Here is a 576,716-nt window from a genome sequence, read left to right as displayed (position 1 = left end):
TGCTTAGAGAACAGAGCACCAATTTCAGTCACAGCTTTCTTGTTCCTCAATGACTGAGATGCCTTTGTGTACTCCCCCTCTAGTTGACACATTTTCACTGAACATCTCATATCACAGTCAGACAGACGACGCAGACTCTCGTCCTCAGCTGTGGTGAGTGGGGGGGGTGGGGGTTGCATGGCTTGATTGTGATTGCTCCCGAATCGGTTGTCCTAAATAGATTTTTTTTAAAGAAACAACTTATCTTCCACGACACAGATGGAAGCGCTACACACCCTGAAGTGTATCCATGTCCTCCTTTATCTTGTTCATGGTCGTAAACAGTTGTGTCATAGTACAAATGCACATTGTAGCTATAAATCACATGAAAAACATAGTTAATGAAGCAATACGGGGGACAATTGTTGATATCTTGAAAATGACTTATAGAAGCTAGGATTAGAAAGATAAGAAGAGTGTTTATCAACAATCTGTGTATAGTCCTGGATAGCCCTTGATCATGACTCTCAGTTCCATTACATTACACATCAGTCATTGGACGAAGGCGTCTTCTGTACAGGAGAGTTTTGCTAAGATCCCCGACGCTCAATCTGAACATTAACACGCGTCACAAGTGGTACGGTATTGGAAGCATAAGGACCTTATGTCTTTCATATTATCGAGAAATAATTTTCAAAAAATGAAAAGTTAAATTGATACACACCTTGATAGGGTTAGTGTTCCCACATGGCCATATCTCCATGTTGCAGCGTGGTAAACAAGAGGTGACCGACCACCTGTGTAATTAGCTATCTAGCATGCTCCGAACACCTGTGTGGTAAGCATAACAGCCACTTTTCAAGATTGCGGCAAGCATGTATTTTTTTGATGATCTATGTTTGTAGCTGAAAAGCCTTTAGTGGATTTTTGTCTCCATTTACCTTTGTTTCATTTGGCTGTAAACACATTGCACAATAGTGCAATACTGCATACAGAGTTTATAAGGAGACATACAAAACTCTTGAGGCCTACTTGGATATACCTGGGCACCCTACTCTGCACTGGGGGATTATCTGAGCAGACACCTGCCTACTGTTACTGTCATTCCACCTGACATTGTGCCTTGGATGTTTTTGGACTACTGCCAAACTTGAACTCCACTTGGATTTACTCTTTTTGGACTCTCCTGGGGTAGAGCTTGCTACCCTCCAGGATTTCCACCGGCCTGTACTGGAAACTACATCCCCTCCAAAGTGCTTCTCTCCTGCCTATCATCATATTGGTAACAGGGCATCCGTTAGTTTGCTGTTTTGATGGGCCCCAGCATTTAATCGCATTGAATAAGTCACCACTCTCTCCTTGCTGTTTTTATGCTGGCGAGATTTGTGCCTTGGTTGTGTTTATTGTGGGTCCTAGTGCTGGCTGGTCGTTAGTCTGTGGTTGAGTTCTGGCTTGCTGCCTATAACTGTGGTGATCCTACAAACTGTGTGATTCAATCTAACTATCCCACTGTGTGGATTGATTAACTTTTAGCTGATTTCTCGACAACCTATTTTATTTGCGTGGATTTTAACATAATTTTTCCAAAATTACATTTACCACTTTCCTCCATATGGGAAAACTGACTTTTTCCAGATTGACAGCAACCACCTTCAGAGACTACGGTGAATGTTTCATCCCATGTAGGAGCTGGGATAATATTGGCTGGCCAAATTTCCAATGTGGAAACTGTCAGTTTATTGAGGAATATATGTCTGGTGTCATTGTATCATCACAATGAGGAACTTTAAAACTTCAGTGAACAGGATTTTAAAAATTAAAAAATTGTATTTTAGTGACCTTGATTGTATTTCAGCTATCCCTGAATCTGATTTAGCTTTGAGCCTCTTTGCAGATGTCTTCAATACCATTGTGGATAATCATGCTCCCTTCAAAATATTAAGGGTTAAAGGTAGATCGAATTCCTGGTACACCCCGGAATTATCAGAAGTCATTCAAAAAAGAGATGATGCTTGGGTCAAGTCCAGGAATACGGCCAGGAATACAGGCATAGGCCCGGACTGGCAAGTTTTTAAGCAACTGAGGAATCATTGTGTAAAACAAATCAGAAATGCTGAACCTTATTATTATGTAACCTCTCTTTCAGATTGTAATGGGAACATGGCTAAATTCTGGAAAACTGTAAAATATCTGAAGGGTTCTACTGCCTCCTCTCTGCCACAACAAATTAATCCAGACACTGGCCTCATTACAGAAAAAGATGCCATCATTGATGCATTTTAACACCATTTTATTCTCATTGAAATAATTTCTAAGTCTATTCACAATGATATTGGGCTGGATGCTGATAAGGGAAACTTGCTGAATGATCAGTGAAATGATAGTCAAAGCTATTCTTTTAGGCTATTTACAGAAAAACAAGTCCTGGATGCTTTGCTAGAAATACACAAGAATTCCACAGGGATCAACTAGTTGGATCTTGGTATGCTTAATTGTGCATTGCCATCATTTTTGGATCAATAACCCACATTTTTAATTAACATTGTTATCAGGAAAACTATTCAAAAAGTATGGAAATCAGCTCTTGTGCTGCCACTCCATAAGGGCAGAGACAGTAGTGATCTTAATAATTATCGCCCCATTTCAAGGCTTCCTTGTCTAGCTAAGATTCTCGTATAATTGGTAAAAGGATTTTTTTATCTGAGCAATCTATTTTGAATGTAAATCAATCAGGTTTAGGCTTGTGCATATCACTATTACATCAACCACTTTAGTTGTTAATGATTTTGTAATTGCTTTAGAGACTAAAATGAAATGTGCAGCTTTGTTTGTGGACCTGTCAAAAGCTTTTGATACTGTTGATCATGCTATTTCATGGAATAAGTTGTCCTCGATAGGCCTGAGCACTGGCTGTGTCCAGCCCTTAGCCGTGGTATATTGGCCATATACCACACCCCCTCAGGCCGTATTGCTTTATTATACATTGGGTGGGTCTAATCCTGAATACCGATTGGTTAAAACCGCATTCCAGCCGGCGTCTATTCCACAAGTTCTCACCGGCTAAATCTATGACGTTAAAATGCCTATTTACTCTGTTCAATCTGAATGTGCAATACACTGTGTCATCAGCCCAGCTAAGCAATTTATAAACTTGATCTCCACTATAAAAAGTATCTAGACATTATCTCACATTTCTTTTAGCCTAACATTTTGTTTTCAACAGCGGAGATTTGTATAAGCCTTGCTGTCTGTCTCTCCGACATTTGCAACATAGTTTCAATATTCAAATTCGGTCTCCAGCTGTCCCATAGTAATGAACGTGTCTTGAGTCGGGAAGAGACAGAGAGACAGGCAGGCAGCGTTTCTCAGCCAATCGAAATCATGAATCAGCTGGCATAATTTTTATGGATACAGCGAGGGGAAAAAGTATTTGATCCCCTGCTGATTTTGTACGTTTGCCCACTGACAAAGAAATGATCAGTCTATAATTTTAATGGTAGGTTTATTAGAACAGTGAGAGACAGAATAACAACAAAAAAATCCTGAAAAACGCATGTCAAAAATGTTATAAATTGATTTGCATTATAATGAGGGAAATGCTAGCTAGCAAGAAAGGATAAGAACGTTGCCAGACAGTATGGCAATGGAACACTTAGAACGAACGGCTGGGTCGTGTCTATAGATACAGAACAAAAAGAGTGAATGACTGGGTCGCGTCTCTAGCAACCGAACCGATAGAACGAATGACCAGCCTGCTAGATTTGTGTCAGGACTATATTTTGTGGAAAGATGAAATAGTATGAATAAATTCATCAAAATAATGTTTTGAATGAAAATAGGTCAGTCATTATTTCAATATGTTGGTAACCCGTGTATAAAAGTGATAATGCTGTCACGTCCTGACCAGTAATAGGGGTTATTTGTTATTGTAGTTTGGTCAGGACATGGCAGAGGGTATTTGTTTTATGTGGTTCGGGGTGGTGGTTTGTTTAGAAGGGTGTTTGATTTATTTTTTCCGGGTTTTGGGTTGTTTTTTGTATTTCTATGTTCTCTCTAGTTTAGTATTTCTATGTTCGGTAATTTGGTGTTGGACTTTCAATTGGAGGCAGGTGTTGGTAGTTGCCTTTGATTGAGAGTCCTATATATAGGTATGTGTTTTGTTTGTGTTTTGTGGGAGAGTGGTCTGTGTATAGCCTTGTGCCTTAACAGACTGTTATTTGGCGTTGTGTCTTTTGTGTATGTGTTTATTTTGGTTTTTCCTTCTTTTCTTTAATAAAGATGAGTGCACATGATCCCGTTGCGTATTGGTCCGACAATGATTTTTCCTTATCGTCGGACAAAGAAGAGTGTGACAAATGCCCTCGAAGGACACTAGAGAGGCCTTTCTACTGACTCTGAATAACACCAAAAGAAAGATGCCCAGGGTCCCTGCTCATCTGCGTTAATGTGACTTAGGCATGCTGCAAGGAGACATGAGGACTGCAGATGTGGCCAGGGCAATAAATTGCAATGTCCGTACTGTGATAAGCCTAAGACAACGCTACAGGGAGACAGGACGGACAGCTGATCGTCCTCGCAGTGGCAGACCACGTGTAACAACACATGCACAGGATCGGTACATCCGAACATCACACCTGCGTGACAGGTACAGGATGGCAACAACAACTGCCCGAGTTACACCAGGAACGCACAATCCCGCCATCAGTGCTCAGACTGTCCGCAATAGACTGAGAGAGGCTGGACTCAGGGCTTGTAGGCCTGTTGTAAGGCAGGTCCTCACCAGACATCACCGACATCACGTCACCTATGGACACAAACCCACCATCGCTGGAGCAGACAGGACTGGCAAAAAGTGTTCTTCACTGACGAGTCGCAGATTTGTCTCACCAGGGGTGATGTTCGGATTTGCGTTTATCGTCAAAGGAATGAGCGTTACACCAAGGCCTGTACTCTGGAGCGGGATCAATTTGAAGGTGGAGGGTCCATCATGGTCTGGGCGGTGTGTCACAGGATCAGCGGACTGAGCTTGTTGTCATTGCGGGCAATCTCAACACTGTGCATTACAGGGAAGACATCCTCCTCCCTCATGTGGTACTCTTCCTGCAGGCTCATCCTGACATGACCCTCCAGCATGACAATGCCACCAGTCATACTGCTCATTCTGTGTGTGATTTTATTCAAGACAGGAATGTCAGTGTTCTGCCATGGCCAGCGACGAGTCCGGATCTCAATCTCATTGAGCACGTCTGGGACCTATTAGATCGATGGTGAGGGCTAGGGCCATTCCCCCAAATACATGTCAGAGAACTTGCAGGTGCCTTGGTGGAAGAGTGGGGTAACATCTCACAGCAAGAACTGGCAAATCTGGTATAGTCCATGAGAAGGAGATGCACTGCAGGACTTCATGCAGCTGATGGCCACACCAGATACTGACTGTTACTTTTACCCCCCCCTGTTCAGGGACACATTATTCCATTTCTGTTAGTCACATGTCTGTGGAACTTGTTCAGTTTATGTCTCAGTTGTTGAATCTTGTTATGGTCATACAAATATTTACACATGTTGAGTTGGCTGAAAATAAACTCAGTTGACAGTGAGAGGACATTTCTTTTTTTGCTGAGTTTCTTGACAACACATTCACAATGTTATGTTTACCCTGTCTTACTTTCTTAATAAGGTACAAATGTCCTTGTGTTGAGACCAAGAGTGACTTTGGAAGAAGCCTCCAAGACTGCTGAAGAACACACACGCTGTACACAGTGTTGTTGTTGTCCCCATCCTAGGCTTTTCTTTAAAACACACTGACATTGTTTTGAATTCGATATCACAAAACAGACGCAGAATTGATGTTATAAGCAATTTATGGGAGTATATGTTGTTTTCCTCCCTGCCCCTTCACCCAACATTCCCATCAAAACTACACCTACGCAATATCGAAACTATTTTCACACACATAATAATATATTAAATTGAGAATACTCTGATGGGTGACAATATTATTGATTGTGAAATCGGGACTGAAAAGCTGATGAACAGCGTGTAATTTCAGTCTACATGGAGCCAGGAAACAGAGCGGATGTTCTGTTTTAGTTTTCTTAAAAAAGCAAACACGTATTGATTCAGGACAATGAACAGTGGCACAAATGCACGCCAAATAAACAGCACCATCAGTTGCCAAATACAATTTCTAGTTCCAAAAGTGCAGTAATACCTTGCAATACACACAAATCCAAACAATAAAAATAAAGAAATTAAGAAAGGAGCACCAGGGGCAACGCATCCGCTAAACTCAGAGCTCATGAGAAGATTCTAAACCTATGGCTCTTTGGAGTTGGCATTGGCATTGCTAGTGTGTTGGTATGTGGAAGGCCTCATGGCCGAGAGACTGCTATGATGTTCCCATTCCCCTGAACTTTAGAATTGTAAAATAGTAAATACACTTAAAGATTGTTGCAACTACTGCTCCAGATCTTTTGGTTTCTGCTACAGGCCGTAGAGAATAACAGATTTACATGTTTTATTTTTATTTAACCTTTATTTAACTAGGTCTATATGACTGAAACTCGGGGGGTGGGGTCTATTCATTGAACTTGAAGTTGGACGCTTGTCTGCCCCAAACAGTATGTGATTAAATTGCAAATAGATACTGAAATAAAACAGATTATTAAGAATTACATTCTGTCCTGGTTTTGGATAAATTACAAAATATGCTTGGAATTGCAGTATTAGTCAGGTACATGGACAAGGAAAAATGAAGAGTTTAGCACAGTAGTGTGTCACATACCTGTACCAAGCACAGAAAGCAGAACAGCATTATGTTATTGTCCAAGAAGCCCCTGTCAAAATCACCTTCATCTTTCAGTCTATGGAGGTGTTCGAGCCAAAAATCAACCCCCACCAGCTTTCGATTCTCTGATTGCTGTCGAATCAACAGTATAAGAAGCTTCTCTGACCCCCATAGGCATCATCATCATTGCGTTGTAGATACTGTTGCATGTCCCGGACACTTACAATGCAGGCACAGCCCCCTACTTCCCCAACCGTATCAAGGAAATAGTCACCAATAACTTTGGGGTTTCTGCTGGCGTTGGAGTGTTTTTCTTGAGAACCTGTCAATGGCACCGTTAATGCAGATCCCAAATGGCGTCAATTTATCATAGGAATCAACGTGCCACGCAAAGTTGGGCCCATTGGCAAAGTATGTTCGCCTTGTAAGTCTTCTGCTCCTTCGAATCTCTGTGCCAGTTGGGTCAAGTGTGGATAGGATTAAGCGTATGTCTTCTTTCCGTTAAACCCCCTTTCTTTGCACTTATTGTACATTATTGTACACGGTACCCGTGCAAAGCTCTCAAGCCCTGTAGGTCGCCTCTAATAAACTGTACAGTTACTGCCAAGTTGTCAGTGTCTTTATGACTTTAAAGGCCTTGCTGGCGCAGGGAATCGTTTCAGAGTTGCTAGGCTGAGAACGATCTTGTGTTTAACACTCAAAACGTGAAGAATGTCTTTGTATTTCAAACCCAGATTGATAAGCAGTAAGCACATGCGGTGGAATCTGCAGGGGAGATCCAACGGAACGAAATCGAATTAATAAATTGAGGGAATGAAACACAAACTGTAAATAAGCTATTGAACGGTCAGTGATCATCACCATTTGAAACATGCAATTAACTAAATAGAATTACATTTAGACTGCAATATGTTATCGCCAAGTGGGACCATCATGGTAGCCTATATAAGATGAAGAGGAAACTAATTAAAAATGAGAGAATGGATAAAAAATTTGAGGGAATGGATAAAACATCTGAGGGAATGGATTTAAAAAACAGAGGGAATGGATAAAAACCTGAGGGAATGGATTAGCCTGGCTGTATTTTTTTCTCCAGCATGATGCCTAAGGGGCTCAGTAGGTTGGCTTAATATATGGAATGTGAAATTATTTATATTTTACTTTTACTTGATACTTAAGTATATTTTAGCAGTTACATTTACTTTTGATACTTAAGTATATTTAAAACCAAATACTTTTAGACTTTTACTCAAGTAGTATTTTACTGGGTGAATTTCACTAAAGTATCTTTACTTTTACTCAAGTATGACAATTGGGTACTTTTTCCAATACTGCATATCATACAACAAATGTTCTCACTTGTATGGAGTTTTAAACTTTACACAGTTTCCTAGTTACAAAACATTTCTGACCACAACATGCAGTCAGTATAATTGCTTCCTACTTCCTAACACACCCACTTCCTACTTCACTCAAACCTGGGCTGCGTTCAGTACTTTTTTACGTTCTGGCACGTTCAACTGAATGAAAACGGTGCTGTACTGAACGACCAGTTGAAAAATGTGGAGGGTTTGGGTTGTGGGTTGGGGGACGAGGTCTGCATGGCTGCTGCACTTTAAATATGCCATTCATTGTTTCAAGCCACACCTCACCACACCCACCAAACAGCAGCAAACGTACCTCAAAGTGTGTTCAAGAACGTACAATAACTTTTTGGGGAAACATTTAGTTCAGTACAAACCTTTCCGCAACGTAGCAAACGTTCAAGCGAACTGAACACAGCTCTGGGTTGCATTCAGCACATATAAACGTAACGGAACGTTCAATTAACTGAGCTAAATGACTACCGCCCCGTAGCACTCACTTCCGACATCATGAATTGCTTTGAGAGACTAGTCAAGGACCATATCACCTCCACCCTACCTGACACCCTAGACCCACTCCAATTTGCTTACCGCCCCAATAGGTCCACAGACGACGCAATCGCAATCACACTGCACACTGCCCTAACCCATCTGGACAATAGGAATACCTATGCAAGAATGCTGTTCATTGACTACAGCTCAGCATTCAACACCATAGTACCCTCCAAGCTCATCAATCTGGAGGCCCTCTGTCTCAACCCTGTGCAATTGGGTCAACCTGTGCAATTGGGTCCTGGACTTTCTGATGGGCCCCAGATGTTGAAGGTAGGAAACAACATCTCCACTTCACTGACCCTCAACACTGGGGCCCCACAAGGGTGCGTGCTCAGCTCTCTCCTGTACTCCCTGTTCACCCACGACTGCGTGGCCATGCACGCCTCCAACTCAATCATCAAGTTTGCAGACGACACTACACTGGTAGGCTTGATTACCAACAATGACGAGGGAGGAGGTGAGGGCCCTCGGAGTGTGGTGTCAAGAAAACAACCTCTCACTCAACATCAACAAAACAAAGGAGATGATCGTGGACTTCAGGAAACAGCAGAGGGAGCACCCCCCTATCCACATCGATGGGACAGCAGTGGAGAGGGTAGAACGTTTTAAGTTCCTCGGCGTACACATCACAGACAAACTGAAATGGTCCAACCACACAGACAGCGTGGTGAAGAAGGCGCAGCAGTGCCTCTTCAACCTCAAAAGGCTGAAGAAATTCGGCTTGTCACCAAAAACACTCACAAACTTTTACAGATGCACAATCGAGACCATCCTGTCGGGATGTATCACCGCCTGGTACGGCAACTGCTCCGCCCATAACCGTAAGGCTCTCCAGAGGGTAGTGAGGTCTGCACAACGCATCACCGGGGGCAAACTACCTGCCCTCCAGGACACGTACACCACCCGATGTCACAGGAAGGCCAAAAAGATCAACAAGGACAACAACCACCCGAGCCACTGCCTGTTCACCCAGCTATCATCCAGAAGGCGAGGTCAGTACAGGTGCATCAAAGCAGGGACCGAGAGACTGAAAAACAGCTTCTATCTCAAGGCCATCAGACTGTTAAACAGCCATCACTAACATTGAGTGGCTGCTGCCAACATACTGACTCAACTCCAGCCACTTTAATAATGGAAAAATGTATGTAATAAATGTACCACTAGCCACTTTAAACAATGCCACTTCAGATAATGTTTACATACCCTACATTACTCATCTCATATGTATATACTGTACTCTATACCATCCACTGCATCTTGCCTATGCCGTTCTATACCATCACTCATTCATATATTATTTTTATGTACATATTCTTATTCATTCCTTTACACTTGTGTGTATAAGGTAATTGTTGTGAAATTGTTAGGCTAGATTACTCGTTGGATATTACTGCACTGTCGGAACTAGAAGCACAAGCATTTCGCTACACTCGCATTAACATCTGCTAACCATGTGTATGTGACAAATAACATTTCATTTGATTTGCTGGAATTTGAATTGAACGGAAACGGTGCTGTACTGAATGACCTGTTGAAAAACGGGGAGTGGTTGGGTTGTGGGTTCAAAATGCACCGCTGCCCTTTAAATACGTCATTCATTGCTTCAAACCACACCCCGGCACACACACGGAACAGAGCAAATGTATCTCAAAGTCTGATCAAGAATGTACAACTACATTTTGGGAAAAGGTTTAGTTTAGTGCAAACGTTCAAGGGAACTGAACGCACCCTCAACGTTTGCTAAGTTGCTTGACAGTTTGTATTGAATGACACGTTTCCCCAAAACGGTATGCACCGTTCTTCAACAGCCCTTGAGACACGCGTGCTCCCGTTTTGTGGGCTGATAAATATGGGTGTGACCATTTGAAATCGCAAAACTTGTGCAGCACACCTTGTGGTAAATGCCCTCTGGGCCACCATAATCACAACGTTTTCAACTGTTTGTTCAGTACAGTACCGTTTCTGTTGAATTCAACTTTGCACACTGTTCTGTTGTACTGAACGCAACCCAGATCCATGCTCAGTTGACAAATGTTGTCGAACATATCTGAACGTTCCAAAACGTTGTGTCCTGCAGAACGTGCCCCAGGAAGTGACAATGGCTGTGACTATGGGTGTGGCTAGGGCGTGACTGGTGCGGAGCCCACAGTCTATACACATCTTAAGGACCCATAGAATGTTACATTTCTATCTTGCCAGAGGAGACTGGTGGGAGGAAATATATTCCCAATCGGTATTAGATAGGTCCCGGCCCTTCCCGCCTGTGGGGAATATAACCTGTGGTTACCTAGGTTACTCCATTGGCTTACAGCAAAAATGTGACCCTTTTCAAATACTATTTTCTTGTTGTTTGCTTGTTTTAATCAATTACAAAACTATATTTAAGAAAAGTAGAACTTGTCTAAATATTACTTTTCAACATTGCCTGCTCCCGAGCATTCTTACTACTTAGAAAAATGTAATATTGTGGGTCTTCCCTCATTCCCCATTTCATGACGATGCTAGAAGCCACTTGAGTGAGTGCTACCGACCGGCTACCGACCAGAATATTAACTTCATATGGATAGGGGGCAGTTTTCGGAAGTTTGGATGAATGAGGTGCCCAATGTAAACTGCCTGTTACTCAGGCCCAGAAGATAGGATATGCATATGATACTATAATGGTAGTATTGGATAGAAAACACTCTAAAGTTTCCAAAACTTTTAAAATAATGTCTGTGAGTATAACAGAACTGATATAGCAGGCGAAAACCCGAGGAGAATCCATCTGGAAAATATTTTTTTTGAGCCCACCACTCATTATAATGGTTGTCTATGGGAATATGAATGGAATACCTCACAGATTGCAGTTCCTAGGGCTTCCAGTGGATGTCAACAGTCTTTAGAAAGAGTATAAGGCTTGTATTTTGAAAAATTAGCTAGAATTTGTCGTTTTTGTAAGTGGCTCCCATTTTGGCTGTAGTGTTGTAGTGATGGCCATGATGACCATCATTATGTTTGGAGGAAAAAGGGGGATGCTTGCAAGCTGAAGAACACCATCCCAACTGTGAAGTACGGGGGTGGCAGCATCATGTTGTGGGGGTGCTTTACTGCAGGAGGGACTGGTGCACTTCACAAACTAGATGGCATCATGAGGAAGTAAAATGATGTGGATATATTGAAGCAACATCTCATGACATCAGTCAGGAGGTTAAAGCTTGGTCGCAAATGGGTCTTCCAAATGGACAATGACCTCAAGCATACTTCCAAAGTTGTGGCAAACTGGCTTAAGGACAACAAAGTCAAGGTATTGGAGTGGCCATCGCAAAGCCCTGACCTCAACCCTATAGAACATTTGTGGGCCGAACTGAAAAGCGTGTGCGAGCAAGGAGGCCTACAAACTTGGCTCGGTTACACCAGCTCTGTCAGGAGGAATGGGCCAAAATTCACCCAACTTATTGTGGGAAGCTTGTGGAAGGCTATCCGAAACGTTTGACCCAAGTTAAACAATTTAAAGGCAATGCTACCAAATTCTAATTGAGTGTATGTAAACTTCTGACTCACTAGAAATGTATTGAAAGAAATAAAAGCTGAAAGAAATCATTCTCTCTACTATTATACTGACATTTCACATTCTTAAAATAAAGTGGTGATCCTAACTGACCTAAAACAGGGAATTTTTACTAGGATTAAATGTCAGGAATTGTGAAAAACTGAGTTTAAATGTATTTGGCTAAGGTCTATGTAATCTTCGACTTCAACTGCAACGCCTTGACTATATTTCCTATTCACTCATTTCATGTATGTTTTCATGGAAAACAAGGACATTTCTAAGTGACCCCAAACTTTTGAACTGTTGTGTAACAAAATGTGTAATTTAAGTAATTCAGGGCTCATCTGTAAAATAGACCTTGGTCTCAGAATGACTCCCTGGTCAAATAAAGGTTAAATAAATATGTTGCACATTAGCATTTTTACAAATCTTATATTTGCATAACCTGTTAGGGCTAGGGGGCAGTATTGACACGGCCGGATAAAAAACGTACCCGATTTAATCTGGTTACTACTCCTGCCCAGTAACTAGAATATGCATATAATTATTGGCTTTGGATAGAAGACACCCTTAAGTTTCTAAAACTGTTTGAATGGTGTCTGTGAGTATAACAGAACTCAAATGGCAGGCCAAAACCTGAGAAGATTCCATGCAGGAAGTGGCCTGTCTGACAAGTTGTGTTTCATCTTGGCTCGTTTTATTTAAGACTGAGGATCTTTGCTCTAACGTGACACTTCCTACGGCTCCCATAGGCTCTCAGAGCCCGGGAAAAAGCTGAACGATATCGAGGCAGCCTCTGGCTGAAACACATTATCGCATTTGGCAAGTGGCCGAACAGAGTACTATGGGCTTAGGCGCGTGCCCGAGTGATGCCGGGCTATCTACTGAGAATATTGCAAAATGTGCTTTCACCGAAAAGCTATTTTAAAATCGGACATATCGAGTGCATAGAGGGGGTCTGTATCTATAATTCTTAAAATAATTGTTATGCTTTTTGTGAACGTTTATCGTGAGTAATTTAGTAAATTCACCGGCAGTGTTCGGTGGGAATGCTAGTCACATGCTAGTCACATGCTAATGTAAAAAGCTGGTTTTTGATATAAATATGAACTTGATTGAACAAAACATGCATGTATTGTATAACATAATGTCCTAGGGTTGTCATCTGATGAAGATCATCAAAGGTTAGTGCTGCATTTAGCTGTGGTTTGGGTTTATGTGACATTATATGCTAGCTTGAAAAATGGGTGTCTGATTATTTCTGGCTGGGTACTCTGCTGACATAATCTAATGTTTTGCTTTCGTTGTAAAGCCTTTTTGAAATCGGACAGTGTGGTTAGATTAACGAGAGTCTTGTCTTTAAAATGGTGTAAAATAGTCATATGTTTGAAAAATTGAAGTTTTTTAATTTTGGAGGTTTTTGAATAACGCGCCACGGGATTACACTGGCTGTTACGTAGGTGGGACGATTTGGTGCCACATACCCTAGAGACTATACATCTATCCAGTATTATCAGTGATGATCGTAATAGGCACATTATACATCAATGTCAAATTGGTGTATGAAAACGAATATGTTCGCACTTCCTGTCTCATATTCCTCAGAAATCTTATTTCCAATCTTACCATTACAATATATTGAATGTGCCTTAGTATTATAGTGGATTGATCTGGAACACTGTCTGGGACTATTAAAATGGTAGAAAGGGTTACAAATAAGGAGCCAGTACATTTGCAATAATGAATCCAGATGTATTACAATTTCTCCTCAGCCCATTAAGAGCTCTTTAAGGGGTCTCTGTTGGAAGCAGATCAAGGCGATGGAGCGTGGGTGTCCTTGTGTGTATGTGTGTTTGTATGTATGTGTGTGTGTGTGTGTCATCGTGTGGAAAGAGAGAAACCCAGGACCAAATTTGGTTTTAAAAGGAGGAGAAGGGGTGGCATGACAAATTAAGGGCATATATTAACCAACTGAAGAGAAAATCCAGCGTGCACACACACAGAGGAATACACACACACATACCAACATGCACTCACGCGCGCACACACACACACACACACACACACACACACACACACACACACACACACACACACACACACACACACACACACACACACACACACACACACACACACACACACACACACACACACACACACACACACACACACACACACACAAATATGAACACACACAAATAGGAACACACATACAGGTTTGAGATATGCAAATTTGAAAGAAGTGAGGACTTCGTGGGGTGTTTTAAAGTTATAATTTGGCTAATTTACTGGCAAGAACAGCACAGGGATTTGTAGGTTCATTCAAACTCAAGTTAAAAATTGTGTGTGTGTGTTTACTCTTGCAGTATGTACTGTATGTGTTTTTCTTGCAGCCAAGGAAGGATGGAACTTCCCTTCCTTGCAGGAATAGCAAAGATTTGTATAACTAACCCAAGATAGACCAGAGCCAATGGGAGAAAATGAATCACAGTCGGCAGAACAAGCAAGGAATTGGGCAGAGCCAAACATGAGCTAATGAGATCCTGTTGGCGGGTTCTAGCATTTATTTGCATATTTCCGTTAGAGAACACCTACTGTGTGAAGTGCGCACGTGCAATAGTGGCGTAGCCACGGGTAGGCCTGGGTAGACCGTACCCAGTTTGATCTCAGTCCTACCCCAAAAAGTTATAAATGTTATTCAATATACATTTTTATTTGTATTTATTTTATTATGTGTTGAAAAGAAATGCCTGTGAGATTTATTTTCTATGGGTAAATTTAATATAATGTAACAAAGAAATAGTCCGTGACAATCAAGTTAATTTTTTTTTAAATCATACGGTGGTTTACCTGAACAACGTCACGTGGATAAACTTTGTAGGGCATAAGATAGCAAGCTCTACCACGCAAGCTTACTCGAATTGACTCACCAGCTAAGGTAATTTAGTAGTTCAGGCAATGGTAAACCAAATGTCGATCGCTAGGTTTTTCAAAAATCGACGTCTGGAGGAAAAAGAGTGTGTGCCAGAAAATAATTTGGATCAAACTACCGATAGCTTCCAGAACTAAACATTAACAGGTGGTTCCAGGATACAAATAACCACAATCGCCATCACAACCGCCAATTCCACGTTTAGTCAGGCATGCTTGCCTACCCTACCGTCTCCTCTCGTTCTTGATGCTGCGGGCGGGGGTGAACCTGCAGTAGGTCCACCGACAGATTTGTCTGCCGTTGATGAACCAGCCTGTCAACCAAAGCTAGCAAAGTTCCCTTCAAGTATGATAAATGGCAAATCATGCTGCTTTTCTTCAAGGTGGTATGACCAGTTCGTGTGGATTGAGTATAGTAAAGCAAAAGATGCAATTTATTGTAGGTTTTGTAGGCACTTTCCTGGGGCAAATGTCGAATTCAGATTTGTACGAGATGGATTTAAAAACTGGAAACTCACAAGAAATGCTTGCTGCAAACATGAGAATAGCAAATTACATGCAAGTGCCCTTGCAAAATTTGAATCCTACAAGGCGACCCATGGTCCTAGAAGTCGTGTGACTGTGTTGAACCAAATACATGGTGATGCAAACATGGATTTTATAGAAAGAAACCATGCACATGTTAAAGTGGTCATAGATATTGCTCTAATGTGTGAAAGCAGGATAATCCACTCAGAGGGCATGGAGAAACCGAAGAGGCAATCAACAAAGGTAACTTCAAATCTTCAATTTCATCTCAAAGTATGACTCAGAAATACAAAACAGGCTTAATGAGCTACCTCACAATGTCACACTTATGAGCCCCGAAATTCAGAACAAGTTGCTGGAGTGTTACTGTTACTGTGCAGGATAAAATATTAAGTTCATTCTGCGCCTTCCACGTATTTTGCCATACTAGCAGATGAATATAAAGATCAATCCAAATGAGAAATTATTGCTGTGTGCATCCAATACATTCATGCTGGAATGATTAAAGAAAGGGCTGTTGGGTTTATGGAAACCGCTGATTTGTCTGCACAAGGAATTTCTTGGAAAATACTTGAAGTGTTGCAACCCCCGGAGTTGGATCCCACTCTGTGTGTGGGTTTTTGTTTCGATGGCGCTTCAGTCATGTCAGGGAACAGAGGAGGGGTACATGTCCTACTAAAGCAAACATTTAAGCAAGCGGTATATGTGCATTGCAACTCCCACCGTTTGAATTTGGTTCTGTGCACTGCGGCAAAAGTGTTGGGACATGTCAGTACTTTTTTTGACACAGTAAACCAGCTACACACATGTATGAGTGGATCCCACAGACATGCTCGATTCATAGAAGTACAGAAAGAGTTGCATCCCAATAGACCATGTATCGAGATAGAAAGATCCACGGATGTACATTGGAGTTCAAAATCAGGGTCTATCAGTGCTGTTACTGCTAGATGTAATTTAAAACGTTTTTTCAGATTTTTCAGAGGCTTCTGGACAAACCAAATTAGAAGCCGATGCCCTCTTACAACAAATCCAGAACAAGAAGTTTTTATTCCTGTTAGTCGCGTTTAGTAAATTGTTTGACAATAGTGATTTTGCTACAAAGGGATTACAAAGCTCTACATTATCTGTGACGGACTGTATTGGTTTAATTGAAATCCTCAAAAGCAGCTTTTCTACGTTCAGAGATAACTCAGGGGGAGACTTTGATAAAGTTCTCAAGCTAACTGAAGAGATGACGATTAAGCATGATATTAGTAATTGGGATGTGAGCGCATCACGGCTGCGAAAAGTGCCTGTAAAATTGGCAGACAGTGTAGTCACAACTTCATTATGGAAAACATCCAGCATTAAGATTGACAGTGACCTGAGGCAACTTTGGAACAATATTCTAGACAGACAGATTACTGAGTTAAACTCAAGATTTCAAGAAGACACATATGGGATCATGCAAGCGGCAGCCTCCTTTTCCAAAGAATCCCAAACCTGCGGCCTTAAAGAGCAGCTGAAGACCACATGCGATCAATATGCAGTATCAATTGAGGATGCTGAATTCACTGTTTTCAGCAGTTGAGTCGCAAAATGAACATGGGAAAGAGTGACTTTTCCTCCATAATGGGTGTGCTTGACAGCTGCCTTGATGATATTTTCCCTAATATAAACTCTCTGTTAAGGATCATTGTCACATTTCCAATGACATCATGCAGTGTGGAGAGACTTTTCTCAACAACAACTAGGATAAAAAAAAATAGTCTTCGCACATCAATGACAAGCGCCCGGCTGAACCACTTCAGTTTGCTGTCTTTAGAGCGTGAACTGACAGATACATTGGATTATGATGAAATCATCACCATATTCAACTGAAAGCCTCGCCGTCTGCAGCTTATGATGTAGGTCATGCCTTATGATACGTCTACTAAAGGTAAGGTACCTTTTTATAGTACTACTGCCTGCCATGGTATAAATGGTAATATAAAATATAGGCTTGTTTGCACATCGAGATTAAAGTGCACCTGAAGATGAGTTTTATGTTGTTGGCAAGTTGGCAACTGGTCTAAAGTTACTGTCTTATTTTAATATGCTGGGATAGGTAGTTATTTGTATATGTAACGAGGTTGCTCCAAGTACTATGCACTAGTATAAAACGATTGTATTATGAAATAATATACGGTGCACATCGCAAAATAAATGTAATAAACAAGTAGAAAAAATGCCTATCCAAATTTTTCTAGGCCTATCCCCCCCAAAAAATCTGGCTACGCCCCTGGTGTGCAATAACTCAATTCGCCCTTGCACTCCTAAACAATGCCATTTTTTACAACTCTGGCAAAGGGTAAAGTCTATAAAATGCAGTCCACTATGTTTGTTACAGATTATAGTTTTAGAAACAGAAAACTGTATGGAGATCAAATGTTTAATCGATGAGAAAATTTGCATAATTTCGGCCAAAATCCGTCTTGCTGCATCTTCTCCCGCTGCCGGCCACTGGGCTTACTCTCATCACCATAATTGGTAGTGAGTGGAAACGCCAACCCAATGTTCCACATTTATACATCCAGTGAAATATCTGCCTCATTGTTCTATCTGTGGCAATAGTGTACAACACAGTCCTTGACGACAGCAGGACATTATTTAACCTTAGAAAGTGACCGTCTCAATAGTAGACATTGAGGCCTCTACTTTTCCTTGGTTCCATGAGTATTGTTGGAAAGGACTATGACGTGACACTACACAACAAATCACATGGCCTTGACCCAGCTGTGAGTGAAATTGAACTAAGGTTCATTTTCAAGTTTTCATAAATTCATGGAATGTTTGGGAATGAGGCATTTGTGAAAATTCTATAGCAATATAAAGTGGAAAGCGGCCATACGTTTGGACAATTAATAGGTACTGCAGTAAATAAAACAGAATAAAAACATCTGTCCTGACCAGGACCAAATTCTACGTAGACCGGTGTTCCATAGCCAATCAGAGCTACAGTATGCCTATATGCGAATAAGCCATTTGCCACACGGGCCTTCCATCATTCACTTTGAACTCAGTGAATGAGATCCTAAGAACGTATTTGCCAAAAGCCACAAAATACACCTGAATGGATTTCTGCAAATATGTAAATACCACGGAAGACTTACATTTGAGAACTTCACAATCCTATTTATCAAACGACCATAAAAAGGTATGCTATCTCTCCCTCAGTTGCCTATGCACATCAACAAGAAGATCAACAATTAATGTGAGATGAGATAAATCTAATGAGGGAACAGATAAACCCTCTCTAACCTTTTCAGCTAGTTGGTCGTCAAAATTCCATGATAAATGATGGGGATTAGTAGCCTGCCCGTCCTTCTGCAGCTTGCCTGCCAATGCATGCTTGTCCCAAAACAGCTAAGATATATGCTAGCTGTGGATAACAGTCGTTCAAGTACAGCATAGCTAGCTAGCTAGCCAGCAGCATCTCTAGCTGTTGCCAACGAAAACCAATATAAGGGGAAAAAGTTGGTCACTCATCCACTCCTCCAATAACATGACATCCTCCCAGCAGCTAGCTAGCTAACGTTAGGCTCTTTTTTTGCTAAATAAATAGCTAGCTACATAAATAGATACACTAACCCAGGGGTGTCAAACTCAATCAGTGCACAGACCATATAGAAAAAAACACAAAGAAATCGCGGGCCAGATATAGCCTATTTGTTTCTACAAAGAAAAGATACAACTACGACCCAAACTGGTAATTTGTTTTATTAGAAAAAATATGACCCTTTATAATGTCCATTTGATGCTGTAAATAGCATTTGAACATATTAAAACAAAATAGATAAATAATATTTGTCCATCATTTGCTGCTATGCTTGCAGATGTGCATAATATGCTGCGACCCTAATCAAAAAGTATTTCATGACTCCAATTAACAAAAATGTAGCTATAGGTTTTTGTAACATTTAAACGTAAAACATGTTTTTCATTTTTTTGCACTACATGGATCACCAGTGCAGTTAAATGCAGCATTGTTGTATGGTTCACTCAAAATGTAGCTATTGTGGTTGAGTAGCCAACCTAGGCTACTGCTCAAATGTTGCTGTAATAAGCCTACATATTTCTCTTTTGTATGGTGTTTTGTTTTTTGGTTATTAATTCCCACCTTTTAATCAAAACCGAAGCGAGACTAAAACATTTTAGTAGCCTAGCTAGGACGGTGGCATTTGTCTGTACACTTTCCCTCCGCTGTGCATTGTAAAAGAGACACACTAAAGCAACGCATTTGAAGTTGATTTCCCTGATGCAAACGCATCAGGCTGTAATTTCATAAACTAGATGACTCAACTGTTGACTCATTTATTCTCACTTGTGTGTCCTATTCGGCCCGCGGGGCTTGTGTTCGACACATGTGCGCTAGCATATTAGCCACTGTATGACAGACTTGAGATCATTGACCTTGCTCGTTTGAGTGTATTGAAATTCCCAGCAATAGCTACAGTCATCCGTTTTTGTTAAAAATATTGAGTCATTGAAACTGAAACAGCGCATCCCGAATGAATTGTGGCAGCAAACAATGTACAAGGCCAGCTGTGATTTACAACATGATAGCAAGATTTTTTTGACTACCAAGAAATGTAATGGTGAATTAAAATGATCGTGCATTGAACTGCATCCATAACTTTCTGCAAACAAGAAATACAGAAAACCCTGCTCAAATCATACATTTTTATGGTCGAACAATGTCTCATAGTCCCTCAGGTCCCAGACAGTATTATTCTGAGCCATAACTGTTCTGAACACAGAAATGAAAAAGACTGTGCTTCGTTCAAGGCAAACTGAAGTGGTTATGACACTTGATTGCCATGTCACAGGATTGCTTTTTAACTGAAAAACACATTGAATGTCAAGAGAAATAAAGGTCGGGGGGGGTTTCAAATTTGCTATTGCTGCTGAGGGACATGAAATGTGAGCCGAGGACAAAAAATGCAATACAATTCAGAAAATAAAACTGGACTATACCGAAAACAACAATAGAACATGGCACCTCTCCTTTAGGACCACCAAATCCCTTTGTAGTTCTTTGTGAACACACAAAATAGTGAGTATTAGTCATTTGAATCAGTAGTTCTTAGAAAAGCATGTGATTGTTTGCTCTGTATGCCATGTAAAGGTGAAAGTAATACTTTACCATGTTGGAAGATAGCTTCATTATTAGCTAAGGAGATTATGACTTTGTGTGAGGATGTACGTACAGTTGAAATCAGAAGTTTACATACACTTAAGTTGGAGTCATTAAAATCCGTTTTTTCAACTGCTCCATGAATTTCTTGTTTACAAACTATAGTTTTGGCAAGTCGGTTAGGACATCTACTTTGTGCATGACACAAGTCATTTTTCCAACACTTGTATACAGAGAGATTATTTCACTTATAATTCACTGTATCACCATTCCAGTGGGTCAGAAGTTTACATACACTAAGTTGACAGTGCCTTTAAACAGCTTGGGCAATTCCAGAAAATGATTTCATGGATTTAGAAGCTTCTGATAGGGTAATTGACATAATTTGAGTCAATTGGTGGTGTACCTGTGGATGTATTGCAAGGCCTACCTTCAAACTCAGTACCTCTTTGCTTGACATCATGTGAAAATCAAAAGAAATCAGCCTCAGAAAAAAATTGTAGACCTCCACAAGTCTGGTTCATCCTTGCCAGCAAATTCCACATGCCTGGAGGAACCACGTTTATCTGTACAAACAATAGTACGCAAGTACAAACACCATGGGACCACGCAGCCGTCATACCGCTCAGGAAGGAGACGCGTCCTGTCTCCGAGAGATGAACATACTTTGGCGAGAAAAGTGCAATTCAATCCCAGAACAACAGCAAAGGACCTTGTGATGATGCTGGAGGAAACCGGTAAAAAAGTATCTATATCCACAGTAAAACGAGTCCTATATCGACATAACCTGAAAGGCTGCTCAGCAAGGAAGAAGCCACTGCTCCAAAACCGCCATCAAAAAGCCAGACTACAGTTTGCAACTTCCCTCCAATTGTGACAAAGATCGTACTTTTTGGAGAAATGTCCTCTGGTCTGATGAAACAAAAATGGAACTGGTTGGCCATAATAATCATCGTTATGTTTGGAGGAAAAAGGGGGAGGCTTGCAAGCTGAAGTACACCATAGCAACTGTGAAGCACGGGGGTGGCAGCATCATGTTGTGGGGGTGCTTTGCTCCAGGAGGGACTGGTGCACTTCACAAACTAGATGGCATCATGAGGAAGTAAAATGATGTGGATATATTGCAGCAACTTCTCAAGACCTCAGTCAGGAGGTTAAAGCTTGGTCGCAAATGGGTTTTCCAAATGGACAATGACCCCAAGCATACTTCTAAAGGTGTGGTAAAATGGCTTAAGGACAACAAAGTCAAGGTATTGGAGCGGCCATCACAAAGCCCTGACCTCAATCCTATACAAGATTTGTGGGTAGAACTGAAAAGCGCGTGCGAGCAAGGAGGCCTACAAACCTGACTCAGTTACACCAGCTCTGTCAGTAGGAATGGGCCAAAATTCATCCAACTTACTGTGGGAAGCTTGTGGAAGGCTACCCGAAACGTTTGACCCAAGTTAAACAATTTAACCTCTTTGCGATAGGGGGCGGTATTTTCACATCCGGATGAAAAGTGTGCCCAAAGTAAACTGCCTGATACTCATGCCCAGAAGGTAGGATATGCATATAATTTATAGATTTGGATAGAAAACACTCTAAAGTTTCTAAAACTGTTAAACTAATGTCTGTGAGTATAACAGAACTTATTTGGAAGCCGAAACCCCGAGGTCAAACCATCCAGGATTTTTTTTGTTGTTGAGTTGACTGTGTTCTATTGTTTTTCTATGGGATTCTAGATTTATGACGCACCTGGTTGCAGTTCCTATGACTTCCACTAGATGTCAACAGTCTTTAAAAATTGGTTGATGTTTTTCCTTTGAGAAATGAAGAAGTACGGTGTCGTGTCTTTGGGGGTACCATTAAACTTTAGATATGTTTATCAATTAGCTCCCTGTAATTATTATCACGCGATTAAATTGATTAATCGTTTAATTGTAATTAACTAGGAGATCGGGGCACCAAGGAGAATATTCAGATTACAAAGCTATAATTTTCCTAATATAACTTTCCTGTACTATAGTATTATATTCTATTATAGTATAGGCCGATTATCTTCTGGTTTAAATGGTGTATTTTACCTCTAGTCCAGTCTCATTCCAAACATCGTAAATTGTTGTATCTGCACGAACCCAGTCTTTACTAAAATCATCCATACATCAATTGTCTTAAAATCATTTATTTACTACACTAAGTAATTAACAGAAAACATAAACAGTAATTATCGTCACAAAGGATTGGTAGAGGAATGTGCCCTTGTGGGCTAAACAGGCAGGTCGGCCTGTTGAACAATGGGTCATAAACGGTCAGCTGAGAAGTTACACAGAGTTCATTAATATTAACAATTGACAATTGAAGGCTCACTCATTCGGGAACAATCGCAATCAATATATATTTACGCTCATGTGTCGTCGTGATCCTTGTTTGAGAGTTCTGTTCTGTTGGGGAGTTTTGTCCGCGTTCTCTCTCTCTCTCTCTCGGTTAGAATGGATCTTTCAGAGCGACATTCATTAATGTCGTCATAGAATGGTTGTTTCGTTGGTCTTCGCGTTCGATGATATAATTTACTTAGCTGCAGACTAATAATTAATATCAAAGACTTGTTCTTATTCTGTCGGTATCAATAGTCTAAAAGTTAACCACGTGGTATGGTTCACTTTCAGTAGAGTACTTGGATGGTCAAACTTCTGGCCATAGAGTCTAGGCCTGGTCTGAAGAAATGTAAATCAGGGGGTGCTTTATAGTGCCCATAGAACAGGCTTGTCAAATGACGCCTGGTCCTGTATGGGTCCCCGGGGGCGTGCCCATGACCGAGCTAGATTTGGTTACAGAAATACAATTCTATCACAGTACATCAGTACAATAGCATCTCATGTGTATTATAAAAGCTTTATCCTTATTAATACATTCTATACAACCACTAAGCTGCAAGTATATAAACAGTTTTATGGTAACATGGCTACACTGTCTCTTCTGAGCATCACAAAATTGTACCAAGCGGATCAGTTCGTAGCTGGATTCTTCACCAATCCTCCATACCCTCTCCAGAACACATAATGTCGCTTGGCTCCCCAATTCTATGAGTTGGAAGAATTTCCTGTGTCCCTCTATGGGCCATGTGGCCAGAGACTCTCCTGGAATTTTAGAGTTTTTACGACCCTTTACACACAGGGTGGATTGGGGGGAAGGTAGGGGGTGGTGGTGCAAAAGGGAGGGGTCAACTGTCCTCCCTGTACCAAAAGAGGCCAACGTCATGACAACGGCTATTCAGAATGAGTGTCAAGCCAAGTGGACTCTTATGTTTGGGGCACGCAACCTGTAGCTCGCTCCATTTTTATTTTATCCGCTATTGAACACAGTATATTCCGTCTTACATTTTATTGATTATTTACGTTTTAGGATACCTAAGGATGGATTAGGAAAGTTGTTTGAAATGTTTGGAGAAAGTTTACAGGTAACTTGAAAAAGCAAGGGGCCTAAACAGCTACCCTGGGGAATTCCTGACTCTAATGGATTATATTTGAGAGGCTTCCATTAAAGAACACCCTCTGTTCTGTTAGACAAGTAACTCTTGGAAGCATGCTGAAATTCTGTTGTGAATTTGTTTACTGTGAATTAGCATTGTATCTGGTCAAACAATTTTTTTTCCAGACGTTTGCTAAGGGTTGGTAACAGGCTGGTTGGTCGGCTATTTGAACCAGTAAAGGGGGCTTTACTATTCTTGGGTAGCAGAATAACTTTAGCTTCCCTCCAGACCTGAGGGCACATGCTCTCTAGTAGGCTTAAATTGAAGATGTGGCAAATAAGAGTGGCAATATCATCTGCTATTATCCTCAGTAATGTTCCATCCAGATTGTCAGACCCTGGTGGCTTGTCATTGTAGATAGATACCAATAATTGTTGCACCTCTTCCACACTGACTTTACAGAATTCAAAAGTACAATTCTTGACTTTCATAATTTGGTATGATATACTTGAATGTGTAGTGTAAGCATTTGTTGCTGGCATGTCATCCCTAAGTTTGCTTATCTTGCCAATGAAAAAGTCAATTAAGTAGTTTGCAATTTCAGTGGGCTTTGTGATGAATGAGCCATCTGATTAAATTAATCTAAGAACCAAATTCGCTTTTTTTCCCAAAATGTCATTTAAGGTGCCCCAAAGCTTTTTACTATCATTCTTTAGATCATTTATCTTAGTTTCATGTTGTAGTTTCTTTTTCTTTAGTTTAGTCACATGATTTCTTAATTTGCAGTACGTTTGCCAATCAGTTGGGCTGCCAGACTTAATTGCCATACCTTTTGCCTCATCCCTCTTAACTATACAATTTTTCAATTCCTCATCAATCCAATGGGATGTAACAGTTTTTACAGTCGTTTTCTTAATGGGTGCGTGATTATTAGTAACTGGAATAAGTAGTTTCATAAATGTGTCAAGTGCAGCGTCTGGTTGCTCCTCATTACACACCACAGACCAGCAAATATTCTTTACATCATCAATATATGAATCACTACAAAACTTATTGTATGACCTCTTATATACTATATTAGGCCCAGTTTTTGCAACTTTTGTTTTCCTAGATATGGCTAATATATTGTGATCATTACATCCCATGGATTTGCAAATATCTGCAGCATTAGTAAAGATGTGATCAATACATGTTGATGATTTAATTCCTGTGCTGTTTGTAACTACACTGGTAGGTTGACTGACAACCTGATCCAGGTTGCAGGCACTGGTTATAGTTTGAAGTTTTTTCCTGAGTGGGCAGCTTGATGAGAGCCAGTCAATATTTAAATCACCCAGAAAATATACTACTCTGTTGATATCACATACATTATCAAGCATTTCACACATATTATCCAGATACTGACTGTTAGCACTTGGTGGTATAGCAGCTATAACAGCTTCCCACTAGCATGGGCTTTAGGTGAGGCAGATGAACCTGTAGCCATATTACTTCAACAGTATTTAACATTAGATTGTCTCTAAGCTTTACAGGAATGTGGTTCTGAATACAGACCGCAACACCACCTCTGTTGGCATTTCTGTCTTTTCGGTAGATGTTATGACCATGTATTGCTACCACTTTATCATCAAAGGTATTATAAGTTATCTAAGTGAGTTTCAGATTGTCAGAATATGAATGTCATCTGTTACAAGCAAGTTATTGACTTCATGGACCTTGTTTCTTAGGCTACATATGTTAATATGGGCTATTTTTAGCACTTTTCTGGGTTGCTTGATTGTTTTTAATGCTTTACTGGGAAGCTTATCAGAGGTAGACGTATTCATGTTATTTATATTGGAGCTGATAGTGCAGGGTGAGCTGCATAAGGTAGTCTTTCTACTATTGCACACCGCCTCAGTGCGAACACTGTAACTCTGGTTAATAGGCTCATGATTACTGCTTACAATAGCTGTAGGATAAACAGATGTATTCGGTGTAAATAGGGGTACATCAATTAAATTACTTACATTGTGTTTGCCAATGCCCCTAAAATCATGTTCATTTGATGCAGCATTATGACGACTCATTGTCACAATAGTAGGGATTAACTGAGCTGGTCTTGGATCATTTACCAGTCATTGATAACTTGGATTAGCTAACACAACGTGCCATTGGAACATAGGAGTGATGGTTGCTGATAATGGGCCTCTGTACGCCTATGTAGATATTCCATTTAAAAAAATCTGCCGTTTCCAGCTACAATAGTCATTTACAACATTAACAATGTCTACACTGTATTTCTGATCAATTTGATGTCATTTCAATGGACAAAAAATGTGCTTTTCTTTCAAAGACAAGGGCATTTCTAAGTGACCCCAAACTTTTGAATGGTAGTGTATATAGCTGAAACGGTTTTCAATGTATCATGTCTGCAGTCTAAGACATTTCTGTTGTTGTTAAATAATAATTTTATGTCAATTAGGTTTACTAAATTACTGGCAAAACATCCTGACATGCACCAGCATCACCATGACAATTCAAATCCACTTGGCATTTAAGGAATCGTAATCTTCGACATCTCAAACAGAACCAAAACAAATGTAATTTATTATAATTACAAACATTTGATTAAACTAATATTCATTCATTTCTCAAACATGGAAAAATAATTACTGATTTTATGATTTTCGTCAACACATTTTTTGTGTGTAATTTATTGAAATAGAATATGCCAATTTACAGAGGGCTGGGCTTGTGAATTAGAGGCAAAATGATGAATTGCCAATCAGCCAAATGCATCCGAATGTCAAACAAGCTTGTCTTTGATCTTCTGTAGACCATCAGCGAAAGCTAATAAAATGGTTATTAAGTATGTCCCGGGTAGCGTCACATCTATCGGTGTTTCAATGCTTGTCTGCAATAACAAATCCTTATACAAAGCAGGCCTGTGATGTCTCAAGGGACCACTGCTATCTGGAAACCATTTTGTTGCCTTTCTCTTGTATTGAGGATGATATCTAAATGGGAGGCTCTGTCCTGAGGGATGGTTCAAACAGAATGCAAGAGTTGGTCGTCTTTGTGCTACATTTGAAGACTATAAATGAAGACTATAAATGTTTTGTAGTCAACTTTATTCATCTACTTATTGTCTATTGATTAGCTTTACTACTTTATATTATTCTGCACTGTTGGGGAAGAGCAGCAAGTAAGCATTTCACTGTACCGTTTAGACCCTCTGTATACTATGCATGTGAGGAATAAGCTTTGTTTTGATTTGACTTGAATTGTCATTAAGAATACATTATTATAAATTGTACTTAAAAAAAAAATCTTACATTACTTCATGGTCAAGGAGCAGAAGCCGTTTTTATGAAACCAATGCAGGCATGGAACCCACCATTGTGGTGATGCTAAATCCATGGTCCAACCAGCTGAGCCATCTAGATCACTAGTCACAATGGTGGGAAGCCTTGTGTCCTTGGACTTCCTTTCCTCCTAATTTTGGTACAGGCTTCAATATCAACAGCTGGCCATGAAGAGAGTGGAACCCAAAGAGGTTGCATGGAAGTTAACCCATGGCAGCCACAAGATATTTTGTTGTTTTCCTATTCTTTCCTAAGTCATGTCCTACATTTATATTCAGAGCTCATTACTTCATGAGCCATATACAGTACAACTCATTTCCATGGATGTTCTAAGTTTGAGATTCATCCCCAAACATTCACTCTCCTGTCTACTTCTTTAGCAGTGATGTCCGCATGAACTCTACTATATCTAATCCAGAACAAATTCCAGATTTTCATGAGTTTAATTAGCAAACCAGAGATATCGAAGCCAAAAATGATCCATTCACTTCAAGCTCATTAGGTTTAACTGAATAGGCATGCAGGGTTAGGTAGAATGGTAGCACCATTTGGTATTGCTGTACACTGTTGTACAGCAGTGTGTGTTGGGGAGATGTTTTGTTGGGGAGGTGTTTTGTGATGCCATTTTATACAACATGCCAGCTTACAATTGTAGAAGACAGGCGAAAAAGAGAAACACCTAAAATTAGAAGACATGGTTGACATAGCAACACAGCATGGTATTTCATGCTGGGAAATTCACGTCCCACCTGAAATAACATTACGCAAATGTATAAAAGGCTCATAAGGAACATCCATTAGACACGTATTTTAAAAATGTAGGCCTACACTTCCACTTTTAGTACTCCCATGTAATTGGATCATGTTTTAGCATTTGTATTTCATCAATATTGGTGGGCGCACTCTCGAGTGCTCTCATGGTCGGCCAGTAAGAAGCATGCATATCAAAATGAACATAAATCTGCTTCCTCAAGACTGAGAATCCATCACCAGATCTCAATCCCTTAGGTAGTAGGATAAATCAAGTATAGTTTCATGCCAACGCATAGATTTTGGCTAACACCTCGGTTTTTGCGAAACATCAACATTTAAAATTCGAGAGGAATATTGAAAATCAAAAGTAGGTTATATCACAGAGTATCATTTTGAACTCTATGCAAATGCATGCTAAATCTGCATCACATAATCCATTACACAGACACCATCCATGCTCTTTATCCCGGATGGAATCCCCAGCTCACAGTCTGTGAAGCATTTAAAGGGGAAGTTTACCTAAAATTTCAAATTTCCCAAGGGGTTCCATTTAACAAAAAATATAAATGCAACATGTAAAGTGTTGGTCCCATCAGCTGAAATAAAAGATACCAGAAATGTTCCATATGCATATTTTCTCAAATGTTGTGCAAAAATGTGTTTACATCCCTGTTAGTGAGAATTTCTTCTTTGCCAAGATAAATGCAACGTGTAAAGTGTTGACAGGTGTGGCATATCAAGATGCTCATTAAACAGCATGATCATTACACAGGTGCACCTTGTGCTGGGTAAAATAAAAGGTAATTCTAAAATGTGCATTTTTGTCACACAACACAATGCCACAGATATCTCAAGTTTTGAGGGATTGTGCAATTGGCATACTGACCGTAGAAATGTCCCCCAGAGCTGTTGCCTGAGAATTTAATGTTTATTTCTCTACCATAAGCCGCCTCCAATTTCATTTTAGAGAACTTGGCAGTACGTCCAGACCACGTGTAACCACGCCAGCCCAGAACCTCCACATCCAGCTTCTTCACTTGCGGGATTGTCTGAGACCAGCCACCCAGACAGCTGATGAAACTGAGGAGTATTTCTGTCTGTAATAAAGCCATTCTGTGGAGAAAAACTCATTCTTATTGACTGGGCCAATAAGTTTATATTTTTGTTCAGTTGTTTGCCTTCTCCTCCTCTCTCTCCCTGCAGTCTAAAACTGTAAAGATGCAAAAACAGGTCATGTGACTAGTGACGTGTCTTAGTGCACTACTAGCTCTGCTCCGTCGTCAGTCAAAGAGCGTTTGAGACGAAACGTGGCCAAATTCTTTGTTTTATTGAATGCATACGGCCGAATTAGCTATTTTTTTTATTCAAAAGTACTATCGGTTTTGACTCACGAAATGTGTACTTTTCACATAAAACAATGGAGATTATTTTTATGTCATTATTTTATGTGGCCAACTGCAACAACAGCGGAGATGGGTAACAACTGTGCATGTGCATTCTTGTGGGGCAAACTCTGTGACATAAACAGTGTCTTCGGAAAATATTCTGACCCCTTGACTTTTTCCAAATTTTGTTACGTTACAGCCTTATTCTAAAATGTATTAATGTTTTTTTTCTCACATCAATCTACACACAATACCCCATAATGACAATTCAAAACAGTTTTTTAGAAATGTTTGCTAATTTATTACAAACAAAAACTGAAATATAACATTTACATAAATATTCAGACCCTTCCCTCAATACTTTGTTGAAGCACCTTTGGCAGCGATTACAAGCTCAAGTCTTCTTGGGTATGATCGGCACACCTGTATTTAGGGAGTTTATCTCATTCTTCTCTGCAGATCCTCTCAACCTCTGTCAGGTTGGATGGGTGCGTTGCTGCACAGCTATTTTCAGGTCTCTCTAGAGATGTTAGACCGGGTTCAATTCTGGGCTCTGGCTGGGCCACTCAAGGACATTCAGAGACTTGTCCCGAAGCCACTCCTGCATTGTCTTGGCTGTGTGCTTAGGGTCGTTGTCCTGTTGGAAGGTGAACCTTCACCCCCAGTCTGAGGTCCTCAGCGCTCTAGAGCAGGTTTTCATCAAGGATCTCTCTGTACTTTGCTCTGTTCATCTTTCCCTTGATCCTGACTAGTCTCCCAGTCCCTGTCGCTGAAAAACATCCCCACAGCATGAGGCTGCCAACACTATGCTTCGCCGTCGGTATTGTGCCGGGTTTCCTCCAGGCGTGACGCTTGCCATTCAGGCCAAAGAGTTCAATATTTGTTTAATCAGACCAGAAAAGCTTGTTTCTCATGGTCTGAGAGTCTTTAGGTGCCGTTTGACAAACTCCAAGAGGGTTGTCATGTTCCTATATCTGAGGAGTGGCTTCCGTCTGGCCACTCTACCGTAAAGGCCTGATTGGTGGAGTGCTGCAGAGATGGTTGTCCTTCTGGAAGGTTCTCCCATCTCTACAGAGGAACTCTTGAGCACTGTCAGAGAGACCATCAGGTTCTTGGTCAGCTCCCTGACCAAGGCCTTTCTCCCCCAATAGCTCAGCTCTAGGAAGAGTATTGGTGGTTCCAAACTTCTTCCATTTAAGGATGATGGAGACCACTATGTTCTTGAGACCTTCAATGCGGCAGAAATGTTTTGGTACCCTTCCCAAGATCTGTGCCTCGACACAAGTGTATGCCTTTCCATATAATGACCAATCAATTGTAAAAACATCTCAAGGATGATCAATGGAAAGAGGATGCATCTGAGCTCAATTTCAAGTTCAATTTCGAGCAAAGGGTATGAATGCTTATGTAAATAAGGTATTTCTGTTTTTGTTTTTTTATACATTTGCCAAAATTTCTACTAGCCTGTTTTGTCATTTATGGGGTATTGTGTGTAGATTGATGGGGAATTGTGTTGTTAAAATTAAAGGCTAGGGTCTATTTTTCTCCATTTCTGCCTGACTGACGTGCCCAAAGTAAACTGCCTGTTGCTCAGGCCCTGAAGCCAGGATATGCATATAATTGGTACCATTGGAAAGAAAACACTCTGCAGTTTGTAGAAATGTTAAAATAATGTATGAGACTATAGCACAATAGATATGGTTTGAGAAAATCCAAAGAAAAACCAACCGGAAATATATATTTCTTTAGAGCCCATGCTCTTCCAATAGAACGCATAGGGAAACAATTTAATCTAGCTCCCAGTATGCAATTCCTATGGCTTCCACTGGATGTCAGTAGTCTTTGTTCAAGGTTTCAGGCTTGTTTCTTCCCAAACGAGGAAGAATTATGATTTTAGGTACTGGGATACAGACTTGGAAATCAGTCTATGTGCGCGTGACGAAGAGGACGCGCACCTGCTAATATCGTTTACCTATTCAACATACTTCTTTCCGTATTAAATATTATAGTTTAATTACATTTTAGGGTATCTGAGGATTAAATAGAAATGTATTTTGACTTGTGTTAACAAGGTTTAGCGGTAGCTTTTGGATTCCTTTCTCTGCATGTTGAATGAGTGGATTACTCAAATCGATGGCACCAACTAAACAGACTTTTTGGGATATAAAGAATGATTTTATCTAACAAAACGACACTACATGTTGTAACTGGGACCCTTTGGATGACAAATCAGAGGAAGATTTTCAAAAAGTAAGTGAATATTTAATTGCTATCTGTGAATTTATGAAACCTGTGCTGGTGGAAAAATATTTTGATGTGGGGCACCGTCCTCAAACAATCACATGGCATGCTTTCGCTGTAAAGCCTATTGTAAATCGGAATATGCAGTTAGATTAACAAGAATATAAGCTTTTAACCGATATAAGACACTTGTATGTTCCTAAATGTTTAATATCCAGCATTTTTATGATTATTTATTTGAATTGTGCACCCTCCAGTTTCACCGGAAGTTGTCCCGCTAGCGGGACGCCTAGCCTTAAAAAGGTTTAGAATAAGGTTGTAACGTAACATATTGTGGTAAAAGTCAAGGTGTCTGAATACTTTCCGAAGGCACTGTATGCTCACAGATGTGAGTTTTATTGGGGGCGAACTGGTGCAAAAGTTGAACGTTTTCAGGTTAGTTCTGAAAAGTGTAAATCCAAAAGGATGGCAGCAAGAGCAAGCTAGCGTTCTTTCCCTGGCTGCACTTTAGATAAGAAATCAAGAGAAGAAGGCATAAAATGTCACTGTTTTACGTTGAAAGATACAGACAGATTCAGAAGATGTTAGTAGCAATAAAAAACAGTAAATACGATGTAAACACTCAATCTCAAACGATGTACACACACACAATCTTGCTAATATAAGTGTGTCTAGTTTACGCACTTGATCGACGATGACTACAGAAGATATACAATCGAAAATTCTGGGAATAAATTATGGGAATATGGGAATAAAACACCCAAAAAAGCTCTGTTCCTTTTTTATTTTCATGGACTGGCTATGTTGCCGTGCCAAAATACAGAAGCATTTTTGAGAAGGTTCAAAGGAGGTGTGTGGAGTTGTATAGTCTTGTCACGCCCTGACCTGAGAGAGACGGTTTATTTCTCTATTCTGTTAGGTCAGGGTCTGGGGTGGGCATTCTATGTTTTGTATTTCTTTGTTTTGGGCCGAGTATGGTTCCTAATCAGAGGCAGTGGTCTATCATTGACTCTGATTAGGAATCATACTTAGGCAGCCTTTTCCCACCTGTGTTTTTTTATTTTATTTATTTTATTTCACCTTTATTTAACCAGGTAGGCAAGTTGAGAACAAGTTCTCATTTACAATTGCGACCTGGCCAAGATAAAGCAAAGCAGTTCGACAACATACAAAAACACGGAGTTACACATGGAGTAAAACAACATACAATCAATGATACAGTAGACAAAAATAAGACTATATACAATGTGAGCAAATGATGTGAGATAAGAGAGGTAAAGGCAAAAAAAGGCCATGGTGGCAAAGTAAATAAAGTATAGCAAGTAAAACACTGGAATGGTAGAATTATAATTTGAAGAAAGTTCAAAGTTAAAATATAAATAATATGGTGCAAAGGAGCAAAATAATAAATAAAATAAATAAATACAGTAGGGGAAGAGGTAGTAGTTTGGGCTAAATTATAGATGGGCTATGTACAGGTGCAGTGATCTGGGAGCTGCTCTGATAGCTGGTGCTTAAAGCTAGTGAGGGAGATAAGTGTTTCCAGTTTCAGAGATTTTTGTAGTTCGTTCCAGTCATTGGCAGCAGAGAACTGGAAGGAGAGACGACCAAAGGAGGAGTTGGCTTTAGGGGTGACCAGAGAGATATACCTGCTGGAGCGCGTGCTACAGGTGGGTGCTGCTATGGTGACCAGTGAGCGGAGATAAGGGGGGACTTTACCTAGCAGGGTCTTGTAGATGACCTGGAGCCAATGTGTTTGGCGACGATTATGAAGCGAAGGCCAGCCAACGAGAGCGTACAGGTCGCAGTGGTGGGTAGTATATGGGCCTTTGGTGACAAAACGGATGGCACTGTGATAGACTGCATCCAGCTTGTTGAGTAGGTTATTGGAGGCTATTTTGTAAATGACATCGCCGAAGTCGAGGATTGGTAGGATGGTCAGTTTTACGAGGGTATGTTTGGCAGCATGAGTGAAGGATGCTTTGTTGCGAAATAGGAAGCCAATTCTAGATTTAACTTTGGATTGGAGATGATTGATGTGAGTCTGGAAGGAGAGTTTACAGTCTAACCAGACACCTAGGTATTTGTAGTTATCCACAAATTCTAAGTCAGAACCGTCCAGAGAAGTGATGCTGGACAGGCGGGCAGGTGCAGCCAGCGATCGGTTGAAAAGCATGCATATAGTTTTACTTGTATTTAGGAGCAGTTCGAGACCACGGAAGGAGAGTTGTATGGCATTGAAGTTCGTCTGGAGGGTTGTTAACCCCTGTGCGGCCTCCGGCCCATATGCGGGACGGATATCCAGCGAAAAATCATATCGCCATTAGCATAACAAAATGTAATAATTTTTTTTTTGTCATTTTTTTTTTCAAATTATATTGTTTTATAGATACACCTCTCCTGAATCGAACCACGTTGTCCGATTTCAAAAAGGCTTTACAGCAAAAGCAAAACATTAGATTATGTTAGAGGAGTATATCGTAAAAGTAGCCACATAGCCATTTTCCGACCAACCACATGCATCACAAATAACCAAAAAAACAGCTAAATGCAGTACTAACCTTTGACAATCTTCATCAGATGACACACCTAGGACATCATGTTACACAATACATGCATTCTTTTGTTCGATAAAGTTCATATTTATATATAAAACAGCATTTTACATCGGTGCGTAACGTTGACTAACTATTTTCCCTCAAATGCATCCGATGAAACAGAGCTACAATTTACTAAATTACTATTCGAAAACATTTTTAAAATGTAATATTGTCATTCTAAGATTTATAGATGAATATCTCTTGAAAGCACCTGTAATGCCAGATTTAAAAATAACTTTACCGGGTAATCACACTTTGCGATAAAAGGGGATGCGATACTCAGAACAATAGGCTAGCAATAGCAATAGGCTAGCCATCTTGGAACAATCGCATATCACATCTAGTCTTGTATACTATTGTCAATAATCCCTTACCTTTGGTTGTCTTCATCAGAAAGCACTTCCAGGAATCCCAGGTCCACAACAAATGTATTTTCGTTCGAAAAAATGACTCCTTTATGTTCCACGAGCTTGTTCTTGTTAGCGCGTCTGAAGGCTGATCCAAATGCTTCGTCGGCCATGGGACAGCCATTTCGAGAAAATGCATTTTTTTCCCATTTAGGTTCGTTCAAACATGTCAAACGTTGTATAACATAAATCTTCAGGGCGTTTTTCAACAAGAGAGCCAATAAGATTCGAGGGGGACGATTGCATTGTGTTTCAAAACGTTTCGAAAGGGGAGGGTAACCAGGGGCGCCGGCGTCATAATGGTGATGGCCCTCTCCGTGTGACCACGTTCCACAGCGTCTCATTCATTCAGTTTTAACAGTAGAAGGCTCAAACCAATTTGTGAAGACTGGGGACATCTAGTGGAAGCAATAGGAAGTGCTCAATGAACCATAGCTCACGGTGTGATTAATAGGCAACGTGATGAAGTTGAGTTCGCAATTCAGAATTCCACTGTCTTGGGGTTTTGACTGCCATATGAGTTCTGTTATACTCACAGACACCATTCAAACAGTTTTACAAACTTTAGGGTGTTTTCTATCCACAAGTATTAATTATATGCATATCCTAGCTTCTGAGTTTGAGTAGGAGGCCGTCAAAATTCGCTTTTGTGCCCCCTATCCTAGGGGAACGCCAAGAGGTTAACACAGTGTCCAAAGAAGGGCCAGAAGTATACAGAATGGTGTCGTCTGTGTAGAGGTGGATCAGAGATTCACCAGCAGCAAGAGCGACATCATTGATGTATACAGAGAAAAGAGTTGGCCCAAGAATTGAACCCTGTGGTACCCCCATAGAGACTGCCAGAGGTCCGGACAGCAGGCCCTCCGATTTGACACACTGAACTCTATCAGAGAAGTAGTTGGTGAACCAGGCGACGCAATCGTTTGAGAAACCAAGGCTACTGAGTCTGCCGATGAGGATGTGGTGAGAGAGACGGTTTATTTCTCTATTTTGTTAGGTCAGGGTGTGGGGTGGTCATTCTATGTTTTGTATTTCTTTGTTTTGGGCCGAGTATGGTTCCTAATCAGAGGCAGCTGTCTATCGTTATCTCTGATTAGGAATCATACTTAGGCAGCCTTTTCCCACCTGTGTTTGTGGGTAGTTGTTTTCTATTTTGTGTTTCTGTACCTGACAGAACTGTGCACTTTCATTTCCCTTTGTTATTTTTGTTCGAGTGTTTGTTTGATTTAACCTGTTGGGGGCAGGGGGCAGTATTAACACGGCCGGATAAAAAACATACCCGATTTAATCTGGTTACTACTCCTGCCCAGTAACTAGAATATGCATATAATTATTGGCTTTGGATAGAAAACACCCTAAAGTTTCTAAAACTGTTTGAATGGTGTCTGTGAGTATAACAGAACTCATATGGCAGGCAAAAACCTGAGAGGATTCTATATGGGAAGTGGCCTGTCTGACAAGTTGTTGTTCGTCTTGGCTCTTTTTATTGAAGACTGAGGATCTTTGCTCTAACGTGACACTTCCTACGGCTCCCATAGGCTCTCAGAGCCCGGGAAAAAGCTGAACGATATCGAGGCAGCCTCTGGCTGAAACACATTATCGCTTTTGGCAAGTGGCCGATCAGAGTACTATGGGCTTAGGCGCGTGCCCGAGTCGACCCCATGCTTTATTTTCTTTCGTCTGTTTACCTAAATGCAGATTCCCGGTCGGAATATTATCGCTTTTTTACGAGAAAAATGGCATAAAAATGGATTTTAAACAGCGGTTGACATGCTTCGAAGTACAGTAATGGAATATTTAGAATTTTTTTGTCACGAAATGCGCCATGCTCGTAACCCTTATTTACCCTTTCGGATAGTGTCTTGAAGGCACGAACAAAACGCCGCTATTTGGATATAACTATGGATTATTTGGGACCAAACCAACATTTGTTATTGAAGTAGAAGTCCTGGGAGTGCATTCTGACGAAGAACACCAAAGGTAATAACATTTTTCTTATAGTAAATCTGACTTTGGTGAGTGCTAAACTTGCTGGGTGTCTAAATAGCTAGCCCTGTGATGCCGGGCTATCTACTTAGAATATTGCAAAATGTGCTTTCACCGAAAAGCTATTTTAAAATCGGACATATCGAGTGCATAGAGGAGTTCTGTATCTATAATTCTTAAAATAATTGTTATGCTTTTTGTGAACGTTTATCGTGAGTAATTCAGTAAATTCACCGGAAGTTTGCGGGGTATGCAAGTTCTGAACGTCACATGCTAATGTAAAAAGCTGGTTTTTGATATAAATATGAACTTGATTGAACAAAACATGCATGTATTGTATAACATAATGTCCTAGGTGTGTCATCTGATGAAGATCATCAAAGGTTAGTGCTGCATTTAGCTGTCTTCTGGGTTTTTGTGACATTATATGCTAGCTTGAAAAATGGGTGTCTGATTATTTCTGGCTGGGTACTCTGCTGACATAATCTAATGTTTTGCTTTCGTTGTAAAGCCTTTTTGAAATCGGACAGTGTGGTTAGATTAACCTGTTTGGGCTAGGGGGCAGTATTGAGAATTTTGGAAAAAATATGTGCCCATTTTTAACTGCCTCCTACACCAACTCAGAAGCTAGAATATGCATATTATTGTTCAGGTTTGGATAGAAAACACCCTAAAGTTTCTAAAACTGTTTGAATGGTGTCTGTGAGTATAACAGAACTCCTATGGCAGGCAAAAACCTGACAAGGCTTCATGCAGGAAGTGGCCTGTCTGACAAGGAGTCGTGCGTCTTGCATCTGTTTATTGAAGAGTAAGGATCTTAGCTGTAACGTGACAATTCCCAGGGCTCCAATAGGCTCTCAGAACCCGGGAAAAACCTGAACGATGACGAGGCAGCCTCTGGCTGAAACAGATTATCGCCTTATCCAAGTGGCCGATCAGAGGACAATTGAATGAGGCGCGTGCACGATTCGCCCCCGTGGAGAAATTTCATTCGGCTGTTTAGCTTATTGCAGATTCCCGGTCGGAATATTATCGCTTTTCTACGAGATAAATGGCATAAAAATTGGTTTTAAACAGCGGTTGACATGCTTCGAAGTACGGTAATGGAATATTTAGACATTTTTTGTCACGCCATGCGCCATGCGCACGACCGTTATTTACCATTCGTATAGTGTCTAGAACGCACGAACAAAACAGAGGATATTTGGATATAACGATGGATTATTTGGGACCAAACCTACATTTGTTATTGAAGTAGAAGTCCTGGGAGTGCATTCTGACGAAGAACAGGAAAGGTAAGAACATTTTTCTTATAGGAAATAGGATTTTGGTGAAGGCTAATCTTGCCGGGTGTCTAAATAGCTAGCCGTGATGGCTGGGCTATGTACTTAGAATATTGCAAAATGTGCTTCATCCGAAAAGCTTTTTTAAAATCGGACATATCGAGTGCATAGAGGAGTAATGTATCTATAATTCTTAAAATAATTGTTATGCTTTTTGTGAACGTTTATCGTGAGTAATTTAGCAAACTGTTAGTAAATTCCCCGGAAGTTTGCGGGGGGTATGCTTTTTCTGAACGTCACATGCTAATGTAAAAAGCTGTTTTTTGATATAAATATGAACTTGATTGAACAGACATGCATGTATTGTATAACATAATGTCCTAGGTGTGTCATCTGATGAAGATCATAAAAGGTTAGTGCTGCATTTAGCTGTGGTTTGGGTTTTTGTGACATTATATGCTAGCTTGAAAAATGGGTGTCTGATTATTTCTGGCTGGGCACTCTCCTGACATAATCTAATGTTTTGCTTTCATTGTAAAGCCTTTTTGAAATCGGACAGTGTGGTTAGATTAAGGAGAGTCTTGTCTTTAAATAGCTGTAAAATAGTCATATGTTTGAGAAATTGAAGTAATAGTATTTCAAACGATTCAAAAATCGCGCCACTGAATTCAGGTGGCTGTTACGTAGGTGGGACGAATTCGTCCCGCCTTGCCCATAGAGGTTAACGAGAGTCTTGTCTTTAAAATGGTGTAAAATAGTCATATGTTTGAGAAATTGAAGTAATAGCATTTCTAAGGTATTTGAATAACGCGCCACAGGATTCCACTGGCTGTTACGTAGGTGGGACGATTTCGTCCCGCCGGCCCTAGAGAAGTTAAATAAATAATCATGAACACGTGCCACGCTGCATCTTGGTCACCTGTCTACGACGATCGTTACAAGTCTAATCATTGCAGTTTGGGTTAATCTTATTGTGTTGTAACCATTGCCCCATATCATGTAGACATAACCTAGGCGCTCTACAGGTGTAACGCCCTGGCCATAGAGAGGGGTTTTTGTTCTTTATTTTGGTTAGGCCAGGGTGTTTCATTGGGTGAGCGTTCTATGTTCATTTTTCTATGTTTTTGTATTTCTTTGTTTTGGGCCGTGTGTGGCTCCCAATCAGGCACAGCTGTAGTTAGTTGTTGCTGATTGGGAGTCACACATTTTTCATTTGGGTTTTGTGGGGGATTGTTTCTGTTTTCTGTTTAGTGTCTTGTACCTGACAGGGCTGTCGGTTTTCTTGTTTTGTTGTATCGTGTTCGTATGCAAATTAAAACTCAAGATGAACACTAACTCCGCTGCACCTTGGTCTACTTCCACAGACAGCCGTTACAACAGGTTAGCATTTGTGCCCTGTCTTTATGACAATGGGGTTGAGGAGATAGACAGTAATTGTCTCACCTTACATTGTTATAGACAGTAATTGTGTCATCTTACATTGCAGAATAGACAGAACAAAAATGAAAAGTGTGGTTGCATTTTAATTACTTAGGATCTTGTCTACTCGCTTTTATCATAATCATAATCTCCAATGTGTAACGAGTGCGCTGAGAGTTGGGAAGCAAGTACAGGGAGTGAGTGTAACCTGTTAGGGCTAGGGGGCAGCATTTGCACGTCTGGATAAAAAAATGTACCCGATTTAATCTGGTTACTAATCCTACCCAGTAACGAGAATATGCATATACTTATTATATATGGATAGAAAACACTCTAAAGTTTCTAAAACTGTTTGAATGGTGTCTGTGAGTATAACAGAACTCATTTGGCAGGCAAAACCCTGAGACATTATCTGACAGGAAGTGGAAACCTGATGTGTTGTATTACCTTTAAACCTATCCCATTGAAAAACACAGGGGCTGAGGAATATTTTGGCACTTCCTATTGCTTCCACTAGATGTCACCAGCCTTTACAAAGTGTTTTGAGTCTTCTGGAGGGAGATCTGACCGAACAAGAGCCATGGCACGATGATGTCCCATTAGACACCTGGCGCGCGAGTTCATGTTGGGTACCCTCGTTCCAATACGTTATAAAAGAGTATGCATTCGTCCACCTTGAATATTATTCATGTTCTGGTTAAAAAAGGCCCTAATGATTTATGCTATACAACGTTTGACATGTTTGAACGAACGTAAATATATTTTTTCCCCTCGTTCATGACGAGAAGTCCGGCTGGCTTAGATCATGTGCTAACAAGACGGAGATTTTTGGACATAAATGATGAGCTTTTTTGAACAAAACTACATTCGTTATGGACCTGTGATACCTGGAAGTGACATCTGATGAAGAGAATCAAAGGTAATGGATTATTTACATAGTATTTTCGATTTTAGATCTCCCCAACATGACGTCTAGTCTGTATCGCAACGCGTATTTTTCTGGGCGCAGTGCTCAGATTATTGCAAAGTGTGATTTCCCAGTAAGGTTATTTTTAAATCTGGCAAGTTGATTGCGTTCAAGAGATGTAAATCTATAATTCTTTAAATGACAATATAATATTTTACCAATGTTTTCTAATTTTAATTATTTAATTTGTGACGCTGACTTGACTGCCGGTTATTGGAGGGAAACGATTTCCTCAACATCAATGCCATAGTAAAACGCTGTTTTTGGATATAAATATGAACTTGATAGAACTAAAAATGCATGCATTGTCTAACATAATGTCCTAGGAGTGTCATCTGATGGAGATTGTAAAAGGTTAGTGCATCATTTTAGCTGGTTTTATGGTTTTGGTGACCCTGTCTTTGACTTGACAAAACATTACACACAACTCTTGTAAATGTACTGTCCTAACATGCTCTAAATTTATGCTTTCGCCGTAAAACCTTTTTGAAATCGTAAAACGTGGTTAGATTAAGGAGATGTTTATCTTTCAAAGGGTGTAAAATAGTTGTATGTTTGAAAAATTTGAATTTTGACATTTATTTGGATTCAAATTTGCCGCTCTTGAAATGCACCTGCTGTTGATGGAGTGCACCACGGGTGGCACGCTAGCGTCCCACCTAGCCCATAGAGGTTTTAATAAATAAACAAAACAATAAACACGAACCACAAACAACGCACCGACATTAAACAGAGTCAATAACACCTGAGGAAAGAACCAAGGGGGGTGACAGATATAGGGAAGATAATCAAGGAGGTGATGGAGTCCAGGTGAGTGTCATGAGGCACTGGTGCGCTTGACGATGGTGACAGGTGTGCGGGATAATCAGCAGCCTGATGACCTAGAGGCCGAAGAGGGAGTATACATGATAGTAACCCCTCCCCAAAGCGCAGGTCCAGCCGCAGGTTGCCGACAAAGGCAACAAACCCGGGTATCAGGAGCGGCCTGGTCACCCCTGCTGAAACGCAGGAACCTGACAGACCGGCTGAGACAGGGGAGCCTGGAAATCTGGCTGAGGCATGAGAGCCTGACAAGCCGGTGGAGGCAGGGGAGCCTGGTGATCTGGCTGAGGCATGAGAGCCTGTAGCGGCTCCCAGACCTGACGTCATTTACACTGACACACAAAAAAAACACACCCTTAAGTGAGGTGTTATTCTGTATCCTTGTGCGCTGAGAGTCAGCAAGCAAGTACAGGGAGTGTGTTTTAATAAATCAACAAATCAATAAACACGAACCACAAACAACGCACTGACATTAAACAGAGTCAATAACACCTGAGGAAAGAACCAAGGGGAGTGACAGATATAGGGAAGATAATCAAGGAGGTAATGGAGTCCAGGTGAGTGTCATGAGGCACTGGTGCGCTTGACGATGGTGACAGGTGTGCGGGATAATCAGCAGCCTGAGAGGGAGTATACGTGACACAATGTCTGATGTGTTGGCTAGCCATGGTTTATTTTCATGACAACATTTCATGCTTTTAACAACTGTATAGTATAGCCTTGCGTGAAAAACATGGCCACAGGTACCACCTGGGGTAGGCCTATTTGCTTGCATGTAGTCTGGTGTATTGGGTATTCGTAACCTCCACCTCCCCCTGTTGATAGCGGCCATGAGTATCCTAATAATATACTTACTTTTTATTACAGGTTATAAACATGTAGTCCAGGTGAGAGTCAGCAAGTCAGCAAGCAATCCATGGATGTCCTCACATCATACTTGTGTGTTAGGATGGAAGTTTTTCTTTATCCTGTTAGGGCTAGGGGGCAGTATTGACACGGCTGGATAAAAAACATAACCGATTTAATCTGGTTACCACTCCTACCCAGTAACTAGAATATGCATATACTTATTACATATGGATAGAAAACACCCTAAAGTTTCTAAAACTGTTTGAATGGTGTCTGTGAGTATAACAGAACTCAAATGGCAGGTCAAAACCTGAGAGATTCCTTTACAGGAAGTGGCCTGTCTGACCATTTCTTGAACTTCTTTTCCATCTCTATCTTTTACTAAGGATCTCTGCTCTAACGTGACACTTCCCACGTCGTCCATAGGCGCTCAGAGCCCGGGAAAAAACAGAATGTCGTCATTCCAGCCCCAGGCTGAAACACATTATCGCCTTTCTCAAGTGGCCGATCAAGGGACTCTGGGCTTATGCGCGTGACCCGACCGCTCCCGCCTTTGTGATTTTTTCCTCTGTTTGCCGAAAAGGAGATTCCCTGTCGGAATATTATCGCTTTTCTACGAGAAAAATTGCGTAAAAATTGATTTTAAACAGCGGTTGACATGCTTCGAAGTACGGTAATGGAATATTTAGAATTTTATTGTCACGAATTGCGCCATGCGCGCGACACTTCTTTACCATTTCGGATAGTGTCTGGAACGCACGAACAAAACTCCGCTATTCGGATATAACGATGGATTATTTTGGACCAAACCAACATTTGTTATTGAAGTAGCAGTCCTGGGTGTGCATTCTGACGAAGACAACAAAAGGTAATGAAACTTTTATAATAGTAAATATGATTATGGTGAGTGCTAAACTTGCCGGGTGTCTAAATAGCGAGCCCGTGATGCCTGGGCTATGTACTTAGAATATTGCAAAATGTGCTTTCACCAAATAGCTATTTGGACATATCGAGTGCATAGAGGAGGTCTGTATCTATAATTCTTAAAATAATTGTTATGCTTTTTGTGAACGTTTATCGTGAGTAATTTAGTAAAATGTTAGCGAATTCCCTGGAAGTTTGCGGGGGGTATGCTAGTTCTGAACGTCACATGCTAATGTAAAAAGCTGGTTTTTGATATAAATATGAACTTGATTGAACAAAACATGCATGTATTGTATAACATAATGTCCTAGGGTTGTCATCTGATGAAGATCATCAAAGGTGAGTGCTGCATTTAGCTGTCTTCTGGGTTTTGGTGACATTATATCCTGGCTTGAAAAATGGGTGTCTGATTATTTCTGGCTTGGTACTCTGCTGACATAATCTAATGTTTTGCTTTCGTTGTAAAGCCTTTTTGAAATCGGACAGTGTGGTTAGATTAACGAGAGTCTTGTCTTTAAATAGCTGTAAAATAGTCATATGTTTGAGAAATTGAAGTAATAGGATTTTTAAGGTTTTGAAAATCGCGCCACAGGCTGCAAGTGGCTGTTACGTAGGTGGGACGAATTCGTCCCGCCTAGCCCAGAGAGGTTATACAGTAACTGTCAATTTCTTTCACGTTTAGAATTGTATGTATCATGAACTCCAATTGTGTCACAAATAACTGTGAGGTAATTATCCCCATGTCACTCGCAGGTTCTGGCCTCAGTAGATTGGTCTTCAAAGGACCAAGCGACTAAAAGCTCATCTGGCGCCCATTGTGTTGATGTTGTTTACGGATATTTTCACACATTTTGCCAATGTCTGATGTGTTGGCTAACCATGGCTTATTTGTATGACAATATTTCACCTTCTTAGTAAAGTTCAGCTACTTACTCATTTGATAACTGTCTATTTGGCCCAGCTGAAACAGGATTGCGTCTCAAATGTATTTTTGCGATCCAAATGTTGTTTTTCAGGACACCAGAGTTGATGTGGGCAGCAAAATCACTGTGGTTGCGAAAGCAAACTAGCTGCTACTCATCATCAATAAATTCCTCTACTTTTGTTAGAAATGGGGTCATGTAATCAAATTCTCTGCAATGTAAGCATTCTTCATGAGTCTGACTGACAACGGAGCAGAGCTAGCAGTGCACAAAGACACGTCACTAGTCACGTGACCTGTTTTTGCTGCTTTCCAGTTTTAGACTGCGAAGGGAGAAGACAAACTCCACCTAACTAGTTTCAATGTTTGGAATCACTTGGAATATTTGGGATTTTAGGTCAACTTCCTCTTTAAGAGACTCCCCTGTGGTCTTTGGTGAGCCCAGAGCTCACACATAATTACCACAGTGACTGGGATCATTTAATGGGTGTAAGGCCTATGAAGCTAGTGTGATGGAAAGGGTGCATGGGGAGGAACTTGGGTAATTTTAGTTTACACGTCCAATGACAGAGCACATTAGTCAATATTATTACCATGGTTGGGGTGAAATGTCCTCTTTTCTCACTGCGTGACCCGATCACTTAAATACTCATCTCTGAGCCATGTCATCTGCTCCTCTTACCTTCACATCAGTGTTAAACCATGGATGTCCTCTGTTCGTGGTGTTGTTGTGTCCTTTTTATATACCGAGTGGCTATAGCCCAGTGTTAAACAATGAGGAAAAAACACTGACATTTAACACTAACAGCATTTATCTCCTTGAGTTTTGTTAGCATCCGATGCCTGCCATACAGGAAATCTTCATGTGCATTGACTTTTCCCTCGGTACAGATTATCTTTACCTAAGGTACCCAGTAATCAGTATGCAATTTTACCTTTTACATCTTTCCATCATCACCTTATCCTCCACAGCCACCAGCATGGATACTGAATACTGATATTCATACACTTAAAGATGAGAGACAATCTAATGTTAAAAACTGTTGAAGAAATATGGCTACAGGTTCATCTGTCTCACCTAAAGCCCATTCTTGTGGGAAGCAGCTATAGACCACCAAGTGCTAACAGTCAGTATCTGGAAAATATGTGTGAAATACTTGATAATGTATGTGATATCAACAGAGAAGTATATTTTCTGGGTGATTTAAATATTGACTGGCTATCATCAAGGTGCCCACCCAATAAAAAACTTCAAACTGTAACCAGTGCCTGCAACCTGGATCAGGTTGTCAGTCAACCTACCAGGGTAGTTACAAACAGCACAGGAATTAAATCATCCACATGTATTGATCACATCTTTACTAACGCTGCAAAAATTTGCTTTAAAGCAGTATACAAATCCATAGGATGTAATGATCATAATATAATAGCCATATCTAGGAAAAACAAAGTTCCAAAGGCTGGGCCTAACTGATAAGAGGTCATACAATAAGTTTTGTAGTGATTCATATGTTGATGATGTAAAGAATATTTGCTGGTCTGTGGTGTGTAATGAGGAGCAACCAGACGCTGCACTTGACAGATTTATGAAATTGCTTATTCCGGTTACTAATAAGTACGCACCCATGACTGTAATGACTGTAAAAACTGTTAAATCCCATTGGATTGATGAGGAATTTAAAAATTGTATGGTTGAGAGGGATGAGGCAAAAGGTATGACAAATAAGTCTGGCAGCCTAACTGATTGGCAAAAGTACTGCAAATTAAGAAATCATGTGACTAAACTAAAGAAAAATAAACTATACTTTGAAACTAAGATAAATGATCTAAAGAATGATAGTAAAAAGCTTTGTGGTACCTTAAATGACATTTTGGGGAAACACTTAACAAAGAGTTGCAGTTAGTTTCAGAGTGAGTGGCAAGGAATAAGTTAGCCCTAAATATTTCTAAAACTAAAAGCATTGTATTGTGACAAATCATTCACTAAACCCTAAACCTCAACTAAATCTTGTAATAAATAATGTGGAAATTGAGCAAGTTGAGATTAATAAACTGCTTGGAGTAACCCTGGATTGTAAACTGTCATGGTCAAAACATATTGATACAACAGTAGATAAGATGGGGAGAAGTCTGTCCATAATAAGCACTGCTCTGCCTTCTTAACAACACTATCATCAAGGCAGGTCCTACAGGCCCTAGTTTTGTCGCTCCTTGACTACTGTTCAGTCACGTGGTCAGTTACCACAAAAAATTACTTAGGAAAATTGCAATTGCCTCCGAACAGGGCAGCACGGCTGGCCCTTGGATGTACACAGAGAGCTAGTATTAATAATATGCATGTCAATCTTTCCTGGCTCAAAGTGGAAGAGAGATTGACTTCATCACTACTTGTATTTATGAGAGGTAATGACATGTTGAATGCACCAAGCTGTCTGTCTGAACGACTGGCACACAGCTCGGACACTCATGCATACCCCACAAGACATGCCACAAGAGGCCTCTTCACAGTCCTCAAGTCCAGAACAGACTATGGGAGGCACACAGTACTACGTAGAACCATGACCACATGGAACTCTATTCCATATCAATTAACTGATGCAAGCAGTAAAGTTTTATTGAATAAACAGATTAAAAAAAACACCTTATGGAGCGGGGACTGTGAAGCAACACTTACACAGGCACAGACATATGCATACAAACACACACACGAAAACATACGCACTATACACACACATACACATGGATTTAGTACTGTAGATATGTGGTAATGATGGAGTATCAGCCTGAGGGCACACAGTGTGTTGTGAAATCAGTGAATGTATTGTAATATTTTTTAAATTGTATAAACTGCCTTCATTTTGCTGGAGCCCAGGAAGAGTAGCTGCTGCCTGCCTCCATAATAAATACAAATACACCGTGACCCAGTGCCAGTTCCAGGCATAAGTGACGTAAGCAGTCACTTAGGGCCCCCGGGCCACTAGGGTCCCCCCCTCAATTTACTACTGAGAGTGAGAATACTAGAAAACACCAGGAGCAATTTCGAAATTTGGTTACGCATCAGCAGTTTTTCTCTTGTTATGTCAGTCACTCAATTAGCTATGTCAGCTAACAATTTTTAGATTGGTAGTTAGTCTAGCCAGCTATCTAAACTTGCAGGAGTCATGTCCGAATACTGACCGGAAACACAGGGCAAGTGTCTAGGAGCCCTGACTTCCAGGGGCCCCCTTTGATATTGTTAGTCATTCTCACTCAGATATCATATTAACTATGGCATAAGTCATTGCAAAATGTGTAGAATTGCAGGAAATGATCTTTAAAACTGGAAACATTTTTCTCCAACCTATGGCAAATGCGTAGAATTGCATGACATTTTTTATAAAACTGAAAAATGTTCTTTACGCCCCATGACAAAATGTGTAGAATTGCAGGAAATTAACTTTAACATTGCATTTTTTCTCTCCAATGTCAAGGGCGTCACCTAACCAGGCAGCGCTCTCTGTCTTTCCGTTTTACCACAGAGATGGGTGGACACATGGCCCTGGGGAGGGACAGTGAGGGAGCACATTGAGGGCAACCAGGTGAGATATGAACATTACGTGTCATGCCTTTGAGGCTGTGTCTGATTGAGGTTGATCTGTTGTGCTAGGCCGTGACGGGGGTAGATATACAGACACCTCGGAGGCTGAGAAATTAGTACCATCAGCGTCTCCACATCTAGATTAATGAGGGCCTGTAGTGCTGAGCCAGGCAAAGGCTGCTCATTTGTTTGGGTTCCCATCTCCATTAAATAACAAAAAAGGGGAATTCAACAGCTCCAGCAGTTTGTTACCCCAGCAACAGCGCCACGATGCCCGCCACGGCATCGAGGCTTTGTATTACGACCAAGAAGCTCTTCACACTTTGTAATCTCTGATGAAATTAAAATGGCCCAGATAGCAGCTGCAAGCAATAACATTTTCTTCCCATCACTACCCCCTCTCACCCCACTCACCACCACTACTACCACCATATCTCCTTATTCCTCTTTCAGATGTTGCGTAGTTTGAGGCACAGTTCCGTGAGCCAAAGACAATATTTAAGATATGAAGTCTGTTTTTTTTCACCCGGTTTCACCTATTTGGAAGAACGGTTTACAGGTTTACTGTACCTCTTACAGGTGTTGCACGTACATTTTTCCCCCTATAGCAGCCAGGTGACTCAGGTCAGGTGACCCGGTGATTGTGTTTGGGTGTATTAATTTATACCTCTGACCTATCGCTGTGAATTCTCCCTTTGCCTCGCTCCACTGAACATAATAGAATTGAACAGTGGAGAACGCACAGAAAAGCCCTTATGGTAAATTGTAGATTTACACCTAAATATACATACCCAAAAGTAATAATCTTTCATGAGATGGCCATAAACAATAACTAGTTATAGAAAGGTCTAGAACTCACCTTTCTGGTAAATTTTTTTGTATAAATTGCTGAATTGTATTCACTTTTGAGGACACAAGCTCAAGTACATAGTACAAATATTATGAAAATATGAAAATATTAAAATTCATATATATATTTTTTCCTATTCAACAAAAGTGGGGCAACAGGGCTGGAAATTACTGAAATGCTTTCTAAATGTAGTAACAATCCAAATGTAAACGACTTACTATAAGATTTCACCTTTCTTATAACTATAAAATAAATCCGATCATACTTAGTAACAAATTTGTCCCCCTTTCATATAACTGACGACAGAGCATTTTCTGCCATGCGTCCTCTGAGTGACACAGAGACAACATTGGAATGTCTGCAGACTTGATACAATTTCAACTTTACGCACAAAGTGATTTTGTCCTTCTGCGACCAAAAGAAAGTGGTCATGTTTCAATTCTACTAAATGATTTAGTATTTTTTCATGTTGAGAGCTTTAAATCCGCCGGAGAATATCACAGCGAGATGAAACAATGTTTGCTGGATTTGCTAGACTGTCTCTATGAACATGCCGTCTCCTTGGTTCCATCGCTCAGAGGCAGAGGAAATCTATTATTTGTCTAGATAAGCCACAAAATGTGACACGTCACTCCCGATGCAAATGTTGGGTGTGAAACCTGACACTTCAAGTCAGCTCCGCTGAGAGAGTGGTAGTGGAGAGCAGACAGATGGGGCTTTCTGGCACTATAAGGCACAGGACCCTATAGTATTCACAGAGCGCTTGGTACACCAAAATGTCAGTCGGTCCAGAACCGCTAAACAGGGAACATAGCAGCTAAGATACTAAAAGCATTTAGCATGTCTCATTAGGCATTAGGCAGAGGGAAAGGACAATAGCGTCACTTAGAGAGGGGAAGAGGTACAGTGTAGTTGCCCTGAGAGGAGTCCATTGCTGATGATCTCTGCAGTATGATAATGAGCATCATACTGACTGCAGTCAACACATCATAATGAACCCATCATAATGACTCCGGTAGATTTAGTAAAATGTGAGAACAGGTAAATCTCTCAAAAGCACATTTCCATAATTACAATTCAACAACATCATGGTGCATCTGTGTATGTGGATAGCGATGGAAGCATGAGGGAAACATGCAGTGAACTACCAAATATATTAAGCTGATTATCATTTTAGTGGTTCTCACCAGAATACATTCAAATGAGTTTGGATGCTTTCTTCCACTTTGGTGCATCTACAATAATGTTCACCTTCTTCGTCACAGTTACGTGACAGGCAAGAATATTGTTGTCACATAAAGTACATCAAAATTGTATGTGACATTTTGTGGGATTTATGTTTGTTTACGAGTCTAATCAAACAATAAGGAAAAAACTGTGATTCCTCTCAAATCCATTCAGACACAAATGCTTCATTGTTGAAAATGTGTGGGTGTACCCAGATGCTGTTTACTGTTAAGCTGTTACATCTCTATCTGCCACGCTCAAGTACAGATTAAAGGCACACGCGGCACATCCTCACACACGCACACGCACACACACACGCACACACATACGCGCCCACGCACACACATACACACACACACGCACACACGTACACACCCCTACCTGTAGACAAGCATTCAGCTCCTCTGACCTGAAATCGATCTTTGAAAGCTGTGGTCAAAGGGTATTAAGTTCAAGCGTTCTATTTTTGGAAGTGCTTCTATGCTTTCTTTCCTTTTGATGGAGAGCAAAGTATAAGTCAGACGGAAACAGGATAAGCCTGTTGTATGGGTCAAAAGTGATCTGCAGGTTTGTCCCGTATCTTGAATGGTGTATACAAAATAATTGTTATGTTGAAATGGAATTTCAAAATGTTAGTAACTTTCCCAATGCCCCAGGTTTTCGAAAAATCCTGGTTGAATTCAGGATTTCCTGCTAATTCCCTCCTTATTTCCATTATGCTAATCTTCCAACTGGGATATCTGGAAAACCAGAGAATTCTGGAAAAGTTACAGGAAATGTACTACCCTATGCTGTTAGAATGTCCATTAGATATTAATTGAAATACATATTTGACCCCTGTGTGTCACCAGCTTACTCATTACTCTTCTGGCACACTGCGTATTAATCATTAGAAACCCTTGCAAACACAAACTGTATTTAATATGATCGTATAATAAGAAGTTCACTGTGACACACACCACTGGAGTATCAAATTAATACTATAATAAACAGTAACTTCTTGTTAAATTACAAAATTCGAAATCTCGGAAAGGTCAATTCTTGTAAGACACAGCAATTGGCAGGACCACCATTATCTCGTTACCTTTGCTCTGCCATGGAAAGCTTTTGTGGATATGCTCAGACTGTACATGCTAATAGAAGTCAGGTAATAGGCCTAAAACAAAGGAACATGAATATTTATGACTATGAACAAATATCTTGAATAAGATGTGTGCTTACATTTCCTCTGTGTCCTATTAAGCCCAATAAAAAAGTGCACACACACACACACACACACACACACACACACACACACACACACACACACACACACACACACCCCCCCCCGCACACACACTTTCTCTCTCTCTCTGTAAAACACCAGGCAATCACCATGGGAATGTAATAGTATTACAGCAATAACATTTTTAGTGAAGGTAATCATCATTTTGTGCACATGTTTGTTGCTGGAAACGAAAAAGTAATTTTCTCCCAGTAGTCCTTGGATGCTCATGGAAGTTAAATTGAATTCTGTTAAATGTCCTTTCTTTTTCTCTAACCACTATCTTCAGTGTAGTGCAAACTACCCTAACAACAACAACAAAAAAATCTAATTTGCAGTACGTGAAATAGCTGCTTTCACAAGGTGAGCTTAAATTTCACATGTGAAACCGTAGTTTCACATGTACAACATTTTAAGTTCACAGGTTAACACCACCTTTTCACATCTGAGAATAATATGTTTTCATTGAAATTTGCTGTTTCACATATTAAACATTCACGTGAAAATGTCACTTTTATATGTGAAATAGCATTTTCACGTGCAAAACAATTACATGTGAAAATCACATTTAATGTTTTATATGTGAAAATAAGATGTGCACATTTTGGGAAAGAGCAAGAAAGAAAGGAATTTCACTGTACTTGTGCATGTGCCAATTAAACTTGAAACGTAATACTTCCACGTGATTGTTTTTCACACATGTGAACTTGCAATTCCACATGTGAAAGTAAAATCAACTTCGCAGTTTCACATGTAAGAAAACTCCAACTGTAAAAATCTCACTTTAACATGTGGAACTGCAGATTCACATGTTGGGTTAAAATAATATTATTCTCCTTACACGGTGTTAGCATGTTGCAGTAGCAATGCTTCCACCGGTGGAATTAGGGTGAACAAATCTGAAAAGCCCAAATGCGGGATAAGGGAACGATTTTGCAGGACATTCAAGGAAGAGTGGCTAGAATACATTTTTGGGAGGCAGGTAAATGGATCATGTTCAAATGGCGACATAATTATGTTGTATGAAGGTGACTGACTGATAAAGGGCAATCCTTAGATGATACATCCATTTCTGGACGTATAAATGAATGATATGTACCCATGGATTCTTAATAAAGAATATACTGTAATGTAAACTCAGCAAAACAGAAATGTCCCTTTTTCAGAACCCTGTCTTTCAAAGATAATTCGATAAAACAATTAATGAACATGCACCTGTGGAACGGCCATTAAGACACTACCAGCTTACGGACGGTAGGCAATTAAGGTCACAGTTATGAAAACTTAGGACACTAAAGAGGCCTTTCTACTGACTCTGAAAAACACCAAAAGAAAGATGCCCAGGGTCCCTGCTCATATGCGTGAACATGCCTTAGGCATGCTGCAAGGAGGCATGAGGACTGCAGATGTGGCCAGGCAATAAATTGCAATGTCCGTACTGTGAGACGCCTAAGACAGTGCTACAGGGAGACGGGATGGACAGCTGATCGCAGCAGACCGCGTGTAACAACACCTGCACAGGATCGGTACATCCGAACATCACACCTGCGTGACAGGTACAGGATGGCAACAACAACTGCCCCAGTTACACCAGGAATGCACAATCCCTCCATCAGTGCTCAGACTGTCCGCAATAGGCTGAGAGAGGCTGGACTGAGAGCTTGTAGGCCTGTTGTAAGGCAGGTCCTCACCAGACATCACCAGCAACAACATCGCCTATGGGCACAAACCCACCGTCGCTGGACCAGGCAGGACTGGCAAAAAGTGCTCTTCACTGACGAGTCGCAGTTTTGTCTCACCAGGGGTGATGGTCGGATTTGCGTTTATCGTCAAAGGAATGAGCGTTACACCGAGGCCTGTAACTCTGGAGCGGGATTGATTTGGAGATGAAGGGTCCATCATGGTCTGGGGCGGTTTGTCACAGCATCATCGGACTGAGCTTTTTGTCATTGCAGGCTATCTCAATGCTGTGCGTTACAGGGAAGACATCCTCCTCCCCATGTGGTACCCTTCCTGCAGGCTCATTCCTGGCATGACCCTCCAGCATAACAATGCCACCAGCCATACTGTGCGTTTTGTGCGTGATTTCCTGCAAGATCTCAATCCCATTGAGCACATCTGGGACCTGTTGGATCGGAGGGTGAGTGCTAGGGCCATTCCCCCCAGAAATGTCTGGGAACTTGCAGATGCCTTGGTGGAAGAGTGCGGTAACATCTCACAGCAAGAACTGGCAAATCTGGTGCAGTCCATGAGGAGGAGATGCACTGCAGTACTTAATGCAGTTGGTGGCCACACCAGATACTGACTGTTACTTTTGATTTTGACCCCCCTTTTGTTCAGGTACACATTATTCCATTTCTGTTAGTCACATGTCTGTGGAACTTGTTCAGTTTATGTCTCAGTTGTTGAATCTTGTTATGTTCATACAAATATTTACACATGTTAAGTTTGCTGAAAATATACGCAGTTGACAGTGAGAGGACGTTTCTTTTTTTGCTTAGTTTCTAAATTCCTCATGAGCTTAGTTTAACTATCCTACCCCGTCAGAAACCAAAATATTTGTAAACCTAATGTTTGTAAACAAAGTAAATGTAAACAACAATTGTACTGCCTGAAAACATGGTTAAAACTGTCATTTTTATATCATGGATGGTCAATCCTTGCATTCGTAGCATATTCTTTGAGAGTGGTTGCATTTCTCCAGCCCTATTCCTCTGCTTTTTACTGAAACTGTGGCGGTGAGTAGACTTTGTTAATGTTTCGATTAAGAATTGCCACTTTAATGGAGTAATATTGTTTTATTAAAAACTGTAACATCTTATGCTTCACAGAGGCGTGGCTGAACGACAACAACATCAACATACAGCTGGCTGGTTATACGATGTACCGACAGGATAGAACAGTGGCGTCTGGTAAGACAAGGGGCGGCAGACTATGTATTTTTGTAAATAACAGCTGGTGCACGATATCTAAGGAAGTCTCGAGCTATTGCTCGCCTGAGGTAGAGTATCTCATGATAAGCTGTAGACCACACTACCTACCGAGAGAGTTTGCATCTGTATTTTTTGAAGCTGTTTACATACCACCACAATCAGAGGCTGGCACTAAGACAGCATTGAATGAGCTGTATTCCGCCATAAGCAAACAAGAAAAAGCTCACCCAGAGGCGGCGCTCCTAGTAGCCAAGGACTTCAATGCAGGACTGTTTTGCTAACACAGACTGGAATATGTTCCAGGATTCCTCCGATGGCAATGAGGAGTACACCACATCAGTCATTGACTTCATCAATAAGTGCATCGATGATATCATCCCCTCAGTGACTGTACGTACATACCCCAACCAGAAGCCATGGATGACAGACAACATCTGCAATGAGCTAAAGGCTAGAGCTGCCGCTTTCAAGGAGCGGGACACGAGCCTACCAGACGAGCTAAATTACTTCTATGCTCTCTTCGAGGCAAATAACACTGAAACATGCATGAGATCACCAGCTGTTCCAGAAGACTGTGTGATCACGCTCTCCGCAGCCGATGTGAGTAAGACCTTTAACCAGGTCAACATTCACAAGGCTGCAGGGCCAGGTGGATTACAAGAATGTGTACTGCGAGCATGCGCTGACCAAATGCCAAGTGTCTTCACAGACATTTTCAACCTCTCCCTGTCCGAGTCTGTAATACCAACATGTTTTAAGCAGACCCCCATAGTGCCTGTGCCCAAGTACACTAAGGTAACCTGCTTAAATGTCTATCGACCCATAGCACTCACGTCTGTAGCCATGAAGTGCTTTGAAAGGCTTGTCCTGGCTCACATTACACCATCATCCCAGAAACCCTAGACCCACTCCAATGTGCATACCACCCCGAAAGATCCACAGACGATGCAATCTCTATTGCACTCCACACATGCCCTTTCCCACCTGGAAAAAAGGAACACCTATGTGAGAATGCTACTCACTGACTACAGCTCAGCATTCCATGCCATAGTACCCTCAAATCTCATCAATAAGCTAAGGACCCTGGGACTAAACACCTCCCTCTGCAACTGGATCCTGGACATCCTGACGGCCCGCCCCCAAGTGGTAAGGGTAGGTAACAACACATCCGCCACGCTGATCCTCAACCTAGGGGCCCCTCTGGGCTGCGTGTTCAGTCCCCTCCTGTACTCCCTGTGACTTATGACTGCACGGCCATGCACGACTCCAACACCATCATTACATTTGCAGATGACACAACAGTGGTAGGCCTGATCACTGACAATGACGAGACAGCCTATAGGGAGGAGGTCAGAGACCTCGCCGTGTGGTCCCAGGACAACAACCTCTCCGTCAACGTGATCAAGACAAAGGAGATGATTGTGGACTACCGGAAAAAGAGGACAGAGCACACCCCCATTCTCATCGACGGGGTTGCAGTGGAGCAGGTTGAGAGCTTCAAGTTCCTTGAGGTCCACATCACCAACAAACTAACATGGTCCAAGCACATCAAGACAGTTGGGAAGAGGGCACGACAAAACCTATTCCCCCTCAGGAGACTGAAAATATTTGGCATGGGTCCTCAGATCCTCAAAAGGTTCTACAGCTGCACTATCGAGAGCATTCTGACTGGTTGCATCGCTGCCTGGTATGGCAACTGCTCGGTCTCCGAGGGGCCAAGCTTCCTGCCATCCAGGACCTCTATACCAGGCGGTGTCAGAGGAAGGCCCTAAAAATTGTCAAAGACTCTAGCCACCCTAGTCATAGACAGTTCAATTTGCCACCGCAAGACAAGCGGTACCGGAGTGCCAAGTCTAGGACCAAAAGGCTCCTTAACAGCTTCTACCCCCAAGCCATAAAACTGCTGAACAATTAATGAAATGGTCACCGGACTATTTACATTGACCCCCCCCATTTGTTTGTACACTGCTGCTACTGGCTGTTTATTATCTATGCACTTCACCCTACCTACATGTACAAATTACCTCACCTAACCTGTACCCCCGCACACTGACTTGTGCGGGGGTATCCCCTGTATATAGCCTCGTTATTGTTATTTTATTGTGCAACTTTTTTTTTTTACTTTAGTTTATTTGGCAAATATCTTCTTGGACTGCACTGTTGGATAAGGGCTTGTAACTAAGCATTTCAAGGTAAGGTCTACACTTGTTGTATTCAGCGCATGTGACAAATAATGTTTGATGTGATTTGATTATATGGTGCAATCCTTTAATGAGTGAGTTACTTTTGTGCCATTAATATCAAGCAAACTTCTGAGGTCAAGAACCACATTTTTAGTATTGCAAACAAAAATAATGATACTTAAAGCAAAACATAAACCCCAAAGTACTAATAGCAAAACAAAATATTGCATGGAAATCATTTCAAAATGTGAGAACAAATTAATTGTATATGGATGTAAAAAATATCCTACCCTGGCCTTTGATTTCACTGCCTTTTTCCCAGTTTCAAATTTTGGCACATTCATTTTAGAAACATAGCACCATGCATCCCACTGCTGTTTTGCCTTTGAAGCTAAGTAGGGTTGATCCTAGTCAGTCCCTGGATGGGAGACTTGAAGTAGTGAAAAATAGATGTTTGAAACATTGTGTCTGACTTGTGAACATTTTTTTAAGGGTAAGGAGACCATATGAGATCAGAGCAAAAAACAGCATGCATTGCTACATATCTACCTCTAACATTTTGCACAGATAGAACACTTTACTTGTTTTTACACAATCACATTTCTACCCTAGATTTATTTATGCACTTAAAATGCTGGCTGAAACCTTGCATCAGGCCTAAATGCTTGCCTGCTTCTAGCATCACAATTTAAGGCAGTATCAATTGTTTCGCACGTAAGCAATAAATCATATTCCCATCAATTCTGTAATCTAAAGATCAACATGATTGACCGATTGCTTGATACTTAATTTTTTTGTATCAGACATGATACATCTAATGTTCAGGGAATGTGTCAAACGATTATTCAAATAGGTTAATGAACAGTTTAGTGAATGTTGCAGCAATTTGGTTACTCTACACAATACAGTGCAATGTTTGAATACAACAAGTCTTTGTGGTATCATTGACTTGCATTTCAGTTTGTTGAGGTTGAACATTCAATGCTTCCATGCTACAATCCAACTTATAAGTAGGGAGACCAGTATGTCAGCTGAATATCTTTTGCCTATTGGAAACCACAACCACGAGAAAACCATTTTTGTTTCATGATTTCAATTTGCATTTCACCTATTCATCCCCTTACTTTCGAACAGAAGGTAAACAGGTTTGAATGTAAATCAAGCGCATATAGGATGACAGGGAAAATTAAGTGAATACTTTAAGTCGAGTGCATTAACAGTCCACCAGGTTTCATTGCTCGTCCAACCCCTGATTGAAGTGAGGGTGTTTTGACACAAAACTGATTTATATTTTTCTGGCACTAACTGCATTTTCCCAGATGATTGTTGGGAGATGGATGTGAGTCAGTCCAGCCTACAGTCCTGAGGAGCGTCTGCTCAGGGAGATAGACTTGTTCCTAATGAACATTTAGTTCCGGGTAGGAGAGGCAGAATTCGCTGCCGCGATTACAGAGATCATGTGCTCGCTCTAAAATGATTATGGGAGAGGGAATTCTAAGCAGATGCCTCATAGCTATGCTAATGAACCCACATTTACCTGAGGCTGGAAGAAACTATGCATGCTAATGTCTGTGGCCTTTACAAAAAAAACATTCACATGTGAAAAACACATTTGCTGTTTCACATGTAAAGAAAACTCCAACTGTGAAAATCTCCCTTTCACATGTGGAATTGCAGACTCACATGTGGAGTTGAAATAATGTTATTTTCCTCACATGTGAAAAGATGGCTGTAGCAATGTTTCCCCCAGTGGAATTAGGGTGATCACATTTAAAAAGCCTGAGAGCGGGACAAGGCAACAATTTTTCGGGACATTCGCAGAACAATGGACAGAATAATTGAATGGATCACATTCAAATGTTGACATAGTTATGCTATACGAAGGCCACTGCCTGTTAAAGAGCAATCCTTACTTGCTACATCAATTTTAGACTTATAAATTAATGATATTTACCCATTGATTCTTGAAGAATATAACAAAGTATAAATTCCTCTTGAGCTTATTTCAACTTCCATACCCTATCAGAGCCCAAAATATAAACTTGTTTTACTCCAATGTTTGTAAACACAGTAAATGTAAACAACAACTCTATAGCCTAAAAACATGGTAAAACTATAATTTGATATCATGGATGGTCAGTCCTCGTATCCATGGCGTAGTCTATGGATTTGAGAGTGGTTGCATATCTACAGCCCCATCCCTTAGCTTTTTACTGAAACTGGGGCAGAGAGTACAATGTGTTAATGTTTCTATTAAGGTTTAACACTTTAAACACCTTTAATAGAGTAATAGTTTTATTACATGGTGCAACCTTCTAGTGAGTGAGTTACTTTTGTGTCATTAATATCAAGCAAAACCTTAATGTATTTATAGCAAAACAAAATTGTGCAGCCATCCTGTTAGAAGCTAACAGATCATTTTATTACAATGGTTAAGATGGATTTTCATTGTGTTCCATGGTGTTATTTGCCCCCTAGTGGAGCTTTCTGGTACTTAGAAAGACTGTACGCAAACAGGAAGTAGAGAATTCGTTCTGCACGCATAGAAGCAGCTAAAAAAACAACGCTACGTGCAGGTCTTTCAGTGTAGTTATTTCTTGTCACGCTTCAGCCTCGGAAAATATTTGTTTGTAAGTTCGATTCAAGCATTTAGCTAGTGATGATAATCTTGTTATTGATAGAGTTGCTTACATATCAATGTTGGTTGGTTGTATTTACTCACACAAATTGCCTTGCCTGTCATGTATGCCGTCAGCTGTATTACTTTGCTCCTGCGTCATGCAAACTAATTGTAAAATATACAATATTGTAGTTTTGTTACTCTTTCTAGTGTAATATGCTTTGTTATTCTACAGAGATGGTTGTACATTGTTAGGGTAATGAAAGGAGTTAGCCAATTACCATATGAGTAACAATTAGCTATGTGGTTTGGCGTCATGTCAGATGCATGGTACCTTGGCACGTGCTTTGTATTTTCATGCAACTTCAACTTGAAAGGTATAATGTACAGCTACAATATGTCGATTTGAATTGAATACTAAAGTATATTATTTTCTGTATTTTGCAGTTTCACAACATAAACGTTTTCAATATATTCATTAAAGAAAAGTCACGCCTTGGGAGTTTTATTGAAGACTTAGTTGTTAGCTATCTGTCTAGTTTTGCATGGGAACGCAATTCAAGGGCAGAATAAAAATATAGCAAGGAAATAATTTTTAAACTGTAGAACAAATTAACCTCTTGAGGATACCCTAGGATAGGGGGCGCCACAGCGCATTTTGAAAAAAATTCGTTCCCATTTTCAACGGCCTACTAATCAAACTCAGAAGCTAGGACATGCATATACTTATTATATATGGATAGAAAACACCCTAAAGTTTCTAAAACTGTTTGAATAGTGTCTGTGAGTATAACAGAACTCATATGGCAGGCAAAAACCTGAGAGGATTCTATATGGGAAGTGGCCTGTCTGACAAGTTGTTGTTCATCTTGGCTCTTTTTATTGAAGACTGAGGATCTTTGCTCTAACGTGACACTTCCTACGGCTCCCATAGGCTCTCAGAGCCCGGGAAAAAGCTGAACGATATCGAGGCAGCCTCTGGCTGAAAAACATTATCGCTTTTGGCAAGTGGCCGTTCAGAGTACTATGGGCTTAGGCGCGTGCCCGAGTCGACCCCATGCTTTATTTTCTTTCGTCTGTTTACCTAAATGCAGATTCCCGGTCGGAATATTATCGCTTTTTTACGAGAAAAATTGCATAAAAATGGATTTTAAACAGCGGTTGACATGCTTCGAAGTACGGTAATGGAATATTTAGACATTTTTTGTCACGAAATGCGCCAGGCTCGTAACCCTTATTTACCCTTTCGGATAGTGTCTTGAACGCACGAACAAAACGCCGCTATTTGGATATAACTATGGATTATTTGGGACCAAACCAACATTTGTTATTGAAGTAGAAGTCCTGGGAGTGCATTCTGACGAAGAACACCAAAGGTAATAACATTTTTCTTATAGTAAATCTGACTTTGGTGAGTGCTAAACTTGCTGGGTGTCTAAATAGCTAGCCCTGTGATGCCGGGCTATCTACTGAGAATATTGCAAAATGTGCTTTCACCGAAAAGCTATTTTAAAATCGGACATATCGAGTGCATAGAGGAGTTCTGTATCTATAATTCTTAAAATAATTGTTATGCTTTTTGTGAACGTTTATCGTGAGTAATTTAGTAAATTCACCGGAAGTTTGCTAGTTCTGAACGTCACATGCTAATGTAAAAAGCTGGTTTTTGATATAAATATGAACTTGATTGAACAAAACATGCATGTATTGTATAACATAATGTCCTAGGTGTGTCATCTGATGAAGATCATCAAAGGTTAGTGCTGCATTTAGCTGTCTTCTGGGTTTTTGTGACATTATATGCTAGCTTGAAAAATGGGTGTCTGATTATTTCTGGCTGGGTACTCTGCTGACATAATCTAATGTTTTGCTTTCGTTGTAAAGCCTTTTTGAAATCGGACAGTGTGGTTAGATTAACGAGAGTCTTGTCTTTAAAATGGTGTAAAATAGTCATATGTTTGAGAAATTGAAGTAATAGCATTTCTAAGGTATTTGAATAACGCGCCACAGGATTCCACTGGCTGTTACGTAGGTGGGACGATTTCGTCCCGCCAGCCCTAGAGAAGTTAAATTACACGGTTTAAAAAATTCTTCACTCTTTCCTGCAATTTTCAATGTCCTTGGTTATGTTAACCTGTCCTTTGCTTTTTCACTGCCTTTTTTCCAGTTGCAAGTTTTGGTACATTTATTCCAGCAACATAGCATCCTGCATCCCACTGTTGGATTTCCTCTGAAGCTATAGCAGGAGCTATATAGCAGGGTTGGTCCTGGTCGGTCCTTGGATGAGAGACCAGATGGAGCTGGAAGTTGTGAAAAATAAACATGTAAAAAATGAATATCATGAGGGGATTTTATTTCTACATGAGTGAAAAACACATGAAATAGGAACATGTTAAACTTCACACCTGTCCGATTTTTATTAAAAATATATATATATTGAGTAGATCGATGCAAAAAAATTACAATGAAATCCATTTTAATCCCACTTTGTAAGAATAACATTTGAAGAAATACTTTTGTAAGGCACTGTATTTGTTTGAAACCTATTAATAGATCATTTTATTTCAGAGAGACAAACAATCCAATTTTGTTGCTAAACGAGATATATCCACCTCACTCTCAGGAAAAAGGTAGCAACACAGTCAAATGTTAATGAACTGCAAGCAGAAGCACACTGAGCATGCTAGCTCTGAAACAAAGAGCCTTGTCAATATCAAATACACCACCATTCCTGAGTTGAGTTTGGTCCTTCAAAAGGAAGATATCTTTGTTCATTTAATCAGTAAACCATGAGAGAGGGAAGGACTCAGATGACAAGCTGATCTGAGAGGCTCCCCTCTCAGCAACAGTATGGACAGTGAATGCTTTATTACTTCAGAGACCTGGGGAGGTAGGCCTTGATGAAATAGATACCACTACCTTCTGGGTTATTAAAAATACAGTTTTGGGCCTCCTGAGTGGTGCAGCTGTCTCAGGCACTGCATCACAGGCGGTCCTAGAGCCCTGGGTTCGATCCCAGGCTATATCACAGCCGGTCGTGAGTGGGAAACCCATGAGACGGTGCACAATTGGCCCAGCGTTGTCCGGGTTAGGGGAGGGTTTGGCCGACCGGGATGTCCTTGTCCCATTGCACTCTAGCGACTCCTTGTGGCGGACCGGGCGCCTGCAAGCAGACTTCGGTCCCCAGTCGTATGGTGTTTCCTCCGACACATTGGTGTGGCTGGCTTCCAGGTTAAGCGAGCAGTGTGTCAAGAAGTAGTGCGGCTTGGCAGGGTCGTGTTTTGGAGGACAAATGGCTCTCGACCTTCGCCTCTCACGAGTCTGTGCAGGAGTTGCAGCGATGGGACAACACTGTAGCTACCAATTGGATATCACGAAATTGGGGAGAAAAAGGGGTAAAAGTACAAATAAATAAAAAAGATAAAATGTTATTCTAACATTGCATAGTTATCACTGGTAATATGGCCTAACTAATGTTTTATAAACAATTATGAGGTTGTTTGTTGTTACCGATATTTACACTGTTTATTAATACTATGGTTAATAATGGGCATTCAGAATGATTTATTTATCAACAAGATTATAATTTATTTATACCACCAATATATTAGATCTGGATTAATAAACTTTAAATGATTATACTGCATTAGAGAGATCAAAATGAAAAATAGGACAATGAACCTAACCAAAAATGTTAACCCTTCTTGCATACAATGTTTGAGAAAGTGTAAAATCCAGAAAAAAAGTCTGGTTCAGGACCTTGCAATTGTGTAATTTCAAGGGGCCCTAAGACTGTTTTGTATCTCCTAAGACTTATTTTATTTCTCTTTATCCAAGAATAAACAGCTTATATCTCTGGCAACTCGCAGCAATTGATTTTCCTTTCTTTCTCAAATCAATCCACCTTAAGGCTCTGCCTCGAGTCTCAAGATGAGATTCAAACCATCCCTATGGCCCAAAACTGATAATTCAGTTGGAGCTGATAGGAATCTGGCTGGGAAAAAGGGGAGTGAGGAGGAGATTCTATTAAATGAGTCCCGCTTGGACATATGAATGTGACCCGTGACCTATATAATCGTGGCACCCATTGTGGTTTAAGACTTGCTCAGAAATTGTAAAAATATATGTTCAACTCACAGTAGGCCTATTGTTCAGGGTGATCTATGTTGTTAATATATTTTATATTACAATGTCTATGAAAGCAAATTGAAAATGTATTTGAAACTTGCCTTGGATGAAGTACTGTCGTGTTCACAACACTCAGGAGAAAGATATTCTAGTTACAGATAGCTAGCTGTTGTTCAGTGCACACATTCCATCTAACAAAGCTGGACTTTTACGCCAATATAGCTTAACATTATAGGATTTCTAAGATATAGATAGCTTGATATTGAGACGCATGTTGGTTGAGGCATGCCACAGTCAGGACATCATCTTGACGACTACTAGTGCCTATTCCTCAGAGTCAGACCCCATCTCAAACATGTATGGCTGAATAGGTGTCAGTCTTCAGCAAATTATTAAATATATCTACACTGTAAAGGAAGAAGGGTGGTTCCAGCTTTCAAATCCTGACAATTTAGGGAGCAAGGTAAGTTTCTTAGTTTAGATCATTTTTTTGATAACTTCCCGAAGACCAAAAATGTCAAAACAAGCCTCAATCATGTTTTTGTAACAATAATAACATTCTTATAATAATTCTGGAATGGGTGGAGTGATCATTTAAAATGAAGAAGTACAGTATTAGTCATTCGATACAAAGCATTTCCCTTGACAGTCATATCCAATTATTATATGCAGGCAATAAATGTATAGAATGTTTTATGGTTCAGGGGTGAAACTGTATAACAGAAGTGTTTATGAGTTTACACAGCACTATGTAGAACCAAAACAGGAAGACATCTGACAAAGAAATGCTTATAGATGCTTTGGAAATGATCACATCACCCTGAACGTATCAAAGGTGAGAGAGACACTGCAAGGACACCTTTCTTTAACAACCTTTTCAACAGAAAACAGGAGTATATGTCAACATGAAAAAGTCATCCAGAATATGCAGTATAGAAAACCCAAAAGAACTTCAGTTTTCTCACAAAAATGCCTGATGTAAGGCTATTGTGTGCACATCTCTGGACCATGATAGTGACAGAAAAGTTAACTGAACTTTTAATCTAAATACATATTCACTTCTTCCCTTACAATTAAGAGTTACAAATAATATATTTCTCTAATCTCAGTTTGGCATGTCATATACCTGGCCTAGCAATCCCGTATCCACTGAAGATTTGTCACTTGAAGATGGCGCCGGCAGACATGGCAGCTCTGCTCCTAGCTCTTAAGCAACTTTGCAGTATTTTTTTTGTGTGTGTTATTTCTTACATTATTAACCCAGAACGTTTTTTTGGTGTTATTACATACAGCCGGAAATAACTTTTGGATATCAGAGCGCCTGTAACTCACCAGCATTACGACCAGAAATGCGACTTTCCCAAATTGGATCCTTTGTTTCTACCCCCGAGGGCAATTGAACTTATCCAAGAGGCTGCTCCAAGATGCCGCCGGCGGAGAAGAGGTATTCAGAGTGGACTTCTACTCCGACTCAGGAGGCGTGCACACCATCCACCTCTTCTGAGTATTTTACTCGCTACTGTTCAGTCCTAGGACAATAAAATAGACGAGCTCAAAGCGAGGTTCTCCTTCCAGAGAGACATCAGGACTTGGAGGGAATTTGTGGTTTAGTATGGTACCCTGCGTCACTACTTCATTGCTCCAGACCAGCGCAAGGGGGAGATAGAGCACTGATTATGCTTTTGGGTCTCAAGGCGCTACTGTGTCTCTATAGTACTGTAGCCTACTCCCGACCGGTTACGTTGTACAGTGCCTTAGTGGCGCAGTGGTCTAAGACACTGCATTGAAGTGTTGAAGTGCAAGCTATGTTGCTATAGATGCTGGTTCAATACCTGTACTGGGAGATGACTGAAGGTTTTGGTTTCTCTCCCTCTAAATTAAAAAAAATATATATCCAAATAACAAACTGGCTTTATTTACAAATTAGTAACAATGTCTCACCCCATGTTCACCCCATGTAAACTAAATCATCTCCAAAATATTGTTATTTTTTAAACAAAGCGATTATTATTATTAATTTTGAATTATATAAAAGCCCCTTAGATATTCTCACAAATATATTATTAACCCTGTTATTAGCAGGACAATATATATTGGTCATATTGGTCATGACTCCCGAGTGGCGCACAATTGATTACCTTGCAATTCTCCAGCTGTATCGATTGAAATAGTGGTGGGCGCGCAAGGTTCAAGGCACAAGGGCAGGGAGCACGGGATGGGCCGCAGAGCCCGTTAAGTTATACTTAAATCCGAACTGAATTTAATGAAAAATGACATGAAAAGCACACACTTGTAAATCCCAAACTATAGAAGTAATTGGAAAGGTAGATACAAATGATTTGTGACATTGTGGTTACAATAAAGAATGTAAACAAGATGCTGTGTTTTTATTTTCAGTACTGATGGACAGCTGGTGGCATTTTGAAAACAAGTTTTCAAACACTTGTAGCCCGATTAGCAGGACAATAGACTCTTTATAGCCCGGCTACTGTAGGTAACATTCAAAAACGAGCTGTTTATCTAAAAAAAAATGACATTGCGACCAAAGAGAACAGATGAAATGGACATTGTTTTCATCAAGCCAGCTTCTTTCTATGGTGCTACCTATTCCAGGTTTAGGACCATAACCACGAGAGGACTTGAAAATGAGCCGGAGCTGAAAGGATCACCAAAACTAAAGGTATTTTGGTTTCAGTACGTTTTCTTAAAAAAAGAAAATGATATAGCCTATCAATGTGTAGGAATACTGTGTAATTGCTTGCTGTTTGGGGTTTTAGGCTGGGTTTCTGTACAGCACTTTGAGATATCAGCTGATGTACGAAGGGCTATATAAATAAATTTGATTTGATTTGATTTGTAATAAAATTTATAATTAAATAAAGTTGAAATAAAAATAATAAAAATAAAATGATTGTGTACTAAAAAGGTGAATGTGTTTTTGCAGAGCATACAACCATGCCGACAACCATCCGTGGAGATCAGTGGACAAAGGACTGGACAACGAGCCACACTGAAAAAGCGCATGGTTGCCAAGAAAGCGATTAGTTTTGCTAGATTCTTAATATGTGTTTGCAGCATTTGTGTGTTGGAGTCACTTTTAATTCTTAATTCTACCGTTTCTATCATAGGCCACTGTAATCAATGGGGGCTCAGGGCGGTACCATTCTGCTCATCTGATGAAGGTGCACATGGATCAGATCCAAACTTTGAAGACCGGGATTCATTGAAGGCAGACCAGCAGAAAGAGAAACATTATCTGAGGGCAGAGATATGGGCGACAGCTGATGCATTGGTCCAGATCTAGGCGGTATTGGCAGAGAGTCAAGCGGCATCGGCGGAGAGTCAGGCGGAGAATGACGCGTTGAAGAGGGCGAGGAACAAGACGGAATCACAATCCATGCCAGGCACACCTGAGACTCTGGAACTCCACCTCAAACAGGCAGAGTCAACATACCTGGTGGGTTCATCAGGTCGTCGGTTCAGCCTGACATTTCCATTCCTCTTCTGACAACAGAACTTGACCAACTGCTCACCAGGTACAGCAAGGGCCGTCCGGACAATTATGCCGTTCTGCTATAGCCTAATAAACAAATGCAGGTGGCTTATATCTTCAAAATGCTTTAAATGCTTTATTATCCAAATGTAAAAGCATATACTGTACAGTACTATATTTCTTCTTCAGCCTTTTCCAAACAAGTCAAACAATGTTTATAATCAAACCTTAGGTACCCTAATACGTAAAAAAACGATCAAATTTAAGACAGAAAATCGTTATTGTCTTTACTGGAGAAAAATACCAAAGAACGCGCTCTCATTCACTCGCTTGGAAACACTACAGCCAAAATGGGAGCCACCTAGAAAAACTACAATTTCTGGCTCATTTTTACAAAAAACAGCCTGAAAGTCTTTCTAAGGACTGTTGACATCCAGTGGAAGCCCTAGGAACTGCAATCTGCGAGGACTTCGCAGTGACAGCCATTGAAAATAGTGGTAGGCTGAAATGTTTTTTTTGGGGGGGGGGGGGGGGATGGTTTGTCCTCAGAGTTTCGCCTGTCATATCAGTTCTGTTATACTCACAGACATTATTTTAACAGTTTTAGAAACTTTAGAGTGTGTTCTATCCAAATCTACCAGTTATATGCATATCCTAGCTTGAGTAAACTGCCTGAGTAACAGGCAGTTTACTTTGGGAACACTTTTCATCCGGACATGAAAATACTGCCCCCTACCCAAGAGAGGTTAAAAATTATATTGGTCTAGACTCACCCAGCAATTCTGCCGTTAATCAGGAGATTAATAGTTGACTCCCCAAAGTGGGTTGCGCGCAGCCTTCTCTCTTTCCTCTGGATCAACACACAGCTGATAAGTTTTTCTTGTTGTTGTTCAGACCAATTCATCCAGGTCATGGCACCAAGTGTTAGCAGTTGGTGTTATTCTTCAATAACACAGATCCCAAAGCAAATCAGGGAGAGAAAGATTTATTTGAAAAGGACAAATCATAGACGTTATGCTGGGAGGTAGATGTTCAGGGGCTCAGGAGTGTTAGTAGCTCAGATAGTTCAGAAAGAAGGTCAGAGTTGAGCTTAGGAGGCCGATAAATCAGCACAGTACTGATGCGGAGCCAGTGATCGTGAAAACAATGCATTCAAAGATGAGACAGCTGGTACTGGAGTAGATTTCACAACATAGTCAGTCCTGTAGATTACAGCCAATCCGCCACCCTGTACGGATGTGCAAGGACAGTCCAGGTAACTGTAGCCAGATGGAGTGCATTGGTTGTGGGATATGTACTCATTGGACTGATACCAAGTCTCAGTGAGTCAGAAAAAGTCTAGACCTCTATCAGTGATGATATCAATCAGCAGTAAGCCCTTGTTTACGGATAATTTAAAAGACACAGTTTAATGACTTTGGGGGTTGCCTGATGGGCAGCCTGCAGAACTGGCAAGTGTCCTTTATAAACCTTCTCATGTGTTCATGTTGTGCTGCACTCATTGGGAGTGCACATAATAGACTTTAGTTTGTTTAATAGTCTCGTACCTCCTTGTCACCTGCATTTTTCCCCGTAGGATCCCCTATTGAACAAGGCTTTCCTTGAGCTGCTTACACAGGGTTGTTTTAATCTGTGAAAAACGTCTGAGGAATCCTTCTGTATAATGAAAGAAGGTTGCTGCCATATCTGTATTTTTTGAGATGAAGATCTAGCTAGGCTGGTAATTGAATCCAAACCAAAAACTAGATTTCTGTGTTCTATACTTGACAAGCTATCCAAAAAAAATGGTTATTAAATACAATGCACGTTAAAAACACTTAAAACAAATAATTATGAATAATTTTGCAGGAGTAAACTACCAAGCCTGAAACTAGATTCCATGGAACCATGGAACATCAACATGGTTTGTTCTTACTTTTAGGCATACAATGTACACAATCAATCACATACATCAAGTTGTTTCAAATGAATTCTAGATATAAGTTCCATAAAAAAAAAAACAGCACAAAACATTTAGTTATTTCCAATATAACACTTTTTAATTTCTTACCCCACACACAATTCCTGCAATGTCAACAAAACAAACCTGTTCCTTCTGTCACAGTAAATGTATAAGTCAGAGCCTTGTTTTGTCCCAGTTTGCCCAAACAATACCATACGAAAATTGCTCATTTAAGTGCCGGTCCCTGAAATAGATTTTCTGTTGGTGGAATAAGGCTGTTTTTGGAGATCTCCATCAGCATCTTCTAGTGCTGTATTTATTGTTTGTTTTGGGTAGGTTCTTTTTTTCAAGCAGGAACCTATTACCTGTGCTCAAAGAAGAAACCTCTTTTCCATATAAATGAGGCTATCGTTTCTCAGTGCACTCTCCATTTGTCCTGCAACAGTGTTGGGGGAATCTGAATGCTTAGGGGGGTTTTCTCAACTAATTGGCCAACGAAGACCCAGCTACCGACCAAGCAAAACTGAAGCACTTACGAGCCATTCACAGGTGTAATTGGGGCCATTACACAAATGGCAAAACCCAGAAATATCATGAAACCCTGCCTATTGAGGTAAATTTACCCTTCCCTGCCAGGCTTCCAGACTTGTATGGTTGGTGAGCAAGATTTGGAGCAAGATAGCTAAGGAAATTCTGGTAACACTTTACATAACATTCTTATTCCAAGCCGTAATGTGAAGTGCTACCAAAATGCTGCCTTCCCTCCATATTTTCTTCGGCATAACTACAACCAGTTATAGGTCTCTTGAACAGCAAGGATTTCCTTTCAAACCATTTCCATTGGAGAAGAACAGGTGCAAGCTCAAAATAGCTCAGATTTTTCTTTTTAAGAACTTATGCATGAGGCCTCCCAAGGCACTGTATCGCAGTGTTGCGGCATCACTACAGCCTGGGGTTTGATCCCACAACCGGGCCGTGACCGGGAGTCCCATAGGGCGATGCACAATTGGGTTAGTGGAGGGTTTGTCCGGGGGGGCTTTACTCGGCTCATCGCGCTCTAGCGACTCCTTGTGACGGGCTGGGCGCCTGCAGGCTGACTATGGTCATCAGTTAAACAGTGTTTCCTCTGACACATTGGTGTAGCTGGCTTCCAGGTTAAGCAAGCGGGTGTTAAGAAGCACGGCTTGGCGGGTCATGTTTCGGAGGATGCATGACTCGACATTTGCTTCTTCCGAGCCCGTTGGGGAGTTGCAGCGATGAGACAATATCACAAAAAAGGGGGTAAAAATTAAAACAACAAAAATAACTAATGCATGAGAGCTGATATTGACTTTCTATTTTGAATTGTGGTCTAATTTCCTTGTGTCGAAGGTATCTTACATTAGGGCAAAATCTACAAACAACAAGTGGTGCACCAAATTGTGCTCCCCTTTGACAATAGCTAAATAAGTTGAGACCAAGACTAACTACCTCACCCAAGTGACTAATCAGGCACTAGTACTCTGTTTGAGTAGACATCACTAAATGGCCTCTGCAGTCTCAATCCCCTCCATCCCACTCGTGTGTAAGTGGTCTGGTTCCAAATTGTCAAGAGGACTATGTCCTCAATTGTCAAGAGGACTATGTGACCATGTACACACAGACACTGATAGTTTCTGGTGGCTTCGATTCTCCTGAAGGACAGAAATAGCCCAGAGATAGGAAAAAGGTTTCCTCCAGCAGTCAGTAAGGCCATTAACACACTGGGACTTTGTGTCTGAGTATTTCGGATGGAGCCAATGCTTTTTAAATGGGAGTCAGCTGTTGCCAGATGAACGACAATGGAGATGATTGCCTGTACATCATTGTACGTCATTGTCTGTCAAAAGTACAACTCATTTCTACTTTTTTCGGACAAGTTCGCAGCATGTTGCATACGTAAAAAGGTTATTTGTGCCGGTGTTTGTCAGACAATCATCACTGTTGTCTGGCAACGGATGACTCCCGTTGAAAAAGCATTGGCTCCAATCGAAATTCTTGGGAAAAAATCCCTATGTGGCTAATGCTGGCATCATCACCTGTTGTCTAACATCACTTTCTGATGGGGTATCACTTCCCGATGGAGACCTATGCCTCGTCCCATTCTCCTGTTTTGCGGTCTCTGAACGCATGTTCGAAAAGGTTTCTGGTGGGGGGAATGGGTGTCCGTAACTCCAATGAAAATATGGACTTATGGGTAAAACTACAAGGTGTGAAGACTGTTTGCATGTCAGTCACATCCCATACTTAATAATGAATTATACAAAGGGTGATTTGGAATTCCCATTGTTAGAGCCTATCCTGCCCATGATATACTAGACAACATACACATGGCCAGTACACTTGTAAAAAGTGTCATATTTTATGTCATTACCTAGCAACACACCACTACTTTTATAGATCCACTGTCCAGCCATGCAATTTATAAACTTGATCTCCACCGTAAAAAGTATCTCATCATCTCTGACCCTTGCAACACTGTTGCAATATTAAAATTCGATCTCCATTATGTCCCATAGTAATGATATTGGGACACAGTGGCTTTGCCTCGTGGCTATGTCCACATCACAGCTATGATAGAAATGTCATAATACATGGCCTCATGTATTATTGCTTAATTGATTGCCATCCACTATATAATTTCAAGATACAGTTGAAGTCAGAAGTTTACATACACCTTAGCCAAATACATTTAAACTCAGTTTTTCACAATTCCTGACATTTAATCCTAGTAAAAATTCCCAGTTTTAGGTCAGTTAAGGTCACCACTTTATTTTAAGAATGTGAAATGTCAGAATAATAGTAGAGAAAATTATTTATTTCAGCTTTCATTTCTTTCATCACATTCCCAGTGGGTCAGAAGTTTACATACACTCAATTAGTATTTGGTAGCATTGCCTTTAAATTGTTTAACTTGGGTCAAACGTTTCGGACAGCCTTCCACAAGCTTCCCACAATAAGTTGGGTGAATTTTGGCCCATTCCTCCTGACAGAGCTGGTGTAACTGAGCCAGGTTTGTAGGCCTCCTTGCTCGCACACGCTTTTTCAGTTCTGCCCAGAAATGTTCTATAGGATTGAGGTCAGGGCTTTGTGATGGCCACTCCAATACCTTGACTTTGTTGTCCTTAAGCCATTTTGCCACAACTTTGGAAGTATGCTTGGGGTCATTGTCCATTTGGAAGACCCATTTGCAACCAAGCTTTAACTTCCTTACTGATGTCTTGAGATGTTGCTTCAATATATCCACATCATTTTACTTCCTCGTGATGCCATCTATTTTGTGAACTGCACCAGTCCCTCCTGCAGCAAAGCACCCCCACAACATGACGCTGCCACCCCCGTGCTTCATGGTTGGGATGGTGCTTTTCAGCTTGCAAGCCTCCCCCCTTTTCCTCCAAACATAACAATGGTCATTATGGCCAAACAGTTCTATTTTTGTTTCATCAGACCAGAGGACATTTCTCTAAAAAGTACGATCTTTGTCCCCATGTGCAGTTGCAAACCGTAGTCTGGCTTTTTGATGTCGGTTTTAGAGCAGTGGCTTCTTCCTTGCTGAGCGGCCTTTCAGGTTATGTCGATATAGGACTGGTTTTACTGTGGATATACACTGCTCAAAAAAATAAAGGGAACACTTAAACAACACATCCTAGATCTGAATGAAAGAAATAATGTTATTAAATACTTTTTTCTTTACATAGTTGAATGTGCTGACAACAAAATCACACAAAAATAATCAATGGAAATCCAATGTATCAACCCATGGAGGCATGGATTTGGGGTCACACTCAAAATGAAAGTGGAAAACCACACTACAGGCTGATCCAACTTTGATGTAATGTCCTTAAAACAAGTCAAAATGAGGCTCAGTAGTGTGTGTGGCCTCCACGTGCCTGTATGACCTCCCTACAACACCTGGGCATGCTCCTGATGAGGTGGCGATGGTCTCCTGAGGGATCTCCTCCAAGACCTGGACTAAAGCATCCGCCAAGTCCTGGACAGTCTGTGGTACAATGTGGCGTTGGTGGATGGAGCGAGACATGATGTCCCAGATGTGCTCAATTGGATTCAGGTCTGGGGAACGGGCGGGCCAGTCCATAGCATCAATGCCTTCCTCTTGCAGGAACTACTGACACACTCCAGCCACATGAGGTCTAGCATTGTCTTGCATTAGGAGGAACCCAGGGCCAACCGCACCAGCATATGGTCTCACAAGGGGTCTGAGGATCTCATCTCGGTACCTAATGGCAGTCAGGCTACCTCTGGCGAGCACATGGAGGGCTGTGCGGCACCCCAAAGAAATGCCACCCCACACCATGACTGACCCACCGCCAAACCGGTCATGCTGGAGGATGTTGCAGGCAGCAGAACGTTCTCCACGGCGTCTCCAGACTCTGTCATGTCTGTCACGTGCTCAGTGTGAACCTGCTTTCATCTGTGAAGAGCACAGGGCGCCAGTGGCGAATTTGACCAATTTTGGTGTTCACTGGCAAATTCCAAACGTCCTGCACGGTGTTGGGCTGTAAGCACAACCCCCACCTGTGGACGTCGGGCCCTCATACCACCCTCATGGAGTCTGTTTCTGACCGTTTGAGCAGACACATTTGTGGCCTGCTGGAGGTCATTTTGCAGGGCTCTGGCAGTGCTCCTCCTGCTCCTCCTTGCACAAAGGCAGAGGTAGCAGTCCTGCTGCTGGGTTGTTGCCCTCCTACGGCCTCCTCCACGTCTCCTGATGTACTGGCCTGTCTCCTGGTAGCGTCTCCATGCTCTGGACACTACGCTGACAGACACAGGAAACCTTCTTGCCACAGCTCGCATTGATGTGCCATCCTGGATGAGCTGCACTACCTGAGCCACTTGTGTGGGTTGTAGACTCCGTCTCATGCTACCACATTTTACATTTACATTTTAGTCATTTAGCAGACGCTCTTATCCAGAGCGACTTACAATTTGGGTGAGTGAAAGCACCGCCAGCATTCAAAAGTGACCAAAACATCAGCCAGGAAGCATAGGAACTGAGAAGTGGTCTGTGGTCACCACCTGCTGAACCACTCCTTTATTGGGGGTGTCTTGCTTATTGCCTATAATTTCCACCTGTCTATTCCATTTGCACAACAGCATGTGAAATGTATTGTCAATCAGTGTTGCTTCCTAAGTGGACAGTTTGATTTCACAGAAGTGTGATTGACTTGGAGTTACATTGTGTTGTTTAAGTGTTCCCTTTATTTTTTTGAGCAGTATAGATAATTTTGTACCTGATTCCTCCAGCATCTTCACAAGGTTCTTTGCTGTTGTTCTGGGATTGATTTGCACTTTTCGCACCGAAGTACGTTCATCTCTAGGAGACAGAACAAGTCTCCTTCCTGAGCGGTATGACAGCTGCGTAGTCCCATGGTGTTTATACTTGCGTACTACTGTTTGTACAGCTGAACGTGGTACCTTCAGGCGTTTGGAAATTGCTCCGAAGGATGAACCAGACTTGTGGAAGTCTTGGCTGATTTCCTTTGATTTTCCCATGATGTCAAGCAGAGGCACTGAGTTTGAAGGTAGGCCTTGAAATACATCCACAGGTACACCTCTAATTGACTCAAATTATGTCAATTAGCCTATCAGAAGCTTATAAAGCCATGACATAATTTTCTGGAATTATCCAAGCTGTTTAAAGGCAGAGTCAACTTTAGTGTATGTGAACTTCTGACCTACTGGAATTGTGATACAGTGATAAGTGAAATAATCTGTCTGTAAACAATTGTTGGAAAAATGACTTGTGTCATGCACAATGTAGATGTCCTAACAGACTTGCCAAAACAGGGAACTATGTTGAGCGGTTAAAAAACGAGTTTTAATTACTCCAACCTAAGTGTATGTAAACTCCAGACTTCAACTGTATAGTCTAGATGTTCTTATTTAATATGTCTGACAAATTATTGCACATGAGTGAATTATCAAAGCACTGGACAATTAGAGACAAGGCAAACAAGAACCCAGTCAAAAACGTGTCCTAGTTTTGTTTTATCGTGGGCTGGAGCTCTTTATATGACATTTTGGTGTTGATTGTGTTTGTTGTGTCTGTTTGTTGCGTCTTCTGTTTGTTACTGTAAAAACAAAAGTCCAGTCAAGCACTGAGAAACAAATTTGAGCCTTTATTGGAATGTTGTAAGGCATTAAATACACAAATCCCACCTTTTTTGATAATTTGGCATGTAATAAAAAAAAAGAAAAGAAAAAAGGCTAACAATACTGGTCCTACAGTCATTCTCTTTCAATTTCATCACAATTATTTTATGAATAGAGTTCTCTTTTCTTTTCTTTCTTTCACTGCAATATAGAAGAGGAAATCTGGAATGGTCGAAAGTAAAAGCAGAGGCGTGTTAATGTAGAATTAAAAGGGAAATAGCAAGGACAGACATGGGTAGAATAATGAGGGAGAGAAAGTTTTCTAACTTAAAAAAATACTGTGTATCAAAGCTGCATTGTGGGTTAAAATGGTCACTTGCTGATACTGGTATGCATTTACATTTTTCTCCCCGGATATCCCAAGTTTTACATATAAAAAACCTTTGTATGAAATATAAACAAGCTCTTGCTGTGGTACATAAAGTGAAGTGCATTTGAAGCAGAAAAAAAAAATTGTAAAGGAGACATTAATATGTTCTATAACCTTGCCATGATCAACAATAGCTTGAGTTGCCAGATATTCCCTGGACTCAAGTTCTACAAACATAAATAATGTTTTATGACTTCTAGTTTTATTATCATCATCAATATTATTGTCACCATCAAATCCCCCACCACCATCACGCTTTCAGCATGTTGCTCGACAGATCCGGAAATGATTTTTTATAGTTTTGGTTTAGAAACCATATTTCCCTCATTTTGAAAAAAAATAAAAAAGAAAAAGAAAAAAGAAACATTTCCAATAAAATTTCCAGCCGGACTGTGTTTGGTCTGGTCTCTTTTTTCCTTTTTTAAAATTCTGTATCGCCTCTCGTTCTGTACATCCAGAATGAACGAGCAATCAAAAATCGCAAACGCACCAACCCTGACCCCCTCCCATGACCACCCCCTACCCTCCCAACCCAACCCACCCTGTCTAACCATTAGATATTGGAGGGCCACAGTTAAGACATGACTCCGAACACGGGGTTGTGACGACAGATGCTGGGCCCGATCTCCTCATAGTCCTTTTTGGTGTGGCATACCTGGTAGAACTCAGGCTAGAAAAGAGAAAGCAATGTGTTGACATTTGGCATATTTGAATAAAAGAGAAAAAACGAAAACGTTGAAAACAAATGATCTTAAAGACATTAAAAAAAAAAGACAGTGTGGGTTAGGGTTTTTCTTCATTTTCTTTTTTATCTAAAAAGACATGTTTAAGATGCCCGTCTCTACCATACAAACCAACGGACATTCCGTTAAAAAAAAATTATATATAATTATCTACAGTATATGTCCTTATTAACCGAAGACTAAAAGCATTTAATGCTGTGCTGTAAAATGTCAGTGATGACACAACCCACTTTACAGTCACATCCTACAGTACCGGAGTTCCTGTTCTAAAAAGGTGTTATTCAGTTGACTAATGCAATGTTGTAAACTCGCAACAATCACAATGAACATTATCAATGGATGCCCCTGATTACATTATGGATGATTCCCTTTGACATTGGAATTATACACAATTACTTTGGCATTTCAAAATCGGGTTACAAGGAAACTGGAAGATAGTATGCCCTTAGAGTAAACACAAAATGGCAGTAATCATGCTGACAATGCAAATCACTGATATTAAGCTAAAGTGCTGACAGTAACCTTTTATCGCATCATCTTGGACTACATTCTAGGGAGGTTAGTTAAGCAGATGGCACATAAAATAATTTTCTGATTTACATTTAAAATCATTAAAATTGTTTTACTATGTGACAAGTTAGATTTTTCCTTATCATTTCAATTTTGTTCCAAAGAACACAACAGAATTTCTACAATTCCACTTATAATACCGTTTTCCCCCACAGAATAGCAATACTTACAGTTGAGGCTAACATGGATCCTCCGAACCACACTGCATATCTCTGCATATGATGAGTGATGACTTGCACATCAATTGGTTTGGGCTGAGAAGGCAAAAGCAAAAACCAAAATAAATAATGTTAGGGTTTTTTCTGGATCAAATAGTTTATTTTTTTTATTTTACCTTTATTTAACTAGGCAAGTCAGTTAAGGACAAATTCTTATTTTCAATGACGGCCTAGGAACAGTGGGTTAACTGCCTTGTTCAGGGGCAGAATGACAGATTTGTACCTTGTCAGCTCGGGGAATCGAACTTGCAACCTTTCGGTTACTAGTCCAACGCTCTAACCACGAAGCTACACTGCGTGGCAATGGGCACGGTCGGCGCGGCTGAATTTTAGAGAACATTTTAGAGGCCCCCCATCTTGGCGGTGTAAAGCCAATTTAATGCAATTCTACACATTTAGCCAGTTTTAAAGCTAATTTCCTGCAATTCCATGCATTTTGCCATGGCTAATGGTGTGTTCTTTTGCTCAAAAATTACGAAATCAATATCGCTAAATTGAATATTCAAAAACAATCTATTCCCCTGTGACTGTCTAGCTTTTATTTTGGTGATTGAGAACTAACAAAGATTACATTATTAAAATAAAAAAAATAAAAAAATAGGTCCATCATCTTTTTTGCATACAGTGCATTCGGAAAGTATTCATACCCCTTCACTTTTTCCACATTGTTACAGTCAGACTTATTCTAAAAATGATTAAATTGTTAGTTTTTTCCTCAATCTACACACAATATCCCATAATGACAAAGCAAAAACAGGTTTTTAGAATGTTTGCAAATATGTTACTGAAATATCACGTTTACTTAAGTATTCAGACCCTTTATTGAAGCACCTCTGGCAGCTATTACAGCCTTGAGTCTTCTTGGGTATGACGCTACAAGCTTGGCACACCTGTATTTGGGGAGTTTCTCCCATTCTTCTCTGCAGATCCTCTCAGGCTCTGTCAGGTTGGATGGGGAGTGCACACCTGTATTTGGGGAGTTTCTCCCATTCTTCTCTGCAGATCCTCTCAGGCTCTATCATGTTGGATGAGGAGTGTCGCTCCTGCATTGTCTTGGCTTTGCGTTTAGGGTCGTTGTCCTGTTCTCCCATCTCCACAGAGGAACTCTATCCGGTTCTTGGTCACCTCCCTGACCAAGGCCCTTCTCCCCGATTGGTGAGTTTGGCCAGAAGGCCAGCTCTTGGAAGAGTCTTGGTGGTTCCAAACTTCTTCCATTAAAGAATGATAGAGGCCACTGTGTTCTTGGGGCTCTTCAATGCAGACATTTTTTGGTACCCTTCCCCAGATCTGTGCCTTGAGACAATTGTGTCTCGGAGCTCTACGGACATTTCCTTCAACCTCATGGCTTGGTTTTTGCTCCGACATGCACTGTCAACTGTGAGACCTTATGCCTTTGCAAATCATGTCCAATCAATTAAATTTACCCCAGGTAGACTCCAATGTTTCTACTCCAATTGTAGAAACATCTCAGGGATGATCAATGGAAACAGGACGCACCTGAGCTCAATTACGAGTCTCATAGCAAAGAGTCTGAATACTTATGTAAATAAGGAATTACATTTTCAAACATTTTGAAAAAACGGTTTTTGCTTTGTCATTATGGGGTATTGTGTGTAGATGGATTAAATACAAACATTCCTCATCAATTTTAGAATGAGGCTGTAATGTAACAAAATGTGGAAAAGGGGAAGGGGTCTAAAAACATTGCGAATGCACTGTACTTAATATCTGGGTTTTAGTCGTTTATGTTTACACTGAAAGCATAAGGTCCAATGCAGCAGTTTTTTTTCATCTCTATATGAAATCATTTCTGGGTAACAATGAATTACCTTACTCTGTTTTCAATTAAAATGGTCAAAAAGAGACAAATTGTTTGTCAGCATAGAGCAATTTTTTCTAGGACTGCCGGAGTGGTCTAAGTGGGGCGGGGGAAACTAGCCATTATTGGCAGAGGTGTGGAACTCTTTCTTATTGGTCTATTAACCTATTTGGGCTAGGGGGCAGTATTTTGACGTCCGGATGAAAAGCGTGCCCAAAGTAAACTGCCTGTTACTCAGGCCCAGAAGCTAGGATATGCATTTAATTGGTAGATTTGGATAGAAAACACTCAAAAGTTTCTAAAACTGTTAAAATAATGTCTGTGAGTATAACAGAACTGATATGGCAGGCGAAACCCCGAGGACAAACAATACAAAAAAATATTTAAAAAAAAATTCAGCCTACCACTATTTCCAATGGCTGTCATGTTTATTATGAGGCGAAATCCTCCCAGATTGCAGTTCCTAGGGCTTCCACTAAATGTCAACAGTCTTTAGAAAGGGTTTCAGGCTTGTTTTTGGAAAAATGAGCCAGAATTTGTAGTTTTTCTAAGTGGCTCCCATTTTGGCTGTAGTGTTTTCATGCGCGTGGATGAGAGCGCGTTCTTTGTTGTTTATCTCCAGTAAAGACAATAACGATTCTCCGTCTTAAATTTTATTGTTTATTTACGTATTAGGGTACCTGAGGTTTGATTATAAACGTTGTTTGACTTGTTTGGAGAAGTTTATTGGTAACGTTGGGGATTCATTTTGTATGCATTTTGAAGGAGGGAAACCGGTGGATTATTGAATGAAGCGTGCCAGCTAAACTGAGTTTTTGGGGTTATAAAGAAGGACTTTATCGAACGAAAGGACCATTTGTGATGTAGCTGGGACCTTTTGGAGTGCCAACAGAAGAAGATCTTCAAAGGTCAGGCTTTTATTATATCGCTATTTCTGACTTTCGTGGCGCACCTGCCTGGTTGAAAAATGTTTTTCATGCGGGGCGCTGTCCTAAGATAATCGCATGGTGTGCTTTCGCCGTAAAGTCTTTTTGAAATCTGACACAGCGGCTGGATTAACAAGAAGTTAAGCTTTATTTTAATGTATGACACTTGTATTTTCATGAATCTTAAATATTTGTAATTTGAATTTCGCGCAATGCAATTTCACCGGGTGTTGTCGAGGTGGGTCGCTAGCGGACTGCCTGCACCAGAAAGGTTAACTAAGTCTTTTCAAAAAGCTCTTACATTAAAAGACCATTTTCACAGTATTATTCCAACCTCAGTGTGATATAAAACACAAGTTGACTGCACTGGGCCTTTAATAACATAAAAAAAATGCTTGGAATTAGGCATCCCAAAAAAACACTCTCTGCCAAAACAGTAGCTGGTTACAAGCTCTGACTAATAACAGCAGGGATTCAGAGCTTGACGGGACCACTTCTGTAAGAAAACAGGAACAGCTCTAGTAAGGTTACCATAACTAGGTACTGTTCTCACCTTGAGCTTGCCCCCACTCAGCTCCTCACTCATCTTCAGCCTGGCGTCCACAGTCCTCTTCAGGTCCCTCTGCAGGCGCCGCCCAAAGTCCCTGAACATGGTGGAGCCGCCTGACAGGACAATGTTCTGGAGAGAGGAACACAGTGGGACGTGTCAGATATTGTGGCAAATAAAGGGGGTTCAACTCGTTCACACGCACATACAGAACATTTTGATATTGAAAGGAGTTGCGGACCAGAGAGCTGATAAGTCTGTTCAAGTCAAACCCAAAATGCTTATTGGATATTAATGGGATGTGGTTTTAACCAAGATCTATGTAGTTCCAGGGATAGGATTACCTTGTAAAGAGGACGTCTGACATCAATGGGGCAGTTCTGGATAACCTCGTCCACAACTTCGGAGATGGGCTGGGTGAAGTCAGGATTGGCAAACTGGGGGATTTTAAGGAAGAGTGAAGGGAGAAGTGTGAGAGAGAATTTATAAATTGTATACACATCCACGTTCACAGAAACATATCTTAAAGAATATTTTCACCATTTTAAAGATGTCTATCTCCATCATTCACTCCGGCCTCTGCAGCCCTGAACTGCACAACTCCTCTTCTGCCTGTAATTTGTGATTATAGGACATTGTAGGACAAGGTTCCCCAACTGCCCACCCCACATTTTCGGGGGGAAAAAATATGTATTTCAAAATGTTTATTGTTGAATATAAAACTAAAAACACCAGCAAATCAGCTCCAAGTGATTTACATTTTTGGAAATGTGTTCCAAAGTACTCCCACACATAAGAGATACAGGTAACTGCCAAATAAAGAAAACACCTAAATAAAGTGTCTTAAAAGGGCAAGCGACAACTTCAATGCACCTTGGCATAGATTCTACAAGTGTCTGGAACTCTAATGGAGGGATGAGACAATTCTTCGACGGGAAATTCTACTATTTGGTGTTTTGTTGATGGTGGAAAATGCCGTCTCAGGCGCCGCTCCAGAATCTTCCATAAGTGAGCAATTGGATTGAGATCTGGTGACTGAGACGGTCATGACATATGGTTTACATTGTTTTCATGCTCATCAAACCATTCAGTGATCATTAGTGCGCTGCGGATGTGGGGACATTGTCATCCTATGGGAACATAGCCATGGTAGCCAAAATAATGGCCTGCCCAACATTTTTAAACATGATGGGATGTGAAATGCTTAATTAACTCAGGAACCACACCCTGTATCCCTCGATTACTTTTTTTGCAGGTAAGAGTACATGTGATCGTATACAAACGTAAGCCAGGTTTGAAATTTTTAAAAAAATTGTCAAATATTATATCTGTTTGGGCTTCTTGCGGTCAATTTGCAGTCTACAAATTATTTGTAATTATGTTCCGGCCGCATACCATCTGCTCAAGAAGAATTAGCATAGCTAAGAACTAGTCCAATTAGCATAGCGCTAACCTCTTGCTATGAAGCAGTTTAACAGCATAGTGCTAACTGCTTACCTCTGGGTGGAAGAAGATCTCAGGGCCAAGGAAGCGCTCGTAGCCCACGTCGACAGTGAACTCCTTCTTGCTGATGTTGTTAATTCCAGTGTACTGCTTGATCCACTTGGAGCCGTCCGTGTCGTACTTGTTGAACTCTTTCACTAGGTCAGGACACACGTAGCTGAAACGCTCCTGGTGGAAAAATACATGTATTTATTTAACCTAGGCAAGTCAGTTGAGAACAAATTCTTATTTACAATGACGGCCTACCCCGGCAAAACCCGGTCGACGCTGGGTCAATTGTGCGCCGCCTTATGGGACTCCCAATCCCGGCTGGATGTGATACAGCCTGGATACAAACTAGAGACTGTAGTGACGCCTCTTGCACTGAGATGCAGTGCCTTAGACCGCTGCGCCACTCGGGAGCAAGGTGTGGAGGCTGAGTGGATGCTGAAGTACAGTGTAACTGGTTACATACTGTATGATACATTCCGTAGGGTCAGTGTGGTCCACAGTACTTACAGAGCTGGACTGAAACTTTTTTTTAAAGTTCAATAGTAATTTATTTCAATTTTCTTTGTTTTAGTAGACGTGTTTAAAGGTCTTTGATCTTGGTGAGCAATACAACTCAGGAAGTAATTCATTCCACAGTATCTCTAGAGATAAATCAGATCAAGCCCGAACTGTCCGGTCTGGGTTTCTTTTACACGTGCTATGTTAGGTTAGTTTAGGGCAGACACAGAAAGGGAGAGAATAGACAGAAAAATGTGCAATCGAGAGGGATAGAAAGCGTCACCTGAAAATACCTGACCTAAGTGATTGATTGCTGGTACTCAGCAGTCATAGAAGTATGTCTTATTTTCTTTGAAGAACTACTAAAATAGTGATTACTTGTGATAAGCAGTAATGAAGTCACTACCATCATGGTGTATTGCTGTATTCTGTGTTGTTACAGCATTCAACCCACATAATGCATAGTACATTTAATGGTTTAAAAAATGTCATCGAACCAAAACCATGAATTGCTCAACACTAGTACATGCATGATTCCGTCCCTGTTTAGACCATGATTTTGGACCTAATTACATTCTAAATTATTTTCTTACAAGTTTCCAACAACACAGGACTCCACTTAAACAATCCTACAAAATACAGATTTTGGTAGAGACAAATGCAAATGATTAGACAGCTATTTTTTAAGAGCAAGAACATTGCATACAAATCAAGCTACCAATTGCAGTCAGAGATAAAGTCTCAGTAGGATGAAAAGTGTTTGTTTGTCTCGGGTTGAAAAACAATGACCTTCAACAGTATGCCCAAAAAAGGATTTAGATGAGCCTTTCAATAAAAAAATGTACTGCTTTGGATCAAGAAGGGAAGGGAGGTGAATCCCAATTGATTCTGGTGAAAACAAGGAGCAATTACAAGCTTGGGGTTACACCACACCCTTTGAACCACCTGGGGAGTCAAGTCGTCCATCTTGAAGTGTAAACTTAAACAATCAAAAACAGAACTGCATCCGTGTCCCACGTTTCAAACTACCTTACAAAAGAGAAGACTGAACATCAAGTGATGTTCTTAGCAGGAGGTATTAAACTTTCCGGTAGAACAATGGCGCCACCTAGTGTTATAGTCAAACTACAGACAAGGTCAGAATTATACATTTCCAATTGTAGACATCTTGGTTCATTTATTTATTCATTTATATTTCATTAAAAAAAATCTGAGTTGTGTTAGCAATGTTCAAATACTCAGTCAACTTCCACTGCAAACAGTGACAAAATCTGAACTGTGTGAGTGGTGGTAGAGGAATGCTATTGGGGCGCATACCTTCATTGAATGAAAGTGCTGGACAATAATGAGAGCGGTAGACTAGTTGTTGGAGAAAGACAAAACAGTGGGACTTCTGCCAAAGTGGTCGGTCCAGGACCCAGGACCAGAGTGACAAGTGTTATGATGCAGTAGCGCGAGTTGTGAGGAACTGTCTGACTGTTGTTATCAAGCCAAGCTAGTATGCTACTGCAATGTAGAATTCGCCTTGTAAATCGCACCCCAAAACAGTTCTTGAGAAAGCACAAGATATTTTGTTGAATTCTCACAAAATGGCTTAGGGAACCGCAACAGAGTACGTTATTCCTGTGTGAAACTGCCCTTAGGCAACACAGGATAGTTTCAATTTAAAATCAGCATTCTGGAAAACCTTGCCTCAGAGAACCAGGGATACGGTTGAGAATTTGGTCTAGGATTGGCTCCTTGACTGTACTATGAACCACAATGGTTGGTGAGTGGAGTAGTGGTTGACGGGAAACATAGTTCACTGTGACCTACCTTGACTGCCTTGGCCGTTTCCAGGGACTGCTCTGGGGGGATGCCCACCTCCCGCTCCCTCAGAAGCTGCTGGGTGAAGTAGGTGATGTCACGACCCGCGATGGGGATGTGCTTTATACAGCTGCCGATGACGTAGCCCTCAGCCTACAGCAACACAAAAAGAAAGATGGTTCAGAGCTCACAATGTCTAGGGTGAGGTGACATCACAGCATATAAGAATAAATAGGTCAACGTAGATGCACGCGTTTAAATAACGCTCATGCCAGATTTACACTATTGTGCCGAACTAAACTGGGCATATTTTTCTATCATAGAAGCATTACATGCTCACATCCTGAATTATGTTTGGCTGACTTTCTGTATGTTAAGCAGTGGCTTGTACATCCTACAAAATGCTGACTTAATCTCCACTGACCACACAACGTGCGTTCTTGCAATACGTTTACTTGCCAGGAAATTCCGCCCGTATCTAAGGCTGTGTGTCAAAAGCATAGTGGCCTACTTTGATAGTTGCCTTCATCTGCACTGATTGAAAAGAAATGGACAAAAGAAAACATGCGCATGATAGTAATCTTTCCCTGGCTTTTGCCCATCCAGTCTTTTTTTATACTGAACAAAAATAAACAACATGTAAAGTGTTGGTCCCATGTTTCATGAGCTGAAATAAAAGATCCCAGAAATGTTCCATACGCACAAAGCTTATTTCTCTCACATTTAGTCACAAATTTGTTTACATCCCTGTAATTTCTCCTTTGCCAAGACAATCCATCCGACAGGTGTGGCATATCAAGAAGCTGATTAAACGGCATGATCATAACACAGGTGCACATTGTGCTGGGGACAATAAAATGGGCACTAAAATGTGCAGTTTTGTCACAGAATAATGCCAGAGATGTCTCAAGTTGAGGTAGTGTGCAATTGGCATGCTGACTGCAGGAATGTCCACCAGAGCTGTTGCCAGAGCATTGAATGTTCATTTCTCTACCATAAGCCTCCAATGTCGTTTTAGAGAATTTGGCAGTACGTCCAACCGGCCTCAAAAACACAAACCACGCGAGCCCAGGACCTCCACATGCGGCTTATCCTGCGGGATCGCCTGAGACCAGCCACCGAGACAGCTGATGAAACTGAGGAGTATTTCTGTCTGTAATAAAGACCATTTGTTGGGAAAAAACACATTCTGATTGGCTGGGCCTGGCTCCTCAGTGGGTGGGCCTATGCCCTCCAAGGCCCACCCATGAAACAGGCAAAGGAGGCCACTGAGAATTATTGAGACACATGCAGGATCAGGGGTCTGGCTGAGGGAGCCTTCGCTGGGACCATGGTTGTGTTCAGTATGACACGCAGTAGAAAAACATTTAGCAATGGAACACAAAAATCTGTGTTCCTGTTGGACAAAGTTCAGGTTGTAAATTTGTCTCTCTGTTTAAAAAAAAAATAATCCCTATACTCTCTGGGTGTTTCTCAATATGCATACTACCCTGACTCCACACTCATGCTCAGAGTGCATTCTCTCGACCACGTTCACTTGAGGATGAGTGTAGAGAATGCATAAAACAATACATTTGAGAAGCACACACTGCCCCTACTGTATTACCTCACGCTTCATCTCCCCATTCACTGAGCCTTCTTCCAAGATATACCCATAGCAAGTGTTTTACTTGATAATTATCAGCTACATACAGTGCATTCAGAAAGTATTTAGACCCCTTCCCTTTTTCCACATTTTGTTACGTTACAGCCTTATTCAAATATTGATTACATTTTAAAAAAATCCTCAATCTATACACAACACGAAAATCTATGACAACACGAAAACAGGTTTTTAGAAATTAAAATATTAAAAATAAAATACAGAAATACCGTATTTACATAAGTATTCAGACCCTTTGCTGAGACTCGAAATTGAGCTCAAGTGCATCCTGTTTCCATTGATCATCCTTGAGATGTTTCTACAACTTGGTTGGAGTGTATGGTAGCATGGTAGCAGCATCATCATGCTGTGGGGATGTTTTTCAGCAGCAGGAACTGGGAGACTAGTCAGGATCGAGGGAAAGATGAACGGAGCAAAGTACAGAGAGATCCTTGATGAAAACCTGCTCCAGAGCGCTCAGGACCTCAGACTAGGGGGGGAAGATTCCCCTTACAACAGGACAACGACCCTAAGCACACAGCCAAGATAACGCAGGAGTGGCTTCGGGACAAGTCTCTGAATGTCTGAGTAGCCCAGCCAGATATCTAAAAACCTGTTTATGCTTTGTCATTATGGGGTATTGTGTGTAGATTGATAGGGGAAAATAATATTTAAATCAATTTTAGAATAAGGCTGTATTTGTATGTGAAAAAAGTCAAGGGGTTCTGAATACTTTCAGAATGCACTTTATATGAATTGTAATAATGTAGCTAACCAGATAGTTTAACTGGCAAAAATGACCTAAAACTAATATTATGCAAGATAGCCATGAAGAATTTAACCTCTGGCTAGCTAACAGTACTAGTAGCTAGCCCATTTTGACTTATTTTGGGCTTGCGATCTATGGTACGTAGGCAGGTAAACATGCCAAAATTAACAGCATTTATTTATTAACGTATCAAGAAAAAAATATTGTAGTCAGGCAACATATGAGATGTGAATAGGCAACATTTCACTCCTTGATTTTTCTCTCACTTAAACTAAAATAATGTACAAAATTGATTTCAAGAAATGTTGCATAATTTTTTACGTGGTTATGTCATATTTCTTTGCATACGTTCCGTTGAAGCTTGCATCTATGCATGCTTCAAAATATGTACAAACGGAGTACGCATTTGAGAAGTGCCCTCCATGCTCCGTTTCGCATACTTTAATTTGGACTCATACTCCGACCCTCCCGTGAGCACAGTAGTATGCATTTTGAGAAACACTGCGCGCGCGCGTGTGTGTGTGTGTGTGTGTGTGTGTGTGTGTGTGTGTGTGTGTGTGTGTGTGTGTGTGTGTGTGTGCACTGTATAGCGTGTGCACATGAGTGAATGTGTGTAATAGATCAGTCTTTTCTGTCAGACGTGAGAAGGCTTTCCTCAGATCAGGTGTGTTTGTCACTCACCACAGGGATAACGTGGGTGACTCCGTCTCCGCTGTCGATGACCGTCCCCGTCAGTGTCCTCTCCCCCACCTGTCTGGATGTCCAGGAGGCTGCCAGCGCCAGGACAGCCTTGGGTATGAGAACAAGGTCAATGTGACACCATTGTAAAACAACAACAGTAAAACAACACTGAGGATGTCCATGATGTCATTGACCACATTATTTAAACAACATTAAACACCAGGGGGCAGTGGCAGTTAGGAAGTCTGTGTTTTACATAAAAGCATAAAGGCTGTGCGTGTGTGTGTGTGTGTGTGTGTGTGTGTGTGTGTGTGTGTGTGTGTGTGTGTGTGTGTGTGTGTGTGTGTGTGTGTGTGCGCGCAAGTGTTTGTTTCTGATAGATATAAATAGTGTTTTCAGGGATGATGAGGCCATACCTGCACTGCAATGTAGAGCCCTGGGACGTTGAAGGACTCAAACATGATCTCTGCTGTATACTCTCGGTTCTCTGGTGTGTTCAGAGGAGGCTCTGTCTGCAAGAGGACACCACAGTACTGGGAGTTAGACTTCAACCCAGACACACTAATCCAACCAGCATCAGATTTATTAACAACCACATCACCCTCAATTACAGGTAAAAGTCTATGCTACGTACCTACAGAAAAGGTTTTAGTTACAATGTATTACAACAGCCTTAGTGTTCCCCCTACATTCATTTATCAGCAGCTTAAAATTGAAAAAAAAAGACAAAAGAAAATGTATATTTTTATTCTCCTGAGACGCGCTTTTAAGATCAGAGTAAGAACTTACATCAGACCGTCCAAGAAACATCCAAGGTAACTAGATAGCGAGCTTGTAATCCTGGAAGTGTAGCCAACCCTATTAATAGACGTATAGATGTATGGCCCAGAAAGACCCAAGGTTTTTAGCCCACTGTTTTAACCGTTTCGTTTCAGTTCCCTTCACTGGGTGTTCCATTTCACTTGGCTCACAGTGCTGATATAGTCCTACTTCCTCAAGTGTCTTGGCATTTATGACACCACTTTTTATCCAGGGGTGCACAACTCAGGACCTCCAGTTCCGCAGACACATTGGTTTTCATTTCACCCATCAGGTTGTAAAGAGAGCCCACCCTATTTGGCAAGTGTGCCCTCTATCCATCTGTATGGTGTCTTTCTTTCCTGTAAATGTCCCATTTGGACCATGGTCCTCTTACCAACAGAAAGTAGTGGTCCTCAGGCTCCGCCCTCAGGTACTTGAAGATCACCTGTTCCATGAACCTCTCCATCAGGTCCCAGTCCTCGACAATGCCGTGACGGATGGGCCACTGTGGGCGAGAGGTCAAAGGTCAATCACACTGGCAAACATACAGGTCCCGGTTTTCCGATACCGATGGAACTTAGGCTTACGAGTGTTTTAACAATGCTTACAACGGCCGAAGTTCTAACATGCATTTACCAAAACACCACGGAGAGAGAATGTTCGGTAAGTGCGTCGTTGAGGCATGTGTCGATACTGATAGGATCGAAAGACATCGGTGTTCTCGGATCAGCTTTCTCCATTAAAATCTTACCTTAACATTCAAATTATTCCACAATACTGACGACGGATCAGCTCCGAAAAACATATAATCCCTGGCTGCAAATATTAAGGTGGGTTATTCTAATGCTTACCCTACAATAATGCACTAAATCAAGATTTGGCACATCACTGCCGACGTGTTGAAGCAAAATTAAACAGTAGCCTACAATTAGCGAAATATAACTCTATTGAATGAACATGAAATTGATTTGAATATTAATTAATTATTCAGGCCTATGTATCCTATAATGTAGTATATTTATCTTAATGCAGTCATCTCAGTTTTCATTTGAAACATCTTTTTATCCTTCTCTTGTTTGCAACAATTGTGAAGACATTGGCAACTTTGTACTCATAGTTAACTTCTTTGTGAAGCTACCAGTGGTCACAGAGAGACAAACATTTTGACTCTTATGTTTAGTGGATCTCATCTGTGTATAAAGTGACGCGGTAGGGGGGAAAAAAAACGCATATAATGACGCACTTAGCTGTTCTACGAGAGGTCTGAGAGAGTCGGTAAATAACGAGCATTGTCAAGTGCTATGTCAGTAACGATGGTTTTGGAAAACTGCTCAGAGATTTAACGATGCTCCTACGAAGGTTCTAACTATGAAAGCAGCCTTAATACGCTTTTGGAAAAACTAGGCTCTGGCTAGTAAATGACTTTGTGACTAAGTACACCAACATCCATTTTAGTGCATGGTTGAATGACCCATCAGGTACAAGACCATACAATGAGTAGGCCTGCATGTCCTAGTAGCACATAATATCCACTAACAAACATTGAGTGCATTGCGTAGTGACAAATAGTCATGTGAAATGAGAGTGACTGGCCGTTGACAGATGCCTCTCTGGTGTAGTATACTGGTTTCCGTAAATCTTTGAAATGCAAAGTATGCAAGTTCACATGACAACTTGTAGGCCATTTGTCATGTTCAATTGGTGGGTTTGTGCTTTGTATTGGTCACGTACAAATGGCTCTTCAGGGCTGTCATGTTTGGCATTGGACAGGTTTGCTTGTGGTATATGTGAGTTTTAATATACTGTATTGGGTGGTCCTGTAGCCTTTTTGAGTCATGGGTTTGGTACCTTTGTGGCATAATTGGGCTTGTCTATCCCCTCATCTCCGATGAAGAAGTCCAGGTCGTCCACCCCCTTGACCGTCCTTGATCCAACCTTGGCCGACTCTTTGATTGCAATACCTGGTAGGGATGAGAGAGACGGATGGAGGGAGAAAGAAACACACAAAGAGAGACAGAGACAGAGAGAATCAATTAGACTAAGGTCGTGTTTGATGAAAGGGCTTAAGACACAAATCCAGTCAAACACCAAGTGCAAGAGTGACCTACAGTATGCCCTCACTGTTCACTATCCAGCCTTGTATTTCCAAAGCATGGCCCCAAAGAGCTCTAAAATAGAAAAACAGGCCTGAAAACACTTTCAGCATCAACGATATCAGATCATAACCTAGACTCTTTGAAACCGTGTTAGGGCTCTGCTTATTAAAATTACTTTTGTCTAGGCAACAGTTAGGCCTATCCTCAATGTGAGGTGAATCGTCTGGACACATATACCCACATGATGGAACAATGAACTGTGGCTCTGTGTTCCCTGCATACCCCAGCTTAGTGTATCTGAAAGAGAGAAGGCACACCATTAGATTGAACATCACTTGATCACATTTGTTTTGTATGTGTGACACTTTGTAAAAGGAGAAAATAATAAAAATTGATTAGCAGGCATAACCTATAATTCTGGTTAGGCCTAGCTTCTGTGATTTTTATCAATACAACCCCTGTTCTTCCACAGATCAGTTTAGTGCCAACAACTGCAGCTCAACTCTGAATAGCCTACCCTTCAATAGGAAGAGTGTAAAAGGGCATTTGGAATCTAAGGGGCTATTCACACATTTCCCCAAATCCACCACTTGAGTAGAACTCTTAGCATAGCATCATCCTACAACTGGTCAGAGTGCCAGCAGTGTTGCAATTAAGGTTCACTTACACACGGCTAAAGCCTTATCGCAAAATGATAAGCTGCATACAACAGTTAAGTGTTTGTTTACTGTAAATGGGTAGCCTAGAAATCTCAGCCCAAGAGAGCTCATCGTAGTTGCAACATAGGCTACTACCATAAGGATATAAGACACATTGTCTGAGATGCTTTTCAATACCACCGTTTCAGTGCAGTAGGTTAGCCTATAGAAAGTAGGCCTAGTTGCTTTTAAGTCCTATTTTAACAGTATTGTAAATATAACAAGGCCTACCCAATGAGTGAGGAATAACAGAGCTGGTAAGGATTAACATTTTAGTAGCTGCACGTGGAAGACACAAAAAAAATAGGCTTGGAGCTTCATTCCACAGAACAGTCCTAGCTTGTCTGGGGTTGCTACCTGCCTCAACAAGCATGTTTCACTACACTCCTAGCAGTGGACATAACCACAGGAGTGCTCACATCCAAATCGATCCTCAAGCCCCTCCTCACTGAGAGGATCAGATAAGTATAGCCTACAAAATATGACAATGCTTAGGCAACATCCATTCAATCTTCTTAGAAATAGGCCTCTGCAAGTGCCGAAAACAAAGGGTAGGGAATAGAGGTTGATTGGGCATTAGGCCTAGGCAAGGCCTGAAATTGAAGCTAGGCTACTGTGTTTGATGAAAGACTATAATGTTTTATTTCACCTTTATTTAACCAGGTAGGCTAGTTGAGAACAAGTTATAATTTGCAGCTGCGACCTGGCCAAGATAAAGCATAGCAATTCGACACATACAACTACACATGGAATAAACAAAACATAGACAATAATACAGTAGAACAAAAGAAAACAAAAAGTCTATATACAGTGAGTGCAAATGAGGTAAGTTAAGGCAATAAATAGGCAATGGTGGTGAATTAATTACAATATAGCAATTAGACACTGGAATGGTAGATGTGCAGAAGATGAATGTGCAAGTAGAGATACTGGGGTGCAAAGGAGCAAGATAAATAAATAAATAAATACAGTATGGAGATGAGGTAGGTAAATAGATGGGCTGTTTACAGATAGGCTATGTACAGGTGCAGTGATCTGTGAGCTGCTCTGACAGCTGGTGCTTAAAGCTAGTGAGGGAGATGTGAGTCTCCAGCTTCAGAGATTTTTGCAGTTCGTTCCAGTCATTGGCAGCAGAGAACTGGAAGGAAAGACGACCAAAGGAGGAATTGGCTTTGGGGGTGACCAGTGAGATATACCTGCTGGAGCGCGTGCTATGAGTGGGTGCTGCTATGGTGACCAGTGAGCTGAGATAAGGCGGGGCTTTACCTAGCAGAGGCTTGTAGATAACCTGTAGCCAGTGGGTTTGGCGATGAGTATGAAGCGAGGGCCAACCAACGAGAGTGAACAGGTCGCAATGGTGGGTAGTGTATGGGGCTTTGGTGACAAAACGGATGGCACTGTGATAGACTGCATCCAGTTTGTTGAGTAGAATGTTGGAGACTATTTTATAGATGACATCACCGAAGTCGAGGATCGGTAGGATGGTCAGTTTTACGAGGGTATGTTTGGCAGCATGAGTAAAGGATGCTTTGTTGCGATATAGGAAGCCAATTCTAGATTTAATTTTGGATTGGAGATGCTTAATGTGAGTCTGGAAGGAGAGTTTACAGTCTAACCAGACACCCAGGTATTTGTAGTTGTCCACGTATTGTAAGTCAGAGCCGTCCAGAGTAGTGATGCTGGACGGGTGAGCAGGTGCGGGCAGTGATCGATTGAATAGCATGCATTTAGTTTTACTTGCGTTTAAAAGCAGTTGGAGGCCACGGAAGGAGAGTTGTATGGCATTGAAGCTCGTCTGGAGGTTAGTTAACACAGGGTCCAAAGAGGGGCCAGAAGTATACAGAATGGTGTCATCGGCGTAGAGGTGGATCAGAGAATCAACAGCAGCAAGAGCAACATCATTGATGTATACAGAGAAGAGAGTAGGCCCGAGAATTGAACCCTGTGGCACACCCATAGAGACTGCCAGAGGTCCGGACAACAGGCCCTCCGATTTGACACATTGAACTCTATCAGAGAAGTAGTTGGTAAACCAGGCGAGGCAATCATTTGAGAAACCAAGGCTGTCGAGTCTGCCGATAAGAATGTGGTGATTGACAGAGTCGAAAGCCTCGGCCAAGTCGATGAATACGGCTGCACAGTAATGTCTCTTATCGATGGCGGTTATGATGTCGTTTAGATGTGTGTGAATGTGAATCAAGGCCTGGTATAGACCAAGTTTGAATAATGATAATGGCCTTACTGTGTGAAATCAAAACTGTTTGCTGAGCATGATAAGCAAATTCCGACTCCACCATAGCCCCAGGTACTACACTTAGCTGCAAGCCTGGCCTGTAACACCTGCATTTGAAACATTTGTTTAGACCAAGAACTGACCCCTACAAAAGAAAAAAAAACATACAGTAGCCTACATAAAACAGTGACTCTTCACAGACCTCCCAACAAAACTGTTATAGAGAAGTGAAGAAAATAAGCCCTACAATAACTCTGCTGCTCCATTTCACTGTTGAGTTCTAAGAATAGCGGCCCACTTGTGCTTGAGGTAAGAGGATGTAGAGTTCAGTTCAAATATTTTGGCTGTCGTGAGCATGACTCATGAGCTATGTGTTGGTGTAGCCTACTCAACCAGACTTCTGCTGGTCTGGTACTTTAGCATCTTGGCTTTTATAGCAGTTTCAAACATCTGCTCTACAAAGGAGTTAGCCTCATTCTCCATCCTCACCTGTAGTTTTCCAGTCCTCCTTCCCAGTGTGGACCAGATGCACTAGCCTAACTAATAGCCCAAAGGGAGCAGGGAAGATAAGTGGAGAGGTATGCAGGGAAACATGCGGAGTGAAGAATTCAAATCTCTGTATGGATTGCAAACAATGTAGCATCGTTAGTTAGGCAATAACCCCAACTATAGTATTAAATATAAATCTAGGTCTAGGCTATATCAAATGCCTACATAAGAGATCGCTCCTTAAATTACAATCTGTGCATTATTAGACAGTAAGTAAGTCTAACAATTGGGGCTGTGAATTGCCAGGGGCATCACGATAAGATATTATCACGATACTTAGGTACCAATACGATATGTATTGCGATTCTCACGATTCTATATGCATTGCGATTCGATACTGTGAATCTATTGCGATTCGATGTTCCAAACATACCGCTCACCAAATGTTTGTTGCAGAGGGACAAGAGAGAGCCATGAGAAAACATGTTTTTATCAGTCATGTAAATAAAAGGGCTGAAATCAAATTGCCACCCAATTTAATTAAAAAGAAGCCGGAGAACAAGCTATGAAAGGAAAATACTGGCGTTTTGGTGCAGGTATAGCTGACTAGCGCAAGAATAATATTGCGATAATGTCAAAACGATATATCGTCAAAAAAAATATCCTGATACGTAACTGTATCGATTTTTCCCCTCCATCACTTGTGACGGAATGCACAAAAACATTATTGTGTCGCTGAATAACATTTACCAAAGTGATTAACAGCTAAAACAACCTTTATTTAACTTGGCAAGTCAGTTAAGAACACATTATTGCAGGCAACTAGAATGATGTGGTTTATTGCACAGTTCAATAATGAGGGATTAGCCTAGGTCCAACTGTTATTAATTCACTGGCTTTTAATAGATCTTGGGACGTGCAATCAGCATATTGGCATTCACAATATTTACAGATGATTAAAAAAAAGGATGGGCATGAAGCAGAAGTATGCACAATCAAAACAAAGTGCTGTAGAACTGTGAGGTCACGCAAATGAGAATCCTCGAACTTTTCTATTGAATACAAACCAGTCTTTGTTATTCAGAAAAGTATTCATGTATGGCTTCATTTGAGATGGTAAAGGAACGGCTACATTTAGGAAATTAGAGAAGTATGCTAATAAAAAAAACATGTTCAGTTGCCGAAAACGACCATATATGGACTAAAAACCCTGAATGAGGAAGTCGCTCTGCGCGTGCTCAAAGCCGGGCATCACCAGTAAGCAAGCACTGCAAAATTACTTATGAAATGAATACCATTAACGACACAAAATTAAACTTTATAATAAACATGGTAGTCCCTTTATACTGTCCATTCAAAGTATTTCCGAAATGCAATATATTACATCCCCAGCAATGAAGAACAGATTGGGTGGATGTTGTATTGAAAATGCCTTTCCAACAGGAAGAAAACATTTTCTGATGATGAAAGCAAATAGCAGGCGTATAGCTAGCCATCTAGTGAATACAGCATAAATGTATGTTAAGTCAAGTGTTGTTAAACAGCAGTACGATAACAGCCTAACAAAACACGTTCGTTTTGCAATAAATGGCCAAAGGTTACATTGATTCAATGTATTAGCAAGCTATAGCTAGCACACACACACCCAGTTGCTGACAGCGACGGGCTCCGAGTCGGTGACACCCAAAATCTCGGTACGCTGTCTGCAAGGCGGTCTAGTTTGAATAGCTTACCCTGTACCGCAGTCGACAACACACGCCGGTAATCGTCCTGCCATCTCGTGTGCTTCTGGTAATCACAAATGTTTTCTGTTAATCGATAGCTGTCTGTGTCGGTTGGAGGATATTGCAAACCGTCCACAGGCGGAAACCTGAACCTGCACAAAGTACAGTTTCTAACGTTACTTCCGCACTCGGTCTAGGGCAGGCAAGATGGCTGACGCCGGGGAGCGCTTGAGTGAAGCAGGCAGAGTCAGCTTCACAGCTGTCAATCACAGTGGCCCCTGAGAGCAAAGCAACACTGCCAGGGGAATAAAACGTGACACAATAGGTGGTTGTGCCTAAATAAAATCCTTATAACTTTATTAGAACTAATCAAATATTATAATGCTGCAATGGCCAATATTGGCCTAGGGCACATCAATTTAAATAGACAAATTCTGTGGACCAGGTTTGAGATCAAATCTAGAATTGGAGTTTTACAGTGCTACACAATTAACCTATTGAATTCTTATTCAAACGCATTAGACATCCTGAAATTAATGAATCTACAGTATTATGTCAACATACACTTAATTTCATTCCAATGTATCTATGTTGCCATATACTGATGTGTGTTGCATGTTGTTCCCTCAATTTCCATATAATTCCATCAGATTCCATAAATCAACCAAACAACTCTGCACAATTTCTTAATAGACCTTTCCAAAATTGTCATTAGATACAATGGGTCATCATCATGACCATCATATCATCATCAGACAGATACAATATGTCATTCAGCACTGAGAATATCCCCAAATGATCTGTCTGGTTCCCACTGTCTCTGTTTTTCTGACAAATCCAAGCAAAAGGGCATGGATTATGAGTCTGGATGTGTAAATATGAGCTGCGCTTAGGGCTGTTACGGTGACTGTATTACCGCCACACCGGCGGACACGGGTCATGACAGCAGTCAAATTCCACGTTTATTTATTTATTTGATTACTTTTTAAATTTTTTCTTTCACCTTTATTTAACCAGGTTGGCTAGTTGAGAACAAGTTCTCATTTGCAACTGCGACCTGGCCAAGATAAAGCATAGCAATTCGACACATACAACAACACAGAGTTACACATGGAATAAACAAAACATACAGTCAATAATACAGTAGAACAAAAGAAAACAAAAAGTCTATATACAGTGAGTGCAAATGAGGTAAGTTAAGGCAATAAATAGGCCATGGTGGCGAAGTAATTACAATATAGCAATTAAACACTGGAATGGTAGATGTGCAGAAGATGAATGTGCAAGTAGAGATACTGGGGTGCAAAGGAGCAAGATAAATAAATAAATACAGTATGGGGATGAGGTAGGTAGATAGATGGGCTGTTTACAGATGGGCTATGTACAGGTGCAGTGATCTGTGAGCTGCTCTGACAGCTGGTGCTTAAAGCTAGTGAGGGAGATGTGAGTCTCCAGCTTCAGAGATTTTTGCAGTTCGTTCCAGTCATTGGCAGCAGAGAACTGGAAGGAAAGACGAGCAAAGGAGGAATTGGCTTTGGGGATGACCAGTGAGATATACCTGCTGGAGCGCATGCTACGAGTGGGTGCTGCTATGGTGACCAGTGAGCTGAGATAAGGCGGGGCTTTACCTAGCAGAGACATGTAGATAACCTGTAGCCAGTGGGTTTGGCGACAAGTATGAAGCGAGGGCCAACCAACAAGAGCATACAGGTCGCAATGGTGGGTAGTGTATGGAGCTTTGGTGACAAAACGGATGGCACTGTGATAGACTGCATCCAGTTTGTTGAGTAGAGTGTTGGAGGCTATTTTATAGATGACATCACCGAAGTCGAGGATCGGTAGGATGGTCAGTTTTACGAGGGTATGTTTGGCAGCATGAGTGAAGGATGCTTTGTTGCGATATAGGAAGCCGATTCTAGATTTAATTTTGGATTGGAGATGCTTAATGTGAGTCTGGAAGGAGAGTTTACAGTCTAACCAGACACCCAGGTATTTGTAGTTGTCCACGTATTCTAAGTCAGAGCCGTCCAGAGTAGTGATGCTGGACGGGCGAGCAGTCGCGGGCAGTGATCGATTGAATAGCATGCATTTAGGTTTACTTGCGTTTAAGAGCGGTTGGAGGCCACGGAAGGAGAGTTGTATGGCATTGAAGCTCGTCTGGAGGTTAGTTAACACAGTGTCCAAAGAGGGGCCAGAAGTATACAGAATGGTGTCGTCTGCGTAGAGTTGGATCAGAGAATCACCAGCAGCAAGAGCAACATCATTGATGTATACAGAGAAGAGAGTCGGCCCGAGAATTGAACCCTGTGGCACACCTATAGAGACTGCCAGAGGTCCGGACAACAGGCCCTCCGATTTGACACACTGAACTCTATCAGAGAAGTAGTTGGTAAACCAGGCGAGGCAATCATTTGAGAAACCAAGGCTGTCGAGTCTGCCGATAAGAATGTGGTGATTGACAGAGTCGAAAGCCTTGGCCAGGTCGATGAATACGGCTGCACAGTAATGTCTCTTATTGATGGTGGTTATGATGTCATTTAGGACCTTGAGCGTGGCTGAGGTGCACCCATGACCAGCTCTGAAACCAGATTGCATAGCAGAGAAGGTACAGTGGGATTCGAAATGGTCGGTAATCTGTTTGTTAAATTGGCTTTCGAAGACCTTAGAAAGACAGGGTAGGATAGATATAGGTCTGTAGCAGTTTGGGTCTAGATTGTCACCCCCTTTGAAGAGGGGGATGACCGTGGCAGCTTTCCAATCTTTGGGAATCTCAGACGATACGAAAGAGAGGTTGAACAGGCTAGTAATAGGGGTTGCAACAATTTCAGCAGATAATTTTAGAAAGAGAGGGTCCAGATTGTCTATCCTATCTTTTAGGACTGGGAAGATATTCAGATGGAGATATATGGGTTATCAATATTTAGGCCTATTTCTAGGCAATGTAGTAAACTAAAGCCTAATCATAGGCCTATTTAGGAAGAACATTTCCTTGGAAAGATAACTGTCCGGTGCTTCTCCGCCCATGTATACATAAGCTATAGCCTACTCTACTTAAATGAGATCACACGTGCACCTGATCTTGCAGATCTGGCTACCGAACTCGTTTTACGTAATCCTATAGGATGTAGCCTACCTTTTAAGAGGATGTTTGCAGGCAGAGACAAATAAATGGGTAATCCATACTTATTGAAAATGAAAAGGTGCAACACTCGCTCAGAATAGTAGCCTAACTTATGGGCACGTTGTGCCTTTTTAATCATGATTACATTCTTTGATTGCACTTCGACTCACGTAGGTTGAGCGCCCTCCACTTTTCATTATCAATATTTACTTACAGACACTGTAGTAAACTACAGTCGAATCATATTTAAGTTATTTTCATATTCAAGTCAACTGCCACATGATTCTCCACCCATGTAGGCAGTCTACTCTATTTTAATAAGACCACACATACTAGGCGCACATTAACTTTCATACCCAACTGAAGTTGAAGCAGCAAATTCTGAGTGTGTGAATAATGCAAAAAATATATGCTTTTAATACAATAGGTAGGCTAACGCATACAAAGCAGAAAGAGGACCGTTTCAAAATAATCTGTGGGACAACAAAAAATATTTTCATCCTAAAGTCGTCTGTCTGACCGCCCGCCCGCTCCCGCCTGCAGCATGTAAAATGCAGACTGCGCAGCAATGATATCTGTCAGGACCCTCCGGCGTCCCATGAGAATGCAGCCGTCTAGTGCACAACACTATGCACATCATGTCTTAGCAGGATCAGATGGTGACAGGGGTCCCAGCACGGTCAGACAGCCGAGGAAGACCAGTCTACAGAGCTCAGGTGAATTTTGCAGTATATTCAGTGTTCCATCTTTAATTGATGGGTAGACCTACAGTAGCTACAGGACAGCAGCTTCAGCTTAAAGCTATAGTCTGGGATCTGGGAATAATGGTAACTTAAATTATTGAAGCATTGATTATTTTCTTGGATAATATAATGTATAAATGTACACCAAGGTAATTCTTTGTCATGACTCATTTTAGGAGGATCAGATGGTGACAGGGGTCTCAGCAGAGTCAGGCAGCCATGAAAGACCAGTCTGTGACAGACGTGAGGTGAATTTTTACAGATACAAGACTTTATTCTCTCTGTCTAGCAAACACTGGACAAGCCAGATTCTATTTTAAGGCAGTCTGACAAACCTCCAAAGCTGATTTCCAAACTGTATCAAGGGTTGATAGAGGATTTTCCCGATGACACAAAACATGAAAATCAAAAATGTGAGGAAGACCTGGGAGACGCAATTGATAATGATGAATGGGTACAGATGTTAGAATGCCCAGTCATGTTCATATAATCTCAGACATAAATTACTGCAGTTTAAGACCGTCCATAGAAAGTACTATATGCCAGTGAAACTAAATATCATGCACTCAGAAATTGTATTACTCTGCATGAGGGGTAAAGCACAAAAGGGGACATATTTGCATATGCTGTGGTCTTGTGAAGGCTGGCTGAATTCTGGCAAAGAGTATGTTCTTTTATCTCAGCATCTCCCTGTTATTGTTTGCTTGGAAATGTTAATACTGGAGACTTATCAGAAGAAACTGTGTAACCTAGCATTTATAATGGCTAATAAATGCATTGCCATTAATTGGAAGGTTGGTTATCCTCCCACAATGTATGGAAGAAATGTCAAGTTATGTACAGTATCACTAGATCTGTTTTAAGATTAAGGGTATACTGTGCAAATTTCATAAGGTCTGGATGCCTTATATTGAATACTGTAAGACAAAATAAGTCTGTATTGAAAAAATGGCCACGTTAGGGGAGATTTAAGCAATCCCTAGTTGCTGGGTTGCTCAGTCCTGGCCCTGGGGGTCTGCTGTACTGTTGTCACTCTGGCCTTGGCCTAACACATCTGAAAACAATAATGAATGTTTCACTAAGATCCTAAAGCTGAGTGGGGTGTGTTGTGTTGGGCACTACAGGGCCGTGGACCCCTAAGGGCAGGACGGGATTACCCAGCTATATTGTTTGCAAGTAAAAAAAGCTCTACAGTACTATTAGGCCTACCATATGAATTATATGGAGGGTGTACTGTTTCTGTGTGTTACTGTGTAGGTGTACAGTGGTTCTTCCTTTAAAAGTTTTGAGTTTATGCCGCGACCGTTTGTGGTTGATGGTGGCAGATTGCATCGTTCTATCATTGCACTACACTATCACAAGGGGGAGTTAGAACGCTGATCTATCGGTAGTCTAAACTGTGGCACAAATTGACTATCTTTTTGTACATTAATGGAGGTGTTTTCAGTCCGGGAGTCTCTCTTCTCTGGCACTAGAGTCATGAATCAGGCAACAACAACAACAACAAAAAACGTTGGCGGTGGTCCTGGAGTTGAGAGAGACTTAGGTAAACTTAAATGGGGGAATTACACTTGACATGTGGACTGACGATAATTTGAAAAATAGGCATGGTGGGCTTTTGGTTTCTCTCCCTCTAAAAACAATAATTGTAAATAACAAACTGGATTTATTTACCAGTGTGAAAGAGTGATAGCCCCTCTATATAAAGTGAGTTTCTGAAACACAGAGTCCTTCTTTGCTGATGTGAAGAAGAAACGTAATGAAAGAGAGTCCAGCGAGGATTTGTCAGCATAAAGCTGAGTGACTCACTCAGTCATGGCTTTGGATCAAAATAAATAAGTCCAAACAGCCTTTCTGATAGTCTTTAATAAAGAAATGCTTTGACTGTTTTGAACAAATTAATCTGCTCATGTTGTGTGTGTTCAATTATTTGTGACATTGTGGTTACAATGAAGAATGTAAACAAAATAAGTCAAATAAATCCTATTCATAAGGAATAATCAGATGCGTGTTGCACATTACCGTGTAGTTTACCTTTAAAATGGACTGAAATGATCTCACTCCAATACATTTTTATAGAAAGTTAGCAAAAATAGTTAAGATCTTGCTACCATGGAAAGGAAAATACCTGTCTATTTGTGGAAAACATCACAGTTGACCTATTTGCTTATGGTTTTGCCTACACCTAGCGACCTGTCTAAATTATATGAGCAAAAATATTCCATTTTATTTGGAATGGCAAGCCAGACAAAATTAAAAGGGACTATTTATATAATGAATATGAATTCGGAGGGCAGAAATTATAAAATATTAAAGCATTTGACCTCTCACTAAAGGTGTCAGTCATACAAAAGTTATACTTAAATCCGAACTGGTTCTCTAGCAAATAGGTAAGAATGTCTCACCCTATGTTCAAGAATGGCCTTTTTCCCTTTATTCAGATTACAACCACTCACTTTCGGTTATTTGAAAATGAAATAATCTCCAAAATATCGTTATTTTTTAAACAAGCCATAGAAACTTGATTGCAATTTCAGTTTAATCCACCAAAAAAGACAGAACAAATAATATTATGGTTAAACTCAAATACACTAATTGAGAAAAATACGTTATTTTTTATTTAAAAAAAATAAGGTATAATCTTTGTAAATCATATCATACATACATACAGCTAACACAAATATATGGTCTGCTCTACCCAAAATTACAACCAACTAATTGCAGCATTACCGCAAAAATGGAAGAGGAAAGTGGAAGGGAGGAAAAGTAAGGAACTTGTCTGTCGGCCTTGCATTAAAGACCAAAATTGGTTGAAGAAAATTGTGTTGAATGGTCAAGGACCAAAAAATTGACAGTTGTGCCATATAGATTGCAAAATATGGGAAGAGATTTTCGATGTACCGATTCCATGGCACAGGCTGTATCTATGGCACATTCCATGATTGTAATAAATAAAGGTTACATGAATTGACACGCAAAATGACGCCGGATTTAAAACTCAGAATTGTTCTATTTAAATTATTATACAACATTCTTGCAACCAATAGAATGTTATATATATGGGGGATACAACCTTCCCAGCTCTGCAGATTTTTCTGAAGCTAGAAGCCACGTCTTATTGAGTTCCGAGTGCCGATTTGTTATCCAACGATTATTATTATTATTAACCCTGCATTATAATTGTATAAAATACCCTTATATATTTTCTGTAAGGTTCTACATTTCTAACTCAATATCACAGACCAGATTTCCCTAACGAAAAATGCATCAACCCCTAAAAATATATTAATTTATTATTAACCCTGCATTATAATTGTATAAAAGCCCCTTAGATATTAATTTAGAATCCTCCAATCCTCTAAATGTAATTAGATCTACAGGGACATTTTATTGATCTGCAAATATTTTCATTTAGAAGCTGCCTCTTAAGAGCCGTGTCATACCAATTATAATTGGATTATTCACCATGGCAACCACTTGTTAGTATAACAGAAAATTATGTGTGTTTATATTTTTTTATCGAATTCAATAACATATTTGTACCACTGTAGATGCTATTATTATTTACAGTAGTGACAGCTGGAGGCATTTTGAAACATATTTTCAAACACTTGTTTTTCACAAGTGTAGCAGGTTGTGAACTCTGCAAACAACGTTTCCATGATGGGCTACTAGCAAGCAACTCTTCATAACTCCATTTATTTACAAAAGGATAGTCTAATAGCTTGGCTAGGTGTTAAAAACAAATCCCCCCAATTTACAAGTACTCTAAAGTTTTACATTTCTAACTCCAAACCTCATGCAACTGCAAAATGTCGGATAAAGCATATTATTTATGCTTTCGTTAATAAAATAATGATAAAAAAACTATTTCAAAATGCAGATGTTTATTTCAACTACTTTACATTTCAGCTACATTTTAGTTGCTCCACAGGTAAAACCTTTCTGAGATGATCAATGTATTTGTTGCATTGTTGCATCATCAGTTTCTCGAGCCAAAACGTCTTGATGGCCTTCACCAGTTCATCTTTGCTTGTAGGTTTGGCAGAGTTACAGATGAATGTTTTCAGCTGATGCCAAACAAGTTCGATCGAGTTTAAATCAGGAGAACTACATGTAGATATGAAAAAATATTTTTAGATATACTGTAGGCCTACTGTAGGCGTTGTGAGTCTCACTAGTGTTGAGTAATGTGCTGTTAAAAGTGTTGTAGGTCTACTTACTCTGCTGGCGTCTTGACCCAGGTTATGCACTCATTTGCAATGCAAACCTGGGCGGCAGTGTGTTTTGGGTCATTGTCTGCATTTGGAGAAAAAAAATGACGTTAGCCTAATAGTCAACATTAGGTAAAATAATAGAAATATACATGTAAATAGGCCTAAACATAACAAAATATGTCTATAAATCTACCTTGAAAGAAACGATGTGGTCCCAAAAACACCTCTCTGACATATGGTCCAGCATATCTCTTGATGATGTCATTGAATGTCTCACCATCTTTGATCCATGCCTAGGCCTGCACTACGCAAAGTTCTTTGTTTGTCAGACAAATCATTGGGTAAAAACTACAGAACCGTACAAAACAAGAGAACACACATGGTTAATGTTCTGGGGGAGAAAAAAAAAGTCTTACAGAGCCTTTCCATAAGTCCACTCAAGTTTCTTCAACTGTCTTCTGACTGTGATTAGAGCGATGTTGATGTCGTGCCGTGATGCCAGCAGATTCGATGGCCTTTGCCGATCGCTCATCATCTTCAACCATCAGTGAGTCGATGGCTTGAATAGTCTCCCTGGAAATGGAATACAATGTAAAAATGATTTATTTAAGCATTATTTCTTGCATTATTAAGCCTACTTTACAGTTTTGCAGGATACTGTACCTATTCATTTTCCTGGGCTTTTGCGTTTGGTGTAACACTAGGTGGCTACCTGATGATAGTGTTTGCGAATAGCACTGTCCGTGACCATAATCCCTAAATCTAACAGTATTTTACCGACATGTTTAATTATTCAAGGGTCCTTTCTTTTCTCTGTGCTGGAGTTCTTTTAAGAATACAAAAGAAGCCATCCACCCTTGATGGGCTATCAGCAGAACAATAGACTCTTACCGAGTTTAGGGACTTTAAATGTATTAATGGCTGTTTGTGAGGCATGTTACTACTCCATCTCTTTTGCATAGCCCACCAAATGCATTGTTTTCTAACCACATCTGGATGGATCCATAACGAATTACTATGGGAATAAATATCACTGAATGACAGAAATATTGGAATAAAGTAGGCAAATGAAGGCAACAAATTGTTGCTTACTGGAACACCCAAAGTCATCCAATTATTATAATAGGATTTGAAGCAATAGCCTACCCACAAGTGGTCAACTATTTCAGCACCGTTTCGCGCTGCTCTGAGTCAAACATGGGGACTGGTCTTGATAAATCAATGAGATTTTTATTTTCACTGAATCCTCGTTTGGATATTGGTTAGTCTACAATTAGGGTTTTGAAATGTTAGGATTATTTTGCTCTTCACTCGCAGTCACTTAGTAGCCTAGGCCTATCCCGACCGGTCACGTTGTACAGCGCCATATTTTCCTAACAGAAACCCTGAGGGCTACTGTACATAGGCTACTGTAAAATACATTTTTGTTTTTCTTGAAATAGAAACACCATAATATTAATAAAATTAATTAAGCTACATTTCTAAAAATCTATCCCATACAGTATGTTCTTACAAAAAAGGTTTTAAATTCTCTAGTACAGCCAATATTAAAAACAGTCAAATGCTTCTCAAAGATGCCCTCTGGTTGTCAAACTAGCACTAACTAGCATTAATGGCAACAATGGCTGACACTTAAATAACGTGCCATAGAATTCTGCGGCAGCCCGCAAGCTGTGCTGCAATACGACACAACTTTTAAAGGAAGAACTGCTGTATGTGTGTTTTCATTCAACTTTTGTTTTCCAAAAATGGGAAGGAAGTTTTCTTGGGGAGAGAGTTGAGTTATTGAATAGACTGGTGGGGGTCGGGCGTGTAGGCGGCTCAGGTTGGGTGGGTGGTCTGACTGAAATTTGATATAGAGGATGCCTTAAAGTAAATTAAAAAATTGTCTTTGTACTTTATTTGTAAGAGTTGTTCATTTGTTAGGCTATTTGTTAAAGGTGCAACACAATATTGATTATTTAATTATCATGGATCTAGTTCAGTCTTATCAATCACCTAAAAAATGTTATAATCTCTTACCTAGCTTGATGACTGTGGGCATTTTTGCTTACATTTTGTTGTTTTAAATAGAGATGGCTAGAAGGGCCATTGGTCATATTAGATTGTGTAGAAATGCAGAAAATGTGTTTTAGATGCCCAAAGAAATGTTAGGGCCCCCAGACCCCCTGCCACGTTATGTTCCCATCTGCAAATAGCACTGGTTGGTGATTTAAAAAGTCATAGTCAATCAATGATATAATAACTCGAAGCAAAAAAGTTATTTTTTTATTTACAATATGTAGAATCTATGAAAATAGAAAGGTTCAGAACTTTTTGTGAAATATCGCAGCTGAAAAATATATGGCAAATAGAACTCAAAAATAGATGGGAGGGTTTGAGTGGAGCTGAAGGATGGGACTAAAAACAAACAAAAGAGAACTATTGTAAAATATACTGTGTCCGGAAAATGTATATTGTATGTATAAGCTGAAGTCTAAGTGTTATCACCCCTCTGTTCAACACCTTACACTTCCCTACTTGCTTTACTTTGAGGGCTTTTCCCCTCTGCACCTTGTCCTTACACCAAAAAGCTCCCATCTCTTAACACTTTAGCATTTACAACTTCCCCAATCAGTTATTTTATCACATTCATCAACCTAATCAGATTCAGATCCCCAACTCCCTCCCCCTTCCTCCATGAACTTCAGTCACTTTGTGCTCACTTGATTGATCTCCTCTTGGCGTACCTTGCCCTTCCTCCTCGCCACTCTCTACCTCCAAACTGCCTCTGATGGCAGTGGAAACTACGTTGCTGTCTTCAATATCTCCGCTTCCATAGACCTCTCGCTCTCTCTTTCTTTTTCTGTTTCCCATTCCCCCATTTACTTGTTCCACTATGCTACATACTGGCTTTGTTTACTCTATCACTATAACCTAACTCTGACTCAGACACAGCACTGCCGTGCCGAACTGACGCCACGCCGAGTAATGTTTGCTAGTATGATTGTATGCTTATTCGAATGTGTGCCACCAGCAAGCTCTTCTTCGGTGGGGTATATCGGTGGTTGGCAACCAATGTTATGGTGCATTACCGCCACCTACTGTACTGGAGTGTGGGGTAGAGACAGGGAGAAACGAAATCCTAACTGCCAGCCCCGTTGCTCTTAAAAAAATATTCTGCTCAATATACTGCTCAATAAACGCTCTGCTCAATATACTCTTTAAACAAATATCCTGTATCCCCTTCTCCCTCATACTAGATCTCAGCCTCTCTCTTTCCCTCTGATACTGCCCACACTGTAGCAATACATACTCCAGGGTCTCTGTTTCCTGGCAATAATCACACTTTCCTGTTAGATGCTTTCCTATCACATTTAAGGTCTTATTCAACCAGCTGTGTCCCACCCTTAATCTTGTAAAAATAGCCTCCTCTCTTCTGTCCCTTCCTGCCGTCCTCCCCTCACCGAATTTCCTCTGTACTTGAAATAAATGCCTGCCCTTAGTATCTCTATTCCCCTGCTCCTGCCATCTCCACACCATCCCTGTCCATAGCAGGCTTTTTGCTTTGCTCATTAAAACTACAGCATCAACATCCCCACTACTAAGTGCTTCTTTAGCCATTACATCAACTGCCTCATTCCCCTTCACCCCCACATGGGCTCGGACCCAAGTAAATCTTATCTGTATTCCCATCTGTCTAATCCTACCATGGATTTGTAGCACGTCATAAAACAGGTCTTGTCTGCTATGTGAGCTAAAGGACTGGAGACTCATCAACACTGCACATGAATTAGAGCAAATAACTTCTCTGTCTGGCTTGACTTCCTCTACCCACTGCAGCTCCGCCGTATATACAGCCATCAGCTCCGCCGTATATACAGCCAGATGATCTGTAATACATTTCCTGACTGCCACCCCACATTCTTGCACTACAAATGCTGACCCAGTACGTCCCGTCCTTGGATCTTTTGAACCATCTGTGTAAATGGCCACAAAATCCTGATACACAGTATCCAGACGTCTCTTAAACAAATCAGATGGATCAACACCCTCCATATCTTTCTTTAGTCTCTCCAACACTTCTAGATCAACTACTGGAGGCAGGAGTAGCCATGGTGGATTTACAGGAATAGCTACCATTGGACTAAACTCCCTTCCATACGGTCCCATCTCCTTCTCCTGGGTATTACCCACCCACCCAAAACTTATGTTCTGTCTTCTCTCATGTAGCCAGCATTCCTGTAAAATCCCTTTCGCAGGATGAGACACCCCATGTCCCTTAAGGTTAACCCAATAATGAATTGCCAGCTGCTGTCTCCTAATCTGCAATGGCATATCCCCCATGTCCACCTGTAGCGCAGCAACTGGGGAAGTCTGAAACGCCCCACTACATATTCTAAGTCCTTGCCCCTGTATGACTTCTAGTCTTTCCATTGAGGTCTGGGCTGTCCAACCATACGCTACAGTGAGGGAAAAAAGTATTTGATCCCCTGCTGAATTTGTACGTTTGCCCACTGACAAAGAAATGATCAGTCTATACTTTTCATGGTAGGTTTATTTGAACAGTGAGAGACAAAAAAATTGGTGGCAAAACCTTTGTTGGGAATCACAGAGGTCAGACGTTTCTTGTAGTTGGCCACCAGGTTTGCACACATGTCAGGAGGGATTTTGTCCCACTCCTCTTTGCAGATCTTCTCCAAGTCATGAAGGTTTCGAGGCTGACGTTTGGCAACTCGAACCTTCAGCTCCCTCTACAGATTTTCTATGGGATTAAGGTCTGGAGACTGGCTAGGCCACTCCAGGACCTTAATGTGCTTCTTCTTGCTTCTTCTTGAGCCACTCCTTTGTTGCCTTGGCCGTGTGTTTTGGGTCATTGTCATGCTGGAATACCCATCCACGACCCATTTTCAATGCCCTGGCTGAGGGAAGGAGGTTCTCACCCAAGATTTGACGGTACATGGCCCCGTCCATCGTCCCTTTGATGCGGTGAAGTTGTCCTGTCCCCTTAGCAGAAAAACACCCCCAAAGCATAATGTTTCCACCTCCATGTTTGACGGTGGGGATGGTATTCTTGGGGTCACAGGCAGCATTCCTCCTCCTCCAAACACGGCGAGTTGAGTTGATGCCAAAGAGCTCCATTTTGGTCTCATCTGACCACAACACTTTCACCCAGTTGTCCTCTGAATCATTCAGATGTTCATTGGCAAACTTCAGACGGGCATATATATGTGCTTTCTTGAGCAGGGGGACCTTGCAGGCGCTACAGGATTTCAGTCCTTCACGGCGTAGTGTGTTACTAATAGTTTTCTTGGTGACTATGGTCCCAGCTGCCTTGAGATCATTGACAAGATCCTCCCGTGTAGTTCTGGGCTGATTCCTCACCATTCTCATGATCATTGCAACTCCACGAGGTGAGATCTTGCATGGAGCCCCAGGCTGAGGGAGATTTCTTCCATTTGCGAATAATCGCACCAAATGTTGTCATCTTCTCACCAAGCTGCTTGGCGATGGTCTTGTAGCCCATTCCAGCCTTGTGTAGGTCTACAATCTTGTCCCTGACATCCTTGAAGAGCTCTTTGGTCTTGGTCATGGTGGAGAGTTTTGAATCTGATTGATTGATTGCTTCTGTGGACAGGTGTCTTTTATACAGGTAACAAACTGAGATTAGGAGGACTCCCTTTAAGAGTGTGTTCCTAATCTCAGCTCGTTACTTGTATAAAAGACACCTGGGAGCCAGAAATCTTTCTGATTGAGAGGGGGTCAAATACTTATTTCCCTCATTAAAATGCAAATCAATTTATAACATTTTTGACATCCGCTTTTCTGGATTTTTTTGTTGTTATTCTGTCTCTCACTGTTCAAATAAACCTACCATTAAAATTATAGACTGATCATTTCTTTGTCAGTGGGCAAACGTACAAAATCAGCAGGGGATCAAATACTTTTTTCCCTCACTGTATACTGCCATAGTCTATTACAGATCAGATCAATGCAACATACATAGTCCTCAATGAGGAACGCCCAGCCCCCACACTCCTTCCCCGTCAGACAGCGCATCACATTTAGCACCTTCTTACACTTTCCCACCACTCTCTCTATGTGTTTTGCCCAGGTCAGTCTTGTATCAAAGTTTACCCCAAGGAACCTGAAGGCCCCCATGCTCTCCAAGTTTCTCCCATATAACCTCAAGCATACCTCATCTCCCACCTTCCTTCTGGTAAAGAAGACTGTCTGAGTTTTCTCTACAGAGAACCTGGATCCCCACCTTAATGCCTACGGCTCTACCTCATCAATTGCTTTCTGTACCTTCCTGACTATGTATGGCATATTTCTTCCCCACTTCCATAAGGCCCCATCATCGGCAAACAACAACCTCCCAATATCCGGCCATACCTGAGAGTAAACATCATTGATCATGATTGAGAAAAACAGAGGACTAATCACGCTCCCCTGTACGGTTATCCACCAGGTAGCTGCCTGATAGAGACTTCCCCACCCTCACCTGGATAGACCTTCCAAACAGGAAATCCTTCCTCCTACCCCCATAATATCAAGCTTGAATAACAACCCCTCATTCCACATCATATCATATGCCTTCTCCACATCAAAAAAGCTACAACAGTCTCCTTGTTCACCTGAGTCTTCCTGACCTCTGCTTCTAAGCAGAGTACTGGGTCCATAGTTCCCCTACCCTTCCTGAACCCACTCTGATGTGGTGATACTAGCCCCCTGCTCTCCAGGAAGTAAGTTAGCCTCGCCGTAATCATACATTCCATAATCTTACATACATGTGATGTTAAAGCTATTGGTCGATAGCTTGTTGGCCTTGTTGGATCCTTCCCTGGCTTCCGGATTGGTACAACTACTGCCTTCTTCCAGCTGCCTGGTAGTTTCCCCTCCTCCCACACTCTGTTGTACCACACCAATACCTTATCCAGTGCCTCATCACTAAGATGGGCCAAAATAACATAGGACACCTCATCTTTCCAAGGTGAAGTTAACCCTGCCTTACCTATTGCCCTTTTCACCTATGCCAACGTATCATTTACATCCTCCCTCCTCTCCAGCACTCCAGGATGCTCCTCTTTCATTCTCTCTCTCCCCCTCTGCCACTCCTCTGACAAATTTGCCGAGCTATGCACTTGGACAAACGCTTTGACCATCATCTGTTACTGCCACATCCTTCCCACTCATCAACACTGGATACTCCAACACCCTTCTGACCCCACTCATCCTCTTAATCATCCCTCACACTTCTCCCACAGGTGTCGCCCTTCCAATGGTGTCAAAGAACCGACGTCAAAATAACCTCTTTGCCTGGCGAATAGTTCTCCTCACCAGGGTCTGGTGTTCTCACCCAGTTATTCATACTATCCACATCCCCTCTCATATCCACACGAGCCATCACCTGCTCACTCAACTCCTGAAATTGATCCAAATTTGCCCTTCCAAAACACTCATCTGCCTACTCTATCCACTGACACTTCCTCCTCCCTCCGGCCTACTGTGCATACTATGGGGTAATGATCACTCCCTACTGTCGACTCCTCCCATACCTCCAACTGACAGATTCCTGCCATCGCACTAGATACCAGAATGAGGTCCAAGGCAGACTCTTTCCCTGCGGCTACATCAATCCTGGTCCCTCGGCCATCATGCAGGCACACCAGAGCTTTCATTTCTATCAGATTTTCCATCACTTGGCCATTTCCATCCCCCCCAGAGTGCGGAATTGTTGGAATTAAAATCCCCAGCACTTACAGGTCCAATATCTATATTAAAGTAATTCACCAGCATGCTCACTCAGTCTTCTTCTTCGTATGGTTTTCTTCTTCTTTGGTGGAATTTTAGGGCAGACTGCCACTATTGGATGCAGAAAACAAAAGGGGGGAAATCTAAGAGAGTGAAAAATGACAAAGTTTAACCCATCAAACATCGGAAAAACATCATACAAAACAAAAACCAAAAAGTAATTCTCAGTCATTGAAATTCACTCATAGCCCTACACAGATCTAGGTACCTGAAAGGACTGAACTGCTCCAGCCAGTATTCCATGTAGCTCCTCGCCTGTGACATTCTTCAAACCCAAGAAGAGCAGCTGCAGATTTGATGGTATAAATCTTTCTTGAATTCTTATCCACTCCAGCAGTGCAGTTTATCACCATAGCAATAAATTCCAAGGGTTTCTGGATCCTGCACCTGCCTTCACCATGGCAACCGACACACTCCCACTTTCTTTCACTCTTTTGCCACCTCAGCATAAGAGGCATGCTGGGCAGCTCTAATGGCCGCACTGTTGGCCTTGCAGTGGATGGAGGAAGTCAAGCCGGACATAGTAGTTATTTGCTCTGACTCGTGCAGTATTGATGAGTATGCAGTCCTTTAGTACTCGTAGCAGACAATACCTGCTTTATGAGGTACTACAAACCCACGGCTGGGTGAGACAGATGAGTATACAGACAAGATTTACTTGGGTCCCAGCCTATGTGGTGGTAGAGGGGAATGAGGCAGCTGATGTACTAGCTAAATAGGCCCTCAACATTGGGGAGGTGGACTTTAAAGTTTTAAATAAAATCAAATAAAATGTTATTTGTCACAGTTGTAGACTTTACCATGAAATGCTTACTTACAAGTCCTTTCCCAACAATGCGAGTTAAAAAGTTAAGAAAAATGTGCTAAATAAAAAAAGGAAATAGTAACACAATAAAATAACAATAACGAGGCTATATACAAGGAGTACCGGTACTGAGTCAATGTGCAGGGGTACGAGGTAGTTGAGGTAGTTGAGGAAATATGTACATGGAGGTAGGGGTAAAAGTGACTAGACAATCAGGATAGATAATAAACTGATTAGCTGCTGCGTGTGTGAAAGAGTGTGAAAGACAGGGCTCTAACTCCTTTAGCTCCACAATGAGATATGGTGCAGGCCAGGCAACAGGTTGTTAGCCAGCCTGGCAGCTTAGTGGAGTCTGCCACTAGCACATTCAGTGTAGTCAGCACAGCTATCCCCATTGAGACTGTGTCTGTGCATCGATCTAGGTTGGGCAAAACTAAACATGGTGGTGTTCGCCTAAGCAATCTCACTGGAATAAAGACCTCCTCCATTCCTTTCATTATTGAAAGAGATTGAAATATCTCATATCTCAAAATAGGGCTACTTAATGTTAGATCCCTCACTTCCACGGCAGTTATAGTCAGTGAACTAATTACTGATCATTTAATTTTTTACATTTATTTTTTCACCTTCATTTAACTAGGCAAGTCATAATCTTGATGTGATTGGCCTGACTGAAACATGGCTTAAGCCTGATGAAGTTAGTTAAATGAGGCCTCTCCTCCTGGTTACACTAGTGACCATATCCCTTGCACATCCCGCAAAGGCGGAGGTGTTGCAAACATTTACGATAGCAAATTTCAATTCCCCCCCAAAAATGCCTACGTTTTTGTCTTTTGAGCTTCTAGTCATGAAATTTGTATTTATTATGGATCCCCACTCTTCCTGGGGTCCAGCAAAATTAAGGCAGTTTATACAATTTAAAAAACATTACAATACATTCACAGATTTCACAACACACTTTGTGCCCTCAGGCCCCTACTCCACCACTCCACATAATTACAGTACTAAATCCACGTGTATGTATAGTGCGTATGTTATCGTGTGTGTGTGTGTGTGTGTGTGTGCGTGCGTGTGTGTGCGTGCGTGCGTGTGTGTGCGTGCGTGTGTGCCAATGTGTGTTTTGTTTCACAGACCCTGCTGTTCCATAAGGTGTTTTTTAATCTGTTTTTTAAATCACATTTTTCTGCTTGCGTCAGTTACTTGATGTGGAATAGAGTTCCATGTAGACATGGCTCTATGTAGTACTGTGTGCCTCCCATAGTCTGTTCTGGGGACTGTGAAGAGACCTCTTCAAATCAAATCAAATTTTATTGGTCACATACACATGGTTAGCAGATGTTAATGTGAGTGTAGTGAAATGCTTGTGCTTCTAGTTCCGACAGTGCAGTAATATCTAACAAGTAATCAAACAATTTCACAACAACTACCTTATACACACAAGTGTAAAAGGATGAATAAGAATATGTACATATAAATATATGGATGAGCGATGGCCGTGCGGCATAGGCAAGATGCAGTAGATGGTATAGAGTACAATATATACATATGAGATGAGTAATGTAGGGTACGTAATCATTATATAAAGTGGCATTGTTTAAAGTGACTAGTGATAGATATATTACATTCCATTATTAATTATTAAAGTGGCTAGAGATTTGAGTCAGTGTGTTGGCAGCAGCCACTCAATGTTAGTGATGGCTGTTTAACAGTCTGATGGCCTTGAGATAGAAGCTGTTTTTCAGTCTCTCCGTCCCAGCTTTGATGCACCTGTATTGAGAGGGCTGAGAACGCACCCTTGTGGGGCCCCAGTGTTGAGGATCAGTGGGGTGGAGATGTTGTTTCCTACCCTCACCACCTGGGGGAGGCCCGTTAGAAAGTCCAGGACCCAGTTGCACAGGGCAGGGTCGAGACCCAGGGTCTTAAGCTTAATGACGAGTTTGGAGGGTACTATGGTGTTAAATGCTGAGCTGTAGTCAATGAACAGCATTCTTACATAGGTATTCCTCTTGTCCAGATGGGTTAGGGCAGTGTGCAGTGTGATTGCGATTGCGTCATCTGTGGGCCTTTTGGGGTGGTAGGCAAATTGGAGTGGGTATAGGGTATCAGGTAGGGTGGAGATGATATGACTAGTCTCTCAAAGCACTTCATGATGACATAAGTGAGTGCTACGGGGCGATAGTCGTTTAGCTCAGTTACCTTAGCTTCCTTGGGGACAGGAACAATGGTGGCCCTCTTGAATCATGTGGGGCACAGCAGACTGGGATAGGGATTGATTGAATATGTCCGTAAACAGACCAGCCAGCTGGTCTCCGCATGCTCTGAGGACGCGGCTAGGGATGCCGTCTGGGCCAGCAGCCTTGCGAGAGTTAACACGTTTAAATGTTTTACTCATGTTGGCCACGGTGAAGGAGAGCCCACATTTGGTAGCGGGCCGTGTCAGTGGCACTGTATTGTCCTCAAAGCGAGCAAAGAAGTTGTTTAATTTGTCTGGTAGCAAGACGTTGGTGTCTGCGACGGGGCTGGTTTTCTTTTTGTAATCCGTGATTGACTGTAGACCCTGCCACATACGTCTCGTGTTTGAGCCATTGAATTGCGACTCTACTTTGTCTCTATACTGACGCTTAGCTTGTTTGATTGCCTTGTGGCGGGAATAGCAACACTGTTTGTATTCGGTCATGTTTCCCATTGCCTTGCCATGATTAAAAGCGGTGGTCGTGCTTTCAGTTTTGCGCGAATGCTGCCATCAATCCATGGTTCCTGGTTAGGGAAGGTTTTAATAGTCACCGTGGGTACAACATCACCGATGCACTTGCTAATAAACTCTCTCAACAAGTCAGCGTGAACATCAATATGGTTGTCTGAGGCTATCGGGAACATATCCCAGTCCACGTGATCGAAGTAATCTTGAAGCGTGGAATCCGAGTGGTCGGACCAGCGTTGAACAAACCTGAGCACGGGCGTTTCCAGTTTTAGTTTCTGTCTATAAGCTGGGAGCAACAAAATGGAGTCGTGGTCAGATTTGCCGATGGGAGGGCGGGGGAGGGCTTTGTATGCGTTGCGGAAGTTAGAGTAGCAATGATCCAGAATGCTGCCAGCTCGAGTCACGCATTCGATATGCTGATAAGATTTAGGGAGCCTTGTTTGTAGAATAGCTTTGTTAAAATCCCCAGCTACAATAAATGCACCCTCAGGAAATATGGTTTCCAGTTTATATAGAGTCCAGTGAAGTTCTTTCAGGGCCGTTGAGGTATCAGCTTGGGGGGGGGATATACACGGCTATGATTATAATCGAAGAGAATTCTCTTGGTAGATAATGTGGTCAGCATTTGATTGTAAGGAATTCTAGGTCAGGTGAACAAAAGGACTTGAGTTTCGCCCTTCTTCTTGCCAGAGAGATGTTTGTTTCTGCATAGTTTCCTAAGAACTCGAAGCGAGGCGACCATCTCTGGCGGCGCCATCTTGCATGATGTGTAATGCATGTATTGTGGCATGTATTGTGGGGTATGCATGGGTGTCCGAGCTATGTGCCAGTAGTTCAGACAGACAGCTCGGTGTATTCAACATGTCAATACCTCTCATAAATAAAATTTGTGATGAAGTTAATCTCTCCTCTACTTTCAGCTTGGAGAGATTGACATGCATATTACTAATATTAGCTCTCTGTGTACATCCAAGGGCCAGCTGTGCTGCCCTGTTCTGAGGCAATTGCAATTTTCCTGAGTCCTTTTCTGTAGCACCTGACCACACGACTGAACAGTAGTCAAAGTGCGTCAAAACTAGGGCCTATAGGACCTGCCTTGTTATTAGTCTTGTTAAGAAGGCAGAACATCGCTTTATTATAGACATACTTCTCCCCATCTTAGCTACTACTGCATCAATATGTTTTGACCATGACAGTTAACGATCTAGTGTTACTCCAAGCAGTTTAGTCATCTCAACTTCCTCAATTTCCACATTATTTATTACAAGATTTAGTTGAGGTTTAGGGTTTAGTGAGTGTTTTGTTCCAAAAACAATGCTTTTAGTTTTAGAAATATTTAGGGCTAACTTATTCCTTGCCACCCACTCTGAAACTAACTGCAGCTCTTTGTTGAGTGTTGCTGTCATTTCAGTAACTGTAGTAGCTGACATATATAGTGTTGAGTCATGTGCATATATGGAAACTCTGGTTTTACTCAAAGTCAATGGCATGTTGTTAGTAAAAAAAATAAAAAAAGCAAGGGGCCTTAACAGCTACCCTGGGGAATTCCTGATTGGGTTATAACTGGATTATATTGGATAGGCTTCCATTAAAGAACATCCTCTGTGTGCTGTTAGACAAGTAACTCTTTATCCACATTATAGCAGGGGGTGTAAAGCCATAACACATAAGTTTTTCCAGCAGCAGACAATGATCAATAATGTCAAAAGCTGCACTGAAGTCTAACAAGACAGCCCCCACAATCATTTTATCATCAATTTCTCTCAGCCAATCATTAGTCATTTGTGTAAGTGCTGTGCTTGTTGAGTGTCCTTCCCTGGAAGCATGCTGAAATTCTGCTGTCAATTTGTTTACTGTAAAAAAGCACAATTTTCTCCAGAAGTTTACTAAAGATTGGTAACAGGCTGATTGGTCGGCTATTTGAGCCAGTGAAGGGGGCTTTACTATTCTTGGGTAGCGGAATGAATTTAGCTTCCCTCCTGGCCTGAGGGCACACGCTCTCTAGTAGGCTTAAATTGAAGATGTGGCAAATAGGAGGGGCAATATCGTCTGCTATTATCCTCAGTAATCTTCCATCCAGATTGTCAGACCCCAGTGGCTTGTCATTGTTGATAGACAACAATAATTTGTTCACCTCTTCCACACTGACTTTACCGAATTCAAAAGTACAATTCCTGTCTTTCATAATTTGGTCCGATATACTTTGATATGTAGTGTCAGCATTTGCTGATGGCATGTCATCCCTAAGTTTGCTTATCTTGCCAATGAAAAAGTCATTAAAGTAGTTTGCAATATCCGTAGGCTTTGTGATGAATGAGCGATCTGATTCAATGAATGAAGGGGCCAAGTTGGCTCTTTTCCCCCCAAAATGTCATTTAAAGTGCCCCAAAGCTTTTTACTATCATTCTTTATATAATGTATCTTTGTTTCATAGCGTAGTTTATTTTTATTTTTATTTAGCTAAGTCACGATTTCTTAATTTGCAGTACGTTTGCCAATCAGTTGGGCTGCCATAGTTAATTTCCAAACCTTTTACCTCATCCCTCTCAACCATACAATTTTTCAATTCCTCATCAATCCAAGGGGATTTAACAGTTTTTACAGTCATTTTCTTAATGGGTGTGTGCTTATTAGTAACTGGAATAACACTGCAGTGGTAGGCTTGATTACCAACAACGATGAGACGGCCTACAGGGAGGAGGTGAGGGCCCTGGGAGTGTGGTGTCAGGAAAATAAGCTCACACTCAATGTCAACAAAACAAAGGAGGATTTTCGTGGACTTCAGGAAACAGCAGAGGGAGCAGCCCCCTATCCACATCGACGGGACAGTGGAGAAGGTGGAAAGTTTTAAGTTCCTTGGCGTACACATCATGGACAAACTGAAATGGTCCACCCACACAGACAGCGTGGTGAAGAAGGTGCAGCAGTGCCTCTTCAACCTCAGGAGGCTGAAGAGATTCGGCTTGTCACCAAAAACACTCACAAACCTTTACAGATGCACAATCAAGAGCATCCTGTCGGGCTGTATCACCGCCTGGTACGGCAACTTCTCCGCCCACAACCGTAAGGCTCTCCAGAGGGTAGGGAGGTCTGCACAGCGCATCACCGGGGGCAAACTACCTGCCCTCCAGGACACCTAGACCACCCGATGTCACAGGAAGGCCAAAAAGATCATCAAGGACAACAACCACCCGAGCCACTGCCTGTTCACCCCGCTATCATCCAGAAGGCGAGGTCAGTACAGGTGCATCAAAGCTGGGACCGAGAGACTGAAAAACAGCTTCTATCTCAATGCCATCAGACTGTTAAACAGCCATCACTAACATTGAGTGTGTCACGTCCTGATCCTTGTAAGAGGTCATTTGCCATAGTAGAGTGGTCAGGGCGTGACAGGTGGTTGTTTTGGGTGGTTTTGGGGTTTTCTGTTTCTATGTGGGGTCGTTCTAGATTTCTATTTCTATGTTTTGTTTTCCATGTTTTGGCCGGGTATGGTTTCCAATCAGTGTTGTTCATATACCTGACGGAACTGTTGGCTGTTGTTTTTGTTATTTTTGTTTAAGTGTCGGCATTAAAAGAAATATGAGCACTTTACACGCTGCGCCTTGGTCCCCTTCATACGACCCTCGTTACAGAGTGGCTGCTGCCAACATACTGACTCAAATCTCTAGCCACTTTAATAATTACAAATTGGATGTAATAAATGTATAACTAGCCACTTTAAACAATGCCTCTTATATAATGTTTACATACCCTACATTACTCATCTCATATGTATATACTGTAATCTATACCATCTACTGCATCTTGCCTATGCCGTTCGGCCATCGCTCATCCATATGTTTTTATATACATATTGTTTTTCATTCCTTTACACTTGTGTGTATAAGGTAGTTGTGAAATTGTTAGATTACTGGTTAGATATTACTGCATGGTCGGAACTAGAAGCACAAGCAGTTCGCTACACTCGCATTAACATCTGCTAACCATGTGTATATGACAAATAAAATTCGATTTGATTAAGTCATTTTATAAATGCATCAAGTGCAGCGTCTGGATGCTCCTCATTACACACCACAGACCAGCAAATATTCTTTACATCATCAACATATGAATCACTACAAAACTTATTGTATGACCTCTTATACACTATTTTAGGCCCAGCCTTTGGAACTTTGTGTCACGTCCTGACCAGCAGAGGGCGTAATTGTGTTAGTCTTGGTCAGGATGTGGCAGGTGGTTTGTGTTTGTTAAATGTTTGTGTTGTTGATTGGGACTTCCAATTGAAGGCAGGTGTGTTGAGTTGCCTTTGATTGGAAGTCCTATATAGGTGTGTGTGTTTTTCTTTGGGGTTGTGGGTGGTTGTTTTGCACTGCGTTTTTTAGCCTGCAAACTGTTGCTGCTGTCGTGTTTATTGTTTCCTGTGGATGCTTTACTCCTTTTGTTGGGTAAATAAATATGAGTATTCACATACCTGCTGCGCCTTGGTTCATTTCTGAAGACAGCCGTTACAGAACCACCCACCAAACCAGGACCAAGCAGCAGAAGAGGAGGAAGCCACAGGAGAAGAAAATGGAGGAATGGACCTGGCAGGACGAAAGACAATTCTGGGAGGACAAGTTAAGGGAGCTAAGGAAACCCGAGAGGCACCCCCAAGAATTTTTGTTGGGGGGGCACACGGGTAGCTTGGCCAGGCCAGGGAAGAGCCGTAAGCCAGCTACCCGTGACTACAGGGAGGTGCGTATGAGGTGGAGGGCGCCATGTTACGCTGAGGTACGCACCATCTCGCCTATACGGACGCACAGCCCAGTTCGTCCAGTACCAGCGCCCCGCAGGTGCCAGGGCAAGGTGAGCATCGAGCCGGAAGGGGTGATGCCAACCCTGCAATCAAGACCGCCAGTGCGCCCTTTCGGTCCGGTGTTTCCCGCTAGACGTACTAGCATGGAGGTGCGTGTCTCCAGGCTGGCACGTCCAATACCAGCCCCACGCATCAGGAGTCTAGTGTGTCAGCCCAGCCTCGCCAGTCAACAGTCACCAGAGCTGCCCGCCAGTCAACAGTCACCAGAGCTGCCCGCCAGTCAACAGTCACCAGAGCTGCCCGCCAGTCAACAGTCACCAGAGCTGCCCGCCAGTCAACAGTCTCCAGAGCCGCCCGCCAGTCAACAGTCCCCAGAGCCGCCCGCCAGTCAACAGTCCCCAGAGCCGCCCGCCAGTCAACAGTCACCAGAGCCGCCCGCCAGTCAACAGTCACCAGAGCCGCCCGCCAGTCAACAGTCACCAAAGCCGCCCGCCAGTCGTAAGTCACCAGAGCCGCCCGCCAGTCGTAAGTCACCAGAGCCGCCCGCCAGTCGTAAGTCACCAGAGCCGCCCGCCAGTCGTAAGTCGCCAGAGCCGCCCGCTAGTCAGGAGCCGCCAGAGGGGCCCGGCTGCCCGGAGCTGCCAGAGTGGCCAGACTGCCCGGAAGTGCCAGAGTGGCCAGACTGCCCGGAAGCTGCCAGAGTGGCCAGACTGCCCGGAGCTGCCAGAGTGGCCAGACTGCCCGGAGCTGCCAGAGTGGCCCGACTGCCCGGAGCTGCCAGAGTGGCCCGACTGCCCGGAGCTGCCAGAGTGGCCCGACTGCCCGGAGCTGCCAGAGTGGCCCGACTGCCCGGAGCTGCCAGAGTGGCCCCGACTGCCCGGAGCTGCCAGAGTGGCCCCGACTGCCCGGAGCTGCCAGAGTGGCCCGACTGCCCGGAGCTGCCAGAGTGGCCCGACTGCCCGGAGCTGCCAGAGTGGCCCGACTGCCCGGAGCTGCCAGAGTGGCCCGACTGCCCGGAGCTGCCAGAGTGGCCCGACTGCCCGGAGCTGCCAGAGTGGCCCGCTGCCCGGAGCTGCCAGAGTGGCCCGACTGCCAGGAGCTGCCAGAGTGGCCCTCCTGCCCTCCGGCCCAGCCCGAGTGGCCCTCCTGCCCTCCGGCCCAGCCCGAGTGGCCCTCCTGCCCTCCGGCCCAGCCCGAGTGGCCCTCCTGCCCTCCGGCCCAGCCCGAGTGGCCCTCCTGCCCTCCGGCCCAGCCCGGGTGGCCCTCCTGCCCAGCCCGGGTGGCCCTCCTGCCCTCCGGCCCAGCCCGGGTGGCCCTCCTGCCCTCCGGTCCAGCACGGGTGGCCCTCCTGCCCTCCGACCCAGCCCGAGTGGCCCGTCTGCCCGGCGCAGCTATCGGCGCCACCAAAGTGGGCGACGCCGAAGGTGGAGCGAGGTCCACGTCCTGCACCTGAGCCACCTCCAGGATCGGTGGGTTGGGGATGGAGGGTGTAGCACAGTGCCGTCGGTGACGGCAGCCACCCTCCCTTCCCTCCCTTATTGTTTAGGGGTTATTGTTTGTTGGTTTTGTTGGGGTATTGGGGATTTTCTTGTGTTTTCTTTTTTTAGGTGCATCCCGGGTCTGCACCTTGACGGGGGGGGGTACTGTCACGTCCTGACCAGCAGAGGGCGTAATTGTGTTAGTCTTGGTCAGGATGTGGCAGGTGGTTTGTGTTTGTTAAGTGTTTGTGTTGTTGATTGGGACTTCCAATTGAAGGCAGGTGTGTTGAGTTGCCTTTGATTGGAAGTCCTATATAGGTGTGTGTGTTTTTCTTTGGGGTTGTGGGTGGTTGTTTTGCACTGCGTTTTTTAGCCTGCAAACTGTTGCTGCTGTCGTGTTTATTGTTTCCTGTGGATGCTTTACTCCTTTTGTTGGGTAAATAAATATGAGTATTCACATACCTGCTGCGCCTTGGTTCATTTCTGAAGACAGCCGTTACACTTTGGTTTTCCTAGATATGGCTATTATATTGTGATCAGTACATCCTATGAATTTGGATACTGCTTTAAAGCAAATATCTGCAGCATTAGTAAATATGTGATCAACACATGTTGATTTAATTCCTGTGCTGTTTGTAACTACCCTGGTAGGTTGACTGACAACCTGATCCAGGTTGCAGGTACTGGTTACAGTTTGAAGTTTTTTCCTGAGTGGGCAGCTTGATGATAGCCAGTCAATATTTAAATAACCCAGAATACATACTTCTCTGTTGATATCACATACATTATCAAGCATTTCACACATATTATCCAGATACTGACTGTTAGCACTTGGTGGTCTATAAGCAGCTTCCCACAAGCATGGGCTTTAGGTGAGGCAGATGAACCTGTAGCCATATTACTTCAACAGTATTTAACATTAGATCGTCTCTAAGCTTTACAGGAATGTGGTTCTGAATATAGACCGCAACACCACCTCCGTTGGCATTTCTGTCTTTTCGGTAGATGTTATAACCATGTATTGCTATCACTGTATCATCAAAGATATTATCTAAGTGAGTTTCAGAGATAGACAGAATATGAATGTCATCTGTTACAAGCAAGTTATTGACTTCATGGACCTTGTTTCTTAGATATGCTAATATGGGCTATTTTTTGCACTTTTCTGGGCTGCTTGATTGTTTTTTATGCTTTACTGGGAAGCTTATCAGAGGTAGACTTACTCATATTATTTACATTGGTCTTCCTACTATTGCACACTTCCTCAGTGCTAACAGTAACTCTGGTTTATAGGCTCATGATTGCTGCTTACAACAGCTGTAGGATAAACAGATGTATTCGGTGCAATTAGGGGTACATAAATTAAATTACTTATATTGTGTGCCAATGCCCCTAAGATCATGTACATTTGATGCAGCATCATGACCATTCATTGTCACAATGGTAGGGATTAACTGAGCTGGTCTTGGATCATTTACCAGTCATTGTTTCAACACAGAGTCCAGGAGCCAAGATGATTTGGATGGACTCCGTCATTCCTGTAGTGTACCGTGCAATATTGAAGAGGCCTCACTGCTGCTCGATCATCCTATTTTTCCAACTTAATTGAGGAGAAAGAGAACAATCCAAAATGTATTTTTGATACTGTCGCAAAGCTAACTAAAAAGCATTCCCCAAGAGAGGATGGGTTTCATTTTTGACAAAAAGATCATGATCATTAGAATGCAAATTATGGACTACTCTTTAAATCTGCATATTTCTCCAAAGCTCAGTTGTCCTGAGTCTGCACAACACTGCCAGGACCTAGGATCAAGGGAGACACTCAAGTTTTTTTAATCCTATATGTCTTGACACATTCATGAAAATATTCATGACCTCTAAACCTTCAAGCTGCATACTGGACCCTATTCCAACTAAACTACTGAAAGAGCTGCTTCCTGTTCTTGGCCCTTCTATGTTGAACATAATAAACGGCTCCCTAACTCACTAAATGTGGCAGTAATAAAGCCTCTCTTGAAAAAGCCAAACCTTGACCCAGAAAATATAAAAAACTATTGGCCTATATCGAATCTACCATTCCTCACAAACATTTTTGAAAAATTTGTTGCTCAGCAACTCACTGCTTTCCTGAAGACAAACAATGAATGCTTCAGTCTGGTTTTAGACCCCATCATAGCACTGAGACTGCCCTCGTGAAGGTGGTAAATTACCTTTTAATGGCGTCAGACCAAGGCTCCGTGTCTGTCCTCGTGCTCCTAGACCTTTTGACACAACCCATCACCACATTCTTTTGGAGAGATTGGAAACCCAAACTGGTCAACACGGACAAGTTCTGGCCTGGTTTAGATCTTATCTGTCGAAAAGATATCAGTTTGTCTCTGTGGATGGTTTGTCCTCTAACAAATCAACTGTAAGTTTCGGCGTTCCTCAAGGTTCTGTTTTAGGACCACTATTGTCTTCAATATATATCAATACAGTGGGGCAAAAAAGTATTTAGTCAGCCACCAATTGTGCAAGTCCTCCCACTTAAAAAGATGAGAGAGGCCTGTAATTTTCATCATAGGTACACTTCAACTATGACAGACAAAATGAGAGAAAAAAATCCAGAAGAATCACATTGTAGGATTTTTTATGAATTTATTTGCAAATTATGGTGGAAAATAAGTATTTGGTCAATAACAAAAGTTTATCTCAATACTTTGTTATATACCCTTTGTTGGCAATAACACAGGTCAAATGTTTTCTGTAAGTCTTCACAAGGTTTTCACACACTGTTGCTGGTATTTTGGCCCATTCCTGCATGCAGATCTCCTCTAGAGCAGTGATGTTTTGGGGCTGTTGCTGGGCAACACGGACTTTCAACTCCCTCCAAAGATTTTCTATGGGGTTGAGATCTGGAGACTGGCTAGGCCACTCCAGGACCTTGAAATGCTTCTTACGAAGCCACTCCTTCGTTGCCCGGGCGGTGTGTTTGGGATCATTGTCATGCTGAAAGACCCAGCCACGTTTCATCTTCAATGCCCTTGCTGATGGAAGGAGGTTTTCACTCAAAATCTCACGATACATGGCCCCATTCATTCTTTCCTTTACACGGATCAGTCGTCCTGGTCCCTTTGCAGAAAAACAGCACCAAAGCATGATGTTTCCACCCCCATGCTTCACAGTAGGTATGGTGTTCTTTGGATGCAACTCAGCATTCTTTGTCCTCCAAACACGACGAGTTGAGTTTTTACCAAAACGTTCTATTTTGGTTTCATCTGACCATATGACATTCTCCCAATCCTCTTCTGGATCATCCAAATGCTCTCTAGCAAACTTCAGATGGGCCTGGACATGTACTGGCTTAAGCAGGGGGACACGTCTGGCACTGTAGGATTTGAGTCCCTGGCGGCGTAGTGTGTTACTGATGGTAGGCTTTGTTACTTTGGTCCCAGCTCTCTGCAGGTCATTCACTAGGTCCCCCCGTGTGCTTCTGGGATTTTTGCTCACCGTTCTTGTGATCATTTTGACCCCACGGGGTGAGATCTTGCGTGGAGCCCCAGATCAAGGGAGATTATCAGTGGTCTTGTATGTCTTCCATTTCCTAATTGCTACCACAGTTGATTTCTTCAAACCAAGCTGCTTACCTATTGTAGATTCAGTCTTCCCAGCCTGGTGCAGGTCAACAATTTTGTTTCTGGTGTCCTTTGACAGCTCTTTGGTCTTGGCCATAGTGGAGTTTGGAGTGTGACTGTTTGAGGTTGTGGACAGGTGTCTTTTATACTGATAACAAGTTCAAACAGGTGCCATTAATACAGGTAACGAGTGGAGGACAGAGGAGCCTCTTAAAGAAGAAGTTACAGGTCTGTGAGAGTCAGAAATCTTGCTTGTTTGTAGGTGACCAAATACTTATTTTCCACCATAATTTGCAAATAAATTCATAAAAAATCCTACAATGTGATTTTCTGGAAAAGAAATTCTCACTTTGTCTGTCATAGTTGACGTGTACCTATGATGAAAATTACAGGCTTCACTCATCTTTTTAAGTGGGAGAACTTGCACAATTGGTGGCTGACTAAATACTTTTTTGCCCCACTGTATATATTTTACCTCTTGGTGATGTAATTCGGAAACATAATGTTAACTTTCACTGCTATGCAGATGATACACAGGTGTACATTTTGATGAAACATGGTGAATCCCCAAAATTGCCCTCCCAGGAAGCCTGTGTTTCAGACATAAGGAAATGGATGGTGGCAAATGTTTTACTTTTAAATTCAGACAAAACTGAGATCTAGTTCTAGGTCCCAAGAAACAAAGAGAACTTCTGTTGGATCTGACAGTCGTCTCAAATAAAACTGTGCAGGACCTCGGCGTTACTCTGGACCCTGATCTCTGTGGAATAGTCTGTCTATCCATGTGAGAGATGCAGACTCGGTCTCAACCTTTAAGTCTTTATTGAAGACTCATCTCTTCAGTAGGTCCTATGATTGAGTGTAGTCTGGCCCAGGGGTGTGAAGGTGAACGGAAAGGCAATGGAGCAACAAACTTTGCCTGGCCGGTTCCCCTCTCTCCACTGGGATTCTTTGCCTCTAACCCTATTACAGGGGCTGAGTCACTGGCTTACTTGTGTTCTTCCATCCCATCCCTAGGAGGGGTGCGTCACTTGAGTGGTTGACTCACTGACGTGATCTTCTTGTTCGGGTTTGTCACCTCCCTCTTGTTCGTCCCGTACTCAGCCTTGTCTCAGGTTAGTAAGTTGGTGGTTGAATATATCCCTCTAGTGGTGTGGGGGCTGTGCTTTGGCAAGTGGGTGGGGTTATATCCTGCCTATTTGGCCCTGTCTGGGGGTATCATCGGATGGGGCCACAGTGTCTTCCGACCCCTCCTGTCTCAGCCTCCAGTATTTATGCTGAAATAGTTTACGTGTCGGGGGGCTAGGGTCAGTCTGTTATATGTGGAGTATTTATCTTGTCTTATCCGGTGTCCTGTGTGAATTTAAGTATGCTCCCTCTAATTCTCTCTCTCTCTCTCCCTCTCCATCCCCTCCCGGAGGACCTGAGCCTGGGACCATGCCTCAGGACTACCTGGCCTGATGTCTCTAACTCTGAATGCTCGGCTATGAAAAGCCAACTGATATTTACTCCTGAGGTGCTGACCTGTTGCACCCTCTACAACCAATATGATTATTATTATTTGATCCTGCTGGTCATCTATGAATGTTTGAACATCTTGGCCATGTACTGTTATAATCTCAACCCGGCACAGCCAGAAGAGGACTGGCCACCCCTCAGAGTCTGGTTCCTCTCTAGGTTTCTTCCTAAGATCCTACCTTTCTAGGGAGTTTTTAATAGCCACCGTGCTTCTACATCTGCATTGCTTGCTGTTTGTGGTTTTAGGCTGGGTTTCTGTATATCACTTTGTGACATTGGCTGACGTAAAAAGGGCTTTAAAAATACATTTGATTGATTGATTGATTGTGTGTGTGGCATCAATATGCATTTGTGTGTGTGTTTTGTGTGTGTGTGAGCATATGTAGTGTGTGTATGTGTGTGTCTTTTTGAGGATCTGAGTTCCCATGCCAAATCTTTTCAGCCTCCTGAGGGGGAAGAGGCGTTGTTGTGCCCTCTTCACGGTGTGTTTGGACCATGATAGTTCCTTAGTGATGTCGACACCGAGGAACTTGAAGCTCTTGACCTGCTCCACTACAGCCTCGTCGGTGTGAATGGGGGTGTGCTCGGCCATCCGTTTCCTGTAGTCCACAATCAGCTCCTTTGTCTTGCTGACGTTGAGGGAGAGGTTGTTGTCCTGACACCACACTGCCAGGTTTCTGACCTCCTCGATATAGGCTGTCTCATCGTCGTCAGTGATCAGGCCTACCACCATCGTGTCATCTGCATACCTAATCTCATTAGCCACTCTGGGTTCATCCTGTCGTTATCTGCACATGGGTTGTCGTCTTAACCCCACCCTGGCTTAGTTTCCCAGATGCAAGGATGATTTAGAGACAATGAGGAATTTTTCTAAACTCCTCCTGGCTATCTCTATCACACCCACCACATCTTGTCTATGTAATGCAGTCTTTAACTCATTTGTCAGCTCAAGCCATCTCTAGTGACCATATGCCCAGATAAGCTGCAGGGAACTAGACTGGAGACCATAAAAACACAAACACTAACAGGACAGAAATATCCTCCTACTTGTTAAGTATTAATTGCTAACTATTAATCTCAAACAAATTAGGTAAATGTGTAATTTTTCTATCACAGGTGGCTAGTCAGAGTAGTGCAGAAGGTGTCACATGCTGAGGCAGTGAAGAAAGTAGAGGAGGATGGGTCAAGGATGAGTTCAGAAGACTTCAGAAGAGTTACAGGGTGTGTTGAGTGATGGTGTCCCATCCTCCCAGTTCTTTGGTTATGTTTTTATTTTTCCCTTTTCCCATTTGGTATCACAAAGTATAATAGATTTATATTACTCTCTAGTTCGTTGCGGTAATGCAACATATTTTTTATGCCAACTGCCATTAAACTCCAAAGAAGAAGAAGAATGATGTAGATGCAGGAAGTAAACAGCATAGTGGGTCAATTTCTGCAACAACTAACATCATTGAAGCGCAAGGCTCAGCTTCTCTGCTGTTTTGGTGCCCTGGCTACCACGCTGTGAACAGCATGAAGCGAACCTGTGTGTTACTGTAACCATGTTTCCTTCCAACCATTTCATGCGGATGAATTACCTAACACATGAAAAAAGTAATGACCGGGCTGATGTAAACATTAAATGCCGACAGAACATTTGTTCATTTGATATGGTGGGATCTTTTTGTGTCGGTAAAATTTATAATGCAAGAAATGGTGATATGTTGTAGGGTCACTATGACTTTGGAAAGCATGCCTTTATTAAAGGAAAACTCCACCCAAAAACTATAATTTGGTAATTGTTTCATTAGCCCATTGTTGACATAGTCCCAAAATGTATTGCTTGCCAGCAATCAAGTTTTCAAGATATGTAACTTTGAAAATACAGAAATCATCCCTGTATGATGCATTTTGCATCATATGATACTGCAAGACGATGTCAACAATGGACTAATTAAATAAATACCAAACTATAGTTTTTGTGTGAAGTTTTCCTTTAAGCTACAGATTAAATCAGTTATGATGAACTTCATAGGGAGATACATGTGCAAGGTGATGAGCTTGATGCTCCTTTCCAATAAATATCGAGGGCCTTATTCTGGTGACATGATGATCGATGCTTGGCTGCAGTTTGACAAATACAAATAATATCGCTCTTATCCATAATAATCTCATAATGTAGGTAGCCTACCTGCATTGTACATGCAAGCTGTTGTTTAAAGCGCATGTGCCAAGACCAGAGTGGGCACATTTGCTATATAACGCAACCGTTTTTGTGACAAAACCATCAGTAGATTTGAAAATGTGATGGAAACCCATTTAACTTGAATTTTTCATTAGGTACATGAGAATTTAATGCACTACGTCGTCAAGCACAGCTTTTTATCTGTTAACCGCAAAAAGTCAGTTGGATGGAAAAACATCTCTGGTGGAAAATGGGCATGTTGTTTTATGCCGATTTTTGAATATTCACATATTCTGTTTCAAATTGGATGGAAACCTAGCTAGTGAGAGCGAAGTCTTGCATCTTGCTCATCTCAATATCTGCGGTGCTGCTCGTGGTAACGTAATTTCGCTAAGTCTACCTTTAATAACAAGTTGTATTGAATGATAGTGTCCTAGGATCAGAAGGACCAAAGTAGTGGAATAGTGGTGAGGTTTTAATGGATGTAGGGTTAGTTGGTAGTGCTTTTTTAAAAACAATTATTCATTTTTTCCCTCCCCTTTATGTGTCACAAAGTGTAATGAACTAATTTCACACTCCAGAACAGTAGACGGACACACAGCCCACACAGGTTGGCGACATGCACCTCTAACGGTATGCTTGCGGACTGCCATAATATCATAGAACAAGAAGAAGAATTAGGAGTGTTAATGGGAGGCATTAATGTTATTATGAAGAATCGAGAGAGGGTGTAGTAGTGCGATTCTGCTGGGTCCCAGCCCACAGCATTGAGAGTAGAGGTGGATCAAATGAAAAGGTATATTCCTAGTGTTTGTGACACCTGCCGTTTGGTGAGACGAAGACCCGGTGGCAATGGCGCAACTGAGAATACCTTCTGTCTTGTTGAGCTTTGACAGAGAGTTTTTACCCGATAAAGTCAGGTTAGGTTATATTTTCTATTCTGTGAGGTCCTATGTTCCGAACCCGCTACGGTGCTTTAGGTTCCCACGATGTGAGAAATGTGCAGGAGGGCATAGTCAGAGGAACATTACAGTTGGAATGAGAAAGCACTGTATGTTAACTGTTGGTGTGCCCATGAAGCTGGGGATCCAAAGTGCCCTGTGTGAGAGAGACAGGTTGAGATTACCAGTTTGTGAGGGCACGTTTCCTATGCTGAGGCAGCGAAGAGAGTAGAGGACTGAAATGTGACCGAGATGTGCAATTCGCACTCTGACCTGCGAAAGACAGCAATATGCAACACCGCGTCTCGTCTGCCGGAAAGCCACAAGAAGAAGAAGAGAGTGTCGCCACAGTTATAAACTTTATATCACAAGTCTCAAAGAAGTCTAAAAAACTGGACATTATTGTGGCTGCAGCAGAAAAGTTTTTGGGACGCATAGTAGATGGCGGGATGCACATTACATTCTGTGATCGCCAATAATATACCATAGAAGAAGAGTTCATGTTTACATCCAAACCAGTTTAGATATTGGTATTATCATCGCATACTGTACGTTTATTACTGATGATCCAGCAGTTGTATTTTTCTGCAAAGGCGAAGAAGTAACGACCACGTAAAAAAGAACGAAGCCTACTTGCCATCTAACGGTAACTAGGTAAATACGAATGGTTGTTGATGTTGCCGGCTAGCTAGCCAACTTAGCCGCAGCCTGCTAAGTTAGCTGTAACGTTAAACTTCAAGATAGCTAGCTAATGTTAGCTAACAATGGCCTCCGTATGTTTCTACAGTACTGCAGGTCTCATATTGCAACAAAAAAGACATTGCTTGCTATATTGTAAACTAATTCAGGTACACTAAATTAGCTAGCATCTGTCTAATTTGCATGTAGCTAACAAGCTTGTGAGTCGTGGTGAACAGAGGAAGAAATTGTTGCTCTTGCTAGCTCACGTTAGGTATCGAAAGGTCTTAATTTGAAGATGATGGGGCCTTATGGTTAGAAGGGAATACATGTACCATACGCAGTCAGGGAGGTACAGGAAGCAATCGTTGAGGTGGAGAATCAGGTTTTCTATAGATAACTCAGACAGTGTTCTTTATCAGGCTGAAGGTACGTATGCCTGAGGGTGGAGACGATCGGGTTCCTAGAGGTGTACTTTGACACTAGGCCAACCTGGGCAGAACGCATCGAGAGAGTGGTGAGAAAGTGTACAAAGGTTCTAAATGTGATGCGCCGTCTGACAGGGAGAGAGTGGGGTCTGGGCGTTCCTCACTTAGGACCATATATGTATTTGTGGGGAAACCAGTTCAAAAGAGCAATTGAATAGATGTGAAAATAATGTGTTAAATTGAGTTTGTAATGTCACAAAAAAGACAGTAGCTTTGGTTGATGTTGCTCTGAACAAAACCCACATTCTTGTGTCCTGGGAAACTGTTTTCACCAAACAATTAGGCCTAGCCTATGTCATCTTTCTGGTTTCCAGATGTCCATATGGATTTTCACCCCAACATAAATGCTCAGTGTTCCATAACAATCTTAATTGATAAGAGATTGCCGGTGATGAGCTCTGTGCACAGCAGATAGGAGGACTGTTGCACAATTTTTCTCATTATCTACTTTGACACAGTTTCAGATTCCTGCCTGACTGAGGAGAGTCAGATCGTCCAAAACGCTGAAGAATCCTGTATTAGGATTTCCAGGTACTGTCACATCTGAAAAACATCTGACATTTTGGTGTTTGGTATTACAGTTTGTGAAAAGTTTTTTTTAAATGTGTGTGTGTGTGTTTGTGTGATAACGAGTTTGTGTGTTTGTCAAGCAGTGTCCAGATGGTGTGGGTGTTCCTCATGAACCGCATGGGGTCTCAGGGCAGCACAGTGGCCCAGCGGAGACGCATGGCCCTGGGGGTGGTCATCCTTCTGCTGGTGGACATCATCTGGGTTGCCTCCTCTGAGCTCACCTCAGTAAGACACTAGCACTTCCTGTAGTCCCCTGGTTCTGCAGGCCACAGGCCTACTTATTCTTGTATTTGCATTTTAGCTTGGAACTGATTGTCAGGTGCACTCTCCAGACAGAGGGTGCACAGGGAGACATGAAAACCAGCAACACTGCAGAATTGGATCGCCTGGGTTAGGCAACCCTTATTTTGGCTAATATGCTAAAGCTTAAGACTAGTGCTCAATTATAAGACAATGCTTGACCCCTAACCCCTACCCGATAGATTTAAAAGATTTGAATATGGTAGTAGCTTCACCTTGCCTTCCAGTGGGGTCATGTTTTCACTTTGTTGCTAATAATATCTGTCCTGCCTTAGCAGAACTACACAAGTAGGGACTAGGTGGCAGTTTTGAATACTAGGATTAGCCACATCATTAGTTTCAATGTGACCTCTCCCTATTTATAAAAAAAAAATCTGCACGGGATCGGTTTTAAGTTCCAGCCATTCGTACAGTAAGCCATGAGTATTTTCTCTATTTTTCCCCCAGTACATATTCAAGCGGCAGGAGTACAACAAGCCCTTCTTCAGCACATTCACCAAGACCTCCATGTTTGTGCTGTACCTGCTGGGGTTCCTGCTGTGGCGGCCATGGAGGCAGCAGTGCACGGGCAGTCTCCAGGGACGACACGCAGCCTTTGTACGTATAGCACTGATGTCTCACAACCACAGGGGGGGCAACAATACATTGTTGTTTCCATCTAAAGATGAATTGTTGCTTAGTGCAGTATCTTAGTAGTGGTCGTTGATACTATGTTGATTTGCTATGATAAAACAGCCCAGTCTAACCAATAGCGCCTCTGTCCATAGTTTTCTGATGCCGAGGCCTACTTTACCCCCTGTATCAACGACACTAGTTTGAATGACCATACCCTTGTGAGTATAATTGATTTGCTTTTTGTATTCTCTCTTACTCTCAATTAGATTTTACTGTTGGCTGGCTGAATATACTGTAATGAAAATAAATGGGATGATAAGTAATGCTTATAGTTGAGTGCATTAGTTGAACTCTATTTTTCTTTCTTCAGAGTGAACCCTTGTATGTTCCAGTGAAGTTTCAGGACCTTCCGACTGAACAGACAAACTGTGCCATTGGAGATTGTGATTCCAGTGAGTATTACAACTTTTTTTTAAATAGAGAAATAACATCTTTAGAAGACTAACCAACAGACTGATCTATAAATAATGCAATGTAATGCCTTTTTCTGCTGGTAAATGAAGCCTTCAAACTGATACAGTGCATTTGGAAAGCATTCAACCCCTTTTGCTTTTGTTACAAAGCGGGATTAAAATTGATTTTATTGTCATTTTCTGTCAACGATATACACAAAATACTCATGTCAAAGTGGGGAAAAAATAACACTCATATAACTTCATTAGTATTCAGCCCCCAGAGTCAGTACATGTTAGAAAAACATTTGGCAGCAATTATAGGTGCAAGTCTTTTTTGGTAAGTCTCTCTAAGAGCTTTGGACTAGAGGTGACAACTAGACCAGTTCCGTATAGACCTTGTCAGATCCAGACCTGATCCAAGTGAGGGAAGAAGCAGAACAGTTATTTTTTTAAGCTACTTTATGAATAGGTGCTGATAAAGAGCGAGAGGAGGGAGAGAGGTGCCGCTCAAGCAGGTGGGGGATGGGCCGATCTGTGAGTGAGTGACACAGGGAGGAGGGAGGGAGAGACAGGAGACAGCAACCAACCAAGCCGATTAGTACTATACTAGACTAATAGCTGCCATAGATAGGTTATTTATAATCAAATATGATTACGTAGTACCTGTCTGCGACTGTAGCCTTTTGCCGCTTTATGATTGGCCAACAACAACAACAAGCTACAAGCTTCACTCTCTTGAAAAGCAAGAGCATCTCTGTCTACTGCAGCAGTCTTGTTCGGATCTGTACGGGCCCTTCTGGACAAGTCAGTTAAAATTCCACATACCCGATACCCGTGACAATCATATCAGATCCGACACAGACCCGTGACATTATTTTGAATTCTGGATCCGTCTTTCCATGTTTTGTATTCGGGATAAAAAGTTACTTTTTTGCCACATTCTTTGCAGTATTACATTACTGCCTTGTTGCAAACAGGATGCATGTTTTGGAATATTTTTATTCTGTGTAGGCTTCCTTATTTTCAGTCTGTCTTTTAGGTTAGTATTGTGGAGTAACTACAATGTTCATGATCCACCCTCAGTTTTGTCCTATCATAGCCATTAAGCGATGTAACTGTTTTACAATTACTTTTGGCGCATCATAAAATCCCTGAGCAGTTTCCTTCCTCTCAGGCAACTGAGTTAGGAAGGACACCTGTATCTTTAGTGACTGGGTCTATTGATACACCATCCAAAGCCCAATTAATAACTTCACCATGCTGAAAGGGATATTCAGTGTCTGTTACTTTTTTAATATATTTTTTCACCCGTCTACCAATCGGTGCCCTTCTTTGTGAGGCATTGGAAAACCTCCCTGGTCACTACGCGACTGAGGGACCTTAAAGCAAATTTTTACTCCTGAACTTATTTAGGCTTGCCATAACAGAGGGGCTGAATACTTATTGACTCAAGACATTTCATCTTTTCATTTGAATTATTTTGTAAACATTTGTCAAACTAAAAATCCACTTTGACATAATTGGATATTGTGTGTAGATTAGTGATATAAAATCTCAATTTGATCCATTTTAAATTCTAGCTTTAGAAGTCGTCAAGCCAATGTGGAAAAGGTACTGGGGTTAAATACTTTCTGAAGGCACTTACATTTACCAGATAGAAATAATGAGTGTTGTTGAAAGAAACCCTTCAATAATCAATATTTTATCACATTGGAGAGTAGGAATCCTGTGAACTGTCTTGGTATTTGAGATGACCTTTTCTATTTTCAATAATTTACTTGTTTTACCCTATGAGCAATCTTTGTTCTCTACATAAGAGAGCTAGATGTGGTGAAATTAAAAGATAATTAACTGACAGAATATGATCGTCCTGACCACCGTGGGGATAAGGAGCCTCGCATAACTTGAATTTACTGTTATTAATTGTTTTTAGATGTAAGATAAGCCCTCTTGACAGTCTACAACCACACATGGTCCTGTTATTTGACTGGCAATGTGTCCAGCTGTCTCCCTCCCTCGAGTTGTATTGGCTTCTCATCTTGTTGCAATTTTCACCAAAGATGGGTAAATATTAGGAATTGGTTTAAACATATTAATAAAATAATAGCCCTAACATTATTATAAATAATAGTAATGTGGATATTCTTTGGTCCCAGAACCAAATTATTGCGTGAGCACTGGCCTCCGGCCTGCAAATTGATTTGATTGACAGCTGCTTCTGAAGCCTCTGCACCTCAGCTTCCATCTTCTGGTTCTTGATCTTTTCAGGATATTTTCAAGGAGCAGCTTGTGAGACTGTTTCTTCTTGAGGACTTTCATTCTTCTTAAAGTGGCACTAAATGCATTGACGACTTCTCACCACACAGCTGATCGTTTTCAACAGCTGGTCTCTGATTGTTTCTAAGTGCTTATTATTTCTTGTTCTCCTTTCCACAAAAGTCCACATTCAGTCCGTCACTCTTTTCAATAAGTTTTCTGTAATAGTCTCTCATGATGTCATGGGTCTCATCCCAGCTCTTGGTAGAATCCACAACAGATTTGTAAAACTCCTCCGGAGACATGGGAGAGGCAACAACATTAAAATCAGACTCCCTCTCATCTCCACCTAGTGAAGATCACAGGCTCAAACCTTCTAAGGGTATATTTCCAATTGTAAATGTCGTCAAATCTTTGATTCAAAATAAGATTGCAAGAGTTGACGAAAGTTGTTCCAATGAAGTTCTGCAATTATCCACCAGAGAGACAGAAAAATCATCGGAATCTTAGCTTGCCAGGTGAGGACTGAATTCAGAAATTCTCTTGGCAGCAATTTAACCAAACATTCAGAATTTGAAGGTCCTTTGGATACAAAGCCTTCACAACAATGATTTATTTCACAACAATTCAAGCAAGCATAACAAATTCTAGGTTTTCCTAGGAAGAAGCATGTAAAGACCTTAGCAAATAATGAAGTTGTAGAAGGGAAAATACACTTTGCGGTGTTGACCAACAGAGGGGGCCGTTGAGCTGTTCAATGTGATGGCCCTCCCAGGTTTGACTCAGGAGAGTGAGTCGATAAACAATATGAAAGGAAAGGTTGTCTCATGAGAACTCTGTCTGACCATTGAGTGACACTGGGGCTTAGTTTTCTATGAGACAATGACAGGATTTCATATTTCTCTGTCTTGGCTGATCATTATTGGCTGATTAGAGTATGTCTTTAGAGGGCTGCATTACAGGCCCTGACAGAGATCATTGTGGCGCGGTCGTAATTTTTCATGCTGCAGGCGGGACCGGGTGGTCAGACTGACAACTTTAGGATTAACATATTTTTAGACCGGCAGATTATTTGAAAACTGTCGTCTTTCCATTTTGTATGCGTTAACCTATCTATTTTATTAAAATCACGTCTCTGTCACACTATTCACAAACTCTCATCATTCGCTGCTTCAAGTTAAGTAGCCTATCTCTCCTAGTTGGGCGTGCGGAATCAAGTGCACATTTTTTTGGATCATCATTCTTTGCGCCTTTTCCATTGCCTGCAAATCGTCCCGCTCCTAAAGGTAGGCTATATGCAAAACGTAGCTCAAGAGAAAGTCAGTGTCCGCTCTCATCATTCTTACTGCTTCAAGTTCAATAGCCTACCTTCACTCTCCTAGTTGGACGTGCGAGATCAGGTGCTCGTGTGGTCTCAATTCAATAGAGTAGACCTATCGGCACTAGGCTATGTATGGGTGATGAAGCACGGGACCGTTATCTTTCCAAGAAAATGTACTTCATAAACTTCATTAGGCTATAGTTTACTACATTGTCTTATCAGATCACTTGTTATGTGCCTGTAAATCATCCCACTCCTAAAAGGTAGGCTATAAAACGTAGCTCAAGAGAAAGTGCAAATGTCCGCTCTCCTCCAACTTTGGCTCTCTTGCAAACTATGTTTAGCCTATTGGCTGATATAGCCCATTAGGCCTAATACCGATAGACTAATACAATGGGCCGAGTGAGAATCTCTGGTAATTTAACCTATTTCTTAAGTTATTTTTGCGCATATAAGGCCCAAAACTCTAATTTGCATACCGCACCATCAGATCCACAGATGCAATCTGTATTGCACTCCACACTGCCCTTCCCACCTGGACAAAAGGAACAGCTATGTGAGAATTCTATTAATTGACTACAGCTCAGCGTTCAACATCATAGTGCCCTCAAAGCTCATCACTAAGCTAAGGCCCCTGGGACTAAACTCCTCCCTCTGCAACTGGATCCTGAATTTCCTGACGGGCCGCCCCCAGGTGGTAAGGGTAGGTAACAACACATCTGCCACACTGATCCTCAACACGGGGGCCCCTCGGGTGCGTGCTCAGTCCCCTCCTGTACTCCCTGTTCACTTATGACTGCACGGCCAGGCACGACTCCATCACCATCATTAAGTTTGCTGATGACACAACAGTGGTAGGCCTGATCACCGACAACAATGAGACCGCCTATAGGGAGGAGGTCAGAGACCTGACCGTGTGGTGCAAGGACAACAACCCCCCCCCCCATCGTGATCAAGACAAAGGAGATGATTGTGGACTACAGGAAAAGGAGGACCAATCACTCCCCCTTTCTCATTGACGGGGCTGTAGTGGAGCAGGTTGAGAGCTTCAAGTTCCTTGGTGTCCACATCATCAACAAACTAACATGCTTCAAGCACACCAAGACAATCGTGAAGAGGGCACGACAAAACCTATTCCCCCTCAGGAGGCTGAAAAGATTTGGCATGGGTCCTCAGATCCTCAAAAGGTTTTACAGCTGCATCATCGAGAGCATCCTGACAGGTTGCATCACTGCCTGGTATGGCAACTACTCGGCCTCCGATCGCAAGGCACTACAGAGGGTGGTGCTTACGACCCAGTACATCACCAGGGTAAATCTTCCTGCCATCCAGGACCTCTATACCAGGCGGTGTCAGAGGAAGGCCCTAAAAATTGTCAACAACTCCAGCCACCATAGTAATAGACTGTTCTCTCTGCTACCGCACGGCAAGCGGTACCGGAGTGCCAAGTCTAGGTCCAAGAGGCTTCTAAACAGCTTCTACCCCCCAAGCCATTAGACCCCTGAACAACTAATCAAATGGCTACCCAGACTATTTGCATCGCCCCCCCCCCCCTTCTACACTGCTGCTACTCTCTGTTATTATCTATGCATAGTCACTTAAGTAACTCTACCTACATGTACATATTACCTCAATTACCTTGACACAGGAGGTGCCCCCGCACATTGACTCTGTACCGGTACCCCTTGTACCCCCACTATTGTTATTTACGGCTGCTCTTTAATAATTTGTTATTCTTATCTCTTACTTTTTTGGGGGGTATTTTCTTAAAGCTGCATTATTGGTTAAGGGCTTGTAAGTAAGCATTTCACTGTAAGGTCAACACCTGTTGTATTCGGCATGTGACAAATACTATGCATTTAATTTGACTAAAGAGTTGAGTCTTCAGTACAGACTTAAAGGTTGAAACCGCGTCTGCATTTCTAACATGGATCGGCAGACCATTCCATAAAAATTGAAGCTCAATAGGAGAAAGCCCTGCCTCCAGCTGTTTGCTTAGAAATTATAGGAACAATAAGGAGGCCTGCGTCTTGTGACCGTAGCGTACTTGTAGGTATGGACGGCAGGACCAAATTGGTGAGATAGGAGTAAGTCCATGTAATGCTTTGTAGGTTAGCAGTAAAACCTTGAAATCAGCCCTAACCTTAACAGGAACCCAGTGTAGAGAGGGGTTCTAGTTAAGATTCTAGCAGCCATTTTTAGCACTAACTGAGGTTTATTTAGTGCCTTATCCAAGTAGCCATGAGTAGAGCATTGACGTAGTCTAATCTTGAAGTGACAAAAGCATGGATTAGCTTTTTCCGCAGTGCTACGAAGATGGAAAAAGGAGAGATCAGGGTCGAGAGTAACGCAGAGGTCCTTCAGTTTTATTTAAGATGACTATACAACCAGCGAGATTGATTTTCAGATCCAACAGCAGATCTCTTTGTTTGGACCTAGAACAAGCATCTCTGTTTTGGCTGAGTTTACGTGATGGGCCACATTTGAGGAAAGTGGTAATTGTGGTTTTAATTCGAAAGCTGCCCTATTCAATCCCAGGCTATTGTGCCTAAAGCACAGTATAGGGTATGAGATGCTTTTCAGAGAATGACTGTGCAAAATGTTCTCATGGTTTTGGTTCCTAAAACAATGACATAAGCTACCGCATGCTTTATTTCTACTTAAAGTTTTCATTGTCAGGTTAATTCTATTGGTCATGCTGTGACCCATCTACCACTTTACCCCCTGTCCTTTCCCTCCAACCACTCAGCCTCTAAAAAGCAGCGGGTGCGCTTCAGCAACGTCATGGAGGTGCGCCAGCTCCCGTCCACACAGGCCCTGGAGGCCAAGCTATCGCGAATGTCCTACCCTGCCGCCAAGGACCACGAGTCCATGCTGCGCACAGTGGGAAAGCTCACCGTCACCGACGTGGCCAAGATCAGCTTCTTCTTCTGCTTTGTGGTAAGCTAATTCAAGTCTAATTCAAATAACTTTCTTTTTATCCGTTTGAGGGGAACTTTTTTTGTCAGTGTGTGTAGACATATGACTTGTTAGACTCTCAGACATTCTGTATACTAGCTTGGAACTTCCGTATTAAGTTGGAGGGGGGAAAAATTATATAAAAATGCGTCTTTGGAGTACCTACATTTGGGGTCTGGTTCAAATGTATTTGGCTATAAGAGCTTTTTGATGATGTCTCTCATTACTGACATTACTGTCAATTTGCTAGGTAAGTTGACCGAAACATTTATGTTATTATCATTGAGTTATTGCTGGTGGTACTACTCATTTTGCTGCAGAGTGTGTTTGCTGAAGAATACGTTCAACAAGTCATGGCTTTGGACTTCTCCCTTCATGAATAGTGTAAATGAGTATAAATTAACACATTATGCATGTAGAATCTTCGACTCGTTTGTCTTACCAACTTTGGGCTTGTAAACATATTTGTATCATACCTCATTTCCCACATGAGCAATGACCCAGAACTGAGGGTAGACTACAGACACGATGAGTAATAGTAAGTAAACTACCATCTTTGGTACAAATCAGATGTGTGTCATACTGACACTTCTCCCTCTTCTACGTCTCTCCCTCACAGTGGTTCCTAGCAAACCTCTCCTACCAAGAGGCCCTGTCGGACACGCAGGTTGCCATAGTGAACATTCTGTCCTCCACTTCAGGTGAGTCCATATACTAAATGTGATTTTACTCAGCGAAATGTACATGTAGGATCTTACAATGAATAGAAAAAACACGGATGATTATTACTTTTTTCTAATACAGTCATTATGGGCCTTTGTAATAACATTGTTGCAAAGAAATGTTCCAATGTTGGAAAATCACAGCATGTGTATTTAAACATTTCACCTTGAACAGGTTGAACTCTGTACAGTACGTGTTGTGAACAGTCTCGCTGTTATTGTCCTCCTCACCAGGTCTCTTCACCCTCATCCTGGCGGCCATATTTCCCAGTAATAGCAGCGACCGCTTTACTCTGTCCAAGCTCTTAGCTGTGGCTCTGAGGTAAGCCTTGACATCAGCTGAATTATTATAGTTACTCTGGGTTGTTACTCTGTAGTTACACTCTCTGGTCTCTTTCCCCGTAGCATGGGAGGAGTGGTTCTGGTCAGTTTCTCCAGCATGGACAGCCCTGACGGAAAAGGCACTATAGGTAACCAGGGAGATAAACTTCTTTCCTCAAAATCTTTTGTTTTTGTTAGGCTTTTTCCCCCCTATATTCCTTATTCCTGCCTCCTGTTACCCTCCTATCCCACTTCATATTGGTTGTATTTGTCATGTCTTGTACTGTACTTGATGTACTACTTTAATGCGTCCTTGTGTCATATAAATATGCTATATAAAAACTATGTATTATTAAACCATTAAATCTACTCTGAAAGTGCAAGCCATGCCACGATGTCACATTTGCTTGCATTGCTAGCAGAAAATCCCTTTGGCGTGTAACCATGAGAGTAGTAACTCATGATACAGGGATGTATTAGCGTAAGATAACGTTATGATGAAGTCATGTTGTGTTCAGGCTCTCTGTGGTCATTGGCTGGGGCTGCTCTGTACGCAGTCTACATCGTCATGATCAAGAGGAAGGTGGACCGGGAAGACAAGCTGGACATCCCCATGTTCTTTGGTATGTAGATCATAGTTATATCTATGACCTTTCTTACTAGAGTCAAGTGTGGCAGCTTGGTCTGCTGTTGATTTTCAGATGCTTTTTTATTTCCTGATATAACTCTATGTAATGATCCTGAATTGATTATAGGTATATACAGTGCCTTCGGAAAGTATTCAGACCCCATGATTTTTTCAAAATGTTATGTTACAGCCTTATTCTAAAACGGATTAAATAAATAAAAATCCGCAGCAATCTACACACAATACCCCATAATGACAATGCAAAAACAAGTTTTTGGAAATTTTACCAAATGTATTAAAAATAGAAAACAGAAATAATTTATATACATAAGTATTCAGACCCTTTGCTATGAGACTCGAAATTGAGCTCAGATGCATCCTGTTTCCATTGATCATCCTTGAGATGTTTCTACAACTTGGTTGGATTTTCCACCTGTGGTAAATTCAATTAATTGGACATGATTTGGAAAGGCAAACATCTGTCTATAAAAGGTCCCACAGTTGATAGTGCATGTCACAGCAAAAACCAAGCCATGAGGTCGAAGGAATTGTCCGTAGAGCTCCAACCCCAGATTGTTTCGAGGCACAGATCTGGGAAAGGGTACCAAAAAAAAATGTCTGCAGCATTGATGTCCCAAAGAACACTGTGCCCTCCATCATTTTTAAATGGAAGAAGTTTGGAACCACCAAGAATCTTACTAGAGCTGGCCACCTGGCCAAACTGAAAAATCGGGGGATAAGGGCCTTGGTCAGGGAGGTGACCAAGAACCCAATGGTCACTAGAGTTATTCTGTGGAGATGGGAGACCTTTCCAGGAGGACAACCATCTCTGCAGCACTCTACCAATCAGGCCTTTAAAGAAGAATGCCCTGACGGAAGCCACTCTTCAGTAAAAGGCACATGACAGCCTGCTTGGAGTTTGCCAAAAGGCACCTAAATATTCTCTGGTCTGTTGAAACCAAGATTTAACACTTTGGCCTGAATGCCAAGCGTCATGTCTGGAGGAAACCTGGCACCATCCCTACAATGAAGTGTGGTGGCAGCATCATGCTTTGGGATGTTTTTCAGCGGCGGGGACTGGGAGACTAGTCAGGATAGAGGGAAAGATTAACGGAGCAAAGTACAGAGAGATCCTTGATGAAAACCTGGTCCAGAGCCCTCAGGACCTTAGACTGAGGCGAAGGTTCACCTTCCAACAGGACAACGACCCTAAGCACACAGCCAAGACGACGCAGGAGGGGCTTTGGGACAAGTCTCTGAACGTCCTTGAGTGGCCCAGCCAGAGCCTGAACCCGATCGAACATCTTTGGAGAGACCTGAAAATAGCAGTGTAGCGACGCTCCCCATCCGACCTGACAGAGATTGAGAGGATCTGCAGAGAAGAATGGGAGAAACTCCCCAAATAAAGGTGTGCCAAGCTTGTAGCGTCATACACAATAAGACTCGAGGCTGTAGTCACTGCCAAAGGTGCTTCAACAAAGTACTGAGTAAAGGGTCTGAATCGTTATGTAAATGTTATATTTCATATTTTTTTTATAAATTAGCAAAAATGTCTGAACTATTTTTGCTTTGTCATTATGGACACATTTTATAATAAGGCTGTAACGTAAAAAAATGTGTAAGAAGACAAGGGGTCTGAATACTTATCGAATGTACTGTATAAACATACCTTATCGACGACTTTGTTGGCTGTCTCCTTGTTTTACACCCGAGGGTATGGGAAACCAGTCTGTATGATATTCATTTTCATGCACACAAGCAATTGGTACTTTGTAAAGAGACTGGATTGCGTGATAAAATTTCCCATCAACCCCTACCTTTAACAAACTATAGGGTAAAATATCCCTATTTACAAAATCAAAAGCTATTGGGAAATCAATTAAGAATGCAAAAGTAGGCTTGTCTTAATGTAATCTATTTCTGATTATTGTACAGACCGAGCAGATATGCTCTATACATACTCTGGATTGACAAAAAAACATTTTTTTCTTCCACTAGAATGGGGATCGATGAATATAATTTATAGACCATACTTAATTAACTTATGCCTCAATAGTTCAGTGGCACTTGAGGGTCTTTTTTTTTCAGATTTGGGAATGGGATTCACTATAAACTTATACCAAGTGGATAGCTGTATACTGTACTCAAAACAAATTTGGAGCAAATCATATAGGATGTCATTTAATTCAGGGGATTTTAAAACTTCATTAGGCAGTTCATCAATGCCAAATGCGTTCCCATTTTTTGCAGGGTCAATCACCTTAATTTCTGCCACAGACAGCTCCTCATTTAAGTACGGGTTACATATATAAGAGGCTTCTAACATTGTATTTTCCAGTTTAGTTCTCAGGTAACATATGTCTTTATAAAATTCTTCCTCGAAAATATGGCACATTTTCGTTACCTGAGAACAAACTAACAATCCCCTTCTCCCACTCCTTAAGTACCTGCGTAATATGAGAGTTCAGCCACCCCTGCTATTTTCTTATGTCGTTTTGGTCCTAACTTGTTTATTTGGCTCAAACTGTTGAGGATTTCTTGTCTGTATCTCCTCATGCTGTAATAACGGCCCTCTCTGATATCTCCGTTTCAATAGGCGCAAACACGTGCTGTTTTTTCTTAAATTCCTTCCTACGCTGTTCTGTTGTATTCCTATGTATTCCTATCCTATCTTCACACTGTAAAAAATAAGTACTCAGCCTTGCGCATTACAGACCATAGGTACCGTAACTCATCATTCCAATAAGGCTTGTTCGGCCTGTAAACTTTCCTGGACTTGGGGGTGTATTCTTTATACCACACATCTAAATCAAATGTTGTTTCTTGGCATCTTTGCAGAGTTTGATGAGTTCCACCAGAGCTCTACATTTCAGAACATAGTAATTTGGCACATTTATTTTCTTAAATGTAGGCCTATACGGGGTATGTATATTTTGCCCCTAATAATGCAGAGTAATACATGGTTGATAAAGTTTGTGGCCAACCTTTGCCTAGACATGCTTTGGCATTCTCTCAACCAGCTTCATGAGGTAATTACCTGGAATGCATTTCAATTAACAGGTGTGCCTTGTTAAAAGTTAATTTGTGGATTTTCTGTTATTGCCGTTTAAGGTAGCTAGCCAGCTAAATTTATAGCTAGACTAGCCAGATTACTGGCCAGACATTCCACAACAAGTCTGTCAATTGACTGTCTTTCATCCTCACGGGATTCAGACTTCAGCTGCCTCCATTTACAGGTGATCTCTATATTTAACCTTTTCAATAGGTTTAAATTAAAGTTTTGGGAGAGTTAGGTCCCATAAAGAAGCAGCAGCACCATTTAGTTTTTTACTTGTTTCTTACTGAAAAGTTCTGTTAAGAAAATCCCTAATTTGTTTAGAAAAAACATTCAAACAAATTTTATTTGTCACATACGTGTTTTAGCAGATGTTATTGCGGTTGTAGCAAAATGCTTGTCTTTCTAGCTCCAACAGTGCAGTAATATCTAACAAGTAATATCTAACAATTTCACAACAATACACACATCTAAGTAATGGAATTAAGAGTATATAAATATTTGTACAAGCAATGTCAGAGCGGCATAGTCTAAGATACAGTAGAATAGAATAGAGTATATGAACTCAGTCAAAAAAGAAACGTCCCTTTTTCAGGACCCTGTCTTTTAAAGATAATTCATAATAATCCAAATAACTTCACAGATATTCATTGTAAAGGGTTTAACCTCTCTAGGGTATGTGGGATGAATCGTCCCACCTACTCAACAGCCAGTGGAATCCCGTGGCGCGATATTAACCTGTTGGGGATAGGGGGCAGTATTTGCACGGCCGGATAAAAAACGTACCCGATTTAATCTGGATACTACTCCTGCCCAGTAACTAGAATATGCATATAATTGTTGGATTTGGATAGAAAACACCCTAAAGTTTCCAAAACTGTTTGAATGGTGTCTGTGAGTATAACAGAACTCATTTGGCAGGCCAAAACCTGAGAAGATTCCTTACAGGAAGTGCTCTCTCTGACCATTTCATGGCCTTCTTGATCATCTCTGACCAAAACAGGGGATCTCTGGCATGACGTGACATTTTCTAACGCTCCCATAGGCTCTCAGAAGGCGCCAGAAAGATGAATGGTGGCTTTGCAGGCCCTGGCTGAAAAACATTAGCGCATTTTGTAAGTGGTCGATCTGAGGACAATGAGACTGGAGGCGTGTGCATGAGCCGACACCATGTTTACTTTCTCTCTCTTTGAACGAAAACAACGACTCCCGGTCGGAATATTATCGCTTTTTTACGAGAAAAATAGCATAAAAATTGATTTTAAACAGCGGTTGACATGCTTCGAAGTACGGTAATGGAATATTTTTACATTTTTTGTCACGAAACGCGTCGGGCGCGTCACCCTTGTTTACCCTTCGGATAGTGTCTTGAACGCACGAACAAAACGCCGCTATTTGGATATAACTATGGATTATTTTGAACCAAACCAACATTTGTTATTGAAGTAGAAGTCCTGGGAGTGCATTCTGACGAAGAACAGCAAAGGTAATCAAACTTTTCTAATAGTAAATCGGAGTTTGGTGAGTACCACACTTGGTGGGTGTCAAAATAGCTAGCCGTGATGGCCGGGCTATCTACAAAGAATATTGCAAAATGTGCTTTCACCGAAAAGCTATTTTAAAATCGGACATAGCGAGTGCATAAAGGAGCTCTGTATCTATAATTCTTAAAATAATTGTTATGTTTTTTGTGAACGTTTATCGTGAGTAATTTAGTAAATTCACCGGAAGTGTTCGGTGGGAATGCTAGTCACATGCTAATGTAAAAAGCTGTTTTTTGATATAAATATGAACTTGATTGAACAAAACATGCATGTATTGTATAACATAATGTCCTAGGATTGTCATCTGATGAAGATCATCAAAGGTTAGTGCTGCATTTAGCTGTGGTTTGGGTTTATGTGACATTATATGCTAGCTTGAAAAATGGGTGTCTGATTATTTCTGGCTGGGTACTCTGCTGACAATCTAATGTTTTGCTTTCGTTGTAAAGCCTTTTTGAAATCGGACAGTGTGGTTAGATTAACGAGAGTCTTGTCTTTAAAATGGTGTAAAATAGTCATATGTTTGAGAAATTGAAGTAATAGCATTTCTAAGGTATTTGAATATCGCGCCACGCGATTACACTGGCTGTTGAGTAGGTGGGACGCCCCACTGGCCCAGAGAGGTTAAGCCATTTTGCCACAACTTTGGAAGTATGGTTAGGGTCATTGTCCATTTGGAAGAACCATTTGCGACCAAGCTTTAACTTCCTGACTGATGTCTTGAGATGTTGCTTCAATATATCCACGTAATTTTCTGTTCTCATGATGCCATCTATTTTGTGAAGTGCACCAGTCCCTCCTGCAGCAAAGCACCCCCACAGCATGATGCTGCCACCCCCGTGCTTCACGGTTGGGATGGTGTTCTTCGGCTTGCATGCCTCCCCCTTTTTCCTACAAACATAACGATGGTCATTATGGCCAAACAGTTCTATTTTTGTTTTCATCAGACCAGAGGACATTTCTCCAAAAAGTACGATGTTTCTCCCCATGTGCAAACCGTAGTCTGGCTTTTTTATGGCGGTTTTTGAGCAGTGGCTTTTTCCTTGCTGAGCTGCCTTTCAGGTTATGTCGATATAGGACTTGTTTTACTGTGGATATAGATACTTTTGTACCTGTTTCCTCCAGCATCTTCACACGGTCCTTTTGCTGTTGTTCTGGGATTGATTTGCACTTTTGCACCAAAGTACGTTCATGTCTAGGAGACAGAACGCGTCTCCTTCCTGAGCGGTATGACGGCTGCGTGGTCTCATGGTGGTTATACTTGTATACTGTTGTTTGTACAGATGAACGTTGTACCTTCAGGCGTTTGGAAATTGCTCCCAAGGATGAACCAGACTTGTAGATGTCCTAACCGACTTGCCAAAACTATAGTTTGTTAACAAGAAATTTGTGGAGTCGTTGAAAAACGAGTTTTAATGACTCCAACCTAAGTGTATGTAAACTTCCGACTTCAACTGTAAGTAAGTAGCCATGCCCCGAGTGAGGTGGGAGAGCGTGTCAGACGGACTGAGCTGTCCCCATCGGCCAGAGTGCGTAAAAAGCCTTGGTAACGAAATTACCATTAAACCAGGAAACGTGAGGCGAGAGCTACGTGTTTGAAATGGTTGGAACTTTGAATCTCAACACGAGGTGAAGAAATAAACTCACCTTCCTTTAGGCCAGGAAAGACTGGGAGCTGCAGCCCACGTCTAAAGTGGTTTAAATCCTGACTATCAGCAATCGCTGGTACAGCTGATTAGCTGTCCTAAGTCAGATATTGAGAAAAGCTCATCTAAGTGAGACTATTGTATCCAATGGGAATCGTTGACATGGCTGGCTATCTTCCAGAGTGAACAACCGTAGAAGACGGGAAAGGGGAGACCCCTTTCTGACAATCAGTGCCATACAGCTTGCCGCTGAAAGGCCAGCAATCTTCATAAAGAGGGCTGGTTCCGATCTAACAAAGGCTCTCGCACGTAAATTCAAATACATTCATGATTTCTTATTCCAAACGGGTAGTGGTTCGTGTGCAAAGTATATTATTAATGTGAGAATGGTTCTAGAATTTATCCACGATAAGTGTGCCTTTTTCTCCCCCGCTCCCCTTCATCTTTTTGTATCAATATAAATATCTTTTTAATTTATTTTTTTAAGTCATTTAGCAGAAGCTCTTATCCAGAGAAGCTGTTATCCAGTAGTGAATGCATACATTTCATTTCATCCATTTAAAAAAAAAAAAAAATTCTGTGCTGGCCCCCCATGGGAATCGAACCCACAACCCTTGCGTTGCAAACACCATGCTCTACCAACTGAGCTACAGGGAAGACAAGATATGTTGTCAGTCTACTAGGGACCTTTGTCTCATGTAAAGGGTGTATGTTTATTCTCAGTTATTATTTAGTTAGCTAGTAAATAAATAATTCAACCAATTTGTGCACTACTGATTCATGAGTACGGCTGGGGTTTTTGCAGATGCATGAGGTTACGACTGTTCAGAATTATGATATGATAAGAGGTAATGATTAATAAGATGACTGTTTATCGATTGTAATAGGATAAGTTTAATTCGGGAGATGGTAACTCTTTAAACAACCTCTTCTGTGGTGCCCCAAATTCTTAATGAGTTAGTTGTTACAAGATTCATTTAAATTGGGTAACAATTAAACATTGTTAGTGGATTAAATAAATAACAGTCATCAGATTAATGAAAGTAAAGTCACGACAGTAGTATGGATTTGAATGCTGACCTATGGTCAATGAACAGCATTCTTACATAGGTATTCCTCTTGTCCAGATGGGATAGGGCAGTGTGATTGGCTTTCTGCATCGTCTGTGGATCTATTGGGATGGTAAGCAAATTGAAGTGGTTCTAGGGTGTCAGGTAAGGTAGAGGTGATATGATCCTTGGCTAGTCTTTCAGAGCACTTCATGATGACAGAAGTGAGTGCTACAGGGCGATAGTAAATTATTTCAAGTTACCTTTGGGCTTTCGTGGGTACAGGACCAATGGTGGCCATCTGGAAGCATGTGGGGACATCAGACTGGATAGGGAGAGATCAATTATGTCCATAAACACTCCAGCCAGCTTGTCTGCGCATGCTCTGAGGGTTAACCTCTTACATCTAGACGTTCTGCTAGCGGAACACCTGCTCCAATATCCAATGATAGGCGTGGCGCGAATTACAAATTCCTCAAAAATACAAAAACTTCAATTTTTCAAACATATGACTATTTCACAGCATTTTAAAGACAAGACTCTCCTTTATCTAACCACACTGTCCGATTTCAAAAAGGCTTTACAGCGAAAGCAAAACATTAGATTATGTCAGCAGAGTACCAAGCCAGAAATAATCAGACACCCATTTTTCAAGCTAGCATATAATGTCACAAAAAACAAAACCACAGCTAAATGCAGCACTAACCTTTGATGATCTTCATCAGATGACAACCCTAGGACATTATGTTATACAATGCATGCATGTTTTGTTTAATCAAGTTCATATTTATATCAAAAACCAGCTTTTTACATTAGCATGTGACGTTCAGAACTTGCATACCCCCCGCAAACATCCGGTGAATTTACTAAATTACTCACGATAAACGTTCACAAAAAACATAACAATTATTTTAAGAATTATAGATACAGAACTCCTCTATGCACTCTATGTCCGATTTTAAAATAGCTTTTCGGTGAAAGCACATTTTGCAATATTCTCAGTAGATAGCCCAGCCATCACGGCTAGCCATTTAGACACCGACCAAGTTTAGCCCTGATCAAACTCCGATTTACTATTACAAAAGTTTCATTACCTTTGTTGTCTTCGTCAGAATGCACTCCCAGGACTGCTACTTCAATAACAAATGTTGGTTTGGTCCAAAATAATCCATCGTTATATCCGAATAGCGGCGTTTTGTTCGTGCGTTCCAGACACTATCCGAAATGGTAAAGAAGGGTCGCGCGCATGGCGCAATTCGTGACAAAAGAATTCTAAATATTCCATTACCGTACTTCGAAGCATGTCAACCGCTGTTTAAAATCAATTTTTATGCCATTTTTCTCGTAGAAAAGCGATAATATTCCGACCGGGAATCTCCTTTTCGGCAAACAGAGGAAAAAATCACAAAGACGGGGGCAGTCAGGTCACGCGCCTAAGCCCACAGTCCCTTGATCGGCCACTTGAGAAAGGCGATAATGTGTTTCAGCCTGGGGCTGGGATGACGACATTCAGGTTTTTCCCGGGCTCTGAGCGCCTATGGACGACGTAGGAAGTGTCACGTTAGAGCAGAGATCCTTAGTAAAAGATAGAGATGGCAAAGAAGTTCCAGAAATGGTCAGACAGGCCACTTCCTGTAAAGGAATCTCTCAGGTTTTGACCTGCCATTTGAGTTCTGTTATACTCACAGACACCATTCAAACAGTTTTAGAAACTTTAGGGTGTTTTCTATCCATATATAATAAGTATATGCATATTCTAGTTACTGGGTAGGATTAGTAACCAGATTAAATCGGGTACGTTTTTTATCCAGCCGTGAAAATACTGCCCCCTAGCCATAAGAGGTTAACACGCTTAAATGTCTTACTCACATCGGAGAAGGAGAGCCCACAGTCCTTGATAGCGGGCAGGGTCGGGGGCACTGTGTTATCCTCAAAGTGGGAGAAGGTGTTTAGCTTGTCCGGAAGCAAGATGTCGGTGTCCGTGACGTGGCTGGTTTTCTTTTTAGTTTGTGTCTGAGCCGTTGAATTGCGACTCCACTTTGTCACTATACTGATGTGTTTTAACGGTTTGATTGCCTTACGGAGGGAATAACTACACTGTTTGTATTCGGCCATATTCCCAGTCACTTTGCCATGTTTAAATGCGGTGGTTCGCGCTTTCAGTTTTGCGCGAATGCTGCTATCTATCCAAGGTTTCTGGTTAGGTTTTAATATTCATAGTGGGTACAACATCTCCTATACACTTCCTGATAAACTCAGTCACCGTGTTAGTGTATTCATCAATGTTATTCTTGGAGGCTACCCGGAACATATCCCAGTCCGCGTGATCAAAACAATCTTGAAGCTTGGATTCTGATTGGTCTGACCAGTGTTGACTAGTCCTTAGCACTGGTACTTCCTGTTCGAGTTATTGCCTATAGGAAGGGAGGAGCAAAATGGAGTTGTGATCAGATTTGCCAAAGGGAGGTCGGGGGAGGGCCTTATAGGCATCCCGGAAGTTGGAGTAGCAGTGATCGAGTGTTTTAGCAGCGCGAGTACTACAGTCAATGTGTTGATAGAACTTTGGTAACATTTTCCTCATTTGCTATGTTAACTTCTTATGGCTCAAATCCCGTTAACGGGATCGATTTGACAACATCCGTGAAATGGCAGAGCGCCAAATGAAAAATACAAAAATTAGAAATATTTAACTTTAATATTTAACTTTCAATTAGCTTTCCACAAGTGCAATACACCAAAGCTGAACTTCTTGTAAATCTCGCCACCGTGTCAGATTTCAAAAAGGCTTTACGGCGAAAGCAAACCATGCTATTATCTGAGGATAGCACCCCATCAATCAAACACAGACAATCATATTTCATCCCGCCAGGCGTGACACAAAAGTCAGAAATAACGATTTAATTTATGCCTTACCTTTGAAAAACTTCTTCTGTTGGCACTCCAATATGTCCCATAAACATCACAAATGGTCCTTTTGTTCGATTAATTCCGTCGTTATATCTCAAATGTCCATTTATTTGGCGCGTTTGATTAACAAAAACACCGGTTCCAACTCGCGCAACATGACTACAAAATATCTTACAAGTTACCTGTAATCTTGATCCAAACATTTCAAACAACTTTCCTAATACAACTTTTAGGTATTTTTTTACCTAAATAATCGATACAATTTAAGACCGGATAAACTGTGTTCAATACCGGAGGAAAACAAAGAAAGTACGTTCCAGGTCGTGCGCATCAAAACATTTGAGAGCCCTAGGCTGGACCCTCGTTCTGGACAGCCGTACTACTTCATTTCTCTAAAGAAAAACATCAACCAATTTCTAAAGACTGTTGACATCAGGTGGAAGCTATAGGAACTGCAAGCATATTTCTATTAAAACGGGCTTACCATAGAAAACCAATGGAACCTCAAAAATGCATTTCCCTGGATGGATTGTGCTCGGGGTTTCGCCTGCCAAATCAGTTCTGTTATACTCACAGACATTATTCAAACAATTTTAGAAACTTTAGAGTGTTTTCTATTCAAATCCAATTATATGCATATCCTAGCTTCTGGGCCTGAGTAGCAGGCAGTTTACTTTAGGCACACTTTTCATCCGGACGTGAAAATAGCGCCCCCAAGCCTAGAGAAGTTAAAATACCCAGCTACAGTAAATGTGGCCTCAGTATATGTGGTTTCCAGTTTGCATAAAGTCAGGTGAAGATCTTTTGAGGGACGTTGTGGTATCTGCTTCAGGGGGGAATATACTTGGCTGTGAATATAACCGAAGATAATTATCTTGGGAGGTAATACGGCATTTGATTGTGATGTATTCTAGGGTCCTGTATGTTATCACAATCACACCATGAGAAGTTAATCATGAAACATACACCCCCGCCCTTCTTCTTCCCGGAGAGATATTTATTCCTCTCTGTCTCACTGAACTGAGAACCCAACTGGCTGTACGGACTCAGACAGTATATCCCAAGGGAGTCATATTTTTGTGAAACGGAGTATTTTACAATCCCTGATGTCTTTCTGGAAGGAAATCCTCGCCCTGAGCTCGTCAACTTTATTATCCAGAGACTCAACATTAGTGATCAATATACTCGGAAGCGGTTGGTGGTGTGCACGCCTCCTGAGTCGGACTCGAAGTCCACGCCGAATACCTCTTCTCCGCCGGCAGGGTTTTGGATCAGCCTCTGGAATCAGTTCAATTGCCCTGGGGGGGTGCAAACAAAGGATTCGATTCGGGAAAGGCGTATTCCTGGTCGTAATGCTGGTGAGTTACCGCCTCTTTGATATCCGGCTGTATGTAATAACACAAAAACAATTCTGGTCTAATAATGTAAGAAATAACACGTTAAAAAACAAAATGCTGCAAAGTTGCCTAGGGGCTAGAAACACGGCTGCACTATCTATCAGCGCCATTTTCCCTATACCCTCAACCCTTGCTCTCTCTACATGAAACATGCAAGCATCATATTTATGTGATTAATAGGACCTGACCTATAGCCTATCACATCAATAAATTGGTTATAACAAACTCCGAACACAGTAACGTGACAGAAAAATGGATGCGGAGGATGTGAAAAAGAAACTCAAAATGGGAGAATGTTTACTGGTTGCTCAGGAGGGTAAGGGGAAGTCATCTGTGGAAGACGTCTGACTTAGTTGTGGAAACTACTGGTGGTCAATAAAAAGGAGGGTAAAGGAGCAAATGTTGTTAGAGCATCATGTGTGCCAAACAGTTGCTGTTAGATTGCAATATTATTCTGACATTTTGGAACAGTGTAAACAGCACTAAATAAATTTGTGTACCGGAGTCTGTTCTAATGATGAAAAACAAGCCTTTATTACAGCAGACTAAAAACAGTTGCATGCATTCATGAATTGTGGTTTATTTATTGTTTAGGCTAATTATTCAAAGCTCCATTTTGTTATTTAATTTTAAAACTAAAATGCTTGATTACATTTCAAAGCATGAATCTCGTATGCTGTGTGATGGCATGAACAAATGAATGAATTAATGAGCAAGATGGCGCCGACAGAGATGGTCACCTCGCTTCGAGTCCGTAGGAAACTATGCAGTATTTCGTTTTTTTTATTTATTATTTCTTAAGATTTCCTGGGGTAACAATGTAAGTGTTATTACATATAGCCGGGAAGAACTATTCGATATAAGACCGACGCCAACTTACCAACATTACGACCAGGAATACGACTTTCCCGAAGCGGATCCTCTGTTTGGACCACCACCCAGGACAATGGACCTAATCCCAGAAGCCAACCCCAAAACAACGGCGCCGCAGACAGAGTGGCCTCCTGGTCAGGCTCCGTAGACGTGCACATCGCTCACCGCTTCTGAGTATACTACTCGCCAATATCCAGTCTCTTGACAACAAGGTAAATTATATTTGTGCGAGGGTTGCCTTCCAGAGAGACATCAGAGATTGTAACATCCTCTGTTTCACAGAAACATGGCTCTCTCGGAATCGGTTCAGCCACCAGGCTTCTCCATGCATCGCGCCGACAGAGAGAAACTCCTCTCTGGGAAGAGGAAGGGCGGGGGTAAATGCTTCATGATTAACAACTCATGGTGTAATCATAACACAGGAACTCAAGTCCTTCTGCTCAGCTGACCTAGAATTCCTAACAATCAAATGCCGGCCATATTATTTCCCAAGAGAATTATCGTCAGTTACGTTACAGTGGTCTACATTTCCCCTCAAGCAGACACCAAGAGGGCCCTCGAGGAACTTCACTGGACTCTATGTAAACTGGAAACCATATATCCTGAGGCTGCATTTATTGTAGCTGGGGATTTTAACAAAGCAAAATTGAGAACAAAGCTACCTACATTTTATCAGCTTATTGATTGCACTTCGCGCGGGTCTAATACACTCGATCACTGCTACTCTAACTTCCACGATGCATACACAGCCCTCCCCACCCTCCCTTTGGCAAATCCGATCACGACGCCATATTGCTCCTACCGCCTTATAGGCAAAAACTCAAACAGGATGTACCAGTCACTAGAACCATTCAATGCTGGTCTGACCAATCGGAATCCACGCTTCAAGTTTGTTTTGATCATGCGGACTGGGATATGTTCCGGTCAGCCTCAGATAACAACATTGATCTATACGCTGACTCTGAGTGAGTTTATAAATAAGTGCATTGGAGATATTGTACCCACTGTGACTATTTAACCTACCCTAACCAGAAACCGTGGAAGGATGGCAGCATTCACGCAAAACTGAAAGCGCGAACCACCGCATTTAACCATGGAAAGAGGTCTGGAAATATGGCTGAATATAAACAGTGTTGTTATTCCCTCCGCAAGGCCATCAGACAAGCGAAATGCCGGTGCAGGAACAAAGTGGAGTCGTAATTCAATGACTCAGACACGAGACGTATGTGGCAGGGTCTACAGGAAATAACGTACTACACAAAGAAAACCAGCCACGTCACGGATACCAACGTCATGCTTCCAGACAACCTAAACACCTTCTTTGCCCTCTCTGAGGATAATACAGTGCCCACATAATACAGTGGCCCACAAACAAGGACTGCGCCCCTCCTCCGTGGCCGACGTGAGTAAAACATGTAAACATTTTAACCCTCGCAAGGCTGCTGGCCCAGACGGCAGCCCTAGCCGCGTCCTCAGAGCATGTGCAGACCAGCTGGCTGGTGTGTTTACGGACATATTCAATGGCTCCCTATCCCAGTCTGCTGCCCCCATATGCTTCAAGATGGCCACCCTTGTTCCTGTACCCAAGAAGGCAAAGATAACTGAACTAAATGACTACCACCCGTAGCACTCACTTCTGTCATCATGAAGTGCTTTGAGAGACTAGTCAAGGATCATATCTCCTCCACCTTACCGGCCTCCCTAGACCCACTTCAGTTGGCGTACCGCCCCAACAGGTCCACAGACGATGCAATCGCCATCACACTGCACACTGCCCTATCCCATCTGGACAAGAGGAATACCTACGTAAGAAGGCTGTTCATTGACTACAGCTCAGCATTCAGCACCATAGTACCCTCCAAGCTCATCAATCTGGAGGCCCTCTCTCTCAACCCCGCCCTGTGCAATTGGGTCCTGGACTTTCTGACGGATCGTCCCAGGTGTTGAAGGTAGGAAACAACATCTCCACTTCGCTGACCCTCAACACTGGGGCCCCACAAGGGTGCGTGCTCAGCTCTCTCCTGTACTCCCTGTTCACCCACGACTGCGTGGCCATGCACGCCTCCAACTCAATCATCAAGTTTGCAGATGACACAACAGTAGTGGGCTTGATTACCAACAATGACGAGACAGCATACAGGGAGGAGGTGAGGGCACTCGGAGTGTGGTGTCAGGAAAACAACCTCTCACTCAACATCTTCAAAACAAAGGAGATGATCATGGACTTCAGGAAACAGCAGAGGGAGCACCCACCTATCCACATCGAAGGAACAGCAGTGGAGAAGGTGGAAAGATTTAAGTTCCCCGGCGTACACATCACAGACAAACTGAAATGCTCCACTCACACAGACAGTGTGGTGAAGAAGGCGCATCAGCTCTCCAGAGGGTGGTGCGGTCTGCACAACGCATCACCGGGGGCAAACTACCTGCCCTCCATGACACCTACAGCACCCGATGTCACAGGAAGGCCAAAAAGATCATCAAGGACAACAAGCACCCGAGCCCCTAACTGTTCACCCCGCTACCATCCAGAAGGCGAGGTCAGTACGGGTGCATCAAAGCTGGAACCGAGAGACTGAAAAACAGCTATCTCAAGGCCATCAGTCTGCTAAACGGTAATCACTAACTCAGAGAGGCTGCTGCCTACATTGAGACTCAATCACTGGCCACTTTAATAAATGGATCACTAGTCACTTTAAACAATGCCACTTTAAATAATGCCACTTTACATATCTTACATTATTCATATCATATGTATATACTGTATTTTATACAATCTACTGAACCTTGCCTATGCCGCTCGGCCATTGCTCTTCCATATATTTATATGTTCATACACCCCTTCTAGATTTGTGTGTATTAGGTAGTTGTTGGGAAATTGTTAGATATTACAACACTGTTGGAACTAGATGCACAACGTTTCACTACACTCGCATTAACATCTGCTAACCGTGTGTATGTGACCAATACGATTTGATTTGATGATTTGGTTGATACAGTAGCCTATGTATTGAAATATTGGGCTAAGTAAGTAAGACTGAACAGGACACGCTCTTAGGCCTACAGCTCAATGGTGGTTATACAAGGCTACTATACAAAGCCTACTAATGACAACGACATTACTTATTATTATAATGATGATCATAATAATAATTGTAATAATAACAATAAGAAGGAGATCAAGAAAAAGGAGGGTATAGGAGTGAGAGCTGTGTGCATTTTATGTGTGACAAACAGGTGATGTTAGATTGCCTATTTGGAACACTGTAAACAACACTAAATAAGTACTACCAGTCTGTTCTAATGAAAACAAATGATGAAGCCTTTATTACAGCATAGCAAAGAGCAAAAACAGCCAAATCTGTGAAATTGCTTTATCATTCATTTTACCGTTGCATGAGACCTGGTGCTCTCGGAATCAGTAGGCTATTAAACACTCAAAAGGGCAACAGGTGCAAAATCTGTCTTATTTTTGTAGATATATATGGATGATCATTAAGCCAGGCATATTTACCAGTTAGGCTATTGATTATAGACCTAATTAAGTTTGGTTTTCCTACATTTTCTTAGATAGGCTAAGTCGAGCTGTTTCCTCACCTGTGCTGCTCTGCCTCCTCCTCATTGTTCTCAATCCCAATATACTGGTTAACTTTGCTATTATGCACATGGCAACATAAGGAAAGACACCAATGCATTAGCAGCTGGGTCTGGTCTGCTTAGTTCACTTACTGTAATGTAACCTGAAATGTAATGAGTGGAATATCTCTCTTCCTCTTCCATCTCTGCTATGTGCGCTCGGTCTCAGCAACTAACAGCTGCTGTATAGCTGTCAGTCTCTCTTGTGATCCTTAAACATCCACTATGAGTGCAGCTTTGAGCAACAATCTTGAACGAAAACGTACAGAAAGTTCATCCATAAACACATTCCCAGGCATTTCTTTAGATAACAGCAAAACTTCATTTGAATGCCTCTTGTTTCAACTCTAAATTTCCCTCAATGATTTTAATCAGAACAGGACATCCATTCCATTTAGCTACATTTTTTGTTGTAGTTCTCATGTCAAAGGATTTAAGCCAATTATACCAGTTCTAGTAGTATCATCTTGCGACTAGTGCATGTTGAAGAACATGGATAAGTAGGCTAGATCTATTAATTGTTGTATGATATTTTACATAAACTTAGACCTGATCTGTTGTTATTGTCTTAGAATAGAGTTTACTTGGTGTTTTCTTCCCCTATAATCAAAAGACGCAGTGTACAAAACATTATGAACACCTTTCTAATATTGAGTTGCACCCACTTGCCCTCAGAACAGCCTCAATTCGTCGGGGACAAGGTGTCGAAAGCGTTCAACAGGGATGCTGGCCCATGTTGACTCCAATGCTTCCCACAGTTGTGTCAAGTTGACTGGTCCACCACCCAAAGAACAACCATTCTTGATATACACAGGAAACTGTTGAGCGTGAATAACCCAGCAGTGTTGCAGTTCTTGACACACTCAAACCGGTATGCCAAGCACCTACTACCATACCCTGTTCAAAGGCACATAAATATTTTGTCTTGCCAATTCACCCTCTGAATGGCACACGTACACAATCCATGTCTCAAAGCTTTAAAATCCTTCTTTAACCTGTCTCCTCCCCTTCATCTACACTGATTTTTCTGGATTTAACAGGTGACATCAATAGGAGATCATAGCTTTCACCTGGATTCACCTGGTCAGTCTGTCATGGAAAAAGCAGGTGTTCCTAATGCTTTTTTCACATTTTGTTACGTTGCAGCCTTATTGTAGAATGGATTAAATCATTTTTTTCTCCTTTATCAATCTCCACACAATGCCCCATAATGACAAAGCAAAAACAGGTTTTTAGAATTTTTTGCAAATGTATTAAAAATAAAGAACTGATTTCACGTTTACAAAAGTATTCAGAATCTTTACTCAGTACTTTGTTGAAGCACCTTTGGCAGCGTGTGTTTGGGGAGTTTCTCCCATTCTTCTCTGCAGATTCTCTCATTCTCTGTCAGGTTGGATGGGGAGAGTCGCTGCACAGCTATTTTCAGGCCTCTCCAGAGATGTTGGATCGGTTTCAAGTCCGATCTCTGGCTGGGCCACTCAAGGACCTTCAGAAACTTTTCCTGAAGCCACTCCTGCGTTATCTTGGCTGTGTGCTTAGGGTTGTTGTCCTGTTGGAAGGTGAACCTTCGCCCCCAGTTTGAGGTTCTGAGAGCTCTGGAGCAGGTTTTCATCAAGTATCTCTCAGTACTTTGCTCCGTTCATCTTTCCCTCGATCCTGACTGTCCCTGCCGCTGAAAAACATTCCCACAGCATGGTGCTGCCACTCATGCTTCACCGTGGGGATGGTGCCAGGTTTCCTCCAGACATGACGCTTGGCATTCAGGCCAAAGAGTTTAATCTTGGTTTCATCAGACCAGAAAATCTTGTTTCTCATGGTCTGAGAGACCTTTAGGTGTGTTTTGGGAAACTTCAAGTGGCCTGTCGTGCCTTTTACTGAGGAGTGGCTACCGTCTGGCCACTCTACCATAAAGTCCTGATTGATGGAGTGCTGCAAAGATGGTTGTCTGTCCTTCTGGAAGGTTCTCCCATCTCAGCAGAGGAACTCTGGAGCTCTGTCCTTCAATGCTGCAGAATTTTTGGTACGCTTCCCCAGTTCTGTGCTTTGACACTATCCTGTCTTGTTCTCTGGACAATTCCTTCAACCTCATGGCTTGGTTTATGCTGTGACAGGCACTGTCAACTGTGGGACCTTTTATAGACAGTTGTGTGCCTTTCCAAATCGTGTCCAATCAATTGAATTTACCACAGGTGGACTCCAATCAAGTTGTAGAAACATCAAGGATGATCAATGGAAACAGGATGCACCTGAGCTCAATTTTGAGTCTAATGGCAAAGGGTCTAATTTACTTATTTAAATAAAGTATGTTTTAATTTTTTTATACATTTGCTAAAATTTCAAAAAACTGTTTTTGCTTTGTCATTATGGGGTATTGTGTGTAGATAGGTTATTCTAACATTTTATTAAATAGTCAAACAAAGTATGGAAAAAGTCAAGGGGTCTGAATTCTTTCCGAATGCGTTGTACCTCCAACTCAATGTGATGTTTTTTTAAATTGAAACATCTTTAATTAGGGTGAAATTTGAACAATAAAAAAAAAAAAGAGATTGATGGAGTTAATCGCACAGAGAAGCATGTGATTAACTAGATACTTTAAGAGAATCCTTTGACAGCCCTAATTGTAATATTGAATGTTAGTAATTTTGAACTTGTAACATTTTTACCTGCGAATAGTGCTAAATGTCAATAACATAAGTAGTAATGTAGTTGTTATTTTCTGTTATCTGTGTCTCTTAGGGTTTGTGGGTTTGTTCAACCTGCTCCTCCTGTGGCCAGGGTTCCTTGTGCTTCACTACACAGGTTTCGAGGCCTTTGAGCTGCCCAGCAAGCTAGTGTGGACCTACATCCTCATCAACGGCCTCATCGGTACCGTGCTCTCCGAGTTCCTCTGGCTCTGGTGCGTGTCGGTTGATGGATGGATTGAACGGCCACATATTATGTGTACTACACCTTGTCCGCTCTGCTATTCACACTGTGTGGAAACACACACTGTTCAAAAACCTGTTTCTTTAATCCAAACTTGATATTTGTGTGCGTAAATTGGACTTGCGTGTAAATCATGCATTGATTTCAATGGGAGATTTTCACGACGATTCGAGTTAACCGGAGAGATGTCAAGTTAAGATTCGGCCCTATGCCTATAGGGCAGGGGTATTCAACCGGGGGTCGCTGCCCACAAGAGAGCCCTTGGGGCCCCCCATTTGGAGCCTATTACACTCACTAGAGTATTTCACATAGGCTTTGTTTAACCAGCTAAACAGCTGCTCTTAGCGAAAATGTGTTTGGAGTTACCTTTCTGTTAGAGGCTGTTAGAGTTTACACTTCTTTTGATTATAATGTGGGGACTGGAGGTCAAAATTATCTACCAAATCTGTTCATTTCACCTGATAAGACAAGACGCGGAATGTTTTATTTTTGCTAATGTGTGTTGTTCGCCGGTGTGCCTGGGAAGGGGTCCCTGGCCAAGAAAAGGTTGAAGACTCCTGCTATAGGATGATATGCAGAGTTGTGCCCGAGTGATAAACATTTCATTTATTGCTTAAGGCTATCATTTTGCATTTGATTGCATTGCTTGTGTTCTTTATAATGTTGTGTGTTACTTCTTTCCTTAGGGGCTGCTTTCTCACCTCCTCCCTAATAGGCACACTGGCCCTCAGCCTCACTATCCCACTCTCCATCATAGCAGACATATGCATGCAGAAGGTAAGAGGGGGCACTATTATTGCCGGACGCACATGTTGCCGTCACACTCTTTAGCATGACTGGTCTACCAAAGGTGTTGTGTAAAAATGGTTCATTGGTCTAATAGCGTAATTCTGTTTTGTGAGAGGGTATCATCTAGCGATGTGATGAGAGAGCTTTGTCTGTATATGCTAAGTTTCAAATTAGCATATATTTTTGTGTGGCAATTGTTTAAAAAGTTGAGATGTCAAAACAATGCACTACTCTTCTATGAATCAGTCCTGAGATGGTTGGGATTGTTATACGTGTAGCTATTCTTAAAAGCGTAAGTTCATTGCAAGTATTGGATAATGTTTCTGACCCATTGTTAGGCAGCTGGCCCTCCCATCTATAAATGTGCTATTTAAGCAGCTATCACATTCGGCACTGCTATGTTTCTGTCCCCAGGTGCGTTTCTCCTGGCTGTTTTTCGCTGGAGCGGTTCCCGTATTCCTCTCCTTCTTCATCGCCACTCTGTTATGTCACTACAACAACTGGGACCCTGTTATGGTGGCGCTACGAAGAGTGTTTGCCTTCATATGCCGCTCGAAACACCGGATTCAAAGGTACTAGGGAAACCACTTGCTACTCTTTGTATTGTGCTGTTAACTTGGCCGATGCTTTGCAAGGTTTTACTTTCACAATAATTGTAAACACGCACATTCATGTACGCACACACACAGAATCACTCTTATATTATCCAAATCTTTGTTATAAAGTCTCTTCCCTGACATTGAATCAAGGACAATGGATAGCGTTGGTTACTTTTAGGGTTGTGGAGTTCGTTGTATTTCAATTTGTTTGCCTTTATGACGTTAATTTATTTGCATTATTGTGATGGCCCTCAATTTTAAACGGAAAGCTAGTTGTTCCCATTCAGATAGTGATTATAATCATGTTGATCATGATAATCCTCTTCCGTCAGATTGCCAGAAGACTGCGAACAGTGTGAAAGCCTTATTCCCTTACACACTGTCTCCCATGACAATGAAAGCTTCTGCTCGTGATGCACCAGCCAATCACAAGGTAAGGAGACATCCAACTTCCTGTTTTTTTTTACGTCCTGTTACAATCTGAGGTTACCTGTGAAATAATAATGAATGTTTTACATTTTTTTTACTTAGTTACAAACTAGTGTTTCCAATCAAGTAGTATACAGGGAATGGCCAATTTACAGTATTGAGGAATAGCTGCATAAGAGACACAAACATTATCTATTTTTGTCCAATGCTATTTGCCACATCATCAGGAAAACACTGGATTAACTCGCTTCTTATAATCACAACTTGTTTGTCTTTGAGCATCTGTTATGCATTTATCTAGGCCTACTTTATTAAATGTTTATACATAGTGTCGAGTGAGAGAGGTAGGACATGACGTAGAGGATGTTCATAATGTAAATATTTTAGGTTAGACCATCGCCCACCCACTCCAAGGAATCTGGATTTTACCATGAAAGAAATATATATAATTTGTTTTCCCTGTTATTGGTTTTCGATACATTGTAAATGAAGACATGGTGTCTCATAGATGTGCCATTGGTGAATGCTGTATTAGAGCTACCCAAGGATATTGAGTACTTATTCCTATCCTATTCTAAGGTTCCAGGATTTGTCTGTTAAGTACCCTCCTAGTATTCTGCTGGATTTATGCTGATGATGATGTAGCTAGGTTTTTATCAAAGAAACCAGCTGAAGGCTGTCAGTGGTTTCCATAGCAAAAATTATGACTTGATCAAAATGTAGGAGTACATCCATTTGTACCCTCCTTGGGGCATCAAACAGCCCAACCACCGGCAAGATGAAAAATGTGATCATTTGAGTGAACAACAGGCACATGAAATGCATGTCTCTCATCTCGCCCATTTTATAACAGAGTAAAAGTCCATTACAGAAAAATGTGCAGTGCATTGGTGAGTCTGTTTATATTGGCCTCCAATAGAGAACTAGGTGTACTCCTCAAATTTGTGTCTTTCTCTCACCAGATGTTGAATACAGCGCAGAGCAGTGCGCTGAAGGTGAAGTGACAATCTCAAAACGACCAAACAGAGACCTTTCCCCCAGTGCCTCTCATTCAACCTATATATTCTCTGCAGTGTGGAGATGACCGATCCATCTCTACAAGATGAACTCTTTTTTTCCTTTGTACAACGTTGACGCAACTCGTCGTCGACTGAGATTGTGTGTGTTTTATTATGTCGGATTTCGTTGTGTAAAAAGAAAAACTTTATGGTACTGAAAGTGCCAGCCATTTATCAATGGCTCAAATTGTCATGTGGCCTCTTGAAATGGTACAAGTTTAAATAATGGGACAGAGGCTTCAGTCAGGCCATAAGGAGAAAAGCAAGGTTGCTTCTCTTGTGGCAGTGATTTGAACCAATAAAAGGGTATTGTCTTTGTTGCGAGGAGAAAAGTGCTCTGATTGGCTAATGTAGATGTATCCTCTTGTTGGTTTTCTATAGCCTCACTGCTTGTTCACAGGTGTGGGTTTGGAGGAGGCACAATTCAGACCTGTTAATCTAGAAATAGTATGGGTGGAAAAAGTTGGTCATGTACTTCATTATCAGGCTGTTTAGGTGATTTACGAATCTGATTTACAGATCTGTCCATACTCATAAATGGTCTCAGTGTAGGAGTATTGATATAGGATTTGTTTAGCCTTTTAGATCATAATGACTATGATTATATGGACACAGAGGACCTGCACTATATCAACACTTTTTTTAATACAGGCCCATTTGTGCAGTGCCTGCTCAGAATCACAGTGAACAAGCAGTATCTGAAGTTTGAGATTAGAAGAGAGCTGAGCACAGCTGTTGACTACCGCCTTTGATTTCTCCCCCATACTCTACATCCCTCCATCTCTGCCCCTGGCTGCCAGGCAATGCTGGATCATGAAGGAAATCTGTGATGACGTTTGTATGCGTTTTAATGTGAACTAAGACTAACCCCTCAACTAAACTAAGCTGCAATACAAAAGTTATAATGCTGCTGCCTTTTCAACTGAAAACAGTTGCCGTCTCCAGACAGGTGTAAATACTGTACTACGCCATGAAATGCAAATAAATTGTTACTTTAGTTTGTATTTCACATAATGACCCTTCTCTACAAATAATAGCTTAGATGTTCTCAGATGTTTTACTCCACTTGTTTTTGTAAATCTTAACTATGTAATGACACTAAGAAAGGTGGCATGGATTTAAGACAGACCAAGTAAATAGATGTTGCAGTATGTTTAACAAAAGCACTATTTACCATCCAATTAAGTTCCCTTAGTCTTAACAGAGACCATTACCTAATAATTATCTGTTATATCATTTCTACCACTCCTCGGTGGGCATTAGGAGCCATGAATGGAGACTTGATCTGATTTGATTATCTTTCAACAATTATGTTAATAGTAAAATTTATGCCATGATAATGTTTGTATGTCCAACAATTGTATTTTAGACACATTTTGTTTGATCAGCACATACAATGCAAATCAATCACCCACTCACTCTTATTCTGCTGCTGGTTTAATTTGATGAGGAAAATCATATATATATATATTTTTTTTTCCCTCTGTAACCCTTGATGTACACCATGACAAGGAGCATGTTATCAATATTTTTCCATCAGCTGTCAACCTGTGTACAGAACTTTATGGAGTGTTTGCCCAGTGCTCGGTGTGGATAGGACACATTTTATGACTGGCGATAACTGCAGGAAGTAATTACTTGCCCTGTAAACTGTAAAAAAGTTCAGCCCCTCGAGCCATCTTTAACTTTGTCTAACTCACAGTTTTTACTTTCACATTGTCAACAAAAAAAGAGATACCTTAGCGAATAGCTTTTATCACCATCAGCTATGATTAATGCACAAAGGAAGTCAGCTGTGAGATGTATTTGGTTGTTTAATTCATGGGGTTCCTGTAGTCTATTTATATTTGCAAAATAAAAACAGGAACTCTGAAACTGTACATCCTATGAAAATTGGTAAGCTAAAATGTTGATATGAAACAAATGATCATATGCCCCATATCATCCATTTATGGAGTTTCTTATTGATGGGCAGGGTGCCAGATACATAAGTGCATTGTTTGTAATTTTTTCAAAACTCATGTTTTTAAAATGTGTGCGTTTTCAAAAATGCAAAAAAAAATTCAATGATGCTTACGGAATGTGCGTATATCGTATGAAGGTTTTTTATTTTTTTCTCAGGTACTTTATTTTCCTTTGTCCAATCAGATTTTGTTTTGATAATGTCCCTTCCTTTATTAATGAATCTTTTTAAAAGATGTATACTGATTTATAAAAGTGTGATTATCATAGTTTACTGTATCATCACAAGCTCTTTTAATGGAAAGATTCACCCATTTTAAATGTTATATCGTTTTTGTGCATGTCTGAGCGATGTTCTATTTATTCCTGGGATCATGCACAAAAACAATGTAAAAAAAAAAAAAAAAAAAATGGGTGAAGGTGAATCTTTCCTTAGTCTTTGTTGTTCCGTAAGTCCTTTTTCAATGTTATGCTGCACTATTAAAACTATGTGAAGATGTATTTTCATTCTTGTCTCTGCCATAATTGTCTTTTCAATGTAGGCATGACGCCAGTGCTATTTTTTCAAATCAGATTGTAAGAATCATGTCTTAATAGTGATTTTTGTCCTGGTATCCCCACCTTCTCCCTAAATGAAGACACTTATTTTTGCCATTATCATTTACTATTGTGATCTTAAAATATAAACCTATTTAAATAAAATCACAAATTTGACTGGTCAAAAGCTGAAAATGCTAAGAAATTCAAATGAGCATCACATCCTGAAATTCACATATGCACTAGGAAGGTTTTCCAGCAGCTTTGACAACTGCTAAATTACTGTAGTTACATTGGTCAACTGTGCTTCAAACAACATGTACTCACTACATGGCAGGTTGCTTAGGATTTGTTAGCCACAGTTTGTGTTGTGTGTGTTGGTTCACACTTTTCAATTTTGTGTGTGAGGTGTTCTGTATCTGTTATTGGACACAGGGCGGCCTACAAAAGACCCAAGGCTCAACTCAGGACGAGTGTTGTACGCAAGATAGTCATAGCGAGCTAACTTTGGTCAACTCTGACTTTAACTCGGGATAGCTGGTGACACCAGTGGTTTACCTTTAATACATTTTTATATGGCAACGAATCCTTCAGAATTAACCTGCTCCGCGGCAGGCTAACCCCATTTACCCTGAAAGAAGTGTCTGAGCCACGAGTTGAGGACCAGATTCCCCCTGTCTCTCAATGATTGCGTCATCATCCCCTTCATGAGGAAGACGACTCATCTTAGAAAAGCCTGCAGAACTCCTTGCATCTTGATTCCTTGTTGCTGCCAGGGCAATTTAACACTAGAATTAGATGTGTTGAATGAGAGGTGCAGATGTTTTGACTGAATTAAGAAATTGTTGTGGTTGTAATTTGGGGTGGCAGGTGGCCTAGTGGTTAGAGCGTTGGGCCAGTAACCGAAAGGTTGCTAGAACGAATCCCTGAACAAGGCAGTTAACCCACTGTTCCTAGGCTGTCATTGTAAATAAGAATATGTTCTTTACTGACTTGCCTAGTTAAATAAAAAATAATGTTGAAAGTTGTAACTTGTTTATTTTATCTTTGTTAGAGTGATCATTTTATAGTTGTATTGCTCTGCTTGGGCACCTTTGATAATGAGACCCTAGTCTTTCTCCGGACTAAATAAATAAAATACAATTATTTGGTATTAATCAAATTTATTTATATAGGCCTTCTTACATCAGCTGATATATCAAAGTGCTGTACAGAAACCCAGCCTAAAACCCCAAACAGGAAGCAATGCAGGTGTAGAAGCACGGTGGCTAGGAAAAACTTCCAAGAAAGGCCAAAACCTAGGAAGAAACCTAGAGAGGAACCAGGCTATGAGGGGTGGCCAGTCCTCTTCTGGCTGTGCCGGGTGTAGATTATAACAGAACATGGCCAAGATGTTCAAATGTTCATAAATGACCAGCATGGTCAAATAATAATAATCACAGTAGTTGTCGAGGGTGCAACAAGTCAGCACCTCAGGAGTAAATGTCAGTTGGCTTTTCATAGCCGATCATTGAGAGTATCTCTACTGCTCCTGCTGTCTCTAGAGAGTTGAAAACAGCAGGTCTGGGACAGGTAGCACGTCCGGTGAACAGGTCAGGGTTCCATAGCCACAGGCAGAACAGTTGAAACTGGAGCAGCAGCACGACCAGGTGAACTGGGGACAGCAAGGCGTCATCATGCCAGATAGTCCTGAGGCATGGTCCTAGGGCTCAGGTCCTTCGAGAGAAAGAAACAGGACACCAGATAAGACAGGAGAAATACTCCAGATATAACAGACTGACCTTAGCCCCCTGACACATAAACTACTGCAGCATAAATACTGGAGGCTGAGACAGGAGGGGTCAGGAGACACTGTGGCCCCATCTGATGATACCCCCGGACAGGGCCAAACAGGCAGGATATAACCCCACCCACTTTGCCAAAGCACAACCCCCACACCACTAGAGGGATATCTTCAACCACCAACTTACCATCCTGAGACAAGGCCGAGTATAGCCCACAAAGATCTCCGCCACGGCACAACCCAAGGGGGGGCGCCAACCATCAAAAACATATTTTTTTATTAACCTCTATGGGCTAGGTGGGACGCTTGCGTCCCACCTACTCAACAGCCAGTGTAATCCCGTGGCGCGTTATTCAAATTCCTCAAAAATGCAAAAACGTCAATTTTTCAAACATATGACTATTTTACACCATTTTAAAGATAAGACTCTCGTTAATCTAACCACACTGTCCGATTTCAAAAAGGCTTTACAACGAAAGCAAAACATTAGATTATGTCAGCAGAATACCCAGCCAGAAATAATCAGTCACCCATTTTTCAAGCTAGCATATAATGTCACATAAACCCAAACCACAGCTAAATGTCGCACTAACCTTTGATGATCTTCATCAGATGACAACCCTAGGACATTATGTTATACAATACATGCATGTTTTGTTCAATCAAGTTCATATTTATATCAAAAACCAGCTTTTTACATTAGCATGTGACTAGCATGTGACTAGCATTCCCACCGAACACTGCCGGTGAATTTACTAAATTACTCACGATAAACGTTCACAAAAAGCATAACAATTATTTTAAGAATTATAGATACAGAACTCCTCTATGCACTCGATATGTCCGATTTTAAAATAGCTTTTCGGTGAAAGCACATTTTGCAATATTCTCAGTAGATAGCCCGGCATCACAGGGCTAGCTATTTAGACACCCAGCAAGTTTAGCACTCATCAAAGTCAGATTTACTATAAGAAAAATGTTATTACCTTTGCTGTCTTCGTCAGAATGCACTCCCAGGACTTCTACTTCAATAACAAATGTTGGTTTGGTTCAAAATAATCCATAGTTATATCCAAACAGCGGCGTTTTGTTCGTGCGTTCAAGACACTATCCGAAAGGGTAAATAAGGGTGACGAGCATGGCGCATTTCGTGACCTTTTTTTTAAAAATATTCCATTACCGTACTTCGAAGCATGTCAACCGCTGTTTAAAATCCTTTTTTATGCCATTTTTCTCATAAAAAAGCAATAATATTCCGACCGGGAATCTGCGTTTAGGTAAACAGACGAAAGAAAATAAAGCATTCGGTCGACTCGGGCACGCGCCTAAGCCCATAGTACTATTATCGGCCACTTGCCAAAAGCGATAATGTGTTTCAGCCAGAGCCTGCCTCGATATCGTTCAGCTTTTTCCCGGGCTCTGAGAGCCTATGGGAGCCGTAGGAAATGTCACGTTATTGCAAAGATCCTCAGTCTTCAATAAAAAGAGCCAAGATGAAACACAATTTGTCAGACAGGCCACTTCTCAGGTTTTGGCCTGCCATATGAGTTCTGTTATACTCACAGACACCATTCAAACAGTTTTAGAAACTTTAGGGTGTTTTCTATCCAAAGCCAATAATTATATGCATATTCTAGTTACTGGGCAGGAGTAGTAACCAGATTAAATCGGGTACGTTTTTTATCCGGCTGTGTAAATACTGCCCCCTATCCCCAACAGGTTAACAGTAATATTAAAATGCCTATCAAATCCAAATCAAAGTTTATTTGTCACGTGCGCTGAATACAACAGGTGTAGACCTTACAGTGAAATGCTTACTTACAGGCTCTAACCAATAGTGCAAAAAAGGTGAACAATAGGTAGGTAAAGAAATAAAACAAAAGTAAAAAGACAGGCTATATACAGTAGCGAGGCTATAAAAGTAGCGAGACTACATACAGACACCGGTTAGTCAGGCTGATTGAGGTAGTATGTACATGTACATGTAGATATGGTTAAAGTGACTATGCATATATGATGAACAGAGAATAGCAGTAGCGTAAAAGAGGGGGTTGGCGGGTGGTGGGTGGGACACAATGCAGATAGCCCGGTTAGCCAATTTGCGGGAGCACTGGTTGGTCGGCCCAATTGAGGTAGTATGTACATGAATGTATAGTTAAAGTATAGTTAAAGTGACTATGCATATATGCATATATGATAAACAGAGAGTAGCAGCAGCAGCGTAAAAAGAGGGGTTGGTTGGGGGGGCACACAAAGCAAATAGTCTGGGTAGCCATGTGATTACCTGTTCAAGAGTCTTATGGCTTGGGGGTAAAAACTGTTGAGAAGCCTTTTTGTCCTAGACTTGGCACTCTGGTACCGCTTACCATGCGGTAGTGGAGAGAACAGTCTATGACTAGGGTGGCTGGGGTCTTTGAAAATTTTTAGGGCCTGCCTCTGACACCGCCTGGTGTAGAGCTCCTGGATGGCAGGCAGCTTAGCCCCAGTGATGTACTGGGCCGTACACACTACCCTCTGTAGTGCCTTGCGGTCAGAGGCCGAGCAGTTGCCATACCAGGCAGTGATGCAACCAGTCAGGATGCTCTCAATGTTGCAGCTGTAGAACCTTTTGAGTATCTCAGGACCCATGCCAAATCTTTTTAGTTTCCTGAGGGGGAATAGGCTTTGTCGTGCCCTCTTCACGACTGTCTTGGTGTGTTTGGACCATTCTAGTTTGTTGGTGATGTGGACACCAAGGAACTTGAAGCTCTCAACCTGCTCCACTACAGCCTTGTCGATGAGAATGGGGGCGTGCTCGGTCCTCCTTTTTTTGTAGTCCACAATAATCTCCTTAGTCTTGGTTACGTTGAGGGATAGGTTGTTATTCTGGCACCACCCGGCCAGGTCTCTGACCTCCTCCCTATAGGCTGTTTTGTCGTTGTTGGTGATCAGGCCTACCACTGTTGTGTCATCTGCAAACTTAATGATGGTGTTGGAGTTGTGCCTGGCCATGCAGTCGTGGGTGAACAGGGAGTACAGGAGGGGACTGAGCACGCACCCCTGGGGAGCTCCAGTGTTGAAGATCAGCATGGCAGATGTGTTGCTGCCTACCCTCACCACCTGGGGGTGGCCCGTCAGGAAGTCCAGGATCCAGTTGCAAAGGGAGGTGTTTAGTCCCAGGATCCTTAGCTTAGTGATGAGCTTTGAGGGCACTATGGTGTTGAACGCTGAGCTGTAGTCAATGAATAGCATTCTCACGTAAGTGTTTGTTTTGTCCAGGTGGGAAAGGGCAGTGTGGAGTGCAATAAAGATTGCATCATCTGTGGAACTGTTTGGGCAGTATGCAAATTGGAGTGGGTCTAGTGTTTCTGGGATAATGGTGTTGATGTGAGCCATTACCAGCCCTTCAAAGCACTTCATGGCTACAGACGTGAGTGCTACGGGTCTGTAGTCATTTAGGCAGGCTGCCTTTGCATTCTTGGGCACAGGGACTATGGTGGTCTGCTTAAAACATGTTGGTATTACAGACTTAATCAGGGACATGTTGAAAATATCAGTGAAGACACCTGCCAGTTGGTCAGCACATGCCCGGAGCACACGTCCTGGTAATCCGTCTGGCCCTGCAGCCTTGTCTATGTTGACCTGTTTAAAGGTCTTACTCACGTCGGCTACGGAGAGCGTGATCACACAGTCGCCTGGAACAGCTGATGCTCTCATGCATGCCTCAGTGTTGCTTGCCTCGAAGCGAGCATAGAAGTGAATTAGCTCGTCTGGTAGGCTCGTGTCACTGGGCAGCTCGCGGCAGTGCTTCCCTTTGTAGTCTGTAATAGTTTGCAAGCCCTGCCACATGAGACGAGTGTCGGAGCCGGTGTAGTATGATTCAATCTTAGCCCTGTATTGACGCTTTGCCTTTTTGATGGTTCGTCACAGGGCATAGCAGGATTTCTTGTAAGCTTCCGGGTTAGAGTCCCGCACCTTGAAAGCGGCAGCTCTACCCTTTAGCTCAATGTGAATGTTGCCTGTAATCCATGACTTCTGGTTGGGGTATGTACGTACAGTCACTGTGGGGACGACGTTCTCGATGCACTTATTGATAAAGCCAGTGACTAATGTCGTGTACTCCTCAATGCCATCGGAAGAATCCCGGAACATGTTCCAGTCTGTGATACCAAAACAGTCCTGTAGTTTAGCATCTGCTTCATCTGACCACTTTTTTATAGACCGAGTCACTGGTGCTTCCTGCTTTAATTTTAGCTTGTAAGCAGGAATCAGGAGGATAGAGTTGTGGTCGGATTTACCAAATGGAGGGCGAGGGAGAGCTTTGTACGCATCTCTGTGTGTGGAGTACAGGTGATCTAGAATTTTTTCCTTCTGGTTGCACATTTAACATGTTGATGGAAATTTGGTAGAACTGATTTAAGTTTCCCTGCATTAAAGTCTCCGGCCACTAGGAGGGCCGCCTCTGGGTGAGTGGTTTCCTGTTTGCTTATTTCCTTATACAGCTGACTGAGTGCGGTCTTAGTGCCAGCATCTGTCTGTGGTGGAAAATAAACAGCCATGAAAAGTATAGCTGAAAACTCTCTAGGCAAGTCGTGTGGCCTGCAATTTATCACAATATACTCTACTTCAGGCGAGCAAAATCTAGAGACTTCCTTAGATTTCGTGCACCAGCTGTTGTTTACAAATATGCACAGACCGCCCCCCCTCGTCTTACCGGAGTGTGCTGTTCTATCTTGCCGGTGCAGCGTATATCCCGCTAGCTGAATATCCATGTCGTCATTCAGCCACGATTCCGTGAAACATAGGATATTACAGTTTTTGTTGTCCCGTTGGTAGGATATTTGTGATCGTACCACGTCTAGTTTATTGTCCAATGATTGCACGTTGGCGAGTAGTGTTGACGGTAACGGCAGCTTTCCCACTCGCCTTTTTCGGGACCTGACCAGGCATCCGGCTCTTTGTCCTCTGTACCTGCGTCGCTTCCTCTTGCAAATACACATTTAGTATTAACAGCATGCATTTCCAACTTAATGCAGAGTAAAACTTTTGTATGACTTAACGGCCAAGTGCAGTCCCAAAAAATGTGATGTTTTCTATATTCATTTTATTTATTTAACCTTTATTTAACTAGGGAAGTCAGTTAAGAACAAATTCTTATTTACAATGACGGCCTACCCCGGCCAAACCCTAACCCGGACGACGTTGGGCCAATTGTGGGACTCCCAATCATGGCCGGTTATGATACAGCCTGGAATCGAACCAGGGCCTGTAGTGACGCCTATAGATATATACTTACACACTATGAGGTTGGACTAATACTGGGAAATTGTGAAAATTATGATAATGCCCTGTAAGAGCTGTTTGAAATGACTGCCTGGTGGGATGTAGTTTTGGCCTGCCTGGTGACACCACTTGTTAATAAACCAATAAGAAAGAGAGTTACGGACCTCTCTGCCAACAACAGCTAGTATTCAGTTTTCCCCTCCCCACTCAGACCACTCCCAGACAGTTCTAGCAAAATTGTTGCTTGAGAAATTTCTCTTTGCTAAGAAGTTATTTTATTTTTTACCGTTTTAATTTAAAACAGTCAGTAGGGTACTTAATTGTTACGCAGAAATAATTTGATATTGAGATAAAAAAAGCTGCATTGGACATTTAATAAAAATGTATCGATAGGAATGGGGAAAAAAGTGCTTGTGCATTGATAAAGCACACCAAAGATGGCATTAACGATACGTAATCAGAAGAAAGATGGCGCTTCTAATAGCCTATTTTACGCCATGGGCCTGCTGAATTTGCAAGATAACTCAGCTGTGGTCCTAGAGCATCAGGCAGGGGAGAGGGGGTTAGTGAGAGCATGACTAAGACCACAGTACACCACAAGAACTGGTAGAGAATAATAATGTTGCTGTGGACACTAGATAATCTGGCTATCCAATGGCACCAGCGCGCTCACACACACACACACACACACACACACACACACACACACACACACACACACACACACACACACACACACACACACACACACACACACACACACACACACACACACACACACACACACACACACACACACACACACACCTGGGTGTTTTACATGGCTGTGATGGTGTAGGCCTATTTATGTTACTTTTCTGAGTCAATTCAGGTAGCATTCAATGTCCTGTGTTCATTTTAACCATGGCAGCCAGCATTACAAATAAAAGATAAAATCCTCTGTCTGTTGATCCTTTCCTCTTAATGTAATTGTCATGTCTGTCAGGCCAATGTTTTCTAAGAAACACAACTTATTTCAAGCACTAGTCGAGTAAAGTCAATAGTGTTGTTCTGGTAACAAGATAATACAAAGAATTCAGGTAAAAAGCACCACACTCACGCTGAAAAAAAGCTGAATGTTCTAACCTCAGTCAGGGCAATGTTTTCAAATAAACAATTTATTTCAAGCACTGGTCAGTAGATAATGCAACAACACCAAGTAGAAAGTGTTCTATTAAAAAGTGGGACTTGTGTCCCTGGCTGCTACTCAAAGATAATGTATCTTACTTATTAGGTCATAGATCAAATTCACTGCAATAAACTTTTCTCAAATATATTAGTAAAACTACACAGAGCAACCGCGGACCACTAGAAAATAAGAGGGTACGTGAAAGCGTGTCAGTCACTTGTAAATTCTACATTGAACAAAAATATGAACGCAACATGTACAGTGTTGGTCCCATGAGCTGAAATAAAAGATCCCATAAATGTTCCATATGCACAATAAAAGGCCACTCTAAAATGTGCAGTTTTGTCACACAACAAGTTTTGAGGGAGCGTGCAATTGGCATGCTGACTGCAGGAATGTCCACCAGAGCTGTTGCCAGAGAATTGAATGTTCATTTCTCTACCTTAAGCCGCCTCCAACATTGTTTTAGAAAATTTGGCAGTACATCCAACTGGCCTCACAACCACAGACCATGTGTATGGCGTCGTGTGGGCGATCAGTTTTCTGATGTTGCTGACAGGTGCATAAAATTGAGCACACAGCCATGCAATCTCCCTAGACAAACATTGGCAGTAGAATGGCCTTACTGAAGAGGTCAGTGACTTTCAATGTGGCACCATCATAGGATGCCACCATTCCAACAAGTCAGTTTGTCAAATTTCTGCCCTGCTAGTGCTGCTCCGGTCACCTGTAAGTACTGTTATTGTGAAGTGGAAACGTCTAGGAGCAACAACGGCTCAGCCGCGAAGTTGTAGGCCACACAAGCTCACAGAATGGGACCGCCAAGTGCTGAAGCATGTAGCCTAAAAAAAATAGTCTATCTTCGGTTGCAACACTCACTACCAAGTTCCAAACTGCCTCTGGAAGCAACTTCAGCACAATAACTGTTCCCTGGTAGCTTCATGGAATGGGTTTCCGTGGCCGAGCAGCCACACACAAGCCTAAGATCACCATATGCAATGCCAAGCGGGCAACTCAATATTAATGCCAATGATTTTGGAATGAGATGTTCAACAAGCAGGTGGCCACATACTTTTGGTCCTTGAAGAGATCCTGAGGCCCATTGTGAGGCCCATTTCTTTCCCCCCCAGTCATGTGAAATCCATAGATTAGTGCCTAATGAATTTATTTCATTTGACTGATTTACTCATATGAACTGTAACTCAGTAATATCTTTGAAGTTGTTGCATGTTGCGTTTATATCTTTGTTCAGTATATTTTAAATGTATGTAAATAAGCCTAAGAATAACGACATGACCTTAGTTGAGTTGTTCTGGCCCGTAGTCTACTCTACATATAGGCTAAAGTGTATTCACCCAAATGGGAGGTGATAATCTTAGGGTAAGTAACACCTCTGTATGACTAAAGAGATGCGTAGTAACCCTTGTCCCGCCCACACACAATCACCCTTTACCTTGAAGTAGAGCCATACTAAACTTGAGTAGTGATAACAGAACAGGGCTGTGATCTATCTCCCCTGCTCTGAAGTTTAATGTTTAACTAGTAGGAGGGAGGAGATCAGTGCCTGCTGTCAGAGTGCTGCTTGAAGCATGGTCCAAGCCATGTAAATCCACTTTCTGGAAGAAGAACTGTACGGACGACCTATGGCTGCCTACAAAACTCAAGTCCTGCCACTTTGAGGGCTTATTCACAGGGGTGTTTCTCGGAAAACCTGAAACGAGGAAGAAACTTTCTGGTATGGCTAATGGGATCCTAATCTTCTTCTGTGATATAGTTTATCTGGGCAACCAAGTGGTCCGTGGTGAGAAATGTGTTGTGTCGCAACAAACGTGGGATAATCTACTTTTGGAATCAATCAGTTTTAGACGGAGTCTGAAATCTATTATTTTATCTCTGAAAAATACATTTCTCCCTGGCTGTTTGGATTGGATTTCCTCTTGGAATCCATTACAAAGACTCTGCCCTGCTGATCTGAAAAGCTTTAAAAAAAAGTATATATTTGGAAATCGAAACTCTAACAGATAAATCCGTTACTATGAATGAGGTGGAGGCCGAGATTTCTAAGGAGAAAGACTGGAAAGAGCTGGAGCCCAACTATGCCATTAAAATCTTCCTCACCGTCCTGTACAGCCTCATCCTGCTCACAGGCATTGTGGGTAATGGAGTCACCATCCAGGTGATGCAGGTGCTGCAGCATAATGGCTACATGCAGAAGTACGTGACGGACCACCTGGTGAGCCTGGCGTGCTCTGACCTTCTGGTCCTCCTCATAGGCATGCCCGTGGAGCTCTACAGCGCCACGTGGTTCCCCTTCACCTCCACCTCGGGTGACGCTTCCTGCAAGATCTACAATTTCCTGTTCGAAGCCTGCAGTTATGCCACCATCTTGAACGTGGCGACACTCAGCTTTGAACGCTACATGGCCATTTGCCACCCATTCCGCTTTAAGGCCCTGGCAGGAGAGCGAACGGGGGGCCTCATTGCTCTCGCCTGGGTCACGTCCGTGTTCGTGGCTATCCCTCTGCTGTTCACCACGGGAATGGAGGGCCACGTCATAGAGCCAGACGTTGGGCCGGTCCAGAACCTGACATTCTGCACCAACCTGAGGGAGCGGTGGGGGGTGTACAGGGCCAGTATCTTTGTGGCGTTCATTGTGTACATGGTGGTGCTGGTCAGTGTTGGGGTCATGTGTCGAGGCATGATCCTGGTCCTTCAGAAAACCATGAGGCCCATGGGAGGAGGGGTCAACGGAGCAGAGGGCACGCCAAAACACGAGAGTGCCCGGGTCAAAGCAGCCAAGAAGCAAACCATACTTTTTCTAGGTATGTTAACACTTACAGTATACACTCTACCCAAAATATCTAAAATGTTACCGATTGCAATTTGGAATGGATGTTGATACATTTTGTTAAGCCAGCTGGTGGCCACAATGTGTGTGTGTGTGTGCATGTTTGTGTTACAAAGGGGGTGTACACCATTGCATTCCAACTGGAGTTGTTGAGATATGTCTGTCCGACTTCACCTTTGTTTACCTAACAGTGGAAACACCACTCTGGGCCCCAACCTCTGATTGACTCCACAAGACACATGTTGAAACAAACCATTTTGAAATGTTATGACCATTCAAATGATTGATTTCACACACGTCTTCTGTTTGGGGTGGTCTGTGCCATTACCGTCCACAGATAATCTCAAGGGAACTCACACAAAGAACATTCCTTGTTTTGGTCATGTTATATTGATTTCACATGTGGAAAGAAATACAGTGCATTCGGAAAGTATTGAGACCCCTGAACTTTTTCCACATTTTGTGACGTTACAGCCTTAATCGAAAATGGATTAAATAGTTTTTTTCCCCCTCATTTTTTCCCCCTACACACAATACCCCATAATGACAAAGCAAAAACAGGTTTTTAGACATTTTTGCAAATGTATTAAAAATAACTAACTGAAATATTACATTTACATAACTATTCAGACCCTTTACTCAGCACCTTTAGCAGCAATTACAGCCTCGAGTCTTCTTGGGTATGAAGCTACAAGCTTGGCACACCTGTATTTGGGGAGTTTCTCCCATTTTTCTCTGCAGATCCTCTCAAGCTCAGTCTGGTTGGATGGGGAGCGTCGCTGCACAGGTGTTTTCAGGTCTCTCCAGAGATGTTGGATCGGGCAAGGATATGCATATTCTTGATACCATTTGAAAGGACACCGATCCCGTAGAGGTTAACAAATGTCTAGAGGATTAATATGTGCGGCTGCATGCAGTCAAATCAGCATGTACTTAAATGTAAAGTGTTTGCTCTAAATTGGTTACAGAGTTTCCAGGCTATAGTTTATCCCAACAGCAAATATTACCGCATGGCAAAGAGAATCGGAAGCCAATGTGAACATAATGTATGAAATTACTGATTCAGTAGTTCTCTATGGGGGTACTTGTTGTGTAATCTAAATGAAAATGGGCAGATTTACTTCAATTTGGCACTTGATAATGTATACGGAGAATTGTTAACCTCATATCTCCTCATAACTGCTCTCTTCTCTTCTCAACCACCTATTCGACCCATTCAGAGTGGAAATATTAATATTTAAAATGCAGAAAACATATCTTGCATATTTGTCCAGTCATCTATTATAAATTATGCAACTAAATCTGTTTGCAGGATGTCCAATATTCTAAGAAATCCAATGTAGCCTATGCCTACAGTAGCATCCAAGCTAACCATATTGTGTAAGCTTGTAAACTAGCCATGCTAAATCATCATTGTATTCACATTAGAAATTAGTATTCTCTTTAGTTACCTTGTACCTGTTTATCCTAAGGCTTCTCCATTCCTAAATCCCATCACAGCCCTTTCAGGCGACAGCAATCTCCACAATTGGTGGTGCCATCTCGGCTTCCATTCCACTACTAGCCCAGTGATCACTACTTGAAGGTATTGATCATTGAGTGGTGCCTGAAGAGCTGTGTTTCAACTGATTGCAAGGTATAGATTTCAGCGCCTAGCTGGTCTGCTGCCTCTTGACAAGTGACAGGTCTCACTGTGCATTTGTTTTCAGAGTGGTGCGGTTGTATTCAGCAGCTAGTTTTGCAACAGCATGCTTGAGTTTGTATTCCACTCAGAATGTAGTTAGCCTATGTACCAGTCTATGATCAAAATAAATAAACAGTGTCATGGAGTAAGTGCCATTTTGGGAAAGACTGTAAAACAGTCCCTGGTTGATGGTTGCTGGTCTTGGGTAAAATTCTAGTCTGGGCTTCCGCCCAAATTTGCTACGGGGGTGGTCATAAAACCCCCATTGTCTCATCTAGTCTTTATTGTGTGGGATGATTTATCCTGTCAGGATTTGTACCATCTGCTCCCCCTTTTCATTAGAAAGGGCTCGACTACATAATGTTCCATTAGCTTGACTGCAATTTAGCCAGTAGCTTCAGTAATTTATCAGTCTCCCAGTAAGTTGGGGAAGGAAGAATTCCTCAGCCAGTCTACAACAGTGTTTTTCACGGACTAGGCTAATGTGAGAGAATAACTAATGCAACCAGCCTGCTGATTTGAGTAGAGGGTGCAATGCTCCCATTTCTAGCCACTTTACCTGTAACAAGATGCTGTCGTATCAAACGCTTGTGCTTTTACTGTATTAATACAAGACACATTGATGTACAGTAGCACATTGGTTTTAAGAGTTGCATCCTCTATTGAAACCTTATCCTAAACTTGTACAGCTAATTTAGCAAAAAATATGCATTTATTAGCAGCTTCCCCCAAGCTCACTCATATGTGCACATATCACATGCATTATACAAAATATAATAGTATATTTTATTATTATTTTATTCATTTTATCATTTTTATATTTCAATCAGGACTGTGTACTTCTGACTATTCTCTTCAAGAGGTGATGATATTAAAACCAAATAGTTCTACGATTTATTTAACAATCCCTTGAAAACGGCACATAGTTGTCAATGGTTTTAATGGAGTTGGGGGTCTCCTTTCCCCCCAGCAGCCAAATCGAACGCTATTGTGACTTTTTTATTGATAACGACCTTTTGAAACAGGTTGGGGTTTTCTTACCGGTATCTTACTACACTGAATAAAAATATAAACGCAACATACAACAATTTCAAAGATTTTACTGAGTTACAGTTCATATAAGGAAATCAGTCAATTGATATAAATTCATTAGGCCCTAATCTATGGATTTCACATGACTGTGAATACAGATATGCATCTGTTGGTCACAGATACCTTAAAAAAAGTAGAGACGTTGATCAGAAAACCAGTCCATATCTGGTGTGACCAGCATTTGCCTCATGCAGTGAATAACATCTCCTTTGCGTAGAGTTGATCAAGCTGTTGATTGTGGCCTGTGGAATGTTGTCCCACTCCTCGTCAATGGCTGTGCGATGTTGCTGGATATTGGCAGGAACTGGAATACGCTGTCGTACATGTCAATCCAGATCATCCCAAACATGCTTAATGGGTGACATGTTTGGTGAGTATGCAGGCCATGGAAGAACTGGGACATTTTCAGATTCCAGGAATTGTGTACAGATCCTTGCGACATGGGGCCATGCATTTTCATGCTGAAACGTCTCTGTGCATTCACATTGCCATCGATAAAATGTAATTGTGTTCGTTGTCCATTGCTTATGCCTGCCCTTACCATAACCCCACCACCACCATAGGGCACTCTGTTCACAATGTTGACATCAGCAAACCGCTCGCCCACACAACACCATACACGCTGTCTGCCATCTGCCCAGTACAGTTGAAACCGGGATTCATCCGTGAAGAGCACACTTCTCCAGCATGCCAGTAGCAATCGAAGGTGAGCATTTGCTCACTGAAGTCGGTTACAACGCCGAACTGCAATCAGGTCAAGACCCTGGTGAGGACGACGAGCACGCAGATGAGCTTCCATGAGACGATTTCTGACCGTTTGTGAAGAAATTCTTCGATTGTGCAAACCCAGTTTCATCAGCTGTCAGGATGGCTGGTCTCAGATGATCCCGCAGGAGGTCCTAGGCATTGGTGGTTGCGCGTGGTCTGCGGTTTTGAGGCCAGTTGGACCTACTGCCAAATTCTATAAAACGACGTTGGAGGCAGCTTATGGTAAAGAAATTACCTTTAAATTCTCTGGCAACAGCTCTGGTGGACATTCCTGCAGTCAGCATGCCAATTGCATGCTCCCTCAAAACTTGAGACATCTGTGGCATGATTTAGCCTGTCAGGATTTGTACCATCTGCTCTCCCTTTTTACAGTCTTTCCCAAAACTGCACATTTTAGAGTGGCTTTTTACTGTCCCCAGCAAAAGGTGCACCTGTGTAATGATCATGCTGTTTAATCAGCTTCTTTTTTGCCACACCTGTCAGGTGGATGGATTATCTTGTTTACTTCACTAACAGGGATGTAAACAAATGTATGCACAACATTTGAGAGAAATAAGCTTTTTTTGCAAATGGATAATTTCTGGAATCTTTTATTTCAGCTCATGAAAAATGGGACCAACACTTTACATGTTGCGTTTATATTTTTGTTCAGTATATTATCAGTGTTAGTAGAGATAATATTGCTTATAAGTAAGTTACTACACAGACTAGGGTGACAATATAAAATTTACACCAGCTTTAATTTATTCTAAGTATAATAAACCAATCATAAGTTAATAGGCAAATATATCGGAATTTGGATGCACTACGTGACGTTTCCATAAGATGTAAAATATATAAAATAATATATTATTAGTAATAATAAATAATAATCACAAGGCTGTAAAACATTATCCTAAATATAACCCATCAACTTTCCACAACTTTATTGTACTATGTCAACATAATCTTTGTTGTAAATGTTTTGGGGCCGAACTGGTGGCAGTTGTGAAAGAAGTTAATAGTTGGAAGAGTTGCAGAGTTAATAGCAAATTAAGCCATTGTTTTCATTATTTAGGCTTTTTTCTTGGACTCATACTCCTGACGAGTATGTTGGATGGACATGGGGGGATGAATTACCTGGAACCCATTTTAAGTGATGATCTGTACATTCGTCATGCTTCTTTGACACATCTCACTTTGTCAATGAGTTCGGTGTAGTCCTTGTAATATATTTATTTTGGAGTCGTCTTAGATTGGGCATGTTTACTTTGGATTAATCTAGCAAGTCTAATTGTACTGTTTCACTTTTAAGAGAATGGTATTTTATGAGTATAAATTAAATTACAGTAGTATACACTCAATTATTGTAGCCTACAGTATGTTGCATGAATTGCTGTCTGATCAACTTCACAGGAAAGCTAATCTTTGAACAAAACCTGTGTTTACATTTACGTAATTTAGCAGATGCTCTTATCCAGAGCGACTTACAGTAGTGAATGCATACATTTCATAAATTTTTTCCGCACTGGTCCCCCGTGGGAATCGAACCCACAACCCTGGCGTTGCAAACACCATGCTCTACCAACGGAGCCACACGGGACCTTACGTTTGTTAGGACTGATGAACTCTGAGATTGTTCGAAAAGCACCACTCGTGTCTCAAGTGGAGATCAGAGATGAACAGTTGTTCTCATTCAGATTACAACAGACACTCAATCAGACTAATGTCCCCCGCTTGAGAGAGAACAGCAGGCAAATCACAGCTATGTGTGACAAAGAAATTGAGTCAAGAATATGCAAAACCCCACTTAACCAAATTAGAAAAGGATTTTATGCCACTTTTCAGCAGGTTTTTACAGTGATACTGTAGTTCAGTCATATAGTTCCATACCTTGAAATGAATGCATGGAAGAGCACTGTTTCATTGTTCCTTTACCTGCCTATATGTTGCAAATGGTTAATGGGGTTAATGTTAGCCTAACTCTTAAATAGCAAGAAAACTAAAAATACACACACACACAGAAAAAAAGTCATAGGCCATATTTGCAAAGTCATGACCATGTATTCCCCCTGTGTTTTCAGTATATTTGATTTACAGCACCGGAGCAAAACAGTTTTCCATTAGTATTCTCCACTAATACGCAAAATAATTTACTCTGTCAAGCTCATGCACGGGAAAAAGCTTCCAAGTTTGTGTTCTTTAGTAGAATTTGTTGGACTTTTTTGCATGTCATTTTGCCTTGTGCAAAGATGTTGATTCTTGTCTCTTACGTTGTAAACACATCGATCATTCAGAATGCTTTTTTGTGCTGTATCACTTTGTTTTGTGTTGAGTGGTTGAGGGACTTGGTTTACTCTGCTCCTATAAACTAACATTGACTAATGTACTATCACAACTGCTTTTAACCAGAAGATATAATAGATATAATAAACTCCCTATAATAAACTTCAATTGAAAAATATAAATTGTCTATGCATGTGTAGGCTTATGTATTTGTGTGAATGTTATCATTAGGTGTCTTTTTCTAGGCCTACTTTACTAAGATGTAGGCATATATACAGCCCTATGTACTGTATATTAGTTGATAACAGTATATAGTAATTTGTTTAATTTCAAATGGGTGATACATAGGCCTACAATAGCCTTAATCTGTACCTTTCATCCCCATTAATCAAAGTGCAAAACAATCAAATGATCCATAGCTAATTAGAAAGATACTGAATCCAACAAGTTCTGCTGATTTACAGCTTAAGTGCAACTAAGCAATATTAAGAAATTGGAATATTACAAGAGCCACTGCACAGACCCTCAGTGCAAATGATGGCCATGGGTAAAAAAATGGGTGCCATTGCCTCCAGCTTATTTTAATCAATCTACTTCACCTGGCTCTTCCTCGCTCACCTCAGCATCATACAATTATCATATCACTCTCAGCTACTATAAAATTCATAACTGCTTAATATTGAGAGACAAGGAAGTGCAGCAGCAATATATTCAGAGATGCATTGCACCATTTTCCTATGTGTTATTGAGTGTTATTGAATTTAGGGTCAACTTTGTGCTTGCGTTGATTTTTTTTTTATAACTCAAAGTGACATCCTTCTACAGGAGACCTACATATTTAAATATGTTTTAGCTTTGTGTATCATGGTGTATTTCTCTGCTAGGATTTCAACTAAAGTTAATCAAGCTGACATGACAATATTGTAGTGAATGGTAAAAGCGCAATGCTGCATGCAGGTTTCGAATGCAGTTCTCCCAGCTCGTAGGCAAACTTGTTTACTACTGGTCCAATATGGTTAAATGCCTTTGGGATGATAGTAGTGAACCTACAGTATACACTGAGCGTACAAAACGTTAAGAACACCTTCGTAATATTGAGTTGCTGAAATATTTTGTCTTGCCCTCCCTTCATCTACACTGATTGAAGTGGATTTAACACGTGACATCAATAAGGGATCATAGCTTTCACCTGGTCAGTCTATGTCATGGAAAGAGCAGGTGTTCTTAATGTTTTGTACACTCAGTGTACTGTATAGGCAAGGCCTATATAAGAGCTCAGATGGTGAGAGTAGTCAAAATATATCTGTAAGTGGTTATTCGACTAGCTCACTGAAAAAAACCCAGCTGTGGTAATCACCGTTGTCAATTATCTCTGAAAGGGCGAGTCACGCCCCTGTCACTGTGCCACTTTACCTCCAAAATAACTTTTAATCTCGATCCGACTGATTTTGGAGAGTAATTAAAAGCAGTGTGCCACCTCGTTAAGTTGCCTACAAATCACAGCTAGGACACAAGGTTAATTGCTTTAGATATTTTTGGTCAGTCACGACAGCTTGCATATCTGAAACGAATATACATTTTGTTTTGCCGCCTTTAGCCTTTGTCACGTGTCCTGATGTGAACATTCTCTTTCTGTGTATTATCTCACACTAGTCAGATAGAGATGTGGAGTGGTGAAAGCTGTAAGTGCTTTGAGGCATAGACATACAGAGTGGTTGGTTTGATTCCTTTCTCTTCTCAGTTGGTGGCTTCAACATTCTTATTTTTATAGTAAAGGGCAATTCCACGGTAGCAAAATTACACTTAGACTCAGATTTTTCCATTTAAAATGTATGCTAAACAACAACCCAATGATTTCAAAGTTTAACAAACCATACAACCCTATGTACAAGGACTACTTTGAACAATTTACACAGAAAATGTCACAAAAATTCATGTACTGGAAGAACTGTTGTGGTGGCTAATTTCTGCATTACCAAATGAGGAGAGTTACAAACACACCAGTCCGAGTTAAACTACATCTTTAATACTTAAGATACTTTTGCAAAAGCACTTGACCTTCAATGATGCACTCTCTCGAATGAACCAGGAAGGTTCCAACACAATGGCTACTGAGATATTTTATAGCAAATATCCACCCCCCTTTGACATGACAAACCACAGACATTTAGGAATGGTTCACAAAGAAAGACTGTTTACTTTGGAGAGGAGTATCTACAGCCAGATAGCATTCGCTATAAATTATTGTTCAGTTTGATCCCTAATGACGAGGTTCTAATCTCGTCCCTGGTACTTCATAGAACAAAAACACCATTTCATCCAATGGCATATATCAATTGTCAACTCTAGATACTCCCATCTCAAGCAAACCCCCTCTTGACCCCACTCCTGGACAAGCTCACTGGGGGGAGTGACCCTCTAGGCCATATACTATCACAGGATAAGTGCGAGATCTAAGAGAGGACATACAATGGTCCCAGACACTACCATAAACCTCCCCACAATAAAGAAAAGGAGGGTGTGACTTGCTCACAGACATTGTGGAGACAAGTCATTGGTTCCCCATTAATCACGCCATCCCTTCACATGGTTTAAGAATAGGTAAAGACACATTCACATATAAAAAATAAGTCTGACCTCTCCCCTCTCTGGGCCCCAAGTGACAGAGCCCCAGCTAAGGGAAACGTGCAACTGAAAGACACCAGAGTCCAAAGGACACTTTCTAATGACAAGTATCTCACATAAGCATATTATACTAATAAAACATCTTAATCATCTATGTTACCTAACTAATTCTGATTCATCCACCACACTGTGCAGATGCAAATTTGGTAACAGAATTACGTTAAAATCTCCCTCAGTTTTTTATGCAACCACGTTTTCCAAAAACTCTGTTAAATATCTGCTCCGAATTAGGATTCAAAGATGTCTGCAGAAATAATGAGGTGTCAGCGATGACATGACACCTTAAGTTAGAAAACGTTTGTTTTGGTTATTGAACTACGGTAGGCAAAGTGGATTTACATCCGGTAACAGAATTAAGGTAACAGAATTACATCATGGGTCCCTAATCTGTACTATACAGAAATGCATAATTATGGATATGAATGTCATTCTCTTCATGGTGATGTATCCTGAATAGGTACACTAAGGTAGAAATATGCAATATCCCTCTTTTGCATATTTGGGTATTGTTCAACACACTGGCAATTATTTTAATGATTTCAGCCCCCAAACAAGACCACAAGACCAAATCTTAGAGTAGAGTATAGTACAGGGAAGAAATTCCACAAATTAACTTTTAACAAGGCACACCTGTCAACTGAAATGCATTCCAGCTGGTTGAGAGAATGCCAAGAGTGTGCAAAGCTGTCATCAAGGAAAAGGGTGGCTACTTTGAAGAATCTCAAATATAACATTTGTTTAACACTTTTTTGGTTACTACATGATTCCATATGTGTTATTTCATACTTTTGATGTCTTCACTATTATTCTACAATGTAGAAAATAGTAAAAAATTAAGAAAAACCCTTGAATGAGTAGGTGTGTCCAAACTTTTGACTGGTACTGTATATATTGTACATGTGATAAGGTCACACAGAGGGCCAGAGATAATTACAGACACCAGTGAAATTCTGAAGTATCCAAAAAGGCCACTAGATGTCCTCTAATAAAATTCCATATATTCCTTGAAAGTTACCATCATTCTCGTAGTTTACTTATAAACGTATAACATTTCCAGTAATATACCCTTCCTTTGCAACCCTACCTCTGCCAGGAAGCTGAAACTTGGCCGCAACTGGTTATTCCAGCAAAACAATAACTCCAAGCAAAAATCAAAAATCGACAAAGAAATTGATAATTGGCCCTCTCAGTATCCAGACTTGACACCCACTAAAAACCTGTGGTTTGAATTAAAGAGGTCAGTCCATAAGCGCAGACAAAGGATATCAAGGATCTGGAAGGATTCTGTATGGAGGAATGGTCTAAAATCCCTCCCAATGTGTTCTCCAACTCATTTGAGAAAAACGCTCAGGGTCGTTATCCAAGCAAGGTAAGGAATTAAAAGGTATTGAAATATGGGGTGTCAATCATTTTGACCCCTAACTTTTTGAGAAAAAAAGCATTACTTGTTAAAGGCGACGCATACACTTATATGTTAATATTCTCTTTTAAGGGAGGGTCCTGTATACCTGCTGTGATTTTCCTAGAGATGATTCAGTCCTTTTCCTTTGTGGGTCGATTTTTGAGAATATCAATCTCGTCTAGTCAGATATGATGGAATAAATAATAGAGACTAAACACATCCATATGTTCAAGAGAGGCAGATGGCCAGCTCCAGTCATGCAACAGGTAACATCATGGAACAGTCCACAATGTTATTAGCTTAGCATTGAGCAGTGTTTGCTAATTTTTCTGTTGGCATGTTCAATTAGTCCTAGTGCTTTATTGTTGAGATTTATCATACCTACCAGAGCACTTCTGGAAGTCAAAGCTTTAAACAGACAAAAGGTGTGTTGTATGCCTTTAGCTTCTCAGTTGGCATATCAGAAGCATCTTGCAAGATGTCCAGAAACTTACAAACAACTTTTATCCACTCTTTATTTCTTTCCTTCTCTCGCTCCTGCCATCCCTTCCACCTTCAGGCTGTGACTGTGAAATGACCTGGAAATAAGAATCTGTTCCTTACTGCCACTCAGCTGTAAAATGCCTTGAGGACCAGTATGAGTCATATTGAGAGATGAATGGATGGAGCAAGGGAGGCATTCTTCTTTTTGCTCTGGACTGCAGCAACCCGCAGTCATTGTTTTCCATAAAGCATTGTTATGGGCCTCCTGTTTTAATCAGGGTAAAACCAATGCAAGCCAGGGCCCAGGTTCCCTCTACAGCATTAGCATGATTAATACAGAGCCCTACTCCTCTCTGTTCATTTGGAGGTGTGAGGTAGTTAGTGTCAGTGTCCTGCCAGTAGCCATGATTGGTGGTCCTATGACATAGATACTACCGGTACCCCTTCTTTATATAGCTGCACCACCGAATCCACGGAAGCTCAATTGGCTTGAGGCAAAACAGCTTTGTAGCATTGTAATGAGACAGTATTGTCATTATACCTTTTATATAGTCACATCCTGCCTACTATGCCAGTTGTAAACTGGATTAAAAACACTATTTAATGTGGTATGACATTATCTTTTATGACATGGCACTACCAGTCTTTTCAGATCTGATTCTGAAATTTTCCAATGCCTAGTGATTCTTCCGAAGAAATCACACAGGCCGTATCCAAATACCAGTACTTTCGTTCTGAATAGTAGGCATATCGGGTATGCAAAAATAGAACGTTTTGTAGCGTGAATTTTGAAAAATTTAGTATGTTTTAAATGCCAGGATGTCATACTCATTTTGGCTATTCATCAAATAAAATTCACTGCACACTATAAAATAAGAGAATCATCTTTCCAGACCCACATGTTTCAAAACAGCTGATAATCAGAGAAGGGGACGGGTTCCCAAAACGAACATATGGCGGGAATCAATTAAATTGCGGACTAGATTCAAAATATCAGTAGCATGTTGATATTTGTTGCTAGCTGTATTCGTTTTTTTGCTAAGCATTACATTCTAAATAATATGTAGCACGATTACTACACAGCACAGTATGCCGTTTTAGTAAGTAGTAGGCAAGACAGATTTTCGACATGGCCAAAGCAAATGTAGAAACTCTGTTTGCCTCTGGACGTTGCAGTCCAGTATCATTGCTTGAGTAAGTCTGGAGAAAAGATGCAACATAAAGAGAACAAAAAGTGATGGTCTATCAAAACAAACAGTTGTGTGAGAAAATCTCTTAAAAGATTAGCGCAATATCACTAATATCCTCTTCGGAATGAATGAAGTTAGCTAATTAATTTGCTCACACGCGGTAGGAAGGGCAGCCAGTACATTTATGACTGACAGACTTGAAAAAGACTGGAGATTTTCCCAGGCTTATAAGTGTCCTTACTGGATCCATGGACTTAGATATAATGAAGACATATCTTCCCCAGACAGACAGGCAGGCAGGCAGGCAGGCGACCACACAGTGAGTTTGCTGTTTTATATCATATTATGCTTTTTATTACACTGTGATACTCAAGCACTTACAAACTTTAGGGCCGAAACACCAACTGTTATTTGCATGCATCTCTACACCTCACATTTGCTTACAGGTTTTATAACTTGTTTGCAGTATGTAACAATAGTGGTGTAACCACCACAGAGCGATGTCTGGCCACACAATAGAAACGAAAGGCTCAATCAGAGATTCCAATTACAGAAGAGACATGGAATGAATTGGTTGAATAATCAGCTTTAATTGTTTTCTAATTAGTAGCTTGGCATATTGTCCATATTTACGGGCATGAAACCACTTTTGACTCCGTTCCATTAATTCCATTCCAACCATTACAATGAGCCTGTCCTCCTATAACTCCTCCCACCACCACCCTATGGTGTGCAGGTTTGGGTAGGTTACTTTCTAAATGTAATCCCTCACAGTTACTAGTTACTTGTCCAAAATTGTAATCAGTAACGTAATTTTTGGATTATCCAAACTCAGTAACGTAATCTGATTACTTTACTTTTAGATTACTCTCCCTTTAAGACGCTTTAGAAGAAGACAAAAATGTATATTACTAATTGAACGACATCTATTGCAGGACAAATCAATGTTAAGAGTTTCATAGCTGGCCCTAAATGGATGTTGCATTACTTTATGGGTTGGTTATGGAGGCTTTTTCTAACCCATTGCTTGTACTATATGATTAAAAAAACATAATACATAAAAAAAACAAAGTCTGTGAGATTTCCATCATTCCAAGTCATTGAATAGCCCTTGATCTTCAAGAATAGGATATGGAAAATATGTAATTATAGAATAGCCAAATTGTTTTATCTGAACATAACCCAAAAACAAAGGATTTATATGCTGACTACCATGGAGTGAATTTAGTCAGCAAAGGACTTATTGGCCTGCCCTACTCTGTTGTTTTTGTTGTCATGGAGGTCTGATTGAGCTTTTATTATTAATGCCATATGCTGTATTTGCTATCGGCATTTTGTTTATGTTTTTTTGTTAAAACTTTGATAACTTGATCATTTGCAGCTGTTTAAGTGTATCAAAAGTGCACAAGCTTTAAGTCTGTTCAGCACGAATTAGATTGAGCAATAAAAGCCCCACTCGAGGTCATTTTTGACAGTATGTGGATCACAATACCACTGAGAAGTTTAGAAGGGAGGAAATCCCTCAAACTTTTATTCGATAGCCTTGGATCCGCACTATGCAGCTGTTGCAAGAGCGCATTTTTCACTGGCTGTCCAATAGTCTCAAAAACAATGACTGATAGGCATCTTAAACTTCTTCACTTCAACCATTATTGGGTTAAAATACACATATACGGCCTCCCGGGTGGCGCAGTGGTCTAAGGCATGCAGTGCTAGCTGTGCCACCAGAGATTCGGGGTTCGAGCCCAGGCTCTGTCGCACCCGGCTGCGACCAGGAGGCCCATGGGGCAGCGACAATTGGCCCAGTGTTGTCCGGGTTAGGGAGGGTTTGGCCGGCAGGGATATCCTTGTCTCATCGCGCACTAGCGACTCCTGTGGCAGGCCGGGCGCAGTGCACGCTGACCAGGTCGCCAGGTGTACGGTGTTTCCTCCGACACATTGGTGCGGCTGGCTTCCGGGTTGGATGTGCATTGTGTCAAGAAGCAGTGCGGCTTGGTTGGGTTGTGTTTCGGAGGACACATGGCTCTTGACCTTCGCCTCTCCCGAGTCCGTACGGGAGTTGCAGCGATGAGACAAGACTGTAACTACTACCAATTGGATACCATGAAATTACCACATATGCAGTGCATTCGGGAAAGAATTCAGACCCCTTGACTTATTCCACATTTTGTTACATTACAGACATATTCTGAAATAGATTTTTTTTTTAATGCCTCATAAATCTACACACAATACCCCATACTAAATAAGCGAAAACAGGTTTTTAGAAATTTTTGCAATTGTATAAAATAAAATGTAAAAATAATTACTTTATTTACATAAGTATTCAGACCTTTTGCTATGAGACTCGAAATTGAGCTCAGGTACATCCTGTTTCTGCTGATCATCCTTGAGATGTTTTCTACAACCTGATTGGAGTTCACCTGTGGTAAATTCAATTGGATTGGACATAATTTGGAAAGGCACACACCTGTCTATATAAGGTCCCACAGTTGAGCAAAAACCAAGTCATGAGGTCGAAGGAATTGTCCATAGAGCTCCGAGACAGAATTGTGTCGAGGCACAGATCTGGGGAAGGTTATCAAAAAATAGACTCTTCCTAGATCTTGGCCGCCCGGCCAAACTGAGCAATCGGGGGAGAAGGGCCTTGGTCAGGGAGGTGACCAAGAACGCGATGGTCACTCTGACAGAGCTCCAGAGTTCCTCTGTGGAGATGGGATAACCTTCCAGAAGGACAACCATTTCTGCAGCACTCAACCAATCAGGCCTTTATGGTAGAGTGGCCAGACGGAAGCTACTCCTCAGTAAAAGGCACATGACAGCCCGCTTGGAGTTTACCAAGAGGCACCTAAATGACTCTGACCATGAGAAACAAGATTCTCTGGTCTGATGAAAGCAAGATTGAACTCTTTGGCCTGAATGCCAAGCGTCACGTTTGGAGGAAACCTGGCACCATCCCAACGTTGAAGCATGATGGTAGCAGCATCACACTGTGGGGATGTTTTTCAGAGGCGGGGACTAGGAGACTAGTCAGAATAGAGGGAAAGATGAACGGAGCAAAGCACAGAGAGATCCTTAAAGAAAACCTGCTCCAGAGTGCTCAGAACCTCGTGACTGGGATGAAGGTTCACCTTCCAACAGGACAGGACCCTGAGCACACAGCCAAGACAATGCAGGAGTGGCTTTGAGACATGTCTCAATGTCCTTGAGTGGCCCAGCCAGAGCCCACACTTGAACGCAATTGAACATCTCTGGACAGACTTAAAAATAACTGTGCAGCGACGCTCCCCATCCAACCTGACAGAGCTTGAGAGGATCTACAGAGAAGAATGGGAGAAACTCTTCAAATACAGGTGTGCCAAGCTTGTAGCGTCACACCCAAGAAGACTCAAGGCTGTAAACGCTGACAAAGGTGCTTCAACAAAGTACTGAGTAAATGGTCTGAATACTTATGTAAATGTGATTGTTTTGTACACTCTGTGTACATTTGTGAACAGCCATCCACAACAACTACAATCAGTAAGGCGCAAATAGCTAAGGGCTCTATTCAATCTGTAATGCTTCAGCGTTACAGATTCCACAATGGAAATATAAAGGTAATTTCCGATTGAGCCGACATATGCAGCATTTACCGTGAATGCAGTCTCCGCTAAAGTAGAACAGTTGCCTTTAAATTTCAATCCCGCTGTAAAGCTGAACTTCCGCGTTGCGAATTCAATAGAGCCCTGAATGAGAGAGCAGCAGTGTAATTCATGTCAATGCGCACCACCCGTAGGCTACAGCACTGCTGTCATCCTACCGGCAAGCGAGTATTCAAGTTGGATAATCTTTGGATGCTGACAGCAGTCGCACCATTGGAAGACATAGCTTAGATTTACTCCTGCTCTTTTCCCTCAATCCATCAAACGCATTCGGTGTGTCACCATAGTAGTCTCTGTCTTGTGGTCAGACCAGTGATGTATATAAACCCTGGTTTGTTGATCCTATGTATTGGCCATTGAGAGGCTTTGAAGCCACCAGTCGGCCATATTGGTACTCCCCAGTAGGAACAGTTCTACATGGGAATGAATGGAATTCTACAGTATTTCAATTAAATGTTTCAAGGGAAGAAATACATGTATTTTTTTGTGGGGACAGTAACATTAGTAATCTCAAACAAATATACTTTAAGGAATTTTTTCTTTTTTTATGTTTAGCTCACATAATAGGGTTTCAAAGTATGCTTTATTTTTGTGTTGCTTAAATCGCTTTGAGATTGTAATGAAAAGCGCTATAAGCACAATGTATTATTATTATTATTAAGGTGTCTGTAATAGAATATCAAATCACATTTATTTATAAACTCAGCCTAGAACCCCAAACAGCAAGCAATGCAGATGTAAAGCACTGTGGCTAGGAAAAACTGCCTAGAGAGGAACCAGGCTCTGAGGGGTGGCTAGTCTGCTGACTGTGCCAGGTGGAGATTATAAGAGTACATGGCTATTAAGGCCAGATCGTTGTGCAAGATGTTCAAACAAAGATGACAAGCAGGGTCAAATAATAATCACAGTGGTTGTAGAGGATGCAACAGGTCAGCACATCAGGAGTAAATACCAGTTGGTTTCATAGCTGAGCATTCAGAGGTCGAGACAGCAAGTGTGGCAAAGACAGAGAAAGAGAGGGAGGGAGGGTTAGAGAGAGAGGGTCGAAAACAGCAGGTCCGGGACAAAGTTGCACGTACGATGAATAGGTCAAGGTTCCATAGCCGAAGGCAGAACAGTTGAAACTGGATCAGCAGCATGACCAGGTGGACTGGGGATGGGGACAGCCAGGAGTCATCAGGTCAGATAGTCCTGAGGCATGGTCCTAGAACTGAGAGAGAGACAGCGAGAGAGTCAGAGAGAGAGTGGGAGAATAAGAGAGAGAGAGGAGAATAATTAAGTTCAGATAGGACACCAGATAAGACACGAGAATTTCACCAGATAGGACAGACTGACCCTAGCCCCCCAGCGCATAGACTATTGCAGCATAGATACTGGAGGCTGAGACGAGGGGTCAGGGGACACTGTGGCCCTCTCCGACGTTACCCCCGAACAGCGCCAACCCACTTTGCCAAAGCACATTCCCCACATGAATAGATGAATATCAACAGACCACCAACTTACTAACCTAAGACAAGGCTGATTATAGCCCACGCATATCTCCTCCACTGCACATGCCCAAGGGGGCGCAAGACCGGACAGGAAGATCACATCAGTGACTCAACCCACTCAAGTTGAGTATAGCAAAAAAAGCCTGGCACGATGTGACGCACCCCTCCTAGGGATGGCATCGAAGAGCACTAGTAAGCCAGACTCAGCCCCCTTAACAGGATCAGAGGTAGAGAATCCCAGTGGAGAGAGGGGAGCCGGCCAGGTAGAGACAGCAAGGGTGGTTCGTCACTCCAGTGCCTTGCCGTTAACCTTCTCACCCCTGGGCCAGACTACACTCAATCATATGACCTACTGAAGAGATGAGTCTTCAGTAAAGACTTAAAGGTCAAAACCGAGTCTACGTCTCCCACATCTATAGGCAGACCATTCCATGAAAATGTAGCTCTATATGAGAAAGCCCTGCCTCCGGGTGTTTGCTTAGAAATTCAAGGGACAATAAGGAGGCCTGTGTCTGGTGACCATAGCGTGAGTATGTATGGCAGGACCAAATCAGAGAGATAGGTAGAAGCAAGTCCATGTAATGCTTTGTAGGTTAGCAGTAAAAGCTTGAAATCAGCCTCACCTTAACAGGAAGCCAGGCTAGCAATGGAGTAGTTTGATCACATTTTTTGGTTCTAGCCAAGATTCTAGCAGCTGTATTTAGCACAAACTGAAGGTTATTTAGTGCTGTATCCAGGTAGCTAGAGCTAGAGAGTAGAGCATTGCAGTAGTCTAATCTAGAAGTGACAAAAGCATGGATAAGCTTTTCTGCATCATTTTTGGACAAAAATGATTTTTGCTATGTTACGAAGATGGAAAATATCGGCCCTTTAAATATTATTGATATGATCATCAAAAGAGAGATCAGGGTCCAGAGTAACGACAAGATCCTTCACAGTTTTATTTGAGACGACTATACAACCATCAATATTAATTGTCAGATCAAACAGCAGATATCTTTGTTTCTTGGGACCTAGAACTAGCATATCTGTTTTGTCCGAGTTTAAAAGCAAAACATTTGTCGCCATCCACTTCTTTATGTCTGAACACAGGCTTCCAGGGTAGGCAATTTTGGGGCTTCACCATATCTCATCAAAATATACATCTGTGTGTTGTCCGCATAGGAGTGGAAATTGACCTTGTGTTCCCGAATGGCATCACCAAGAGGTATAATATATAGTGAAAACATTAGTGGTCTTAATTAAAACGGAACCTTGAGGAACAACAAAACGTACAATTGATTTGTCAGATGACAAACCATCCACAGAGACAAACTGATATCTTTCTGACAGATAAGATCAAAAGAAGGCAAGAACTTGTCCGTGTAGACCAATTAGGGTTTCCAATCTCTCCAAGAGAATAAAGTGATTGATGGTGTCAAAAGCGGCACTAAGGTCTAAGATTACGAGCACAGGTGCAGAGCCTTGGTCTGAAGCCATTAAAAAGTAATTTATCACCTTCGTGAGCGCAGTTTCAGTAATATGATGGGGTCTAAAACCAGACTGGAGCATTTCATATACATGATTTGTCTTCAGGAAGGCACTAAGTTGCTGCGCAACAGCTTTTTAATAAATTTCGGGTCAATGTTTGGCTTTTTCAGTAGAGGCTTTATTACTGCCAAATTTAGCAAGTTTGGTACACATATGGAGGATAGGGAGCCGTTTATTATCGTCAACATAGGAGGGTCAAGCACAGGAAGTAGCTCTTTCAGTAGTTTAGTTGGAATAGGGTCCAGTAGGCAGCTGGAAGGTTTAGAGGCCATGACTATTTTCATATATGTGTCGAGAGATACAGGATAAAAAAACTTCAGTGTCTCTACTGATCCTAGATCCTGGCACTTCTGTGCAGACTCAGGACAACTCAGTTTTGGATTAATATGCAGATTCTAAGAGAAGTACGTAACTTCCTTTCTAATAATCATGATCTTTTCGTCGAAGAAATTAATGAATTCATCACTGCTGAAGTGAAGGCCATCCTATCTTGGGGGATGCAGCTTTTTAGTTAGCTTTGCGACAGTATCAAAAATAAATGTTAATATTGTTTTTATTAAGTTTTATTAAGTTAAAAAAGTAGACTGATCGAGCAGCAGTGAGGGCTCGTTGATATTGCACAGTACTGTCTTATCAAGCTAGTGTAATGAACACGATGGGAGACAGAGAGCTGGTTTCAAGCGCAGGGCGCAGCAGGTGTATATTGTAAAGGACCACAGGAGGAGGCAGGTAGCTGGGTCCAGGGGTAGGCAGAAGGTCATACACAACAAAGCAACAGTACAGGCAGGGAAAAGGCGAGTAGCGTCATCCGGGAGATTAGGCAATAGGTTGATAACAGGAAATCCGATAGGCTAAGGTACAGGCAGGGAATAGGCAAAAGGCGTCGTTAGTGAGGCGGGCAAAAACTATCATAAACAGGAGGATTAAATTACAGGAAAACCAGCGTTCTGAAAAGAAGTGTGTCACAAAACAAACAATACCTCACAATGATGGGGTGCAAGGAACTGAACTAAATAGTGTGTGATAATGACATACAGGTGTATGAACAGCGGATCAGAATTCATTGATTGGGATCTGGAGAGTGAGCTGCGTTCAGGAGATCTATGTGTTTGAGAGTGTGAGTTGTAAAGTGGGTTGGAAAGGGAGCTGCGTGTTTGAGAGTGTGAGTTGGAAGCAGATGTTACAGCTAGTCAGAAAACTTTTGTAGATTTTTTTTTGTATTTTCTGGAAGCTTGCCTCAGCGCTCGGTTATTTTCTGTATACCAGGGAGCTAATCTCTTTTGACATATGTTTTTGTTTTTAGAGGTGCTACTGTATCTAGGGTATTACGAAGGTTTAATTTGGATCTTTGGTTAGGTGGTTTACTGATTTTTGTACGTGGACGTCCTTGGGTAGGTGGAGGGAGTCTAAGAGGGCATCTAGGAATCTTTAGGTTGTCAAGAATTGGGTTGTCCCAGCTTTTGATAATTCTTGGTTGGATTATTTGTTATTTGTGATCCGATAGTCCAGGATTATGAGAAAAACATTTAAATACACAATATTTATTCCACAGGACAAAACTACAGTAGATCCAGGGTATGACAGTGGCAATGCGTAGATCCAGAGACATGTTGGACAAAACCCACTGAATTTATGATGGCTCCAAAAGCCTTTTGGAGTTGGACTGTGGACTTTCCATGTGAATATTCAAGTCACCAAAATGACTACAAGGTCTGTGAAGAAGTGAGGAACATTGTATACGGCCCAGGAGGCCTTTGAACAGTAGTTATAAAAAGTCATTGAGTAGGCTGCATAGATTTCATGACTAGAAGCTCAAAAGACGAAAACCGTCCATAAAAAAAATTCTGTCGTAAATGTTATACTTCCGCCTTTGTGGGATATGGTCACTAGTGTAACCAGGAGGAGAGGCCTCAATTAACACAGTAAATAAATCAGGCTTGAACCATGTTTCAGTCAGGCCAATCTCATCAAGGTTATGATTAGTGATTCATTCATTGACTGACTGCCTTGGAAGTGAGGGATCTAACATTAAGTAGTCCTATTTTGAGATGCGAGATATTGTCACAATCTCTTTCAATAATGACAGGAATGGAGGAGGTCTTTATTCCAGTGAGATTGTTAAGGCGAACACCGCCATGTTTAGTTTTGCCGACCTAGATCGAGGCTTAGACACGGTCTCAATGGGGAAAGCTGAGCTGACTACATTGACTGTGCTAGTGGCAGACTCCACTAAACTGGCAGACTGGCTAACTGCCTGCTGCCTGGCCTGCACCCTATATCATTGTTGAGCTAGAGGAGTTAAACCCATGTATATGTTGATAGATAAGATGAGAACACCCCTCCAGCTTCGATGGAATGTCACTCATCAGCAGGCCAGTTATCTACAAATTCTCTCTTTTTGAGGGACAGAAAACAGTTTTCAATCAGCGATTGAGTTGTGTGAGTCTGCTGTAGAGCTCACCACTCCCTCTAACTGGGAGGGGGCCAGAGACAATTACTCGATGCCAACACAACTTTCTAGCTAAGTTACACGCTGAATGATGCGCTTGGCAAAAACAAATGTAGACATCAATAAATGCATTTCTACAGCTTCCAAAATATTTTTTACACTGATGGGGGTTTGCTAGGATGGAGGCATTGTGGCTTCAACACAGCACCTCCCTATCAGTCATCTAGTGTATATATACTGCTCAAAAAAATAAAGGGAACACTTAAACAACACATCCTAGATCTGAATGAAAGAAATAATCTTATTAAATACTTTTTTCTTTACATAGTTGAATGTGCTGACAACAAAATCACACAAAAATAATCAATGGAAATCCAATTTATCAACCCATGGAGGTCTGGATTTGGAGTCACACTGAAAATTAAAGTGGAAAACCACACTACAGGCTGATCCAACTTTGATGTAATGTCCTTAAAACAAGTCAAAATGAGGCTCAGTAGTGTGTGTGGCCTCCACGTGCCTGTATGACCTCCCTACAACACCTGGGCATGCTCCTGATGAGGTGGCGGATGGTCTCCTGAGGGATCTCCTCCCAGACCTGGACTAAAGCATCCGCCAACTCCTGGACAGTCTGTGGTGCAACGTGGCGTTGGTGGATGGAGCGAGACATGATGTCCCAGATGTGCTCAATTGGATTCAGGTCTGGGGAACGGGCGGGCCAGTCCATAGCATCAATGCCTTCCTCTTGCAGGAACTGCTGACACACTCCAGCCACATGAGGTCTAGCATTGTCTTGCATTAGGAGGAACCCAGGGCCAACCGCACCAGCATATGGTCTCACAAGGGGTCTGAGGATCTCATCTCGGTACCTAATGGCAGTCAGGCTACCTCTGGCGAGCACATGGAGGGCTGTGCGGCCCCCCAAAGAAATGCCACCACACACCATGACTGACCCAGCGCCAAACCGGTCATGCTGGAGGATGTTGCAGGCAGCAGAACGTTCTCCACGGCGTCTCCAGACTCTGTCACGTCTGTCATGTGCTCAGTGTGAACCTGCGTTCATCTGTGAAGAGCACAGGGTGCCAGTGGCGAATTTGCCAATCTTGGTGTTCTCTGGCAAATGCCAAACGTCCTGCACGGTGTTGGGCTGTAAGCACAACCCCCACCTGTGGACGTCGGGCCCTCATACCACCCTCATGGAGTCTGTTTCTGACCGTTTGAGCAGACACATGCACATTTGTGGCCTGCTGGAGGTCATTTTGCAGGGCTCTGGCAGTGCTTCTCCTGCTCCTCCTTGCACAAAGGCGGAGGTAGCGGTCCTGCTGCTGGGTTGTTGCCCTCTTACGGCCTCCTCCACATCTCCTGATGTACTGGCCTGTCTCCTGGTAGCGCCTCCATGCTCTGGACACTACGCTGACAGACACAGCAAACCTTCTTGCCACAGCTCGCATTGATGTGCCATCCTGGATGAGCTGCACTACCTGAGCCACTTGTGTGGGTTGTAGACTCCGTCTCATGCTACCACTAGAGTGAAAGCACCGCCAGCATTCAAAAGTGACCAAAACATCAGCCAGGAAGCATAGGAACTGAGAAGTGGTCTGTGGTCCCCACCTGCAGAACCACTCCTTTATTGGGGGTGTCTTGCTAATTGCCTATAATTTCCACCTGTTGTCTATTCCATTTGCACAACAGCATGTGAAATTTATTGTCAATCAGTGTTGCTTCCTAAGTGGACAGTTTGATTTTACAGAAGTGTGAGCAGTGTATAAAACAGTGGGTCAGACTCACGCTGGTGGAACAAACTTAAACGTGCACCTTTTTTATGCTGATTTGAATGTCATTGAGAAACAGAAAGATTTTTTTTTTTCTGAATTTAAAAGTAATCCTAGAAGTAATCATTTAGTTTTTAAAAAGTATCTGTAATCGGATTACTATATTTTAGCAGATCAGTTACTTACATGTAATCCGTTTCTCCCCAACCCTGTGCATGCCTGTGTGTGTGTCAGGGGACCAGGCTGTCCAGACTGTTCTTTCATATGCAGTGTGAGGCAGCAGGAGCGCCCAGCAGGATAGCCGAAGAAAAAACAGACCCTGAGCCAGAATATGGGTGTGTTTTGCCAAGTACTCGCTATTAAAGGATGATAATGGTGAATGGTGGTGGTGTACAGTGTGTGTGGGGGGGGGGGATCTGTGTGTGTGTGTGTGCATGTGTTTGTGCGCGTGCGTGCATGTGCATGTGTGTGTAGATGTGCACCATTTGTGTACCTTTTGTGTGCCTTGACAACAAGATCTTACTACAAATGTTTTGAGGTGTATGTGTGTGTGTTTTTTGGCATTATGTGTTATATTGTTATGGCATAAGACAAATACTAGACACTGTATTCAACCAAAGACCCACAACACAAAAATACAACATCAATCAACAGTCATTGACAACTACCATTATGGAAGCTATAACGTTTTAATGTTTTACAGTTTAATTCTGTTACGGTTTTACAGCACCAATCCATGCTGGCCCAATGGCAATTTTCCAGGTGACTGGCCACTCTAGAATGAGGAAGCCTTGGGATAGGAAGAACCAAACTCGGATCGATCTCCTCCCCAGGAAATTGGAGCAAATAGCTGTCGGGAATTGTCTTCATGGTTCTCTGTTCAACATTTGGACATGGTATTAGCTAAAAGGTCACGCGAAGGATAGACTTAATCGATTCTACAAGAATGGTAAACCTGTCAGGGAGAACCAGTGTCGACATCCAAGGGGGCTCTGTCTGACTGTAGTGTGCCAACACCTGGACTAGGCACTGGCAGAGCCATGTTGTTCTGAATGGCGGCCTTGGTATTTCATAGGCTGTACAGAACTAACAAAAACAAAGATTCCACACAAAGGGGGTTAAATCATTTTCAGACTTCATAGATGTCTCCACAATCAAATACAGGGGTAATTATGTTCCATCACAGAGTGGTGCATTTGCATGTCCCAAAACCCACCTCCAACAGTTTCACTGGGTCTTATGCCAAGCTCCAGTCCCATATGTATGATGAGTAATGTGTGTATGTGTAGGAATAAAGCACAGGAGCAGTGTATACAGTGCTTTAATTCCAGTCCCATTTATCCCTTTGCTGCATCGTTGGAAGGGTGGCCACTGATGGCATTTGGTAGCTGTCTGTATGTTGAGTGTTGACTAGCTCAGGACCTTGCTGTTAGGAGGGAAAGTATAAGTAAAGTAGTGGCTTTTATGAGCAGATTAGACTAGTTCCAGTTCCAGTTCAGTTCAGTTCTCTAATTTCATTATTTGTCTTTAAAAATGATATGGCTCAAACCACATGACAGTTGAATGAGAGGAATGAAAAACACCTCTCAGGATTATAAAGCTAATTTTCAATTATGAAGTAAAGGCCAACTTCCACAAGAACAACTTGGTCTGCAGAAAACAAATAGCCAGATCTATTATTGATAGTCAAATTACCACAAAACCCTTGGATATAATGTAATATAATAATGTTTGTTATAATAATGTCAAGATATCTCTTAAATATTAATGCACAGCCGTACACACTGAAAAACGTGCCAATTTTGGCAAAACTGTCTTACATTAGGAGTCATAACAGCATTCATATCCCTTCATTAATAATGTGTATATTAGATTCAAAATGTAAGAAAGTTTCGAACACCATTGGAGTCTTTTTGATGACATAAGCAAATCCTGCTTTGAAAATGTTGGTATTCATATGTTCCGGCTAAATATTCTGTCAGAAGTTTCCATTTGACTTATATCTCTATCAGAGATAAAAGTATCTCTATCAGTTTTCTGTTTACCCCTTTAGGCATGTATTGTCTAGAGATGTTTGAAATTAATAAAATATTTTAGTAAAACAAGACGTTTTTTTTTGCTTCCGATGTAACTTGACTTGTGGATGTAGCCAATTTCTATTTCCTTAACTTGATTTCAATTGGGAAATTGGAGCCCATTGACCTGTTACGTTTGAGTTCTTGATGCAGTCGATCAATGCTCTCAGGAATGTGTCTCTTCAGGAGGCATTTGTTGATGTGGAACTAAGCATTATTCATTTAGCATTAGAAATATGGTTGAGTGTGGATATTGTATCTTCAACACAATTCCGGCATGTTTGTAGGTAAAAGAATAGCTTAGCTATAAGAGTCCAAACTCACTACCACCAAGGGTTGGAGTTTAATCTCCACATGCTTTACTGTCAGCTTAGTCTACTTTAGCATGAGGCTTAAAGCATATAATAAATATGTGCTGAGAACATACTTCATGGTTTGTGCACCTGCTATAGCATACACATAACATACCAGGCTGATGCCATATAATCTAAGTCTACTTTCCAGTCATAAATAGCATACTGTACATTTCACATTTAAAGTTTCTCTGTCTTGAGTTTTCTGAGACCCATTCCTGACACTTGCTACTGTATGACTTTGCCTCATGGTGTATTCACACTTTGGAAGAATTCTGTAAGATCAACCTGCATTCAAGTCTGCACAAAAAAAAGATGTATAAACCAAAGCCAAAAGAACCCATATCCAGTGGGATTTGACCAATTTGCATGTGTATTTTTAGATAAGCAGCATAGTATGTACTGGAAATAAGAACAGTGCAGATATGTATGTCTAGAATCAACAACTTCATGTACATGTTGGTAAGCAAACTTAACAGTTTTAATTATTTCAACACTGAATAAGTGTTAGTTAATTAAACAGTGTTAAACATGTATTTTAACACCTAAAAATTGTTAGACTACAGCATGTTTAACACTTAAAATGTTTTACGATAAATTACAAAGATAGTTAACTGTGTGTGCGGGAGTTATTCTACCACTTTTTCATGCAGTGTATAACCTAGTCATCAGTGTTTTCCCCAAAGAGTACATACATTAGCCAGGGAGGAATGTTTCTAGAACCTGAACCTCATCATCACAGAGAACTTATACACTCAATTAATGTTTGTTTTTTTCATTCTTATTAAAACCCCATTTTATTTATTTTGGCAAGGATAATGTTCAGACAATGTTTTTCAGCAGTTGCCTTTATTCTGGGGTTTTCTTTTAAAATAATTGTTACACATCAAATAACACCCCCATGAATGAAAAAAAAAGACATAGCCCAGTTGATGTTTTTTCTTTATTTGTTGTATAATTTTTACCATTAGAATGGGTACTGTTGTAGTCTTGAAATTCACTAAAACAATCAAGGAGTCAGTAAGAATGTGTAATTACCCTCTCTAATGGACTACTCGCTGTCGACTTATAATGCAGCTCTTCTACTCTCAACTCCACTTCACTGTGACACAGGGCTGAATAAAATATTTACGTAGCTCATCATTTATTTTCGGATTTCACAGCATTTCAATGTAAGCCCTCAATTCATAATCAGTGGACCATTTAGTAGTATGCCAATATTAATAGAAATACAACTAAATTATTGAAATGTAATTTGAAATCAACGTGATCCCCCTAAGGACTAACTGGCCGTTTTTTGTACACCAGCACAGACCTCCATGCACTGACATTTATTAGCATTATTCATTAGTCTACTTCCCTATTCTTAATTACTTACTCTCCCTCTCTCTTCTTCCCCCTCTCTCGCTCCCTGTCTCCATCCCTCTTTTCTCAGGTTTAATAGTGGGCTCCCTCACTGTCTGCTGGCTACCCAACCAGGTGCGTCGCCTGATGACCGCCGCCGTGCCCAAGTCCAGCTGGACCATGCCCTACTTCCGCAGCTATGTGGTGCTGCACCCCGTGGCCGACACCTTCTTTTACCTCAGCTCCGTGCTCAACCCCTTCCTGTACAACCTCTCCTCCCGCCAGTTTCAACAGGTCTTCGTCCAGGTGCTGCGCTGCCGCCTCACCATTGAGCATGTCAACAAACGGACTCTGAGGAGCTCCGAGGCCAACCCGACCCGCTCGTTGCGGCCCCTGCTAAAGTCGCTGCGTTGTGGTCATGGCGGCAGGTCTACTCAGACTCAGAGCTTGGAGTTCAAGATGCTTACGTTCACTACCTTACATATTCCTAAGGACACTCCAGCTCCCAGCCCTGAGGAGGCCCTTTCCACAACCAATGAATCACGCTCAATTTCAGTGCGAAAGGGAAATGAGCCCGAAGAGACTGAAATATAAGGGGATGCATTCGGTGCTTTAAAGTTTATTCAAATACATATATCATAAAGTTGGCTTGTGTTTACACCTTATATTAACATGTGGTTGTCGTCAACCGAACGAGATGATCGGATCACTATGTGATCGAGATTTGTTGCTTCGACACATGGTAATAACATTTAGTCCACATTGTGACCAGATTCCCTGGTTCCCTCCCTGTATGCAAATTAAACCAACCTGCTGATATGACACAAACTGTATAAATTGACAAAACAGCGCACTTTTATAGTCAATAGTTTTATACTCTCATCATTACAGCCTACTTTTGTTATCCACAATTCAAGACTGAGCGTAATAGCCCACTGGTCAAACCACATCATTTCAACGTGGATAATTGGGTAATATTTGGTTGAGACGTTGATCAATGAGATTGCAACCTTTATTCACCCACTCCAAAGACAGTCAAAAGTTAGTTGAATTTCCAGTGTGTTATCACTATGCTTTCAACCATCTGCAATCTGGTTCATGTTATCAATCAACCAACCAACCAGAGTATTTACAAACAGAACAGGAACTAAATAATCCACGTGTATAGATCACATCTTTACTAATGTTGCAGAAATCTTCTCTAAATCAGTGTCCACACCCATCGGATGTAGTGATCATAATATAATAGCTATATCTAAAAAAATGTAAGTTCCAAAGCCTGGGCCTAAAATTGTGTATAAACGATCATCTTGCAATGAAAAATATTTGTTAGTCTGATGAGTGTAATGAGGAACATTCTGACGTTGCTCTTGAAGCATTTATGAAACTACTTCTTCCGGTTACTGATAGGCATGCACCCATCAAGAAACACTGTTAGAACTGATAAATCCCCATGGCTAGATGATTAAATTAAAATCTGTATGGCTGAGAGGGATGAGGCAAAGGGAATAGAAAATAAGTCTGACAACACAGCAGACTGGCAAACATACAGTAAATTGAGAAATCACATAACTAAACCGAAAGACGAATAAACTAAATCGAAAGACGAATAAACTATACTATGGAACAAAGATAAATGATATAAAGAATGATAGTAAAAATCTCTGGAGTACTTAAAATGAAATTCTAGGCAAAATAGCAAACTAGGCTCCATACTTCATTGAGGCAGGTGGCTTGTTCATAGCAAAACCTTATGATATTACCTACCAGTAAGAACTTTTTTTGTTGAAAGATTAGCAAACATAGGCATGACATGCAAATAACAAATGCTGAGCCTTCATATTCATGCATAATGGACCAAATAATGAATAAATTACAACTCATTTCAGGAAGCTAGGCATATGTCGCGTGTCATTACTTCACAGGAGAGCCATTTGAATGTAAACTTTTTTTGTTGTTGTAAAAATGCGTTTTTGGCACATGTGAACTTTCGTGTGCCTTAATAACAAACTTGTATGCCATCTGTAAATACGAATACAATTGTTAAATTACAAGTCTCGGAAAAAGACAAGAAGCTTCCCGCTAGCCATGAGTTCTGAAATCAGTGGAATTGGAGTATGATAGCTAAGGAGATGGAGAAAATTCTGGCGTTTGATTGCAAATGTGCAGAGGGAGTCGAAAAGAGAACACACAGAAGGCTGTTGTATAAAACACCTGTTTCCGGATTACATCTTCAAACTAAGGATTGGGCGCATGACCATGAGCGTGCCGTTCGTTGTTTTTTCCTTTCTATTGAAAACGCTATTGTCCGGTTGAAATATTATTGATTATTTAGACAATAGACAACCTGACGATTACTTATAAACATTGTTTGACATGTTTCGACAAAATAGCTAGCTAGCTAAGGTTAGCTGACTGGCTCGCTAGCTAACGTTACGCGTATGATCTGTGTAGTAATATTATTCTTATCTCAGAGCCATTTGCATTGCTAGTTATAGCCTAATGTTAGATAGCTAGCTATCATTGAACCTGGTTGGTTAGTTACCTGCAGATTCATGCTGGGATTATGGTTCATTGTTTAGCTAGCTAGCTAAAAAAATTTAAAAGACTCGACTATGAAAGTAACCATTTCAATAGAATGTTCATGATGTCACTGCAACAACTGTTGATAGACGTAGCTGGTAAATTCACTCTGGCTATCTACTCTAAGAGCAGTCTCATCTGAGTGTGCCAGAGCGCAGAATAACTGACAAATTTATGAATGCTCAACACCTGTTGAATATGGCCCGTGTCAGTAAACGTTGGCAAAAAAAGTGTAATTAAATTGTTGCCAGCAGCACAGTTACAGTCACCAATGCTCTGGATAACATAAAAACAGCCTAACCAGCTCTGCTAGGGAGAGTAAAATGGTCAGCGTGTGCTGTTCTTTCATTTGTGTCTGGAAATAGCTATCAAGCTAGCCAACGTTAGCCAGTTAGCTTGGGTGCTTGACTGCTGTGAGGTCAGAACGCTCGGATCAACCCTACTCCTCGGCCAGAGCGCCCAGTGTGTGCTCTGAACGGTCCAAGAGTGAAACGCTCTGAGTTTGTGAACACCCAGAGCACACTCGAGCGCACTCTGGCACTCCAGATTGAAATTACACCAGTAGTATAAACCAGCCTTTATTTTTGAAATCTTTGGTTGTTTAGCACATGGCCTCACATGTGAATCCTTAAAGAGATGTGTGGAATTAAGGCTTAAGAGGGTGTAAACGATGCTGAATGGGTGTAGACAAAGAAGAGCTCTCTAGTAGGTTTACCATTTTCTCTTAAGTGAGGTTACAAGTTTATCAACTTTCAAATCAGAATTACTTTCCCATTGTTCCTCAACTTTAGTGTATGACCTACCATTTTCTAGCTCTGAGTCACTACTTTTATCAAATGTATGAAACACCATTTCAAATTTTGCTACATAAGACTGAATCGAGCCGGTCGGTCACAATTGATAAGAAGATTGTTGGAGCAGTTCTGTTAGACTTCAGTGCAGCTTTTGATGTCATTGATCACAACCTATTGCTGAAAAAAACGTAGGTGTTATGGATTTGCATCCTCTGCCTTCATATGGATTGAGAGTTACCGATCTAATAGAACACAGAGGCTTTTCGTTATGGAAGCCTCTCTCATGTAAATTCAGTTGAGTGTGGTGTACGCCAGGACAGCGGAGTCGATCACCACCTTCCGTAGACACCTGAAACCCCACCTCTTTAAGGAATACCTGGGATAGGATATAGTAATCCTTCTAACCCCCCCCCAAACAAAAAAAAATATATAGATGTACTATTGTAAAGTGGTTGTTCCACTGGATATCATAAGGTGAATGCACCAATTTGTAAGTCGCTCTGGATAAGAGCGTCTGCTAAATGACGTAAATGTAAATGTAAATGTGTACCGTAGGGCAGCCAGCTAGGGCCATTATTGTTTTCTGTTTTTAGTAATGACCTTCTACTGACCTTGAATAAAACCTGTGTGTCTATGTATGCTGACGACTCAACAGTATACATGTCGGCTGCAAAAGTAAAATAAATAACTGACACCCTTAACAGAGCTCCAGTCAGTTTTAGAATGGGTAACTAACAATAGGCTGGTGCTAAATATCTACAAAACTAGAAGCATCGTTTTTGGGACAAATCACTTAATTTAGATCTGTTATTGAATAATGTGGCGCTTGAGCAAGTTGAGGAGACTAAACTGCTGGGTGTAACCCTAGAGAGCTTCTTATGGGCAGGTGGGACGGTAGCGTCCCACCTGGCCAACATCCGGTGAAATTGCAGAGTGCCAAATTCAAAATACAGAAATACTCATAATAAACATTCATAAAATATACAAGTGTTATACATCAGGTTAAAGATGAACTTCTTGTTAATCCAGCCGCTGTGTCAGATTTCAAAAAGGCTTTACGGCGATAGCATACCATGCGATTATCTGAGGACAGCGCCCCGCTTACAAAAGCATAAACATTTTCCAGACAAGTAGAGGAGTCACAAAAGTCAGAAATAGCGATACAATTAATCACTTACCTTTGATGATCTTCATATGGTTGCACTATCAAGACTCCCTGTTACACAATAAATGTTAATTTTGTTCAACAAAGTCCCTCTTTATGTCCCAAAATATCTGTTTTGTTGGCGCGTTTTGTTCAGTAATCCACTGGCTCCAGGGCGGTCAAAACATGCAGACGAATATCCTAATTGTACCGGTAAAGTTCATTGAAACATGTCAAACGATGTTTATAATTAATCCTCAGGTTGTCTATTGTCTACAGGCCATAGCTTTGTCACCTTGACTACTGCCCAGCTGTGCAGCAAAAAGGAACATAGGTAAATTGCAGTTGGTCCAAAACAAAGCAGCACATATAGCACTTAGATGTACACGGAGGGAAAATGTCAGTCTCTCCTGGCTCAAAGTTGTGAAGGGATTGACTGCATCACTATTGATCTTTGTGCAAGGTTTTGATGTGTTGAAGGTAATGCATTTTCTGTTCAAGCAGTTAGCACACAGTTTGGACACTCATTGGTACAACCCATGACATACAACCAGATATTTCTTCACAGTCCCCAGGTCCAGAACAGAGGCTTGGAAACGCACAGTATTAAATAGAGCCATGACTACATGGAACTGCCACCCCAGGTAACTCAAGCTAGCAATAAAAACAGATTCAAAAAACAGATAAAAGAACACCTTACTGCACAAAAAGGGGACCGTGAAGAGACTCAACCATTTTATATATCTTGTACTGTAATTTGAACTGTATTATGTATTAATATGTAGGCTGTGTGAAATGTTTTAAATTGATGTAGTTCAGTCCTTGACTAATAATATTCTGTACTATGTCATGTTTCATGTGGACACCGGGAAGAGTGGCTGATGTTTTTGCAGCGGCTAATGGGGATCCTAATAAATACCAAATACCAATCTAAAATCGTGCTCCGGTACTTCGGCGTCGAATAATGTATTTTTTAAACCTCCTGCGTTGTGCTAGATGTGTCAATATGTAGTTCATACATGCATGCATAATCTATGAGCAGAATTAGTGTTTTATCTCAATTAGCCACAAAAATCCTAGTTTGAAAGGGTCTGTTTTCTTGAAGTTGTGCCACGCCATTCTCCCTGCATTTCCTCACACGTGGGCCAGCCCCCTAGCAATTCCAGTTCTAGCCAATGAGCTTCAGCATCTCGCTTTTGAGTGACAAGTTGGCCTGACCTGCGTTATCCAAAGAGGTTGCAGGGTGGGCCCAACGGCTCAGTGGACACAGCAGAAAGAAAGAGAGAGAGAGAGAGAGAGAGAGAGAGAGAGAGAGAGCAATGACTTAGTGCACATATGTGACGTAGTATGCAGTGTTTACAGCCAAATTCATATTTATTTTTTGCGCTTTCAACCATTTAAAAGCACATCAAAGTTCAAATGGGAATACAATGTCAGATGTTTTGTTTATTTATGGGATAAACGCCTACACTATGTACATTACCTTGGAAAAAATGGATGACGACCGCCTCGTCCTTTTGCGGAGTTCATTTTTCCAAAGTAATTTACAGAACGGTGGCATTTATCGCGCTTCTACCACAGTTGCCAAAGAAAACAATATGAAAGCACACATTTACTGGTAGAAATAATTTGTATTTATTTATATTTGTATAAGCGAATTCATACTTTCTTATCTGTCGGTTACTAAAGATGCGACCCAGTCGTTCGTTCGATATTTGTGAATGCGACCCAGTCGTTCGATCTTTATGTTCTGTTGCCATGCTCAGTGGCAACGTTCAAATCCCTTGCTTGCTGCTAGGTAGCTACAGCTACGCAACCTCTTCAGCCAGAATAACAGTATATTTTATTCTGTTGCGTTTGTTTGTTTAAGCTTTTATCCCGCTTATACCACAGTTGCCAAAGAAAACAATATTATAAGCATAAATTTACCAATACAAATAAAAACGTTTTGTTGATATTTTCATTTAATTAAGCAAATTCATATTTTCATTTTTTGGTTGCTTGAGACGTTTGTTCAATATGTATGGATACAATGTCTCTGCAAAAGCTAAATCTATGTTAGCTAGTTACATTTTTTAGTCGTTGGACCTGCGTTTATAATGTATCCAATTTCAGTTTGTGTGATTTTTGGTTTATCTTTCTGTAATTTTGCAACAAGTACGGTCTGCGTGTAGGCGCTTACTGCTTCATGATTGCAAGGTGTCCCAATATCTCTTCTAACTGTCATGTTATCTTGTTTTAATGTACATTCTAGATTGCCCTTCTAGCCAATCAGAAACGAGTATTCAACAAAGCTGTTGTAGAAAACAGATTGTGTCATCACTGTGCATCATCAAATAACCATGATTGCAGTTGAGATTAAATTAAAAGTACATAGTACAAGTGATCATTGTCCTTTGAGATTCTCTGCAGATTATTACAGCAACTGTGAAGATTTTCACAGACCTGCGATGACCTATGCATGCTATCATGAACATGCGCGCTTTATGTGACTACATTAGAAGAAAATAATAATTATGAGTGACCTCAAAATGTGTCCATGGATGTGTTACTCATTTTAAGGTTGAATGTTACATTAGTCTTAATTTTAGACTACTTTCTGTATTACAAAAGTAATATTGAATTGCGTTTGGTTAACAACACAACCAAATATCAACATTTAAAGAAGATTTATCTACTGCTTAGATGGTACCATCTGAGCCGCTGGCTTAATCCCATTCTTTAACCTTTGTTTTTGGTTGAGTTGGAGACGTTAATCCAACAAATAACGGGTTAACAAGTTAGTAGGCTATTTATTGAATTTCATAAGTTATATTGAATTGTGTTTTGATGTCAATTTAACCAAATATCAACATTTGAAGGAGCTGCATCTTCTGCTTGGATAGTACCATTTGTGCCACCGACTTAGTCTGGCTTTATTTCCAGTTTGTCTACAAATATATCATTGATATATTGAATTCATGTCTCCATCTCAACCAAAAACCTAAGTTAAAGAATAGGACTAAGTCAAATCAAACTTGAAATGCAATTTAAATATTCTTTAACTGTTGATATTTGGTTGCACTGACAACCAAACAATTAAATATCCTTCAATTTAAAATCAACCAGAACTTGAAATCTTAGGCCTATTGTATTGTTTATTTATAGTTGAATTCTGGAGTGAATTGAAACAATAGCTGTTGATGGCTTTGCAAATGCTTTATAGGCCTAAATATACTTTTTTCAAATCCAGTACATTTGCCAAGCAGATTCAACGTCACAATGCGTTGATAAATTACTTTCAAACAATGTTGATTCAATCAGTTTGTGCCCAGTGCGAGGCTACTATCCCGATAACCTCGACCTGTCCACAGCCGTACAAATAAATATTCAGAGTATCTCTCCCATCCATAAAAAAAAAAATCACCACACAGACGAGCTGAGTATCTGGTGTGTGTACAAAGTATAATTACTGCACTGTATAAATAAAAATTACACTTAGGCCCTAATGCACAGAGTAGAATAGGCTACAAAGTGTATCTCCAAATGACGCAATGCATTATCCAAACAGGTCTGGACAAGTTTGTTCTTTACGCATGTATATTTACATACACCACTGTTCAAAAGTTTGGGGTCACTTAGAAATGTCCTTGTTTTTGAAAGAAAAGCTCATTTTTTGTCCTTTAAAATAACATCAAATTGATCAGAAATACAGTGTAGATATTGTTAATGTTGTAAATGACCATTGTAGCTGGAAACGGAAGATTTTCTATGGAATATCTAAATAGGCGTAGAGGCCCATTATCAGCAACCATCACTCCTGTGATCCAATTGCACATTGTGTTAGCTAATCCAAGTTTATCATTTTAAAAGGCTAATTGATCATTAGAAAACCATTTTGCAATTATGTTAGCACAGCTGAAAACTGCTGTGCTCATTAAAGAAGCAATAAAACCAGCCTTCTTTAGACTGGAGCATCAGCATTTTTGGGTTCGATTACAGGCTCAAAATGGCCAGAAACAAATACCTTTCTTCTGAAACGTGTCAGTCGATTCTTGTTGTGAGAAATGAAGGCTTGCGTGAAATTGCCAAGAAACTGAACATCTCGTACAGCGCTGTGTACTACTCCCTTCATAGAACAGCGCAAACTGTCTCTAACCAGAATAGAAAGAGGAGTGGGAGGCCCCGTTGCACAACTGAGCAAGAGGACAAGTACATTAGAGTGTCTAGTTTAAGAAACTCACAAGTCCTCAACTGGCAGCTTCATTAAATAGTACCAGCAAAACACCAGTCTCAACGTCAACAGTGACGAGGCAACTCTGCGATGCTGGCCTTGTAGGCAGAGTTGCAAAGAAAAAGCCATATCTCAGACTGACCAATAAAAAGAAAAGATTAAGATTGGCAAAAGAACACTGGACAGAGGAACTCTGCCTAGAAGGCCAGCATCCCGGAGTCGCCTCTTCACTGGTTGCTAATAATGGGCCTCTGTACTCCTACGTAGATATTCCATTGTTTCCAGCTACAATAGTCATTTACAACATTAACAATGTATTCACTGTATTTCTGATCAATTTGATGTTATTTTAATGGCCAATTTTTTTTGCTTTTCTTTCAAAAACAAGGACATTTCTAAGTGACCCCAAACTTTTGAACAGTAGTGTACGTTGTCTTTATATTATTGTAGTCTTGACTTGAAAATAAACTTTAGTATATACTGTACCTAAACAGTACCAACAAGAAAAAAAGTGACATGCAGGGAGAACGACGTGGTTTACTTTCCTCCAAATCATTGATCAGTGATAATTCACTAACGGAACCTCAATATGGTAACCTACCGTAGGCATGTGGTCACATTATGAAAATGCATGGATAATAGCGTCAAATCGATAAAAAGTGCAAAGGAGCGCGCATGCAATGAAAATGGATTTATAAAAGGAATAAAGTGCAAATCTAAAAGTAATCTAAAGTTTCCTTTATATTGAAGCCTACATTAGTGTATATTAGACAGTATATTAGACTCATGCTCACAAAAAGCAATGTGCTTTTACACATTAGTTTGGACAATTTCTGCACTTTATTGATAGCTGCAAAATACCCCCAAGCCATAAGACTGCTGAACAATTAATCAAAAGGCTACACAGACTATTTGCATTGATCCCCCCCATATTACCTCAACTAACCTGTACCCCCGCACATTGACTCAGTACCGGTACCCCCTGTATATAGCCTCGTTATTGTAACTTTTTTTACTTTAGTTTATTCAGTAAATATTTTCTTAACTCTTATTTTCTAAAAATTGCATTGTTGGTTAAGGGCTTGTAAGTAAGCATTTCATGGTAAGGTCTACACCTGTTGTATTTGGCGCATGTGACAAATACAATTTCATTTGATAAACGTGACTAAATATGTTTCTTGGCTTCGGTTATGAAGTAGATTTGATGTGGTGAGTCAAATACAGTCAAGAATGACTTCAAGGTGACCATAAAAGTTGAACCCAAGGAGAGCCACTAAGCTCTCTTCTCGATCACTGTATTCCTCTCAATCGGAGAGGAATACAGTGTATCCTCCAAAAAAGACTGCAACAATCTGTCACAAGCTGATTTGTAAGTGTGGTGCCTCTACAGTCTAAAGACGTGAAGAGTCTAACATATTACATGCAGTCAAAGCACAGTCAAGATCATTTTTACCAGTTTCATCTCATACTGTACATTTAAAAAGTTGGAACATTGGAAAATGTTTGTATTGGATGTGTTGATTACAGTGAATTGTTTCCTTGACAAGAGAAACACTTCTCCATACTGTAACTCATATTATCACATTCACAAAATGTTCTCAACACTGTTCATCATGACCTGGTGACTGCATTGTACATTGTGTCCAAAGTATTATTTTCCATTGATTTGCATGGCATCCATAACTAACCACTGACAGCGTTGACGACTTCCTAAAATAGATGCCGTAATCCAAAAAATGGTCCACTTTGTTGGTTTATTTGTGTTTTTGTTCATCTTGTGTCTGTAGTCCAGTTCAGCTTTATAGCACGATTCACAATTAGAGACAACATTCCCGTTGTCGCAGAGACTCAATCAGAAATTAACATTTGTACAGTAGCACGCAAAATTTAGCGCTTCAGCGATACCGATTGAATAGAGCCCTTACTGTACAAATATACCTCTTCCAGCTCATCTACAAATATACAGTTGAAGTCGGAAGTTTACATACACTTAGCTTGGAGTCATTAAAACTAGTTTTTCAACCACTCCTCAAATTTCTTGTTAACAAACTATAGTTTTGGCAAGTCGGTTAGGACATCTACTTTGTGCATGACACAAGTAATTTTTCCAACAATTGTTTAGACAGATTATTTCACTTATAATTCACTGTATCACAATTCCAGTGAGTCAGAAGTTTACATAAACCAAGTTGACTGTGCCTTTAAACAACTTGGAACATTCCAGAAAATGATGTCATGGCTTTAGAAGCTTCTGATAGGCTAATTGACATCATTTGAGTCAATAGGAGGTGTACCTGTGGATGTATTTCAAGGCCTACCTTCAAACCCAGTACTTCTTTGCTTGACATCATTGGAAAATCTAAAGAAAAATCTCAAATCTAAAGAAAAAGACCTCAGAAAAAAATGTGTAGACCTCCACAAGTCTGGTTCATCCTTGGGAGCAATTTCCAAATGCCTGAAGGTACCACGTTCATCTGTACAAACAATAGTACGCAAGTATAAACACCATGGGACCACGCAGCCGTCATACCACTCAGGAAGGAGACGCGTTGTCTCCTAGACATGAATGTACTTTGGTGTGAAAAGTGAAAATCAATCCCAGAACAACAGCAACCGACCTTGTGAAGATGATGGAGGAAACAGGTACAAAAGTATTTAAATCCACAGTAAAACAAGTCCTGTATTGACATAACCTGAAAGGCCGGTCAGCAAGGAAGAAGCCACTGCTCCAAAACTGCCATAAAAAAGCCAGACTACGGTTTGCAACTGCACACGGGGACAAAGATTGTACTTTTTGGAGAAATGTCCTCTGGTCTGATGAAACAAAAATAGAACTGTTTAGCCATAATGACCATCGTTATGTTAGGAGGAAAAAGGGGGAGGCTTGCAAGCCGAAGAACACCATCCCAACCGTGAAGAAAGAACAGGGGTGGCAGCATCATGTTGTGGGGGTGCTTTGCTGCAGGAGGGACTGGTGCACTTCACAAAATAGATGGCATCATGAGGCAGGAAAATTATGTGGATCTATTGAAGCAACATCTCAAGACATCAGTCTGGAAGTTAAAGCTTGGTCGCAAATGGGTCTTCCAAATGGACAATGACCCCAAGAATACTCCTAAAGTTGTGGCAAACTGGCTTAAGGACAACAAAGTCAAGGTATTGGAGTGGCCATCAGAAAGCCCTGACCTCAATCCCATAGAAAATTTGTGGGCAGAACTGAAAAAGCGTGTGCGAGCAAGGCAGCCTACAAACCTGACTCAGTTACACCAGCTCTGTCAGGAGGAATGGGCCAAAATTCACCCAACTTATTGTTGGAAGCTTGTGGAAGGCTACCCGAAACGTTTGACCCAAGTTAAACAATTTAAAGGCAATGTCACCAAATACTAATTGAGTGTATGTAAACTTCTGGCCCACTGGGAATGTGATGAAAGAAATGAAAGCTGAAATAAATCCTTCTCTCTACTATTATTCTGACATTTCACATTCTTAAAATAAAGTGGTAATCCTAACTGACCTAAGACAGGGAATTTTTACTAGGATTAAATGTCAGGAATTGTGAAAAACTGAGTTTAAATGTATTTGGCTAAGGTGTATGTAAACTTCCGACTTCAACTGTACATATTACCTTGTAGTGCCCTCAGTTGGCAAGTCAATATCTGTCGATCAGTGATGGCAATGTAAAGATCAGCCCCATAGAGTCCACAGAACAAAATGTGACCCATTCGAAGTGATATTGCTCCATGGCCACCTCACTTCCACTCGCCAAAGTCCTTTCATGTGGTGCATATGACTGACACTATAAACATATTTGGGAGGTTCCTTCAGAACCTTTCTTCAATCAATGACCCTCGACCTTTAGTTGCTGTCCTTATTAGGACATAATCTAAATACAGTGTCTATGTTAGGACAGCGTCATATATCCATTGACGATATGGACACCGTACAGGCAGGCAAGCCTAAAAAATTTGAACCACAGTCTTGATGAGACCAAACCAGCCAATCGTACGCTCTCAGCTGAATATGGAGGGTGGGTGCAGGAGGAAGGGAAGAAAAAGGAGGGAGAGGCTGTGTAGTGGGCTTAGGGACGAGGAGGCAGAGGGAACTCTGTTTCTGGAACTCTGTTTCTTCTGACGGGGTCCATTACAGAGGGGAGTGTTGCAGCAGCTGATGCACACCGAGTAGAGTTTCCCTGTGCAGAACTGCTGGTAGCCAGAGGAGGCGATGAGGCAGGCCCCAGACGAGGCGCAGGACTTGCGGTAGTGCTTCCCTGGAACAAGAACAGAAATGTGGCCATTAGATGCTGTTTGCGCAGCACGGGTGTAGTGCTGCCAGAGCGCGGGGGAGTGGCACTCCGTCACTTGTTTAAATTTGAGGATACACAGAGCTAGTAAAACTAATAAATGCTATTTAAAGGGAAACTTCACTCTGGCTCAGCCACGGCATATAGTCATTACTATATTAACATTATTACGTTTTATCATAAACATAAAAATGATCGTAACCACAGCCTAGAACAAACACATTTTAATTTCATTGCACGATTCGAGAAGTTTCGACTTCCTGTGTATTTGGCTGCTCATAGTGAAGCACAAAGTCCGGCATTTGTAACGAATGCAGATACCACTCTGCTAGGTAGATGTAGGGACGTGCCCACAAACTTGGGATGATGGCGTTATTTACTTTTGAACAACCAACACAATAATCTCATTACTTCTCTAGGCAAAATTGTTTTGAAAATGTTTGTTTTTCTCTAACTTTTGTCACATGCCTGTGTGATGTTCTGTGTCCGGCTATGCTAATTACAAACAAGCGCAACATGACTTATGTTTCAGCATTCTACATTCCAGAGATTTACCCAGATGCTGCCTGTGGCTTGCGGCTATCAAGAATGATGCTGCAATGTTCATGATATCAGGCTCTTGAGAATGATTTAGTAAAACATTTTGTCAGGATTAATTTGCTACACAGTCTGTTGTAGTGTAATAATTTTGTGAGAGGACAATGCTTATCTTTTTGACCTCAATGTACATGTAGACCTGTGGCATACAATGTAGGAAAGACAATTTGCCATATCAGACTGATACTTATGGGGGACTAACCACTGTTAACAGTACATGCAAAGCATGAAATTCAGTAATAGGGAGATGCCTAACACGCAGGAGCGACCCGTCATTCAGGCTCGCCACTGTTTTGAGCCCCACCTGTTTAGCTAAAAATAAATACATATTTTACATGTTTTGCATGTTATTTTGGCATTAATACGTGTCACATATCAGTTTGCAAGCAATGAAAAACATTTTTGTTAACAAAGCCGCATACAAACATGCTTATTTGCTTTCTTGAATAAGGCAGCTCCAAAATGCAGGTGTTTCAGCCTAGCTCAGTGCTTTCTGTAGTGGTGGGGCAGCCAGCAGAAAATACGGAGCATAGGGGTTAGTAATGTTCTCGTTGCACCATGATTAGCTCAGTGTTCAAATCACATTATATCTACAGTAGCTTTGATTGGACTGGACTCAACATTATACTTCCAAAATCTTAGCAGGCAAACATCATCATAAATTAAGTCGACAAATCCTTTTCAATCCTTGTCATATGAAGACAAATTATGAAGACAAAACGTATCGGTCATCGGCCATTGGACAAACATTACACAAGTTAGAAATCGCAAATTCAACAATGAGTGATTTGGAAGGAACCAGTGGCTAGCTGAAAGCATTGCAAAGCAATCGCTAGCCTGCTATTCAGTGGAGTGGATGTGTGGTCCAAATCTGGGTTTAAGGTTCTCTTTTCCAAGCTTAAAAGGATAAACATTCAACATTGGCCATGCTGTCAATCCAGCATGATTTCTGCTGCTTTCAAAACAACTAGAAACTCGGAAATCACAGACTTCAGTGAGTTCAAGACACCTGGGAACTCTGAAAAAAACAAGCTCCGAATGGAAAAGTTTTGAACTGTCATCCAACTAGGAATTCCAAGTCGGGAACTCGGGCCTCTTTCTAAACCTCTGACCTGAAGATCCCTAAGGTCATGCTTCAACCTTTTTCCGAGTTCCCAGTTGTCTTGAAAGCACCATAAATCCAAAGAATGACAGGCTTTGATCACAGAATTTGCCAACGAAGGACCGCCACACCACCTTCCTGTTCAAGTGAGCACAGCACAACGTGAGTCCAAACATGTATTGTATGCTGCAGCATAAATTATGTAATATGCCAGGGAGATATGTATACTATAGGTAACAAACTAATTCTAAGTATATGTTGTGTAGTAAGCTGTTAGTAGCCCATGTGCCTCACCCTAATAATTTGGTCCCTTTTCCCCTGATAATTTAGCCTACTGTTCAGACTTGGTGTACAGGGAGAATACTGTAAGACTGGCCAATGTTCCGAATTCTGTCGCTGTACATTTCAAAGTGCTGAACAAGTAGTTAAATTGACTACGTCCATCCTAGCTCGCTCATTAATGTCTTAATCGAAATGACAGATTATCCGCCTCTTATCAGCTCGTCGTCTGCTTATGCCAAAGTTTGTACATCTCAATTGTCAGTAGAAACCACATTTGTTTAAGCAAGTCAGCCATATCACTCCCGAGTGGCACACCGGTCTTAGGCACTGCATCCCAGTGCAAGAGGCATCACTGCAGTCCCTGGTTTGAATCCAGGCTGTATCACAACTGGCCGTGATTTGGAGTCCCATAGGGCGACGCACAATTGGCCCAGTGTTGTCCGGGTTTGGCCGGGGTAGGCCGTCATTATAAATAAGAATTTGTTCTTAACTGACTTGCCTAGTTAAATAAAGGTTAAATAAAAAATGTACAGCTGTTTGTTTTTACTATTTCACTGCCAGACAAAGCTCCGCTGATAGCCAGGTGTAACAGTGGTAAGGTGTTGGACCTGCAGTTTGGACTCTGCTGTTGGGACAGCTTTAAGTAGGCCCTAACAGATTGTGGACACCGTTTGCCACCGTTATAGTGCAATTAATGTATTGTTTAGTGTTGTGGCTTTGCTGGCATGCATCTAAAACCCTTTTTTTGAGTTTGCCCCACGAAGATTTACATGCTATAATTGCCACTGCTAAAACGCAAAACAATGTCGTAAAGAAATGGTTCACAGTTGGCAGCTATTTTTAAAGACGCTATTGTAAATCCACTTCTCTCCCCAACTGGTATCAAACATTCAATTCTGAACAGATGAAGTTTAGCCTACAACATTATGGCTTTGTGGGCTAAAAACAAGGGGATATCCTACCACACCACAAAGACACTGGGTCATCAAACCTGACTCACATCTTTACAGGACGAACACATCAGTGTAAGTTACATGCAGAGCTGTCAGGTGGTGGAACGCTGTGCTTAAATGCAAGACAATAGCGTTCTCCTTTTCTATGGGGAGACTAGCAAGTAAACAAGGCATCTGAAATTTGACTTGAAAGGGGCAACAATAGATATTTTATTCCAGTACTCATTCCAGTACTCAAAAAACATGTTTTCATTTCCTGTCAGTTCACCATTTATATTTTCTCAAAATAGCATTATTTTGTCCATACGAATATCATTACAGCTACCTATCATTATAGCAGACCTGTTTTTACTTCCCAAAAAAGTCTATCAAAACGTATCATAAGACCTTTTGCCCTTATTTGACGGCTATCAAAGATGGCCGTCAAATAATCTGTTCTCCTGAATAGAAAGTATCCTGCAGCTACAGACTCCGTACCAAAGATGACCCAGTTTATTAAAGCCATCTTTTTAAAAAACTTGTTGACTTACCTTTGTATTTAACTCACATCGAGAGAATTCCTGTGGTACTTAGTGGCGGCATATTTCGGACTCCAATCCTGGCAAAAGCAGCTGAGTGGGTGAATTTCTATCATTTTCATTTAAACTCCTAAACCCTTGTCACCTGTCACCATCACACAATCTATTGACGAACCACAGTTCATTCTGTCACACACGTTGTTTCCACGTCATTTCAACCAAAAAATTAAATGTGATGGTTGAATCAACTTGGAAAATTGATTGGATTTGCAAAAAGTAATCAACGGTAAAGGAATTTAGTATTTTCTTTCACCCATCTCTTAACCTAAATCCAATGACATGGTGAAATGTTTTGTTTATTTCACGTTGAATTGACGTTAGTTGACAACTCAACCGAATAAAAATCTAAACTAGACGTTGAACTGATGTCTGTGCCTATAGGGAGACTTCATTTCAGATGACAATAAGTTTGAAAAGACACATAAAAAACACTGTCTCGCAAAATGACAAATGTTTAATTGAGACTTGAAACTATCCCTACTATGATATATTGAATAAGCTAAATATGAGGAACAATGTATTATAAATCAAAATTTCAGCTGTAGAAAAGGATGCTGGGGAATATGCACATTTTTGTGCACATGTTTCTGAAAATATACTTTAAATATATTTTGTGGACATAAGTATACTTTCAAAAAAGTATATTTAAGTATATTTTCTTGAGATATGAAAAAGTATACTCTCAGGAGTGCAATAAACAACCGTTATTGTCAACTTTCTCTGCACTCATCTGAACAGGAATTCAGAAAGTACAGTGCCTGCCAAAAGTATTCATACGCCTTCGATTTATTCAAATGTTGTTAAAAATGTGGATTAAAATTGATTTCATTGTAATTTTTGTCAACAATCTACACAAAAATACTTGAATGTCGAAGTGGAAGATTTCTATTTAAAAGATTGATAGAAATTAAGTAACTAAAATTGTCATTGCATACATGCTAGAAACACCGTCGGCAGCGATTACAGCGGTGAGTCTTCTTGGGTAAGTCTCTAAGAGCTTTTACACACCTGGATTGTGCAATGTTAGCCCTTCATTATTTTCATAATTCTTCAAGCTCTGTCTAGATGTTGGTGCTCATGCATACACAGCAAATTTAAAGCGAGCAGATTTTTGTCACAACTGTAACCTGAACCCACTCAGGAACCTCCACTGTCTTCTTGGTAAGCAACTCCAGTGTAGATTTGGCTTTGTGTTGCAGGTTACTGTCCTGCTGAAAGGTGAATTCAAATCAAATCAAACTTTATTGGTCACATACACGTGTTTAGCAGAGGTTATTGCGGGTGTAGCAAAATGCTTGTGCTTCTAACAAGTAATATCTAAGAATTTCACAACATATACCCAATACACACAAATCTAAGTAAAGGAATGGAATTAAGAATATATAAATATATGGACGAGCAATGTCAGAGCGGTATAGACTAAGATACAGTAGAATAGTATAGAATACAGTATATACAGATATTAGATGAGTAATGCAAGACATGCAAACATTATTAAAGTGACATCAAAGTGACTAGTGTTCCATTTATTAAAGTGGCCAATGATTTCAAGTCTGTGTATATAGGCAGCAGCCCCTCTGTGCTAGTGATGGCTATTTAACAGTCTGATGGCCATGAGATTGAAAAACAGCTTCTGTCTCTCGGTCCCAGCTAGGATGCATCTGTACTGACCGCGCCTTCTGGATGATAGCAGGTGAACAGGCAGTGGCTACGGTGGTTGTTGTCCATGATGACCTTTCTGGCCTTCCTTTGACATCGGGTGCTGTAGGTGTCCTGTTGTAGGATTTTGCCTGTACTTAGCGCCATCCCGTTTCTTTTTATCTGGAAAAACTTCCCAGTATTTTGCCTATGTAAAGCATACCCATACCATGATGCAGCCACCACCATGCTTGAAAATAAGTTGGCAGTTACTCAGTGATGTGTTGGATTTGCCCCAAACATAAGACTTTGCATTTATTCTGTATATTTGTATTATTTCACTCATTTAAATCATTAAATGTGAGTCAATACAATGTTGTTGATCCATCCTCAGTTCTACCATCACATCCATTGAATGAGTGGGTTTAAGTTTAATGATTGTGAACATAGTATACCAAAAGACAATGAATATAAATTACACATTTAATAAGTGTGTTGAAATGTAATGATAGTATATTTATAAACTCAGGACCCTGTCTTTCATTGATAATTCGTAAAAATCCAAATAACTTCACAGATCTTCATTGTAAAGGGTTAAAACTGTTTCCCATGCTTGTTCAATGAAAAAAAACAATTAATGAACACGCACCTGTGGAACGGTCATTAAGACACTAACAGCTTACAGATGGTAGGCAATTAAGGTCACATTTATGAAAACTTAGGACACTAAAGAGGCCTTTCTACTGACTCTGAAAAACACCAAAAGAAAGATGCCCAGGGTCCCTGCTCATTTGCATGAATGTGCCTTAGGCATGCTGCAAGGAGGCATGAGGACTGCAGATGTGGCCAGGGCAATAAATTGCAATGTCCGTACTGTGAGATGCCTAAGACAGAGCTACAGGGAGACAGGACGGACAGCTGATTGTCCTCGCAGTGGCAGACCATGTGTAACAACACCTGCACAGGATCGGTACATCCAAACATCACCCCTGCGGGACAGGTACAGGATGGCAACAACAACTGCCCCAGTTACACCAGGAACGCACAATCCCTCCATCAGTGCTCAGACTGTCCGCAATAGGCTGAGAGAGGCTGGACAGGGCTCGTACGCCTGTTGTAAGGCCGGTCCTCACCAGACATCACCGGCAACAACGTCACCTATGGGCACAAACCCACCGTCGCTGGACAAGACAGGACTGGCAAAAGGTGCTCTTCACTGACGGGTCACAGTTTTGTCTCACCAGGGGTGATGGTCGGATTTGCGTTTATTATCGAAGGAATGAGCGTTACACCGAGGCCTGTACTCTGGAGTGGGATCGATTTGGAGGTGGAAGGTACCTCATGGTCTGGGGCGGTGTGTCAAAGCATCATCAGACTGAGCTTTGTGTCATTGCAGGCAATCTCAACGCTGTGAGTTACAGGGAAGACATCCTCCTCCCTCGTGTGGTACCCTTCCTGTAGGCTCATCCTGACATGACCCTCCAGCATGACAATGCCACCAGCCATACTGCTCGTTCTGTGCGTGATTTCCTGCAAGACAGGAATGTCAGTGTTCTGCCATGGCCAGTGAAGAGCCCGGATCTCAATCCCATTGAGCACGTCTGGGACCTGTTGGATCGGAGGGTGAGGGCTAGGGCCATTCCCCCCAGAAATGTCCATGAACTGGCAGGTGCCTTGGTGGAAGAGTGAGGTAACATCTCACAGCAAGAACTGGCAAATCTGGTGCAGTCGATGAGGAGGAGATGCATGCACTGCAGTACTTAATGCAGCTGGTGGCCACACCCAATACTGACTGTTACTTTTGATTTTGACCCCCCCCCCCCCCCTTTGTTCAGGGACGCATTATTCTATTTCTGTTAGTCACATGTCTATGGAACTTGTTCAGTTTATGTCTCAGTTGTTGAATCTTATGTTAATTAACACAGTTGACAGTGAGAGGACATTTCTTATTTCTGTATATTTAAGTAAACTTGATATATTAAAATACTTTTTTTCCCCACTTAGGATCTAATTTAAAATTAGCCAGGTATAACAAAATTGTTTGTCTGATGGTTATTTTCCATTTAGTGTTAATGTCTAACAGGTTACTGTGTTATGTTATCATTTCACTGTATAGGCAACAATGTCATATTGCAAGTAAACAGACCCATGAGTTGTTCGTAATCTAATTCAAGGAAAAACGGTCACGACTCAAAATACAGAAAACTCAAATCTCAGTGTGTACGCGACCATTCAGAAAACAAGAAAATGTGCACCTACAAAAGTGTTGACGTCGGTGTTAGTCAAGCCCAATAGACTACATACATGCCTGAATGTCAAAGTATAAATACTACCGGTGCTAGCAAACCTTTGAACATTGTGTCAAAACAAATGTTGGTGCCGAGAAAGTGCTCAGCTGACACCTTGTCTCAGAAAGCCCATCTAGCATTCCTATTTGTGTGCCATTTCAACCATGGAGTTTACACTGTCACGGTGCCTTTCCATTATAAAAGTGGAAACTGAGGCAGTGACATAATTCCAATTAAAGGTCTTTGTCCACATATGTCATCTCAGTGGCATCCTAAGCAGGTAAACATAACAGTTTTTGAAAAGTTCTGGAAAAAAATAAGATCTTCGATGAGTAGTCCATGACAGCATAGCAACCAGAGAAGTATGCAATAGTTTGTTTTCTATTGTCAGGCTACAACATGAAATAAACTAAATTCAAGAACAATTCAAACTGTCACCTTGTGTTTGATGTACGTACCTAATGTCCAATAATTGGTACTTCGTGAGATCATAGAAATATGCATAACATCCTTTTAAGATATTATTTCAATAATATGGATGACTGCATGTATCCTCCTGAACTTTGTATACGATACAAAGCGAAACGCTTGTGTTTCTAGGCCAACACGTGCAGTAATATCTAACAATTTCACAACAATGCACTGTTTGCCATCATTTAGATTAGAAGTCAAATAAAATAAAAGCTAATTTTTTAGCAGATGTTATTGCGGGTGTAGCGAAACGCTTGTGTTTCTAGGCCAACACGTGCAGTAATATCTAACAATTTCACAACAATGCACACATATCTAAAGTAAAGGAATGGAATTAAGAATATATAAATATTTGGACGAGTAATGTCGGGGCGACTAAAATGCAGTAAAATAGAATAAAGTATAACCATATGAAATGAGTAATGTAAAATATGTAAACATTGTTAAAGTGACTAGTGTTCCATTATTAAAGTGTCCAGGGATTTCAAGTCTAAGTATATAGGGCAGCAGCCTCTAAGGTGCTAGTAACAGTCTGATGGCCTTGAGATTGAAAAACAGATTCTGTCTCTCGGTCCCAACTTTAATGCACTTGTACTGACCTCACCTTCTGGCTGATAGCGGGGTGAACAGGCAGTGGCTCAGGTGGTTGTTGTCCTTGGTCTTTTTGGCCTTCCTGTGACATCGGGTGCTGTTGGTATCCTGGAGGGCAGGTAGTTTGCCCCTGGTTATGCGTTGGGCAGACCGCACCACCCTCTGGAGAGCCCTATGGTTGCGGGTGGTGCAGTTGCCGTACCAGGCAGTAATAAAGCCCAACAGGATGCTCTCAATTGTAGATGTTTGTGAGGGTTTTAGGTGCCAAACCAAATTTATTCAGCCTCCTGAGGTTGAAGAGGTGCTGTTGCGCCTTCTTCACCACACTGTCTGTGTGGGTGGACCATTTCAGTTTGTCAGTGATGTGTACGCCAAGGAACTTGAAGCTTTCCACCTTCTCCACTGCGGTCCTGTCGATGTGGATAGGGGAGTGCAACCTCTGCTGTTTCCTGAAGTCCACGATCAGCTCCTTTGTTTTGTTGACACTGAGTGAGAGGTTCATTTCCTGGCACCTCCTCCCTGTAGGCGGTCTCGTCATTGTTGGTAATCAGGCATACTACTTTTGTGTCGTCTGCAAACTTCATGATTGAGTTGGAGGCGTGCGTGGTCACGCAGTCATGGGTGAACAAGGAGTACAGGAAGGGGCTGAGCACACACACCTTTGTAGTGCCCCTGTGTTGAGGATCAGCGAAGTGGAGGTGTTATTTCCTACCTTCACCACCTGGTGGCGGCTCGTCAGGAAGTCCAGGACCCAGTTGCACAGGGCGGGGTTCATACCCAGGGCCCCAAGCTTAATGATGAGCTTGGAGGGTACTATGGTTTTGAATGCTGAGCTACATGTATAGTCAATGAACAGCATTCTTACATAGGTATTCCCCTTGTCCAGATGGGATAGGGCAGTGTGATGGCGATTGCATGGTCTGTGGATCTATTGGGGCAATAAGCAAATTTAAGTGATTCTAGGGTGTCAGGTAAGGTAGAGGTGATAAGATCCTGACTAGTCTCTCAAAGCACTTCATGATGACAGAGGTGAGTGCTATGGGGCGATAGTCATTTAGTTCAGTTACCTTTGCTTTCTTGGGTACAGGAACAATGGTGGACATCTTGAAGCATGTGGGGACATTGAATATATCCGGAAACACTCCAGCCAGCTGGTCTGCGCATGCTCTGATGACGCGACTAGAGATGCTGTCTGGGCCGGCAGCCTTGCGAGGGTTAACACGCTTTAAAGTCACAGTGCCACTACACCTTTATATATTATGCATTATGATTGTATTCCATACCACCAGTAATGCAGTTGTAACTCAAAAAGTGTGTGTTTGATGAGCTGGGTATGTTTGGTCAATATCATTACAATAAATCTCACAACACAAGGCAACGGTGAAACACTCAATTCATATTGCATGAACGACCATAAAGATTTCAGAAGCAATCTTGTTTATACCATTTTTCCGCTAGAGGGATTTCATTCCAATTTCAGAGTGGAACTCCAAAGTGTCTGTAGCACTACCCAGTCTAAAATATAATGTTGAGATGGTCCATTTTTTACTCTTTGCCCACAGACTAAGTGCTCCCAAACACTAATGAGAAATGCTATGGTTGGCTGCAGGAACAGCAGCAAACAATCATACATCTCAACCCTTGTGTGGATCGGTAGGATTTAACTTTTACATGAGAGTTCTGCTGTGCCATTAAGGCAGAGAAGCAGACACCCCTACTCAATGGCCTTCGCAAACTAGCCCCCCAAAAAAGCATGTGGCTAGAACATCTACTGTGGTTTAATAAAGGCACTGCAATGTATTTCAACACAAGCAATCAATATTCTATAGTTATTGTAACTGTCATCTCGGAGCTGGCTGAGACATCCTTGAAGGGCTCACTGTGTAAAAACAAACTCAGCAAAAAAAGAAAACGTCCTCTCACTGTCAACTGCGTTTATTTTTAGCAAAATTAACGTGTAAATATTTGTATGATCATAACAAGATTCAACAACGGAGACATAAACTGAACAAGTTCCACAGACATGTGACTAACACAAATTGAATAATGTGTGACTGAACAAGGGGGGAGGGGGGCAAAATCCAAAGTAACAGTCAGTATCTGGTGTGGCCACCAGATGCATTAAGTACCACATGGACTGCACCAGATTTGCCAGTTCTTCCTGTGAGATGTTACCCCACTCTTCCACCAAGGCGCCTGCAAGTTCCCGGACATTGTCAGCATTGTCATGCTGGAGGGTCATGTCAGGATGAGCCTGCAGGAAGGGTACCACATGAGGGAGGAGGATGTCTTCCCTGTAACGCACGGCGTTGAGATTGCCTGCAATGACAAAAAGCTCAGTCCGATGATGCTGTGACACACCGCCCCAGACCATGAGGGATCTTCCACCTCCAAATCGATCCCACTCCAGAGTACAGGCCTCGGTGTAACGCTCATTCCTTCGATAATAAACATGAATACGACCATCACCGCTGGTAAGAAAACCGCGACTCGTCAGCGAAGAGCACTTTGCCAGTCCTGTCTGGTCCAGCGACGGTAGGTTTGTGCCCATAGGCAACGTTGTTGCCGGTTATGTCTGGTGAGGACCTGCCTTAACAGGCCTACAAGCCATCAGTTCAGCCTCTCTCAGCCTATTGCGGACAGTCTGAGCACTGATGGAGGGATTGTGCGTTCCTGGTGTAACTGGGCAGTTGTTGCCATCCTGTACCTGTCCCGCAGGTGTGATGTTCGGATGTACTAATCCTGTGCAGGTGTTGTTACACTTGGTCTGCCACTGCGAGGATGATCAGCTGTCCATCCTGTCTCCCTGTAGCGCTGTCTTAGGCGTCTTACAGTACAGACATTGCAATTTATTGCCCTGGCCACATCTGCAGTCCTCATGCCTCCTTGCAGCATGCCTAAGGCACATTCACGCAGATGAGCAGGGACCCTGGGCATCTTTCTTTTGATATTTTTCCAGAGTCAGTAGAAAGGCCTCTTTAGTATCCTAAGTTTTCATAAATGTGACCTTAATTGTCTACCGTCTGTAAGCTGTTAGTGTCTTAAAATAATTGTTATGTATTTTGTGAACGTTTATCATGACTAATTTAGTAAATTCACCATAAGTTTTCAGTGGGTATGCTAGTTATGAACATCACATGCTAATGTAAAAAGCTGGTTTTTGATATAAATATGAACTTGATTGAACAAAACATGCATGTATTGTATAACATAATGTCCTAGGAGTGTCATCTGATGAAGATCAAAGGTTAGTGCTGCATTTAGCTGTGGTTTTGGTTTTTGTGACATATATGCTTGCTTTGAAAATGGCTGTGTGATTATTTTTGGCAGGGTACTCTCCTGACATAATCTAATGTTTTGCTTTCACTGTAAAGCCTTTTTGAAATCGGACAATGTGGTTAGATTAACGAGAGTCTTGTCTTTAAAATGGTGTAAAATAGTCATATGTTTGAGAAATTGAAGTTATAGCATTTTTGAGGTATTTGTATTTCGCGCCACGCGATTCCACTGGCTGTTGACTAGGGTAGGACGCTTGCTAGCCCAGGGAAGCTAAAGGGAGTGCTCCTAATCTCAGTTTATTACCTGTATAAACAGGTGCCACCAGATGAAGATCAAAGGTAAGTGATTCATTTAATTGCGATTTCTGACTTTTGTGAGTCAGCTCCTTGGCTGGAAAATGTCTCCATGGTGTTTTGTGGCTAGGTGCTGTCCTAACATAATCGCATGTTGTGCTTTCGCCGTAAAGCCTTTTTGAAATCTGACACAGTGGCTGGATTAACAAAACGTTTATCTTTAATCCTATGTATAACACTTGTATCTTTCATCAATGTTTATGATGAGTATTTCTGTAATTTGATTTGGCTCTCTGCAATTTCACCGGATGATATTTGAGACAATGCATTACTGAACATAACGCGCCAATTTAAACAGAGGCTTTTGGACATAAAGAGGGACTTTATTGAACAAAACGAACATTTGTGTAACATGGAGTCCTGGGGGTGGCACCAGATGAAGATCAAAGGTTAGTGATTCATTTAATCGCTATTTCTGACTTTTGTGAGTCCTCTCCTTGGCTGGAAAATGTCTATGGTTTCTTGCAAATTAATTACTTAAAAATCATACATTGTGATTTTCTGGATTTTTGTTTTAGATTCCGTCTCTCACAGTTGAAGTGTACCTGTGATAAACATTACAGACCTCTACATGCTTTGTAAGTAGGAAAACCTGCAAAATTGGCAGTGTATCAAAAACTTGTTCTCCCCACTGTATATATATTTATTTATTCTGTTCAGGCTTCCTTCTTTTCATGCTGTCATTTAGTTTAGCATTGTGGAGTAACTGCAATGTTGTTGATCAATCCTCAGTTCTCCTATAACAGCCATTAAACTCTGTAACTCTTTTAAAGTCACCATTGATTGGCATCATGGTGAAATCCCTGAGCGGTTTCCTTCATCTCAGGCAACGGAGTTAGGAAGGACACCTGTATCTTTGTAGTGACTAAGTGTATTGATACACCATCCAAAGCGTAATTAATAACTTCACCATGTTCAAAGGGATATTCAGTGTCTGCTTTTTTATTTTCTCCCATATACTAATAGGTGACCTTTGTGAGGCATTGGAAAACCTCCCTGGTCTTTGTGGTTGAATCTGTGCTAGGAATTCACTTCTCAACTGAGGGACCTTACACATAATTGTATGTGTGTGGTACAGAGATAGGGTGATCATGTTAACCACTATTATTGCACACAGAGTGAGTCCATGCAACTTGTGATTTGTTAAGCACATTTTTACTCCTGTACTTATTTAGGCTTGCCATAACAAAAGGGGTTGAATACTTATTGACCAAGACATTTCAGCTTTTCATTTATTATTCATCTGTATAAAATTCTAAAAACAAAAATTTCACTTCGACATTAATCCATTTTAAATTCAGGCTGTAACACCAAAATGTGGAAAAAGGGGTATGCTCATTTGAATGTTATTGGTTGAAGTAACATACTGTATGTATATGCTTTGTTATTGTTTCTCTCAGTGCCTGAATTTTGGGTTGAACTTAGGGGAGACCTGGGCAAAAAGGATCGTTATGTTATACTCACAGACACCATTCAAACAGTTTTAGAAACTTTAGGGTGTTTTCTATCCAAAGCCAATAATTATATGCATATTCTAGTTACTGGGCAGGAGTAGTAACCAGATTAAATCGGGTACGTTTTTTATCCGGCCGTGTCAATACTGCCCCCTAGCCCTAACAGGTTAACGAGAGTCTTGTCTTTAACCTGTTATGGTGTAAAATAGTCATATGTTTGAGAAATTGAAGTAATAGCATTTCTAAGGTATTTGAATAACGCGCCACAGGATTCCACTGGCTGTTACGTAGGTGGGACGATTTCGTCCCGCCGGCCCTAGAGAAGTTAACCATAATTGCTGCAGCGGTGCCGTTCATAATGGCTAACCCTGGCTATGACCACACTCTCTGAGGGAGTCTCAGGGAGAGTGAGAGACGCAAAAAACTCATTTACAATACACATGTATAAATGACAAACTTGTGAAATAGGACAAATATAAACACACACGAGAGGAGAGGGGCAGTCAAGAGCAAGGCAACCATTGCATCTGTATTTACTCTAGTTCTGATTAACAGATTTACATGTTTTGGAATGGATGACTTCAATGCCTATGTTCGAAAAGGCTCCGTGTCTTTGTTTGAAAAGGCCAACATCCTATTGTATTATTTTAGGAGAAGGCAAGCAAGTAATTATATGCTCATTTGGATGTTATTGTCTAGAGTCCTTTTGCATAGCTCATTTTGTGGTCCAGCCTATTCCTTTTGCCTTAAATAAAAATATACCGGTCATTCACGTGTCCACAGACTCCATATTTGTGTGGTAATATACATTAGACTGATACGTACATGTACTGTATTTTCGCTGTAGTTCTCCTAAACAAAGGTTCTACTGTGCTGCCAGGAATTCTGTAAATTCATAAAATACTGTAACTTACTGGTTTTTATATTGACAGTATCATCTTGTAAATTTGAGACAGTGAATATACTGTACATTTACAGTAATTAACTGTAAAAGACAGGACTTTTTTTGTTACGGTGTCTTGATTTCTCACGTCCGTTTATCTGATGTTCATGTTATGCAATTTTAGTTGCTGAAAGCTATCCTTTTCCATCATTTCAGAAGTTGAAAGCTCCCCCCACCGGAGTCAGCACGGAGGGAGGGGAGGCCACAGCCGTATCCTGGAAGTGATATGCGGTGATCGATGAGGCACTGGGGGGCTGCCACTCCATCACCCCACCGGTCATCATCTCATCCTCCCCCCAGTGTGTGGCTGTGGGCTCCTCTCCCTCCCAGAAAGGTCCAGATGTGGAGGTGGGATCCTTCAGTCCTCCTAATAAAAAGAATAAGGAACCAGAGTGGATGGCCATGCTGAAGGACATGGAGAAGATGGAAGGTTGGCAGCTGTAAAGGACGCCGAAAGAACGCCGAAAGGACGGAGGCTGCACAGCAGCGTGAAGAGCGGAGGGAGAGGGAAGAGAAGCTGAAGAAGGTGGTGACTGCCAGGGAGGCACGCCTTATGGCCATGATTAAGTTGTTTTATGTATTCTACTTATAGCTATTATTTACAGTTGAAGTCGGAAGTTTACATGCACTTAGGTTTAAAATCATTAAAACACGTTTTTCAACCACTCCACAAACTTCTTGTTAACAAACTATAGTTTTGGCAAGTCAGTTAAGGACATCTACTTTGTGCATGACACAAGTAATTGTTCCAACAATTGTTTACAGACAGATAATTTCACTGTATCACAATTCCAGTGGGTCAGAAGTTTACATACACTAAGTTGACTGTGGCTTTAAACAGCTTGGAAAATTCCAGAAAATGATTTCATGGCTTTATAAGCTTCTGATAGGCTAATTGACATAATTTGAGTCAATTGGAGGTGTACCTGTGGATGTATTGCAAGGCCTACCTTCAAACTCAGTGCATATTTGCTTGACATCATGGGAAAAACAAAAGAAATCAGTCAAGACCTCAGAAAAAAAATGGTGAACCTCCACAAGTCTGGTTCATCCTTGGGAGCAATTTCCAAAACGCCTGAAGGTACCATGTTCATCTGTACAAACAATAGTATGCCAGTATAAACACCATGGGACCACGCAGCCGTCATACCGCTCAGGAAGGAGACACGTTTTGTCTCCAAGACATGAACGTACTTTGGTGCGAAAAGTGAAAATCAATCCCAGAACAACAGCAAAAGACCTTGTGAAGATGCTGGAGGAAACCGGTACAAAAGTATCTATATTCACAGTAAAACGAGTCCTATATCGACATAACCTGAAAGGCCGCTCAGCAAGGAAGAAGCCACTGCTCCAAAACCCACACTACGGTTTGAAACTGCACATGGGGACAAAGATCGTACTTTTTGGAGAAATGTCCTCTGGTCTGATGAAACAAAAATGGAACTGTTTGGCCATAATGACCATCGTTATGTTTGGAGGAAAAAGGGGGAGGCTTGCAAGCCGAAGAACACCATGCCAAACGTGAAGCACAGGGGTAGCAGCATCATGTTGTGGGGTGCTTTGCTGCAGGAGGGACTGGTGCACTTCACAAAATAGATGGCATCATGAGGCAGGAAAATGATGTGGATCTATTGAAGCAACATCTCAAGACATCAGTCAAGAAGTTAAAGCTTGGTTGCAAATGGGTCTTCCAAATGGACAATGACCCCAAGCATACTTCCAAAGTTGTGGCAAAATGGCTTAAGGACAACAAAGTCAAGGTATTGGAGTGGCCATCACAAAGCCCTGACCTCAATCCCATAGAAAATTTGTGGGCAGAACTGAAAAAGTGTGTGCGAGCAAGGAGGCCTACAAATCTAACTCAGTTACACCAACTCTGTCAGGAGGAATGGGCCAAAATTCACTCAACTTATTGTGGGAAGCTTGTGGAAGGCTACCCAAAACGTTTGACCCAAGGTAAACAATTTAAAGGCAATGCCACCAAATACTATTTGAGTGCATGTACACTTCTGACCCAATGGGAATGACATTTATCATTCTTAAAATAAAGTGGTGATCCTAACTGACCTATGACAGGGAATTATTACTAGGATTAAATGTCAGGAATTGTGAAAAACTGAGGTTAAATGTATTTGGCTAAGCTGTATGTAAACTTCTGACTTCAACTGTATTAATTTCAATTATTTTTGGCAAACCCAAAGTTAATGTCTGTTTTTCATTGAAGGGTTTCTTGGTTGTAAGAAACATTTATTATTTGATATATCGGTTATATGTTGGTTTTACATTGTGTGTTTTACATTCAACATGTCAACATCCAAAAAGGCACTCGCACATCTGAGCCATCTTGTTGCAGGTGCATGGTAACAACTAGATAACTTGAAAGAAAAGAAACCCGCACACTACTTGTTAGTATCAAGGCCTCTGGCCTTCGTCAGAGCTTTTTTTTAAAAACCATTTGTTAGAGTGTCGGCTACATTACTTGGCTACTTAAAATACAACTGCATAGCTACTTCTTATTCAGGAGAGGAGAAAAAAAACCGTAGACTACCAGAGTTGGTGGAGTCTGCTCCTAGCAAAATCAGTCAGCCAAAAGTAAACATGGCGGTGTTTGCCTTAGCAATCTCACTGGAATAAAGACCTCCTCCATCCCTGTCATTAATGAAAGACAAAGTGATAATACCTCATATCTCAAAATGGTACTTCTTACTGTTAGATCCCTCACTTCCAATGCAGTCATAGTCAATTAACTAAATGCTGATCATAAACTTCATGTGATTGGCCTGACTAAAACCGGTCTTAAGCGTGATGAATTTACTGCCCTAAATGAGGCATCTCCTCATGGTTACACCAGATCCCCCCACGCATCCTGTAAAAGGTAGCGGTGTTGGCAACATCTACCGTTTTTTACTGCGTTTTCATCTTGAGGTTCTAGTCATGAAATCTTTGCAGCCTACTCAACTTTTTATAGTTACTGTTTACAGGCCTCCTGGACCATATACAGCGTTCCTCACCGAGTTCCCCGAATTCAAAATCGGACCTAGTCATGGCAGATAATATTCACATTTTTGGTGACTTCAGTATTCACATGCAGAAGCCCACAGACCCACTCCAAAAAGGCTTTTGTGCCATTATTGACTCAGTGGGTTTTGTCCAACATGCCTCGGGACCTATGCATTGCCACAATCATACTCTGTTTCTAGTTTTTTCCTCATAATCCTGGACTATCGAACAACCATCTTTTAAATCGCAACAAATAATTTGCTTACACCCCAAACAAGGATTATCATAGATGCCCTTCCAGACTCCCTTCAGCTACCCAAGGACATACAAAAATCAGATAACCATCTAAACGAGGATATAAACTTAATAATCTAGATGTGATTGTATCGCTAAAAACAAAGAAAAAGGGTCACAAGAAATGAGCTCCCTGGTGTACAGAAAATTCAGGAGCCCTGAAGAAAGCTTCCAGAAAATTGGAACGGAAATGGCGCTACACCAAATTGGAAATCTTCCGCCTAGCTTGGAAAGCCCGTACCGTGCGATTTCGAAAACCCCTCACTGCTGCTCGATCAGCCTACTTTTCCAACCTGACGGAGGAGGGATAAAAACAATTCAAAACTAAAATGTTGATATTGTCCTAAAGCTAACTAAAACACAGCATTCCCCAAGTGAAGATGGCCTTCACTTCAGCAGTGATGAATTAGTGACAAAAATATCATGATCAGTGAAAAACGAATTACGGACTCCTCTTTAAAAATGCATATTTTAAAACTCGGTTCTATTGAGTCTGCACAGAACTGCCAGGAACACGAATCAATGAAGACAAGTTTTAAAAAATTCCTGCATATCGACACATTAACTAAAATAGTCATGGCCTCTAAACCTACCAGTCTACTGGACACTATTCCAACACCTACTTTTGAAAGAGCTACTTCCTGTGCTTGGCCCTCCTATGTAGAACATAATAAAACTGCTCTCTATCCTCCAGATGTGTAGCAAACTCCCTTTTTAAAAGCAGTTGCTCTGCAACTCACTGCCTTCCTGAAGACAGATCATGAATACGAAATGCTCCAGTATGGCTGTAGAACCCATTATAGCACTGAGATCGCACGCGTGAAGGTGGTAAATTACCGTTTAATGGCGTCAGACCAAGGCTCTGCGTCAGTCCTGGTGCTCCTAGTCCTTAGTGCCACTTTCAACACCGTCGATCACATTATTTTGGAGAGATTGGAAACTCTAATCGGTCTACATGGACAAGTTTTTGCCTGATTTAGATCTTATTTGTTGAAAAATAAGTTTGTCTCTGTGGATGGTACATTGGTGTTCCTCAAAATTCTGTTCTAGAACCACTATTTTTTTCACTATACAGTCGTGGCCAAAAGTTGAGAATGACACAAATATTAATTTTCACAGTCTGCTGCCTCAGTGTCTCTAGATATTTTTTTCAGACGTTACTATGGAATACTGAAGTATAATTAAACATTTCAGAAGTGTCAAAGGATTTTATTGACAATTACATGATGTTGATGCAAAGAGTTAATATTTGCAGTGTTGACTCTTTTTCAAGACCTCTGTAATCCGCCCTAGCATGCTGTCAATTAACTTCTGGGCCACATCCTGACTGATGGCAGCCCATTCTTGCATAATCAATGCTTGGAGTTTGTCAGAATTTGTGGGATTAAGGTCTGGGGAGTTTCCTGGCCATGGACCCAAAATATCGATGTTTTGTTCCCCGAGCCACTTAGTTATCACTTTTGCCTTTTGGCAAGGTGCTCCATCATGCTGGAAAAGGCATTGTTCGTCACCAAACTGTTCCTGGATGGTTGGGAGAAGTTGCTCTCGGAGGATGTGTTGGTACAATTCTTTATTCATGGCTGTATTCTTAGGCAAAATTGTGAGTGAGCTCACTCCCTTGGCTGAGAAGCAACCCCACACATGAATGGTCTCAGGATGCTTTACTGTTGGCATGACACAGGACTGATGGTAGCGCTCACCTTGTCTTCTCCGGACAAGCTTTTTTTCCGGATGCCCCAAACAATCAGAAAGGGGATTACCCCAGTCCTCAGCAGTCCAATCTCTGTACCTTTTGCAGAATATCAGTCTGTCCCTGATGTTTGTCCTGGAGAAAAGTGGCTTCTTTGCTGCCCTTCTTGACACCAGGCCATCCTCCAAAAGTATTCGCCTCACTGTGCGTGCAAATGCACTCACACCTGCCATTCCTGAGCAAGCTCTGTACTGGTGGTGCCCGGATCCCGCAGCTGAATCAACTTTAGGAGACGGTCCTGGCACTTGCTGGACTTTCTTGGGACGCCCTGAAGCCTTCTTCACAACAATTGAACCGCTCTCCTTGAAGTTCTTGATGATCCGATAAATGGTTGATTTAGGTACAATCTTACTGGCAGCAATATACTTGCCTGTGAAGCCCTTTTTGTGCAATTCAATGATGACGGCACGTGTTTCCTTGCAGGTAACCATGTTTGACAGAGGAAGCTAAGTCTGATAGTCCAGAAGAAGCGTCTCAGACACTCAATAGCTAACGTCAGCAAAATTAGCTGGCTAACTAAGTTACCATACAGTGCATTCGGAAAGTATTCAGACCCCTTGACTTTTACCACATTTTGTTACGCCTTAGTTTTCCCCCCCTCAATCTAAACACAATACCCCATAATGACAAAGCATAATCAGGTTTTTAGAAATTTCTACAAATGTACAAAAATAAAAAACTGAAACATGACATTTACATAAGTATTCAGACCCTTTAATCAGTACTTTGTTGAAGCACCTTTGGCAGCGATTACAGCCTCAATTCTTCTTGGCTATGTCTGAAGCTACAAGCTTGGCACACCTGTACTTGGGGAGTTTCTCCCATTCTTCTCTGCATATCCTTTCAAGCTCTGTTAGGTTGGAAGGGGAGCGTTGCTGGCCAGCTATTTTCAGGTCTCTCCAGAGATGTTCGATCGGGTTCAAGTCCAGGTTCTGACTGGGCCACTCAAGGACATTCAGAGACTTGTCCCGAAGCCACTCCTGTGTTGTCTTGACTGTGTGCTCAGGGTCGTTGTCCTGTTGGAAGGTGAACCTTTGCCCCAGTCTGAGGTCCTGAGCTCCCTGGATCAGGTTTTTATCAAGGATCTCTGTACTTCGCTCCATTCATCTTTCCACTCGATTCTGACTATTCTCCTAGTATCTGCTACTGAAAACATACCCATTGCATGATGCTGCCACCACCATGCTTCACCATAGGGATGGTGCCAGGTTTCCTCCAGATGTGACGCTTGGCATTCAGGCCAAATAGTTCAATCTTGGTTTCATCAGACCAGAGAAACTTGTTGCTCATGGTCAGAGTCTTTAGGTGCCTTTTGGCAAAATTGAAGCGGGCAGTCATGTGACCAGCTCTAGGAAGAGTCTTGGTGGTTCTAAACTTCTTCCATTTAAGAATGATGGAGGCCATTGTATTCTTGGGGACCTTCAATGCTGCAGAAATATTTTGGTAGCATTCCCCATATCGGTGCCTCGACACAATTCCTTCGACCTCATGGCTTGGTTTTTGCTCTGCCATGCACTGTCAACTGTGGGAACTTACATAGACAGGTGTGTGCCTTTCCAAAACATGGCCAATCAATTGAATTTAACACCAGGTGGACTTCAATCAAGTTGTAGAAACATCAAGGATGATCAATGGAAACAGCATGCACCTGAGTTCAATTTTCGAGTCCCATAGCAAAGGCTCTGAATCCTTGTGAATAAAGTTTGTTTTTATTTTTAATACATTTCTAAAATGTCTAAAAACCTGGTATTTGCTTTGTCATTATGGGGTATTGTGTGTAAATTGATAAGGTAACAAATTACAGTAATTCAATACATTTTAGAATAAGGCTGTAACATAACATGTGGAAAAAGGGAAGGGGTCTGAATACTTTCCGAATGCACCGTAGCTAGATTTGACTTATTCTTCATCTGGGTTAATTTAAGCTATTTGGCAGGCTTATCTCTTGCTTGCATAGTGATTGATTGAGTTAGCTAGCGTTACTGTACTGGTTTTCAATGGTTTCTGACAGTGGCAGCATTAGTTGGACTTGTTAAGTTAGAGTACGGACGCAAATTATGTTAGCTAGCTAACAGAGTGCCTTACATTTGATGTAGCCAAGTTAGTATAGCGAGCTAGTAATGTTTGACATTTATTTATTTCTGTACTTAAATGCAGTGACCAAGGCCAATGAATGGACAGCTTTGTAAAGGATTCGCTGAATGAGTGGAACCTGGAATCTTTGATTCAAAAGTTGGAGGGTAAGTAAAGCTGAGAAATTCCTTTGGGGTGAAAAAAACTGATTTTTATTGACCCTGTGTAGAACATAATCTATGTCTTTCACATTGTCATCAATAACCAATAGTATAACCTTAATGGAAACTTGGAAGACAACTTAACCAGAGACTCTTAGAACCATGTAGCCAATTTTGGACTAGATACATTACATGCACAGCTACCATATATAGCCTGGCTTTAATTTGACCATACTTGTTTTATTGGGTCATTTGAACAGATATTCTGTCACAATGACCAACCTGACACACAACACACACATCACAGGCTGGGAGCAGCTCATGGGCACTTAGGGGTACAGTGTTCTGCTCAAGGGCACAACTGCAGTAGGTAGTACTGGGTTAAATGCAGAAGACACATTTCGGTATAATGCATTCAGTTGTGCAACTGATTGGTTATCCCCTTTCTCTTTTACCCTCACTTTTACAGCAGAGATGGACCAGGAAAGCTATTTTGCTTTTGGACGACTCGACTATAGCCTGAAGCTTAAAGAAGAACATAAAAGCCTTACACGCACTGAGTATTCTTTAAACGCCACATTTTTTTTATACACTAGGGGAGGTCCTCGGGACACACAAACTTGAATACATAGAACTGTGGACGCACCAAGCGACACACCAATCTTTGCAGCACCCTGGTCTTGCTAGGTACATATTGAAAGATGTGCATTTCGAAAACTGATTTTTAAAAGGAATGTATAATTAATTGGAATACTGTGTGTTCACAAGAGTCAAATGTGAAAGGGTAGCCCAGAAGTGGCTGAACATCTGGCCGGCAAACCAGTTTATGGAGTATATGAAGGAGACCACGATCCAGAGGTCTCAGTGGACCAGACAGAATGGAGCCAAGACATTCAAGATAGTTTGAAAGTATGTGTGTCTGCTGGATAGTCCAGCTATGGTGGGATTTTTTTTTACAAAAACAGACTTGAATTTGATTCTGTTTGCTGTGATTTACTAGCCTGGCTGACATGACTCACAGCGCAGAGAGCTGTTCTGGAAAGGAGGCTAATTAATAATGAATGGGATTCTCTCAAATCATTTCCCTCTCATTGTTTGGATTTGAAAATCCAACCATTGTAATAGAGTGGCGCTCGGGGCCGTGAGTGTTTGAGTGAGAAAGACAGATGAGAGCCAACCAGTAAAATCACAGCACCCTTCATTTGACGCATTGTGCCGACATCAAAAAGCCATTCCAGACTGAAGTCAGAAGGACATTGAAAGATTGGCTAACACCTGACTAGTGATTAACTGCAATGGAAAAGTAATTGTCTGGCTACAACATAACACAATTTGAAGTCATATGAAGTCTCACAAGCATTAGAAACAGCACTGGGTGTGGATACATTTACATGTTTGTCATTTAGCAGATGCTCTTATCCAGAGCGACTTACAGTAGTGAATGCATACATTTCATACAATTTCATACATCTTTTTTTTTTTCTTCCCTGTGCTGGCCCCCCGTGGGATACGGTGAGAACATGTGGATCTGAGCAAGCATGATGTTATTAATGTTTCTGGAAATGTATGTAAATGTTACATTTTTGTCAATGTATGTTTTTGTTTGTCAAAAAATCTAAACGTAAAATGTTTAAAACGTAATTGTCTGCTTTACTACAGATTGCTAAGGACTTCTACATTTTCAACCCGGACTGCTCAGGGAAACTCACTGATAACTGGATCACCGTCTTCAAGGACAAAACTTCGCTTCGCCAGCGCAGAGAGAAGCAGGCCCAAGATCTTCTCTTTTAAGTGCAGGTATAGTTTGAAATTATACTGCTGTTGGTGCCTCAGATGCTCATTTATTTTTTGCCTGAAACAATCAAGTTATTTACTAAACATTGTTCTCTCCAGATACACAAAGGTGACATCGCAACCTTGTCTATAAGATGGTCGGAATGTCTTCGTGACTCAGTTTCAATGAGTCCAGAAAGTCCTTCATTGACTTGCAGTCTAAGTTTAAATAGTGGATAGGTATTGGGAGATTGATGGGGAAATTAGATGATAGCATTTGTAAACCTTGATTTCCATCCAATTTGCGACACATTATCATGAGAATATTCTAAAATCTGCATAAAACAATATGCACATTTTCCCACCGGAGAAGTTTCCATCAAAAAGCATGCGTGTGTGTGACACTGTCTGTCTTAAGTGGTATTAACACAGATCTGTCTATCAGACAGTGCCAGAGCTTATCAATAGATATTCACATTTACTGACACACTTCAGCTATCTTAGGTGACCACACACACAATGCTGTTTTGTCATAAAATAAATGGTCTACAATTGGGTTGACTCTACTAAGGACATATATGAATGACTCATTACTTAACTCTGGGCTAGGTGGGACGTGACCGTCCCACTCTATTCAACAGCCAGTGGAACAGCGTGGCGTGAAATATAAAAACCACAAAAATGCAATAATTTCAATTTTTCAAACATACGACTATTTGACACCATTTTAAAGATAAGACTCTCGTTAATCTCACCACATTGTCCACGATTTCAAAAAGGCTTTACAGCGAAAGCAAAACATTAGATTATGTTAGGAGAGTATATAGCCAAAAATAATCACACAGACATTTCCCAAGCAAGCATATATGTCACAAAAACCCAACACAGCTAAATGAAGCACTAACCTTTGATGATCTTCATCAGATGACACTCCTAGGACATTATGTTATACAATACACGCATGTTTTGTTCAATCAAGTTCATATTTATATCAAAAAACAGCTTTTTACATTGGCATGTGATGTTCAGAAAATGTATTCCCACCGACAACTTCCGGTAAATTTACTAAATTACTCATCATAAACATTGACAAAATACATCATTATTTTAAGAATTATAGATACAGAACTCCTTTATGCAATTACTATGTCAGATTTTAAAATAGCTTTTCGGCGAAAGCACATTTAGCAATATTCTGAGTACATAGCCCGGCCATCACAGCTAGCTATTTTGACACCCGCCAAGTTCGGAGCACACTAAACCCAGAATTAGTATTATAAAAATTGTATTACCTTTGCTGATCTTCGTCAGAATGCACTCCCAGGACTGCTACTTCAACAAGAAATGTTTTTGTTCCAAATAATCCATAGTTATGTCCAAATACCTCCGTTTTGTTCGTGCGTTCAGGTCACTATCCAAAGGGTAACACGCGAGCGCATTTCGAGATAAAAAAATTCAAAATGTTCCATAACCATACTTAGAAGCATGTCAAACGCTGTTTAAAATCAATTTTTAATGGTATTTTTCTCGTAAAATAGCGATAATATTCAAACCGGACAATAGCGTATTCTTTCAAAGAGGAAAGAAAAAACAGCATGGTCGCGTGAATGCGCATATCCAATCTCTTTGTCACCAGGCAGACCACTGAGAAACTGAGCTACTATACTCTGCCCAGAGACAGGAGACGCCTCAATCTGCTTTCTGAAGGCTTTAGAGAGCCAATGGAAGCCTTAGAAAGTGCTACGTAACCCCACAGATACTGTAGTTTCGATAGAGAATCAAAAGAAGAACTACAAATTCTCAGACAGGCCACTTCCTGCTTGGAATTTTCTCAGGTTTTTGTCTGCCATATGAGTTCTGTTATACTCACAGACACCATTCAAACAGTTCTAGAAACTTCAGAGTGTTTTCTATCCAAATGTACTAATAATATGCAGATTCTCATTTCTGGGCAAGAGTAGTAACCAGTTTAAATCAGGTACGTTTTTTATCCGGCCGTGAAAATACTGCCCCCTAGCCCAGACAGGTTAAGTAATAACTATGTAATTCATAAAGCACTTTTCACAATCTTCAAAATGTAACATTTGTATTTATTTTTGTTGTGATAGAATGAAAGCGTACCATAATGTCCTTCAGTAGCTGAACTAAAGGCAAATGAGCCACATACAAGACTGTATGCATAAATTGGGTACATGCTTCTACACCTGCATTGCTTGCTGTTTGGGGTTTTAGGCTGGGTTTCTGTACAGCACTTTGAGATATCAGCTGATGTAAGAAGGGCTATATAAATACATTTGATTTGATGTGCATATAACATTTAAAAAAAGTAAATGTGAGAGCTATAAATAGGGCCTTTTTGATCGATTAATTCACAGGTAAACAGAGGGCTGTGCTTCCTCAGGTAACTTCTCACACTACATAGAAGTGCAGATACTTATCAACTATTGTTCAGTGGAAAAAATGCATTCTCTCAACAGTCTTACTGATACGCTGTGGTCTGTAGGAATTCCCATTCTAGGGCAAACAGTCTGAGAAAGTTGATTTATCAAATAAATAATATGACTTGAAGCACACATCCAGTGCACCCAGCAATGTACCTAGCTCCAATCCTGGTCTACTAATGACTGTAAACATGTGAGCAGTCACCAAGAGCCAACACAAATGGGTAGGGTCTGGTCACTGCCGCCTGGTGCAGGTTCTCAACCATGTTGGTCCCAATCTGTTAGAGAAATCATTTGATTTTTAGAATATGAGGACTTGTGCAAAGCATGGAGGCACACTGACAATGCCATCACAGACTTGAAGGAGTTCCCAACTCATCCCAAACCATCTCAATTGGCTTGAGGTCGGGTGATTGTGGAGGCCAGGTCATCTGATGCAGCATTCCATCACTCCTTCTTGGTCAAATAGCCTGGAGGTGTGTTGGGTCATTGTCCGGTTGAAAAACAAATGATAGTCCCACTAAGTGCAAAACAGATGGGATGGCGTATCGCTGCAGAATGCCGTGGTATGAATGCTGGTTACGTGTGCCTTAAATTCTAAATAAATCACTGACCGTTTCACCAGCAAAGCACCACCACACCTCCTCCATGCTTCACGGTGGGAACCCCACATTAGTAGATAATCCGTTCACCTACTCTGCGTCTCACAAAGACACAGTGGTTGGAACCAAAAATCTCAAATTTGGACACATCAGACCAAATGACAGATTTCCAGCGGTTTAATGTCCATTGCTTGTGTTTCTTGGCCCCAGTCTCCTCTGAACAGCTGATTTTGAGACGTGTCTGTTACTTGAACTCTGTGAAGCATTTATTTGAGATGCAATCTGAGGTGCAGTTAATTGCCGATTTCTGAGGCTGGTAACTCTAATGAACTTATCCTCTGCAGCAGAGGTAACTCCGGGTCTTCCTTTCCTGTGGCGGTCCTCATGAGAGCCAGTTTCATCATAGCGCTCAATGGTTTTTGCGACTGCACTTGAAGAAACATTCAAAGTTCTTGACATTTTCCGGATTGACTGACATCCACGTCTTAAAGTAACAATGGACTGTCGTTTCTCTTTGCTTATTTGAGCTGTTCTTGCCATAATATGTACTTGGTCTTTTACCAAATAGGGCCATCTTCTGTATACCACCCCTACTTTGTCACAACACAACTGATTGGCTCAAACACATGAAGGCGGAAAGAAATTCCACAAATTAACTTTTAACAAGGCACACCTGTTAATTGAAATGCATTCCAGGTGACCACCTCATGAAGCTGGTTGAGATAATGCCAAGAGAGTGCAAAGCGGTCAAAGGGAAAGGGTGGTTACTTTGAAGAATCTCAAATATAAAACAGATTGATTTGTTTAACACTTTTTTGGTTACTACATGATCCCATATGTGTTATTTCATTATCTTGATGTCTTCACTATTATTCTACAATATTGAAAATAGTTTAAAAAATAAAAAATAAAAAAAACTTGAATGAGTAGGTGTGTCCAAACTTTAGACTGCTACTGTATAAAAATCGGGTTTTCCTTTGTCATTATGGGGTATTGTGTGTGGATTCATGAGGGAAAAATACAAATTAGTCCATTTTAGAATAAGGCTGTAACGTAACAAAATGTGGAGAAAGTCAAGGGGTGTGAATACTTTCCAAACGCAGTATTTAGACAATTGGGTTTTGTTTCAATGTGCTATTTAAAAAATGTATATATTCTTGTACATTGTGGACAATTGTCTGACGATGTTCTGAAATGAAAATTAATCATTTGAAATACAACACTGCATCTTGAGTGTGTGTGTAGGAAATGGAGGGGGTGGGATGGTAGCGAAGGCAACAATTTGCAAGCAAAATTTAAATTAGGATGGCAATGAAAATAATAATAAGGATTACGTTAAAAAAATTACCGAGCTAAATGGGCCATTTTCTCAACCTAATGTGCTGGGTTTATGTCCCAACACACATGGTTTTAACCCAGCAATATAGTCTAATATTAACCAGCAGTTTGGTCAAGTGCTCAACCCAAGACACTGGGTTAGAAGCACAACCCAAACCCGCTGGGTTGAATTAACCTAATGCTGTGTTTCTCCAATATTGACCCACCGCTGGGTTGTCGAAATTAACCAAATTGGGTTATTTATAACATAGCATCTTTTAGAGTAACTAACTTATTTTGGAAAATAATATGAATTGCCATATTAGACATAACTCAATTTCTTCCTTTTAAAATGCTAAAATGTAAATTGCTTTCAGTATCCTAATTTGTTTGTTTTGCGTTTTCTGATAGTTTCAGTGCATGCATTCAACAAGCTTTGGACAAAGGACTTCCACAGGGCCGCCATCGCCAAAGCTAACCCAAAAAGTCAATAGTTCTGAATTGGGGTCGATTTAGTTTGATATTTTAATTATACATCTTTTTAATAATCTTTTAAACTTCCATTGGTTGACATCTATTGCTCAGTTATCACTTGGCTCATGTAAATAATTCAGTAGTTGTCCCTTTAAATATCCTATGGTCAACATCCCCATAGTGTTCACATTTCTGTCATGTAAATGTTGTAGCTACAGTACATAAAATATTCAACAATTTATTTGGGAAATATACATTATTTGCTACTATCTTCCTTACCTTGTTGATTAAGTTGTATTGGATAAATGTTTTATCTTTTAAAAGACATCGAATACAGTTTGTTTAGTATATTTACTACATTTAGTATGTTATTTATTCTCTGAAGCACACACACAAAAGTATGTAGACACACTTTCAAATTAGTGGATTTGGCTATTTCAGCCACACCCGTTGCTGACAAATGTATGAAATAGAGCAGTCATTCCAACAAGTCAGTTCATCAAATTTATTTCCGGCTAAAGCTGCCCGGGCTGTTAAGGGCTGTTATTGTGGAAGCATCAACGGCTCAGCTGGGAAGTGTTACAGTTGAAGTTGGAAGTTTACATACACCTTAGCCAAGTTTTTCACAATTCCTGACATTTAAACCAAGTAAAAATTACCTATTTTAGGTCAGTTAGGATTACCACTTTATTTTAAGAACGTGAAATGTCAGAATAATAGAGAATGATTTATTTTAACTTTCATTTCTTTCATCACATTCCCAGTGGGTCAGAAGTTTACATACCAAATACTAATTGAGTGTAGCATTGCCATTAAATTGTTTAACTTGGGTCAAAAGTTTTGGGTAGCCTTCCACAAGCTTCCCACAATAAGTTGGGTGAAATTTGTCCCATTCCACCTGACAGAGCTGGTGTAACTGAGTCAGGTTTGTAAGCCTCCTTGCTAGCACACGCTTTTTCAGTTCTGCCTACACACTTTCTATGGGATTGAGGTCAGAGTTTTGTGATGGCCACTCCAAACCTTGACTTTGTTGTCCTTAAAACCTGTTGGGGCTAGGGGGCAGTATTTGCACGGTCGGATAAAAAAACGTACCCGATTTAATCTGGTTACTACTCCTACTCAGTAACTAGAATATGCATATAATTAGTAGATTTGGATAGAAAACACTCTCAAGTTTCTAAAACTGTTTGAATGGTGTCTGTGAGTATAACAGAACTCATATGGCAGGCCAAAACCTGAGAAGATTCCATGCAGAAAGTGAAAATCTGATTTGTGGAATCACCTTCAACACTTTGCCTATGAAACACACCGTGAGTTAGGATTCATTTAGGGGGAGGGCCATTACTACTATGACGCGGGCGCCCTTGGGTACCCTTTCGTTCCGAAACGTTTAGTAAGACAATGCAATCGTCCGCCTTGAATATTATTGAAGCTCTGATTGAAAAAGGCCCTAAAGATTTGTGTTATACAACGTTTGACATGTTTGAACGAACGTAAATATATATTTTTTGCACATTCGTGACGACAAGTCCAGCGCGCCTCGTACATTATGAGTAGCCTTCGGAACGCGCTAACAAGAAGGAGCTATTGGGACATAAATTATTAACTTTTTCGAACAAAACTACATTTGTTGTGGACCTGGGACTCCTGGAAGTGCCTTCTGATGAAGATAATCGAAGGTAAGGGAATATTTACAATAGTATATTTGATTTTAGATGGTTCCAAGATGGAGCTAACCTGTATCGCCTAGCCTATTTTTCTGAGCATAGCACCTCGTTTATTGCAAAGTGTGATTTCCCAGTAAAGTTATTTTTAAAATCTGTCAATGCGGTTGCATTCACGAGATGTTAATCTATAATTCTTTGAATGACAATATTACATTTTAACAATGTTTTCGAATAGTAATTTTGTAAATTGTAGCGCTGATTCACCGGAAGCATTTGAGGGAAAATATTTTCTGAACGTCACGCGCCGATGTAAAATGCTGTTTTTATATATAAATATGAACTTTATCGACCAAAAAAAATGCATGTATTGTGTAACATGATATCCTAGGAGTGTCATCTGATGAAGATTGTCAAAGGTTAGTGCTGCATTTAGCTGTGTTTTGGGTATTTGTGATGCATGCTAGTTGCTTTGAAAATGGCAGTGTGATTATTTTTGGCTGGGTACTCTCCTAACATAATCTAATGTTTTGCTTTTCCTGTAAAGCCTTTTTGAAATCGGACAACGTGGTTCGATTCAGGAGAGGTGTATCTATAAAATGGTGTAAAATAGTCATATGTTTGAGAAATTGAAGTTATAGCATTTATGAGGTATTTGTATTTCGTGCCACGCGATTCCACTGGCTGTTGACTAGGGTGGGTTCCCAGACAGGTTAAAACCTCTCTGGGGTATGTGGGATGCTAGCGTCCCACCTGCGGGACACACTATTCAACAGCCAGTGAAATAGCAGGGCGGCAAATTTAAAACAACAAAATATTTGTTTTATTTATTTATTATTTTAATTTAATTTATAATTGCTCGATAAAGTTCATATTTATATCCAAAAACCCCATTTTACATTGGCATGTAATGTTCATAAATGTTTTGCCTCCCAAAACTTCCGGTGAATGAGCACATCAATTTACAGAAATACTCATCATAAACGTTGATAAAATATTCAACTGTTATTCAAAGAATTATACCCTGCTCAAAAAAATAAAGGGAACACTTAAACAACACAATGTAACTCCAAGTCAATCACACTTCTGTGAAATCAAACTGTCCACTTAGGAAGCAACACTGACTGACAAATTTCACATGCTGTTGTGCAAATGGAATAGACAACAGGTGGAAATTATAGGCAATTAGCAAGACACCCTCAATAAAGGAGTGGTTCTGCAGGTGGTGATCACAGACCACTTCTCAGTTCCTATGCCACTTGTGTGGGTTGTAGACTCCGTCTCATGCTATCACTAGAGTGAAAGCACCGCCAGCTGGCGGTGCTTTCACTCTAGTGGTAGCATGAGACGGAGTCTACAACCCACACAAGTGGCTCAGGTAATGTAGCTCATCCAGGATGGCACATCAATGCGAGCTGCGGCAAGAAGTTTTGCTGTGTCTGTCAGCGTAGTGTCCAGAGCATGGAGGCGCTACCAGGAGACAGGCCAGTACATCAGGAGACGTGAAGGAGGCCGTAGGAGGGCAACAACCCAGCAGCAGGACCGCTACCGCCGCCTTTGTGCAAGGAGGAGCAGGAGGAGCACTGCCAGAGCCCTGCAAAATGACCTCCAGCAGGACACAAATGTGCATGTGTCTGCTCAAACGGTCAGAAACAGACTCCATGAGGGTGGTATGAGGGCCCGACGTCCACAGGTGGGGGTTGTGCTTACAGCCCAACACCGTGCAGGACGTTTAGCATTTGCCAGAGAACACCAAGATTGGCAAATTCGCCACTGGCGCCCTGTGCTCTTCACAGATGAAAGCAGGTTCACACTGAGCACATGTGACAGACGTAACAGAGTCTGGAGACGCCGTGGAGAACGTTCTGCTGCCTGCAACATCCTCCAGCATGACCGGTTTGGCGGTGGGTCAGTCATGGTGTGGGGTTTGGGCATTTCTTTGGGGGGCCGCACAGCCCTCCATGTGCTCGCCAGAGGTAGCCTGACTGCCATTAGGTACCGAGATGAGATCCTCAGACCCCTTGTGAGACCATATGCTGGTGCGGTTGGCCCTGGGTTCCTCCTAATGCAAGACAATGCTAGACCTCATGTGGCTGGAGTGTGTGAGCAGTTCCTGCAAGAGGAAGGCATTGATGCTATGGACTGGCCCACCCGTTCCCCAGACCTGAATCCAATTGAGCACATCTGAGACATCATGTCTCGCTCCATCCACCAACGCCACGTTGCACCACAGACTGTCCAGGAGTTGGCGGATGCTTTAGTCCAGGTCTGGGAGGAGATCCCTCAGGAGACCATCCGCCACCTCATCAGGAGCATGCCCAGGCGTTGTAGGGAGGCCATACAGGCACGTGGAGGCCACACACACACACTACTGAGCCTCATTTTGACTTGTTTTAAGGACATTACATCAAAGTTGGATCAGCCTGTAGTGTGGTTTTCCACTTTAATTTTGAGCGTGACTCCAAATCCAGATAAATAGGATAATCAATGGATAATCCAATTTGTGTGATTTTGTTGTCAGCACATTCAACTATGTAAAGAAAAAAGTATTTAATAAGATTATTTCATTCATTCAGATCTAGGATGTGTTATTTTAGTGTTCCCTTTATTTTTTTGAGCAGTATAGAGACACTCCTCCTTAATGCAACCGCGAGCATTGCTGAATATGACCATCCTTTTTCCTCAGATGGATTTTCTTCATAGATGGCTCTTTTGGGCAATGTTCATAGAAACTCCAATATTCTACCATCAGCCACTTGGCTGAGAAGAATTGGGATTGTTCATAGAAGTAGACAGATTGAGTACCTGGCTTGGGATCTAGTCCTTAATCTATGTTAGAACACACACTTCAGACACTTCCATCTTTCTAGGAAGCTCTTTCTAGGAAGCCAATGAAATGCTGGAGCTAAGTTAAGTTACCTAACTCAAACAGACTGATTGTGGTTTTTAATTAATGTTGCCCCAGAGAGTCCTACAAAATTGGAAAAGTATGTCTTACATTTCAAACAGTGATAAGGCTTAAACTGGTCAGAGGAATTCCCCGAACCTTGTGGCACAGCGGAGCCGATAATGATAAAATCATAAATGTACATTCATGTGGACATTTTCTTATTAAAAGAGCTGTCGACTCTGCAGTACAATGTTCATGTCCTTTGGATCTGGAATCACGTCATACAGATGTAGGATCTTAATTTGAGCCAGTTTGCTACAGCAGGAAAATACCCCTGCAGCAACAGCAAATGTGAATTATTATGTAGATTATAATTAATGATCATTTTCAGTAGGGGTTGACACATTTTTCATTAGTGCAAATCAAGTCTGACATTTTCAGCACCAAAAAGAGTGATCAAATTAAGATCCTACATCTGTACATTCAAAGACAGGCGCTTATTGCTTTTGTTCGTCTGGAGGGGAAAATGCCCCCTAACAAAATTACCCAATTTCAAGGAGTGTGATAACAAAGCAGACCCAGGGCTAAGAAACTAATGATGACAGACCAAACACCAGGGAGAAACAAACAACCCAAAAGAACAACATACCCATAGGAAAGATAACAGCAAAACAAATTGTGTTGGAGTCATCTTGGAATCTGGTTTAGGTCTTATTGTCCTCAGTACTATTTCATTTATTTTTTTTCTATTTAATATAGGTTCTTACTTCTTTCCCTGCCCCTTTTCCTTTATTTTGTTATGTGGCTGAAGAGGAAGGAAACCGCTCAGGAATTTCACCATGATGCTAATGGAGACTTTAAAAACAGAGTTTAATGACTGATAGGAGAAAACTGAGGATGGATAGACAACATAGTTACTCAACCATAATAACCTAATTGACAGAGTGAAAAGAAGGAAGTCTTTACAGAATAAAAATATTCCAGAACACGCATCCTAACGTAGAACTCCACAAAATGTGGCAAAGCAATTCACTTTTTGTCCTGAATACAAAGTGTTGTATTGGATTAGCCCCAAACATATTACTCAGTATTACTCTCCATATTTTCAGCATAGTGGTGGCTGCAACATGTTATTGGTATGCTTGTAATCGTTAAGGACTGAGGAGTTTTTCAGGATAATAAAATAAAAACGCAAGAGAGTTTAGCACAGGCAAAATCCTAGAGGAAAACCTGGTTCAGTCTGCTTTCCACCAGACACTGGGATAAGAATTTACCTTTCAGCAGGACAATAACCTAAAACACAATGCCAAATCTACACTGGAGTTGCTTACCAAGAAAACAGTGTTCCTGATTGGCAGAGTTACAGTTTTGACTTAGATATGCTTGAAAATCTATGGCAAGACTTGAAAATGGCTGTCTAGAAATGATCAACAACCAACTTGACAGAAATTTTAAAAGAATAATGTGCAAATATTGTACAATCCAGGTGTGCAAAGCTCTTAGAGACTTACCCAGAAAGAGAGCTGTAATTGTTGCCAAAGGGGATTCTAACATGTATTGACTCAGGGGTGTGAATACATATGTAAATTAGATGTTTCTGCATTTCCTTTTCAATACATTTGCTAAAAATTCTACATTGTCATTATAGGGTATTGTGTGTAGACGGGTGAGAAAAGATTCAGCCCATTTTGAATTTAGGCTGTGATACAACAAAATGTGGAATAAGTCAAGAGGTAGGAATACTTTCTGAAGGCACTGTAACTGTTACTGAATTTCCACATCGGTCGGGGATTTGACATTTTATCAAAGCCTACTAGATGACAAGCAGCACTTAATTAACCAAGACAAAATAATTTATAACTGACTTTTCCTTGCATAACATAGGTACAGTATATCCCCTTATTTTATTGGATACTTTTAAAATGTGCCATTAGAGGCCATGAAATTCAATACTCAATTTAGGTCAAAAGAGATTAGTGTCACACCCTGACCTGTTTCACTTGTCTTGTGCATGTCTCTACCCCCCTCCAGGTGTCGCCCATCTTCCCCATTAACCCCTGTGTATTTATACCTGTGTTCTCTGTCTGTTGCCAGTCCGTCTTGTCAAGCATACCAGTGTGTTTTTCTTAATCCTGTTTTCTTGAGCCCCTGTTTTCTAGTTATCCTGGTTTTGATCATTCTGCCTGCCCTGACCCTGCCGTTCTGTACCTTTTGACACTGCCCTGGATTACTGACCTCTGCCTTCCCTGACCCTACCTGCCACTTTGTATCTTACGGACTCTGCCTGCCCCGTTTAATAATAAACGTTGGTTATTTGAACTGTCTGCATCTGGGTCTAATCCTGAGTTGTGATGGTACGAACTGGCCATGGCAGACCCAGGAAACTCGGACCAGCTCCACAACGCCATCTCCTCCCAAGGAGCCACCATTGGAAGGCACGAGGAGTTGCTTCGTTGTCTTATGGAAGGTTTCCAGACCTTGGCAGAATGCCATGACCGCACGTTGAATAAATTGCTGGAGCAATTCCATGGGTTGTCTGTTAGGCAGTCTACCATGACTGTAACCTCCCAGCCCCTCAGTAACCCAGCTGTCATAAGCGTATCTCTCCCGGCCACCCCGGCTTCCTAAGAACCCCGCTTAGCTCCCCCCAGAACACATCACTGGAGAGTCAGGAACCTGTCGGGCGTTTCTCAGGGTTCCCTCATCGAGCTGCAGCCCTCCTTCCCCTCGGACCGCTCGAAGATAGCATACCTCATCATGCTGATGACCGGGAGGGTTCTCATCTGGGCTACAGCAGTGTGGAAACAACAGTCTGCCGTGTGCTTCAGTCTGGAGGAGTTCGCGGCTGAGGTGAATGTTTTTGATTCTCCGTTGTCCGGTAGAGAGGCTGCCCGGAAGTTACTCCAGCAAGACTCCCACAGTGTGGCAGTCTATGTGGTGGATTTCCGCACGTTGGCTGCTGAGAGTACCTGGTACCAAGAATCCCTGTTCAACATGATCCTTAAAACGGATTGTCGGAGGAAGTTAACCTGTTATGGCTAGGGGGCAGTATTTTCACGGCTGGATAAAAAACATACCCGATTTAATCTGGTTACCACTCCTACCCAGTAACTAGAATATGCATATACTTATTACATATGGATAGAAAACACTCCAACGTTTCTAAAACTGTTTGAATGGTGTCTGTGAGTATAACAGAACTCATTTGGCAGGCAAAAACCTGACAAGGTTTCAGGCAGGAAGTGGCCTGTCTGACAAGGTGTCGTTCTTCTTGTCTCTGTTTATTGAAGAGTGAGGATCTTAGCTGTCCCGTGACACTTCCTACGGCTGCCATAGGGTCTCAGAAAGCGGCAAAAAGCTGAATCGTGGCTTTGCAGGCTCTGGCTGAAAAAAAGTAGCGCGTTTGGGTAGTGGCTGGTTACAGTACTGTAAGACTCAGGCTCGTGCCCGCGTCGACCGAAAGCTTTGTTTACTTTCCTCAGTTTAGCTAAAAGGAGATTCCCGGTCGGAATATTATCGCTTTTTTACGAGAAAAATGGCATAAAAATGGATTTTAAACAGCGGTTGACATGCTTCGAAGTACGGTAATGGAATATTTAGATTTTTTTTGTCACGAATTGCGCCATGCGCTCGACCCTGATTTACCATTTCAGATAGTGTCTGGGACGCACGAACAAAACGCCGCTATTCGGATATAACGATGGATTATTTTGGACCAAACCAACATTTGTTATTGAAGTAGCAGTCCTGGGAGTGCATTCTGACGAAGACAACAAAAGGTAATGAAACTTTTATAATAGTAAAGCTAAACTTGCCGGGTGTCTAAATAGCTAGCCCGTGATGCCTGGGCTATGTACTTAGAATATTGCAAAATGTGCTTTCACCAAAAAGCTATTTTAAAATCGGACATATCGAGTGCATAGAGGAGGTCTGTATCTATAATTCTTAAAATAATTGTTATGCTTTTTGTGAACGTTTATCGTGAGTAATTTAGTAAAATGTTAGCGAATTCCCCGGAAGTTTGCGGGGGGTATGCTAGTTCTGAACGTCACATGCTAATGTAAAAAGCTGGTTTTTTATATAAATATGAACTTGATTGAACAAAACATGCATGTATTGTATAACATAATATCCTAGGGTTGTCATCTGATGAAGATCATCAAAGGTTAGTGTTGCATTTAGCTGTCTTCTGGGTTTTTGTGACATTATATGCTAGCTTGAAAAATGGGTGTCTGATTATTTCTGGCTTGGTACTCTGCTGACATAATCTAATGTTTTGCTTTCGTTGTAAAGCCTTTTTGAAATCGGACAGTGTGGTTAGATAAAGGAGAGTCTTATCTTTAAAATGCTGTGAAATAGTCATATGTTTGAAAAATTGAAGTTTTTGTATTTTAGAGGAGTTTGTATTTCGCGCCACGCCCATCATTGGATATTGGAGCAGGTGTTCCGCTAGCGGAACGTCTAGATGTAAGTTAAGAACGTGCTCGCAGCCCGGGAACTGCCGACGGATCTCGACTCACTCATTGCCTTGACCATCCGGATCGGTGGGCGGCTACGGGAAGATAGGAAGGAGAAGAGGTTCGATTCCTGTCCCCCTCGCCCACCCAAGTATTCCACCTCACCTCAGAGGCATCCCGGAAGTCCCCGATGTCTACATTTGAGAGAATCCGAGGCTACCCGAGTTCCCCCGAGAGTCTCCGAAGTACCACTTCCCGAGCCGATGCAACTAGACAGAGCTAGACTGTCCCCAGCCGAACGGCTATACAGGCGTCACACAAAGAGTTGCCTGTATTGCGGGACTACTGGTCATTGTGGCCACAATCCAGTTCCAGTTCCCGTGGTATTGGGATTCTCCAGGAACTCTGGGAGGTGTTTAGTAAGGCCCAGGCCACTTCGCTTCCGCCGCACCGACCCTATGACTGCAGGATCGACCTTCTCACAGGCACCACTCCGCCCCGGGGACGACTGGACTCTCTGTCGGGTCCGGAGACCAAGGCTATGGAGACCTACACTGAGGACTCCCTAGTTGCAGGGTTCATTGTTCTTCTGCCTCCCCCACCGGCACAGGGTTCTTCTTTGTGGAAAAGGACAAAACCCTGCACCCGTGCATCGACTACCGGGACCTCAACGATATCACGGTGAAGAACCGCTACTCTACCACTCTTGTCCTCGGCCTTCAAGCCGCTCCAGGGGGCCACCGTGTTCTCCAAGTTGGACCCACGGAACACCTACCACCTAGTGCGAACATGGGAAGGGGATGAGTGGAAGACTTCCTTCAACATGGCCAGTGGTCACTACGAGTATCTCGTCATGCAATTTGACCCAGTTCGTTTTTGTTTACCTCTACGACATCCTCGCTTTCTCCGAACACGTGCTCCACGTCCAACAGGTTCTCCAACGCCTCCTGGAGAACCAGCTTTTTGTGAAAGCAGAGAAGTGCAAATTCCATCGCTCCATCATCCCCTTCCTGGGTTACATCATCACTGCAGGGAGTGTACAGATGGCTCCCAGGAAGGTGAGAGCGGTGGTGGATTGGCCCCAGCCTACATCCAGAGTGCAACTGCAAGGTTTCCTGGGATTCGTCAACTTCTATCACCACTTTATCTGGGATTAGAGAACCCTGGCTTCCCCGTCTGCCCCTCACCTCTCCCAAGCTTCTGTTCAAGTGGTCCCCAGCTGCTGACCGGAAGTTCCAGGATCTCAAACACCATTTCACGACAGCTCTCATCTTGGTTCATCCTGACCCGTCCCGCCAGTTTGTGGTGGAGGCCAATGCTTCGGATGTTGAAGTGGGGGCTGTCCTGTCCCAGTGTTCTGCCCTGGACCTCAAGTTACATCCCTGCGCCGCCTTCTCCCATTGCCACAGAGTGGAACTACAATGCAGGGAATTGTGAGCTTCTTGCAGTGAAGATGGCGTTGGAGGAGTGGAGGCACTGGCTGGAGGGGGCAGAACATCCATTCATTGTGTGGACAGACCACAAGAACCTGGAATATCACTGTACCGCCAAGCGTCAAGCTTGCCACCCGATTCAACTTCTCCCTCTCATACCGACCGGGATCCAAGAATGTCAAGCCGGATGCACTGTCACGCCGCTATAGCGGCTGGGGAATAGGGAAGCCTGTTCGTGAGACGCAGCATTCCCAGCCAAACCCTGGGGGGTGGGGGGCCCTATTAACCGGATGTTTGTTCATGACGCTGTACGCTCCTCGGTTCTGGAGTGGGCCCACTCCTCCAAGCTTGCCTGCCACCCGGGCTCCCGTCGGACCCTGGCCTTTGTGCGACAACACTTTTGGTGGCCTACCATGGTTTCTGACGCATTAGTGTTCGTCGCGGCATGCACGATCTGTGCGCAGAACAAGACTCCCCGGCTGGTCTCCTTCAACCTCAGTCTGTTCCTCACAGTCCCTGGTATCACATATCCATGGACTTTGTCATGGGTATTCCCCCGTTTGATGGCAACACCGCCATCCTGACAGTAGTGGACCTGTTTTCCAAAGCTGTCCACTTCATTCCTCACTCCAAGCTACCCTCTGCCAAAGGGACGGCCCAGCTCATGGTGCAGCACATCTTCCAGATCCATGGACTTCCAGTGGACATGGTCTCTGAACGGGGTCCTCAGTTCTTGTACCGGTTCTGGAAGGCATTCTGCACACTCATTGGGTCATCGGCCAGCCTGTCCTCCGGGTTCCACCCCAAGTCCAACGGCCAGTCGGAGCAAGCCAACCAAGACCTGGAGACAACTCTTCGCTGCCTGGTCTCTGCCAACCCCACCACCTGAAGCCAGCAACTAGTCTAGGTTGAATATGCCCGGAACACCCTTCCTTGCTCTGCCACGGGTCTCTCGCCCTTTGAGTGTTCCCTGGGTTATCAGCCCCCGCTCTTCCCGGAGCAAGAGGTTGGCATACCGTCGGGCCAGATGTTTGTCCGCCGCTGTCGTCGTGCCTGGGAGAGAGCCCGGTATCCAGGTATCTCCAGGTATCAACGAGAAACAGACTGCCACCGGACCCCGGCTCCCCTGTATCATCTCGGGCAGAGCGTATGGCTGTCCACCTGAGATCTGGCCCTCCGGGTGGAGTCCCGCAAACATTCCCCCAGGTTTAATCGGCCCTTTCCCAATCTCCAAGATCATTAGCCCCACTGCTCTTTGTCTTCTGTTGCCCCGTACCCTCTGTATACATCCCACTTTTCATATGTCTAGGATCAAACCCATGTCTCACAGCCCTTTGTCACCTGAAGGTTCAATCTCTGGGCAGGGGATTGCAGTACCTGGTTGACGGAGGGTTATGGCCCGGAGGAGAGGTGCTGGGTTCCTGCTAGGGACATCTGGCCCCAGGCCTCATCACTGATTTCCAACGCCTGCACCCCGGTCAACCAGGTATGACCCAAGGTAGGACACCAGGTGGCGCCCCTAGAGGGAGGGGGCAGAGGAGTACTGTCATACCCTGATATGTTTCACCCCCCTCCAGGTCTCGCCCATCTTCCCCAGCGTATTTATACCTGTGTTCTGTCTGTTGCCAGTTCGTTTTGTTAGTCAAGCGTTCCAGTTTTTCCCCTTGCTCCTGACTGTTTCTAGTTTTCCTGGCTTTGACTATTCTGCCTGCCCTAACCCTGACTGCCGTTTCTGTACCTTGTCACACCACCCTGGATTACTGACCTCTGCCTGCCCTTGACCTGTCGTTTTGCCTGCCCCCTGTTCTAGTAATAAACTTTTGTAATTTTGACTTGTCTGCATTTGGGTCTTCCCTGAAACATGATACCTTTTTTCCCCTGCCCCACTACAAAGTTTCTCTCTGCAGGTGGTCACTGAGTCCGAGGTGCTAAAGGAGCTCCTTAAACTTGACCCCCAAAAAACATCTTGGTAAGATGGTTTAGACCTTTTCTTCTTTAAAGTTGCTGCCCCTATCATCACCAAGCCTGTCTCTCCTCTCTGGGAAGGTTCCCATTGCGTGGAAGGCAGCCACGGTGCATCCATGATTTAAAAGGGGGAGATCAAGTTTATCCTAACTGTTATAGGCCCATTTCTATGTTTTCCTGTTTATCAAAAGTGTGGTAAAAAAACTTGTCAATAATCAACTGACTGGGTTTCTTGATGTCTATAATATTCTCTCTGGTATGCAATTTTGTTTCCGCTCAGGTTATGGATGTGTCACTTCAACATGAAAGGTCCTCAACGATGTCACCATTGCTCTTGATTCTAAGCAATGTTGCGCTGCTATTTTTATTGACTTGGCCAAAGCTTTTGATACGGTAGACAATTCCATTATTGTGGGCCAGCTAAGGAGTATTGGTGTCTTTGGCCTGGTTTGCTAACTAAAGTCAGAACATCTGCCATCTCAGCCACTGCCTGTCACCAAGGGAGTACCCCAAGGCTCAATCCTAGGCCACACGCTCTTCTCAATTTACATCAACAACATAGCTCAGGCAGTAGGAAGCTCTCTCATCCGTTTATATGCAGATTATACAGTCTTATACTCAGCTGGTCCCTCCCCGGATTTTGTGTTAAATGCTCTACAACAAAGCTTTCTTCGCATCCAACAAGCTTTTTCTGCTCGTAACCTTGTTCTGAACACCTCCAAAACAAAAAGGCCATGTGGTTTGGTAAGAAGAATGCCCCTCTCCCCACAGATGTGATTACTACCTCTGAGGGTTTAGAGCTTGAGGTAGTCACCTGATACAAATACTTTGGAATATGGCTAGATGGTACACTGTCCTGCTCTCAGCACATATCAAAGCTGCAGGATAAAGTCTAGATTTATCATAAATCGCTCCTCTTTCACCCCAGCTGCCAAACTAACCTGGATTCAGATGACCATTCTACCCATGCTAGATTATGGAGACATAATTTATAGATTGGTAGGTAAGGGTGCTCTCAAGGGTGCTCTCAAACAGCTAGATGTTCTTTACCATTCGGCCATCAGATTGTCCACCAATGCCCCTTATAGGACATATCACTGCACTCTATACTCCTCTGTAAACTGGTCATCTCTGTATACCTGTCGCAAGACCCACTTGGTTGATGCTCCCCCATATTTGGGATATCTACTGCAGCCCTCATCCTCCTACAACACCTGTTCTGCCAGTAACATTCTGTTAAAGGTCCCCAAAGCACACACATTCCTGGGCCGCTCTTTTCCGTTCGCTAAAGCTAGTGACTGAAACGAGCTGCAAACACTCAAACTGGACAGTTCTCAATCTCTTCATTCAAAGACTCAATCATGGACACTTACTGACAGCTGTGGCTGCTTCACATGATGTATTGCTGTCTCTACCTTCTTGCCCTTTGTGCCGTTGTCTGTGCCCAATAATGTTTGTACCATGTTTTGTGCTGCTACCATGTTGTGCTGCTGCCATGTTGTGTTTCTACCATATTGATGTCATGTTGTGTTGCTACCATGCTGTGTTGTTGTCTTAGTGCTATGTAGTGTTGTCTCTTGTCATGGTGGGTTTTGTCCCCACAAAAATTTGCCCAGCCCCTGTCCCCGCAGGAAGCCTTTTGGTAGGCCATCAATGTAAATAAGAATTTGTTTAACGGACTTGCCTAGTTAAATATTGAAAAAATTAAAAAGCACACAGTCAAAAGTTGACACCTACTCATTCAAGTTTTTGTTTATTTGTACATTGTAGAATAACAGTGAAGACAAAATTATGAAATAACATACTGTATGAAATCATGTAGTAACCAAAAAGTGTTAAACAAATCAATATTTTTTATTTGAGATTCTTCAAAGTAGCCACCCTTTGCCTTGACAGCTTTGCACACTCTTGGCATTCTCTCAACCAGCTTCATGAGGTAGTCACCTGGAATGAATTTCAATTAACTGGTGTGCCTTGTTAAAAGTTCATTTGTGGAATTTCTTTCCTTCTTAATGCCTTTGAGCTAATCAGTTGTGTTGTGACAAGGTAGGGCTGGTATACAGAAGATAGGGCTATTTGGTAAAAGACCAAGTCCATATTATGGCAAGAACAGCTCAAATAAGCAAAGAGAAAACAGCCGATCATTGTTTAACACTTTTTTGGTTACTACATGATTCCATATGTTTTATTTCATAGTTTTGAAATCTTCACAATTATTCTACAAAGTAGAAAATAAGACTGCTGCAAAATAGTTAGTCTGTATAGCTATTTGGTTATCTGCACTGACCCTTGTTTACTCACCACATACGCTGCTGGTACTGTTTATTATCTACCATGTTGCCTAGTCACTTCATTCCTGGTTACAGTGGGGGAAAAAGTATTTGATCCCCTGCTGATTTTGTATGTTTGCCCACTTACAAAGAAATGATCAGTCTGTAATTTTAATAGTAGGTTTATTTGAACAGTGATAGACAGAACAAAAAATTCCAGAAAAACGCATGTCAAAAATGTTAGAAAAAGATTAGCATTTTAATGAGGGAAATAAGTATTTGACCCCTCTGCAAAACATGACTTAGTACTTGGTGGCAAAATCCTTGTTGGCAATCACAGAGGTCAGACGTTTCTTGTAGTTGGCCATCAGGTTGGCACACATCTCAGGAGGGATTTTGTCCCACTCCTCTTTGCAGATCTTCTCCAAGTCATTAAGGTTTCGAGGCTGACGTGTGGCAACTCGAACCTTCAGCTCCCTCCACAGATTTTCTATGGGATTAACCTGTTGGGTCTAGGGGGCAGCATTTGCACGTCTGGATAAAAAAAATGTACCCGATTTAATCTGGTTACTAATCCTACCCAGTAACTAGAATATGCATATACTTATTATATATGGATAGAAAACACTCTAAAGTTTCCAAAACTGTTTGAATGGTGTCTGTGAGTATAACAGAACTCATTTGGCAGGCAAAACCCTGAGACATTTTCTGACAGGAAGTGGATACCTGATGTGTTGTATTGACTTTAAACCTATCCCATTGAAAAACACAGGGGTTTAGGAATATTTTGGCACTTCCTATTGCTTCCACTAGATGTCACCAGCCTTTACAAAGTGTTTTGAGTCTTCTGGAGGGAGATCTGACCGAACAAGAGCCATGGAACGGTGATGTCCCATTAGACACCTGGCGCGCTACTTCATGTTGGGTACCCTCGTTCCAATAGGTTATAAAAGAGTATGCATTCGTCCACCTTGAATATTATTCATGTTCTGGTTAAAAAAGGCCCTAATGATTTATGCTATACAACGTTTGACATGTTTGAACGAACGGAAATATATTTTTTCCCCTCGTTCATGACGAGAAGTCCGGCTGGCTTACATCATGTGCTAACGAGACGGAGATTTTTGGACATAAATGATGAGCTTTTTTGAACAAAACTACATTCGTTATGGACCTGTGATACCTGGAAGTGACATCTGATGAAGAGAATCAAAGGTAATGGATTATTTACATAGTATTTTCGATTTTAGATCTCCCCAACATGACGTCTAGTCTGTATCGCAACGCGTATTTTTCTGGGCACAGTGCTCAGATTATTGCAAAGTGTGATTTCCCAGTAAGGTTATTTTTAAATCTGGCAAGTTGATTGCGTTCAAAAGATGTAAATCTATAATTCTTTAAATGACAATATAATATTTTACCAATGTTTTCTAATTTTAATTATTTAATTTGTGACGCTGACTTGACTGCCGGTTATTGGAGGGAAACGATTTCCTCAACATCAATGCCATAGTAAAACGCTGTTTTTGGATATAAATATCAACTTGATAGAACTAAAAATGCATGCATTGTCTAACATAATGTCCTAGGAGTGTCATCTGATGGAGATTGTAAAAGGTTAGTGTATCATTTTAGCTGGTTTTATGGTTTTGGTGACCCTGTCTTTGACTTGACAAAACATTACACACAACTCTTGTAAATGTACTGTCCTAACATACTCTAAATTTATGCTTTCGCCGTAAAACCTTTTTGAAATCGTAAAACGTGGTTAGATTAAGGAGATGTTTATCTTTCAAATGGTGTAACATAGTTGTATTTTTGAAAAATTTGAATTTTGACATTTATTTGGATTCAAATTTGCCGCTCTTGAAATGCACCTGCTGTTGATGGAGTGCACCACGGGTGGCACGCTAGCGTCCCACCTAGCCCCAAGAGGTTAAGGTCTGGAGACTGGCTAGGCCACTCCAGGACCTTAATGTGCTTCTTCTTGAGCCAGTCCTTTGTTGCCTTGGCCGTGTGTTTTGGGTCATAGTCATGCTGGAATATCCATTCACGACCCATTTTCAATGCCCTGGCTGAGGGAAGGAGGTTCTTAACCCAAGATTTGACAGTACATGGCCCCTTCCTTTGATGCGGTGAATGTGTCCTGTCCCCTTTGCAGAAAAACACCCCCAAAGAATGTTTCCACCTCCATGTGACGGTGGAGATGGTGTTCTTGGGGTCATAGGCGGCATTCCTCCTCCAAACACGGCGAGTTGAGTTGATGTCAAAGAGCTCCATTTTGGTCTCATCTGACCACAACACTTTCACCCAGTTGTCCTCTGAATCATTCAGATGTTCATTGGCAAACTTCAGATGGGCATGTATATGTGCTTTCTTGAGCAGGGGGACCTTGCGGGCGCTGCAGGATTTCAGTCCTTCACGGCGTAGTGTGTTACCAATTGTTTTCTTGGTGACTATGGTCCCAGCTGCCTTGAGATCATTGACAAGATCCTCCCATGTAGTTCTGGGCTGATTCCTCACTGTTCTCATGATCATTGCAACTCCACGAGGTGAGATCTTGCATGGAGCGCCAGGCCGAGGGATATCTACAGTTCATTTGTGTTTCTTCCATTTGCGAATAATCGCACCAAAATGTTGTCACCTTCTCACCAAGCTGCTTGGCGATGGTCTTGTAGCCCATTCCAGCCTTGTGTAGGTCTACAATCTCGTCCCTGACATCCTTGGAGAGCTCTTTGGTCTTGGCCATGGTGGAGAGTTTGGAATCTGATTGATTGATTGCTTCTGTGGACAGGTGTCTTTTTTTACAGGTAACAAGCTGCGGTTAGGAGCACTCCCTTTAAGAGTGTGCTCCTAATCTCAGCTCGTTACCTGTATAAAAGACACCTGGGAGCCAGAAATCTTACAGATTGAGAGGGGGTCAAATAATTATTTACCAAATTAAAATGCAAATCAATTTAAGATTTCTGACATGCATTTTTCTGGATATTTTTGTTGTTATTCAGTCTCTCACTGTTCAAATAAACCTACCATTAAAATTATAGACTGATCCTTTGTCAGTGGGCAAACGTACAAAATCAGCAGGGGATCAAATACTTCCCCCCCCCCACTGTATATGTACATATCTACCTCAATTACCTCGTACACCTGCACAGCAACTCAGTACTGGTATCCCGTGTATATAGCAGAGTTAGTCATTGTGTATTACTACTTGTTTTAGAAAGGGTTATTACTTATTTCTCTATTTTATTTCACTCTGCATTGTTGGGACTGGCTCGTAAGTAAGCATTTCACTGTTAGCCTACACGTGTATACGAATAACATTTTATTTGATTATTTTCACTGTTAACCCTTTGACGCATACGATCACATTTGTGATCATTGTTGACTGGTCCCTGCAGCATACGATCACAATTATGCAATTGGAACAGTAGCAACAGAACGTATGATGCAACATACACGCCTAAACAGCATTGTTGTCTGAAAAGCATCTAAAATGTTTTGTACTGATGGGAAATAAAAGTCTTCACAACTTTGTCCTCAAGTTCACCCTTTATTGTATAAGATAAATGTGAACTTCATAATCCAAACATCACACAGAACATATCCACAGCTAAATTCATTCCATAAACCAGTCTAAATAACAGGTTGCGCTGACAAAAAAAAAGACAAAGTTTGCGACCTGACAGCTAGACTTGTTTACAATGTACCACATCTCTGGTGAGCACAAGGGGAAAATATTTTGTTTAGAAAAGAGATGCGTCAGCTAAGCTAACAGCACATACATTCTTTATAATGGCAGCCACGTTTGTTTATGTTGGACTTGGCGAAAACTCCCTAATCCCAGAATTCACTTTAAGACACAAATAAAAAGTCAAAGATGGCTGTGCCCATTGCCTGAACAATGTGAACTTAGTTTAGCCACTTTTCAGCATAATACAAATCTTCAATGTACTTGTTGCAGTGTATTCAAGAACCAGAGCACATTACATTTACATTACATTTAAGTCATTTAGCAGACGCTCTTATCCAGCGACTTACAAATTGGTGCATTCACCTTATGATATCCAGTGGAACAACCACTTTACAATAGTGCATCTAAATCTTTTAAGGGGGGGGGGGTTAGAAAGATTACTTTATCCTATCCTAGGTATTCCTTAAAGAGGTGGGGTTTCAGGTGTCTCCGGAAGGTGGTGATTGACTCCGCTGTCCTGGCGTCGTGAGGGAGCTTGTTCCACCATTGGCGTGCCAGAGCAGCGAACAGTTTTGACTGGGCTGAGCGGGAACTGTGCTTCCTCAGAGGTAGGGGGGGCCAGCGGTGGATGAACGCAGTGCCCTTGTTTGGGTGTAGGGCCTGATCAGAGCCTGAAGGTATGGAGGTGCCGTTCCCTTCACAGCTCCGTAGGCAATCACCATGGTCTTGTAGCGGATGCGAGCTTCAACTGGAAGCCAGTGGAGAGAGCGGAGGAGCGGGGTGACGTGAGAGAACTTGGGAAGGTTGAACACCAGACGGGCTGCGGCATTCTGGATGAGTTGTAGGGGTTTAATGGCACAGGCAGGGAGCCCAGCCAACAGCGAGTTGCAGTAATCCAGACGGACTTGACAAGTCATTTAACGTTGACAAATCACAAAGCAAATAAAACTTTACCTCGGAACATCAGACCAAATACAAGCCTACTGCCTAACCGTAGCGCAAAAGCTAAAACAGGGATGAAACCATTTTAGGGGGATTCATTTCATATGTGGGGGGTGTTCAAGTCCATGGGGGAAGGTATTGTGGAGGGATATGATGCAGGAAATATTACTATGATAAATCTTCTATCAATAAATGGGGGGCAAACACAGGAGAAGTTTATATGCTAAATAAAATAAAGGAGGGTCTAAGCTGGTAACTCTGAGGTGCCAAAGTTAGACTGATGCCGCGTTCAGAACTGGGAAATCTGACTTCTGTGGGTTCACGACAACTGGGAAATCTGAAAAACTAGGTCTGACTGAAAAGTTGTATTGAACGGTCATCCAACCCAAGCCTCTATCTAGAGCTCCGACTTTCCAACCTGAAGATCACTGACGTCATGATTTGACCTAGTATTTTACTGAGTTCCCAGTTGTCTTCAATACACCATATGTCAGTCAAGTGAACTATCCCTTGTAATAACATCTTTGGTCTGACCAATGCTTACGTGACAACCAGAATGCATTGTATAATGTCAACAAACATGGCGCCACACATAGCTTAGTATTAACTCATCATAATCAGTACAACTTTCAAAAAAGTATCACACACACACACGTGTCCATTACAATCTATGTAAGAACTGGAATGCATGATCTGTCACCAGTACTTGAAAACACATTAATTAAACAGAAAATACATTATGATCCATACATACATTTGGTGTGCTACTATAGAAACAACACGAAATACAGAAAATAAGCCTCTTACTTTGGTAGAACGACACGTCCAAAGTCCAGTTTGTAAGGAAAACAATGAAGGCAATGTGGGCGCCATCCAGAAAATGTCCCGGAGGAAAAAGTTTGTGCAAGGCCTATTTTGACTGGAGATGCGCATTGCCTTCATACTTGATCTTTGGAAACACTGGAGAGATACTTGGGCTATCGTTGAAGAGAGAAGTTTGTCCAGCTCAGTAAAGCATCAAATAAATGCTCCGCAACAGTGAAATGGGCTATTTGTTATGTGAATTAATGAGGCGGAACACACCTCAATTCAAACTGTTAGAAAATTATTTGAAATTGACTAGTTGAAACATAGATAATTAGCAGGCAGCGTACCTTGGTTTGAAGGCAGTGCGGGTTAACTGTCCTATTGTATAACAATCACATTTTGGAACAGTGAGTGCATTGACATCACGCACATATATATAAAAAAAAATAACGCTGGGGCGACCGTTAGAGTAATTTGGAACTCACACTTGAAAAGGTTAAACATGATTTCCCTTCTACTCACTACTTAGTTTTTGTGAATGTTTTTGTTCAAAGCTATAAAAACCACACAAATTAAACAATACAAAGGATCATGTGTATTAGTTGAGATTACAACTCTGACTTGGCCATAATGGCTCTGATGAATGTTTTTAATATTATAATTTCACATTCGTCACAGTCATTATGGTTAACTGACTATGATTTTGAATACTGATTTAATGCTGCACTGCAATAATTTCGCCTTTCATCAAAACCATTGACTAACCGTGGGCTAATTCAAACTCTACTGATCCCAGGTCTGTGAACCCAGTAGACGATAGAAGTTGGCTGTCCAGCAGCAGGTGGATGTTCATTTGGATGCATTCATTTATTATTCAAGACAGAGCGTATATCCACCTATTTATGTATAATGTTTGTACACATTACAGATAGAAGGCACCTTGCGGAAAGATCAACACATTCGTCAGCAACAACAAACCACCAAAACAACTCTTTCTCAGATAGGAAGACGTATTGTATGTTCCTCACAGAGTAGAAGGGTTTAAGTCAAGTAAATTCATATCACATTTGGCTTACCGTCTTCTGTCACTAATACCTCCTTCTGGCACATGTCCTGAACGTTGATAGTGCAGTTAACGATGAACTCAGGTGTGGAGCAGTCATTTTGAGTGACCTCTTCACACTGATAACACTGGATCTGCAGAGCCAGCCCTACAACATACAGGAGGAACACAGGTTGTCATTCCAAATCTGTTCTTTATTGACTTACCTGCATGAATTGCAAAGTACAATACAAAAGTATAAAGTGAGACACTGGTATACCCATTGTTACATTCCCCAGCAAGAAAACCAAAAAAAAGTCACTCAAAAAGATGAATGAACTAAAAGTCAGTGGACCAACAACCAAAACAGATGGGGGTTTAGAAAGGGATCTGAAAGACACTTATGACGGGGGTCCACTGAAAGTTGACGAGCAACAAAAACTGGACCTTAAAAAAAAAGATTAAAAAAATAATTGAAAAATACAAAATAAAAGAAAAAAAAGAGACCCACCATGAGCAGCCACTAAATTTGCCCAAGATGAGGTAAACAAAAGAAAAGCCCAGGCCAAACTTAAAGACAGGAAGCAAACCAAAAAGGTAGAGCAAAACTAAGTCAGGGAAATCAGATAACAGATTGTCTAGGAATCTAAATAGGGAGCGCCAACTAAAAGTGTTAACCCATCGAATCTATCAAGATACCTGGAGTACTGGGCCAGCCACTCTTAAAAAGCACCTGGGCCAGCACAGGTGAAACACCTTACTACTAACGAGACAAGCCAGCACCGGTGTAATACATACTGACTAGAGAGGTGATACTAATCGGTGTGCAGTACGTGCCTGTTACACCATGGACAATGAAATATACTGTACAGAGGACATATGGCATGGTAATACTACCAAACAGTTCACAAATATATGTGCTGATATGTCCAAACTCTACTACACTCATAGAAAAAAAGGGTTCCAAAAAAAGGTTATTCGGCTGTACCCATAAGATAACCCTTTTTGGTTCCAGGTAGAACTATTTTGGGTTACATGTAGAACCCTCTGGGGAAAGGGTTCTACATAAATCAACATTTGTGACATGCGCTGAATACAACAGGTGTAGACATTACAGTGGAATGCTTACTTACAAGCCCTTAACCAACAATGCTTTAAGTTAAGAAGCATTTTTTAAGTACTAAGTAAAAAATAGATAAAAGAAAAAAAAAGTAACAAATAATTAAACAGCAGCAGTAAAATAACAAGCAAGGCTATATACAGGGTGTACCGGTACAGAGTCAATGTGCTGGGGCACCGGTTAGTTGAGGTAATATGTACATGTAGGTAGAGTTAAAGTGACTATACGCAGATTATAAACAGAGTAGCAGCAGCGTAAGAGAGGGGTCTGGGTAGCACTTTGATCAGTGGTTCAGGAGTCTTATGGCTTTGGGGGGGTAGAAGCTATTAAGAAGCATTTTGGACCTAGACTTGGCGCTCCGGTACAGCTTGCCATACGGTAGTAGAGAGATCAGTCTATGACTAGGGTGGCTGGAGTCTTTGACAATTTTTATGGCCATCCTCTGACAATGCCTGATATAGGGGTCCTGGATGGCAGGAAGCTTGGCCCCAGTGATGTACTGGGCCATTCGAACTACCCTCTGTAGTGCCTTGCGGTCGGAGGCTGAGCAGTTGCCATACCACTCAGGATGCTCTCGATGGTGCAGCTGTAGAACCTTTTGAAGATCTGAGGACCCATGCCAAATCTTTTCAGTCTCCTGAGGGGGAATAGGCTTTGTCTTGCCATCTCTTCTCGACTGTCTTAGTGTGTTTGGACCATGATAGTTTGCTGGTGATGTGGACACCAAGGAACTTGAAGCTCTCAACCGGTTCCACTACAGCCCTGTCGCTGAGAATGGGGGCAAGCTCGGTCCTCCTTTTCCTGTAGTCCACAATCATCTCCTTTGTCTTGATCACGTTGAGGGGGAGGTTGTTGTCCTGGCACCACACAACCACGTCTCTGACCTCCTCCCTATGGGCTATCTCATCATTGTCGGTAATCAGGCCTACAACAGTTGTGTCATCGGCAAACTTGATGATGGTGTTGGAGTTGTGCCTGGCCATGCAGTCATGAGTGAACAGGGAGGAGACAGGAGGAGACTGAGCACACACCCCTGAGGGGCCCCCGTGTTGAGGATCAGCGTGGCGGATGTGTTCCCTACACTCACCACCTGGGGGCGGCCCGTCAGGAAGTCCAGTATCCAGTTTCAGAGCGAGGTGTTTAGTCCCAGGGTCCTTAGCTTAGTGATGAGCTTTGAGGGCACTATGGTATTGCGTACACGTCCTGGTAATCCATCTGGCCCTGTGGACTTGTGAATGTTGACCTGTTTAAACGTCTTACTTATATTGGCTACGGACAGCGTGATCACACAGTCATCCAGAACAGCTGGTGCTGTCATACATGTTTCAGTGCTACTTGCCTCAAAGCGAGCATAGAAGTAATTTACCTTGTCTGGTAGGTTCGTGTCACTGGGCAGCTTGTGGCTGTGCTTCCCTTTGTAGTCTGTAATAGTTTGCCCTGCCACATCCGACGAGCGCCAGAGTCGGTGTAGTACGATTCAATCTTAGTCCTGTATGCCAGTTTGATGGTACGTCGGAGGGCATAGCGGGATTTCTTATAGGATTCTGGGTTAGAGTCCCGCTCCTTGAAAGCGGCAGCTCTACCTTTAAACTCAGTGCGGATGTTGCCTGTAATCCATGGCTTCTGGTTGGGGTATGTACGTATGGTCACTATGGGGATGACGTCATCGATGCACTTATTAATGAAGCCAGTGACGGATGTGGTGTACTCCTCAATGCCATCAGAAGAGTCCTGGAACATATTCCAGTCTGTGCTAGCAAAACAGTCCTGTAGCTTAGCATCTGATCATCTGACCACTTTCTTATTGACCAAGTCACTGGTGCATCCTGCTTTAGTTTTTGCTTGAAAGCAGGAATCACGAGGATAGAATTGTGGTCAGATTTGCCAAATGGAGGGCAAGGGAGAGCTTTGTACACGTTTCTGTGTGGAGTAAAGCTGGTCTAGATTTTTTTTCCCTCTAGTTGCACATTTAACAAGCTGATAGAAATTAGGTATAACTGATTTGTTTCCCTGCATTAAAGTCCCCAACCACTAGGAGTGCCACCTCTGGATGAGCGTTTTCCTGTTTGCTTATGGCCGTATAGAGCTCATTGAGTGCGGTCTTAGTGCCAGCATTGGTCTGCGGTGGTATATCGACAGCTACGAAAAATACAGATAAACTCTTGGTAAATAGTGTGGTCTACAGCTTATCATGAGATACTCTACCTCAGGCGAACAAACCCTCGAGACTTCCTTAGATTTCATGCAACAGCAAACAAATAAACATAGACCGCCACCTCTTGTCTTACCAGCCGCTGTTCTATCCTGATGAAAATGCTTAAAACCCACCAGCTGTATGTTAATCACATCGTCGTTCAGCCACGACTCGGTGAAACATAAGATATTACAATTTGTAATGTCCTGTTGGTAGGATATACGTGCTCGTAGTTCGTCTATTTTATTATCGATTGATTGAACATTGGCTAATAAGACCGATGGTAAAGGTAGATTACCCTCTCAGCGACGGATCCTTACAAAGCACCCGGACCGTCGTCCACGATATCTTCATCTTTTCCTCCTGCAAATGACGGGGATGAGGGCCTTGTCGGGTGTCTGGTGTAAATCCTTCCCGTCCGACTCATTGAAGAAGAATTCCTCCAGTACAGGGTGAGTAATCGTTGCCCTGATATCAAGAAGCTCTTTTTGGTCATAAGACACGGTGGCAGAAACATTATGTTCAAAATAAGTTACAAATAACGAAAAGAAAAAAGAAAACACAATAGCACAATTGGTTACGGGATTGTAAAACGGCAGCCATCTCCTTTGGCGCCATTAAATACCAGAACCCATTAAGTTCTAATTGGAACCAAAAAGGGTTCTAATTGGAACCAAAAAGGGTTCTAATTGGAACCAAAAAGGGTTCTAATTGGAACCAAAAAGGGTTCTTCAAAGGGGTCTTCTATGGGGACTAGAAGAAGAACCCTTTTAGGTGAATGCATGTAGGCATACCTTTTCATAATATGATTCATAGCTGATTAAGAAATTAAGGGACAATCTTATTGATGGACAGTGGTGGAAAAAGTACCCAACTGTCATACTTGAGTAAAAGTAAAGATACCTTAATAGAAAATGACTCAAGTAAAAGTCACCCAGTAAAATTCTACTTGAGTAAAAGTATTTGGTTTAAAATATACTTATGTATCAAAAGTATTAATCATTTCAAATTCCTTACATTAAGCAAACCAGATGGCACCTTTTTTTATGGAAAGCAACAGGCACACTCCAACATTTAAACATCATTTACAAACGAAGCATGTGTTTAGGCAATATGGATGACCAGGGATGTTCAGTTGATAAGTGTGTGAATTGATATATTTTCCTGTCCAGCCAAGCATTCAAAATGTAACAAGTACTTTTGGGTGTCATAGAAAAATGTAAAAAGTACAATATTTTCTTAAGTAATGTAGTGAAGTAAAAGTAGTCAAAAATATGTAAAGTAAAGTACAGATACCCCAAAAACGACTTATTTTTGGGGTATCTGTACATTTACTTAAGTACTTTACACCACTGTTGATGAATAGATAATGGTGATAATGTGAAAGTGGCTTATTAGAGTTGACAAGATTCCTGAATTACTTATCTGTAGCTGCAATTACTGTGGTTAAGTCATATAATCATAAAGTATGCGTTGTAATTCACCAAAACCATATACCTTGGCACCGGCAGACACGGAAAGAAACATTTACCTGATGCACTGTGCATGTTGAAGAATGTGCTCCCCTGACAGATCATCAGATATTACAACATGGTAGATGCAAATACGATTTTTCATCACGAGTGTAAGAAAGCCCTGTCAGACCTTATTCAACTTGAAAATGGACCTGAATAAAATCTAAATGCAGACTATTCACTTTCTACCAACTACGACACAGAGAGCAACTAAATCCATCATCAGTTGAGTAGTGACTCAAAGAAAGAGAACAAGAATGACTGCACAATCAGTACTGCTTTGTTCCCTGGGTGCCGAAGACATGGATGTCGATTATGGCAGCCCCCCGCAACTCTCTGATTAAGAGGGGTTGGGTTAAATGCGCAAGACACATTTCAGTTGAATGCATTCAGTTATAAAACTGACTAGGTATCCCCCTTTCCGTCATCCAGTGTGCAACAGTAGCCAATACCCAATCCAAATGTCACATATTCTGGAGTTCTGCTTGGGTACATCTTAAACTGTTAGTAAATGGCAGACAGTAGGCAAAATGTAATGTCACTGTACATGGGGATTTCTCCACTAAATCAGTCAAACCAGCTTCCAGGGATAAATCAAACAACATTCTTGCCAGGCAGACAGAAATATTTCATATGTAGCACAGCGCACTTCTATTAGCATTAAACTCCTGTATTTGTGAGCAAAACACATTCATATGTTGAACTACCCGCAATCTACTCTCAAACAAAACAAATACACCATAATATACACATCAGGTTCAATCTACGGGTAGTTTACCCTTATTTATGAAACATTTTCGAACAATTCGTTTCCATCTGAAATCAAGCCCGTCTGGTTCTCTTCACATCCACAAGCTGGTGTGAAAAAATATTTTGCGTTCACACAACAAACGTTCCAAACCGTGCGTAAAGACGCAGTAGGAAATGTTACAAAATAGTACCGAAAAGTTTGCTACTATAACGGGTTCAACGGATGACCCCCAAATGTTTTTTCCATTAACAAATAACCAAGTATCATTGCCTGCACTGTATGGTAGGCTACTGGCCATCAATTACCCACCCTGAGCTTCTCTTCCTCTCCAAATATTGTTAGATCGTTAAACAAACAATTAGTACAATGATGTTATTACAAATAATTTAGGTAGGTTAGCTATTGTGTTCCAAAATTGCAAGAGTCGCTTGGCATTGCAATTAACACATCCCGTGGGTAACATACCTGACTTGAGCATAAACCAGAACAAACTTGTGTAAGTGAGCAACCGCATTCTCTCGCTGGTGTCACTTGGTAAGAAAACATTAGACCTGGCAAAGTTGAGAGGAGCTCAGAGTTAGAGTTCATACATGGATCCGATGAACGTCCATGGTAGCCTCCTATACACGTCCAGCGCTGGAAACCTCTGATTTTAAGGGGACACGCTCTTTTCACTCCATTTCATGCGGTGCCACACGTCACGATGGGCGTGGGTTTCAAAGTGCAAGGACTGTCCGGTGCGCGTTTACGTTCAACCGAGAACCCTCTGACTGGGCGGTCGTTCCTAAATTCTTCACCGACATCATTATGGTGGTTTTGCTTTATGGTTTACTGTTGCACTTTTAATATTAGTACACAATTCAGGTTTATTTGAACTAACGATAGCTACCAAGTGGCTGGACTCGTTTTCCCAAAAGTGAACGATGTGTAACATCATGTTTTGCATGCGAGCCAACCAACAACGTCAATGCTGCTATCAAGCCAATCTACTAAATTTACCTGAATGAAATACATGAAACTGATCATGACTATATTTAATCTAATTTTACTGCAATTGGTTAGTCAATATGCAGTAATATACTGAACAAAAATAAACGCTACATGCAACAATTTCAAAGATTTTACTGAGTTACAGTTTGTATAAGGAAATCAGTTCAATGAAAGAAAGAAATTAGGCCCTAATCTATGGATTTCACATGACTGGCTATACAGATATGCATCTGTTGGTCACATATACCTTTAAAAAGGGTAAGGGCATGGATCAGAAAACCAGTCAGTATCTGGTGTGACCCCCATTTCCCTCATGCAGTGCAACACATCTCCTTTGCCTAGAGTTGATCTGGCTGTTGATTGTGGCCGGTGGAATGTTGTCCCACTCCTCTTCCACGGCTGTGCAAACTTGATGGATATTGGCGGGAACTGGAACACGCTGTCATACATGTAGTCCAGAGCATCCTAAACATGCTCAATGGGTGACATGTCTGGTGAGTATACAGATCATTGCGAAATGGAGCCGTGGATTATCATGCTGAAACATGAGATGATGGCGGCAGATGAATGGCACGACAATGGGCACCCCAAAAAAATAAATTTGCCCACACTACAGAGGGCTACGTCGTTCTGCTAATACAGGCCCAGTGCACTACTTTTGTGGAAATAGATTTTTTCTAATATACAGTATATATATATATATTTCAGATTCATATTTTCAGGAGGTGCTGCAGCACCCTCAGCACCCTTGTTACCCATGGTGGCTATGCACATGTAACCGATGTGAAATGGCTAGCTAGTTAGCGTGGTGCGTGCTAATAGCGTTTCAATCGGGAACGTCACTCGCTCTGAGACCTTGAAGTAGTTGTTCCCTTTGTTCTGCAAGGGCCTCCCACGAGAGAGGTCAGGCAGGCGGGCTCAGAGTCAGGACAGGCAAGGGTCAAAACCAGGAGTGCAAGAAAAAAGAGAAACTGTGGAAAAGCAGGAGCTGAGACAAACCGCTGGTTGACTTGACGAACTGGCAACAGACAAACAGAGAACATGAGTTATGTACCCAGGGGATAATGGGGAAGATGGGTGACACCTGGAGGGGGGTGGAGACAAGCACAAGGACAGGTGAAACAGATCAGGGCGTGACAAAATTTTTAAAATCCAGCCGTCTTTAATATGACGTTCAGGAACAAAATGTTTTCAATAGTTGTTTTTAATTCATAAAAAAAAATATTCATTGGAATAGATTATTGGAATAAAATATAACTAATAGCATTAAATGACATTGGAATACCATTTAATAACAATAACTTAACTAATTAACTCAAGTGTAACATTGATGTGGCAACTCTCTTATGCTCTGCTATTGCACAATGCTAATTTGTACATAGGTCACAAATAAAGCTATCCCCGGTAAATTTGCAGCCCAACTCATGAGTCCACCACTGCACAGCTCACACCTAATCCAGTCCGCAACTGTGACTGAAAACAGGGGGAGAGATAACAATTGAAAAGCTCTCTCTTCAAAACGTAGCTAGCTATCTAGCGTAGCATCCCGTATTATCAGCATATTCAAAAGCATTTAAAAAATATATTACCTTCAACAGTGTTATGTTGTAATCAAGCCATCAATGTTTTGTGATTATTGATTATTATTGATTATGTTAGCTAACGGGTTAGCAATTAGCATGTTTAACATTTCAGTGGAAATACTATATTTTTGTCCACATATTGTGATGACACAGAGGAACTTTCTTTTTAGCAAGAGCAGTGGCAGCCAAGGAAAGTGTTGGAAAAATACATTTGTGACATCTTGTGGTCGTAATGTTAATCATTGTCGTGTTTAATCAGAAAAATCAGAATTTTTTATCCTTTATTTAACTAGGCAAGTCAGTTAAGAACACATTCTTACTTACAATGACAGCCTAGGAACAGTGGGTTAACTTACTTCCGGCGCCGACAAAGATGGCCGCCTCGCTTTGCGTTCCTAGGAAACTATGCAGTATTTTGCTTTTTTATGTGTTATTTCTTACATTGTTACCCCAGGTAATCTTAGGTTTTACTACATACAGTCGGTAGGAACTATTGGATATAAGAGCAACGTAAACTCACCAACATTACAACCAGAAATACGACTTTCCCAAAGCGGATCCTCTGTTTGGCCCACCACCCAGGACAATAGATCGGATCCCAGCCGGCGAGCCAAAACAACGGTGCCGCAGAAGAAGGGGCAGACGGAGCGGTCTTCTTACTTACAATGACAGCCTAGGAACAGTGGGTTAACTTACTTCCGGCGCCGACAAAGATGGCCGCCTCGCTTTGCGTTCCTAGGAAACTATGCAGTATTTTGCTTTTTTATGTGTTATTTCTTACATTGTTACCCCAGGTAATCTTAGGTTTTACTACATACAGTCGGTAGGAACTATTTGATATAAGAGCAACGTAAACTCACCAACATTACAACCAGAAATACGACTTTCCCAAAGCGGACCCTCTGTTTGGCCCACCACCCAGGACAATAGATCGGATCCCAGCCGGCGAGCCAAAACAACGGTGCCGCAGAAGAAGGGGCAGACGGAGCGGTCTTCTGGTCAGGCTCCGTAGACGGGCACATCGTGCACCGCTCCCGAGCATACTACTCACCAATGTCCAGTCTCTTGACAACAAGGTAGACGAAATCCGAGCAAGGGTAGCATTCCAGAGAGACATCCGAGCCTGTAACGTTCTTTGTTTCACGGAAACATGACTCACTCGAGACACGCTATCTGAGTCGGTACAGCCACCTGGTTTCTTCACGCATCGCGCCGACAGAAACAAGCATCTCTCTGGTAAGAAGAAGGGTGGGGGTGTATGCCTTATGATTAACGAGACGTGGTGTGATCATAACAACATACAGGAACTCAAGTAATTTTGTTCACCTGACTTAGAATTCCTCACTATCAAATGCCGACCGCATTATCTACCAAGAGAATTCTCTTCGATTATAATCACAGCGGTGTATATCCCCCCCCAAGCAGACACATCGACGGCCCTGAAAGAACTTCATTGGACTCTATGTAAACTGGAAACCACATATCCTGAGGCTGCATTTATTGTAGCCGGGGATTTTAACAAGGCTAATCTGAAAACAAGGCTCCCCAAATTCTATCAGCATTTCGGTTGTGCTACCAGGGTGGGCAAAACCCTAGACCACTGTTATTCTAACTTCCGCGATGCATATAAGGCCCTCCCCCGCCCTCCCTTTGGAAAAGCTGACCACGACTCCATTTTGCTGCTCCCAGCCTATAGACAGAAACTAAAACAGGAAGCTCCAGCCCTCAGGTCTGTTCAACGCTGGTCCGACCAATTGGATTCCACGCTTCAAGATTGCTTCGATCACGTGGACTGGGATATGTTCCGCATTGCTGCGAACAACAACATTGGCGAATACGCTGACTCGGTGTGCGAGTTCATTAACAAGTGCATCGGTGATGTCGTACCAACAGCGTCTATTAAAACATTCCCCAACCAGAAACCGTGGATTGATGGCAGCATTCGCGCAAAACTGAACGCGCGAACAACTGCTTTTAATCAGGGCAAAGTGACTGGAAACATGACCGAATATAAACAGTGTAGCTATTCCCTCCACAAGGCAATCAAACAAGCTAAGTGTCAGTACAGAGACAAAGTGGAGTCGCAATTCAACGGCTCAGACACGAGAGGTATGTGGCAGGGTCTACAGTCAATCACGGACTACAAAAGAAAAATCAACCCGTCGCGGATCACGATGCCTTGCTCCCAGACAGACTAAACAAGTTTTTTGCTCGCTTTGAGGACAATACAGTGCCACTAACACGACCCGCTACCAAAACCTGCGGGCTCTCCTTCACTGCAGCCAATGTGAGTAAAACATTTAAACGTGTTAACCCTCGCAAGGATGCAGGCCCAGACGGCATCCCCGGCCACGTCCGCAGAGCATGCGCAGACCAGCTGGCTGGTGTGTTTACAGACATATTCGATCAATCCTTATCCCAGTCTGCTGTCCCCACATGCTTCAAGAGGGCCACCATTGTTCCTGTTCCCAAGAAAGCTAAGGTAACGAGGCCAAATGACTACCGCCCTGTAGCACTCACTTCCGTCATCATGAAGTGCTTTGAGAGACTAGTCAAGGACCATATCACCTCCACCCTACCTGACACCCTAGACCCACTCCAATTTGCTTACCGACCCAATAGGTCCACAGATGACGCAATCGCCATCACACTGCACACTGCCCTAACCCATCTGGACAAGAGGAATACCTATGTAAGAATGCTTTTCATCGATTACAGCTCAGCATTTAACACCATAGTACCCTCCAAATTCGTCATTAAGCTTGAGACCCTGGGTCTCGACCCCGCCCTGTGCAACTGGGTCCTGGACTTCCTGATGGGCCGCCCCCAGGTGGTGAGGGTAGGTAACAACATCACCCCGCTGATCCTCAACACTGGGTCCCCACAAGGGTGCGTTCTCAGCCCTCTTCTGTACTCCCTGTTCACCCACGACTGAGTGGCCATGCACGCATCCAACTCAATCATCAAGTTTGCAGACGACACTACAGTGGTAGGCTTGATTACGAACAATGACGAGACGGCCTACAGGGAGGAGGTGAGGGCCCTCGGAGTGTGGTGCCAAGAAAATAACCTCGCACTCAATGTCAACAAAACAAAAGAGATGATCGTGGACTTCAGGAAACAGCCGAGGGATCAGCCCGCTATCTACATTGACAAGACAGTAGTGGAGAGGGTGGAGAGTTTTAAGTTCCTCGGCCTACACATCATGGACAAACTGAAATGGTCCACCCACACAGACAGCGTGGTGAAGAAGGCGCAGCAGCGCCTCTTCAACCTCAGGAGGCTGAAGAAATTCGGCTTGTCACCAAAAACACTCAAACTTTTACAGATGAACAATCGAGAGCATCCTGTCGGGCTGTATCACCGCCTGGTACGGCAGCTGCTCCGCACATAACCGGAAGGCTCTCCAGAGGCTAGTTAGGTCTGCTCAATGCATCATCGGGTGCAAACTACCTACCCTCCAGGACACCTACACCACCCGATGTCACAGGAAGGCCAAAAAGATCATCAAGGACAGCAACCACCTGAGCCACTGCCTGTTCACCCCGCTAACATCCAGAAGGCGAGGTCAGTACAGGTGCATCAAAGCTGGAACCGAGAGACTGAAAAACAGCTTCTATCTCAAGGCCATCAGACTGTTAAACAGCCATCACTAACATTGAGTGGTTGCTGCCAACATACTGACTCAACTCAAGCCACTTTAATAATGGGAAAATTGATGTAATCAATTAATCACTTGCCACTTTATGTTATTTATATTAGATAATGTTTACATAACCTACATTATTAATCTCATATGTATATACTGTACGCCGTATCATCTACTGCATCTTGCCATCTTGATGTAATTAGATGTATCACTAGCCACTTTAAACAATGCTACTTTATATAATGTTTTCATAACCTACATTACTCATCTCATATGTATATACTGTACTCTATACCATTACTGCATCTTGCCATCTTGATGTAATTAGATGTATCACTAGCCACTTTAAACAATGCTACTTTATATAATGTTTTCATAACCTACATTACTCATCTCATATGTATATACTGTACTCTATACCATCTACTGCATCTTGCCATCCTGATGTAATGTATCACTAGCCACCTTAAACAATGCTGCTTTATATGTTTCATACCCTACAATAATCATCTCATATGTATATACTGTACTCCATACCATCTATTACATCTTGCCTATGCCGTTCAGCCATCACTCATTTATATATTTTTATGTACATATTCGTATTCATTCCTTTACACTTGTGTACAAGGTAGTTGTTGTGGAATTGGTAGATTACTTGTTAGATTTTGCTGCATAGTCGGAACTAGAAGCACAAGCATTTCGCTACACTTGCATTAACACCTGCTAACCATGTGTATGTGACAAATACATTTGATTTGATTTGATTTAACTGCCTTGATCAGGGGCAGAATGACAGATTTTTACCTTGTCAGCTCAGGGATTTGATCTAGCAACCTTTTGGTTTTTATTTATTTTTATTTTACCTTTATTTAACTAGGCAAGTCAGTTAAGAACAAATTCTTATTTTCAATGACGGCCTAGGAACAGTGGGTTAACTGCCTTGTTTAGGGGCAGAACGGCAAATTTGTACCTTGTCAGCTCGGGGATTTGGTCTTGCAACCTTTCGCTTACTGGCCCAATGCTTTAACCACCAGGCTACGCTGCCGCCCCATTTTGTGTTACAGCCTGAATTAAAATTATCAAAATCTCAAAGTTAAAAGTAAACTATTGCGAGATCATCAACCTCTGCCATATTGACACATTGATACAACGTGATCCATTGCTGGCCATTGTTCTTTCACACCGAGGATGGTTGATTGTCGAAGGGGAGATTGTTGGAAAGATTTTTCAAATAGCTTACTGTGAGGAACTATAGTTTTAATATATTATCATTTGCAATGGATGTAAAAAAATAAACACTTTTCTACATTTCCGCGCTGCAGGCCAATTACTTCTATGCGTGCTCAGCCGGACGCACTCCCTCAACATTATCAGGACAGAGAAACCAGACATATGCTCATTGCTCACATGCATTCAAAACAAAAGACAATGAAAACATTTACAAATCTCCTAAATGATGGTTATGAAATAAACCAAAACTTGTTTTGTTGTGAACTCTGCAAACAATGTTTCCACTCCAAGAATGAGAACGATAAATGACTAATTAATACATAAATTAACAGAAATTAATTTAACCAAATGACTGGGATTAACAGTACATTTACAGTGCCTTCAGAAAGTATTCACACCCCTTGTCTTTTTCCACATTTTGTGTTACAGCCTGAATTTAAAATGGATTACATTTAGATTTTGTGGCCTATACACAATACCCCATAATGTCAAAATGGAATTATGGTTTTCGAAAGTTCTACAAATTAATTAAAAATGAAAAGCTGAAATATCTTGAGCTAGTAAGTATTTAGACCCTTTGTTGTGGCAAGCTTAAGTAAATGTAGGAGTAAGAATTTGCTTAACATGTCACATAATAAGTTGCATAGACTCACTCTGTGTGCAATAATAGAGTTTAACATGCGTTTTTAATGACTACCTTCCTGTACCCTACACATACAATCTGTAAGATCCCTCAGTTGAGCAGCAAATTTTAAACAGATTCAACAACAAAGACCATGGAGGTTTTCCAATTTATCGCAAAGAAGGGCGCCTATTGGTAAATGGGTAAAAATAAAAAAGCAGATATTGAATATCCCTTTCAGCATGGTGAAGTTATTAATTACACTTTGGATGGTGTATCAATACACCCAGTCACTTCAAAGATACAGATGTCCTTCCTAACTCAGTTGCCGGAGAGGAAGGAAACCGCTCAGGGATTTTCACCAGGCCAATGGTGGTTTTAAAACAGTTTAATGGCTGTGATAGGAGAAAACTGAGGATGGATCAACAAAAGTGTAGTTACTCCACAATACCAACCTGAATGACAGAGTGAAAAGAAGCCTGTACAGAATAATACATGTTTGAAAACATGCATCCTGTTTGCAATAAGGCACTAAAGTAAAACTTCCAAAAATTTGGCAAAGAAATTCACTTTATGTCCTGAACAGACAGAGTAAAAACTGGTTTAGTCTGCCTTTCACCAGACACAGGGAGATGAGTTTATCTTTCAGCAGGATAGCCTAAAACACAAGGAATGCAGTCTGTAACACAGCGAAATGTGGAATTAGTCAGTGGGTATGAATACTTTCTGAAGGCACTGTAATACTGGTGAAATACAGTACATTCGGAAAGTGTTCAGACCCCTTGACTTTTTCCACATTTTGGTACATTACAACCTTATTCTAAAATGGATTAAATAATTTCCCCCCCTCATCAATCCTCACACAATACCCCATAATGACAAAGCAAAAAAAGTTAAGACATTTTTGCTAATTTATAAAAAATATAAAAATGAAATCTAATTTACATAAGTACTCAGACACTTTATTCAGTACTTTGTTGAAGCACCTTTGGCAGTGAATACAGCCTCGAGTCTTCTTAGGTATGATGCTCCAAGCTTGGCACAACTGTATTTGGTCTGTTTCTCCCATTCTTCTCTGAAGATCCTCTCAAGCTCTAGCAGGTTGTATGGGGAACATCACAGCACATCTATTTTCAGTTCTCTCCAGAGACCTGAACCTATTCAATCGGGTTCAAGTCTGGGCTCCCGAAGCCAATGCTGTGTTGTCTTGGTTGTGTGCTTAGGGTTGTTGTCCTGTTGGAAGTTGAACCTTTGCCCAGTCTGAGGTCCTGAGCGCTCTGGAGCAGGTTTTCATCCAGGATCTCTCTGTACTTTGCTCTGTTCATCTTTCCCTCGATCCTGACTATGCTCCCAGTCCCTGCAGTTGAAAAACATCCCCACAGCATGATGCTGTCACCATCATGCTTCAACATAGGGATGGTGCCAGGTTTCCTCCAGACGTGACGCTTGGCATTCAAAGAGTTCAATCTTGTTTTCATCAGACCAGGGAATCTTGAAACTCTGGAGCTCTGTCAGAGTGACCATCGGGTTCTCCCCCGATTGCTCAATTTGGCCGGGCGGCCAGCTCTAGGAAGAGTCTTGGTGGTTCCAAACTTCTTCCATTTAAGAAATGGAGGCCACTGTGTTCAAGGGGACCTTCAATGCTACATTTTTTCCCCCCAGATCTGTGCCTCACCACAATCCTCTCTCGGAGCTCTACGGACAATTCCTTCAACATCATGGCTTGGTTTTTCCTCTGACATGCACTGTCAACTGTAGGACCGTATACAGACAGGTGTGTGCCTGTCCAAATCATGTCCAATTGAATTTACCACAGGTGGACTCCACCTGTTTTCAATTTGTTATTATGGGGTGTGCAAGTGTGTAGCTTGATGAGAATGTATTTGTATTTAATCCATTTTAGAATAAGGCAGTAATGTAACAAAATGTGGAAAAAGTCAATGGGTCTGAATACTTTCTGAATGCTCTCTCTCTCTCTCTCTCTCTCTCTCTCTCTCTCTCTCTCTCTCTCTCTCTCTCTCTCTCTCTCTCTCTCTCTATATATATATATATATATATATATATATATATATATATATATATATATATATAATGGTGTGAAATGGACAGTAAATGAATAGAAAAGGTGTGTACAGCAGTAGTTATATAAGACGAACGTTGACTAGAATACAGTATAGACGAATGAAGTGGGTAAAACAGTATGTAAAAATTGACCAATGTTGAATGACTATGTACATAGGACAGCAGTCTCTAAGGTGCAGGGTAGGGTACCGAGTGGTAAAGTAGCTGGCTAGTAAAAGTGACTAAGTTTCAGGGCAGGGTACACTAGGCTAATGCTGACTATTTGAGGTGGCAAGTAGCCTGGTGGTTAGAGCATTTGACTAGTAACTGAAAGGTTGCAAGATCAAATCCCTGAGCTGACAAGGTAAAAATCTGTTGTTCTGACCCTGAACAAGGCAGTTAACCCACTGTTCCTAGGCCATCATTGAACATAAGAATTTGTTATTAACTGACTTGCCTAGTTAAACAAAGAAAAAATAAATGTAACAATCTGATGGCCTCGAGAAAGAAGTGTTTTTTGCAGTTTCTCGGTCTCAGCTTTGATGCACCCGTATGGTCTCCGCCTTCTGGCTTAGGTGTCTTGTAGAGCAGGTAGTGTGCCACCAGTGATGCGTTGGGCCTGGAGAGCGCTGCGGGTTGCACACGGTGCAATTGCTGTATCAGGCGGTGGGTGATTCAGCCCGACAGGATGCTATCAATGGTGCATCTGTAGAAGTTTGTGAGGGTCTAAGGGGCCAAGCCAAATTTCTTCAGCCTCCTGAGGTTGAACAGGTGCTGTTGGGCCTTCTTCACCACACTGTCTGTGTGAATGGACCATTTCACGTTGTCAGTGATGTGCACACTGAGGAACTTGAAGCTTTTCACCCTCTCCACTGTGGCCCTGTCGATGTGGATAAGGATGTGCTCTCTCTGCTCTCTCCTGAAGTCCACGATTAGCTCCTTCGATTTGTTGATGTTGAGGGAGAGGTTATTTTCCTGGCACCACTCCGCCGGGGCCCTCACCTCCTCCCTGTAGGCTGTCTCGTCATTGTTGGTAATCAGGACTACCACTGTTGTGTCGTCAGCAATCTTGATGATTGAGTTGGAGACGTGCTTGGCCAAGCAGTCATGGGGGAACAGGGAGTACCCTTGTAGGGCCCTCGTGTAGGGGATCAGCGTGGCGGCGGTGTTGTTGCCTACCTTCATCACCGGGGGTCGGCCTGTCGGGAACGCGGCAATAGTCATTTAGTTCAGCTACCTTTGCTTTCTTGGTTACAGGAACAATGGTGGACATCTTGATGCCAGTGGGGACAACAGACTGGGATAGGGAGAGTGAATATATCCGTAAACACTCCGCCAGCTTGTCTGCACATGCTATGTGGACACGGCTTGGAATGCTGTCTGGGCCGGCAGCCTTGCGAAGGTTAACACACTTAAGTGTCTTTCTCACATCGGCCATGGAAAACAAGAGCTCACAGTCTTTGTGAGTGGCGGTGGCCCGCATCTTCGGCTCAGTGTTTTCCTCGAAGCGAGCAAAGAAGGTGTTTAGCTTGTCCAGTAGCGAGGTGTTGGTGTCTGCGACTTGGCTGACTTTCCCTTCATAATCTGTCATTGTTTGGAGTCCCTGCCACATACATCTTGTGTCTGAGATGTTGAATTGCGACTCCACTTTGCATTCTGTTGTTTTGCCTCTGTTTGTACACGTCCATGTTCCCAGTCAACTGAGCATGTTTAAATACGTTGGTTCGGACTTTCAGTTTTGCGCGAATGCTGCCATCTATCCACGGTTTATGGTTTGGATAAGTTCTAATCGTCACAGTGAGAACAACATCCTCTACTCACTTCCTGATGAACTCAGTCACAGAGTCAGTGTATACGTCTATACTATTTTCAGAGACAAACCAGAACATTTCGATTGGTCAGACCAACGTTGAACAGTCCTTACCATGGGTACTTCCTGTTTAAGTTTCTGCCTGTAGGAGGGGAGTAGAGAAATGGAGGTGTGATCTGATGAGGGTGGGGAAGGTCCTTGTAGCCATCCCGGAAGGGCGAGTAGCAATGGTCAAGAGTGCTCGATGCGTGAGTAGAACATGAGATGTGTTGATAGAACTTCGGTAGATTTTACCTCAGATTTCTTTTATTAAACAATATTAATTTATCTACACAATAACTTCAACTATCAAAAACAGACTTTTATCCATCTGAAGAAATCTATGATGTGTATGATATGGTACATAAGCTGTATGGTGTCCCTTTTGCCCTCAGAACAGCCTCGATTCGTCGGGGCATGGACTACAAAGGGTCCATAGGGATGCTGGCCCATGTTGACGCCAATGTATCAAATGCCGAATGCGCCGAATACCGTGAAATGCTTACTTACAAGCCCTTAACCAACAATGCAATTCAAGAAATAGAGTTAAGATAATATTTACTAAATAAACTAAAGTCAAAAATAAAAAGTAACACAATAAAATAACAATAACGAGAATATATACAAGGGGTACCGGTACCGGTTAGTCGAGGTAGTTAGTCCCACAGTTCAATCGAGTACAGGCTTAACTGAATGACAAGAGACAGTATATAATAAGGAATTTTATTGAATAGTTTGGGGTAGGCCTCGTCTCTGAGGAATGCTCCTCAGAGTCAGATGCTGATGACAGGTTGCCCTATGCTGGGCAGCTGGAATCGAAACCCCCCCCGCTGGGGGAAAGGTGTTCCAATGTCGGGCCTTAAGGTTATTATGCTGGTGGTAGTGGGGAAGTGGAAGGTCATTGGAAGACTGTTGCTGCAAAACAACAAGTGGGAGACAAGGTTTGAGTTGACATATAAATACTCCTCTAGATTCATGCCCATTGCTTGAAAGAAAGGATAGTGATTATTGCATGAGTGAGCCAATTGGTTAGTCAGCAACCATGGTAGAATTGCATAACTGTGCCATGCTCATAGGCTGCAGTCTATTATGTGAATGACATTCCACACGCTTGCTAATAGGAAGGAAGAGAGACGTGATTCTAAGCTGACGAGGTAACATTATAGACACTACCATACAAATACCAGCTATGCTGATGAGTGAAATAGGAAGTCATGTAAATTATGAGTTTACGAGATTAATGAAAAGTGACAATCCATTCAGACCAGCCTTACTGACTTGAACTTCCGTAACTACACTGAACAAAAATATAAACGTAACATATAAAGCGTTGGTCCCATGTTTCATGAGCTGAAATAAAAAATCTCAGAAATGTTCCATATGCACTAAAAGCTTATTTCTCACATTTCAAGAAGCTGATTAAACAGCATGATTGTTACACAGGTGCACATTGTGTTGGGGACAATAAAAGGCCACACTAAAATGTGCAGTTTTGTCACACAACCCAATGCCACAGATGTCTCAAGTTGAGGGAATGTGCAATTGGCATGCTGACTGCAAGAATGTTCACTAATAATGTTGCCAGAGAATTGAATGTAAATTTCTCTACCATAAGCCGCCTTTAACGTTGTTTTAGAGAATTTGGTAGTACGTCTAACCGGCCTCTCAACCGCAGACCATGTGTATGGTGTTGTGTGGGCGAGCGGTTTGGTATGGCGGTGGGATTATGGTATGGGCAGGTATAAGCTACGGACAACAAACACAATTGCATTTTATCGATGGCAATTTGAATGCACAGAAATACCATGATGAGATCCAGAGGCCCATTGCGAGGCCCATTTTTTTTAGGAATCTGTGACCTGCAGATGCATATCTGTATTCCCAATCATGTCAAAGCCATAGATTAGGGCCTAATTAATTTTTTGAAATTGACTGATTTCCTTTGAACTGTGCCTCAGTAAAATCTTAGAAATTTTTGCATGTTGCGTTTATATTTTTGTTCAGTATACAGTACCAACTATACAGTAGCAACAATTGTAATGGGTATTTACCAACGTTTTGGCATCACTGTGCCTTGTGCCTTCCTCAGACCCTGGGTATTTACGTATTTACATTGGTAAATACCCATTAAATTGCTGGGAGATTATACATGGAGTGTGCGACTTTATTTTGATAGTTTATTGACCGTTAGTCAGCACCTTCAACACAAACTGTTATTCTGGGTGTGCACCGGCTCATGTTTTTTTTTATTTAAAAGTAATTCAAAAGTTTACATTGTAGAATAATAGTGAAGACATCAAAACTATGAAATAACACATATGGAATCATGTAGAAAGCAAAAAAGTGTTAAACAAATTCTTCAAAGTACCCACCCTTTGCCTTAAAATTGTTCTGTTGCAATGAACAGTCATTCTGATTGAATATAAATGGGAAAAGATGGCACGAGACGACGCAACTAGACATAGTGCCTGACTAATGTGATTCACCTAGTGTGCGATATGCTGACACTAGGCCTATGAGTCAGGCCCCCTAAAGATGAACCAGTTATCCGTAACCTAAAACCGATTAACTGCAAACTACTAGCCTAAAAATTCCCCCAGATGTACATTGATGGGAAGCGTCTGTAGTAAAACCATACTCAGAGCCAACCGTCTTAAACTAGGGGTGTCAAACTCATTCCACCGAGGGCCGAGTGTCTGCGAGTTTTTACTTTCAATTAAGACCTATCAATCAAATGTATTTATAAAGCCCTTTTTACATCAGCAGATGTCACAAAGTGTTATACAGAAACTCAGTCTAAAACCCCAAACAGCAAGCAATGCAGATGTAGAAGCACGGTGGCTAGGAAAAACTCCCTAGAAAGGCAGGAAGCTAGGAAGAAACCTAGAGAGGGACCAGGCTCTGAGGGGTGGCCAGTCCTCTTCTGGCTGTGCCGAGAGGAGATTATAAGAGTACATGGCCATTAATCACAGTGGTTGTAGAGGATGAAACAGGTCAGCACCTCAAGAGTAAATGTCAGTTGGCTTTTCATAGACAACCAGGTGAGGGGAGTTCCTTACTAATTAGTGACCATTATTCAAGTACAAGGGAAGAGTGAAAACCTGCAGACACTTGGCCCTCCATGGAATGAGTTTGGCACATGTGGTCTAACCCATAATGAGATCTGAAATCAGGCGATATTGCAACATGATCATAGAAACTGTGGGACCAGCCGTAAAAAAGGCACTTGAGTAAAGGTGTTATAAGAAACTGAGTGCTACCCAAACCCGTGCAGGTGCCAGATGAGCGGTAACAGTATAGGAAACAGAGTGGTGAACCCATTGCCACGTAGCCTTAATTTGCAAGGTGGTGGCTATGGGACCAAACCGTTGTTAGTAGGGCAGGATGTTTGAAGCATGCATAAAGAAGCATTTCCCCCAGATCAGTTCGGCAAGGTGTCACCTGTTCTTAAGGGACTGAACCTCCACCTGTAACAAATTGTTAGAATAATGACAAAACCGTGAAATTGAATTAGTAAACTATGCGCAACGTAACTGAAGCTGTAAGCCACCGCTCTTAATTGACATATTACTGTCGATGACCACCCTGCCACATACAGTAGTTTGCTGCTGAAGAATATCGCCATTATTCGAGATAGAACTGATTGCAGTGACTGACACGACATATCAAGTAAACGGAATACATTTTGTTTATGAGGAGATTAAATACAAATGAAATAAAAATGCCAAGAGTGAAGAGTTTTAAAGGCAGTAGTAGGTCTACTGAGCTCATAAAGCATGGATGATATATTCCATATGAATCGCTGACGAATCAATTGATAAAATTACTAATCTTGCGAAGCACCACTTGAGCCAGGCTACGATTATGTAAGCCAAATTAATATCAAATATAAATTACTAGCTTACAGACTTATGAAACATGTTGTCTCTGATTATTATACAACGCCAATCCACGATTGCTGCAATGGATTGTTGGAGAGGCCATTCAATGAGCTCTCGAGTTCACCTTAATAGAGTTCACACGCCAGTGTTATATGGCATTCCATATGTTGACCCACTGCCAACAGCATTGTGCCCTTCTCCCTAGAGGATAGCTAAATTGCAAAATAAAGTTTGACACAAGACAACATGTTGTTCAGCAAACAGCCATATTAAAGCTGCAATATGTAACTTATTGGGCAACCCGACCCAATTTACATAGAAATGTGAGTTATATATGTGTCATTCTCATTGAAAGCAAAATTAAGAAGCAGTAGATATCTTCTATGTACCTATTTCTATGCTCCCTGTTCTTAAGTTTCGTTTTTGTGTCTTTTACTTTCGGTTTTGAACACCAGCTTCAAACAGCTGAAAAGACAATATTTTTGGTTACTGAACAGATATTTTACAGCGGTTTAGATGGTACAATGATTCTTTACACTATAAATTGCTTGGTTTTTCACACTCCCATTTGGCTTACTATTCGATTTTGAACAACCAGGAAATGGAGGAGCGATTTAAAGATATTCATTGTGTCGTGACGTTGTATTAGTTAATGTGACGACTGTTGCTCATCGAATGATTAACGGTTTATAATTGCGTGATTAAATTAATTAAGCAATGAATCAAGCAATTATTAACTCATCAACCTGGGGCACCATGGGAACAGTATTTTGATTGAGTTTCTATTTCCCAAATTAACTCAAAGGATATCAGAATATCAATTTTACAACAGTCGCTAAATTAATCAATTTCTTCTACAGTCTCATTCTGAACGTCGCATAATCCGGGAATCTGCACGGACCCGGGCTTCACCAATGAGTTTACCACACCAATCTTAGTTGATTATTTATTTACTAGCAAGCTAAAATGATGATAAAAATACACATACACAAAACACAGTCTAGCTATTGATTAGGACTTAGTATAACGGGCCAACACACTATGGCACGTGTTACCCAAAATGGGGATTTAAAAGAGAGAGAAACAAAGGAAGTACACGAGAGAAATATACATTTGGGTTCATTTGTCAGCTATGCTTATTTAAACCTAGCCTTGCCCCGAACTGCCGCTCTTATGGGTCAGAATATAATGATGTAATTACGTGTTGGAGGTCTCAGGTGGGAAGCTCCGCGTGGGTCGTTTAGGCTTCTCAATGACGCACTTCTCCGGCGCAACTCTCTGGTTGTCCTCACGATGTCAGTGTCCTTCTTGCCTAAGTGGTCTGATCCCTCGCCCTTGATCTGAAAGGGGTCTTCTGAGGACAGACAGCTCTGTAGCTCAGAGCTCACAGCTTCGGACTCGAACGGTGTAGATACCCCGATTTAATGGAGAGTGGAGGCTGGGTGGTTCGGCTTGAATTCACCCGCTTAGACACAGCTACTCGTCCGTAGCTCGTGTAGAAAAAGATTTCTTTGTCTTCAACCTTGTGTTTCGTTTTGGGGTTCGTTGACTTTGTTAGACCTTCGCTGCAGCTTGGGGTCAATTAGTCTCCTATGTTAATTCTTCACTCTCCTGTCTTATACCCTAGGGTCAGAAGTGGGCGTAACCGCCTTTAGGGCAATTCTCTGGGCGGACCAAGTTAAGGGGCAAGGCCTAGATTTGACTAAAATCCTATTTTAGACACTACCTTCACATCTCATCTTTACCAAAACATTCTCTTTGATTTGGATATTTTCCACACAACGTACAATGTATAAACATCAGGCATATACTGGGAAAACTCTTAAAGGTACAATGTTTTCATAATAACGTCATCTCTTAACCTTTAATAACAATTCAAAAGTTACATACATTTTGATATTCCACCTCTCGTCATGACCACCATTGTGGCTGACGGAAACCATTGTTCCAAAGTCCCTTTATTGCATGTTGGTTGGGAGGGGTGACGGCTCAGCTGCCCTGAATGAGATGTTACCTCCCTTAAATGCAACAAATGTACAACTTTGTGGAGTCTCTAAATAATGCTAATTTACCCATTCTCCTATTTCAAAATGCAGTGGTAAATATGAAAATAAAACCTCTCAAATGAAACGGACACCCCCCCCACCCCTTCATTCCAATGCATTAGATTTATATGTTGATTTATTATTCTTTGCTTTTGTCAATCAGCTATTTAGAGCACTCATTGCTTTGTTTTTCAGGTGCGCGCAGGTACTGGTGTTCTCCGTGCCATCAGTGGCCAGAAGTAGCCGAACATTTATCTTTGTTGTTTTCTATCAATATTTGTTGTCTTTCCTGGATCAGCTGATGTTCGGCAATATCACTAGACAACTAGGCTACAGCTTGACACCAATTTGCATCCACTCCATCCAACAAGTAGACTATACTGTATGTTAATGACAGTAGACCTAAAGAGCCCAATACTAATTTTGAAGCTAACCTGTGCCAAAAGTGTTGTAGTTGTAAAAAATGTTTATCTGTAAACAGACAGCACAGAAAACACGAGCTCTGGTTGAGGGATTTTTCTTCTGACCAATCGGGTGAGGTATTGTCGTTCTTGAACCTACTTTCACTTTTTAAAAATGTAAAATTGTTATTTTTTTAATTTAACCTTATTAATTTAACTAGGCAAGTCAGGGATAGGGGGCAGTATTTTCACGGCCGGATAAAAAACGTACCCGATTTAATCTGGTTATTACTCCTGCCCAGAAACTAGAATATGCATATAATTAGTAGATTTGGATAGAAAACACCCTAAAGTTTCTAAAACTGTTTGAATGGTGTCTGTGAGTATAACAGAACTCATATGGCAGGCCAAAACCTGAGAAGATTCTATATGGGAAGTGCCCTGTCTGACCATTTCTTGTCCTTCTATAGCCTCTTTATCGAAAATACAGGATCTCTGCTGTAACGTGACATTTTCTAAGGCTTTCATTGGCTCTCAGAAGGCGCCAGAACGTTGAATGATAACTCTGCAGTCTCTGGGCGAAAAACAGCAGGGGTTTTGGAGGGTGGTACTTCTGAGAACAATGGCACTGGCGCGCGCGTACATGTGACGACTCCATGTTTTACTTTCAGTGTTTGAACGGATACAACGTCTCCCGGTTGGAATATTATCGCTATTTTACGAGAAAAATCCCTTAAAAATGTATTTTAAACAGCGTTTGACATACTTCGAAGTACGGTAATGGAATATTTACATTTTTTTTGTCACGAAATGCTTCGGATAGTGACTTAAACGCACAAACACAACGGAGCTATTTGGATATAACTATGGATTATTTGGAACCAAAACAACATTGGTTGTTGAAGTAGAAGTCCTGGGAGTGCATTCTGAGAACAGCAAAGGTAATCCAATTTTTCTTAAAGTAAATCTGAGTTTGGTGAGTGCCAAACTTGGTGAGTGTCAAAATAGCTAGCCATGATGGCCGGGCTATCTACTCAGAATATTGCAAAATGTGGTTTCACCGAAAAGCTATTTTAATATCGGACACCGCGATTGCATAAAGGAGTTCTGTATCTATAATTCTTAAAATAATTGTTATGTTTTTTGTCAACGTTTATCGTGAGTAATTTAGTAAATTCACCGGAAGTTTTCGGTGGCTATGCTAGTTCTGAACAAAACATGCTAATGTAAAAAGCTGTTTTTTGATATAAATATGAACTTGATTGAACAAAACATGCATGTATTGTATAACATAATGTCCTAGGAGTGTCATCTGATGAAGATCATCAAAGGTTAGTGCTGCATTTAGCTGTGGTTTTGGTTTTTGTGACATATATTCTAGCTTGAGAAATGGGTGTGTGATTATTTCTGGCTGGGTACTCTCCTGACATAATCTAATGTTTTGCTTTCGTTGTAAAGCCTTTTTGAAATCGGACAATGTGGTTAGATAAAGGAGAGTCTTGTCTTTAAAATGGTGTAAAATAGTCATATGTTTGAAAAATTGAAGTTTTAGCATTTTTTAGGTATTTGTAATTCGCGCCACTCTATACCATTGGATATTGGTGAGGCGTTCCGCTAGCGGAACGTCTGTCCTTAAGAACAAATTCTTATTTACAATGACAGCCCACCCCGGCCAAACCTGGATGACGCTCGGCCAAATGTGCGCCGCCCTATGAGACTCCCAATCACGGCCGGATGTGATACAGCCAGGGACTGTAGTGACGCCTCTTGCACTGAGATGCAGTGCCTCAGACCACTGTGCCACTCAGGAGCCCCTAACAGGGTTCCGTCTGGAAGCACGCTTTCTACTATATTTTGTTAAAATGAATAACTATTTAGCTAAATTATACTTACAGAATTTGAAAGCTACAACAAGGCGTTGGTGAGGAAGATGAAGGTAAGAATTAAACAAGTGGTTCCATGTAGCTACAAAACTGATGCTTTTCTATTGGCATTACATGGCTTGTTATCTAGTTAGCTAGCATTAGAGCCTTCTGGCTAGTGTCCTGGAAATTCTAACCAGAAAGGAAGAAAGACTGTATATTCTTCAAACAAAACCTTTTTATTACAACAATTGCAATTCTGGAGGGGTTAACAATTCACTCAACGGTGCAGAGTTAAGAGCCCAACGAACAAAAGTTAGGTCTCAGCTTTTATAACCTTTGTCTATGTGGCCGTTCAGCAGGTGTGTGAGATCATGATGGGAACATGGCATACAAACTAGTGATAACGCCTGTTTTGTTACTATCTAGCTGCTGTTGCTCAGGCTAGCCTTTGTTCTCCTCATACCTCCACACATCTGAAAGACACAAAAAGAACAGGATGGACTCAAAAACTGTGGTCACTCTGAGGCTATTTGTCTTTGGCCGCATGACCAAGTTACACAGAAACAAGAAAAACATTGGCTTCTTCTTACATGAGAGAAACATACAGTGGAAATGTACAAGTTTAAGGCTGATACAGCGCATGTGTATAACACAGTTTGTCATTTTTTTCCACCATACTAGCCTGTATCTAGTGGTTCTTACATTGTGTATCAGAGCAATAGGTCTATGTTTGCTCGATGTATATTTAAGTGATAATGCCAGAGAAGCCGGTGTTTTCGAGGATATATTGGCACGGGTGTTGTTTGGCCCGAGACTAAGGATATATAGGTTGGCAACATTCTTATCCCAACGCTTGCTAGCTAGCCAACTACCGCTAATTTACAGTCACATCAACAAGTGCATCCAGAATAACAGTAAAGTAGTTGCATTTGCATTTGTTTAAGCTGTTTTCTAGCGACATTTATTTGGATACATCCATAACAATGAGCTAATGAGGTGCGATTTTGCCTGGCATAGAAAATGTGCTCTCTTGTCAGGACACTGTTGTTCAGAGGTGCTAACCAACAACACAGCTAACAAAATCACTTCAAACTGAAGCTGGAAATCCTGAAAACTAGCTGCACTTTATTTCATTTTACCTTTTTTCAGTTGACATTTCTTTTATAAATCTATAAAAATGATGCCAGCTGATTCATGATTTCGACTGGCTGAGAAACACTGCCTGCCTGTCGGTCTCGTCCCTCCCAACTCCCGACACGTTTATTATTATGGGACAGCTGGAGATCGAATTTGAATATTACTTTTTTATTGCAAATGTCGGAGACCGCAAGGTTTATCCAAATCTCCGATGTTGAAAACTTAATGGTAGTTTTTTATTCTGTGAGTAATTATTTTAAATGTTTCTTAAATACATATTCAGTCAAGTCTCTTGGATTACTTTATATTGCCTTTTAAAATGTTTGCTATAATGGTTTTACTTTGTCCGTGCTGAAACAGTCATTACTTTTGGGCTTGACTATGATTTTTTTAATTTTTATTTAAGCTTTATTTAACTAGGCAAATCAGTTAAGAACAAATTATTATTTACAATGACGGCCTACTCCGGCCAAACCCAGACGACGCTGGACCAATTGTGCTCAGCCCTATGAGACTCCCAGTCATGGCCAGATGTGATACAGCCTGGATTCGAACCAGGTACTATAGTGACGCCTCTTGCACTGAGATGCAGTGCCTTAGACCGCTGCGTCACATCTGTAAATGTCTCCCCTTTTTAAAAAGTTCAGTGAAATTAGTACTCGTCAACCTCGGATGTGTTTTAAGTATGCATGTAAAGTGGACTTGAGTGCTAAAAACCTAAACATATAAAACTAATATTGACCAGAAGAGAAAGCAGACATACATTATTGGATGGCAAGAATCATCAGATACCAGAGGTGGGACCAAGTCATTGTTTTACAAGTCACAAGTAAGTCTCAAGTCTTAGCACTCAAGTCCCAAGTCAAGTCCCATGTCAAGACAGGCAAGTCTGAGTCAACACCGTGAAGTATCAAGTCAAGTCTCAAGTCCTAAACTTTGAGTTTCGTGTCCTAAAGAAGTCATAATGTGCTCTTCACCAAATGTAATACTATTTCATATTTTTAACAAGAGTAATAGTATATTACATTTACGCAAATCGTGAATGCTTTTAAAAATATCTATATATTTATTACTTTCCAAATAAACGTTATAATTCCATGGAAATACATGGGTAGCCATGAGAAAGACACACCCCCCCCTATAGTGATTGACTATCGAGGAATGCTATGGGGCACAATAGGGCGATGTAGGCTTGTACACCCAATGTAGGCTTGTACACTCTTGTACACCCTAAGGCTTGTACAACCTTAACACACACACTCTCTCTCTCTGTGTGGTTACAATAGACTAACGTATGTCAATGGTTTTAGGAACAGCAGTAACATCAGGCAGGATTTAGGCTACAAGTACAAGGGTATCTGGCAGAGGTGCGGACTCGAGTCACGTGACTTGGACTCGAGTCACAAATATGATGACTTGCAACTCGACTTTGACTTTAACACCAATGACTCGTGACTTGACCTTGAGCCTTGACCTGACTTGATTCCCTCCCTAATCCCAAATATAAAAAATTATGCTATTAAAAAAAGTGTGCAGCGCATCAACTCTTCATTTAACGGATTACAGTTTGAATCGGACAACAGCCAATCAAGTTGTGCCAGCTGAGAAAAAGTTGTGCGTGGCAGTGCAGAGGAACATCGGCGGGTGAATTCAGATGGAGCCCTTGGAAAGATGATACCCAATATTATTATTTTGGGATATAAAGACGACGCTGTATCAACAAAAAATTGATTGCAACTTGCAAAACATGCGGGAAGACAATTACAGACGGAGGTGCAATATTTTCCAACTTTGTTCGACATTTGAAGCTGCACAAAGAATGGTAAGTCGTGGCTAATAACAGCTATATATTTTATTACTTTACTGGTGTATCATGTAGGCTAACGTAATGTTAAATCAATGAGCCTCCACACAGTCAATCAGTGCGAGAACGTGATCATTGCACCCAAGATTGAGCTACAACTGGCTAGGCAGTTGGCTTTGCAACACACAGGTGTTTCATCTCAACACTGGGATGATTTTAACAATGCAACGCCACGCAGGTTGGAGGGTACCAGAAATAAATACATAAAAGCAGAAACTAATGAAAGAGTAAACAGACACAAAAAATATCCCTGGCATCAATATTTTCAACTGACTCGGCTCGTTATTACAGCACCACCAATTTCCATTTATTAAAGGCGGATAAAATTCCTATTGAGAAAGGTGGCTGGAAACAGCTGACAAATTGACCAAAGTCTGCCAAAAGTTCCAGCATTGTGTTTGTTAAATTGAAAAACAGTAGATACCCCATTTGTTTGAACTCAATTGCAAAAACCTGTTACGGTCTAGCCTTGTGGTGGTGGTGAAGATGATGATCATGGTGAAGTAGAGGATGGTAGTGGCAGCATTGATGATCTGCAGCTACGAGAAGAAGTAGTGCATGTCGTAGACCAACAGGTAGACTGCCATGAAGAGATGTTCAGGAAGGAGTGCCACCACCAGTGAGTCGGATACAACACACTCTTTAGGTTTGGCTCAATAGACATTTTTGACACAAGTGAGGTCTAAGTGCTTGGATCAATGAGCAGAGAAATTAGAGTGATATGAGAAAGAAACAGTTGCATCATTTAGTATGTTTTCATAAAACTAAAATAAATGTACTGTTAACACGAAGACTTCACAATTGGTATCTTAACAAAAATGCACAGATAATCTGGCAAACTGGAAATGTTGGAAATCCATTTTACAGGTATTACACAGTGCATTTACATGCAAAGTTAGCACAGTATGCCAATATTGTGATAACCATATCCATGCATGTATGGCTCCAACCCTTAGTGGAAGTAGCACAGCAGGATGGTGCCCTTGGAGCAGGTGATGAGGAAAATTGTGAAAACCAGGAACAGGAACCCAAACCAGATACTGTTGAGGATGAAGAGCTGAATGAAGATGCAGCTGAAGGGATGGATGCCTCCATAACGATTCTGGGCACGGGCTTGGTAAAGAAAGAATGTTCATGGACCTGCCAAGGGATCCTCTTGGTTCGCAATGGCTGCTCAATTGTCTTGAGCACAGGGAGTAGCATAGAAACACATCAAGACATTGTTAGACACTTGTTAGTGTGCCATGTTTTCTCTGTTATGCCAGTTTGAAAGAGGTTGCAAACACGAGGGAAATGTAAGATGACCTGAAAGAGTTATTCATACAGACTGATTGATAGGTGAAACTCACAGGCCTCTTGAAGCCGAAGTAGGCTAGCCGCCCACAAAGGTAAGGGGCACGGAGATGCCAAACCGCAAAGCCAAGATGGCCTCCAGCGTGCCAAAGGGGATGGCTGCCTTGAAGCCCTCCACCCACAAGATCAGGTTAACCAGGAAGAAGTCTGCAAACAAGATCCTGAGAGGGAAAGAAAATGGTTGGGATAGGGGTGGGACAGTCAATATCTCACTGAAAAAATGGGCAACCACATCACCCTCAAAGTCTAGACATGTTTAAAGATTTTTCAGTCAAGCATGTTGCCATGATGTCTAGAAGCTGTTATTGACGAAAGGGAATATGAATCATAAATACATAGAAAACGTCATTGTTCCATTTACAATAGATTGAGGTCTATTTATTAGAAAAGGGGTGGTGGACTACATGTGCATGGTAGTCATGATAGTCACCCTAGAGCAGTGGTCGCCAACCGGTTGATCGTGATCAACTGGTCAATCTTTAAGGCATTCCTTGTCGATCACCAAATATTTCTGTAGAAAAGCCAACGAACGATAAAGGCTTGTGCTCCTTTTTTAAAATCGTGTTCAGCTGTTGCCGGTAGGTGCACTTTAATATTAAGGAATATTGAACTTTCCCTGGTCATAGGAACAACATGAATTTGTGCATGAGGCAGATGCGGTGCGACTCGACTTTTGCCATCAGGTGGCAGATGGTGTCCCCTCTCTCTGGTCAGTCTAACCGGAGGAAAGGACGGAGAGTGAGAGGCAGTTGGGAATTTTTTTTGGAACGGTCATCCAACTCGGAATTCCAAGTCGGAAACTCAGCATCTTTCTAGAGCTCCGACTTTTCGACCTGATAATCACTGATGTCATGATTTGACCTCGTTGACCATCAGATGCAGGTACCATCAGTCCAGCAAAAAAAAACTAAACGAATTATTTCAATTCATGCTCCACAGTGCCTCACAAGTGCTAAACCAACTGATCTATTTTGTTATCAAAGCTTGAGTTTTGAAATATACTATGGTATGATTAACAATATTGACAGGCCAATCATATAGCCAACATGTTGTGACAATGTATTAGGTCTACTGCCCAAACCTCATTCCTACAAAACTGTTTGTGTGAGGTTAATGTAAAACAAAAAATCTGAGCAGGAGATCTCAGCTTGCTTTTTGAATGTGAAAGTGATCTTGACAACCTTGAGAAAAGGTTGGTGACCACTGTCCTAGAGAATCATTTCAATTTAAATGTAGTCCACTGCAGATCAGCTAAACATCCACATTTGCAAAATAAGGATGTTCAACTCCAACACAACACTCAATATTCTTGTTACAAATGCTTGACTATTGTCTCGCATGAATCAGGACAGCCTAGATCTAAATTCTAGATCTGCACTGGGCCCAGATAAGACAAGCTGAAGCTAGCCCTCCCTGACACATAAGCAATTTTCAGAATAATTACTGGGGACTGAGACCGGGGGGGTGGGAGACACTCTGTTCCCGTCCAATGTCACCCCTGGACAGGGCCAGCCAGGAAGGAGATACCCCACCACCGAGGCAGTGGTTGTGTGACTAGCAGAGGCAGAGTTGTGCTTTGCAGATCTAAAAGAGAGGCACAACATTATTTGAATGAGAATTCAGTCCACTTGACAAATCAAACAGAATTCAGTATTCTTCATGCTGATGATTGGTATAACTCGAGACAGATAGCAATACAGTACAAGTAGTTTAAAACATAATATGGAATGTAACAGATACAGGTGATGTGAATGTGGTGGTTTCAAATTAGCAATACAGTACAAATATAATAAAACATCATATGGAACGTAACAGATGATTGAATGTCTACAGAGCTAGCCTGTTCTCCTCAAAACATTGCTAGCAAGCTAACTAACATTAGCATAACTGCTACAAAGTTGATGCTAGCTATGTAGAAACATTAATTCTTTCATCTTCCTCACCAATGTCTTGCTGTGGCTTTCAAATTCTGTGAATATCATTTTAGTAATTTCAACAAATTTGATCCATATTTAGCATAGTGGAAAGTGTGCTTTCAAGATGAGCCCTGTCCCCCTGTTTGAAACAATGTTCCAGAATAACACCTCGCCTGGTAGATTGGAAGAAAAAGCCCACCCACCAGAGCTCTCATGTTGTTCTCTGTTGGTTGCTTGCAGAGCAGCTTTTAGAAGCAGTTTTTTTGTTGTTGACAACTACAAAACTTTTGGCACAGGTTAGTCGCTAAATTTGTGCCAAAACAGATTCAACAAAGACAATTGTAGTTTTGATTCACAGAAGATTCACCAGTTGCAAAGTCTTATTGGATTCACATATGAAGTTAGATGTTTGCAAGTGTTGTTGTATTTATTCACGCATCACATGCTTGCTAGTTATGTTACATTTATTCTCCAAAGTTACATGTTTGCAAATATATTATATGCTATTATAGGCGCAACTCATATTTTACATGTGCAAATCATACTTTACATGCTTGTACACTTATGACATGAATTTACCTTGATAGAAATTGGCTCGGCTGAGAGGGTAGGCTACAGGCAGTGGTGTATGCCTTGTGGAGATTAAACGCAAGTAAATGCCGGTGACCCACCTTGTTTTAGAAAAATGCATTTGGAGAGTAACTTTTTTTTTACAGCGACCAGCAGTCAGAGTTTATACACCTATTTTATTTTACCACTACATCACTGGCTACCAGTAGGCCCATTTGAAATTCATGGTAATGCACATTGTAGACTAGTCTAGTAAGTTGACTGTGTGTTATGGTGAACATCCTGTTTTTCCTGGGATAGTTTCAGCCCCATTTCCGGTATCCCAACTTATCAGGCTACAAAAAAAAGGTCAATTTGTCAGCAAGACTCATCAATTAATGTATGGCTAATCAATGGCAATTGCGGAATGTCATTAGGTACACTATGGTGTTTTGTACCAGATGTCTATTTCCATTCATCGAATGATGAGAGTATACATGCTGGAATTATTTTGGAGTGGACGAACATGCCAGGAAACCTACTTTTTGAAGTGATTTGTTTGACAATCAGATGAAAATATCATGACTGGTTGTGTTCATGCCACATTAAAAGGTAATGCATTTTTACAATTAAATTACATCTTTATTATTAGGCCCATAAAAAAATGCTGTGCTAGCACGTGCACTCATTAGAGGTACCTCCCCCCCAAATGTAATGGTGTAATCCGCACCCTGCATTCCGGTGTTATATAGCATTCTAATATAATTAATAGAGAGGAGAGAGCAATAGCGAGGGAAGAGGAAACATCAACATGTTAAGGGGAAAGAGCATGTCATTGAACTGTGAAGCCTACACCATGTCTATCCTGTAAATATGACAATACAATTTGATTAGATTGAATTGTGCTGGCACGATAGCCGCTAAAAAGGCTACATTATAATGACATTGCATGCAGAACTTAAGAATGAAGTGACAATGAGTAACAATGAATATCGTCAGATAATAACTGACGAGGTAACATTATAGACACTACCATATCCTTGCGAGCAACTACCAGCAGCATACAGTGCCTTCGGAAAGTATTCAGACCCCTTGACTTTTTCCACATTTTGTTATGTTACAGCCTTATTCTAAAATTGTTTTGAATAGTTTTTTCCCCCTCATCAATATACACAAAATACCCCATAATGACAAAACAAAAAAAGTTTTGATATTTTTGCAAATTTAGTACAAATAAATAACTGAAATATCACATTTACATAAGTATTCAGACCCTTTCCTCAGTACTTTGTTAAAGCACCTTTGGCAGCAATTACAGCATCGAGTCTTCTTGGGTATGACGCTACAAGCTTGGCACACCTGCATTTGGGGAGTTTCTCCTATTCTCCTCTGGAGATCCTCTCAAGCTCTGTCAGGTTGGATGGGGAGCGTTGCTGCACAGCTATTTGGCTGGGCCCAAGGTTCACCTTCCAACAGGACAACTACCCTAAGCATATAGCCAAGACAACACAAGATTGGCTTTGGGACAAGTCTCTGAATGTCCTTGAGTGGCCCAGCCAGAGCCCAGACTTGAACCCGATCGAACATCTCTGGAGAGACCTGAAAATAGCTGTGCAGCAAAGCTCCCCATCCAACCTGACAGAGTTTGAGAGGATCTGCAGAGAAGAATGGGAGAAACTCCCCAAATACAGGTGTGCCAAGCTTATAGCGTCATACCCAAGAAGACGAGGCTGTAATCGCTGCCAAAGGTACTTGAGTAAAGGGTCTGAATGCTTTTTCTATTTTGTTCTATTTGTTAAAAAAATATTTTTTCTTTGTCATTATGAGGTATTGTGTGTAGATTGATGAGGAAAAACAGAACAATTTAATACATTTTTGAATAAGGCTGTAATGTTACAAAATATGGAAAAAGTCAAGGGGTCTGAATACTTTCCGAATGCACTGTATATACCCATTGAAGTTTAAATTTAAAATGGGTAAGGCAAGGTTTAAGGTTAGGTTAAGGTTTAGGGTAGGGACGTCCCAAGGATTTCGAATTGCACTAACCCTTGTGTGAGTGCTCGGCTTGTTCTTGAAGCTGTGTGCACCCGTGTGTGCATTGAAATCTACGCCCACCGTGAGGTATAGCACAGCCCACTGGGCGAAATGGCGAGAAAAGTTTGTGTCCCCTGACTTAACAGTGAGCATGGCAACCGCACTCTGGCCATAGTGATGTGGGGGAGGAGTGTGGAGGCAGGGACGGACTACTGCATACTCCCAACATTCCTCCATCATAACCTCTTGACATAGAGGATCAGAGGGCTATCAAGTAGTCACTCTTGACATAGGCTACGGAGATTAGTTAATTACCTTTATTTATTCCTCTACAATTGCCCATCGAGAGACTGTTAATTGTTATGAGTATCCTGCTTCAGCAGAGCTCAAAATCTGTTAATTAGCCCCAGTAAGCCAGAACAAAAGTTAAGGTATTTTGGGGGATTCAGATTACTTTTTGAAATAAACCCCAAGCATTACAAAAATAAGATTGTTTTATTAAATTTAAAATAATCTAATCTCGAACTCAAGTGTGTAACCTGTACAAGTGTATGGTTTGAAATGGGAAATGTGTTTTTCGCATATCCCACTCACCTTCGGAGAGTGGGGTCACAGCCAGGGATCAGCCATTATTTTAAGGCGACCCGGGAGCAATTAGGGTTAAAGTGCCTTGCTCAAGGGCAGATCAACATGTTTTTTCACCTAGTCAGCTCGGGGATTTGAACCCTTCGGTTACTGGTCCAACGCTCTAACCACTAGGCTACTGTACCTGCCGTAACTTAGGCTCACATCGACTGTAATCCACCAGATTGTTATCAAGGAAGCTTGCCCTGTCTATAGGGTGAGAATATTTAATATTTTGTGAAATGTAGAGATGTTTTCCTTTGTCTTATTATCCCTATTATTAATGCTGCAGAATGATACTAAGGCCCGAGATTCAATCTGATCATTGGTAGATCTACTTAATAACACGTTCACAACTCTCACTGTTCAAGGTTAAAGGCACCTTTACTTTTAGAGGATTAGTTGGAAGTACAGTAGATCCACATTCAGAGACAGAGTTGGGAGAAAAGACAGGTTGTTTTTGCAAAGGTGAGGTTCGGGTCACTTGTGGCCTTAGGTGATCAATGATTATTTGACCCATAGACTTAACGCTCAACAATGATTTTAAGGCAATGTGACAGCTTTGTAAGTCTTATGTACACTATACACCGCAAGTAGATTTTGTACGTACAGTATATCGCAATTGTATCTACTAATGCACTCACAAACCAGATTGACTCTTCACACACATACATAAATACTTTACACAACACACAAATGTTCTTTGGTCAATATAACACTATAACAATGTCCTATGGTTGTAGCAACACCGTAAGTGCTGAAGTAGTTTATTTCACCCTGATAATAGTTTAGCATGGAACAGAAGATGTTATTGTCAAACATTGGAGAAATTATCACATGTGGCAACATAACTGGCATTGGGTTCATAGAAAAACAGGCAGCTGAGAAGAAATGGTGAAGAACACTAATCATAATACATAGTACAGCATACAAATACTGGGTATTAAGACAGGAATGCTATAAAAATACAATAGTCCTTTGAAATTGACTCTCCATAAATATCAAAACACAGACTCTATACTCTCTCTACTAGTACCACATCGGAAGACTTGATTGACACTTTAGAATGGTTTAAAGGGCTAGTATACATTACACATGTGAAGGCAACTGCCAAAATAAAGGAAACACTTGAGTAAATGAGGGATTCAAAGTATATTGAAAGCAGGTGCTTCCACACAGGTGTGGTTCCTGAGTTAATTAATAAGCAATTAACATCCCATCATTTGTATTTGTATTTATTAGGGATCCCCATTAGCTGCTGCCAAGGCATCAGCTACTCTTCCTGGGATCCAAACACACCAAAGCAAAATGATATATCAAACAAAAGATAAAACAGTGAACTATGTTTGTACTGAATGAGCTAAAGATAAAACAGTGCATCATATAACATCCCTAGACCATCACATATCCACAACACAAAATGTTCAATACCACCATACAACAATATCACAATGTATGCATGTATGCATGTCTCTGTACCTTTGTGTGTCTCTTAACAGTCCCCGTTGTTCTTAGGTGAATTTTTACCTGTTTTTTAAATATGATTCTACTGCTTGCATCAGTTACTTGATGTGGAATAGAGTTCCACGTAATCATGGCTCTATGTAGTACTGTGCGCCTCCCATAGTCTGTTCTGGACTTGAGGACTGTGAAGAGACCTCTGATGGCATGTCTTGTGGGGTATGTATGGGTGTCCGAGCTGTGTGCTAGTATCATGCTTAGGGTCAGTTGCCTATTATTTTGGCTACCATGGCTAGAAGATATCTCAGTGACTTTGAAATAGGGGTCTCAAAGGAGCATAGGGGTTTTAAAGTGTGAAGTTCTGGCGGTTCGTGGTGGCCCAACGCCCTATTAAAACACTTTATGTTGGTGTTTCCTTTATTTTTGCAGTTACCTGTATATTGCGATACTCAAAACAACAATGGACAGTTACTCATATTTTCTTACAAATAAATGAAATATTGCAATAATTAAAGGGTTATAATGAGTGTAAACACTGATATGCACGTGTTAGTGTGTATTTAGGGGAAAGCAGAATATTTTAAGTGGCATCTAGTCAAATTACTTATTTGTTTGAAATTGCATTACAATCTGTTGACAAACATTTCATTGTCGTCAATTAATGTTACACAATAGTTTAAAGGAGCAATCTGCAGTTGTATCCATTTTTGGACTTTTAAATGAATGATATATACCCATTGGTTTTAAAAGAGTTTAACTTACAAATGGCCCATTAGCTTAGTTTGACTGTCATACCCTATCAGAACACAAAATATAAGCTTGTTTTACTCCATTGTATGTAACAATGTAATTGTAAACAAACACTCTACATCCTCAAAACATGGTTACAACTATAATTTTGATATCATGGATGGCCAGTCCTTGCATCTGTATTCCTGTCTACGAATTTGAGTGTGGTTACATTTCTCAAGCCCCACCAGCTTTTTACCAAAACAGTGGTGGGGATGTGCTTTGTAACTGCAGATTTCCCCTTGTCTCTTTATAGGGAGTATAAATAGAGTAGTCATATTGAAAATGTACCTGATATGTATCCCAGTAGTTTTAGGGATTATTTGGCTTGATTCTCGGAAATCCGAAAGGCTTTTTCTGTCATAATACATTTACCCATTTTGTCATGAGTGATGATGTAGGCTGGACTATAGTCAGTTGGGAATATGGGGGCAATACAATAGGTAACATATATGGGTGTTTTTTATAAACTAGGGTACCAGTGAGGATTTCCTACACTTGACAACTTGTTACAGCTGTTGATAAGTCATTGATAATAATCTGCCATTTTTTTTCATGTCATTACATTAAGATATAAGGGGGAATCATAGCTATATTCAATACAATTAATGAGTTGATTTAAAATCTATGTTTAACCCTTTATGGTTGGTGTCTTGACGGATTTGTCTAAAATCGTGTGACATAAAACATTACTTTTCTGGCCTTGCATTTACGGCTGTGTAAGTTGTCATTATATCATATATTGAGAATGAATCAGTTAAGTGGAACTTTGAACTTGAATCCTGGATCCAGCTGTCCGACAGTTTATTCTATAAGGATTTCAGAAATGCAGTGTAACTATGTAACATTTTGTGTCTCTTTATGTTAGGGGGTGAACAGTTTTCATGGGCACATAAATCCAAAATAATGTATGCATTGCAAAATCAAATGCTTCTAACCGAAAGTATCCCCTTACCTTGATACTTAAAACCTAAATCGATTCTGTCATTAATGTGATTCTTCAATAATTATGCATAATACTTATTGGATGCGGATTTGGTGTCCAGCTGATTAGTTACCCCATGATATTTTCACACATCATCTGATCCAGGAAGGAATTTTCAGAATGACAGTCAAGTGAAAACTGATGTTGTGATAGGGCATGTGGTGCAACAACAGCCCAAGTGCTGGAAAAAAGGTGTTTGCGAGGAATGTCCAGAATATTTTTGTCTCATTTGTTACACCAATGATTGTGCCTGGATCCACATTGGATCTAATATCCCTAGTGAATTGATGTTCATCATCTGTTGTTGTCTGCTTGATTTACAGCAGGGTCTCATTAGATTTAACAGAGAAAGAGTCAAGTGTTCATGTTCATGTTTTTATATGTTTTTGTGCCATGGATTGGACACTGAGTCTACTGTGAGCAATTGTGTAGGATAGACTACTGAGCAACACGCAACATTATTAATTATTCTGGATATAATGACAAAATGACATAGCCTAGTGGGCTTGTTCACAATATGATCTGGTAATGAAATAACATGACAAATACATTTTGTTTTCCATGTTAGACCTGCAATTTTAAACAATACAAGGGGCTTGAAGTAGCCTTCTTGAATTTGAAGCTCTGAAATTCAAGTACTGGATTAGGTCTACCTTCAGACAATCCTCAATTTGATGCTTGAAAAGTTATAATGTTTATTGTAGCCAATGTATAAGTTATCCCTCCCCCTTATAATTATGTTATTTCTTTTTTGAACCATTTTTGTGAGAGATGTGGCCACTTTCATTTGTTTCCTGCCTCTTCAATTGAAAGGTGTTGCACTACTATGTTGCGGTAAAACCATTTGCGGTTAATATGAGGACGACAGCATCTAATGTTGGCTTCGACTTGGCTTTCCATACAAATCCTTCCATTAAAAAAATAACTTCGTTTTTGGTCACTTTCTCATTATAAAAACAGCGATGGTGAGATTCAAATGGTGAGATTAATGCTACCGCTGTGCATGTCTAATTATGTGTGCCTACGTCGGCCACATACTGTAGGCTATAGAAAAAAAGCCAACTTTTTGGACAATTTTTGCATGCTTTTTGTGGGGAGGGGGAGTTCTATATTAGGTCCTGTATGTACAGTTATATAACATTGAGGCCCTTGAAAATAACAATGAAGTGCATGAAAAAGTCCATGAAAATCCTTGAATTTGACTTGCCAATGTCTGTATGAACCCTGATTAGGATGCATAGGCCTATGTTGTTGTATAGGTGGAGTAGTGGGCCAATTTCCTCTAAGTACAATTTATTTTATATACCCCAGGTTACCAGGACTGAAGATGAACTATATACCCAAGAGGAGAGAGACCGCCCTGAGGTAAATGATCATCACAATTTATACAAGGCAAGGCAGGGAAACATTTTCCAAAAGCATTAGGGAAGTAAAACATTTCATATAGCAGCTTAAGTTGCCAAACATGTCAGGATGCGTTCATAACAATGAAAAGGTCAGACAATATACATTATATTTGGAGCTTAAAATGGAGTTGCCTACACGCAATACCTCACACAGCCATTTTAGATCAATTTGGACGAATGGAAAACACATTTTGGTTAACAATTAAGTACATTACTGTGATTGTTTTAAATTAAAATGGTAAAAAAAGAAAACAAAATGGCTTCTTAGAAAATAGCAATTTCTCAAGCAAGAATTTAACTAGGACTGTCTGGGGGGTGGTCTGAGTTGGGAAGGGAAAACTAGCTGTTATTGGCAGAGAGGTTTGGAACTCTTTCTTATTGGTTTATTACCAAATTACGGCCTGGTGACGTCACCAGGCAGGCCAAAACTCCATCCCACCAAAACAGGCAGAAATTTCAGGGAGTCTTTTCACACAGCTCTTACGCTAAAAGAGCATTATCATAATTTTCACAATTTCACAGTATTATTCCAACCTCAGAGTGTGTAAATATATATAAAACACCACATCATTTTTGACTGCACTGGGCCCTAAAAAAGTATCAGATGTAGTCTATAAAAGACAAATAGTATTTCTGTTGTATACTTATATTGTTATTTGTCAAATGTTAAATGTACACTACGCTCAATTTGTCTCATATGTTCATTCAACTAGACATTATTATTTTGGCATCTTACCTAAAAAAAGGTGGTGGAACTAGTCACACACACACACACACACACACACACACACACACACACACACACACACACACACACACACACACACACACATAGTACTTTTAAAATATTTTCAACTTACATATTTGACACATTGACGTACAATGCATTCGGAAATCTACACACAATACCCCATAATGACAAAGCGAAAACATGTTTTTAGAATGTTTGCAAATACCTCGAAATCGACCTCAGGTGCAGCCTGTTTCTATTGATCATCCTTGAGATGTTTCTACAACTTGGAGTCCAATTGCGGTAAATTCAATTGATTGGACATGATTTGGAAAGGCACGCGCCTGTCTATATAAGGTCCTACAATTGACAGTGCATGTCAGAACATAACCAAGTCATGAGGTCAAAGGAATTTTCCAGTAGAGCTCCGAGACAGGATTGTGTCGAGGCACAGATCTCGGGAATGGTACCAAAAAAATGTCTGCAGCATTGAAGGTCCCCAAAGAATGCAGTGGCCTCCATCATTCTTAAATGGAAGAACTTTGGAAACACCAAGACTCTTCCTAGAGCTGGCCGCCTGGCCAAACTGAGCAATTGGGGGAGAAGGGCCTTGGTCAGGGAGGTGACGAAGAACCCGATGGTTACTCTGACAGATCTCCAGAGTTCCTCTGTAGAGATGGGAGAAACCAAGACAATACAGGAGTGGCTCTGAATGTCCTTGAGTGGCCCAGCCAGAGCCTGGACTTAAACCCGATCAAACATTTCTGGAGAGACCTGAACATTTCTGTGCAGCGACACTCCCCATCCAACCTGACAGAGCGTGAGACGATCTGCAGAGAAGAATGGGAGAAACTCCCCAAATACAGGTGTGCCAAGCTTGTAGCGTCATTCCCAAGAAGACTCAAGGCTGTAATCGCTGCCAACGGCGCTTCAACAAAGTACTGAGTTTTTGTTTGTAATAATTTTGCAAACATTCCTAAAAACATGTTTTTGCTTTGTCATTATGGGGTATTGTGTGTAGATTGATAAGGGGATTTATTTTTATGCATTTTAGAATAAGGCTGTAACAAAATGTGGAAAAAGTCAAGGGGCCTGAATACTTTCTGAATGCACTGCACATGCTTACATAGTGCATGTTCATTTATATGTTAATTATTATTCAACATGGCATTTCGATATTCCTGCTACGCCACCATGTTTGTGTCAGTTATCATTTAATCTGACTATTCTCTCATCATTAATTTGATTTACTTATTTAAGCAATTTTAGGTTTTTCTGTATAGTTGTCAAATGTTAATGTTACTCCTTAATCAGTATGATTAATAAAATAGTTTTTCTTGTGTACTATTAACAGACCATTACAATAAGGGGAGGTTATAATTTTTGTGGGGGTATGATATTTGTGCATATGTAACTTTGTCAATCATCATTATTCACAATACATTCAGGATTATCCGTAATCATGGTAGCATCCACATTCATGTAGAAGTGTTTAGAAACATTTTCTATTATTATTTACAATAAGTGACACATAATAATCTGAAACAACCAAAAGAAACAGCAAGTGCATCCAACAAATTTGAGGGGTCACAAGCTTGATGTAGTCATTGCGTGCTGTGAATATGGAACCAAATACTTCACTTTTTCACTACTTTAATACACATAAGTGAATTTGTCGCAATACTTTTGCTCTCCTAAAATGAGGGGACTATGTACAAAAAGTGCTGTAATTTCTAAATGGTTCATCTGATATGGATAAAAAAAATACCGTCAAATTAAAGCTGACTGTCTGAACTTTAACCTCAGTCAGTGTTTGATTTTAAATGCAAACTTCTGAAATATAGAGCCAGAAGAAACAATACTTCACTGTCCTAATAATTACAGTAAGTTGTAAGTTGAAAACATTGTATGTTAAAAGCACAGTGTGTGTGTGTGTGTGTGTGTGTGTGTGTGTGTGTGTGTGTGTGTGTGTGTGTGTGTGTACTTCCACAGCCTTTTTTTTTGGTAAGATGCCAAAATAATAATTACTAATTGAATGAACATATGAGACAAATTGAGAAAACATTTTAAATTGACAAAAATATTTGTATATGTTTTCTCAAGTTTGGGCCAACTAAAAATGTTACGTTCAGGTAACACTGACCGAAAAGTTAAGTAAACCAAAAAAAAAGCTGTGGAACCAGATACTTGATAATAATTAGGTGAAACTAGATTGAGGTTGAATTGAACACGTGCTTATAACTTCCATATAGCCATATATTAATAAATATTTCCTAAATGAGTAATTGCATTTCCCTGAGCAAACTGCATAGTAATATTCATGTTGCGCTTATGTATAACTGAGATCAGAGGCCTACATGACTATACACAAGTTCAGGAATGTGTAACACAAAATAAAAAGTGCTTGATAAATACAAAGTTAACCTGCTTTTATATTTACTTGTTCATACGGTTTGAGGCTGAATGTACAACATCTACTGATGTACAGTTATAAGTAGAGATCCCACCTACACTGTACTTCTATGATTGGTGGCTTATTTTCCAAATCAGAGAGCCTTGAAGTTGTTTATTGTGAACTGAAGTGTCAGTTGACAGTGCATATTGCCCAGCACAGAACCTAGCTAATTATTTATACTGGAGCTAGTCAGTCTGTATTGTGTTGCAAACTGTTAAAGGGATAATTCATGCAAATTACATGTTGCTTTCCTTAAACTGTAAGTAAAACCAAAGCATGGATTGTTGCCTTACCTTGGCCAATGACTGCTTACAAGGTATGTGATTTTGTAATTTGGGTGAACTATCCCTTTAATAAAAACCCTGAAAGAGAGAAGATCATGGGGACCTTCTTCCCAAGCCATCCATCTACATGTAAGTTGACAAAATAAGGAGCAATTAGTCAGCTACAGTACAGTAGCTAAGTGTGAGCTAACTGGTAAAGCTACTGATGAGGCTAATGTGTGTCAACTACAGCAGACCATGACTATTGCCCGTGACTTTAAATCAATGGCATGTTGATCTTAACACTTCAGGTACGTACTGTGGATAGAAACCCATCAGACAGAAATGGGCAGCTTTCAGGCTTCTAGTAGCCTTCATATGTTACCCTAACACATTGTAATTGGCAGTTTTATTCCGAAATTCAAAACACACAGAATAAAGACATGATTCAGAGGTTGATCCATTATCACAGGTTTTCAGCGAGCCCCCATAGTTCACTGACACTGTGTTGCTTTTCGATGAGCCATGATTTGAGCCTTGGTGGAGCCAGGATGGTATAGGTAGGTATGGTAGCTTTTGTCTGACTCATGAGCCATTGTAATCATGACTCTCTCCTTTAGCTTACATGGCTGCTGATTGCCCTCTCTATCCCCCTCCCCACGATGCTGCACATTTAGTTTGATCATTTAGTCTGAAATGGAAGAGGAAAAGAGGATTAGATGATACAGTGGGGAAAATCAACATCTGTGTTACACAACAAATGCAAATTCTATTGTTTCAGTATGAAAAACTGCAAACTTTGCTCATCCACTGCTGTTGGGCAGAAAGTAAAACTTGGTCAACTTTCCTAGTAATTAAACAAAAGTTGATTTTGGCAGTACATCAAATCTTAGTGTTTCAGCCGTATGGACAATAGAGGATTTTCATTGCAAATGGCATGAATGACTTGCAATTGAATGATTATGAGCTCAGCAAAATGTTTGAGACCTGTCGCTCTGCAGCTGCCAACGTGTTGGAATGTAACACCAGGTCGAAGCCATAAAATTAAGTCATTTTTGCTCATGTAATGATTTCACTGAGAGCTGCATATTTGAAAATGGAACCTACCCCCAACGGTAGTTATTCAAATGACAAAAGAGTTTTAAACCTTAATTAAGTGCATCATTACTGCATTAAACAAAACCTACAGAGCAGACTTTCGGGGGGGGGGGGGGGGGTTTGAGGAACGGTCAAACATGCTAATGTATTCTAATCACCCCTTTCTGAATTATCAATTAACATTTGAGGAACTATGTCTCTTTGCTGGACTATTTAGTTGGTTTCAAGGGGAGATTTTGTAGGAGCACAGATGGATCAGGTCTTGTCTTTGGCTGTTAAAGATATACCAATAATGCTAATCATTATGCCAATCATTGGGTCAGAGTGGGGACCTAGAGGACTGAAATAAAGATTGTTCATTTTTTTAAATACAGCTGTATATAGGGCCCAGAGTTTTCCCTTGCATGTGACGTGACCAGCAAAATCTCTGGTTCCTAATCATCACCAATCCTACATTACTATTAATACTGTGAAGAGACCACTAATGGTACACCCTAATGAGAAAACCATTATGCACTTAGCTAATCTACACACCAAAGTACTAAACTTATTGTTAAGGCTCCACAAAGGACTTCCTGCCGCAATACCAGGGGTTGGAACCGGTTCAGAGAATGGAACCGGTTCAGGGAACAGAACCGAAAACTGTAAAAGAACGTCATTTTTCAATATACAGAAACAAGAACTGGGAACGAAAGTGACCTATACTGTTACAGAACAAAAATTCAGTGCATCTCGCGCCCATGCACTATCGACTGCCTAGGCTAAAACAACTATAGGTTGCCCCCTGCATAGCAAGCTGCTCTACCTGTACTGACTGGTGAAGTAATTTAATGTCGAGCTAATTAAAAAATTCTCAATTTCAGAGGTTTAAAAAGGAACGATATAAACCGGTACTTTCTTTGGGTTCCAACCACTGCTAAATACAGCTAGCAACCACTATGGCTTTGCTAATTACAATATGCTTCAATAAAAGCCGTATTTGAATAGGAAGACAGTAACTATGGCATTGTATAAAATAAAAACTTGATAATATTTCTATTTTGATTTTAGGACCAGGACATTGCAAAGATACTTTCAGGGCTACCGGAACAGAGGTTTGAAATTTGCCTGGAGTGATGAGAAAAAAACACACAAAAAAGCTACCTATACAGAAAAATGATGCAGAAGCCACATTTCATGTTAACTTCAATTTCCTGCACACAAAAGTTTTCTGACAGATAAAGGTGCCAAGAACATAACCCGTATCAGTCGTCGGGCCATTGTTGAATATCTAACCTTTCAGCAAACTACGGTACAGTGAAGGGTGTTTAAAGCATTTTTAAAACGTATTCTGCTGCTATTAAAACAACAAGACATAAGGCAGAAACTGTTCATATGAGCAGTTCTGTAATAGTATATAACAGTGTGTGGGTGATTCTGCAACTTTGGGTACTTTGGCCCTGCAACCTCTCAGAAATTAAAACTTATTGAAACCATTTTACCAGTATTATAATTGTTTTAGATTTGTCTGATAATGGCTGCGATCGTACTATTCAGGAATGTATATATTTTTGTATTTTTTTCTCAGACAGCCATAGTAACAGTCTTCTTGACTGCACAAATGTTTTATTTTTCACTAATGGTAAATTAGTTCATATTTCATTTCCTCTACATCATTTTATAACTCCTGACAAATGTAAACACTTACTTTGTTACTAGTGAAACACAGTAAATGCCAATGGAATTGTCAGAGAACTAAATAAAATCTGTTAATCTGCAAACTTGTGCAAATGTCCAGTGTAAGAGAGTGAAATGGAAAGGGAGAGAGAGAGTGATGGGGATGGATGGAGAGGTAAAAGAGTTTAATGACGTTATTTCCATCACGTCATTAAACATCCATTTTAGTTGAAAATTAAATATCATACAATTAATTTATAACATTTCTTATACATTTGTACATGAACTTCTATTGAATATTATTTTTAGGGATTTTTAAGGTTTTCCTAATATTATTTATTCAATACGACCCCTGAATGTATAAACTTGCCTTTGTGACAGCTGAAAACATTTATTTATAGTGAAAAATAAGATATTTCCACCCAACCTTTTTTGAGATTATGATAACAACCATATGATTTCCATATCTAAAACAAATCAAATGTAAATTATACATAACATACAAATGTACCTAAAAATATGGGTGTGGTGGAAATGACATGTAAAAAAAAAAGTATGTTTTTTTTTTCTTCTTGCAAACATTTTGAACAACAACCATTGTCTTATATTAATTAAATGTTTAACAAAGTTTGATTCCAAAAGTAGCCGATGGGCAGAGCTCAAGCAAGTAGGACAGTGTTTTTGAGAGATGGCAGATAGCAAAGGGCTCATCTGCAAAGAAGAGCTCAGTGAGCAAAGTAAAACTGTATAATTTGTGACTCACCACCTGGATTCGGTCTTATGTAGCAACATTTGAACTTCTGTTTTTTTACATTGGATAAAAGTAGAGACTCAGAGCTACATAATGGTATATCATACACTGAATTTGAGGAAACAATGGGAAAGTAATTCTGCTTTGAAAGTTGATCAACTTGTAAACTCACTTTTGAGAAAACCTTCTTTCAATGTTTTGGTACAACTATTGGAGAGCCCTTCTTTGTCTACACCCATTCAGCATTGTTCACACCCTCTTAAGCCTTAGCCCCACCCATCTCTTTAAGGGTTGATCTGTGAGTTCTGTACAAACTTCCCAGCTACTTCCAGACATTTAACCCTTGTGTTGTCTTAAGGGTAAAAAATGACCCGGCACTATGTTTAACAGTAGAGTAAACCCCCTAAATTATGTTTTTTCAACTTGAAATTTGATGACTTATCCTAGAGTGACCCCAACATTAGAAAAATCCTTTATTCATATTTCCATGAAAGCTCTACACCACCAGGGTACAAAGATTGTCTTAGGGTCATTTTTGACCCGGCAGTTATAAAATCATTTACACACCACAAAAACCACAAAGACACACAAACAATGAGAAATTGAGATTGTGTGCTACTGATTGAACTCAGACAAAACTAAAACTTTCTTGAGCATGTGCAGCATCTCCCCTCCATGACCCCACACATACTCAAGTTCAGACAAAATAAAAACAATTTCAGACAAAATAAACCACATTTCAGACAAAATAAACATTTCTTGAAAGCATTGTTTACTAATGGGGAATGCAGTCAGAGGCTATAAAGTGCTGCAGATGACAGTCCCCCCAGTTCGCTCTTTGCTGAAGCCATGAGTGCACGTTTCAGTGCCCAACAAGTCGTAGATCAGATTTTTTCAGATGTCCAGAAGGAACACGAGAACAATGATTTAGAAGAGGAGGAGGTATTTGAAGAAGAAGATGGGGAAGAATATGCATCATCTTCAGATGAAGAAGAAAAGCTGAAGAGAGACATTTTTGTCAAAGAACAGCAAAATAACATGGTCCTTGTCACCATATGACAACCAGGGCAGGATGGCAGCACAAAATGTCATAAGGATGACCCCAGGGCCCACAAGACATGCAGTTGCCCATGCCCACGACACCTCCTCAACATTCGACATGTTCATCACACCAGCCATCGAAAAAATCATCCTGGAGATGACAAATCTGGAGGGTTTCCGTAAATATGGAGACAACTGGAAAAGAAAGGGTGAGATTGACCTGTGTGCCTACATAGGGCTGCTAATCTTAGCGGGTGTGTATAGGTCCCGATGTGAGGCTACATGTAGTCTCTGGGATGCAGAGAGTGGAAGGGCGATTTTCTGTGCCGCAATGCCACTGAAAGTCTTTCACGCTTTCTCAAGAATGCTACGATTTGATAACCGTGAGTCAAGACCTGCAAGACGTGTGAGAGAGAAACTGGCAGCCATAAGAGAGGTCTGGGAGAAATGGGGTGGAGCGTCTGCCATACCTCCACAACCCTGGTCCTGAAGTAACAGTGGATGAGCAACTGGTTCCATTCAGAGGTACATTTTTATTTTTGTATCTGTAATGTAAGTTATTTTCACTGTTAATTTTATTATGTATTGCTGTAATATCATTGATTTATGTGATTTGTTTTCTGTGACACGGATACTAATTACTGATAGCAATCTCTTTATTCAAAAGGTCGCTGTCCTTTCCGGCAGTATATACCAGAAAGGAGGCCCAGAGAAGAACCAGGGGATGCGGTTTGTGCTTGATGTGACAGATGGACTGAGGGGGCACAATGTCACGTGTGACAATTTCTTCACCTCTGATGAACTCAGCCAGCAGCACCTGAAGAAAAAGAACCCCATGGTTGGCACAGTTAGAAAGAACAAGCCTGAGCTCCCCCCTGCACTCCTCGCAACAAGGGAGAGACATCATCAAAGTTTGCCTTCACCCCCACCACAACTCTAGTTTCTTACTGTACCTCCCAAAGAGGAACCAGAATGTGGTCCTCCTGAGCACACTGCACAAAACGGCTGAGATCAGTGATCGTGATAACAGGAAGCCAGCATCATCCTGGACTACAACCACAACAAAGGAGGCGTGGACAACCTGGACAAGGTGATTGGAACTTACAGCTGCAGGAGAATGACTGCCCTCTGGCCCCTGGTCATCTTCTATAACATCATTGATCTGTCCTCATACAATGCCTTCGTGAAATGGAACAAGATCAACCCTACCTGGATGCCTGATAAGCGGAACAAGAGGAGGGTGATCCCGGAGCAGCTGGGAAAGGCACTTGCAACCCCACACATTCAATGAAGGGAGCGCCTCCTCCACACAGCAGCCTCTGCAGCACTTGTGAAACCTGTTCAGGGGGCTGAATCTTGTCCTGAACCACCCGAGGCTGCAACTGGGGCAGGCAAGAGGAGGAGATGCCTATTCTGCCCTCCAAAGAAGGACTGTAAAACAAATACTATGTGCTGCACATTTGAGAAATACATCTGCAAAGTCCGTGCACACACACTTGCATACGGTCCTACATGTGCTAATTAGAGTTGTTTGATTTATGTTCTTCACATTCTTGTTTTGTATCTATTATCTTATTTTATTCTTATTTATTGTTGTTGTTAATACACCATGTGTCACGACTTCCGCCCGAAGTCGGTTCCTCTCCTTGTTCGGGCGGCGTTCGGCGGTCGACGTCACCGGTCTTCTAGCCATCGCCGATCCACCTTTCATTTTCCATTTGTTTTGTCTTGTTTTCCTGCACACCTGGTTTTCATTTCCTACTAATTACTATGTGTATTTAGCCCTCTGTTCCCTCCATGTCTGTGTGGGGTATTGTTTATTGTCAGGTTGGCATGCTTCCGGCTGGTTTGCGCCGGGATTTATTTTATACCCGTGCTTTGTGGCAGCCGGTACTTTGTACTTTGTTTGTGGTACTTTGTGCTACCTCATTTGTTCTTTGGGCATTTGTTTTTGTGACGTGATTGCGTTCTGTTTTATGATTACCTAAGTAAAGTGCTTTGTCCACTCATCTCTGCTCTCCTGCGCCTGACTTCCATGCACCAGCTACACCCACCATTGACACCATGTGGGTGGGGGCAATGGTTAAAAAATGGGGGAAGACTAGTATTTTGTAGTTGAATTCCTCATTGTACAGTAAATAAGAATAGATCACTATGTTGCCAAAAAAGTTCAAGACTGTTATTGTTTCCCTTCAACAAAATGCATTCCAAACTACTTTCTGCACATTTCTGCTACTTTCTTAGGCTATACAAGTGCTATATCTTGCTAAAAAAAATTAGGTTTACACCTACACCTACCTACCTTAAGCAATAATAATAATAAATAACAATAATAAACCTCTATTTTAGTAAAGAAAACAAATATGACAGGTGTGTGGTAATAGAAATGACTGGTGTCCCCTGATTAAATGCAGTCTTTCTGCATTCACAAAGTTTGTGATGAATGGCAGGTTGTTTCTTCATGCAAAATAGATTTGGGGTTTAAAATTCAATTAAGCTGCGTTTCTTTTCAATTAAGCTGCTGGTTTTTTACCCTTAGGACAAGGGGAGTATGCAGACTGTTAAGACTACACAAGGGTTAACCTCTTACATCTAGATGTTCCGCTAGCGGAACACCGCTCCAATATCCAATGATAGGGCGTGGCGCGAATGACAAATTCCTCAAAAATCCTAAAACTTCAATTTTTCAAACATATGACTATTTTACACCATTTTAAAGCCAAGACTCTCCTTTATCTAACCACATTGTCCGATTTCAAAAAGGCTTTACAACGAAACCAAAACATTAGATTATGTCAGGAGTGTACCCAGCCAGAAATAATCACACACCCATTTTTCAAGCTAGCATATAATGTCACAAAAACCAAAACCGCAGCTAAATGCAGCACTAACCTTTGATGATCTTCATCAGATGACACTCCTAGGACATTATGTTATACAATACATGCATGTTTTGTTCAATCAAGTTAATATTTATATCAAAAACCATCTTTTTACATTAGCATGTGACGTTCAGAACTAGCATACCCACCGAACACTTCCGGTGAATTTACTAAATTACTCACGATAAACGTAAAAAAAAATTTAAAACAAATATTTTAAGAATTATAGATACAGAAGTCCTTTATGCAATCGCGGTTTCCGATTTTAAAATAGCTTTTCGGTGAAAGCACATTTTGCAATATTCTGAGTAGATAGCCCGGCCATCACAGGCTAGCTATTTTGACACCCACCAAGTTTGACACTCACCAAACTCAGATTTACTATAAGAAAAATTGGATTACCTTTGCTGTTCTTCGTCAGAATGCACTCCCAGGACTTCTACTTCCACACCAATGTTGTTTTTGTTCCAAATAATCCATAGTTATATCCAAATAGCTGTGTTTGTTGTTGCGTTCAAGACACTATCCGAAGGGTGACGCGCCGACGCGTATCGTGACAAAGAATTTCAAAATATTTCATTACCGTACTTCGAAGCATGTCAAACGCTGTTTAAAATCAATTTTTATGCGATTTTTCTCATAAAATAGCGATAATATTCTGACCGGGAGACGTCGTTTTCGTTCAAAGACTGAAAATGGAAAATGGACTCTTCACGTGCACACGCGCACCCGTTTCATTGTTCTCAGATCGACCACTATGCAAATGCGATACTGTTTTTCAGCCAGGGACTGCAGAGTCATCATTCCCTGTTCTGGTGCCTTCTGAGAGCCTTTGGGAGCCTTAGAAAATGTCACGTTACAGCAGAGATCCTCTATTTTCCATAAAGAGGCTATAGAAGGCCAAGAAATGGTCAGAGAGGGAACTTCCTGTATGTAATCTTCTCAGGTTTTGGCCTGCCATATGAGTTCTGTTATACTCACAGACACCATTCAAACAGTTTTAGAAACTTTAGGGTGTTTTCTATCCAAATCAAACAATTATATGCATATTCTAGTTTCTGGGCAGGAGTAATAACCAGATTAAATCGGGTACGTTTTTTATCCGGCAGTGAAAATACTGAGAGAGAACAGCTCACTGAACATTACCCTCCCTTGCAGAGCTGGTTAGGCTGTTACTGTATGTTATCCAGAGCATTGGTGACTGCAACTGTGCTGTCAGATTGTCCGTTCGTAAATGCAGAATGTTTCGTGTTCAGAGCACACACTGGACCTCACAATGACAGTCAAGCACCCAAGCTAACTGGCTAACATTGGCTAGCTACTTCCTGACACATAATGAGAGAACACCCCACTCTGACCATTTTACTCACCCTAGCAGAGCTGGTTAGGCTGTTTCCATGTTATCCAGAGCGTTGGTGACTGTAACTGTGCTGCTGGCAACAATTGAATTACGCTTTGTTGACATTTACTCACACCAGACTTATTCAATGGGTATTGAGCGTTCAAAAATGAATCCGTTATTCTGCGCTCTGGCACACTAAGACGAGAGTCTTTTGTTAAAAAATTTAGCTAGATAGCTAGCTAGGTAAACAATGAAACAACTTTGTAAACATCTTTGTCAAAATTAGAAACGCGTAATATCTGAAAATGTAGCTAGCTAGACTATCTTACCCGTGGTCTGAAATCAGAGTAGATAGCCAGAGCGAATTTACCAGCTAGTACGTCTTATCAACAGTTGCAGTGACATTCTATTGGAATGGATACTTGCATAGTGGAGTCTTTTGTTAAGACATGTAGCTAGCTAGCTACCACTTTCTGTCAAAATTAGAAATGTGTAATATCTGAACATTTTGCTAGCTAGACTATCTTACCGGTATACATCATGGTTGGACGCGTCTCCTGTCTGATGCCATGCATGGTTGCCCGTAGTTTGAAGATGTAATCCAGACTGGTGTGTTCTCCATCTCCTTAGCTATCATACTCGAATTCCACTGATTTCAAAACTCAGTCCTCCAGAAAATGGAGAGCATACACATAACGTTAGCTAGTGAGCCAGCCAGCTAACATTAACAGTACACTTTAACCTGTTGGGGATAGGGGGCAGTATTTGCACGGCCGGATAAAAAATGTACCCGATTTAATCTGGTTACTACTCCTGCCCAGTAACTAGAATATGCATATAATTATTGGCTTTGGATAGAAAACACCCTAAAGTTTCTAAAACTGTTTGAATGGTGTCTGTGAGTATAACAGAACTCATATGGCAGGCAAAAACCCGAGAAGATTCCTTACAGGAAGTGGCCTGTCTGACCATTCCTTGAGCTTCTTGACTCTGTTTATTGAAGACTGAGGATCTTTGCTGTAAAGTGACACTTCCTACGGCTCCCATAGGCTCTCAGAAGGCGGGAAAAAGCTGAATGATGTAATTCCAGCCCCAGGCTGAAACACATTAGCGCTTTTGGCAAGTGCTCTATCAGAGGACAATGGGCTGAGGCGCGTGCACGAGTCGACCCCATGTTTTTATTTTCTATCGTCTTTGAACCTAAACACAGATTCCCGGTCGGAATATTATCGCTTTTTTACGAGAAAAATGGCATAAAAATTGATTTTAAACAGCGGTTGACATGCTTCGAAGTACGGTAATGGAATATTTAGAATTTTTTTGTCACGAAATGCGTTGTGCGCGTCACCCTTCTTTACCATTCGGATAGTGTCCTGAATGCACGAACAAAACAGAGGATATTTGAACATAACTATGGATTATTTTGAACCAAACCAACATTTGTTATTGAAGTAGAAGTCCTAGGAGTGCATTCTGACGAAGACAGCAAAGGTAATAACATTTTTCTTATAGTAAATCTGATTTTGGTGAGTGCTAAACTTGGTGGGTGTCTAAATAGCTAGCCCTGTGATGCCGGGCTATCTACTGAGAATATTGCAAAATGTGCTTTCACCGAAAAGCTATTTTAAAATCGGACATAGCGAGTGCATAGAGGAGTTCTGTATCTATAATTCTTAAAATAATTGTTATGTTTTTTGTGAACGTTTATCGTGAGTAATTTAGTAAATTCACCGGAAGTTTGCGGGGGGTATGCTAGTTCTGAACGTCACATGCTAATGTAAAAAGCTGGTTTTTGATATAAATATGAACTTGATTGAACAAAACATGCATGTATTGTATAACATAATGTCCTAAGATTGTCATCTGATGAAGATCATCAAAGGTTAGTGCTGCATTTAGCTGTGATTTGGGTTTATGTGACATTATATGCTAGCTTGAAAAATGGGTGTCTGATTATTTCTGGCTGGGTACTCTGCTGACATAATCTAATGTTTTGCTTTCGTTGTAAAGCCTTTTTGAAATCGGACAGTGTGGTTAGATTAACGAGAGTCTTGTCTTTAAAATGGTGTAAAATAGTCATATGTTTGAGAAATTGAAGTAATAGCATTTCTAAGGTATTTGAATAACGCGCCACAGGATTCCACTGGCTGTTATGTAGGTGGGACGAAATCGTCCCACTGGCCCTAGAGAAGTTAACTTAACACTAGGTTTATGCAGTTTTACTACGAGATACTTTTTTTTTTTAAAGCTGTGTTCGACACAATCCAAACTCATCTCTTGGCATGCCCAGGCCACTCAATATCTCAGCCAACCATGGCTAGCAGGAAGGTTGCTCTTGTTTTCTGTGGCTAAACCAACTAGGCTCGTAATTTAACAATTTTACTATAGAATAATAGCAGGAGTGTTCAAAGTAAATAGTCTTGTGGCCATTTGAATGAGTGTTCAGCAGTCTTATGGCTTGGGGGTAGAAGCTGTTAAGGAGCCTTTTGGTCCTAGACTTGGTACTCCGGTACCGCTTGCCGTGCGGTAGCAGAGAGAACAGTCTATGACTTTGGTGACTGGAGTCTTTGAACATTTTTGGGGACTTCCACTGACCCACCTATATAGGTCCTGGATGTCAGGAAGCTTGGCCCCAGTGATGTACTGGGCCGAAAGCACTACCCTCTGTAGCGCCTTACAGTCAAATGCCGAGCAGTTGCCATACCAGGCAGTGATGCAACCAGTCAGGATGCTCTCAATGGTGCAGCTGTAGAACCTTTTGAGGATCTGCGGACCCATGCAAAATCTTTTCAGTCTCCTGAGGGGGAAAATGTGTTGTCGTGCCCTATTCACAACTGTCTTGGTGTGTTTGGACCATGATAGTTTGTTGGTGATGTGGAGACCAAGGAACTTTCGACCCGCTCCATTTCAGTCCTGTCGATGTTAATGGGGCCTGTTAGGCCGTCCTTTTCCTATAGTCCACGATCAGCTCCTTTGTCTTGCTCACATTGAGAGATATGTTGTTGTCCTGGCACTACACTGCCAGGTCTCTGACCTCCTCCATATAGGCTGTCTTATCGTTGTTGGTGATCAGGCCTACAACTGTTGTCATCAGCAAACTTAATGATGGTGTTGGAGTCGTGCTTGGCCACACAGTCGGGGATGAACCTCGGCGTTACTCTGGTCCCTGATCTCTCTTTTGAAGAACATATCAAGACTTTCAAGGACAGCTTTTTTCCATCTACGTAACATTGCAAAAATCTGAAACTTTCTGTCCAAAAATGACGCAGAAACATTTATCCATGCCTTTGTTACTTCTAGGTTGGACTACTGCAATGCTCTACTTTCCGGCTACTCGGATAAAGCACTAAATCAACTTCAGTTAGTGCTAAATACGGCTGCTAGAATCCTGACTAGAACCCCAAAATTGTATCATATTACTCCAGTGCTAGCCTCCCTACACTGGCTTCCTGTTAAGGCAAGGGCTGATTTCAAGGTTTTACTGCTAACCTACAAAGCATTACCAGGGCTTGCTCCTACCTATCTTTCCGATTTGGTCCTGCCGTACATACCTACACATACGCTATGGTCACAAGACGCGGGCCTCCTAATTGTTCCTAGAATTTCTAAGCAAACAGCTGGAGGCAGGGATTTCTAATATAAAGCTCAATTTTTATGGAATAGTCTGCCTACCCATGTGAGAGACGCAGACTCAGTCTCAACCTTTAAGTCTTTACTGAAGACATATCTCTTCAGTAGGTCCTATGATTAAGTGTAGTCTGGCCCAGGGATGTGAAGGTGAACGGAAAGGCTGGAGCAACGAACCGCCCTTGCTGTCTCTGCCTGGCCGGTTTCCCCTCTTTCCCCTGGGATTCTCTGCCTCTACCCCTATTACGGGGGCTGAGTCACTGGCTTACTGGTGTTCTTCCATGCCATCCCTGGGAGGGGTGCGTCACTTGAGTGGGTTGAGTCACTGACGTGGTCTTCCTGTCTGGGTTGGCGCCCCCCTCTTGGGTTGTGCCGTGGCGGAGATTTTTGTGGGCTATACTCAGCCTTGTCCCGGGATGGTATGTTGGTGGTTGGAGATATCCCTCCAGTGGTGTGGATGCTGTGCTTTGGCAAAGTGGGTGGGGTTATATCCTACATGTTTGGCCCTGTCCGGGGGTTTCATCGGATGGGGCCACAGTGTCTCCTGACCCCTCCTGTCTCAGCCTCCAGTATTTATGCTGCAGTAGTTTATGTGTCAGGGGGCTAGGGTCAGTCTGTCACATCTGGAGTATTTCTCTTGTCTTTTCCGGTGTCCTGTGTGAATTTAACCTGTTATGGATAGGGGGCAGTATTTTCACGGCCGGATAAAAAACGTACCCGATTTAATCTGATTATTACTCCTGCCCAGAAACTAGAATATGCATATAATTATTAGCTTTGGATAGAAACACTCCAAAGTTTCTAAAACTGTTTGAATGGTGTCTGTGAGTATAACAGAACTCATTTGGCAGGCCAAAACCTGAGAAGATTCTGTACAGGAAGTACCCTGTCTGACCGTTTCTTGGCCTTTTTGATCATCTCTATCCAAAACAGGGGATCTCTGCTGTTACGTGACACTTCCTACGGCTCCCATAGGCTCCCAGAAGGCGGCAAAAAGCGGAATGGTGGCTTTGCAGGCCCTGGCTGAAAAACATTAGCGCATTTTGATAGTGGTCGATCAGAGAACAGAGACTGGAGGCGCATGCACGAGGCGACCCCATGTTTTTATTCTTTCGTCTTTAAACGAAAACAACGATTCCCGGTCAGAATATTATCGCTTCTTTACGAGAAAAATAGCATAAAAATTGATTTTAAACAGCGTTTGACATGCTTCGAAGTACGGTAATGGAATATTTAGAAATTATTTGTCACGAAACGCGTCGGGCGCGTAACCCTTCGTCACCCTTGGACAGTGTCTTGAACGCACGAACAAAACGCCGCTATTTGGATATAACTATGGATTATTTTGAACCAAACCAACATTTGTTATTGAAGTAGAAGTCCTGGGAGTGCATTCTGACGAAGAACAGGAAAGGTAATCAAACTTTTGTAATAGTAAATCGGAGTTTGGTGAGGGTCAAACTTGGTGGGTGTCAAAATAGCTAGCCTGTGATGGCGTGCTATCTACTCAGAATATTGCAAAATGTGCTTTCACCGAAAAGCTATTTTAAAATCGGACATAGCGAGTGCATAAAGGAGTTCTGTATCTACAATTCTTAAAATAATTGTTATCTTTTTTGTGAACGTTTATCGTGAGTAATTTAGTAAATTCACCGGAAGTGTTCGGTGGGAATGCTAGTTCTGAACGTCACATGCTAATGTAAAAAGCTGGTTTTTGATATAAATATGAACTTGATTGAACAAAACACGCATGTATTGTATAACATAATGTCCTAGGCATGTCAACTGATGAAGATCATCAAAGGTTAGTGCTGCATTTAGCTGTGGTTTTGTTTTTTGTGACATTATATGCTAGCTTGAAAAATGGGTGTCTGATTATTTCTGGCTGGGTACTCTGCTGACATAATCTAATGTTTTGCTTTCGCTGTAAAGCCTTTTTGAAATTGGACAGTGTGGTTAGATAAAGGAGAGTATTGTCTTTAAAATGGTGTAAAATAGTCATATGTTTGAAAAATGGAAGTTTTTGTATTTTTGAGGAATTTGTAATTCGCGCCACGCCTGTCATTGGATATTGGAACAGGTGTTCCGCTAGCGGAACGTCTAGATGTAACAGGTTAAATATGCTCTCTCTAATTCTCACTTTCTCTCTTTCTTTCTTTCTCTCTCTCGGAGGACCTGAGCCCTAGGACCATGCCTCAGGACTACCTGGCTTGATGACTCCTTGCTGTCCCCAGTTCACCTGGCCGTGCTGCTGCTCCAGTTCCAACTGTTCTGCCTGCAGCTATGGAACCCTGACCTGTTCACCGGACGTGCTACCTGTCCCAGACCTGCTGTCCCAGACCTGCTGTAACCCTGACTTGTTCACCGGACGTGCTACCTGTCCCAGACCTGCTGTTTTCAACTCTCTAGAGACAGCAGGAGCGGTAGAGATACTCTCAAATATCGGCTATGAAAAAGCCAACTGACACTTACTCTTGTGTTACTGACTTGTTGCACCCTCGACAACTACTATGATTATTATTATTTGACCATGCTGGGCATTTATGAACATTTGAACATCTTGGCCATGTGCTGTTATAATCTCCACCCGGCACAGCCAGAAGAGGACTGGCCACCCCTCATAGCCTGGTTCCTCTCTAGGTTTCTTCCTAGGTTTTGGCCTTTCTAGGGAGTTTTTCCTAGCCACCGTGCTTCTACACCTGCATTGCTTGCTGTTTGGGGTTTTAGGCTGGGTTTCTGTACAGCACTTTGAGATATCAGCTGATGTAAGAAGGGCTATATAAATACATTTGATTTGATTTGATTTGAACAGGGAGTACAGGAGGGGACTGAGCACGCACCCCTGAGAGTCCCCAGTGTTGAGTGATCCGTGTGGCAGATGTGTTGTTGCCTATCCTTACCACCTGGGGTCAGCCCATCAGGAAGTCCAGGATCCAGTTGCAGAGGGAGGTGTTTAGTCCCAGTGTCCTTAGCTTAGTGATGAGCTTTGAGGGCAGTATGGTGTTGAACGCTGAGCTGTAGTCAATGAGCAGCATTCTCACATAGGTGTTCCTTTTGTCAAGGTGGGAAAGGGCAGTGTGGAGTGCGATTGAGATTGCATCATCTGTGGATCTGTTGGGGTGGTTTGCGATTTGGAGTGGGTATAGGGTTTTTGGCATGATGGTGTTGATGTGACCCATGACCAGCCTTTCAAAGCACTTCATGGCTACCGACGTGAGTGCTATGGGCCGGTAATCATTTAGGCAGGTTACCTTCGCTTTCTTGGGCACAGGGACTATGGGTGGTCTATTTGAAACATGTATGTATTACAGACTCGGACTGGGATCGGTTAAAAATGTCAGTGAAGACATTTGCCGGTTGGATTACCAGGACGTGGACCGTCTGGCCCCGCGGCTTTGGGAATGTTGACCTGTTAAAAGGTCTTGCTCACATCGGCTACAGAGAGCGTGATCACACAGTCGTCTGGAACAGCTGGTGCTCTCATGCATGCTTCAGTGTTGCTTGCCACGAAGCGAGCGTAAAAGGCATTTAGCTCATCTGGTAGGCTTGCATCACTGGGCAGCTCACGGCTGGGTTTCCCTTTGTAGTCCGTTACAGTTTAAGCCCTGCCACATCCAATGAGCGTCAGCGCCAGTGCAGTAGCATTCAATCTTAGACCTGTATAGACGCTTTGCCTTTTTGATGGTTCGTCTGAGGGCATAGTGGGATTTCTTATAAGCATCCGGATTAGTGTCCCACTCCTTGAAAGCAGCAGCTCTACCCTTTAGCTCGGATGTTTCCTGTAATCCATGGCTTCTGGTTGGGATAAATACGTACGGCCACTGTAGGGACGACGTCGTCGATGCTCTTATTGATGAAGCCAGTGACTGAGGTTGTATACTCCTCAATGACATTGGATGAATCCGGGAACATATTCCAGTCTGCTAGCAAAACAGTCCTGTAGCATAGCATCCGCGTCATATTCCCTATTGACCGAGTCACTGGCACTTCTTGCTTTAGTTTTTGCTTGTAGGCAGGAATCAGGAGGATAGAGTTATTGTCAGATTTGCCAAATGGAGGGCGAGGGAGAGCATTGTATGCGTCTGTGTGTGTGGAGTAAAGGTGGTCTAGAGTTTTTTTTTCCTCTGGTTGCACATGTGACATGCTGGTAGAAATGAGGTACAACGTATTTAAGTTTGCCTGTATTAAAGTCCCCGGCCACTAGGAGCGTCGCTTCTGGGTGACCATTTTTTGTTTGCTTATGGCCTTATACAGCTTGTTGTGTGCAGTCTTAGTGCCAGCATCGGTTTGTGGTGGTAAATAGACTGTTACGAGTAATATAGATGAGAACTCTCTTGGTAGATAGTGTGGTCTACAGCTTATCATGAGGTATTCTACCTCAGGCGAGCAATACCTCGAGACTTCTTTAAAATAATATTATTCTCCTTACACGGTGTTAGCATGTTGCAGTAGCAATGCTTCCACCGGTGGAATTAGGGTGAACAAATCTGAAAAGCCCAAATGCGGGATAAGGGAACGATTTTGCAGGACATTCAAGGAAGAGTGGCTAGAATACATTTTTGGGAGGCAGGTAAATGGATCATGTTCTCTAGTGGGTGTGGGACGCTACTGTCCCACTCGGCCAACATCCAGTGAAATTGCAGAGGGCCAAATTCAAAAACAGAAATACTCATTATAAAAATTCATAAAACATACAAGTGTTATACATCGGTTAAAAGTTTAACTTCTTGTTAATCCAACCACGGTGTCAGATTTCAAAAAGGCTTTATGACGAAAGCATACCATGCGATTATCTGAGAACAGCAATTTGGAAGTACAATTTGAGTCCTAAATCAATGGATACTGTAATGGCATTCAATAGAAAACTACAAACATAAAATAATCCCACTTCCTGGATGGATTTTTCTCAGGTTTTCGCCTGCCTGCCATATCAGTTCTGTTATACTCACAGACATTATTTTAACAGTTTTGGAAACTTTAGAGTGTTTTCCATCCAAATCTACCAATTATATGCATATCCTAGTTTCTGGGCCTGAGTAGCAGGCAGTTTACTTTGGGCATGCTTTTCATTCGTAGGTGAAAATAGTGCCCCCTACCCTAGTGAGGTTAATATTAGATATTGCACACCAGCAGTTATTGACAAATACACACCGCCGCCCTTCGTCTTACCAGACGTAGCTGCTCTGTCCTGCCGAAACACAGAAGCCAGCCAACTCTATATTATCTGTCGTCGTTCAGCCAAGTCTCGGTGAAACATAAGATATTACAGTTTTTAATGTCCCGTTGGTAGGATAGTCTTAATCGTAGATCATCCAGTTTGTTTTCCGATGATTGCACGTTGGCCAACAATACAGAGGGTAGTGGTGATTTACCTACTCGTCTGCGAATTCTTAAAGGCACCCCGCCCTCCTCCCCCTTTTTCTGTCTTTTCTTCACGCTGATGACTAGGATTTGGGCCTTGTCTCGACAAAGCAGTATATCCTGCGCGTCGGACTATTTAAATAAAACATCTTTGTCCAGTTTGAGGTGAGTAATCGCTGTTCTGATGTCCAGAAACTCTTTTCGGTCATAAGAGACATTATGTACAAAATGAGTTACAAACAATGCGAAAATAAACTAAATAGCACATTTGGTTAGGAGCCCGTAAAACGGCAGCCCTCCCCTCCAGCACCATTATATGTTGTCCCTGGTCTCAATGGGTTCTCCTAAATAAATAAAAATGAAACAAAATACTAATTGTTGCTGATATTCCAATCAATACATGTGACTTTTACAGTGACCCACAGGAATACACAGAGTAGATTTATGGTCATTCTGTCCTGCTGTCTGTTATCAATCTTCCATGGGACATTCAGTGAAATAGGATAGTTAGAGGCTTGACAAATAGCTTAGACCTGTGGGGTTGTATTGTGATGGTCAATATTCTCAATCCTGACAGAGACATCAGGCTGGCCCCAGTCTATAACTATAAGTGCACAGGACATTGTTAAATGACTCACCATGCTCCAATTTGGCAAGGGAATTGAAGAGAAATAACCAAGAGAGTTGTTATGGTGGTGGTCGAATGCAACCAGGAAACAATATAATACTTTTCAGACTAAATTAATTGATAGTGACCCACTCGTTTGTTAATAAAGAGTTTGCATTCTCAAACCAAACAACCCCACCTATTTCAAAACAGATAACACTCCTTGAACTTACTTGGAAAAAAATGACCAATTCCATCTGTATTTGATATCCACCAAAACAAAAAAGGATGTACAAGACATTCTCTTATGCTGTGAAGGATTACAAAATATGCCTTGGACATGTTATACAATTGACATAAATTGTATGATTGATTGACATGTCAACCATTGTGAATACTTTTCACAAGACAATTCTTATTAATCTCTAGATTACGAAAAAACTTCTAGTGACCATCACATCGGAAATCTTTGATTCGTTATAGAACATGACAGGATGGGCCATTTGTGGAAACCATGAAAAGAAATAGTAATCATTTTAAGCATTTAAGCAATTAAAAAAAAAATGTACATGAAGAGATTTCAGGTTCCTAATAAAATACCGAATGAGGCCCCTTGAGCATAGTGCTTATTCATTGGAACAAAACATCTGCTTTCATTAACAAATGTGATGTTTGCAATAGGCAGATACTTCCATTATCAACCATGACTTGCCAATGCATGGTTTGCCAATGGATTCGGAGCTCATTATCCCACATTTGGTTTGTTGTGTGTAATTTTGTATTTAAACTGGCTCCACAGAACCCAACCTTTTACATATCCACTCCTGTAAGTGCATGCCTATGGTTGATCAACTACAGAGGATTTTATAAGAGACTTTTATTTTATTCAGAAAATTACTTTGCATTACCTGATTGCTATAATCAATTAATTGGATATAAAACCGGTTCTAACAGTGCTTAGACTGGAGTATCGACTGCTCTCTCTGTTGGCTCTTAGCAGGGGTTGTCTTTGATTTGAAATGGTTAAATCTTGTTGGTTACATTCCACCTACCAATAAAAGCAACAATCATTTAAAAAAAAAAACTCACTGCTGATGGTTTCTTAGCAGTCGTCCTTTTCATTCTTTCACGATCATGTCATTCTAACTGCGGAGAAAAGGGGAAAAAGAGCAGTAGCTGAGAGAGCACTGTTTTAAGTTCTAGGAAATTCTAAGACAGCATTATAACAGCAGTGTCAAGTTACCTTGCTCTTACAACCTCAAGTTAACAGTATCTGCAATGCATACGAATTTTTACACTCCATGTACAAAAAGTATATTTTTTACATGAAGTTACAGTTTATTACGTTTAATTAAATCACTTCATATATGAAGAGTGTTGTGCCTTACATCCATTCCCAGTCATTAGACATTTTTGTGCAGCACCTCTATTTGTTTGAGCACAAACCTTTTTGTTTCAAACAAAATCTGACAAACAATCCTTGCTGTTGTGAAAAATTATTATTGCCATGGCACTGTCGAGTGTCATTACACACACAATGAACCTCATGCAGAAAACAAGTTAATTAAGGGCATATGTTCTGTTGAATTGCACACAGTAACAGGAGAGCAAGTCGGTTGTAGAGCAAAACATCTAGAGCCTCTTTCACTGAATCTGGTGTTCGGTAATCAAAAAGGTTTGCTAGTGTCCCGTCTTAAGGCATGGTCATCACTTAACATTGGTGATTTTGTTTTGTTTTTCCAGTTGACAGTACACCCCACCTCAGAAATTGTGCCAACCAAAAAATACAGCAGTCTGGGCCAACTGATCACCCTCTCTGCAATGAGGTATGAATTTAAATTACCACCGATATTATTTATTTCTGTGAAATACATCTCCTCTCATGACAGGATCATTTTGTGTCTATTTGGCAGAGTCTAAACTGGGGCTATCATTTGCATACTAATCTGGGCAAGCCTCTACTCTCTGCTCATTTAAAAGGTGATCATCTGCCTTGATGCTGGCTTTAGTTGTAGTAATAACAGGGCCTGATCACTGTCGCCTCCAGGACTGTATTTACATAGAGTTATTGCATTTATAGGACCCTATTTCTATTTTACTGGCACCCTAGTGCCATAAAAGTCGTCATACAGGCATGACGGGACATTGAAGTCCCCAGGCACACTTCAATAATACTTCAGTCAATATTGAGATAATGATTAACCTATTGTGATTGTCTGTGGCATGATATTATCCCTTGATACTGCCTTCCATTGAAACACGCAATACAACCAGCATTTTAACCAGGGCCGGCTCTAGCATTTTGGGTCCCCTAAGTGAGATTTGATTAGCCCCAAATCGAATCCTCTGTTAATGCTCATGACCAGACAGAAAGAATTCACACCCCTTGATTTTTTTCCACATTTTGTGTGACTGACATAATTAAAAGTTGCTTTAAATTGCAATTTGTCACTACCGTACACACAATACCCATAATGTCAAAGTGGAATTATGCTTTTCTAAAATTTTACAAATTAATAACAAATTAAAAGCTAAGTATTCAACCCCTTTGTTATGGCAAGCCTAAATAAGTTCAGAAGTAAAAATGTGCTTAAAGTCACATAAGTTGCATGGACTCTGTGTGCAAGAAGTGTTTAACATGGTTTTTGAATGACTACCTCATCTCTGTACCCCACACATACATCTGTAAGGTCCCTCAGTCAAGCGCTGAATTTCATACACAAAGACCAGGGATGTTTTCCAATTCCTCGCAAAGAAGGGCACTTTTGGTGGACGGGAGAAAAAAAGAATAAAAAACACATTGAATTTCCCTTTGTACATGGTTACGTTATTAATTACACTTTGGATGGTGTACCAATACACCCAGTCACTACAAATATACAGGCGTCTTTCCTAACTCAGCTGCCGGAGAGGAGGGAAACTGGTCAGGGATTTCACCATGAGGCCAATGGTGACTTTAAAACAGTCACAGAGTTTAATGGCTGTGATAGGATAACATTATAGTTACTCCATAGTACTAAACTCATTGACAGAGTGAAAAGGAAGCTTGTACAGAATAAAAATCTTCCAAAACATGCACCCTGTTTGCAACAAGGCACTAAAGTAATACTGCAAACAATGTGGGAAAGCAATTAACTTTTGTCCTGAATAGAAAGTGTTCTGTTTGGGGCAAATCCAATCAACACATTACTGAGTAGCACTCTAGGCCGTCATTGTAAATACTAATTTGTTCTTAACTGACTTGCCTGGTTAAATAAATAAACATATGTTCAAACATAGTGGTGGCTGCATCATGTTATGGGTATGCTTATAATCGTTAAGGACTGGGGAGTTTTTCAGGATAAAAAAATAAACAGAATGGAGCTAAGCACAGGCAAAATCCTAGATGAAAACCTGGTTTAGTCTGCTTTCCACCAGACACTGGGAGATGAATTCACCTTTCAACAGGACAATAACTTAAAACACATGGCCAAATCTACACTGGAGTTGCTTACCAAGAAGACAGTTAATGTTCCTGAGTTACAGTTTTGCCTTAAATCTGCTTGAAAATCTATGGCAAGTTCTGAAAATGGATGTCTAGCAATGATCAACAACCAATTTGACAGAGCTTGAATAATTTTGAAAATAATAATGGACAAATGTTGCACAATCCAGGTGTGGAAAGCTCTTAGACTTACCCAGAAAGACTGACAGCTGTAATCGCTGCCAACGGTGCTTCTACAAAGTTTTGACTCAGGGGTGTGAATACTTATGTAAATTAGATATTTCTGCATTTAATTTTCAATAAACTTGCTACAATTTCTAAAAACACGTTATAACTTTGTCATTATGGGGTAATGTGTGTAGATGGGTGAGAGAAAATATTTTTTATCAATTTTGAATTCAGGCTGTAACACTACAAAATGTGGAATAAATCAAGGTGTACGAATACTTTCTGAAGGCACCGTATCTCTGGACAAGATATCTCTGGGCTTTACCTGAGGCTAGTCTGGGCAGCCTGCTCTGAGTATCACATACACTGGCACAGGTCACAAGGGGCTCAGACAGGGATTGGATGGGCTGAAGGAAGGCCACAGTGGGATAAGGCACTGATTGGACAAGGGTCACAGTGGTGTCGGATAACGAGGAGTTGACAAGCTCTGGTTGGCTGCAGGGATGGTCCTTTGACCCGGCAGGCACTCTCCACCTGGGTAATGGGGAGGGCGACACCTCTGCACTAGAGGAACTGGGCACACTGGGTGGGCTGAGGGAGTGACCCCGGGCCGATGGGGACTTGGGAAGGAAGTGGAGGAAGGAGGAGGAATCAAGGAGGGTGAACGTTCCAATGCCGCTGTCCAATGTTTGCATCTTGCAGCCAGAGCCTGAGACACAAGGAGAACACATGATGGGGCTTGGGGATGCAGGCAATGACAGGAGTTACACACAACAAAAGGAAAGAGATAACGGAATGACACATTTTTATATAATTGGTTGAAGAGGAATCAACAAAGGACAAGCACATGCCTACTGTAGTGCATCAAATAAAAATGAGATATAATAATATTGCAACAATTATTTATGCCCTATGAATAATCTAAACTACCTCATGACCAGTTTAATAATCTGGGAATGAATGTGTTTCTAATAACATTGGGAATATGTCTCAACAACATGAACTGCAATCTCAAAGTGCAACACTATCCACAACATTATCCATTCAATTTCATGCAGTTTTTTTTCTCCAATCTGATTTGATTGTATGTTTCCTCCTTGCCCCTGTCCTACCTCACTTACATTATGTTGTGCATGAGGGAGTCTTAACCAGTTGTGACTGGCTGCTGACACCCAGGCAGCCTTGTAGAATTTCAGTGCATTCATGCAGCAGATGGTCTGGTTATTTCATTCTACCACACTTGACAAATGTCCTTTAAGAACCAAATGGATGGCAGTTCAGTACAATTACATGTAACTGTGACGCTGGTTTATGATTCCTCGCTAATTAGCACATGATGCCATTGTTTCCACCAGAGAAAATTGGCTTCACCCAAAGAAGAGTCGGATGGAATAAGATTAGGGAAAATCAAGCACTTTAACCATTGATTTAGTGTCAGTGTCAAATGAGGTGAATATATGCTATTGTACTTGTTGGTGGCAAACCTATTGCTAATGAATTACAGTTCAAGCAGTATTGAATACGTATACATTTCAAATGTAATACAATTAACTGTGCACATCATATAGTATGCTGGGCTACATAATAGTTCAAGTACAGTAATTACTTATTTTTCATTCTCATACTTCTCGCTTTGATACAATGAAAAAAACAGCAAAGTTTCAGATCTGTTGTGAACTTTTGAAAGAATTGGAAATAAAAAAAAATAAAGGTTTTATTCCTGCTGTCATGAAACCGAAAACCTGATCAAGCCGCCGATGCTTTTTTCTGAAATGTTTGAACTATCCCTCCAATGAACTGGCACAGACAAACACAGCTCAGAACAAGATATCCTGAATTCAAACATCAAAGTCATTGTCATGCTGACATGATTTTTGACATAATATCCAGTAGATTTCTTTATCAACGGAAAATATTGTCTCCTCTCCAGTGATCCAGAGAAAAGCTTGACTCAAAACAGGTGGGCTGTTAACTGACAACTTCTTTGATAATTGGTTGTCTTCATTTAGTATGCATTTTATTCATACATCAAGATGATTAACTTAAACGATTCAGGTGGTCAGTTTCAAATTGTGATAAACAGCTCTAGAAATAAATAACAATGATGAAAGCAGCGCTTACTTGCCTGTCACACAAACAGGAGTAACTACTAAAGGTAAGAGCGCGATACAGATCGCAGACGTTATTGATTTGTGTTCTTGAAGGCAAAAATTAACAAGCAACTTTGTGACACTTCCTTGCATGGGAAGGCAGCATCAGAGGGTTTGACCATTGATTGCCCTCCATAAACCCTTTGGCACTAGCTAAGGATCATGTCCTTGTCTGATCTCCTTTCAATTGGCCTGATGGAATGAAAAGACTGAATGATGACTAACAAGCTAACATCTAAAAAGTTAATGGGCTACAAACAGCCGATGATGCACAAATGGAACAGTATGAAAATTGAAATTCATAAAAGGACGACTATAGTCCCCAACTGTTGTTAATATTCATGAGAATGAGCCTAGTATTATACATGCCATTATGTTTACAGTTCATCCATATTCAAGCATTCAAGATAATGTTTGAAGTTCAATGCACAGCAGCAGAGTTCAAGGTACTAGTCTAACATAGTCACATGTTCATACTAAAGCCTGTCATGCCATTTCAGTCAACTATACCCCAATAAGCCAAAATGGATGAATCAACATAGTTTCTTCATTATTTCAACTGACTTATCAACTTTGCGTCAATGTGGCTAGGTGGTTGAATTTGCAAAAAGTCAACCTAGTCAATACAGTTTTTGTCACATTCTAAAGCATATTTTAAAGGCCCAACAGTTAATGAAACTCTTTAAAAGTGTGATAAAATGTGATCTGTGTTATTTCCTGATAGTTTCTGGTTGAAAATACAATCTACACAGGACCTTCTAATCAGCATGTTTGCATGGGTGGGAGTTTTGGCTTTCCAAGGTGAAATCACCATGCGGTAAATTGGTTAATTGACCAATAAGAAAGAGTTCCAAACCTCTCTGCCAATAACAGCTAGTTTCCAGTTTTTCCTTCCTCACTCAGACCACTCCCAGACAGTCCTAACAACATTCTTGCTTGAGAAATAGTTTTTTGCTAAAAATCTATTTCTGCCCATTTTAATGGAAAGCCATTAGGTTTGTTACCCTGAAATGACTTGATGTTGATTAAAAAAAATGGCTGTCATCGGCCTTTAAGCACACAGTACCATAGGGTTTCAAGGTTTGGTATGGGTTGATAGGGGTAGGGGTTCTTAGCCTAAAAAGTTAGAAAATCACTTCAGTATACACCAAAGATCTTTATGAGTCTATTAATTAATTCCAAGGAGACCAAAATGCATTTGTTACATGCAAACTTTACAGATTTCTTGGCAGACCGATTTTACAAGTAAATTAATTCAAAAAGCCAATATTTAAAAACACATCAGCATATTCTCCTGAAATGGCACAAAGAGAATTGCTAAAATATACTGAGTGACATTTAGACCTCCACTCACTCGGAAGTTGAGTCTAGTTGCCTTTAAATTGGATACTTATATTACTTCTTAGACTCGTGCAGAGTTGAAACATTTCATTTTAGCATGCTTGGCAGGGGCTTTGATACTATCTAAATCATCCTTAATTAGAGAGACAGAGCGAAAGAGCACTGTGCTTCAGTATTTCTCTGTGAAGTTAAATGCACAGAAGGAAATCAATAAATCTGAGTGAGGGGGTGTCACGTACAGTCAAAACACAGTGTTTGCCCGCAACCTTGCTCTTTCAACTGTGGTTCCATCTCTTTCACTCTGGTTCACAGGTTTAACTGACATGACAGAAAAGAGGTCAGAGAGCTAGGAAGGAAATCTGCCAGTATTAGCAATGCTTCAGTAATTTGATGGCTGAAAAATGTAAATGGTTTCAGGACCAGGTTTGAAGAATACTGTATTGGTGTTTAAACAGAGGGTAAAATTGGCCTTGCCTGATGGAAAGAGTGCACTTCTGTAGATCTAATAGGATTGGATAGGTGCAAGTTGGGCTTATGACCATGAAACACCTATCCAATTCTTAAATCTACATAAAGTTCCTATGGGTAGGAGCAAAAGGTTGCTTCTCGACAGGTCCAATCTACCAAGTTCAATACAAATAGTTTTCTTAAATCCCTTACCGATCACGTGATCTTGACTGGGGCTCTTTAATGCAGCTCCATTGTCATTATCAGTCCTGAGGTTCATCCTCTGTGTTTTTGTCTGTTTATGGGAGCAAGAAGAGAGAATAATTATACCTGTATGGAACAGAGGACTAAATTGGGCTCTGTGAATTGTAAAGAAATAGATGAGGCGGCAGGTAGCCTACTGGTTAGAGCATTGGGCCAATAACGGAAAGGTTGCTAGATCAAATCCCTGAGCTGACAAGGTAAAACGTCATTCTGCCCCTGAATAAGGCAATTAACCCACTGTTCATAGGCCGTCATTGTAAATAAGAATTTGTTCATATCTGGCTTGCCTAGTTAAATAAAAATAAAAAAATAAAATGAGTTTTCTATACTTGTGATTACATCTTTTATATTTAATTTGTGGTTTGCAATCTACCATCATGGTTTGAATCTATGATTATAAAGTGGTATGAATGTATTCCTTACAAACGCAGACAGAGTCCCTGATTGGCTGACTCAAATTTCCTCTTTCATTGACTCTTCTATGTTAAGACATGTTTTGAATTCTTTGTAAAGCACAATCTCACAGAAATTGTCATTGTTGACTTATTTTCACCCCTCGGTAATCTAATTGAACAGCGGCGGTCAGACTTTTTGTTAAGTTTGGTGGGAAAAACAAATTTAATAAACTAATTCAATTGATATTTAAGTTGTCTAGATTATCTATTTGTGCAACAGGCTAACAATATTTATCTGAATCACATCAGGACAATGATGGACTGTCATTGAAAATGCTTCTAAGCAATGTTCATTCTAATGATCACTCCATTATCAAGACTGCCTGTGAATGTTTGTAGATACTGTATCTAAATAGTCCATAGATTTTCCTCAGTATCTACATTAAGTATCTCCAGTATCTCCTGCATGTTTGTGTGCATGTATGTGTGGAAGCATGTTACATGCGTGAACGTGTGTTAGAGTGATTCACACAACCTGTGAAACCCATTAAAGTTTTGTTCTGTTTCATGGGTGTGTCTTTATTTATAAATCTTTGTTACAAATTTCTCTCTCTCTCTCCGATTCCTCTCCTGTCTCATAGTTTTTTAATCTCTCACCCTAATTCCATATACATCTGATCTGCCACATATCTTCCTGGGTCCTTTATATTCTTCTCATATTTTCCTTTCCTTCGGTCACCCACTGCTTTTTTCTTGAATTCATCTCACATTTCTATTTTTCCATTAGATGGGACCTTGCGAGGTCAGTTTTGATAAAACAGTATTTATTTCGCTTCACTTCCTTTCTGTATAGATTGTGGTATTATACAGAAATACTACCGTTCAGAACTGGTGTTTTCTAGTGTTAGGGAAGAGATTGCAAGTCTTTCAGAGGATCTAGGCTACTGACAGGTTGAAATTAACTAGCACAGTTAAATGTTAATATAATTCCCTTATCTTACTTAAGGTCAATGCAAAGTGGTGTTGGCACAAATTGTCACACAGAAATACAGTTTTCTATAACTGGCCATGCAGAGACATGCATATTCAATAACAATCCTTAGACATTTAATTGACACGTCGTATTCAGGAAAGTAATTGGACATAGAATTTGTATGGGAAAATGCCTATAAAATGTATTGAGCAGTTCTCAATTGTAATTCCAGTTACAATTTAATCCCTGCGCTGACTAAAATCTTAATGAAATTGTCCCTAAAGCGACAACACAGTCCTTCTCTGCATTCCGGGTAAAATGGAATGTACCTTTGTGTCCCCACAGATGTCAGTTTGTCCTTGCATGTTGCTGTTAACTGAGGCACCCTGGGAGGCCATCGAGAGGCAGAGGAGAAATGCATCTTGGGAGTCTCTTTTCCCCACCGAGCTGAAAGAAAACAGGTTCACTCGACCACTATAATCAACGTATCTTTCATATTTACTCAACATGCCCAGGGTGTTCCAGATAATAAAGTATACTGTGTAGCCGCTGCCTACCTCTTGAATTCTCACTGTGCTAAGTGTCTGAAATGTGTCAGAACTGGTCTCAGGACTTAGAAGAATTATAAATGTTTCTAACAGCGCTCAATAAAAAATGGCTTAAGATATCTGGGGCAATAAATCACCTCAAGGAAAGATATGAAGAGATCTGTTTGATAGTTCAGTCAAGTGGGGATTGTTAGGTGTACATGAAGTATGACTTAAAATGGAGAACTCAGTATCTTTAATTCTTCAGACTAAGATGTTGGGGTAGTCCAAAAGTTTTAGAACACCTACTCATTCCAGGGTTTTGCTTTATTTTTACTATTTTATACATTCTAGAATAATAGTGAAGACATCCAAACTATGAAATAACACATATGGAATCATGTAGTAACCAGAAAAGGGTAAAACAAATCAAAATATGTTTTATATTTGAGATTCTTCAAACAGACACCATTTGCCTTGACAGCTTTGCACACTCTTGGCATTCTGTCAACCAGCTTCATGAAGTGGTCACCTGGAAGGCATTTCAATGAACAGGTATGCCTTCTTAAAAGTTAATTTGTGGAATTTCTTTCCTTCTTAATGTGTTTGAGCCAATCAGTTGTGTTGTGACAAGGTAGGGGTGGTATACAGAAGATAGCCCTATTTGGTAAAAGACCAAGTCCAACACCTAAAATAAGTAAAGAGAAATGACAGTCCATCATTACTTTAAGACATGTAGGTCAGTCAGCACGGGACATTTCAAGAACTTTGATAGTTTCTTCAAGTGCAGTTGCAAAAACCATCAAGCGCTATGATGAAACTGGCCCTCATGAGGACAGCCACAGGAATTGAAAACCCAGAGTTACCCCTGCTGCAGAGGATAAGTTCATTAGAGTTACCAGCCTCAGAAATTGCAGCCCAAATAAATGCTTCACGAAGTTCAACAGACACATCAGCATCAATTGTTCAGAGAAGACTGTGAATCAGGCCTCCATGGTCGAATTGCTGCAAAGAAACCACTACTAAAGGACACCAATAAGAAGAAGAGACTTGCTTGGGCCAAGAAAATGGACATTAGACCAGTGGAAATGTGTCTTTTGGTCTGGTGTCCAAATTGGAGATTTTTGGTTCCAACCTTCGTGTCTTTGTGAGATGCGGTGTGAGTGAACGGATGATCTCCGCATGTGTATTTCCCAACGTAAAGCATGGAGGAGGATGTGTTATGGTGTGGGGGTGCTTTGCTGGTGACACTGCCTTGAATTCTAAATATATCCCAGACACACTTAACCAGCATGGCTACCCCAGCATTCAGCAGCAATGTGCCATCCCATCAGGTTTGGTCTTAGTGGGACTATCATTTATTTTCAACAGGACAATGACCCAACACACCTTCAGGCTGTGTAAGGGCTATTTTATCAAGATGGAGAGTGATGGAGTGATGCATCAGATGACCTGGCCTCCACAATCCCCCGACCTCAACCATATTGAGATGGATTGGGATGAGTCGGGCTGCAGAGTGAAGGCAAAGCAGCCACTAAGGGCTCAGCATATGTGACAACTCTTTCAAGACTGTTGGAAAAGCATTCAAGGTAAAGCTGGTTGAGAGAATGCCAAGAGTGTGCAAAGCAGTCAAATAGGGCTCTCTTCTGTATACCCCCCTCCCCCCCACCTTGTAACAACACAACTCATTGGCTCAAATGCATTAAAAAAGGAAAGAAATTCCCCAAATTAACTTTTAAGAAGGCACACCTGTTAATTGAAATGCATTCCTGGTAACCACCTCATGAATCTGGTTGAGAGAATGCCATGCGTGTACAAAACTGTCAAGGCAAAGAGTGTCTATTTAAAGAATTTCAAATATAAAATATATTTTGATTTGTTTAAAACCTTTTTGGATACTATATGATTCCATATGTGTATTTCATAGTTTTGATGTTGTAACGGCCGTCGTTCAAATGAGACCAAGGTGCAGCGGAGGATGTGTTCATCATGAAAGGATTTAATGATCAAATGAACACTATACAAAAGAAACCAAAAAAACGACTAGCAACAGTTCTGTCAGGAACACACTAAACAGAAAACAATCACCCACAAACCCCAAAGGAAAAACAGGCTGCCTATGTATGACTCCCAATCAGCAACAACGAACTACAGCTGTTCCTGATTGAGAGCCACACACGGCCAAACAAAGAAACAAACCAACATAGAAAAATAAACATAGAACGCCCACCCATGTAACACCCTGGCCTAACCAAAATAGAGAACTAAAAACCCCTCGCTATGGCCAGGGCGGTACAGTACCCCCCCCAAAGGTGCGGACTCCGGCCGCAAAACCTGACACTAAAGGGGAGGATCCGGGTGGGCCTTCCTACAGCGGCGGCTCTGGTACGGGCCGTGGACCCCGCTCCACCCTCGGCTTAGCCCACTTAGGTGGCGCCCCTGGCTGCGCCGGAGGACTGGCGGGCGACCCTGGCTGCGCCCGGCTGGCGAGCGACCCTGGCGGCACCCGGCTGGCGGGCGACCCTGGCGGCGACCCTGGCAGCGCCCGGCTGGCGGGCGACTCTGGCGGCTCTGGACAGGCGGGCAACTCTGGCGGCTCCGGACAGGCAGGCGACTCTGGCGGTTCCGGACAGGCGGGCGACTCTGGCGGCTCCGGACTGGCGTGCGGCTCTGGCGGCTCCGGACTGGCGTGCGGCTCTGGCGGCTCCGGACTGGCAGGCGGCTCTGGCGGCTCCGGACTGGCGGGCGGCTCTGGCGCAGGATTCACCAGGCTGGGGAGACATGCAGGAGGCCTGGCTCTGGGCGCAGGCACAGGACTCACCAGGCTGGGGAGACCCACAGGAGGCCTGGTCCGAGGAGGAGGCACAGGGTGTACCAGGATGGGGAGACCCACTGGAGGCCTGGTCCTGGGAGGAGGCACAGGATAAACCGGGCTGTGGGGGAGCACTGGAGTTCTGGTACATAGGCTTGCCACCCATACTCCAGGCTGAATGCCCACTTTTGCCCGGCACGGGCGGAGCGCAGGCATAGGCCGAACTGAGCCCTCCCGGCGCCCCGGAGACACAGTGCGCAGCGCCGGTGCAGGATAGCCTGGACTGAGACAGCGCACCGGAGACCAGATGCGCTGAGCTGGAACACTCCGACCTGCCTCGATGCCCACTCTCGCATGGCACTTGCGGGGGGCTGGCATGTAGCGCACCGGGCTCTCCACGCGTACTGGGGACACCATGTGCTTTATCGCATAACACGGTGCCTGACCAGTACTACGCTGCCTTCCGTAAGCACGGGGAGTTGGCTCAGGTCTCCAACCTGACTCTGCCACACTCCCCGTGTGCCCCCCCCAATTTTTTGGGGGGCTGCCTCTCGTGCCTGTTGCGCTCCCTTGCCTCATACCAGCGCCTCTCAGCTATCGCTGCTTCGATCTCCCACTGCGGGCGGCGATACTCCCCAGCCTAAGCCCAGGGTCCTTTACCGTCCAGTAATTCCTCCCACTTCCAGGAATCCTGAACGCTCTTCTCCTGGTGCTGCTCCTTCCTCCGCTGCTTGGTCCTTTTCTGGTGGGTGATTCTGTAATGGCCGTCGTTCAAATGAGACCAAGGTGCAGCGGAGGATGTGTTCATCATGAAAGAATTTAATGATCGAATGAACACTATACAAAAGAAACCAAAAAAACGACTAGCAACAGTTCTGTCAGGAACACACTAAACAGAAAATAATCACCCACAAACCCCAAAGGAAAATCAGGCTGCCTATGTATGACTCCCAATCAGCAACAACGAACTACAGCTGTTCCTGATTGAGAGCCACACACGGCCAAACAAAGAAACAAACTAACATAGACAAATAAACATAGAATGCCCACCCATGTAACACCCTGGCCTAACCAAAATAGAGAACTAAAAACCCCTCTCTATGGCCAGGGCGTTACAGATGTCTTCTCTATTATTCTACAATGTAGAAAATAGACAAAAATACACAAAAATCCTTGAATGAGTAGGTGTTCTAAAACCTTTTACCGGTAGTGTACAGTCGTGGCCAAAAGTTTTGAGAATGACACAAATATTAATTTTCACAGTATGCTGCCTCAGTTTGTATGATGGCAATTTGCATATACTCCAGAATGTTAAGAAGAGTGATCAGATGAATTGCAATTAATTGCAAAGTCCCTCTTTGCCAAGCAAATGAACTGAATCCCCCAAAAACATTTCCACTGCATTTCAGCCCTGCCACAAAAGGACCAGCTGACATCATGTCAGTGATTCTCTCATTAACACAGGTGTAAGTGTTGACGAGGACAAGGCTGGAGATCACTCTGTCATGCTGATTGAGTTCGAATAACAGACTGTAAGCTTCAAAAGGAGGGTGCTGCTTGGAATCATTGTTCTTCCTCTGCCAACCATGGTTACCTGCAAGGAAACATGTGCCGTCATCATTGCTTTGCACAAAAAGGGCTTCACATGCAAGGATATTGCTGCCAGTAAGATTGCACCTAAATCAACCATTTATCGGATCATCAAGAACTTCAAGGAGAGCGGTTCAATTGTTGTGAATAAGGCTTCAGGGCACCCAAGAAAGTCCAGCAAGCACCAGGACCGTCTCCTAAAGTTGATTCAGCTGTGGGTACGGGGCACCACCAGTACAGAGCTTTCTCAGGAATGGCAGCAGGCAGGTGTGAGTGCATCTGCATGCACAGTGAGGCGAAGACTTTTGGAGGATGGCCTGGTGTCAAGAAGGGCAGCAAAGAAGCCACTTCTCTCGGGAGTGGGCTCACTCACAATTTTGCCTAATAACACAGCCATGAATAAAGAATGGTACCAACACATGCTCCCAGAGCAACTTCTCCCAACCATCCAGGAACAGTTTGGTGACAAACAATGCCTTTTCCAGCATGATGGAGCACCTTGCCATAAGGCAAAAGTGATAACTAAGTGGCTCATGGAAAAAATCCGATGTTTTGGGTCCATGGCCTGGAAACTCCCCAGACCTTAATCATTTGAGAACTTGTGGTTAACCCTCAAGAGGCGGGTGGACAAACAGAAACCCACAAATTCTGACAAACTCCAAACATTGACTATGCAAGAATGGGCTGCCATCAGTCAGGATGTGGCCCAGAAGTTAATTTACAGCATGCCAAGGCAGACTGCAGAGGTCTTGAAAAAGAAGAGTCAACACTGCAAATATTGACTCTTTGCATCAACTTCATGTAATTGTCAATAAAAGCCTTTGACACTCATGAAATGCTTGTAATTATACTTCAGTATTCCATAGCAACATCTGACAAAATTATCTAAAGACACTGAAGCAGCAAACTTTATGGAAATGAATATTTGTGTCATTCTCAAAACTTTTGGCTACGCCAGTATACAGTTGAATCGGAAGTTACATACACTTTAAACAGCTTGGAAAATTCCAGAAAAGGATGTCATAGCTTTAGAAGCTTCTGATAGGCTAATTGACATCATTTGAGTCAATTGAAGGTCTACCTATGGATATATTTCAAGGTCTACCTTCAAACTCAGTACATCTTCGCTCATAGGAAAAATCATAGGAAAATCAAACGAAATCAGCCAAGACCTCAGAAAGAAAATTGTAGACCTCCACAAGTTTGGTTCATCCTTGGGAGCAATTTCCAAATGCCTGAAGGTACCACATTCATCTGTACAAACAATAGTACACAAGTATAAACACCATGGGACCACGCAGCCGTCATACCGCTCAGGAAGGAGAAGCGTTCAGTCTCCTTGAGATGAACGTACTTTGGTGCGAAAAGTGCAAATCAATCCCACAACAACAGCAAAGGACCTTGTGTAGATGCTGGAGGAAAAAGGTACAAAATGATCTAGATCCACAGTAAAACGAGTCCTGTAACGACATAACCTGAAAGGCCGCTGAGCAAGGAAGAAGCCACTGCTCCAAAACTACCATAAAAAAGCCAGACTTCGGTTTGCAACTGCACATGGGGACAAAGATCATACTTTTTGGAGAAATGTCCTCTGGTCTGATGAAACAAAAATTGAACTGTTTGGCCATAATGACCATTGTTATGTTTGGAGGAAAAAGGGGGAGGCTTGCAAGCCGAAGAACACCATCCCAACCGTGAAGCACGGGGGCGGCAGCATCATGTTGTGGGGGTGCTTTGCTGCAGGAGGGACTGGTGCACTTCACAAAATAGATGGCATCATGAGGCAGGAAAATTATGTGGATACATTGAAGCAACATCTCAAGACATCAGTCAGGAAGTTAAAGCTTGGTTGCAAATGGGTCTTCCAAATGGACAATGACCCAAAGTATACCTCCAATGTTGTGGCAAAATGGCTTAAGGACAACAAAGTTAAGGTATTGGAGTGGCCATCACAAAGCCTTCACTTCGATCCTATTGAAAGTTTGTGGGCAGAACTGGAAAAGCGTGTGTAAGCACGCACAACCTGACTCATTTACACCAGGTCTGTCAGGAGGAATGGGCCAAAATTCACCCAACTTATTCTGGGAAGGTTGTGGAAGGCTGCCGGAAACATTTGACCCAAGTACTATTTGAGTGTATGTAAACTTCTGACCCGCTGGGAAGGAATCTGATGAAATAAATAAAAGCTGAAATAAATAATTCTCTCTACTATTATTTTGACATTTCACATTCTTAAAATAAAGTGGTGATCCTAACTGACCTAAGACAGTAAAGTTTTACTAGGATTAAATATCAGGAATTGTGAAAAACTGAGTTTAAATGTATTTGGCTAAGGTGTATGTAAACTTCTGACTTCAACTGTGTATATATATATATATATATATATATATCTATATATATATATATATATATATATATATATATATATATACACACATATTGAACCTCTTTTTGGTCAGGCACAGACTATTGTACCTTCATACTTTCATTTTTTTTTTCTTAACCGGTACCGGTTACCTCCAAACGTGTCCTGTGTCACTTGTGGGGGTCGTAGAGAAAAACAAAAGTAATTTCCCCTTTCCACAGTGGAGTCCCATTAGTTTGTAGCTCAAACGATCCGGACGCTACCAAATAGAATTGGTACATCGACCGTACCGACTTTAGACGAGTCTACTGACACTTGTGGGGGCCGTAGAGCAAAACTGAGTTTGTAGGCCAAACCGTTCGGACGCAACAGACATTTAAGGTGAGAAGACACATTTTTGGAATGTCTCATGGGCTGAATAACACAGCTCTAGCTCTGCTACCTTAGACCGCAGATGAGGAATTGCGATACTAGTGGTTTTGATGGATTGAGGCGCATCCAATGCAAAACAAACAGATCTCTCGTTTAAACTGACGGATTTTGATGGGGATTTTAATGTAATGCAACTTAGATTGATGCACAGGTGCGTCAATCGACTCTAGGGGGTTTAAGCAGAGAATCTGATGTTGGATTTCATTGATTTTAATCATTACTGCATCTCTGGTTACGAATATCAAAATCAACTTTAAGTGAAAAGTGACAGTATATTTCGGCCTTTGTGGTAAATATGACCAACGCATTTCAATAAAGCAAAGCATTATTTTGTAATTAATGAAATGTTACATTGTCTTGGTGCCTCTCAAAAACATTATTTTCCCAGCAGTAAAACAGTCAACATGACTTCTCAGCTACCTAACCTAAACAATATAAAAGCCTTACCTGTCCATTCGATGACCTTCACTTTTCCTCCTCTCCTTTTTGTCGGACTTTGCCTGCTTCCCACCCAAGAGAGATCCAAGCTTTGGCTCCTTCTTCTGCTCCTTTTCCTTTTGAGTATCTACGTTTTTGCCACTCGGAGCAGGGAGCTTGTTCTTGCGGAATCCGAACCAGTTTGCCAGGGATGACATGGATTTCTGCTTAGTTTCAGTTGTCTTCTCCTGCTCCTGAGATTTCTGCAAATTCTCCTTGATTCCCATCATGACCTTCTCCTCGATGGTGGACTGCCTCTCTGGTTCCCCATGGATGGGTTCACAGAAGGTGCTAGAGAGCTGTTTCTCAGTCTGGAGATGTGATGTTGAGTTTAACCTCTTGTGTTTCAGATCAAATCGATCACTGGAAACCCCCAGATGTGGAGGTAGTGGCAAGCCTTCCTCAATCATGAAATTGTTAACGTGGGATCTGTTCATGGGACAATGGTAGCTGTTAGAGCAACTCATACTACCCCAAAATACATCACCAAGAGAGTTCAAAGAGCTTCCTGAGTTAGTTTTGATGTGAGTACGGACTTTTCCTGACCTGCTGACGTTTGGTCTGTCCATGTAACGTGCTCCGAAGCTTTGACTGCGAGCCTTTGCTCCGTTCATGCCCATAACTGGGTGGATAGGAGGCCGGGTAGAGACTGAGACTGAGCGCTTGAATAGCCAGCCCTCTTCATCAAATCCCCAGTCCAAAGTTACACCATTCTCTGCTGCTGTAGGTGGGAGTGCAGGCTCCTCTAGTGAGCTACAACGGGTCTTGAGATTTCTCCTAGCCTTGGCTACAGCTGCATTGACACAGTGCATCATTGGACGTGTGTAGGTGTCCTGGTAGAAGTTTTCAAAAGTCTGCACTCCCTTTGTAGCAGTGTTAACTGTGGAGTTGTTGCCCGGCTTTGAGGTTGACTCATTGGTTTTGGAGCCAACAAGAATGGATGACTTCACTACCCTGGTCACAGAATGTTGAGAGTTACTAACTATGTCATGGCAGAGAAGAGATGCTGAGGCCTGAGGTAAGAGCTCTGTACTTTGTGGCTCACCATTGCTTTGCTGGGACACAGGTAAACAGCCCTGGTTTGGCACCACAAAGGGGACACTATTTTCCTGATGGGAGGCTTGTGCCACAGTCCAGCTCATTGAGGATAGGGAATAGGCTGTTTCCGTAGATTCTTGAATAGGGGTAGAAGTTGGTAAGGGATGGTGAACTTTGGTAGGGACCCGTTTCGGTGACCTTTTCATCTCAGAGCCCATTTTGGGATCCATATGACGAGTGTCTTGCATTTTGATGGGGGCTTGAGCTTGCTTTTGTAAAATAGATGAATGATGACTTGACTGAGATTTGGTGCTACTGGTGGTTGCCTTCACGGTGCAAGAGGTTTGGGGCTGAACCACAGGCTTATGCGCCTGAGGTATTGAGTCATAACCCGGTTGTGTCAGTAGGGAGGTGGTCTGACCTGGTGGGGGTGGAGGAGAAAGGGACTTGATATCATTGCGAGGGGGATCGGAGTGCTGGTCTTGCTGTCTCTGTTTGAGTGGAAAGCAGGCTGAATTGTTGGAGTTGGGGGCTTTTGCTGCACAGTCATTCCTTGATGGGAGTTTGGAGACTGGTTGGGATACTTTAGATGGACTCTTGGGGTAATCATTCAGCCCAGGTGGCTTAAATACCTTGACCAGTTTCTGAGGTGAAGAAGAAGGGGAGCTCTGTACTGTATTCTCAAGTGGCCCTGAAGTTCTTGCACCAGTAGCATTCTTACCTTTCTCAAACATTTGTACTGATGCCTTTGCTGGACCAGGTGCCTTGCTGAGGTAAGTCTTTGTGCCAGGGCCACTGGACCCAGGAGTGTTCAAGTGGTTCTTGGACCTTTGATTGACCTTTATCAGCTTCTGATGTAGAGGCTGGTGCAGCGTGGCCTGGTCTGGGCCTCCGTCCGCACTCTTGCTTCGGAGGAAAAAGGCCTTCTTTGCTGAGTTGCAGGCCTTAGGCTTTGCTTTCCTCTGTCGGGACTCCAAAATGGTGTAGTCCTTGATATCAATTTCACCCTGGCTGTTCGGCTCTCTGTAATGCTTCGTATCCATGGAAGCACTGCGCTGTCTGACCTCACTAACCCAACTCAGAGCTCTGGATGCTGAATGATGAATGGGTAGTCTCACTTCCCTAGCTCCTGTCTCTAGTTGTTTGTCTGTAACTTTTTCTTGTGGCTGTTTAACACTCTCTGGCCTCAAATTGCAATTGTCCATAACATTCCAGTTTGTAAAGGCAGACTGCTTGTCTTTTTCTATCCAGTTTGTATTCTCAAGTCCACTCACAGTTGTAGGGGTCGCCGTTGGGCTAAGTCCAGGCTTCAGTGTCGGACCCTTGAGCAAGAAGACGTCTTTGATAGGTGAGAGGGAGTTGCTGGTACTTCTTACGAGTCTTACAGGCTCCTCTTGGGAGTTGTAGTCCGTAAAGCTCTTTTCCCCTTGTGCCATTCCCAATTCAGACGCAGGCTGTCCTTCCAGATGGTGAGTGTCTTTGATGGGTGGGCAGCAGGACTCCCTGACTGGGGATTGAGGCGATTCATCATCTGCATCGTCCGAGTCAGAGATTAAGGTACTGACTCCTGCTCCTGGCTTGAAAGGCTTTCCCTTTGCCAATGCGGGCAGTACCCCTATGGGCCCACACTTGACCCCTAGAGAGTATATGCCCTCGTTGTAGGTCATGCAGTTCTTGAAATGTGACGTGGAGGCAAGTGAAGATGGCTCCTGGGGAGCTGGGCTGCGCATTTGGAGCCTCCTTAGGCCCTTCAGAATGTGGCCCTCTTTCCAGCTTAGGTCCGGCTGCTCTGCTGAGACAGAGCAATAAGTTGCACTCATCCTCTTCTCTCGATTTATTGCAGACTGTTACAAAAGAGAAAGAAAATTTAGTTATCAACAAGAAAAAAACAAGACATTGGAATTCATTGATGAATGTTGAGGAACCTTCCTGCATAGTAACTTATTACAAGTTTACTTCACTGTACGCAACAGCAATTTGTTTAAGATCAGACTGGGAGACTCACCTGCTTGGTGGAGCCGCGTCCTTCTGCCCAAGTATGTGAGCCACTGGAGTACTCACTACAGGCACTGGATAAGGAGGCCTCACTGCCACTGCAGCTACTGCGTGGACAGGTCAGACTCAGCAGGCTGGGCCACCTCCCTGCAGGAACACCTGCCTTCCCATTCCGTTGGACCTCCTGAAAAATAAGGAGTGCGTTCAGAAATTCAATTCAATCTTTACTGCCCCTGGAGAGTAGATAGTGATCCAGGCACCTACTGCTCAGTACGATAAAAAGTAACAATTAATGTGCAGCAGAAGAGGCCATAGTACTATCAACAGTTGAAGTCGGAAGTTTACACACACTTACGTTGGAGTCATTAAAACTCGTTTTTCAAGCACTCCACAAATTTGTTGTTAACAAACTATAGTTTTGGCAAGTCGGTTAGGAAATCTACTTTGTGCATGACAAAAGTCATTTTTCCAAAAATTGTTTAAAAACAGATGATTTAACTTATAATTCACTGTATCACAATTCCAGTGGGTCAGAAGTTTACATTTAGTAAGTTGAATGTGCTTTTAAACAGCTTGGAAAATTCCAGAAAATTATGTCATGCTTTAGAAGCTTCTGATAGGCTAATTGACATCATTTGAGTCAATTGCAGGTGTACCTGTGGAGGTATTTCAAGGCCTACCTTCAAACTCAGTGCCTCTTTGCTTGACATCATAGGAAAATCAAAAGAAATCAGCAAAGACCTCAAAAAAATGTGTATCCCTCCACAAGTCTGGTTCATCATTGGGAGCAATTTCCAAATACCTGAAGGTACCACGTTCATCTGTACAAACAATAGTACGCAACTATAAACACCATGGGACCACGCAGCCATCATACCGCTCAGGAAGGAGACACATTCTGTCTCCTAGAGATAAATGTACTTTGATGCGAAAAGTGCAAATCATTCCCAGAACAACAGCAAAGGACCTTGTGAAGATGCTGGAGGAGACATGAACTAAAGTATCTATATCCACAGTGAAACGAGTCCTATATCGACATAACCTGAAAGGCCGCTGAGCAAGGAAGAAGTCACTGCTCCAAAACCTCCATAAAAAAGCCAGACTTCGGTTTGCAACTGCACATGGGGACAAAGATTGTACTTTTTGGAAAAATGTCCTCTGGTCTTATGAAACAAAAATAGAACTGTTTGGCCATAATGACCACCGCTTGCAAGCCGAAGAACACCATCCCAACCGTGAAGCACGGGTGTGGCAGCATCATGTTGTGGGGGTGCTTTGCTCCAGTAGTGACTGGTGCACTTCACAAAATAGATGGCATCATGAGGCAGGAAAATTATGTGGATATATTGATGCAGCATCTCAAGACATCAGTCAGGAAGTTAAAGCTTGGCCGCAAATGTGTCTTTCAAATGGACAATGACACCAAGCATACCTCCAATGTTGTGGCAAAATGGCTTAAGGACAACAGAGTCAAAGTATTGGAGTGGCCAACACAAAGCCCTGACCTCAATCCTATAGAAAATGTGTGGGCAAGGAGGCCTACAAACCTGACTCAGTTACACCAGCTCTGTCAGGAGGAATGTGCTGAAATTCCCCCAATTTATTGTGGGACGCTTGTGGAAGGCTACCCAAAATGTTTGACCCAAGTTAAACAGTTTAAAGGCAATGCTACCAAATACTGATTGAGTGTATGTAAACTTCTGACCCACTGGGAATGTGATGAAAGAAATTAAAGCTGAAATAAATAATTCTCTCTACTATTATTCTGACATTTCACATTCTTAAAATAAAGTGGTGATCCTAACTGACCCAAGACTGGACATTTGTACTTGGATTAAATGTCAGGAATTGTGAAAAACTGAATTTAAATGTATTTGCCTAAGGTGTATGTAAACTTCCGACTTCAACTGTACATACAGAGGCTTGCGAAAGTATTCACCCCACTTGGCCATTTCCTATTTTGTTGCCTTAAAACCTGGAATTAAAATAGATTTTGGGAGGTGGTTGTATCATTTGATTTCCACAACATGCCTACCACTTTTAAGGTTGGAAATATTTTTAATTGTGAAACAAGAAATAAGACAAAAAAAAACAGAAAACTTGAGCGTGCATAACTGTTCACCCCCCCCCCCCCCCCCCCAAAGTCAATACTTTGTAGAGCGAACTTTTGCAGAAATTACAGCTGCAAATCTCTTGGGGTATGTCTCTATAAGTTTGGCACATCTAGCCACTGGGATTCTTTCCCATTCTTCAAGGCAAAACTGCTCCAGCTCCTTCAAGTAGGATGGGTTCCACTGGTGTACAGCAATCTTTAAGTAATACCACAGATTCTCAATTGGATTGAGGTCTGGGCATTGACTAGGCCATTCCAAGACATTTAAATGTTTCCCCTAAAACCACTCGAGTGTTGCTTTAGCAGTATGCTTAGGGTCAATGTCCTGCTGGAAGGTGAACCTCCGTCCCAGCCTCAAATCTCTGGAAGACAGGTTTTCCTCAAGAATTTCCCTGTATTTAGCTCCATCCATCAGTCCTTCAATTCTGACCAGTTTCCCAGTACCTGCCGATGAAAAACTGTGGGGGATGGTATTCTCGGGGTGATGAGAGGTGTTGGGTTTGCGCCTGACATTGCGTTTTCCTTGATGGCCAAAATGCTCAATTTTAGTCTTATCTGACCAGAGTACCTTCTTCCATATGTTTGGGGAGTCTCCCACACGTGTTTGCTTATTTTTTTCTTTAACCTGTTGGGAATAGGGGGCAGTATTGAAACGGCTGGATAAAAAACGTACCCGATTTAATCTGGTTACTACTCCTGCCCAGTAACTAGAATATGCATATAATTATTGGCTTTGGATAGAAAACACTCCAAAGTTTCTAAAACTGTTTGAATGGTGTCTGTGAGTATAACAGAACTCAAATGGCAGGTCAAAACCTGAGAGATTCCTTTACAGGAAGTGGCCTGTCTGACCATTTATTGTCTTTCTTTGACATCTCATCCCATTACAAAGGATCTCTGCGGTAACGTGACACTTCCCACGGCTCCAATAGGCTCTCAGAGCCCGGGAAAAACCTGAATGTCGTCATTTCAGCCCCAGGCTGAAACACATTATCGCCTTTCTCAAGTGGCCGATCAAGGGACTGTGGGCTTAGGCGCGTGCAGTGGCCGCCCCCGTCTTTGTGTTTTTTCCTCTGTTTGCCGAAAAGGAGATTCCCAGTCGGAATATTATCGCTTTTGTACGAGATAAATTGCATAAAAATTGATTTTAAACAGTGGTTGACATGCTTCGAAGTACGGTAATGGAATATTTTGAATTTTTTTGTCACGAATTGCGCCATGCCCGCGACCCTGATTTACCATTTCGGATAGTGTCTGGGACGCACGAACAAAACGCCGCTATTCGGATATAACGATGGATTATTTTGGACCAAACCAACATTTGTTATTGAAGTAGCAGTCCTGGGAGTGCATTCTGACGAAGACAACAAAAGGTAATCAAACTTTTGTAATAGTAAATCTGATTTTCATGAAGGCTAAACTTGCCGGGTGTCTAAATAGCTAGCCCGTGATGGCTGGGCTATGTACTTAGAATATTGCAAAATGTGCTTTCACCAAAAAGCTATTTTAAAATCAGACATATCGAGTGCATAGAGGAGTTCTGTATCTATAATTCTTAAAATAATTGTTATGCTTTTTGTGAACGTTTATCGTGAGTAATTTTGTAAATTGTTGTAAATTCCCCGGAAGCTTGCTAGTTCTGAACGTCACATGCTAATGTAAAAAGCTGTTTTTTGATATAAATATGAACTTGATTGAACAAAACATGCATGTATTGTATAACATAATGTCCTAGGGTTGTCATCTGATGAAGATCATCAAAGGTTAGTGCTGAATTTAGCTGTCTTCTGGGTTTTTGTGACATTATATGCTAGCTTGAAAAATGGGTGTCTGATTATTTCTGGCTGGGTACTCTGCTGACATAATCTAATGTTTTGCTTTCGTTGTAAAGTCTTTTTGAAATCGGACAGTGTGGTTAGATTAACGAGAGTCTTGTCTTTAAATAGCTGTAAAATAGTCATATGTTTGAGAAATTGAAGTAATAGGATTTTTAAGGTATTTGAAACACGCGCCACTGGATTACACTGGCTGTTACGTAGGTGGGACGATTACGTCCCGCCTAGCCCATAGAGGTTAAGCAATGGATTGTTTCTGGCCACTCTTCCATAAAGCCCAGCTCTGTGGAGTGTATGGCTACATCTAGACGTTCCGCTAGCGGAACACCTGCTCCAATATCCAATGATAGGCGTGGCGCGAATTACAAATTCCTCAAAAATACAAAAACTTCAATTTTTCAAACATATGACTATTTCACAGCATTTTATAGACAAGACTCTCCTTTATCTAACCACACTGTCCGATTTCAAAAAGGCTTTACAACGAAAGCAAAACATTAGATTATGTCAGCAGAGTACCAAGCCAGAAATAATCAGACACCCATTTTTCAAGCTAGCATATAATGTCACAAAAACCCAGAAGACAGCTAAATGCAGCACTAACCTTTGATGATCTTCATCAGATGACACACCTAGGACATTATGTTATACAATACATGCATGTTTTGTTCAATCAAGTTCATATTTATATAAAAAAACCGCTTTTTACATTAGCATGTGACGTTCAGAACTAGCATACCCCCCGCAAACTTCCGGGGAATTTGCTAACAATTTACTAAATTACTCACGATAAACGTTCACAAAAAGCATAACAATTATTTTAAGAATTATAAATACAGAACTCCTCTATGCACTCGATATGTCCGATTTTAAAATAGCTTTTTGGTGAAAGCACATTTTGCAATATTCTAAGTACATTGCCCAGCCATCACGGGCTAGCTATTTAGACACCCGGCAAGTTTAGCACTCACCAATATCAGATTTACTATTATAAAAGTTTGATTACCTTTTGTTGTCTTCGACACTAGAAAAGCTTAACCAAGTTACATTATTCCCAAAGGGTCGTTACAGCTGTAATTCAGACAAAAAAACACTTCACCCAAGCACTGATATTTAACCCTTTCTCCTAGGCTGAGTCTCCTCCTCCACAAGCGAACAGCCAATGCATCCCTGTTGCTAGACAGAACCTTCCTTTCTTCCTCACTTTATCTGACCTGACCTTTACCCCAAAGTACTCACTCCTCCCCAACTCAAGGCTGTCATGGTTATTGATACCAGACTGTGTCTCTTTTGCTCCCAGAGGATCCCTGATGGCTAACAATAACATATCCTGACATAATGTAAAAGTTATTCATTACCCTCTCTCCCTCAGGAACATTTGTTTGTTTCTAAGATCTCCACCCATCTCCCCTTATCAATGCCTGCCACATATAATTGCTTCCCTGCACTTAACACATTCCAAGTTTAGTTGCACCCACTATATACCTTCCTCCTATAACCCTTAACATCTGTTGTAGACCCTCAACCTTATCACTCCATCAGTGACATGAATAAGTAACATTTCATATTCTCAGAACCCAACAACTTCTTACCTGATAGTTTAATTGTTTATTAAACACATTGCAATTCCGCACAGAGGTTAAAATGCTTGTTGGTTCATATAACCAAATATCTGTAACCAAATATTGTTGATGATTAAAGTTGTGTGTAACCAATCTATTCTTCCACAAGTCAGTTTTGTGCTCTTGCAAATAATGCCTTGTATTGTATTCAATAGATCAACTCACTGCTTTGCACAATGAACAACCGAGATGGTACCCTGTGGCTCTCTGTTTCTATGTCACAGAACTAGAAGAATCAATATGCTGAATGCGTCGCTGTCTCTTTCCATCCAAAGGCTAATTGAGGAGGGGAATGAGTGAATGCCCACCTCTACAAGGTGGGCATTCACTCGTCTTCTCTATCTGTGCAGGCAGACAAACGTTGGTATGTCATTATTATGTATTGTTGGAGACATGGTCAATAGTCAAAAACTAAGGCCGAGATTCAATCCAATTAACGTTATAGCGCAGGGCACTATAACAGAACCAACTCAGTGGCCTTGTGGTTAGCATGTCAGCCTGAGATGGAAGGTTGGAGGGTGATGCCTGGCCGTGTCATGCCAGACGTAAAAATGTGACCCGATGAGTCTCTGCTTGGCACTCGGCATAAAGAAGATAGATTGCGGGTAAGGCCCTGCAATAGACTCGTATCCTGTCCAGGGGTGTACTTGTATGTCAAGCTGCCTCATCTACAGGAGATTGCAACAGCAGCCTATGAAGAGTTTTGGCTCACACAAGCCAAGGCTACTTACTTTTGACTTACTATAACAGACTTTTAAAGGTAATTTACCCTTGAGCTGACATGCGCAACGTTTAAAATGCTGTTAAAAGGCGCATTGTCGACTGTAGAGTGCCCTCTGCTATAACACCAAATGGATTGAATCTCAGTTTCTGAATGATCTCAGTCCCAAGACAAAGATCTACAGTCGTAGGCAAAAGTTTTGAGAATGGCACAAATATTAATTTCCACAAAGTTTGCTGCTTCAGTTTCTTTAGATAATTTTGTCAGATGTTACTATGGAATACTGAAGTATAATTACAAGCATTTCATGAGTGTCAAAGGCTTTTATTGACAATTACATGAAGTTGATGCAAAGAGTCAATATTTGCAGTGTTGACCCTTCTTTTTCAAGACCTCTGCAATCTGCCTTGGCATGCTGTCAATTAACTTCTGGGCCACATCCTAACTGATGGCAGCCCATTCTTGCATAATCAATGCTTGGTGTTTGTCAGAATTTGTGGGGTTCTGTTTGTCCACCTGCCTCTTGAGGATTAACCTCAAGTTCACAATGGGATTAAGGTCTGGGGAGTTTCCTGGCCATGGACCCAAAATATCAGTTTTGTTCCCCGAGCCACTTAGTTATCACTTTTGCCTTATGGCAAGGTGCTCCATCATGCTGGAAAAGGCATTGTTTGTCACCAAACTTTTCCTGGATGGTTGGGAGAAGTTGCTCTCGGAGGATGTGTTGGTACCATTCTTTATTCATGGCTGTGTTCTTAGGCAAAATTGTGAGTGAGCCCACTCCCTTGGCTGAGAAGCAACCCCACACATGAATGGTCTCAGGATGCTTTACTGTTGGCATGACACAGGACTGATGGTAGCGCTCACCTTGTCTTCTCCGGAGAAGCTTTTTTCCGGATGCCCCAAACAATCGGAAAGGGGATTCATCAGAGAAAATTACATTACCCCAGTCCTCAGCAGTTCAATCCCTGTACCTTTTGCAGAATATCAGTCTGTCCCGGATGTTTTTCCTGGAGAGAAGTGACTTCTTTGCTGCCCTTCTTGACACCAGGCCATCCTCCAAAAGTCTTTGCCTAACTGTGCATGCAGATGCACTCACACCTGCCTGCTGCCATTCCTGAGCAAGCTCTGTACTGGTGGTGCCCCGATCCCGCAGCTGAATCAACTTTAGGAGACGGTCCTGGTGCTTGCTGGACTTTCTTGGGCGCCCTGAAGCCTTCTTCACAACAATTGAACCGCTCTCCTTGAAGTTCTTGATGATCCGATAAATGGTTGATTTAGGTGCAATCTTACTGGCAGCAATATCCTTGTCTGTGAAGCCCTTTTTGTGCAAAGCAATGATGACGGCACGTGTTTCCTTGCAGGTAACCATGTTTGACAGAGGAAGAACAATGATTCCAAGCAGCATCCTCCTTTTGAAGCTTACAGTCTGTTATTCGAACTCAATCAGCATGACAGAGTGATCTCCAGCCTTGTCCTCGTCAACACTCACACCTGTGTTAACGAGAGAATCACTGACATGATGTCAGCTGGTCCTTTTGTGGCAGGGCTGAAATGCAGTGGAAATGTTTTTGGGGGATTCAGTTCATTTGCATGGCAAAGAGGGTCTTTGCAATTAATTGCAATTCATCTGATCACTCTTCATGACATTCTGGAGTATATGCAAATTGCCATCATACAAACTGAGGCAGCAGACTTTGTGAAAATTAATATTTGTGTCATTCTCAAACCTTTTGGCCATGACTGTACAATTCACTGAACCTGTAGCTCCCTGGGTTTGTGGAGTTCTATCATATCTCAAAAGTTCATGCATAATACCGTACGGGCAATGATCGATAATCACGCAGTGATCTATTACTGAGCTTCATTCCTCCTCTCTTAGCCTCTGCCTCTCTGGCTGGAACCATGGAATCTTGTTTCCCAAAAGAAAAATTCTTTATCAAACTTTCAATCCCATAATCTGTGAGCAAAGAGAGAGTGTTTTCAGCCATACTTGATGGGTGAGAAGTTACATCAGTAGCAAAACAAAACTCAAAAGGTTAAGTAGGTAGCACTCTGTTTTCAGTAGTGTTTCCACTATTATTTAGCAAGTATCAAATTGTATGTGGAATAAACCTATGTTTATCCATTCACAACTAGTCCAAATTTGGGCATACATACATACATGACATAAAGATGCTGCGTCAAAAGCGTGCTATAATTGCTCAATGCGGCTCTGGGTCAAATCCAGATAGAAACACCCTGAAAGATGGCAAGTGTTGTGTGCGCTGTGACTCCTTTTTAAATAGCATTGATCTCTAGAAGGGCTGCCATCGCCAGCTTTCGCTCAAAATCATTAGTGTCATCTGTTAGCAATAATTGATGTGAATAGTAAATAATTGCATCAGGGAGCTGGGGACGAGGCCAATTTGGTCCATTCATTGATATTCACCTAATAGTTGATGATCCGCTCTATTCTTTATTTCCCATGCGCTGTGGCAGAATGCCAAACCAAAGCACGTTCCAGCAGACTAATCTGGGAGCTAATTACCGTTGGCAACTCCAAGAGTTTCTCTGAGATTTGACATCACTGATACAGTCAGATAACAACATTCAATTTACAGCAGCAACTACGATTCAAGGGTGACTTCAGTGCCAGTGCTGGGAGAATTTTTCTTCCTTTCATTATCTCAAGGACTTTAAGGGAAGTTTGATTACTGTACAATAACTCAAATGTTGGTTGTTGTTTTGCTACTGAGATTCATTTTGAAAGTGAAACAAGCATGGGATAAGCAATGACATCTTAATTGCGTCGACACAATTACAATTTGGAGGAACTACAGAACAATTGCTTCAGCCATGAAAGATTGGCCTTCATCGCACTACACTTTTTTTTTACCTAAAGGCTACAACACTTTGGAGTTGGCACAAAAACATTAGTGCCCTGGACCTTAACCTAGACCATTGATTCCCAACCAGGGCTTACTAGGACCCCTGGGGGTACTTGGCTTATCCACAGGGGGTACTTGAGAAGGCTCATGAGACCATAGGCCTACTGGTAAAATGCACGAGGGGTACTTTAGGGGTATTCCGGGCAGAGCAAAAGTCAGTTGGTGGTACAGTAACCAAAAAAGGTTGGGAACCACTGACCTGGACAATTTAATAAATGTCTTTCCTTTTGTACATTCCTCAAATAGTGGTCCATCCTCTGTACAAGCAATGTAATGAGTGTTATTAATATAGCCTTTTGAAGAAAACTAGACAAACTCCGCAGCGCTGACAGTAATTACTACAGATTTCGATCAGACTGATTTCTGTGCAACATTGCTTAAATGACTTTAGATGGAGGGAGATAGAATATTCAAGCACGTCCTGGGCTTTTATATGATTAGGGACTTAAAACATTGTCTTTACGGATGAAGCAGGTATTTTGGTGAACATACATTGAGAGTGGAAAGATGTCTCAATGATAGGGTTGCAAAATTTCGGGAAATTTCAATACATTTCCTAGGATTCCGGATTTCCTGTTTATTCGATCCTGATATTGGGAGTTCTCCAACCGGGATTTCGGGAAAACCAGGTAATTTATTGAAAGTTCTTGGAATTTTGGAAACCTACTCAATAACAATCAAATGTCAATCTGAGCAGGTCATTAGCCTGCTTACTCTGTGCCCCTCCAAGAGCTGAGTTAACATTGGTTGACATTACCTCATTCTTATAGAAAATTGACAGGAGTCGGATTCCAATGTTGAAGGACATCGGAGGATTACACATATTTGAATGTGTGCTGTAATTTGTGCTGTGATTAATGTAATTGCAAAAGGTCAGTTTAATCGTATAGTGAAACCCTATAAGGCTGACTCATTTAAACTTTCGTCAATTCGAAATGAAAGCAGTCAATTCAGGAAGTGATGTGAATTCAAAATTAAAACATTAATCTTTTACTTATCAGTTTGAGAATTTCAGTTTACTTCCTGCATTGACACAAACAGTGGGGCCCAGAATTATTGACACCATTGATAAAGATTATCAAAAATATCTGTATAAATTAAATAATTTAAATACTGAGCTATATTGTTTTTGCCAGAAAATTGGGAAATTATATTATTTTATACGTATACAATTGCTCAGAGAAAGAGATTTTGTTTAAGAAGTAATACTTTTTTCTCAAAAAGGTATGGGTCAAAATGTTTGTTTTTAATAGTTGTTCAATACCTCGCCATGCGAGGATAACAGCACAGCCATTTTCTAAAATGTTTATTGAATTGGAGAACACATTGGGAGCGATCCTTCCAGATCCTTGATATCCTTTGTCTGTGCTTATGAATTGCCCTCTTCAGTTCCCAAACCACAGGTTTTCATTTGGTTTCAAGTCTGGAGACTGAGATATCCATTGCAAAATGTAGATTTTGTGGCCAATTAACAATTTCTTTGTGGATGTTGATGTGTGCTTGGAGTTATTCTCTTGCTGGAAGATCCACTTGCGGACAAGTTTCAGCCTACTAGCAGAGGCCACCAGGTTTTTGCTAAAATGTCTTAATACTGTGGTACCGTGTGGCTCAGTTGGTAAAGCATAGAGCACTTGCAACACCAGGGTGGTGGGTTTGATTCCCAATATACACATATAAATATATGAATGAGCAATGACAGAGCGGCATAGGCTAAGATGCAATAGATAATATAGAATACAGTATATACATATGAGATGAGTAATGCAAGATATGTAAACATTAATAAAGTGGTATTATTAAAGTGACTAGCGTTCCATTTATTAAAGTGGCCAATGATTCTTCAAGTCTGTATGTAGGCAGCAGCCTCTCTGTGCTAGTGATGGCTGTTTAACAGTGGCCTTGAGATTGAAAAACAGCTTCTGTCTCTTGGTCCCAGCTTTGATGCACCTGTACTGACCTCGCCTTCTGGATGGTAGCGGGGTGAACAGTTAGGGGCTCGGTGGTTGTTGTCCTTGATGACCTTTTTGGCCTTCATGTGACATCCGGTGCTGTATGTGTCGTGGAGGGCAGGCAGTTTGTCCCCGGTGATGCGTTGTGCAGACCGCACCACCCTCTGGAGACCCCTGCAGTTGTGGGCGGTGCAGTTGCCGTACCAGGCGGTGATACAGCCCAACAGGATGCTCTCAATTATGCATCTGTAAAAGTTTGAGTATTTTTGGTGACAAGCCACATAGCTTCAGCCTCCTGAGGTTGAAGAGGTGCTGGTGTGCCTTCTTCGCCGCACTGTCTGTGTGGGTGGACCATTTCAGTTTGTCCGTGATGGGTACGCCGAGGAACTTAAAACTTTCCACCTTCTCCACTGCTGTCCAGTCGATGTGGATAGGAGGGTGCTCCCTCTGCTGTTTCCTGAAGTAAACGATCATCTCCCTTGTTTTGTTGATGTTGAGTGAGAGGTTATGTTCCTGACACCACACTCTGAGAGCCCTCACCTCCTCCCTGTAGGCTGTTTCGTCGTTGTTGGTAATCAAGCCTATTACTGTTGTGTCGTCTGCAAACTTCATGATTGAGTTGGAGGCGTGCATGGCCACGTAGTCATGGGTGAGCATGCAACCTTGTGGGGCCCCAGTGTGGAGGATCAGCGAAGTGGAGATGTTGTTTCCTACCTTCACCACCTGGTTGCAGTCCGTCAGGAAGTCCAGAACCCAATTGCACAGGGCAAGGGGTTGAGACCCAGGGCCTCAAGCTTAATGATGAGCTCGCATTTAGTCATTTAGTCATTTAATTCAGTTACCTTTGCATTCTTGGGTACAGGAACAATGGTGGCCATCTTGAAGCATGTGGGGACAACAGATCGGGATAGGGAGAGATTGAATATGTCCGTAAACACACCAGCCAGCTGGTCTACGCATGCTCTGAGGACGAGGCTAGGGATTCCGTCTGGGCCGGTGGTGGATCTTTGATGTCATGGGGCTATTTTGCTTCCACTTGTCCTGGGGCCCTTGTTAAGGTCAACGGCCTCATTATTTTTACCCAGTACCAGGATATTTTAGCCAAAAACCTAGTAGCCTCCTCCAGGAGGCTGAAACGTGGCCACAAGTGGATCTTCCAGCAGGACAATAACCCCAAGCACACATCAAACCCCCCCCCCCATCCTAAAAAAAAGTATGATTGGCTACACAATGTACATTTTGCAATGGCCATCTCAGTCTGCAGACTTGAAACCCATTAAAAACCTGTGGTTTGAAGAGCAGACTAAGGATATCAAGGATCTGGAAGGATTCTCTATGGAATAATGGTCCATGCAGAATCTTATGTGTTCTCCAACTCATAAAACATTTTAGAAAAAGGCTCAGTGCCATTATCCTCGCAAGGTGAGATGTTGAAAGGTATTGAAAACAGGGGCATCAATAATTTTTTGACCCCTACCTTTTAGCCTCTCCGAGCAATTGTATTGGTATAAAATTATATAATTTACTATTTTTTCATGCAATATTGCTTAGTATTTTAATTATTTATTTTTTACAGTCATTTTTGCTCATCTTTATCAAGGGTCTCAATAATTTGGACCCCACTGTATATGTGCATTTACAATCAAGCAACGTATGTCAGGAGTTCTCATTGGTAAAACGTACACTCTTTGCATGCGGAGGACATTGCTCAGTGACTGTTTGAAAGATTCCATAACACTACAAAAAAATAGCATATTGAAGACTTTCTGGAATCTTGTTTGGAGAATAATTACGCTTCAAAACCCTCAGAACATTGAAGATTGCATAAAAACTGCCACAAGAAAGTTAAACAATATCTGTGTTTGTGTCACACATGTACAGTAGAGACAAGTCTTGGAGAAATTGTTGATGCGTCTCTACTGATGCCACTTTGTCTCAAACATCTATTATTCTGACCACGAAGGCTGAAATGGGAGCAAAGTAAACATGATTTATTGACATGGTTCTCTTTGCAATTAATCGTTTGTAGCAAACATTTCCAAATATATCTCTATATCCCCTCCGCTATATCTCTATATCCCCTCCACACACTACCCTAGCTAAGGTGACACGCTACCCTCACCTGTGTCTTATGGCTTGGGGGTAGAAGCTATTTGGGAGCCTCTTGGACCTAGACTTGGCTCTCCGGTAATCATTCTCCTCAGTGCTCTCGTCCCGCTCGTTTCCCCTGCCCACCTTCTTCCCCTCTCCATTCCCTGACCCCCACTACCCCCCCCCCCCTCCCCAGCTATTCACCCTCTCCCCCTCTTCTACATCTTCTTCTTCCTCTTCTCTTCCCCATCTCTCCTATTTCCTCTTGGTTGCTGAGCACCATGCCTTGCAGCCCATACAGTAATTAGGCTGTACTGCTGTTCACTTTCATTTTCACACTAGACAGAGAGATGGTGAAACCAGCACTGATGGCCTGGAAAGCCAACAGATCAAACTAGGTCTTGGCCCATGCAGCGTAACGTAACCCTGAGGAAAATAATTTCCTGTGTGCCTCTATGTGACCTTTCTACAGAGCCTCAATATGACTACCTCTCTAAAGTGACTTATTGTCTTGGGGTGAGTTTCCCAAAACCTTGGTATGTTAAGGGGCTTCCGAGTGGCACAGCGGTCTAAGGCACTGCATCTCAGTGCTAGAGGCGTCACTACAGACACCCTGGCTCAAATCCAGGCTGTATCACAAGCAGCCGTGATTGGGAGTCCCATAGGGCGGTGCACAATTGGCCCAGCGTCGTCTGGGTTTGGCTGGTGTAGGCCGTCATTGTTCTTAACTGACTTGCCTAGTTAAATAAAGTTCAACCCTCCTGTTGTGTTTGTTTCAAAAGTCAGAAAAGTCAGATAGTCTGAAAAGTCAGATTTTCAGAAAAGTCAGATTTTCAGAAAAGTCAGAAAAGTCTGATTTTCCGAAAAGTTGTTAATTAATTCTATGTACCTGGTCCAAAATATTATCACCTAATGTTGTGTTAGATCTTTTTATCAACTTAAGTTCTTGTGAACATTACAAGTTTTGAACTTCTATTCGCTATTTATGGCCTGAAGGGCTCATTGACCTGAGCGCATACAACTAGTTTTTGAGTAAAAAAGCATAATGCATGGATTATTTTGACTATAACAAATATTCAGTTGAAACATATTGTGCTATTTATCAGACTACTTCACTGTCAGTTTCCTGGCCTCTCCTCCTACTCCTCCTTCCTGGCCTCTCTCCTCCTCATAGAAAGATCAAGAGCCTCACATACAGTATAGCGTTTGGTCATTGTGCTGCCACAGAAAGAATTGTGAGCGAGGCCTCAAAAAACGTTATATACCAGAGCTGCGAGAAAAGTTATATATATTATTGAAACAATGTTGGGGTTGTTTGTGAGAATGCCAACAGGTGTGGTTCCCGTGGGGGAAAGATTCTATTGGGGAAAGGTTTCCGTGGGGGTTGCCATGGAAACCAAGAAGGGGAGTGAGGTGTGTGTGTGTGTGTGCTCAAACACACATGCATGTGGGGGTCTGAGAGAGGAAGTGTGTCCATCTGATGAATGGGCATATGCCTGAACTCAATTTTATACACTAATTGTAGTCTCACCCATTCATTTCTAATGACTGGTCATTTTTGACCCAGAACACCACAGGTGTACAAAAGTTAGATAAAACACCCAAAATGTAATGAAAATCATCAAAATGTATTTTGTGTGTTCAGATGCCCTGTGTGGACAAAGTCATGGAACCTTATGACAATCAGGTTAAATTAACTACATTTTTCAGAGAGAAAACTCTCGGTCCAATTCGACCGGAACACAACAGGAGGGTTAAATAAAGAATAAAAAAATAGCTTGAAACTTTATTGCTCTCCACAACCCAGCCACACTTCGTGAGACAGTAACGATAGTAAAAATCGATGTTTGACAATCAGCCTTCTGTGCCTGAAGGAACGCAAGTCGTTAAATTAAGCACTGCTGTTTTATGTGTGGTGAGCATCTGGTTCATTGATATATACGAAATACCACTTTAGCTACAAAGGTTTTGGGAAACACCCAAAAGACTTCTGCTCTCCGTCGTGTTATTAATCTTGTTTCTGGGCCTTGTTTGATTTAATGTTTGTGGGTCTGTACAGTCAATGGTTAAAGCCACCATCTCTAGTATGTGTATGTCTGCTTTGGCTATTTGGGGAATTGCCAGTGATAGGTATAATAAGATGACCTATGTTTCAGCTCTCTGCAGCCGTATAGAGAAATCACAACCTCTAATGGAACCTGGGCACTTTGCTCCAGCACTATCGCAGTCCTAAGGCCATGGACCCTTGTCTTGATAATCACAGGCTTCATTGTTGCTCATTAGAGAGACAGGGCCTTGAGACTGTTGTAGTAATGCATGAGCAAAGGCTTCTACATATAATATGTCTCGGATATAGCACAGTTCTATACGCACTTAATGTCTAACATTTAACTGAAAACAGTGAATACTTTAAAAATGTTTTTTTTTTCTTGTAAATCACAAGGTACATAATTCCAACTACAACTCTTTCCTTTCTCCTGTCTTCATCAACCCCTAAGTCTATCTCTGTCTGAGTGTACAAAACATTAAGGACACCTGCTCTTTCCATGACAGACTGACCAGCTGAAAGCTATGATCCCTTATTGATGTCCACTTAAAATCAGTGCAGATGAAGTGGAAGAGACAGGTTAAATAAGATTTTTTAATACGTATTGAGCCAATTGAGACATGGATTGTGCATGTGTGCTATTCAGAGGGTGAATGTGCAAGACAAAATATTTAATTGTCTTTGAACGTGGTCTGGTGGTAGGTGCCAGGCACACTGGTTTGTGTCAAGAACTGAAATGCTGCTGGGGTTTTCATGCTCAACAGTTTCCCATGTGTATCAAGAAATTGTCCACCTCCCAAAGGACATCCAGCCAACTTGACACTGTCACCGTTGTTGTAAGAGACGGACCAAGGCGCAGCGTTTGTTGAGTTGCACATATTTATTTAAAGTGAAACTACTTCAACCAAAACAATAAACACAACGTGACTACATGGTGACACAAGCACCAACACAAACAATATCCCACAAATACAGGTGGGAAAAATGGCTACCTAAATATGATTCCCAATTAGAGGCAACGATCACCAGCTGCCTCTAACTGGGAACCATACAAAACACCAACATATAAATATTGAACTAGAACAACCCCTAGTCACGCCCTGACCTACTACACCATAGAGAACCAAGGGCTCTCTCTATGGTCAGGGCGTGACAGACACAATTGTGGGAAGCATTGGAGTCAACATGGGCAGCATCCCTGTGGAATGCTTTCGGCACCTTGTAGAGTCCATGCCCCGATGAATTGAGGCTATTCTGAGGGCAAAAGGGTGGGGTGTAACTCAATATTAGGAAGGTGTTCTTAATGTTTTATACACTCACTGTATGTACTGATTGAGCTTGAGGCTCAAGTGAGGCAGATGTCACCGATGGGTAGAGTGACTCACTCAACACTGTCAGCCAACCTCTAGAAGGGACGGGTGACACCGAGCTCTCCCAGTTAAGTGATTTCAGAACACATCAAACTGACACTGACACTCTGAACGGAGAAAACCTCCAGTGACACTTACATGATTCAGGAATCAGAATCAAATAAACAGGACATTTATTCAGTCAGGAACTGTCCAGTGTCATGTGGATAGAGTAAATGTGGATTGTTATTGGAATCTAAACATGATCAAATAAGTACCGTAAATTCCCTCAATGAATGAACACCGGGTAGCAAGTGGACCGAACCCTGAAATTAGATACTGTATGTGAAAACCATGTATTAATGTCTATAGAAGAATAGCATTATGTGAGTTACATGCCCAGATCTCAAGTTACAATTCTGCCTAAAAGCATAAAGTCATTGCCTAATCATCTCTATGGCATAATAAGGCTGTCTAGTACACCCACAGCATACTGGATAATGGTGTGTGCTGAACGAATAAATCAGAACTGGGAGCAATCTCCACATTACATGTTCCTGTGGGCCATTACCACTTCATTCCAATGCTAAAGATATCATATTAGCTGCATTCAAATACTCATACTAACCATACTATTTGTGAAGTAAATTCAGTATGTAGTATGCTTATTGGTCATAGTATGGATATAGTTAGTATGCCAAAAGTTCCCGGATGTCCTACTACATCCTACTCCGGATGTCCTACTACAAGTACAGCAGTTACTCCACCAAAAGGTTTGTGATTATGCTGCGATACTTAGAGGTCATTTGTAGTTTAGTATGGTACCCTGCGTCACCACAAGCAGTGAACACAATTTCTGTGCTTTTAGGGCAATAATGCAATTCTTCAGAAAATGGGCGTAGCTTCACAACGTTTTCAGATTTTAAGAAAATTGTGGAAAATGTGCAGCCGAAGTCTGTCGAAAACAGATATGAATTAATTGCTTCAACAAATTATGACAAATGTTAAGACATTTTTTAGCAATAAAGTAATTACTTTTGAAATACGTGAGTTACGTTACTAGTTATGTTGGCTGACAATATGTTAGCTACGCTAGCCTTACAAACCACATAGCATATCATAACAGCAGTTGCTTGTATGTACCAGTATGTTAGCTAGCTACCTAACATTAGTTGGCTACTAATACATCGAACTTGCCAGTATATTAACTATATGCACTCTAACTAACTACCCAATGTGTATTGACTTGATTATTCATGAAATTCTAGTTTACCTAAGTGGTATTGTCATTGTGCGTTCTCAAATGGACATTGTTAATGAAGTTGTAAGGTGTCTAGCTAGTAATTTGTTATGCTAACAAGAAGTTGCCTAGCAACAGGATACACTTCCAGTAGACAGGTGAAGTGCTAGTACACTCAACTGAAAGGATACCATTAATTTACAGTATACTAAATGAATGGAGCCTCCTGGCTGAGGAGCGTCGCTGGAGACTCCGGGCTGGGGAGCGTCGCTGGAGGCTCCGGGCTGGGGAGCGTCGCTGGAGGCTCCGGGCTGGGGAGCGTCGCTGGAGGCTCCGGGCTGGGGAGCGTCGCTGGAGGCTCCGGGCTGGGGAGCGTCGCTGAAGGCTGCAGACTGGAAAGCGTCGCTGGAGACCCAGTGCTCACAGCAGGCACTGGCTGTACCGGGTGATGGAGGCGCACTGGAGGGTGAGTGCATGGAGCAGGAACAGGACGTACTGGACTGGGCAGACGCACTGGAAGCCTGATGCGTGGGGCTGGCTTTGGAGGCGCCAGACTAGTAACACGCACCTCATGGCTAGTGCGGGGAGCAGGAACAGGACGTACTGGCCTGGGCAGGTGAACTAGAGGCCTGATGTGTGGGGCTGGCTTAGGAGGCGCCAGACTAGTAACACGCACCTCAGAGCTAGTGCGGGGAGCAGGAACAGGACGTACTGGACTGGGCAGGCGCACTAGAGGCCTGATGCGTGGGGCTGGCTTTGGAGGCGCCAGACTAGTGACACGCACCTCAGGGCTAGTGCGAGGAGCAGGAACAGGACGTACTGGACTGGGCAGGCGCACTAGAGGCCTGATGCGTGGAGCTGGCTTTGGGGAGCGCCAGACTAGTGACACGCACCTCAGGGCTAGTGCGAGGAGCAGGAACAGGGTAAACTGGACCGAGGAGATGCACTGGTGGCCAGATGCGCTGCGCCGGCGCACTTCTCCCTGGCTGCCGGCTAACTCTCGCCTGGCAACGCTGCGTAGCCCTTATTGACCGCACCGGACTGTGCACGTGTATGGGCGACACAGTGCGTATCTCCGCATAACAAGGTGCTTGCTTGATCCGTCGCTCCCCATAATAAGCACGGGGAGTTGGCTCAGGTCTCCAACCTGACTCTGCCCAACTCCCCGTGTGCCCCCCCCCCAAAAAATGGGGGGGATGCCTCTCAGCCTCATCTAGCTCCCTTAGTTTCCTCTCCCAGAAACGTCGTTCTGCCTCCCACGTCCACCCTTCTCTTCGGTGCTCCAATCCCCGCTGCTTGGGCCTTGTTTGGTGGGTGGTTCTGTCATGGGCGTCGTAAGGATAGGACCAAGGATCAGTGGGTAAAGTGCTCATACTTAATTTATTTGATGAAAACAATTAAACAAAATAAACGTACAATGAAAAACAGTTCCATAAGGCACACAGGCTATTCAGAAAATAACCACCCACAAAACAGAAGTGAAAACAAACCCAACTAAATATGGCCTCCAATTAGAGACAACGACAACCAGCTGCCTCTAATTGGAGGTCATTGCCAAAAACCCAACATAGAAATAGAAAATATAGAACATAAACCAAAAACACCGAACCACACAAAACAAACACCCTCTGCCACGCCCTGACCAAACTACAATAACAAATAACCCCTTTTACTGGTCAGGACGTGACATTATGTTAGTATACGTAGGTATTCGAACACAGCTATTGTCTTATCACAGAAATGCAAGATGCTTAGAAGGAATTGCTTGAAAGACAGAAATGTCTTTCATTTGACAGACAAATGTAAAACACAATTTAATTTACGTAAACTATAAGTACATTTGAAATTAAATTGTTGCACACACACCACACACTCCCCATCACCACTATCTTCCCCCCACCCCTAAAAAATGAATTTTTTGAAGGTTTCAATAGAAAGGGAAAACAGTCAAACCAAGTCCTATTCAATCAAGTGGGACATTTTCAGACACCTGGTAACCAGTTTTGATTGAATCGGAACCCCAGGAGTATTTTTCTTCGGAAAACACAAAAGGACACTGATTTAACACTCCTAAAAATAACACCTAAAAGTGTTACTAACACCTATGAATCCCACTTTAATGTTTTACTATAGTAACAAACACTTTACCCAATGATTTATATCCAGTGCCGTCAGAAATTATTCAGACCCCTATTTTTTACAATGGTGGGGGAGTACCAAGATGGAGGAGTGGTGGCTTCAAAACAGCACCTCCCTGTCAGTCAACTAGTGTATACAGTGCCTTCAGAAATTATTCACACCCCTTGACTTTTTCCACATTTTGTTGTGTTACAGCCTGAATTTAAAATAGATTAAATTGAGAGTTTTTGTCACTGGCCTACACGCAATACCCCATAATGTCAAAGTGGAATCATGTTTTATTTATTTTTTACAAATTTATAAAACATGAAAAGCTGAAATGTCTTAAGTCAATAAGTAGTCAACCCCTTTGTTATGGCAAGCCTAAATAAGTTCAGGAGTAAATATTTGCTTAAGTCACAAAATAAGTTGCATTAACTCACAATAATAGTGTTTAACATGATTTGTCAATGACTGCCTCAAGGTCCCTCAGTCGAGCAGTGAATTTCAAACACAGATTCAACCACAAAGACCAGGGAGGTTTTCCAATGCCTCTAAGAGCACCTATTGGTAGATGGGTAAAAAAATTGAAAAAGCTGACCGGTGGCTTCAAAGCCTATCATTGGCCAGTACATAGCATCAGAAATCCATGGTTTAAATACATCAGGGATGGACAACTTTGATGGGGGTGGGGGCCACAAAAAATCTTAACTCATCAAGAAGGGCCACAGTTGTGAGAAAAACATTTTAGTGGCCCCCCTCTTGACAGCGGAGAGAAATGTATACATTTTATAACAAATTTCATGCAATTCTACTAATTTTGTCATGGGGCGGAGAGGAAAATGAGCAGTTTACAATTCTACACATTTTGCCATAGGGTGGTGAGAAATGTTTGCAGTTTTTAATATGATATCTGAGTGAGACTGACTAACAAAAGCAACGGGGCCCATCCAGCTGGTAATTTGACCATGATAACAAGTTTAGAAAGCTGACTGCTAAACTAACTTAGTCTAAAAAGACTTCACTGACGTGAGCTAATTGACTGATTAACAGTGACTGACTTAACAAGAGAAAAACTGCTGATGGGAAATCAAATGTTGAAATTGTGTATTTTACTATTCTAACCTTCAACAGTAAGTTGAAAGCCTGACTGAGTTCCAAAATTGTTAGTATTTTGTTTTTTTAATTATTTTTGTTTCGTTTTTGGGGAAATTGACCTGAGGACCTTCAAAAGGGGGGCCACGTGCTGCCAGTTGCCCATCCCTGATATACACAATTGGTTCTACCCTGTCAGATTTGTACCAATATAACTCTCTGCTACAGCACCACTGATCTCCGGCAGGAAGAAGTGCAGTCAGTTGCTACCTTAGTGAGTTGGTGAATTTGACCTTTACAGAAAAGGCCAGGGATGTGGGACAACGTTAATTGCATTGCAGTATTATTTAGTGTGTTGTTACAAACAGAATGCATGTATTGGAACATTTGTACTCTGTATAGACTTCATTATTTTCACTTTGTCAGTTAGGTTAGTATTATGGGGCAAAAAGTTGGCGGAAAAACATCTTGGTTTGAAAGGTGTATTAGACACTTTTAATCTTTCTGTCTTGTGGGGAATTCAGCACATGTACTCCCTGTGCAGTCTTGTAGATGTTTTCACATCTACTGTGCGGTGGATCATTTTATCTTTTTGCAAAGCCATGGCCAGTTAGGAGGCTACACAAGTCCACAAGGGAGTAAAAAATCTTCGACGATTTAAATGTTGGTGTTTAATTTGAAGAAAAAGTAAATGCAATGGAAGGAGAGAATTACAGATTACAGTTATTATGGTCTCTGTCTTGTTCTTTTCCTTTTTGACCTCACTGGAAATGGTCATGGTTTGAACATGAAATGTTTGATTCCCCTGTCTTTGCTTATTTGAGCTGTTCTTTCCTTAATATGGACTTGGTCTTTTACCAAATAGGGCTATCTTCTGTATACCACCCCTACCTTGTCACATCACAACTGATTGGCTCAAACACATTAAGAAGGAAATCAATTCCACAAATTAACAAGGGACACCTGTTAATTGAAATGCATTCCAGGTGACTATCTCATGAAGCTGGTTGAGAGAATGCCAAGAGTGTGCAAAGCTGTCATTAAGGCAAAGGGTGACTACTTTGAAGAATCTCAAATATAAATATATTTTGATTTGTTTAACACTTTTTTGGTTACATGATTCCATGTGTTATTTCATAGTTTTGATGTCTTCACTATTATTCTACAATGTTGAAAATAGTAAAAAAATTAAGAAAAACCACTGAATGAACAGGTGTGTCCAAACTTTTGACTGGTACGTTATGTAAGTGATTGTCTTCAATAAGCAATGTCTGTACACTGAACATACAAAACACCTGCTCTTTTCATGACAGACTTACAGTACTCATAGAAATCCACTTCCAGGTGAAAGCTATGATCCCTTACTGATGTCACTTGTTAAATCCCCTTCAATAAGTGTAGATGAAGGGGAAGAGGCAAGTTAAATAGGGATTTTTAAGCCTTAAGACATGGGTTGTGTATGTGTGGCATTCAGGGGGTGAATGGGCAAGACAAAAGAGTAAAGTGCTTTTGAACAGGGTATGGTAGTAGGTGCCAGGTGCACCGGTTTGAGTGTGTCAAGAACTGCAACGCTGCTGGGTTTTTCATGCTCAGCAGTTCTAGTGTGTATCAAGAATGGTCCACCACCCAAAGAACATCCAGCCAACTTGACACAAATGTGGGAAGCATTGGAGTCAACATTGGCCAGCGTCTCTGTGGAACACTTTCAACACGGGCGAGCATCCCTGTCAAAAGCTTTCCACATCTTGTAGAGTCCATGCCCCAATGAAGTAAACATTTTTTTGACCAATCCCATGAACCTGCTCAAATGCTAATACAGCTTAGTTATTGTTGGTCTTTATCCAGTCTATACCAAGCCAGCCTACCTGGGAGACAGGGTTGCTGGATATTTTGACCCGCTGCTGGAACAGAACGTTCAGTATGCGGTTCTGCTGCTCCAAGTCAAACACGCGTGTCCTCAGCTTCACACACTCCTCTTTTAGGTCCTGGACATTCACCCACACAAGCACAAGGAAGGTGGGTTAAACTTTGTATAAACCGGCATATAATTATACATGTCCAGTGTGCCTTCCATTATGATTTATGTAGGGCCAGGAGTTTTTCCTGACCATGTGACCTAACCAGGAAACACTTAGGGCCCTACAAGACATTCTTCATGCATTAAAATGGTAGTATGCATTCATAATATTTTACATACACACGACTCATAGAAAGTGTCCCTATAATATTAATTCCCAAGCATGGCACATCAGCAGAAAGTTGATAAGCATATACCATACTACTGTTCCAGCTGGCTGAAAGCCATTCTTACTTAGGTAATGTAAAGCGTAGTACAGAGAATTTTGAAATAGGTAATATAGCAGCATACAGTTCATGGAGCAAAAAAAATATTTAATTTAATAAGGTAACATTTTGTCAATTTAAAATGAACCATCTGCAAGTAGCCATGGAAGTTTAGAAGAAATGTGTCTTCCAAGTCAGAAATTGAGGAAGTATCGTCAAGTAAAGGGTTGGTTAAAAATTCTCTGTGCTATGCTTTACATTACCTAAGTATCAACGGCAATCAGCCAGCTGGAACAGTAGTAATGGTCTGACTAGCCAATGTTTTAATAGCTAGTAGTGAGCATGTGGTTTTTCAGTTTCAATAGACATGATGTGCTAACTAGTACACAACTAATTCTACTTATCATTATTAGCATTCCATCATTATTTATTTTATAGCCTCCCTTAGACTTGATTGACTTTAATGATGCTTTAATCAAACAAAACAAAGACAAACCTTTTGGGTGAGGAGCGCTTGAACAACCTGATTAGCCACCTTCAAGCAAAAGAGAGCAGAGAGAGAGAGGAGATAAACAAAAGAGACAATACACTCAAAGAAAGGTTAAGACAACGTTCAGTCAACATGTCATGATAAAGAAATCTTTGTCTTTCAGGCTTGTTGTACAATGTTTGTGTGAAGATGCAGAGACATTTACCTCCCCGATGTTTTAATTTTCCCCCATGATGAAATCAGGGAGGGGACTGTGGATCTGTCTCCCTCCGTTTGTTTGTACTTTAGTCACACGTGATATCTCAGACAGCATTGGGATGATTTTGACTAAACTTGGGTGAATGATGCATCTTGCTATAGAGATCTGGCATTTACAAAAGTACACGGATTGGCCAAAGGCGAGAGCGATAGTAATTAACTGAAATTAGTTAGTCACACACAATATCTCAATTGGCCCAAGGGGGGAGCTGCATCATTCATGGGGGACAAAAAGTTTACTGTTGCCTTGTTGTTGTTTGTTTGTTTCAAGGGCCCTAGTTGTTACTTTCATTACATATATTTAAAGCTTATACTATCATCTACATCTCTACAGTTGATTGTGTGTGTGTGTGTGTTTAGGACAGCCATTGGAATGTTATAGATGGTAAATCCACACACGCCCCTCATTAAGTTCTGATTCAGTACAGTTGCGTATTAAGCCATGGCTAAAGTCTAGTGTTTGTTGGTCGGGAAAAGAGAGATAAATAGATGCCAGAAGATTCAAATCAAATCAAATTTTATTTGTCACATGCGTTGAATACAACAGGTATTACAGTGAGGTATTACAGTGAAATGCTTACTTACAAGCCCTTAAAACTTCTTAAAGCACTGTTGGTTAAGAAAAAAAAGTAGGAAATAGAAAATAAAGTAACTAATAATTCAACAGCAGCAGTAAAATAACAATAGCGAGGCAATATACAGGGGCTACCGGTACAGAGTCAATGTGCGGGGTCACCGGTTAGTCAAGGTAATTGAGGTAATGTGTACATGTAGGTAGAGTTAAAGTGACTATGCATAGATAATAAACAGAGATTAGCAGCAGCGTAAAGAGGGTAGCCCTTTGCTTAGCTGTTCAGGAGTCTTATGGACTTGGGGGTAGAAGCTGTTAAGAAGCCTTTTGGACCTTGACTTGGCGCTCCGGTACCACTTTCCGTGTGGTAGCAGAGAGAACAGTCCATGACTAGGGTGGCTGGAGTCTTTTTAGGGCCTTCCTCTGACACCGCCTGGTATAGAGGTCCCAGATTTACATTTACATTTAAGTCATTTAGCAGACGCTCTTATCCAGAGCGACTTACAAAATGGTGCATTCACCTTATGATATCCAGTGGAACAACCACTTTACAATAGTGCATCTAAATATTTTAAGGGGGGGGGGGGGGGGTTAGAAGGATTACTTTATCCTATCCTAGGTATTCCTTAAAGAGGTGGGGTTTCAGGTGTCTCCGGAAGGTGGTGATTGACTCCGCTGTCCTGGCGTCGTGAGGGAGCTTGTTCCACCATTGGGGTGCCAGAGCAGCGAACAGTTTTGACTGGGCTGAGCGGGAACTGTGCTTCCTCAGAGGTAGGGGGGCCAGCAGGCCAGTGGTGGATGAACGCAGTGCCCTTGTTTGGGTGTAGGGCCTGATCAGAGCCTGAAGGTATGGAGGTGCCGTTCCCTTCACAGCTCCGTAGGCAATCACCATGGTCTTGTAGCGGATGCGAGCTTCAACTGGAAGCCAGTGGAGAGAGCGGAGGAGCGGGGTGACGTGAGAGAACTTGGGAAGGTTGAACACCAGACGGGCTGCGGCGTTCTGGATGAGTTGTAGGGGTTTAATGGCACAGGCAGGGAGCCCAGCCAACAGCGAGTTGCAGTAATCCAGACGGGAGATGACAAGTGCCTGGATTAGGACCTGCGCCGCTTCCTGTGTGAGGCAGGGTCGTACTCTGCGAATGTTGGAGAGCATGAACCTACAGGATCGGGTCACCGCCTTGATGTTAGTGGAGAACGACAGGGTGTTGTCCAGGATCACACCAAGGTTCTTAGCACTCTGGGAGGAGGACACAAGGGAGTTGTCAACCGTGATGGCGAGATCATGGAACGGGCAGTCCTTCCCCGGGAGGAAGAGCAGCTCCGTCTTGCCGAGGTTCAGCTTGAGCTGGTGATCCGTCATCCACACTGATATGTCTGACAGACATGCAGAGATGCGATTCACCGCCTGGTTATCAGAAGGGGGAAAGGAGAAGATTAATTGTGTGTCGTCTGCATAGCAATGATAGGAGAGACCATGTGAGGATATGACAGAGCCAAGTGACTTGGTGTATAGCGAGAATAGGAGAGGGCCTAGAACAGAGCCCTGGGGGACACCAGTGGTGAGAGCGCATGGTGCGGAGACAGATTCTCGCCACGCCACCTGGTAGGAGCGACCTGTCAGGTAGGACGCAATCCAAGCGTGGGCCGCGCCGGAGATGCCCAACTCGGAGAGGGTGGAGAGGAGGATCTGATGGTTCACAGTATCAAAGGCAGCAGATAGGTCTAGAAGGATGAGAGCAGAGGAGAGAGAGTTAGCTTTAGCAGTGCGGAGAGCCTCCGTGACACAGAGAAGAGCAGTCTCAGTTGAATGCCCAGTCTTGAAACCTGACTGATTAGGATCAAGAAGGTCATTCTGAGAGAGATAGCAGGAGAGCTGGCCAAGGACGGCACGTTCAAGAGTTTTGGAGAGAAAAGAAAGAAGGGATACTGGTCTGTAGTTGTTGACATCGGAGGGATCGAGTGTAGGTTTTTTCAGAAGGGGTGCAACTCTCGCTCTCTTGAAGACGGAAGGGACGTAGCCAGCGGTCAAGGATGAGTTGATGAGCGAGGTGAGGAAGGGGAGAAGGTCTCCGGAAATGGTCTGGAGAAGAGAGGAGGGGATAGGGTCAAGTGGGCAGGTTGTTGGGCGGCCGGCCGTCACAAGACGCGAGATTTCATCTGGAGAGAGAGGGGAGAAAGAGGTCAAAGCACAGGGTAGGGCAGTGTGAGCAGGACCAGCGGTGTCGTTTGACTTAGCAAACGAGGATCGGATATCGTCAACCTTCTTTTCAAAATGGTTGACGAAGTCATCCGCAGAGAGGGAGGAGGGGGGGAGGGGGAGGAGGATTCAGGAGGGAGGAGAAGGTAGCAAAGAGCTTCCTAGGGTTAGAGGCAGATGCTTGGAATTTAGAGTGGTAGAAAGTGGCTTTAGCAGCAGAGACAGAAGAGGAGAATGTAGAGAGGAGTGAGTGAAAGGATGCCAGGTCCGCAGGGAGGCGAGTTTTCCTCCATTTCCGCTCGGCTGCCCGGAGCCCTGTTCTGTGAGCTCGTAGTGAGTCGTCGAGCCACGGAGCAGGAGGGGAGGACCGAGCCGGCCTGGAGGATAGGGGACAGAGAAAATCAAAGGATGCAGAAAGGGAGGAGAGGAGGGTTGAGGAGGCAGAATCAGGAGATAGGTTGGAGAAGGTTTGAGCAGAGGGAAGAGATGATAGGATGGAAGAGGAGAGAGTAGCGGGAGAGAGAGAGCGAAGGTTGGGACGGCGCAATACCATCCGAGTAGGGGCAGAGTGAGAAGTGTTGGATGAGAGCAAGAGGGAAAAGGATACAAGGTAGTGGTCGGAGATTTGGAGGGGAGTTGCAATGAGATTAGTGGAAGAACAGCATCTAGTAAAGATGAGGTCAAGCGTATTGCCTGCCTTGTGAGTAGGGGGGGAAGGTGAGAGGGTGAGGTCAAAAGAGGAGAGGAGTGGAAAGAAGGAGGCAGAGAGGAATGAGTCAAAGGTAGACGTGGGGAGGTTAAAGTCACCCAGAACTGTGAGAGGTGAGCCATCTCAGGAAAGGAACTTATCAAGGCGTCAAGCTCATTGATGAACTCTCCAAGGGAACCTGGAGGGCGATAAATGATAAGGATGTTAAGCTTGAAAGGGCTGGTAACTGTGACAGCATGGAATTCAAATGAGGAGATAGACAGATGGGTCAGGGGAGAAAGAGAGAATGTCCACTTGGGAGAGATGAGGATTCCAGTGCCACCACCCCGCTGGCTCGATGCTCTAGGGGTATGCGAGAACACGTGGGCAGACGAAGAGAGAGCAGTAGGAGTAGCAGTGTTATCTGTGGTAATCCATGTTTCCGTCAGCGCCAGGAAGTCTAGGGACTGGAGGGTAGCATAGGCTGAGATGAACTCAGCCTTGTTGGCTGCAGACCGGCAGTTCCAGAGGCTGCCGGAGACCTGGAACTCCACGTGGGTCGTGCGCGCTGTGACCACCAGGTTAGAGTGGCAGCGGCCACGCGGTGTGAAGCGTTTGTATGGCCTGTGCAGAGAGGAGAGAACAGGGATAGACAGACACATAGTTGACAAGCTACTGAAGTGTTGTTTCTTGTATTATTGTCTCCTGTGTCTTTAGAGAACTGTTTCACTTTGATATCCTTTTTCTTCTGTCCTGATTTTCTCTTTCTTTTCTTCTGTTAACTAGATATTCTTTGTTGTTCTTCGTTAGCTAGCTAGCTTCTTCCAAAAGAGTCCCTAGCAACTGCTTAGCAACTGGTAAACAATTCAGCTAGCTAAGATAACTACAATTTTATGAAAAATAGTTATTTTTCAAAAGCCTATCTTCTTTGTTTGTTGCTTGTTTTTTCTCCTATTCAGTCTTGCAGTTTTCTTTTGCTTTTTTCCGATGTACTTCCCTCTAAAAACCATGTAAATTTCAATATTTGTAGGAGCTCATTTTTCAGCTGCTGCTGCTCAAATTGGAGTTCCAGATGGCAGGAAGCTTGGCCCCCGGTGATGTACTGGGCTGTACGCACTACCCTCTGTAGTGCCTTGTGGTCGGAAGCCGAGCAGTTGCCATACCAGGCAGTGACGCAACCAGTCAGGATGTTCTCGATGGTGCAGCTGTAGAACCTTTTGAGGATCTGAGGACCCATGCCAAATCTTTTCAGTCCCCTGAGGGGGAATAGGCTTTGTCGTGCCCTATTCACTACTGTAGTGTGTTTGGACCATGATAATTTGTTGGTGATGTGGACAACAAGGAACTTGAAACTGTCAACCTGCTCTAATACAGCCCTGTCGATGAGAATGGGGGCATGCTCGGTCCTCCTTTTCCTGTAGTCCACAATCATCTCCTTTGTCTTGATTACGTTGAGGGAGAGGTTGTTGTCCTGACACCACCCGGCCTGATCTCTAACTTCCTTCCAATAGGCTGTCTCATCGTTGTTGGTGATCAGGCCTACCACTGTTGTGTCGGCAAACTTGGTGTTGGAGTAGTGCTTGGCCAAACAGAGTGAACAGGGAGTACAGGAGGGGACTGAGCGTGCACCCCTGAGGGGCCCCCGTGTTGAGGATCAGCATGGTGGATGTGTTGTTACCTACCCTTACCACCTGGGGGCGGCCCGTCAGGAAGTCCAGGATCCAGTTGCAGAGGGAGGTGTTTAGTCCGAGGGTCCTTAGCTTTGTGATGAGCTTTGAGGGCACACGGTGTTGAACGCTGAGCTGTAATCAATGAATAGCATTCTCATATAGGTGTTCATCTTGTCCAGGTGGGAAAGGGCAGTGTGGAGTGCAACAGAGATTGCATCATCTGTGGATCTGTTGGGGAGGTATGCAAGTTGGAGTGGGTCTAGGGTTTCTGGGATAATGGTGTTGATGTGAGCCATGACCAGCCTTTCAAAGCACTGCATGGCTACAGACGTGAGTGCTACAGGTCAGTAGTCATTTAGGCAGGTTACCTTTGTGTTCTTGGGCACAGGGACTATGGTGGTCTGCTTGAAACCTGTTGGTATTACAAACTCAGTCAGGGACAGGTTGAAAATGTCAGTGAAGACAATTGCTAATTGGTCAGCAGATGCTCGGAGTACAGCCTTGTGAATTTTGACCTGTTAAAAGGTCTTACTCACATCGGCTATGGAGAGTGTGATCACACAGTCGTCCGGAACAGCTGAAGCTCTAATGTATACTTCAGTGTTACTTGTCACGAATCGAGCATAGAAGTTATTTAGCTCGTCTGGTAGGCTCGTGTCACTGGGCAACTCGTGGCTGTGCTTCCCTTTGTAGTCTGTAACAGTTTGCATGCCCTGCCACATCCGATGAGCGTCGGAGCTGGTGTAGTACGATTCAGTCTTAGTCTTGTATTGACGCTTTGCCTGTTTGATGGTTTGTCGGAGGGCATAGCGGGATTTCTTATAAGCTTCCGGGTTAGAGTCCCGCTCCTTGAATGCGCCCTTTCGCTCCATGCAAATGTTGCCTGTTATCCACAGCTTCTGATTGGGGTATGTACGTACAGTCACATTGGGGACGACATCATCGATGCACTTATTGATGAAGCCAGTGACTGATATGGTGTACTCCTCAATGCCATCGGAAGAATCCCGGAACACATTCCAGTCTGTGCTAGCAAAACAGTCCTGCAGCTGCTTCATTTGACCACTTTCTTATTGACTGAGTTACTGGTGCTTCCTGCTTTAGTTTTTGCTTGTAAGCAGGAATCAGGATGATAGAATTATGGTCAGATTGGCCAAATGGAGGGCGAGGGAGAGCTTTGTACACGTCTCTGTGTGTGGCATAGAGGTGGTCTAGAATTTTTTTCCCTCTGGTTGCACATTTAACATGCTGGTAGAAATGAGGTAAAACAGATTTGAGTTTTCCCTGCATTAAAGTCCCCAACCACTAGGAGCGCCGCCTCTGGATGAGAATTTTTCCTGTTTGCTATTGGCCGTATACAGCTCATTGAGTGTGGTCTTAGTGCAAGCATCTGTTTGTGGTGGTATATAGAAAGCTACGAAAAATACACATTTAAACTGTCTTGGTTAATAGAGTGGTCAACAGCTTATCATGAGATACTCTACCTCAGGCGAGCAAAACCTTGAGACTTCCTTAGATTTCATGCACCAGCTGTTGTTTATAAATATACATAGACCGCCACCCCTTGTCTTGCCAGAGTTCTATCCTGACGGAAAAGCTTAAAATGTATGTATGTTATTCATGTCGTCGTTCAGCCAACCCTACCGTTATGCTTGTTTACACTGAGCTGCACTGGGGTCGGACAGCATGACTGTGTAGATCAAGACACTTTAGAGCCAGCGGGAGATATGGCCAGATACTATTTTTGCCACACTAACAATTGAAATAAATGTTTTTAAAAATGGAAGGCAATTGTGATGAGGCAAGATCAGGTGGTACCATTCTAGCCAATGAGAGGGCAGATACGTGTGTGAACAACCACAACGGTCCTTGCTATCCTGGATCCTTAGGTTGTCCCTACCCCATTGAAGTTGAAATTTAAAATGGTTAGGGTAAGGTTTAGGGATGCGACATCCCAAAGATCCTGTATAGCACTTAGAGGCATAACTCCAATATAAAGTGTTTTTTTCTCAAAGTTGCCGTGATGTCACGTGTCCTACTTATATCAGTACACTCGTAACAACCTAATAACCTAAGATTTATAAAATGTATATTCGATCAAATAAGCCTCAAGTAGCAAGTAACCAAATACACTTTTTGTTGACCAATTTCAACACTCTCATTGACCTCGTTGCAAAAACTCCTCGCTTGGTGAGCGCAAAAAAACACCTGCTGGAGAAGACAGATTTTGGGCCAAGTTCGCTTCGCCCCTTTCTCTCTGATGTATCTCAATCCAGGGATGAGAAATGCGATGTACTCCAAATTGTCACATTATCCCCACTGTTACACCGATTACACAACTGCTAGTTTTTCAAAAAAGCTGCCCTTTTCGTCCTCATTCTAGGTAGCAGAAGCATAGAGAATGATAGAAGCATCTAGTCGTCAAAAGGCCATATTAACATGGGCAGCACCATCGAGGGCTTCCGCCATTTTATTGTAGTCAACTGGGTGCAACTTCCAACTTCATTGACTGATACCCCCTGGTGACCCTGTTGGAGTCATGTCCAACAGGATCATCAGGAGGGATCAGCCAATCGTGAAGGAGAAAATTGACTACTTCAAAATGGAGATAGCCTCAATGGCGCTGCCCATGGTGTCACAGATGCTATAATGGCACAGATACAAAGATGAGTCCTCTATATATCTCTATGCGCAGAAACGACGTCAGTCATTTTGAAATGGCGCTAGAACGTGTGTTGAACAACAAAGGATATTCAGCCAATCAGGCTCCGTGCAGACTACATCGTCACGCTATGGAAATGTAAAAATAAAAGTACAGCGTGATTTATGGCTTAGTATATGTCAAACTCTCCCAAAACTATGGATGCTCTTCCAGTACAATAATTGCAAATCACATCGACGGGGCTGTTGTGGAGCGGGTCGAGAGCTTCAAGTTCCTCTGTGTCCACATTACTAAGGACCTTTCATGGTGCAAACACAGTCATGAAGAGGGCACAACAATGCCTCTCCTCCTCAGGAGGGTGAAAAGATTTGACATGGGCCTTCAGATCCTCAAAAAGTTCCACTACTGCACCAACTAGAACATCTTGACTGGCTGCATTACCGACCATAAGGCGCTACAGAGGGTAGTGCGTAAGGCCCAGTACATCACTGGGGCCGAGCTCTCTGCCATCCAGGACCTCTATACCAGACGTTGTCAGAGGAAGGACCTAAAAGTTGTCAAAGACTCCAGCCAATGTTCTATCTGCTATCGCACGGCAAACAGTACCAGAACCAATAGGAACCAAAAGGATTCTAAACCGCTTCTATCCCCAAGCCATAAGACTGCTTAACAGTTCATCAAATGGCTTCCCTGACTATTTGCATTGACCCCATTTTTATTTGCACTGACTCTCTTGCACCGGCTCTATGCACACTCACTGGACTCTACCCTCACACACTCACACATACTACACTGACACTCCAACACACACATACACCCACCCACCTACATACGCTCACATACACAAAACACACAAGCAAATTGATGCCACACACTCAGTGGTAGAAAAAGTACCCAATTGTCATATGTGGGTAAAAGTAAAGATACCTTAATAGAAAAGTATTTGGTTTTAAATATACTTAAGTATCAAAAGTAAACGTAACTGCAAAAATATACTTATGTATCAAAGTATGAATAATTTCTAATTGCTTCTAAAATGTACATTGTTCTTTAAGAATGTAGTGAAGTAAAAGTAAAAGTTGTCAAATATATAAATAGTAAAGTACAGATACCCCCCAAAACTACTTATGTAGTACTTTAAATTATTTTTACTTAAATACTACATAAGTAGTTTTGGGGGGTATACACCACTACACACACTCACACATAGACACACTTTCACACTCTTTACAAACTCTGCTACAACTCTGTTTACGATCTATCCTGATTGCCTAGTCACTTTTACCCCTACCTACATGTACATATTACCTCAACTACTTCGTACCCCTGCACATTGATTCGTTAACGGTACTCCTTGTTTATAGTCTCGTTATTTTATCGTGTTACTATTTATTTTTTGCAAGTTATTGTTTACTTTTTAGCGAGTCCTTTCCACCGTGCAGTCATTCATCACTCCCCTCATGGGCGCAGGTACAGGGGACCTACTTACTGCAAAAACAGTACTCAGGCTGGTCTTCATACTGTACTGAATAGCAATGTTATGAATTTGTCACTGTGAATTAATTTGCTATTGTGATATTGATTGTGATTCCACATGTTTGCTAAGACAGGGTCCAGTGCTGTTTTTGGAGCTCCAACAAGTAAGCAAACTATTCAAAGACAACAGCAATGTTCTAGTGTGTGGCTGTTTATTGCCTTTGTTAATGCACTCTTGACAATGACACGGATTACTAATTAATTATTGTACTTCAGACGAGCATCCATAGTTTTCGGAGAGTTTGACATACACTAAGCCATTCCCCACACAGGATTTTTATTTTGATATTTGCACAGCTCGATGATGTAGTCCGCACAGAGCCTGATTGGCTGACAATCCTTTGTTGTTCAGTGCACATTCTAGTGTCATTTCAAAATGTCAGATGTGGCTTCTGTTACATAGCATGAGGATGAAAAGGGCAGCTTGCCTAACAAAAAACAGCCCTACGAAAAATGAGTAGTCTTTCAAACTTCCCGGTGTAACAGCTGGGATAATGAGACAATTCTAAGTACATGGCATTTCTCATCCCTGGATTGAGGTAAGTTTTCCGAGCCATATCTCGCGCTGGCTCCACTGTGTATTGATCTTACACAGTCATGCTGTCCGACCCTAGTGCAGCTATCTAACTAGGAGAGTAGTTTGCACATTTGTTACTCCTGGTTGGATACTTTTATCCTCTTTTACACTGTTTAAAATCTGTCTGTTTAAACTGCTGTACTTCTTATAATTAAAACAAACTTTTTCGTGACAATCAAGTCTTTTCAATAACGTTTTAATGTGAGAGGCCCTCCGTCCTCTTCCTCAAAGCTAGATTATTATTTTTCTGGGGATACATTTATTTGATGGTAGCATTGAATATGAATGAAGGTAGCAGAATATCATGAAGGGCTCGAATTTATATAATTGTGCAATTATGTTATTTCGTTTCAGAGATCATTCAACATTTTTGCATTTTCAAGTGTGATGTTGAATGCATTACATATTGCCAACTGTGTGAGCTGGTAGGGGGCAGAGATGCTGTAGAAATGTGACCTGGATTTAAGATCCTTCCAGAAGATAGTGGTCCTTTTGGAGGGCACTTTGAAAGGTGATGAGTTGCTACTAATGACAAAGATGAGCTGGTCAAGAGTTGCGTCACAGTGACCACTAATTCACAGCTATCACATGGCATAATTTTATCTAATGAGTTACGCTAACCTTGTGTAATATTCATAAGAGCTGAAGGATGGGAGGAAGGCTGGAAATTGATATACAGCAGTAATCTGTAAGCAGAAATTTGAACACAGACAGATTATTCTTTGTCTGAAAGACATTTGCGCCTCCCCCAAACATACCATGCTGGCTCAGATCATTTCTTTCACATTGTCCATTTCAGCAGATCCTGAAACTATGGTAGATGAGTACCCGGGCTAGCGCAGACACAATACAGCAGGGATCATCAACTAGATTCAACCGCAGGTCTATTTTTTTCTTGAGTGGATGGTCCGGAGAGCTGGAACATAATTAAGCAATAAGGCCCGAGGGGGTGTGGTATATGGCCAATATACCACGGCTAAGGGCTGTTCTTATTCACGAAGCAACGCAGAGAGCCTGGATACAGCCCTTAGCCATGGTATATTGCCCATATACCACAAACCCCTGAAGTGCTTTTTTGCTATTCTAAAAGTAATTAGATCAGTAAAAATACATGTTTTGTCATACCCATGGTATACCATGGCTGTCAGCCAATCAACATTCAGGGTTCGACCCACCCAGTTTATAATAACAAATAATTTGTCAACTGCAAATTGACTGCAAGAAGCAAACAGATATGTTTGACTAAAACATAATACTTTCAAACATTGCTTATATTTTTATACAATCATGTGTCTCTTTATTATACGTGGGAATAGTAGGGAACAGACTTCTTAAATTAAAATCACTTGGAGCTCATTCCCTTGTGTCCAACAAAGATAGAAAATATATGCACATACAGTGCTGTCGCAAAGTATTCAGACCCCTTGACTTTTTCCACATTTTGTTTTCCTACAGCCTTATTCTAAAATGTATTAAATAGTTTTTTTCCCCTCATCAATCTAGACACAATACCCCATGATGACAAAGCAAAAACTAGGTTTTAGAAATGTTTGCAAATTTCTGAAAATTAAACTGAAATATATCATTTACATAGGTATTCAGACCCTTTACGCAGTACTTTGTTGAAGCACCTTTGGCAGCGATTACAGCCTCGAGTCTTCTTGGGTATGAAAAATAACAAGCTTGACACACCTGTATTTGGGGAGTTTCTCCCATTCTTCTCTGCAGATCCTCTCACACTCTGTCAGGTTGGAGGGGGAGCGTTGCTGCACAGCTATTTTCAGGTCTCTACAGAGATGTTCGATCAGATTCAAATCTGAGCTTTGGCTGGGCCACTCAAGGACATTCAGAGACTTGTCCTGAAGCCCCTCCTGAGTTGTCTTGGCTTGTGTGTTTAGGGTTGTTGTCCTGTTGGATGGTGAACCTCCACCCCAGTCTGAGGAAGTTTTGTTCAAGGATCTCTCTGTACTTTGCTCGGTTCACCTTTGCCTCGATCCTGACAAGTCTCCCAGTCCCTGCCACTTAAAAACATCCCCACAGCGTGATGCTGCCACCACCGTACTTCACCGTAGGGATGGTGCCAGGTTTCCTCCAGACGTGACGCATGGCATTCAGGCCAAAGAGTTCAATCTTGCTTTCATCAGACCAGAGAATGTTGTTTCTCATGGTCTGAGAGTCTTTAGGTGCCTTTTTGCAAACTCCAAGCAGGCTGTCATGTGCCTTTTACTGAGGAGTGGCTTCTGTCAGTAAAGGCCTGATTGGTGGAGTGCTGCAGAGATGGTTGTCCTTCTGGAAGGTTCTCCCATCTCCACAGAGGAACACTGGAGCTCTGTCAGAGCGACCATCGTGTTCTTGGTCACCTACCTGATCAAGGCCCTTCTCCCTCGATTGCTCAGTTTGACCGGCAGGCCAGCTCTAGGAAGAGTCCAAACTTCATCCATTTTGGGGACTTTCAATGCTGCAGAAATGTTTTGGTACCCTTCCCCAGATCTGTGCCTCAACACAATCCTGTCCCCTGAGCTCTACGGACAATTCCTTCGACCCCATGGCTTTGTTTTTGCTCTGATATGCACTATCAATTTAGGGACTTTTATATAAACAGGTGTGTGCCTTTTCAAATCATGTCCAATCAATTCATTTTACCACAGGTGGACTCCAAACAAGTGGTAGAAACATCAAGGATGATCAATGGAAACAGGATGCACCTGAGCTCAATTTCGAGTCTCATAGCAAACTGTCTGACTACTTATGTAAATAAGGTATCTGTTTTTTATTTTCGCCTTTGTCATTATGGGGTATTGTGTGTAGATTAAAAAAAAAATGTAATGGATTATTTTACCCCTTTTTCCTTCCCAATTCTGTGGTATCCAATTGGTAGTTACAGTCTTGTCCCATCGCTGCAACTCCCGTACGAACTCGGGAGAGGTGAAGGTCAAGAGCCATGCGTCCTCTGAAACACAACCCAGCCAAGCCGCAATGCTTCTTGACACAATGCACGCTTAACCCAGAAGCCAGCTGCACCAATGTGTCGGAGGAAACACCGTACACCTGGCGACCGTGTCAGCGTGCACTGCGCCCGGCCTGCCACAGGAGTTGCTAGTGCACAATGGGACAAGAACATCCCTGCCACCCAAACCCTCCCCTAACCCAGACGACGCTGGGCCAATTATGCGCCACTCCATGGGTCTCCTTGTCGCGGCTGGCTGAGACAGAGCCTGGACTCAAACCAGGATCTCTAGTGGCACAGCTAGCACAGTGATGCAGTGCCTTACACCACTGATTCACTCGGGAGCCTTGTGTGTAGATTTCTGAGGAGTTTTTTTATTTAATCAATTTTAGAATAAGGTTGTAACGTAACAAAATGTGGAAAAAGTCAAAGTCTGAATACTTTCCGTAGGCACATATATATATATATATATATATATATTGCTCAGAAGACTTGGGGAGCCAAATAAAACCACCTAAATTCGGCCCACCAGACAGTTGGGTAACCCTGCAGTTCAACTTGGCTTGACTCGGTTATGAATTAACCGATATAGTTGAGTCAGTTGTTCCATTTCTATTCAATAGAACATGTAGTCCTTTAATATGGGTCTCCCAAGTGGTGCAGTGGTCTAAGGCACTGTATCTCAGTGCTAGAGGCATCACTGCAGACCCTGGTTTGACTCCAGGATGTATCACAACCGGATGTAATTGGGTGGCGCACAATTGGCCCAGCGCCGTTAGGATTTGGCTGGGGTAGGCTGTCATTGTAAATAAGAATTTGTTCTTAACTGACTTGCATAGTTAAATAAACAAATAAATATAGCTATCATGACAACTCTGATGTCATCATGACACAAAGCACCCTGAGAGTTTGCCTGGGTTTGGAACACTAGTTTTTGACTGGCTTTTTTGGCAGAGTGAATTACTCCCACTACAGTTGTGTTGAAACATTTTGTCTTCTACCTGAATACTTAAATTTCAAGAGGGCAGCAATTGCCATGGTAACTGCCTCATTAAGGAAGCCTCTTCAAAAATGGAGAGGGAGATGGAGAGACAATCAGCCCGTTGTAATGGAGGAGAGGAGGAAAGGAGCACACTCAACCCACACTAGCTCACTCCTGGCCAGTCTCTGAGCAGGAGGAGAGGTCTCATCCCTTAGAACTCCCATGCTTAACTCTCATTAGATTCAAACCCTGTATAACAAGGCTCTATACTTTGTGGATGTTTCTGTAAGGAAACTCCAGGAATTCCTAGTCCTTTCCAGACCTTATCAAGTATTTCAGCTTAGAGTTAACCAAGTGAACTGTGTGTCTGTGAGAGATAGAGAGAGAGAAATACACACTCACCTCATCCAGACAACGTTCATACTGCTTCCTCTGGTTGTCGTTCTCCATCGTCAATGCTGAGTTCTCCGCCTGTAATAGCAAACACCTCCAGATAAACTGAATATGTACACAAAAAACACCTTCACATGTGTCCATATTCTAAATATATATCTGTGAACAATTCCAGTCTTCCAGATAAAGATACCACGTGTATACAACGTATACACATCGTCTCTTGACTGAGCTGAAGGTAACCCCAGTGCTTCTTAAGATGGTCATGCCATGAGATTTTACTTCTAACCAAATGAATTAGAGCAAGCCTTTCATCTCATTAACTGTCCATCACATGAACTGTCCAGAACATATACTAACAGAATTCTGACCCGAGTTACATGCCCGTAACTTAACACAGATTCACATGAATGTCTGAGGTTAAAAGTTATTGTAAAGTGCCCTTATCCCAGTGTTTCTTCTATTGAGTCTCACTACTCCAAGGTCTGTGCAATTCCTCCAGTTCATCTCTATTAAAACATGTCAGCGTCGTCCGGGTTAGGGGAGGGTTTGGGCGGCAGGGATGTTCTTGTCCCATCGCGCACTAGCGACTCCTGTGGCGGGCCCGTGCGCAATGCACGCTGACACGGTCCCCAGGTGTACGGTGTTTCCTCCGACACATTGGTGCGGCTGGCTTCCGGGTTAAGCGGGCATTGTGTCAAGAAGCAGTGCTGCTCGGCTGGGTTGTGTTTCGGAGGACGCACGGCTCTCGACCTTCACCTCTCCCGAGTCCGTACGGGAGTTGCAGCGATGGGACAAAACTGCAACTACCAATTGGATACCATGAAATTGTGGTAAAAAATGAAAATAATAGGAAAGACAAAGAAAAGAAGAGAGATTTTTAAATAACCCTTGACACAATGCTGTAAATTCAAACGGCTCATTGCTGACTTTTGGCTGGTGATCCAGGTTGTTTAGTTCTCCAGGTGTGTTCATATGACCTACTGTGTGGAGTTATTGCCTAGCACTGGTTCTGGAATGGTGAACGTATGAGCAACATTCATTTAAAAAAAGTGGTCATATAAATCACAACAGTGTCTGAAAAGAAGGCAAAGTGCTTCTGAGGAGAAAGAGATCGTAGGACACTGATAGATCATAGGACACTGAGGGGTTGGGTTAAATGCGGAAGACACATTTCATTTGAATGCAATCAGTTGTGCAACTGGTACCCCTTTCCCTTCACTTGGAGTTAAAAAGGCCAACGAAGTCATAGAGCCTATAAGACTATCCCATTTAAAGGTCACAGAAATCCAAGTTACGAGCTTGAACTTTGAGGTAGGGGCCTTGTAAGATATGGGCTGGGTGGGGCCTGATTCTGCTATTAATGTAATATCACTTCACCTTTCCAAATGAGTCTTATTGATTTACAAGCTGTACTCATTTGCCGATCATTCCACTACTTTCTTGCGTTATCCAGGCCTTCCATTTTGATTGACATGCAGTTAACACAGTTTCAACCCTGTCTCACTCCTTTGACTCCTCAGCAAGCAAATGTGAAACAAATGACTTTTTGGTTGAGGTGGTGAAGAGAATCAAATGAGAGGCTTCTCCAGACAGTCAGCACAGTGGGCTGGATCTGTGTTTATTTTTTTATTGACTCACTTTCATATGCAGCAAATTGTTCATTGCACATTCCACATGCTTCCAAGTGTGCCTTTACGGCTGGAAAACTAGGAAAGTAGTTTGAAATTAAATGGAAAAACATGTCAGGTCAATGAGTTTCAGTCTAAAAGTGTAATTACATGTATAATTTAAAGGGATAGCATCCACCGTGAAAATATGAGTCTGAAAGTCTGAAAATATACAATAGGGTGTACAGAGGCAGACAAGTTAATCAATGTAATTCAAGAAGCCAGTTTATCTAATGGCATTACTAAAGAAGTCAAGGTCATGATTGCATGCTAAATGGAATTTGGATATCGTCCTCCTGAGATGTCCTCAATTCCAGATGAATTTCATTATAATAAAATTAAAACTATGAAGGCTACTGCTGAGTTAGATGACAATGTTTTCATTAATCCAGTCTAATTCATGGATGGATATAATAGTCCATTACTCCTGCTGATCCCTTGATCATCAATATATCTGATAGGCCTAAATCACAGTCACACAGGGTGGGGCACAGTTATGAAATCCTTTCTGTATGAACTGGTAAAGCAAAGGTAGACAAAAAAAAACTTTGTCATACTATTTCTCCTAAAAGTATGTGTTTTATGTAGTGCATGAATCCCTAACTTTTCCTGGTTCATAACAAAGGATGGTAAAAATGTATTTGTCAGAGCATCACTATTCCACATGTATGTATTTCAGGGAAAAAACAGATCACTATTGCTGATCTGGGATCTGCAGACAGATGGTAAGTTCTATTAGCTTTCTGTAGAGCAGGTGTGATTAAGGAATACTATCACAGGATCATGGGCATGGAATCATTTCTGGGTAACAATTAAGTACCATACTGTGATTGCTTTCAATTAAAATTGTCATAAAGAAGAATTAAAAAAAAGTCTTATCAAAGAGCAATTTCTCAAGCAATTTTGCTAAGACTGTCTGGGAGTGTTTTCAGGTTTGGAACTCTCTTTCTTATTGCTCTATTAGCCAATTTACTGCCTGGTGATGTCACCAGGCAGGCCAAAATTCCATCCCACTACAACAGGCTTAAATTTCATGCACTCTTTTCAAACAGCTCTTACACTAAAAGGGCATTATCATCATTTTCTGAATTTCAATGTATTATTCCAACTTTATAATGTGGAAATATATATAAAACACAGCAAAATCATGTTTTTGACTGCACTGGGCCTTCAACTACCTTGTCAGTGATTGAATTATCACACACAGGATATGACTAAGTACTGTCAAGTCAGACCCAGTCTTCTCTCCGTGAATCAGGGCTGGATTACTGAACAGGTACGCAGGGACCCCGGAAGTACCTTTTACTCAGGTCTTTTTACATATAAATTACTAAATGAACAGAATGAATAGAGTAGAAAATTACAATTGTCATCTTATTTTTTCACCAAGCTTCTGTCTGCTTTAACCTGGAACTATGTATTCAATGAGCTCTTAGCTCGTAATGGAATCAGCCATGATTGACGGTCTAAGGAATGATACCTGGCAGCTATAACAGACAGAGTTAATGTGTATAGTTTTCAAAGTGTTTCTATCCGCTTTAGTACAATGCCCGATGCAATATCGTATCCTCATACAATTCTGAAGAATTTAAAAAGTTCTCTTTGTGGGCCATATTCAGACTAAAGATACAAGCAGGCGCAGGCTTTTTCTCCAGCCAAGCAGCAACACACCTAATTCAACTAACCATAGCAGGACCTATTGGCCTTGATTAGTAGAATCAAGTGTTTCTGCTTGGTGGGAGAGAAAGCCTCCAAGATTGTCTGTCCCTGACCTACATACAAGTAACATCATTGTGACTGGCACTGTATTTACTTTTCATTTATGCTTAAATCATGATCTTAATGATATAATACAAATGAAGCATGTGCCAATGTGAGTGTGCTTCAAATTCCTGACCAACTTCGATTACAACCAAGTATATGATATTACAGCAAAAAATAAACCATGGTAATTCACCCTATGAAGTAATTCTTATCCATAATTGAGGATGGAGAGAGGTACTAACTGGAGAAGAGACCCTACCGTGCCTGAGCTTACCTCCAGGGCCTGCAGTCGCTCTAGAAGGGGCTTGGCCTCGTGGGAGTCCTCCTCATGTCCACTACTGCTGGCTCCTGGAGATTTGGGCCTCCTCTCTATCAAAGGGGGTGTTGGGCCCTCCAGACTGTTCTGCTGTTTCCACATCTCCTCCAGGAGTTTGTTCTAAACCATTGAAAGAGGGGTTGGAGAGAAACACAGAGCTGTTGAAACAGTTGCATTGCCTATTGGAACTAAGGGGGTATGTGCCTCGTCAATTTTCTCCAACCTACAAGATACACATAGTATTAATGGAAAGATCTTGAATTTGGCCATCATTTGCAGATTTTATTTAATCATATACAGTAGGTGAACTGCTATTCTGTATTTGCAATTTGCTGTATAGAGATGTAGCTACAAGCACTGTGCAGGAGTGCAAATTAAGACTTCCAATTCATTGTACTTTGACTCCTTCCAAGAAAATCAATCACAGGATTTGTTTGATGTTATATTTCATATTCTGTAGCTGCCTCTTCACAATTATAGTTAGTTTGATAGCCACCACTAGGTTACTTCTTATTTTTCTGGCTGCTCATTTAACTGGTTTTCCACCTTAACTCATATGGGTGTCTTTGGTTGACCCCCCAATATTTATTAATTGAACCATAGAGATAATAAATCCCAATTTTTCTAACATTATGAAAAATGGGACCCAAGATGTTACAAAAACATCAACATTTATGAAAGTCTCCTTCCTTGCATCAATCCATGAAGTCTTGTGAACTGCTGTTTAAAAATGCATTGTGAATTATGAGGCTTATTTGCATTTGTAATACGCTTCGTTGGTTTTTATGTCAAGCACTTTTACCCTCGCTACCTACACCAATCAATTGCATGAGGACTAATCGAAAAGATAGAGGTGTGGGTGCATAGTATGCCGTCTAGTCTACAAAACGTCATGGCCTCATCTCGATTTAGTGTTCATCACATTGCAACTTTCTCAGAACCAAGCAACCATCCATTAGACAATTAGTAAGGCCTACAGGCAAGCATAGTTGGCTCATAATGACTTGCAGTGTAGTAATGAAATACAGTGTAGTCCTGTGTGGCTCAGTTGGTAGAGCATGGTGCTTGCACCGGCAGCGTGGTAGGTTTGTTTCCCACAGGGGACCCGTATGAAAAAGTATAACAATGTATGCATTCAGTACTGTAAGTTGCTCTGGATAAGAATTGCGCACTATAATGGAACCACTTCCCATTAATCCTGATTAGGAATATGTTACAGGTACTTGAATATTTGCTGAAGACCTCACATTGGGTTAATCTTATACATATGTCATGGTAAAATGTCACTGCATTGTATTTTAAGAACCTGGCCTTTTGAACCAGTTGGTAGCACTCCCCAGCTTATTAACTCCTTTGGGACTGTGGTTAGCATACTTGCCTTGGGGCCAGGTGACCAAGGTTCAAATACCACCAGTGGTGGTACTTACTCCTGGTGGTAGCTGCATTAGTGTCAGAATGTATGACTGGCCTAAGATGCTATATGACAGTTGTCAGGAGATTTGATAGCATCTAACCTAAGGGTTGCCACTCTTCCCTCTATCTCTTCTGGATGCCCCATCACCATGCTACTGTATACAGTACAACATTTCAGGGGATTGCCAATGATTGGACATTTCAGAAAGTTATTCTTTAAAATACAATATGATTTTATTTTTTATGGATTGTTCACAGCCTTTTATCTAACACTGTTTATAAAGGAACCTGTAGGGTGATTTATCAAGGGTTGCATACTTGCATAATAAAATATTTTGTTTATTTAATAAAATTAACAGAAAGCAAGTAAGAACAAATATGGTCAATGTTCTACCTTGTAGGCCTTCATAAGGTCCAGTGGATCCACGCTGGGGCCCTCCAGTGTGTCCTGGTTCTGTAGCAGGCTCCTCACAGTCTCCTCCATACTGCAGGCACACAGAGCATTGGGACCAATCAGAACATAGACCATACAATAAACAAGCCTGTTTTACAACAGGGCATGCAAAAGAAAATGATTAGTCCATCCATTTCAGTCAGTTTTCATTCTATTTGGTGCCTAATGAACCCAACCCAGGTTCCAATATGGGAACAATAGGCTAGTTCAGGTCTATTTCTGGATCAAAAAGGGGATTAGGTGGTGAGCATGGCAGGGGGCGTGGCAATGGTAGCGATCGACCCGTCGACGAGACTGAATTTCTCTACTCCCCCCCCCCCCCCCCCCCCCCATCTTGCCAGTCTAGAGATATTTTTGAATTTTGTGGCCAATTTTCTGTCATTCTAACATTTTCTCCATGGAGCTGAGAGACATTTTTACAATTTAAAGCTAATTTCCTGCAATTATACACATTGTGCCAAGGAGCTGAGAGAACATTTTGCAGTTTTAAAACGAATTTTATGTAATTCTGCCATGGCTAATGCTGTGTTCTTCTGCTCAAACACAGGGATGGACTTAAGCTGCCCGCTAGCCGGTGGCTAGTACTTTTCAGACAAGGCTAGTTGTAAATGTGGTAAACTAGCCTGCCTACTACTGAAATGTTGTCTTTTCAAATATCTCATGGAACATATTTTGGACCAGGGCTAGTAAAATATTGCAGTCTACTAGCCCAGCTGGCCAGTGCCAAAAAACTAAAATGACATCCATACTCAAAGATTATAACAAAATCAATACTGCTAAATTCATTGTTTTTGGAATTTTCAATTCTCCCTGACTATCTAGCTTGGTGATTGTTGGTTCTCAAAGATGAGAAAAATACACTCAGTGGTCAGTTTATTAGGTACAACACCCTGTGGCTGCGGCTTGCTTTATGAAGCAGGCAGATAGGTATCAATGCATTCAGTTAGTGTTCGATTGAATGTTAGAATGGGCCAAACAAGTGTCCTAGATGATTTTTAACTTGGTATGATCATTAGTGCCAGGCACGCCGGTTCCAGTATTTAAGAAAAAAAAACTCCTAGGCTTTTCAAGCACAACAGTGTCTAAGGTTTACCGAGAATGGTGCAACAAACAAAAACATCCAGTCAGAGGAAGTCCTGTAGGCGAAAACAGCTTGTTAATGAGAGGTCGAAGAGGTCGAAGGAGAATGGAAAGAATCGTGCAAGCTAACAGCCGGGCCACAAACAGGCAAATAACGGAACACTACAACTGTGGTGTGCAGTATGACATCTCGGAAATCACAGCGGTCCTCGTCACAGATGGGCTATTACAGCAGAAAACCACATCGGATTTCACTCATATCAGCTGAAAACAAGAAGAAATGGGTCAAGTGGGCACCAACACTGGAATATTGAGGAGTAGAAAAACATTGCATGGTCTGACAAATACCGGTTCCTTTTGCGTCATGCTGATGGCAGAGTCAGGATTTGGCATAAGCAGCATGAGTCCATGATCCCATCCTGCCTGGTGTCAACACTACAGGCTGGTAGAGGTAGTGTAAGGGTGTGGGGAACATTTTCCTGGCACACGTTAGGTCCGTTGATACCAATTGAGCAACGTTTCCATGCCACAAAGAACTAAGGCTGTTCTGGAGGCAAAGGTGGGTCTGACCGGTACTAGAGAAACTGGCAACTAAGTTTACATAGGTATTTTATCTTTTCTATGTACATGTATACAGTACCAGTCAAAAGTTTGGACACATCTACTCATTCAAGGGTGTTTCTTTATTTTTACTGTTTTCTACATTGTACAATAATAGTGAAGACATCAAAACTATGAAGCTGTCATCAAGGTGTCTACTTTGAAGAATCTCAAATATGTTTTGATTTATTTAACACTTTTTTTGGTTACTACATGATTCCATATGTGTTATTTCATAGTTTTGATGTCTTCACTATTATTCTACAATGTAGAAAATATAAATAAAATAAAGAAAGACTATTGATGAGTAGGTGTGTCCAAACTTTTGACTGCTACTGTATATATATAATTTATTTGTATTTACACTACCAATCAAGTTGGTCGCTTAGAAATGTCCTTGTTTTTTAAAGAAAAGCACATTTTTTGTCCATTAAATTAACATAAAATTGATCATAAATACAGTGTATGGAATAGGCGTACAGAGGCCCATTATCAGCAACAATCACTCCTGTGTTCCAATGGCACATTGTTTTAGCTAATCCAAGTTTATCATTTTAAAAGGCTAATTGATCATTTAGAAAACCCTTTTGCAATTATGTTAGCACAGCTGAAAACTGTTGTTCTGATTAAAGAAGCAATAAAACTGTCCTTCTTTAGACTACTTGAGTATCTGGAGCATCAGCATTTGTGGGTTCGATTACAGGCTCAAAATGTCCAGAAACAAAGAACTTTCTTCTGAAACTCATCAGTCTATTCTTGCTCTGAGAAATGAAGGCTATTCCATGTGAGAAATTGCCAAGAAACTGAAGATCTCGTGCAACGCTGTATACTACTCCCTTCACAGAACAGCGCAAACTGTCTCTAACCAGAATAGAAAGAGGAGTGGGAGGCCCCGGTGCACAACTAAGCAAGAGGACAAGTACATTAGAGTGTCTAGTTTGAGAAACAGACACCTCACAAGTCCTCAACTGGCAGCTTCATTAAATAGTACCCGCAAAACACCAGTCTCAATGTCAACAGTGAAGAGGCGACTCCAGGATGCTGGCCTTCTAGGCAGAGTTGCAAAGAAAAAGCCATATCTCAGACTGGCCAATAAAAATAAAAGATTAAGATGGGCAAAAGAACACAGACACTGGACAGAGGAAGTTCGGAAAAAGTGTTATGGACAGACATATATAAGTTTGAGGTGTTCGGATCACAATGAAGAACATTCGTGAGACGCAGAAAAAATGAAAAGATGCTGGAGGAGTGCTTGACGCCATCTGTCAAGCATGATGGAGGCAATGTGATGGTCTGGGGGGGGGCATTGGTGGTAGTAAAGTGGGAGATTTGAACTGGGTAAAAGGGATTTTGAAGAAGGAAGGCTATCACTCCATTTTGCAACACCATGCCATATCCTGTGGATGGCGCTTAATTGAAGCCAATTTCCTCTTACAACAGAACAAGGACCCAAAGCACAGCTCCAAACAATACAAGAACTATTTAGGGAAGAAGCAGTCAGCTGGCCAGCACAGTCACCGGATCTCAACCCTATTGAGCTGTTGTGGGAGCAGCTTGACAGTATGGTACGTAAGAAATGCTCATGGGAGGTGCTTCAGGAAGCATGGGGTGAAATCTCTTCAGATTACCTCAACAAATTGACAACTAGAATGCCAAAGGCCTGCAAGGCTGTAATCGCTGCAATTGGAGGATTATTTGACTAAAGCAAAGTTTGAAGGACACAATTATTATTTCAATTAAAAATCAATATTTATAACCTTGTCAACGTCTTGACCATATTTCCTATTCATTTTGCAACTTATTGCATGTATGTTTACTTGGAAAACAAGGACATTTCTAAGTGGCCACAAACTTTTGAACGGTAGTGTATATGTTTTACACTGTTTGGACTTAGGTGGCCCAAAGAAAGGCTTAGGCGGCCTGCCCAATGATTGCAATGGCAGAAACATTCCTGTAGTTTATCAGTAGAGGGAGAAATGCATAATAGCACAAGTCATGAGGCTGATATTGGATGCGCTTCAGATCGACACCCAGGATAGTGTCAACCAACACAAGAAAGTAATACTTTATTCTAAGGGACACATAAGACATAGCTATTTCACAGCTGACATAGCCATCATGTAACAATTATGAATGCATAGTGTAACCACATTATCAAAACCTCCTAACTAACAACAAGTAGCCTACAAAGGGGCCATCAGTCGCCTATTGTATCCATGCTTTAAATTTCTCTACTGGTGAATGCTTTGCCCATCAGTTAGTAACCTTTGCAAACAACCATCATGCTAGCTGACATGTGCGCTCTTACTCCTCATTAAACTGGCAGATCCTTGTTTACTGGTTTATAATTGCTTTCCCTTAGAGCGATGGATGTTTGAGAGACACTGACCGCGCTTCGCATAACGTCGTACTCAGTGACATTTTGCCCAGTCATTTCCATAGCAACCCTTCTCTGCTTGATGCATGTGGCACGGATATTAGTCCAACCCAGCTAACTGTGACCAGGCCTTTGACAGTCTTGCCAGGCAACACTTTCAGAGAGAGTCTTGGATATTGGAAATTAACACTGTCACTGACCTGAAACCCACCCAGCAAATGAAAAGGAGGAGTGAGGCCACTAACAGTATGCTTGATTAGGAGGAAATTACAAATTCCATGAATTTTAGCTAGAAAGAAATGGGGGATAGAAATAAATAAAACAATAAATGAAAGTAACGTAATTCATTAATGCAACAATGCTACACAGTTGTAGTTTCACAGTACTTTATCCTAAGATACATTTAATTCATTATATTTATTAGAGAAAAGTACTAAGAACAACGGATTCACTGTGTGACAGTTTGTGGTTACATAAGCATAGAAATTGCTGAGCTGCATCAAAGGTTTACATAATAATGTACTTTACTAAAATAATTTTCACATTGCTCTCCCTCATTGATTTCTTTCCATGACGTTTAGCCATAACCTCTTCTCAACCCTGCTGAGGGAGCAGCAGCCTCTTCTTAGAGGCTGCAGCTCCAGGCTGTCTGACATCTCTGTTTCCTTAGGTGGTTAAATATAATGGAAGGCTGTTGATCGCCACACTGATAGGTAGTTATCCGAATCTGCAAAAACAATTTTATTGCTAACCATCATACTGGACACTCCATCCCCCCTTTCCCTGCTCTCCATTCACTTGTCACACTGACTGACCTTGACACTCGGGCTAACCTAGTGCAAACCAGATGGGATGGCGTATCGCAGCTGAATACTGTGGTTACCATGCTGGTTAAGTGTGCCTTGAATTCTAAATAAATCACAGTGTCACCAGCACCCACACCATAACACCTCCTCCATGCTTCACGGTGGGAACCCAGCCTGGTGCTTTGTGTCACAAAGTATCACATCACGGTTTCATTCACAGATATCACTGTTTCATTCAATGTATTCCATACCAGTCTCACTAGCCTTCCCTGTGGCTCAGTTGGTAGAGCATGGTGTTTGCAATGCCAGCATGGTGTGTGCAACGCCAGGGTTGTGGGTTTGATTCCCACGGGGGGCCAGTACAAAAAAAATTACAAAAATGCATGTATTCACTACTGTAAGTCGCTCTGGATAAGAGCGTCTGCTAAATGACTAAAATGTAAATGTACTACATCTCAGCTATATCTCATTCATATCCCCATCTCAGTGCTTTTCCATTTATCACAGCTTTTTTAGGTGGTGGATCAGCTTTAATATTGCAAATAGATTGTGGCTTCTATCAATGTGTCACGGTTGTCGTCTGGAATGGAGGACCAAAACGCAGCAGGAATGTGGATGCTCATCTTGTATATTTATTTAAATAACAAGAACACCAAAACAAACTCACGAACAACAAACACAGTCTTGTCAGGCTCACACTCAGCAAAACAAGAAACAAACACATACCCATATATAGGACTCTAAATCAGAGGCAATGAGAAAGCACCTGCCTCCAATTGAGAGTCCAACTCCCCATTAACCTAAACATAGAAATACAACTAACTAGACTAAACAGAGAAATACATAAACAAGGAACAGTGGCCAAAAACCCCGGAAAACATAAATCAATTACCCTTCTACCAAAAACACCACCCCGAACCACATAAAACAAATACCCTCTGCCACGTCCTGACCAAACTACAATAACAAATAACCCTTATACTGGTCAGGACGTGACACAGTGTAATTGCCTGCATTATTTCCAATCCCACATACAATTTTTTTTAGAAATATACTGTACCAGTCAAAAGTTTGGACACACCCCCTCATTCAAGGGGTTTTCTTTATTTTTACTATTTTCTACATAGTGGAATAATAGTGAAGAAACAGCAAAACTATGAAATAACACATGGAATCATGTAATAACCAAAAAAGTGTTAAACAATTCAAAATATATTTTATATTGGAGATGCTTCAAAGTAGCCAACCTTTGCCTTGATGACAGCGTTGCACACTCTTGGGATTCTCTCAACCAGCTTCATGAGGTAGTCACCTGGAATGCATTTCAATTAACAGGTGTGCCTTCTTAAAAGTTCATTTGCAGAATTTCTTTCCTTCTTAATGTGTTTGAGCCCATCAGTTGTGTTGTGACAAGGTAGGGCTGGTATACAGAAGATAGCCCTATTTGGTAAAAGTCCAAGTCCATATTATGGCAAGAGCAGCTCAAATAAGCAAAGAGAAATGACAGTCCATCATTACATTAAGACATGAAGGTCTGTCAATCAGAAACATTTCAAGAACTTTGAAAGTTTCTTCAAGTGTAGTTGCAAAAACCATCAAGCACTTTGATGAAACTGGCTCTCATGAGGACCGCCACAGGAAAGGAAGACCCAGAGTTTAAGTTTATTAGAGTTACCAGCCTCAGAAATTGCAGCCCAAATAAATGCTTCACAGAATTTAATTAACATACACATCTCAACATCAACTGTTCAGAGACAGCGTGAATCAGACCTTCATGGTCGAATTGCTCCAAAGAAGCCACTACTGAAGGACACCAATAAGAAAAATAAACTTGCTTGCACCAAGAAATACGAGCAATGGAAATTAGACCGGTGGAAATCTGACCTTTCATCTGATGAGTCCAAATTTGAGATTTTTGGTTCCAACCGCCATGTGTTTGTGAGACACAGTAGGTGAATGGACGATCTCTGCATGTGTGGTTCCCACCGTGACGCATGGAGGAGGAGGTGTTATGGTTTGGGTGCTGGATACACTGTCTGTGATTTATTTAGAATTCAAGGCACACTTAACCAGCATGGTAACCACAGCATTCAGCTGCGTACAGAGCTGCGTACATCCCATCTGGTTTGTGCTTAGAGGGACTATAATTTTTTTTTCAACAAGACAATGACCCAACACACCTCCAGGCTGTGTAAGGGCTATTTGTGATGGATTGCTGCATCAGATGACCTGGCCTCCACAATCACCTGACCTCAACCCAATTTAGATGGTTTGGGATGAGTTGGACCGCAGAGTGAAGGAAAAGAAGCCAACAAGTGCTCAGCATACATGGAAACTCCTTCAAGACTATGGGAAAAGCATTCCAGGTGAAGGTGGTTGAGAGAATGCCAAGAGTGTGCAAAACTGTCATCAAGTCAGTGTGGCTACTTCAAAGAATCTCAAATATAAAATATAAAAACGTTTTTGTTTACTACATGATTCCATATGTGTTATTTCATAGTTTTGATGTCTTCACTAATATTGTACAATGTAGAAAATAGTAAAAATAAAGAAAAACCCTTGAATGAGGGGCTGTGTCCAAACTTTTGACTGGTATTGTATATCGTTTTTACAATATATTTTTCTTTATTTTTCCCGAACCCTATCACCCCTCCCCTAAAGGGGGTAAACTATTGGACAACAACACTTATGCTTCTACTTCCAGCTTATACAGTACATACTATATACATTTTACAGACACAGTATATTTTACGAGTTATCTTTTGTTTGTTTTTAGTCCCGTCCTTCTGCTACCATCAACCCCTCCCATCTGTCTCTGAAGACCATCCAGTTTTGATTTCTATTTGCCATATATTTTTCAACTGGGCTGTGATGTTTCAGAAAAGTTCTGAACCTTTCTATTCTCATAGTTTGTAGGTTATAAAATTAAAGATAAATAATATAATAATACTCTTAGCAAATATGTTTATCGATTGACTGTGACTTTTCAGATCACCCAGTAGTGCTATTTGTAGAGTTAACTCCAGGTAAATGTTGCAATTCTTCAGCCATTCCTGAACCTGAGCCCAAAAACAAGCTTGGACAGTACCAAAATAAATTATCTAATGATTCGGGTCTCTTCATAGCAAATTCTGCAGAGCCGGGTTGGTTGTATCCCCGATATATAAAACATTCTATTTGTTGCAAGAATTTTGTATAATAATTTAAATTGAAAAACTAAGATTTGAATCCAGCGTTGTTTTGTGTATCAGTTCATAAATCATGTGCCATGGAATCGGTACGTTGAAAATCTCTTCCCAACTATTTAGCAATCTGTATGGCAAATCTGTATTTTTTTTGTCCTTAACTGAAACTGGTATACTTTTTTATTTGTCACAATTTTCTTTAACCATTTTAGTCTTTAACACAGGGAAGACAGATAAGTTCCTTACTTAACCCCCTTCCACTTGCCTCTTACATTTTTGCAGTAATGCTGAATAAATAACTGTCTGCTGTACGCGTCGCTCATTCTCGCTTTCAAACTGCACAAGTATTTTACATTCAGATAAAAAAGAGCACGCTTGCGTTTGGATAGAGCAGACATGTCCATATATTTTTGTTCGCTGCATGTTTGACATAACTCCACCCGTCCTATTTATGATTTCATTTACAAATATTATACCATTTTTAAAACAGTTTTTCCAAAAATAATAGTATATTTGATCAATTAGTATATTTGAGTTTAACCATAATATTTATTGTAATATTTGTTTTATCTTTACTGGTGGACTAAACTGAAATTACAACCAATTTTCTATGGCTTGTTTTAAAAATGGCTATATTTTGGAGATTATTTCATTTTCAAATAACCGAAAGTAAAAAGTTGTAATCTGAATAAGGGAAAAGGGTCATTATTGAGCATGGGGTGAGCCATTCTTACTTATCTGCTAGAGAACCAGTTCGGATTTAAGTATAGCTTTTGTATGGCTGAAGCCTTTAGTGAGTTGTGATGTCTTCACTAATGCTTTAATATTTAATCATTTCTGCCCTCCGAATTCATATTCATTATATAAATAGGCCAGTTTAATTTTGTCTGGCTTACCATTCCAAATAAAATAGAATAAGTTTTGCTCATATACACTGAACAAAAATATAAACGCAACATGTAAACAAAGTGTTGGTCCAATCTTTCATGAGCTGAAATAAAATATCACAGATATTTTCCATATGCACAAAAAGCTTATTTATCTAAAAATGTGTGCACAAATTTGTTTACATCCCTGTTAGTGAGCATTTCTCCTTTGCCAAGATAATCCATCCACCTGACAGTTGTGGCATATCATTAAACAGTGTGGTCATTACACAGGTGCACCTTGTGCTGGGGACAACAAAAGGCAGTTCTGTCTCAAAATGTGCAGTTTTGGCTCAGTGGCTCAGTTGGTAGAGCATAGCACTTGCAACGCCAGGGTTGTAGGTTCGATTACCACAGGGGACCAGTACCGTAAAAAGTACAAAGATGTATCTAAGTCGCTCTGGATAAAAGCGACTACAATGTAAATGTCATGTCTCACAAAAAAATGCCACAGATGTCTCAAGTTTTGAGGCAAGGTGCAATTAGCATGCTGACTGCAGGAATGTACACCAAATACACAAATGTTAATTTCTCTACCATAAACCTCCTGCAACGTCATATTACAGAATTTGTCAGTGTGTCCAACCAACCTCACAACCACAGACCACGTGTAACCACTCCACCCCAGGACCTCCACATCCGGCTTCTTCAGCTGCAGGATCATCTGAGACCAGTCACCCGAACAGCTGATTAAACTGAGTAGTATTTCTGTCTGAAATAAAGCCCTTTTGTGAGGAACAACTCATTCCGATTGGCTGGGCCTGGCTCCCCAGTGTGTGGGCCTATGCCCTCCCAGGCCCACCCATGGCTGTGCCCCTGCCCAGTCATAGGAAATCCATAGACTAGGGCCTAATGAATTTATTTCAATTGACTTATTTCCTTATATGAACAGTAACTCAGTAAAATCATTGAAATTGTTGCATGTTGAATTTATATTTTTGTTCAGTATAATTTTAAAAACAAGTCATTAGGTGTTGGCAGGGCCATAAGCAAATAGATAAACTGGGATATGACTAAAGAGTTAAATTAGGGTGATTTTTCCACAAATAGCCAGGTAATTTCCTTTCCTTGGTAGCAAGATCTATTTCTGCTAACTTTGTATTAAAATGTATTGTAGTGAGATCATATTTTTCTTTTGGGATATGAATACCAAGTATGTTCACTTCACCATCAGACCATTTTATTGGTAAACTACACAGTAATGTAAAAGTTGTATTTTTGGTGATCCAATACGTAATATAGTACAGTATAGTACACACCATTTGGTTGTAATTAGTTTAGAACAATTATCTAGATCCTCTATGAGGCTTTGGAGGGATCCAAATTGTGGATTTGAAAGAAAATATCTACCATCAGCGTACAATAACACCTTTGTTTTTAAGCCCTGGATTTCTAGCTCCTTGAAATTGTTGTTCTGATTTTAATAGCTAACATTTCAATGGCCATAATAAATAGATTTGCCGATAGTGGACAACCTTGTTTTACTCCTCTTGACAGTTCAATATTTTCTGAGAAGTAGCCATTATTTACTTTTTTTATTTCACCTTTATTTAACCAGGTAGGCCAGTTGAGAACAAGTTCTCATTTACAACTGCGACCTGGCCAAGATAAAGCAAAGCAGTGCGACAAAAACAACAACATAGAGTTACACATAAACAAACGTAGTCAATAACACAATAGAAAAATCAATGTACAGTGTGTGCAAATGTGGAAGAGTAGGGAGGTAAGGCAATAAATAGGCCATAGAGGCGAAATAATTACAATTTAGCATTAACACTAGAGTGATAGATGTGCAGATGATGATGTGCAAGTAGAGATACTGGGGTGCAAAAGAGCAAGAGGATAAGTAACAATATGGGGATGAGGTAGTTGGGTGTGATATTTACAGATTGGCTGTGTACAGATACAGTGATCAGTTTGCTGCTCTGACAGCTGATGCTTAAAGTTAGAGAGGGAGATATAAGAATCCAGCTTCAGTGATTTTTGCAATTCGTTCCAGTCATTGGCAGCAGAGAACTGGAAGGAAAGGCGTCCAAAGGAAGTGTTGGCTTTGGTGATGACCAGTGAAATATACCTGCTGGAGCGGGGGTTACTATACATAACTTTAACCCATTGTATAATAGATTCTCCAAAATGAAAATATTCCATGCATTTATATATACATTCCAATCATACTTCATCAAAAGCCTTTTCAACGACAGCTTTGTCTACTAAGCCTGGTTTCCCAGATTTTTCATAGTGTTCTAGTGTTTCCACTACTTGTCTTATATTCTCTCCAAGGTATCATCCATGTAAAAAAGCTTTCTGATTAGGATGAATAATATCGGACAGTACCTTTTTAATTATATGCACTAAGTGTAAGGAGCCTCCAATAAAATGTTTTTTAAATCAGACCTTCTTGTTGAGTACCTGATAATCTACCATTTTCATAGGAGTGGTTAAAACTTAATAATGGTCCTCTGAGTACATGAAAAAAGATTTGGTATACCTCCACTGGTATGCCATCCAGCCCTGGAGTTTTAATTGTATCAAGTTCCTCACCTGTAATTTGGTGTTCACATGAGTCTTTCTGTACAGCTGTTCATTTTACATTATGAATAGAAAAAAAGTCCTTACAATTAACTTTGGTTAGTGGAGATGGAGGAAACTGTAATGAAAACCTATATTTAAAGTACTTTGCTTCCTCTTTCAAAATATGGTTGGTGAATCATGGGTGGCTCCATCATTTGTAACAAGTTATAGTAAATTATTTTTGATAGCATTTCTATGTTGAAGATTAAAAAGAATTTGGTGCATTTTTTCCAATATTCCATCCAGTTCACTTAATTTTTTAAAATATATTACACTTGATCTTTCTTGAATAAGTTCCTCCCATTCTTTTTGTTTTTCCTATAACTTATTCTGTGCCTCTATGGTACAGTTTCTATTGATATCTGTACTGTTAGTCTCTCTATTTCCTTTGTTAATATGAATTATTTTGACCTAAATTGCTTTTGTTTTAAAGATGAGTATTGCATTGGCCTCTAAAGGCACACATAAAAGCTCCCATACAATAAGGTGATCTGCTGTACCTATGTCATGTTGGAAAAAGTCAGTTATAAATGCTTCTGTCCTGGTTAAAAACAAGTTGTCATCCAATAGGCTTTGATTCAATTTCCAACATCCTCGTCCACATGGAAATTCTGTCAGAGTAATGTATATGCCAATTATTTGATGGTCCTAGCGCATTTAGTCCCCTATCAACACTTTTTTTTACTTTTGGTGCCAGCAAGAATGACATAAGAAAGTAGTTAAGATGACCAGCTTGACTGAGCCTACGCCATGTATAGCTCACTAGGTCAGGATATTTAAGCCTCCATATATCCACTAGTTCCAATATATCCATGATATTCGTGATTTCCTTAAATGCATGAGGGTGATACTGTAGTTTGTAATGTGATTTCTTTTACCACCCATTGAGGTATTTAAAACTGTATTATAATCTCCCACCATAATAGTTGAGTCTTGTATTGCTTGTAGGCTTAATAAGTTATTATATATTTTTTCAAAGAAGCATGGAGCATCTTTATTTGGACCGTACCGGTTAATGAGCCATGGTCTAATAACATATTCAAAAGATCCAATCTACCTTGTCGATCTGTTTGGAGAATTTGCACAGATTATTGTTAAGTAATAGCATCACACCTTTTGAGTTTCTTTGCCCATGGGAGAATTGTATATCACCCTCCCAGTCCTTTTTCCATACAACTTCATCTAAAATTGTTGAATGAGTATACTGTAAACAATAGATATTTTATTCCTTCTCTTTTAGCCAGGTAAATACTGATCGTCTTTTCTTATTATCTGCTAAGCCATTACAATTATAACTGGCTACACTTATTCTCCATTTACCATAATGAGATACAAGTTTCAATTATATTTATCATAATATATGTTTGTTAATAAAAATAAAAAAGTACCATGATGATTGAGTGTCCATACAGCTGTATCATGATGTTCACACTGCTACTGAGTAAACCTCCAATTGTTCTCCACTATTCCACCCACTAAAACCTTCCCCCATCCCAAGTTGGGTTGTCATCCTAGTGACTGGCAGACCACCCCTGTCCTTGGGCCTTTGAGAGATTGAGACCCATCCTTTAAAAAGAGCACACAGTGCCACCTACAGAACAGAAGCAGATTAACACCCAAAAGCATTTCTACTGCCCTCACCACGATTCTACTGTATACTGTTATACATTTTTTTTTTTTTATAAATATATATTATTATTATATTTTTTTTTTTTAAATACAGTACAATCGTGGTGAGGGCGTTGGAAATGCTATATATATATTGCACATCTTAATTCATTTGTTGGGGCGACAGGTAGCCTAGTGGTTAGAGTGTTGGACTAGTAACTGAAAGGTTACAAGATTGAATCTTCAAGCTGACAAGATAAAAATATGTCGTTCTGCCCCTGAACAAGGCAGTTAACCCACTGTTCCTAGGCTGTCATTGAAAATAAGAATTTGTTCTTAACTGACTTGCCTAGTTAAATAAAGGTAATAATAATAAAACATTTCCACAATTAACTAATAATATGCGTAATAATGTAGGCACTTCATATGAAGGATTGTTATCTATAATTAGGACTGGCATTACAAAAATAACATTGTTTGGCAAGCAATTCATATTTTGTGAAGCAGTTATTGGAATTCATCCTATACTTTCCCTAACATCATTACTCCTTAGCAACAGATGTGGGATACATACACACACTCTCCCCACTGTTTCCCCACTGTTCCCCCACAAACAACCACAAGCTCAGATGTTCAACAGTTGTTCCATCCCCGAGGCCAACTCAAGAGAATACTTGATGCGCGAATGCATATACAGATGTAGATGTTTGAGAAGGCATGCAAAATTGAGCAAGAATGGGGAGATTTGCTTAACCAATGTCAAGTCCTAGCTGAAGGAACGCAGATACACCCCTTTCCCCTGAAACACACACACGCTGGTCCCCCGTTGTGACCATTTTCCCAAGCATCTCTGGGCAATCAAACCTTTTGATTATTTTGTTCTGACCGGGCCACAATAATTTGCTCCCTCTCTGATTGTCCGAGTTTGACCCTCTCCCCATGGGTTACTGCAGCTAGTGTTGCCAGCACTGCCACTACCTGGGTTGGGGTCTCCACTGGAATTCCCACCACCTAAGTAAAAGGTTGTCAAGGTTCTCATTAGCAGCTTTGAGAAAATCCTTGAATATTATGCTCACCCACCTGGGGGCTTTGTCTTTGATGAACCAACCTTGCCAGGCAAACTCAAACTCTTGAGGGGACAGTGCTGCTTTAGTGGGTCTCTGACCGAGTTTATCTTTCTGTCTTGGTTGCCTATAGGATACTTGCAGTGGGCCTATAAAGCAGTGAAGGACTTCTCCTTAGTGTGTGGGTCACTCAGGTTCGGTGTTTAGGGTATTGGGTTGGGGACCGTTCCATCGTGATAGGACAATAAATAAATAGACTATATTTGTAATTTATTTTAAAATGTATATCCCATATCTGCACAAAATTGAAACTCTCTCTTTCACAACTCCTGCTTGCAGACACACGGGTTCCGAAATGTGCAACCATTTTCCTTTTTCACTCACTTAACTCACCACACTTTTCCAATCACAGAAACGCACACCTCATCTTCCATCACAACCATACTTCCCCCACATACCGTGCCTTCTATGTCCTCTGTTTGCTGTGTTTTTATCCCTACCATGCCAACCCAACTTTGGACTTTTTACTACTTTTGTGTTCCAGTTTCTTATATTTGAAGATGTATTATTTCAATAATTGTCCTTTCTTCTAATGATGCATTTATCACAGCTTTGTCTCACTACATCTCAGCCCCGTTATTCAAACACATATAGTATGATCCTCAGAACATCAAAGCAATGTCTCATTCATTATATCGCCGTCTCATTACATTTCAGCTCCATCTCACTTCATACATTGCAATTCATATAAAATGGCATGCTCTTAAACCAAACTATTGTTTATCTTTAACATAACTAAAACCTTGCTTTTGACTCTTCTTCTCACACACAGTCAACCACTCACCCCATGCTGTTTTTCCAATCCAATTTCAGGGACGTTGTTGTTCCCTCTAAATAACGCTACAAACATGGTGCACAGATTCCTCAGATCCATATTGTATCTGGGAGTGAGTTAGCATTTTGTGTGTATGAGTGGGCATTTGGAAAAAATGGGTCGTCGTCCTCTTACCCTAACTATGTTATTATTTTCCTCATACAGGACTTACATTTCTTACAGTTAAAAAATATCAGAACTGCTCACTGCTTTTAACAAGCATGCATGACACACTATAGAAATGTTGCTAAGATACCACCTAATCACAGTTATCATTACAACAATTGCTTTGTTTTCATTGAGTACATGAAACTAGGCTATATGACATGTCATCTTTCCAGGCAGATGGACAGTTCAGACAGGCAGACAGGCAGGCACGCAGGTAGACGGAAGGCAAAGGGATTGGGGGACTGCCAGACAGACAATGTACACATGTAAAAGCACAAACACATTCACACAGACATATAGCTGGCCTACTGTCACACATATAGGATAGGAGGCAGGTAGTAACATACCTGGCTTGCATGGTCCTAGTACAGCACCCTGTTCAATTATTATTAAAATGTTTTACTCCATTACTGTTATATGTGCCTCTAATTGTGACAGCATCAAAACATGACAGCTACAAATCATCTTAGAGACAGGAAAACAATCAGGTACTTGTTTCTTCATGAGTTGGGGTCACGCAGGTCGTCCTCGTGGTGACCTCTTATTGCCTTATTTTGACCAAGATCCAAAAACACAGCCTGGTCACACGGTGCTTTAACTGTGCTTTCATTGTTGGCCTTTTGGTGAACTCTGTCTGCCCTGGCTTTCACATAATGCATCTATTGTGAAGTCATAAGATCACTTACACACATGGGCAGTAGCTCATGAGGGAATTCCACCTTAAAAAATGCATGGATAACATTAAATCACAGAAGTTTAAGTTCTTCACCTTAAAGGGCACATTGTCGATGGTGGGTTCTGTGCCACCCACACAACAGACACTGATTCCCCTCATTAAATTGGAAAAGTCTAATGGTTATGTAAGCACTTACAGTTTTCTCGATTACTTGAACACTGTGAAGGACACTTTTTGGGAAATATTGGATCCTTATTCAGAGATTAAGAATAGTCTCACTTCTATTAAAAGTTTCACTACCATCTTATTCCATTTACTCTTTTCCACAGAAAAAGTTGGCCTATTGATGGTAATAGTTAGTATTTGTTTTAGCCATTATCTAATGAGTGGTGAGATTACCTTCTAATTTGATGATTAAAGATATTATTTTGACAGACTTAGCTGTTTTTGTAAAATGTATCTTAAGGTCTGTAAAGTTGTTTGCAGTTTAGTTGTTCGGATCTGCCTCGATTAGACCAAACCACAAACTTTCTGTAGGCCAACACCTCATTTACTTTTGCGGGGGAACAATCCTTTGTGTGCCTGTTAAACTGGGTTTATTCCTGTTCATAGTTGTAAAATGTCAGATAATTATTTTTTTTTTAAATAGCATTACCGCTACAGCTATCTCTGCCCTCAAACCAGAGGAGTTAGGACCCAATTAACAAGGAACTCTAACAAAAAGCGGACCTTTTTTCGGGTTATAATAACATAATTATATATCTACTACCTTGTGAATTATTATATTAATTGTCTTCAATAACTTACTTTCTTTTTTATGCCGCTTAACAACTGAAGAACAAGTTCACTTTTAACTCAAATGTACACTACTGGTCAAAAGTTTTAGAACACCTGCTCATTCAAGGGTTTTTCTTCATTTTTAGTATTTTCTACATTGTGGAATAATAGTGAAGACATCAAAACTATGAATTAACACATATGGAATCACGTAGTAACCAAAAAAGTGTTAAACAAATTAAAATATATTTTATATTTGAGATTCTTCAAATAGACACCTTTTGCATTAATGACAGCTTTGCACAGTCTTGGCATTCTCTCAACCAGCTTCACCTGGTATTCTTTTCCAACAGTCTTGAAGGAGTTCCCACATATGCTGAGCACTGTTGGCTGCTTTTCCTTCACTCTGCGGTCCGACTCATCCCAAACCATCTCAACTTCGTTGAAGTTTGGGGATTGCGGAGGCCAGGTCATCTGATGCAACACTCCATCACTCTCCTTATTGGTCAAATAGTCCTTACACAGCCTGGAGGTGTTTTTTGGGTCATTGTCCTGTTGAAAAACAAATGATAGTCCCACCAAGTGCAAACCAGATGGGATGGCGTATCGCTGCAGAATGCTGTGATAGCCATGCTGGTTAAGTGTGCCTTGATTTCTAAATAAATCACAGACAGTGTCACCAGCAAAGCACCCCCACACCATAACACCTCCTCCAGTGGGAAATACACATGCGGCGATCATCCGTTCACCCACACAAAGACACCAGACCAAAGGACAAATTTCCGCCAGTCTATTGTCCATTGCTTGTGTTTCTTGGCCCAAGCAAGTCTCTTCTTATTATTGATGTCCTTTAATAGTGGTTTCTTTGCAGCAATTCAACCACGAAGGCCTGATTCACACAGTCTCCTCTGAACAGTTGATATTGAGATGTGTCCGTTACTTGAACTCTGTGAAGCATTTATTTGGGGTGCGATTTCTGAGGCTGGTAACTCTAAAGAACGTATCCTCTACAGCAGAAATAACTGTGGGTCTTCTATTCCTCTGGTGGTCCTCATGACAGCCAGTTTCATCATAACGCATTATGGTTTTTAGGACTGCACTTGAAGAAACGTTCAAAGTTCTTGAAATGTCCCATATTGACTGACCATGTCTTAAGGTAAGGATGGACAGTCATTTCTCTTTGCTTATTTGAGCTGTTCTTGCTATAATATGGACTTGGTCTTTTACCAAATAGGGCTATCATCTGTATACCCCACCCTACCTTGTCACAACACAACTGATTGGCTCAAACACATTAAGAACTTTTTCTGAATTTCCACGTCAATTAAACTGCCTGTTACTCAGGCCCAGAAGCCAGGATAAGCACATCATTGGTAGAATTGGATAGAAAACATTTTGAAGTTTGTAGAAATGTTAAAATAATGTATGAGACTATAACACAATTGATATGGCAGGCAAAAATCCAAAGAAAAACCATCCGGGAATTTGTTTTCTGATTAGCTCCCAGGCTCTTATAATGGAAAGCTATGGATTCTATGTAATTTCAGCTCACAGATTACAATTCCTATGGCTTCCACTAGATGTCAACAGTATTTGTTCATTGTTTTAGGCTTGTTTCTTAAAAAACGAGCAAGAATTTTGAGTTTTTGAGAGTCCCGGTACAATATCAGTCTGTTGGCACGCGATGAAGAGGATGTGCTTAATAATTGTACTTTTCTATTGAACATACTTCTTTCCGTATGAAATATTATAGTTTATTTACATTTTAGGATACCTGAGGATTACATAGAAACGTAGTTTGACTTGTTTGAACAAAGTTTAGCGGTAGCTTTTTGGACTCCTTTGTCTGCATGTTGAATGAGTGGATTACTGAAATCGATGGTGCCAACTAAACTGACTTTTTTGGATATAAAGAAGGATTTTATCTAAAAAAAAAAACATTCATGTTGTAGCTGGGACCCTTGTGATTGCAAACAGAGGAAGATTTTCATAAGTTAAGCGATTTATTTAGTCGCTATTTGTGATTTTATGAAGCCTGTGCTGGTTGAAAAATGTGTTGATGTGGGGCGCTGTCCTCAAACAATCGCATGGTATGCTTTTGCTGTAAAGCCTGTTATAAATTGGGCAATGCAGTTAGATTAACAAGAATTTAAGTTTGCAAACGATATAAGATACGTGTATGTTCATAAATGTTTAATATTACAATTATTCATTTGAATTGCGTGCCCTCCAATTTCACCGGATGTTGTCGACAGGTGTCCCGCTAGCGGGACGCCTAGCCTTATTAAGAAGGATAGAAATTCCACAAATCAACTTTTAAGAAGGCACACCTGTTAATTGAAATGCATTCCAGGTGACTACCTCATGAAGCTGGTTGAGAGAATGCCAAGATTGTGCAAAGCTGTAATCAAGGCAAAGGGTGGCTATTTGAAGAATCTCAAATATAAAATATCGTTTGATTGTTTAACACTTTTTTGGTTACTACATGATTCCATATGTGTTATTTATTAGTTTTGATGTCTTCACTATTATTCCACAATGTAGAAAATAGTACAAATAAAGAAAAACCCTTGAATGAGTGGTGTTCTAAAACTCAAACGCAACAGATTTTCTCCACTGTTCATAGCTTATGAGTTTCACTTCCATCTGACTGATGAAATATGGCCCAATGCTAATTAGCACAACCTCATATTGCATTTGCTTTAATTGATTTTCTGGTTCTGTCATAATATTTATTGTTTAATGTCAATGGGAGTGTAACAGTGCTTTACAACATCCCAAATGTTATTCAGAATTTATTTCCAGATCAGTTTTTAAATTTGTATTATGCATTAGTGACTGAAATGTAATTCTTTAATGCTGTATTTTTTTATATAAATACAATTATGGACGGAACTTTAATTTCCCTGGAATTTCTACTCACTCCATTTAAAATACTTGAATCATTAGTACTCTACAATCATAACAATGAATCCAAATTAAATCATTTAAAAAGGAGCATAAACATCTCTCTCACACACACCATATGATGTTCATGTTCAGAGGAGCAAGTGCCATGAAGATAGTGAATGTGAATGTAAAATAGTGAATGTGTTGGTTGGATGTGCTTTATAAAATATTACATTTTCCATGCTTTGAAATCACCAACATTGCTCAAACCGACAAGCTCTACTGTGGAGTATCATACACCATCTGAGAAATGTTATGCATTTGGGAAGAATTACTCAATAAACACTATTGTGTGAAGAAATACAATTTACAATATAATTATGTTACCCCCTTATGTTGAAGTTGTCCATTCAAAGCCATTTAAAATCATGTGTCACTTGGCCCTATAGGTTAAATGGGTATTATACGCTCTACCTAAATTACTAAGGCTACTTTTTAATTCTCCACATCCACCTGATGATATGCTTGTCACTGATAGGTCATACAATTAATGTCAGTTTACATTGTAGGCCTACACATCATTCCACTTTCCTCTACTACTTACAATGACAGAATAATTTGTGATAATAATAATAACTTTTGGTTTGGTTTTACTCAGTGGCAAGCTTCTGATTGATGTGTGTAATATCTTGAGCTCAACAGGAGTGAGTTAACTTACAGACATAAATAATTTGAGCCTAATCTCACACCTCGCTTAGCACATGTAGATGGGATTGGACCCTTGGAGCATGCATGCTTGTCACTGGTCTAATAGTTGGTAGGACAGAATGCAGCAACAGCAGCCTTATTTTCCCTTCTAACGCACTGAGAAGGCGAACGATATAAAATAAATGCAGTGCCGGCTTTTTGCAAATGGTTAACACTTCATATTACGTTTTGGAGAAGTGTTCACACCTGGCTTTGTTGTTCATTGAAAAATGTCTTGTCCACGTTGATTCAACATAATTTCATTGAAATTACTTGGAAACAACGTTGATTCAACCAGTGTGTTCCCAGCGGGTGGCTTCATATAACATAGATTTATTGTGGTGATAGACAGTTTGATATTGAGGTGGAATATCAACATGATGGGGTGGCAGGTAGCCTAGTGGTTAGAGCGTTGGACTTGTAAATGAAAGGATGCAAGATCAAATCCCCGAGCTGACAAGGTAAAAATCTACTGTTCTGCACCTGAACAAGGCAGTTAACCCACTGTTCCTAGGCTGTCATTGAAAATAAGAATTTGTTCTTAACTGACTTGCCTAGTTAAATAAAGGTAAAAAGATTTTAAAAAAAAGATATGTTGGTCATGGTTGAATAGGTTATGACGGTGTTTGGGTTGGGTTACCTTGTCTGACGTCTGTATAGGTTGCCATGGGATTGTTCCATTTGATTTCAATAACTCATTGACCGCACCCCTTTTAAATTTGAATTAAACTACATATTTGCTCATGGTAGAAGTGGTCATAAAGTTATCGTTTGGACCTGAATGTCAAAACATTTATAAGATAGAGGTGTTCAAAGTTGATCCATTCTACATACCACACCATGCTGTGAGACATCCATGTCTTCATCACTGGAAAAGATAAACGATTGAGTTTGATATAATTTATAAGCTTACAAACAGGGTTGTCAAACTACTGAATTATTTCTTGATTATTAGGATGGCAGGTAGCCTAGAGGTTTAAGAGCATTGCACCGGTAACCAATATGTTGCTGGTTCGATTCCCTGAGCTAACTAGTTAACAATCTGCCAATATGCCGTTGAGCAAGATACTTAACCCTAATTGCTCCTCTGGATGAGATCGTCTGCTAAAATGTAAATGTGAAGAAAAAAACTAGTCATACAAATTCGGTTATTTTTTACCTTTAATAACGTCAATTATCAAAAGACTTGCAAACTCTGATTTTTTTTCATTTCACATATGTTGTAGCTTACGTAGCTTACGTTATTTATAATGACTGATACCAGGAGAAAATCGGACCTCTGAAATCAAAATGGATGGCCCTCCCTATAATTTTACCCGACCCTCCCTGAACCCTTGAAAAAAACAAGCGACCGTTCTCTAGACCCAAAATAATAATTAAAACATAAAGTCGATAGCAGAGAACATGCCTACCATTTACCCTCACTCCTAGGACAGACCAGAGCCTTAGATAGGCCTATGCAGTTTTAGAAACTGTTCATTGTTTTGTAAGCATTACATGGCAAAGTAGTCAGAAGTTTGTGGATTCGCAGACGACCCCGGACAAGGGTAGACGTGAAAAGATCTCCATTATAATAAAAGCACTGCATGAATCTATCATCTTATTTCCGGTCTGAGAAACTAACATTTTTTATAAACGCATTTCATGCATTTTACATGACTGGAGACAAGCAGAATATATTTTTTAAATACCACAACAGAGCATGACAAAGAATGGGTGCATGCTGCAGCACCGTATATATTTTTATTTCTATACATAGTCTAAGTTTGGAACAGTGCGCTCAATTTTTTACAGTCAATACACAACGTATTGACTGTAAAAAATGTGGCGCAACAGAACCAACTGAAGTATCATAAATGAATTAGAGAAAAAGCCATTTGTTTTTTAACACAGCAGCTGCATATCATAATGTTATATCCTGCCTCTTTGGCCCTGTCCGGGGGTATCGTCGAACAGGGCAACAGTGTCTCCTGACCCCTCCTGTATTTATGCTACAGTAGTTTATGTGTCGAGGGGCTAGGGTCAGTCTGTTATATCTGGAGAATTTCTCTGGTCTTATCCGGTGTCCTGTGTGAATTTAAGTATGCTCTCTCTAATTCTCTCTCTTTCTCTCCTTCTCTCGTTCTCTCTTTCGTTCTTTCTTTCTCTCTCTCGGAGGACCATGCCTCAGGACTACCTGGCCTGATGACTCCTTGCTGTCCCCAGTCCACCTGGCCGTGCTGCTGCTCCAGTCTCAACTGTTCTGCCTATGGCTATGGAACCCTGACCTGTTCACCGGACATGCTACCTGTCCCAGACCTGCTGTTTTCAACTCTCTGGAGACAGCAGGAGCGGTAGAGATACTCTGAATGATTGGCTATGGAACCCTGACCTGTTCACCGGAAATTCTACCTGTCCCAGACCTGCTGTTTTCAACTCTCTGGAGACAGCAGGAGCGGTAGAGATACTCTGAATGATTGGCTATGAAATGTCAACTGACATTTACTCCTGAGGTGCTGACCTGTTGCACCCTCGACAACCACTGTGATTATTATTATTTGACCCTGCTGGTCATCTATTAACATTTGAGCATCTTGGGGAGGAGGACCTAGGACCATGCCTCAGGACTACCTGGCCTGATGACTCCTTGCTGTCCCCAGTCCACCTGGCCGTGCTGCTGCTCCAGTTTCAACTGTTCTGCCTATGGCTATGGAACCCTGACCTGTTCACCGGACATGCTACCTGTCCCAGACCTGCTGTTTTCAACTCTCTGGAGACAGCAGGAGCAGTAGAGATACTCTGAATGATTGGCTATGGAACACTGACCTGTTCATCGGACATGCTACCTGTCCCAGACCTGCTGTTTTCAACTCTCTAGAGACAGCAGGAGCGGTAGAGATACTCTGAATGATTGGCTATGAAAAGTCAACTGACATTTACTCCTGAGGTGCTGACCTGTTGCATCCTCGACAACCACTGTGATTATTATTATTTGACCCTGCTGGTCATCTATGAACATTTGAACATCTTGGTTCTGTTATAATCTCCACCCGGCACAGCCAGAAGAGGACTGGCCACCCCTCATAGCCTTGTTCCTCTCTAGGTTTCTTCCTAGGTTCTGGCCTTTCTAGGGAGTTTTTCCTAGCCACCGTGCTTCTACACCTGCATTGCTTGCTGTTTGGGGTTTTAGGCTGGGTTTCTGTACAGCACTTTGTGACATCAGCTGTAGGGCTTTATAAATACATTTGATTGATTGATTCCATGCTATTGTTGTTACAAAATAGATTTGTGTTGACTGTGATTAGGGCATAGGAATATACTGTAAAGGCATCTTCTAGGCTAAATTAACAAACTAGGCATGCATAGCTCACCGCATGATCCTTAAACCAAAGGCAATGTAGAATGACTGTATAGCCTAATAAGGCATTTTCGTTTCAATATTATTTAATTGTAAGTCATGTTTTTTTACAGATCATTTTATACAGCCTAAATAAGAAAAGTATAGACATGTTGTTGAAATGCTGTTGTTGATGTGTTGTTGAGATGCTGAGTGCTCCTGCCACCCTGTAGCGTGTCACAAATGCATCACAATTTATTTCTTAAATGCCAAGCTTAAAAAAAGAAATCTTAAGCTAACAAGCGGTAGGCCTATAGATTTATCAATGTTCTTTAACAAAAGTCACAATACCCTCACATACCCCTTCAGTTCGAGCCCTGATTTGAACTTAACACACCAAGCCCTTCACTGACACCAAGATATTTAAGAAGTGTATGGTGACTGAAGGAATTGGCTGACAAATCTATGGATAGTAGACTATACATTTCTGTCAAACAGGAAGACCTACCTCTTATTTATTGAATAGGAAGAAATACTGTACACTCCAACACAAAGCCCTCTTGTAGTTAGTAGCCTAAAGTCAAATTGAAATGAAGACTGTTTAAATGAATTAGGCCTTCTCGAATTAGCCTAACTTCAGCACCCTTGCGCTGTCCATCTCTGCGGCTGATGCTTTATAGTAATACAAGTTATGTAAATTGCTTGAATATGGCTTATTGTGAGGTCAATAACTCTGATAAATAGCTTCATTGTGGGAAACGAAACATATTGTTTTAAAAACAATTATAGCAGTAGCAAGCTAACCTTTGGTCCTCCTTTTCATCTTCACACTCTCCCTTTCAAACTGAGCAGGACATCAGTAGGCATAGTCCGCACACACAGATATTGAATTTTTGGGACATTTCATTTTTTTCCTGGAAGAAGCCTTTGACTCGCCTCTTGAAGTGCCATTGTACACAGTACAGTCATTGGTTAGGCAAGACAAAATAGTTTACATCAGCAAGAGCTGGGCAGCCCAAGGCTCCATGATTGTGATAGCCTATCCATTGCAGCGCAAAAACCTGGGAAAGAAGTACATTTCCTTGTAAATATAAATTTGCCCTGTTCTTCTCTGAGCATGCTGTTCTTGTAGCCTATAGTATAGGCTATGGATAATTTTATTGAGACCACACTAGACACTCTTCATATTGAACGCCCAGCAGAGAATCAGGGATGAGGGGCAGCATCGGGCACACCGAGATATACACTTGAGAGTACAAAACATTAGGAATACATTCCTAATATTGAGTTGCACCCCTTCTGCCCTCAGAACAGCCTAAATTAGTCGGGGCATGGAATACAAGGAGCCAAAAGCGTTCCACAGGGATACTGGCCCATGTTGACTCCAATGCTTCCCACAGTTGTGTCAATTGGCTGGAGGTCCTTTGTATCAAGAATGGTCCACCATCCAAACTGTTGAGCGTGAAAAACCCAGCAGCGTTGCAGTTTTTGACACATTCAAACCGGTGCGCCTGGCACCTACTACAATACCCCGTTCAAAGGCACTTAAATATTTTGTCTTGCCCATTCAAATCAATTTTTATTTGTCACATGCGCCGAATACAACAGGTGTATTAGACCTTACAGTGAAATGCATACTTACAAGCCCTTAACCAACAATGCAGTTTTAAGAAAATATTTACTAAAATAAAATAAAGTAAACATATAAAAATACTAAGTCAATGTGCAGGGGTACAGGTTAGTCTGGGTCATTTGTACATGTAGGTAGGGGTAAAGGGACTATGCATAGATAATAAATAGTGAGTAGCAGCAGTGTAAAAACACGGGGAGGTTAATTCAAATAGTCCAGGTGGCCATTTGATTACTTGTTCAGCAGTCTTATGGCTTGGAGGTAGAAGCTGTTAAGGAGCCTTTTGGACCTAGACTTGGCGTTCTGGTACCGCTTGCTGTGCAGTAGCAGAGGGAACAGTCTATGACTTAGGTGACTGGAGTCTTTTACAATTCTATGGGCCTTCCTCTAACACCACCTAGTATATAGGTCATGGATGTCAGGAAGAATGGCCCCAGTGATGTACAGGGCTGTACACACTACCTTTTGTAGCGCCTTACGGTCGGATGCTGAGCAGTTGCCATACCAGGCAGTGATGCAACCAGTCAGGATGCTGTCGATGGTGCAGCTGTAGAACTTTGAGGATCTCGGGACCCATGCCAAATCTTTTCAGTCTCCTGAGGGGGAAAATGTGTTGTCGTGCCCTCTTCACGACTGTCTTGGTGTGTTTGGACCATGATAGTTTGTTGGTGATGTGGACTCTAAGGAACTTGAAACTCTCGACCTGCTACACTACAGCCCGTCGATGTGAATGGGGGCCTGTTCAGCCCTCCTTTTCCTGTAGTCCACGATCAGCTCCTTTGTCTTACTCACGTTGAGGGAGAGGTTGTTGTCCTGGCACCACACTGACAGGTCTCTGACCTCCCTATAGGATGTCTCATTGTTGTCGGTGATCAGGCCTACCACTCTTGTATCGTCAGCAAACTTAATGGTGTTGGAGTCGTGCTTGGCCATGCAGTCGTGGGTGAACAGGGAGTAGAGGAGGGGACTAAGCATGCACCCCTGAGGGGCCCCCGTGTTGAGGATCAGCTTTGCAGATGTATTGTTGCTTACCCTAGAGGGAGGTGTTAAGTCCCAGGGTCCTTAGCTTAGTGGTTAGCTGTGGGCACTATGGTGTTGAAGCTGTAGTCAATGAACACCATTCTCACATAGGTGTTTATTTTGTCCAGGTGCGAAAGGGCAGTGTGGATTGCGATTGAGATTGCATCATCTGTGGATCTGTTGGGGCGGTATGCAAATTGGAGTGGGTCTAGGGTTTACAGTAATGATGGTGTTGATGTGAGCCATGACCAGCCTTTCAAAGCACTCCATGACGTGAGTGCTATGGGGCAGTAGTCATTTAGGCAGGTTACCTTCGCTTTCTTGGGCACATGGACTATGGTGGTCTGCTTGAAACATGTAGGTGTTACAGACTCAGTCAGGGAGAGGTTGAAAATGTCAGTGAAGACGCTTGTCATTTGGCTCTGAGTACATGTCCTGGTAATCCGTTTGGCCCCACGGCCTTGTGAATGTTGACCTGTTTAAAGGTCTTGCTCACATCGGCTACAGAGGGCGTGATCGCATAGTCGTCCAAAACAGCTGGTGTTCTCATGCATGCTTCAGTGTTGCTTGCCTCGAAGTGAGCATTAAAAGGCATTTAGCCTGTCTGGTAGGCTTGTATCACTGGGCAGCTTGTGGCTGGGTTTCCCTTTGTAGTCCATAATAGTTTACAAGCCCTGCCACATCCGACGAGCATCAGAGCCAGTGTAGTAGGATTCAATATTAGTCCTGTATTGACACTTTGCCTGTTTGATGGTTCGTCTGAGGGCAAAGCGGGATTTCTTATAAGCGTCCGGATTAGTGTTCAGACGCTTATAAGAAAGCAGCAGCTCTATCCTTTAGCACGGTGCGGATGTTGCCTGTAATCCATGGCTTCTAGTTGTACGTACGGCCACTGTAGGGATGACGTCATCGATGCACTTATTGATGAAGCTGGTGACTGAGGTGTTATACTCCTCAATGCCATTGGATGAATCCCAGGACATATTCCATTCTGTGCTAGAAAAACAGTCCTGTAGCATAGCATGTACCACGTCATCTGACCACTTCTATATTGAGCGAGTCACTGGTACTTCCTGCTTTAGTTTTTGCTTGTAAGCAGGAATCAGGAGGATAGAATTATGGTCAGATTTGCCAAATGGAGGGCAAGGGAGAGTTTTGTACACGTCTCTGTATGTGGAGTAAAGGTGTTCTAGCGTTTTTTTTCCTCTGGTTGCACATGTTACATGCAGGTAGAAATGAGATAAAAACAGATTTAAATTTGCCTGAATTAAAGTCCCCGGCCACTAGGAGAACCTGCTTCTGGATGAACATTTTCTTGTTTGCTTATGGCATTAAACAGCTCGTTGAGTGCGGTCTTTAGTGCAAGCGTTGGTTTGTGGTGGTAAGTAGACATATACAAAAAATATAGATGAAAACTATCTTGGTAGATAGTGTGGTCTACATCTTACCATGAGCAATACCTCGAGACTACCTTAATATTAGACATCACGCACCAGCTGTTATTGACAAATAGACACACACCCCGACCCCTCGTCTTACCGGATGTTGTTGTTATGTCCTGTCGATGCAGGGAAAACCCAGCCAACTGTATATTTTCCGTGTGGTCGTTCCGCCACAACTCGGTGAAACGCAAGGTAATACAGTTTTTAATGTCCCGTTGGTAAGATAGTCTCGAACAGAGCTCATCCAGTTTATTCTCCAGTGATTGCATGTTGGCCAATAGAACAGATAGTAGAGGCGGGTTACCCACTTGCCGACGAATACTCACAAGGCACCCTGATCTGCGTCCTCTTTCTTTTCTTCATGTGAATTACGGGGATTTGAGCCTTGTCAGACTCATTAAAGAAAACAATTCGGCCAGTCAGGTGAGTAATCGCTGTTCTGATATCCAGAAGCTCTTTACATTCATGAGAGACGGTAGCATCAACATTATGTACAAAATAAGTTTCAAACAATGCGAAAAAAACACACAAAATAACACAATTGGTTAGGAGCCCGTAAAATGGCAGCCATCCCCTCCGGTACCATTCTTCCAATCTTTTCCACCTGAAATTCCTCAAACATACCAGTAAATGTCATGGATGTAAGCTTGTTATGGTGCTTTGGGGTTTGGTGAGGTGTGGTTTGAGTTACATTACATTATACATTATAATCATTTAGCTGACGCTCTTATCCAGAGCGACTTACAGTAGTGAGTGCATACATTTCTTTTTTGTACTGGCCCCCCGTGGGAATCGAACCCACACCCCTGGCGTTGCACACACCATGCTGGCGTTGCAAACACCATGCTCTACCAACTGAGCCACAGGGAAGCCAGTTGCCATATTGCATCTATAAGTTATAGGCGTAATTCCCTCACACATTAGGGAAGGGAAATCATTTAACTGCTTTGTATAGGGGAGACATTTCCCCCCTGGCATTGGTTTACATATATGCTGCATGGCTCCCTAAGGTGGAGTGGGTGGAAATGAAGTTGCGTTACAGTACCTGACGAAGTGTTGTTGCAGTGACACCATCTGCTAATATCCTTGCTGAGCCTCGTCCTTCTCCTCTCTCCCCACGCCCAGATGTTGTTTGTTCTCCGGCTAGGCTTTCAGATCGCTCAGGCTATAAGAGGAATGAATAGCATAATAATTTAATACAATGAAAAAATATAGTAGGCTATATATGTTCACTTTTTTCACCAACATAAGAAAAAAACTACTGTTGATACTGTAGATGAACTCCACAAATATGTGTAAAAGCCCCATAGTTTACAGGTTGAAGGTATGACAAGTAAAACTAAATGCATGCTCTTCAACCGATCGCTGCCCGCACCTGCCCGCCCGTCTAGCATCACTACTCTGGACGGTTCTGACTTAGAATATGTGGACAACTACAAATACCTAGGTGACTGGTTAGACAGTAAACTCTCCTTCCAGACTCACATTAAGTATCTCCAATCCAAAATTAAATCTAGAATCGGCTTCCTATTTCGCAACAAAGCATCCTTCACTCATGCTGCCAAACATACCCTCATAAAAGTGACTATCCTACCGATCCTTGACTTCGACGATGTCATTTACAAAATAGCCTCCAACACTCTACTCAGCAAATTGGATGCAGTCTATCACGGTGCCATCCGTTTTGTCACCAAAGCCCAATATACTACCCACCAAAGCCCCATATACTATATTTCACTGGTCATCCTCAAAGCCAATTCCTCCTTTGGTCGCCTTTCCTTCCAGTTCTATGCTGCCAATGACCGGAACAAATTTCAAAAATCACTAAAGCTGGAGACTCATATCTCCCTTACTAACTTTAAGCATCAGCTGTCAGAGCAGCTTACAGATCATTGCACCTGTACATAGCCCATCTGTAAATAGCTATCCAACTACCTCAACCCCATATCGTTATTTTTTTTTTTAGCTCCTTTGCACGCCAGTATTTCTACTTGCACGTTCATCTTCTGCACATCTATCACTCAAGTGTTTAATTGCTAAATTATTTATTTTATTTCGCCACTATAGCCTATTTATTGCCTTACCTCCCTAATCTTACCTCATTTGCACACACTGTATATATACTTTTTTATTGTCAAATCAAATCAAATTGTATTTGTCACATACACATGGTTAGCAGATAATGCGAGTGTAGCAAAATGCTTGTGCTTCTAGTTCCGACCATGCAGTAATATCTAACAAGTAATCTAACCTAACAATTTCACAACAGCTACCTTATACACACAAGTGTAAAGGAATGAATAAGAATATGTACATAAAAATATATGAATGAGTGATGGCCGAACGGCATAGGCAAGATGCAGCAGATGGTATAGAGTACAGTATATACATATGAGATGAGTAATGTAGGGTATGTAAACATTATATGAAGTGGCATTGTTTAAAGTGGCTATTGTGTTATTGACTGTACGTTTGTTTATTCAATGTGTAACTGTGTTGTTGTTTGGTCGCACTGCTTTGCTTTATCTTGGCCAGGTCGCAGTTGTAAATGAGAACTTGTTCTCAACTGGCCTACCTGGTTAAATAAAGGTGAAATAAAATAAAAAATAAAAAATGACTACATCCCAACTCATGACATTTGGAAAAATGCCTTTAGGGAGGAATGCAGATGTGGCCATATCTTAAAATAAGAGTTGTATCTGCCAGCAAAATTAGTCTGGCAAAGGACGTTTTATCGGAAAAACATGTCTAGGTTCCAGAAAGGGTTCTCCAGCTGTCCACATAAGAGAACCCTTTTTGGTTCCAGGTAGAAATATTTTGGGTTCTATGGACAGCCGAAAAAACGTTTTAAGTTCTAGATAGCACCTTTTTTCCCTAAGAGTGTACCAACCAAACTATTTCCTGTGAAAATAACTGTGTAGAGCAGATAATAAGTTACAAGACAAATCACTGATGAATGACGCGTTTCGTAACCATAATTCATCTAATATTTGTTTTTAAAGAATATGCCTAATTTGTATGCGATTCACTCCACCTGATGTTGGCTACAGTATTTTTCCTTATTATTATTTTTTACAGCATCCATCAAAGCAACATCAAGATGCTGTTGGGCTATTCTTCATTCAGAGTTGCTCATACTTTTCTAAACTGAAGTTTTGAGAGTTTTGTTAACAGGCCTAGAAGTTCAATAACAAGCAGCACAGAGTTCAAACAAAGTCATATGAGCGTAGGCCTACCCTACTACTTTGAAAACAGATAGGCTCCCATGCTTGTGACACTATTTTCCCAAGGCTTACGTTTCGGCCATTATTATGAGCTGTTCTCCCCTCAGCAGCCTCCACTGATAGAAATACTAGGTTTAATTTTCTTTAGTCTATGTAAAATTCCCAGCATGAACATCAGTCTACTATGAGAAACACCAACTTACTCTTTAATTTGCCATTTTTAGGCTACTCTAATCTGTCAATCAGTCTAAGAGCAATGTGTTGGACTATAATTTCAGGTTCTGGAACTTTAGGCTGCCATTTTTGTTTCATTCCAAAATGGAATACATTTACATTTGAACATTATAAGGGAAACAATGTATCCAAAGCTGTTCGAAACAAGCAAACGTACGGAATACATATTAGAAACGTCCTCATTCATCCTTCTCAATCTTCAACACAGCCCTAGTAAAGTATCAACCCTGCACAAGTCAAGTCTCACCCTTACTCCTTAACCCTCACCTTGGCACTCTTTTATTCACAATAATGAGCTTTTCCAACGGCTGAAATGATAGGCTACTGTCTATAATTTTTGCCTCAATTTCATGATGTGTGGGCCTAACAAAATGTGTGCAACGATGTGTCAAATATTACATTTAATGTATAGCCTAAGCATTAGAATAAGCTGCCTCAATATTTGCAGCCATAGGTGATAATTTCTCTCTTGGAGCTGATCTTTCGTCAGTATCTAATGTTAAGGTAGGATTTGAATGGAGAACGCTGATCTGAGAGCAGCACTGCCTTTCTTTCGAACCTATTAGTTTCGAAACATGCCTTAACGACGCACTTACGGGAAACCAAGCCCTGACTATTACTTTGTATAAATGACTATTTACATTTATGTAAAACATATTGATTCTCCCATTAAAGAGGGGAGGGGCATGAATATCAACAGCTGCTTTACATTAAGCACATATCAGTTCCTGTTCCTACTCTCATAGTGAGTAAGTTGGCTGATTGAGCATTTGGAAATAAATACATTTAAACATCCAGGGTTGTCGACCCAGACTCACCTCCAATGTTTTTGACTTGTCAATGGCTACTTCCCATAAAGGGAACCTACGCCAATGTCTTTTGGATGTCGTTTTTTTTTTCCTGTCCGGACTGGACTTAATTTCCACGTTCACTGTCGGGACTCCCTAAAAACACACCACTTTGATACAAGTGACATTTCATAGCAGGTTAAGAGAGCATTTCCTCTAACCCTTTTCCTAACCTTAACCTAATTCTCCTGACCTACTACGTTCATTCTCCCAACCTGCTGCGTAAGTTCTCTTAACCTGCTACGAAAAAAGTCGTAGCTCTGTCAAAGTGGCATGTTTTTAGGGAATCTCGTCCAACCACGTTGGATTTTGGTCCAGTCCTGATCATATCTAACCAATCATAGACGTCTATGTTAGGTTCAGATTTGCTCAAATCCGGACTGGTCTTGATTTGGGCCAAACATAGACCAAATCTGAACCAATCATAGACATCTATGTTTCACAAGATTGCACAGCACCAGTACAGTACATTAGAGAAATACAGATTTTCAACATCCGGAAAATACTTTTTACATTTTCCTTTATTTATTATTTGTAAAAAAAATGTATCTTCATTTTTGTTCCCCAATACAAGACATCCACATACAAACAACAACATACAGACGCATAGGAGCGTGCCCCTATGCCTGTTTCCGGTCACAACTTGCAGACTTGTTTACGCTGCTGTGCGTTTTGTTGCCGATCTTACTTTGCTACCTGACGGTTTTTTACTTTTTCATTACCGTATATTTTTGGTTTTTCCCTCACTCAACTTTTTTCATTCAACTTTTTCACCCCGGAGGTTTTATCTGGACATGGTTCGTCAGGACTTCAAACAGCCGAAGCTAAGTAACATTAACATGATGCCTTCTAAATGCAGTCGTTGTACCTATAATATACAGGAGAACGATCGCCTTACGGCAAGGATAGCTGTGCTGCAAGCCCAGCTTCAGACGCGATTGTTAGGCAAGGGTAATTTCAGTGTAGGAAAGGATGAAACAGCGTCTGTGCCACCAGTAAGTACAGATAGTAAGGTTAGTATAAACCCCCTCGCACGGTCCCCGCAGCCGGACATCTTTCTCATGGCTTCTGGAGGGAAACGCTGTAGGAATGCTCAACCGGTGTCGCTTATTCAGCCGACAGAAACTTTCAACCGGTTCTCCCCATTAAGCGAGTCGGAGTCGGAGGCCGAGACTTCTCTGGTCTCTACTCCTCCCGTTGTGGGGTCTGAGACGCCGACGGCTCCCACCATTAGCTCTGACAAATTGAAAACCCTAGTCATTGGCGACTCCATTACCCGCAGTATTAGACTTAAAACTAATCATCCAGCGATCATACACTGTTTACCAGGGGGCAGGGCTACCGACGTTAAGGCTAATCTAAAGACGGTGCTGGCTAAAGCTAAAACTGGCGAGTGTAGAGAGTATAGAGATATTGTTATCCACGTCGGCACCAACGATGTTAGGATGAAACAGTCAGAGGTCACCAAGCGCAACATAGCTTCAGCGTGTAAATCAGCTAGAAAGATGTGTCGGCATCGATTAATTGTCTCTGGCCCCCTCCCAGTTAGGGGGAGTGATGAGCTCTACAGCAGAGTCTCACAACTCAATCGCTGGTTGAAAACTGTTTTCTGCCCCTCCCAAAAGATAGAATTTGTAGATAATTGGCCCTCTTTCTGGGACTCACCCACAAACAGGACCAAGCCTGGCCTGTTGAGGAGTGACGGACTCCATCCTAGCTGGAGGGGTGCTCTCATCTTATCTACGAACATAGACAGGGCTCTAACTCCTCTAGCTCCACAATGAAATAGGGTGCAGGCCAGGCAGCAGGCTGTTAGCCAGCCTGCCAGCTTAGTGGAGTCTGCCACTAGCACAGTCAGCGTAGTCAGCTCAACTTTCCCCATTGAGACCGTGTCTGTGCCTCGATCTAGGTTGGGCAAAATTAAAAATGGCGGTGTTCGCTTTAGCAATCTCACTAGTATAAAGACCTCCTCCATTCCTGCCATTATTGAAAGAGATTGTGATACCTCACATCTCAAAATTGGGTTACTTAATGTTAGATCCCTCACTTCCAAGGCAGTTATAGTCAATGAACTAATCACTGATAATAATCTTGATGTGATTGGCCTGACTGAAACATGGCTTAAGCCTGATGAATTTACTGTGTTAAATGAGGCCTCACCCCCTGGTTACACTAGTGACCATACCCCCCGTGCATCCGGCAAAGGCGGAGGTGTTGCTAACATTTACGATAGCAAATTTCAATTTACAAAAAAACAAAACAATGACGTTTTCGTCTTTTCAGCTTCTAGTCATGAAATCTATGCAGCCTACTCACTCACTTTTTATAGCTACTGTTTACAGGCCTCCTGGGCCATATGCAGTGTTCCTCACTGAGTTCCCTGAATTCTTATCGGATCTTGTAGTCATAGCAGATAATATTCTAATTTTTGGTGACTTTAACATTCACATGGAAAAGTCCACAGACCCACTCCAAAAGGCTTTCGGAGCCATCATCGACTCAGTGGGTTTTGTCCAACATGTCTCTGGACCTACTCACTGCCACAGTCATACTCTGGACCTAGTCTTGTCCCATGGAATAAATGTTGTGGATCTAAATGTTTTTCCTCATAATCCTGGACTATCGGACCACCATTTTATTACGTTTGCAATTGCAACAAATAATCTGCTCAGACCCCAACCAAGGAGCATTAAAAGTCGTGCTATAAATTCTCAGACAACCCAAAGATTCCTTGATGCCCTTCCAGACTGCCTCTGCCTACCCAAGGACGTCAGAGGACAAAAATCAGTTAACCACCTAACCGAGGAACTCAATTTAACCTTGCGCAATACCCTAGATGCAGTTGCACCCCTAAAAACATCTGTCATAAGAAACTAGCTCCCTGGTATACAGAAAATACACGAGCTCTGAAGCAAGCTTCCAGAAAATTGGAACGGAAATGGCGCCACACCAAACTGGAAGTCTTCCGACTAGCTTGGAAAGACAGTACCGTGCAGTATCGACGAGCCCTTACTGCTGCTCGATCATCCTATTTTTCCAACTTAATTGAGGAAAATAAGAACAATCCGAAATTTCTTTTTGATACTGTCGCAAAGCTAACTAAAAAGCAGCCTTCGCAAATGGAGGATGGCTTTCACTTCAGCAGTAATAAATTTATGAACTTCTTTGAGGAAAAGATCATGATCATTAGAAAGCAAATTACAGACTCCTCTTTAAATCTGGGTATTCCTCCAAAGCTCCATTGTCCTGAGTCTACACAACTCTGCCAGGACCTAGGATCAAGGGAGATACTAAAGTGTTTTAGTACTATATCTCTTGACGCAATGATGAAAATAATCATGGCCTCCAAACCCTCAAGCTGCATACTGGACCCTATTCCAACTAAACTACTGAAAGAGCTGCTTCCTGTGCTTGGCCCTCCTATGTTGAACATAATAAACGGCTCTCTATCCACCGGATGTGTACCAAGCTCACTAAAAGTGGCAGTAATAAAGCCTCTCTTGAAAAAGCCGAATCTTGATCCAGAAATTATAAAAAACTATCGGCCTATATCGAATCTTCCATTCCTCTCAAAAAAATTTGAAAAAGCTGTTGCACTGCAACTCACTGCCTTCCTGAAGACAAACAATGTATACGAAACGCTTCAGTCTGGTTTTAGACCCCATCATAGCACTGAGACTGCACTTGTGAAGGTGGTAAATGACCTTTTAATGACGTCAGACCGAGGCTCTGCATCTGTCCTCGTGCTCCTAGATCTTAGTGCTGCTTTTGATACCATCGATCACCACATTCTTTTGGAGAGATTGGAAACCCAAATTGGTCTACATGGACAAGTTCTGGCCTGGTTTAGATCTTATCTGTCGGAAAGATATCAGTTTGTCTCTGTGAATGGTTTGTCCTCTGACAAATCAATTGTAAATTTCGGTGTTCCTCAATGTTCCGTTTTAGGACCACTATTGTTTTCACTATATATTTTACCTCTTGGGGATGTCATTCGAAAACATAATGTTAAATTTCACTGCTATGCGGACGACACACAGCTGTACATTTCAATGAAACATGGTGAAGCCCCAAAATTGCCCTCGCTAGAAGCCTGTGTTTCAGACATAAAGAAGTGGATGGCTGCAAACTTTCTACTTTTAAACTCGGACAAAACAGAGATGCTTGTTCTAGGTCCCAAGAAACAAAGAGATCTTCTGTTGAATCTGACAATTAATCTGGATGGTTGTACAGTCGTCTCAAATAAAACTGTGAAGGACCTCGGCGTTACTCTGGACCCTGATCTCTCTTTTGAAGAACATATCAAGACTGTTTCAAGGACAGCTTTTTTCCATCTACGTAACATTGCAAAAATCAGAAATTTTCTGTCCAAAAATGACGCAGAAAAATGTATCCATGATTTTGTTACTTCTAGGCTGGACTACTGCAATGCTCTACTTTCCGGCTACCCGGATAAAGCACTAAATAAACTTCAGTTAGTGCTAAATACGGCTGCTAGAATCCTGACTAGAACCCAAAAATTTGATCATATTACTCCAGTGCTAGCCTCCCTACACTGGCTTCCTGTTAAGGCAAGGGCTGATTTCAAGGTTTTACTGCTAACCTACAAAGCATTACATGGGCTTGCTCCTACCTATCTTTCCGATTTGGTCCTGCCGTACATACCTACAAGTACGCTACGGTCACAAGACGCAGGCCTCCTAATTGTGCCTAGAATTTCTAAGCAAACGGCTGGAGGTAGGGCTTTCTCCTATAGAGCTCCATTTTTATGGAATGGTCTGCCTACCAATGTGAGAGACGCAGACTCAGTCTCAACCTTTAAGTCTTTACTGAAGACTTATCTCTTCAGTAGGTCCTATGATTAAGTATAGTCTGGCCCAGGAGTGTGAAGGTGAACGGAAAGGCTGGAGCAACGAACCGCCCTTGCTGTCTCTGCCTTGCCGGTTCCCCTCTTTCCACTGGGATTCTCTGCCTCTAACCCTTTTACAGGGGCTGAGTCACTGGCCTACTGGTGTTCTTCCATGCCGTCCATGGGAGGGGTGCGTCACTTGAGTGGGTTGAGTCACTGACATGGTCTTCCTGTCTGGGTTGGCACCCCCCCTTGGGTTGTGCCATGGCGGAGATCGTTGTGGGCTATACTCGGCCTTGTCTTAGGACGGTAAGTTGGTGGTTGGAGACATCCCTCTAGTGGTGTGGGGGCTGTGCTTTGGCAAAGTGGGTGGGGTTATATCCTGCCTGTTTGGCCCTGTCCGGGGGTATCATCGGATGGGGCCACAGTGTCTTCTGATCCCTCCTGTCTCAGCCTCCAGTATTTATGCTGCAGTAGTTTATGTGTCGGGGGGCTAGGGTCAGTCTGTTACATCTGGAGTATTTCTCTTGTCTTATCCGGTGTCCTGTGTGTATTTAAATATGCTCTCTCTAATTCTCTCTTTCTCTCGGAGGACCTGAGCCCTAGGACCATGCCTCAGGACTACCTGGTATGATGACTCCTTGCTGTCCCCAGTCCACCTGGCCGTGCTGCTGCTCCAGTTTCAACTGTCCTGCCTGCGGCTATGGAACCCTGACCTGTTCACTGGACGTGCTTGTTGCACCCTCGACAACTACTATGAATTTACATTTTTTTACATTTTAGTCATTTAGCAGACACTCTTATCCAGAGCGACTTACAGTGGTGAATGCATACATTTCATACAATTTCATACATTTTTTTTTTGTTTTTTTTCCTGTGCTGGCCCCCCGTGGGAATCGAACCCACAACCCTGGTGTTGCAAACACCATGCTCTACCAACTGAGCTACAGGGAAGGCTAATGATTATTATTATTTGACCATGCTGGTCATTTATGAACTTTTTAACATTTTAACATCTTGACCATGTTCTGTTATAATATCCACCCTGCACAGCCAGAAGAGGACTGGCCACCCCTCATAGCCTGGTTCCTCTCTAGGTTTCTTCCTAGGTTTTTGGCCTTTCTAGGGAGTTTTTCCTAGGGAGTTTTTCCTAGCCACCGTGCTTCTTTCACATGCTTTGCTTGCTGTTTGGGGTTTTAGGCTGGGTTTCTGTACAGCACTTTGAGAATATCAGCTGATGTACGAAGGGCTATATAAAAATAAATTTGAAAATTTGATTTGAAATTTGCATACAAACATCCACAACATCACCCCTGCCCAGACCCACCTGCTCACACCTCCTTCTCCAGGGCCCGCATCATTCTCCAACACATGGCCTCAAACTGCACAATTTTGTTTCTCTCCGTCGCCCATGCACTTTAAACATTTAAATAATAAATAATTTGACCTTTCCTTTGTGTTAACGAGGGTTTATCATTTTAAGATGATTGACGAGAAAGTATCATCCAACCCACCGTGTATCTCACAGCACCCTTATATCTCATATGCCATGTCTTGAAATATGCAAACAGACGGATTCAAAGTAAATTTACATTGTAATACTTCTGACAGACATCTTTCTAACTCCACCCATAACTTTGGAACTTCATAGCGTTCCCAGAAGGCATGGAAAAATGAGTCATTGTTAGTTTTACACTTAAGGCATGGCTGCTGTTGTGCTGTAGAGTGTTAATTTTGTCTTGTGTAATACATTCTATACATTCATTTAGATTAAGAATACATTTTACTTAACTGTAATGTTGTTACTTATGTTCTTGTGCCAATATAATTTCTTTTTAAGTCTTGGTTCCAAAAAATTGAAAAGATTGTCAGTTGGATAGGCTCTCTGCACGGTTTTGTATATCTTACCTATCATATGAATATCCTTTTTTTAATTCTATCATTGAAATAAATGTCTTCTTATTACCAAGTAATTTATGGTTTCTTTGCCTTTAGTTTTCTATGTTGACCAATTTATTGGTGAATTATGAAATGCTTTCCAAGGATTTTTCTATAGGGTTGTGTTTCTAGGGAGTGATATTGGTTCTTGCAGAATAGGTTTAATTTTCTTCCATAATCTTATTGTGTTTTTAACTATGAAGTTGTTAATATTCTTAGCGTTGTCCTTTGAAAATAGACTCTAGGGATATGTAACCATTGTTCCTCTTTAGTGCATTTAACTACTGTATACAATGCATTCAGAAAGTATTCAGACCCCTTCCTTTTTTCCACACTTTGTTACACTACAGCATTATTCTAAAATTGATTTAATTGCTATTTTTCCTCAAACCACACACAATACCCCCTAATAACAAGACAAAAACATATATTTTTTGCTAATTTATACAAAAAACAATTATGAAATATCACATTTACATAAGAATTCAGACCCTTTACTCAGTACTTTGTTGAAGTACGTTTGGCAGCGATTACAGCATCAAGTCTTCTTGGGTATGACGCTGCAAGCTTGGCACACTTGTATTTGGAGAGTTTCTCCCAGTCTTCTCTGCAGATCCTCTCAAGCTCTGTAAGGTTGGATGGGGAGCGTTGCTACACATCTATTTTCAGATCTCTCCAGAGATGTTCGATTGGGTTCAAGTCCGGGCTCTAGCTGGGCCACTCAAGGACATTCATCTACTTGTCCCAAAGTCACTCCTGCATTGTCTTTATGCTTATGGTCATTGTCCTGTTGGAAAGTGAACCACCGCCCCAGTCTGAGGTCCTGAGCGCTCTGGAACAGGTTTTCATCAAGGATCTCTCTGTACTTTGCTCCGTTCATTTTTGCCTCAATCCTGACTAGTCTCTGAGTCCCTGCCGCTGAAAAACATCCCCACAGCATGATGATGCCACCACCATGCTTCACCATAGGGATGGTGCCAGGTTTCCTCCAGACGTGACGCTTGGCATTCAGACCAAATTGTTCCATCTTGGTTTCATCAGACCAGAGAATCTTGTTTCTCATGGTCTGAGAGTCGTTAGGTGCCTTTTGGCAAACATCTAGCAGGCTGAGAAGTGGCTTCCGTCTGGCCACTCTACCATAAAGGCCTGATTGGTGGAGTGCTGCAGAGATGGTTGTCCTTCTGGAAGGTTTTCCCATCTCCACAGAGGAAGTCCAGAGCTCTGTCAGAGTGACCATTCGCTTCTTGGTCACCACCCTGACCAAAGCCCTTCTCCACGACTTGCTCAATTTGGCCAGGCAGCCAGCACTAGTAAGAGTCTTGTTTGTTCCAAACTTCTTCCATTTAAGCATGATGGAGACCACTGTGCTCTTGGGGGACCTTCAATGCTGCAGAAATGTTTTGGTACCCTTCCCCAGATCTGTGCCTCAACACAATCCTGTCTCAGAGTTCTACAGACAATTCCTTCGACCTCATGGCTTAGTTTTTGCTCTGACATGCACTGTCAACTGTGGGACCTTATAATGACCGGTGTGTGCCTTTCCAAATCATGTCCAATCAATTGAATTTACCACAGGGTGACTCCAATGAAGTTGTAAAAACATCTCAATGAAGATCAATGGAAACAGGATGCACCTGAGCTCAAATGAATACTTATGTAAATAAGGTATCTGTTTTTTATTTTTAATACATCTGCATAAATGTATAAAAAACTGTTTTTGCTTTGTCGTTATGGAGTATTGTGTGTAGATTGCTGTGGAATTGTTTTTATTTAATCCATTTTAGAATAAGGCTGTAACAAAATGTAGAAAAAGTCAAGGGGTCTGAATACTTTCCGAAGGCACTGTATGTCGCAAGTAAAAGCCCTGGGTGGCGAGATGATACAATTCCAAGTCTAGAAGGTTAAACTACCCTCCGACTTAGGAGATCTAAAACTTTCCTTTTTATTCTATGAGTTTTATTTACCCATATAAAGTCTTATGACTGAGTATACTTTTTTATATATTGTCTTCTGTGGGGTAATTGGTATTACCAAGAATAAATATGAAAAAACTTTGGGAGCCATGCCATTCTGAAGAGGTGTATTCAACCTGTAAGATTTTTTGGAAGATTTTAATTAGATCTGCTTTCATATTGTTGACTAATGGGATAAAGTTATTTTTATACATTTGTTGTTTGTTGTCAAGCATTATAAGTATTTCATATTTTTTGTGGTCCACTTAAAGGATTGCTGTAGATATTTACTATTTATCTTTTTCCTATTGCTATTATTTGCCATTGCATTTTTTCCACGTTACTTTTACGTAATGAGATTTTTTTGTATTCTTAAAATATTTTTAGCCGGTGGGGCATTTTGTTTTCAATATTGGTCAGGTATATCAGGAGATCTGCAAATAAGTTTAGTTTATATTCATGTATACCAATTCTAACACCTGTTATGTTTGGGTCCTGTCTAATTATTTTTGCAAGTGGTTCAATTGCCAGTCTAACAGGAGGGGGGAGAGAGGACTTCCCTGTCTTGTGCGCCTTTTCTAAAGCAATTTAATCAAATAATGTATTATTTGTGTATATTTCTTGCTTTAGGACATTTATATAATATTTTTATTAAATGTTTTTTTGTTTTTTGCTGGAAAGTTGAAAGCTTTCAAAGTGTTGAATAGAATAGGCCATTCAAGACGGTCGACAGCCTTTTATGCATGAATAGCCATTATTGATAAATCTGTATTTTGTTTTTTAGTGTATTAAACTGAAACATGTTTTTATATTTGTTTGTGTCTATTTTCTTTTGCCATTATATTGCTTGTGAGCTTTGTTAATATTTTATTGTCACAATTTATTAAACTTATGGGTCTGTAATCAGCAGGGGACTCTCCAGATTTTCCTGGCTTTAATATAACTGAAATAACTGTTTAGGAAGCACTGAATTGAGTGACATGTGTATTGTCATTTGTGTAAATAGTGGCACTACTTTGTCCCATCCATTCCTGATGCTTTTCTCCACGCAAATGTTTTAACAGTGTCTAATATTTATACTGAACACAAATATAAACGCAACATAAAGTGTTGGTCCCATGTTGGTCCCATGTTTCATGAGCTGAAATAAAAGATCCTAGGAATGTTCAATACGCACAAAACGCTTATTTCTCAAGAATTGTGTGCACAAATTTGTTTACATCCCTATTAGTGAGCATTTCTCCTTTGCCAAGATAATCCATCCACCTGGCAGGTGTGACATATCAAAAAGCTGATTGAACAGCATGATCATTACACAGGTGCAACATGTGCAGGGGAAAATAAAAAGCCACTAAAATATGCAGTTTTGTCACACAACATAATGACACATCTCAAGTTCAGAGGGCATGCAATTGGAATGCTGACTGCAGGAATGTTCATTTCTCTACCATAAGCCGCCTCCAATGTCGTTTTAGAGAATTTGTCCATACATCCAACCAGCCTCACAACCACAGACCACGTGTAACCACGCCAGCCCAGAACCTCCAAATCCGGCTTCTTCATCTGCGGGATGGTCTGAGACCAGCCACCAGGACAGCCAATGAAACTGAGGAGTATTTCTGTCTGTAATAAAGCCCTTTTTGTATGTAGTTAAAATGTATGTAGTTCTTGTCTATTGATGTTCTGTATTATGTCATTCTGTATTGTGTTTCATGTTTTGTGTGGACCCCAGGAAGAGTAGCTGCTGCTTTTGCAACAGCTAATTGAGATCCTAATAAAAGAAAAACTAATTCTGTTAGGATGGGCCTGGCTCCCCAGTGGGTGGGCCTATTCCCTCCCAGGCCCACCCTTGCCCAGTCATGTGAAATCCATAGATTAGGGCCTAATGAATTTATTTCAAATGACTGATTTCCTTATATGAACTGTAACTCAGTAAAATCATTGAAATTGTTGCATGTTGCTTTTATATTTTTGGTCAGTATATTGTTTGGTTATCTCTGTTTTTAGTGATACATTGTTTATGCTGATAATTGCTTCAAGGTTGTTGAGTCTAAAAAGGCTGTAGGATCAGTCCAACTGCTGTTTAATTTTGATTTATGTCAATGTTCATAGAAGCTTTTAAAATTGTAATTAATCGTGTTGTTTCTAATTAACGCATTTGTATCTTTATCTTAAAAAATTATAACTGGTTTGGCATGTACAGAATTCATTTTGTGAGGGCTGCCAGATGTTTAGCAGGTTTATTTTCAATGAAGTAGTATGCTTTATTTGAGTTTAACCTTGAAGTTGTTGGCTCTCTTCAAAAGTTAAGGATCATAATCCTGCTTAAAGTCAGAAATTGTATTTTCTTCTTTACCTTGTAAAGATTTTTTATGGGCTTTCTAAAATAGCGATATCTTTTATTTCAATTTCTAACTCAGATTTAATTTTAACAGTATGAGATTATCATTCCCTTAATGCATCCAAAATTATATTGGGTCGGCATCCGAAATTATATCAGAGTCAACGTCTTTTCACCTTTCTTTCGAACCAAAAATTAACCTAACTTCAGCGTCTGAAAAATAAAGCAAATTTTGCTTACCGGGTTCATATTTTTGGGAACACTGAAAATTAGTTGACACTGTTAATCAGTCAGAGAAAATTTGGATTCAAATGAAATTAAGAAAATTGCATTGACATAGAGTGTACTGAATTAATGAAGTGTGGCAGGTAGCCTGATGGTTAGAGTGGTGGGCCAGTAACCGAAAGGTTGCTAGATCGAATCCCTGAGCTGACAAGCTAAAAATCTGTCGTTCTGCTCCTGAATAAGGCAGTTAACCCACTGTTCCTAGGCTGTCATTGTAAATAACAATTTGTTCTTAAAACTTCTCTGGGCTACGTGGGACGCTAGCGTCCCCCCCGTGGTACACACTATCAACAGCCAGTGAAATATCAGGGCGGCAAATTGAAAATCTCATAATTCAAATTTCTCAAACATACAACTATTTTACACCATTTTAAAGATACACTTCTCCTTAATCCAACCACATTGTCCGATTTCAAAAAGGCTTTACGGTGAAAGCATAAAGTTAGATTATGTTAGGACAGAGCCTAAACAAGAAAAACCACACAGCCATTTTCCAAGCAGGAGAGGCGTCACAAAAACCAGAAATACAGCTAAAATTAAGCACTAACCTTTGACGATCTTCATCAGATGACACTCCTAGGATTCAATGTTACACAATAAATGTATGTTTTGTTCGATAAAGTTCATATTTATATCCAAAGAAAAACATTTTATATTGGCGCGTGATGTTCAGAAAATATTTTGCCTCCAAAACTTCTGGTGAATGAGCACAACAATTTACAAAAATACTCATCATAAACGTTGATAAAATATTAAACTGTTATTCAAAGAATTATAGGTAAACATCTCCTTAATGCAACCGCTGTGACAGATTTCAAAAAAGATTCACGGGGAAAGCACACTTTGCAATAATCTGAGTACAGCGCTCAGAAAACCAAACCAGCAATACAGATACCCGCCATTTTGGAGTCATCTAATATCATAAATAGCATTATAAATATTCACTTACCTTTGATGATCGTCATCAGAATGCACTCTCAGGAATCCCAGGTCCACAATAAATGTTGTTTTGTTCGATAAAGTCCATAATTTATGTCCAAATACTTCCTTGTTGTTTGCGCGTTCAGTAAGCTACTCCAAATGTAGGAAGCGCGCTGAAAAGTTCACAACAAAAAGTCAAAAAAGTTGTATTTACATTCATAGAAACATGTCAAATGTTGTATAGCATCAATCTTTAGGGCATTTTTAACATAAAACTTCAATAATATTCCAACTGGACAATTCCAATGTCTTGAAAAATGTTATGGAACACAGCTACCTCATCACATGAATGTGCGCCACTGAACTCATCTCATTTTCTAAGTCACTAACTTCCCGGCATTCTTGTTCGCTCTCTGTTCACTACAAAAGCCTGAAACAAGTTTCTAAAGACTGTTGACATCTAGTGGAAGCCTTAGGAAGTCCAAAATGAACCCTAAGTCACTGTGTGTTAGATAGGCAATGACTTGAAAAGACTACAAGCATCAGATTTCCCACTTCCTGGTTGGATGTTTCTCAGGTTTTTGCCTGCCATATGAGTTCTGTTATACTCACAGACATCATTCAAACAGTTTTAGAAACGTCAGAGTGTTTTCTATCCAAATCTAATAATATGCAAATATTTGACTCTGGGCCCGAGTATTAGGCAGTTTACTCTGGGCACGCTTTTCATCCAAAAGTGAAAATACTGCCTAAAAAGGTTTTAACTGACTTGCCTAGTTAAATAAAGGTTAAATATACATATGAACAAAAAGTGATAGTGCCTGAGAAGCTAGTGTTTGGAGGATATATTGGCATGGGTATTGTTAGGCCTGAGACAAAGTCAAACAAGATACCACAACCCAGTTGTTCGTTCTAAATGTTCCATTGCCATACCTTGCTTACTAGCCAACTATGGCTAACTTACAGTCACGTCAAAAAGTGCAGCCAGAATAACAACAAATTAGCTGCAAGTGCATTTGTTTAAGCTGTTTTCTAGTGACATTTATTTGGCTACATGCATAACAATGAGCTAATGAGGCGCGATTTCTCCTGGCATAGAAAATGTGCCCATTCCTCAGGACACTGTTGTTCAGAGGAGTTAGCCAACCATACAGCTAACACAATCACTTCAAACTAAAGCTGGAAAGATTGCAAACTAGGTGCACTTCATTTTACCTTTTTTTAATTGGCATTTCTTTGTATATATATATCCATAAAAAATATTCTAGATGATTTCGACTGGCTAAGAAACACTGCTGCTTCTGTATGATATGTTAGATTAAAGAATAAAGACAGACACAAATGTCAAGTTCAATAGCCATGTTCAAGCATTGGACAAGTCTCTACATGCGGGGTCTGGGGAACAGCCCAAATAGTTGATTCCCTATCAACTGGACTCTGTAACATCCTTTTCAAAAGAAAGTGCAAACATAACAGCACAACATTAAGTTCTTAACAGTCAAGTCGTAACAAATGAAATTGTCCGTTACGCCAACCATGACACAGGGCTCAAGTAGCTTGTTAGCACTGGGGATGTAGTCTTCAGACATCTGGACAGAAGGCGTTGCGCTGGGCTGCTGTCCATGTTTTCGGTCGGTGTGTTACTAGACTGTAAAATGGCTTTCCAGGGGTCATTGCTGCCTTGCGTAACATACTTTTTGCAATCTTGACAGCTGACTCTGCCTTACCATTTGCCTTTGGGTGCCTTGGAGAGGAGGTCAAGTGGTCAAACTCCCATTCTGAGGCGAAACGCTTGAACTGTGCAGTGAATTGTGGGCCATTGTCCGTGATGACCTTGTCAGGCTGGCCTTGCCTTTCAAACTGCGCCTTGCAGTGCTTTATGACCATCTCTGCAGACTGGTGAGGGAGCAGTTCAATTTCCCAAAATTCAGAGTAGTGATCAACAATTAGAAGATAGTCCTTTTGTCTGTTGCTGAATAAATCCATGCTGACGATTTGCCAGGCCCTTGTGGGCAGTTTGTGCGACATCATGGTTTCCTTTTGCTGTTCATGAGCGTACTCGATGCATGTGGTACAGCTGCTGACAAAGTCTTTAATTTCAGTTTGCATGTTTGCCCAGTATATGGTTTCACGTGCCTGGCGGTAGCATGCGTCACCTCCAACGTGACTGGAGTGTATGCGGGTAAGCATCTCTGGATGTAGTGATATGGGGATAATGACCTTCTGACCTCTGAACAAGGTGCCATTTTGCACACTGATCTCATCTCGAAAGGTTCAGTATTCTCTCACTGTAAAAGGTGTCTCCTCTTTCAGGTACGGCCAACCTGTGAGAACCATGGACTTCAGTAACTGTAGGTGTTCGTCCTTGTCAGTGTGTTGCCTAATCTGGGCTAAGCGGTGATCTGTGACGTTTAAGTAGTCTGCCTTGATCTGTTGAACATCTTGCTGTTCCTGCTGTAGTGAACAGATGGCATGCCACTGATATGTAGTGCCTCTGCCTGCACATTGTGCTGTTGCCCTGCTCAGTGTGTCGCTGATGTACATCTTTTTGTCCTGGCTTGTAGACAACCTTCAGGCTGTTGTTTTGGTGAAGAGTTCTCGACCATGTAAGTAGTGATGGAAGCGCTCGCAGGAGAAGACGATGCTGAGGCACTCTTTCTCAAGTTGGCATAGTTTTGTTCGGTGGGGGTGAGCGCTCTCGAAGCAAACGCAATGGGCTGGCCTTCCTACATAAGGCAGCATCCATGTCCACTTTGGCTGGAGTTGCTCTGGATTGTGACGGGCTTTGTAACATTGTAGTAGCACAACACTGGCATGGATGAAGCCAGAGATTTCATCTCCTGCACTGCGGCCTCGTATTTGGGTAGCCAGTGCCATGGAGTGTCTTTGTCCAGCAGCCGGCGCAGAGGCTCACAGACTGCTGATAGGTGTGGCATGAACTTTGCAAGATAGTTTGTAAAGTCGATGAGATGCTGCACTCCTTTGGCATCAGACTGGTTTGGCATGTTGAGGATCGCTCTGACTTGTGGCCATGGAAGTGGATGTCTTTCAACTTGAATTACAGTTTCTTCAGGCCAAGGTGCAGCTTAACTGATCGACAACGCTCCATCAGTGCCAGGAGTTTCACATTGTGGTCGCGTTCTGCCTCTTCGTTTCTGTCAACACAGCCTAGGATCAGGACATCATCAGCGATGGGTTCAATGCCCTGAGCCCAGCCAGTAACTCGTGCTGCTTGCGTTGGTATACTTCAGGCACCACGGAGACACCAAACGGGAGCTTGAGCCAGTGTTTCCAACCCCAGGGGTCCAGGAGGTAGTCATGAAGCTGCTTTCTTCATCCAGCTTGAACTGCAGGAATGCATCTCTGGCGTCCACCAAGGTGAAAATCCTGGCCTTGGGAAGCTTGTAGAGGACATCCTCCAGTGTCGGCATGATGCAGTGGGAGCGTTTCAGTGCTTGGTTCAGATGCTTTGGGTTGATGCAGTCCCTCAGCTTCTCTGGCCTTTGCACTATGACCATATTGCTGATCCCGTCAGTTGGTTTCAGTCACAGATGTTGTGGCCATCGGCCTCATACTTGTCCAGCTGGGCCTTCACAGCCACTTTATTGCAATGGGCACATTGCGAGGAGCACACTGGACTGGAGTGACGCGCTCATCCAATTCAAAGTGTACCTCCCCAGGTACATCGTCATATCTGCTGAGCAGTTGTTCTTTGGACAGGGGTCCTTGCTGGACATGCTCCACGATGTGCAGGTCACTTGGTACGGTGAACTGCATCAGTCTCAGGCGTTCGCATGCAGAGCCTGAGAGGAGATGATGTTCGCTGGTTTTCACAATCTCAAACTCCAGCTTGTATTTGTGTCCCCAAATAACCCATAGAGCTCATTAGCTCTCCTGAGTACAGCTTTAGTCTAGTATCGTTGGGTAAGAGATGTGTCTCAGGTGCCAGATTGATTTTGAATTTGTAGCTCATAACGTTGCACGTAGCAACATAATCCAGTTGACTTTGTTGCAGTTTGTTGTGTAATCGTAGTGTCACAAACCATTTCTTCCCTCGAGTGTACAGCCCCAATGGATTCATGCATTAAATGTTACTTTCACTGTCCTGCTCCGAACACTGAGCGATATCATCAACTCACCTCTTATTTTGCTTTTGAGACACACCTTTGCAAAATGATTATTAGTTCCACAAGCTCTGCATTGTTTTCCACAGGCAGTGCTCTTTCCCTCTTGCGTGTGCATTTCCACAGTATTTGCATGCTATGGGGCTGTCTGTTTTCACCGTTCTGGTGAATTACTCTGCCTTGATAGTTTTTTTCTGAATGGTTTGCCTGGCAACAGCGTGAAAAGTATCAGCGCCTGTGCTTGGGGTTTCGATTTCCATTGCTCTCATTCTCATGTCAGTGACTTCGGCAGTGCGGCATATTTTAATGGCAGTTACTAATGTTTAGCCTCTCTCTCTTAGTAGACGCCGGTGTGTCCTCATTTGCAATTCCCAGTACTATTTTGCCACAAATCAGTTCATCTTTAAATCCCCCATATTCACAAGTAGCGGATCTTTCTCTCAAAAGGGTTACAAAATTGTGTACTGACTCACCTTCTTCCGGTTTGCTGCTTCCAAAAACGAACCGCTCGTAAATGACGTTCCTGGCGGGTTTTAAGTCATTCTCCAATACATCCAGTATGTCTTTTGCATCACCCTGTTGTCGTGCTGTGAGGGTGAGATTGTCCCAGTAAATGTGCCTGCATTCGCTGCCCATTAAGCACCTCAGAGTTGCCACTTCGACCTCGTTGGGTTTTTCATGTAGACCAGTCGCCGGTGCATAGTTCTCAAATTCATCCCTGAAGTTGTCCCAATTAGTTTACCAGTCCCCTGTGAGAACCATGGGTTTTGGTGGCGGAAGGTTCGCTGCCATAGTGATGGAATAGGTCTCTTTGCCTTCAGCCATCGAGGTAGGTAGTGATGCTAGCTAGCCAGCTAACAAGTTGATCAGTGGTGTGACTAATGTTAGCAGTAGGAAACGGCGTGTTTGCATATGGAATGTAACTGTGCCTATACTGTACTTAGCTACAAAAATAACAAATGTGTGGTTTCCGAGCCACTTTTGATAGTGTTTCTGTATGATATGTTAGATTAAAGACAGACACAAATCTCAAGTTCAATAGCCATGTTCAAGCATTGTACAAGTCCCTACATACGGGGTCCAGGGAACAGCTCAGCTAGTTGATTACCTATCAACGATACTCCGAAACAACTGCCTGCCTGTCTCGTCCTGACACATTCATTGCTATGGGACAGCTGGAGATAGAATTTGAATATTTAAACAATGTTGCAAAAGTCGAAGAGACAAACAGCAAGGTTAATACAAATCTCTGCTGTTGAAAACTAAACGTTAGTCTAAAAGAAATGTGAGAATGTCTAGATGGTTTTATAGTGGAGATAAAGATTATAAATTGCTTGGCTGGGCTGATGAGACAGTGGATTGTGCAGTCAGATGGAACAGCGTAAATAGGCATTTTAACGTCATAGATTTAGCGGGTGCTAACTTGTGGAATAAGACCCCTTCTGGAATGCGGTTTTAATTCATCAGCATTCAGGATTAGACCCACCCATTGTATAATGCATCATAAGGTAAGAGCTGGAATTTGTTCTGGATGCTCGAAATGCAACATATTTGTCTCGTGTGTTGACCTAGCAAATTAGCTGGCTAGCATGTGTACACACTGCAATGCGCAGCCGATGCACTACTTGCATGTGCATTGGCCAGGTTTAGATTCAACATAGCTAACTGTTTCTTAGCAAGACAAATCGTTTTATCAGCAAATGTTTGTGTTGTGAGAGGCTGGTCTTGGTTGAGGAAATGTAGGCTAGCTAGGAGCTGTTTGTGATGAAACTGACATCTAGCTGCATATGAAGCTAGCTAGCCAGTTTGACTGTATCATGCCAGAGTAGCTAGATGAGCAATTCCCATTGCATGTTTTATAAGTTAGCAGCGTGGCAGTTTCTCAAAGCTCGGTGTTGATTATGAACTTTACTTAGCTAGCTAGTTAGCTAGCTATGCTTTATGGAAGAATGTAGCTAGCTAGGATATATTGTCAACATTGAGTTGTTGTTGCAGGATCTATAACGTTACAGCTATGTCACAGTCTTGTTGGCAGGTAGCTATGTTAGTTGGTTAGCTAACTGTCTATAATAACAGCCAAGGAAGATTGCTAGCTTATTAGTTTGTGCTCTAATTTATACACAGATGACTTCAGCCATATGAAAAACCTTCCATAGAAAAATATAACCAACTAGCTAGCTTCCTTCGCTTGTAGCTTCCTTCTCATCCAACTGGTGTTAGCTAGCTGGCCAGCTACAGCTGCTAGCCTGCTACTAACTGGCTGGTGCTGTTGCGCAGTAACCGAGTTGCTTGTCCCGATTAGATAGAACTCAAATTCAGAATTGGCTGAAAAGATGATAGCATTGTCAGAAATGTTACAAAAAGGTAGCACATCGTTGATTCTCAATTAGCATGTGAGAGCGATAAATTATAAATGTAAATCAAAACTTTTGACCCTACAAACTTATTCAGTCCAAAAGGTGGCAAGTCTAATGGTCACTTAATGGACGCTGTAGTCTCGTTCTTATCCGATGCTTAGATATTGAGATAACAATTTCCCTATGCTAACAACCCTGTTAAAAATCTGGTATGTGGTTCTCGTTAACCTGTTAGGGCTAGGTGGCAGTATTGACACGGCTGGATAAAAAACGTACCAGATTTAATCTGGTTACTACTCCTGCCCAGTAACTAGAATATGCATATAATTATTGGCTTTGGATAGAAAACACCCTAAAGTTTCTAAAACTGTTTGAATGGTGTCTGTGAGTATAACAGAACTCATATGGCAGGCCAAAACCTGAGAAGATTCCATGCAGGAAGTGGCATGTCTGACAATTTCTTCCCCTTCTTGATTATCTCTATCCATTACAAAGGATCTCTGTTGTTACGTGACACTTCCTACGGCTCCCATGGGCTTTCAGAAGGTGGCAAAAAGCTGAATCGTGGCTTTGCAGGCTCTGGCTGAAAAAAAGTAGCGCGTTTGGGTAGTGGCTGGTTATAGGGCTGTGAGACTCAGGCTCGTGCCCGCGTCGACCAAATGCTTTGTTTTCTTTCCTCTGTTTACCTAAACGCAGATTCCCGGTCGGAATATTATCGCTTTTTTACGAGAAAAATGGCATAAAAATGGATTTTAAACAGCGGTTGACATGCTTCAAAGTACGGTAATGGAATATTTAGAATTTTTTGGTCACGAATTGCGCCATGCTCGTGACCCTTATTTACACTTCGGATAGTGTCTTGAACGCACGAACAAAACGCCACTATTTGGATATAACGATGGATTATTTTGGACCAAACCAACATTTGTTATTGAAGTAGCAGTCCTGGGAGTGCATTCTGACGAAGAACACCAAAGGTAATCAAACTTTTCTAATAGTAAATCGGAGTTTGGTCAGGGCTAAACTTGGTGGGTGTCTAAATAGCTAGCCGTGATGGCTGGGCTATGTACTCAGAATATTGCAAAATGTGCTTTCACCGAAAAGCTATTTTAAAATCGGACACCTCGATTGCACAAAGGAATTCTGTATCTATAATTCTTTAAATAATTGTTATGTTTTTTGTGAACGTTTATCGTGAGTAATTTAGTAAATTCACCGGAGGTTTGCGGGGGGTATGCTAGTTCTGAACGTCACATGCTAATGTAAAAACTGTTTTTTGATATAAATATGAACTTGATTGAACAAAACATGCATGTATTGTATAACATAATGTCCTAGGGTTGTCATCTGATGAAGATCATCAAAGGTTAGTGCTGCATTTAGCTGTGGTTTTGTTTTTTGTGACATTATATGCTAGCTTGAAAAATGGGTGTCTGATTATTTCTGGCTGTACTCTGCTGACATAATCTAATGTTTTGCTTTCGCTGTAAAGCCTTTTTGAAATCGGACAGTGTGGTTAGATAAAGGAGAGTCTTGTCTTTAAAATGCTGTAAAATAGTCATATGTTTGAAAAATTGAAGTTTTTGTATTTCTGAGGAATTTGTAATTCGCGCCACGCCTATCATTGGATATTGGAGCAGGTGTTCCGCTAGCGGAACGTCTAGATGTAAGAGGTTAATGGCTGCAAGGCTCATGACGAGAGGCGGGGAGTATGTTGTGTTTCTCCTATCAAGGTGATTTGCAAATTTTCATCTACATTGGCGTCATATTGAGTTAGGTATGATGGTAGGGAAATTTAAAGTTAACATTAAGCTTCAACCAATCTGATAATTTAGGCTATGAGGAAAAGGGCAAGCGTTATTAGCCTAGTACATAGCAGATCAGAAATGGGTCATGACAAAGCCGTAATTACTGACGGTAATAGTCATAACATTTGGTACAATTATATTATTATTTATGCGGTCCTTTCCACTGGCAAGGCCTACTGAAAATGACCACCTCACATCTGACCAACCTAAACAAAAACCCCAAAGGTTAATTTAAAGGGGCAATCTGCTGTTCAAACAATAACAAAGCAGACACCCCACCACTGTTTTGGTAAACTACTGACCATCCATTATATCAAAATTATAGTTTTAACCATGTTTTGAGGCTATACAGTGTTTGTTTACAATTACATTGTTTATCAATTTTGGAGTAAAACAAGCTTAGATTGGGGCTCTGGTGGGGTATGACAGTTGAACTAACCTCATGGAGGCATTTCTAAAAGTTATATTCTTCAAGAATAAATGGGTATATATCATTAACTGAAAAGTCCAAAAATGGATGTAACAATCACAGAATTGTAATTGTAAAGATCCGAAACCAATGTGCCTCCAAAACCAATGAGTCACGTGTAACACAACCTTTAGTGTGTTCCAGACAATGTCAGCTCTGTGATAGTATGTATGAGCTAATTGCAGTAAAATGTTGGTTCATTGACTCACTCAACAATCTTTCCCAGTCACAGATATTTTCCTTATACCTGTATGCAACTTAAAATTATGCAATGATTTAATTTTTTTTATTTTTTAGAGTTTAATCTTGTTGGATAGGAACCAAATGAATCTCTGGAAGTATCTACCAAACATTTACAGTCTAACTACAAATGTGCGAGACATACATTTTAATGTCAATTTTGTATAATTTTTCTGTCTGTGTTGCCAAGATCAGGTGCCTGACAATATAGACTATAACCTGGGTCACCACTTCCATCTAGTGGTGAACACCATCGGTTACTAGACCATCAGGGCTCCATGTCATGTGACACATTTGATTTCATCCCAGCATGTTTCCTCTTGTATTAGCATTATGTCTATGTGTTTGTCACTGTTATGGATATTCTGTGTATTGGCAATATACATAAAAAAGGATAGGACAAATAGTTTACTATTCTTAAAAATGCGGTGTGAAAACGCACCATACTACTGGTTATTAAACGCAGTCTTAGTAGGGGCATTATATAACAGGTTGCCTCATATAGCATTATCAATTATCTTTTTGCTCTATTATCCCCTGCAGAGGGAGCGCTCAGTCCAAGAGCATGAACCTTTGACATGCAATTATGAATGACCTGGAATTTACCTTTTTATGTCCCATGTCCACAACAAATTCAAGGAAACGTACAGTATTCGGCCATGGGCAGGACTCCCTTCCATCTTATATAGCGCAAGTGAATAGCAAACCTGGTTTCAAAAAGCAAATAAAGCCACACCTCATGGCACAACGCCTCTCCCCCATGTGACCTACTTGTTATGTGTATGTACTGACATGTACGAGTAACTAATAGATGCACACACACTAGATGTTCATGTTTTTAAATGCATGTAAATTGTAAAATCTTTTGTCTATAATGTCTTTTTCGTTATCTGTCGGATCCGAGTAAGACTAGCTGTCGCCATTGATGTCGACTAATGGGGATCCAATTGTTTTTTAAATGCCTTAGTTGATAAGTGCCATGTGTATCTGCACAAGGTTACAATGCCATCATTTTAAAGCTTGTGGATTATGGATCCATGGAGATGGTTCATAATCATAACACCAAGACCTTTCTAAAAAAGCATTATACCTAGCTTGAAATCAGCTAATTTATCATTTTTTTTAATGCACGGACTCTGCATTTAAAATACAATAGGCGATATCGATCAAAGAGATTGTGAAAGCTCAGAGGCTACAATAAGATACTAATCTTATTTCACAAAATAAAGGAAGATCCTTGATTTGCGAGAGTTCACTGAATTAGTTGGATCTGCTGGAATTCAGGACAAGTGACCTAGATCAGGAGTGTCACGCTAGGATGTTAAAGGGCTGTACGAGTGCTGCTGTACTGTGGTTTGTTTGTTGCTTAATTACATTACCAAGTCAAATGATTCACCCACTGTTGGGATTTATTGTGAGGACAACCATGATAGGCCCTCATATGCTCAGATAAATAAAACATCTACTGTATGGTGACCAGGGTAGAACATAACATTGTAGCCAATGGTCATAGTGGATTAATACACACCAAATGATCCAATATAAAAAAAATTAAAAAAGAATTAACACTGTGTGTTAAATCAACACTGAACGTGTGGAGTCTGTAGACCCATATACACACCGGAACAGTGTTAAATTAACACACTGCTTAGTGTAAAGCCTTATTCAAATATTTCCCAGAGTGCCTTTCGAGTAAATTGTAGAGTTTACCACCCATGACTGTATTTGTTAGTAACAGAGATATCATTGTTGCATCCATCCATTTTAGGGTCCTTTGGACTTCACCAAGTGAGATGCTAACTGAATATGTAAAAAAAAAAAAAAAAGAAGACGTTTAACACAGTACTGCAATGTTGAGACAGGCAGCCCAATTCTGATCTTTTTTCAGTAATTGGTATTTTGACCAATCACATCAGATCTTTTCACATCAGATCTTTTTCAGCGCTGATCTGATTGGTCAAAAAACAAATGAGTGAAAAAAATATCCGAATTTGGCTGCCTGAGTAAACACAGCCTATCATATGTAATTCATAATTTGAGGGCCTAGTTTTACCCTAATAAAGGGGCCTGAAACTCATACACATCACTTTGAACCAAAACCACACCCATTATTATCATATTTGCATGCATGCTCTATTGCAGGTTGATTTTTTTGAATTGTTTGTTTCAATATCCCTGTTTGTGCATGTACATTGATTGATTTATTGAGTAATTAATTATTCTTAATTACTACTAAGAATAATGAATTACTACTATTTAATTATAATTAATTACTACTCAAATATAAATTACAAAAAATGTCTAAAGTAATCCAATATGTTACTTGGACTTATTGCACCCATTACTGAAATGCTTGTTCCAGTTTAGATGCTTTAGATAGTCCCATAGCATAGTCTTCCCAACCCTGGCAGTCATTCTAAATAAAGGTTGTGGGTGAATAAAAGGTTTAGATAAAAGGGGTACAAACACATTTCACTTTAGTGGTACCCTGTAAGGTCATCCTTTGTAACTTTAGCTATTACTGCATAATTGTATCCCAGTTCATATCTCAACCACATCAGGCCTGCAAGTAGGGTTGCAAAATCCAGTGACTTTCCCAAAATGCCCAGATTTTCTAAAAATGCTGGTTGAAGGATTTCAGATTTCCTGCTTCAGTTTCCAGGAAAATTCCAACCAGGATTTGTGGAAAACCTGAGAATTTGGGGAAATCAAACCAACTTTTATTTGTCACATGCGCCGAATACAACAGGTGTAGTAGACCTTACAGTGAAATGCTTACTTACAAGCATTTCACTGTAACCAACAATGCTTTAAGAAGTTGAAAATTAAAGTAACAAATAATTAAACAGCAACAGTAAAATAACAATAGTGAGGCTATATACAGCAGGTACCAGTACAGAGTCAATGTGCGGGGGCACCGGTTAGTCGAGGTAATTGAGGTAATATATACATGTAGGTTGAGTTAAAGTGACTATGCATAGATAATAAACACAGATTAGCAGCAGCGTAAAAGAGGGGTCTGGGTAGCCCTTTGATTAGCTGTTCAGGAGTCTTATGGCTTGGGGGTAGAAGCTGTTATTAAGAAGCCTTTTGGACCTAGACTTGGCGCTCCGGTACCGCTTGCCGTGCGGTAGCAGATAAAACAGTCCATGACTAGTGTGGCTGGAGTCTTTTTAGGGCCTTCCTCTGACACCGCCTGGTAAAAAAGTTACCCGAATTTTGCAACTCTGCCTGCAATTCCCATTATAATGGCTTGCTAACTGATGTGTAATTCCTATTGGATTCCATCCAGAGTTAAGATATTCAACAGCTGGAATTTGTATTCACCTGCAACCTGCATTCAGAATGAGTGCCAGGGTTAGGAACATTGTGAGGAGACTACCAAAGGCATTTAAACTGGAACAAAAATTTCAGTAACGGGTGAAAAAAAAACTAACTGATTGGATTAGTTTAGAAAACTGTATGCTATTCATCTTTGTGTAGCATAAGAAAAACCCATAGAGTCAATTGATGCAGTAGTGTGTCAGTCTAATTAACATAATACAATAATCCCCATCAAAATCAGTCTGATTATGCTAGAGATGGTTTTTATTTTATTTAATTTTTCATATCGACCGCATACACTGATTTCGGCCTTCCGCATCTGCTGTGGTAGGTTTGTCAGACCAGGAGACATCCCAAAAATCGGTCTTCCCTCTAATGTACCCTGCACACACAACCCATGTGGAATTCCGGGTCTCTGGCAGCAGTTGGAACCGGCAATCTGCGGTCAAGAACACAAAGTTCAGCTAAGCCTATGCTGCCCTTCAGTCCCTTTACTTATTGTCCCTGACGGAGACATGGATCACCCCAGAGAACACTGCTACTCCAGCTGCTCTCTCTTCATCTGACTATGTTTTCTCTCATAGTCCGAAAGCATCTGGTTGTCGCGCTGGTGGCATGGGTCTACTCATTTCTCATTAGTGGAGATTTTCTCTTTTCTCCATCTCTCACCTGTCCATCTCCGCATTTGAATTCCATGCTGTCACTGTCACTTGTCCACTCAAGCTTAACATTATTGTCATCTATCATCCACCAGGTGCCCTTGGGGAGTTCCTCAATGAGCTTGACACCTTGATAAACGCATTTCCTGACGATGTCTCACCGCTCTTCATACTTAACGACTTCAACCTCCCGACGTCTGCCTTCGATTAATTTTTTTCCAACTCTCTCTTCCCCTCCTTGCCTCTTTTGACCTTACCCTTTCCCAATCCCCTTCAACTCACAAGGCAGGCCATATGCTTGACCTCATCTTTACTAGAGGCTGCTCGCATACTAAACTCACTGTAACCCCCATCCAGGTCTCTGATCACTACTTCGTTTCCTTTTCGGTCTCCCTTTCCTCCAACCCTAACCACTCAGCTCCTACCCAGATAAATGCGACGTCGCAATCTTCGCTCTCTTTCCCACTACTCTCTCCTCTTCTATCCTATCATCTCTCCCTTCTGTTAAATCCTTCTCCCTCCGGTCTCCTGATTCTGCCTCTTCGACCCTACACTCCTCCCTTTCCACATCCTATGACTCGCACTGTCCCCTTTCCTGCCGGCCGGCTCGGCCCTCCCCTCCTGCTCCGTGGCTAGTTGACTCATTGCGAGCTTACAGAACAGGACTGTGGGCAGCTGAGCGAAGAAATGCAAGAGAAAGGTCTCTGTTATAGCCATCACTCCGGTTGTAATGCCAATAGTGTCCACAAGATGGCAGCAGTGTATGTGTAAAGTTTCAGATGGATTACTTAGTGTGACGTCCCCATGTACATTTGGGCAAATTGTGAAGGAGACATTCACATTCATATTCCATTTTTCTGCAAGAATATCATCAAATCTGTATACTTGGACTTTGATGTAGCTTTCCAAGTATTAGTAGCCATATTATAAGTTCAACATTTGCAAAACAACCAGTTTTCATAACTTCATAACACTGAATATCCTTATACTTTTTGTCCAAAATGAAAATGCATGCTGTCGTACAAGGTTAGAAGCTACATTTTATGACATATACATGGTTCCGGGTACTCCCGTAAAGCCCGGCTCATTGGCTATCTAGCTAGCTTTATTTGACCCCGATTGGTGCTTATTTGACAAAGATACAGTCGTTCAAGAGATGGCCAGCCGCGTCATCGGCGTGCCATGAAGGTGTCGCTCTCTGACCAAATATGGTGTCCTATAGGATATACTACACCCCTAATGAAATAGTGAAGTCTTGTTCCTTCTAGGATCTCTGAGGAATAGATACGAATGTGATTTTACTCGTTGAAACAACATTTAGGGTGAGATTTTAACAGATTTCTTTCTTTGCAAATTGAACAAGTGGAAATACAAAATCAACCCTGCATGCTATATGGACATATCTAACAAAATGACACTTCATGTTATCTCTGGGACTCTTTGGATGATAAATCAGAGCAAGATTTCAGAATGTAAGTACACATTTCACCTTCAGAGGGGAATTTATCAAACCTATAGCATTGAAAAAAGTGTTTTGTTGTTAGAAGCTCTCCTCAAACAATAGCATGGCATTTTTTTGAAGTAATAGCTACTGTAAATTGGACAGTGTAGTTATATTAACAAGAATTTAAGCTTTCAGCCAATATAAGACACTTCTATGTACCGACATTTGTTGTTACTCTAAAATCTGCGATCTTGATATAACGTGCTGCATGACTTACAACTGTCCCGTTGACGGAACACCGATCCTTAAGATGATTTATTTTTAATCCTTCTCCCTCTCACAGGCAATTTTGTCAACCATTTTGAAAAAAAAGGTTGATTGCATCCTCTACTCATTAACTCAGTCTATTGAGTCCACTGGTCTCACTCACAAAGAACTACCCTATGCCTTGACCTCTTTCTCTCCTCTTTCTCTAGATGACATCCTGCAACTAGTGAGGTCTGGCCGCCCGACAACCTGCCAGCTCAACTTCATCCCCTCCTCACTTCTCCAGATCATCTCTGGAGACCTTCTTCACTTCACTGAACAACTCATCCCTGACCACTGGTTGCATCCCCTCTGACTTCAAAATGGCCCGAGTTGCTCCTCTCCTCAAGAAATAAACACTCGACTCATCTGACATCAAAAAATATAGACCTATATCCCTTCTTTCCAAAACACTTGAGCATGCTGTCTCTGATCAACTTTCTCGTCATCTCGCTCAGAAAGATCTTCTTGACCCTAACCACTCAGGCTTCAAGACAGGTCACTCAACCGAGACTGCTCTTCTGTGTCACGGAGGCTCTCTGCACTGCCAAAGCTCTCTCCTCTGTTCTCATCCTCCTAGATCTATTTGCTGCCTTTGACACCGTGAACCATCAGATCATCCTTGCCACCCTCTTAGGGCTGGGCGTCTCAGGCTATGCACACTCTTGGATTGCATCCTAACTGGCAGGACGATCCTAAGGCATCGTGGAGAGGATCTGTGTCTGCACTACTGGTGTCCCCAAGGGCTCAGTTCTAGGCCCTCTCCTCTTCTCTCTATACACCAAGTCACTCGGCTCCGTCATATCCTCACATGGTCTCTCCTATCATTGCTATATGGATGACACTCAATTACTTTTCTCCTTTCCCCCTTCTGACACCCAGGTGGCAACACGCATCTCTGCATGCCTGGTAGATATCTCAACTTGGATATCGGCCCACCACCTCAAGCTCAACAAAACTGAACTGCTCTTTCTCCCGGGGAAGTCCTGCCCGCTTAAAGACTTCTCCATCAAGGTTGACAACTCCACAGTGTCACCCTCCCAAAGTACAAAGAACCTTGACGTGACCCTGGACAACACCCTGTCGTTCTCTGCAAACATCAAAGCAGTGACTCACTCCTGCAGGTTCATGCTCTGCAACATCCGTAGAGTATGACCTTACCTCACACAAGAAGCGGCGCAGGTCCTAATTCAGGCACTTGTCCTGTCCCGTCTGGACTACCGCAACTCGCTGTTGGCTGGGCTCCTCGCTTTGCCATCAAACCCCTGCAACTTATCCAGAACGTTGCAGGCTGCCTGGTTTTCAACCTTCCAAAGTTCTCATGTTACCCAGCTCCTCCACACACTCCACTGGCTACAAGACCATGGTGCTTACCTACGGAACATAAAGTGGAACAGCCCCTACCTACCTTCTAGGCTATGCTAAAAAACCTACACCCCAACCTGAGCACTCCGTTCTGAATGAATCTGTTACACAATGTGTTTCTTTGGGAAAATAAAACGATGGCCAAATTCAATGTTTCATCAAATTATACATATTTTTTTATAAATATATTATATAAAATTGATACCTAAAGAGGTCCTACATTTCAGAAATCAAGTGGCCCTGGGGGTTTTAATTAAGCAATGTACATGCACAAACAGAGATATTGAAATACATATGGTATTGTGTTAACGTTTTTAATTTACAGGGCCTTCGGAACGTATTCAGACCCCTTGAATTTTTCCACATTTTCATAGATTACAGCCTTATTCTAAAACTGATTAAAAAAAAATTCCCCTCATCAATCTACACACAATACCCCATAACGACGAAGCAAAAACAGGTTTTTAGACATATTCAGACCCTCCGGCAGCGATTACAACCTTTCTTTTTTAAATTTGACCCCTTTTTTCTCCCCAATTTCATGGTATCCAATTGGTAGTAGTTACAGTCTTGTCTCATCGCTGCAACTCCTGTACGGACTCGGGAGAGGCGAAGGTCGAGAGCCATGCGTCCTCCGAAACACAACCCAACCAAGCAGCACTGCTTCTTGACACAATGCACATCCAACCCGGAAGCCAGCCGCATGTGTCAGACGAAACACAGTAAACCTGGTCAGCGTGCACTGCGCCCAGCCCGACACAGGAGTCGCTAGTGCGCGATGAGACAAGGATATCCCTGTCGGCCAAACCCTCCCTAACCCAGACGACGCTGGGCCAATTGGGCGCTGCCCCATGGGCCTCCCGGTCGCGACCGGCTGCGACAGAGCCTGGGCTCGAACCCAGAATCTCTGGTGGCACAGCTAGCACTGCGATGCAGTGCCTTAGACCACTGCGCCACCCGGGAGGCCCTAGCGATTACAACCTTGAGTCTTCTTGGGTACGCCGCTAAAATCTTAGTACACCTGCATTTCGGGAATTTCTTCTCTAATGGTCCTTTCAAGCTCTGTCAGGTTGGATGGGGGGCATTGCTGCATGGCTATTTTCAGGTCTCTCTAGATATGTTAGATCGGGTTCAAATCTGGGCTCTAGCTGGGCCACAAGGACATTCAGAGACTTGTCCCGATGCCACTCCTGCATTGTCTTGGCTGTGTTCTTAGGGTAGTTGTCCTGTTGGAAGGTGAACCATCGCCCCAGTCTGAGATCCTGAGCGCTCTGGAGCAGGTTTTCATCAAGGATCTTGATGTACTTTGCTCCGTTCATCTTTGCATCGATTCCGGCAAGTCTCCCATTCCCTGCTGCTGAAAAACATCCCCACAGCATGATGCTGCGACCACCATGCTTCACTGTAGAGATGTGCCAGGTTTCCTCCAAATGTGACGCTTGGCATTCAGGCCAAAGAGTTCAACCTTGGTTTTATCAGACCAGAGAATCTTGTTTCTCATGGTCTGAGAGTCTTTAGATGCCTTTTGGGAAACTCCAAGTGGGCTGTCATGTGCCGTGCCTTTTACTGAGGCGTGGCTTCTGTCTGGCCACTCTACCATAAAGGCCTAATTGGTGGAGTGCTGCAGAGATGGTTGTCCTTCTGGAAGGTTCTCCCATCTCCACAGAGGAACTCTGGAGCTCTGTCAGAGTGACCATCGGGTTCTTGGTCACCACCCTGACCAAGGCCCTTCTTTCCCATTTTCTCAGTTTGGCCGGGCGGCCAGCTCTAGGAAGAGTCTTGGTGGTTCCAAACTTCTTCCATTCAAGAATGATGGAGACCACTGTGTACTTAGGGACCTTCAATGCTGCATAAATGTTTCGGTACCCTTCCCCACATCCGTGCCTCGACATAATCCTGTCTCTTCGCTCTACGGACAATTCCTCCGACCTCATGGCTTGGTTTTTGCTCTGACATGGACTGTCAAATGTCCGACCTTATATAGACAGGTGTGTGCATTTCCAAATCATGTCCAATCAATTGAATGAACCACAGGTGGACTCCAATCAAGTTGTAGAAACATCTCAAGGATGATCAATGGAAACAGAATGCACCTGAGCTCAATTCCGAGTCTCATAGCAAAGGGTCTGCATACTTATGTCAATAAGGTATCTGTTTTTTGGTTTTAATAAATTTGCTACAATTTCTAAAAACCTGTTTTCGCTTTGTCATTATGGTGTATTGTGTGTAGATTGCTGAGGAAATTGTTTTATTTAATAGATTTTACAATTGGCTGTAATGTAACAAAATGTGGAAAAACTTAAGGGGTCTGAATACATTCCGAAGGCACTGTATTTATTATAACATATTCCCATAGGATCTCAATTGGTGAAGTCCATAGGGCTGAAAATGGATGAATGCAACAACCATGTCTGTCATTAAAAAATACAGTCATGGGTGGTAACTCTGGGCAAGGCAAGACACTGGGAAATATTTGAATAAGAATTTAGCAGCCTGCTAATTTAACACTGTTGCCATTTGTACAGTCATGGCCAAAAGTTTTCAAATGACACAAACATTAATTTCCACAAAGTTTGCTGCTTCATTGTCTTTAGATATTTTTGTCAGATGTTACTATGTAATACCGAAGTATAATTACAAGCATTTCATAAGTCTCAAAAGCTTTTATTGACAATTACATCAATTAAATAAATATTTGCAGTGTTGACCTTTCTTTTTTAAGACCTCTGCAATCCGCCCTGGCATGCTGTCAATTAACTTCTGGGCCACATCCTGACTGACAGCAGCCCATTCTTGCATAATCAATGCTTGGAGTTTGTCAGAATTTGTGGGTTTTTGTTTTGTCCACCCGCCTCTTGAGGATTGACCACAAGTTCTCAATGGGATTAAGGTCTGAGGAGTTTCCTGGCCATGGACCCAAAATATCAATGTTTTGTTCCCCCGAGCCACTTAGTTATCACTTTTGCCTTATGGCAAGGTGCTCCATCATGCTGGAAAAGGCATTGTTCGTCACCAAACTGTTCCTGGATGGTTGGGAGAAGTTGCTCTCGGAGGATGTGTTGGTACCATTCTTTATTCATGGCTGTGTTCCGAGGCAAAATTGTGAGTGAGCCCACTCCCTTGGCTGAGAAGCAACCCCACACATGAATGGTCTCAGGATGTCACGTCCTGACCAGTATAGGGGTTATTTGTTATTGTAGTTTGGTCAGGACGTGGCATGGGGTGTTTCTTTTATGTGGTTCAGGGTGTGTTTTGTGTATGTGTTTAGGTAGAGGGGTATTTCATTTATTAGTCCGGGGTTTGTTAGTCATTGTTCTATGTTAGTATATTTCTTTGTTCTATCTAGTCTTTGTATTTCTATGTTTAGTTAATTGGGGTTGGACCTTCAATTGGAGGCAGCTGGTTATTGTTGCCTCTGATTGAGGGTCCTATATTTAGGAGTTTGTTTTTCATTTGTTTTTGTGGGAGATTGTTCTTGTTTAGCTGTTTTGCCTGAAAAAAACTGTCAAGTTTGTTTTGTTTTGTATACGTTGTATGTGTTTTCCTTCTTCACTCAATAAAAAGAAGATGAGTATACATTTTCCCGCTGCGTCTTGGTCTCTACCCTACGACACCCGTGACACAGGATGCTTTACTGTTGGCATGACACATGACTGTGATGGTAGCGCTCACCTTGTCTTTTCCGGACACGCTTTTTTCCGGATGCCCCAAACAATCGGAAAGGGGATTCATCAGAGAAAATGACTTTACCCCAGTCCTCAGCAGTTCAATCCCTGTACCTTTTGCAGAATATCAGTTGGTCCCTGATGTTTTTCCTGGAGAGAAGTGGCTTCTTTGCTGCCCTTCTTGACACCAGGCCATCCTCCAAAAGTCTTCGCCTCACTGTGCATGCAGGTGCACTCACACCTGCCTGCTGCCATTCCTGAGCAAGCTCTGTACTGGTGGTGCCCCGATCCCGCAGCTGAATCAACTTTAGGAGACAGTCCTGGCGCTTGCTGGACTTTCTTGGGCACCCTGAAGCCTTCTTCACAACAATTGAACCACTCTCCTTGAAGTTCTTGATGATCCGATAAATGGTTGATTTAGGTGCAATCTTACTGGCAGAAATATCCTTGCCTGTGAAGCCCTTTTTGTGCAAAGCAATGATGACGGCACGTGTTTCCTTGCAGGTAACCATGTTTGACAGAGGAAGAACAATGATTCCAAGCACCACCTTCTTTTTGAAGCTTCCAGTCTGTTATTCAAACTCAATCAGCATGACAGAGTGATCTCCAGCCTTGTCCTCGTCAACACTCACACCTGTGTTAACGAGAGAATCACTGACATGATGTCAGCTGGTCCTTTTGTGGCAGGGCTGAAATGCAGTGGAAATGTTTTTGGGGGATTCAATTCATTTGCATAGCAAAGAGGGACTTTGCAATTAACTGCCATTCATCTGATCACTCTTCATAACATTCTGGAGTATATGCAAATTGTCATCATAAAAACTGAGGCATCAGACTTTGTGAAAATGAATATATACGACTGTATATAGAAAATTAATATATACGACTGTATATGGGTCCACAGACTTTCAGTGTTGATTTAACAGTGTTCTTTTTTCATAGATTTTTTACTAGAGAATTTGCTGTGTAGTTCCACATTATCCTCAGAAATTGTTCCCATGACAAGTGAAAATATAAGAGTAAGATTATGTTGAACCTTATGTGTGCAATACTTAAATGTGTGCAAACATGTAAGCCACAGTCCTAAATTGAGCCCATGGTGTGGGAACAACTGAGGATGGGCCTACAGTCCCTCCATTACTGGCTTGTCAGCAGCAGCAGTTTTCTGTATGTGTGCTTATATGGAAAGGCTTGGACCAGAAAAGTGTCATTAAATGTCTTCCTCTGGGTAGGGGGTAAATTGGTATAATTGAGGAAGCTTTCCTCTTCCTCTCACATTGGCCTTGGGACCTTTCCCCTGAGCATTTAAATACATACTTCTTCAGTAAATCACATCCTGCTGCAACCCAGACAACTTGATCACTTGACTTAATTTTTCTTAATACAGTGTACTGTGCCGTTTTATTCCAGAACCCAGAACCAACTATGTCCCCCCACCTCTCAGATTCAGTAGTTGTGCTAACGGACATTACATTTATGTTAACAGTCTCTCACAAGAGACTATGTGCTGTTTGACCCAAAAAAAGGGATTCTTTAGTAGAATTGCGAAACAATTCCCTACTCAAAGGGGTAAAGCAAGGACGTGCAGTCTGAGCGTACAGTGTCCTCTGCTGGACCAACTGTTCTGAAAACAACTCTAGTAATGTTCTAAAATAAAATAAAGTATAAAAAAACTGTTGTTTGAAGTCAGCTGAAAATGAACTTAACGACATCTAATAATTTTTGTGTGGGTGTGTAGACAGCATTAAATTTTGCTTGGTTACAATACCGCTACGTCTGTATAAGCAGGGCTAGCCATCTTAGTTCCCAAGCTATTGCTTGCTGCAGCACGCACATATGTCTTGATTACGTAAACAACACCTTGATTACATAAACTATTTGATTTAATGAAATAAAAATGTATGTACTACCATATGCATACATATCTATGTTTCACTGTCTTTCATCTTCTTGTTGTACTGTATGCTTATCCAAAACATGTAGACTAATTACCTCTTCCTAAATGCATTTCTCAGTCTCCCTTGCCCACACAGTCGATTGTGTGCCTTGACGGGCCAAGCATGAAAATCTAGCTATGGACATTGACCATCCCCTTGCCCTGAGCCACATCACATCCACTGTTGAGTAAGTGCTCTGTCCTATTCAGGGCTGCTGCTGCTGCTGCGGTGTTGTTGCCACAGTCATCCATTTCTATTGTATGAGACTGCCTATTCATCAGGAAGCAATATATCACATATCGGCTGCTACGCACTTTTAACACATGACTACGTACTTCTCAAAATTCTGTAATCGCCTTTTTGGATGTGTGTGCAGACTTGTTTAGATAGGTGCTACCAGAGCAATATTATGTATGTACACAAATCTGCTCCACCCAAAGTGCACAGCTGGCACAGAAGCACATTCAATTCCACATTGGAGTCCCACACTCAATTTTCAAGCATAATTCAGAATTACCTGGCACATTGAAATGTGAATATACTCCTTGGTATGAATATATCCCTTGGGAGGGGATAAATAATGGATACAGTGTGAGACTATAGTGGGGGAGTAGATCTGAGGGGAGAAGGGCCATAGGTATGAGGGGGCATGGAGAGGAGTGCAGTGTATGAGGGTCTTAGGCACGAGAGTAATAAAGAAATACCATACCATCCAGTTTATACTCCTTTTTACATAAGTAAAGTCCTTTAGCACGCCATGAACCTTGCCACTGCTACACAAACCATACTTTTCAAATCCCATCTGTCTGTCTCCATGCCAATTCTCAGGCCATGTATAACAAACCTACGATGTGGTAATTCAGTGCCACACTGAACAGTCTTACATTTCTACATGACAGTCATTCATTCATTCAAAGCAGCCATCGTGGCAGCATCTTACCCTGTCAGTGGCTATCCACGATTAGGGACGTCAGTATAGATAGCACATGGAGGAATCTTCACTGCAGAGCATGCACTGAGTGGTGGTGCTTAGTGGAGGTGCAACATAGCGCCATCCTTCGTCGCCAGGTCTCCCTTGAAAAATAGGTATTTTGATCTCATTGGGACTAAGATAGAGTTAAATAAAAATTGTGAAGGGTATCCGTGGTAGTAAGAATCCAGCCAGGGAACCCAGTCAAGGGCCCATGTTGAAGCTACAATGAAGAGAAGGCATGGTTTGGTCTTCAAGTCTTCAACAGCTGTTTAGATCCAGGGAGGAATTCCAGGGAAATCCACTGGGAGTCTGAGAAAACAAAATCCACTTGAGGTTCATGTCCACAGAAAATGACAGAAAAGGCTCTTGCAACAATACCATAAACCCATGTGCACCACCATTGCTCTCTCTCTTTCTGAGCCTCCCTCTGCAATTCATTCCTTTATCGCTCTATTTCTGTCCTTGTCTCTGATGCTCACTCATACTTCCACTTCAGTGCCCCCTCTCTTTCTCTTCCTATTCTCAGCTGTGTCTCAGCGTTATGCTCAGCCTGTGCCCAGCGGATGTATAACATGTGTTCAGGGTGGGGGTTGGGGACTGCTGACTTCATAGGTGGCACGTTCTGCTTCTGCAAGGCGGGTGAGGATAGCCATTGCATTTTGGACTATTTTAATGAGAGTGACCATGATAGACTTAAGTTGCCTCCAAAGCTACTTCAAAATCATAATACTTTACATGAGAAGGGCAATTATTCTAACACTGCGTCAAAAGGTAGTTCCAAGATATTTGACCAACGATATACATTACTTTCTTTGAATTGACAGAATTAATTAAGTTTAAAAGGAATGTGTTTGACTTTTGGGTACTGCCGAGGAAGATAATGTTATGCTGAATTGGCCTCAGGTCTCAAATTATCCGAAATAAAATGATAAAATCACAGCGAAAACACATTACTGAAGAAAAAAAAACCTATGTTCCACATATCAGCTTAATAACTTGCTTATGAATGCTTGCCCATTTGCGCACATCATTTATTAGTCCATCTTCAGCGGAGTCGTATGATTTAATAGAAGATGCACTGATGACGGAGTTATCTACGCATTTGACAGGGCAGAGAGAGAGAAAAAAACAACTGCTCTGAAATATTATTAATAGTACGTTGGAAACTGATGTAAATAAATCAGATAATTTATGTCTGTATCATGCCACATGACCCTCAGTTGATATACTGTCAGGCTAACTCATGTCGAAAGAATCCTATGTCACATCTATTAAAGAACTAAAAAGGCACAAAACTCTAAAAACATTGGATTATTGCAATGAAATATTTACAGTGAACATTTGATTAGATATGAATATTTATTGTGAAAATAAGGGCTGTAACATTAACACCTGATATGATATAATATCTACAGTATATTATTGCTATGAAATATACAGTAACAGACAACCAATGCCACTATCATAATGTCTGTTTGCCTAGTGACTACCTAATCCACACTTTCTAGTGAGTATCTAAAAGGGCCCTCCTTGAAAGTCCTTAGAAGGAAGTGTCAACCTAGAATCTAGCATGGTTGCATTTACAGTCGTTAGGGCTATCAGAAGTGACTCACTAGGCCTAATGAGGTTAATAGGGAGGCAGGGAGGGGTGTAGATTGATCGAGGGAGGAAAAGAGAGTGAGGAAAAGAGAAAAAAAAGACAGTGAGAGAGGGAAAGCAGAGAGAGAGCCCGAGTGAGCTCGAGACCGAGAGAAGCTTAAATGACATTTCCCTGGGAATAAATAAAGTACCAATCTATCTAATGCTCAAATCAGTTGTTTTTTCTTTACATGAGGGAAATATATGAGACTTCAGACTTGTGGCTGACAAACATGTTCTAAGCCACCACATGCCACACATTACCTGGACCATTTTCATCCCATAAAAGTAAGCTAATGCATGGGGACATGAGTGACAGCTGCTTAGATTAAATTAGGTAGCTTTTCAAAATAAAGTGCAGAGTGAGTGCTAATATATGAGTTTGAGGTAGATACTGTTTGGAAGTTAAATGAGCAAAAATGTGAATAGGGTTCCATGTACATATCCATACGTGTGTGTGAGAGTGTTGGGAGGACCAGGACACCCCTGGGCTTATGCTGTGACCTACATTGGGGCCTGATGCTCCCAAGGCTGGCAGGGAGTGCGTGTTTGTGTGCGTTGTGCAGTATGTACTGTACTGATGAGATGAAGCTGCATGGTTGCATTAACTGTATGACTAAGAGCCTCAGCTGGACAAAATACAAAGAGATTAATGTGCACACATTAAGAGGGAACGTACAAATGCATATAAACGCTAATGCGAACAAATATAGCCTACTGTAGGAAAATTCATACCTAAAGTACACAAACCATACAAGTGCATAAATTCATAACAATGGTGCATGCATACATTAAGGGTGCAACACCAAATTCTATCTCTGGAATGCCTTGAGAGCTCATACCATCAGATTCCTTGTGGGCTTTCAAATGTATGTGAAACACAGACCTGGGTCAAAATAATATTATGTTTCCTTTCAATTACTCTAGGTGCACTTGATTTAGCTGTGCAGGTTTTTTTTATTTTTTTTTAATTAGTAGAATTACCACAATGCATAGTGGACATGCATACAGTACATATCACTCTTGTAGCCAAGCTATACTGAACAAAAATATAAACAAAACATGCAACAATTTCATAGATTTTAAATACATTTATTAGGCCCTAATCTATGGATTTTACATGACTGGGAATACAGATATGCATCTGTTGGTCACAGATTCCTTAAAAAAAAATGTCCTCACAATGGACCTCAGGATCTCGTCACAGTATTTTTGTGCATTTAAATTGCTATCGATAAAATGCAACTGTGTTTGTTGTCTGTAGCTTTATGCCTGCCCATACCATAACCCCACTGCCACCATGGGGCACTCTGTTCACAACATTGACATCTGCAAACCACTCGCCCACACTCTCTCTCTAAAACAACGTCTGAGGCGGCTTATGGTAGAGAAATGAACTGGCAACAGCTCGTTTGGACATTCCTGCAGTCAGGATGCCAATTGCACTCTCCCTCAAAACTTGAGACATCTGTGGCATTGTGTTATGTGACAAAACTGCACATTTTTGAATGGCCTTTTATTGACCCCAGCACAAGGTGCAACTGTGTAATTATCATGCTGTTTAATCAGGTTCTTGATATGCCACACCTGTCAGGTGGATGGATTATTTTGGTAAAGGAGAAATGCTCACTAACAGGGATTAAAAACACATTTGTGCCCAAAATTTGAGAGAAATAAGCTTTGTGCGTATGGAACATTTCTGGGATCTTTTATTTCAGCTCATGAAACATGGGACCAACATTTTACATGTTGTGTTTATATTTGTGTTCAGTATAGATTCATTTAATTGGCATACATATTGCAATTAGTTGAACGTATAGTGAAAGGGCATGCAAAAACTATTCCCCATATGAATACATAACGTCAATTCTCTAGGATATTATGCATTTGTATCTTGGATGGCAAAAATTGCCTTCAGCAGACTGACTGACTAAAACCAATGTATGCTTAATTACAGGAAATTACCAAGGACCCATCTGTAAACACAGTTCCTTATTTATATCAAACAGGAAATGACCTGACCATCGCCCAAATTCCAAAGTGGTGGACATTAGAAAATATTATCTTGAATAGCTTAAGCACCACCCCTAAACTTAACCCTGTCCTTGACCACTTTTGGAGTGAGCCATTTCTATCAACATGGTAATTTTAAATCCAATCACAAAAGGCAATAACGACGTAAATAGACAGAGCAAACAAATGTCTATGCGTTTTGACACGTCTCGGCGAAGAACTCTACCATGCCAAACAGTGTGCACGTTTGTTTGTCTGAAGGTGGCCAGAACTTTCCTGGCTGACGCTCTACACACTTTGGTCTGGATACACAGCTGCTTTTTTTACTCTCATTGAGTCCAATGTTAATGGTAGTTTTACAGTTTTGAACATGAGAATGTTACAGAACGCACCTTTAATATATTTCATGATTATATATATTTTTTTTTGTAGAATTATAAACAATAATACGAAAATAGTAAAGTTATAGTAAAGTCATGTTTATTCTTTATAGATTAGTAGATGTCAAATAAAGAAGGATTAACCTGTTAATAGAGCAATAAATTGCAACATTTTGCAGCACTTTCAGTATTATTCTGACTTGAGATATGCACACTTAACAAAATAAATTGTATAAGTATCCCACTGACATCGTTAAATGATTTACAAAAAAGTATTACCTCAACTCTAAATTGGTAATTTGTCCCTTTGTGTCTTGAGTACTTATATTAAGATGATCACAGTTAAGGTCTATGGTTTTGATGTTTTCAACCATGATCACCACACTAAATAAGATTATCTGTACAATATCCTTGTTCAGATGTGCTACATCAAATCCAGAGCCCACAGATTCAAAACTGTTGTGTAATAGTCGTGCATTTGCGCAATTCATATGCTGTAAACCTTGCCGATAATAGCTTGCATGTCCTTTAACATTCTTCGTTCAATCAACCTGAATAATACAAAACGTTGAGGTTTTGTAGTAAAGTTTGGAAGGTTACATGTGTAACCTGCGCAGTTCTTTCCAAAACTCAGCGATGCCCAATGACAAAGCTCTCTCTGCCAGGCCTCTGCACTCATGGGGTGTGAACCCCACCAGCGCCGTGCCCTTAGTGACCACCCCCTGCCATCCTGCCAGCTCTGCCACCCTGGCTGTGATAAGAGATGCTGGGGCGTGGCAGTATAGCTGCCCACCAATACTGAAGGTGGGCCACGGCTCGCCCCGCTCCCCAACCTGGCTAGGAGGGTTCCCCTTCATGCTCTCCACATTGCAGGCCATCTCCACGGCACCCTCGTGTGGCAGGGCCAGCACTTGCACCCCCGGTATCCCCCCAGGAGTAGACTCCCTAATCGACATGGCGATGCTGCGCCCCAGAGCCAGGTCCTGGGTGTCGATGGTGACGTTGCAGTTCATGACGTAGGGACTAGCTCCGATGCCTGCATGGCAAAGGTGGGGTCAAAGGTCAGAAGATCAAACAAAAAGTCACAAGATGGTGCGAACAAAAAGGTACAGAGATGCGGTTATTTTCAAATGTGTCCAATCAGTGGTTACTGGGTACGCTCTCTCTGTGCTATAATTCATGAGAGTGTAATGTGGGGGCACTGAGGGCCTGTCCTCAGAATGAAACATGCAATCTAGCCTAACCCTATGTTTTAAAAATCACCTCTCAGTAATTGCGTGCACAGGAGATCCACCAACCGCCAAGCCCTAAGCAAGTGCTAACCTGTGAGGCCATATCGTTTCTGTGGCAGGGGCCCCACGTCTGGTCGGCTGGCTCCTGTGTCTGGATTCTTCCTGAACCAGCCCATCTCCTTGCGTCTCTGCGCCAGGCCTCGGTGCTGGGGTGAGTCTGCCCAGCCAAAGAAGAAAGCACTGGTGCCACTGACCCGTTCAGTCAGCCCAGCAGCCACCGCTGGACAGGGTGAGAGGATGGGTTAACACATACAGTTGAAGTAGGAAGTTTACATACACTTAGGTTGGAGTCATTCAAATTCATTTTTCAACCACTCCACAAATTTCTTGTTAACAAACTATAGTTTTAGCAAGGTGGTTAGGACATCTACTTTCTGCAAGACACAAGTCAGTTTTCCAAAATTGTTTACAAGCAGATTATTTCACTTATATTTCACTATGTCACAATTTCAGTGGGTCAGAAGTTTACATACACTAAGTTGACTGTGCCTTTAAACAGCTTGGGAAATTCCAGAAAATGGTGTCATGACTTTAGAAGCTTCTGATAGGCTAATTGACATAATTTGACTCAATTGGAGGTGTACCTGTGGATGTATTTCAAGGCCTACCTTCAAACTCAGAGCCTCTTTGCTTGACATCATGGCAAAATCAAAAGAAAATCAGCCAAGACCTCAGAAGAAAAAAAATGGTAGACCTCCACAAGACCTCCGCAATTTCCAAATGCCTGAAGGTACCACATTCATCTGTACAAACAATAGTACGCAAATATAAACACCACGGGACCACGCAGCCGTAATAACGCTCAGGAAGGAGTCACGTTCTGTCTCCTAGAGATGAATGTACTTTGATGGGAAAAGTGCAAATCAATCCCACAACAACAGCAAAGGACCTTGTGAAGATGCTTGAGGAAACAGGTACAAAAGTATCTATATCCACAGTGAAACGAGTCCTATATCACATGGGGACAAAGATCGTACTTTTTGGAGAAATGTCCTCTGGTCTGATGAAACAAAAATAGAACTGTTTGGCCATAATGACCATTGTTATGTTTGGAGGAAAAAGGGGGAGGCTTGCAAGCCGAAGAACACCATCTCAACCTTGAAGCACAGGGGTGGCAGCATCATGTTGTGGGGGTGCTTTGCTGCAGGAGGGACTGGTGCATTTCACAAAATAGATGGCGTTATGAGGGAGGAAAATTATGAGGATATATTGAAGCAACATCTCAAGACATCAGTCAGAAAGTTAAAGCTTGGTCGCAAATGGGTCTTCCAAATGGACAACGGCCCCAAGCATACTTCCAAAGTTGTGGCAAAATGGCTTAAGGACAACAAAGTCAAAGTATTGGAGTGGGCATCACAAAGCCCTGACCTCCATCCTATAGAAAATGTGTGGGCAGAACTGAAAAAGCGTGTGCGAGCAAAGAGGCCTACAAACCTGACTCAGTTACACTTGCTCTGTCAGGAAGAATGGGCCAAAATTCACCCAACTTATTGTGGGAAGCTTGTGGAAGGCTACCCGAAACGTTTGACCCAAGTTAAAGAATTGAAAGGCAATGCTACCAAATACTAATTGAGTTTACGTAAACTTCTGACCCACTGGGAATGTGATGAAAGAAATAAAAGCTGAAATAAACAATTCTCTCTACTATTATTCTGACATTTCACATTCTTAAAATAAAGTGGTGATCCTAACTGACCTAAGACAACAAATTTTTACTAGGATTAAATGTCAGGAATTGTGAAAAACTGAGTTTAAATGTAGTTGGCAAAGGTGTGTGTAAACTTCCGACTTAAACTGTACTAATTGGATATCACGAAAAGAGGAGAAAAAAAGGGTTAAAAAACAAACAAATTACATTTAAATTTAAAAAAAATTCACTTGAAAATCTATGGCAAGACCTGAAAATGGTAACAAGAATTTTGAAAAGAATAAATGGGCAAATGTTGCACAATCCAGATGTGGAAAACTCAAAAGCCTTGTTCACATTGGCAGTTTGAAGTGACTCAACTCAAAAATGCATGCATATCCGATTCGAATCAGTTCCTTTTCCTGCAAGCTGAACAGCCAAAAATGTACATGAATCTGATATTTTGAGCCACATTTCAAACCACTGTCGTAAGTGGTTTGAGGTCTGACTCCTGACAATGTGATTTGTGTCTGAATGGTCAAATCTGAGTTATTTGGCATATCTTGTTGCTTGCTAGCTACTCTGTTGAAAGTTGGACAAGAACATGTGGTAGCCAATTAGATTGTTAACTGTTTACAAACAAATTAGTGAATCGGGTATTGTGTGTAAATGGGTGAGAATTTTTTTGTTATACATTTTGAATTCAGGCTTTAACAACAAAATGTGGAATAAGTCAAGGGGTATGAATACTTTCTGAAGACACTGTACATACACCACTGCATGAGGTGCTGCACAATGCACACTTATACAGCATACAACATGATGTACTGAGAAGAGAGAAAGAGGGGGCCAAAGCTTTAAAGTGTAGACACATACATGCAGGCACACGCACACCACACACACACCTCTAGCTTCCTTGGCACAGTCCCCCAGTCCCACCTCCTCTCCCAGAGGGTAGAGGGGCACCAGGTCCACAGCGCCCATCGTTGGGTGGCCGCCTGCATAGGCACTCATGTCAATCAGTCGACAGGCCTGCTCACACGCAGACAGCACTGCCTCCTCTGCAACAGAAACACATTGACAACGCCTTCTATTATTGGAATGACACAAGTGAAATAAGGGTTCAGTTATTGGTTAAATTAGGGTGCTTAATTCCTGGTCTGCTTGAAAAATGTTTAGGCAGCCATGTTCAGGAGTTACTATACCACTGCCCCTCATAAGAGTAAAAGATTGTCGGAGGATAATGAAGACCTTTGCAAAGTACTTGTCATATTTATTGTAACATTGTGATCCTGAACAAAGCCTGTAGGAAATGTCCCTTAGCGTAGTTGTTGTTTTTCCCCCAATAAAAAGGACAGAGACTCACTGATGCAGTCAATACTGGCCACGATGGTGATGACAGACCGGTTGTAGTCTTGGTCATTAAAGATGTTGAGCACTGTTGTCCCTTCTCGCCGTCCGCCTGACAAGATGCATACAATCGGAAAGATGCATAAATCCATGAAGAAACCATGATATTTTGTTAAATCATAACTATTTTTCACTCCTATCACCACGTTACTACTGTATATGCAGTGAACAATGAAACATTTTTAGTGGTAACTCACCATTACTGTCAAATACAGCTGCCCTGGCCACTGTTTCCACCAATTCCTTCCTGCGGGCTTCTGAGACATTGAGGAGGCAGGCGACCAGACGCTGGCCTATGGCACTATGAGCCATCCCCCTGAAGGAACCCATGTCACTGAACTTTAGGTAGGCTGATTTTGCAGTGGTCTATTTCACCCGATACAAATTGTAGCTAAACACCAGTTATTTAACAACTGTACTGTATTTCCTTGGGTCTCTCTACTATATTCTGATGCTTGAAAAGTTCTCAAAACCATCTGTTTTACTCCATTTAAATACAACTTCATGGAGAAATGTAACATTTTCATCACAAAAATGTCAATATGTCTACAACATCGTGGCAAACTGCAGCTTGGTTGATCGAAAAGTATGTGATATCTCGCCATCATAACATAAACAACATATCAAACATAAACATGGAGTACATTTTTTTTTTATAGAAAAATTACAAACGCATCTGTGTCAAAGGAATATCCCACTTCTAACTTTGAATGTTGTCATCAACCAAAATGATACAAATCCAAACATGGCCAATACAGTTACACAAGACTAGAAAGCAAGCGCAGTTCATAAATGCATTCATTAACATATAAAACATGACATGCTAAACATCTCTCGTGCGGGCCTGATATGTAGCCATAATGTCATACTTGCGTTCTAATAACCACGAAAAATGCCAACACACAGTCAATCAAGTGTCTACTGTAAAGCGAAAAATGTATACACCTTGCAAAATCTGTGATTCAGAAGGTGCCTCTCCAATAGAAATCGGTCGTCACTAGTTACCACAGCCACAAAGTCATAAACCCCGCCCATTTATACAATTCTCTGGTTAAAATCTGATTTTAAACCTAATCCTAACCACACTACTAACCTTATGACTAACCTTCAATTAATACCAAAAAGCACATTTTCGTTTACATGATTTTTTTACGACAGCCAATTTTGACATGGTGACTGTGGTAACTAGTGTAAACCATAGAAATCCCCGATCACACTTATAAACGATGTAATGGCGATGTCGGCTAAACTAAACTCATGCGTAAAAACACATCATCTGGGCTAACTGTCGTTTCGCGCTAAATTGCGCTGGTGCAGGCTGTCAAATCAAAGGCACAACTTCGATACAAAAGTTATTTTTATGTAAATGAAAACGTGGCAGTTTGTCACTTTCACGAGGTTAGCGTAATAAGATGTTCAAGTACTTAAAACATTGGCTCAAATCTAGGTTGTGCCTTTAGATTTTGTGAAAAGTAACAACTAAGGAATAATTAGTCACTTCTCTTATTGACTTCTCAAACGCCGGCCTGGTCTGCTTCGCAAGCGTTCCCGGAAGTCTCTCGCCATGTTGCACCTCCGGGTTTAAAAAAAAAAAAAAAAAAAATCCGGGTTTAGTGGTAAATTCAATCTTCAACCACTGAGATTATAAACCGAGAGGCAACATCGCGAGACTTCCGGGAAGGCATGCAAAACAGACCAGGCCAGGGTTTGGGGTTTCAGAAGTCATTTAGAGAAGTGACAAATTCTTCCTTAGTTGTCCATTTTCTCAAAATCTAAAAGCACAACCTAGAGTCGGGCCGCCAACCTCATGAAAGTGACAAACTGACACGTTTTTATCCAAAACAACGTATTGAAGGTCTGCCTTTGATTTCACGGTCTGCACATGCGCAGTTTGGCGCGAGACGACCGTTAAAACCGATGACGTGTTTCAGTGCATGCGTTTAGCACTTACAAGACACCATGACTTCGTCTACTTCAAGCGTGATCGGGGTTTTCTATTGGAGAAGCAGTTTCTGCCCATATTCATATTGTATGGTCTTTTCTGTGATCATGCGCAATTCGTATTTCGCATCGGAACCGGATGAGGGCAGGTTCCAGTGCTGACGCCCTTGGTAAACAGCGACACGTGGAGGACCAAAATGCAAAGACAACAACAGTACTAGCTTTTGCGTCACCCAGGCTGACAAAAGTATCAACGTCCAGGATAAACAACGATGTTGACGAGGATATACAACGACATAAGGTAGAAAGTTGTTTATGACTATTTTGTCGATATTGCATCGTTTTGCACGTTCATTGTCGTATGTCTGTCTCGGATGCTGTGTCTGGCTATGCATTTGCGTCTAAACTACACTAATCCGGTTTTAGCCCCCATGATAACCGCTCGTGGAGTTGCAACGGGCTTTCATTGTGCAGCCAAAGCAATGAGCGCTGCAGCAGGTTCATCGTCCTTCGAGCCTCCAGAGCATTGTCTGCCTGGAGTCCAGGAAACACGCCCTGGGAGCCCGCCGCGACTGCGGAGACTGGTCGACATTCCGGGATGCGAACCGGACAGAGTCAACGACTTGCTTCTACTCAGTACTTCGGAGTCACAGGGACGGTGCGGTTCAGACGCCGAAGATCGCAGTGCACATGTTGTGTTTTTCCCTGGAGACATACAGGTGAGAGGTGTGGGTTTTTTCATGCAGGTACATTTGAATATCACTTATTTCGCCATCAAATAAACATTTCAGCTATTTGTCATGACATTATGCAGGTTGGTAACATTATACACGTATGCCAATTGATGCCAAGCATAAGGGTGAAAGGCCGTTGCGTAGCTAGCCTATAATCCTGTTAGCGAAATTGGTTACAGCTATGGTTGGTTGATTACATTTCAAGTGGAGTGTCGAATTCACATACTCCTGCCCACAAATAATAACATCCATTCCAAGAGTTCCAACAGGCTAGCCTACTAAAATGTTATGATTCCAAGTGTGTTTTAGTAATTCCGAGGGAGTGTTAGTATTCTCGGGATGTCGCGAGTGGGATGCTCAGCAATTGTTAATGAATGTGTTCATTGTATGCGACCCCTTTAATGTCTATGTATGCAACCCCACACCATGATCACATAGGGACCACTCTTTCACCTGATGTGTTAAACTTCATTGGGAGGAGGATAGTTTAAAAACTAGGTTTGTCTTCCACCCAAGGACCAAAGACATGAGGTTAGACTTGAGACTTGACGGAAGGGGTAGCCTTTTTTTCTCAGAATTAGTTCATGGTCATTGTTAGGCGAACTGCATGACACTGCAGAACAGGTCTTATCTCCCAATTGATGCGGTTGTTATTTAGTTGCCATGATGCACAAAAACATGAACCCTTCTTAAGCTGCTTTAAGCCAGGTGACTCACCCCATCTTTCTCGCTCCATCCTCGGCCCCTTCCCTTCTGTCCATCTCCCCCACTCTCACCCCCGTCTGTCTATTTCCCTTTTCACTGACCACCTCTCCTTTTCCCCACCTCTCTCCGCCTCCACCCAACCCACTCCTCCCCGTCTATCTCGTACACCACTATTCCTCTGTCCATCTCTCATCCCTAGAACTTCCAGCAGGAGATGTTGCTCCAGCCAGAGGGGGCGCAGTGGCTGTCCTGGAGCCTGGAGAACGTCGCTCTCACCCTGGGTCGCCGCTTCCCTGACCGCCACGTGTGGGTGATCCGAGCCTCCCGTATGTACCTGCACAAGTTCAGCTGCTATCACAACTTTGTGGAAAGCAACCTGTTTGGAGCGCCCGAGCACTCACCTGACTACGGAGCATTTCGCCACCTGAGGTATCCCATCTTGTAATGTTTTATTCCAGCACTGTGATTGTCACTAACACTACCTACCTACAGTGCATTTGTTAAGTTTATTTTTCCTCAATCTACACACTGTACCCCATAATGACAAAGCGGAAACAGGTTTAGACATTTTTGCAAGCTTATATGATTTTTTAAATACCTTATTTACATAAGTATTCAGACCCTTTACTATGAGACTCAAAATAGTCCTCAGGTGCGTCCTGTTTCTATTGATCATCCTTTAGATGTTTATTGAACTTGATTGTCCAACTGTGGTAAATTCAATTGATTGGACATGATTTGGATAAGCACACACCTGTCTATAAGGTCCCCAAGTTGACATCAAAGCAAAAACCAAGCCATGAGGTCAAAAGGAATTGTCCGTAGAGCTCCGAGACTGGATTATGTCGAGGCACAGGTCTGGGGAAAGATACCAAAAAGTTGCTGCAGCATTGAAGGTCCCCAAGAACACAGTGGCCTCCATTCTTAAATGGAAGAAATGTTGAACCACCAAGACTCGTCCTAGAGCTGGCCGCCCGACCAAACTGAGCAATCGGGGGAGAAGGGCCTTGGTCAGGAAGGTGACCAAGAACCCGGTGGTCACTCTGACAGAGTTCTACTGTGGAGATGGGAGAACCTTCCAGAAGGACAACCATCTCTGCAGCACTCCACCAATCAGGCCTTTATGGTAGAGTGGCCAGACGGAAGCCACTCCCCAGTAAAAAGGCACATGACAGCCCGCTTAGAGTTTGCCAAAAGGCACATAAAGACTCAGACCATGAGAAACAAGTTTCTCTGGTCTGATGAAACCTAGATTCAACTCTTTGGCCTGAATGCCAAGCGTCACATCTGGAGGAAACCTGGCACCATCCCTACAGTGAAGCATGGTGGCAGCAGCATACTGTGGGGATGTTTTTCAGCAGCAGGGACTGGGAGACTAGTCAGGATCGAGGGAAAGATGAATGGAATAAAGTACAGAGATCCTTGATGAAGACCTGCTCCAGAGCACTCAGGACCTCAGACTGGAGTGAAGGTTCACCTTCCAACAGGACAACAACCCTAAGCACACAGCCAAGACAACGCAGGAGTGGCTTTGGCACAAGTCGATGAATGTCCTTGAGTGGCCCAGCCAGAACCTGGACTGGAACCTGATCGAACGTCTCTGGAGAGACCTGGAAATGGCTGTGCAGCGACGCTCCCCAACCAACCTGGCAGTGCTTGAGGATCTACAGAGAAGAATGGGAGAAACTCCCCAAATACAGGTGTGCCAAGCTTCTAGCGTAATACCCAAGAAGACTTGATGCTGTAATTGCTGCCAAAGTTGCTTCAACAAAGTACTGAGTCTGAATACTTATGTAAATGTGATAATTTCTGTATAAATTAACAAACATTTCTAAACCTGTTTTTACTTTGTCATTATGGGGTATTGTGTGTAGATTGAGGATTGTTTAAAAAAATCTCAAATGGATTTTAAGGCTGTAACGTTACAAAATGTGGGAAAGTCAAGGTGTCTGAATACTTTCCAAATGCACTTATTTTTTTTATCCAGTTGTCTCAACTTTATGCAGTTGTCTCAAATTGCTTTAGATAATCTGCCAAATGACTCAATTATAACTGATTTGTAGGGCACTGCTGAGCAACGGCATGGAGCGAGCTGGCTTGCCTAACCCCCTCCTGCTTCAAAGGGGTGGCGACACAGTCGCCCCGGGTTTCTCCTTGGCCGTGGTGGGCTTCAGCAAAGGCTGCGTGGTACTCAACCAGATGGTGTACGAGCTGGCGAGGGCGCGGGCTGACCCGGAGCTGGGGCCATTTGTGGAGCGCCTCTCAGACATGTACTGGCTGGACGGTGGCCACCCCGGAGGCAGCGAGACCTGGGTGACTGACAAACGGGCGCTGGGGGAACTAGCGGCCAGCGGGGTTGCGGTCCACGCCCACGTGACACCGTATGAGGTGCGTGACCCAATGCGAGCCTGGGTTGGCCGAGAGCATGGGCGCTTTGTCAAGAAACTTGAGGATCTAGGGGCCCGACTCAGCCAGAAGCTGCACTTTGAGGATGAGCCCGCGTCCATCGAGAACCACTTCCGGATCATCCAGGATTTCTGAGGCGTTTGTTCATTCCTGATTGTCTATTGGCATGCAAAGTAAAAAAAAAAATAAAAAAAATACTGGCAAAGCTTGATTCGATCTGCAAATTTCTGGTTTAATGCAAGGGGCTAAAGCTAGTTGAGTCTCATTCATCCCTCTTGGTTCTTCCTTTCGTGCAGAAGTCAATCTATCACTGTCCCTATCTTCCTAGACCTCATTTCATGATCTAAGGGCTCAAATATAATTGTCTTTAAAATCCAAGCATGCAGATTCCAATTGGAATGCATTGCCCTTATCTAGACACCCCTCAGTCGTTTGTCCTAGCAATCTATTTCCTTACTTCTACTAGATTGGCCTTTATCATAGACAAAGTTTACATATTGTACCGAATAAGGGCTATTTGCATGTGAACATTTGACAGAATGCACCTTTTAAAAAGAGTATGTAGCACAAAATCAAACCTTTCATGAAAAAAATTGGGGAAATGGCACTGCACAACTTCCAGTAAAGTCACTTTCTAACTAGGGATTTCATGTTTAATTTAGGTAGTACAGTAATTCTGCTCATAGATTATGCATGTATGAACTACACTGAAACATCCAGCCCAAAGCGGGAGGTTTAAAAAAAAAAAAAAATGCTGTACTTACTAGTCGCCAAAGTTCCGGAGCATGTCTTTAAGGTCGAGAGCCAGACCTGTCAATTGTCAGATTATCTTGATTGTAACCTTGCCTTTTTGTGAAATATTACACATTGATCGTAAAAAGTAGCTTTGATCCAATGTCCAGTGTGGTTGAGTAAAGTTTATTTTCTTGCAATATTTCGGTGGCAAAAGTTGACTATTCCTCAAATGCAGCAGCTCCTTCCATTGAACATTGTCTTGATGTCAAGTGACATACTGTGGTGACTTGGAGTGGGCCTCTCTTTCACCAAGGAACACTTGGTGGTGTTTGTGTGGAACAACTCAATTTCCTGATATTGCTTGGGTCAGAATGTCCTGTAACTTCTTGTAAATTGATTTATGTTCAGTGATGGACTTTGAGTTGGAAGTTAGCTTAAATGAATCTTGCAGGCTGATGTTCAGCATTCATACTGTATTCTAATAGATTAGAGCGATATCTCTTGGTAAGCTTATAGAGCTGCTTTTGCACTACCATGCTGGATTTCTGGTGACTATTGTTTCAATGGCTACTGAAATACAATGAATGTGCTTTTCTACTTCATAGCCATTCCATTTTTTTAAATGCTGTTTTTGTTTTTAAGACATGCTATTCCATAGCTGCTGTTGTATGATTTGCTAATTTAGAAAAAAATGACCAACTCTTAAAAGATACAATACTGTTGGAATGTGTGTGTGTGTGTGTGTATAGTGGTTCTTTCAGTCATAAACACATTTTATATTTGTAAATGGTTGATTATACCTAGCTGCATGCATGTCTGGCACACAACAATCATGATGCAAAATACATTTTAAGGTACACTATATGACCAAAAGTATGTGGACACCTGCTAGTCGAACATCTCATTCCAAAATCATGGTTATTAATATGGAGTTGGTCCCCCTTTGCTGCTATAACAGCCTCCACTTTTCTGGGAAGGCTTTCCACTAGATGTTGGAACATTGCTGCCGGGACTTGCTTCCATTCAGCCACAGGAGCATTAGTGAGGTCGGGCACTGATGTTGAGCGATTAGGCCTGGCTCGCAGTCGGCATTCCAATTCAGACCAGTCAAGTTCTTCCACACCGATCTTGACAAACCATTTCTGCATGGGGGGGCATTGTCATGCTGAAACAGTAAAGGGCCTTCCCCAAACTGTTGCCACAAAATTGTCTAGAATGTCATTGTATGTAGCATTAAGATTTCCATTTACTGGAACTAAGGGGCCTAGTCTGAACCATGAAAAACAGCCCCAGACCATTATTCCTCCTCCACCAAACATTACAGTTGGCTCTATGCATTACGGCAGATAGCGTTCTTCTGGCATCTGCAAAACCCAGATTAGCCCATTGTACTGCCAGATGGTTAAGCGTGATTCATCCCGCCAGAGAACGTGTTTCCACTGCTCCAGAGTCCAATCAAGCGCATTGAGCTTTACACCACTCCAGCCGAAGCTTGGCATTGCACATGATCTTAGGCTTGTGTTCGGCTGCTCGGCCATGGAAACACATTTCAGGAAGCTCCTGACAAACACTTCGCGGCTGTTGCTTCTAGATGTTTCCACTTCACAATAACAGCAGTTACAGTTGACCGGGGCAGCTCTAGCAGTGCAGAAATTTGACAAACCGACTTGTTGAAAAGGTGGCATCCTATGTCACGTTGAATGTCACTGAGCTCTTCAGTAAGGCCATTATACTGCCAATGTTTGTCTATGGGGATAGCATGGTTGTATGCTCAATTTCAAACACCTGTCAGCAACGTGTGGTGAAATAGCCAAATCCACTAATTTGAAGGTGTCCACATACTTTATAATCAATGTTAACTTATCATTTACTACATACGGTCATTAAACACCTGTAGCTAGCTAAGTCCTTACAACTTGTGCATCCACAATTGATAATGAATGAGTTTTAAGTGGAGCTTACAGGGGAAGTTCAGGATTTTACAACTTGATGTTAGATGGATCCTCATACTGAAAGTCAATGGGAGTGATAGGGGCATGTGTGTCAATGTCATTGCCAAATCAACTGAAATCAACTCCTTATTTGTTTTGATATTACTTTAAGGTGATTTTGCTTTTTTTCTATGTATGAAAAAAATACATGGGACACATGGCCATCAGCACTAGGAGGCAATGTTTCCTCATCAGTTGATGGCAGAACAATGGAGATAATTGCTTACTTGCTTTTGGCAGCACAATGCCCCGGATGATGGCATACCTTAGTTCTATTGTTTATGGCCACTGGTAGTTCCTCTGTTTAAAGACCAGTCTCTGCAGATGTTGTCCACAAATGTTTCTTGTGGTCTTCACACCTGAGGGAACCCACTGAGATAAGACAAAATGTAGAAAAAAACAAACAGACTCAGGACTTTGTGCAGCAGTGTAAAAAGACCAGACTCCATGTAGGTTTATCATCTTTAATGAGCATTCTTGTTTGCTGATAACACCTAAATATTAGATTGATGTTGATCAGAAGATACAAATGGGGATTTAATATTATCCATTCTAAAAACAAATGGAATATACCTACAAATCTATCAAATGTGAAATAAACATCTGTCTGAAGGTTATTGCTGGTGCTTCTAACTGGTATGAGTTTGACTCAGATATTTCCTTCAGTATTACCCTGGTAAAGTGGGAGAAGATCTCACCACAGGAATGTGAAGAGTGCAAACTGGTCACCTTTGTCCCCAGAGAACACACAGGTCACATGACTAGCATCTGTATGTAAAAGTAAATTCAGACAGCCATACAAAATGAAATCAGCAAATATAATCAAGTTGTACAAGTCCACTTTGTACCGATTGGTGTCAGCAGTACCTCGAGCGTCTGGTTTTCATTTAAGTGTCTGTCTTTGAACGGAGGATGGTACTGACTACTGAACCACTGACTAATGACGTATTGGTGTTCCAGTTCTCCTTTAGGATGACAGCATACAGTGAGAGCATGGCCGTGACTGGAGACAGCCCTCTCGAAGACAAAGGCTATTGTGTGTGCCAGGCCGGTGACATCTCTGGGAAACCTTGAGGACCACAACAAGGATATGTAGTCTTTGCACCTCCTTGAACAAAGTGACATGTTCAGCTGAGGTCTGCTGGCAGTTAGGCTTCACGTAAATTCTTCAGGGTGGGTCATTCTTTCATAACTTCACAAACAGATGGGGAATGCATGCTCAGCAACAGAGCACTTCCATTTTCTACATGGAAGTGCTCTGCTGGTAAAACTGTACAAATATCTGTCGAAACCTTTCTCCTGTTTATTGACTGCATTACCAAAAAGTTTGTCCACCTTTTCTACCGTTGACTCCGTAACCTTCACTTACATCACTTCCGTAATCAATGTTTTCTCATCCTCTAACCATCTCAATGTCATACCCTTTCCTCATAACCATCTTTTCTCTTTTAAATCCATCTCTAATCACTTTTTCAAACCCTTCATGCAAATCCCACATTCACCCCTTCGCAACCAAAGCATATTTCAATTTCATGTCACCTCTGTTACCAAAACAGCTTTTTGTTAAGAGGTGCCATCAATACTATATCCCATACAACCCGTATCTTCTTAATAAACCCATCTGAATCCAGTTAAATAAAGCACACACACCCATATGTACATCTAAATATAAACAAAACACCATCCCATTATATAAACATATTGAGAATCAGGTTAGAATATAAAACGTATATAAAGAGGCACACGGTAGTTACAACCAAAGTGAAAGGTAATTTGCCCTGAGATGAGGAAATGGAATGAACAGAGGGATAAGACTAAATAAACTCACCTTCATACACAGACAATCTGTTATGATTCCCAAATCTACCCCACCCCCCTTAAGTTTAAGGCTTCCTAGCCATAAAAAAAAAAACACAGTAGCTTTTTAATACCGATTAAAGGAATGCAGATTAAATTACTTCAGTGAATATCAGGAAATACATTGTGTTCAAGTTACACAAAAAAAACATGTAATTCAAAACAACTTTTTCCAGTTAAATAAGCAAATGAAATACCCAGATGATAAATAGTTAAATGCTTCAGTCACAGTTCCCCTAAGCAAATGACTCAAGAGGAACTGACAACATTTGAAGAAAGACATTTGAGTAAGCATGGGTGTGGTGTTTACTGTCCATGAGTCACCTTTTTACAGAACCCTCTTAAATCTCTATTACTGTGGAATTGTAAATCAGAGGAAGAGTTGGGGTTAACAGTAAACTGTAAATGTTATAGACAGACACCAGTGTGACTTGTTGGCTTACATTATTATGCAGGCCAGGGCTGAGTACTGTGCATAGACAACCTGTCTAAGATGACATCATACTGTGCTTTCAGATGTGGCGTGCTGGAGAGCAAGATAAGGGAATGTCACAATGTCACAGAATATAATGTGCGTAAGCCATGGCCTGAAGCTTGTTTGAGAGTAGGGAGGTAATGTACAGCTTGGGTCAGGCAAACAAGGACATAGTGTGAGGATGTACTTTACTTTCACTTCCTCAAATAGACTGATTGAGCCCATATCTGCACAGTTCAGTGTTCTGTCGAATGATTTTAGCACAAAATACTAAGAACACTTTGGGGCATCTAAGAACACTTTTACGACCACTTACTGGCCTTCTGGCAAAAATGGTCAAGTAATAATTTGTTGACTATTTAAATGTCTCCTTTAAAAGTTACTTGTGGCAAAACAGTATTGCATAGATTTCCCTTGAGCTATATCTGGCCTCATATTCTTTAAATTCAGGGACAAAATATACCTGACAAAACAAAAACACACTAGAAAGGAGCAAATCAGCTCACAATAAAATAGAATACTTATCTTAAATCAATGCATTATTTAGAAACAAACTACACAGAAACAGTGACGAATTGACGTTAGATCACAAAGGAAGCTGGCCATCTTTGGTTTGGCTGGGCGCTCTTGGATACTGGCGAGCAGTAGAACAGAACAGAAGCGCTCTTGGGTAGGCGACACTTGCCGGCAGGTTCCTTGCTGCATAAAACCAATAAAAGCAAAATAGGAGCTTGTGGGAGGGGTGCGCTTGCGTCGCTCTTTCCCCCTCAGAAGTCCCCATCTCCACCGTTGGTGGCGGCAGGTGTCTCCTCCTCAAAGCGAAACTTCTTGGCCTGGGTGTGGGGTGAGTCCAAGGTGAAGTTCTCCTTGTCCTCTGGGTCCTCGGCTGGGGCAGCCCACTTGGTACCGCTGCTCCTCTCACGGGGGGTTCGTGGCATGACAGGCTCGGTACTTGGGTATTGATGCTGCTGCCACAGCCAGGGGTGGGTCATGCAGTCGGCTGCACTGGGCCGGTCCCTGTGTGGAGAGGGTGAAGACAGACCAAGGTCAAAACCAATTATTAGAAATGAAAAGCACAAAAGCATTTGCTCCAATGCTTCCTGTCAGTAGCAGTAATTTAACCATTAGAATTCCCTGAACCTTTACTGGCTGGTGATAGTCCCACTTACTCTGGAGTTTTGACCAGCAGCTTGCGGATGAAGTCGACAGCGAGCTCCGACACCCTGGAGAAGGCCTCTTGGCTATAGTCCACGTTGACCTGGGACACGTTCAGGTACGTCTCCTGCTTGTCATCCCCTGCAAACGGAGACTCGCCCGTCACCAGCATGTAGGCGATCACTCCCACACTCCTGAAGAATACATACACACACACACAGAATACAGTTAGTACAAATGTTTCAGAGGGTGCACACGTGTTGACCTGCAAACATACATACTTCACACAAGTGCCTTAGGCAGGCACGGACATAAATCCAGTCATAAGAGTTTGTGTTAATATTGATGACTCACCACAAGTCAGTTGCCGTTGTGATAGGCTCATAGTTCAGGATCTCTGGAGCTAAGGTGAGAAAAGGGAGAGGCCATATGATTACATCAGAACATTGTTATTGTAGAATGTCAGACTTAATTGCAGCTGGTTGAAGGAACGTTGGAGGCATGTTACATGGACGTTGCCTTACCCACGTACTCAGGCGTGCCCAAGATCTCTCGGAGCTCTCCGACCATGCCCAGTTTGCGTGCGAGGCCAAAGTCCACAATCTTTATGTCCCCCAGCGGAGCCAGGCTGGTTAGTAGGATGTTCTGGGGCTGAAAGAAAGAGGGAGGGATTGGGTGAGTAGTCCAAAAGGGTGACTTAAAGTTGTGCAGAGTCATAATAAAGCTGTCATAATACAGCAGGTCCAGTCATTCACAATCCTTCCTGCATGAGATTGTGTTTACAGCAAAGATATGCAAGTGGTGATGTAAAGATGAATAAGAGAGCAAATAGGGTTGAGAGGTGTATGTACATATGTTTGTATGTGCACAGTGCACTTCTGCTTATATACTGTGTGTGTGTATATATATTAAGAGGTGTGGAGGGATAGACCTTGAGGTCCAGGTGCACCACGCTGGTTTGGTGGAGGAGGTGGACGCCCTCCAGCGTCTGTCTGATCAGCCGTGTGATTTGGCCCTCTGGGAGCAGCTCATCACAGTCACAGTGGTCAAAGATCTCACCCCCCGCCGCACTGTCACACAGAGAGAGAGTAACACAAACTATCATAAAACTTTGTTGCATGTTTGCATCCATAAAACCTAGGTGGTTTTGACTCAGCTGAGTGTATAAGCTTGTTTCATATAATTTCAGGTCAGGCAACAGATAATTGGGTATTTCCAATGGAATAGCCTTCCCCTTTCAGTTCTAAAGGCACTTTGCTTTCAGGGCAGGATTAGAAAGGCTTTCCTCAAAACTCAATGAAACAAACAGGGAGGGTGGAAACATGTCTATTGACTCTCAGAATACACACGAGTGCTAAGGGTGGAGTTTCCCTTTATCTACTTCCCCAGTGTCAGATGAACTTGTAGATACCATTTTTATGTCTGTCTCCGGTATTAAGGAATTTAGAGGTAGTTTTGCGAGCCAATGCTAACTAACGTTAGCGCAATGACTGGAAGTCTATGGGAAACTGTTAGCATGCAAGTCTATGGTTATCTGTTAGTAGATACCCATAGACTTCCAGTCCTTGCGCTAGTTAGCAACTTTCTTCAAACTGCACGCAGAGAAATAATAGTATCAACGAGTTCATCGGACTCTGGGGAGGTAGATAACGGGCCTCATTGGCAAAATCCATAAGTATCCCTTTAAGCACAGAATGTGGATTGCAGCCCATCTGCATTCTAGTTTCTGTTTTGTTGGATTCAGTGTAAAGGAGTACTGATTCCAATGAAGTTCCAAGGCATAATCACACATACTGTCTCAGTTATGAGAAACTTTAAATATCCTCTGTACTGTACAAAGATAGGTTTACATAAAAAAAAGTAAACATGCATAAGTAGCGGATTTGCAAGATGAGTTAAGGACTTGACAGATGTAATGGAGGAAGCTGATGGCAGTATGGGGTGGATGTGTGAACAACAAACCTTTAAAATTGTTACTGATCGCATTGAGTGCAATCTAGAAGTTGGCCATAACTCACTATTCCAGCAGCAGGATGATGTCGTGGTCTGTCTCATAGGCAGCGTGCAGGTTAACCACGCGAGGGTTGTTGCGGGCCGCCTCCAGCACACCCATCTCGTGCACCACCTCGGCCCGGCAGTCTCGGCCCCGCCGCCGCTTCCGCAGGAACTTGGCGGCAAACACCTTCCCTGTGGACCTCTCCACGCACCGCCTTACCACCGCAAATTTCCCCCTGGCACCGAGGATGAAGGGAGGGCTGAGTCATTCATCACACACTATCTGGGTCATTTTAGTCTACGCTGAAGGAGACAACTTTGTTACAATATTAGACAAACATTACATTTCGCTTTGGATAAGTATGTCTGCATATATTATTATTTCTCCAGAGTGACTTATAGGCAGTGCATTCAACTATAGTAGGACAACCACAGTGCACTGCCAACCAAACCGTACCGGCTTTGACATTTTTTTCACAGTCTTGTCAAGCACGTTACAGCAACTAGGTGAATGCATAACCCGGCCAGCTCAGTAAGCCTATAGCTTGGCTTAGTAGTGTGAAAAGGGTTAAAATGAGGCCACTCCATACCCACACCCTACTATAACACGTTGTGGTAATCAGGATCTAAAATGAACACCTGCCACATGCCGATAGACATCTTACCCGCCAATGCCAAAATCAATTTCATCCGCCACATTAGCATTTACAGTGAAATAACTACTGCAGTAGCTGTTTTCAAAGTATTTGTTTCATAGTTGTTAAATTAATTGCTCAAATAGTCGAATCCTATATAGACTATAGCACCTTGCGTTGCAACACTGCCTGGCTGGGGGATGTGTGCACATGAAGAGCTAAGTGAAAGATTCATTTTTGGAAGCGCTGCGCAAATTAGACTAATAAAAGTTTGTCTAATTTACTTGAAACAAAAGTCTACTGAAGTGAGACATTGCCCTTGTGTTTCTTGGCTCTTTACATTGTTTTGTTCACAAGTTAGGTTGTTTCTCAATGTTTGCGTTTCAACTGCTAGGGAAAAGACAATGCTACAGTACTAGCCAGACTCAATCTCACAGGCACAACATGACTCAAGTTGCATTACTACTTAATCTCCCATGCTTAAAGGGGCAGGTGAAAATGGTCTCATCTGTGATAGTTTGGTTAAAAGACTCAGGTCACAAAAAATGAAATTAAACAATATACCACATTACTTATTACTAGTAATACATGTATTGTTTTAGAAACATTATAAAGCATGCTCATCTGCCTTTTTGTGTTTTGGTGTAATTCCTGCTTAAAAAAAAATCATATTTGAGCTGGTAAAGAAATCTGAGTGGCTGGTAGATTTTCCAATCTACCTGCCACAGTGACTGGTGGACCAAAAAGTACATTTTAGGCCCTGGTGGTAATGGTTAGCCTAGTCATCACCCCACCCTATGAGTTCTTTATTTCTTTACTTGATTGTAATGCATTAGGCCTACAAAGTTGCAGAAATTAACTCTATGCAATCATTAGAATTTTACACAGCCCAAGAGTTTAAGCTTAGGCTATCTAAAAAGGCAACTCAAAGTACACCCCATGCTATGCATATCCCTAAATGTTGACACCAGAACTGCATTGATGTGTGAGAACTGAGAACTTACAGTCCCAATCTGATTGGAAACTGTGGCATAGGCCTACACGAATGCCGACAGTTCATGACAGGGAGGGAGGGAGCCTTATCAGCTGTAGCCTACCTTGTATGGTGGACTGAAAGAAAGTGAACTGACAGTAGGTTCGCAAACAGACCTTTTATGCCTACACATCTGTGTGTGGACATACCGCAGTCAACATCTGTCCTTCAAACTCTGCCAAGCACACTCAAAAGGCAGACGTGTTCTCCACTCAGTTGCCACACTGGTGTTTCATGCAGTTTGAGTGTTTGTACTAGACTTGGGCGGTATACCGTATACCGGAATATTCTGAAATAGCCACAGGATGTTTTTTCCAATACCGTTGAAACTATTTCTTAAGTTGAGCAATAAATGTTTATATTTGTAGGAACTTTTTAAATACCTGCAGTCAACTTGTGCAATACATTAGGAGATAAACAGTTTGCGTTCTTCATTTCACCTTGTCACATTATGAAACTTAATGTAGTTTCCCCAGAACAGTTGAACCAGTCACACGTTTGTTTGTAATTTGCACAAGGCGAGAAAGTGAGAGCAGGTGTGTAAGGACAGAGGTGGCGTTTTATATTGAAAGTCAACTGTAGTTTTCCTTCACAGAAAAGACGTTTCGTAGAAAATAGCTTAATTTTCATCAGATGACAACAGAAGTGCAATGCTATTTGGCTGGCAGCCACACAAGTAAATTAACATTACAATGAAAAAGCAAGGTATTCTTTTGCAAAAACGATGCATCAAATCAAATTTTATTTGTCACATGTGCCGAATACAATCCGGTGTAGACCTTAAATGCTTACTTAAAAGCCCCTTAACCAGTTCAAGAAGTAGTTCATAAAATATTTGCTAAATAAACTAAACTAAGGGGGGGGGGGGTCAATTTAGATAGTTCGGGTGGCAATTTGATTAATTGTTGAGCAGTCTTATGGCTTGGGGGGGGTCGAAGCTATTAAAGGAACCCTTTGGACCTAGACTTGGTGCTCCGGTACAGCTTGCCGTGCGGTAGCAGAGGCAATGACTGGAGTCTGACAATTTGAAGCCTTCCTGACACCACCTAGTATATAGGTGGTGTCAGGAAGCTTGGCCCCAGTGATGCTTGGCCCCAGTGATGTACTGGGCTGTACGCACTGCTCTCTGTAGCGCCTTACGGTCAGAGGCAGAGAAGTTGCCATACCAGGCGGTGATGCAACCGGACAGGATGCTTTCGATGGTGCGGCTGTAAAACCTTTTGAGGATCTGGTGACCCATGCCAAATATTTTCAGTCTTCTGAGGGGGAAAAGGCATTGGCATGCCCTCTTCACAACTTTCTTGGTGTGGACACCAAGGAACTTAAAGCTCTCAACCTGCTCCACTATAGCACCGATAATGTGAATGGGGGCATGTTCGGCCCTCCTTTTCCTGTAGTCCACGTTCAGCTACTTTGTCTTGTTCAGGTTGATGGAGAGGTTGTTGTCGTCGCTGCTGACCTCCTTATAGGCCAGGCCTGGGCAATTCCAGTCCTCGGGGCCTGATTGGTATCACACTTTTCCCCCATCCCTAGCAAACACACCTGATTTAAACTAATTGCATTGTTAACTGAAGATCATGATTAGGTGATTATTGGAGTCAGGTGTGTTAGCTGGGGCAAAAGAGTGACCCCAATCAGGCCCCTGAGGACTGGAGTTTCCCAGGCCTGCTATAGGCTGTCTCATCATTGTCGGTGATCAGGCCAACTACTGTTGTGTCATCAGCAAACGTCATGATGGTGTTGGAGTCGTGCCTGGCGATGCAGTCATGGGTGAACAGGGAGTACAGGAGGGGACTAAGCACTCACCCGAGGCTCCCGTATTGAGGATCAGCGCGGCAGATGTATTGTTGCTTACCCTTACCACCTGGGGACGGCCCGTCACGAAGTCCAGGATCCAGTTGCGGAGGGAAGTGTTTAGTCCAAGGGTCTTTAGCTTAGTGATGAGCTTTGTGGGCACTATGGTATTGAACGCTGAGCTGTAGTCAATGAACAGCATTCTCACATAGGTGTTCCTTTTGTCCAGGTGGGTTAGGGCAGTGTGGAGTGCGACAGATTGCGTCATCAGTGGATCTGTTGGGGCAGTACGTGAATTGGAGTGGGTCTAGGGTTTCCGGGATGATGGTGTTGGTGAGCCATGACCAGCCTTTCAAAGCAAGTCATGGCTACCAACATGAGTGCTACGGGGCTGTAGTCATTTAGCTCAGGTTACGTTCGCTTTCTTGGGCACAGGGACTATGGTGGTCTCCTTGAAACATGTAGCTATTACAGACTCAGTCAGGGAGGTTGAAAATGTCAGTTAAGTCACTTGCCTGTTGGTCCGCGCATGCTTTAAGTACACATCCTGGTAATCGGTTTGGCCCCACAGTCTAGTGAATGTTGACCTGTTTGATCTTACTCACATTGGCCACGGCGAGCGTGATCACACAGTCGTCTGGAACAACTGGTGCTCTCATGCATGCTTCAGTGTTGCTTGCCTCGAAACAAGCATAAAAAGCATCTAGCCCATCTGGTAGGCTCGCGTCACTGGGCAGCTAGCGTCTGGGTTTCCCTTTGCATTCCATAATAATTTTTCAGCCCTGCCACATCCGACGAGCGTCAGAGCAGTTCTAGTAGGATTCAATCTTAGTCCTGTATTGACGTTTTGCCTGTTTGATGGTTCGTCTGAGGGGATAGCTCTAGCCTTTAGCTCCATGCGGATGTTGCCTATAAACCATGGCTTCTGGTTGGGATATGTACATACGGTCACTGTGGGAACGATGTCCTCAATGCACTTATTGATGAAGCCAGTGACTGATGTGGTATACCCCTCAATGCCATTGGATGAATTCCGGAACATATTCCAGTCTGTGCTAGCAAAACAGTCCTGTAGCATAGCATCCGCATCATCTGACATCTTCTGTTTTGAGCGAGTCACTGGTACTTCATTGCTTTAGTTTTTGCTTGCAAGTAGGAATCAGGAGGATAGACTTATGGTCAGATTTGCCAAATGGAGGGCGAGATTTATATGTGTCTCTGTGTGTGGTCACTGTGGGAACAATGAGTTTTTTTTCCCTCTGGTTGCACGTGACATTCTGGTCAAACAGATTTAAGTTTGACTGCATTAAAGTCCCCGGCCACTAGGAGCACCGCTTATGGATGAGCATTTTCTTGTTTGCTTATGGCATTAAACAGCTCATTGAGTGAGGTCTTAGTGCCCGCATCGGTATGTAGTGGTAAATAGACGGCTATGAAAAATATAGATGAAAACTATCCTGGTAGATAAGCTGTAGACCACCCTATCATGAGGTACTCTACTTCAGGTGAGCAATACCTCGAGACTTCCTTAATATTAGATATCGCGCACCAGCTGTTATTGACAAATAGACACACACCACCACTCATCTTACCAGACGTAGAATTTCTGTCCCGCCGACTGTATATTATCCATGTCGTCGTTCAGCCACGACTCGGTGAAACATAACATATTAGTTAATGCCCCGTTGGTAGGATAGTCTCGAACGGAGCTCATCTATTGGCACATTGGCCAATAGAACAAAATGGTTGAGGCGGGTTACCCACTTGCTGACGAATTCTCACAAGGCACTCCGATCGCCACCACGTGTACCTCTGTCTTTTCTTCACGTGAATGATAGGGATTTTGGCTTGGTCTTGGAGAAAGAGTATATCCTTCACGTCGGACTCATTATAGAAAAAAAAAAAATCTTCGTCCAGTTCGAGGTGAGTAATAGCTTTTCTGATACCCAGAACCTCTTTTTGGTCATTAGACTGTAGCAGCAACAATTATGTACAGTACCAGTCCAAAGTTTGGACACACCTACTTATTCAAAGGTTTCTTTAAGTTAATCTTTCATTTTAATGTAGAAAAGCGCTGTCTACTGATAGAATGCCTGTTTGTGAATTCTCATCCGAGTGAAGTGCAACTAAAGCACAAAATTAAGGTTGATACAGAGGCATTTTAGATCTGTTTTCTCCTGCGTCAAAAATACAGAATTCTGCATTAACTAGCAAGTAAAAATGACTGGTTGCGTTATCTAAGCAAGTGGCGGAATTAATAAGGTGACAGGGAATCATGTAGTGTTCGCTTTCTGCCGTGTTTGAAAATGAGTTCTGTACAGCTGCCACTGCTTGATTTCCTTGCGTTTTTATCCTCTCTGTTCTCGGCCTGTCTGCTCCTCTCCACTCTTCTCTGAGCAGAGCAGGTACACATGCTGTTCCAGAGCCAGTACTATTCTTCCTTCACACAAGCATGTGTCAAAATTTTGTTCATTCGCACAATGTCAGCCTTTATGGAAATTCTCTATTCATTTTGTTAGCATTCTGGTAATAGATGCCCAATGGGCTTTGTGTTTTTTGGCCACCCCCTTGTGTACTAAAATGGTAATACCGTAAATCCCGGGATGAGAGAAGGACGGTATAACAATATGAAAATCTGGACACTGCCCAAACCTAGTTTGTACTGTAAATTAACATTGAATTGACAATTTCACAATCTAGGGAAAACTCAAATTGCCACCCTGTACACACACACACACACACACACACAGGAAGTAGACAGTTAGTCTATTTCCTCTTTCTCTGTGGCTGAGCTTGCTTCCTTCGTCCTGCATTGCACTAGCAAGATGAGACACCAGGGATGGGATGTACCCTAGGCTATTCATAGACGCTCACTTCGGACTACAATACTTCTACTTACAGCTATTATGTCACTCACATCTACGTTACCTGTAATTAAATAATCATACATTCCTTTTCTCCAATTGCTGGATTTTAACCCACAGCAGCCAATCCACCAGTCATTCTGATCTTAACTCCAACCCACCGATTAACCCATCTTTCCCAGTATAATGCAATTTTGCTATTTTCTTTTGCAATACATTTAACTATGTCATAAAAGAGTCCTGAACCTAACTATTTGTACTATTTCTACAAATATACCCTAAAAATAAATACTTTACCCAAGAGTATAATGATATTTCCCATTGACCGATTGTGGTTTTTCAGAACCCCTAACAATACAGTTTGCAGGTCCATCTGAATCCTGATATAACAACCATTCCTAGACTTGCCTTCAAAAGCGAGCCACCGATGGACAGTACCATAAAATATGTTCTATTGATTTTGTTTCCTCGTGGCAGTCTGCTCAAGGCTGACTGTTCAATGCCCCATATATTGAGCACTCTTTTTGTATTAAGTATTTTATATAATAGCTTAAATGGAAAAGAACAGATTGATGTGTGAATTATTTCATATGTCAGTTCAGACCCGATGCCAAGGTATTGGGACATCAAAAACCTTATACGGTATTGCTGACAAATATTTTTACTTTAAGACATGGATACATTTTTTATTTATACTAATCATTAAGCCATTTATGGTTTTTCAATGGGTGGCAGATAAAATTGGAATAGACATTTACTTAGACTAATTATTTAATTTATTTTGTGGCAGAGCCGTGATGAGTTAACATAGGTGTGCAGTTGTCACACAACGCCACCAATGTTTCAAGTTGAGGGATGGTGCAATTGGCATGCTGACTGCAGGAATGTCAACCAGAGCTGTTCCCAGATAAATTAACATTACATTATCTACCATAAGGCGCCTCCAAATGTCGATTTAGAGAATTTGGCAGTACATCCAACCGGCCTCACAACCGCAGACCACGTGTAACCACACCAGCCCAGGACCTCCACATCCAGCTTCTTCACCTGCGGGATCATCCGAGACCAGCCACCCAGACAGCTGATGAAACTGAGGAGTACTTGTCTCTGTAATAAAGCCCTTTTGTGAGAAAAAACGTATTCTAATTGGCTGGGCCTGGCTGTGCCCCTGCCCATTCATGTGAAATCCATAGATTTGGGCCTAATTTATTTAATTCAATTGACCGCTTTTCTTATAACCTCAGTAGAATTGTTGAAATTGTTGCATGAGTTTATATTTTTGTTCAGTATATTCGATCAAAGTTGCAAGATGGCTGAACTTTTCTGGGATATGTACACCAAACATATCGACTTCACCATCCGCCCATTTAAAATCGGGAGACCACATGACAATTTAAAGTTGATCTTTTAGTGGCCATTCTGTAATATACATACACTTATCATAGTCAGGTTTTAGTCCAGAGAAACTCGAGAAATTATCCAAGTCCTCAATGAGGCCCTTCAAGGTTTAACTCGAGAGAAAACTTTAAGCATCGGCGTACATTGATACTTGTCTCTAATCCCTTATTTTTTTGCCCCTTAATGTTATCATTAGATCTGATTTTTAAAGCGAACAATTGAATGGCCATAATAGGTATGGTGAGATAGGGCAACCTTGTTTTACACCTCTTGACAATTCAAAGTTCCCAGAAGTATTTCCTTGTATGGCAGCTCTAGCAGGGCAGAAATTGTACAAACTGACTTGTTGAAAAGGTGGCATCCTATGGTGTCACGTTGAGTCACTGAAATCTTCAGTATGGGCCCTTCTACTACGCATGTTTGTCTATGGAGATTGCATGGCAGTGTGCTTGATTTTATACACCTGTCAGCAACGGGTGTAGCCGAAATAGACGAATCCACATACTTTTGGCCATGTAGTGTAGCCTATAGGCTGGGGAGCATTTTTTTTTGTTGTTGTCCAGATCATAGCAACCATGTCCTATTCCCTTGTCAGTTCATTACTTAAACAAATAGATTATGGCTATAGCATACCAATTAATGGGTTGTCATTTAGGCTGCATAGCCAATAGTCACTAAATGTTCTTCATTTAGACAGATTGCCTGAGTGGTGCTGTGATTGTCTTTTCAATAGGCCTGTGAAGGGATTTACAACACATACCTTTCTTTTGTATCTTTGATGTGGTGGGGTGTAATAGTCCATCTTTCACCTCATTTCAGTAGGCTTAGTCCAGTACCCCATCTGTCGTACATAGTCTGTTAAAAAGCTGTCCTAGTCTATACAGTTCATTCATTGCTATGTCTACCATTCTCTATATCCAGGAACCTGATATATTTTTGCTTATTTCAGTGTGATGTCTCTTCCCTGCCATTTGACCCATAGTTGTGTGGGGTACACCAGAGAAAACAGGACTCATTTTTCCCCATAGCTTTTTCTTTATGGATTCATATTCTCTGTTTCATGTAGAGGGCTCTGCTCATGTTGGTGTTGATATAGATCCGATGGCCCCATACATCAAAAGGTCTGACTCCTGACTTTTTGGCTTTGATGGCCAGTCAGAACTTTATCTTTGTTCCTATAGTTAAGGAACTTGGCGATGATGCCCCTTGGTTTGCTGATCGTGTCCCCTCTCGGGCCACCTGTTGAACGTGCTCGTTCATTGTGGGAGCCCGTGTTAAGTTCTCCTGGCCCAGTAGTTGTGGTATTACCTTTTCCAGGAATTCTTCCATTCCCGTTGTTCCACAGCATTAAGGGAAACCTAAGAAAATGAAGATTTGAACAGCGACTGAAGTCCTCCATCCCGTTGAATCTTTCAGTAATCCCCGTAATGTATTTTTGTTCAGCCACGGTTTTCACAAACCATGACACGGGCGGTTTTAAACTAATCCAGGCCTGCCAATTATTAGGGGGGCAGGTAGCCTAGTGGTTAGAGTGTTGGACTAGTAACCGAAAGGTTGCAAGATCGAATCCCAGAGCTGACAAGGTAAAAATCTGTTGTTCTGTTAACAGTTAACCCACTGTTCCTAGGCCGTCATTGGAAATAAGATTTTTTTCTTAACTGACTTACCTAGATAAATAAAAGTGACAAAAAAAAAATAAACAAAAATATTAAAATATAAAAAAAAATTAAAAAAAATACTAAATATTACAAAAAATTAAAAAAATATTTAAAAAAATTCGGCCTAGTCAAAAAATAACCTGGTGACTTGACAGTAGGTCTAAGCAAATTTGATTGGCACAGGATGAAAGGAAAAGGGTCTGCTACTCATGAGATGTGCTTCAAATGTAGGATTCAAATAGGCCTAACTGTATAAAAAAATCTTTATGTGGCTCCTTACATTCTGTTTGGTGCAGATTTTTTTTTAAATTTGGTATCAGTGTGTGTATGTTTGTGGGAGAGAGAGTGGTGTGTATGTCTTAACTGAAGAGTAGAAGGTATCATGAAGTATTTTCTCCTTACAGACACAATGACATGTACAATTTATTCAGAAAGTATTCAGACCCCTTGACTTTTTCCACATTGTTACGTTACAGCCTGATTAATTGACAATACACCATAATGATAAAGCATAAACAGTTAACATTTTAGCAAATGTATTAAAAATCAAAACTGAAATATCACATTTACATAAGCATTCAGACCCTTTACTCAATATCTTGTTGAAGCACCTTTGGCAGCGATTACAGCCAAGAGTCTTCTTGAGTATGACTCTACAAGCTTGGCACACCTGTCTTTGGGGAGTATCTCCCATTCTTCTCTGCAGATGATCTCAAGCTCTGTCAGGTTGGATGGGGAGCGTCACAGTACTGCTATTTTCAGATATGTTCAATCAGGTTCAAGTCCGGGCTCTGGCTGGGCCATTCAAGGACTTGTCCCGAAGCCACTCCTGCGTTGTCTTGGCTGTGTGCTTAGGGTCGTTGTCCTGTTGGAAGGTAAACCGTCACCCCAGTTTGAGGTCCTGAGCGCTCTGGAGCAGGTTTTCATCAAGGATCTCACTGTACTTTGCCCCGTTCATCTTTCCTCTCAATCCTGACTTGTCTCCCAGTCCCTGCCGCTGAAAAACATGCCCACAGCATGATGCTGCAACCACCATGCTTCACCGTAGGGATGGTGCCAGGTTTCCTCCAGACGTGAAGCTTGGCATTCAGGCCAAAGAGTTCAATCTTGGTTTCATCAGACCAGAGATGATTGTTTCTCATGGTCAGAGAGTCCTTTAGGTGCCTTTTGGCAAACTCCAAGCGGGCTGTCATGTGCCTTTTACTGAGTGGCTTCTGTCTGGCCACTCTACCATAAAGGCCTGATTGGTGAAGTGCTGGTTGTCCTACTGGAAGGTTCTCCCATCGCCACATAGGAACTCTGGAGCTCTGGCAGTGACCATCAGGTTCTTGGTCACCTCCCTGACCAAGGCCCTTCTCCCCCGATTGCTTAGTTTGGCCAGGCGGCCAGCTCTAGGAAGTCTTAGCGGTTCCGAAATTTCTTCCATTTAAGAATGACGGAGGCCATTCTGTTCTTGGGGACCTTCAATGCTTCAGACATTTTTTGGTACCCTTCCCCACATCTGTGCCGACACAATCCTGTCTTGGAGCTCTACGGTGAATTCCTTCGACCTCATGGCTTGGTTTTCGCTCTGACATGCACAGTCAACTGTGGGACCTTATATGTGAACGACCGGCTTACGTAGCAAAATTTGATATTGCGTTTTTTTACATTGGATAAAAGTAGAGACTCAGCTACAAAATTGTATATCATACACTACAGTTGAGGAACAATGGGAAACTAATTCTGCGTTGATAGTGATAAACTTGTAAACTCACTTTTGAGAAAATGGTCTTTGAACTTTTTGAACTACTATTGGAGCGCCCTTTGTCTACACCCATTCAACATCGTTCACACCCTCTTAAGCTTTAGCCCCACCCATCTCTTTAAGGGTTCATCCGAATGTACTAACAGCAGCAGTCAAGCACCCAAGCTAACTTGCTAGCTACTTCCAGACATCCAAGTGAGAGACAACAGCTCACTGAACATTACTCGCCCTAGCAGAGCTGGTTAGCTGTTATGTTATTCAGAGCGTTGGTGACTGCAACTGTGCTGTCAGATTGTCCATTCGTAAATTCAGAACGTTTCGCGTTCAGAGAGCACACCGGACGCTCTGGCCGATGAGTCGGGTTGATCCGAACGTTCTGACCTCACAACTGCAGTCAAGCACCCAAGCTAACTGGCCAACATTGGCTAGCTACTTCCAGACACATAATGAGAGAACACCCCACTCTGACCATTTTACTCACCCTAGCAGAGCTGGTTAGGCTGTGTTCATGTTATCCAGAGCGTTGGTGACTAACTCTGCTGCTGGCAACAATTTAATTACGCTATTTTTCCTATGCAGTATTCTATTATACAGTGAACAGTGTGAGGTTCAATTAAATATTTGTTGTATTGAGTAGAAGTGTGAATATCAGTTTTTTGTGTAGCACATACGCATAATGTTTAGAAAATGGGAACAAGCGGGTGGGCAAACAGGGCGCTAGGCTACTCAGTATAGTGATCGTCGCCTGGTATCATATCATTATTAAAATGTTGGTATCGTGACAACATTAATTTAGATAGAATAGTAAAAACAAATGAAACACGTTCTACAAAGTGCCTGCCCTGCCACAAAATCCTTTTTTATTAAAATACATTGAGTATACCGAACATTAGGAACACCTTACTAATATAAAGTTGCAGCCCCCTCCCCTTTTTTCCCCTAAGAACAGCCTCAATTGGTTGGGCATGGACCCGTAAGCGTTCAACAAGGATGCTGGCCCGTGTTGACTCCAACGCAGCCCAGTTGTCCTTCGGGTGGTGGACCTTTCTTGATACACACAGGAAACTGTTGAGCATGAAAAACCCAGCAGCGTTGCAGTTCTTGACACAGACCGGTGTGCCTGACACCTACTACCATACCCCGTTTAAAAGGCACTGAAATAGTTTGTCTTGCCCATTCACCCATTGAATGGCACACATACACAATCCATGTTTAATTGTCTCAAGGGTTGAAAATCCTTATTTTAACATGTCTCCTCCCCTTCATCTCTACACTGATTGAAGTGGATTTAACAAGTGACATCAATAAGGGATCATAGCTTTTACCTGAATTCACCTGGTCCATCTGTCATGGAAAGAGTAGAGAAGTTCAGATCTCTATGCTGATATTTGTTTACAAGGAGTACATGATGTATTCCTAAATAGAAATGTAGAAGCATACAAATAAATCAAAAGAGAACAATTAAAGTATTTCAGTGTTACTGATAAGAAACGGCTAAAAGTTCATGAATAAAAGTTTTCGGAGTGATCCATGGTCAATGTACCTTTAAAAATGTCAGCTGCCCATTTAAGGGATGGTCGTTACCACGGTAACTGAGCACTGTCTTGTCTGTGAAGAAAAAAATCTTTGATAGCATCTTAGCAGCAGACAGTTGCACCAAACTCAAACTACCTAGCGTGTGAACAAAACGATATAACTGGCCAAGAAACACGACAGTAGTCATACTTTGGTAGCCTTTCTCAATTCGACCATCTACATGTGGGCTTTGGATTGAATTTTTGCATATCCAAATGCTCAGTGTGACCACCCGCCAACGTGGCTGGGTGAAATAGGCATTCTTACCCACCAATGACAAAATCTAACTGCATTTGGCGGGTGTTCACTGGAAGACAAAGGAGGCCACCTGTACTAATGACCTATCTAGCATGCTTCGAACACCCCTGTGTAACAGAAGAAAGCCGCCAGAAATGTGTTGTCACTGAAAAATACTGTTGGCTGCAACTGTGATGAAGCCGGCTAAAACAGTGTACAGTAAGTGTATATTTTGCATTTGTGAAATATTTTGATGTGATATGAAAGTAAAGGGCTTTATGTTTCTAGAACTGTATCGCAACTAATAATCAATTCATGTTTTGGAGTATTTGGCTGTTTTGTCTTCCAGAGACAGTCTACCTCTGAAAATAACACAAGGTCTTTGGAACATAAGGAGTAACGGTCGGACCACATTCACTCCTTAAGTATACATTCTTGGGCTAGGGTGTACCTAGTAATGGGTCCTTTATGGTAGGCAACACATGTTAGGTTTGGGACAGGCACACGTACAGCGCTTATAGTCACATCTCTTTGTGAGGATAGGTCACAAAGGTTAGGCTATCTACTTACAAAAGGACTGAGGTCATCCTGTTTGAATATGGAACAAAAAATGTAACGTTTGGATTTTCCTGAAATTTGATAACAAATTATATTGGGAGAAAATCCTTTACCCACAAATCTACTACAATTGCATTTACAGTGTGATAAGCATCAAGGTTCCACATTAAAAAAGTACACAGCTGCACCATTGAGAGCATCTTGACTGGCTGCATCACTGCTTGGTACAGCAACTTCTTGGCATCACTGGGGCCGTGCTCCCTGCCATCCATGACCTCTATACCAGGCGGTGTCAGAGGAAGGCCCTATAAATTGTTAGAAGACTCCGGCCACCCAAGTCATAGACTGTTCTATCTGCTACCACACAGCAAGCAGTAGCGATGAGCCAAGTCTGGAACCAACAGGACCCTGACCAGCTTCTACCCTCAAGCCATAAGACTGCTAAATAGCTAACCAATAGTTACCCAGACTATCTGCATTGCCCCTTTTTGCACCAACTCTTTTGACTCATCACATATGCTGCTGTTACTGTTCATTATCTATCCTGTCGCCTAGTCACTTTATACCTACTTACAGTATATTTTTATATTTAACCTTTATTTAACTAGGCAAGTCAGTTAAGAACAAATTCTTATTTACAATGACGGCCTACACCAGCCAAACCCAGACGACGCTGGGCCAATTTTGCGCCGCCCTATGGGACTCCCAATCACCGCCGGTTGTAATACAGCCTGGATACGAACCAGGGTGTTTGTAGTGACACCTCATGCCCTGAGATGCAGCACCACTCTGGAGCAAAATATACACACATACATACACACACACATACATACCTCAATTACCTCGTACCCCTGCACATGGACTTGGTACTGCTACCCCTTGTATAATCATTGTGTATTTATTCCTTGTTTTATTATTTTCCTATTATTCTCCCCCCCCCATGCATTGTTGGGAAGGGCCCGGAAGTAAGCATTTCACTGTTAGTATACTACACCTGTTGTTTACAAAGCATGTAATAAATACAGTTAGATTTGATAAAGAGGGATACATTTGTTATAGCTAAATATGTTATCCATCCTCGATAGGTTGTGAGTACGTTAGCTCACTAACGTTTGCTCTCTAGGATGCAAAAGGCCAATGGAATGCATTGGAGTCATAACACGATCTGAGAGAAGAGGTTGATGGAATGAGAAAGTTTGAAAAGGGGACATTGTCACATTGGCTCACCTGCCCAACTCGCCAGTGATGTCATAAACACTGTCCATCGGTTCCGTATTGATAAGGGTTTGAATTTCTCCAAGTAGCCCAGTCGGTCCATTGCGGCTGTCAATCCGCCTGCGAGACATCGTTGTTGTCAGCCGGACTTCACTGTGGCAATAAATTTGCACCTGTCAAGCCGAATCAAGGCCGTAGACTATCTAGCCAGCTAGTAGCTAATGTGTTTAGCCAGTGCTAAACCAGGTATAGTAGTTAGCTTAAAGTTATTTAGTTAGCTAACGTTATAACTATTAGCTGGATAGCTACATAGTAACGTTAACTAAGTTACTAGCTAATAGCTAGCTAGTTCGAGATGCTTTAGCTGTAGATAATAACTTGCTAGTAGTAGAACAGCTGGTTAGTTACTTGAAAGACAGGTCACGAAGAACAACGGCTAACGTTCGCTAGCTAGCTATCCATCCATCTAAACAACCGTACTAGCTCCCTTTTACTTTTCTTTAATAGACAGCTAACTAACTATCGGGTTGATTGACAAACTTGCTTAAACTTTCCCTATTGACTGTGTTTATTAATAAGCGAGTTTTGTGCCTAGCTATCATCTGGCTAAAATCCTTCCTCCCGTTGATGTGAGCAACACGTCTTCAAACTTAGATTGCGGCTAATCTCGTTCGGACGGTTTTGACATTTTGTCGCCTCGTTCTGCGCAGGCGCGACGTGTCTACGTCTTTTCAACTACATCTCAATTTTCATAATAAAATAAATGATATTTTAACCCATGCATCAGTAGTAACTTAATTTATACTTCTAACTTGACTGGGTGTTCACTTAAATAATTTGTTAGGTATTAACACACTTTTTTGAAGGTTGTCAAAGAGACGGCATCATCGACGTGACCCTGTGACCGATGATGCCCTCTGGTGGTTATATTTCTAAGTAAAACACTTTAGGTTACGACCGTAACCCGGGTTCTCTATAGTATGAGAGGTATTTTACTTGTGGCCTATGCCCCCAGCGTATTTGTCAGAAGCCTTTATTACACTATACCAGCCATGATTGGCTGGACGTCGAGATGTGTGCGTCGGGGAAGGGTGTCCTTCCTACCCTATAAAAAGGTCCCACACAGCATCTGACTCATTCAAAATTAGCAACAGCTCTTCCTCACTCATGCAAGGAGGGTGGTCTGGTGAAATACCTCACTCATACTATCAGAGAACCGGGGTTACGGTTGTCACCTAAAGTTAACTTTTGAGTATTTGTTTCGGTATTTAACTTATGGGATATACTAACTCCTGTATTGCCAGACAAGCTTATCCTGACGACGACTGCCATGTGCGATATAACACACAAATGGGCCTTGACCCTCAGAAGATTCTACACATAAAACAGTATGTGCCAGGGTTGTTGTGGTGACACCGAAAAAAAGTAAAACTTTGCAAATGTATGAGGCAAAGCCCAGCAAAACCTAGAGACTTCCTTAAAATTTCGTGCACCAGCTGTTGTTTACAAATACACATAGACCGCCCACCCCTCGTCTTACCAGAGCGGCTGTTCTATCCAGTCGCAAAAGCGTAAAACCCGCCAGCTGTTTGTTATTCATCTCGTCGTTCAGCCACGACTCGGTGAAACATAAAATATTACAGTTTTTAGTTTCCCAACTCGCTGGAATACTTAATGGCGCCAGAAGAGATGGCTGCCGTTTTACAGTCCCATAACAAATTGTGCTATTGTGTGTGTTTTTTCGTGTTATTTGTAACTTATTTTGTACATAATGTTTCTGCCACCATCTCTTATGACCACAAGGCAAGTGTTACCGGAGCGCCAAGTCGAGTTCCAAAAGACTTCTTAACAGTTTCTATCCCCAAGCCAAAAGACTCCTGAACATCTAATGAAATAGCTACCCAGACTATTTGCATTGGTTTAATTTTATTTTTGGCAGTGAAACGAGGCTACTCAGGCGAGTAGGGTCGCACCCCAACCCGAGAGAGATTAGTCAATCTTGACTACTTTTCTGGATAAAACAGTGCCCATCTGGACACCCTGTTACAGAAATGTCGGGTGTCTCCAGGAGTGCAGTGCAACCTATTGAGATTTGTACACTGATGTTTGTGACGTATTGGGCTCAGACCCAGCATTGAAACCCTCTCATATTCAAGCGTCCTAATGCGATGACTACTAAAGCTGATGCCATCAAACCTAGCAGCCTCAGCATGTTTTGAAAGAGACCAGGTACCCTGTGTGAAACAGTGCTAGGCAATTCTGGAATGTTCTTATACGTTCCACTGAAAGGCGAGCTTTGAATGATACCGAATCTAGGGTTAAACCTAGGAACAGTCTGCGTGGGAATCAGAACGCTCTTCAATGTGTTTATTCTGAAACCTAGAAATGTCAGGTGTTCCAAGAGCAGCTGACTGTTCTATAGCATTGCGATTTCCTCCCGGAGGACACACGCTGATTCCCCCTGAGTCTGAGTGTATATAAATCCCTCTAATCGAGGTGGGGTGACTGCGAATTGCAGCAGCACCCTCTGTTGGGGGTTGGGTTGTGTTTCAGAGGACGCACGGCTCTCGACCTTCGCCTCTCCCGAGTCCATACGGGAGTTGCAGCGATGAGACAAGACTAACTACCAATTGGATAGGGGAGAAACAGGATAAAAAAATGTAACAATAAAAACAATTTTAGGTGGGGAAAAACAAACAATGCAGTTAAGAAAAATATGTGTCAAGTAAAAAATAAAAGTAACAAATAATTAGAGCAGCAGTAAAATAACAGCAGCGAGGCTATATACAGGGGGTACCAGTACAGAGTCAATGTGCGGGGGCACCGGTTAGTCAAGGCAATTGAGGTAAGATGTAACGTCCTCTCACTGTCCTCAACTTAACATGTGTAAATATTTGTATGAACATAAGATTCAACAACTGAGACATAAACTGAACAAGTTCCACAGACATGTGACTAACATAAATGGAATAATGTGTCCCTGAACAAAGGGGGGGGGGTCAAAATCAAAAGTAACAGTCAGTATCTGGTGTGGCCACCAGCTGCATTAAGTACTGCAGTGCATCTCCTCCTCATGGACTGCACCAGATTTGCCAGTTCTTGCTGTGAGATGTTACCCCACTCTTCCACCAAGGCACCTGCAAGTTCCAGGACATTTCTGGGGGGAATGGCCCTAGCCCTCACCCTCTGATCCAACAGGTCCCAGACGTGCCCAATGGGATTGAGATCCGGGCTCTTCGCTGGCCATGGCAGAACACTGACATTCCTGTCCTGCAGGAAATCACACACAGAACGAGCAGTATGGCTGGTGGCACTGTCATGCTGGAGGGTCATGTCAGGATGAGCCTGCAGAAAGGGTACCACATGAGGGAGGAGGATGTCTTCCCTGTAACGCACAGCATTGAGATTGCCTGCAATGACAGCAAGCTCAGTCCGATGATGCTGTGTCACACTGCCCCAGACCATGACGGACCCTTCACCTCCAAATTGATCCGCTCCAAATTACAGGCCTCGGTGTAACGCTCATTCCTTCGACGACAAACGTGAATCCGACTATCACCCCTGGTGAGACAAAACTGACTCGTCAGTGAAGAGCACTTATTGCCAGACCTGTCTGTTCCAGCGACGGTGGGTTTGTGCCCATAGGCGACGTTGTTGCCAGTGATGTCTGGTGAGGACCTGCCTTACAACAGGCCTACATGCTCTCAGTACAGCCTCTCTCAGCCTATTGCAGACAGTCTGAGCACTGATGGAGGGATTGTGCATTCCTTGTGTAACTCGTGCAGTTGTTGTTGCCATCCTGTACCTGTCCCGCAGGTGTGATGCTCGGATGTACCGATCCTGTGCAGGTGTTGTTGCACGTGGTCTGAAACTGCGAGGACGATCAGCTGTCCGTCCTGTCTCCCTGTAGCGCTGGCTTAGGAGTCTCACAGTATGGACGTTGCAATGCCTCCTTGCAGCATGCCTAAGGCATGTTCACGCAGATGAGAGGACCCTGGGCATGGGACCCTGGGCAGGGACCCTGGGCATCTTTCTTTTGGTGTTTTTCAGAGTCAGTTGAAAGGCCTCTTTAGTGTCCTATGTTTTCATAACTGTGACCTTATTTGCCTAACGTCTGTAAGCTGTTAGTGTCTTAACAACCGTTCCACAGGTGCATGTTCATTAATTGTTTATGGTTCATTGAACAAGCATGGGAAACAGTGTTTAAACCCTTTACAATGAAGATCTGTGAAGTTATTTATTTAGTTATGAAGGTAGAGTTAAAGTGACTCTGAATAGATAAACAAAGTAGCAGCAGCGTAAAGGGGGGGGGGGGGGGGCAATGCAAATAATCTGGATAGCCATTTGATAAACTGTTCAGGAGTCTTATGGCTTGGTGATAGAAGCTGTTAAGAAGTCTTTATACCTAGACTTGGCGCTCCGGTACCGCTTCACGTGCGGTAGTAGAGAGAATATTCTATGACTAGGGTGGCTGGAATCTTTGACAATTTTTAGGGCCTTCCTTTGACAACGCCTGGTAGAGGTACTGGATGGCAGGAAGCTTGGCCCCAGTGATGTACTGGGCTGTATGTTCTACCCTCTGTAGTGCCTTGCGGTCGGAGGACGAGCAGTTGCCATACCAGGCAGTGATGCAACCAGTCAGGATGCTCTCGATGGTGCAGCTATAGCACCTTTGAGGATCTGAGGACCATTGCCAAATCTTTGCAGTCTCCTGAGGGGGAATAGGCTTTGTCGTGCCCTATTCACGGCGGTCAAGGAACTTGAAGCTCTCAACCTGCTCCAATATAGCCCCATTGAGGAGAATGGTGTCCTGCTCGGTCCTCCTTTTCCTGTAGTCCACAATCATCTCCTTTGTCTTGATCACATAGCGGGAGAGGTTGTTGTCCTGGCACCACACGGCCAGGTCTCTGACCTCCTCCCTATAGGCTGTCTCATCATTGTGGGTGATCAGGCCTACCACTGTTGTGTGGTAGGCAAACTTGATGATGGTGTTGGAGTCATGCCTGGCCACACAGTCATGAGTGAACAGGGAGTACAGGAGGGGACTGAGCAAACACCCCTGAGGGGCCCCCGTGTTGAGGATCAGCGTGGCGGATGTGTTGTTACCTACACTTACCACCTGGGGGTAGCCCATCAGGAAGTCCAGGATTCAGTTGCAGAGGGAGGTGTTTAGTCCCAGGGTCTTTAGCTTAATGATGAGCTTTGAGGGCACTATGGTGTTGAACGCTGAGCTGTAGTCAATGAATAGCATTCTCACATAGGAGTTCCTTTTGTCTAGGTGGGAAAGGGCCGTGTGGAGTGCAATAGAGATTACATCATCTGTGTATCTGTTGGGGCGGTATGCAAATTGGAGTGGGTCTAGGGTGTTGGTATTACAGACTCCGTCAGGGACAGGTTGAAAATGTCAATGACGATATTTGCCAGTTGGTCTGCGCATTCTCGGAGTACACGTCATGGTAATCCGTCTGGCCATGCGGCCTTGTGAATGTTGACCTGTTTAAAAGGTCTTACGTCGGCAACTGAGAGCATGATCACACAGTCGTCCGGAACAGCTGATGCTCTCATGCATGTTTCAGTGTTAATTGCCTCAAAATGAGCACAGAAGTAATTTAGCTCATCTGGTAGGCTCGTGTCACTGGGCAGCTTGCAGCTGTGCTTCCCTTTGTAGTCTGTAATAGTTTGCAAGCCCTGCCAAATCTGACGAGTGTCGAAGCCAGTATAGTACCATTCAATCTTAGTCCTGTATTGACGCTTTGGCTGTTTGATGGTTCGTCGGATTTGTTATAAGCTTACAGGTTAGAGTCCCGCTCCTTGAAAGCATCAACTCTACCCATTAGCTCAGTGCGGATGTTGTCTGTCATCCATGGCTTCTGGTTGGGGTATGTACTTACAGTCACTGTGGGGACGACGTCATGGATGCACTTATTGATGAAGCCAGTGAAAGATGTGGTGTACTCCTCAATGCCATCGGAAAAATCCCGGAACATATTCCAGTCTGTGCTAGCAAAACAGTCCTGTAGCATACCATCCGTGTCATCTGACCACTTCCGTATTGAGCGAGTCACTGGTACTTCCTGCTTTAGTTTTTGCTTGTGAGCAGGTAACAGGAGGATAGAATTATGGTCAGATTTGCAAAATGGAGGGCGAGGGAGAGCTTTGTACACGTCTCTGTGTGTGGCATAAAGGTGGTCTAGAGTTTTTTTCCCCCTCTGGTCGCACGTTTAATATGCTGGTAGAATTATGGTAAAACGGATTTAAGTTTCCCTGCATTAAAGTCCCCAGCCACTAGGAGCGGCGTCTCTGGATGAGCGTTTTGCTGTTTGCTTACGGCCATATACAGCTCATTGAGTGTGGTCTTAGTGCCAGCATCGGTTTATGGTGGTAAATAGATAGTTACAAAGAATATAGAAGAATACTGTCTTGGTAAATAGTGTGATCTACAGCTTATCATGAGATACTCTACCTCAGGCGAGCAAAACCTTGAGACTTCCTTAGGTTTCATGCACCAGCTGTTGTTTACAAATATACATACACTACCGTTCAAAAGTTTGGGTTCACTTAGAAATGTCCTTGTTTTCAATGAAAACATACATGAAATGAGTTGCAAAAGGAATAGAAAAAATAGTCAAGACATTGACAAGGTTATAAATAATGATTTTTAATTGAAATAATTGTGTCCTTCAAACATTGCTTTCGTCAAAGAATCCCCCATATGTAGCAATTACAGCCTTGCAGACCTTTGGCATTCTAGTTGTCAGTTTGTTGAGGTAATCTGAAGAGATTTCACCTCATGCTTCCTGAAGCACCTCCCACACGTTGGATTGGCTTGATGGGCACTTCTTACGTACCATACTGTCAAGCTGCTCCCACAACAGATCAATAGGGTTGAGATCCGGTGACTGTGCTGGCCAGCTGACTGCTTCTTCCCTAAATAGTTATTGCATAGTTTGGAGCTGTGCTTTGGGTCATTGTCCTGATGTAGGAAGAAACTGGCTTCAATTAAGCACCATCCACAGGGTATGGCATGGCGTTGCAAAATGGAGTGATTTACATTTAAGTCATTTAGCAGACGCTCTTATCCAGAGCGACTTACAAATTGGTGCATTCACCTTATGATATCCAGTGGAACAACCACTTTACAATAGTGCATCTAAATCTTTTAAGGGGGGGGGGGTTAGAAGGATTACTTTATCCTATCCTAGGTGAGGTCAAAAGAGGAGAGGAGTGGAAGGAAGGAGGCAGAGAGGAATGAGTCAAAGGTAGACGTGGAGAGGTTAAAGTCACCCAGAAATGTGAGAGGTGAGCCATCCTTAGGAAAGGAACTTATCAAGGCGTCAAGCTCATTGATGAACTCTCCAAGGGAACCTGGAGGGCGATAAATGATAAGGATGTTAAGCTTGAAAGGGCTGGTAACTGTGACAGCATGGAATTCAAATGAGGCGATAGACGATGGGTCAGGGGAGAAAGAGAGAATGTCCACTTGGGAGAGATGAGGATTCCAGTGCCACCACCCCGCTGGCCAGATGCTCTCGGTGTATGCGAGAACACGTGGGCAGACGAGGAGAGAGCAGTAGGAGTAGCAGTGTTATCTGTGGTAATCCATGTTTCCGTCAGCGCCAAGAAGTCGAGGGACTGGAGGGTAGCATAGGCTGAGATGAACTCTGCCTTGTTGGCCGCAGACCGGCAGTTCCAGAGGCTGCCGGAGACCTGGAACTCCACGTGGGTCGTGCGTGCTGGGACCACCAGGTTAGAGTGGCAGCGGCCACGCAGTGTGAAGCGTTTGTATGGCCTGTGCAGAGGGGAGAGAACAGGGATAGACAGACACATAGTTGACAGGCTACAGAAGAGGCTACGCTAATGCAAAGGAGATTGGAATGACAAGTGGACTACACGTCTCGAATGTTCAGAAAGTTAAGCTTACATTGCAAAAATCTTATTGACTAAAATGATTAAAATGATACAGTACTGCTGGCTGGTGAAGTAGGCTAGCTAGCAGTGGCTGCGTTGTTGACTTTGTTTGAAAGTGTAGCTGGCTAGGTAACCTCGATAGTTTCAGTGCTACACCTTATCATGATACAAAGGCAACTATGTAGCTAGCTAACATAACACTAATCAAGACGTTCCTTTGTAATGTATTTAGTTTCTACAATGCTGCTCGTCGGTAATAGTTGGCTAGGTTTGGAAATGGCGTCGCGGGGGACGAAAATAGCTGGCTAGCTAACCTCGATAATTACTCTAAACTACACAATTATCAAACTATGACAAAGACAACTTATTGACTAAAATGACTAAAATGATACAGTACCGCTGGCTGGTGAAGTAGGCTAGCTAGCAGTGGCTGCGTTGTTGAATTTGTTTGAAAGTGTAGCTGGCTAGGTAACCTCGATAGTTTCAGTGCTACACCTTATCATGATACAAAGGCAACTATGTAGCTAGCTAACACTAGCTAACCTGGCTAGCTAACCTCGATAATTACTCTAAACTACACAATTATCTTAGATGCAAAGACAACTATGTAGCTTGCTAACACTACACTAATCAAATCGTTCCGTTGTAATGTATTAGTTTCTATTAGTTTCTACAGTGCTGCTAGTCGGTAGAAGTTGGCTAGCTAGCAGTGTTGACTAAGTAGGAGAATGGTGGCGCGGCGCGGCGGATGAAAATAGCTGGCTAGCTAACCTCGATAATTACTCTAAACTACACAATTATCTTCGATACAAAGACATAAGTAGCTAGCTAAAAAATTGCTCAGATCAAACAAATCAAACCGTTGTAATGTAATGAGATGTAATATTACCTGCGGAGCGAAGTGCAGCACACCTACTCGCTCCAAACCCGGAAGCATCCATACCTTTTCAACAAGTCAGTTCGTTGTGAGTGATAGCCTTCCTTCTTCAAAATCCCTTTTACCCTGTTCAAATCTCCCACTTTACCACCACCAAAGCCCCCCCCCAGACCATCACATTGCCTCCACCATGCTTGACAAATGGCGTCAAGCACTCCTCCAGCATCTTTTAATTTTTTCTGCGTCTCACGAATGTTCTTCTTTGTGATCCGAACACCTCAAACTTAGATATGTCTGTCCGGAACACTTTTTCTGATCTTCCTCTGTCCAGTGTCTGTGTTCTTTTGCCATTCTTAATCTTTTCTTTTTATTGGCCAGTCTGCGATATGGCTTTTTCTTTGCAACTCTGCCCAGAAGGCCAGCATCCCGAGTCGCCTCTTCACTATTGACGTTGAGACTGGTGTTTGGCGGGTACTATTTAATGAAGCTGCCAGTTGAGGACTTGTGAGGTGTCTGTTTCTCACACTAGACACTAATATACTTGTCCTCTTGCCCAGTTGTGCACCGGGGCCTCCCATTCCTCTTTCTATTCTGGTTAGAGCCAGTTTGCACTGTTCTGTGTTGGGAGTAGTACACAGCGTTGTACGAGATCGTCAGTTTATTGGCAATTTCTCACATGGAATAGTCACAGTGAAGAGGGCACAGTGTGGACAGGAGCCAAGGGAGACTGACACTTCCTGGCCATGTTGCAGCCCGAGGCAAGCGGAGCACACCTAGTTGGTATCCTTCGCCGATATCTTGTTTTCACAGGTGCAGATTCGTGCCAGGAGCTTCCACTCGTTTGGAGTGGGAGATGCTTTTGTTGCCATAGCTGGGATGCTATGTTTTAGTTTTCACTCTGTGGCACACAAATGGCCGGATATCGTTTCCAAAATGACATAAGAAAAAATAGAAAATGTTTTAATAGCTACACTAAGCTGAGTAAAACCACAAAAGCTAGCTAGCGTGGTGGCTAGCTTGCTAACGACTAGTCACTGTTGGGGTACAGCCAACTTTGTCGTGAACGAGGTAGCCGTGTCACAGTACCCGTTCCTCCCTCTAAGAATTTTCCTCTATGGCGAAGGAAATGGAAAATTGCCACCACCGCACAGTCCAGAGAATCGGGCCCGGCGAGCAAGTTCTAAGCTTACGTCTGTGAACAGTTTAGCTAACTCTCTAAAATGCAGCCGTGTCGAGGTAAGTTTTCTGATGAGAATGACTCAGAGACGCTGCGTCTGACCTTTTGGCGTGTAGGAGGGACACCCTTCCCCGACGCACACGTCTCGACGTCCAGCCAATCATGGCTGGTGTAGTTTAGCAAAGGCTTCTGAAGAATACGCTGGGGGCGTATCCCATAAGTGAAATACCGAAACGATTACTTGAAAGAGAATAACATTGTGTTATCTGATCACAGAACAATTGTCTCCCTAGGACAGGGTCATTCTGACATGTATTGCACAAAAAGCTGAAAACCATCAATACAATTATTGATCAGCAAAAAAAACATACTTTGCCTTTGAATTGTTTAGTTGGGCCTGGGTATTTTCATATTTTCCTATAGATGTTGTTTGTGGAATGCACAGTTAAAATAAGATATGTGTTTGTTTATTTCTGCAGAAAGAAATATATAGGACAGAAGGAGAGATATTCTCTATCTTATAGAACAGAAAACCATGTCCATTCTATGCTGTAGATCTTCATCTGCTGCTCTCTAAGCGTTGGGCTCACGAGCTGAGCCCCTGGTTCATCTCTCTAAAGATACACAGAAAGAAAACACGCATTCATGTATCGCTAATTAAAACTTACCAATTAAAACTTGACATTTGTCAGTCTTTTAATACAATAATGGTGGTGAAATGGAGAGATACAGGAGCTTTTGCATAGAGTGTAGTTCTGACACAGATGTCCAATCCTATTGGTAATTGATCAGCCATGGGGAGTGGTGGTGGCGGTGAGCTTTGTCCTCATTGGGTGAGGAGCAAACTGACTTTATTCTTATTTGGACATTTGCAGCAGAAGAAAAATGTTAGCGTGGAAAATGTATTGATTGGCAGAAATTATTTAAACCCTGTTGTGAAGGGTTACTGGGCATGCAATGAAGCTGCCCCTCTAAAATCAAGGGGATGTGTGGCCGAGGCTGGGGTCATTCCTAATTCTGTCAACCTGACAGAATTAGGGAGACATGGTTGGCTATGCAAGCCCCAAACCTTTGGTACATTCGGTGCAAAATATATATTTACACACACCCACAACAGGTGCAGACATACATGTACACAAGGATGAGACATACAGGACCAGCACACACCGTGTGGTTCTCTGTGTAGCCATGAACCATGACCTCTAACCTATCATCAAGACAGGTGATCTCATGAATGTAACAAAACAATTCCCTTAAAGTGTGTTGCCATAGTACTTCGGTAACACTAGTCATAACCCTTCATATAAACAAACATAATGCTTATAACATTTCACAATTGTGAAGCCATAAACAATGTGGCACAAAACCTAAATATTTATTTAACCGCGTCCACCTCATCACGGACACATTTATAACGCATTATAGCAGCATACCCTACAGTTCATACCCGGCTCCTCCCGCCCTTTTCTCAACATCAATTGCGATATCCTCATGCAAAAGCTATTAAGGACAGACTTGTGTTGCACTATTTCGGCATGCAAATATCGAGATATAACACAACACCTTTTAGGGGTCCCGGACTCAGTGCAGCTCACAGAGTTGCTGAGATGGACCTTGCATGCAGTTTCAAGTCAGGCTGAGATATGAAGTCTTCCTCCACAATGCATCACAGTGGGGCTTCCAGCCCGGGTTGTCTGTCTAGCTCGCACAGACCTCTGTACAGTAGTTGTAATCATGCGTACACACATAAAAAGTGTGTGTGTGTGTCTGAATGAGTCTGTTGGGTAGGGGTTATGCACTGAGAAGTCCAAAACCAGGATGAACACGTGCTTTCAAGAAATCATAAGCATCTGTGTAGGTGTGTAGTGTATGTCCCGAGCTTAAAGATGCTTCCATAGCTGTGTGTACGGTACTGAAGTAAGTACCATATCATGTGCTGCCCTCGTGTTTGTATCCTGGAACTATTTTAGAATACAATTAAAGAGTTGTAGCTCTGTTTTTGTTGTGTGTAACACACCTAAAGCCATTTGAATGTTCTTTTGACCGACCAAATAAACATTACAAAGTCTCTCGTTACAACTTTTCGGCTGTGACCCAAGAGGAAGAAATGGGTGCGCCCCACTATCGGGTCCCCAACCAACCCTCCTCAAAACACTGAGTGAAAGTGTCTCTCATAAAAAGGCACGTGTCCGGTGCCACTTTCAGTCTCGGCTTCCATATTCCACAAATTTTAAGTGATCCACTTCCTGGTGCGGCTCCGGTGTTTATTTTTCTTTGGCCGCAAAGGCTCCTCAGTCCTCCTACTACAGCAAGCCAGAGGTGCTGAAGTTTCATACATTGTCTTTTATGTGATACATTCATCAGTTCAGTGGATGGGAGGCAATATCATTAGTGAGAAATAGAGCCTTGTTAGGCAATGTCTCAGTGTGTGTGGAGCTTCATATCTGTATGAGAAAGTGCATCTAATTTATTTTGAAAAAGAGTGACCCTACAATTGTATTTATTATCGTGAGTTAGTGTGTGCCAGTTTTAGAGCCTTGCTCATGTAGTCTAGCATAAGAAGTCAAGTAAGAAGTCAAAAAAAAAAAAAAAAAAATGTATGAAATGAAATGTATGCATTCACTACTGTAAGTCGCTCTGGATAAGAGCGTCTGCTAAAATGACCCCCCCCCACCCCCCCAAAAAAAGTACAATGTGTTTTGGAGTGAGTCAATGCCTTTGGTGCACCTTAGGAGCTGTGACATACAATTTAATCCCCTCAGAAATTAATCATGAGAGTCATCTTGAAAGTGTGTGAGAGTGAATGAGTGTGTGTTTGAAGACAAGGAATTAGTCCATTATGTATTATAGTGTACATAGTCTCCAGTCCCAGAGTAGAAAGACACAGTTCCGAGGTCCAGAGCAGGGGGTCAATCCAGGAGGAAGCATAGGGTATTAGGAAGAGGTGTCTCTGGACTTGAAGGGCAGGCTGAGCCCCTGTAGGAAAAGGGAGATCAAGTAACCAAGGCCAATAAACAGATAAAGCACAAGTGTGGTTGTTGTACACAGGAATCAAATGGAGGGCATCAGTGCAGGTAATGGAACAGTAACGTGATTCCAGGAAGTGTGGGATCAGAGGCAGGAGGTATAGCCAAGCTGGGGGGGGGGGGGGGGTGGTTCTTTCTCAATTTGACCCCTGGCTGTGGAAGCCATTTTGGAGAGTTTACTCCAGGCCAAAGGTGCTGGTTTCCTCCACGGCTGTCAGCATCTTCTCATAGAGCATGGAGAACGAAGGGTACGGTGGGAGGTCCAGACGGTTAAAGCATGTGTGAGCCCTGTAGAGAGGCAGACTGAGAGTGAGAGGAGAGCACTGACAGATACACATAATATACAGTCATGGCCAAAGGTTTTGAGAATGACAAATATTAATTTCCAAAGTTTGCTGCTTCAGTGTCTTTAGATATTTTTTTCAGATGTTACTATGGAATACTGAAGTATAATTACAAGCATTTCATAAGTGTCAAAGGCTTTTATTGACAATTACATGAAGTTGATGCAAAGATTCAATATTTGTAGTGTTGACCCTTCTTTTTCAAGACCTCTGCAATCTGCCCTGGCATGCTGTCAATTAACTTCTGGGCCACATCCTGACTGATGGCAGCCCATTCTTGCTTAATCAATGCTTGGAGTTTGTCAGAATTTGTGGGTTTTTGTTTGTCCACGCGCCTCTTGAGGATTGACCACAAGTTCTCAATGGGATTAAGGTCTGGGGAGTTTCCTGGCCATGGACCCAAAATATCTATGTTTTGTTACCCCGAGCCACTTAGTGATCACTTTTGCCTTATGGCAAGGTTCTCCATGCTGGAAAAGGCATTGTTCGTCACCAAACTGTTCCTGGATGGTTGGGAGAAGTTGCTCTCGGAGAATGTGTTGGTACCATTCTTTATTCATGGCTATGTTCTTAGGCAAAATTGTAAGTGAGCCCACTCCCTTGTCTGAGAAGCAACCCCACACATGAATGGTCTCAGGATGCTTCACTATTGGCATGACACAGGACTGATGGTAGAACTCACCTAGTCATCTCCGGACAAACTTTTTCCCGGATGCCCCAAACAATCGGAAAGGGGATTCATCAGAGAAAATGACTTTACCCCAGTCCTCAGCAGTCCAATCCCTGTACCTTTTGCAGAATATCAGTCTGTCCCTGATGTTTTTCCTGGAGAGAAGTGCCTTCTTTGCTGCCCTTCTTGACACCAGGCCATCCTCCAAAGGTCCTTCAAAGGCCTCACTGTGCGTGCAGATGCACTCACACCTGCCTGCTGCCATTCCTGAGCAAGCTCTGTACTGGTGGTGCCCCGATCCCACAGCTGAATCAACTTTAGGAGACGGTCCTGGCGCTTGCTGGACTTTCTTGGGCGCCCTGAAGCCTTCTTCACAACAATTGAACTGCTCTCCTTGAAGTTCTTGATGATCCGACAAATGGTTGATTTAGGTGCAATCTTACTGGCAGCAATATCCTTGCCTGTGAAGCCATTTTTGTGCAAAGCAATGATGACGGCACGTGGTTTCTTGAAGGTAACCATGATTGACAGAGGAAGAACAATGACTCCAAGTACCACGCTCCTTTTTAAGCTTCCAGTCTGTTATTTGAACTCAATCAGCATGACAGAGTGATCTCCAGCCCTGTCCTCGTCAACACTCACACCTGTGTTAACGAGAGAATCACTGACATGATGTCAGCTAGTCCTTTTGTGACAGGGCTGAAATGCAGTGGACATGTTTTTGGGGGATTCAGTTCATTTGCATGGCAAAGAGGGACTATGCAATTAATTGCCATTCATCTGATCACTCTTCATAACATTCTGGAGTATATGCAAATTGCCATCATACAAACTGAGGCAGCAGACTTTGTAAAAATTAATATTTGTGTCATTCTCAAAACTTTTGGCCACGACTGTACACGCCCCGCACACACAGTAATTTATGTGCACACATCTCACACACAAATAAGAATAGCTCATATAGACAGGTAGGCAAACATGGACAGACAGACAGAGGGGTGTACTATACCTGGGTAAGGAGGTGATTTTGCCCCACTTCTCCACACAGAACCTTCGTGGTCCATTGCTACCTCTGAGGGAGGCAAAGCCCTCATAGGGAATACTGGAGGTGCCTGTCACAAACTAAGGAGACATATACAATCCCCGTTTAGGTAACATTTTATTTTAGTGCCTAATGACCAGGTATTCGCTGAGAAACTACATGTTAACAGGGCAATTATGTCAATATTACCCGGAATTATTTATCGGTCACTAGGGGATTAATTGTACCAGGAAGTTCCAAATGTTACCAAATAATATCAACTTCAACACCAGATAAATACCAGTGGTAACAGGGCTGAAAAATAAAGAGTTAGCAAAGTTAAGACTGGGGAGCTCAGCCTTTTGTCAGTATCAAACTCTATTGGAGTGTCCCTTGAAAAGTAGTACCTGCAGCAGTCGGAGTCTCTGCTCATTGTTGAACCTCTCCACTGCTGCCCAGAACCAGCGGATGACTATGTGGTGGTCATGGTAACCTGGGGAGAAAGATGAAAGGTGTACCGATCAGCCGTAGACCAAAATAAGCCTGCTGTTCTTAGAAGCACAATCTGTAACAAAAGTGGTGCCCATGAGTTGTGCGGAGCCAAGCAATAACACCTGATTCCATCAAAGTCATGATCTAAATCTTTAACATTAACATTAGATGATGAATATAAATCAGGGGTGTTACTATTTGGCTGGAAAAATGTGCCCCCACACCGTCTGACTCTCCAAGGCTAAGACTGCCCCCCACTGCTCCCCTGTCTCTACCTCCTCTGTACTCTGTGTTGTTCCTCCAGTCTGCCAGGTCAATCTCTGCAGTGCCAGCAATCACCAGCTCCAGCTCTCTGGCATCAAACACAGACACCAGCCTCACGTCCACCACCTGACCAACACATGTCACAATTCTGATACATTTTCTATTACAGAGACATTACCACCTGGCCAATACATATCACAATACTAATATACTCCTAATACATTAGGAGTAACCACATTAATTGTTATTGGCATGCATGATTATCTATTTCAGATAAATTACCACTTGCTGCATCATTATCTATTACAAAATACCTGACGTAGCACTGCATCATTATGCAGATACAATGCCACTTGACTAATACATATCACAATGATGGACCATTATCAATGATGTGTGTGATGCCATAGGGTCCTGTGTTTTGTGCAACTATGTCACAACCTGGATTTTAACCTTTATTTAAAGCTTTTTCATCAAACTGTCCCCTTTTCTTTTTATGTCAGATGTTCCAGCACCATCCTCAGACAATTGCTTAGATTTTTGCTGTAATTCTCATTTCTGGCTAAGGCTTAAAATACAGGATAAAATCTTGCTATGTCACATGATTGCGCAAAACACAGGGCCCTACCTCATAGAAGCCTCGCACCAGGCTCTCAGTCTGCTGAGCCACACCCCTTTCGATGCGCCACTTAACCATGCGCTCAATGTACTCCTTCTTATTCTTCTCTGACACTGGAATACCTGCACCGCCTGGCTTCAGCTCTCTCTCTGTGATCTATAGGGCCGTAAAGATAGAAACACAATATAGGGTGAATCCTACCTTACCATTGATATCAATGAATGACTAAGTAAAGTCAGGATTCACCCCCAAATACAACACATTGTAACAAGCAATTAAATATCAAATGCAGGGTAGTGTATGTAGTCTAAAATGATTGAAGATATATATACAAAACATTAATTATTCAAAACACAAGCATGCACACACACACACCTGTCCGAAGACCTCTTCGTTGACGGTGAAGGTGAGGTCCAGCATGTCCTCGATGTCGTTGTCCTTCATCCACTGTAAACTCTGGTGGAACTCCTCGTCCAGGAACTCCAGGTCACTCAGGTCACATGGGCTGTAGGTGTCAAAGGTCAACAGAGGTGAAAAATGTATCTCATAACTAAGTCTTATATTAACATTTTAGTAATTTAGCATGATGTTTTCCAGAGTGTATATCAAGCACATAATGAAAGCATGGTAACTGAAAAGTCAAATGAATCTAACCAACTCCTGTCTGTTCAGCTTCTTCCAGTTCAGTAGTTACTACTTAAAAAATAGTGAGGTGTGTATTTGTCATAGAATTTATTTTATGCTAAAGCATAACTGGCAATTTGCCAGGGTGGTTGCATTGTCAAACCAATAAAAAGGTGGTGTTCATGGTGATAGGATCCCTAGCCATTTGCTAGCTAAGAGGACCTGATTGAGACACTTACATACGCAGCAGGCCCTTGTAGAACGGGCGGGTAAAGAAGGCATCCAACAGATACTGGTGGATCAGAGCCAGGCCCAGGATACGCCCACTGAAACGAAACCTGGAAGAGAGCAACATTGCTAGGTGCAATACAGTACATGTATAGTATATGATGACAAGTCAGATGTTATCATAAGTCTATCTGCGTCTTTGTTCCTTATTTTATCTACAGCATGTCCGTCTTCCTAAATCCAACCACCCGCCTGTCCATCCATCCGTCTAACCATCATGGTAGTGTAAACTTGTCACTCACCACTCGTGATGGTTGTCCACAAAGGCAGACATGGGGCTGATCTGCACAGTGTAGGTGTCGTTGGCGGAGTACTCAAACAGACCGTAGTAAGGGTTAAACAACTCCCTTGACACCAAGAAGAAGAACTCCCTCGAAGGGCCGCTGTAGTCCAGCCTATAACACACACACACATTTCATAAATCATGTATTGAGATGATGGAAAATAAACAATGTACACAGAGACAACATAACAACCGATGCAAATGAGCAAACATAAGATAATGTGTAGAAAATATTAAAAGACCTAAACTACAAAGGCAACACTCACCCTTCCTCTCCCACAAAGCTGACATACAGCTTACTCCTCTGCAGGTCTTTGCGGGAGTAGCACATGATCTGATTGAAGGCATCCTCCAACAGGTGATCTCTACGAACGATCAATCTGGAAGAAGAAAAAACAGCCAGACAGTCATGAACGCACTCAGGCACAGCACACGCGCACACAGTTTAGGAATGAACAAATCTAATTGTATATTGGTCACATACACATATTTATCAGATGTCATTGCGGGTGTAGAAAAGTGCTTGTGTTCCTAGCTCCAACAATGCAGTAGTACCTAACAATTCACCACAATACACACAAATCTAAAAGTAAAATGGAATTAAGAAATAAATCAATATTAGGATGAGCAATGTCGGAGTGGCATTGACTAAAATAGAATAGAATACAGTATATACATATGAAATGAGTAAAGCAGTATGTAAACATTATTAAAGTGACCAGTGATTCCATGTAAGAATACTGCTGAAATTTAGCGGTTCTCTCAACTTGTTGAATGACGTCATCAAGTACTCACTTGACTTTCCCAGGTCCCTGGCCATAGCCCTTCGTCTCCAGCTTGCGATAGAAGTTTCTCAGTTTGGCCTCAAAGTCACGTTTGTATGGGGCAGGGGCACGTGCATTAGCTCTCTGAGTACCTGAGAGAGGGGCAGGAGGAGGAAGAGGAAAAAAATACATAAGTTCCTCAGAATATCGTAACTGTATCTCATTATTACAACTTGTACTAGCATAGAATTGGTTCAGAAACCCCCCCCCCACTAAACTTCACTAATTGAGAGCGCTAAGCAACTTTTACGGTTCAAGGCTTTTTCTCATTATCTTGCCCTTCCTTGGATGGATAGTTTCAATTAGAAACAAGACTAAGGGAAGAAGAAGAGCATGAGGAGAAAATATGTGTGTGTGGTCTCACCAGGGGAGCTTTGAGGGGAGGAGCAGTAGCTAGGGTGCAGTAAGGCAGCAGGTGGCACATAGGACATGACCTCCTCTTCAAACAGGCTAAGGGAGAGAGGAGTGCTTAAATTCTCACTCACACACAGACAGACATACACGCAATACCTTCTCGTACACGCAAACATACACCAAACACCAATCACAAACAGACATTAACACAAAGACACACACAAAGGTCCCACCTGAGCAAAATGACTAGATCAGCATCGCTAGAGAGACGAGCAAGCCCAGAAACACCCTCGCTGCGAATGAACTGTAACCTTTCCCTGCAGACAAACGCGTTAACATTCGTGATACTGCCGTTTGGCATGATCATAATACATTTAGGAGGTTAAGATTAAGGGTTAAATATCTGATTAAAGGGTTCCCATGGTGATTGGGCTGACCTACTTGAGTGAGTGGTTCCTGACGAGTTCTGGTTGCCTCTCCTGCAGGATCTCAATGATGTTGGGTTGCCGTAGAAATGCCACAATCTTGTCATTGTAGGCTGGGGAGAGACCCGTGTAAATATCAACATTACTGTGTCTATTAGTGCATAAGTTAGCCCTGTATATAACATGTGTGTGTGTGTGTAAAAAGTGTTAATAGAGGGTGCTTATATTCTTCCTGTTTCACTGCATGTACAAGTGGGTAACCTGTAGGAGTTTGAGGCGTGAAATGGACATGTTTTTTGCATATCCCAACTCCCCTTGAGACACCCTTAGAGAGTGGAGTCGTGGCCAGAGACCCTTGGAGCAATTAGGGTTAAAGATGCACTATGCAGAAATCGCTCCGCCATTTCCGGGTTGTGACAAAACAAGCAGTCATTGTGTGGTGAATCATTGTACCATCTAAACCGCTGTGAAATAGATTTTCCATAACCAAAATATTGTATACTGCTCAAAAAAATAAAGGGAACACTTAAACAACACAATGTAACTCCAAGTCAATCACACTTCTGTGAAATCAAACTGTCCACTTAGGAAGCAACACTGATTGACAATACATTTCACATGCTGTTGTGCAAATGGAATAGACAACAGGTGGAAATTATAGGCAATAAGCAAGACACCCCCAATAAAGGAGTGGTTCTGCAGGTGGGGACCACAGACCACTTCTCAGTTCCTATGCTACCTGGCTGATGTTTTGGTCACTTTTGAATGCTGGCGGTGCTTTCACTCTAGTGGTAGCATGAGACGGAGTCTACAACCCACACAAGTGGCTCAGGTAGTGCAGCTCATCCAGGATGGCACATCAATGCGAGCTGTGGCAAGAAGGTTTGCTGTGTCTGTCAGCGTAGTGTTCAGAGCATGGAGGCGCTACCAGGAGACAGGCCAGTACATCAGGAGACATGGAGGAGGCCATAGGAGGGCAACAACCCAGCAGCAGGACCGCTACCTCCGCCTTTGTGCAAGGAGGAACACTGCCAGAGCCCTGCAAAATGACCTCCAGCAGGCCACAAATGTGCATGTGTCTGCTCAAACGGTCAGAAACAGACTCCATGAGGGTGGTATGAGGGCCCGACGTCCACAGGTGGGGGTTGTGCTTACAGCCCAACACCGTGCAGGACATTTGGCATTTGCCAGAGAACACCAAGATTGGCAAATTCGCCACTGGCGCCCTGTGCTCTTCACAGATGAAAGCAGGTTCACACTGAGCACATGACAGACGTGACAGAGTCTGGAGACGCCGTGGAGAACGTTCTGCTGCCTGCAACATCCTCCAGCATGACCGGTTTGGCGGTGGGTCAGTCATGGTGTGGGGTGGCATTTCTTTCGGGGGCCGCACAGCCCTCCATGTGCTCGCCAGAGGTAGCCTGACTGCCATTAGGTACAGAGATGAGATCCTCAGACCCCTTGTAAGACCATATGCTGGTGCGGTTGGCCCTGGGTTCCTCCTAATGCAAGACAATGCTAGACCTCATGTGGCTGGAGTGTGTCAGCAGTTCCTGCAAGAGGAAGGCATTGATGCTATGGACTGGCCCGCCCGTTCCCCAGACCTGAATCCAATTGAGCACATCTGGGACATCATGTCTCGCTCCATCCACCAATGCCACGTTGCACCACAGACTGTCCAGGAGTTGGCGGATGCTTTAGTCCAGGTCTGGGAGGAGATCCCTCAGGAGACCATCCGCCACCTCATCAGGAGCATGCCCAGGCGTTGTAGGGAGGTCATACAGGCACGTGGAGGCCACAAACACTACTGAGCCTCATTTTGACTTGTTTTAAGGACATTACATCAAAGTTGGATCAGCCTGTAATGTGGTTTTCCACTTTAATTTTGAGTGTGACTCCAAATCCAGACCTCCATGGGTTGATAAATTGGATTTCCATTGATTATTTTTGTGTGATTTTGTTGTCAGCACATTCAACTATGTAAAGAAAAAAGTATTTAATAAGATTATTTCTTTCATTCAGATCTAGGATGTGTTGTTTAAGTGTTCCCTTTATTTTTTTGAGCAGTGTATATTCAGCTGTTTTGAAGCTGGTGTACAAAACCGAAAGTCCAGTAAAAGACGCAAAAACCAAACTTCAGAACGGGAAGCATAGAAATAGCACACATAGATCTACCCCTTCGTGACTTGCTTTCATTGGGAATGGAAGACTGTAACTCATGTTTCTATGTGAATTTGGTCATCTACCAAATTGTAGCTTTAAGTGGAGCAATTAGGGTTAAGTGCCTTGCTCAAGGGCTGAATTTTCACCGTGTCTGCATAGGGATTTAAACTAGCAATCTTTTGGTTACTGGCCCAACACTAACTGCTAGGCTACCTGCCGTGCATGCGTGTGTACTCACCCACAGGCACCAGGTCCTGGTATTGATTGCGAGTGGACCCACTGAAGGTGCTGGAGGGGCGGGGCATGACAGGTGGGCTGGAGTGTCGCGTGTCATCTACCACCTGCAAGGGGACACTCCGAGTCAGGACGGATCCCTCTGCTGCTACCAATTGACACAATCAGGGAACTCCCAGCAATAAACCCAGCATTGTCATTGTTTCTATTGAAAACCATACTACTTACACCCATTTTAGGAACCCTTTCAATCTTTTTGATACATCATGAATTTTTGTCCATTCTGTTAACCCAGTTAACCCAGTCTTGCTATAAGCATTATGATTGATATCGGTCTTGTTAAACCAGCTAAAGTCAGTGATGGTCAGTAATCCAGTGTGTCAGTGGTGCAGTGGGTGTAATAGATTAGATTTAGAGCTGATCTCAAGCCTGTATTAGTGGTGCAGTAGTACAGCAGTTTGCTGCGTTCACATAGTCGACTTATTACGGCAAGATGAAACCAGATGTAACATTTTCAGCAAGACAATGGAAAATTCTGATGAGGCCGAGGGACAATATCATCCACTGTAGAGATATTTTCTTTTTTGGATGTTAGTTGGCATGTTCTTCAAACCAGCTATATGAATTCAAACACGCCAGGCAAACTGCCAAGCCACATGTAGGTTAGTCCACTAGTTAGCATGCCGTCATGCAGTCCGGTCAGACTTTTTTTAAATTGGCCTGTGTGAATGCAGCAGTAGTCTCTCACCTCGCCTGCGCTGTGGCTGCGTTGGCGGCTGAGGTGCTGGCGGTGGGTCAACAGACCAGTGGAGCGTGCACTCTGGAGGGGGAGCCGCGGGTCGATGAAGGTCGTGGAACGACGATTGTGATCCACAAAGAAGGGCTGTGAAGACACACAGCCAGCCACGTACAGTAAGATAGATAAAGAAACTACAGTATAGGTAAGCAAGTGTACATACAGTACCAGTCAAAGGTTTAGCCAAACCTACTCATTCAAGTGTTCTTTATTTTTACTATTTTCTACATTGTAGAATAATAGTGAAGACATCAAAACTATGAAATAACACATATGGAATCATGTAGTAATCAAAAAAAAGTGTTGACCAAATCAAAATATACTTTTTTAGAGATTCTTCAAAGTAGCCACCCTTTGCCTTGATGACAGCTTTGCACACCCTTGGCATTCTCTCAACCAGCTTCATCTGGAATGCTTTTCAAACAGTCTTTTCAACAGTCCCACATGCTGAGCACTTGTTCCTTCACTCTGCGGTCCAACTCATCCCATACCATCTCAACTGATTTGAGGTCGGTGATTGTGGAGGCCAGGTGATCTGATGCAGCACTGCAACACTCTCCTTCTTGGTCAAATAGCCCTTACACAGCCAGGACATGTGTTGGGTCATTGTCCTGTTGAAAAACAAATGATAGTGGGACTAAGCACAAACCAGATGGGGTGGCGTATCACTGCAGAATTCTGTGGTAGCCATGCTAGTTAAGTGTGCCTTGAATTCTAAATAAATCACTGACAGTGTCACCAGCAAAGCACCCCCACACCATCACACCTCCTCCATGCTTCACGGTGGGAACCACACATGCGGAGATCATCCGTTCACCTACCCTGCATCTCAGAAAGACACAGCGGTTGGAACCAAAAATTTCATAATTTGGAAACATCAGACCAAAAAGGACAGATTTCCACCGGTCTAATGTCCATTGCTCGTGTTTCTTGGCCCAAGCAAGTGTCTTCTTATTATTGGTGTCCTGTAGTAGTGGTTTCTTTGCAGCAATTCAACCATGAAGGCCTGATTCACAGTCTCCTCTGAACAGTTGATGTTGAGATGTGTCTTACTTGAACTCTGTGAAGCAATTATTTGGGCTGCAATTTCTGGTAACTCCAATTAACTTATTCTCTGCAGCAGAGGTAACTCTGGGTCTTCCTTTCATGTGGTAGTCCTCATGAGAGCTAGTTTCATCAAAGCGCTTGATGGTTTTTGCGACTGCACTTGAAGAAACTTTCAAAGTTCTTGAAATTTTCCAGATTGGCTGACCTTCATGTCTTAAAGTAATGATTGACTGTAATTTCTCTATGCTTATTTGAGCTGTTCTTGCCATAATATGAACTTGGTCTTTTACCAAATAGAGCCATCTTCCGTATAACACCCCTGTCTTATCACAACACAACTGATTGGCTCAAAGGCATTGAGAAGGAAAGAAATTCCACAAATTAACTTTTATCAAGGCCTCATGAAGCTGGTTGAGAGCATTGCAAGTCTGTGCAAAACTGTCATCAAGGCAAATTGTGACTACTTTGAAAAACCAAAAATATATTAAGATTTGTTTGTCACTTTTTAGGTTACTACATGATTCCATATGTGCTATTTCCTAGTTTTGACATCTTTACTATTATCCTACAATGTAGAACATAGTAAAAATAAAGGAAAACCCTGAAAATGAGTATGCCCAAACGTTTGACTGGTACTGTATATATTATACAGTGCATTCGTTAAGTATTCAGACACCTTGACTTTTTCCATATTTCGTTATGTTACAGCCATATTCTAAAATTGATTAAATACACTTTTTTCCTCATCAACCTACACACAATACCCCATAATGACAAAGCAATAACCGTTTCTTAGGAATGTTTGCTCATTTCTAAAAGAATAAATGAAATATAACATTTGCATAACTATTCAGACTCTCTCAAACCTCAGTACTTTGTTGAAGCACCTTTGACAGCCTCGAGTTTCTGGGTATGACGCTACAAGCTTGGCAGACCTGTATTTGGGGAGTTTCTCCCATTCTTCTCTGCAGATCCTCAAGCTCTGTCAGGTTGGATGGGGAGAGTCGCTGAACAGGTATTTCCAGGTCTCTCCAGAGATGTTCGATCGGGTTCAAGTCCAGGCTCTGGCTGGGCCACTCAAGGACATTCAGAGACTTGTCCCGAAGTCACTCCTACGTTGTCTTGGCTGTGTGCTTACGGTCGTTGTCCTGTTGAAGGTGAACCTTCGCCCCAGTCTGAAGTCCTAAGCACTCTGGAGCCGGTGTTCATCAAGGATCTCTCTGTACTTTGCTCTGTTCATCTTTGCCTCAATCCTGACTAGTATTCTAGTCCCTGCTGCTGAAAAAACATCCCCCACAGATTGATGATGCCACCACAATGCTTCACCGTAGCAATGGTGCCAGGTTTCCTCCAGACATGACACTTGGCATTCAGGCCAAAGAGTTCAATCTTGGTTTCATCAGACCAGAGAATCTTGTTTCTCATGGTCTGAGATACTTTAGGTGCCTTTTGGCAAACTCCAAGCGGGCTGACATGTGCCTTTTACTGAGGAGTGGCTTCCATCTGGCCACTACCATTAAGGCTTGCTTGGTGGAGTGCTGCAGAGATTGTTGTCCTTCTGGCAGGTTCTCCCATCTCCACAGAGTAACTCTGGAGCTCTGTCAGAGTGACCATTGGGTTCTTGATCACCTCCCTGACCAAGGCCCTCCTCCCTCGAATGCTCAGTTTGGCCAGGCGGCCAGCTTTAGGATGAGTCTTGGAGGTTCCAAACTTCTTCCATTTACTATGGACAATTGCTTCGACCTGGCTTGGTTTTTGCTCTGACCTGCATTGTCAAATGTGGGACAAGGTGTGTGCCTTTCCAAATCATGTCCAATCAATTGAATTTTCCACAGGTTGACTCCAATCAAGTTGTAGAAACATATCAAGGAGGATCAATGGAAACATAGCAATCTCAAAGCAAACGGTCTGAATACTTATTTAAATAAGGTATATGTTTTAAATTTTAATACATTTGCAAATAAATCTGAAAACCTGTTTTAGCTTTGTCATCATGGGGTATTATTGTGTGTAAATCGATGAGGATAAAAAGTGTATGCAATCCATTTTAGAATAAGGTTGTAACGTAACAAAATGTGGAAAAAGTCAAGGGGTCTGAATACTTTCCGAATGCACTGTATATTCACATGTCATTGCACAAACTAAAACATTCACACACACACCACCCCCACACACAGTTTTCAGACCTTGCCGGTCTGATCGTGCTTCATCTCCCAGCCCCTGGGTAGCTCCAACTGTTTGTTGGTGAACATGTTGAGAAAGGCCACCAGGTCCCTGTTGTGCTGGTAGCGCTCATAGTGGTGGGCGTCCCGACGAACCTTACTGATCATGTGCTTCAGGCAAGTGTTGCTCGTAAACATGCGGTAGGCACTCTGAGGAGGGAACAGATTGATGAGGTCATCAAAGAGGGACATGTGAAATTCTGGGCTCTTCTGTAAATGGGTTTGTCATTGCTTTGATAAAACACAGATTAAGGGAAGAATGATGACTCATAATGGGAAATGAAATCCCAGGTAGCATACCTCATAGTTCTACTTCAATTAACCTGATCAACGCAACATTTGACGTACAATTGAAAACAGCATTTCATTCCATTCCAAAAAGCTGTTCCCTTACCACACACACTTTTGCAAATTGTTACCTACTGAGAGATATGACGTGATAAGTGAGAGCTGGGAGATCAAAGGTGATCCGTAAGAATGTGAAAGGTGAGGGTGAGACTCACAGGGTTAGAATGCAGCATGTTGAAGAAGTCTGGGCTGCACAGAAACTTTGCGCTGGGGGACTGGAGCAGCAGAGAGAGACGCGACCGGGAGCTGGAGTGACCCGCCGCACTCTCTCTCCTGTACTCTACAACAGAAACACACACAGTAAGAGTAGAATAAACTCAGCAAAAATGTTTTCCCTTTTTCAGGACCCTGTCTTTCAAAGATAACTGGTAAAAATCCAAATAACTTCACAGATCTTCATTGTAAAGTGTTGAAACACTATTTCCCATGCCTTTTCAATGAACCATAAACAATTAATGAACATGCACCTGTGGAACGGTCATTAAGACACTAAGAGCTTACAGACGGTAGGCGATTAAGGTCACAGTTATGAAAACTTAGGACACTAAAGATGCCTTTCTACTGACTCTGAAAAACACCAAAAGAAAGATGCCCAGGGTCCCAGCTCATCTGCGTGAACGTGCCTTAGGCATGCTGCAAGGAGGCATGAGGACTGCAGATGTGGCCAGGGCAATACATTGCAATGTCGTACTGTGAGACGCCTGAGACAGGACGGATCCGACTATCGTCACTGGACCAGACAGGACTGGCAAAAAGTGCTCTTCACTGATGAGTCGCGGTTTTGTCTCACCAGGGGTGATAGTCGGATTCGCGTTTATCGTCGACGGAATGAGCGTTAAACCGAGGCCTGTAATCTGGAGTGGGATCAATTTGGAGGTGGAGGGTCCGTCATGGTCTGGGGCGGTGTGTCACAGCATCATCGGACTGAGCTTGCTGTCATTGCAGGCAATCTCAACGCTGTGCGTTACAGGGAAGACATCCTCCCTCATGTGGTACCCTTTCTGCAGGCTCATCCTGACATGACCCTCCAGCATGACAATGTCACCAGCCATACTGCTCGTTCTGTGCGTTATTTCCTGCAAGACAGGAATGGCAATGTTCTGCCATGGCCAGCGAAAAGCCTGGATCTCAATCCCATTGAGCACATCTGGGACCTGTTGGATCGGAGGGTGAGGGCTAGGGCCATTCCCCCAGAAATATCTGGGAACTTGCAGGTGACTTGGTGGAAGAGTGGGGTAACATCTCACAGCAAGAACTGGCAAATCTGGTGCAGTCCATGAGGAGATGCACTGCAGTACTTAATGCAGCTGGTGGCCACACCACATACTGACTGTTACTTTTGACCCCCCCTTTGTTCAGGGACACATTATTCCATTTCTGTTAGTCACATGTCTGTGGAACTTGTTCAGTTTATGTCTCAGTTATTGAATCTTGTTATGTTCATACAAGTATTTATACGTTAAGTTTGCTGAAAATAAACACAGTTTACAGTGAGGACATTTATTTTAGATGTTGGGAAGGGTGTGTGTGTGTAAAATAGTAGATTACATTTTTTTTAACCAACTGGGGGCATTTTGTTAGTCCCCACAAGGTCAAATGCTACTTCTAGGGGGGGCTAGGCTCTGTACTCCAGCACTTTGGATGTGAAATTATATGTGAGGGTATACCCTTTAATGTGAGGGTATTGCCATCCATATCGGGTGAACCGTTTAGAAATTACAGAACTGTTTGTACATAGTCCCCCCCATTTTAGATGACTAAGTATTAGGACAAATTCACTTCAGTCAATCAAATTTATGATTACATCCAGCTTGTGACTCTAAACTTGTTGGCTGCATTTGCTATTTGTTTTGGATGTGTTTCAGATAATATTTTTGTCCAATAGAAATGAATGGTAAATAATGTGTTGTCATTTTGGAGTCACTTTTATTGTAAACAAGAATTAATGTGGCCGCTACTATGATTACGGATAGTCCTGAATGAATCATCAATAATGATGACTGAGAAAGTTAGACATACAAATAATCATACCCCCCAAAAGATGCTAACCTTCACTGACTGTTATAGTAATGGTGAGAGGTTATCATGTCTTGGAGGGTATGATATTTGTGCTTCTGTAACTTGATCACATTTATTTAACCTGTTATATGTGTGAAATTAGTTTCGGTATAGTTTAGGTTCAGTTTCGAGACAATTATCAGGGTGATTATTAACTGGGTATTGTCACGTCCTGACCAGCAGAGGGTGGTGTTGTGTAGTTTTTGGTCAGGACGTGGCAGAGTATGTCTGTGTATGTGTGTTCTGGGTGTTGTGTTTCTATGTGGGTCTGTATGGCTCCCGATCAGTGACAGCTGGTTATCGTTGTTCCTGATTGGGAGTCATATAATTAGGAGTATGTTTGTCACTTGGGTTTGTGGGTGGTTGTGCTAACACTGCTAGTCTTTGGTATGTACGTAGCCTGTTAGTCGTTTTTCCCGTGGATACTTTGCTCTTATATATTAAAAAGATGAGTATCTACATTTCACCTGCTGCAGTTTGGTCTCTTCAACACGGCTGTAATTATGACAGGTATGGCACTTTCAACTGTTGGGAGAAGCTTCAGCAGTTAGTGTAAAAAGGATAGTTCAGCCAAATTACATTGGTTTCCTTACCCTGTAAGCAGTCTATGGATAAGGTATGACAGCAATCCATGCGTTGGTTTAGTTTACCTGGCACTGTTTCTACATGGTAATGTTTTAGCATTTGTGTTACAAATCTCAAGTCATGGGATCAATATTAGCATATATGTCTCTTGCCTCTGGGGTTTGAGGGGATGAGCCTGTCTGCAGGAGGGGCCCCTCGCTCAGATATGAAAATGCGTGATGTAGTCACAAACAAGACCTGTTGGAACTGAAAATAAGGGCACCTATTTTGTCGCTTATACACACTGGTAATTACATGTGAAAACTATATCGGTCATGTGTGCATATCATGAATCCTCCCCTTGATATGCCCTTCTGTCACCCCCGTTGTCAATGTGTCAATACTTAGTTTATATATATATATATATATATGTTATTAACGTGACGCTACTTAGTGTGTTCATAAAGAACACATACTTTTGGCTACTCACCCTTGTTCAGCATTGGGGGGAAAATAGGGGAGATATTTTACCTAATGTCAACCGTAACAACCCAACGTGTTAACAGCTCGCGGTAACTATTAATTCTGTTTAATCTGATTCAGTGTCCTCCATCTTCCCGTTGGAAATGCCTGAGTCTCTCTCGGATGTGAACGTCCTCTCGCCGAGGTGGTTTCCCTCTTTCTCCATGGCTCTACTTGTCGATAACGATCCATGGGAGAGCCTGCTTGAGTCTTTCCACCGGTGATGTCGCCTTTCCCCTAGCGGTATTGTCCACTGTGATGCCCCTCGACTTCAGATCCTCAGCCGCCTGGTCTGCATGCTCGTTTGTAACCGGGCCATTTACCAGAAATACCCGCATTTTTGCCGGGGATGGTGTTTGGAAGCGTATACCCTTCTCTTTAAATGCTTTCTTAATGGGGGTGTATTCTTTCCTTTTCAGTATCTCTCCCGCGTAGTCATGATCAGAGAACACTCGTTGGCCTTGGAAGCTAACAGGCTTTTTCCAGGTTGCATGTAAGACTTTCTCTTTGACTGAGAATTTTAGGAACAGTACTACTATTGATCTTGGTGGGGCGCCGCTGGGGGGTTTTGGGGCCAGAGCTCAGTGTGCTCTCAATTCCCAGGTCAGTGTTGTCTTCAAGTATGTCTTTGAATAGACCCTCCACGAATTGGGGCATAGAGTATTTTTCTGCGCCCTCTACTACGTTATAAAGTCTAAAGTTGTTTCGACGTGAGAAACCTTCGAGTTCTGTCACTTTTGCCTGTAGTGCGTGTTGGTTTTTCAGTGACTGTTCAAGTATTTCCTTGACTGCGGAGTTCCATGTGTCCGTTTCCCCAATGCACTGTTCTGCGTCCCCCATTCTTGTAGATATGCTGTGAAGTTCTAATTTGTTTTAAGTTTCTGGTTAATGTCCTTCTTGAACTCATTTAGTTATTTTCTTACATCTTCTCGAAGTTCCTCTCGTAAGCCTGTGAGCGCCTCGCGCAATTCCTTCTTTAAATCACCTCACGAAATGAGGGTTCTTTTGCTGCTACTATCTTATTTGCGCTAGCATTAGCCATCTCAGGTTCATCGACGATTATCTTCTGCCGTCTTGTTACTGTAGCTCCGCGACCTTTTCCTATTTTCCATTTTGCTTAATTTATTACAATGCTCAGAGTAAATACTTGAATTTAGGGGGGAAATACCCAACCGATGTGCAGTACGAAAAACAAGGCAGCCATTTCTTAAGTTGCGTCACCGGAAGCCCCCGGCATTATTGTTTTTGTGCCAATTTTCACCATTTATCAAGCACACTTGGCACTTATAAATGATGTTTAGGCTACTGATGTTTTCATAATTTTACCGCGCATTTTGCTGACCATGCGTCTTGGTGGTTGGGGTAATTCATAAAAATAAGCTGTTTCATAGTTGTAACAAAGGCACTCCACAAAACACTTGCATTTTAGTTTTTACATATAGCCTTCAGTATCAAACTAATGAAAACCCTATTGTGTTATTTTATGTTTTTCTTCATATTCTTATGTTATAAGAAAAACACAACCAAATTATAATTTTTGCAATAGCATATATTAATGACACTGTTAGAATGTTGCAATCAGAATGACTTCTCATTAGCTTAAGGGGGGGGGGGTCCTCGAGGCTCACCAGTTAATAGGTACGTTTTTGATGACGACATGCAAGATATGTCCTTCATTCATTACTATGATCATGGATGTACTGAAGAAGCTATCCCTCTTTCTTTCTGTGCCCCCAAATGTTTGGATATACTGGTAAATTTACCAGGTTGTTAGCTAGCTACATGACCGAATAAGGTGTAAAATAAATGCGGACCGCAATGTTTTAGAACCGCCCGCGACATGGTTTATGAATGTAAAATGTGCCCACCCAATCTATGACAGGAAGAAAAAAAGACGTCGCACAGGTAATATGGGTCAGACCTTTTGAACAGTTTTGACTAGAAACAAGCAGTGTTCGCTGTAGTAATTTTGCAAGCATGACGCTCCCAAATTAAAACTCCCGATAGCACAGCAAAATATTTTGTTTAATTTGGGACGAAACTGGTAGCACTTTATAGCCCTGTGTGTGTGACTATACAAACGCACCAGGGATGGTCTGGGGTAGAAGGTCACTCTCTGTGAGCTCTGGCGGGAGGTCAACTGTGTGCTCCTCGGACCTCTCACTGGTCATCGTCCTCCTTATGCTCTGATACCTGATGGAGAAAAATACAGACACAGAAAGGAGTGTGACGGGGAAATACAGAGGACTGAAGATACAAAAGTATGTGTGTGTACATATACATACATGGGGAAAAAAGTATTTGATCCCCTGCTGATTTTGTACGTTTGTCAGTGGGCAAAGAAATGATCAGTCTATAATTTTAAATGGTAGATTTATTTGAACAGTGAGAGACAGAATAACAACAAACTCCAGAAAACGCATGTCAAAAATTTTATAAATTGATTTGCATTTTAATGAGGGAAATAAGTATTTGACCCCCTCTCAGTCAAAGATTTCTGGCTCCCAGGTGTCTTTTATACAGGTAACGAGCTGAGATTAGGAGCACACTCTTAAAGGGAGTGCTCCTAATCTCAGCTTGTTACATGTATAAAAGTCACCTGTCCACAGAAGCAATCAATCAGATTCCAAACTCTCCACCATGGCCAAGACCAAAGAGCTCTCCAAGGATGTCAGGGACAAGGTTGTAGGCCTACACAAGGCTGGAATGGGCTACAAGACCATCGCCAAGCAGCTTGGTGAGAAGGTGACAACAGTTGGTGCGATTATTTGCAAATGGAAGAAACGCAAAAGAACTCTCAATCTCCCTCAGCCTGGAGCTCCATGCAAGATCTCACCTTGTGGAGTTGCAATGATCATCAGAACAGTGAGGAATCAGCCCAGAACTACACGGGAGGATCTTGTCAATGATCAAGGCAGCTGGGACCATAGTCACCAAGAAAACAATTGGTAACACACTACGCCGTGAAGGACTGAAATCCTGCAGCGCCCGCAAGGTCCCCCTGCTCAAGAAAGCACATATACATGCCTGTCTGAAGTTTGCCAATGAACATCTGGGTGAAGTGTTGTGGTCAGATGAGACCAAAATGGAGCTCTTTGGCATCAACTCAACTCGCCCTGTTTGGAGGAGGAGAAATGCTGCCTATGACCAAGAACACCATCCCCACCGTCAAACATGGAGGTGGAAACATTATGCTTTGGGGGTGTTTTTCTGCTAAGGGGACAGGGCAACTTCACCGCAAAGGGACGAAGGACGGGGCCATGTACTATCAAATCTTGGGTGAGAACCTCCTTCCCTCAGCCAGGGCATTGAAAATGGGTCGTGGATGGATATTCCAGCATGACTATGACCCAAAACACACGGCCAAGGCAACAAAGGAGTGGCTCAAGAAGAAGCACATTAAGGTCCTGGAGTGGCCTAGCCAGTCTCCAGACCTTAATCCCATAGAAAATCTGTGGAGGGAGCTGAAGGTTTGAGTTGCCAAACGTCAGCCTCAACCTTAATGACTTGGAGAAGCTCTGCAAAGAGGAGTGGGACAAAATCCCTCCTGAGATGTGTGCAAACCTGGTGGCCAACTACAAGAAACGTCTGACCTCTGATTGCCAACAAGGGTTTTGCCACCAAGTACTAAGTCATGTTTTGCAGAGGGGTCAAATACTTATTTCCCTCATTAAAATGCAAATAATTTTATAACATTTTTGACATGCGTCTTTCTGGATTTTTTTTGTTATTCTGTCTCACTGTTCAAATAAACCTACCATTAAAATTATAGACTGATCGTTTCTTTGTCAGTGGACAAACGTACAAAATCAGCAGGGGATCAAATACTTTTTCCCCCTCACCATACATACATACATGACACAGACCTGCGGTTGAGCTGCTCCATCTGTTGGATGGAGCTGGAGCGGGTCAGGCCCTGGGGGGCGGGTGGTCCGGTGGGGCGCTGCCACGTGGTGGTTCGGTTCACATGATCCACAAAGAAAATACGACCATGACTATCGATCCTCGCCTCCCAGTCTAAGGAGAATAAACACATCGCTTTACATTTAAGACACAGGCTACGTCCCAAATGGCACCCCATTTCCTTTTTACTACATTACTTTTAACCAGGGCCCATAGGGAATAGGGTGCTACTTGGGATGCACACACAGTCGCAGTCAAACTGAATTCACACATGGTTGACATGTACGGATGCATTCTAACATCCAACCATGGCACCTTGAAATAACAAACACAGTATGTCAAATAGTATACCATTGTGCACATAGGACTTAGTCTATGATTTGGCCCACATTTCTAAGACGGCTCTAGTGCCACAAAGTGTGTTTAGCATGGGCAGCACCATTGAGGAATTCCACCAATTTGAAGTAGTGAACTTGGTGGGAGTTCCTACTGTATGGGTTAAGGAAAGATCACATAATTCCTTCCAGGTCATAAGGAGAGATCAGCCAATTAACTATACTCCTGAGCAAACATTTTATAACTGTAGGTGGCAGTAAATCACAAACCTTGGCTTTATACCAGTTCAAACAACACACTTTAGGTGGAAGTATGCACCCTTTCAGTTTACCGAATCGTAGAAGAAATTAACAACTAACTTTTTTAACAGTTATTGCGCATGTTGTCACAGAAGCCAGTATGGCACAGGTACAAATAAACCCTCTCTATCGAGACAAATACACATACTATATCAAGCAGCTTTCTTTCTCTTTTGTCATCTTCCTTCACCTCATACCTACAGAGGTAGTATGTACAGAGACACTTACTAGGAGGTAAGGGTTCGTCCACACGTTGGTATCGGTGGATGTCATGGCGCACTGTGGGGAGCGAGTGCACGGGGTGACCGTTCACTTGAGCACCTGAGCATACGCAACATTCAGGAAAGGGAGAACACATTAGCCGTTTACAGTAATTCACTATTCGTTTCTACTGGATGAATGAGGGAATAATATTTAATGATTGTTTCAGGTAGGGGAGTATGGATGTTTTAATGAATCCCAAGGAAGCAAAATAGATTGATTTCAGAATGTCATTTTAAAGTAAATACCAGGTAAACATCAGACTGTAAAATAATGCCTTTTAAAAGGTGGTAGTTACATACCGTCCTCTCCATCTGTCTCCGTGGCAACTGCATCTGAATCCACAGATCCTGCATCCCCCGCTGGCCTTGGCTCCTCCCACACCTCATCCTGGGACACCCCCCCAGATGCCTGCAAGCTCCGCCTAAGCTCACTTATCTCTTCTCCTGGCTCAAGCTCATTGGCTGACGGAGCATCTCCTTCAACCTCATTGGCTGGCGTCTGCCCGTCTCCCTCATCGTCTACATGCTGACTGGTGGGTCGGTTGTCGGTGATGGTATCTCCTCCTGGGTCAATGGCAGCTTCTGTCCCTGCATCAGTCTCCTACAAAGCCCAAAGACATCCAACAGCATGAAGGCCGATGAGGTCAGAGCGTGCTTTCCCAAATGGTGGGTTAGGACCAGGGATGTAGTGGAGCGTTAATAAATGCTGTTAATGCACCTTATTTGCTTTGGTGAATAATATTTGCACAGCTACAACACTAAACTGACATTGTTAGCATTTGTGTAACCCATCAGCATTGTCTCGAAAGGTGTTCTGTTTACCCAACTTTTTTTTTACCACTACTACAGACCACACCAGATGTACAGTACCTTCAGAAAGAATTCATATTTCTTGACTTATTCCACATTTTGTTATGTTAAAGTCTGAATACAAGATGGATTACATTGTGTTTTTCCTCACCCATCTACACACAATATCCCATAATGAGAAAGTGAAAACAGGTTTTTAGAAATACAAAAATAACTAATTTACATAAGTATTCATGACCGTGAGTCAATACATGTTAGAAACACCTTTGGCAGCGATCACAGCTGTGAGTCTTTCTGGGTATGTATATAAGAGCTTTGCACAACTGGATTGTACAATATTTGCACATTATTCTTAATTCTTCAATCTCTCAAGTTGGTTGTTGATCATTGCTAAACATCCATTAAAATCCTGCCATAGATTTTCGAGCTGATTTAAGTCAAAACTGCAACTAGGACACTCAGGAACATTCAACGTCATCTTGGTAAGCAACTACATTGTATATTTGGCCATGTGTTTTAGGTTATTGTCCTGCTGAAAGGCGAATTTGTCTGGAAACCTGTGTCTGCTTTCCCTCTAGGATTTTGCCTGTGCTTAGCTCAAAGCCGTTACAAAAGTTTAGTATTTGGTCCCATATTCCTTGCACACAATGACTACATCATGCTTGTGACTCTACAAACTTGTTGGATGCATTTGCAGTTTATTTTTGTTTTCTTCGGATGATGTTGTGCCCAATAGGAACTGAATGGTTAATAATGTTGAGTCACTTTTATAGTAAGTAAGAAAAGCATCCACATTCATGGACATTCTCATAGACTTGCCTGTAAAGAGAGGGGGTGGAGCCACCACCCTGCTTTCACTCCTTGTTGTAGTATATTTTAACACGTTTGTACCCAGAAGTTAATTGAGAATCTGACGCAATTACGCAAGACTTTAGTTCTGGATTTCCAAGATTATTATTTTACTTACTACTAGAGATACTATAGGCTATTTCAGGTGGAATTATTGCATAGAGAATTTTTAACCACAGGTTAAAAGCTCAGTGCAGTCAACATTCAGTTTTTCCTGTTTTGTATCATATTGTCACGCCTACTCCCGCTCGACGTTGCCGGTCTACTAACCACCGGTCCTGGCAACCATCCTTACGCGCACACCTGCTCCCCCTTGCTACGCACACCTGGATCTCATCATCACCTTGATTAAGCTCCCTTTATTTAGCCTTCAGTAGCCTCAGTCATCAGGCAGTATTGGTTTTGGCCACGTTCAGTACGCTTCTGTTTTCTGCCTTATTCTTATCATTAAACTCACCTTCTGCACCTGCTTCCTGACTCCCAGTGTATATGTTACACATATTGTACAACAGCTGATGAAACTAACACTGTAAAAGTGTGAAAACATTGGATCAGTGTTATTTTCTCATAGTTGCTTCTTGAAAATACAATCTACACAGGACCTTCTAATCAGCAGGTTGAAATGAGCGGGAGTTCTGGCTTTCCATGGTGACATCCCTATATGGTCAATTGGTTAACAGACCAATAACAAAGAGCTCCAAACCTCTCTGCCAATAACAGCTAGTTATCCGTTTTCCCTTCCCCATTCAGACCACTCCCAGACAATCCTATCAAAAATCTTGCTTGAGAAATAGTTTTCTGCCCCAAATTTTTTTGGGCCCATTTTAACAGAATACTATTACATTAAGGTATTTAAATATTATTCAGAAATTATTTGAGATTTATAGAAAAACGACTGCATTGGGCCTTTAAGATCTACTTACTGCACCACCAGTCACTCACCTGAGCTGTGGACATCGTGATTGGGCAACTCTCTGAGCAAGAGAAGACTGTCTGTGGGGCTGTTGCCATGGAGCATGTGTCAATCTCCGATGAGGGGTCGTCAGCGGGCCCCTGGCCCTCCTCTGGCCCCTCCAGGACCTCAACCAAAAGACTCTGGGACAGCACCTCTGAGAAGAAAGGAACTTCCTCCACCTCTGAGAAAACATCAGGCTCGGAGGCGTCTTCCAAGTCGAGGGCCAGGTCTAACTCAGGGGCAACATAAGATTCACCACCAGTGGCACATTCTTCCCCCTTTACCCCCTCCTGTTCATCACCCTCCACCCTGGGCTGCGGCTGCAGATGCTCAGTGTCAGAGTCCTGTTGTAGCTCTGGGAAGAGATCTTCTTCATGGCCCCCGTTGAGCAGCAGGGGGGACCCGGGCACCGGGTAAATGTCGGTGGACCCCGAGCGCTCCTCTTCTTCGTCCGAGTCAATGTGCAGCATGGCGCTGAGACGTGTGTGAGTGGGAAAGCTAGACCGCAGCTTCGGGGAGGCAGCGCCTAGGGGCCTATCTCCAGGACCCTTGGGGGCCTCGATGGCGTCCAGGCCTTCACTTAGGGACCTCTGCAGCCGTTGAGGGCCAGAGTAGGATTCGCCCTCTGTGGTTCCGCCCTCTGTACCGCTGAAGTCTCTGTAGTCTGGGACTGGATAAGCTGTGGCCCCGCCTTCCCAGGACCTCTGTGAGCCCAGAGAGCCAGTAGGGGAGGGGCCTCCAGTGACCACCCCCGGGAGTGGGTGGGGCAGATCCTCGTCATCTGACGGAGTCCCCGGGGCCCCGTTATTGGGCACACCGATAAAGTCTAGTGAGGCCCCTGAGCATGAAAGAGAGAAATGTATAATTTTGTAATACCTTGATTTCTATTACATTACAATTCATCAGTGTGTACAGTCGTGGCCAAAAGTTTGGAGAATGACATTAATTTTCACAAAGTCTGATGCCTCAGTTTGTATGATGGCAATTTGCATTTACTCCAGAATGTTGTGATCAGATGAATTTCAATTAATGGCAAAGTCCCTCTTTGCCATGCAAATGAACTGAATCCCCAAAAAACATGTCCACTGCATTTCAGCCCTGCAACAAAAGGACCAGCTGACATCATGTCAGTGATTCTCTCGTTAACACAGGTGTGAGTGTTGACGAGGACAGGGCTGGAGTTCACTCTGTCATGCTGATTGAGTTTGAATAACAGACTGCAAGCTTCAAAAGGAGCGTGGTACTTGGAGTCATTGTTCTTCCTCTGTCAATCATGGTTACCTGCAAGGAAACACGTGCCGTCATCATTGCTTTGTACAAAAAGCACTTCACAGGCAAGGATATTGCTGCCAGTAAGATTGCACCTAAATCAACCATTTATCGGATCATCAAGAAAGTCAAGGAGAGCAGTTCAATTGTTGTGAAGAAGGCTTCAGGGCATCCAAGAAAGTCCAGCAAGCACCAGGACCGTCTCCTAAAGTTGATTCAGCTGCGGGATCGGGGCACCACCACTACAGAGCTTGCTCAGGAATGGCAGCAGGGAGGTGTGAGTGCATCTGCACGCACAGTGAGGTGAGTGGCTCACTCACAATTTTGCCTAAGAACACAGCCATGAATAAAGAATGGTCCCAACACATCTTCCGAGAACAACTTCTCCCAACCATCCAGGAACAGTTTGCTGATGAACAATGCCTTTTCCAGCATGATGGAGCACCATGCCATAAGGCAAAAGTGATAACTAAGTGGCTCGGGGAACAAAACATCGATATTTTGGGTCCATGGCCAGGAAACTCCCCAGACCTTAATCCCATTGAGAACTTGTGGTCAATCCTCAAGAGGCAGGTGGACAAACAAAAACCTACAAACTCCAAGCATTGATTATGCAGGAATGGGCTGCCATCAGTCAGGATGTGGCCCAGAAGTTAATTGACAGCATGCCAGGGCGGATTGCAGAGGTCTTGAAAAAGAAGGGTCAACACTGCAAATATTGACTCTTTGCATCAACTTCATGTAATTATCAATAAAATCCTGACACTTATGAAATGCTTGTAATTATACTTCAGTACTCCATAGTAACATCTGACAAAATTATCTAAAGACACTGAAGCAGCAAACTTTGTGGAAATGAATATTTGTGTCATTCTCAAAACTTTTGGCCATGACTGTACTTTAAATATTGTTGTTAACAAACACAATAAATGAAAAGGTAAATGGTCCTCACCGTCAGGTCCAGTGGATGTCAGCTCCACTTTGAACTGCATCTGGCCACTCACATGCTCAGTGGGCAACCGTCGACACAGAGAGAAGCTCAGAGGCTGGACACTGAAAACAGACAGATGGACGGACATACAAAACAACCAAATGCAATCACTCAACTGTAGTGTACACGCAATGATAAAGTGCAGTGAACAATTATGAGCATGGGTATACTTGAGTGTCAGTAAGAACACACACTACCAGTCAAACGTTTTAGAACACCTACTCATTCAAGGGTTTTTCTTTATTTTTTACTATTTTCTACATTGTAGAATAATAGTGAAGACATCAAAACTATGATATAACACATATGGAATAATATAGTAACCAAAAAAGTGTTAAAGAAATTCAAAATATATTTTATATTTGAGATTCTTCAAATAGAGTGAAGGAAAAGCAGTCAACACGTGCTCAGCATATGTGGGAGCTCCTTCAAGACTGTTGGAAAAGCATTCCAGGTTGAGAGAATGCCAAGAGTGTGCAAAGCTGTCATCAAGGCAAAGGACGGCCATTTGAAGAATCTCAAATATATTTTGGTTTGTTTAACACTCTTTTGGTTATTACATGATTCCATATGTGTTATTTCATAGTCTTGATGTCTTCACTATTATTCTACAATGTAGAAAACAGTAAAAATAAAGAAAAACCTTTGAATGAGGAGGTGCTCTAAAACTTTGATCGGTAGTGTGTCTTCGTGCGTGCATGGGTGCGTCCATTTGCCATGTTACCTACCCAGGTATCTTCTCAATCAGCCTCTGGACAGGAATGGTCAGCTGACCAAGGAAGCGCTTGATGATTGGCCGACTTTTGGCAAACTTGTCTTTCACCTCGATGTTCAGAATGTCTGTCATCAGTGCTACGAAAGTGTATTTCTACAGATGGAGGGAGACACAGACTGTTAGAACATGTTTCTATGAGCTGGCTTTTTCACAAAATAAAAAATGTTAGATGGTAAACAACAAGTGAATTGCGACAATCAGAGGTTCAGGGCCAATTTAAGTGGACAGCAACTTAATCAGAATTCTGAAGATCAGCATGACAGTGGACAGCGACCATATGAGATGCCAAGCGAGACGCCTAAAGGGAAAGCCTTGCTCGGCTCCCCATTAACTCTTTATTTGGAAGACCAGGGATGGGCAACCCCAAAAGGCTAGGGGATGCATGTGTGGGTATGGATGTGGATACGCAGACCCGCAAGCCACAGCGGCCCCTCATGAGTTCAGATTTTTTTGTGTCCCCCACCCCTATCAAAGTTACCAATCCCTGACCTCTTTAGCCATATTGATTTCAAATGTCTAACCTTTACAATTTTGTAAATAATAAGGAATACATTTGTGTATAATTGAAATACACTTAATACTCAAGTGATTCTATGAAACTTCATCTATAGTGACCGAGTGATCTAAGAGTGGAGTGAGAGTGTGCATATGTGTAAGTGTGTGTACGCGTGTGCACACATGCATGCATATAGGTCACCTCTCCGTGCCACTTAGGGTTGGTGGTGTTGGCGATGATGGCGGAGCGTCTCTCCTGTCCATGGTGGCTGAAGGTGGGGAAGCCGCTCCTCTTCCCAGGGTGGATGGACATCTTCAGGTAGGGATCCGGGTTGAAGAACATTCCCTTCTTCAGCCCCACCGCACGCATATCTACACAGAGGAAGATTATCATCACATCAGGGGATGTATGCATCAACAGTATCAGAGTAGGAGTGCTGAATCAGGATTGATTTAGCCTTTTAGAGCACAATAAATAAGACTACATGGACAGGGGGACCTGATCATAGATCCAAACTCCTTCTGAGACTCTAATACATACAGTACGGCCCCAGGTCCTTCACTGAGCATTGTCTGAGGCTTTGACAAAACAAAATTGGAGGCTGAACTGCCAACCAGAGGGGGCTAGTGGGTGGAGATATAAGAGGACGGGCTTTGATGCCTTTCCGTTTATTCCACTCCAGCCATTACAATGAGCCCATCTTCTAATATCTCCACCAAACATATCCTCTCTGTAAATGCAGTGATGAAGGTTATGTGAAACCGCAACACATTGGCAGTAGACATTGTTTACATTTTTTTTTTTTTTTTTACTTTCCAAAATGAAGATGCCAAGCCGTTTCAATAACGGCTTTTATCTGCAACTATATCATACACGTTCAGCCAAGTCCAATTTCTTGTCAATGTCACAAGCCAGGGAAACCAAAGAGCACCTTACTATATGAACTCGTATTGCAATTGGAGCATGAACAGAACCTTCTGCGTTTTCACAACATTTTTGAGGTTTATTGCAAAGGAAGGATGATATACATATATGCAAAGTTAGAACCTCTTATTTTCAACTGGGAATAACACACGTGAGGAGGAATAAAAGGTCAAATAATGTGGTAGATTAATATTATTAATCTTATTGATAAGATTTATCAATAAGTGAAACCCTGATGAAAGCAATTTGCTGCCAAAACGTTGACAATCTTCTACTAAATCATTTGAATTTGAACTATAGAGTGTGCACCTTTTCTAAGAGTCAATGAGGACATTTACTTGGTTTTAGCCAAACCACATCTCACCTGTTAAAGTAAAGCTGATTAGTTTGCGAGGATGATCTGTGGATGACTGCCCCCCACTTTGACCTTCTCCCTGAGAGACACAGAGAAGTTGTATAAACATAAGTCATAAAAATAAAACACACACACACACACACACACACACACACACACACACACACACACACACACACACACACACACACACACACACACCACCAGGACTCCAGGGTTCTTCACAGTGATGCAGGGGGTGGTTGCTCTCAGGGCTCCACTGACACCGTGGTAGTACTTGAAGCAAATCTTGGTCTCAGCTAGAGGGAAATAGAAAGATTCATGATATGAACACAACTTCTCTTTTCCTCTCCTCACCAACTCTTTTGCTGGCTGAATCTCAATTGTGAGACATGACTTCTAATCTTGCTTGTTAAGAGGGTAGTATGTACAGAGTAATGCAAAAATCTTGCATTCACATTATTACAGAACTAACAATTCAATTAAAAGTAGTGTACTATGTAATTGCAGTGTAATTACCTTCCCAGTAGTTAACAATGAAATAATGGCCCTATGGGCCTTGCTCAAAAGTAGTGCACTACATAGGGAATAGGGTGCTATTTGGAACAAAAACCTGTTAATTAAGCGTTGCCTCTCCCCTTTGTTAATCTTATCCCATTGGACGGCACTTTTTGCTCAAAGACGCTTTGAAACTTCAATTCCACATCATACTTGATCATATTGAAGCTTTCTTTCTTTCCTTCACTCCCTCTTGTCTTTTCTCCTCCCACTCACCGTCCATGAAGTAAGGACCAGGCTCCAGTCTCCAGACAATCTGGCCCCTCTGTGTCCCATTCACCCCGCGATTCTTACAGTCCCACACATTAGACGGGCTGGTCTCATCTGAGCCGGCCAGGGAACAAAACAGCTTTGTTAGACCACTCAGTTTGTGTGTTTGGTTCTAAATGAGTATGCGCATGCGTGTTTTGTGGTCTATAAAGACGTGACAGACAAAATGTTTGATTATTGAAAAACTCAAATGGTGGACCCCAATAAACACTAATGTTACGGTCAGATATTTATTGAACAGCACATATCTACACTCCACATTGCAGCCTTCTCACATGTAAACTCAGCAAAAAAAAGAAGTGTCCTCTCATTGTCAACCGCGTTTATTTTAAGCAAACTTAACAGCAACTTAAATATTTGTATGAACATAAGTTTCAACAGACAAACTGAACAAGTTCCACAGACGTGACTAACAGAAATGGAATAATGTGTCCCTGAACAAAGGGGGGGGGGGGTCAAAATCAAAAGTAACAGTCAATGCAGCTGGTGGCCACACCAGATACAAAGTACTGCAGTGCATCTCCTCCTCATGGACTGCACCAGATTTGCCAGTTCTTGCTGTGAGATGTTACCCCACTCTTCCACCAAGGCACCTGCATGTTCCCGGACATTTCTGGGGGGGGGGGGGGGTGGCCCTCAACCGATCCAACAGGTCCCAGAGGTGCTCAATGGAATTGAGATCCGGGCTCTACGCTGGCCATGGCAGAACACTGACATTCCTGTCTTGCAGGAAATCATGCACAGAACGAGCAGTATGGCTGGTGGCATGTTCATGCTGGAGGGTCATGTCAGGATGAGCCTGCAGGAAGGGTATCACATGAGGGAGGAGGATGTCTTCCCTGTAACGCACAGCGTTGAAATTGCTTGTGACACACCGCTCCAGACCATGACGGACCCTCCACCTCCAAAATCGATCCTACTCCAGAGTACAGGCCTTGGAGTAACGCTCATTCCTTCAATAAATGTGAATCCGACCATCACCCCTGGTGAGACAAAACCGTGATTCGTCAAAGAGCACTTTTTGCCAGTCCTGTCTGGTCCAGCGACGGTGGGTTTGTGCCCATAGACGACGTTGTTGCCGGCGATGTCTGGTGAGGACCTGCCTTACAACAGGCCTACAAGCCCTCAGTCCAGCGTGGCGGTATTGTGCGTTCCTGGTGTAACTCGGGCAGTTGTTGCCATACTGTACCTGACCCCCAGGTGTGATTTTCGAATGTACCGATCCTGTGCAGGCGTTGTTACACGTGGTCTGCCGCTGCGAGGATAATCAGCTGTCTGTCCTGTCTCCCTGTAGCGCTGTCTTAGATGTCCACAGTACGGACATTGCAATGTATTGCCCTGGCCACATCTGCAGTCCTTTTGCAACATGCCTAAGGCATGGTCACGCAGATGAGCTGGGACCCTGGGCATCTTTCTTTTGGTGTTTTCAGAGTCAGTAGAAAGGCCTCTTTAGTGTCCTAAGGTTTCATAACTGACCTTAATTGCCTACCGTCTGTAAGCTGTTAGTGTCTTAACGGCCGTTCCACAGGTGCATGTTCATTAATTGTTTATTGAACAAGCATGGGAAACAATGTTTAAATCCTTTACAATTAAGATATTTGGATTTTTACAATTTATCTTTGACAGGGTCCTGAAAAAGGGACGTTTCTTCTTTTTCCTGAGTTTGTCTGTTTTGCTCTATACCATAACCTTAGATACGTCAAACTTCAGACAATTATCCTTTAATTCGTAAATGTAGTACCTAAAATACATTCTCTACAACCTCTAACACAAAGGACAAGAAATTGCAACCTCCCACAGTGTTAAAACCGAGGGAATTCCGCTGTATGTAGCACTTTCACCCCCTTATAATGAACAACCACGTCAGGCTGAAAAGGAACAAGCACGAAGCAGCATGATGTGGGGGAAAAGATATGGAGGAGAGAGAGGAGGGGGGGGGGTGATATCATTGAATGTCTGCTTAGTTGTGGAAAGTGGGAAAGCACGCAGCACCCTGGGGGGGATTAATACCCTGACGCTAGTAATGAAGTGCATGATGACTTCATGATCGATAGCTAGAGGGATCCCTGCATGGATTGCCTTCTCTGCTTTCTCCCTCCCTCTCATATTTTCACCTGACAGGGATGATTGGGATCCTTCTTCCTTAAAGGAGGAAATCCAAACAGGTCAAGGGGCAGGTGGATAGAGGATTCAGAAGCTTCTGGAGGTTGACTGACTCGTCCCATAGCCAATTATTATATTGGTAAACTGGTAAATTAGTATTAGAGATGAGTCTTCGACAAGCCTAATGCAGTTGCTTATAGTTTGTGTTAGATAAATACTATTTAGTTTGTTGCTTGAAAGTATTTAGTGGGTATGGTATGCACGTATAGAACCGAATTGGTTATACTGTAGGTTCAAAACAATATGTGGTTCATTATATGAATAAATATGAAAAAGTTAGAAGTTTTTTCACTGCAATATTTAACAAGTAGCCTTATACAGTGTGCCGCGTAATATATAAATGAACAAAAATATTAACGCAACAACTTCAAAGATCTTACTGAGTTACAGTTCATATGATGACATCAGTCAAATTAAATGAATTCATTAAGCCCTAATCTATGGATTTCACATGATTGGGAATACAGATATGCATCCTCACAATGGGCCTCAGGATCTTTTCAAGGTATTTCTGTGCATTCAAACTGCAACTGTGTTCGTTGTCCGTAGCTTATGCCTGCCCATACCATAACCCCACCACGAGGCACTCATGTTCACAAACGTTGACATCAGCAAACCGCTTGCCCACACGACGCCATACAAGTGATCTGCGGTTGTGAGGCCGGTTGGACGTACTGCCAAATTCTCGAATAAAATGGAGGAGGCTTATGATAGAGAAATTAACATTCCACACTCTGGCAAGAGCTCTGGTGGACATTCCTGCAATCAGTATGCCAATTGCAAGCTCCCTCAAAACTTGAGATATCTGTGGCATTGTGTTGTGATAAAACTGCACATTTTAGAGTGGCCTTTAATTGTCCCCAGCATAAGGTGCACCTGTGTAACGATCATGCTGTTTAATCAGCTCATTGATATGCCACACCTGTCAGGTGGATGGATTATATTGGCAAAGGAGAAAGGCTCACTAACAGGGATGTTAACAAATTTGTCAACAAAATTTGAGCTAAATATGCTTTTAGTGCATATGGAACATTTCTGGGACCTTTATTTTCAGCTCATGAAACATGGGACCAACACTTTACATGTTGCGTTTATATTTTTGTCGGGTGTAGTTTACAATCAAAATCCTGACTCTAAGCAGGGCTATTAACTTCTTTGGGATAGGGGGCGGTATTTTGACGTCGGGTCTCAATACTTGTGATGTTTTATTTCATACATTTGTAAAAATGTCTAAAAACCTGTTTTTGCTTTGTCATTATGGGGTATTGTGTGTAGATTGAGGCGGAAAAAAACAATTTTAATCAATTTTAGACCAAGGCTGTAACGTAACAAAATGTGGAAAAAGTAAAGTCTGAAAACTTTCCTAATGCACTGTATTGGAGACCACCCAGGATAGTCTAGGTGTATATGATATGTGATGGTCCAAGTCAGAAGTATGTGTGTCAGGCTTCCCTTTTGTGGAACTTCAACAGCTCCAGTTTCATTATGTACTCTGTAGTCTCCTGCACCAGAGACTTGCATTTCTCAACTCTACATAACTAGCTACAATCAGCAAGTCCTACACAACAGCTTGGATCAGTTCAGTCAGATCAGTAGTATTAGTTAAAAAGTTTGCCTTGTCAGTCCAAATCAAAGAAACATTATTACAATAAAAAATGTGAGCATTTATTTCAACCTTTGATTCAATGCTCCACCAGTAGCTGGGTAAGGTAAACTAGTGTTTACCTTATTCTGGCGGGGTACCCCTGGGGTTGACCATTTTTGTTTACACCTGTACTAACATTCCTGATTCATTTAATCAAGGGCTATATCATTAGTTGAATAAGGTTATTGTACTAGACTACAACATAACTATGTATCCCTGGGGGCAACCAGTACATGTGTTCTACTTTAAACGTTCCTAGTTACTAACTACCATTGTGAAACGAGCATGCTGAGTGTCTCACCGATGTGGTAGAGGCCAATCCAGTCGGTGGCATCCACCTCCTCCTTGATGTCCCAGGAGATGACCAGGTTCTCGCCCCTCCCCAGCGTGAACTCCAGTGTGGACGCCGTCAGCGACGAGCGGCTCTGCGACGTCACCAGGTCCGTGTCACTGTTGGCCCTCGGGAGGCCCATGGGGCTAGTCACCACGGAAGCCATGTCCCCTGCGGCGCCACCACGCTCTGCCAGGCTCCGAAGGTTCTCCGGGCTGAGTGTGTGTCGCAGGTGTGGGCTGCGCCTCCGAGGCGCTGACAGGTGCTCCCGTCCCAAGTGTCCGGACAATCCGTGTGCATTGTGGGGGTGGGCTGTGTGGGGATGGTTACGGGTCCTTGGAAGGACTGCTGTGGCAAGTGAGGGACGCATGGTGGGAGCGGGGGAAAGGCCAAAGCAGGAAGTTTGGAGGTGTAGTTACGGGAGCTGGCAACAGGTTGGTGGGGGTTAGATAACCGGAAACCCTTGGTCTTAGTGGTTGGGTTACGCTTCAAAGATGCGGTCTACCTCGGACACTTAACTATGGTAGATTGCTACAGCTTTAGCTTTCAGATGGTGGTGTCAATAATGTTTCATGTGGAGGCTGCAGAAGTTATCCTTCCATAAAAGCTCTGCGGTGTGTTGTACCTAAAGTTCTGACCAAGCTCTCTCTGGCCAATGTAAAAAAATATTATTCCTGGAGTGCAGTGAACAATCCAGTAGCAAAGGCAGGTGGAAGACAGCCAGCGTTGTCCACTCTGCTACTTTACGCTGTCCAACAAGCAACGATCGAGACAGAGCTCAAGACTAGGAAAGAGAAGACAAAATGGAGAGGAAAATAAGGGACAGGGGCAGACAGACGAAGTGAAACAAAGAACAAAACGTCAGTATTCTTAACCGATGCACTGCATGCACAGCAAAAACAGTGAACACTGGACAACTCTCAGTGAAATGCAATCCCGAGATCCCTGAACAAGCATGTCACCAGACTGCGATGTGGTGTCACAGAACCAGTCACCAATGCATTTATGGATTGGCCGCCTAGGCCTAGCCATTCTAATTTACACACCGAGTGATTCTCTCTTTCCTAATCAACATTACAAATTGATGACGAAATTACATCAGGAAAGCTGGGTTAAAGCGAAACTGCTGATTGTTTCATCTCTCCTTCTCGATTAAATGCATGCAAATGGAACAAAAAAAAAATCTAAAACAGGATTTATTGTATTAGAGACATGTTTCCATAACAATAACAACGTCCCAATGTACTGTTTTGAGGACTGAAAGTCCCCCTCTCTCTCTTACTAGGACTCTTTCCCTCCGTGCTTTGTGGAGTCTGTCAGATTGACTGCCCCAGAAAAAGGAAGTGGAGATCCAGCAGAGAAGGGGAGCTGTAACTGCCTCCCTGGAAGATCTTAAATCAGCAAAGGTGTCTTGGGGGATATTAGGGGGACGACTGTGATTGGCTGTCCGATTCTGAACCACAACCGTTTAGTATGAAAAGGGAGACGTGACTTTATGATTCAATAGGAGCTTATTTTAGATGTGCTGAGCTATAATTTGAGCTAATGCTAGCACCAGTAATTTCTGATTTGGGCTGATCTATGCTGGGCTCATCTCATTGTCTGTTCAGCACTATTATAACCAACTAAGCTGTTGTGGGTGCAGACCATTACACAGTACTGTAGCTCCTTGGTAAATTGAAGTATAATCTCTGTTGAACCAATTTACAATACATGACCAAAAGTATGTGGACACATGCTTGTAGAACATCTCATTACAAAATCATGGACATTGACATGGAGTTGGTCCCCCCTTTGCTGCTATAACAGCCTTCACTCTTCTGGGAAGGCTATCCACTAGATGTTGAAGCATTGCTGCGGGGACTTGCTTCCATTCAGCCACAGGAGCCTTAGTGAGGTTGTACACTGTGCGCCGGGGGCATTGTCCTGCTGAAACATGAAAGGGCCTTCCCCAAACTGTTGCCACAAAGTTGGAAGTACAGAATCGTCTAGAATGTCATTGTATGCTGTAGCGTTAAGATTTCCCTTCACTGGAACTAACGGGCCTAGCCCGAACAATGAAAAACAGCCCCAGACCAGTAGTCCTCCTCCACCAAACTTTACATTTGACACTATGCAATGGCGCAGGTAGCATTTTCCTGGCATCCGCCAAACCCATGTTCGTCCGTCGAACTGCCAGATTGTGAAATGTGACTCGCCCTCTACAGAATGCGTTTCCACTGCTCCAGATTCCAATGGCGGCGAGCTTTACACCACTTCGGCCGATACTTGGCATTGCGCATGGTGATCTTAGGCTTGCGTGCGGGTGCTTGGCCATGGAAACCAATTTCATGAAGCTCCCGATGAACAGTTTTTGTGCTGACGTTGCTTCCAGAGGCAGTTTGGAGTGTTGCAACCAAGGACAGACGATTTTTACGTGCAACACGCTTCAGCACTCGGTGGCCCTGTTCTGTGAGCTTGTGTGGCCTACCACGTGAATTTCACGAACTATGACAGTGCCACGTTGAAAGTCACTGAGCTCTTCAGTAAGGCCATTCTGCTGCCAGTTTGTCTATGGAGATACCATGGCTGTGTGCAAAATTTTATACACCGTCAACAACGGGTGTGGCTGAAATAGCCGAATCCAGTAAATTGAAGGGCTGTCCACATACTTTTGTGTATATATAGTGCACTGTTGCAGATGGTTTAGCTCTGGTTTTATATGTATGAACTGACTGGAGATACTTAAGGGGTGCGAGCTTTGGAGATTGACGCCAGATCAAGTTACTAAGGTCCAAGTACAAGGACTGAGGACTGATTTTCTTTTCTGTTGTATTGTATTGATGACAGTCTGTGGACACCATTTGATGATCTGATTACTTTATGACTTTATACTCGGCCTTGTCTCAGGGTAGTAGGTTGATGGTTGAAGATATCCCTCCTTGTGGTGTGGGGGCTGTGCCTTGGCAAAGTGGGTGGGGTTATATCCTGCCTGTTTGGCCCTGTCTGGGGGTAACGTCAGACAGGGCCACAGTGTCTCTCCTTACCCCTCCTGTCTCAGCCTCCAGTATTTATGCTGCAATAGTTTGTGTCGGGGGCCTAGGGTCAGTCTGTTATATCTGGAGTATTTCTCATGTCTTGTCCGGTGTCCTGTGTGAATTTAAGTATGCTCCCTCTAATTCTCGCTCTTTCTCAGGACCTGAGCCCTAGGACCATGCCTCAGGACTCCCTGGCCTGATGACTCCTTGCTGTCCCCAGTCCACCTGGTCATGCTGTTGCTCCAGTTTCAACTGTTCTGCCTGCGGCTATGGAACCCTGACCTGTTCACTGGATGTGCTACCTTGTCCCGGACCTGCTGTTTTGGACTCCCTCTCTCTACCGCGCCTGCTGTCTCTAACTCTGAATGATCGGCAATGAAAAGCCAACTGATTTACTCCTGAGGTGCTGACCTGTTGCCCCCTCTACAACCACTGTGATTATTATTATTAATAATATCTGACCCTGCTGGTCATCTATGAACGTTTGAACAACTTGGCCATGTTCTGTTATAATCTCCACCCGGCACAGCCAGAAAAGGACTGGCCACCCCTCAGAGCCTGATTCCGCTCTAGGTTTCTTCCTAGGTTCTGGCCTTTCTAGGGAGTTTTTCCTAGCCACCGTGCTTCTACATCTGCATTGCTTGCCGTTTGGGGTTTTAGGCTGGGGTTTTAGGCTGGGTTTCTGTTTTCTGACATCGGCTGATGTAAAAAGGGCTTTATAAATACATTTGATTGATTGATAACTCTGCTGCAGGAGACAAAGATCACTACCTTATTTGGGTTTCCTACAAGCCCCTAGGGCTAATGTTGACATATCCAAATCAGACAGGAAACAGTTCTAAGGGCCAGTTCAGAGAATGCCACCTAGACTTTTCCTCTGCTTCTGTGCTGGGTGGTGTCTCCCTGCTTCAACTTGTAATATACTGAATTGGTTTAACAAAAAGGAGAGCAGTGAAGTCAATCTGGAAACTCCTGTAACAGAAGTGTAATATCTTACATTGTGCACATCTGCAATATCATCAGTTCATCCTGCTGCCCGAGGCAACATCATATCACTGAATCTCAGTTTAATAGTGATTTATAACGATCTATGTTGCTCAGTGCGACAGTACATGAAAAGAGAGGTCATGCATGTGTGAGATGATTGCCTGTGTGTCCGGACTGATACTGGAGAAAGGAATGCTTGCATGGATGTCCCTGAGTCAACAAGACTATACAACTGGGGAACACGCATGCAGGCACAAATAGATATGTACACGGCTACATGTGCGCGCACACACACACACACACACACACACACTTGTGGGAGAAGGAGCATTTTGAGTAATCGAGAGAGAGAAAGGTCTGTACACTTGAATGGTAGTTATGCAACTGTTCTTGAGGTCAGTCCTCAAATTCCTTCCATGTCTGTATGCCATTGTTTTCTCTAATTTGAGTGGGAGAGGTCTGGGTTATGTCTGTCTCACTGAGCCAACGGGATAAGGAGCCTGTTCACTGCCTCTATACACAGTACAGGGGCCTTGACCTGAAAATGCAACCTTCCTTTCCTTGAAATAAATAATGGCAATAACGCAAATCAATCACAGATCTCACATGACATGATGGATTAAAGCAGTGTAGCAGAAGCCTAGCGTTCAGCTATCCATGACTGGATAGCTGAACGCTAGGCTTCTGCTACACCGCTTTAATCCATCATGTCATGTGAGATCTGTGATTGATTAGCGTCTAGGAAGGAAAGAAGGAAGCAAGTATTCATTTTAAAGACGCAAAACAAGGCCATGGTAACCATTTATGCTTAGGACAAAAAATTGCAGATTCCAAAAGGTTGGTTAAAAAAAATATATATATATACACTGCTCAAAAAAATAAAGGGAACACTTAAACAACACAATGTAACTCCAAGTCAATCACACTTTTGTGAAATCAAACTGTCCACTTAGGAAGCAACAATGATTGACAATACATTTCACATGCTGTTGTGCAAATGGAATAGACAACAGGTGGAAATTATAGGCAATTAGCAAGACGCCCCCAAAAAAGGAGTGGTTCTGCAGGTAGGGACCCCAGACCACTTCTCAGTTCCTATGCTTCCTGGCTGATGTTTTGGTCACTTTTGAATGCTGGCGGTGCTTTCACTCTAGTGGTAGCATGAGACGGAGTCTACAACCCACACAAGTGGCTCAGGTAGTGCAGCTCATCCAGGATGGCACATCAATGCGAGCTGTGGCAAGAAGGTTTGCTGTGTCTGTCAGCGTGGTGTCCAGAGCATGGAGGCGCTACCAGGAGACAGGCCAGTACATCAGGAAAAGTGGAGGAGGTCGTAGGAGGGCAACAACCCAGCAGCAGGACCGCTACCTCCGCCTTTGTGCAAGGAGGAGCAGGAGGAGCACTGCCAGAGCCCTGCAAAATGACCTGCAGCAGGCCACAAATGTGCATGTGTCTGCACAAACGGTCAGAAACAGACTCCATGAGGGTGGTATGAGGGCCCGACGTCCACAGGTGGGGGTTGTGCTTACAGCCCAACACCGTGCAGGACGTTTGGCATTTGCCAGAGAACACCAAGATTGGCAAATTCGCCACTGGCGCCCTGTGCTCTTCACAGATGAAAGCAGGTTCACACTGAGCACGTGACAGACGTGACAGTCTGGAGATGCTGTGGAGAACATTCTGCTGCCTGCAACATCCTCCAGCATGACCGGTTTGGCGGTGGGTCAGTCATGGTGTGGGGTGGCATTTCTTTGGGGGGCCGCACAGCCCTCCATGTGCTCGCCAGAGGTAGCCTGACTGCCATTAGGTACCGAGATGAGATCCTCAGACCCCTTGTGAGACCATATGCTGGTGCGGTTGGCCCTGGGTTCCTCCTAATGCAAGTCAATGCTAGACCTCATGTGGCTGGAGTGTGTCAGCAGTTCCTGCAAGAGGAAGGCATTGATGCTATGGACTGGCCCGCCCGTTCCCCAGACCTGAATCCAATTGAGCACATCTGGGACATCATGTCTCGCTCCGTCCACCAACGCCACGTTGCACCACAGACTGTCCAGGAGTTGGCGGATGCTTTAGTCCAGGTCTGGGAGGAGATCCCTCAGGAGACCATCCGCCACCTAATCAGGAGCATGCCCAGGTATTGTAGGGAGGTTATACAGGCACATGGAGGCCACACACACTACTAAGCCTCATTTTGACTTGTTTTAAGGACATTACATCAAAGTTGGATCAGCCTGTAGTGTGGTTTTCCACTTTCATTTTGAGTGTGACTCCAAATACAGACCTCCATGGGTTGATAAATTGGATTTCCATTGATTATTTTTGTGTGATTTTGCTGTCAGCACATTCAACTATGTAAAGAAAAAAGTATTTAATAAGAATATTTTTTTCATTCAGATCTAGGATGTGTTGTTTAAGTGTTCCCTTTATTTTTTTGAGCAGTATATATATATAATAAACAATGCTCTTTTGTATTGGGACCCACAGAATCCATCTGGTGCTTTGAGATTCTGGTTATAACTGTGTGAAAGAGTATTATTAGGCCAATAAATAAATAATCAGTTCCATTTTGAACGTGTGGTACACCATGTTTATGGTAAAGCCATGGAATCCTATTGTTGGGCAAGAATACCAGAGAGCCATTCTGTTGGGCACAAATACTGGTTGAATAAACGTTGCTTCCACGTCATTAAAATAAAAAAAATGCAACAATTAACGATTTTACTGAGTTACAGTTCATATAAAGGAAATCAGTCAATTGAAAAAAAAGAATTAGGCCCTAATCTATGGATTTCACATGACTGGGCAGGGGCGCAGCCATGGGTGGGACCCAGGCCCACCCACTGGGAAGCCAGGCCCAGACAATCAGATTAAGTTTTTCCCCAACAAAGGGCTTTATTACAGAGAAATAATTCTCAGTTTCATCAGCTGTCCGTGTGGCTAGTCTCAGACGATCCCACAGGTGAAGAATCTGGATGTGGAGGTCCTGGGTTTACGTGGTTACACGTGGTCTGCGGTTGGGAGGTCGGTTGGACGGAGTGCCAAATTCTCTAAAACAACATTGGAGGTGGCTTATGTTAGAGAAATAAACATTACATTCTCTGGCAACAGCTCTGGTGGACATTCCTGCAGTCAGCATGCCAATTGCACGCTCCCTCAAAACATCTAAGGCATTGTGTTCTGTGACAAAACTGCAGGAGGATGGATTATCTTGGCAAATGACAAATTCTCACTAAACAGGGATGTAAACAAATTTATGCACAACATTTTAGAGAAATAAGCTTTTCAGTTAATGAAACCAACACTTTATATGGTGTTATATACACACACACATTTATTTATCTTTGCTTCTGATAGAGGTGAATCAGCGTGGAAAAAGGAATTTGGGTATTTCTTTTTTTACTCAACATTTTACCTAAATCCAATGACATGGTAAAATGTTTTGTTGAAGTTCAAAACTAGATGTTGAACTGATGTCTGTTCCCAGTTGGATAAGCAAAAGGTTAAATTATCTTCCTACAGCCCTTCTTTGAAGGAAAGTCACTAATCTGATATGACTAGATTGGTGAAAGATATGTTGTGGGGCCCTTGCTTTCTCCTGTCCAGTCATGTTAAATCAATAATTATTTAAAAGGAAATAAGGAAAGAAGACTGTAATTGTTAAGTATTATAGTGAATGGCAGGAGTGAGTAAAGTTATCTCCCTTATGGAGTTTGTAACATCCCAGCGCTTCACCATTAAAAGTGACACGCGCCTCAGATCTGGGACCCACTTCAATGGCCACAGTGTGCCATCCCATTTTGACACCAATGTAGCAAACAATAGGGCTGATTACCTCCCCGAATGGGAATGCTACCTGGATTCCCTGATCGCAAAACAGCTAGCAATAAACCTTGTGGAAGTTCATAACTACAGTATTCATTCAAATGGGAAGTTGGTGAAAAAAAAAAAGGATGGCTGGAATAAGAATATTGTTGTTCTTGGCAATTGACCCACATTCTACCAACACCACTGCACACCTAGACAGTGGGAAAGGTGTCCCTTTCGCTCTCCTTACACCTCTGTGTCCCTGCTAGAGGGTGGGTGGCCTTGTGAATATTGATTGACACATGTCCGTCTTCCAGGCTTCCTGTCAATATTCTGTCCAGAGGAGATTCGGGCCTCTCAAAGGCCAAAAAACTCGGGGAGGATAGATGACAGTAGGGAACAGTGCACACACTTCCATGCCTAAAACACATCTTACCAAGCAGAAGTGCTGAATCTTCACAATGCAAGGCACTGTTTAAAGCACTCCTTTGCAGCTCACACACAAGCATTGACTATATCAGGCGCGCGGGCGGGGTACATGCAGACAGTAGCATGTTAGCAAGTGTGTGCTCAGTATTGTTTTGATTTTTGAGCTGACGGCACAGACTTGTATTGGTTATCAAATACTGTAATTTAAACAGCTAGCACACACTATACTTCTACACACAGTGTTTTACAACATGGCTACACCTTGCTCCACACTTGCTCTGAGTGTATTCACCTTGCTCTGAGTGTATTCTCCGAGAACATTCTCTTGAGTGCGTTCTTGTGAGGATTTGAGTGTGGAGAACGCATAAAACATTACATTTGAGAAGCACTGCACTCCCCCTACTGTATTGCCTCACACTGCATCTCCCCATTCACTGAACCTTCTTCCAGCCAGGACAATGGCAACAGAGACGAAACAAGAAGCAAACGTTTTACTTCAGAATTATTAGCTAGATATGTGATAATGTAGCTAACCAGATAGTTTAACAGCCAAAAATGTCCTAAAACTAATGTTATGCAAGGTAGATGTCAATTCTTCATGGGTAGCTAGCTAACAATTATTTGTGGCTATCTGGCTAGCTAACAGTAGTACCTAGCCAGTTAGCCCTACTGACTTGCGATCTACGGTGTGTAGGCATGTAAACATGCCCGAAACAGCATGTCATTAGTAATGTATGAAAATTAAATATTGTTGTCAGGCAACATAAGAGATGTGGATAGGCAGCATTTCATTCCGAAGTTGGACTGTATTTTCTCTCACTTCAGCTCAAATAATAATGTGGCTGTGTCATATTTCTTTGCATATTTCTGTTGAAGCTTGCGTCGATGCATGCTTCAAAATACGTACCAATGGAATATGCATTTGAGAAGTGCCTTACGTGCTCCGTTTCGCACACTTTGATTTGGACTCATACTCAGACCCTCCCGTGCGGTAGTCCGCATTTTGAGAACACCCAGGCAGTGTATCTATGACACGTACAGTTCTCTGAGCCACAAATAAAAACACACCCAGAATGCACTCACAGTCCACGCAGCTATAATATGATATGCTGTAAATGAAGCACGCTAATGTTACTGTGGATATAGGCTAATCATTCATGGACCTGTTCACTATGGGTAATGCAGTTCATATGAACGTGTAAGCTTTATCGATGCACTGAGGCCTCATAATAATGAATGCAGTTCTGACTCACTATGAGAGCAGTAACTGTATACTGTGCCAGGGTTCGTCATGGCTACTTCGCTGGCTGCTTCCCCATGGGAATACATGCCTGGAATGAGTCACACGCTGAGAGGTATCCCACAATGACCTGCAATGCGAGTGAGCGCCACGGAAGTGGTTCCATTCACGCTCACTTCCTGTTGTTTTCATGCAGTACCACTTTAGAACTCTGATATTTTTATAAACACAATGGAAGAAGGATACTAACATATGCACATGAATCTGCACCTTAGTTTTACACTTATGATGTGCATACACACACAATACAAACAGACAGAAAGACACGCAGGGTCAAGAAAAAAAACATAGGAAACAAGCATATAAACTGTACAGCCAAACCAGACACATCCATTTAACCTGTCCTCACTCTCCCTAATGTACATCACTTTGTCCAACTACACCTGCACTGCATGACCCCACAAAACAGATGGCGCCAAAGACAGCCTGAGACAACACGATGGTAAATGTACCATTCTGGGTCAAAGTTGCCCATTGGCACAGACCTAGGATCAGCTCATCTTCTCTGAATCCTCACCTTAGCTACACTTGTTTTTAACCATTTCATGTTGAGTTTGATTCATTTCATGAACTGAGTTCAAATGGAAATGATCTCAACCCCATCTGTGACTGCATCCATCCAAGTGAAGATTGGCAGGACAATTTGAAATTCAATATAAGATGCTACTGTTTGCTTTGATATAAACTAACGTAGCAGCCGTAAAAGAAGACGCCTGAGTGGAGTTCCCACATCTGGTTTTCTGCGAAAAAAGAAGCTAGGTTGAATTAGCTATATCCCTGAAAACTGGATGCATCTGGTTATTGGCAACTCCGCTAAGCCTAGCTTTGACACATCCTGGGTGTATCACTTTGATCACTTGATTTGAGGTGAATATACTGTATGCAAAGGCCAGGGGGGCACAGTTCTTGTCCTCAGTGGCTGCAGTCCTGCTTCTTTTCATCTCTCCCTGTACTGGCACTGAATTTATCAATTAAATGCACTGATTTCCCAACGAATGCACACACATGAAGGATTTTGGTTTTGACATTGAGCAGAGTCATGACAAAATCATGTTGTATTGAGCACGCCTGGTTACACATCCACCATAGTTGCTGTGATGTTCTGAGCCAGCACAGTATGGTTTGAGTCTGCATGATATTGTGAAAGGGTAATAGTTTCCTCTTCCCAGGTCTTAAATCAGTGTCAGGTGAACAGGATAGAACATGAACCAGCAGACACTTTGGCCCTTGAAGACTGGAGCTGTGACACTGGCTGTAGGCATAACATAAACTCACTCATAACATCTGAAATAATGGTATGATGTCAATGATCAGCTGCATAGCGCATGGAGTGAGCATTATGCTGTACTCCCCAGTGCATTACCAGCCACAAAGTGATGCTACAATGGGTAGCCTATACCACCTACAGAGAAGTATCATATTTTATAGCCTACTCTCAATATTGACAGGTGAATTGAACACATCTTACTATATTACCTACTGTAGTCGACAAGGCAAGCTAGCCTACATCAAATAATTAGCATGTCAACACGCTACGCTTCTCTCGTGCTGTCGAGGCCACAGGCGCATTGCTTTGCGCACATTACTGAGGACCGCACTGAACAGTATGCGATCATTGCTCGCTATTGGGTTAGGCTACTCTGGGAATTCCCTACGTCAATTCTTAATGCAAATCTCCTTGACAAGACGCAGGCTATAAATCAACCAATTTCACTTAATTGAAAGTGATGACATGCACAACATGACACTGTATTCACATGTAACGGTTTGGCTGTACTAACAGATTTAAATTCCTTCGGTCACCATCCTAAACGATAATAAAATGCCACATGAAATATTGACCACGGGTGTACCCATAGGTAGCGTACCCATTGCTTACCTTTTGCAAAGATGTGCGATAAAACAGACGCACACAAATTAAACGCGAGCACAGCCTTTATCCACAGTTATGGTGTGGATATCACGATGGTTTTGTTACCTCTCTGTGCAGTCTCAGATTTATGGACAAGCGGGATACCACTTTAGGGGACCCAAGTCCAGGCCAAATATGTAGAGGCAGCCTGGGTGTGAGTCATGTATAGCGTCAGTATCTCTCCTCCGGTGAAATTTTCAGGCTGCGGAGGCTGGACGGCCTTCTTGTAGCAGGCTGTCAGTGTCTAAAGGTGCGCGCTAGAAACACAATTTCCTCTTATTATTACGACCACAACGTTCGTTTTGTCGCCTTTTCAATGTATAGCCTTCTATGGTTTTGCATCGCAATGCGTATTCCACACACTCAGCCATACTGTCCGAATCATCTTCCCTGCCAGCAAATGCTCAAATCCGAACGCCCTATCCGTAAGCAACACAGGTTTGAAGCCGAACTTACAGAGTAAGATGGCAAATGTAGCCTACCTAATTATTGCAGTTAGCCTATGAGTCGTTTGTCTAACAGGGGTCATTATGGAATTATTCATAATATACCTGATGCGTAAGCCGTGCCTCCTCTGTTGAAATGGGCGGTGACTTTAAGGAGATAGACCCAGCCTGCAGAGCTGTGTATGGCGGCTGGCTGTGCAACCTGGTCTCAGAGTATTTTGTAGTATTCTGTACGTAAATCAGGGACCCTCCATACTAATGTTTATAGATCAAGGATTTACGTTTACTATGTTACATCTAGTATATGAGACCAGGCTGGTGTGTTGGAACGCGTGCATGCACGTGTCATATAGGCAGTGGCGATTTTCGCATGTAAATCTTAGTGGGGCAAACTAAAAAATACATTTTTAGATGCATGCCAGCAAACCCACTGCACAACACTAAACAATACATTAATTGCACTATAACGGTGACAAACGGTGCCCACACAGTCCCAACACCTTACCACTGCTATACCTGTTAATTCAGCCTAATTTACTGCCTTTAAAAAAACATAGCTGATATGGCTGACTTGCTTAAACAAATGTGGTTCCTACTGATAATTGAGATGTACAAACTATGACATAAGGGGACGATGAGCAGATAATAGACAATCTGTAATTTCGTGACATTAATGAGCGAGCTAGGATGGGGTAGTCAATATAACTATTTGATCAGCTCTTTTGAAATGTACAGCAACATAATTCAGAACATCGGCTGTTCTTACAGTATTCTTCCTGTACTTCAAGTCAGAACAATAGGATAAATAAAGGGGGCATATAAGCAGACAATTTATGCAGCGGCAATCAATACATTTTTGGACTCACCTTGTTGTGCTGTGCTCACTTGAAGCTGGTGCGGCAGTCCTTTGTGGGCCATTTTTTCAGAAAACTTTGTCATCAAAGTCTGGCATTCTCTAGATTTATCGTGCTTTCAAAATAACTGAGAACTCTGAGAAAAAACAAGGTCGTCAGTGATCTTCATGTCAGAGCTCTAGAAAGAGGCCCGAGTTCCCGACTTGCAATTCTGAGTTGGATGACCGTTCAAAACCTATTTTCCCAGTTGGAGCTTGTGAAATCACTAAAATCAGATTTCCCAGTTCTGAGTTTCCAGTTGTTTTGAGCACAGCAGAAGTCATGCTGAATTGACACCATGGCCAATGTTGAATGTTTATACGTTTAAGCTTGGAAAAGAGACCCTTAAACACAGACTTGGGACCACACACCCACTCCACTGAATAGCAGGCAAGTGATTGCTATCCAATGCTTGCAGTTAGCCGCTGACTTCTTCCAAAGCACTCATTGATCAATTAGCAATTTCCAAGTTGTTGTGTAATGTTAATGTCCAATGGCCAATGAGCACCGACATGTTTTATCTGTAAATTCTCTTCAATATTTCTAATGTGACAAGGATTAAAAAGGATTTGCCAGTAGATTGTAGACTTTGCTAGCTGAGATTTTGAAAGTATGGTGTTGACATGATCAGTCCAATCAAAGCTGATATAAGATATAACATGATTTGAAGTAATTTTATCTGTGACCAATGACCTTGAGCTTTCTTGGATGGGCACTTCTAATGCACAGTTCCAGTCAAAAGTGTGGACACACCTTCTCATTCCAGGGTTTTCTTAATTTTACTATGTTCTACATTGTAGAATAATAGTGAAGACATCAAAACTATGAGGTGGGGATGATGGGACTGGCTTCCTTACATTTACATTTACATTTAAGTCATTTAGCAGACGCTCTTATCCAGAGCGACTTACATATTGGTGGATTCACCTTATGATATCCAGTGGAACAACCACTTTACAATAGTGCATCTAAATCTTTTAAGGGGGGGGGGGGGTTAGAAGGATTACTTTATCCTATCCTAGGTATTCCTTAAAGAGGTGGGGTTTCAGGTGTCTCCGGAAGGTGGTGATTGACTCCGCTGTCCTGGCGTCGTGAGGGAGCTTGTTCCACCATTGGGGTGCCAGAGCAGCGAACAGTTTTGACTGGGCTGAGCGGGAACTGTGCTTCCTCAGAGGTAGGGAGGCGAGCAGGCCAGAGGTGGATGAACACAGTGCCCTTGTTTAGGTGTAGGGCCTGATCAGAGCCTGAAGGTACGGAGGTGCCGTTCCCCTCACAGCTCCGTAGGCACGCACCATGGTCTTGTAGCGGATGCGAGCTTCAACAGGAAGCCACTGGAGAGAGCGGAGGAGCGGGGTGACGTGAGAGAACTTGGGAAGGTTGAACACCAGACGGGCTGCGGCGTTCTGGATGAGTTGTAGGGGTTTAATGGCACAGGCAGGGAGCCCAGCCAACAGCGAGTTGCAGTAATCCAGACGGGAGATGACAAGTCCCTGGATTGGGACCTGCGCCGCTTCCTGTGTGAGGCAGGGTCGTACTCTGCGAATGTTGTAGAGCATGAACCTACAGGATCGGGTCACCGCCTTGATGTTAGTAGAGAACGACAGGGTGTTGTCCAGGGTCACGCCAAGGTTCTTAGCACTCTGGGAGGAGGACACAATGGAGTTGTCAACCGTGATGGCGAGATCATGGAACGGGCAGTCCTTCCCCGGGAGGAAGAGCAGCTCCGTCTTGCCGAGGTTCAGCTTGAGGTGGTGATCCGTCACCCACACTGATATGTCTGCCAGACATGCAGAGATGCGATTCGCCACCTGGTTATCAGAAGGGGGAAAGGAGAAGATTAATTGTGTGTCGTCTGCATAGCAATGATAGGAGAGACCATGTGAGGATATGACAGAGCCAAGTGACTTGGTGTATAGCGAGAATAGGAGAGGGCCTAGAACAGAGCCCTGGGGGACACCAGTGGTGAGAGCACGTGGTGCGGAGACAGATTCTCGCCACGCCACCTGGTAGGAGCGCCGGAGATGCCCAACTCGGAGAGGGTGGAGAGGAGGATCTGATGGTTCACCGTATCAAAGGCAGCAGATAGGTCTAGGAGGATGAGAGCAGAGGAGAGAGAGAGTTAGCTTTAGCAGTGCGGAGAGCCTCCGTGACACAGAGAAGAGCAGTCTCAGTTGAATGACCAGTCTTGAAACCTGACTGATTTGGATCAAGAAGGTCATTCTGAGAGAGATAGCAGGAGAGCTGGCCAAGGACGGCACGTTCAAGAGTTTTGGAGAGAAAAGAAAGAAGGGATACTGGTCTGTAGTTGTTGACTTCGGAGGGATCGAGTGTAGGTTTTTTCAGAAGGGGTGCAACTCTCGCTCTCTTGAAGACGGAAGGGACGTAGCCAGCGGTCAAGGATGAGTTGATGAGCGAGGTGAGGTAAGGGAGAAGGTCTCCGGAAATGGTCTGGAGAAGAGAGGAGGGGATAGGGTCAAGCGGGCAGGTTGTTGGGCGGCCGGCCGTCACAAGACGCGAGATTTCATCTGGAGAGAGAGGGGAGAAAGAGGTCAAAGCACAGGGTAGGGCAGTGTGAGCAGGACCAGCGGTGTCGTTTGACTTAGCAAACGAGGATCGGATGTCGTCAACCTTCTTTTCAAAATGGTTGACGAAGTCATCCGCAGAGAGGGAGGAGGGGGGGGGGAGGGGGAGGAGGATTCAGGAGGGAGGAGAAGGTGGCAAAGAGCTTCCTAGGGTTAGAGGCAGATGCTTGGAATTTAGAGTGGTAGAAAGTGGCTTTAGCAGCAGAGACAGAAGAGGAAAATGTAGAGAGGAGGGAGTGAAAGGACGCCAGGTCCGCAGGGAGGCGAGTTTTCCTCCATTTCCGCTCGGCTGCCCGGAGCCCTGTTCTGTGAGCTCGCAATGAGTCGTCGAGCCACGGAGCAGGAGGGGAGGACCGAGCCGGCCTGGAGGATAGGGGACATAGAGAATCAAAGGATGCAGAAAGGGAGGAGAGGAGGGTTGAGGAGGCAGAATCAGGGGATAGGTTGGAGAAGGTTTGAGCAGAGGGAAGAGATGATAGGATGGAAGAGGAGAGAGTAGCGGGAGAGAGAGAGCGAAGGTTGGGACGGCGCAATACCATCCGAGTAGGGGCAGAGTGAGAAGTGTTGGATGAGAGCGAGAGGGAAAAGGATACAAGGTAGTGGTCGGAGACTTGGAGGGGAGTTGCAATGAGATTAGTGGACGACCAGCATCTAGTAAAGATGAGGTCAAGCGTATTGCCTGCCTTGTGAGTAGGGGGGGAAGGTGAGAGGGTGAGGTCAAAAGAGGAGAGGAGTGGAAAGAAGGAGGCAGAGAGGAATGAGTCAAAGGTAGACGTGGGGAGGTTAAAGTCACCCAGAACTGTGAGAGGTGAGCCATCCTCAGGAAAGGAACTTATCAAGACGTCAAGCTCATTGATGAACTCTCCAAGGGAACCTGGAGGGCGATAAATGATAAGGATGTTAAGCTTGAAAGGGCTGGTAACTGTGACAGCATGGAATTCAAATGAGGAGATAGACAGATGGGTCAGGGGAGAAAGAGAGAATGTCCACTTGGGAGAGATGAGGATTCCAGTGCCACCACCCCGCTGGCCAGATGCTCTCGGGGTATGCGAGAACACGTGGGCAGACGAGGAGAGAGCAGTAGGAGTAGCAGTGTTATCTGTGGTAATCCAAGTTTCCGTCAGTGCCAAGAAGTCGAGGTGCTGGAGGGTAGCATAGGCTGAGATGAACTCTGCCTTGTTGGCCGCAGACCGGCAGTTCCAGAGGCTGCCGGAGACCTGGAACTCCACGTGGGTCGCGCGCGCTGGGACCACCAGGTTAGAGTGGCAGCGGCCACGCGGTGTGAAGCGTTTGTGTGGCCTCTCTCACATCAAAACATACCTGCAAACGAGTGACAGATGGATAGAGAGAGAGCATGATTTAGCCTTGTTTTTTTATTGTAACACGGTCAGTCATCTTAAATCAGGAGGTGAAATGCAAAACTGACCTTGGGATTACTACATTTCTGGCTGTATTTCAATGTAAAGTATCTCTTTAATAATACTTCCTGTTGACCCGACCAAGTGATATCTCACCTATGATCAAATCATATCAAATGTATTTATATAGCCCTTCTTACATCAGCTGATATCACAAAGTGCTGTACAGAAACCCAGCCTAAACCCCAAACAGCAAGCAATGCAGGTGTAGAAGCACGGTGGCTAGGAAAAACTCCCTAGAAAGGCCAAAACCTAGGAAGAAACCTAGAGAGGAACCAGGCTATGAGGGGTGGCCAGTCCTCTTCTGGCTGTGCCGGGTGGAGATTATAACAGCACATGGCCTAGATGTTCAAATGTTCATAAATGACCAGCATTGTCAAATAATAATAATCATAGTAGTTGTCGAGGGTGCAACAAGTCAGTAACACAAGAGTAAGTGTCAGTTGGCTTTTTCATAGCCGATCTTTGAGAGTATCTCTACCGCTCCTGCTGTCTCTAGAGAGTTGAAAACAGCAGGTCTGGGACAGGTAGCACATCCGGTGAATAGGTCAGGGTTGCAGCAGGTCTGGGACAACAGGTCTGGGACAGGTAGCACGTGAACAGGTCAGGATGAACAGGTCAGGGTTCCATAGCTGCAGGCAGAACAGTTGGAACTGGAGCAGCAGCATGGCCAGGTGAACTGGGGACAGCAAGGAGTCATCAAGCCAGGTAGTCCTGAGGCATGGTCCTAGGGCTCAGGTCCTCCGAGAGAGAAAGAAAGAAAGAGAAAGAGAGAATTAGAGAGAGCATATTTAAATTCACACAGGACACCGGAAAAGACAAGAGAAATACTCCAGATGTGACAGACTGACCCTAGCCCCCCGACACATAAACTACTGCAGCATAAATACTGGAGGCTGAGACAGGAGGGGTCAGGAGACACTGTGGCCCCATCCGAGGAAACCCCCGGACAGGGCCAAACAGGTAGGATATAACCCTACCCATTTTGCCAAAGCACAGCCTCCACACCACTGGAGGGATATCTCCAACCACCAACATACCATCCCGGGACAAGGCCGAGTATAGCCCACAAAGATCTCCGCCACGGCACAGCCCAAGGGGGGGGGGCGCCAACCCAGACAGGAAGACCACGTCAGTGACTCAACCCACTCAAGTGACGCACCCCTCCCAGGGACGGCATGGAAGAACACCAGTAAGCCAGTGACTCAGCCCCCGTAATAGGTGTAGAGGGAGAGAATCCCAGTGGGAAGAGGGGAAACCGGCCAGGCAGAGACAGCAAGGGCGGTTCGTTGCTCCAGCCTTTCCGTTCACCTTCACACCCCTGGGCCAGACTACACTTAATCATAGGACCTACTGAAGAGATATGTCTTCAGTAAAGACTTAAAGGTTGAGACTGAGTCTGCGTCTCTCACATGGGTAGGGAGACTATCCCATAAAAATGGAGCTCTATAGGAGAAAGCCCTGCCTCCAGCTGTTTGCTTAGAAATTCTAGGAACAATTAGGAGGCCCGCGTCTTGTGACCGTAGCGTACGTGTAGGTATGTACGGCAGGACCAAATCGGAAAGATAGGGGGCGCCCTGTGCGGGGCGTCCTGAACAGCCCGCAACGGGCCAGTGTAGGGAGGCTAGCACTGGAGTAATATGATCAAATTTTTTGGTTCTAGTCAGGATTCTAGCAGCCGTATTTAGCACTAACTGAAGTTTATTTAGTGCTTTATCCGGGTAGCCGGAAAGTAGAGCATTGCAGTAGTCCAACCTAGAAGTAACAAAGACATGGATACATTTTTCTGCGTCATTTTTGGACAGAAAGTTTCTGATGTTTTCGAATGACATCCCCAAGAGGTAAAATATATAGTGAAAACAATAGTGGTCCTAAAACGGAACCTTGAGGAACACCGACATTTACAGTTGATTTGTCAGGACAAACCATTCACAGAGACAAACTGATATCTTTCCGACAGATAAGACCTAAACCAGGCCAGAACTTGTCCATGTAGACCAGTCCTTCTCAAATAGTGGGGCGCGCCCCCCTGGGGGGGCTCGGAGCGATGCCAGGGGGGGGTGCGTGAACCCGGGGAACATGCTTTTTCTTGCCGCGGGGAGTATTTTTTTTTTTTTTAACCAAACAAGAGCACACAGCACAGAGCAGGAGATATGAAGTGCAGATAACAAACCCTTAAGAGACACCATGGAAAAATATTTAACATGGATGAAAAGAAAGGCGGAGAGAGACGGAGATAATGAGACAAACGTAAGTCTCCCGAAAGCTAAGACGAGGAAATATGACGAAGCCTATGTAGCGCTTGGCTTCACTGTGACTACGGTGGGAGACGAGGAAAGACTGGTATGTTTACTGTGTCTAAAAATGTTGGCAGCGGACAGCATTAAGCCAAATAAATGAAGACGTCACTTAAAGACATTACACCCCAATCACGCTGATAAGCCGCTTGAGTTTTTTCAGCGAAAACGTGCCGAATATTGTCAACAATCGTCCCGCTTTGTGAATGCTTCTTCAGTAAACCAGCGAGCACTGTTAGCATCATATAAGGTGGCGTACCAAATTGCTCAGTGCAAAAAACCCCACTCCATAGCAGAGGAGCTGATACTGCCTGCAGCATTAGACATGGTCTCTGTCATGCTGGATGACGCAAGTGCTGCAAAAATAAAAACTATCCCTCTGTCCAATGACACTGTCGCCAGACGTATAAATGACATTGCTAACGATCTTAAAGAACAGCTGGTAGATAAACTCAAAGACAAACGTTTTGCCTTACAGTTCGATGAGGCAACTGACAGCAACAAAGACTGTTTGTTTATCGCTTATGTATGTTTTGACATGACAAACTCCCTGTGTGAGGATCTACTTTTTTGTAAATATGTCAGAGACAGAGCCACAGCTGAAGAGCTATTCAAAATGCTGGACTGCTTCCTGACTGAGAATGGGCTAAAGTGGGAGAACTGCATTGGTGTTTGCAGTGATGGTGCACAGACCATGGCAGGGATGAGAAAAGGACTTCGGGCACTCATCACCTAATGCTGAGTGGACACACTGTGTTATACACAGAGAAGCACTGGCATCAAGGCACCTTTCCTCTGAATTAAGTAAGGCTATGACTGACATTGTAGGTGTAGTCAATTTTATAAAGACCAGACCACTAAAAACAAGAGTCTTCTCTGCTATCTGTGAGGAGATGGGAGCTGAACATCAAGCTGTGCTGTTTCACAGTGAAGCAAGGTGGCTGTCACGAGGAAAAGTCTTGTCCTGAGTTTTTGAGCTCAGAGAGCAGATAAGAATGTTTTTGGAGCAGGAGCACAAGTATGACATCACAGAAAAATTTAGTGATGAGAACTTCCTGGCAAAACTCGCCTACCTGAGTGACATATTTGGAAAGCTAGATGAACTAAATCTACAGCTTCAAGGGAAAGATAAACACCTCCCTCAGGTCCCAGACAAGATCAGCTCTTTCACTCGAAAGCTTGCAATGTGGGGCAGGCGACTTGATGAAGGAAATACTGATTCATTCGAGAACCTGCATGAATTTGTTGACACTACTGACTATGATGCCACCTCAGTGAATCCATATATTAAGGAGCATATTTCATCACTGATGGGATTCTTTAAAAAGTACTTCCCTGAAAACAGTTCCCAATATGACTGGGTGAGAGATCCTTTCAATACACCAGCTCCAACTGGTTTCAGCTCTATAGAGGAGGACCAGTTCATTGATATGACGTCTGACTCCACATGAGTGTAGAGAGGCGAGTGAGGGGCGTCCACTCTTAGGGCAGAGGGCCATGGGCATTCTTCTTCCTTTTGCAACATCTTATCTTTGTGAGACTGGCTTCTCTGCTGTTGCTGCACTGAAGACCAAGTACAGGTCCCAGCTAAACATTGAGCAGGAGCTGAGAGTTGCAGTATCATGCTTCAAACCCCGCTTCGAAAAGCTGTGCTCTGCAAAACGTGCTCATTGTAGCCATTAATCCTGACTTCCTCATTTTGATTAAAAGAAATCAGCACAAATTGTTTTATTCATTTTTGTTTTATAGGTCAAAATGTTTCATATATTGTGCTCCTAAGTTAATGTTGCTGATCAATTTGAATTTATTATTATTTATTGATTATATTTAATTTTATTTTTCAGTATCAAATGGTCAAAAAATGTTTACAGTTTAAATAAGGGTTGAATTTTTTTTAAATTTCAGGCAAATTGATGCACTTCAAGTCTTTTCTGTTACAAACTAAAAAAAACAATGTTAATAAAGTTATTCTTTGTTGTAAGTTGATCTATATTTCTTTCTTTTTTCTTTTTCTTTAATGTTAATAAGGATACAATGTTATGCAGAGGTGTACTTATAACAATTTTATAGACAAATGATATTATTTACAGTCGCGGCGGAGAGTTGGGGGGGCGCGAAATGTTTACTTCTTCCTAGGGGGGCGTAACAGAAATAATTGAGAAGCACTGATGTAGACCAATTTGGGTTTCCAATCTCTCCAAAAGAATGTGGTGATCGATGGTATCAAAAGCAGCACTAAGATCTAGGAGCACGAGGCTTTATTACTGCCACTTTTAGTGAGTTTGGTACACATCCGGTGGATAGAGAGCCGTTTATTATGTTCAACATAGGAGGGCCAAGCACAGAAAGCAGCTCTTTCAGTAGTTTAGTTGGAATAGGGTCCAGTATGCAGCTTGAAGGTTTAGAGGCCATGATTATTTTCATCATTGTGTCAAGAGATATAGTACTAAAACACTTTAGTGTCTCCCTTGATCCTAGGTCCTGGCAGGGTTGTGCAGACTCAGGACAACGGAGCTTTGGAGGAATACGCAGATTTAAAGAGGAGTCCGGAATTTGCTTTCTAATGATCATGATCTTTTCCTCAAAGAAGTTCATGAATTCATCACTGCTGAAGTGAGAGCCATCCTCTCCTGGGGAATGCTGCTTTTTAGTTAACTTTGCGACAGTATCAAAAAGAAATTTCGGATTGTTCTTATTTTCCTCAATTATGTTGGAAAAATAGGATGATCGAGCAGCAGTGAGGGCTCTTCGATACTGCCGGTCTGTCTCCAAGCTAGTCGGAAGACTTCCAGTTTGGCGTGGCACCATTTCTGTTCCAATTCTCTGGAAGCTTGCTTCAGAGCTCGTGTATTTTCTGTATACCAGGGAGCTAGTTTCTTATGACAAATGTTTTTAGTTTTTAGGGGTGCAACTGCATCTAGGGTATTGCGCAAGGTTAAATTGAGTTCCTCGGTTAGGTGGTTAACTGATTTTTGTCCTCTGACGTCCTTGGGTAGGCAGAGGGAGTCTGGAAGGGCATCAAGGAATCTTTGGGTTGTCTGAGAATTTATAGCACGACTTTTAATGCTTCTTGGTTGGGGTCTGAGCAGATTATTTGTTGCGATTGCGAACGTAATAAAATGGTGGTCTGATAGTCCAGGATTATGAGGAAAAACATTAAGATACACAACATTTATTCCATGGGACAAAACTAGGTCCAGAGTATGACTGTGGCAGTGAGTAGGTCCAGAGACATGTTGGACAAAACCCACTGAGTCGATGATGGCTCCGAAAGCCTTTTGGAGTGGGTCTGTGGACTTTTCCATGTGAATATTAAAGTCACCAAAAATTAGAATATTATCTGCGATGACTATAAGGTCCGATAGGAATTCAGGGAACTCAGTGAGGAACGCTGCATATGGCCCAGGAGGCCTGTAAACAGTAGCTATAAAAAGTGATTGAGTAGGCTGCATAGATTTCATGACTAGAAACTCAAAAGACGAAAACGTCGTTGTTGTTTTTTTGGGGGTAAATTTAAATTTGCTATCATAAATGTTAGCAACACCTCCGCCTTTGCGGGATGTGCGGGGGATATGGTCACTAGTGTAACCAGGGGGTGAGGCCTCATTTAACACAGTAAATTCATCAGGCTTAAGCCATGTTTCAGTCAGGCCAATCACATCAAGATTATGATCAGTGATTAGTTCATTGACTATAACTGCCTTTGAAGTGAGGGATCTAACATTAAGTAGTTCTATTTTGAGATGTGAGGTATCACAATCTCTTTCAATAATGGCAGGAATGGAGGAGGTATTTATACTAGTGAGATTGCTAAAGCGAACACCGCCATATTTAATTTTGCCCAACCTAGATCGAGGCACAGACACGGTCTCAATGGGGATAGCTGAGCTGACTACACTGACTGTGCTAGTGGCAGACTCCACTAAGCTGGCAGGCTGGCTAACAGCCTGCTGCCTGGCCTGCACCCTATTTCATTTTGGAGCTAGAGGAGTTAGAGCCCTGTCTATGTTCGTAGATAAGATGAGAGCACCCCTCCAGCAGGGGCGACAATCTGATATCAACTTTGGAGGGGACAATTACATGAGATTTTCTCAAGAGCAATTCCTGAGGGGGACACCAAAAGTAGTGCTGTAACACATAGCCTACATTGTAATATGGTAAATGTATATTGAGGAACCAAAGAAATAAGGTGTTTGCCGTACTCCTAACTACCGGTACCCAAAACTACACAACTAATCACAACAGCAATACCATTGCCTTTAACAAATCTTAGTTCAGTCACCAGTTTAAGTTGAGAGTGGGGGTATCCATGGCATTTTCCAATTATGTTCCTATTTTACAAGTCAACAAAAATTGAGAACCTTTCATAATGTTGCCAAACAAAGACTCAACAAACTTACCTGAGACTCTCTGTCTCTGCCAGTCTGTCCCTGCATATCTGTCCCCAACTCTGCTGTCTGTGTGCCATCTGTTGCCTGCCCTGCCTAATGACATCATTGTGAAACATTTCCATTAGAATGTGAAACGGATTAAAATGACAAGAGTTGACAGCTGTATGAGTTCACCATTTACACAACATATGCTGCAACCTTTTGTAATTTTAATAGTTTGTTTCATATTGGCTGGCTCCCAACAATAGCTGAATCTGCAAAGCTAGCGAGCACCAATTCAGTTTCAGTGGTGTTTGCTGTAATCTTTGCTACCCGGGTTAAATAAAGGTGAAATAAAATAAATAAATAAAAGTTCACTTGCGACAATTTAGCTTTTGCAACGAGACCATTAAATATATTTAAGACAATGGTAGAAGAGAGTGTAGTTCTGTTCAGTTTGGATTTCAGTTTATCGCTAACCTTATCACAGGGACTTTGAAGCACTAACTTACATCATCTGCATGCTGATTCCATCTTTGACGACGCCACATAAATGGAATAGGTACTAGCTAGCTTAATAGTTAATATTTGCGCGCTAGCTCTGCATATTCAGCTAGTGTGTGTGCGCGATTGACTGGATTAACCTCACGTCAGTTACGTGCATTGAGTGCCTTTCAGACAGTAGATACGACCTCTCTGTTACCTAGCAAGCTAAGGAACTGGCAGTGGATCAAACCATTGTGAGGCAAAGGGTGGGGGGGTAGCAATCTTTTGAAACTTAAAAACGTGCTATTAAGTGTCTATAATCAGCACAATTGCTTTCATTGCGTATTATTAATATTATTTAAATTACATAGTTATGTTTCAGTGATATATTGGGGGGGACAAATCATATTTTTCCCAGGATGGGGGGGTCGTGTCCCCCCGGTCCCCCCCGGGATTTCTGCCCCTGCCCTCCAGCTAGGATGGAGTCCGTCACTCCTCAACAGGCCAGGCTTGGTCCTGTTTGTGGGTGAGTCCCAGAAAGAGGGCCAATTATCTACAAATTCTATCTTTTGGGAGGGGCAGAAAACAGTTTTCAACCAGCGATTGAGTTGTGAGACTCTGTTGTAGAGCTCATCACTCCCCCTAACTGGTAGGGGGCCAGAGACAATTAATCGATGCCGACACATCTTTTTAGCTGATTCACACGCTGAAGCTATGTTGCGCTTGGTGACCTCTGACTGTTTCATCCTAACATCGTTGGTGCCGACATGGATAACAATATCTCTATACTCTCTACACTCGCCAGTTTTAGCTTTAGCCAGCACCGTCTTTAGATTAGCCTTAACATCGGTAGCCCTGCCCCCTGGTAAACAGTGTATGATCGCTGGATGATTAGTTTTAAGTCTAATACTGCGGGTAATGGAGTCGCCAATGACTAGGGTTTTCAATTTTTCAGAGCTAATGGTGAGAGGCTTCGGCGTCTCAGACCCCACAACGGGAGGAGCAGAGACCAGAGTTTCAGCCTCCGACTCCGACTCGCTTAATGGGGAGAACCGGTTGAAAGTTTCTGTCGGCTGAATAAGCGACACCGGTTGAGCATTCCTACAGCGTTTCCCTCCAGAAGCCATGAGAAAGTTGTCCGGATGCGGGGACCGTGCGAGGGGGTTTATACTAACGTTACTATCTGTACTTACTGGTGCCACAGACGCTGTTTCATCCTTACCTACACTGAAATAACCCTTGCCTAACGATTGCGTCTGAAGCTGGGCTTGCAGTAGAGCTATCCTCGCCGTAAGGCGATCGTTCTCCTGTATATTATAAGTACAACGACTGCAATTAGAAGGCATCATGTTAATGTTACTTAGCTTCGGCTGTTTGAAGTCCTGACGAACCATGTCCAGATAAAACCTCCGGGGTGAAAAAGTTGAATGAAAAAAGTTGAGTGAGGGAAAAACTAAAAATATACGGTAATGAAAAAGTAAAAACCGTGAAGTAGTCAGGTAGCAAAGTAAGATCGGCAACAAAACGCACAGCAGCACGTAAACAAGTCATGCTGTGCCCTCTGTGTCCGCCAGTTCAGATGCGGGAGGGGTTCACCAAAACAGCTGATATAACCTAGAGGATTTAGGGAGAAGGGGGAAAGGGATGACGTGAAGAAGAGAGACTGTTACTGTGTGTGTGTGGTCTCACCTGGTGTCCACACTAAGTGGCTACAGAGTACTTTATACTGAAAAACAGACACATGAGGACAAACAGTAGAAGATAATGTCAATAGAAGATACTGTATGTGACGCAGACACCTATCGGAGTGTACCTGAAACATTTAAATATAGAGGGCTATGTGTCTCACCACTTGGTTATTGCAAAGCTAACCACCAGGGAAATCATGATTTGGCAGCAACAGATAATCCAGTGAAAATGGCTGTGTTTATGTGGTGTAAATCGGAAAGTTAGCCGATGACATTTTAAGGGTTTTTTAATTAATGCATGTGAGACTGGTTCCATGTACAACAAGACAGGCAGAGATGGAGAAAAAGAACACAGAACAGTTTAATTATCTCTGGTTATGGACACTTTTGCCAGCAATAAAGCTTCCACGGCCTGTTCCTCGGACAGTGAACATCTGGCAATATCTACATTTTCGACCCCTTGGTCAGCTCGCTCTCTGAAAGTAAAGAAAACAGCTTATTTTTTATAGATATGAAAACAATAACTGAGATATGACCGTTCAATCTAAAGCAGCAGATGTCATTTTTAGGATACGTCAATACAGCCCATTGCTGCTTACCTGAGATGTCATCTTCGTAGGTGTCCGCTTTGACTTCCTTACTGTCAGAAAAAAGTTGCTTTCAGAACAATTATTTTTGATTGAAGATAAAAAAGCTTTTTCTCTCAACAAAAAGACACAAATGTACCTCCATAGCGTATAACAATTTATGTGTGCATAACCACACCTTCATACAAACGTGCTACTGTATGCAGAATTCTTGATGCACAACTGAAGATGCTGCCATATCCTGCCAGCACGCCCACAAGCGAGGAACTCGTGAGCAAAATGATGCTGAGTGGAAGAGGGAAAGGAATGAGATGGGAACAGCAATTTGTTGCAAGTTGGGGAGGAGGGCTAATAGCTGAACAATAGACTATTCAACCTTTACTAAAGAGTAGTCTAATAGCCGAGCTAGGTGTGAAAATCCCCCCTCCTATCACAGACCAGATTTGCCCTAACGAACCAAAGAGGTAGCTTGCTACTCAATGTAATAAAGTAATTACTTTTCAAATAAGTGACCTTACACATTATGTTGGCTGAAAATGTGTTAGCTACGCTGTCCTTACAAACCACATAGCATATCATTACAGCAGTATGTACTGGTATGTTAACTAGCTACCTAACGTTAGTAGTTATACTTGACTATTCTCGTCATTCTTAGCTTAGCTAAATGGTACAGTTGTTGTGCTTTCTCAATGGACATTCAGGTGATTTCGTAAATTCGCTCTGGCTATCTATAGGCTGAACAATAGAACAAGTCAAAATTCACCCAAGGCTAAAAAAACTTTTAAGCGCGTTGGCTAAACTGGAACACTAGCGCGAGCCCATAGCAAATTAATGGAATCGAACGTTCGCAGAGCCTGTTTTGACTGGAGTGATGCTTAGAATTCCATGAAATATGTATCCCTTTTTATTTTACCACTACAATCTGTTCGTCGGACGAAACTGGAAAAAAACTACTTGTGTAGAAAGTAAACGTCCGCACCTCGATGGTTTCAACTGTGCTTATGTCTGCGTAATGAAAAAGTAGGGAAAAAATAAGAACTTCTGACTATTTCTGGTCTAGCGATCGATGACAAATGAGCTTGCTGCCCAGACTTGCATGACTACAAAGAGGAGATTCACCTGATTAAAATGGTACCCGTGTAACAGTTTTACTTCTCCTCGCCCCTACCTGGCCTCAAACCAGGGACCCTCTGCACACATAGACAACAGCCACCCTCGAAGCATCATTACCCATCGCTCCACAAAAGCCGCGGCCCTTGCAGAGCAAGGGGAACAACTACTTCAAGGTCTCAGAGTGAGTGACGCCACTGATTGAAACGCTATTAGCGCGCACCCGCTAACTAGCTAGCCATTTCACACCGGTGACATCCGACTTGAAAAAAATCTAAATATACACATTGCGAGATATTTGGCGAAATAGACAGACATGCCTATATTTCCCCCATAGGAAACAATGGGAAGGCCGCAAAGTTCCAATGTTATTTTTGTTGTTTACATTTTGTTGTTTACATTTTAACTATAAAACAACGTGAGCAGGTCTCATTGCCAACAATAGCGAAGCAGGCATTGTGACGTTGAACAATAAGCTGGGAATAGAACATTCGGAAGGCGAGTTGGTGCCACGGTGCTCAATAGAACTAATAGGAGCTGGCAGGGTGAAAAATTCACTAAAATAAGGCCTGTTTTTTCACAATTACATCAAAAAGACGGTAAGCAGCTGGGAAATATGGTCATATTATGAAACTGGGCTCCACGGTGGATGCAATGAACTAGTTTTTATCAGAAAAGAACCTTGTTAAAAATGTCATGTGTCCAGCCTACTATCTACACGGATTTCAGAGCACACTCGTCTGAGTGTACCAGAGTACAGAATAATTACTTTACGAGCGCTCAACACCCGTTGAATATGGCCGGAGTCCGTAAACGTCGGAAAAAATGTAATGTGTAATTCAAGTGTAATTAAATTGTTTCCAGCAGCACATTTACAGTCACCACTGCTCTGGTTAACACAAAACTGCCTTACCAGCTCTGCTAGGGTGAGTAAAATGGTCTCATTTGTGTCTGGAAGAAGCTAGCCAATGTTAGCTTGGGTGCTTGACGGCCGTTGTAAGGCCAGAACGCTCAAATCAACCCTACTCCTCGGCCCGAGAGCGAAACGGTCTGAATTTACAAACTGACCATTTTTCTCTGAATGGAAACGCTATAATATGAATCAAATTAATTAAGCCAAATTTCGTAAAATCAATCCCATATACTATGTTATTACAAAAAAGGTTTTAAATTCTCTGGTAATGCCAATACGGAATACTATCAAATGCTTCTCAAAGATGCCCTCTGGTGGTCAAACTAGCAATAACTTGCAGTAACAGAAGAAATGTCTGAGAATTAAATGATGTGCCACAGAATGCTGCAGCAGCACGCAGGGTGTGCCGCAGTATGACGCAACTTTTAAATTATCTCCGCATGTGTAGTTTCCCACTGTGAAGCATGGAGGAGGTGGTGTGATGGTGTGGGGGTGCTTTGCTGGTGACGCTGTCAGTGAGTTACTTACAATTCAAGGCACACTTAAGCAGCATGGCTACCACAGCATTCTGCAGTGATACAACATCCCATCTGGTTTGCACATATGTTTTTCAACAGGACAATGACCCAACACACCTCCAGGCTGTGTAAGGGCTATTTGATCAAGTAGGAGAGTGGTGGAGTGCTGCATCTGATGACCTGGCCTCCACAATTACATTTACATTTTAGTCATTTAGTAGACACTCTTATCCAGAGCGACTTACAGTAGTGAATGCATACATTTCATACACAATCACCCGACTTCAAACCAATTGAGACCAATTGAGATGGTTTGAAAAAAGTTGGACCGCAGACTGAAGGAAAAGCAGCCAACAAGTGCTCAGCAAATGTGGGAATGCCTTCAAGACTGTTGAAAAAGCTGGCTGAGAGAATGCCAAGAGTGTGGAAAGCTGTCAAATGAAAAGGGTGGCTACTTTGAAGAATCTAAAATATATTTTGCTTTGCTTAACACTTTTTTGGTTACTACATGATTCCATATGTGTAATTTCATAGTTGTTGTCTTCACTATTATTCTACAATGTAGAAAATAGTAAAAATAAAGAAAAACCCTTGAATGAGTAGATGTGTCCAAACCATTGACTAGTACTATAACTCTATGGCAGCACCCAAGGGGTTGAATTTCTAAGCTCTACCCCTACGTAGTGTTCCCATGAGTGACAGAACACTGAGCCAATCACAGCGCAAATAGAGAACATTACCAAGCCCTGTGCTCTGTACAGGTAACGAGCTGAGATTAGGAGCACACTTAAAGGGAGTGCTCCTAATCTCAGTTTACCTGTATAAAATACACCTGTCCACAGAAGCAATCAATCAGATTCCAAACTCTCCACCATGGCCAAGACCAAAGAGCTCTCCAAGGATGTCAGGGACAAGATTGTAGACCTACACAAGGCTGGAATGGGCTACAAGACCATCGCCAAGCAGCTTTGTGAGAAGGTGACAACAGTTGGTGCGATTATTCGCAAATGGAAGAAACACAAAAGAACTGTCAATCTCCCTCAGCCTGGGGCTCCATGCAACATCTCACCTCGTGGAGTTGCAATGATCATGAGAACGGTGAGGAATCAGCCCAGAACTACACGGGAGGATCTTGTCAATGATCTCAAGGCAGCTGAGACCATAGTCACCAAGAAAACAATTGGTAACACACTACGCTGTGAAGGACTGAAATCCTGCAGTGCTCGCAAGGTCCCCCTGCTCAAGAAAGCACATATACATGCCCGTCTGAAGTGTGCCAATGAACATCTGAATGATTCAGAGGACAACTGGTGAAAGTGTTGTGGTCAGATGAGACCAAAATGGAGCTCTTTGGCATCAACTCAACTCGCCGTGTTTGGAGGAGGAGGAATGCTGCCTATGACCCCAAGAACACCATCCCCACCGTCAAACATAGAGGTGGAAACATTATGCTTTGGGGGTGTTTTTCTGCTAAGGGGACAGGACAACTTCACCGCATCAAAGGGACGATGGACGGGGCCATGTACCGTCAACTCTTGAGTGAGAACCTCCTTCACTCAGCCAGGGCATTGAAAATGGGTCGTGGATGGGTATTCCAGCATGACAATGACCCAAAACACACGGCCAAGACAACAAAGGAGTGGCTCAAGAAGAAGCACATTAAGGTCCTGGAGTGGCCTAGCCAGTCTCCAGACCTTAATCCCATAGAAAAGCTGTGGAGGGAGCTGAAGGTTCGAGTTGCCAAACGTCAGCCTCGAAGCCTTAATGACTTGGAGAAGATCTGCAAATCCCTCCTGAGATGTGTGCAAACCTGGTGGCCAACAACAAGAAACGTCTGACCTCTGTGATTGCCAACAAGGGTTTTGCCACCAAGTACTAAGTCATGTTTTGCAGAGTGGTCAAATACTTATTTACCTCATTAAAATGCAAATCAATTTATAATATTTTTGACATGCGTTTTTCTGGATTTTTGTTGTTGTTATTCTGTCTCTCACTGTTCAAATAAACCTACCATTAAAATTGTAGGTTGATAATTTCTTTGTCAGTGGGCAAACGTACAAAATCAGCAGGGGATCAAATACTTATATAAGTAGCTTTTGATAACTTCATGTTATTATATCTGAGCTCCAGTCCGCCCACACTAGTTGCCACTCAACTCTATAGATCATGGAGTTGACTTAAATCAACTATCCAAGTAGGCTACCTTACTTTGTTTTTTAATTTTCTATACATGTATAGCAGTGGTTCCATTGTGCAGGTTTAATGCTTATTTCCTGCATTTCGATACATTTTGCCATGGGGTGGATACTCTTTTGTTGTTGTTGCTATTTTAAAGCCCATTTCCTGCAATTCTACACATTTTGACATTGTGTTCATGTGATATCCGAGTGACTCAAACATGGGCTAGTTAATCTGGACATTTCTGACAAGTTATAAATAGCTCCCTAAAGTCTGCAATGACTGACATAACAAGAGGAAAACTGCTAATGCACTACCCCATTTTCAAATTGCATCTTGTGCATTTTACTATTACAACTTTGAAGAGTAAGTTGAAAGCCTGACAGTTCCACCATTTATATAGAGGAATTAATTATGTAGCCACCATGTTAATTAATATAGGCATTTTAATGAGTTTATTAGAGGGGAAATTCATAAAGTCATGATTGACAGGCTCGTCCCTTAATCCTTCAAGTTTTTTATTTGGTAAATGTGCACACACATAGGTTAATAAAGCATATACATTCATGGGGCATTCACATGGTTGTCGGAAGCGACATGATTCTTTTCAATATTTATGCATTAGTGGAAACCAAGACTTCTCCGGGCAGGTCTGCCGGTTTTGACTAGCAGAAGTGTCTTTTCGTAGCAGGTTAGGATAATTAACGTGGCAGGATAGGATAATTAACGTGGCAGGTTAGGTTAATTTACGTGGCAGGTTAGGTATTTTATTAGGATCTCTATTACCTGTTGCAAAAGCAGCAGCTACTCTTCCTGGGGTCCACACAATACATGAAACATAATACAGAATGACATAATACAGAACATCAATAGACAAGAACAGCTCAAAGACAGAACTGCATACATTTTTTTTTAAAAGGCACACGTAGCCTTCATATCAATGCATACACACAAACTATCTAGGTCAAATAGGGGAGAGGCGTTGCGCTGCGAGGTGTTGCTTTTTTTTTTTAAACCAGGTTTGCTGTTTATTTGAGCAATATGAAGTTTCATGCAATTGGGAAGTTCCATGCAATTAGGGCTCTATATAATATTGTACGCTTTCTTGAATTTGTTCTGGATTTGGGGAATGTGAAAAGACCCATGGTGGCATGTCTGGTGGGACAAGTGTGTGTGTCAGAGCTGTCTGTAAGTTGACTATGCAAACAATTTGGGATTTTCAACCAAAGGGTTCTACCTGGAATCAAAAATGTTTCTTCAAAGGGTTCACTTATGGGGGCAGCGGATTAACGCTTTTAGGTTCTAGATACCACATTTTTTGTGTAAAATCAGACAATCTTGGGCAGCTGAATATCATGTCTCTTGGGGAATCCCAGAGTGAGAGCTGATGCAAAGAAAAAACGTTCATGATCATCAGCATAGCAAGTACAAAGCTAGCTCTTACAAAGCTGGGTTGTAGGAATCAATACACATTGAAGATCAGAGTATCAAACATCAACAATTTGCACTCAACTTACTGTCAATTAATATGGATTTAAGGAGTCGTGGTTCTGCTCTCTCCATTCCCTGGGATATGTCAGAATAGGTCACTGGTAACTGAGTGGGTGGCCAAGCACGTCGGTACAGGCCATGCATCAGGTCATTGACATGTTTCAGGAACTGTAAAGACAAAGACAAATCATGAATAACCATTACCTAAGGTCTTCACTAAGTTTGACTTAGCCTTACAAGTACATTGACTATGTTGCCCCTCAGCAATCTGGCAGTCAGGCAGCCAGATGCTGAGAGATAGACAGCAAAGCATAGAGCTCTCTCTCTCGCTCTATTTACATTTCTTAGTCAGCAGGCTGGATAACTACTGTACTCCTTCCCTTTGTTTCCTCCTCCATCCAAGCTAGACGATTCCTGCAAAAACAGAATCAAGAATTGAAAAGGGCAGTTGAGAGGTGTAACGTTTACAATGCGAGTTGAGGGGCAGGGATAGGCAAAAGGTGTGGTATTGTCGAATACAAAATACACAAAAATACAAGGATCTCTGATGAATCAAGAAAATCTTCATATCCACATTGGGGGTATACGTTTCAAGAATTATCCGAGCTCACTGTCTTACACAAACAATCAATGTTTTGTGTATTCATGTACCATCTCGCTCTCACACGCACAGCTAGCATGACAATGTTGACATGACAGTTATTGTGATCATAATCATCATCTCTGCCCCGTTGCACTCTCTCTCTCTCTCTCTCTCTCTCTCTCTCTCTCTCTCGCTCTCTCTCTCTCTGTAATTGCGATCATCTCTCTCTCACACACACACACACTACCATTAACTAAACAGAAATCAAAATATCATAATGTTAGCTAGCTAGCTACAACCAACACCTACAACAGGTAAAATTCAAATGTACCATCTTCATGGAGGATTAGCCAGAGCGCTAAAGTTAGCTAGCTAAAATTAGCCAGCTAGCTACCTAGCAAATCTTTCCTTTAAGTTCTTCTCCCCAACACACCACCGCTTTACTTACAAAAGTAAAACAAGAATGCAGGAGAACAGGGACTACCGCTTAGTATAAAATCGTTTTAAAGTTCTTTCCGCAAATTTCGAGAAACTGTCATTGTTGTGTAGCTAGCTTACGGCCGAGCGCTCTGTCCCAACAGCAGTGACATTTTGTAAGGGTATCCTGTGTTTTTGTGCATGTTTATCTTACATGCTGGTAGCCTAGAACAAATCTTATGGAAGTGGATGTGCACATTTCAATTGGACTACAACTACAAAAAACACTGCCATAGCCTGTAGTAAATGCAAAAGCAGTTATAGCATCGGAGATTCTCTGAATCAGGGAACATCTCTGATAACTATAGGATCGCAGAGACTGTTACTGTTATACCTGCTCCCACTCTCCCTCCCTGGCGCCTGAGGTGCTATCTGTCTATTCCCCAGCTCTATTTGCGGCTTCTGCATTAATTGTCGAATGTCTTTGTCTTACACGTTTTGGACGCTGTCCCTGTCCTGTTGCATGTCTGTGCTACATTAAATGTTCAACGTTCTGTATTTGCTTCTCATCTGCAGCGTTGGTTCTTACAGAATGCAGAAGCCATCAAACGAAGCATCGGGAGTGCTGGTGTTTCGGTTGGTGGTGACGTCGGGTCCGTGCCTTAGCTGGCTCGTCGGGCTTCCACGCCCTAGCTGGCTCAAGAGGTTTCCTTGCCCCGGTTGGCTCGGCAGGCGCCCATCCCACGTCAGACCTCAGCCGGATCGCCAGGTTTTTATGCCTCAGCTGAATCATCAGGCTCCCACGTATCAGCCGGCTCATCAGGTTCCCACGTTCCAGCGGGATCATCAGGCTGTCACACCTCGACCAGATCGTCAGGCTCCCATGCCTCAGCCGGTTCGCCAGGCTCCTACTCCTCTGCTGGTTTGTCGGGCCTTTATGCCCCCGCCGGCTGGTCCAGCACCCATGCCTCGGCCGGCCCATCAGGTTCATCCAGGTGGGATGCCGGGTGGCGCCCCTAGAGGGGGGGTACTGTCACGCCTGCTCCCGCTCTCCCTCCCTGGCGCTCAAGGGCACCAGGCTGCCCTGCATTATGCACTCCTGCCACCATCATTACACACACCTGCTTCCCTCATCACACGCATCAGTGATTCATTGCACCCACCTGGACTCAATCACAGTGTTATTACCTCCCCTTTATCTGTCTGTTCCCCAGCTCTGTCCCCGGCTTCTGCATTAATTGTCGTATGTCTTTGTCTTACCCGGTTCTGACGCTGTTCCTGTCATGTCTGTGCTACATTAAATGTTCAATTCTCCGTACCTGCTTCTCATCTCCAGCGTCGGTTCTTACAGTTACAAATTTGAGATTTTAATGACCTAGCAAATTCGATGACTTGCAAGTGAAATATATCACATTTCTTTGTTTTTAAAAATGTGCATTTCATCACCTGCCAAATAAAAACCTCAAATGACCCTACTCCTTAAAAAGTGAATCGTGCCGGATTAGTTGAAGTAGATCCCAAACTTTCTAATGGATTTGAAAAACCAGACCAGTGTCAAATATCCCGGTTTACAGTATATAGTGTATACTTCCTAAAACTACCGGTTGGTCTTGACAGTGGGGAATCCACCCTGTCTGACTGTGCCCACCCTTTACACGATAAGCAAAACATAACTTGATGAAGGACATAACTCTACCATTCCAATTTACAATATCATTTAAGAACAAAATACCCTTTTCAAACATCTTTCCCATAAATACAGGTATTTTATCAATCAGCACATTTAAGTTCAGCCATAATAGTTGTTGTAATATTTGTTCTATCTTTTCAGGGGGATGAAATTGAAATTGTAGCCAGCTATGCAATGCTTGTTTGAAAAAGAAAGATACTTTGAAAAAAGTATCATTTTCAATTAATCGAAAATGAGATATGTGAATCTGCACAAAGGCAAAAAGGTCATTTTTAAACAATGGATGAGCTTTTCTTAGTAATCTACTTGAGAACCATTTAGGGTTCAAATAAAACTTTTGAATGAGTGAAGCTTTTAGAGAGAGGTTTAGTGCTTTCATATTTAATAATCTCAACCCACCCAATTCATATTCATTATATAGATAGGCATGTTTTATTTCGTCTGGTTTAGCGTCCCAGATAAAGCAAAATATTTTTTGCTCATATGATTTGAAAACAAATCATCAGGAGTAGGCAGCACCATAAGTAAGTGAGTAAACTGAGATATGACTAATCAGGGCAATTTTTCCATAAATAGACAGGTATTTACCTCTCCATGGTTGCAGGATCTTGTCTATTTTTACAAGTTTTCTATTGAAATTCATTGTGGAAAGCTTATTTATATATTTTGTGATATGAATACCGAGTATGTCTACTTCAACATTAGCCCATTTTATAGGTAAACTGCAGGGTAATGTAAAAGTTGTATTTTTTTAAGGCTCCAATACATAATATTATACACTTATCATAATTAGGTTTTAGTCCAGAGAC

The 576,716-nt window shown here is 42.0% G+C and overlaps 9 protein-coding genes across 21 annotated transcripts; 3 read left to right on the top strand and 6 right to left on the bottom strand.

Annotated features, from left to right (window-relative positions):
- Nucleotides 1–75,253: 75,253 nt before the first annotated feature.
- LOC106581699 (actin-related protein 3) lies at nucleotides 75,254–94,965 on the bottom strand. Its single transcript, XM_014163941.3, has 12 exons — nucleotides 94,736–94,965; nucleotides 89,824–89,879; nucleotides 89,335–89,447; nucleotides 87,881–87,991; nucleotides 87,102–87,197; nucleotides 86,686–86,793; nucleotides 83,603–83,746; nucleotides 81,293–81,466; nucleotides 80,140–80,232; nucleotides 79,802–79,927; nucleotides 76,456–76,539; nucleotides 75,254–75,642 (listed from the first exon to the last, which is right to left on the bottom strand). The coding sequence occupies exons 1-12, from the start codon at nucleotides 94,777–94,779 to the stop codon at nucleotides 75,547–75,549; spliced, it is 1,245 nt and encodes a 414-aa protein (XP_014019416.1). The 5' UTR covers nucleotides 94,780–94,965; the 3' UTR covers nucleotides 75,254–75,546.
- A 33,863-nt stretch (nucleotides 94,966–128,828) lies between these two features.
- On the top strand, nucleotides 128,829–164,308 carry LOC106581698 (solute carrier family 35 member F5). 5 transcript variants are annotated; one of them, XM_014163939.3, is made up of 17 exons: nucleotides 128,836–129,266; nucleotides 129,721–129,815; nucleotides 130,245–130,317; nucleotides 130,440–130,581; nucleotides 131,104–131,253; nucleotides 131,424–131,489; nucleotides 131,642–131,723; nucleotides 138,053–138,243; nucleotides 138,881–138,962; nucleotides 139,218–139,305; nucleotides 139,389–139,453; nucleotides 139,823–139,927; nucleotides 158,776–158,935; nucleotides 159,651–159,741; nucleotides 160,168–160,325; nucleotides 160,685–160,785; nucleotides 161,744–164,308. In XM_014163939.3, exons 4-16 carry the CDS (start codon nucleotides 130,447–130,449, stop codon nucleotides 160,764–160,766), a joined length of 1,455 nt encoding a protein of 484 aa, XP_014019414.1. In that variant the 5' UTR covers nucleotides 128,836–129,266; nucleotides 129,721–129,815; nucleotides 130,245–130,317; nucleotides 130,440–130,446; the 3' UTR covers nucleotides 160,767–160,785; nucleotides 161,744–164,308. The 5 variants fall into 5 exon arrangements, 4 of the variants coding, with proteins under 4 accessions (XP_014019414.1, XP_014019413.1, XP_014019415.1 ...); XM_014163938.3 differs by having other exon boundaries at nucleotides 128,836–129,274; XM_014163940.3 differs by lacking the exon at nucleotides 129,721–129,815.
- A 9,715-nt stretch (nucleotides 164,309–174,023) lies between these two features.
- Nucleotides 174,024–208,537, top strand: LOC106581697 (G-protein coupled receptor 39). The gene is made up of 2 exons (XM_014163936.3): nucleotides 174,024–175,373; nucleotides 201,714–208,537. Exons 1-2 carry the CDS (start codon nucleotides 174,587–174,589, stop codon nucleotides 202,214–202,216), a joined length of 1,290 nt encoding a protein of 429 aa, XP_014019411.1. The 5' UTR covers nucleotides 174,024–174,586; the 3' UTR covers nucleotides 202,217–208,537.
- Nucleotides 208,538–212,091: 3,554 nt separating this feature from the next.
- LOC106581664 (ly6/PLAUR domain-containing protein 1) lies at nucleotides 212,092–270,478 on the bottom strand. The gene is made up of 3 exons (XM_014163865.3): nucleotides 270,279–270,478; nucleotides 264,269–264,403; nucleotides 212,092–214,623 (listed from the first exon to the last, which is right to left on the bottom strand). Exons 1-3 carry the CDS (start codon nucleotides 270,325–270,327, stop codon nucleotides 214,367–214,369), a joined length of 441 nt encoding a protein of 146 aa, XP_014019340.1. The 5' UTR covers nucleotides 270,328–270,478; the 3' UTR covers nucleotides 212,092–214,366.
- A 29,723-nt stretch (nucleotides 270,479–300,201) lies between these two features.
- Nucleotides 300,202–457,926, bottom strand: LOC106581696 (nck-associated protein 5). The gene is made up of 14 exons (XM_014163934.3): nucleotides 457,349–457,926; nucleotides 419,164–419,283; nucleotides 390,303–390,393; nucleotides 388,454–388,615; nucleotides 384,755–384,823; nucleotides 370,271–370,309; nucleotides 369,357–369,476; nucleotides 346,392–346,565; nucleotides 343,319–346,230; nucleotides 335,475–335,592; nucleotides 333,727–333,808; nucleotides 329,901–330,284; nucleotides 327,013–327,069; nucleotides 300,202–308,249 (listed from the first exon to the last, which is right to left on the bottom strand). Exons 2-13 carry the CDS (start codon nucleotides 419,190–419,192, stop codon nucleotides 327,056–327,058), a joined length of 4,194 nt encoding a protein of 1,397 aa, XP_014019409.2. The 5' UTR covers nucleotides 419,193–419,283; nucleotides 457,349–457,926; the 3' UTR covers nucleotides 300,202–308,249; nucleotides 327,013–327,055.
- A 3,564-nt stretch (nucleotides 457,927–461,490) lies between these two features.
- ftcdnl1 (formiminotransferase cyclodeaminase N-terminal like 1) lies at nucleotides 461,491–474,638 on the bottom strand. 6 transcript variants are annotated; one of them, XM_045704419.2, is made up of 6 exons: nucleotides 474,519–474,638; nucleotides 465,939–466,057; nucleotides 465,698–465,793; nucleotides 465,237–465,392; nucleotides 462,736–462,924; nucleotides 461,491–462,448 (listed from the first exon to the last, which is right to left on the bottom strand). In XM_045704419.2, the coding sequence occupies exons 2-6, from the start codon at nucleotides 466,051–466,053 to the stop codon at nucleotides 462,009–462,011; spliced, it is 996 nt and encodes a 331-aa protein (XP_045560375.2). In that variant the 5' UTR covers nucleotides 466,054–466,057; nucleotides 474,519–474,638; the 3' UTR covers nucleotides 461,491–462,008. The 6 variants fall into 6 exon arrangements, with proteins under 6 accessions (XP_045560375.2, XP_014019405.2, XP_045560376.2 ...); XM_014163930.3 differs by lacking the exon at nucleotides 474,519–474,638 and adding an exon at nucleotides 467,240–467,382; XM_045704420.2 differs by lacking the exon at nucleotides 474,519–474,638 and adding an exon at nucleotides 466,414–467,233.
- c21h2orf69 (chromosome 21 C2orf69 homolog) lies at nucleotides 467,622–472,992 on the top strand. 2 transcript variants are annotated; one of them, XM_014163928.3, is made up of 4 exons: nucleotides 467,622–467,983; nucleotides 468,109–468,401; nucleotides 469,321–469,550; nucleotides 471,185–472,992. In XM_014163928.3, exons 2-4 carry the CDS (start codon nucleotides 468,114–468,116, stop codon nucleotides 471,660–471,662), a joined length of 996 nt encoding a protein of 331 aa, XP_014019403.1. In that variant the 5' UTR covers nucleotides 467,622–467,983; nucleotides 468,109–468,113; the 3' UTR covers nucleotides 471,663–472,992. The 2 variants fall into 2 exon arrangements, with proteins under 2 accessions (XP_014019403.1, XP_014019402.2); XM_014163927.3 differs by having other exon boundaries at nucleotides 467,622–468,401.
- Nucleotides 474,639–474,703: 65 nt separating the features above from the next.
- Nucleotides 474,704–495,148, bottom strand: LOC106581692 (serine/threonine-protein kinase 17B). The gene is made up of 7 exons (XM_045704418.2): nucleotides 494,462–495,148; nucleotides 479,759–479,971; nucleotides 478,672–478,810; nucleotides 478,265–478,391; nucleotides 478,095–478,143; nucleotides 477,755–477,934; nucleotides 474,704–477,602 (listed from the first exon to the last, which is right to left on the bottom strand). The coding sequence occupies exons 1-7, from the start codon at nucleotides 494,578–494,580 to the stop codon at nucleotides 477,353–477,355; spliced, it is 1,077 nt and encodes a 358-aa protein (XP_045560374.1). The 5' UTR covers nucleotides 494,581–495,148; the 3' UTR covers nucleotides 474,704–477,352.
- Nucleotides 495,149–505,089: 9,941 nt separating this feature from the next.
- On the bottom strand, nucleotides 505,090–552,870 carry hecw2a (HECT, C2 and WW domain containing E3 ubiquitin protein ligase 2a). Of its 3 annotated transcripts, none has more exons than XM_082966957.1 (30): nucleotides 552,792–552,870; nucleotides 540,762–541,575; nucleotides 536,599–536,706; nucleotides 536,029–536,123; nucleotides 535,834–535,903; nucleotides 534,747–534,916; nucleotides 534,003–534,142; nucleotides 533,236–533,336; nucleotides 531,002–531,852; nucleotides 528,701–529,001; nucleotides 528,366–528,458; nucleotides 527,466–527,616; nucleotides 525,686–525,792; nucleotides 520,611–520,735; nucleotides 520,072–520,257; nucleotides 516,791–516,925; nucleotides 516,047–516,149; nucleotides 513,662–513,758; nucleotides 513,454–513,537; nucleotides 513,231–513,316; nucleotides 512,838–512,958; nucleotides 512,309–512,422; nucleotides 512,002–512,154; nucleotides 511,711–511,809; nucleotides 511,223–511,352; nucleotides 510,857–511,003; nucleotides 510,240–510,354; nucleotides 509,880–509,965; nucleotides 509,461–509,573; nucleotides 505,090–507,725 (listed from the first exon to the last, which is right to left on the bottom strand). In XM_082966957.1, exons 2-30 carry the CDS (start codon nucleotides 541,159–541,161, stop codon nucleotides 507,614–507,616), a joined length of 4,593 nt encoding a protein of 1,530 aa, XP_082823083.1. In that variant the 5' UTR covers nucleotides 541,162–541,575; nucleotides 552,792–552,870; the 3' UTR covers nucleotides 505,090–507,613. The 3 variants fall into 3 exon arrangements, with proteins under 3 accessions (XP_082823083.1, XP_082823085.1, XP_082823084.1); XM_082966959.1 differs by having other exon boundaries at nucleotides 516,791–516,862; XM_082966958.1 differs by lacking the exon at nucleotides 552,792–552,870 and adding an exon at nucleotides 552,208–552,778.
- Between the last annotated feature and the right edge of the window lie 23,846 nt (nucleotides 552,871–576,716).

The sequence above is a fragment of the Salmo salar genome, chromosome 21 (assembly GCF_965601325.2).
Source record: "Salmo salar chromosome 21, fSalSal1, whole genome shotgun sequence".
NCBI lineage: Eukaryota > Metazoa > Chordata > Actinopteri > Salmoniformes > Salmonidae > Salmo > Salmo salar.
The sequence above is the reverse complement of the archived record's forward strand: the minus strand, read 5'-3'. Positions and strand labels throughout refer to the sequence as shown.

What these genes read in the sequence shown, in the direction of transcription:
- LOC106581699 (XM_014163941.3), bottom strand. Translation starts at nt 94,779, where the DNA reads ATGGCAGGACGATTACCGGCGTGTGTTGTCGACTGCGGTACAGG. An exon ending in AGGACCACTACTTTCTGTTG is followed by an intron (nt 87,198 to 87,880) that starts GTAAGAGGACCA and finishes GTCCTCTTGCAG; the next exon opens with ACAGAGCCTCCTCTGAACAC. An exon ending in TGAGTGGGGGCAAGCTCAAG is followed by an intron (nt 76,540 to 79,801) that starts GTGAGAACAGTA and finishes TTGCCTTCTCAG; the next exon opens with CCCAAACCAATTGATGTGCA.
- LOC106581698 (XM_014163940.3), top strand. Translation starts at nt 130,447, where the DNA reads ATGGTGTGGGTGTTCCTCATGAACCGCATGGGGTCTCAGGGCAGCACA. An exon ending in CATTCTGTCCTCCACTTCAG is followed by an intron (nt 138,963 to 139,217) that starts GTGAGTCCATAT and finishes CCTCCTCACCAG; the next exon opens with GTCTCTTCACCCTCATCCTG. An exon ending in TGACGGAAAAGGCACTATAG is followed by an intron (nt 139,454 to 139,822) that starts GTAACCAGGGAG and finishes TGTTGTGTTCAG; the next exon opens with GCTCTCTGTGGTCATTGGCT.
- LOC106581697 (XM_014163936.3), top strand. Translation starts at nt 174,587, where the DNA reads ATGAATGAGGTGGAGGCCGAGATTTCTAAGGAGAAAGACTGGAAAGAG. An exon ending in GCAAACCATACTTTTTCTAG is followed by an intron (nt 175,374 to 201,713) that starts GTATGTTAACAC and finishes CTCTTTTCTCAG; the next exon opens with GTTTAATAGTGGGCTCCCTC.
- LOC106581664 (XM_014163865.3), bottom strand. Translation starts at nt 270,327, where the DNA reads ATGCGGTTGCTCACTTACACAAGTTTGTTCTGGTTTATGCTCAAGTCA. An exon ending in CTGGTTTATGCTCAAGTCAG is followed by an intron (nt 264,404 to 270,278) that starts GTATGTTACCCA and finishes TGTATGTTGTAG; the next exon opens with GGCTGGCTCTGCAGATCCAG. An exon ending in GGTATTAGTGACAGAAGACG is followed by an intron (nt 214,624 to 264,268) that starts GTAAGCCAAATG and finishes TTCTTGTTCCAG; the next exon opens with GGAAGCACTACCGCAAGTCC.
- LOC106581696 (XM_014163934.3), bottom strand. Translation starts at nt 419,192, where the DNA reads ATGGTGTCACTGCAACAACACTTCGTCAG. An exon ending in CTGCAACAACACTTCGTCAG is followed by an intron (nt 390,394 to 419,163) that starts GTACTGTAACGC and finishes GTGTGCCTGCAG; the next exon opens with TATGGAGGAGACTGTGAGGA. An exon ending in AGCGACTGCAGGCCCTGGAG is followed by an intron (nt 384,824 to 388,453) that starts GTAAGCTCAGGC and finishes TTGCTATTACAG; the next exon opens with GCGGAGAACTCAGCATTGAC.
- ftcdnl1 (XM_014163929.3), bottom strand. Translation starts at nt 466,071, where the DNA reads ATGGGTTCCTTCAGGGGGATGGCTCATAGTGCCATAGGCCAGCGTCTG. An exon ending in GGCCAGTATTGACTGCATCA is followed by an intron (nt 465,393 to 465,697) that starts GTGAGTCTCTGT and finishes TTTCTGTTGCAG; the next exon opens with AGGAGGCAGTGCTGTCTGCG. An exon ending in CTGTGCCAAGGAAGCTAGAG is followed by an intron (nt 462,925 to 465,236) that starts GTGTGTGTGTGG and finishes CACCCTGTCCAG; the next exon opens with CGGTGGCTGCTGGGCTGACT.
- c21h2orf69 (XM_014163927.3), top strand. Translation starts at nt 468,057, where the DNA reads ATGCTGTGTCTGGCTATGCATTTGCGTCTAAACTACACTAATCCGGTT. An exon ending in TTTTCCCTGGAGACATACAG is followed by an intron (nt 468,402 to 469,320) that starts GTGAGAGGTGTG and finishes TCTCATCCCTAG; the next exon opens with AACTTCCAGCAGGAGATGTT. An exon ending in GGAGCATTTCGCCACCTGAG is followed by an intron (nt 469,551 to 471,184) that starts GTATCCCATCTT and finishes ACTGATTTGTAG; the next exon opens with GGCACTGCTGAGCAACGGCA.
- LOC106581692 (XM_045704418.2), bottom strand. Translation starts at nt 494,580, where the DNA reads ATGTCTCGCAGGCGGATTGACAGCCGCAATGGACCGACTGGGCTACTT. An exon ending in TGGTGCACCTGGACCTCAAG is followed by an intron (nt 478,392 to 478,671) that starts GTCTATCCCTCC and finishes TCTTTCTTTCAG; the next exon opens with CCCCAGAACATCCTACTAAC. An exon ending in CTGCTGGTCAAAACTCCAGA is followed by an intron (nt 477,603 to 477,754) that starts GTAAGTGGGACT and finishes CTCTCCACACAG; the next exon opens with GGACCGGCCCAGTGCAGCCG.
- hecw2a (XM_082966957.1), bottom strand. Translation starts at nt 541,161, where the DNA reads ATGCGTCCCTCACTTGCCACAGCAGTCCTTCCAAGGACCCGTAACCAT. An exon ending in TCTACCCCAGACCATCCCTG is followed by an intron (nt 520,736 to 525,685) that starts GTGCGTTTGTAT and finishes TTTCTGTTGTAG; the next exon opens with AGTACAGGAGAGAGAGTGCG. An exon ending in AAAATCACCTCCTTACCCAG is followed by an intron (nt 507,726 to 509,460) that starts GTATAGTACACC and finishes GCCTCTCTACAG; the next exon opens with GGCTCACACATGCTTTAACC.